Genomic DNA, 576,716 nt, shown 5'->3' with positions numbered 1-576,716 from the left:
CCGTGTCTGCCATATTTTAAATGACCAAAACAAGTGGCTGTGGTAATTAAGCAAGTACATAGGCTGCAGCAATAAAGACCGATAAACAGTTTTTTTAGTTGGTAAAACACTTAAAGGTGAATAATGTCTTTTAAAAAGGGCATTAAAATAAAATATATACATATTATATCATTCATAAAGAAGGAAAGGTGGCCCCATGGTGTATGGGTAGCGTGCCTGTCACTAGCCCGGGGGCTCCGGGTTCGATTCTCAGCCACCTCAGGGGTATATACCAGGATCGGGGCGTACTTTGAGGTCCACTCAGCCTACATTATTAAAATGTAGGAGCTATCTGACGGTGAGATAGTGGCGCGGTCTAGGAAGCCAAGAAACTTCGTAATCTGCAGGGGCTCAGGAGAAGCAACGGTTGCTTAGTAGACCAAGCCCTTCGGGGCTGTTGTGACATGGATTTTGGTTTGATATAAAGAATGAAAACCAACATATTTCCAGTAATTACAAAAGAGATCGCAATACACTGCCATTAAATACATTTAGCAATTCAGTACTTACAGAGAATGAAAATGATAAAACAGAAAAACGTGAACAAAGCAACTGACAACATGGAGAAAAGAAGAATTTTGCACAAAATAATGTGCTTAATTGTAAGCTATAAATTTTTGTTCCATACTGAAGTGCAATTATAAGAAATAATATTTCAATACAATATATCAAGTAAATAATATTACATCAGTCTTGGGACTAGTTTTATCCACTTATTGGCCATCTTCAGCCAAATAAAAATTAAACAGGCTATGTGATAACTAAAACATATGTATTGTGGTACCAGACGACAAAGACAATGTTTCAGGAATAATTATAACATTAAAATACCTATAATAACAAAAATTATGGTTATGATCTTGTCATAATATGACGTCTTTTAAATTGACTTAAGATCTCAGGCAAAGAATTAAATCTGGAAATGATAGCCAGAATTAGGAATGAATAAATATACAGAAAAGAAATTAAAAAGGAGAAAAAATCATTTATGAGACTCACCTCGATAGTGATATGCACAGTATATCCAATGTCTGATGTAGAACAAGCACTGACTTGTTGTAGGAAGCAGGCAATGTAAACAAGGGAGTAGGTAGGGAGAGGAGGGGAATGAGTGTAAAGAAGGGAGTGGAAGAGAAGGGGTAAGGGGGAGAAAGGAGAGAAAGAGAGAAGGGGTGTCTAAGGTGGGGCTGAAGGATGCAGAAAGAAAGACTGCTACTGAAAGGGGAATTCAAAGAGATTATAAAAGAATTATTTTTATATGAGACATGATTACTAATAATATTATAATATTCTCAAAATTATAGAAAAATGCCCCCTGCTCAATATTATGGACAACTGTTCTATCCATCTGGAACAGTTTTTCAATCCTAACCTCAATCTAAATGAAATTTGAGAGCAATCAAACATTTTATTTAACCTTTTAATTTCTATCTTTAGTAATCATGTCCCAGATAAAAAGAATTTTCTCTTTTATAATCTCTTTAAATTCCCCTCTCAGTAGCAGTCTTTCTTTCCACATCCTAATGCGCCACCTTAGATACCTCTTCTCTTCTTCTCCCCTCCCTCCACACCGAGCTCGATAGCTGCAGTTGCTTAAGTGCGGCCGGTATCCAGTATTCGGGAGATAGTAGGTTCGAACCCCACTGTCGGCAGCCCTGAAAATGTTTTTCCGTGGTTTCCGATTTTCACACCAGGCAAATGCTGGGGCTGTACCTTAATGAAAGCCACGGCCGCTTCCCTCCCATTCCTAGCCCTTCCCTGTCCCATCATCGCCATAAGACCTATCTGTGTCGGTGCGACGTAAAGCAACTAGCAATAAAAGCCCTCCCTCCCCCTCTGCCTTCCCTTCCACTCCCCTCTTTACCACCTCCCCTCCTCTCCCTATCTACTCCTTTGTTTACATTGCCTGCTTCCAACAACAAGTCAGTGCTTGTTCCCTATCCACTCCTTTGTTTACATGGCCTGCCTGCTTCTTCCAGCAAGTCAGTGCTTGTTCTACATCAGACATTGGATATACTGTACATTCCACTATAGAGGTGAGTCTCATAAATAATTTTTCTCCTTTTAAATTTCTTTTCTGTATGTTTACTAATTCCTAATTCTGGCTATCATTTCCAGATTTACTTATTTGCCTGAGGTCCTAAGTCAACTTAAAAGACATAATATTATGACAAGAAGATCATAACCATAATTTTTGTTATTATATGTATTTTAATGTTATAAAATTATTCCTGAAACATTGTCTTTGTCTGGTATACATATGTTTTAGTAATCAGTAATCACATGATCTGTTTAAGTTTTCTTGGCGTGAAATCCACAAAGACAAAATAGAATTTCCCCGTTGGCCTTCTCATTGCATTGTGTATATTGTCAAGGAGGTTCTTGATTGCGTGTTATGTCCCTCTTCCCTTCATGAATCCAAATTGCTGTTTGGGAATCATAATTCCTGTTGCTGCAATCAGTCTGTTCTCTACGATCTTGGCATGATCTTATATGTGTTATTTTAAAGGGTAATACCTCTATATGAATCAGAGTCACCTCTGTCCCCTTTATCTTTGAAGGGGATTTTGATATCTGACTGTCTCCACCTTTCAGGAATATCTCCTGTTGTAAAGCACAAGTTGAACCCAGTTGTCCATATGTGAAGCTGTATGTCACATGTGTCTTTCAGATTTTCGTTGTAAACTCCATTCGGGCCAACTGCTCTCTTTTGTGTGTGGACCAAATAGCAGTTTGGACTTCCTCCTGATCCATAGGTCTTGTTGTGCATTGTGAATTTTCTCGAAGTAGGTGAGTTATATCAAGGTTCTGTTGATTAAGAACCTCCGAGAATTTTTCTCCCCATATAGGTATTGGGAATTCTGGAAAAGTGCACATAACTCATTGTTTAAGGACAATGTATGAGTCTTGCAGGGTATCTTGAGCTTGCAATTTACCCTGTTTTTCTAGGTAGTGCGTTGTCTTTTGTTTGAGTAGTTCCTTATATGTTTTCCTTTCAGGGCATAATCTCCATAGGTGGATATCACACATGTTCTTTGTGACTTGCTTAAAAGTAAAAGGTCACATTCCTCGAAAGATTTCACCATCAGAATGTTGGCCATCAGTGCACGAGAAGCAGTGGTATACAATTTAGAATCACTAGATTGCGTGCCAAGAGCCTGGATACAATTCCAAACTTTTCCACAGTGTTTATATGGAGTGAGGGAATATGACGCTACTGATAGCGATTCGCCCATTGGATGGGAACATTAAGCCTTGAACAAACCCCTTGGTGCTAGTCGACAGGGGTAGGCTATGTGCCAGAATCAGGTTTCACCCTCTCCCTTTCTACTAAAATATATCACACCATTCAATTCATCTAATTAACACCGCTGATGAGGATGACGTTGTTTTCAACAATTTGCTTTCCTAAAACCTGATAAGAATGCAAGACACAATACAAGCTACTCCTCATCACATTTCACAACTAGAAATTCTTCTTCTCATTCACCTTGGAAACAGTATATCTTCCTTCTTTATAGATTGCAACTTTTACTGGATCTTCCAATGACAAAAAAGTTACTTAGTAGTAGTAGTAGTAGTAGTAGTAGCAGTGGTAGTTGCATTTGTTGTTTATGACCTAAAGAAGTACAAAATGTGCAAGTAAATATGACCACAAAACGATAAAATATGACCTGAAAACGATAAAATGTGACTTAGTTTAGGGATAAGTAGCAAGTATTACTAACATTAAATGTCTTAAGAAACAAAATGTGATCAGTGCTAATGCACCAGACACATTTAATCATACAAACTGACAAGACCTACAGTACGTTCAGACTTTCAAAATTCATTCAGTATCATAGCCTTCAGGTGCAATTCTCTCTCAGTTTTCCTATATAAATCCAAAAGGCGAAATATTAGAATGCTTTTTGGTATCTGTTGGCATAAGTTGGAAGACACTGCCTAACAGGAAGTTTATTGAGGCCAGTCTGTTGAAGTTTGTAGCCGCAATCGGTGAGCGCGCCACAAAATTATAATAATAATAATAATAATAATAATAATAATAATAATAATAATAATAATAATAATAATAATAATAATAACAATAACAATAATAATGAACTCGGAAAATATCAATGTAGCGGCAAATTTCACATCTAGGCTGGGAAATATGACAGTTGACTTACCAAACCCGCAAAATCATACCATACGCAAGGTAATCATAACGTACAGGCCTAACAATGACAACTATGGAAAGGATTGTGGAACGTGAAGAGGCCCTATTGAGGTGCGCGGGAAGGTATGACGTTATGGGGAAGAAAAGGTTCACAATGACCACCCTCAGACTAATCATTATTTAACAAAAAATACAATTTCAAATGAACAAATAAATGAATTGCAGATTAGCTAATACTTATCACACTAAAACAAAGGATGTTTAAATAGACTTACAAACCAGACTGGCAATCTAATTAAGCTCTTCAAGCACGAACGATCTTTGACATAGAGGTTCACTTTTAAGTTAAGTTTACGGAATGAAAGGAAGCATCCTCGAAAGAATCAAAAAATTAATTACATTTACTTTTACTTTTACGTTTACTTTTACTTTTACTTTTACTTTTATTTACAGAATACTAAGCCTGAAAAAGGTTTGCCTCCAAAAAAAAGAAACATGTTGCGGACTAGCTTAATAGCTAAGTCATACTAATGTTCAGTTTAAGTGAATGTGGAAATCTAGATGAAACTCCCGCACACAAAATAAAATTCTACATAATCACGACAGTTACATTACATGATAAAGGTCTGAAGCACAAGAAAGAATTTAAATTAATTATAATGCAATAACATAGAGCTTACCGCGAGAGACTGGAGACCCAATGCGGGACGGACGCAGAGATCTGAATTCAAAGACGCGGACAAACAGACTCGCACACGCGAGGAGCCAAAAACAGGAAATTGTACAATCTCAAGTAACCAATGACAACACTCCAGATTCCCAAATTCACCAATAAAAATGCCAATATAATGGCCAATATAGATAGGTCTTATTGTGACCGATCCAAGTTCTACATTTTTGATGATAAAGCATTTCACAAGTTCTCGAACATTTTTATTGCGACGTAAAAGTTTTCATCAGCGGAAACCGCACATGTGGTATAGGCTGCCTCAAAATAAAGCTCTTTTACATTTTTCCAGCACTTTACAAAATTACAATTCTTGACGTACAGAATATTCTTCTTCTTCATACAATAATTAAAAAATATCTTTCAATAAATTACATTTAAAAACTTTTCTTCTTCCAAGTCCATAGTTCATATTCTTCATAGATTTCTTGAAATTTATTTAATACAATATAACACAACTACATTAAATTTACAGTTTCAAACAGTATGTAATTAATTTCTTGATCTATCCAGAAAAATAAAATGGTAGAACAACATATTAAGCATTTCTGTGACTTTGCTGATTTATGTTCACTGCTGTTCAACAATGGTCACTTCTTCCTCCCCCTCATTTAAACTCGAACTATGCTCGAAACAAATACTTTAAACAAATACATTTTAACTTTTACTGAGGTTTTGCGACCACATACACCATCCGACACGTTACACCACAATGTTTTCATTCTCTTCAGGAACGTCCATACAGTGTAGGTTATAAATAAATATGTAAGTTTTTATTACGTTTTTATTGTATTGAATAGGTGGTAATTAACAAAATTATAAGAATTTGTATCACAAGTAGATCTTCAATACGGAAAGAATGAAACTTATAACCTGCAATGCAATGGCCAATCAGGCTAATAATATTAAGAACAGATTCATTAACCTTAAGGTTAAGATTAGTAAGATTGCGAAAGACATATGGTTTTTAAAAGAATGCTTAAAATCCAAACTAGTACCAAAGTTTTTGAAATGTGTACAAAGACGAAACTTATCTATGCCAAATTTAGTAGACACTCAAAATAAAGTAAACGGAATCTGGCTAAAGAGTGAGATTAAAACACGTTACAGAAAAAAGTCGTTTTCAAACTTACAACTTTATTGTACACACTTAGAAATTTCTGAGCTTTTAACACCGTTAGAATGGCAATCAGTACAACATTTTACTAATGAGAAACTTGTTGATATATTAGAAAAGAAACAAAAAACTCTAGAAAACAAAATATCACATTTAAGAGAGAACAAAACAAAATCCGAAGGGCGTAATACAAGAGTAAAACAGACTAACTCAAACCTTAAAAACATCCCAACCACTGTAAATTTGTCGGATATCACCTTTACAGATAGTGAAATGAGCTTACTGAATAAAGGATCAAATTTGAATTGGCCTAACCATCATCAAATAGAAGACGTAATAATCACTATAGCTGATGTAGAATGTAATATAGGGAAATTGCCTTTAGAATCACAAAATGATACAAGATTCGAAATTAAAAAGAAACTTCCAACTTTAGTAAAAGAAATAAATAAGAACTTAAATCCCGACCTCAATAAACAAATCAAAGAATTAAAGACTAAAATCAACGAAAGTGATATAATAGTAACCAAAGCTGATAAAGAGGAAACTACAGTTATTTTAAATAAGCATGATTACATTAAAAAACAAGATTTTTTAATGGTGCCTATTCGATAATAGAGAAAGATTATACAGTCAAAATTCAACGGAATTTAAAGAAATTGCTTAAAAATTCGTCTTTCCTCTTTAATGAACTAGAATGTCAGGAACTGATAAATATGAATCCCAAGATACCAACAGCCAGAGCCATGCCCAAAGTCCATAAACCTAATATACCCATGCGATCTATAGTCAACTGCATGACTAACTTCCAAATTTATACATTACTTTTTTAAAAAGCACTATAAATTTTACAATAATTCTACAATCAATAACTCAAGAGAATTCTGGGATAAGCTTAATAAATTCGAACTGCAACCGCATCATAAAATGTGTTCATATGATATAACTAACATGCACCCTTGCATATCGATTAATGAAGCATTAATATGATCAAACCTAATATATTCAATCACAGCAAATTAAGTAGGTGTGAAATAGAAGAATTCATAAATGTATTGAGATTTGTTTCAAATAATAATTACTTCACATTTAATCAAAAGATATATCATCAAATGTGCTTGGGAATGGGTGACCCTGCATCAGGTATACTAGCTAACATTTATATGGATCATTTAGAACATGTTAAAATTTTGAATAACATAGAAGGACTAAATCTTTGGGTGAGATACGTGGATGACACGTTTGTTATAATAGACAGTAAGCTGAATAACAGTGGTAATATTTTGGGTTTTTAAAATAAATTAGACAGTAACATAAAATTCACAAAAGAAGGCGAAAGTAACAATTCGCTAAGTTTTCTAGATATAAATGTAGAGACCAGGAAATAAATTTGATTTCCAGATTTATAGAAAACCGACGCTTACTCCAATAATGATTAAAAACGAGTCACTCCACCCCAATTCTCACAAACAGACGGCATTTTTGAGTTTGGTTTATAGAGCCCTAAAAATTCCACTAACAAGTAAGAGTTTAAAGAAAGGACTTATTTTCATAAAGGTCCTCGCACTCAATAACGGTTATAAAATAGAGATGGTTAACAAGATCATTAATAAGGTGAAAATAACATTGGGCACAAGTCTCACACCAGACAAAAAAGAAATCCAAATTTGCAACTTTTACATTTACTAACCCAGCTATATTCCAAGTCAATAATACCGTAGAAAACGAGATATTAACATTGCCTTCAAAACCCAAAACATGAACCGAAATATTTTCTTGAACCACAATAAAGTTAATATAAAGAGTAATCAATATCAAGGATCCGGAATATATAGGCTTGCGTGTGCAGAATGCAATTTTTCGTATGTTGGCCAAACTAGACGAAGCTTTATGATAAGATATCTCGAACATGTAAATACAGCAAAACACAAGAAACATTCTGCAATGGGAGCACACATGCTAGAAACTGGACACAGTTTTACAACTATTGAAAGGGATTTAAGAATTTTAAGAAGAGTAGAAAAAGGAAAAGAAATTACGGAATTAGAAAACATATAAACTTACATTCATTTAGATCAGCAATACAACAAAAATAAAAACCTAAATGACGAAATTGAGATAAAGAACCCCATCTTAGTACAATTAGCGGAACTAATACAAATGCTTAAATCTGATATAAATAAATTCTATAAACATTTTAATCCGACAAAAGTTAATGGCTTATTGACAACAACAAACTCAACTCCTCCCCCTTACTTCTCCTAGGCGGTCCCCTCCACAATCCATTGCAGCTATCAATGCACCGCCTACCTTCACTTCCCCTCCCCACTCCCCGCCAAAACGTAAACTCATCCACACTCACTCATATAATACAAGAAGTGCAAACAGAACAACAAGTAGTTCTCAAGAGGCTAGGAGTAACACTAGACAATTACGCGGCAGAAAGAAAAGTAAGTGACAATTCTCTCGATAACAAGTTTATACGGAATTATAATCAAAACCATAAACATATATCTTTTATCTTTCATTACAGATATAGCAACAAGCCCAATTTGGAACATACGAGAACAATTCAAATTCTACATCACACTAGAAAGTGTTTATTCACCAACAAGTTTGTTCATGAACAATATTCTCGCATTGACAACATGAAATTAATGCCAATAAATTTTGTACAAATATTACTCCAGCAACATCGATAACAAGTTAAATATTCATAACATAGGCAATTATCAACTGTAGAAAATTGTTAATATAGTTAACGAAGTTTCAACGACAATCATACAAGTCAAGCAACATCGAATCAATCTCAAAAGGTTTTCTAAAATAATTTTGAAGATGTTCAGCAGATGAGTTTCATCAATAAAATGTTAGACTTAGATAGATTTTAGACAAATATGTTTTAAAGACATAATTTTATTGTTATACAGGGTGGCGCACGAATAGTTGTCACATTTAATTTTAGAATAACAACTCTACTTTTCACAGAACACTAATGAAATTTTAGACACAGGCAGTTTGGACCCTGGAAATACATTTCACTATATCACATGTTCAATGTGGCCTCCACTGCGGCGGATAACCTCTTCGAGACGAGTACGCATGTTTCTGAAGACTTTTCGGCACAGGTCTTCATGAATTTCACTGCAGAGCTGCACAATCCGAGCACGCATTTCCATGCGGCTTTGAGGTCTTAAAGCGAAGAGTTTTTCTTTCAAATGGCCTCATAAAAAGAAATCACAAGGATTTAAATCTCGGCTTTAACGAGGCCAGAGGAATCCGCCATTCTTCTTGTACTGTGGGTAACGAAGAGACATTACACGATCACCAAATACTCCCCTACAAACTCAAGAACATCGTTAGCTGTGTTAGGTGTTGCACCATCTTGCATAAACCACTGCGTATGAATAGGGATAGCGAGAATTTGAGGCATGAATTCATTCCCCAGCATGTCCTTCTATCGCTGTGCATTAACTGTCTGACTGAAGAAAAATGGTCCAATTAACCCATGACTCACAGAGCTACCCACAGACTCACTTTTTCTCCCTACGTGTCTTTTTCGTGAATAATGTCTGGTTTTTCTGTAGCCCAAAACAGCACATTTTGTTTATTAACTGCCCCGTTGAGATGAAAATAGGCATCATCAGATAACCAAGTATTAAACAGTACTTCATCTTTATCTTTAGTCCATTAGACGTACTGCAAACTCTTCTGCCTGTGATGATCTATTAGCTTCTATAGAACAGTCATTTTGCACGGGTACAATTAAAGGTTACCGTGTAACATTCTTTGAATTGAATGGCGCGATATTTCACTTTATCTTGAAGCTCCCCATGTTGACTTGTGAGGGCTACGCTTCATGGCGACCCTCAGCGCAGCGATGTTTTCAGGAGACTGAACTGCTGGTGCACGTGGTCGCTTTTCTTCCTTCACACTGCCTTACTCTTCAAAGTTTCTGTATAAGCGAAGGATGGTGATCCTTGCTGGTGCCCACCTAGTCTGAAACACAGCTCGAAATTTCCTTTGTGTCGCCGTAACACTTTTTGATTCGCAATAAAGGATAACTGTATTGGCGCGGTGCTGAACGGAGAGTCGGCCATGGTCGGCCATGGCAGGAAACTCACTGGAATGCAGGCATTTAGAGACAAATCAGCCGTGTCACCTGTACAGATACTTTCATGAAACAGGTAAGGTGTGCGCGAAATTTTATCAACATAGTACATAAGTTGCATTTTATATTTGCTTTTCAAATGTGTCAACTATTCGTGCGCCACCCTGTATGACTCGTAAAATATTATAAGATTTGTCAATCAGGTTTACAAGCATCCAATAGAATAGATTCATGATCTTATATAACCTTAAGTAAATAATAATTGGCTGATGATGCTCACGAAAAAGGAGCGAAACATGTACCATATCAACAACTTAATAAATATGTACGTTTTTATTACGTTTTTGTATTGAATAGGTGGTAATTAACAAAATTATAAGAATTTGTATCACAAGTAAATACAGGCCGAAAAGTCGCAAGTTGACCACCGGTACTGCTGTCCAATGTACTGTAGGTGCTGGCCCCGACTGCATCAACCACCTCCATAATTTCCAGTCCTACCGAGGCCACCAGTGGAGCCTCCTTTCAGCACACTTGTGTAGTAAACTGGCTTATAATAGGCAGAGGAGTGTGGCGCAGTACTGCCATCTGCCACCATAAGGACATGGAATTTACTTGTTTGCTAATTGCTTCTGAGATAGAGATAAAGATGATTCAAAGGCAGAAACACACTATCGTCACATTCCGTGAGCTCACGTGTATCGTGTCGTAGTCTAATCTGTCCAGAAAGATGTGCTTTAGCGTCTGTACAGCAGCTCCTTCTTGGAATTAGGTCATCTAAACCAACTACATGTCTGTTCTGGGAAAAGAAAGAAAATTACACTGTATAACAAAAAACGATGCACCAGGAAGGAATTGTCCGTCGGTGGATGTGAGGAACAGACATAGAAAAACAAATGATCAAAATGCAGAACAATCGAATGATTTATTGCAGAGTTAAAGAGTTACAAAGTGAGGACATCCCTGGCCTGGGTGCAAACTGTCACTCGGGGTGGCATAGACTGATAAAGTTTCCGGATGGTGTCCTGCAGAATTTCGTGCCAAATGGTCTCCAACTGTTGGGCTAAATCGGCGACATTCCGGGATGTTCGCAATCGCCTTCCCATAACGTCCCAAATGTGATCTATGGAAGAGAGATCCGGCACCCGAGCTGGCCAAGGAAGGATAGGGCAAGCTCGAACAGAGTTCATAGCAACACGTGCCGTGTGCGTCCGGGCATTATCCTGTTGGAAATTAAGGCCTGGATGTCGCTAAAGGAACGGTAACACAACCGGCCGTAGAATGTCATCAACATATCGCTGTGCTGTCAGTGTGCCAGGATTAACTACCAGAGGGGTCCGGCTATCTAAGGAGATGTCACCCCAGACCATCACCCCCTGCTTTGGGGCTGTGTGGCATGCGATAGTCAAGGCAGGATCCTCATGCGGCCTGGACGTCTCCAAACACGTCTGCGGTTGTCGTCAAAGCACCGTTGGAAATGGGACTCGTCACTTAAGACTCTACGTCCCCAGTCAGCGCAGTTCCACGTTGCTCAAGCGTGGCACTACTGTAATCTGGCTTGACGGTGAAAAGGCGTGAGTGGTAAGTGGCATAACGGGTGGCGCAAATTCCTCTTGCTTAGGTGTCTATTGATGGTCATGGTGGACACGTGTGCGGGTCACACGCTGGATCGTTGATAACAACGACTCCGGTGCTGTGACAGCTGTTCTGAGAATCGCTCTGTCTGCCCGTGCTGTTGCGGCCCTCGGTCGACCACTGCCGTCCTGACGCTGATGCCTGCCGTTCCTGACGCACGCTTGCCAGCATCGTCTGATCGCCACATCACTTCGACTCAAATGTCCAGCGACAGCTCGATTCGACCAACCAGCTTCTTTCAATCTGATCGCACGATCTCTTTCAAACTCTGACATCTGATCGTAATGAGCACGAATCCTTCGGCGTGGCATTCTTACGGCCGACATTAAGATAGCGCAGTCGAATGCAACAGCTACTTTGAGCATACGCTTCAGAATCGCGTCTTATGCATGCGCAGTTCGGATGCACGGGAGCTTCCACTATTTATTCATTCATTGGACACGAAACTGTAATCATTTGCATGTTCTGTCTGAATGTCTTTGCATACGTAATTTCCTTACAATCAGACAACACCTTCCCGGTGCGTCGTTTTTTTGTTATTGAGTGTGTATCTACTACAATATTTGGAAATATTGTGTTAGAAACTCAACACAGATAACGCATGCCTTGTTACGACTCCTCAATTTAATTGAAAATCCTGAAATTATAACCAGTTATGAACTCATATGACCTTATATCACTAAAACGAGCAAAATATGATAAAAAAATAAAAATGTCCAAAATATGCATGTATATGCAACATTAAATTGCTTTACATGGGGCAAGGGACCCATCAATCACACTTAATTTTAAGATTTTGGGTTAAATAAGCTCGGGAAAGAAATATGATTTTTCCTTAACTTCCGAAACTTTATCATTATTATTATTATCAGAACAAGAATTTATAGGATAAACCATTTAAATTAATTATTTAATAAACTGAGTATCCGACTCACTGGATGAATGGTCAGCATCGAGGCCTTCAGTTCAGAGGGTCCCGGGTTAAGGATTTTAATCACCTCTGATTAACTCGGGGACTGGGAGCCTGTGTTTGTCCCAACATTTTCCTCTTCATATTCAGATAACACACTACACTACCAACCACCACCACAGAAACACGCAATAATGATTACACCCCTCCACACAGGGTTGGCGTCAGTAAGGGTATCCGGTCACAAAACAGGGGCAAATCCATATGTGCGATACAGTTTGCACCCGCGACTTAACAGGTGTGGGAAAAGCGTAGGAAAAGAAGACGATTGAATAAACTGAGCTAGTTGGCCTTGTGGTTAGGATCATGGAGCTGTAAGCTTGCATTTGGGAGATGGTGGGTTCTAATCCCGTCGGCAGCCCTGAAGTTTTTCCCGTGGTTTCCACCCACGAGCCCATTATCTCCCCAATGCAAGCTAATAGCTACATGTCTTGAACCATGTAGTCAACTCGCTTAGATAGATAGATAGATAGATAGACATGATTTATTTTAACTGGCAAAGTTAGGGACACGTGTCCCTGTCTTACACTTAACCAGTAAAATACATAATTAACATAAACATATATAACATACTGAATAAATGAAAAAAGAGAATGAAACAAATTACTACGGTACTATGCTATCCTGCTGTACATAAAAATAACTATTATAATACACAATATAAATTAACATTTTGCTTCCTGCGAAGAAATTAACATACAACAAAGAACGAATTACAATTTAAATAATAATAATAATAATAATAATAATAATAATAATAATAATAATAATAATAATAATAATATAGATAAACCTACTAATATTTACATTAATTTGTCCAATTCCAGAAGTATATCACATTGACGAAATGTTCAGTTTTCATGTGTTTACTGTGGGTGAAAAACATTGCAAAATGGGGATAGGGATAAGAATAACTATGCAGGAAAACCACAGCTGAGTACTTTCTAACACTACTGAATAATAATAATAATAATAATAATAATAATAATAATAATAATAATAATAATGATAATAATAATAAGAAGAAGGACCATGGGGAGAAGAAGAAGAAGCAGAAGAATAAGACTGTCGCACTACGAGCTCGTTTCATAGAGATATTTTGAACACATACTTTTAAATCTTCCGTGGTTTGATATCCCTCTGACCTCCTGCGGAAGGAAGTTCCATTCACGGCTGGCCACAACAGTGAAGGAATTGTTGTAGGTTTAGGATTTATGCTTAGGAATAGCGAGCAATCTCGAGTTCAGCGCTCTAGTGTTTTTATCATGGTGTTCAGAAAGGCTATGAAATCGTTCATACAGGTAAGATGGGGATTGTAAGGTAAGGATTCGGTGCAATGAAGTCAGGGTATGCAGCTTGCGTCTGTCTTCAAGGCGTAGCCAACCGAGGTCGACGTAAGACTGGGTAACATGATCTGAAAATTTCAGATTACATATAAATCTTACACAGGCATTCTGTGCACGTTGTAGTTTATCTCGAAGCTCGGTTTTCACATCTTTGTAAACTACGTCACAATAATCGAATATTGGAAGAACGAGGGTTTCAACTAGTTTCTTCTTTAAACTGAACGGAAAAGTAAATTTGAAATTGTTTAATTTGTGCAACGTAGCAAAAACTCGTCTACTCACAGATATTATCTGATCCGTCCACGAGAGGTGCTGGTCAATGGTTACTCCGAGATTTTTTATGCTCTTGCAAAAGGGCAAAACTTGATTTTGAAGTTGTACGTCGGGGATGGACATGCGGAAATTGTCGGAAATAAGTCTTGGGTGGGCAATTACTATAGTTTGGGACTTTTTTGGGTTCAAAATAAGTCCATGCTGATAAGACCATTTACTTATGGCCTCTAGATCCATGTTAATTTTCTCGATTGCTGTCAAAACGTCTGTTGGTTTTGCATGGATGTACAATTGTACGTCGTCAGCATAGATGTGACGTTTACAATGTGTCAGCTGTTTAGCTAAGTCGTTAATATAGACAGAAAAGAGCAAAGGAGCAAGGGTTGACCCTTGTGGGACACCTCTTTTTACATATTGCCACGAAGAAAATGCACCTTGATTGGTGACACGTTGTTGACGTTCGTGTAAATAAGCTCCCAACCTTCTCAGAGTACTGTGGGAGAACCCTAGGTGATAAAGTTTGGATAGGAGCAACTCATGGTCTACAGAGTCAAATGCTTTGCTGAAGTCCAATAATACTAGGATAGTCAGTTTTTGCTCGTCAATAGCCTGTCTTATATCGTCAGTCACGCTTAGTAAGGCAGTACATGTACTGTGATTGCGTCGGAAACCTGACTGGTGTGGGTCTAATATGTCGTGGTCGTTGAGATAGTTGGTGATTTGATTATGCACTATGCGTTCGAGTCCCTTGGCTACTATTGACAGTATATTTATAGGTCTGTAGTCACTGTTTAGTCTAGGAGATTTTATCTTTGGTAAAGGATGCACCAGGGCCATTTTCCAGACAGTTGGAAATACACTGTTTTGAAGGGAGAAATTGTATATGAATGTCAATACTGGAATAATAGCGTCGATAATTTTCTTTAGCATTATGATACATATATTGTCCACCCCTGTTGATTTAGTTTTGATTCGCATGATAGCCGCTTTCACTTGAAGGGGTGAGACATAACTAAAATAAAATTTGTCTCTGCCTACGGGTGGTGTGTTGTAATTTGCACACAAAAGATTTTCTTTTGCTTCTTCGTTTAATTGTACATGGGAGGATACGATGGGATTATTCAATTCATCAAGAGAAACTTCCAAATCGTCTACCTTGTCCGGTTTATTTAGGCCAAAATGGCGGATTGACTTCCATAAAGTAGCGGGTCTTACGTCAGGTTTTATAATGTCATGGGCGTACCGTAGTCGAGCGTTTCTTACTGTCTGAGTCGTTTTATTACGTAGTCGTTTGTAATAGATAAAGTTTTCCTCTGTCGGGTAATGTTTATATTTCCTATGAGCTGCATCCCGCTTAGCCATCATTGCTCTAATATCATCATTTAGCCACGGGGAGAGTCTTTTAGAGACGCGTGCTGTTCGTATAGGGGCATGTTTGTCAAAAATTTGTAGTATCATGTTATTGAAAGTGGTGACCATGTCGTCAATATTAGTTTCATGAGTTATCTCCTGCCACGGCATTGAAAACGCGTCTTCCAATAATTTTTCGTTGTTAATATGGCTATAGTCTCGGTAAGTCACGTGCTTAGGTTTATGTTTAGGGCATTGCAGTTTGTAAGACATAAAGATGATGTCATGGGCTGACAGTCCGGGAGCAGATGTCTGGCCGTGATGTAATACTCTGTCAGGGTTGTTCATTACTATTAGGTCCAGTAGTGTGTGTGAAGTTTTAGTGTGGTGAGTGGGAGAAAGTGGGAGGACCGCCATGCTGCATGCCTGAAACGTATTCAATAGATGGGTGGCTTCGGAAGAATCTGGATCTAGAAGATTTGTATTAAAATCTCCCATCATTATAAAATGTTCGTACATAGGTAACAGTCTGTTAATATCAGTCTCTAAGTCATTCATACGGCGAGCTTTAGGCGGTTTGTATACTACACCTACCAAGCATTTAACAGTAGCGACCTGTATCTCTATGAACATGTACTCAGGTTTACGCTCGTACTGTTGAGGCGACTGACGGATAATTTGAGGTTTCAAGCGCGAAGAGACAAAAGCACAGACCCCACCTCCCCCTTTGCCAAGTCTGTCATTCCTCAGAAGGCAGTAGCCAGGTAATTCAAGATTCTTAGCCTGATGTTTGACTTTCAACCAACTTTCACTGCATAAGATGATATCAAAGGACAGTGGAATGAAAATCGCTTTTAGTTCATCTATACGAGTTTGAGAAACTAAACTCTGGGCATTAAGGTGACATATGTGAAGTGCGCTTTTATGTCTATTTAGAGCTGACTGGAGAATGTGTGTTGTAGCTTCAAGGGGTGGGGTTCGGGTCAATGGACTAGCAGGTAGACAGGTTGAAGGGCTGGGCGGGGAAGGGGAAGTGTGACAAGGAAAAGTATTGCAATGGTCAGAGGGATTACTGCTGTTAGTGGTATGCATTGCCAATTGCTAAAATGAAAACTAACTAGAAGTAGAACACAGCATGCGAATACAACCAATGAATAATCTGCAATTTACGTATTTTAGATAGCTAAATTGTCTATAATAATAATAATAATAATAATAATAATAATAATAATAATAATAATAATAATAATAATAATAATAATAATAATAATAATAATAATAATAATAATAATGAAAATAATAACGTGCAACAGCAGATTACGCGTACAGAATAATTCGAGTAGGAGCTTATTCTACGTAGTGTAGATGTTAGATCTATGTAGACGTAAATACGAGGGCCTGATTTAAATTTGAACCAGTTAGGAAAGTGATTAAAGAGTAAGTCAATCGACAGATGGTAGGATAAGAAGACAGATAAGCTAATCGATATTAAGATCAATTAATACGGTAAATGGATGGAAAGATAGATAGACAGATGATAGATAGATGGATAGATAGATAGATAGATAGATAGATAGATAGATAGATAGATAGATAGATAGATAGATAGATAGATAGATAGATAGATAGATAGATAGATAGATAGGTAGATAGATAGATAGATTTTCCTAAACTAAATAAAAAGATAGCTTCTCGGCTGTGACTTACGGTAAAGGATGGGAAGTAGACTCACATTGTCAAGTGATAAAGCAGCACTGCAACAGAACCTTATGCCATAGGAAGTTCCTTTAACTGGCAAACTCTTAATTTCATCCCGTCCGCCTTCTTGATTATGATGTCTCCTGAATCAGTCCAAGTGTTTGTAAGTCCAAAACGCTGGATAGCTGTCTTCAAGATGGACATTCTGACAGCCGTAAGATCTTCACGGATTGTTATAGATGATCCTTTCAGTTTCCTTTTCTTCGTGAAAACGTCCTGCCGTGAGCGATAAGACACAAATTTCACTAGGATAGGTCGTGTTTTTCCTGGAGATCGAGGTCCTACTCTGTGACACCTATCGATGTCATTAAGTCTCACATCTGCACCTACTGCTTTGCACACGTTGAGCACTAGTTCATCGCAGTTTTCGTTCGAACTTTCAGGAATGCCGAAAATTCTTACATTATTTCTCCTGCTATATTGCTCCAATGAATCACACTTAGTGTCCATATCCTCCTTCAGTTTGCGGATTTCCGCCTCCTTCTTATCAAGTTTATCAGTTAACTCTGACAACGCTTCGATATTAAATTTTAAACTTTTTTCAAGTTCCTTTATGACCACTTCTGTTATGCGGGTCGAGATGGCCTGCACAATTTTTTCAAAGAAGCTGTCCGAGTTAATGAAGTCGTCCAGCGCGCACTTCACGAGGCGGTCTACGTTGGCAGCACTGGTAATGGCTGGGCTTCCAACTCCGTTGTTTCGGCGACCCATTTTCTTTACAATGCGAATTTGGAAGAAAAAGAAGATCAATACAAACAAAACGTGTGTGTGTATATTGATTGGTAAATGCAAATGTTACACTTCCGCAAATTTTTGTCACTTACACTGCTGTATAACACCTTCAAATCACTTGATTACTGTGGAGCCTCACTCACTCACGTCCATCACCAAGCATACGAAGCGTTAGATGGTAGTAGTGATAGACTGAAAGTACTCATATTACTCCATATCATTATCGGCAGTCATACAAATTTCAGTGAAAAATGGAAGGGTATGTATAGGTATTTTAAAGCAGAAACAGGTTCCAAGAAGGACATTCCAGGAATAATTAATGAACAAGGGGAGTGTGTATGTGAGGATCTTCAAAAGGCAGAAGTATTCAGTCAGCAGTATGTAAAGATTGTTGGTTACAAGGATGATGTCGAGATAGAGGAGGAGACTAAGGCCACAGAAGTAATAAAATATTTCCCTTCAAAATGCTGTGAACCCTGGAAAATGTGCTCTGTAAGACCATTTAATAGTAAATAATATTATTGGTATTTTGTCCTACCAAATACTTTCACAGTTTTGGTGACATCGAGTAGTCGGAATTCTTCCTGCAGGAGTTCTCTTACTTGCTGGTAAATCTATGGAGACTGACACAACATTTACGCATGTGAAAACACTTTTAATACCATTGGATTAAGTCGCGATTGAACCTTCCAACTTGGGCTCAGCTTTACTGTCTGGGTTACTCAGCCAGGCAAACTACTGTTTACTACGTTTCATTGCTTCGTCAGTTCCCTATTTTTCAAAGGGAACCTGCAAGAAGATAAAAGAAGGTCTATTGTGCACATACTGGATTCTGTTACAAACACAGGCAACATAACTCTGCTTATCACCAAAAACTATGTACCGTACTTTACTAAAAACACTTATTTGAAATATGATACATTCTTTGTGTTTTTCTATACTTTGTGCAGCTGTATGCTGCACACGCACAGATGGCATAATTTATGCAGTTAATTTATTTGATGTAATCTATCAAATGTAATGCACTATAAGTGGACAAAACTATATGGAGGGCTGATAAGTCTAATTAGTAATGCTCTGAAAAATTATTTTAATAATTTCGGTTATCACCGCCTAAATTGTAAAAATTCAGGATCAATGGGGTCATTCACGGTTTGTGAACTGATGTGTTCTGAAAAAAATATATAAGAAACTTAACTTGGGACTGAGGAGAAAAATATAGGAAAACATCAGTGAAACTCTGTCTAAGTTTAGAAATATTTTTTGATACAGTACTATGGATGCCCCTTATATACTTCCTCCCTCCTATAATCTTTCATACTAAAATATTTCTTGACTTTAATATAGGGACAGCCTAGCTGAGTGGTAAAGGCATGCTCAGTTCACCCAGGTGGACGTGGGTTCAATTCTCCATTAGGAGCAAAAATTTAAGAAGCAAGATTTCCACTTCTGAAATGGCACATGGCCTTGAGGTTCACTCAACCTGGTTAATTCCTGGGGTCAAAGGTGGCCACGCATAGAGCTAACTGCTCTTTCTCAATTGGTGCTGAGGTTACAAAAATGAAAGCCTTCACCTTCCATTCCTTCAAGGGTCTTCATGGCCTGTACAGATATTTTGCTTTTTGCTCTTCCTTGGCTGAATGGTCAGCATATTAGCCTTCAGTTCAGAAGGCCTCAGATTCAACTGCCGGCCGGTCTACCAAGTGTAACAGTCTGCCTAAATATTGGCGGGAAGTAGACGGGGAGTTAGATAACTTTCTTCTTTAGCATGCCATTCCTCTGTTTCATAAATTTTCCAATACTACTGGTCCGTAATACACTGGTTCATAATAGCGTTCGTGCTATTCAATCCCTACTCTGAGGCATTGATTGGAATGAGAAGTGTGCATATTTAATGGAATAATGGCAGAGGAGTGTTTACGGCTGTCTGCGGCCTGGTCTTTCCAGCTCTGGAACTTTGGATTGTTGGATCGGCACCGTAGTACTGTTCATTAAAAGTGAGAAAATCTGCAGTTTTTAATTTGATTGAGTGTTTTATATGATGATATTGCTTTTAATTGCTACATTCCTACTGAGGTTTTTATAATGACTTACGTTGACTTCAGTTAGGAAAACTACAAAGTCAGTCTTCCTGAGAATCCCGTAGCGAAGCACGGGTACACCAGCTAGTCCAGTATAAAATACCTCAATAAGAAATCTTTTAACTGCATCAACCTTATAAATTCTTTCTAAAAGGTACTGGACACACCGAGACTGAAGGTAATTGAAAACATAGTCCACTAGTAATAATATCATCTTGAAGATTAACATACCGAGTGAGTTTGCCAGGAGGTTAGAGGCGCACGGCTGTGAGCTTGCATTCGGGAGATAGTGGGTTCGAACTCCACTGTCGGCAGCACTGAAGATAGTTTTCGGTGGTTCCCCATTTTCACACCAGGAAAATGCTGAGGCTGTACCTTAATTAACACCACAGCCACTTCCTTCCCACTCCTAGTCCTTTCCTATCCCATTACCGCCATCTGTGTTGGTGCAACATAATGCCAATTGTAAAACAGATGTAACACCTCTGGAATGTCTGTACTGAATTATGTAAGTTATAAATCTTGTATATAATCTTCTTTAAGAAGTAATAAGGCCCATCATTCAAATAAACTGGTAAATCTCTCTCTGTGTACATGCTAAGCCTTCATGAGTTGTAAGTAAAGTTGAATTTGTTTATTACATGTAACCTCGGTGTACATATTATCAATTTATTCTGTTCTTTCTTTTGTTTTCTCAGATATTAATCTGACAAATGAATACTGCTTCCGCATTCCACAGTAATATTTTATTGATTCCGTATTGGTCAATGACATTGGCAACACGTTTATGTTTGCTAGCTTATATGTAGAGAAGAGAACAAGCCTATATCTACAGGCACCAGCCTAAACACGATGTGATGGTGTTGCCTGCTGGCTGGCACAAGCTTCCTATGGTGTTCACGCTGGAAAGAAAGCAAGCCTAGTAGTTCACAAGGTCAAGACATGACAAGCTCAAAGATCTTGGGCCACATTAGTGATGAATCTGTTCCCTCTTTTCTTTTTTGTACCAGTACCCTAGGCTTTACTATTAATCATGCATTTATATGCAGTTTTTAAATAATAATGTATAATTTACCCTGTGTATAACTAAATATGTTTGAAACCTCTGTAAAATGAATAATACTCATTTTATGTAATAAAGAAATCCAGAACACCTGCCTTTAGTTGAAAGCTCATTGAACATAGATATTCTAAGTGACGATGAGATTAAAATAAAAAATAAATCAAATGTATTAAAAGGAAATAGTGCTGGGGGGTGTGAGGCATGGGAACAATTTTATGTTATTGATGACAAGAGGGAGAGGACAGAATTTGTGCAATGCAAAATAGGACAGTGTGTCTTACAAAGCTCAAATAGCAACCAGCATATTAGCAAGGCACTTTCTCTTCTTTGAGTCGGATGAGTGCTTCATGCAGTCACATAATTCCTATCTCTACAAAACTTAAAATAAAAGAAGTTTGTGTTAAAATGTGTCCCTTAAACATATGGCCTTTCAAGGTTGTGTCAGGTACAGGCTTTCAAATGGTAGAACAACACTTAATGTAGGAAATGAATTAAGTAAAGTAAATTCGTCTGAGGTGCTACCGCACCAAATGACTCTTTCTCGGCAAAGTCATGAAGGACCGATGATATTCATCACTCTATAATACCGGACGTTCATGCCACAAAGCAGCATTATTCTTGTGCTGCAACTACAGACATGTGGGCAGATGATTACAATATATACATTTCTCTTATGGTTCAGTACATTAATGAGTAGGCAATAAAAGAACAGAGTTTTCCTAACCTGTCTCTTCCCCAATACTATGAAAGTCTGGTGAAAACATTATGGAAGAATTTACCACTCTATGTGCTGCATTAGGAATTCAGCTGCCAATTTACAAAGGGTTATGTTTGTAACAGGTCAATGCGCATATATTAGGAAGGCCTTAACAGTTCACGAAGGATTTATGTGAATACCTTGTGTAGGACACTGTTTTTAAATACAGTTTTGTGGCACATATTTCAAGGTGATTTTCCTTGATTCTCAGGTGCGGGATACAGAATACATAATCAAGGAAACACAGAAAGCTGTGGACTAGGATTCGCTAGTCATGTCAAGCATACTCTGTATCCAATAGTTACATTGTGTCGAACAGTACTCTGTATCAGGATGTAGAAACAAGATAAAATACTAAGCTCTCATCATGCTAAAATCTGTACATAACCAATATGGTTAAGGTTGAGGTCTTATCGGATGCAAATGTATTCAAAAGAGAAAAGTAGAAAAAGTGAGAAATTGACTGGAAGCAATCAATAAAGAACTCATGAGTGACTTGATTTACTTCCTAAAACCTTTCAAAAAAGCCATTGGTGATTTAGAAGGAGACAGCAGTCCAACAATACAAAACAAGCTCCTTTGGTTCCTTTATCTAGAACTGAGAATCACACCTGGACGTAGGTGAGGAACCAGAATGCTATCCTGAGATTACGGCGGTGGTCAATCTTGACTATTAAAACTACATTATTTACAAAACAATAATGAATGTGTCTTTCATTTAACTCAGAAGGGAAAGGCGCAAATTGTTAACGAATGCATCATCCTAATAATTACATGTAATACATACCGTATTATTTTTGGTCCGTATTGATGATATTTGATTAGAATAATAACAGTAAGCTATTTATTAAATTGACCACTTAATCAATACAATAAGTCATTGTCTTGGATGATTTACATTGATCTATTAACTAAAAATGCTACATGTTTCGCCTAGTATGAAGGCATCATCAGCCATTGTCTTAATCTCGGAATAAAAATAAGCACTTCATTAACATATAATATGAAATTAATTTAAAAAATCTTGAAGAGACTTAAACTAAAATTAACATTAAAAATAACAGTTGTCAATACACTTAATTCATAACGCACAAGTTACCTTCACCTCGTCAAATGATTCAACTGTCAATAAAATAATATTCTAGACATCATTTTAACATCGCTTCAAATTGAGATGGTCCACAGAGGTCCAATTTTAACACTGTTCTTCAACCTTTAATCTACAACCTTTTATCTTCTCATCAATGTGTTCTACATTTCTACCATATGCCTATGACTTTCGTCTTTTGTCTCCTAGAAAGGATATAGTGATCTTTTGACTAGCCTTCATCATTATTTTCTCAATATTAGTTTTTGAATAATATGACTGATCGTCATTCTCGTCAGTCTAATTGTAACCGCCAATCGCTCAACTTAATTTAATAGCAATCTTACTACTTGTTCATCACAGTCTGTTGCTTTGTCCATTTTACTTGTAATAGCAGCCTTTTAATGTCAATAATTTTAATACTTTCACCTTTGTAATTCTTCATATTGTAAAAAAATTCTTAACCAACATTGTTATTTTAATGTTAATTTTAGTTAATGTCTCTTCAAGATTTTAAAAATTAATTTCATCTTATTAGATGTTAATCAAGTGCTTATTTTTATTCTAAGGTTAAGACAATAGCTGATGATGCCTTTATACTAGGCGAAACATGTACATTTTTAGTTAATAGATCAATGTAAATCATCCAAGACAATGACTTATTGTATTGATTATGTGGTCAATTTAATAAATAATTTACTGTTATTATTCTAATCCTAATAATTGCTGCTCAACCAGCCCTAGCAAGTGCAACATGCAAAGTAAACCAAGCCCTGTTAGCCGAGCTGCCTTGACGTGGACCTCGCGACGTAATAAGCCCAGCCTAGCTCTGTAGAGCTGCCACACGATGCAAGCCTAGGTTAGCTGGCAGACACACGTACAAAGCCCAGCCGAACCTGAGACCACTTATTTCTCATCTCTTCTTATATGAATGATGGGACATTTTACTTCTTAAAGATAATATACAAGATTTATAACTTACCTAACTCAGGATAGACATTCTAGTGATGTTACATCCTCAAGATGATGATAATACTTGCCGACTATGTTTTTAATTGTACCTTCAATCTCAGTGTGCCTATTAATTTTTAATACAAATTTATAAGTTTGACGTGGTTTAAAGATTCGTTATTGGGGTATTTTATACTGGATCTATAAAAATTCATTGTCCTATTTAATAATATGTATTGATAATATATCAAGTTAGGATCTTGATGTGTTTATATTCTGTTGACCAATATTTTAATACATTGTATTGGTTATAAATGGTTAATTCTGTCTGGTTTTAATATGTTGTTTCAGCTATTACTTCTGTTTGGACTATTTAGCTGAAGAAGGCCAAATTATGGTACAAAATATATACTGTCATTACGGTGGAACCTTGATATCTTGAATCACAAGAGACAATTCTCATGGTTGGTCCATATTGAAGCTGACTATAAGCAAATTATCACAAAATAATTTATTCTATTGTACCACCTATTCAATACAAGCCATGTGCTATGTGGGTGAAATTTACATAATGCTATGTACACTTCCTAGGAACATGTTTCGCCCCTTGTTAAGGGCATCATCAACCCGTAAGTAACCTAAGGTCAAATGTCAGAATCATTAACCAATCATATAAGGAATAAACTGAAAATATGTTACACTTTAAAAACATCTTAAGTTAACATGCTACAATTATAACATAGAAAAATGCCTATTACTAACCATTCATACAAGTAATACACTGAAAATAATGTGTTATACTTTTAAACACCTCAAGTTAACATGATACAATTATAATATAGAAAAATGCCTATTACCAACTAAGAGTATTGAGAATAAATAATATCTGAACTCATCGGAAATAAATTTCAAAGAATGTAAATGAAAACTAAAAGAATTTTTTTAACGAAGACCATGACTTTACAGGTCTTGGGCTAGTAACAGTCGTGATAAAGATTGTAATCATCTTTGGGTATAATAATCCCAATAATTCTGTATCTGAACTTGATACAAAAACAATGTCCAATAGTTATAAACAACAGCTAGAGATTGAGAATAATTTGGGTAAGTTGAGTGTTGTGATTAAAATGCTGTAACATTTGAAAAATGATCGCATGTTTTTTGTTGCGTAAGGCGGTGTTGTAAATCCAAGTTCAGGCTGGTGCATAATTGTTGAATTGTGTCCTGACGTTACGAACAGTCGTGTGTGAATATTCTTACTTGTAGAATTGATCAGTAGCCTTTGGGAGGGATATTGTCTGTAATTAATTAAAAGATAAGTTAAAATTAATCAATTCTACAAGTAAGAATATTCACACACGACTGTTCGTAACGTCAGGACACAATTCAACAATAATGCACCAGCCTGAACTTGGATTTACGACACCGCTTTACGCAACAAAAAACATACGATCATTTTTCAAATGTTACAACATTTTAATCACAACACTCAACTTATCTAAATTATTCTCAATTTCTAGCTGTTGTTTATAACCAGTGGCGGCTCGTGAAAAAATCGTCCTACGTGCTACAAGAAACAAGCTAAATACGCTGTTTTAAATCTGTATATTGCCATGATGAACAACGCATACTTCAAACTTGGTAATAATAATAATAATAATAATAATAATAATAATAATAATAATAATAATAATAATACAACTTTTCTCACAATTTATAACTCAGAACAAACAAAAACAACATTAATTTGGAAGCAGATGAATTATTCGACAACCGTCTACGAGATAAATAATTCATTCGAGAAATATTGTTTTTACTAACCTAATGGCGCAACTTACATCAGTGCAAATAGAATCGTGGGAATATAGATCCCCACTAAGAACACTAATTTAATTTCACTTTATATACACTGCTGTGGATAAATAACTTGGCAAATCTCCGTATAAACTTTAGCACTAACACAATGACAGAAAAAACACGCACCAGCAATATAGCCGCGAGATTAAAAACCACACAAAGCAACTGAAAGAGCTGCCAACTGATTCATTGAGACCTTCCCTATTACCAGAGTAAATGTTTGGCTCCATGGCTAAATGGATAGCGCGCTGGCCTTTGGTCACAGGGATCCCGGGGTCGATTCCCGGCATGGTCTGGAATTTTAACACTCATTGGGTGTATATGTTGTCTTCATCATCATTTCATCCTCATCACGACTCGCAGGTCGCCTACGGGAGTCAAATCAAAAGACCTGCATCTGGCGAGTCGAACATGTACTTGGATACTTCCGGCACTAATAGCCATACGCTATTTCATTTCACCAGAGTAAATTACATTGTAATGCGGGATAACATTTAGAGTCACTCAAAGATTCTTGGACTCACCTACGAATTCCTTATTTTTGACACAAAAGGAAGATGGATATTTTAATAAGCATGTGTGAGATAGATTGCCTCCACTTACGCTTTACTTTCGAGCCCAGACGATGCTACTCTCTAGTGGCAGATTCGCTCACCACGTTCAACATAAGCACGGCCGACTGGATCCCTCGCTACGCCCCGGGTAGCAGGAGACATCGAGCACTTCTACCCCCTTGCGGGAGAGGAAGTAACTATAGACGGGATCAGTGAAAGTTGATCCCGGTTTATGGTATACTCCGCCGGCTAGGGGGAGTGTTGCAAGCTTGGCTGCGCCTGCGTATTGCTTCCTTCAGGCTATAAGCAAGGGCTCACTTCATATGAGCACGAGCCTTGTTCCCCGGGAGAACGGCGCTAGGTGTTCGACAGATCTCGTCCTGATTTTCACAAAACACAAATTCATATCGTACTCAGAACAACGAAAAGGCACCAGGATAATTGTACTGTACATAAATAATATTCCTTACAGTTCCAAGCTACGTGCTGGAGCCCGGTAGCACGTACTGACCGGCCGCCACTGTTTATAACTACTGGACATTGTTTTCATATCATGTTCAGATACAGAATTCTTGGGATTATTATACCCAAAGAAGATTACAATCTTTATCACGACTGTTACTAGCCCAAGACCTGCAAAGTCATGGTCATCGTTAAAAAAATTTTCTTTCAGTTTTCATTACATTCTTTGAAATGTATTTCCCATGAGTTTGGACGCTATTTATTCTCAATACTCTTAGTTTGTAATAGGCATTTTTCTATATTATAATTGTAGCATGTTAACTTAAGATGTTTTCAAAGTATAACATATTTTCAGTGTATTCCTTGCATGATTGGTTAATGATTCTGACTTTTGACCTTAAGGTTACCTACAGGCTGATGATGCCCTTAACAAGGGGCGAAACATGATCCTAGGAAGTGTAGATAGTATTATGTAAATTTCATTCATGTTGCACGTGGCTTGTATTGAATAGGTGGTACAATAGAATACATTATTTTGTGATAATTTGCTTATCATGAATCACCTCGGGAGCTAAATTTTATTTCGAGTTATCAAAATTTTGAGATATAGAGAATGCCTTTTTGAGCATGTACAGCACATAATTGAATTACATGTATCTACGGGCTTATAATGAATACATTACTTTTAACAGTATTTTAAGGTATACAAACAAATTATATTTTATGGCATCACTTTAATTATAACCCTTATAACAGTAACTTTTTAGAAAACAGGATACAGTACATACAGTGGTGAAACAAGAAACATACCTCAGTGAACACCTTTGGAAAAATTCTGTTAGTCTCTTCTGTTTGTTACTTTTAACCTTTCCTCCATTCACATTGAAACTTCTCGACAATAACACGCAGCCAATATGTGTAAATGGAGCTTGTCATCCTTGACTTTGGGGGTTGCTTTCATACTTGACCGCTAATTAATTCACATGATATAGATGTTGATTCACTTAGGGAACCACAGTATGCACTAGCCATGCGTCTTGATAGGTGTGCTATTTACCAACTGATGAGCCCAATTTAGCACACTGGGGTGAAATGCTGGCAACCAGGAAATAGTTAGCTGGAAAATTTTGTAATGTCCAATAATGCACCAACTGTATTGGTATAATTTATTCACACCTGAGAAACGGTGAGACTTCACCGATTTTCCGATCACTAGAAGTTTTAGTTTTTCTTTTCCCGTAATATTAGCTCCCAGCATCATTGTAACTCTTTCTTACTTGTTAACTTATCCTAACAAACCACAAATGCCATATTGCACAGTTAATGTTGAACAAAATTTGAGTTACAGAGTATTTTTTGCTTCAAGGGAGGAAATGTTTGCTTAGAGAAATCAAGAAATTCGTATAACTGAATTTTGAGTAATAGAGAAATAAATACACGTGAAAAACAGGACGAGCGGCCGGGAAATTAAGCTACTTTGAGATACTGAAAAATTCTAGTAATGGAGGTTTGAGATATCAAGGTTCGACTGTAAATGTTTATATATATTGTATTGAAGAGGTGGTGGTAATTACTTTATACGAAATTTTGTCCGACTATCTGAAGCCAGTTTGGGTTTTGTACCGCTTCATCCATCGATTTAATTCCTAACTTAGACTTTATCTCATTCTGAGTAACCTCCTGCCATTGTTTCTATTGATTTGTACCAGTGATTATTCTTGTTACTTTCAAGTTTGCTACATCTGACATAAGATATCCTGAATCCACCTAGCTTTCACTCCCATACAGCAAAGTTGGCCTGTAAACGGACCGGTGTAACAATAGTTTCTTCTGGGAGCTGACTTCCTTCTTACAGAATATTATTGACTGCAACTGCAAGTTCATTGCATTAGCTTTGCTGCACCATGATTCAGTCTGATTTACTACACTGAGAACACACATCGTAAATGCTTGAAATGGACTAGCAGTTCCAATTTTGTATTCCCAACCTGACATTCATTTCTCTTAGGTTTCTTCCCTACTGACATTACTTTAATCTTGGAAATGCTAATTCTATATGATGCTGACTGCACCAATTTTTATGTTCCATGATACTGGATTGCAGACTTTCAGCATAGTCTATCGGCATTAGCCAGACTGCTTAGTACATTTCCACTTAACTGAATTCCTCCCTGCAACTTTATACCTTTCAGTAGATATGCTTGTTGGATCCTCAAATAGCACCACCAAAGAATATGCAGTTATAGGAAAACCACAGAAACCAATGGCAGAATCAAAATTAGGTATACTAGGTCAAGATGAGGAGTGAGGAAGTTTGCCATTGCAGATGATCCACGTAAATTATGAACAACACAGGCGAAAGATTACAGGCTTGTCTAACCCGTAAAATTACCTGAACTAGGAACTCATAGCTGCTTCTTACTCCCCAGTGTACCAATTTGGACTCACCAGTTGGTAACTAGCACACCTACCAAGATGCATGGCTAGTGCATAAATGAAGGGATCAACATAAGTAGTTTTCATTCCTCACCTGAAGAGGGAGGCAGGCCACTCAGAGGGTTATACCCTCTCTCTAGCCAAGAGATTTTATTTATTTAATCGTATGGTGATTTTATACAATATATATATACAAGGCAGAATCAAACTTTAAAGTCCATCCTTCTCAGCCATTCAGATAAACCAGGTGCGAGAGAGAACAAATCATCAGGAGTTCCAGGTAAGAATGAAGAGGACATCGTTGGACCAGGTGCTCAATCGTCTGTTCTTCCAGGTTACAATCACACATTGGTGAATTGATCCAACCCCACTTATACCTTAAATAATTGTAACAACCATGTCCAGTCCTTAATCTGTTGATACGGCACCAGAGGTTCCTCGGTAGGTCAAAACCGTTTGGCTTCTTTGTGGGATCAAGATGGTGGGCACTTGTTCCCAATGCTTTTGTTGACCACTCATGCTTCCAGCTTTCAGTTAGGTCAAACCCATCCGCAATGAGTTTCCCTGCAGTGACACTTGCTGGTTTTCTTGATGGAAGTCGCTGCTGTGACGGATGGCAAAATTCCTGGTGCAGTGGCAGAGAGGGCGATGTAAAGATTTTCTTACCTTCCCTTAGTAGAGCTTGCTTCCGTCTTAAGTGAGGTGGAGGGATGTGACTCAGCACAGGTAACCAGTGACATGGAGTTGATTTGATGGTACCAGTAATGCAACGCATTGTATCATACAATTTTGTGTCTATCTTCTTCACATGTACACTTTCCGACCAGACAGGAGCACAGTACTCAGCAGCCGAGTAGACAAGGCTAATGCCAGTTAAATGTAGACAGTCAGCAGAGGCTGTAAGATGATGAAGGATTGAAGGAGGTGGTTGGGATCAATGTGAATAATGAAGGTAGCAGGAAAGTTGTTGACAGCCTCTTGGTTAGGCTTGATTGAGTCAATAACTGGAAGCTTGCTTGCTTTTTTTAAAACAAATTTATTTATTTGGCTGATGAGTTATGGTATGGATGTATGAATGAATAGATGGGTGAATTCATGGATGAATGGTCGAGAGTTCATCTGGAGATAAAGGTCTGAATGAGTGAATAAATGATTAGAGGAGGAAATGAATGGAGGGATATTTATTGTTGATGAGCTGTTATTTAATGTATTGCAGTACTCTGGCGATGATCCTTCCTTTATTTACTAAACCAAGGAGAAAGTGGGGAGAGGGTGATATGAACGAAAAATATAAAAGAATAGAAAGAAGAAGAGCAAGGTGGGGTATTTATGGTTATAGGTAATGTATTAAATCAGGGTTTCTAAATGATTGAATAGAAAGTGGGTATGCAGACCATGTGAATTGTCTGGAAGTGTAAATTTAGTGCCTAGTTGGCTGCTTCTTGGAGGTGACTTAACACAAATGGATGATGATAGGGGAAAATGTTCATGGGCAAAAGGGTAGTGAACCGAAATTATATCTTCAATGGTGGGCGGTGGGTAATGAGAGTCTGTTGGGGACACGGGGGTATCAAATATCCTCAATGGCGTGACTAGCTCTGGTCGATGTATCGGTGGCGCAGGATGACGCTTTGCCTTTTCATGTCTAGGTAGCGTGAGCCTTGATGAAAGTTTGGCATAGAGGTGGTGTCTGAATATTTGGGCAGTGGTGTGTGGAGTGTGCTTGGCTGCATTGTCTGCAATTTGGACACACTGTGCGGCAGTGATTGGTGTTATGACAAGCAGCACTCACATCGTAGGGGTTGATGTGGAAGAGCATGAGATTGCAGCCAGGGGTTCTGTCAGCGTTTAATTCTTGTACGATGAAATCTTCCATAGTGGCATGGTCAATTCCTCTGACCATACAGTCAAGTAGAGAGCGGCAAGGAGTTGGAAGTGGAGTCATTGAATATGAGCTGTTTCAGAGGTCGGAAGGGTAGGGAAGAACCTATTTACTCCGTGACAATTGTATTTCATCGATGAAGGAACAATACTTCGTATGTCACAATGCTCTTCCTATCCCAGCCATTTATGAATATGCAGTCCATCAGAACAATGTTCGTTGTGTTCATTTTCCTATGCAAAGGTATAAATGAAAAATAATTTTAAATACAGTATACTGAAGGAGTGCATAAATACTTCACACAAACATACATTCCTACAGTACAGTATGGTATGGTTCATTTTCCCTTGCATACGTGCATAGGCAAATTAATACAACAAAAATTGTTCTGATGGACTTCATATGGCTGGGAGGCATGACCAGTCTTAACAAAAATAATGGATAGGAAGATCACTGTGACATAATATGTTTTGTTTTTTCAACAATAATTTGATAGTTTGTGAACTGCTTCTTCACCATTCACTTTATTCTGATACCATTCCCTGTTGGTCAAATACCTGCTACCTCTTCTTTCTTTAAGTAGATGTTGAGCAGGGTGGCAAGAATCTCTTTGACGCAGCAGAATTCAGGAGTGGGGTTAACTATAAGAAATGCGTGAGAGCCTTGTGGGCAAGGTTGTACGGAGTGGACGGAAGTGATGGAGTGCTGCACGTGAGGGAGGGGCGGGTATTCTGAATCCAAAGGAGTGTTAGTTGTAGTGGGTGTCAATTCTATTCTGAGTTGTTCTTCCTGTATTAGGTTTGCTGTGATGGTAGATCTGTAGCAATACGGCAAGTGGCTGGTGCAGCTTCAGGAGGGGTGCGAGATACTGGGCGCTTAAACTGCTTGCCTGGACAGTGGGCATAGGGAGATGTCTGGGACAGCTTGGATTGTGGGCATAAGAAGACATTGATGCAGTATGGTAGACTATAGCTGCTGCTTCGGCTGCAGATTGACCAAGACTTGACGTGGTGGTAGTGATGGTTGTAGTGACTGGGATGTAGTGAGAGTATGGGTACATGGTGGTGTCTGTTGAGGGAGGAGAAGATGAGGGGGGAAAGGTAACCAGCATTCCTGCCCTTGACGTAAGGTGAAATACCCGACGAAGGAATGGGATTTCGAACCTCGAAGTGAGGGGTTACAGCCAGACTCCGAGAAGAAATGGAGTTTTGAACCTCGAAACGAGGTGAGGAGATATGATGAAAAGTTCGGAGGTGAGACCTCACGAAACGTTACTTGGCTGACCAAATTTTTAACCTTTTCACTGCTGAGTTTTGATGACCAGGCGAAACATCTGGGCTGTTTTTTTTAAGGAAGAAGTACTTTTACAGATAAGTCTTTACTGATACTATTAACCTTCCGTCGGTCGCAACTGATCTGACAATCACAGACTGAAGTCATCAGGCGCTACCGCTCCAATGCGAGGACCTACAATTCTCATCCTCTGACTAGCCTCGCTCCTTGTCATGTTCGTTAGTCATGTGACAGGTAGTCTGTGTTCGCTCGCTCCGTAAGCCGGAAGTGTTCCAACTGATCTGGTAGATCATTGCGACTGTTCCCGTTGCGATTGGTGTTTCAAAGAGATGCTAATAATTGCTGTTCTGTAAGTAGTTAAATTATTTGTTTACCCTAAATTTGATGTAATTTCCCATGTAAGCATGTAAAGAGTGCAATATAAGTCCGGTGCCTCACAGGCACATTGCGACTACTTACGTCACAATTTCTCTTTACTTTAGATTTACCATGCATTATGGCCAGTCGGAAGGAACAGTTTAACTTAGACAGAGAAGAAGATGTGGAGGATGTCCAATGACTGTTGGTGGATGAAGATAATGATGCGTTACATGAGAATTTTGAAGTCGAAAGTGACACAAACCGTGACGACCTTCTGGAATCAAGAGACGGTGACTCGGAAACAGAACAAGAAGATGACAACGGTGATGCTGATGAACAAGGAGCATTAGAGGCCAGTGCTGATTATTACGAAGGGAAAGACAAGACAAAATGGTGTACGGTGCCGCCATCCCAATGGGTCCGCGCCAGGAAACATAATCTCGTACGATATCTACCTGGAGTTAGAGAACTAGCAAGGCAAGCTAAATCACCGCTTGACTCCTGGCAGTGTTTATTTACGGAGGAAATAATAGACACTATTGTAACTTACACAAATCAATACGTGGACTACGTGAAACAAAATTTTACTCGTGAAAGGGATGCTGAGCTTACAGACCAGATAGGGATAAAAGCATTATTTGGCCTATTGTACTAGGCAGGATCTTACAGAGGGAATAGGCATAGCCTTGAAGATCTCTGGGAAACTGATGGAGATGGTATAGAAAAGTTTGCACTGGTAATGAGCGTCAGGAGATTTAAGTTCTTGATTAGTTGTTTAAGATTGACGATCGCCAAACCCGTGAAGAAAGAAAGTAACATGATCGACTAACCCTTGTGCTACATATTTTTACGCGGTTTGTGGAGAACTGCATGAAATCATATAGTTTGGGTGAAAATGTAACTTTAGATGAAAAGTTGGAAGAAAACATTTTTATTCATGTGTTGTCACCATGTGAGTATCACATAAATGCTAGTGCTCTTTGATTACTGCCCACTTAAACGACATGGATTTTCTTTTGTGTCAAAAATATTAGTGTTTTTGTAGAGTCCTTACTGAAGAATATATGACCTGTTTAGCCCTGTTTATGGTATTTTACATGTTTGTTGTTATTGCTGAGACGTATGAAAATACTTTCCGCCAACATAGGATTTTTTCTGCGATTAAAATTGTAAAAACTGCAAAGATACCTAAAATTTTGAAGAAAATAGTTGGTTACAAAATGCGACTTATTTTGGGATCAGAATTTCGCTAAACCATTTTAACTGGCTCAAACACACCTATATAACATAAGGAGTATTTCACAACTGCCCACGTGAACTTCCCAAAACTTATACGTGGGGGGATCTCTCAGGCTCATTGCAACCTGCCTTGAAACTTTATATATTGCAACCGACGAAAGGTTAATGGAATGCATATCTTGTCCTTAACCCCGCAGCCTAATACGGGGTCGAGGATGAAGTGAGATTATATTTTACAGCTTGTTTATATGGCTAGATGCCCTTCCTGATGCCAACCTCAGTTGAGAAGATAATGAATATGAAATGAATGATGGTGAATAAAACTGGGTAAGGAAGTGGAAGGAAACTGCTGTTGCCTATGAATAGGAACTGTCCTGGCATTTGCTTGGGAATACACAAGGGAAACCGTAAATTTTTTTATCTTAGATCAGCTGACGGTGGGATTTGAACCCAATCGCCTGCCTAATGCAGAGCTTGGCTCCATAGCCATAGCATGTTAATATGCACGGCTACTCTGTTCAGTGATATTATTACTGAAATAATATACAAGTTTTGATCCAAGAAGTGGTATTATCAAAATCATTAATATTTGGGGGAAAATAATTTATCTGAGGAGGGGGTGTCAATTCTGTATGAGATTCATAATTACTACTTTGTCTCGCACTTTCTTGTAGTTCACTATCGCCCCCTACATATTCTCCATCTTCATTATCAAAATATAGCTATCCAGAATCACTATTTGTGAGGAAACATTCAATTTCTTCGTCAACAAGATTTGAATGTGTACTTCAAGACGCCATGATGGCTACACGTTAGCAGGAAAAATGTTCCCCTCCAACAAAGCTGAGATAACATCAGATCACTTTCAAAACAAGTGAAATGGAGTGGTATATCTGCCGAACAGAACTTCTTTCAGAAACATTACTAATTCTATTTCTTTCCAACCTGCGCCTCCTTTTTAATCTCTTTAATTCTCTGTTATAACATAGCTGGTCTTTATATTCCTTACCACCTTTAAGGGCACATACCTGTTTTTTAAGTGTGGAAATGGATGGTAGATAACCACTATATTACAACAGAGGAATAAAGAGAGAAAAATAATTATAGATACACTGAATTTGAGAGAGAAAATTACATTGTTGGTATTACTTTATAGTAATCTAATGTTTGCAATTTACAGTCCAATTTGTACTAACATACTATTTTCACATAGCAATTTTTAATCACTTTATAAATTTGAAACTCTTATTGAAACCAATGTTAGGTACCATTTGATACCAATGCTGTCACATTGCATTAAAACATTCAACATTCTAAACAATAATACTATATTTATTGAACTTCAGAAAATTTGGATTACAGAAATATACACAAATATCTTATCCAATATAGTCTTCAAAAAGTAAAAGAAGGAGTTTTCAAACTTTATACAACATAATGAAGAGAGTAGGTACTTAACGGTATGAATATTTTTTCACTTGAACATTCTAACCTGCAGTATAATAAATAAATATTTATTACAGTTAATTGCCATAAAAATAATACGAGTATATACAATGTTACAAAAATAGTTTATTACCGTAGAACTGTGTGAGAGAGATCTGTTTTTTTCTTTCAATATGATAACACGATAGGAACTAATGAGCTTGTCTCAAAATTCAAACGCACAATGCTTCATTGGGGACATGAAACTCTTTCCTTCTGCATACACGAAAATGGAGACCACGGATTCCTCAACGTGCCACAGTGTGACGTAAATTATAGTCCGCTCTCTTCCAGTCAGATGAAAGCATTGCCTCTGTGCCATAAAAGTCAACCCATATTTCTTTTTTTCTTTAAATAAAGCTCCGTTAACAGTTCCTGATAGGGATCAGTAGATGGTAGTAGCAAATGTAGTCTTAGATACTTCATAAGAAATTATTCATTAGTAAGCTCATACGTCAGCCTGGATGGAGTGAATTTTGAGACACGCAACACCTTCTTTTAAGGAGGTAGATTTGACTCATTCTATTTGCTTCAGATTACTTTTAGTCAAATTAGTCCATATTAGTTCCATACAATAAGTATTTTACTTTATGACATTGTGATTACTATATTACCTATGGTCTTCAATTTTCAGTTATGCAGTTAAATGGTGTCCTACAGGGTGACCCAATAAGTCCACTACTTTTTATTTTAGTAACAGCTGATATCACAGATATTCTTGATTCGTTGGAAGATAAGGCATCACTTTATATTTACGCAGATGATATGGTAATAAGAGCGAAGAGTTTGGAAAATTTGCAAGAATGTATGGATCGCCTACTCATTGGGCAGAGAGAAACAAATTACATATAAACAAAAATAAAACCATTCATATGGTTTTCCATTAAGGAGTAGAAGGTATCAAATAGGGATAAAATTTACTACAAACAGGGAAATCTGCCACTAACAACTGTCAAAAATTTCAACTATTTAGGAGTAATTCTACAGACAAGGGGAATCACCTTCACAGAAACAGACTGAATGCAGCACTTATAGCTATGAACAACATACCGCATCTACGTAGGCTTTCTTTAATTACAGTCATGAAGCTTTCTTTCTCAAAATTTATTCCTATCTTAATCTACAGTGTAACATTTTAGGTTATGAATTAAAAGAAAGTTTTGCCTGTTATTTGACATTAATGATTTGATTTCAATTCATAAATTACTTGAAAAATGTTATTACTCATCTACTGTATAATCCAAACTGGTAGAGATTAGTATGTTACATTTTTATTAAGAGCTCCTGAAATTTCACTGTAGGCCTATGTTTTACAAGTTGAAACTACTCTGGGAAAGGGTTTAAGAGACTTCAGGCAAGCCTTTAAAACACTACTTCTTCAAAACTATACAACATTTGCCTGTCATGTGGGATGAATATTACAAATTTAGAATGACCTGAGTTGACAATTGTATGTGCCTTGAAAAGTACATCTCAGTGTTCAGGTGATTGTAATTTTGCTTTAGTATTTCGTCGGTAACTAAACAAAGGTGGCCATATCGAAGTTGCATAAACATTTTAAATTACAAACTAATTTATCAGGAGTTGCACATTTAGTTCAATGTGTACAGTGAATACTTTGGTCTTGGTTAAAATATTTTCTTTTTCATATGGTTTATAGTTAATATTTTACATTATTTTGTCAAACTTGGATTAACAGTGAACTCAAGTTATTTATTAATTAATATTCAAGTATGGTATGTGTATTTATACAAGCACACTGTACTATTCTGCCATCTACCATGCATGAATCTTTTTGGAAATGATTTGTAAACGTGCCATTTTTTTTAATCCAATTGTTAACTTGGGAGTCATTATTCAAAGTGACACGTGTATGCTAAAGGCCTTTCTTATATATTAAATAAAAGTTCTAATGATCGCTCTTGTGTTGTGCTGTTGCACAATTGTGCTATCTGGGGATCGAACCAGCCTCTGGGCTGATGACCAAACAGACTACTCTATCCATGCATGCTTACATGGTAAACTTCCTATAATATATTGAACCATATCGCCATACGCTTCAGATGCATAATGTTAATTATTCCATAAAAATGTGGGCTTATTGAGCTACTTGGCTTTGTTTTGGAGTCGTTTAGAAGACGGTTGGATAACGGACCGCGGCAGCACAAATGGAGCAGCCAGTACAGAGCTTCATACGCCTTTTTAAAAATTTGAACGTTGTTGTTAGGAACCGCTGCCAAACTCTTTGTCCAGCAAATTTTTAACGGTTCGCATGCGCATTCGTATCCGCATATGTTGCAGTGCCGTGCCAAGGACTGATTGCGTCCGGGCCGAGGTGCCCTCAAATTAATGGTGAGCGAAACGGACTAATTATCGATTACAGGCTGTAGTCAATTAATGGTCATACATTAAGGGCGCGATCTTGCACACGTGTGTTACGAGCGATGAAGAAGAGGTGGCTAAATCAACTGTTTTTCAGGAGCATCTCCAACCAGAACTACGGAGGCAGCGCCAAGGGTCGATGGAGTGACATCCCACATCCTGGAGACTGAAGTGATGATGGCCTAAGTTCGTGGCGACGCTGTGGCCATTTCATCATCACGAGTGCCGAGTCCGACGCAAGCTATAGTAATTGCCACGTAAGGAAATACCCCAGAAAGTAAATATCGCCGCCCGATTCTCTTCTTTTCTCTTTTTTGTAATGGCTGATCACTGCTGCCAACCTGCCTGGTTATATATTAAAATCATCAGACATAACCATAACAAACTAACCTCAATGTAAACACCGATAATGAATGTTTCCTTACCCTAGTAAATGATAAAAGATGAGATGAAATAAATCAAGATAATTATGAATATCTCCTCAATGAGGAATTAAGGAAATAAACACACTTTCTCACTTAAATTATCTGTCTTTATTTTGATATACAGTAGGCGTACTATAACCATATTCTTGAAAAGAGGGGCGTGTTAAACGATGCAATTTATTTAATAAGTCTTTGCAGTGTGATTTTCGAAAGTTCCAGACATCCAATGACTTCCCTTTCTTTTGCGCGAATATTTCCTTCTCTCTTCAATACCGGTAACCAGTAAGGAGAGAGATTATTGGGCATATTTTCAGCCTGAAGGCTGGTTATATCTTCAAGCTTATCAGGAAACATATAGGAATACTAATGTGCCAAGCTCCGTGAACAGAATTTAGGTCAGCTTTCAAGTTCACTGCGGATTTGAAAATAATAATGTTATAAGTTCTACTGCCAAAATTTCGTCCCGCAAGAGTTATTTCATGTACCGGTAGATCTAGACATGAGACTGACGTATTTGAGCACTTTCATCATTTCACACAAACTATGTTATTAAATGCATTATCCGAACATGCCACAATCCTACTTACCTGGTATTAGCCAAATAGATTTACAATCCCACAGAAAAAGAAAATATGCTTTAAATATTCTCGCAAATGTATCACTAGTGACTTTAACGGCGATGCGGTGGCAACACGCACTTCACGCTAGAGCAGTGATTGAACGTTGCCAACGTGCCAGATTAACGGTAAATGTAAGACGTCGTATCGGCAAGTAGGGTCCCTAAACTGTATGGTTACCGACACTGAAAAAGACCCAACAGCAAGAAAAGTAACCATAAATCAATATCTTAATATTACAGGGGAGAAAGGGTAAGGTTGCACCCTTAGGGTACGTCCTTACACGGAGAGGACTATAAGCTTTCATGTATTTTTTTTTAGCATGCCTGGGGTGATAGTTACACACTAGTTTAGATCTGTTGTAAATAACTACTCTAAAGCTAATTTTCAGCCAGTCGGCACAGATGCTTTCAAATCAGTTTAAATGTGTCCTGTGCTGTTGCATGCCTTTTATTTTCTTTGTTACATTTTCAGTTAATTATATGGTTTTAAGGGTATGCCAGTGTAGATATAGGAGTGTTTTCTGTGTTTTGGTGTATTCCATTGTGTGGTAAATATGCACGTTCTGGTCATTATTTACATAGGCTACACGCCGGTAGTCACGTATGGGAGATCAGTTTACAGCTGTAGTTTGTATTATATTTTCCTTTTATCATGCGTGGGAATTTCAGGTGTGGTCCTGATGCAGAATCTAGGAGAAACTCAATGTTGTTTAGTTAGAGTCTTTACCATACTAGGGAAGCGGGACAAACGGGCTTGACGAACAGCTGACTGGCTGAATAAAACATCAGAAGAGCACGTAAAGATGGATGTATTCTAACCTGGGGGGCTGGTTAATATAAGCAGTACCGGGAAAGTTGGCCGTGCGGTTAGGAGCGTGCAGCTGTGAGCTTGCATCCAGGAGATAGTGGGTTCAAACCCCACTGTCGGCAGCCCTGAAGATGGTTTTCCATGGTTTCCCATTTTCACACCAGACAAATGCTGAGGCTGTATCTTAATTAAGGCCATGGCCGCTTCCTTCCCATTTCTAGGCCTTTCCTACACCATTGTCACCATAAGACCTATCTGTGTCGGAGCGACATAAAACAAAACAGCAAAAAATAAAAATTAAAAAATAAGCCGTGAGAAGTAATGAGGGCAGTTATGTATAATTTCGGGGATGCTAGACTGAGACATTTGAAGGAGGCTAAAATTGCCCGTACATATGGCCTGAGGAGGGTCGAGAACCCGTATGCTGCCAAGTACACGGCCCGATTTGGTCTCAGGATTTATGGAAATTGATGTGTATATTCAGGTGAAAGAGGCAGAAGCCCTTATTGACGTGCGATTGATTATGTCTGTGAATTGAGATGGCAGGTTATTTTATGAAAGGAGCAGTAATAGAACTGCGAGTGTTGTGGAATTATCCTTATCTCCGAATGAAAGCTAGCAGGTAGCGACAAGCACTCCTCCTTGTGAAGTTGAACGTACCAGCCCAAGGCCATTTCATAGTACAGTGTTAGCTGGACCGTTGCTCACCCTTGACAACTAGGCAAGGTTTACAGGTCTCAGCTGTTTGTGACTGTGAAAGTGTCCCGGAATAGATATGCCTTGTGTCTTACTTCTGGATGCAAGCCATGTGTCTGCCTGCTGTGGGAGATCCCAATGACCACATGTGGAGAATTTGTGCATATATCATATTTTATTTTACAGGTTCCATACACACTATTTTATTTATATGTGTTTTAAATCCTTTCTGGTTTGATTCATGATTTTGAGATTTGATGGCTGATATTTGTTTTGTTTGTTTCTTTGTTATGTGTAATCAAGAAGTTAGTATAAATAACCACCTAATCGATACTTTATTATTACCTCAGGCAAAATTGAATATAAATTAACACTTACAGGACATGTTTCGACCACTTAGTGGTCCTCTTCAGCTGTATAAAGAAAGATTGGAAAAGAAAAAACATTAGAATTGAGAAGAAAAAACATTAGGACAATACGCACAAATAATAAAGTTCTTTGGAGATTCCTTTGTAAACAAAATGGAGGTCATGAGATCAGGACATCTTGCTTCTCGTTCTTGTTTGAAAAAGATGTTTATTCTGCGCTGTCTAGAGGGTCTGTCTTTGAGCGCGACCTGGTGAAGTAACGATGTGACACAGTCTGACAGTTCATGCAACTCTCTGGAGAGAAGGGAAGTAGAGTTTTATCGTCAACTAAAATATCATGTGAGGGAGGAGGGAGATTGGGCTGTGCTTCTGCGATGTCGTGTTTGATTATATCTCTTGTTCGTCTTGTCTGTTTCATGTCTACCCATTCCAAGTATTTACTAATATTCTCGTATAAGATGTTTTTGCTCGTTGTTTTCGTTAAGATTCTCTTCGCCGGTTTCTAATTTATCAAGAACGATGTGGATGTTTTCCAGGTTGTTCATTAGATTTCCTTTATTTATCATACAGATAATATAACAATAATAATAATGCTATTTGCTTTACGTCCCACTAACTACTTTTACGGTCTTCAGAGACGCCGAGGTGCCGGAATTTAGTCCCGCAGGAGTTCTTTTACGTGCCAGTAAATCTACCGACACGAGGCTGTCGTATTTGAGCACTTTCAAACACCACCGGACTGAGTCAGGATCGAACCTGCCAAGTTGGGGTTAGAAGGCCAGCGCCTTAACCGTCTTAGCCACTCAGCCCGGCTACAGATAATTTGAAGGTCTTGTCTGATATTGGTGAATTTGTGGTTGGGCTCTTTCATATGGGATCCCATGGCAGAGAATCTTTTGTATTTTTCAGCATTGACGTGTTCTTCATATCTAATTAAGAAGTTCCTACCAGATTGTCCCACGTAAGTTTTTTTTACACTGAGTACAAGTTAGCTTATAAATACCCATCTCACAAAAAATTCTGCTTATTCTAGTTTCGTCAACAGAGCCTTTGAAATTCCGCTAACAAAAACAGACAGAAAGAAGGAACTATCTTTCATTCGTCAACAAGCTCTACATAACGGTTTCAGTTTGAAATTCATCAATAAAATCATTACTGAATGCAAATACCAACAACAAATTAAACTTAAACAGCATTCAGAAAAAGAAAACGGATATGTCAAATTCACCTTTAATAACCCGAAGATTTACGAAATCACCAACTTATTCAAGAAACACAACACCAAAGTAGCAATAGACAGGATTACTGTTGCGTACCGAGTATAATAGCCTGACTGAATATTGGCGGGAAATACCTGGGGAGTTAGAAAGTTTTTTCTTTAGCATGCCATTCCTCTGGTTCATACATTGATACTGCTGGTACGTGACAGACTGGTTCATCATAGTATTCCAGCTATTCGATCCCTACTCTGACGCGTTGTTTTGAATGAGCAGTGTGCACATTTGTCAGGGGCTCACTTAGTAGCAATAGTAGTAGTATGACCTGGTCTAGAATTACAATTTCGGCCTATTCCTAATTATAGCACCACAATTCACTAAATAATTCAAAATTCAACCCTAAAAAGAGCAGTTTCTTAAGAAAAGCATCTTACTCTTCACTTTTATAAAATTCTACATTCATTTTATTCCAAATTAGCAGTGAAGAGGGGGTCTCTCCTCTGACTTGGAGGAAAAAATTTGCCTCCATTCAGATAGATTTTTACGCCGCCAGTGTAGTGAAATGAGATTTTCCGGCTCGTCGGGTAACTCTAGAAATCAGATTAGTACAAGGGCATAGATTTTCCCTGGGACTCTCCACTATTCGAATCCCGCCCCCCTCCCCCGCAGAAAAATACGAAGAGTGTTCACGGATCACGGCTCTCTGCGGCTTGGTCATTCCCGCTCTGGACCTTTGGCAGTGGCGAAGCTATTAGTTAAATAATGGGTAGGCAGGAAATCTTACCTTAAAGTTTCTTGTTGAGGAGTTCCATAAGTCGAGTTTTCTTGGTTGTAAAATGGTCAAGCACACGGCCCTTCAATACTTGATCACTCATCAATTCCTTCACAAGCATTTTCTTGATAGAAATGGTACTAAGACTGCTGAGTCTTTCAATGTTCATTGAATTACGCAAAAATGTTTTTATCCTCTTGAGAGTGATCACACTCCTTACAGAGGAAACCGTGGCCACAGGAAATGTTGTTTGCTAGCGGCTTTACGTTGCACCGAAACAGATAGCAGTGGCGGCGCGTGACATTCGTCACTGGGGGTTCAACAGAAGGAAAAATCCCCCCTCAATATCTCCCCTCCCCCCTGTCACCTGTACCATGACTAAGTTCAGAGAATGGGCATAACGGTGCACATAATGTGCATGCCTAAAATCTTCCCTGATGAGAACTTGCACCATGAATGGTGACCACTCATTACATTTGTTCCATCGTAACCTTGTGAAATCAACTTATCTCTATTATCAACAACCTCGCTCAAAGAAAATTTTAAACACTCTGCTATTGTCTTAGCATCATGACTAGAGGGTAGAGCAAACCCCAGAATCTTTCAACTGGCTTACCGTTGGGAAGAATGATAACAAATTGTGCTGTAGTTGATATATCGGTAGTCTCATCTGCGATTACCGAAATGAAGTGCACTGTGGTGATTTCTTTTTTTTCTCACGACAGATTTCACACATGCACGAAAGCAAATCATTCTGAATGTCTTTCGAGTTGCCTTTGAAAACAGTACTTTTGGACAGATGGTCTCTTAATGCAACGTCAATTTCAGAACTAAAATTGACGAGGCCTCGAGATATGCCAGGATTCGATGATTCACTTGTTTCGTCATGCCCACGCAATGTCATCTCAAACGCGCCACAGAACTTTACGCAGCACATAACGAATTTTCCGTACTTGGTCGTTGTCTCTTTCTACAGACTGCCTGTAAGCACAGTCAAATTACTGACGGTTATCGCGTCTTCCCAGGAGATCGAATTGTAACTGGGCAAGCATATGAGATTTAGAACTTCTGTGCTTCTTTATTGTTTTTTTTTGGACAAATATCCTATATCTACCACTCCGACTTTGGTCCAAGTCCCTTCGCTTTCATCACACATGAATAATAAAAAAGGAAAACAAATCAACATGTTAGTAATTTCACACCCACGGATCCACTCGATTCTTTTATACGGTATACATCCATTCTGAATTTACGCACGATTTCATTACTTTTACTTTTAGGATGCCTCGTTATATCAAGATCAGGCATTGGGTGTCCGGCATCCTTAATCTTAAGTTTACGCTCAAGAGATAATTTGAATTGAATTGAATTTATTGATCATGATTTACATGCCACTGAGACTGAAAAGCCCCTTTATGCAGGGAGAGAGAGAAGAAAAGTTTGTCTTCTTAAGTATCATATCACTGTTCAAACTCATTATGTAGCTCCTTACCTTTCCCGGGAACAAAAATTATGGACGCAACTACAGTGCACAAAAATACACACACGGAGAAAATATTGTAACTTCTTTATGTCCTAAAAATTAAGGTTCTGAACGGCACAACAGTGCAGAAAAACACTCACACGCTTGCACAGCGTACAACAATATTACGAATTATGATAACTATTGTAAACTGTTGTAAACACTAGCATCACATTTGAAAAACAGAGTAAACTTTAGGGATGTATGTTCGCAATGTTGGTAACTTAATTGTGCCTTTTTTTTCTTAACGTCGCACCGACACAGATATGTCTTATGTCGACGATGGGATAGGAACGGTCTATGAAGTGGAAGGAAGCGCCCGTGGCCTTAATTAATGTACAGCCCCGGCATTTGCCTGATGTGAAAATGGGAAATCACGGAAAACCATCTTCAGGGCTGCCGATAATGGGGTTCGAACCCACTATCCCCCGATTACTGGATACTGGCTGCACTTAAGCGACTGCAGCTATCGAACTCGGTATATAACTTAATTTTAAGAACTCCTGTGCCTAGGCAATTAGCGTTTTCTTTGGTATTACATTCTCGCTACTCTTTGCCTCGGTGATTTTTAAGTTAATTTTCTCCCAAAAAAGTAATTACCGGTGTACCGGGCGGTACACCTCCACGCCGCTAATTCAAATATTGGGCCAATTGAAACTTCTCTACTGGAGAAACTTGGAACTTTAACTACTGAACTAATTCCACTGTTATTCAGAAGATGTCACTGAGTGTTTTTTATTTGCCTTTTGTTTTTCAACGATTAAGAGGTGTGGACAATCTCTAACAGATGTCTCTACCCAAAACTATGGTAACACACTCTGGTGCAATGGAATGAACTTTCTTGAAGAAATATCGTATTCCTAAGTTTTGTTTTTACTAAATTTTGTTCTGTGGTTTGTGGGTTGGAAATATAAACCCTTTCTTTCCGCCCGTTTTGAATGTAACCAATCGGGAATTTACGTAATTAATTTTCCACCAATAAGGGGTTTCTTCCTCGTCTTGTGTATTAGTTTTTGCTGTTATCCAATAAAAGTGAAAGGGTGTGTCTACTCATTCCTGAAAGGTCTCGAATTTTCCACGAGGGTATAAAAACTGCTGATTTCCTTGTCTCCGGGGCCACTTCAGTAACATCTCTCTTAGTTTGTGAATATGTAGCAGGGGGCGGGAAGCGCTTCTTCTTGCAGCAGTTCTTCAACAAGGTAATGGCCGTTTAACATCTTTATTTCTTGCTAGCTCAGCAGTTTAACTCTCGGAGAAGGTTCGAATCCTTTAATATGTAACCCATCTTTTTAAAAATGTAATTTCCTTTTCCGCCTATGTAAAATCTTCAAATATCTTTTACTGTAAAGCGGGGATAGAGAGCGCTTCACCCTCTCGAACTCCCCTTCATTTTTGAAAAGGAGGTTTTCATAACCGTTCTTCTCTTCTTTAAAGTAGTAAGTTTTCTCATACGTGTCACCTCCCTAGCTTGGGATTAGCCCCTGTATTATCGGCCTAGTGCCACATAGGTTTTTAGACAAAAACTTTGTGTAGGAGTGCAAGTTATCGCCTCCATTCAATTTTGTATTTTGGGCCAGTAACTTAATCTGTTATTTTGTTTTCTTCTTGTGAAGGTCCAGTAGATTGGGTACGAGGTACCCCTGTGCCATTATATGAGTGCCTTGAGGGCAGTTAGAGTTTAGGGTAGTGTTGGGCAGTCTGAGACTAGGTCTCGAGATTTCTCGCGATTTCTCGAGACTAGCGCAGGCACAATTTCTCGCGAGAAATTTAGAGAGATCTCGAGAGCGTTGTCCCCGCATTGTGCGGCGAGCAGCGTGTCGTTAGGCCTACAGGTGTCGGAGTTGAACGTTGTTTGTGCTGAGTATGCGAATAGCCAATCACGGGCCTTCTCCATTTCGTAAATACGTATTAACAAGCGACTGAGACGTTCATTTCTACCGAGGTCTATTTTAACGCAGTATAACATAATTATAAAGGATACGCATTCTGGCATTGTATGCACTGGTAGGTACACGAATGAGTGGTTTAAGTACAGAACCTGACGGCTACTGTAGGTACACATACCTGGATAATAGAGGCGTGCAGTATTCGAACTCGAAACGAGACAAGATGCACCTTGCTGCATATGCAACCACCATTGCGCATGAGTGGAATGTGTAATCTAAAATGCTTGAGTTTGCTCCAATTCTTTTGACGGTAGGTGTACATTGTTATCAGACCCCACATTCAATATCATATTATGACCACTGCTTGTGTTTACCGATATTTTGGTGACGAAGGAAATAATTCCTTACAATGTTATAGAGTATTCGCGTCATATGTAAAGTTAGCACTTAACACTGTGGCTTACAATACTATAGATTGAATGTACTAACGGTACTAGCTTAACACTACAAGTGATATTAAAGTTAAAACAAAACTATCCAACAACTACAACAACAAGCAATTCCATGAAGATAAAATATTAGAAGAAATACTATTAGTTTAACATTCTAAATCCAGAAGAAAATTACAAATTCAGTGTCCGTCATTTACAGCTTTTAATTTTTTCACTTTACATTAGCATTAGTAATCATCTTAAAGGATTTTATACCGGAAGAGAATATATCAAAGACTGCTGCAGGTAAGTTATTCCAATCCCGTATGGTCCTGTTTACGAAGGAAAACTTGCCCACATCAGTATGTTGGTTATTATTACACTACTGTTAGTGACAATCGCCACCGGGATATGTCCCATTTGCGATGCATTTGTTAAGAAAATAATAATAATAATAATAATAATAATAATAATAATAATAATAATAATAATAATAATAATAATAATAATAATAATTAGGTACTTCGGTATATGACAGTGCAATGTGTAATTGTGTCTAGTTGTACGCGACAACTTGAAGACGATGTCCCAAATGCAACGTAAGTCGTGGATGTCGGTTATTTTGAAGAGATGCCACCTAGCACAGCCCGCTGTATTTTTTATTCAAAAGAAGTAAAATACGTCTGCAGAAAAACGTCTGGGATGGTCCGACACTTAAACACACATGAGGAGGAATAGTCACAGAACACCTCTGGCCCGGTCTGAATCACAAGAAGGTACCCTGCCGACGATTGTGAGGCATCCAGGTAGGTTTACATCCTAATAACAGTTTTTTTTTCGTGTGGCTATTTCTAGCCGGGTGCAGCCCTTGTAAGGCAGACCCTCCGATGAGGCTGGGCGGCATCTGCCATGTGTAGGTATCTGCGTGTTATTGTGGTGGAGGATAGTGTTATGTGTGATGTGTGAGTTGCAGGGATGTTTGGGAACAGTACAAACACCCAGCCCTCGGCCCATAGGAATTAACCAATGAAGGTTAAAATCCCCGACCCGGTCAGGAATCGAACCCTGGACCCTCTGAACCGAAGGCCAGTACGCTGACCGTTCAGCCAACGAGTCGGATCTAATAACAGTTATTAACACACTGTACCAGTTATTCAGATAAGAAGTTCACTTGAAATAACTCGCGAACAGTTTAAGATACTGGCATTCTGTCTCCACTTTCGTTAATGGTATTAAGGAGCTCATAGTTCAACATGCAGTGCTTTCCTAGGCTTTTGACAAAATTTATCGTCACACACGTTTCCATATGAGAACTGCTAATGCTAACTATCAAGTTTACACTCGTAGTTACTGGGACGTCGCACAGTTCGCAACACACGAGAATCGGTCTCGAGAGCGTTGCCCATCACCCCTTCTGAAATAATTGGAGCAAAATCGGGCATTTTAGATTACACGTTCCACTCATATGTAATGGGGGTTGCATATGCAGCAAAGCATACCTTCCCCATCTCAAGTTCGAACATTGCACGCCTCTAGTATCCTATCTACAGTTATTCACAAATTATGCAGAGTTATTCAGCTAAGATGGCCACTCCAAATATATCGTGAACAGTTTAGGATACTGACATTCGTTTTTCACTTTCGTTAATGGTATTAAGAGGTTCAGAGTTGAACATGCAGTACTTTTCCAAGCTTTTGACAAAATGTATTGACTCACACGTTTTCATATGAGAATGTTATTTCACGCAATAACTGCCAATGATATACTATCAAGTTTACAGCCGTAGTTACTGGTACGTCGCACAGCTTGCACTACAGGAGGATCGGTCTCGAGATCTGTGACGCCATTCTCGAGAGTCCCGAGCGAGAGCGTTGCCCGTCACTAATTTTCTCATTACAAGCAGCGTAAGTAAGCGAATGAATAGGCTAAGTACAGAAACTGACGGGTACTGTAGGTACACTTACCTGGATACTAGAGGCGTGCATATTCGAACTCGAGACGAGGCAAGATGCGCCTTGCTGCACATGCAACCACGATTACGCACGAGTGTAATCTAAAATGTTTGAGTATGCTCCAATTCTTTCGACAGCTAGGTGTGCATCGTTATCAGACCTCACATTCAATATCATATGACCACTGCTTGTGTTTACCGATATTTTGGTGACAAAAGAAATAATTCCTTACAATGTTATATAGTACTCGCGCCATAATTAGGTATTTCGGTATATGGCGGTGCAATGTGTAATTGTGTCCAGTTGTACGCGACAACTTGAAGCCTATGTCCGAAACGCAACGTAAGTCGTCGTCGTGTCCGACTCGTTGGCTGAACGGTCAGCGTACTGGCCTTCGGTTTAGAGGGTCCCGGGTTCGATTCCCGGCCGGGTCGGGGATTTTAACCTTAATTGGTTAATTCCAATGGCACGGGGGCTGGGTGTATGTGTTGTCTTCATCATCATTTCATCCTCATCACGACGCGCAGGTCACCTACGGGTGTCAAATAGAAAGACATGCACCTGGCGAGCCGAACCCGTCCTGGGATATCCCGGCACTAAAAGCCATACGACATTTCAACGTAAGTCGTGGATGTCGGTTATTTTGAAGAGATGTCACATAACACAGCCCGCATACTATCGCTGAAGAGGAATCGTCACAAAACACCTCCGGGCCGGTGTGCATCACAAGAAGCTACCCAGTCGACGACAACAACTGCGGTACGTGTACATCCTGTATACAGTTATTAACAAACTAGCTGATGTACCCGTGCTTCGCTACGGGATTCTCAGAAAGACTGACTTTGTGGTTTTCCTAGCCTGAAATCAACATAGGTCTTTACAAAAATGTAAGTATGAATGTAGCGATTAAAAGCAATGCCATCATATAAAATACTCGATCAAATGGTAAGCCGCACGTTTTATCACTTTTAACGAACAGTGCTGCGGTTAGATTGCGGTGCCAATCTAATAGTCCAAAGTTCCAGAGCTAGGATGACCAGGCCGTAGATTGCCATGAACACTCATCTGCCATTATTCCGCTAAATATGCACACTGTTCATTCCAATCAGTGCCTCGAGATTGAATAGCCCGAATGCTATGATGATCCAGTGTGTTACGTACCAGTAGTATCAGAAAATTTATAAACCAGGGGAATGGCATGCTAAAGAAGAAAGTTATCTAACTCCCCAGCTACTTCCCATCAATATTCAGATAGGCTGTTACACTCTGTACCACTGGGCGAGTTGACCGTGTGGTTACCGGTGCGCAGCTGTGAGCTTGTATCCGAGAGATAGTGGATTCGAACCCCATTGTTGGCAGCGCTGAAGATGGTATTCCGTGGTTTCCCACTTTCACACCAGTCAAATGCTGGGCCTGTACCTTAATTAAGGCCTAAGGCACTCGTAGCCCTTTCCTATCCCATCGTCGCCATAAAACCTATCTATGTCGGTGCAACGCAAATCAAATAAAAATACTCTGTACACAGCAGTAATCCTATCTACAGGAGATTAAGGGCAACAGAAGACACAAAGCACATCACGACAAACAATGGTCAATGTAATGTTATTGTTGATCAATGTTATGAGCTTTCTATATTGTAGGCCTTCACATATAGTTTTCTTTCGACTCTGAGATTTGTAAAATATTTTATACCATAAACTGCAGTTTCTTATTCTCCGACTTTACACACCGATTTTCATTAAATACTGTTTACCCATTTTGTCGTTACTCGGCGCTGATATGTACTTAGTAACAAAAATCCAAATACATGAATATCTTTGTGATCATAGCCAGTACGGTAACAATGTATAAGACATGAATAATAGGAAATTTAATAGTATATAACCTTAGTTATGTAGCATTCATCGATTACACCTCTAATAAGAAATATTTGAGAATTACATTTTAGGCCTTCCCCTAAACTACCTTATCACTCAGGGTGAATAAAATAATTTACAGCCTAGACTATAGCGACTTATTTCCTGACTTTGCATACCGATTTTCATCAAAGTAGGACTACTAATAACAACAATATTTGAGAATTAAATTTTAGGCCTTACCCTAAACTACCATTTTTCTCAGCGTGAATACAATTATTGATAGCCTACATTGTAGCAACTTTTCCCCAACTTCGCATACCCATTTTCTTTAAAATACGACCACTAATAACATAAATAGTTGAGAATTCAATTTTAGGCCTTCCCCTAAACTACCATTTCACTCAGCGTGAGTAAAATGATTTATAGCGTAGATTGTAGAGGCTCATCCCCCGACTTCACATACCGATTTTCATTAGACCACTAATAACATAAATAGTTGAGAATTCAATTTTAGGCCTTCCCCTAAACTACCATTTCGCTCAGCGTGAATAAAATGATTTATAGCCTAGATTGTAGAGGCTCATCCCCTGACTTCACATACCGATTTTCATTAAATTCTCTTCAACCGTTTTCTCGTGATGCGTGTACATACATACATACATACATACAGACAGGCAGACAGACAGACAGACAGAAATTACGGAAAACTGAAAAGTGCATTTTTTTGTTACTATGGACATGACTGATACAGAAATACCATTATTTTCAAATTCTGAGCAATGTACAGACAAAACTCTTATTTTATATTGTACCAGGAAGGCCTAGGTCCTGGTCCATATTAATTGAAAGAAATGTTATTTCCAGCATTAAAGATCCGACCGACGTACGAACATCCATGTAAAGAATGTTCCAGTATGTGCCAGACCCTACGAGTATGCTAGGCGGAGTCAAGTGACGTCACCTGTCGCTCGAAGCTCACCTCCCCTAGAGATATTTCTCGAAATAATTTTTCTTTTAACAGCTTTTTAACACCTTAACCAATTTCAACGGGACAAACGCTGAATTATAGCAAACATCATAAAAGTTAATCCCTGTAAATTTCAAATTAATTCATCAAACGGTTGTTGAGTTATAACAATTTAAAGTCTCAACGAAATTACGTAATTACGGTCACATGGCCGAGAGAGAGCTGCCACCCCTCCCTGCGCTGGTATCTATATATGTCAAGGCCAGATAGCCCGCAAACCAGTGCAGTACAGTACAGTACCGTACAAGGACAAGCAGACAACTGTGTGAGTGAGATAGTGAAGAGACCGGCCCGCGTACAGTATGTTCGCGCAGTCACGGTAGAAGTACTTTCGTCGTATCTCCAGAACGCGAAATTCTATCGCCGATAAAGGACGTCGCACTGCAGTTAGTATGTCGCGTCGCGATTACAATATAACCCTAAAAAGACATTTAAGACTGTAACACGAGTGAACTTATTGGAGTACAAATATTAACTATTTCATTACGTGTGGACTTAGGCAACGTCAAGTAACATTAAACTTCTACAGAGCCTAATACTTAAGAATCACCAGAACTTATTTTTTTTCTCGAGTATTGCATTATATTTCTTTATTCACGTCACATCAATATTTTGAATGAAAAAGTAAGAACTTTTCTGAGTTAATATAACAGGATTAGCAGAAAATCTAACTTAATGACTGTGTTCACAGACTGTGCTTATCGACTTGCTTTCTTTTTTTTTCTTCAAGTGTGAACTGTGTGATTAAGAACGTTTCAATAACGACTGTAAATAGTATTTAGTACAGAAAGGACTGTGATTCTTCATACGCCATAAATAGTGTTCAATAGTGTAAGTGATAACCAGTCGCACTAAATGAATTTTCGTATGCGAAACTCAACAGTTCCAGCTGTCATCACCTCATCGGGAACGTCAACATCGCCGATCCTGATTCTACATGGAACATTCCAGATGTCCATCTTTCGACATTTGGTAACAACAGTTCTTGTCATAAGTGAGTAACAAACTGACTAAACTTTTTCATTTATTTTGAACAGTGAAACTTCAGTGTCGCGTGTGAACAATTTCCATAATTTCTCAAAAGTGATAAATTTAATTTCAAGTTCATTTCTCGTAGAAAGACTGTAGGATTTCAAGTGTGCTGTATAACGAGATTGACGAACTGAGAACTGAAAACTTTTAATAATTTCTCATATCCATTTACCATTATAAAAGTGTGCTTAGGTTTAAAAAGACTTTAGGTGGAAATTCACACATATGAAAGACTTTGAAACCAATGATATTTATGCCATTTTTTTTTTCAAGAAGATTATTTTCAACATTTAATTTCAATATAAATTTTGAGTCAACAATCATACCGCAGGGTGAGAAATTAATAAATTGTTTTGAAAAAAAAAATATTTACCATCTATTATTCGCTCTGCGAGACTATCCTTCTCTGTATCGGCTCCAAAACCCAGTTCCACTCCCTGAGGTCCTACTCATGCCCTTTGCCCACAACTTTTCCTGGTACAATATATATAGATTACACGGGTTATTCAGCTAAGACGTCCACCTGAAATCGGTCGTGAACAGTTTAAGATACTGACATTCTGTTTTCACTTTCGTTAATGGTATTAAGGAGCTCATAGTTAAACATGCAGTGCTTTCCTAGGCTTTTGACAAAATGTATTGGCATACACGTTTCCATATGCGAACTGGTGATATACAATCAAGCTTACACTCGTAGTTACTGGGACGTCACAAAGCTTGCAGCATAGGAGAATCGGTCTCGAGGGCGATTGCCCATCACCCCTCTCCAAAGAATTGGAGCATACCTACTTATGCATTTTAGATTACACGTTCCACTCATGTGTAATGGTGGTTGCATACCTGTAGTAAAGCATATCTTTCCTCTTCTCCAGTTCGAATAATGCACGCCTTTAGTATCCAAGTAGGTGTACATCCCATCTACAGTTATTCACAAATTATACAGGGTTATTCAGCTAAGATGTCCACCGCAAATAAGTTGTGAACAATTTAAGATACTGTACTGACATTCAATTTTCACTTTCGTTAATGGTATTAAGGGACTCACAGTTCAAAATGCAGTACTCTCCCAGGCTTTTAGTAACATTTATTGGCACACATATTTCCATATGAGAACTGCTGATGATATACTATCAAGCTTACACTCGTGGTTACTGCGACGGCGTACAGCTCGCAATACAGGAGAATCGGGCTCGAGATTCTCGCGAGAGTCTCGAGATCTGTGACGTCAGTCTCGAGAGCCTCGAGCGAGAGCGTTGCCCATCACTAGTTTAGGGCCTCTTAAATAGGCTTGAAGACTTTGAGAGCGCATCTGCTCTTTCTTGTGTGTGAAAAGTGCCTCTGGGAGGCTTGATTTAAGGTTGGGAGCAAGGGCTCCATGCATTTAGGGGTTTTCTGCCCTTTAGCAATTGTGGTGGTGAGCTGAGACCTCAGACATTAATCTTGGGGCTAGAAGCCCAAATCTTGTAAAGAATTGTAATTTCTTAACTTGTTTTCCTGCTACTTGGTACCTGTTACTCTGTTGTTGTTATTTGTTGATTTTGAAAAGAAAATATAACCTTTGTTAAAGTTTTACATTAATTTTAATTTCGTAGTTGAGACCTATTCCAGCCCGCACCTTCTTTCACCTCTAACTACCACGGATAACTCCGTAACAACCGGTATTCCAAAGAAGGCAAATGAACATATGTTTAGTAAATATTGATGTATTTGGGAAAAAACATCAATTGGAATTTGGCAGTTTAATGTGACTGTTGGCAGTAATGATGCTCTTCAACACTAGCGCTAATTATGTGCACTATTTTCTGCTACGTAGTTGTATTCCTGTGAGGGCAACAGATGGCAGGGACATACTGTATGCGCACTTTTTAGTGATAGATTTTTGTACTCTTTGAGGAGAAAGAAGGGAGCACTGCCGGTTCCGGTAAATACTGCCAACTGAATGGAAAAGAAATCTGAATTGAATCGATAATATGATCGATCGATCTGAATTTTCTATACATTTATTATCTTAACGCCAACAACCGTGTCACACACACAATATATATAATACTATATAATATTTCCCGATGCGAAACGTGTTCCTAGCATGAATTCTATAGTTTGGCTTTGCTGTGTAAACAACAACAGTACGAGTACGTAAAGTGTACGCCAAGGTCAGTCTAGACAGACCTTGCCCCAACACCCTCCCAACAACACGACTAGAGAGAGTGGCATATTGCGCATGCGTAAACCGCGGATATCTGTTTCTGCGATATCCTGGTCTTGTCTACGTGCCGGCCGATGTCCCCCCGCACCTCGCCCCTTCCTTCGGCCAGGTACGGATGGAGAGATTTCCTTCCAAGGGGGTTCATTCTAGACAAGTATCCAGCCACGGAACGCGCGCAGTTCACATGAATTGAAAGCCAGTACGAGTATATTACGGATAGGTGGGCTAAGCAAGAGCTTCGAGATTGACAAGGGAGTTATGAATATGAAGTAGTTGAATAAAATTTGATATAAACTGGAGGTTCATTGCTCCATTGCGCTATACCAGAAACCGCCACTGACAGATAGGTCTTATGGCGACGATGGGATAGGAAAGGCCTAGGAGTTGGAAGTAAGCGGCCGTGGCCTTAATTAAGGTACAGCCCCAGCATTTGCCTGGTGTGAAAATGGGAAACCACGGAAAACCATCTTCAGGGCTGCCGACATCGGGATTCGAACCGACTATCTCCCGGATGCAAGCTCACAGCCGCGCTCGCCTAACCGCACGGCCAACTCGGCCGGTACAGGAAATGTTAATATTAAATGAATCAATTTTGACACTTCCTCATACACTGGTTCGAGGTCATTGAGGACAACATAATGTAAATTTTTTGAGGGGACAAATGTTTTTCTGTATCGGAATAAATGTTAATCAATTCATTTTCCAATCTTTCCCTATTAGAAAGGGATAAATGTTCATAAGACTGTTCGGTTTAATAGCAGGGAAGCTCTCTTTGTAAACTATGAACTGATTTGGATCTAACAACTCAACAAACTGGATGCTTTCAAAATCACCAAACCGTATTTCCATTTGCATAATTAAGGTGTCGCCACCAAACAAAACATACGTATAACAAAACACGTTCTTGCTTTCGGAACAGGCTGTTAACCACGAATATCATGTATACCAAGAAAATTGAAATTTTCTCGCTACTTTACCGTCAAAATACTTAATAAGTTAATAACCAAATTAGGCATACATCTTTTGTATTTGGCTTCACACTTTTCTTCCTAAGTCCAAGATGAGAACGGTTACATTTTAAAGAGTTCAAAAGACTCATTAAATTCCTGAAGGGACCTACATCACATGTTATTTCAACGATATTTTCAACCGGATGATGTCAGTCTCGTTTTACGTAACTAACAGTCCATGTCTGAATTTTTACAAATATAGCCAATAACCTAATGCACGGATTTCCCACTAATTCCAAAGAAAAGTACACACTTGACAATAGGGTACCGCTACTTCATTGTCACCTTCACGATGGGAGTTACTACGCTCTCAAATAACACAGGAGGCTTGCCTCTCTGGGGTCTAGACCTTGCGGAGAGAGGAGTGCGGGCGGTAAACCCATCTTCCCTCCACCACCCTGCACCAGTCGTCAAGCTGACTGAAGGAAAAAAAAAAAGTCCTCGGTGAGACAACTTACAGACTGCCTCCCTCTCAGAACAAGTGGTCTGCCGTAGCCATCTAGGGAGGCGATCAGCGAAGCACATCATCTGCTGTCATCATGTAGCACATATCAAAGAGATTACTGTTGATTTAATACAATAACAATAGCAGATAAATTTGTTACGATATTTGTTTAATTGTATTTCTTAGGGTAGGCATTGCCTCAAATGACTCCAAGTAGTTTCGCCACTGACCTTTGGACTGTTAGATTGACAAAGTAGTACTGTTCGTTAAAAGTGAGAAAATGCATGGTTTTCTGCCATTATAATGAAAACTACCCAACCTGATTGTGCCTACAATTACAATGGAAATTCCCTAATCCAGTCTCCATATGAGAAAAGACGTTTGGTGACCTCCCCGTCGCGTTTCTAGGGTAACATTAAGAGCTATGCAATGTAATACAATCTTGCTGACAAGGTGCATACTGCTTAACCTAGAATTCTGTATACAATGTAGAATTCCGTAGCGAAGCACGGGTACATCAGCTAGTATTTACATAAAATACAAATATGTACATTAAAATGGGTGCCTAGTCTGTGGCAAGCAACATCATTATTACCAGAGTTAGGAACAGGGGCGTATGCTGAGATCAAGACGTGGGCTACCATTAGACTTACGTTACCCCTTTTTGATGGTTGGTTTAGTGAACGTCAAGCCTTCAGCATTTTGAGCTTCAGCCAATAGTCAACGGAGAAGCTTGCTGTGTTGTCAGTGATGCTTCACAAGCTTCTGCCCTGGCCTCTGCTACTGCCAATGCTCAATCCCTGATCAGTGGAGATGGTAGCCTAAAGTTTAGCAAATTAAAGTCCGGCTTTGTGGCTAAATGGATATAATGCGCGCCTTTGGTCTGATGGCCCCGGTTCAATTTTCAGAATCAACCCCTTCAAACTGTTAATTTCTCTGGCTTGGGGATTGGGTGTTTATGACGTCTTTGCCATTCATTTTATTCTTATTAGGTCACTACCAAGCCCATACAGATGCCATGCACAATTAATATTATTATTATTATTATTATTATTATTATTATTATTATTATTAAATAAAAATGTTGAATTTTACAGTGGTCATACCCATCATTCACTGGTTAATTAGCTTCCTCGGGAGATTAGTGGTGGTGTCTGATCCATGATCACGGGTTTGATTCCAACCAAGAAAAGAGAACAGTAAACCTGAAAGATTGCATTTCATTTTAGCCGTTCTACCAATAAAATGAAACTATATTGCTCCTATAACAGCAGCCCTGCAGTGTCTTCCTAAAAGGATGTAGAAATAAACGGGAGTGAAATATCAACACGCTAATATCTATATAATTAAGTGAGAGGTATGAGGTGAGGAAATATACGATGAGTAGCACATGGTGAAAGTTAACAGTAGCGATCTGACGGACCAAAGCCTAGCACACGTAACATCCCTGGTCCTCGCTCCTGTATGATACACAGCAGCAAGCCACACAGGGCAAGTCGAGGGTAGAGGGACGAGAGTCTGGGCTGCAATATCATTCTCCGATGCCTTGCTCTCAGAAATATGTGCAACATTTTTTCTCGCCGCTTTCAAGTTCTGTAAATGAAACAACGTGTCAGTTGCTTAAATTATACCGTGCTTTAGATTTCCATAATTCTCAATTGAGGTTTGGGCTTCAGTGATAGCCTTGGTAGCCCTCAGTATACACCACTGGTTAGCAGCCATCAAATCTTCGAGAGGCACTGAGTTGGAGAAAGCATACACTGGTACAGGTGATCTGTTGTCTGTTACACACCACATTCAGCAAATACTGTTGAAAACTACCATTTTATCAGAGCAGCCTTGGATTTAATGATACCTGTGTGAAGCCCTTTGATTGTCCACCATACAGCCGTGGCCCTCTAGAACTACACTGTGCTCTTCATCCCAGCCTTGACAAACTGGTCCACTGCACTGTAATCAGAGTAGTATCATAGCTCGACACATGGCATTGACAGACTATGACAGTGCAACAGAAATTAATACTTCTCTTTGGGAAAGGTACTGACTTTGACTGCGAATTTATCTTTATTTAAAGGTATGGTGATTGTTACATAGGTTAATATTGTTAATATTATTGTTAAAATTATTAATTCTGGAGGCTACTATCATTGATATTTGCTAAAATAATGTTGTGTGAAATGAAACTGCAAAGAGATGGAGCAGTCCTGCTGACATTACTTAACTGTGACAAGCAACTGGATTCTAGTTCTTCTCATTTCCTCAATATTTGAGACATCAGTCTGGCTTACAGCTATATCAATTTTAAATTCAAAATCCCCTGTATCTTTTTTATTGGATTTTAAAAATAATAAGCAGTTTCAACTCTTTTGCATTTCTCGGGTGAGTGTGGTGCAGTTTTAATAATTATTCTACGGGGACTCTCATCATTAGTCACCTTATAACTAATATAAATGTTCAGGTAAGAAAGCTAGCAGGAGGGAATACATCTAGGAAACAGATGGAGAGCAGTGACTAACCATATAAGATAATGGTCACTATTGGCAAGTAGATGTTGTGTCAGGTGAGTGAGTGGGGGGACAGACAGACAGGAGAATGGAAAAAAAAAGAGCAGTTACATAAATTTAAGGCAAGGTGCTTTCCTGGATCTGAGCACTGGTTGATGTCCGGCTTCAGAATCTCAAAGGGCGATAGGGTGGGAAGTATGGGGTAAATGTTTAAGGACTTTAACAGTGAAACATTCACATCACTATCATTCTATCCACCATTGATGACTGCTGTAGCCGAAATATTTGGACCCATGTTTTTCTTTTATGTGTAACGTAACCCCTGTTGTCGGGTAAGATAAGGAAGTGAATTCGGATCCTCGTGAGCCTATGACAGCCGCCTTGAAAGAAAGAGTTCTTTCAGGGTCAACCGAGTTCTTTATTTCTGTAAGTATTTTGACCAGAATTCAAAACATGAGGACGAAGAATGAATGGATGGACATGAATTTAAAACAATCAGTGGATGCCCCACATTCCCAGAAACTAGAGTCTAAAGCACAATACTGAATCGATGATGCTTGTAGTTTAAAGGGGTCCAAAATCCAGGTCATTGATCCTTCATAATGGTACTTATCGCTAGGAAAGTAGAACCATGGTATTTGTCATGCTGTGGTACTAATCAGAAGTAGCACAGACTTGTGGTATTCCACACATTATGGTACTACTTACCGGTAATGTAATGTGCACATGTAACATAGACCTATGGTGTTTCTCACATTGCGGTGCCATTTACAGGCAACGCAAACCTATGGTGCTCCTCGCATAAGCGTACTAACCACAGGGACTCGTACTATCCCGTAGTATTCCTCACACAGTGGGTACTAATCATAGGCACGGTAGAACCAGGGTGTCGCTCATATAGTGGTACTAATCACAGGTACTCCAAAACCCAGCTGGAAGCACACACTGTTACTACTAATCGCAAACCTATTGTATACCTAACATAGTGGTACTACGTGCAAGTAAAAGCAACCCATGGTGTTCCCTGCGTGATGGTACTAATTAAAAGTAGTCTCATGGTTCTAATTTGATCATCCCTCGGTTGCCCCTTTAAGTCGCCTCTTATGACAGGCAGGGGATACCATTGGTGTATTCTTTGTCTGCATCCCCAACCCATACGGGGTGAACGAAAAGTGAATTGCCACTTAAAACTTTGTAAATATGTTCTTAACGTACAAAAATCATGTTATCATATAATATTGTGTAAACTGTAATTGTTTGGGATTACCAGGGTGTTCACATGCTCGTGTGATCCTTAACATGAGACGCCCCTGTTGTCGGGTAAGATAAGGAAATCAATTAGGATCCTCATGAGTCTATGACAGTCGCCTTGAAAGAAAGAGTTCTTTCATGGTCATCCAAGTTCTTTATTTCTGTAAGTATTTTGCAGATGGTGCTCAATATCACCAATTTCGTTATTTATGTTCTATTGATATTGAAAATTTGTTACTATAGGCTGTGGAAAATGCCTCAGGTTTCCTTTTTCCAGACTCTTAAGTACTTCTGAAACATGATGGCATGAACTTGTAAGAGGTATGAAAAAAACAGAAAACTGTGACAAATTTTTGCTTCTACTTGTTTTCATCACCTAAAGGGTCATCTTTGCAGTAAATCAATGGAGAAATGAAATGAAGTTTGTTAGTCTAAAATCAAATTTGGTTATGGCAAGTCACACCAAAGCATTGTTCCATCTCCCAGATAACGGCTTAATTAATCCATATTGATAAGTTTGATCGTGACCCCGTAAGTTACTTATTCTAACATTACAATAGACCTATAAGTTTTATGAAAACATACTACAAAATATATAAATAACAATAATGAATGTTATTGCATTATATATTTGAGTTAAGTGTTATAGTTTATTGGGGGTGGGGATGAATGGATTTTAAAAAGATTTTATCTAGCAATATACGTACGTGTATTAATAATTTGCTGATGACACTGCCCTTCGTGGCAGCAGCGAAAATGAACTTGCTGACTTACTAGCAAGAGTAAAAAATGTTAGCATAGTGTATGGACTAACCATGAACATTAGCGAGTTCATTGATAATTGATTGAGGAGCACAGATCCAGATCACAGGTAAATTAAGGGGACTGGAGAAAGTACACGCTTTTGGATCTTGGATCAAGTATCATTCACATGGAAGGTTGTGAGGCAGAAATTAAAGCTATTAAAAACTACTAAAATAGTATGTGTTTGGTTCACCTAGTCAATACACTTTTATAATTGAAAATCATTTATTCAGACATGTTTCAGGAACATAGCACATTCCCTTCACTGATGTCATGTAATGCTCCAGCAGTATTTCAGTGCTTTATCAATTGCGTCTTCTGTCAGTTAATAAATGATGGCATTGTTCTACCTTATATGGACGACGTAATCATCCCAGTAAAAAATGAAGAAGAAGGAATTGATAAGACTGGAGCTAATGTTGCATAGAGCTAAGGAATACAATTTAGAAATAAACTTCAAAACGTGCCAATTTCTGAAAAGAAGAGTTGAGTTCCTGGGTCCTGTTGTTGAAAATGGAAGAATCTACCCTTCACAGGAAAAGACAAAAGCAGTTCTTAATTTCCCTGAACCAGTAAACACAAAACAAGTTCAGAGCTTACCGGGTGGGTTAGCCACGTGGTTAGGAGCGTGCGGCTGTGAGCTTGCATCCAGGAGATAGTGGGTTCGAATCCCACTGTCGGCAGCCCTGAAGATGTTTTTTGGTGGTTTCCCATTTTCACACCAAGCAAATGCTGGGCTGTACCTTAATTTAGGCCACAGCCGCTTTCTTCCAACTCCTAGGCCGTTCCTATCTCATCTTCGCCATAAGACCTATCTGTGTCGGTGCGACGTCAAGCCACTAGCAAAAAGAAAAAAGTTCAGAGCTTCCTTGGACTAAAAGGATACTTCAGAAAATTTATCTCATTTTATTCACTTATAGTAAGTCCATTGAGTGATCTACCAAACGATGAGAGAAACTTCAAGTTTGAAGCAGAAGAGAAGAATACCTTTATGAAGCTAAAACAGGCCTTGTTGGAGGAACCAGTTCTGAGCATATACAAACAAGAATGTGAAAATAGAACTGCATTATATATGCAAGCCAGCCAGGAGTGATGCTGTGCCATACTACTACAAAGGTCAAGTGAGGATAATCATCTTCACCCTATCTACTATGCCAGCTGGAAAACTACAGATGCCGAGAAGAAATATACAAGTTACGAATTGGAAGTATTGGCAATTATCAAGGCTCTAAAGAAGTTCAATATGTATGTCAGAGGCAATAAACTCAAAATCATCACAGACTGCCATGCTTTCCAGAAGAGTCGCAAGGTGGGCTCTTTTCTTGGAAAAGGCTAAAAAATCGAACATTGCAGGAACCCAAGAATGTGTTATGTGGATGCACTAAGCCGGTATCCTGTCACCGCTGACTGTTTGAACCAGCAAATAAAGAATGCTCAACTTGGAGACGAAAAGCTAGCAGCAATCATGTAAGTACTGAAAAGGAAGCCCTATGAACATCATTTGGTAAAAAATGATCTTCCTTATAAGTTAGACAACAACAATCAAGAATTGTTGGTCATTCCAAGTACAATGCAAGGGGAAATAATAAGACATGCTCGTGCTGTAAAGAAAAGAGAATAATTACTCAAGCGTGATTACTACACTGAAGATATGAGGAATAAGATTAAAAGATATGAGGAATAAGACTGAAAGATGCATACAAAACTGTGTTCCCTGCATCCTAGTCAACAGAAAAAGAGGAAAGAAAGAAGGCTACCTCCATCCTCTATAGAAAGAAGATATTCCACTATACACATACCACATGGGTTCTTCAGAGTACATCCAAGAACTATAAACACATTCTCGTTATTGTAGATGCCTTTACAAAGCTCACCTGGCTCTATCCAACAAAATCAACCACTTTGAGAAAAGTTATTGAGAAACTCTGAAAACAGCAGGACATACTTGGAACCCCGACAGTCATTGTGAGCGATAGGGAAACGGCATTTACCTCCCAGGAGTTTGAGGAATTCTGCCAAGAAGAGAAAATCAAGCACTTTAAAATAACAGCTGGACCACCTATGTAGAGCAAATGGTCAAGTGGAAAGTATAAATTCAGTCAACCTTCCAGTCTTTTCAAAGTTATCAGTCACCAATCCTGCCCAATGGTACAAACATGTTGGCAGATTACAACAGATCCTGAATTCCACCTACACAAGAAGCATCAACACTACCCCTTTTGAGCTTCTGATGGGGATGAAAATGAAGACAAAGGAGGAGGCAGAAATCCAGGAATTATTAAAGGAAGAAATGAGATCTCAGTTCTACGCTTCACGTGATGATCTACATTGTCAGGCGAAACAGAACATTCTTAAAGTACAACAAGAGACTAAGAAGAGTTTCAGTTAAAACAGACGTGAACCATTGAAATACAGGGTTGGTGACCTTGAAGGACCAAAGAGGACGCAGATGGGACCACAGCTTAAGTTTAAGTACAAGCATCTTGGACCATACAAAATCGTCAAAGCAAAGGGCAATGACACCTATGAAGTTACCAAAGGAAGGTACCATGAGGGACCAGCGTGAACCTCCAGCTGAGCGGAGATGATGAAACTGTGGACCAGCTTCAGTAAGAATGATTCATCCAGGGTGGATCAATAACAGCATTGCTGAGTTGTAATGTTGATGTAGGCAGTACGGAAAAAGTAAATAGAAAACGAGGACGAGAAACAAGGGGAAGTGGAAATAGACCCTTTGGATGATGTGTTTGGTGCCTGTATTTTGTTAATGTTAATTTGTTATTTTTGTATTATTCTTCTATTCAATGTATAATAGTATAATAATAGTGCCAGGACACTACATCCACCGCTGTCAACTTGTTTGAAAGAGAACGCCGCAGACATCAAGAGGCCAAGCGACAAGCAAGAAAACTCTGTCAATTATAACCCCGCCCTCCTCCATCCATTCAGTGTGATTTGTGTGGGCGTATGTTTTATGCCAGGATTGGTCTGTTTAGTCATCGTAAACACATCCATAAACTGAGTTGAACTGGTCAATGTATGCAGGAAGAAGTTATATATACTCGGATTGAGTTACAGTTGTAATTTATAAGCTTCATGTCTGTACTGATAATTCACACAAATGCAAAGAGGAGAAGAACTCCACCTAATCAATACTTGTTTATTATTATTATTAAAAATACAGTACCGGTTTCAACCCTAGCGGGTCATCCTCAGCTGGACATACATATACATATAACACATCGTACAATTGCAAACATTACCATATTTAGAAAGGAATATCATGTGACAGTAACATGTCAGGTTGTACTCATGAGTAAGGCATTCGTCAAATTGCGCATCTGAGAAAAGTGAATATTCTTAAAACTAACTTATAAGTATTCATAAAATAAAAATATGTTCACTTTCCTGCTTGTGAATGTTCGAGTTCCTTGCACTGTTTCTTAATTATTCAGTTTGAGTGCTATCATTAAGTCTAGTTGTTCCCAACTGTGCATTATATTAAAAACTCAATGGCTTGAATTGTAATATGAGTTACATTTTAAAATATTACACTTCAAGCCATTGAGTTTTTAATATAATGCACAGTTGTGGACAACTAGACTTAGTGATAGCACTCAAACTGAAGATTCACAAGCATGAAAGTGTTTTACGCACATGTTGTTTTTATTTTATGAATACTTATAAGCTAGTCTTAAGTTTAAGGATATTCACTTTTCTCAGATGCGCAATTTGACAAATGCCCTACTCATGAGTACAACCTGACCTAAGACAAAACGCTGGTTAATAGAGCAAACGCCTGAAAAGCCTTACATCTGATATGTTTTTGACATGCTCTATTGGTGAAAAGTATCTGGTTCCCTCCATGGGAATTTAGAATTTTCCATTCGGAATTGCTAGGCGGGCAATAATTCCATTGTGGAGATTTATTTCCTGTATGCAGTTATCAGACTGTGCCTCTTATAAGGGCTTCTGAGAAGTTCACCTGCATACACCCCACCTCAGTGGATAGGGTCTGACACATCCCACTCTGATGAGTCTAGTGTCAGACCTAAGACGAAATGCTGGTTAATAGAGCAAACACCTGAAAAGCCTTACATCTGATATGTTTTTGACATTTTGACATGCTCTATTGGTGAAAAATATCTAATTCCCTCCATGGGAATTTAGAATTTTCCATTTGGAATTGCTGGGCGGGCAATAATTCCATTGTGGAGATTTATCTCCCGTATGCAGTTATCAGACTGTGTCTTGTATAAGGGCTTCTGATAAGTTCACCTGCATACACCCCAGCATCAGTGGGTAGGGTCTGACACATCCCACTCTGATGAGTCTAGTGTCAGACCTAAGACGAAATGCTGGTTAATAGAGCAAATGCCTAAAAGCCTTACATCTTAGAAGTGAAGCTTCCACGGTGTGAAGAATTATTTAATTTAATTTCCGGGTTGAACCGTGTTGTACTTGTACGCATATCACGTACAGTTTGCCGACGTTTCAAATACATTGCAGTATTCTTTGTCAAGGCGACTGAAATACCCCTACTCGATCCGAGGTAATCAGTCTCCTAGGCAGAAATTACACTACTAGAGTGGCCTTGATCTTGGCCTTTTATATCCTAGCCTTTCTGGCTGACGTAAGCCCTGGCTGTCTCGCGAGATTTCTGGAAAGTATATGTCACAGCCAGGTAGTGGGGGCTTGCCCGCGCTGTTATGTAATGGGGCTGCGGCCCATGTGTTTATGTTGTGGTCTGTATGTCTTAAACTATGAATGATAGGCATCCAAGAATTACTGATTTTGTATCCTTCTTCTAAATTTATGTTGTTCGGATGTTTCTTGATTTCGATAGCCTCGCGGATTTTCCTTTCCAGATTCCAAGGGATAGCTGCTAGGATCTTGGTCTTGTCAAATGATATTCCGTGCCTAGTTTCGTAAGAATGCTTGGCTACTGCTGAAATATCTGTGTTTTGGTTCTTGGTGTGACGGATATGTTCTTTTAGGCGGGTGGGGATCAGACGTTTTGTCTCACCTACATAACAAGCTCCGCAGCTACATTCAATGTGATACACTCCAGGGGCCTGTAATTCTATTGTCTCTTTTACTGGTGGTAGATAACGGGCTAGCTTACGGTGAGGTTTATAGATAGTTTTTATGTTGTATTTGTCCAGTATCTTGCTGATCCTGTCTGTAGTGTTTTTAATGTATGGCAGTATCGCTGTTTTCTGGCAGGTCAGTTCTTCTTTCCTGTTGTTTTCTCCTGCGGCGGCCTTTTCTTTGTTCTCTTCTGATTTTTTAAGGACTCGTCGGATGTTATTGAGCGGGTAGCCATTTTTCCTAAGGGTTTCCGTGAGGTGTTCTTTTTCTTTCTCGAGGTGCTCTGCGTCAGATATCGCTATGGCCCTGTTCACTAGTGATGTTAGGACAGCCTGCTTTTGTGATGGGTGATGATGGGACGAGGCGTGTAGGTACCTGTCTGTGTGAGGAAACCCAGGTAGTGGGGGCTTGCCCGCGCTGTTATGTAATGGGGTTGCGGCCCGTGTGTTTATGTTGCGGTCTGTATGTTTTAAACTATTGAGGAAACCCACTCACACAGACAGGTACCTACACGCCTCGTCCCATCATCACCCATCACAAAAGCAGGCTGTCCTAACATCACTAGTGAACAGGGCCATAGCGATATCTGATGCAGAGCACCTCGAGGAAGAAAAAGAACACCTCACGGAAACCCTTAGGAAAAATGGCTACCCGCTCAATAACATCCGACGAGTCCTTAAAAAATCAGAAGAGAACAAAGAAAAGGCCGCCGCAGGAGAAAACAACGGGAAAGAAGAACTGACCCGCCAGAAAACAGCGATACTGCCATACATTAAAAACACTACAGACAGGATCAGCAAGATACTGGACAAATACAACATAAAAACTATCTATAAACCTCACCGTAAGCTAGCCCGTTATCTACCACCAGTAAAAGACACAATAGAATTACAGGCCCCTGGAGTGTATCACATTGAATGTAGCTGCAGAGCTTGTTATGTAGGTGAGACAAAACGTCTGATCTCCACCCGCCTAAAAGAACATATCCGTCACACCAAGAACCAAAACACATATTTCAGCAGTAGCCAAGCATTCCTACGAAACTAGGCACGGAATATCATTTGACAAGACCAAGATCCTAGCAGCTATCCCTTGGAATCTGGAAAGGAAAATCCGCGAGGCTATCGAAATCAAGAAACATCCGAACAACATAAATTTAGAAGAAGGATACAAAATCAGTAATTCTTGGATGCCTATCATTCATAGTTTAAGACATACAGACCACAACATAAACACACGGGCCGCAACCCCATTACATAACAGCGCGGGCAAGCCCCCACTACCTGGCTGTGACATATACTTTTCAGAAGACTCGCGAGACAGCCAGGGCATACGTCAGCCAGAAAGGCTAGGATATAAAAGGCCAAGATCAAGGCCACTCTAGTAGTGTAATTTCTGCCTAGGAGACTGATTACCTCGGATCGAGTAGGGGTATTTCAGTCGCCTTGACAAAGAATACTGCAATGTATTCGAAACGTCGGCAAACTGTACGTGATATGCGTACAAGTACAACACGGTTCAACCCGGAAAAAAAATTAAATAAGCCTTACATCTGATATGTTTTTGAACCTGACATGTTACCATCACATGATATTCCTTTTTAAATATGGTAATGTTTGCACCTGTATGATGTGTTATATGTATATGTACAGTATTTCCAGCCAAGGATGACCTGCTAGGGTTGAAACTGGTCCTGTATTTTTATTATTATTAATAATAATAATAATAATAATAATAATAATAATAATAATAAACAAGCATTGATTAGGTGGAGTTCTTCTCCTCTTTGCATTTGAGTTACAGCCGTGTATTCTTCTATCCAAATATATGTAATTTCCTACATACATATTAAATTTTCAATTATTAGTTCTGTTGGTGTTAGTAGGTTTTGTATTGTAGGCTACATAGGTTAGGTTTACTTTGTTTTGACGTTGGGTTGGAGGAAATGGGAAATAATACTCCCTTTTTTGGTTAAATGTCTGTATTTTTGTTGGTAGAATACTAGCAAAGATAGTTCATTATATGGAGTTTAGCTGCCTTCTGCCGTTTTTACATTCGCATAGACCTAGGTGGGAATATATGGTGTTTCACTGCCAAGGCAGTTATCTGTCTTTGAATTGTTGTCGATTATTGCTGCTCTTCATATTCAAATATACCACTGTTGGCATACTACTACTTCTTGTAGTGCCTTCTCCATTACTGTTGGTTGACCACAATCACAGCAAAGTCTGCATGTTTGAATGTCCTCATCAGCCTACTCAAATTTAGTCTCATCCAATCCCTTAAGTTCCTCAACCACGGGTGTTTCCTTCAACCGTGACCTCTACGTCAATCAATTTTATCCTACATGATCAATTTTAGTAGGTTATACTTATCATTCCTCATAATATGCCCAAGGTAGTCTGTGTTTCTTTTCTTGATTGTACACACCAACATTCATTTCTTCCTCATGAGCCAGAGTACGAAAGCACTGGAGACGTAGTCAGTCCACGAGATTCTCAACATCCTTCGGAAACCCCACATCTCAAAGGGATTTATTCTCCTTAATTTCAAGAGATCTTCACCCTACAGAAGCAATGAATATACATAGCGTCTAATGAAGTAGCAACATGTCTCCAAGTTGAGGCTTCTATCACACAGTAGATTCCTCATTTTCAGAAAGATAGTAAGATTCTGTCTACCAGACGCTGAGGATCTTCAGTACCGTCAACCAAGATGACAGTGTCATCTGCGTACCTCATATTGATCAGTCTACCATTAACTTTTACTCCATCTTCTGCTTCTCAAACAGCCGCTCAGAAGATCTGCTCAGAGTACAGATTAAACAGCAAGGGAGATAATATGCGTTCTTGCCATATGCCCTGTTTGATCCTGTTAGCGCAAGCCTTGGAGTTTCCAATTCTCATGGAAGCTTCTTGATGTTCATACAGCCTTTTAACAAATGTAAGATCTTAACTATCTATTCCTATTGTGTTCAGAATTTGCAGGAGTTCAGAATGTTTGAAACAATCAAATACTCGGGCATGATCAACGAAGCAGATTTATACATATATAGATTGGTCTCTACAATTTCGTAAAAGTGTCATCACACAGAACAAGGCCTCACGTGTCCCAAAGCTCTTATGGAAACCAAATTTTTTGTCACCTATGGCGAGTTCGCATTTTTCATGAATTCTGAAATGTATTATCTTTAGAAACAGTTTAAGAACTTGACTCATGAGATTAATGGGCCGGTATTGGCTACATCTAGTTGCATTTGGCTTCTTAGGATTTTATTTTTTTAAATGACAATTTTGCTGACACAGATAGGTCTTGTGGCGACGAACCTTAGGATTTAAGCCATTCTTGTGCGATGTATCCTGTCCTGTATACATAAGTTAAAAAAATCTTTGTTAGTAATCTCACACAGTTTTCACCAAGTAATTTGAGAATTACCGGGCGAATATCTGGACCTGCTGTTCTTCCAGTTTTTAATAAAGTTATGAACCTCTGTTTTTCACTGATCAACATTTCAGGTTCAAGCTCTGTGGTTCTCCCATTCTTCTCTGCATCATCTTCACTGGAAATAAATCTATTTTCTGCCTTGAGTAGTCTAGTGTAAGGTCAAGTTTTTAAGGTACCTGTTACTTCTTTTACCTCCTAGAATAGAATAGAATAGAATATATTTATTTATCACCTACAGGATGTCTCAATTACAGATGATGTAATAGAAAATTAAATAAAAAATTAAATTAAATAATAAAATATATATACAAAAATACACACACACAAATATATCCATACAAACAGATATAAAGCAGCACATGTTTTCTACAGATTATTTACATAATTTACAAAATTATCACATTTCACCCTTGGGAAGAACTTTCCGAATTGCAGTTGAAGGGTGGTGAAAAATGTCGAGTGATCTTTCCAGCTGAATTATGGTCCTAAGGGCTTGCATGAACCAAAAATGTTCATGTGCAACCGTCCTACATTTAGGCAGGTTGAATGTACATTTCTGCGTTGTTTGTCTGCTTGGAACATGAAGTGGGATCAACCCCAGTATAGCTGGACAGTCCACTTTACTCTTCAAGCATTTAATCGCTAACATTGCGTTCGCACATTTTCGGCGCATTGCCAGCGTATTCATTCCATGAATGTTTAAAAATTCTTCATACCTGCTTGAAGAGAGTGGCATGGCCAGGAATCCAAAACTAATCCACTTCATGAACCTTATCTGTACTCTCTCGAGATGGTGTATGTGGCCTTTCTGATACGGGAGCCACACCTCACAAACCATACTTGAGACAGGGTCTCACCAGGGAACAAAACAGTATTTTGACAGATGCAATATAACTGAAATCTTTACAATTCCTTTTGACAAACCCCAGAAGTCTGAAAGATTTCTTTATAATACTATCAATGTGTTTCTCAAAGGATAAGCCATTCTTGTTACTAAGAATTACACATAATTCATTAAACTCTTCCACACGATTTAAACTTTCTCCACTGATTTTATATCTGTAAAATAAAGGCGTTAATTTCTGAGTAAATGACATGACACCACACTTGAATTTATTCACTTTAAGGGACCACTTATCACACCACTTGCATATTTGCTTCAGATCCTGTTGGAGATAATCACCATCACTGTCTTCTTCTATGACTTTGTATAATTTCAAGTCATCAGCGTACAAGGGACATTCACTGCTCTGAACGACTGTAGTAATATCATTTAGAAACAAAACAAATAGAAGAGGCCCTAACAGTGATCCCTGTGGGACGACAGATGAAGGTTGATAGGGGTTAGAGATCAAGCCCTCAGACTTGACAAAACACATTCATTTTGTCAAGTAGCTCTTTGGTCACTCGAAAATACTCCCAGACACTCCATACGCTAACAACTTTGTCAGCAATGCTTCGTGTTGTAAAGAGGAAGGCTTTGGAGAAATCAGTATATATCACATAAACCTGTTTACCTTTGTCCAATGCATCTGAAATTGAAGATAAATAAACTGCCAGATTGGTAACAGTTGACCTGCCTTTAATGAATCCAAGCTGTGATGGGTCTATGTACTGACTAAAAGAGTCATAAAGTCGATTATATATGACTTTCTCCGCCACCTTCGATAAAAGTGAGAGCAGCACTACTGGTCTATAATTATTGAACAACACCTTTCTTACAGACAGGGATTACATAACACTATTTCCACTCAGCTGGAAAACACCCATACTTAAATGATTTATTTATAATTTCACATAGTGGAATTTCCAGTTGGGAAGCACATTCATAGAGGACGATGCCAGGTATCTTGTCAGGCGCACATGATTTGTTGATATCCACCGATGACAGGATCCGTGTCACTTCTACCACATACGACGAATAGACACTGGATCTATTGAAAATGGGGGAGAAAAAGTTGCATTGCAGCACTCGGAAGGAGAATGTTACTTCGCGAAAGTTGGTGCAAATATGTTTAGAATTTTACCTTTTTTGTGGATTTCAGTTCCGTTTATTAGCATAGTGGGAGGCAGATGGGAAGATTTTCTTTTATTATTAATGAAATTCCAAAAGCACTTAGGGCGTGCGATGATGTGATCTTCTACCGACCTAACGTAGTCCCTGTACTTAGCACACTGCAGTTTTTTTTTACATTCACTTCGTAATGTGGAAAACTGCACATAGTCATACTCTTGGCCTGATATTTTGTATTTCCTTCTCAACCTTTCTTTTTCCTTTAGTTTCTGGATTAGTTCTGAGTCATACCAAAAAGGATATTTTCTGATGTTAATTTTACGAATTGGTATGCTATCTTTTATGACCGCATATAATAAGGCATAAAAAGTGCTCATAGCTTCATCCAGAGAGTGGGACTCTTTAATCATATTCCAGGGGCACAGGAATAAAAGGTCCCTCATTAAAGAAAAATCAGGTTTCTTCCATGCAAATATGACTGTTTTGTGCTTTGAAGCAAAATGTCCTTGGCATAGGCAGGAAGATTTTGATGGTTTGGTGATCAGAGTGAATTACATTTTTAGTTTTGACGCACTCTCCACTTCGAAGTAATTCATTTGAGACTTTTTTTTTTGCTATTTGCTTTACATCATACCGACACAGATAGGTCTTATGGTGATGATGGGACAGGAAAGGCCTAGAAATGGGAAGGAAGCGGCCGTGGCCTTAAGGTACAGCTCCGGCATTTGCCTGGTGTGAAAATGGGAAACCACGGAAAACCATCTTCAGGGCTGCCACATTTGAGACTAAAATTAAGTCTAGAAAATTATCATTCCTAGTAGGGAAATCACAAATCTGACAGATCGAATTCATTAATAATATTTAGAAATAACAATACCTCCTCACTTCTCCATTTGATAATGTGTTGTACTTTTGACGACTCATCAGTTTTCCAAGCTAATTGGCTCAAGTTAAAATCACCACACACAACAACAGTGTCCCATGAGTTGAGAACAGATGTAATATTTCCCAATGTTTGACGTAGGTCGCTAAGCCGGTCGTTCACTTCATCTGGAGGCAGGTAGCAGCACACAATGAAGACAGCACAACCGGGTTGAGGGTTGACTTTCACTACTTGACACTCCCAATTCCCAGCAAGCTCAGGCTTCGACACTGGTCTAAGGTCAGGCTTCACAGCTGGTAAAACACCTCCACCATCCAGTTTTGAAGTGTTCACAGAATGTCTGTCCTTACAAAATACAATGTAACTGTCCATTAATATTTCAGTATCAGTTACAGTTTCATTAAGCCAACTTTCGCTGATACAAATACAGTCATAGTTCCTTTCACTTAGCCCAGCATTAAAGTCAGCAAGCGAGTTATGCATACTCATCACATTTTGACAGAAAAAATACCTTGATTGCTTTGGTTTGGTCCTGGGTTCAGTTGTACATCTCTGGAGAGCGCTAGCATTAGGACGGCTAGTACACAGCTGGATACCTGCAGACGAGCCGGCTTCCCTTGGCCGCAGGTGCACCTTTCACTTCGGTGTGGCGACACCAAGTACCTTGAGCCGTTGAGAGAAGCCACGAGGCCAAATAAACTGCATTTATTAACCACTAGGACTCTTTCCAAAACTGTGGCTCGCGCACTGTCGAACTTAAGAGTACTGTAATCACACTGGCACAAACGAACCGGACTGTAGGCATATTTAATTATCGAGAACACAAGTATTACTTGGAGAACTACCGACACCTGAATATGACAAGCCACCATCTTGAGACAGTTTTTCTTATGTAAATTTAACACACCATGTTTGCTTTGTCGGTTTTCAATCTCTTGACACCTCTCCTTCATCGAAGATTCCTTAAACTCCCTCATTTTCCTTCGTATAATCCTCCTTGTTTCATCATATATAATAATAATAATAATAATAATAATAATAATAATATTTGTTTTACATCCCACTAACTACATTGATGGTTTTCGGAGACACCGACGTGCTGGAATTTTGTCCCGCAGGAGTTCTTTTACATGTTAGTAAATCTACGACACAAGGCTGACGTACTTGAGCACCTTCAAATACCACAGGACTGAGCCACGTTAGGGTCAGAGGGTCAGCGCCTCAACAATCTGAGCCACTCAGCCTGGCCCATCATCGTATTTCCCTGGGACTCTGGATGTCATGGGCATTAAGGAGTATAAGGGTAGAGTTGGAGAGTTTGAGGGAGATAATTATGATTGTCACGTAGGCCAGGAATGAGGGTATGATTCCCTCAAACAATGTACAGGATATGGTAGGTATACAAGAGGGAGGGAAGGAAAGGGGGAGGTTATAGAAGACAGGTGGGCTAATGTTTTAATGGGAAGGAAATTGAGGCCAAGGGGTCTATTCAGGGGCAGAAAGCAGGGCAGCTGCATTGTGTGTGTCCAAACCTTATGGCTTCGAGTATAAAGGAAAGGTACTGGTGAGAAATGGGTATGAGTCGCTGCAGGTAGAACAGTAGGGGGAAGATGAGGAATAGGCAAGTCTTGCAGAGGAGGGGAGTAGGAGAAAAGTAAAAGGTAAGAAATGTAGAGTAGAGGATTAAAAAAAGGGAGGTGGAATAGTGCCAAGGGAGAAAGAAAAGGGAGGAGGAAGTAGGTTCTGCAGCTGTCAGATAGATGAGGGAGACAAGGAAGGGAGGTGATCAAATAAGATGGGTGAGGCTCTAGACATTAGGGACTCCACTGATAGGCACATGGGAAAAATGTGTGGAAGGAAAGGACACTGGGTATACATTGTTATCCAGGAATTAGGTTAAGGCAAATATTGAAGAAAGTACAAGGGAAGGAAGAGGGTAAGTTGGTAGTTTTCACATTGGTACTGCACTCGACAGGGGCATGATCCAAGGACCTTTGGTTAAGACTGGTCATTTAAACTGTAGACGCAATGATATTTGTGGAAAGGAATATCAAAATTACTTAATATCAATACCATTGAGACCGATAAAGTAAGTCTACAAATTTATTCTACAGAATTATATTATTTGCGATCTATTGCACAATATCTTTCTTTGTCCAGCGGGGAGCCCGCAGCAGAGTCAAGCCCGTGAAGTCTTCGGTGGGGCTGCAATTGGTGGTTCACCATGACGTAACTTGAGAGAAGTCATCCCTACCTCGCGACCAAGAAAGTGAGGGGAGGCAAACTTTTTTGAAACAAAATATGGGAGCCATTTTTAATTCAGCCTAGCCAACGTAATTATCTACAATGTGAAAATGAATGAAATCTGAATTCTGGAGTTGTCTTCTGATTTAAAAGAGATAACTATAATTGGAGCATTTATTTAGAGTGTCTAATGTCCTCTTACTTGATAACTTTCAGATGGAGAAAGAATACTGTGTTATTTCTGAGTGGAAAAGTACCAGGGGCCATCTGGTTACTGCCATCATACCTCCTTGATACGAGAGTTCACCGTAGTGTGGAAGGGGAAGCAGGAAAAACTTTAATTGATTACAGGAGATCCTACAAAGAATAATCATACGGAGATGTCTCAATTACATCAGGTGAATACTGGTCACCTGATGGTCGTACTATTTGACCTCTAGTGGGCCGTGGGTAGGCCATATCCAGATTTGGAGTGGGGGAAATTGCCTTCTTGTAAAAAGCAATGCCGAAGGGGCAGCTATTCATTCGGGACTCTCAGCTCACCAAGGGCAAAGCTATGTTTAGCTCAGCTCCTATTAATCCTTTGTTCAGTGACATCAAACATAAAATTTCAATGCAATAAAGTAATTCGTGTGAATACTGCATAGAGTTGATATACGTGACGCTAGTAATTAAACTTTTAAAACTGTGACGTGTCGCGAACCTTCAGTTCGAATTTTAACATTATTATTATTATTATTATTATTACTACCACACGACTGTGTCGGGTAGTAATAAAAAGTAATAGTGGCTGAGAGGTACAAGAAATTCGATACTGAACCGCGGATTACAAAGTACTAATCCAAAATCGTCGCCGGACGCCACGCTGAATGCAATTAAACATATTGCGAAAATAAAGTGATGTGCTCTGTGCTCAGGATACTGCAAGCGACTTCATCGATCAAGAATCATGGACTTCCGTCTTGAAGGTGAAATGGAGCTACCAGTGATCACCTTGGTGCCAATGGGTCAGCAATAAACCCCAACATGGACCGTCCTAGCTGACCAAGGTGTCGTCAGATGATGGAGATGAGTATTATTCATAATTCAATGGCATGATTAGAAGAGACGGGAATTATTTATGATAAGCTGATGCTATAATGTTAGGGATGTAATTTTATTTGAATGTAGACGTGCCATAGATGAGCGCATAGTTTTTATTTCCTATTTTATTTAATTAATAACAGGTCTGAATGATTTAATTGTAAATAGGGGAAACTATAGTCTGAGAGATTTGCATGCAGTAGAAGATTTACTTATTTGCTTAATTTTGGGAAACTTGCAGTCAGTTAATGTGTCAGGAGACCAGTAGTTTAGTAGATTCAGGGACTGATAATTTAAGGCAGGTTGTAGTTCACCCAGTATTGATAATTTCATGAGTGGTAAGTAATATAATTAAGCTACGTGAGGTGCCAGAGTTACGAGAGATGTCTATAGGACTGATACCTCCATTGAAATATTTAGCTAGGGAGTGTTTCAATTTAAGATGGGTTGTTTTGATCAGTTCATGTATGATTTAATTATGATTTAAGTACCATGTGACAATTTGATTATGGTACAAAAATGAGTTAATTAGCGTGTGAATATTTAATTATAATTTAAGTACCAAGTGACAATTTAATTATGGTATAAATACGAGTTAATTAGCATGTGAATATTTAATTATGATTTGATTACCGTGTGATAATTTAATTACGGTGTGATTATGAGTTAATTACCATGTGAATATTTAATTGTGAGTTGATTACTGTGTGACAATTTCATTATAAATTAATTATGTATTAACCATAAATTAATGGGGGTTTGATTATGAGTTAATTATCGTTTGATTATTTAATTACATTCTAATTATGAGGAAGTTTCCGTGTTATGGTTTGATATGATTTAATTACCAGGTAAATCACCTAAGGACGTCAGTGGACAGCTGAAATCAATAATAATAATAATAATAATAATAATAATAATAATTATTATGCAAATGTTAGTATTATAAGATCGGTGTCGTGATGTGAGATAGGTATATTTGAAGTCATGGGTTGGCCACGAGAAACATATGTATTGAATTGAGGTTATTTATTTGAAGTCGATGCAGTTTGACAAATGAGGAATAGACCTCAGTATTATCGAGAATGTACCCGGGAAAAGGTGTTTTTAAAGAAATGGTTTATTATGCCTGTGAAAGCCAAGGCTAATGACGACCACCCGATGTGGGGGTGGAAACACTTGACCGTGCGCCAAATGAGTTCTTTTTTGTGTGTGTCTCGCCTCAAGGGAGGGAGCTTTTGCTGTGAAGGCAGGCCTGAATGGAAAGGCTAAGAGCTAGAAATATTCAACACGCCAGAGTAATGTATTCGCTCTTAAAAGACATGGCAATTGGTACTAATATTTGTTAGATTATTATTATTATTATTTATTTGAGTATAATTTTGTTAGGGTTTTCAGTGCCACATGTTCATCTCTGGGGTTTTCAGTTCAGTCCTCTACGTAGTCATTGGTATTCCACAGTGCTGGAATGAAGGATGTGTGCCTCACGTGTTTATTGTACATAATGTGTGATTCTTTATGTTGTTTTATGTAATATTTTGTGACTGTAATTAGCATCGGCGATGGCTATATCCCATCGGCATGGCGAATTGTATTCCAGTGAGGGTCGGTTCGAACCCGGGTGTTTGATCCACATCTGTATAATTTATTTTATGATATTCCGTTGCTGAAATAATTGTGTGCTTTTAGAATAGGGATCACTCAGACCCGTTGCATGATTGTCAATGTCATTTGTCAATAATGTGAGATAGCTTCAGTATTTATGGTAAATGTTTCCGTTCACGCTGTGTCAGGGCATATTGCTTCGCGAAAAATAATACTCGGATCTATCATACAAGACTACAAGTCCATAAATGATCCACAACAAATGTCAATAAATAATGTACTCCATTTGTGTATTTATGTGTCGTCCCCACAGTCGCCAGGATTTAATAAACCTTTTGCATTAACTTAAATTCTATACGAATGTGTTCTCATTATAGTTAGGTATGCCCCATTTCTCCTACCCTGTATGCCGCTAAGTTAATCTATATATATAAAATAAGAGTTTTGTCTGTACATTGCTCAGAATTTGAAAAGAATGGTATTTGTGTATCGGTCATGTTCATAGTAACAAGAAAATGTACTTTTTACTTTTCCGTAATTTTTGTCTGTCTGTCTGTATGAATGTACACGCATCATGAGAAAACGGCTGAAGAGAATTTAATGAAAATCTGTATGTAAAGTCGGAGCATGAGCCGCTACAATCTAGGCTATAAATAATTTTATTCACGCCGAGTGAAATGGTAGTTTAGGGGAAGGCCTTAAATTTAATTCTCGAATATTTATATTATTAGCGGTCCTATCGATAAATACTATATAACTAAAGTTATATAGAATTAAATTTCTAATCAATTATGTCTTATACATTTTTACCGGACCGGCTCTGATAACACAGATTTGAATGAATTTGTAGTTTTGTTGCTAAGTCCATATCAACGCCTAGCCACGAGAAAATGGGTTAACAGAATTTAATAATGAAAACCGCTATATAGAGTCGGGGAATAAGAAACTACAGTCTAGGCTGTAAATAATTTTATTCGCCCGAGATGAAATGGTAGTTTAGGGGAAGGCGCCTAAAATTTAATTTTTAAATAAATACCAGTACCTATGTTATTGGTGCTATCGAAAAGTACTACATAACAAAAGTTATAGACAATACAATTTCCGATCACTTATGTTTCATTCAGTTTTACTGTACCGACTATGATAAGAGTGGTATTTCAGAAGGCCTACAATATCAAAAGCACATAACACTGATCAAAAATAACTTTACATTGACCATTGTTTGTTACTGATCAACAATAACTTTACATTAACCATTGTTTGTTGTGATGTTCTTCGTTTCTTATGGTCCTGCTCAACTCCGATAGATGGGATTACTACTGCATACCGAGTATAACAGCGCGACTGAACATTGGCGGGAAATAGCTGGGGAGTTTGAAAACTTTCTTCTTTAGCATGCCATTCCTCTGGTTCATGTACCCTCCGTGGCTCAGACGGCAGCGCGCCGGCCTCTCACACATATATATATGCTTCATTTATTACATCCGTGACCCGGTCAATGACTGGAAAACAGGTTGTAGGTTTTAACTTTCATTTTCCTCTGGTTCATACATTTTCTGATACTGCAGGTACGTAACACACTGGTTCATCATAGTATTCCAGTTATTCGATCCCTACTCTGATGAGCTGTTTTGAATGAGCTGTATGCACACTTATTGCAGAGGCTCACTTAGTAGTAGTATGACCTGGTCTAGAATTACTATTTAAGCCTATTTCAAATTATAGCACCATAATTCACTAAATAACTCAAAAGTCAACCCTGAAAAGAGCCGTTTCTTAAGAAAAGCTTCTTCCTCTTCACTTTTATTAAATTCTACATTCATTTAATTCCAAATTAGCAGTGAAGAGGGAGCTTCTCCTCTGGCTTGGAGGAAAAAATTGCCTCCAAATCAAATAGGTTTTGCCATTGCCATTGTAGTGAATTGAGATTTTCCGACTCCTCGGAAACAGATTAGTAAAAAGGCATAGTTTTTTCCCTGGGACTCTCCACTATTCGCCTTCCCCCCCACTCTACCCCGCACCGCAGAAAACAGATGAAGAGTGTTCACGGATCAGAACTGTCTGCGACTTGGTCATTCCAGCTCTGGAATTCCAGCATAGTACTGTTCGTTAAAAGTGAGAAAGTGTGTGGTCTTTCATTTGATGGAGTATTTTATATGAAAGTATTGCTTTTAATCGCGCCATTCCTACTGATGTCATTGCAATGACCTATGTTCATTTCAGTTGGAAAAACCACTAAGACAGTCTTTCTGAGGATGTAAAATGGCTAGTGGAGAGTGAGTGTCTGCCATTATAATGAAAACTCCCCAACCTGGTGGTGACTGATGGTAGGCAAGCAGGCTTATCATTACAATGAAAATTCTCTAACACAGTCTTCAAATGAGAAAAGACGTTTGGTGACTTCCCCGTCGCGTTTCTAGGGTAACGTTAAGAGCTATGCAATTTAATAGAATCTTGCTCACAACATGTACACTACCTAGCCTAGAATTCTGTATACAATGTAGAATTCCGTAGCGAAGCACGGGTACATCAGCTAGTTTAAGATATATGCCTATTTATTTTACCCATTAACGCCCTGTAGATTTCTCATCGGAGCCACCTTTTGGGTAGGGGGCGGGTTCAGTACCAACAATGTAAGGCAGTCAGGAACATGGGGGATCTGTTAATACAACATGGGATAAGTTAAAGGGAATTGAGATTGTTATCAGCGGGATACTGTGTAGGAGGAATACTGACTGGAAGGTGATCAGGGGTTTAAATGAGACTCTGGAGTGGGTATGTGGAAAATTGGGAGTGAGATTTGTAGATCCTAATGGGTGGATAGGAGATAGGAATCTGTGCTCAGATGGCCTTTATTTCAGCCATAGTGGAACATTTAAATCAGGTTTGTTTAGAGGAGTTACAAGGAGGTACATTCACAGAAACAGGGTAGACTAAGCAGTAGTGATAAAGAGTACAGGGAGCTGGAAGTCAAGCAAGGATGCCAAAGTTGTTAGTGCTGAACTGTAGAAGTATCATAAAAAAGGAATAGAATTAAGTAATTTAACAGATATACATTAACCAGATATTGTAACAGGAGTTGAATCATAGCCGAGTAGTGATATTATGGATACGGAAATATTCTCATGGAACTGAAGTGTTTTCTAGAGAAATGAATTTCATTTTATGGGTCCGTATTGAACTTTGATTAAACCAAATAAAATAATACGTGAGTTATTCCACCTTTTCAATTCAAATTAAATACTGTTTTGTTAAATAAACATTTAATGGGACTAGTTTCAACCTATTTATATGTTTGTACTATTTAAGGTAACTAGTTATAACCTACAGCCCTAATATGCTAGACAAAGTAGGGCTTTTTAATAAATAAATAAATAAATAAAGAAGGCAGAAACAGGTTCCAAGAAGGATATTACAGGAATTATTAGTGAAAAAGTGGAGTGTACATGTGAGAAATTACTAGGGTTGCCAACCATCCCAATTTTGGTGGGAAATCCTATTTTTCACACTCATTTCCAGATTCTCACCTTGCACTGAAGTGAGAAGTGTTTTTCCCTGACTTTATCCATGAAATAGTTTGAAAATAATCTACAAGAGCCACTGTCTTACAATTCTTTTAGGACAAAATCCTTGATTGGCTACAGTAAAGAAAAATGACTAATCAAGGGTCTTCCTTTATGCACTAAACTAGAGCCGCCTATCGTAAAAAGTACCGTATGATGTACCGGAATTAGTCTGTAGTGCCTGCCAGATGCCACTTGCCTGACAACTTACTACTGTCATCTTACATTGTGATTTGTGTTAGAAACCAGCCACGCGTGATTGAAAATTTTAAAGATCCTTCATTCCTTCACATTAATCACAAATACAGTAGTGAAATAAGTTAAGATATTTGAAAAGAAAAAATTGTGCCAGTGAAAGTAGTGAGAGTGAGGAAATGGAATCTAAAAAAACTTCAAAATAGAAAAGAAACAATGAATACTAATGCCATACTGAAGGAAACAAAACCCAAATAATTATGTGTGTACTTAAAGTGGGATGACTAGTTCACATTTCTACAGAGCTTTCTGGGGAATATAAGTGTTGCTGTTTGCTACATATGCAGGAAAGAGTTTATAAGAAGTTGTAATGGTCGTGCAGTGTCCACATCAAAATTGTGTTTTCTGCGTACATAATTATGTTTCTTCTAATAGTCAGTGTCATTTCTACGATATGTGTTATTTCCAAAATATAAGTGGGGGCATTTAAAATGGCTTTTGCAACTTGGGGCTCGATCTAGTGCTGTCCAGTGTTTTGACATTGGCAAGATGCGACAACATTTTTTTTTGAAAGGCTGATTTTGTGACATTTGTGTCCGAAATTTTTGTGGCTGATATAGTACCAGATGTAAGATTAATGCTTATTGATGGTAAATTTATGTCCTTGCTGATGAGTTAGGAATTTTAGAATTGTGATGATGGAATTTAATTAATTTAGGCAGTCAAATGGAAATCAATGTTGAAATTATGAAACTCATGACGTTAGGGAACTTCGCTTATACTTGCTCGATGGGCTTGAATCCCAAATCCTTGCGCCCCGATTCAGATTTCTTTGATGTTAGCACAGGTGCTATTAAATGATTTATGGATGTGGAAGGGTTGCAAAAACTACTGGAGGATATGGACAGGCATAACCAGGAGGCTATGGTCAACCTGCATGCCAGGTTTAAAGAGAATCTTAATGTGAATCAAGCCAGGTTAGAAAAGAATCTTAGTGAAAATCAAGGCAGGTTCGAAGAGAATCTTAGTGCAAAATTAGCTGCTGAACTTAATACTAATCAGACAAAAATGACAGAGATTAAATGCAGACCAGGCTAGTTTGGAAGAGCGATCAGTCGGAAATCAGGAACAGTTAAGCCGTATGCTGGAAGACATTCACAAGCAGACCAAGGAAAGTTTCATCTGACTTTAAATTACTAAATGGAAAGTTAGCTTCAGTTCAAAGTGAACTAGTTGTAGAGAAAACTGACTTTTTGACCATGAAAGGTGACATGCAACAGAATATCAAAAAGTCAATGGCAGGCATGTCAAATGATTCAGTGAAAGACTAGCTAACGTGAAACAGGATATCATGCAGGGACTCGATAAATACAAGGACGAAGTAGAGAAATCATTCCAGAATGTAGACAGTAAAATTGAAAGTAACATATCAGACTTAGCAGCTGTCAACTCAGCTTGGGCCAAGTGTTTCAAAGGAATTAGTGAAAACATCCAACAAGGAGAAAAGGGTATTCATGAAGAAATCAAAGTAGCTCAGATGAATACTGTCAAAAGATTTGGTTACTTCTACGAGGTTCTAGAAGAAAATCAAGATCAACTTAAAACAATCAAATCAACCTTAGTGAAGGGAATCCAAAAGGTGAAGTTCGACTCTAAAAACTGATGCTGAATGTTACAAAAGGAAATTCACCGAAAGAATTCAGGGCTTTGAAAAGGAAACGAATATGCTAAAACTGCAAAAATGAGAGCACAAGTTCGATAACTGCCTCGTTGCTCAAAAAAATAAACCAGCCTGAGAAACGAATTAGCGGAGAGCCTAAAACTTCAACTCTTCTGATATTACAGGACCAAACAGTAGATAATCAACCCAGCATTTCATTAGATGGTAATGAAATGAAATGGCGTATGGCATTTTGGGCCGGGAGATCCCAGGACAGGTTCGGCTCACCAGGTGCAGGTCTATTGATTTGACACCCGTAGGCGACCTACACGTGATGAGGATGAAATGATGATGAAGACAACACATACACCCAGCCCCAGTGCCAGGGAAATTAACCAATGATGGTTAAAATTCGATGACAACAGATGCACTGTGAAAATAAAAAGAAGGATTTCCCTGTGTAAGAAAGCCTTTGAGAAGAAGAAGCAGCTCTTAACTAATAAATCCTTAAATACTGAACAAAAGAAATTATTTATCAAAACGTTCATTTGGAGTGTGCTGCTATACGGCTGTGAAGGATGGACTCTCTTGAAGGAGGACGTGAAACGACTAGAGGCAGTGGAAATGTGGCTATGGAGGAAGATGACAAGAACTAGCTGGATTGATAAGAAAACTAATGAAGCAGTGCTTAGAGAAATAAACACCCAGAGACATTTAATAACAACGATAAAAAGCAGAAAAGCGTCAGTTTTCGGTCACATTCTCCGGCATAATAACTTCATAAAGAACTTGTTCGAAGGCAAGGTGATGGGAAAGACAGAGGGAAACCACGGAAGAAGATTACTGAAGAGGTAGTTGAGATGATGGGATGCCACGGTTATGGAGAGATGAAAAGGATCGCAGAGAGAAGAGATCAATGGTTGCAGCGACAAGGCAAAGCCTTTAGATAATGATGATGATGGTTAAAATTCCTGACCCTGCCAGGAATAAACCTCAGGACGCCTGTGACCAAAGGCCAGCACGCTAACCATTTAGCCATGGAGCGGGACATTAGGTGGTAATAATGGCACTCAACAACTGAGTTCAATAAGTCAATCACAGATTGTAAATATTATAAGACTACAGGAAGACCAACCGAAGAAGTTTAACAACGCAAGAGAAATTACACCTAAGGGATTTATTACTGAACTTCAGGATTATTTCCGCAATGCAAAGATACATCCTGAACGGCAACTCCATGTAATGGAGTGATATTTAGAAAATTCTGTTCATATGTAGTTTGTCGCTTTCAGATTTTCTTTCAATGACTTTGAAGGCTTTCAAAAAGTATTCTTAGAGAAATATTGGAACAGCAATGTTCAACGTAACCTCAAATCAGAGCTTTATGCAAGAAAGTATATGTCGTCACTGCCAACCAAGTATTCAGAGTTCTTTATGAGTCAATTAAGGAAGTTCAGGAAACTTGATTCACCTCCAGCTGAACAGGAACTCGTTAAGGTCATCATTCGTCAACTACTGTCCGATATTCACAGGATTATGATAGCTTCTAACGTCCAATCAGCAATTCAGGCAGAGTCAATGTTGCGACAATTAGACATGACATTTAAGGAGCCTGTACGTAATATTCCAAATCAGGAGCATCAAATTCATCAGGTCACAAGAGCTTTCAGAGGAGAATAGAGTTCACAACCCGAATAACCCAGAAAATTGGATTGATGAAAGAAATGGGAGAATTTGGAGAAGAAATTATGATGGTAATGTACCAGGGAATCGATCACCATTCTCCAGGGAGAGAAATTCTAGAGCATGGGAATATTCTCGAAGAAACAACTGGAGAAGACCATACGTGAACTACAGACAAAATTGGAGAAGATGTCAGGATTTCCATCAATCAAGGAAGAAAAAGAGACCAGCATGATGATGAAAAGGAAAGATACCTGAACGATCTTCAACGCGCAGCCCAGGAGAAGGAAAGGTGGAAGCAGGCGATACAAGGTCAGAACACCAATTCTGATATCGTAGGTGCGGAGAGTCTTCAATATCAGGAAGACAGAAGGAGAGAGCATGATCAGGGTCAAAATAGTAATGGACCAGGATACGACAAAGGGGCAATGAAACTGTCATGAACTAGTGGGAGATGTTCTAGCCTTAATCAATGTCCAGAGTGGATTGTAGTTCAAACTGACTCATGGATGACCAAGTCAGATGAACTGTTAGAGGAAAATGAACAATTAAATTCTGGAACACCAACTATATTACCTATAATTTTGGCCCGTATTTGTGATGTAAATGTAAAGTGTTTAGTGGATTCTGGATCGACCATTAGTGTGATTGCAACATTGTTCCTGGATGACCTTAAAGATAGAGATGAGATTCCGGTAATTCCAGTATCACATGTCAAGATCCAAGACATTTTATCTGACAAAACTATCATGTGTAAGCAATAAACATTTTTGGATGTTGAGATTGGAAATACAAAATTTTGACACTTACTTTTTGCCATGTCTCAGACTTAATACTGCCCCCTTCTTACCGGGCATAGCTCAGCCGGAGAACGAGAGTCTGGAGGGTGGACCGTTTGTTTTCTGGCTTTACTTAATTTTGAAGGCAGGGAAAGATACAAGGACTAGCGACAATAAGACAAAAATATAAAACAACAGGTTTTGACATTTATTGTGAACTAAGACATTTAACAACAATAAAATTTGACTAATAATCTTGATAAAATAAAATTTTATTCTTCTCTGCCAGTTCTTTTTTCTATTTCTGTCTGCACCAAACCTCCCTTTATGTTGGCTGACATTATTCTGTAAAAATATACACCTGGATTAGCCTACTTCTGGCTTAACGAAATTATAACAAAATTTTAACAAATTAAATGAAAATGAAATTAATCTGATCTTCTTTTCTCTTGAATATTAAATAACCATATTCATTCATCTCAACACTTGTTCAAATAAAGTTATTCCTTCCTTAGGATGTCGAATAAAGTGTTATTATTTCAATTAAAATTGAAAATTAATTAAATAAAAAATTTATCAAAATATTATTCAAAATATGTCTCCCTTGGACTTACATTCCTGCACCATTGTGCTTGCACAATAATTATTTTCTTCAACCCTCCTCTAATATTTCGTCTTACGAAAAGAAAAAAAAAAACCTTTTAATATTTTATCTGACAAATAAAAAGTTAATTTTTATTATTTCATCTGACAAATGAAAAGTTACCTTTTAATATTCGACACTTTCTGAGAAAATTTCTAACATTGTCGGCTTTACAAATTTAAATGGTGAACCGAGTCCATGGAAATGATCCTTCCTTATTCATTACCGTGTGATACTCTAAACTTTGTTCTACTTAAATAACCAACAAAATTCACTAAAGGTTTAATTTCAAAAATTTTATGCCATCATAAAGAACGACGTTGATAATCAAGATTCAACGTAGCGAACATGTGATCTGGCCAAAATCATGGTCAAAGAAAATATTACAAACATTGAAATAATACCATTCACACACATAACATTCACACTAGGGCACACGAGAATTATTTACACTATTTACGGCAAATTCTAGCCTTTGAATATTAATTTCCGATTTTTACTCCTAAATGTTGGAAATCTCTCGATGACGGTATCGGACAAAGAAAAAATTATTTTACACCCCTCTGAAATGTGATGAAGTCTAGGTAATCACTTAACAAAGAAGTAAAATCAACAACGTTGTTCATGGTAATATCGGCGGTTGATGCCTGAAGAAATTGTCGACTACAAAAATGCACATAGAACAGGTCAAATACAAGCATTCGCCTTAATGGTTCATGAGTCACATTATTATTACTCAACAATACAGTACTACCGATTAACACATGCTCCACATGAAGAAATTACGTTCCACAAATGCATTCTCCAAATAAGACTCAATAAATGGATTCACAAGTCACAAATATAGAGTAATAATCCATCCACAAGTCAATAAACTATAATAAATGATCCGACGAGAATCTGCCATATTCCAGGCTCATATTTACCCTAATTGAGGACACATTAACATTATACACACATAATCAAGCAATATTTAAACTCATGACCCTTAATCATTTATTTAAGCCGAGATGAAATTCATCATTATTATTATTATTATTATTATTATTATTATTCGATGTGCGATATCAAAATTCATGAAATAGGGAATCGACAAAATGTCAGATGACACTAACATGCCTAAAATCACACATGAAGAAAATTTTACATAGAAATCCGGCGTAACACAACATGCCGAAAGTCTGTCCCACACGACTTCCAAAAAAAATTTTCAAAAATTAAATTGTTAATTATCGGTGAGGACAATAATTTAACACTCTACACTATTAAATGGGACAGCTAGAATAATCGTTGAAGACATTCACCTGTTCTAGCTAAACTAATAGAGATAAAAAATAATACACACGAGTGACAAAAACTACCATTTCCCATCGGAAAGAAGAGTGAAAATATTCAAATCTACTGCAAGACTAGAAGAAATATTACCACTAATAAATAAGAAAGCATTCTTTCTACAAAGATGAACAGATAAACATTATTAAAGGGTTCTCAAATTCATGATGTAACTGGATCTTCGCCGATGATCTGGAACATGTGGTCAGCTCTCTGCCCTGGGGTCGCTATCTCCCCATGGCGAAGATTGCCTACATTTTTAGTAGATCATCGTATCACCAATATTCCAAATGAAGTTATTGCAGGCTTCTTCTTCATAACACGACAGCATCTTGATGCACTCATTCCAGCACGTGGCGGTGTCTTATCTTTTCTTGTTGAGTAGAGGCTGAAACTAACAAATGGTTTTAGAATATGTTCTAGACACACACGCGATGAAATTAATTATGAAAAATACATAACTTGTAACGAAGGAGATCTGCTAAGCTCATAGATTCAATTACTAATGATTTAATAAATAAGTATCTTGAAGTGGACAGAAGAAATCCCTTCGAAGTTCCAGCACGCAGCAGAGTAGTGCAGAGCAGAGTAGAGCAGCGTAGAGAGCATTTTTTCCTGAAACACGGGTTTTTATGCATATCCAGGGAAAGGCGCGTGTCACTATAATCGTCCGTTATTGGTTGGCGTCTGTCGTTCATTTCTAGAAATTACTTCCGCTTGAGATTCACATATACAGGCCTCATGCGTCTTGGTGACCTTGGCTCACTCCCTTACTGTGTCACATGGCCAGCTGACCGCCCGCAGGGAAAAAATCAATACATTTCCCCTTGGAAATACCGGTTCTCGACCTGCTGGGAGCTGTCTCTGTTATACAAGGCTGGAGAATATCGTCCACTCTGATGAATTAAAGTCTTACACAGGCAAATATAATAAATGCTTATTGTAGGCCAAATTTGAAGGGGACAATACATTATTCTTGGAGCCGACTTTTTGCTATCTTATCAGGCCACTACTGATATGAATGCTAACCAAATTCACTTCAAGACAGCTGATTTTTCTGAGACTGCTTCTTTCAACTCCCATGGGATATTTTCCACACTGAACATAACGCCTTGTCTCCAAGAAGGAACAAGAAGATCAAGAGGCCATAGAAGAGTTTCATACAACCATAGACAAGATTTTAGAAGAAGGCAAAAGTTATGCAAATCCATTTGATTTAATCTACATCAAAGTTCAGGAAGCCTTAGAATTGGATCAAGAATGAGCTCAAATTTGAGACTTACTGTTAACATACAAACATCTATTTGATTCCAAGCAAGGCATGATTCTGTATTTCAAATATTCACTATTAGTAAGAGATTGGGTCCCATTCAAGAAGAAGGCTTATTTGATCCCTGAAAACTTTCATTCTAGAGTAGGAAAAAATCACAGAAGAGATGGAAAATGATGGAATTGTCATGAAGGCCAGATCACCATTCATTAATCCACTAGCAGTCATTCCAAACCCTGATGGTTCACTCAAAGTATGCTTGGATGCTCGCGCAGTGAATGAGAAACTAATACCCGAGAATGACCAGGCTCCAACCATCAAACATATCATCAGAAAATTTAGGGGCATGAAATATTTCTCTTTTTATTTGCTAGTGGCTTTACGTTGCACCAACACAGATAGGTCTTATGGTGATGGTGGGATAGGAAAGGCCTAGGAATTGGAATGAAGCGGCTGGGGCCTTAATGAAGGTGCAGCCCCAGCATTTGCCTGGTGTGAAAATGGGAAACCATGGAAAACCAACTTCAGGGCTGCCAACAGTGGGATTCGAACCCACTATCTCCCGGATGCAACCACACAGCCCCTAGCCGCACGGCCAACTTGCCAGCTTGAAATATATTTCATATGTTGATTTTACATCTTCTTACTACCATATTCTGTTGGAAGAAAAATTGAGATTGCTTACTGGCTTCAAGCATGATTAACAAATGAAGACCCCACGGAAAGAACGGGGTAAATCACATTTTGTAAATTTTTCAGGAGAGCAAATTTAAACTTTCAACATTAAAAACAAATACTTACAACACCCCAATTAAGTTTAAGCAATATAGATATTTTGCCAAATTTATTTCTTATAAAGGAAGTACATTTAAAAAAAATAACTACCAAAGTTTAATTATGAAAAAAAGTAAAAATTCAAAGGAAGTACACCTCTGCCACTGAAAGAACGTGTTAAGTCCATCAATGTCCGACTATTAATGTATCTTAATACAATGAGCCTTGAGCGATGAGTACTAAAAATAAGGTATTCACAACAAATCAGGATTACAAATAATAATAATAAATAATAATAACAGTAATAAATAATAATGTATTAAATCAACTTTCGAACGTAAACATTTAATATGTTCACATTGTTTTGTTCATGGCATTCCACTTTTCCGTTGTAAGTAATTTAATTGTATCTGTAATCTCTTGTTTTTCTTGTTCAGGGACATCTTGTGAAAGTTTTGCATTCAAAGTCTTCAATTCTGCTTGAAATTTATCACATGTTGAACAGGTATCAGTACGTGGGTACCCAAATGACAAGTTAAATTTGCAGTTAAATACCTTTCTGTGGGTCTCATATGAAACTAAATGTTCAGGGTATGCTTCTTTATATAATTCATAGCATTTTTTAATTGATAGTTCTTCTGGAAGGTAGATTTTTTCTGTCTTTCCCTTGCCATAGTGGCTCTTCCTTCCGTTAAATGAACCTATGTGGTTTATAACAGCTTCCTCCTTTTCTTTCGATATTTTTCATGGCCGATTACCATGTGTGCCTCTTTTATCCTTAGGAGATTTTCCTGTTTCCTTCATACTCAACTGTATTGTCGTCAATCTGCGCTTTGTTAATCCATGCAAAGCAATGAAGGCCTTTTGACAAACAGGAATTTCCTTCATGGAGCCATTTCGTTTGATTCTTATTATTCTCTTGCATTGGAATCATCATGCCTAGGCCTTCTACGAGCAATTAATGTCACAGAAATTAAGCTGGTTAAGTAAGAAGATTGATCGTTCCTGATAAGTTCGGCTCTTTCGTGGGGTTTGATTATTTTAAAACACTCAAACAAAGAACATTTGCAGTCACTGCCTAACACATGAGACATTGCCCTCAGGTCCCTACAAACTGTACTCATTCTACCATAACTTTTTCTCTTTTTATTGCTTGCTGAACAGATGGCTTCTCACTTTCATCTTCCGAAGATCCACTCATTTTAGAGATCCCACACAAACCACACTACTCTCAAATTTAACTGTAAACACTATCATAAGAACGAAGAACACAGAATAACTTTAACCACACCTTTCACGTGCGCGCTCAGAACTCAACTGACCAAACTGCTGTAAGCAGCTGTGGAACAAAACGCGCTTGGACTTGCCCCGTTCTTTCCGTGAGGAGGACGACTTGGGATGTTCTTCCCGTTTCCACTAAAATTATAAACCTCTGTATCTCGGAGACTTGCCGCGTTATTTGAAATTAATTTCAACAGATCTGCAGTCATGATGGCTGGCCACCAGAATGCGCCATAAACTCATTTTCGAGAAAAATGGACTTACCCCGTTCTTTCCGTGGGGTCTTCAAATATATATTTTCTGCAAATTGACTTTCAGTTTGTGTAATGCCAGCACGGCACTCATTAGAGCCCTTAGCCATTGTCTTACAGAAGAGATTAAAAGCTTTATCATAACATACAATGATGATCTACTGTTAGCAACAGAAATTCTGGAAGAACACATGGTTAAACTGGATAAATTACTGCTTGATCTTTCAAAGAGCAGGTTTCCACATTAATCTAGCTAAATCCCACTTCTGCAAGTCCAAGATCTTGTTTCTAGGACATATCATTGATGGTAATGGCATAAAACCCAATCCAGTAACTTTCCTAAACCAATCAGAGTGAAACAAGTAAGATAGTTCCTAGGTATGTGCCAGTTCTTTCCCAACCACTGCCCAAAATATACTCAAACGGTTGCACCTCTTCAAGAAGTACTAAAGAAAGGGAACAAATGGCATTGGAATTCAGAAGGCAACCAAGCTTTTCAAAAGACCAAGGAAATGCTCACAAACAACATAAAATTGGGGTATCCAGATTTTAATAGGCCATTTATTCTTCAGAAATGTTATCAAATGTGTATGTGTTGAAGTATTGGCAGAAATTAATCTATGGTTTTCCCATTGTTATTAGAACAGATCATCATGCCCTAAGATACATGATGAAAACTACAATGGGCTCTGAAAGAGTACTTTGATGGACCCTATTTGTCCAGCAATTCAATCTTCAATTGGAACATTGCTCGGGGAAAACTAACTTATTACCTGACTGCTTGAGCCAAAATCCAAATTCTGAAACTGTAGACATGCACAAAATTTTGCTAATTCCTGAGGATCAGGACTTTCTGCGAAGAGTCAGATATCTGAGAGAATCCCAGGGAAGAGATTGGAAATTGAGGCCCATAATTGACTTTATGGAAGGGAAACTTGTATGAGGTGAACCCTGGATATACGAAGGTGCAAAGGAAGGGCTGAAACTATCAATATCTAGATGGAACTCTGTATAAATTTGTGGATGCTGCTAAATCTCAATTGAAAACTGTTATACCACTCAAACTGCAGGAAGAGCTTACGTGGCATGTACACAGAATTATAGGTCACGGTGGCGTACATAGACTATAGCTACGATTCAAGAATCCTTTACATGGGATGGACTTAGAACTTTGATCAGAAACACTGTGAGAACATGTGATATGTGTCAGAGAGTCAAACCCAGTTCTATCTGCTTCAACAGAACCCTATGCCAATCATACCATCAGAACCAAGGGAACTATATGCAATGGACTTATTCAGACAAGTTCTGACATCTAAATGGGGTAACCATTATACTGTTGTCACAACTGACGTGTTTTCAAAGTATGTTACCTTGTACCCGATCCAGAAGCCAAATTTCAAGTTTTACGACGTATCACCCATAATATTATACCACATATGGGCAAACCTAAACCACTACTGACAGATCATGGCTTTCAGTTTACCTCAAGTGAATTCCAGCAGTCTATGGTCCAATTAGGCATCAAACATGTGTTGAATTATGTTAGGCACCCATCCAGTAACCCTGCTGAACAGATGATGCAAGAATTAGCTAAATTCTGTCGCATATTCTGCAGAAATTCCCATTGGAAATGGATGGACGTATTACCCATAATAGTGGAGTGTTCATATGGTACAATTCATGAAGCCACAGCACAAATTCCATCAGTGCTCCATTTTAATAAATATTGTTTCAGACTGTGGGACAACATTATCCGATGTCCAGGTGCCCTAGTCTACAGGAGAACATAGAACTGGTCATAAAATGTTTAAAGAGTCATGCCGAAAGATGTCAGAGAAGAGTTCAGGACAAGAAATTTCATAGACCATTAAAATTGAATGAGTTTGTGTTACTCACAAGAAGCCGACCGTCTCTAAACCTACCAGCAAATTTTATCCTAAATTTGCACCCTTGTTTGTTGGGCCATACAGAATTTTAAAGTCTTTGGGAACAATTCATATAAAATCCAGTCTAGACAAGACGTATGAGGCAGTCCATAATGACACTAATTTAAAGGTCTATTACCAACCTAAACAGAGGAAAAATGCTCATGTTAATGTGATTAACATAGAAAATCATCCACCGGGGAAAAATTATGAAGATCTGACCTACCACCACGTAGCAACCCAAGTTAACATGCCAGAAGAAATGTGCCAGGAATGCTAAGATTTACAGACAAAACTTCTGAGTGATTTACGTTTATTGTGTGCAGCAGTCGAGGCTGACAATGCTTGGTTATGCCAGGAGCAGTCCCAGCTGTTAGGAAAAAAAAAAAAAAAACAACACTACTAAACATGGACAGCAGTGAACTAAAATTTCCAGGAACATTGTCATGATATATATCAGGATGATGATTTAATTTGCCAAGTAAATCATTCATCAATCAAGGGAGAGATGTCCCCGTCAAAATTGTGTTTGATACAGATGTTGATTCCCATAGGGGATGTGTAATATTTGTTCCGAATGAGTAAATTTATAATACCAATATAAATGGTCCGTTATTGGACATTATAAATTTTCCAGCTAACTCATTCCAGGTTGCCAACGTTTCGCCCCCGTGTGCTAGGCTGGGCTCATCAGTTGGTACCTAGCACACCTACCAAGACGCATGGCCAGTGCATACCGTGGAGGCCACTGCGTAGGCTAATTGTAGCCACCGGCAGTGCCAATGCACTATGAGACATTGTCTCACTACTAAAATTGATGCCTGCTTGGCCATCAGATGATACAGATGTTGATTCCCATAGGGGATGTGTAATATTTGTTCCGAATGAGTAAATTTATAATACCAATATAAATGGTCCGTTATTGGACATTATAAATTTTCCAGCTAACTCATTCCAGGTTGCCAGCGTTTCGCCCCCGTGTGCTAGGCTGGGCTCATCAGTTGGTACCTAGCACACCTACCAAGACGCATGGCCAGTGCATACCGTGGAGGCCACTGCGTAGGCTAATTGTAGCCACCGGCAGTGCCAATGCACTATGAGACATTGTCTCACTACTAAAATTGATGCCTGCTTGGCCATCAGATGATACAGATGTTGATTCCCATAGGGGATGTGTAATATTTGTTCCGAATGAGTAAATTTATAATACCAATATAAATGGTCCGTTATTGGACATTATAAATTTTCCAGCTAACTCATTCCAGGTTGCCAGCGTGGCCGGTGGCTACAATTAGCCTACGCAGTGGCCTCCACGGTATGCACTGGCCATGCGTCTTGGTAGGTGTGCTAGGTACCAACTGATGAGCCCAGCCTAGCACACGGGGGCGAAACGCTGGCAACCTGGAATGAGTTAGCTGGAAAATTTATAATGTCCAATAACGGACCATTTATATTGGTATTATAAATTTACTCATTCGGAACAAATATTACACATCCCCTATGGGAATCAACATCTGTATCATCTGATGGCCAAGCAGGCATCAATTTTAGTAGTGAGACAATGTCTCATAGTGCATTGGCACTGCCGGTGGCTACAATTAGCCTACGCAGTGGCCTCCACGGTATGCACTGGCCATGCGTCTTGGTAGGTGTGCTAGGTACCAACTGATGAGCCCAGCCTAGCACACGGGGGCGAAACGCTGGCAACCTGGAATGAGTTAGCTGGAAAATTTATAATGTCCAATAACGGACCATTTATATTGGTATTATAAATTTACTCATTCGGAACAAATATTACACATCCCCTATGGGAATCAACATCTGTATCATCTGATGGCCAAGCAGGCATCAATTTTAGTAGTGAGACAATGTCTCATAGTGCATTGGCACTGCCGGTGGCTACAATTAGCCTACGCAGTGGCCTCCACGGTATGCACTGGCCATGCGTCTTGGTAGGTGTGCTAGGTACCAACTGATGAGCCCAGCCTAGCACACGGGGGCGAAACGCTGGCAACCTGGAATGAGTTAGCTGGAAAATTTATAATGTCCAATAACGGACCATTTATATTGGTATTATAAATTTACTCATTCGGAACAAATATTACACATCCCCTATGGGAATCAACATCTGTATCATCTGATGGCCAAGCAGGCATCAATTTTAGTAGTGAGACAATGTCTCATAGTGCATTGGCACTGCCGGTGGCTACAATTAGCCTACGCAGTGGCCTCCACGGTATGCACTGGCCATGCGTCTTGGTAGGTGTGCTAGGTACCAACTGATGAGCCCAGCCTAGCACACGGGGGCGAAACGCTGGCAACCTGGAATGAGTTAGCTGGAAAATTTATAATGTCCAATAACGGACCATTTATATTGGTATTATAAAATTGTGTTTTCCGCATACATAATTATGTTTCTTCTAATAGCCAGTGTCATTTCTATGATGTGTTATTTTCAAAATATTAGTGGTGGCAGCAAAATGTGAAACTTCATTCAACTTTCACCAGACACAAAATTATAACAATATGAACTTGTGCAAAGAAACTGATGAAAAATGTGTTTAGTGACTATAACATTTGCTTTAAAATTTCTTATGGCCATACAAAAGCCGAAATAATGGTACAAAATGCAACAGGGCCTAAAAGTGTTAATGAGGGGTGTTTGTAAAAGAAGGAAAGACCAAAATATGATGATAAAGTTGGAATTCAAGAGGACAAATTGGTGCAAATATTCATTTATAAGAAGAGGAGTTAGGGATTGGAATAATTTACCAAGGAAGACATTCAATATATTTTTGAAAGTGTTTGACTGAGAAGACCAAAGCTCTACCATGTGAGTTAATACACAGGGGAGGGAACTAACAAGGGAAGGGCACAAACCAGGGAATCACAGTTCTAAATTTTGCACACATGTTAAATAAGCCAGAATAACACAACAGCTAAAACATTTATTTAGGAAATTAACTCGTGCAACCTACAGAAAGCGTTGAAGTTCGTATTTGGCATGCTTGGCTATCCAGGACTGCAGCATGTGCTGTGTTCACTAGTCGAGGGAACACGCCACTGATCTCCTTTTCTATTCCGTTAGTAATTGCGTAGCACGCCGTGAAAATGATGTAGCGGCATTAAGAGAAATAATTTACCAGCATTTCATTCATTCGTTCATTATTTATTTACCATAAACCTTTACAGTATCTATGGAAGGCCAGGGAAAAAGGACAATCACCCTACACATAGTGTCTCCTGACCTTTGAATTAAACTAAAACAGTCATATACACTATTTACAGGTAAAGTAACAAAGTATAGCCTAATATATACATACTTCTCATTTATACAACCTTTCACTCCCTTGTTCATTCTTCCACATATTCACATGCATTTTCTCACTGTATGTGCTTCCTAACATAACATTTAACTATATTTACATTTCTACATTTAATGTTGGCGGGTAGATCGTTCCAAAGCCACGCTAAATGAGCAAAGAAACCTAGTTTGTAGGACTTAGTTTGCGCAATGGGAGGTATAAGACACAACCCTTTGCCTCTGCAGACGGAGCTGTAGGATAAGGAGAGCCGAGGGAATGGTGAAAGGTGAATGGCTTGTGACTTCTGTAAGAAGGTGATGTCGCTTTGTTTACACAAGGAGGCAATTGATGGGAGGGAAGACAGGCAGCTGTTCTTGTTAATTAGTCGTTCCTGCATTGATTGTGGGCCAATAAAGGAAACAGAATAAGACTGTTATAGTGAAAATAAAGGTTAATCAGTATAACAAGGGACATTACACAAGAAAGCAAGTTACTCCCTATAACTTCTGCAACAATGATGCTTGCGGTAGAAATGTTGAAAGCACAAAGCAGTTCGACACCAACCACACCTAACGAAGTGAGGCTTAATATCACGTTCCATATTTTTCTTCCAACGCAGAAATAACTTTGCCTATGTTGATTACCATTATACAAACAATCACTAGTCCCATACAATGACTATAAGCGCATGCCAGCATGGTCTCAAATCAGTTGTTGGGCAGTGTGAGTTGCAGGCAGAGTATGGAGTAGTAGCGGCCTGCGTGGCCGAGCGTGCTAATTCAAACATACTAACTTTAAAGCTTTCTGTAGGTCACACGAGTTAATTTACGAAAGAAGTATTTTGGCCATTGTGTTATTCTTGGCTCATGTAACAAGTGTACAAAATTTACATAAGATCGGCAATTCCCTGGTATGCACCTTTCTCTTGTAAGTGAAGGAAAGAGTAAATTACATTTGTTTTACGAAATGGCAAAAAAAACTAGTTTGAAACGATGAATCACATGAACAACAATGAGAAATTCTGGACTTGTTTAACACAATATGAAAATATAAAGAAACTCAATGAGGTTTCTTGTTGGATTGCACAGGATTTAGTTTTGGCAAGAACTATCAATAACCTGAAAGTTTAGATAATCATTATAATACTATAAGATTGTACAAAATATAGATATTTTGTTAAGAAGGAAGCCATACTTTCCATTGTTGACTCAGTTAAGAAAAGTCTTTCAGATGTCAAACACACAAGTTCAATATAAATATCACACTGAGATACTTGTAAGAAAACAGGCTATTGAACAAGGAATAAATTAATAGTATATATTTGAATTCCTTATTCAATACCATTTTTTTTTTTAGATATGTTATTGAATTTCCAATGAAAATAGAAGGGAACCCTATTTTGCAAAAGCATATTAGGACTATAGTTTAACAATTACATACAATTTGCAACATATTGAACACTATGATACAAAGCTTATTAAAGATGCAGTTGATGAAAGTTAAAAAATTATTATAACAACATTGTTTTTTAAATATATGAAATATAGGTTTGTTCAATTCAGTTTCACAAAAGTTCAGGTGACATACTAGGGTATATGTTGATCTTTCAAAAGCAGGACAATTGAAAAGTAAATGCTGCACTGTTTGAGAGGATCCACAAAAGCATGATGTGTGACTTCCAAGCTTCCTTTTCAGGTAACATATCGGAGCTTTATCGTATGATACTTCCATCGAAGATTTTGCAGCTTCTTTTGCTAACAGGTCTGCTTTCTCATTTCCAATTGTCCCCGTGTGTCCTCGAACCCAGCATAAACACACGTGGGGCCCTTCTGGATTATGAATCTTATATCAGCAGCTATTAGGTTTAAATTATACTTGTGCTGCTTGTGAGTCACTGTATATCTTTACATTTTTGCCATTATCTATGCACCAGTGAGTGCTGACTTTATGGCCCAAAGTTCAGCTTGAAAAACGGAACAGTCTGAAAAGTTAGTGAGGATAAACAGGGTGAACATCAGAATATAAGAGACCACAGTGTAATATTTATAGTGACCTTGTGTGTTCGACAGAGTGAAAAGCTTTTAAATTACAAAATATAGATACATCAGATTTCATTTTATATCAAGGTTGTCTTGCAACTCTTTGATCTGTTCTGAACACTGTACCATTTTGGAATCACTAAGAAAGTCTTTACTTTCCAACAAACATTCCAATCTGCTTTGTACTTTTTCTAATGCCTCCTGAAAACCTTTATTAATACGCTGCCATTCATTGTTTAAATGTTTTTCTTTGGCTTCTGCATACTGTTTATACTTCAGAGCAGTCTTTTTGGCTGCACGATATTTCGAACGGTAAGTCTCGGAGATCTTTTCTGCATCCAGCACTTGCTGTGACAACATCTCGGCCTTCATCTTCCATGGTCCCTGGTTGCGTTCTTCTTCAAGAGATTGTTGCATTTTCTGAAGTTCCCCTGTAAGAAGCTGAAACTTTGTATGCTCTTCAACCACTGTTTTACGCAGAGATGCTACTGTTTCCATATGTACCTGTTGGACACGCTGAAGATCTATACGATGCTTAGCCTTTAACTGTGTAATCTGCTCAGCAAAGAAACGGACAGTTTCATTCTTGATTCGCTCTGAAGTTTGTTCCAAATCTGCCTGGTGTTTCAATTGCAGTTCAGTCACTTGACTATGAAATGCTGCAGTCAATTCCTTACGTAATCTTTCCAAATCCACACCACCAACATTTTTAATGGGAGATGTACTGGAATCTTGTCTATTTGCCTAGAACATATAATACAAAGCTCATTAAAACAAATCTATGTCAGGAACACTTAACTAACATATATCATTATTAAAATGTTTAACATTAGGCAGCCAACATCAACAGTAATAAAATGAAATACATTGAATTACCAAGAGTTAGTGAGGATAAACAGGGTGAACATCAGAATATAAGAGACCACAACACAATATTCATAGAAAATAACTCTCACAAGGAACATTCGCAAAGTGCCTTGCAGGGATTTATCTCATCTTCTGCAAATAAATTATAACTGTGAGGTTATTCAGTCTGTTGAAACTAATTCAGCACAACATAAATTTAGAAAATACCTGAAAAAAGACCCCATTAAACCTGTTTTATTAAAACAGAGGTTTCGTTCACTACAGATAAGCAGTTAGATGTAATCCGTATGTGCAGTAGCATGCTGTTGTGGCACAGGGATCTTTTTATCGATATCGCTGTTATTACTGGGCATCTCCAACCTATGCTTGGACTATCTCAAAACCTCACTGTATGTGGACAGATCTTCGCAGTAGCACCTCCAGCGATTTTTGATCGGCCGGGTGGCTTCACGTCTTTAGTAACAGTTTCTGCCGACCCTAATCAGCATATAGGCCGACTCTTAGTTGGATGTCAGCCTCCCCACCATGCTTAACCATGATGACCACCACCACTACCACCACGACGACTTCCGCCCTCACCTTTTCCTCCCACCCTATGACGACTATTACGTCGTCCCATCCTACACCACTTACGTCCACATTTTTCTCCGTGCCACAAACTTTTCCTCAGATCAGTGTACCACCTCCTCGCTTTCTGCCCCGCCGTTCACCACCTGTCTCTTCGTCTGCACAACCACCATCTACAACACTGTCAACTCCAGCCACATCAGCATTGGCCGCCCGTCAACCAGCATCACTGCCATCAACATCAGATACCAACACAGTCTTCACTTATCTCTGTCACAGAAGTCCAATGCCAGCTACGCCTTCACGCCATACCAGTCCAGAGGGCGTTTCAGATCTTCAACTCCACGGGCCCAACATACTTAGTGCGCCTACAGCTACCCACTGCAACAGCCGTCGACCATCTCATCGCCACCAGTGCCCCCATCCACGGTCGTCTCCATAACGTCGAACCTCTCGTTCCCCTCGACAATCTAGATATCCCCTCGCCGCACCCGGCCTGATTATCCTCCTTTTCAACCACTCCACAACGTCCGTCCACCATCTCCCCCATTTAATATCACCTCCCCACTGCCGCCAACATTCAAACATCTCCGACAACTCACAACTATACTGTATCATATCGCCTCCACACTTTACCACCTCACCCTTCCCTGCAACTTCCATTTAAGCACTCCCGTATAAACGTCCATTTCTTCCCATCTTCTCTTTTAAATAAATATTCATATCGCTTCACCAATCCTCTTCATTCAGCCACATCGCACTGCTCTCTTCACATCTCCCAGCCCGTGCGAGAGCGTCACTCTCTAGGGGGCCAGCCCCGCCCTTTGGGCGGGGAATGAAAAGGTGAAAACAACACAACACTGTTGTGGCAGTGCATTGGAACACTATTTTGTCTGGCTTTAAAGTAGCCGGTTATGTTTATGAGTGTATATTGTGATCTTTAACTCATTGGGCCCGAGCCACGGAACCGTTCCGTGCTTCGTCTCGGTGGACCAAACGCCGGACCACGGAACTCTTCCGTTGTCTCATTTTACTACGTAATTCTACTTTTCCTCAAGAGATGGCAGAGTGAGTTGCATTTGTGATTTGTGTAGGGACTCTTTCTTTGCAATGTTATATGCTCTTTGGTAATATATATCGATAGTGTGCTTGGTAATATTAGTTTGAAGTGGGCTATCTCTACCTTTGAGATTCGCTTGTAAACAAGATGGCTGCCAGTATAGAACCGATATTTACAGATATATAAGCCCTTTTAGGAAGTAATGATGATTAAGAATGTAATTTTTTCAGTGAAAGTAGTAATATTAGTACTAGTGTGAGCAATGCTCCTGAATAACAAATAGATGTGGAAATCGAAGAGAAAGTGCGAAGAGAAAACTGGGTTACAGCTCAGCAAGCGGACTGAGTAGGCCTACGGTCCCGTGATGCTAAAAAAATAAAGTGTTTTACTGTATTCCTTGTTCCGCAGCTTGTGGTATGGAAGCCTTTTGTGTTCATGTATATTTAAATCTTTAATGGTCTTGTAACTAAGAAATTTCTCGTGATATGAAGCGACACTATATTTCCTCCAAAATAATCCCAGCGCCAATGCAGTTTCAATCCAACAAATATGCAGGGCTCAATGGGTTAATTATTGAATTCTTGAGATTGTGCATTTGTGTTTGTATCTTACACAATGAGAGAAATTAAAATCCACAGCCTGTTTCCAGTCATTCGACCGCGTCAGGAATGGAATGAATGAAGCCCGATCTAGCAGTGAGGATAGGAACTGTGCCACTGCTGAAGCCTGTCACCGCAATGATTAATGACTGACAGATGAAATGAAATGATATTGGAGAGTGTTGCTGGAATGAATGATGACAGAGAAAACCAGGGTACCTGAGAAAACCTGTCCTGCCTCTGTTTTATCCAGCACAAATCTCACGAACCACGAAACCCAGTGGTGAGAGGCCGACACACTGTCACCTGAGCTATGGAGGCTTTCATGCATAATAAGAATTGATGCAAATAAGGTGTTAAAGGTTTTGCACCAGACTGAATCCCCGTCTTCATCATATGAAGTACAGGAGGAGGAAAGAGATATTGCAAACACTATTTAATCCAGAAATCTGATGGCTTTGCTGGTGAAATGTAGTGTTTACAGTGCACTATGTCTTCTGGTATGGGCTAGAATAAATTTGTTACTTTCGTTGACCTGCCTCAGTCTCATTCTTGGCTTTGACAATATGAAAGTGACCAAGGTAAGAGTGATGCTAGTAATTCCTTATGCAGCCAGTCCCTGTTATGAATGGAATGAAAATACTGCTCACAGGGTCGCTTGGTGCATGCATTTCAGTCAGCTTGGGAGACATATGTAATAGCAACTTCTGGCTCGGTGAGGAAAACAATGGGAAACTACCTCACTTCTCATTTCTCTAGTATGCCTTCTCAGTGATGCCTAGGCTATCTATGACTGTTGTTAGCAGAGCTGTGGAGGATCAAACCAGCCTTCTGGCTGAATACCCAACCTACAACATACAAGAAACATGAAGACCCCACTATCACCGAAATCCTGGAGGATGAACTGTTGCAAATGCCTTCTGAGGAAACTATCAATGTCAAGCCTGTTTCTGAACCTTTGAATGATGAGGTAGCTAAAGACAATGTTCCTTTCAATTATGTCAAGACAGTAACTGAAGCCAAAAACAAAGGCTGGTCATTGGAAACAAACATGCATCACTTCAGGAGGGTCAAAGACAGCAGCTATCTAACTTGTTCTCCGGGATATTATGAACAAGGAACAATACATGAGAAATTGAAGATTATATCAGAGAATGCATGGTCTAAATATCAAGAGGCAAGGGATACTTTAATGCCTGCACGTGATATCAATATAAGGCAGAAGCATGCATGAAAGCTACAGCACTTCAACTGACAGATTTCAAAGCTGGATTTGGAATTTTACGGCAGTTCACAAGATGGTTAGTTGTACAGTTACACACTTTCTTTAACTTAAACATGCTCAAACGCAAGAAGGGATAAGAATTCTGTGACTGCATTTGGTACTGAATTCACAGACAAGATCATTTGTAATTATTCATCAGCTGACATCTCAAATACTACCAATCTGGATTTAATTATGAAATTTCCAGAGACTGCACACTAACACCAGTGAAAGAGACATGAGTGTTGGTGAGAAATCAACATCTAGAATACCACATTCATATATTCAGCCCATTATGTCTACGGAAGGTAAACTTCTCTCTGAATTTCTTAATCCTTTTACGAGAACCAAGTGGCATATTTCGTCCCCTTGTGCAACAGAACATACACCGACCTCCTAACATTCAGCTGAACCTGAGTTACACGTATATCAAGGTGAAGAGCAAATTTTATGTATAAGTAAGAATTACTTACAGAATCATGTTTAGATATTATGTCTTATAATTATTAAAATAATTTTATTTTCAGGAATAAGAACAAAGACAGGTTATTTCAAAGATATAAGGTAACAACATAATTTATACTTATGATTCTTTAATATATCAGGTTTGCAATATTATTAATGAATATACTGACAAACATCAAAATAACAGCTACACTTTTGGTTTTAATATTAATTGGAACTTTTCACTCGAACAAGCAAACTCGCATGACATTATTGTCACTGTATAAAAGCCACTAATTGTTTAGTATCAAAAGTTAGAGAGATTATACCAGAATACTGCATAATATACTGCTCGGAACTCACTTAATTGCTAGGCTGCGGAATGTGACCACAGAGTGTCAGCCAGTCTGACCAAAGTATAGCGGTATCTGTCTTTCTAAAAACATTGTCATAACATTCACAACACATAAAACACTAATTTCAAAAATTAAACTTATGTTTTCAGTTAGACGACAATTATCAAGGATGATCATCGGAATGGTGTGAAGTTCAAAGGTCTTCACCAAGTAGCTGAAGCCACAGATTATTGTTATTATTATTATTATTTACAAGTCAGGTCAGGTACATCCTGCTACCGTATGCAACGCATGGCAGTTCTCCTGTCTCATACATCTTACACACTAGATGGAATAACCTTGCCATGCTGGTTTCTCCTAAGGCAGCCAGTAATTCAGAGGGAATGTCATCAATTCCAGGTGCCTTGTTCCTATTTAGGTCTCTCACAGCTCCATCAAACTCTGATCTCAAAATTGGGTCTCCCATTTCATCAGCATCAACAGCCTTTTCTTGTTCCAGAACCAAATCATCACCATCGACGAAACATAGGCGGCTTATGTTATGCCGGAATCAAAATAGCAGTCCATGGAATGGAGACACTCAACATCACCCGAGAAAATGAAGTGCAAGCAAACAATTTCAGCTCGCAAACTCGTGTGCACTGTGTTTTAGGATAAGCAGGGTATGTTGCTTGTGGATTTTTTGGACTGGGATAACATCATAAATGCCACAACATATTGTGAGACCTTAGGTAAACTCAGTCATGCAATTCAAAACAAACAGTGTGGCATGCTCACACGACTCACTGAACCCGAGACCCCATCGCTTCATTTGGTTGGGAACAAATTGATAATTTTCTGTACAGTCCTGACCTAGCGCCTAGTGACTACCACTTATTCCTGCACTTGAAAAAGCATTTAGGTGGTCAGTGCCACGACGATGATGACCTAAAAACGATCATGCTGCAGTGGCTGGCACATCAGACGGCAGATTTCTATGAAGATGGAATTCAGAAACTGGTTTCATGATATGACAAGTGCCTTACTATGCATGGAACTTACGCTGAGAAGTAGTTTAAGGTACAGGCTTACATGTAAAAAAGAATTGTTTAAAAAATTGCATTACTTCGTTTTCTATATCAAAATAGTACTTACTTAAAAAACATACCTCGTATTACACTATGTGATGAATTTTCATGCTTGATAAGGTATGTAACACCAGAATAAGTAAATCTATGGAGTAGCTTGGGTGATCCTGTAGGTGTAGATAAATGGTGGATAGAAATCTTCGTTCGCTTTAAGGACGGTAATAACAGGCACCATCGTCTTACATTGGTCATTTAGTACATCTTTTCTGTACCAAGTACAAATACATCTGCAGAAAGGCTGTTCCTCATTTAAAAAATTGTAAACTTGTATCCTCGTCCTCTTTTCAGGCACACCTCCAATGGAGGTGAGCTGCATGTAACATTTTAACCACATATCAGCTCTCCTGCCATTCTTGAATTTCTGGGAGTACCAGAATTCAAACCTGAACTCCCGAGGACAGTAACTAATAGGGTTAACTGATATGGAGGCGGACATTTGAAAGTAATAACTCTAAAAGCCTTCATGATAACCAAGTAAAATTTCCAGCAAACTTGTACGGAGTTCTTGAATTTTTTGAAGTGTTCCCTCATTTAATAAAGAAAATAGGATCATCTGAAAAGTACAATAAATTTGTCCTCTGTGAACAGTCTGAATAACTTATGCAATAAAATAATAAACTGATCATCTCATTTAAAAGACATTATGATGAACAAGCAGTGATGTGTGGTGACCCATAAGATTAAGATTAATAATAATAATAATAATAATAATAATAATAATAATAATGATAATAATAATAATAATAATAATAATGATGGTAAAGGTAGCAGGTAGGGACCCTCTTCGGAGGCAGCCCTACCCAGGGAGTGGCGCCCCTGCCTATGCGAGTCCCAGAGCACACTGACCCGGTGTGTATCTTCTGGTAAGGGTCCCAGCTCAGGGTTACGAGTGAAGACCTCAACGGAATCTACAGCGGAGAAGTTGAACTTCGGAACGGTGGAGATTGCGGAAGAGGCAGCCCAGTACTCAGGGAATTGTATGAGTACACTATTTATCAGCAGCGTCTGTCTCCCATGTTAGGGGCGGCTGCAAGGTGCTCGGTCAACGGTCTCGAAGGTGGAAGAGGAATCTTAACTCCCAACGGCAATGAGAGCAGAAGAACCTAGTGGAGTAAACCACGAAAAAATAATCATTTCGGACTAACAATCTGATCTTACTTTGGAAGCTAATTCCTTCCTTCACAAATCACAAATTCATTCGCAAGATGGAAATGTCGCTGAAAGAAAGCACTACCCCAGGGGGCAGCTCGGCAGAGAAATCCACCATTGCACTATGCAATGCAACGGGACCTAGGATTCTGGGGAGTCCCAACATCTGTGAGAAAGACGAGTCGGAGCATCTTGAATCACCTTTCAAACTCAAATTCAAGAACTATTTCACTGGAACAATAACCGTCAACTCACTTACCAGAGTTGGAAAACAAAAAGAACTAGAAAAGCTTTTGGAAAAAAATCAAATCGAGATCCTAGCTGTACAAGAGACAAGATTCCTGGAAGAAAACATCATAGACATCAACCAATACAGAATATTCAAAGGAAAGCCGGTGATTAGAACAACCACCAACATGGCTCTGCTCGGAACCTGCTTCTACGTAAACAAGAAGATAGTAAACATTGTCACAGACTTCACATCAAAATGTGAAAGATTGTCTCTACTAACTAATAAATGCAAGAATAAGAGATACACTCTCATCAACTGTCACGCCCCAATCAACGAAGACAACAAGAAGAACCCACAGAAAGTTGATGACTTCTGGGATCTTCTGGAAACTGAAATCACCCTGATACCCAAGAGCAATGTAAAAATCCTGCTGGGAGACTTCAAGCTCAGATTGGGAAGGAACGAAAGTACGGAGACATCGTAGGGGAATATCCAGCACATAAGAGGACAAACAAGAATGGGGAAAGGCTCACTGGACTCTGCAAAGCTTTTCAGTTGAAACTTATGTCAACACACTTCAAGAAACTCCCGAGAAAATCAAAGACATGGGTATCTCCGAATCCCGAACTAGGGGAATTCCAATTGGATGACGTAGCGATAACAAGAAAAAACTCAAAGGAGTTGATGAACGTCAAAGTGATTAGGAATGGTGAATTCGATTCAGACCACTATCTCTCCAAAGTTAAAATCCGTTTTCTCCCAATAGGACAAAAGAGAGACCCACCTAAAATAATCAGATACAACACAAACAAAATGAACATCACTGAGGACATCATTAGAAACTTCAGGGATGAAATCTGGACCAGCACAAAGGGAAACTGGCAAGAACTATGCACAGGAATCAATGAAGCTGCAAAGAAAACACTCGGACAGGCTAGGAGGAAAAGAGAAATATGGTGGAATGAAGAGTGCGAGGAAGCTCTCAGGGAAAGGTCCGAGAAATGGAGAAAATGGAAATGCTCCAGAGGAAAGGAACAAATGGAACAATTCAGGCAACAGAGGAAAGAAACGTTCAGGATATTTCGAAGGACTAAACGATCATTTGAAAGAGCTCAACTGGAAGAGATCCAGACCGACTTTGTCAAGAACAATTCCAGAGACTTTTATCAGACCTTCAAGAGAAAACTCAAAGGATACCAAGCGCCAAGTTTGAGCTTCAGAAACGAACAGGGTAAAATCGGACTGAACAACCAAGAAAACTGTGAGATATTAGCCAGATACTTCCACACTCTCTTGAATTGTCCTTCCCCAACCTCTAAATTAGAATTTCCAGACATACCAGAGAACTCAGAAGATGACGAACCACCAACAAAGGATGAAGTCAAGGAAGCTCTTGAAAACCTCAAAAACAACAGGGCAAGTGGAGAGGACTCAATAACGGCAGAAATGTTGAAATAGGCAGAAACGGAAATCTTAGATGATCTTCACCAAATCATCAAGGAAATCTGGGAGAAGGAGACAATCTCAGAAGAATGGAAAACAGCACTTATCCATCCGCTGCATAAGAAAGGGGACAAGCAGGATGTCAACAACTATAGAGGGGTGTCCCTCCTCCTGATCGCCTATAAAATTCTCTCAAAACTGCTTCTTAATAGAATAGAAGGTAGTCTGGACCAACAACTAGGGGAATACCAAGCAGGGTTTAGGAAAGGCCGCTCCTGTTGTGATAGTATATATATCACACCCCCGAATTATATGTAGAAGTTAGAGATATTATTGTCAGTATTCGATTTATTATTATTATTATTATTATTATTATTATTATTAGTATTTCATTTATATATTTTGCCATTTATATTGGTAAGCTGGAAGATATCCACATATGTAGGTATGAGTAATTTGTTTTGCATGAGTGGGAAAACATTGCTTTAATAACTCTGGTAATTTGAATGAGTCATCTGGCTACCCCAGTGTGTGTTGTGATGTACTTGTGTCAGGAAATTCCATTAGTCATGTATATATCCCAGCCTGATGAGATGAGCTTGTTGTTGTACCAGGGAAATTTGATGATTCATGTAAAACTCCCGAGTGTTTGTTTATAACTTGGGAGAAAGAAGAGGTCTACTCATGATTGGCTAGCAAGCACCAATCCAGACGTATCATCTGAGACGAGGGGGATGTTGATGTCTATAAAGGTTGATCATACGGCGGCAACCAGTAATATTGTAAAGAGACATTGTAAGGGTGATTGTAGAGGTGATTGTAAAGGAACGAGAAGGAAGATAACTACAACTACAACTGACGCACTGTACGGGAAGGAAGTGGTGCTGATACACGGTACTGGAGTGACACGGCTGCAATGGACTGGACTTCAAACGTTCGTGGAGCGTAGTCTTGTTATGTTCGTGGAAAGTGACTGATTGTGGAGAGTGCTTGCGCATTAAGTATGGTAGCACTTGTGGCGGCCTAGCATTATATGTTGGTGAAAGCTATCTCAGACTTTCCATAAATTTATATGTTGAGGATCGACAGACGTGTGTATATATCTTTACAACAAGTGTTAAAATATGTGAACACAGTAGTACAAGGTACAGTATCTGTGTGATGTGATAACTGCTGATTATGAGAATCGGTAAGTCGAATTGATATAGAGACAGTGAAGGGTATTTATCTTCATACATGTACATTGTTCATCGGACTATCTACAAATGGCAGCTTAGTTCTCGCTTTCGTTTTCCCACTGTTTTCATTATTATTATTGTTGCTGTTGTAAATATGGAGTCTTCCAGTAATATTTTATGTGTGTATTATATGTATAATGTTGTATGTTGATGAGGTGCTCACGCACGGAATTTGTTAAGAATACAGTTAGCTATTTTAGAATCAGTGTTATTGATGAACCTAGGTGCAGTTCCTACCTAATTAGTCGTTTTCAGGAGGTTAGGTAAGGCCTGCAGCAGATGTACCAGTACGCAGCATTATGTACACGCCCTGGGATATAAAGTTTATCATGCTCTTATCTAAATTCGAGGGATCCATTCTGGTGAACTCTGGCGCCCATACTACGGACATTTCGGTTAATTATGCTTATTAATTTTATTACGTCGTCGCCATAAGACCTATCTGTGTCGGTGCGACGTAAAGCCCCTAGCAAAAAAAAAAATTTTTATTACGTTTTTGAGTAATTTTATTTATATATTTTTATTCATGATTTTATTTATTATTACCATCAAAAAGTCACACTGTTTCGAACAAATATTCAACCCGAAGTCAATACTCCGCCACAGAATGTTGAGTGGTAAGAAAATTGTGGTGTCATTTATAGACTTCAAAAAAGCCTTCGATTCGGTGGACAGAGAAACTTTAGATAAGATCATTAGGGAATTTGGAGTCAAAACCAAACTGGCAAATATAATCAAAGAGACCCGAACAGGCACAACCTCCAAGGTAAAATTCTTCGGGCATGTCTCACAATCATTTGAAATCAAGACAGGCGTGAGACAAGGGGATGGACTATCCCCACTCCTATTCAACTGTGTCCTAGAAAAGATAGTGAGAATATGGAACTCAGAACTTGAACATCAAGGGATAATCCCGATCTGTCTAGGGAGAAAATCAGGTGGGATTAAAGTCAACTGCTTGGCTTTTGCTGATGACTTTGCTATACTATCAGAAAGTCCAGAGGTCGCAACCATCCAGATTAACCTCTTGGAAAGAATCGCCAGCCAAACAGGACTGAGGATCTCAGCAGAAAAGACCAAATTCATGACGAACATCAAAGATGGACCAAAATTCTTGGAAACAGAGATAGGACGGATAGAAAGGGTCAAGAAGTTCAAGTACCTTGGTGAGACGATACAGAAGAATGGACTAGAAAAAGCTGTAGTGGAAGATCGGATCTCAAAAATGGAGAGAGCATATGGCTTGACAAAAACATCTACAATAAGAAGTGCTTATCTTGGAATTCCAAATTAAAACATTACAACACTGTGGTCAAAACAGAATGCCTGTATGCCAGTGAATGCCTGTCCATGAACTACAAGCTGGAGAAGCTAGAGGTCCTGGAAAGAAGAATCCTCAGAAAAATTATGGGAGCTGTCCAAACTGAAAGCGGATGGAAACTTTGGAGTAACAAAGAAGTTTACCAGAAGGTGGAAAGAATCTCAGAAACCGTGAAGAAAAGGAGGCTGGCGTTTCTTGGACATCTATACAGAATGAACACAAACAGACTTACCAAACAGATATTTGATTACTTCTGGAGAAAAAAGACCACTACAGCATGGATTAAGGAAACGAAGAAGGATATGGAAAGGTTAAGCATCTTGGAAGACCAGCTGTTAGAAAGGAATACGTTTAGGAACACACTGAAGAATTTGGAAGGTGTTCAAGCCTCAGGAAGAACTAGGAAGACCGGAAGAGCCTGGACAGATGAACAACGGAAGCAGGCCAGCGAACGCATGAAGGAGTATTGGACACAGAGAAAACTTCACACGAAGAGAAAGAAATGAAGTTGTAGCGTGATCCTTAGTGGTCCATTCGCTTGTAAAAAAAAAAAAAAAAAAAAAAAAAAAATAATAATAATGGTATTGGCTTTACATCCCACTAACTACTTTTACGGTTTTCAGAGATGCCAAGGTGCTGGAATTTAGTCCCGCAAGAGTTCTTTCACATGCCAGTAAATCTGACACACGACGCTGACATATTTGAACACCTTTCAAATACCACCGGACTGAGCCAGGATCAAACCTGCCAAGTCGGGGTCAGAAGGCCAGCACCTCAACCATCTGAGCCACTCAGCTCAGCACCCGTAAGATTACCCAAGCAGCTAGGTAGTCAACTTTTCTCTGTAGGATCTATATTTTGATTCCAATACCTACATATTAACAATTTAAACGGACTTTAACAAAACTGAAATGACTATTTAAAGCTACAACTAATACTGTCTAAAATGTAAACACTACTAACTTACACAAAAGTTAATCTCTCTTTCAGAGTATTCACTTTCAACTGATATCAATCCAACATGTGAAAGCTACTTTTGTCCTGTTCTGTTTTGCGCATATATTTTAACTCATTCAAATCAAAATCAAATCAAATCAAAATCTCTTTATTTGCAAATGAGGTGTCTACCTCGGTGGCAAATGGTGCACTAAAATACATTATTGTCAAGCACTAAATTTTAAATTAACAAGAGACAAAGAAAATTTTCCTAGAATACAATATTATACAATTTACGCTAATAATTTGTTCTATTAAACACATACATCATCCTTAATAAATTTATATTGTTTACAAAATTCTACTTATAATATCTTACAAACATAGTCAACTCATATACAGTATGTGAAATTACTTCTAATAATAATATACAACTGGTATAAGATTAAAATTAACATTGAATTTATTTACATATTTATATTTTACCCATTTTGGAACATAAGTAGCATAACGACCTGCTGCGTCTTAACCAGAGCCCCTTTTGCTACCACTTTTCAGAGTTCCTGAAGGGCCTTCACAGCTACCGTAGCAGTCCCAGGGCCCTCGAAGTCCCCACTGTACTTCACCCCTACAGGCAGTCCCCTACTTGGGCTGTCCAAACTCCATAGACCAGGGGATGGAATTAGTTTAATCACACACATTTTTTATTTACAATATCCTGCACTGGTCGAATGCCCTCTAACATTTCATTTAGTTTCTCTGTTGTTGTTTATTCTCTTCTTGAATATCTGTACAGATTTTGGAAAAGGATCAAACACTACCCCTGGTAAACTGTTCCACTCCTTCACGCCCTTCCCAATGAATGAAAATTTACCCCAATCGCTTCTGCTAAAATTCCTTCTAATTTTGTACTTGTGGTCAGTTCTACCAATATAATTATTTTCCAACTGAAGCCTCTCACGGATATCTCTCCATGCTTCTTCTCCTGTATAGGCTCTATATAATCCTATAAGTCTAGTTTTCTCCCTTCTCTTACTTAAAGGTTCCCAACCAAGTTCCTTTAACATTTCTGATACACTACTCTTTCTCCTGAAATCCCCTGTTACAAACCTTGCTGCTTTCTTCTGCACACCATCTAGTTCTTTTATTAGTATTCTTGGTGAGGATCCCAAACACTGTTTGCATATTCCAATAATGGACGAACCATACTTAAGTAACTTTTTTCTTTTAATTCTTTGTTGCATCCTTTAAGTAGCCTCATTATGACATGTAACGATCTGTATGCTTTCCCAACAATGTCATCAATATGAGCCTTCCAGTGCAAATTACTTTCAAATCTCACACCTAAGTATTTGCACTTGCCATCTTTAGGGATAACTATCTCATCCAAAGTATATTCAAATTCAGTTTTAAAGCTCCTGTTTGTAAATGTTGTAACAGTTGATTTGCCTCCATTAACCTTCATATTATTTTCTTCAACCCATTCTTGGATACTCTCAATGTCCCTTTGTAATTCTGAGCAATCCTCAATGTTATTTATTTCCCTATAAACAATTATGTCATCTGCATACAATCTTATTTTCGATGTTATATTGTTCCCTAAATCATTTGCGTATATTAAGAAAAGTAACGGACCGATTATACTACCCTGTGCAATTCCCTTCCAAACTTTCTCTTCCTGTGATATATAATTTCCTACTTTGACTTTCTGAACCCTTGAATTTAGAAATGTTCTTATCCAACGTATAACACTTACGTCCAGTCCTATTCCCTCCAATTTCTTTAATAATATTCCATGTTCCGCTCTATCAAAGGCTTTGGAAAGATCTATGGCTATGCAATCTAATTGGCCTCCTGAATCCAACTGATCTGATATGTCCTGCTGAAATCCCACCAGTTGTGCCTCACAAGAAAATTTCTTTCTAAATCCATACTGGCTCCTCATGAACCAATTTTTATCATCACATATCCCTCTGATGTACTTTGCTATTAAACTCTCCAGTATTTTACAAACTATACTGGTCAGGCTGATTGGTCTGTAGTTCTCTGGTTTCCTTTTATCACCCTTTCCTTTATAAATTGGTATTATTATAGATTCCTTCCATTCCTTTGGTATTACACTATTATTTATTACATAGTCAAAGAGAAATTTTAAATAAGGCACTATATAGCACCCCATCGTCTTTAATACCTCCCCAGTAATTTGATCACTTCCTGCTGCTTTTCCTTGCTGAAGCAGTTGGATTTCTCTGAAAATATCTTCATTTGTGAATGAGAAGCTTCTTGTTTCCCTATGTGTCTCTCCCTCTCTATCTTCTGTTATGGTTTCCAAGTCCTGACAATCTTCTACTGAATCTCTGAATTCCCTACTGAAGAGGTTTGCTTTCTCAGTATCTGTTAAATAGTGTTCACCCCCTTCTCCCACCATTGTAGGAATTTGGATTCCTTTTCCTTTTTGATTCCTAATATATGAATACAGCTTTTTCCATTTCCTTTTGTGGTCATTACCCTCTTGAAGAATGCCATTCATATAATTCTCTTTTGCTTCCTTTTTCACTCTATTCAGTTCCCTCATTAGCTGTTTTCTAGTTTCTCTATTCTCCCTACCCTCTTTGATTTTCCTGTTTACTATTCTATTTTCTTTTTAATTTTCTTATTTCCCTTGTATAATAAACAGGGTCTGAGGTCATTTTGCCCTTCTTAACAGGTACAAATCTCTTCTCTCCTTCCCAAATGATTCCTTTAAATTTAGCCCAAAGTGTATCCACATTACTCCCTTCACTTATCCAACAACTGAATTGTGATTTAAGGTAAGTCCCAAATTCATCAACTTTAGTTTTTCTGTATAATTTCTTGTCTTGTGTGACCCTCTTATTAAGCCTTTTTGGTACCAGTCCTACATCCATTATTACAGCCTTATGGTCACCTATTCCTTCAATTACCTCAGTTTTATCAACAATTTCCCATGGTTTCACCAAGAATACATCTAGTAAGTTATTGAGACGAGTCGGTTCTTGTACTACTTGTGTAAATCCTCCCTCCCAAATTAACTTATTTGCCAGTTTCTGTTCATGGGCTTCACTTGCAGCTCCATTCCATTCAACTTCAGGCAAGTTTAGATCTCCCCCAATTATTACCATATCATTATTATTGTTTTTATGAGTATAATCTATTATTTTCTCAAATATTTCCATGTCTCTTTCCTCTCTTCCAGGCCTGTATGTTCCTATAATTCCCACCTCCTTCATATTATGACAAACTAATTTTATCCCTAATATTTCATCCCTTTCATCGGTAAACCATTCATGTGAACAATAAGTTTCCTTCACCAGAATAAACACCCCCCCTCCCTTTTTATCTCCTCGGTCTCTACGATAGACTGTGTACCCTTCTGGAAATACTTCTCTATTACCCACCCCTTCTCTCAACCATGATTCTACTCCTATCACCACATCAGTCTCATAAGATTCCATCAATGTACCGAATTTTAATTGTTTATTTACTACACTCTGACAGTTTACCAAGAGCAATCTCAGACCTCCTTCCTCCCTAAAACTTGACTGTTGCAATTGGGTAACGTTTGACGCATGAGTTGAGAACGTCCCTGGAACCCAGATCCTTGTACATAGATCTTGATTTAAGGGTCTGGGTTTTCTGGCAAGTTTCCCTGTATGTGCCAGTTTAGTGGTATGGGTTTTCTTAAGTACAGATTAGTTTGCAAATCTCTGTTAATAATTGTAGCAATTTGTCTACAGAGATTTGCTTTTCCATTACCATTCAGATGTAACCCATGCCTAGTAAACATTTGCCTGCCAAGACCTAAAGTATCTACTACATAGACATTTCTAAAACTCTTACATAATCTCTTGATTTTTATATTTACATCATGTACAGCTTTGTTCACACATGAGTCCTCTAAAAGGTCATACCTAGGTGACACATTAACTACAATTACTTTTGAGTCAGGTAGTTTGGAAATCTTACCTCTGAGAGTCATAATTAGTTCCTCACCTTCATTTGCAGCAATGTCATTTGTACCACTCACAATTACCACATAATTGTCCTTCTCTAACACATTCTCAACTGTTGCAGTGGTCACTGGTACCACACTTATTCCTTTGAACTACTCACTATGATTAACTCATTTTCCAGATGCACTTCACTGAATTAGCAACCATGATTTTGAAGCAAACTCTTATAACCATCAGTTGGAAAATTGCAAGCATAAGAACTATACTTTGATGAATCTAACATGTACATAAAGTTCTTTCCATAGTCCTGGAATCTTTTATAAAGATGATGTTTGATATTGTTAAAAATATTAACTTCTGTATTTGGTTGTAATATCTACAGATAAATTTCTGTTTCTTTTTTCGTTGGGTTCCAATATCAGAAACTGTTCATCATGCACCTTTTGAAAATGGTTTCTAGGAGATTTCACAGTATTTTGTATTTCTGTTATCTTTTCCCTGCAGTAAACAACAGCTAATGAAGTATTCTGATGGACAATGAAAGAAACATCAGTTAGACAAAATATACAATGAAAAGTTGCAAGGAGAAAGCAAAATTAAAATGTGTCTAAATTTGATAAATGTCCTTGAATAACAGAAAGAATATCATTTTCTACATCTAATTGATGTTCCAAAATGGTATTGAAAACTAAGCAAAGTTCTTCCTTTTTGTTCACCATGCATTTGTCTCATCAGCTAGTCATCATCATTTTCATTTCCCCTTGTCCAGCTCCAGGGGCTGCCTGGCCATGGCGGTAAAGGCGTGCTCGGTTCGCCCGGAAGGACGTGGGTTCGAATCCCCGTCAGGAAGTCTTAAAATTTAAGAAACGAGATTTCCACCTCCAGAGGTGCACATGGCCCTGAGATTCACCCAGCCTACACCAAAAATGAGTACCAGGTTAATTCCTGGGGGCAAAGGCGGCCGGGCGTAGACCTAACCACTCAACCCCATCAAGTGCCGAGGTTACGGATATTGGAAGCCTTTACCTTCCACCCCTCCAAGGGCCTTCATGGCTTGTACAGAGATGACTTTGCTTTGCTTTGCTTGTCCAGCTCCTGCCAGGTCAGGATGTTGATGGGTCTTCTCCACCGTTGCCTCTCCTTCCACCACTCCTCTTCAGTAATTGTTCTCCATTCCAGTATCCGACTCGTTGGCTGAATGGTCAGCGTACTGGCCTTCGGTTCAGAGGGTCCCGGGTTCGATTCCCGGCCGGGTCGGGGATTTTAACCTTCATTGGTTAATTCCAATGTCCCGGGGGCTGGGTGTTTGTGCTGTCCCCAACATCCCTGCAACTCACACACCACACATAACACTATCCTCCACCACAATAACACGCAGTTACCTACACATGGCAGATGCCGCCCACCCTCATCGGAGGGTCTGCCTTACAAGGGCTGCACTTGGCTAGAAATAGCCACACGAAATTATTATTACTCCAGTCCAGTCTTCTTTTTCCTTAGACTGTTCTTGACAGAGCCGATCCGTCTTTGTCTGGGCCTCCCTCTTGCCCTTTTTCCTTCTGTCAGCCTTCAACACTTGTTTTGGTATCCTTCTCTCCCCATAACATGCCAAACCATCTCAATTTATTCTTCTCCATCCTATCACTCAGTTTTTCTACCCCTATCTCTTTTCTGGCCTCAACATTTCTTACTCAGTGTCTCCTTGTCTTTCCTAAAATACTCCTCAGGAACTTCCTCTCACTAGCCTGAATTTTTCCCTAATTTCTTATTGTCAAAATCCAAGTCTCAGATGCGAACAGTAATATAGAGGTATAGTACATCTTGTACATTATCTCTTTACATTTCACAGGAACTTCTCTGTTCCACACCAGGTTCCTTACATTCTGGCAGAACGTATTTCCCGCTTGTACACTTCTGCTAATCTCTTTATCCACTTGCATTTGGATAACTATTAAACAGTAAGTAAAATTCTGTCAAAAGCATTTTTTAATAATTTTTAGGTTAGGTAAGTGAAGTGACACCAAGCAAGCTTGAAGTTTTATGTGAGTGTTAATATTATGATCATAGCCACTGGACATTCAGTTTCACATGAAATCTGAACCATAGAAACATGACTTTTCATTTAAAATGTCCCACATGCATTGGCTGAATTTCAAACCATGGTTGCCTTGGTGAGAAGCCAGTGTCTATGCCAATATATGTCAAGATTGTCCCCTATTCAACTACTGCGTTTCTTTCACTCTCCTTGAGCAACACGTTCGTTGTAACATTCCCTCACTTTCCTCCTTTCTACAATTTATTCAATTTCAGTTGGTATCTCATGACTACCAAGCTGGATCAAAGTCCACATCTACTCCTGAAGAAGTCTTTTAATCCAGCATCTGCTTTCTGAATTTATGTCCAAATATAATGAAGTGTATTTGATATCTTCCAGTGCCTCTAGGATTGTCAATATGTACACCTGTCTTTTGTAGTTTTTGAATCAAATGACTAATTTATGAGTGCAGAATTCCATTAGCCAGCTTTTACTTTCATTCCCAATTAATTAACTTCGCTTTGAAAACCTATTACTGATATTCCATTCTCTCATCACGTTAAGCTTTTATATGCTGAATTAAATCTCATCTCTCTTTGTATATTACTTTGATTTCTTCATTATCTGCCGAACAGGTAAGCACGTGGATGTGTGCTATTGTGATGACATTGGCTTGGTATATCCTAACAACAATCTGTTTACTATTCTTCCCCGTAATCTTACTATCTTATTTTTAAATCAATCCATGCATTTTTCTTACTTGATTTTGTGTTTGCTCTGTATTTGTGACCTAAAATTCTCTTCTTCCTGCCAATATACATCATTTACACCAATTAAAACTGACTTTAGTCTATCCATTTCACTTTTCATATTACCTAGCTAGTACAATGATTCAAAATTCTCGTCGCTATAAGACTCATCTGTGTCGGTGCGACGTAAAGCCACTAGCAAAAAACAAATTCAAACTTCCTCTAATCCATCTGTAACTAAATTAACTTCCCTTTCCAACCGTACTACTGCCACAGGGTATAGTTCCGAGATAGTGTGTGGGTTACTTCCTTGCAAGCTGCGATTCACCTTCAACAAAATCCTGCTTGTGGCACTGTTTCTTGCTGTCACTCCTTTCAACTCAAGTCCAATGGTGATGGAATAAGGATGGTGGAAGTAGGTTTTCGGGTGAAACTGGAAGTCTCTAGTTCGGACCTGCACGTTGGCAGCAGATGTATGATGGTCGTCTTTCTGAGACCCCGTGACTACTCAGGAATTTGGTCCTGCATCTGTGTTTGGGCAGCCCTATTTAAGATCACCGCTGGCCATCCTGAATGGGGAAGGCCCTAGAAAATGTGGGATAAACATCGGTAGTCATACTCTCAGCCGGCTGGGAGGCCGCACCCAGCGGGTCACCCCTTATGTGGTCGAAAAACGAAGATTACCAAAACTTTGATTGTAGGAACCTGGAATGTTTGAACCCTGCTTGATTTGAAAGACAATAACTGATCAGAGAGAAGAACAGCGCTTGTCACCTATGAGCTTGAACGAATGAACATTGATATTGCTGCCTTAAGCGAAACCAGGCTGTCCAGCAAAGGTAAATTTACAGAGTTCAGCTCAGGCTACACAATCTTCTGGGAGGAAAAAGATGAGGGAAAACACCACATTCATGGTGTGCGATTCGCTGTGAAGACCACATTGGTGAATGATTATCAGCTAACTCCAACCGCTGTCAGTGAAAGAATTATGACCCTCCGAATCCCACTCTCTGGAGCCAAATCCATGACACTCATCTCCGCATATGCTCCCATCTTGGATGCTGATGTAGAAGCTAAAGACCAATTATACAACCTGCTGAGCGCTACCATCACCAAAGTACCATCAAGAGACAAACTTACTACTTGGCGATTTCAACGCCAGAGTTTGTAAAGATCACCAATTATGGGGCAATGTGATGGAAAAACATGGACTTGGCAACTGTAATGCCAAGAGTCTATTGCTCCTTGGTTTATGTGCTGAACATGAAGTCTTCATTACTAATACTCAGTTCCACCTGCCTAATCGCTACAAGACTACTTGGATGCATCCTCGCTCAAAGCACTGGCTATATAAGCTTGACTATATAATCACCAGGCAATGTCATAAAAAAGATGTCCTTGTTACAAGGACCGCCAGAAACGTTGATGACTGCTGGACAGATCATAAGCTCCTTTTTTTGCCAATTGAGAATCTCAATCTGTCGCAAACCAAAAAGGTCCATCCACAACCTGCTCAGAAAGAAATTTGATACTTCTAAACTTCAAATTGAATCCACAGCTACAGATTACAAAACTGCAATCTCAAACAAACTGGCTAGTCATCCAGTCAGCAATGATAGTACATATCAGGAATGGGCCAAGCTTCAGAAGGTCATCACTATGTCAGCTGAGGAAACAACTGGTTTTGTGAGGAAAAAAAAAGACAAGACTGGTTTGATGAAAATAATGAAGAAATTAAATGTCTGTTCATTGCCAAATGGGAAGCCCATCTATCCTATCTTCAAGATCTGTCTTCCAATGTGAAGAAATCACATTTCTTAGATCTTAAAGGAAAATGCCAGGCACAAATGAGGGAAATAAAGAATAACTGGTGGCAACAAAAGCTGAAGAACTGCAAAGACTATCTGATGCCCTGATCTACAAAACTGCTATGCTGGCATAAAGGAGATATATGGTCCAATTCAATCTTCATCGGGGTCATTGAAGACTGCTGACAACTCCATCATTTTAAATGATAATGGAGAAATTTTAGAGCACTGGAAGGAACATTTCTCTGCACTTCTAAATCGTGTCTCCAATGTCGCTGAGGACTTTCTTCGTAATATCCCCCAGCAGCCCCACAACCATGGATGGTAGTTTCACCTACATACAGAGACTTCACCAAAGCACTAAATCAACTAAAACCAAGAAAGGCTCCTGGTCCTGATAACATCCCACTGGAACTGACACAAAATGGAGGTATACCCTTCAAGACTAGACTTTTCACACTCATCCTCTTGATTTGGAAAACTAGAGAAGTATCTGATGACTTGAAGAATGCTACCTTCATCACTGTCTTCCAGAAAGGCGACCGCAGTGTATGTGGAACTACCGTGGTATATAGCTTTTTGTCAATTGCAGGTAAAATTCTCGCAAGAATTCTATTAATTTTACGTTATGAATCTCATTATGATAACCGTATTGGAGTACAGAATGTAAAAAGTTTCAAACAAATTTATTAAAAACCACAATTCCAATACTTTACAATCTTTAAGATACAAATGTTACATAGATGTTAAAATGGGACATGTTTCGCTTAAGCTTTGTAAGCATCTTCAGCCACACTTAACCTAAAGCTAAGTCAGGCCCCTGAACTGGGTTCCTCATTAAAAGTATAATACATGTATTAATACAAGATAAAACAGTCATAAAAATCTAGTCTGAGGAGAAAGCGATGCTTAAATGTAACAAAAATTCAATAATAAGCTTGTCGTAGTATTATATGTACACAGAATGAATATTAGTGTTTGTCTAAAAATAGTACATGTTGATTATTTGTAGAATGAGACATAGTCATAATGATCTAACATACAACTGGATTGTACAAATTTGTTGATATTAATGAAGCGTGGATTAATTAAAATATCGAAAAATAAATCTTCGAACATTGTTGAATGAGAATCAGGTACATAGAATTACAGTAGAGTTGTTAACTCCAAGTAGTTGCATAATAAGGTCAAAAGGCACTTGAAACATCAGTGTGTAGAAGAGTTGTGTCTCTTTCATGGAATAATCTTTGTAGTTCTTTTACAAGAACACGAATGTCACAAACTTACATTAATGAATCCTAAGCTACCAACGTCCAAAGCCTTACCAAAAATTCATAAAAACGAAGTACCTGTGTGCCCTATCATAAACTGTAGGAACAGCCCCACCTACAATGTCTCAAAATTCTTACACAGTTTCTTGAGTAAACACTTTAAATTTAATAACCGTGCCTATATAAAAAATTCCACTGATTTTTGCGAAAAACTCTCTAAATTTAAGTTACAACACAATCATATAATGGTTTCATACGACATAAATGGAACTATGAGTATCATCAAAACTAATCTTTAAAAACAGAATAACTTACGTAAATTCGAAATAGAAGAATTCATCAATCAACTGAAATTTGTTCTAAACAATAACTTTTTCGCATTTAACAACAAAATCTACCATCAAAAGGGCCTTGCAATGTGCGACCCAATTTCGGGTATTCTTGCCAATATTTTCATGAACAACTTAGAAACTAATACATTAATTAACAGAATCAATAGTCTTAAGTTGTGGCTGAAATTTGTAGATGATACATTCGCTATCATCGACAAATATCAAAATAACAGTGATAATATATTAAAGTACCTTAATGACCTCAAAAATAATATCAAATTCACTAAAGAAGACAAATCCAATAATTCTTTGAATTTCTTGGATTTAAATTTAACAAGGGCTAATGATAGAAGCCTCCATGGCTCAGACGGCAGCGCGTCGGCCTCTCACCACTGGATACCGTGGTTCAAATCCCGGTGACTCCATGTGAGATTTGTGCTGGACAAAGCGGAGGCGGGACAGGTTTTTCTCCGGGTACTCTGGTTTTCCCTGTCATCTTTCATTCCAGCAACACGCTCCATTCTCATTTCATAGCATTTATCATTCATTAACAAATCACCTTGGGAATGGCGACCCCATTGTAATAACAGCCTATATATGTTTCATTCATTACATCCCTGACCCGGTCAATGACTGGAAAACAGGTTGTAGGTTTTCATTCATTTTTTCATTTTTCAAGGGCTAATGATAAATTTATATTCCAAATTTATAGGAAACCTTCGTCCTCTCTGTTGACTATAAAGAATGATTCTCTGCACCCACATTCTCATAAGCAAGCAACTTTCTACAGCTTAATTCACAGGGCTCTAAAAATCCCACTTGCTAATGCTAATAGAAAAAAAGAATTTGGTTATACTAAAGATTTAGCTGAACGGCTACAAACCTGATATGGTCAATAAAATCATAGGTAAAATCAAACTAAGAACCGCTTTAAAATTAACCCCTGAAAAACCCCAAGAAATAAGTTTTGCTGCCTTTACTTTTACTAACCCAACTAATATCATATAACCAACCCGTTGAAGAAATATGATGTCAAAATTGCGTATAAAACTCGAAACACAAATCGTAATATATTTTTTTAACTCCAATACCGTAAATTCAATACATAATAAATTTTTGAATTCCGGAATCTATAGACTCAAAGGTGCCCAATGTACTTTTACGTACATAAGGCAAACTGGATGCAGTTTCAAAACTAGATATTTGGAACACTACTATGCCTCAAAACATAGAAAACATTCTGCTATGAGCAATCATATAAAGGATACTGGCCATAATTTTACAACGATTGAACAAGACCTTCATATTATAAAATACGTCAACAAGAGTAAACTGATGACCGAGTTAAAAAACGCCTACTTTTTTTGGATCAGCATTATAACATTAATAGTAATCTAAACGATGTTCTTGACACAAATAGTCCATTAATTGAACAAATCCCTACTTACTCACTGCCTTTAATATAAATACCAATAATTTCATGAAAATATTTAATTATAAACACGTTAACAACTTCCCTACCGCAATAGTAGCCACTTCCAAGTCACCGATTCACACTACATCCCCTCCGCCAACTCCTAATGTCCTCAATGCTCTGCCTACGCCCCCTCTCCCGACTCATTCTCCGCCTTCACAGACACACCCCTACAATACACGTAGTAGCAGAATAACGACTGCCAGATCGTCTCAAACAACCAACAAGGCTAGTCACCTCTCTGTCAACATAAGGGGTAAGCATTTTTAAACTTCCACTCACTAGTAGAATGTTCTCTGTGTTTCCAATACTTACATTTATTTTTCCTATACATTTCAGTCTTCGACACGCATCACATTGAGAATTCTCTCACATCTAAGGCTTTATTGAATACCCTATTTGTTGAATCTACGCAAGACAGCTCATGACTACAATCTACTACAAAGATTATTCCATGAAAGAGACACAACACTTCTACACACTGATGCTTCAAGCGCCTTTTAACCTTTTAATGCAACTACTTGGAGTTAACAAGTCTACTGTAATTCTACGTACCTGATTCTCATTCAACAACGTTCGAAGATTTATTTTTTGATATTTTAATTAATCCATGCTTCATTAATATCAATACATTTGTACAATCCAATTGTATGTTAGATCATTATGACTATGTCTCATTCTACAAATAATCAACTTGTACTATTTTTAGACAAACTGTAATATTCATTCTGTGTACATATAATACTATGACAAGCTTATTATTGAATTTTAGTTACATTTAAGCATTGCTTTCTCCACAGACTAGATTTTTTTGATTGTTTTACCTTGTATTAATACATGTATTATACTTTAACGAGGAACCCATTTCAGGGCCCTGACGTAGCTTTAGATTAAGTGTGGCTGAAGATGCTTACAAAGCTTAAGCGAAACATGTCCCATTTTAACATCTATGTAACATTTGTATCCTAAAGATTGTAAAGTATTGGAATTGTGGTTTTTAATAAATTTGTTTGAAACTTTTCACATACAGAATTCTATTAAACCGGCTCAGAGTTGTATCAGAGAAGATTTTGCCCGAGTCTCAATGTGGTTTCCGAACCTCCAGAGGCACAACAGATATGATCTTCTGTGCTAGACAACTCCAGTTGAAATGCAGAGCAACAGCAGCCTCTCTATTTAGATTTCTATGATTTGGAAAAAGCCTTTGATTCAGTACCAAGATCTGCTATGTGGAAAGTATTGAGACATTTTGGATGTCCTGAACATTATGTGGAATTGGTTCAAGCTCTTCTTCATGGTAACTCAGTATCAGATTCGTTCCCAATCACTCATGGATTGAAACAAGGCTGTGTGCTTGCTCCTACACTCTTTGCACTGTACATAGCTGCCATGCTGCATGAATCATCTGCAAACAACTTAGGCATGGAGATTAAATTTCATTTTGATGGAGGCCTCTTCAGTCTGGCAAGACTTTGCTCACAAATACTTACTCTGGTTACCCGGGTGACAGAACTGCAATATGCCGATGACAACGCATCTCCTGCTCTAACACCTGCAGAACTACAACAGTCAATCAACTGCTTTAAAACGGCATGCGATCGCTTTGGTCTTGCCATTAATAATAAAAAAAAAAACCACAACGAAGGTACTTGCACAACCTGCCCCAGGATTAACTCTTCCTGAGTTCAGTATCGCCATCTTAGACACGACACTGGAGCAGATTGATCACTTTTCATATCTTGGAAGCATCTTGTCTAAACGATGTACCTGCGAACAAGACGCTGATAAAAGAATTGGGTCTGCTCATGCAGCATTCGGATGGTTAATGCACAGAGTCTTCATGAATAACGACCTAAAACTGCATACCAAACTCATGGTGTACAAGGTGTTGTCATTTCCACGCTGCTGCATGGCTGTGAAACTTGGACACTATATCGCTGTGATAGCAAAAAACTTGAGCGCTTCCACCAACAGAAAATTACATTCATCTTGAATATTAAGTAGGAGGACTATGTGACCAACATGGCAGTTCTCGTCAAAGCGCAGCTAAATAGCATCGAGGCAACAATCATCGCTCATCAACTGATATGGTGAGGCCATGTTCACTGCATGGGTGATACCAGGCTTCCCCGCCAAATTCTTTATGGCGAACTTTGCTCCGGCAGTAGACCTCATGGAGCCCCCTCTTAAGCATTTTAAGGAGCAGCTGAAACACATCATGAAGACAACTGGTATAGATATACAGACATGGGAAGAATGTGCTGTGGACCATTCACTGTGGCGGAACACTACATCCACCGCTGTCAACTTGTTTGAAAGAGAACGTGGCAGACATCAAGAGGCCAAGCGACAAGCAAGAAAACTCCGTCAATTACAACCCCGCCCTCCTCCATCCATTCAGTGTGATTTGTGTGGGCGCCTGTTTTATGTCAGGATTTATCTGTTTAGACATCGCAAACACGTCCATAAACTGAGTTGAACTGGTCAATGTATGCAGGAAGAAGTTATATATACTTGGATTGAGTTACAGCTGACGACTGCTGCTCCATTCTCCCATAACAATTAAACTTTTATCTCTGTTATATGCTGTATCAAATATCATCTCTCTTTGTGTGCAAAGTCTGTTCAGAAAAGTAATTAATGATGATGATGATGCTTGTTGTTTAAAGGGGCCTAACATCGAGGTCATCAACCCGTAATGGTAGGAAATGAGACAAAATGGAATGACAAATTAAAAGTTCAAAATCCTCCACTGACCAGAATTCAAAACTTGAGGATGAAGATTAAATAGATGGATATGAATTTAAAACAATCAGTGGATTAGACCCGCAAGGTCTCGCGTACACAGAAACTGACGTGAAACAATAGTATTACTGACCCAGGGACTATAGCATAATACTGAATTGATGATGCTTTCAGTCTAAAGGGGTCCAAAATCCAAGTCATCGGTCCCTCATAATGGTACTTATCGTTAGGAAAGTACAGCAGAACCATGGTATTTGTCATGTTGCGGTACTTATCAAAAGTAGTGTAGACTTGTGGCATTCCACACAGTATGGTACTACTCACAGGTAATGAAATTCGCACATGGACGACAGACCTATGGTGTTTCACACACTGCGGCACTTTTTTTTTTTTTCTAGGGGCTTTACGTCGCACCGACACAGATAGGTCTTATGGCGACGATAGGATAGGAAAGGCCTAGGAGTTGGAAGGAAGCGGCCGTGGCCTTAATTAAGGTACAGCCCCAGCATTTGCCTGGTGTGAAAATGGGAAACTACGGAAAACCATTTTCAGGGCTGCCAATAGTGGGATTCGAACCTACTATCTCCCGGATGCAAGCTCACAGCCGCGCGCCTCTACGCGCACATGGCACTATTTACAGGCAACGCAAATCTAGGACGTTCCTCACATAAGTGGACTAATCACAGGGACCCGCACTATCCTGGGGTGTTCCTCACATAGTGGGTACTAAGCATAGGCAAGGCAGAACCATGGTGTCGCTCATATAGAGGTACGAATCACAGGTACTGTAGAAGCCAGCAACGTACTCTATTGCTACTAATCACAAACCTATTTGGTACCTAACATAGTGGTACTTCATGTAAGTAAAAGCGACCCAGGGTGTTCCCCGCGCGGTGGTACTCATCATAAGTAGTCTCATGGTTCTAATTTGATCATTTCTTGGTTGCCCCTTTTAGTCGCCTCTTATGACAGGCAGGGGATACCGTGGGTGTATTCTTAGTCTGCGTCCCCCACCCACAGGAGGTTGTGTGTCTGGTCCGCGAGACGTATTTAATTTCCCTCAAGTCCGCTGGCAAGGACACCCCTATCCGCCAACTGGGACGCGCCACGCGGGAGTATCAACTCTCCTCCTGCTACACCAGCATAGTAGGTTCATGGAAAAGTAATTAAAAAGAGACTAGAAAACTATCAAGGACACATATGCTATGGTACTGTGAAAGCTGCAATACGAGTCTGTATTTATGTTTTAAACTTTATTGCACAAAATCAATATTTTCTTAATTAGTACTGTAGAAAAAAAGGATTACCCTTTACCAATCACATTTTTTCCTGTTAGCAGAATGTCAGAGATCATCTTTATGATGATACCTCCCTCTTGTGTACTTCCCAGTGCCCACTTAGTTATTCGAATAGAGGATTAATTTTACCTCTGGGAAATTTTACTCGGGAGGAAGCCATCATCAGTACATCACGTAATCATAGAGAGCTACGTGTTCCTGGGAGTTATGGCTGTAGATTTTCATTTTTTTGAGCCATGCAATAGTATTAATATAACTGTCATGTTGAGTGATCACAGGAATTATAATTAGGAATGAACACTTCAGCAGATATCCTTGTTAGGCCAGAACACGTTAACATGGCCAATCTCTAAATAAAGGCATCATCTCTTATATTTAAATGACTGGATATGTAAGCATCAGCTTCTATGAAATGATCTAATCAGTCTCGATATCTACATATAAAAAATTATCCGCATAACTACAGAATTCCAGAATTTAATCTGATCAGCCTCCCAGTCCGGTAAATTTTGACAACTTTCTTTAACCAGTCTTCATATCCCATAGGCTTTTATAACTAAATGTTATCAGTTTTCATGCCCTGAAGATCTGTATGTAGTCTTCATAAGAAGATATCAATGAATGACCTCGGTTCATAATGATACCATATGAATGGTAATGGTGTTGCCACCAATCACTAACAACTTTGTTTCATACTACCTTATGTCCAATAGCATACACAATGCTATCTGCATTAGGATGATTGAAAATATACCAGGCTGGAACTGAACCATAAACAAACAAGATAGTCACAGAAATTTTATAATGACATTCTCCACTGTAACTGGATGCATGTTGTACAAAAAAACTGCAGCTTACCTCCTTCTCTTCACGTTTCTTGCTCCAGTCTCTCTCTAGTTCTGCCAATGTTTCATGTTTGGCTGAAAAGAAAGACAATGACATAATATCATGTTCTATGGTAATTAATAATATTAATAGGCAGTTTGGGAGTAACTTTTGCAGTAAGGGAAATAATAAGTGGGTGAACAATTCTATATTGAAATTATAAAATGACAATAAAGCACGTTTAGTTGGTTTACTGATGATTTATGGCAATGCAAACAATTATGGTACAATATGCTCAGAATAAATGTCAGAAAAGAATAAATTCTGTGGCCGAAACTAATCAAGTGCTACAGCACTTGAATGATATACATTTGAGATTAGGATTTAGCATATTATATATCTATATACAGTGGATGCCGTTTATTATGATCACTCTGGGACGCAGATAATTTGATAACATTAACCGATTGATAACAGTAGCCGAAAAAAAATAATTGATAGGCAGCCTTCTGTATTTATTCATAACCTACATGCACTACAATGAAACACTGATTCATAACCTACATACACTACAATGAAACAGATACCGGTTCACAGCACTACAGTACAGTTAACTGTTTTCAACTACGTAAAATAGTCTCTAATTTTTGTTTTTGCTTCTGGTTGTCTCTCAAAAGTCCATTAATTAATTTTTCATATTCATAATGGTTTTGGAAGTCCACTGACCTACGCTGAACACCTCGTCGCAAGATATCTAACGCCTGTCGCATTTCAGCATATGTTATGTTCGGGAAGCTTCGGCAACATTGTCATCATCAGCATCACTATCTTCTGCTCCATCTTCTTCACCCATCATATCTAATTCTGCGAAAGTAACTGCCTCATATATGTCGTCTCCTGTCTCTTTCGCATCAGTAATGATGCCCTCATCTACGTTCATCCATTTTTGAAATTCATCTTCCTTTAAGCCTGTTGGACAAAGTTCAACATTCTCCTCTGCTTCTGGTAAATATTTTAAAAATCCCCCATGCCGGAAACAGTTCCTTATTGTATGTGCCGAGACAATATCCCATGACATGGCTAGAAGATGCAGGATGTGTGAATGATTCCTTGATCGCATGGTTGAATTAATGAAGTCGTATTTGCCGGTAAGGAAACCACATTGATGTTTTTGAGCTCACAATTCACAATGTGTGCTGCACAGTTTTCAACTACCTAACCTATCTTACGGTCCAGCCTATTATTCCCACTTCAGTAGCCATTCTTTGAAAATCAGGGGAGTCATCCATGCATAAGAGTTGGAATGATAGTCCACTGGAATATTATTGATGTCTTTAAAGCAACGTGGGTTCTTACTTTTCCCAATCACTAACAGTCTTTTCTTTTTATCAGACATACTCCCACAACATAAAAATGTTACTCATTCCTTGGAGGTTTTACATCCCTTATGACTTTCATTTTTGAACAAGTAAGTGTGTCCAGGTAAGGTGTGATAATACAGTGCAGTCTCATCAGCATTATACACACACACCGGAGGGAATTCAGAAGCAATTTTAGGCCACTCCTCTTCTATCCACTTCTCAGCAGCGACGGAATCAGCGTCCTTCTGCTCAACGTGCGATCATTTGTACAGTATACTTTCTAGTTTCTTCCAAGACAAGCGCAGAGTAAAAAACAGGTTTTTAAAAGTTGAGAGCATTTACTTTGTATGCACTCTACTCGCATACTTAAGAATGAAATCCTTGAAAACAAATGTGATAACATAAACCAAATTAATGACAACAATAAACGGATGATTTTCAATGTTTCAGTATATGTCCGTACGGGACTTCATAAAAGTGATTATATAATACGGTTGATAATATTATCCGTGATTACAATAAACGGCGTCCACTGTATATATAAAATAAGTGTTTTGTCTGTACACTGCTCAGAAATGAAAAAGAATGGTATTTATGTATTGTTACAAGTAATACATTTCATCTTGATCCGTGGTGGAGTTTATATAAGTAATAAATTCCAACTTGAACGTTTTGGGAAGTTCCACCTTTCCACCAGTTTAAATCTTATAATTTTCTTAGATTATACAGTAGTAACATTAATTTATTTAAAAACATTTTTTGGTGGTACAACTTTCATTTTCCATGAAAAACATCTGCAGCTGTGATCCTGAATGATAGTTAAATTATACACAAAACACAAGTAACATAGGTAAAACACAATATTAAAAACAACTTCTTCTTGACTATAATAATAATAATAATAATAATAATAATAATAATAATAATAATAATAATAATAATAATAATAATAATAATTTCGTGTGGCTATTCCTAGCCGGGTGCAGCCCTTGTAAGGCAGACCCTCTGATGAGGGTGGGCAGCATCTGCCATGTGCTACTGTGGTGCAGGACAGCGCTATGTGCGGCATGTGAGCCGCAGGGATGTTGGAGACGCACAAACACCCAGTCCCCGAGCCAAGAGAATTAACAATTTAGGGTTAAAATCTCTGACCCGGCCAAGAATCGAACACATGACCCTCTGGAACAAAGGCCAGCAGGCTAAACATTTAGCCATGGATCCGGACATTCCATGGTGAGAGTAATAGTCTTGCTAATTTACTCTTTTATAAGAAAAAGCAACAATATTCTCGTTAAGTGATAGAAACTATTTCTAGAAATTAAAATATAGTATAATAAAAGGTTTAAATGTCTAAAGAGTCAATGATATTCTCTTTGTAGTCACTGTTTGGCACCTCGATGTAAGGCAAAGATATCAAGGATAATTTAATAAAAAACCACCATAGGTAAAACACAATATTAAAAACAACTTCTTCTTGACTATAATAATAATAATAATAATAATAATAATAATAATAATAATAATAATAATAATAATAATAATAATAATAATAATAATAATAATTTCGTGTGGCTATTCCTAGCCGGATGCAGCCCTTGTAAGGCAGACCCTCTGATGAGGGTGGGCAGCATCTGCCATGTGTTACTGTGGTGCAGGACAGCGCTATGTGCGGCATGTGAGCACCTATTCAATACTTTGAAGTAATGAATAGGTGGTTTTTTATTAAATTATCCTTGATATCTTTGCCTAACGTCATCTTCAATACGGAACAATAATGAGAGTTGTTACTTGTAACCTCGATGTAAGTCCGCCTCCGTAGCGTAACGGTTAGTGTTATTAGCTGCCAAGACAGGTGGTCTAATGTTCTAAGGGGAAGGAGATTGCAGGCCAAGGGCTCTATTCAGGATCAGAATTCAGGACAGGTGTCTGTGCGAAATCGGTACGAGTCACTCCAGGTAGAACAACAGAGGGAAGATGAGGGACAGGGAACTGTTGCTGAGATGCGTGGAAGTAGGAGGAAGGGAAAAGGTAGGAAAGGGAAATGTAGAGTAGAGGATAGGAAAAGACAGGTGGAACAGGGTCATGGGAAGGAGAAAAGGGAGGAGGAAGTAGCTTCTGCAGCTATCAGGAAAGATAGGGCTGACCAGGAGGGGAGGGGATCAAATGAGGTGGGTAGGGTTGAGGCTCTGGTCATGGGGGATTCCATCGTTAGACACGTGGGGAAAGTGTGTGGAGGAAAGGGAACCAGGGTAGAATGTTATCCAGGAATTAGGTTGAGGCAGATGTTGAGGAAAGTAGAAGAGAGGGAGGAGGGGAAGGAGAAGGTGGTAGTGTTTCACGTTGGTACCAACAACGTAAGGCAAGCTGATATAAGTACCAACATAGTTGGAGATGTGTGGGATCTGGTAAATGCAGCACGGGTGAAGTTTAAGAAAGCGGAGATTGTTATTAGTGGAATACTGTGTAGGAGGGATACTGACTGGAGGGTGATTGGGGATTTAAATGAGACTATGGAGTGGGTATGTGGGAAACTGGGAGTGAAATTTCTAGATTCTAATGGGTGGGTAGGAGAAAGGGATCTGCGCTCGGATGGCCTTCATTTAAACCGCAGTGGTACGTATAAGTTAGGAAATTTGTTTGGAAGGGTTATAGGGAGGTACATTCAGGGAAATGGGATGGCCTAGGGAGCGGTAATAAGGGAACAGGGAACTGGAAATCAAGTAGGGATGACAAAAAATTGTTAGTGTTGAACTGTAGAAGTATTGTAAAGAAAGGAATTGAATTAAGTAATTTAATAGATATATATTTACCAGATATTGTAATAGGAGTTGAATCATGGCTGAGAAATGATATAATGGATGCAGAAATTTTTTCACGGCACTGGAGTGTGTATCGTAGAGATAGGATAGGAAAGGTGGGAGGGGGAGTTTTTGTTGTATGTCCGGCGCTCCCTTTCTCGCCCCGCCAGCCAGCTGCACGCGCGCCTGTGTATCATTCTGCTAGCTTCGACGCGCAGCCCTCAGTGCGCGTGCCTGACCATCGAGTGTAGTATAAATAGGAGCTCCCTTCCTGCTCAATCGCCCACTTGCCCCGGTGTCCAGCTCCAGAATACACCCTACGTCGAGCACGGAGGCTACTCCTCTTGAAAATGTGCTTCGACCAGGTGGACTGAATTTCTGGCAGTACGAGGTTTCACCTCTGGTCACCGCTCCCTTACCTGTTTCCGCTGCCTATGTTCCGTAATTCTCTTACAAGCCATTTTCATTACCTAATTTATGCAAGCTCCCTTAGTTTCGCTAGGTGGAATTTCTTCAATCAATTGAACTTGCTTTTTAGGAATTCAGGCACTTCAACAAACAAGGACTCTCAAAGACATTCATGTTAGTGTGCCAGATAGTTCTCGACTATCAACGTGTCAATTCACAAAGACTATCTTTTCAAGATAGAAGTGTATATAAAGACTGCAAACCTGTACATATTGTATAAAGACAAACTTTTCTCAAGATTCAATATTCCTTTTTGCTTCAAAATAAATTTCAGTTATTTGTGTAAATATCATAAAGTGAAGCAATAAAAGTTGTGTTCTGTAAACTTCAACCTTGGTTACAACACAACTCTATGGCGACGAGGTAACACAGCACAAAATACAATTCATCGGCCCCAGTCGCCAACTCTATGGCGACGAGGTAAAAAAGCGACACTACAATTCTTAGGCCCCAGTCGACAACTCTATAGCGACGAGGTACACACGAAACCAACACTACAATTCAACGGGCCCAGTTGTCAACTCTACGGCGACGTGCTAAACAACAACGACACTCCAACCAGTTCTGACACACAGCTTACCTTACTCTTGCTGGCACGCATATTGCAATGGCTACTGCGGAACAACTCGCTACGGTCTTCCAAGCCTTACAGCAGCAACAACAGCAGTTTATGCAACAACAACAGGCAGCATTAATTCAGGCTATTCAAGCTATTTCTGTCTCTACACAGCCATCAGCTATTCCTCCGTTCTCTGCTTTTGATCCGGCTAAGGAAGAATGGTCAGTTTATTTAGCCCGCTTGCAACAGCATTTCATCTGCCATTCTGTCACAGATGATCAACGCCGCCGCGCACTATTTCTTAGTTCGGTTGGCAATGCTACGTGCGAATTACTACGTAACTTAAGTCCAGAAGAACACTTATCTGAGGTACCCTTCACACAGCTCTTGGCCCGTCTCACGGAACACTATGCCAAAGCTCCTCACATAGTGGCTGCTCGCTATAAATTTTTTCAGAGCAGAAAGCAACCCCATCAGACACATACTGAATGGATAACTGAATTGCGTGGTCTAGCTAAACCCTGCCAGTTCATCTGCTCCAAGGACGGTTGTGGTTCATCCTACACTGATTCTCTCATTCGGGACATGCTAATTTTACATACTCCTGAAGACAAAATACGTTTTGACGCTGTCAAGCAGAGTAACCCTTCTTTAGAAGACGTCCAGCGTATTGCTACGGTTTATGAGCTTACTACCAAGACTGCCGCAGCCATAGCTTCTCCCCACGAAGTTGCACAAGTCTCGCCTCAGGCCCGCAAGTCCTCTGCTACAGTGAACCGTACGGATAAGGCGCTCTCCACCAAGCATTTTCGCCAGGTTCCCTCTCGTAATGCTACACGGAAGCCCCATTCTAAAAGCACATCGAAACTCCTGCCTTCCTGCCGAGGTTGTTTCAAGCATCATGAACGTCGTGACTGTCGTTTTTTCAAAGCTACTTGTGAACGATGTAACAAACTTGGACACATTAAGACTGTCTGTCAAAGTTCGCCCCGCCCTGCTAAGACTACTGCAGCGCGCCGGAAGCATATACAGCCCCGCCAAGACATGGAAGTTGATCAGATCAATCTTATTCTTCCCACAAAGGATTCTCACAAAATCATCATTCCTCTCTCATTCTCTGATAGATCTGTCGATTTTCAATTAGACACTGGATCACCTGTCTCTATTATTAACCTGACTACCTACCACGACTTAGGTTCACCTGCATGCTCTCCAGCTGACATCCAGCTAGTGACATTTAACAAGAAGAAAATTGACATCAAAGGTCAAATTAAGCTTCAGGCTAGTTATAAAGGAATTCAGAAGGCCATTCCTCTTCTCGTAGTTAACAACTACACTGCATCAAACATTATGGGCATGGATCTATTTAACTTATTTGGTTTCCAGATACATGACAACATTAACGTCGTATCTACATTGCATCCTACTTCTGACGTTACCGCTCTCCTAGCGCAGTTTCCTGAAGTCTTCGACTCTCAGCTCGGAACAGCAAAAGACTATACAGCTCACATACAGCTGAAATCCGGAGCTAAGCCTCGCTTCCTCAAAGCACGTCCAGTACCCCTAGCACTTCAAGACCAGGTCACGAAAGAATTAGAAAGATGGATACAAACTGGAATTGTAGTACCAGTTACTTCTAGTCAATGGGCTACTCCACTCGTGGTAATCAAGAAACCTGATGGTAATGTTCGACTTTGTGGCGATTTTCGATCTACAGTCAACGCACAACTTGAAACCGATATCTTTCTTATTCCACGTCCAGAAGACTTATTCCGTCGTCTCTCTGGTGGACAATTCTTCTCTCGAGTTGATCTTAAAGAAGCATATCTCCAGCTACTTTTAGACGAAGAATCTAAGAAATTTCTCACACTCAACACTCCTCTAGGACTGCTCCAGCTCCAGCGGCTCCCATTCGGTGTTTCATCCTCAGCGGCTATTTTTCAGCGCTATTTGGCTCAACTCACCGCCTCAATTCCCGGTTGTGCTAACTACCTGGATGATATTATTGTTACTGGAAAAGATCATCAGGAACATCTCACCAATCTCCGCCTTCTTCTCCAGAAATTGAAAGACAATGGCCTACGAGCGAATCTCGCTAAATGTACCTTCTTTCAGCCTCAAGTTCACTACCTCGGACATATACTTGATAAGAATGGAATTCGTCCTAGTATGCAGAATGTCTCCGCGATAGTAAACATGCCAGCACCTCAGAACCTCCAGCAGCTTCAGTCCTTCATAGGCAAAGCGAACTATTATAATAAGTTCATTCCACGCTTCGCTACAGTAGCAGCTCCATTAAACGCTCTACGTAAAAAAGGTGTTAAGTTTCAGTGGACTCCGCAATGCCAACAGGCATGGAAAACAATCAACAACGCCTTAATTCAAGCTATACAACTCCCTCATTTTCAGCCCGACAAGATCATCACGCTAGCTACTGACGCTTCAGACTACGGTGTCGGTGCCGTTCTCTCCCAGAAGGATCGTCATGGACAAGAACGCCCCATCGCCTTCGCTTCGAAAACACTTAATGACCATCAACGTCGATACTCACAGATAGAGAAAGAAGCTTTAGCCATCATCTTTGGTATTCGCCGTTTCAATGAATATCTTTATGGCAACCATTTCCTGATCATTACCGATCATAAGCCTCTCGTACACTTATTCCATCCTGGTAATAAGATCCCAGAGAATTCCCTCAGAAAGCTTCAAAGATGGTCCATGTTCCTTTCTGATTATTCCTATCAGATTGTATATCGAGCCACATCCCAGCATTGTAATGCTGATGCCCTCTCCCGCTTACCCGTTGGTCCTGATACTGCCTTCGATTCTCAAGAATCTGAATGTCTTCAGTTGGACATAGAACTTGAAGATACTGTATCCAGTTTTCCTATTGATGCTACCTGCATAGCTAAAGCTACGGATAAGGACAGTACACTTGCTACTGTACGTACTTACATCCGCAACGGTTGGCCTCTTCAGAGCACACTTCCTGCCCACCTGGCACCTTATCATCGTATGCAGCATCGTCTCACGACTCGTGCCGGAGTTGTACTACTAGAAGCAGGCACCATCTTCCGAGTGGTTATCCCACTTAGCCTACAGAAACAAGTTCTCGAATTATTACACCAAAGCCATTGGGGTATCTCCAGAACAAAGCAACTCGCCCGTCAACACTGCTACTGGCCCGGTATTGATGCCGCCATCGAAAAGCTAATACGTCATTGTGAGCAATGTCAAACGAATCAGAACGCCCCGTCTTCTGATCTTGCTTCATGGCCTCCTGCTACTACTCCATGGGAACGAGTTCACATCGATTTCGCAGGTCCTTTCCTCAATTCCATGTGGTTAATAGTCATTGATTCACTGTCAAACTTTCCATATGTAGTGGATATGCATTCGACTACTACAACCGAAGCTACCATTCGTGCTCTCCAGAAAATCTTTACTACAGAAGGTTTACCGCAAGTCCTCATTTCGGACAACGGACCTCAATTTACAGCTACTGCTTTTCAGAACTTTTGTACACATAATGGCATTCGTCATATCCTAGCACCACCTTTTCACCCTCAATCTAATGGTGAAGCTGAACGCTTCGTACAAACATTTAAAAGAAGTATGAAGAAAGCTGTCTCTTCAGGCTTAACTAAAGACCAAGCCTTGCTCCAACTCTTAAACAACTACAGAACTCTACCCGGCGCTGATAATATCACTCCTGCACAGAAGCTCCATGGACGGCCTCACAGAACTTTACTTTCTCTGTTACAGCCTCTTCCGACCCAGCATAAGACCTCACCAACGAAGCTCTCCCTCAACGACAAGGTCTACACCAGGACATTCAAATCCAACCCACTCTGGATACCTGGAGTCATCTGCAGATCTTTGGGTCATCGTCTCTACGAGATACAGACTACGGAGAAACGTATCTGCCGCCATCAAGATCAGATACGTCTGCGCTACCGCCCCTGTCCTGCTATTGATGCTATTGCTAAACCAGATAAATCTATTGCTGAACGAGCCTTAGATCATTTAATCACAATGGGTTCCTTTCAGGACGAGACAGCGCCACTCCGCCCAGTTCCAGCTCCGGACAATACAACAGTGCCATCAGCAGTTCCGCCCCAGCATCGCAGTCGCCGCCAGCGCCGCAGCCGTTTCACGCCGTACCGGCGTATTTAGGAGGGGAGGGTGTTGTATGTCCGGCGCTCCCTTTCTCGCCCCGCCAGCCAGCTGCACGCGCGCCTGTGTATCATTCTGCTAGCTTCGACGCGCAGCCCTCAGTGCGCGTGCCTGACCATCGAGTGTAGTATAAATAGGAGCTCCCTTCCTGCTCAATCGCCCACTTGCCCCGGTGTCCAGCTCCAGAATACACCCTACGTCGAGCACGGAGGCTACTCCTCTTGAAAATGTGCTTCGACCAGGTGGACTGAATTTCTGGCAGTACGAGGTTTCACCTCTGGTCACCGCTCCCTTACCTGTTTCCGCTGCCTATGTTCCGTAATTCTCTTACAAGCCATTTTCATTACCTAATTTATGCAAGCTCCCTTAGTTTCGCTAGGTGGAATTTCTTCAATCAATTGAACTTGCTTTTTAGGAATTCAGGCACTTCAACAAACAAGGACTCTCAAAGACATTCATGTTAGTGTGCCAGATAGTTCTCGACTATCAACGTGTCAATTCACAAAGACTATCTTTTCAAGATAGAAGTGTATATAAAGACTGCAAACCTGTACATATTGTATAAAGACAAACTTTTCTCAAGATTCAATATTCCTTTTTGCTTCAAAATAAATTTCAGTTATTTGTGTAAATATCATAAAGTGAAGCAATAAAAGTTGTGTTCTGTAAACTTCAACCTTGGTTACAACAGTTTTCATTCTGGTGAAAGAAGAATTTGTAAGCTACGAAAAAGTTAAAGATGAGACACATGATATTCTAGGTGTAAGGCTCATTTCTAAAGATAATAGGCAACTTGATATATTTGGAGTGTACAGATCGAGAAAGGGTAGCACTGATGCGGATTCGGAATTATTTGATAGGATAGTCAGCTATGTGGGAAACGACATGGAAAGAAATGTGATTGTAGCGGGAGATCTGAATTTGCCAGATGTCAATTGGGAAGGAAATGCGAACGACAGGAAGCATGACCAACAAATGGCAAATAAGTTAATATGGGAAGGACAGCTGATTCAGAAAGTGATGGAACCAACCAGAGGGAAAAATATCCTGGATGTCGTGCTGATAAAACCAGATGAGCTCTATAGGGAAACTGAAGTAATAGATGGTATTAGTGATCATGAAGCTGTTTTTGTGGTAGTTAAAAATAAATGTGATAGAAAGGAAGGTTTTAAAAGTAGGACTGTTAGGCAGTACCATATGGCTGATAAAGCAGGTATGAGGCAGTTTCTAAAAAGTAACTATGATCGGTGGAAAACGGTAAATAAAAATGTAAACAGACTCTGGGATGGGTTTAAAGAAATTGTTGAGGAATGCGAAAACAGGTTTGTACATGTAAGGGTGGTAAGGAATGGTAAAGACCCACCTTATTATAATAGAGAAATAAAGAGACTAAGAAGGAGGTGCAGACTGGAAAGAAATAGAGTTAGAAATGGCTGTGGAAGTAAGGAGAAATTGAAGGAACTTACTAGAAAATTGAATCTAGCAAAGAAGGCAGCTAAGGATAACATGATGGCAAGCATAATTGGCAGTCATACAAATTTTAGTGAAAAATGGAAGGGTATGTATAGGTATTTTAAGGCAGAAACAGGTTCCAAGAAGGACATTCCAGGAATAATTAATGAACAAGGGGAGTGTGTATGTGAGGATCTTCAAAAGGCAGAAGTATTCAGTCAGCAGTATGTAAAGATTGTTGGGTACAAGGATAATGTCGAGATAGAGGAAGAGACTAAGGCCAAAGAAGTAATAAAATTTACGTATGATAACAATGACATTTACAATAAGATACAAAAGTGAAAACTAGAAAAGCGGCTGGAATTGATCTGATTTCTGGGGATATACTAAAGACAATGGGTTGGGATATAGTACCATATCTGAAGTACTTATTTGATTATTGTTTGGCTGAAGGAGCTATACCAGATGAATGGAGAGTTGCTATAGTAGCCCCTGTGTATAAAGGAAAGGGTGATAGACATAAAGCTGAAAATTACAGGCCAGTAAGTTTGACATGCATTGTATGTAAGCTTTGGGAAGGCATTCTTTCTGATTATATTAGACATGTTTGTGAAATTAATAACTGGTTCGATAGAAGGCAATTCAGTTTTAGGAAAGGTTATTCCACTGAAGCTCAACTTGTAGGATTCCAGCAAGATATAGCAGATATCTTGGATTCTGGAGGTCAAATGGACTGTATCGCGATTGACATGTCTAAAGCATTTGATAGGGTGATCATGGGAGACTACTGGCAAAAATGAGTGCAATTGGACTAGACAAAAGAGTGACTGAATGGGTTGCTATATTTCTAGAAAATAGATCTCAGAGAGTTAGAGTAGGTGAAGCTTTGTCTGACCCTGTAATAGTTGAGAGGGGAGTTCCTCAGGGCAGTGTTATCAGACCTTTATGTTTTCTTATATATATAAATGATATGAGTAAAGGAGTGGAATCGGAGGTAAGGCTTTTTGCGGATGATGTTATTCTCTATAGAGTGATAAATAAATTACAAGATTGTGAGCAACTGCAACGTGACCTCGAAAATATTGTGAGATGGACAGCAGGCAATGGTATGTTGATAAACGGGGCTAAAAGTCAGGTTGTGAGTTTTATAAATAGGAAAAGTCCTCTCAGTTTTAATTACTGCGTTGATGGGGTGAAAGTTCCTTTTGGGGATCATTGTAAGTATCTAGGTGTTAATATAAGGAAAGATCTTCACTGGGGTAATCACATAAATGGGATTATAAATAAAGGGTACCGATCTCTGCACATGGTTATGAGGGTGTTTAGGGGTTGTAGTAAGGATGTAAAGGAGAGTGCATATAAGTCTCTGGTAAGACCCCAACTAGAGAATGGTTCCAGTGTATGGGACCCTCACCAGGATTACCTGATTCAAGAACTGGAAAAAATCCAAAGAAAAGCAGCTCAATTTGTTCTGGGTGATTTCCGACAAAAGAGTAGCATTACAAAAATGTTGCAATGTTTGGGTTGGGAAGAATTGAGAGAAAGAAGAAGAGCTGCTCGACTAAGTGGTATGTTCCGAGCTGTCAGCGGAGAGATGGCGTGGAATGACATTAGTAGACGAATAGGTTTGAATGGCGTCTATAAAAGTAGGAAAGATCACAATATGAAGATAAAGTTGGAATTCAAGAGGACAAACTGGGGCAAATATTCATTTATAGGAAGGGGAGTTAGGGATTGGAATAACTTACCAAGGGAGATGTTCAATAAATTTCCAATTTCTTTGAAATCATTTCGGAAAAGGCTAGGAAAGCAACAGATAGGGAATCTGCCACCTGGGCGACTGCCCTAAATGCAGATCAGTATTGATTGATTGGTCCTCTGTGGCCCGGGTTCGATTCCTGGTACTGCCAGGAATTTAAGATGGCGGGAGGGCTGGTATGTAGGTGAAATGGTACATGCAGCTCACCTCCATTGGGCGTGTGCCTGAAATGAGCTGCACCACCTCGGGATGAGGACACGAGTTTACTTTACTTTATCTCGGTATAAAATGTGTTCATGAAAAGAAACTTAAAAACTATCCAAAATAAAGGGATCTTAAATTTTTTCTTGATAAATTAGGCCTAGTCCATTTCACCTGGCAAAAGAAAAACCCTTTCCATCACATCAAGGCTGAATGTTACGAGAACTTGCAGTTACACACTAGTTTCAATTCTTCTTCTTCTTTTATGACCGGATAGGATCACTTCAGTCAGTCCATCATTCAAGTCTCCTTGAAGGGATTGTTTGGGCTTTGCAGTCTTCCCAGTACTTCTTCACACGCTCCGATCTTCGTGCCCTTTCCTCAGTTGAAAATGTGCATCCTCATGATATGTCCAAAGAATCCCAGTCTCCTCTTATGCATAGTATCTGTAATGGGTTCTAGCTCTTTGTACACGACTTTGTTAGGTGTTAACCACCACTGTCCATCCTTCTGGTATTTTTTGTTGATGCAGGTTCTTCCAATCCTCCTTTCAATTTTCTGAAGTCTGTCAGTCTTTGATTGTTTATTCAGGTGGAAAAATTTTTCTGCTGCATATGTAGCTTCTGGTTTTATAACTGTGTGGTAGTGTTTTATTTTTGCATTTATTGATAAACATTTCTTTTTGTAGATGTCCCATGTGCTTTAGCTATTCTATTTGTTCTTGTTTGGACTGAGATTTTGACATTTAGGTTATGTGTTATTACTTCTCCAAGATATTTAAATTGAGTTACTATTTTGATTTTATTACCATTTATGGTAACTTAGTTGTGTTGGTTTTTGGGGTATAATTTCTGTTTTTTTTTTCAAATGATATGTTGAGGCCAATTTTATTTGCAATGTTTTGAAGTTCTGATATCTGGGTTTTTGCTTCTTTTTTATGTCAACTACTAGTAATGCTAAATCGCTGGCGATACCCAGGCAATTTGTTTTGATTTTTCGGCCAATTTTTATTTTTGGGAGACATTTCCTAAACCATTCCCTCTTTACCATTTCTAGAGCACAATTAAATAATAGTGGTGAAGCCCATCTTCCTGCCATAGCCCAGTTTTACTTTCAAATGACTGATATTTCATCCCTAAACTTCAGTGAGAGTAAGTTTTATCAAGTTTATTAATTTGGGGCGTAGTCCAGAGGAGCAGCCTCATTATCACCTCACTGGATCACATTCAGAGTTGTAACATGGGATCTAGTTCCACACAGGTGACATCTTGACAGTCAACCATGGAAGGTCTTTTCAGGAATACTGTTTTAATTATTTATGAGGAAATTTTTTTAAAGATCGTTCTATTTTAGGATAGTTTTTAAGTAGCTTTTCATGAACACATCTTTTACATGAAGAGGTGCCAAACAGTGACTACAAAGGGAAAATCAATTGACTCTTTAGACATTTAAATCTTTTATTAGTCAAGGACAAGATGTTTTTAATATCGTGTTTTACCTATGTTACATGTGTTTTGTGTATACTTTAACAATCATTCAGGATCGTGCCTGAAGATGTTTTCAATGGAAAATGAAACATACCAACAAAATTTAAAAAAAAATTAATTAATGTTACTGTAATGTAAGAAAATTGTAAGATTTAAAGTGGAGGAAAGGTGGAACTTCCTTGAAACATAATAGTTGGAATTTATGATATATTTCTGTATCGTTCCTGTCCACAACAACAAGGAAATGCATTTTTAAATTTTCTGTCATTTCTGTGTCTGTATGTACGGCCATCACAAGAAAACAGCTAGAGGGAATTTAATGAAAATTGGTATGTAAAGTCGGAGAATGAGGCACGACAATTTAGGCTATAAGTAATTTTATTCAAGCTGAGTGAAATAGTAGTTTAGAGGAAGGCCTAAAATTTAATTCTCAAATATTTTTCTATTAGTGGTTCTATTGAAAAATAGAATATAACAATAGTTATATGGAATTAAATTTCGAATCATTTATGTCTTATACATTTTTACCGTACCGGCTATGATAAAGAGATATTCTTAAATTTCGATTTTTGTTGCTAAGTTCATATCAACATCAAATCACGACAAAATAGTTGAACAGAATTTAATGAAATTCATTATGTAAAGTCTGGGAATAAGGTACTACAGTCTAGGCTATAAATAATGTTTATTCACGCTGGATGAAATGGCAGTTTAGGGAAAGGCGCAAAATTGATTTTTTTAAATACCTATGCTATTGGTCTATTGATAAAGTATTACACAACAAAAGTTATAGAGAATACAAGTTCCAATCATTTATGTCTTAAATACAGTTTTACCATACCAACTGTGATAATATAATTAATGAATTTGGACTTTTGTTGCTTAGTCCATATCAACGCCGAGCATTGCTAACATGGATATATTGATTAATCGTATTAACTGGAGGTAGTTTTGGTCATGATTATCTTAAGGTGTAAAACCGTGTGGCCATTTGTTCACATTGACAAGGAAAATTATGAAGATGATTATAAAAAATGAGAAAAATCATAAAGGAACGATCACTTGAAGAATAAGACAGAAGGGAGTCATGAAAGAAGGAAGGACTGCCTTTATATTAGATGCTGTAATATCCCAGAGTCTGAAGAAAACTATATGTGAAGAACTACAATATCGAAAGTCCATAAAACTGATCAACAATAACATTACATTGACCACTGTTGTGATGATGTCTCTCTTCAGCTACCACTCATCTCCGATAGATGGGATTACTGCTGCGTCCCAAGTAAAACAGCTTGCCTGAATATTGGCGCAAAGTAGCTTGGGAGTTAGATAACTTTGCACATTGTCCCGTCAATGATGGGTACTACACCTAGTTTATAGAATATTAAAAAAAAACCAGAATCTGATACAGCCTATATTTTTGAGGTCAACAGAGATGCATACTTTGCCATGTGGTTAGTACGTTGTACAGGTTTCAGTTTTTGAAAATTATACCGAGTTTCAGTCCATTTAGAACAGTTTGTACTAATCTGAAGCCCCTTTTGTTATTTTAGTTAGGAGATAAGGATATTGTAGTTATTAAGATACCCAAGTCATTTATGAATATGTGATTTTTTTTTTTTGCTAGGGGTTTTACGTCGCACTGACACAGATAGGTCTTATGGCGACGATGGGATAGGAAAGGCCTAGGAGTTGGAAGGAAGCGGCTGTGGCCTTAATTAAGGTACAGCCCCAGCATTTGCCTGGTGTGAAAATGGGAAACCACGGAAAACCATCTTCAGGGCTGCCGATGGCGGGATTTGAACCTACTATCTCCCGGATGCAAGCTCACAGGAATATGTGATTACCAAGATGAAACGTGGAGGCATGGCCACAACAAAATCATGGCCAGGTAAGCTACATTTTGTTAAAGGCAGAAGGCAATTAGTGAAATTCACCACACATTGAGTTCAACATCAACCATGTGTTCTGCCGCCAGCATAATGACTGTGTAGTCAGCGTTAAGAGGAACACAATTCTGTGATTAAGCAGCTGGCCATTAGTCAAACATTTCCCCTGTGAAGGATAAGCACTACCAAAATTGGTATAAATGATGCTGTTGGAAATATGTGGTCTGGAGTGATGAATCATGTTATAACATAGAGCAATCCAATGGGTGTGACAAATGCTCAGAGAACAGTACATGCTAGCATGTGTAAAATTTGAAGGAGGTGACAACGGTGAAGAACAGTGAGGTGGTATTTTGCATGGAATGGACTTGACTCTCTTACAACTTTGCATAGAAATCTAAGTGAGTAAAAGGTTCAAGGACATTTACATAATTTGGGTACTACCTACAGCAGAGACTAGTAGACTAGTTCGATGAGTACTGTATCAACATGACAATGTTCCCTGCCATATAACATGGTCATTGGTCTGAATGAGGAGGGATTTTGTACAGTAAGTTTCAGGAAATGGACTAACCCAGAGCCCATATCTCAATTCCATACATCTTCAGGATAAATTCCAATGTTGAATTTGCTCCAGACAACTTGTATTACAAACTGTCCTGCTACAGCTCTTCAGTAAGCTGTAATTCCTCCTGATGCATTTAGGCACCTAGCAGAAAGTCGTCTTGGAGAAGTTCGTGCAGTCATAAAGGCATGTGGATCCATCCAGTATTAACATCCATCACTGGAAATTGTCACAGGGACAATCTTGATTACAGTTCCAAGTATATGTCTACTAGATACTTTTGATCAAATAGTTTATATACAAAAAAAAAAGGGTTATGATCTTTTGACTTTTTGTGAGAAAACTGATTTCCTGTTTCATGAAATGATGAACTTTTGCTCAAAAATAATGAAAAAAAGGTCTTGATTTTCTTGATCTTTTTAAAAAAGTCACCCCCAACATGAAATTTCTAAAATGGTATTTCAGTCATATATACGAGATGCATCCCTGTTATTTTCTTGAGTCTTCTCAAACTTTCTTCATGCACCCCAACCTTTTTGGAACTTTATAAGAGTATTCCGGATGTTTCTAAAACTCTCTGGAGCCTTCTAGGACAGTACTGAACTTTCTATAGTTTAATAGAATTGTCCAGAAATTTCTAGAACAATCACTAATTTTAACAGTACTGGTGTATAACTATATAAGTTTGTGCTTTTCTGAATAATTGTGTAATGTAGTAAATCACTTGAATAACTGAAGAAGTCCTTTTATTACCTAACTTATGTAATTCAAGATGGAACTTCAGGTCAATACCAGTTCTTTTGTAAATTACTCTTTTACCAGAAAGAAGAACCTCACTACTCAAAATCTGTAGATTTATCTCTTACAGTTGAGCAGACCATTGGTTTACTGACTAAATGTAAAATTAAGATGATATCAGAAGCTATGCAGCACCTTGCAGGGCCATGAAAAAGCATTAAATAGCATGAAAATGTTTTGGAATCAAGAACCTTCAAGATGGAAATTCCCAGATCAAATCAGTGTGCAGAACAGGCAGCAAGTGTCTTCTTGTTTTCTGGTCACAATCTTCAACCATGAATTTCTTTGGAGGTTACACTCAGTCATGTGCGAGTGAATGAATTTGGTTGCCATTTTGAATGTGACAAAACTTTGATCGAATCTAGTTGAAACTCGAAGCTGCGAGTTTCAACATTCACGCCACCTCTATACGCTTAAAGATGCAAATACCAGTCCACTTCCTTAAGTATTTTAATTTTGTCTTCATCAGAAGCAATGTCGTGACCTTTCCGTATCCATAACTAGGCTATCACAAGACAAATATGAGCCGTTGAAAGCCAAAGTGGTATAAGTCAGGGAATGTAAGTTTTTGAGTTATACCACCCACAATGAATGGATTTAGTTACGGAGAAGTGGAATAACAGTAACTCCCACAGGAGCTGCTTGAGAGTGGTAAATGCATTCTTCCTGTGACACCAGAGTGAAGTGTATTTGTGGGAATGGTGGTATAAGTCAGGCAGAAAGGCCATGTGGTCGTGTTATTCTCTGTATTGTTTTACGTGTTTATTTGTGCTCTAAAATAAAGACAGTCCTTACAACTATGCTGGTAAGTATTAGCAGTGTTTCCCTGCTGTGCAACCTGTCACTGAGGCAAACAAGGGAGACATAATGACCCCTTTTCCCATACATCCCTCCAGTCCAGCACAGTTTCATCAATAAGCTGACAATTGCAAGTTTGGCTGTGGAATCTGGACTTGGATCTGTCAACCCTTTAGGAGAAAAAGATGACAGTGAAGTTGAATAAAATGACATGCTCCATTATAAAGCCAGTTGAAATTTCAACATGGCAAGAATTTTTCTAAAAGACAATTTGACATTTAACAAAACTATTTCTGTAAATTCGTTTGCTAGGAACTGTAGTTTAACATATTGTATAAAAACAAATACTAGTTTGGAAAAATGATAAATATAGTTTTAAATTTGCAATTTGTCCTCGTATTGTAAAAGTTGAGTCAATCAACTGTTGAACAGCCAGACTTTATACAATTTCTGAACGTATTTTTCAGTGAAAGAATACAGGCAGTATAATAAATCGTGTTCTTATCAACACACCCTTGCATACCAAAGAAAATGCAACTTCTCGGAGAGATGTTGAACATTCAAAAACTTTTTAGCCTGGTTGTAATGAAAAATAAATGAAGATTTCTAGTGAGAGACTTATATGCCCTCTTCTTTACATATTTACACCCGCTAAACACCCTCATAACCATGTGCAGAGATCTGTACTTGCTGGAATCCTACAAGTTGAGCTTCAGTGGAATAACCTTTTCTGAAACCGAACTGCCTTCTATCGAACCAGTTATTAATTTTGCAAACATGTCTTAATATAATCAATCAGAAAGAATGCCTTCCCAAAACTTACAAGCAACACATGTCAAACTTACTGGCCTGTAATTTTCAGCTTTATACACAGGGGCTACCATAGCAACACTCCATTCACTTGGTATAGCTTTTTCAACCAAACAATAATCAAATAAGTACTTCAGATATGGTACTATATCCCAACCCATTGTTTTTAGTATATCCCCAGAAATCTTATCAATTCCAGCTGCTTTTCTTGTTTTCAACTTTTGTATCTTATTGTAAATGTCATTTTTATCATATGTAAATTTTAACCCCTATGCACCTCTAAGTGGACTGGTACGCGCTCGAGCTGGTGGGCCAGAACTCCACAAGTGGACTGGTACGCCGGGATGCAAGGTCGCATATTGCAGACATTTGTAACATCTGTTGGCTTTTTACGGAAACATTTCTAATTGAAATCTGTTCTTAGTGTCTCAAAGTGTCACCAGAGTGCTCTGGTATGCTTCTCTGGCAAAGAGAATAGATTAAAATCTCGATTGAGAAATCTGTATTCTGTTGTTGACAGAATGGCTGAGTAGGAAGTTGCTTGCTCACGCGAAATACTCAGTTATAGCGAAATTAAAAGCATATTTGATGTTTTAGGCTCTGATTTCAGCAGTGTTAGTGAGGAAGAAGTTATTAGTGATCCTGTGCATGAATGAACACGAAATATATCACCAGAGATCTTTCGCGTAGTAATATCGTACGACATGGAATGCCAAATGAACTTTCTCCCGCCCCTCAAGATACGATTGCGACTGCCGGATTTGAACCTACGATCTTGGTACCTGGATCTGAACACTTTACCACTGATCCTCACACTGAATAATAATAATAATAATAATAATAATAATAATGATAATAATGATAACAATAATACGCCGAGTGACACATACGGCTGTAAGTTCGTATTTGGGATATAGGTTTGAATCTCATCATTCACTCACTCATGATTTGTTTCCCATTAGTTCCTTTTTTTCAAATCAGGCAAATGTTAGGCTCATGTCGTATTGGTTTCCTATTATTTCCTTATTTCAAAATCAGGCAAATGTTAGGCTCGTGTCGTATAATTAAGGCCATAAAACACACTAAAGAACTTCCGAGGTGAGGTAAGTTGATGAAAAATTTAAGACTTCAAAGGGATTTTTAATGGGTTATATTTCTGTATTGTTCTGTTTTTTGTGTCATGAGCAATAGTGTGGAATTTCTCAATAATATTAAACAGGTCCGGTGATAATACGCGCAGTCAATCACCCAATATACTGTTTTAACCGAAAGCTTGCAACACCCAGGTTGCATACTAACAAGTTGGAGGATTCCTAGCAATGTCAGAGCAAAGGACGGGTGGGTGCATATGGGTTATTAACTATTTAGCATTAGTCACCTCCTCTATCTGGACATTATACTTGTAACCAACAATCTTTACATACTGCTGACTGAATACTTCTGCCTTTTGAAGATCCTCACATACACACTCCCCTAGTCCATTATTTATTTCTGGAAAGTCCTTCTTGGAACCTGTTTCTGCCTTAAAATACCTGCACATACCCTTCCATTTTTCACTAAAATTTGTATGACTGCCAATTATGCTTGCCATCATGTTATCCTTAGTTGCCTTCTTTGCTAGATTCATTTTCCTAGTAAGTTCCTTCAATTTCTCCTTACTTCCACAGCCATTTCTAACTCTATTTCTTTCCAATCTGCACCTCCTTCTTAGTCTCTTTATTTCTCTATTATAATAAGGTGGGTCATTACCATTCCTTACCATTTTTAAAGGTACAAACTTGTTTTCACATTCCTCAACGATTGCTTTAAACCCATCCCACCGGGCGAGTTGGCCGTGCGCGTAGAGGCGCGCGGCTGTGAGCTTGCATCCGGGAGATAGTAGGTTCGAATCCCACTATCGGCAGCCCTGAAAATGGTTTTCCGTGGTTTCCCATTTTCACACCAGGCAAATGCTGGGGCTGTACCTTAATTAAGGCCACGGCCGCTTCCTTCCAACTCCTAGGCCTTTCCTATCCCATCGTCGCCATAAGACCTATCTGTGTCGGCGCGACGTAAAGCCCCTAGCAAAAAAAAAAAAAAAAAAAAAAAAAAAAAAAAACCATCCCAGAGCCTGTTTACGTTTTTATTAAACGTTTTCCACCGATCATAGTTACTTTTTAAAAACCGCCTCGTGCCTGCTTTATCAGCCATATGGTATTGCCTAATAGTCCTACCTTTAAGACCTTCCTTTCTATCACATTTATTTTTAACTACGACAAAAACGGCTTCATGATCACTAATACCATCTAGTACTTCGGTTTCTCTATAGAGCTCATCTGATTTTACCAGCACCACGTCCAGGATATTTTTCCCTCTAGCTGGTTCCATCACTTTCTGAATCAGCTGTCCTTCCTATATGCCTGTTGTTTGCATTTCCTTCCCAACTGACATTCGGAAAATTCAGATCTCCCGCTACAATCACATTCATTTCCATGTCGTTTCCCACATAGCTGATTATCTTATCAAATAGTTCTGAATCTGTGTCAGTGCTACCCTTTCCCGGTCTGTACACTCCAAAGATATTAAGTTGCCTATTATCTTTAGAAATGAGCCTTAAACCTAGAATTTCATGTTTGTCATCTAACTTTTTTGTAGCTTACAAATTCTTCTTTCACCAGAATGAATACCACTCCTCCCACCATTCCTATCCTATCTCTACGATACACTCTCCAGTTCCGTGAGAAAACTTCTGCATTCATTATATCATTTCTCAGCCATGATTCAACTCCTATTACAATATCTGGTACATATATATCTATTAAATTACTTAATTCTATTCCTTTCTTTACAATACTTCCACAGTTCAACACTAACATTTTTATGTCATCCCTACCTGACTTCCAGATCTCGGTACCCTTATCACCGCTCCCTCGATCACCCCGTTTCCCTGAATGTATCTCCCTATTACCCTTACAAATTTCCTAACTTATGAGAACCACTGCAGTTTAAGTGAAGGCCATCTGAGCGCAGATCCCTATCTCCTACCCACCAATTAGGATCTAGAAATGTCACTCCCAGTTTCTGACATACACACTCCATAGCATCATTTAAATCCCCAATCTCCCTCCAGTCAGTATCCCTCCTACACAGTATTCCACTGATAACAATCTCTGCTTCCTTAAACTTCACCCGTGCTGCATTTACCAGATCCCACACATCCCCAACTATGTTGGTACTTATACCAGCTTGCCTTACGTTGTTGGTACCAACGTGAAACACTACCACCTTCTCTTTCCCCTCCTCCTCCTCTTCTACTTTCCTCAACATCTGCCTCAACCTAATTCCTGGATAACACTCTACGCTGGTTCCCTTTCCTCCACACACTTTCCCCACATGTCTAACGATGGAACCCCCCATGACCAGAGCCTCAACCCTACCCACCTCATTTGATCCCCTCCCCTCCTGGACAGCCATATCTTTCCTGATAGCTGCAGAAGCTACTTCCTCCTCCCTTTTCTTCCTCCCATGACCCTGTTCCACCTGTCTTTTCCTATTCTCTACTCTACATTTCCCTTTCCTACCTTTTCCCTTCCTCCTGCTTCTACAAATCTCAGCAACACTTCCCTGTTCCTCATCTTCCCTCTGTTGTTCTACCTGGAGTGACTTGTACCGATTTCTCACAGATACCTGTCCTGAATTTTGATTCTGAATAGAGGCCTTAGCCTGCAGTCTCCTTCCCCTTAGAACATTAGACCACTTGTCTTCTATTATTCCCCCCGTTCCTTCCCATTGCTCTTTTACAGGTTCTGTAACCTGTACATTGTTTGAGGGAGGCCTACCTTCCTTCCTGTCTTCTGTGAGAATCCTAATTATCGGCCTCAAACTCTCAAACTCTCCAACTCCTCCCTCATACCCCTCCATGCCTCGCCACATGCATGGTTCCTACACTTGCACTCCTTAGCCATTCTTTATGGAAAAAATGAAAATAACTTATGTGCAAAAAAAAAAAAAAAAAAAAAAAATGAACAGAAGGAAATATTGTCTAGGATAGTACTCAAAGATCACACGACAAAAAAGTAATTAATATACTACTACACTACAATATTACTTAGTCGTACTCTATTTTTATCCTACAACACCCTAACAGGATAAAAACTGCTGTTAATTACTGAATACCGAAAGGCATACACAAGAATTACACAATTCTAAACTGCAGTTAAGCCTATCCTAATTACAACAGAATTCTAGTAAGAGAATTTCTACAGATACCTCTACTATACTACACAAATGTTTTACAATAATAAAATAAACACACTAATTTCTAATATGATATTAATCGTATACTAAAGTTGAAGACGAGTTATTATGATTAATAAAGTTATCTTGTTAGATAAGACAGAACATGTACATGAGTTTATAAAATTATATTTTCCAGACTAACATGTTGTTGTGTTTAACTTTGTGTTTGTTCCTATTCTCATACCTAGCTTCCAATATCTGATTTTTTCATTACTAATTGTTCCATTCCATTACAAATTCAATAGTATTTTATCATTACATAATGAATGTAAATGTTCAAGATTTTTCTGTCAAATTACTTCTACTACTTCAAAGCAATTCTAGTAATGTTTGTACAACAAGATAACAGAGATAATGCAGAATAAAGAACCTCACCTTTCTCAATTTCTTCGGTCACCCTTTTTGCGTATAGATTACGAGCCTTTTCCTCCATTTCCAAAAGAGCAGTTTTATGTTCTTTCGTTATCCTCTCTATTTCATTTTCATGTTGGATCTTCAGCTCATTCAACCTGTTTCTTTCTGCCTTTAGTTCATTATGCAAAGCTTCGGTTTTGGCTTTCTCAGCAGAAAGATTAGAAACATTTGTTTCTAGTTGTGTTTTTAACTCCTCTAACTGGTGTTGCAAAGTCTGAAGTTTCTGAAGTTTTCCCCTCTCCTCCTCAAGCTTCACCAATGTAGCTTTATGTTGATCTTTTTCTCTATCTAGCAGTAATTTCAAATCCTGAATTTCACCCAGAGCTCTTCGTTCAGCTTCCAGTTTGCTTCTCTCTTCACCAAGTTTCAATAATGCAGCTTTTTGCTGAGCTTTTTCTTTCTCCAGCTCTTGTTGCAGATAGTGGATATTGCCCAGTGTTTCCTGCTCTGCTTCCAGTTTCTTCCTATCCTCTTGGATCTTCAGCATGGCTGTCTCATACTGTGCTCTCTCTTTCTCTAGCTCTTGTTGCAGAGTTTGCACTTCAACAAGGGATCTACGATCACTTTCTAATTTTTCTTTCTCACTATTAATTTTCAACAAAGCAGCTTCATGATGTAGAGCTCTAGCACGTTCTGCCTCATCATAGGCTTGCATCTCAGCTTTTAGTTTCTCCAGTTGAGACTTAAGCTCTTGTGAAGCCTTGCGCTCTTCTTGTAGAGTTAACAGCAGTTCATCTTTGGAGCCACACACCTTGATGTATAGTTCCTTGACTCGATCAGCTTCCTTTCGAGCATCTTCAAGCTCATACCTGAAAACATCATACAGGTTCATTAATATACACAGCAATAAAAATATTCATGACAGCACACAGAAAAGAAGCATAAATCGTTTTGCCATCATACATAAATAAAAGTAGTAACAAGTTTCCAATTATATATAACATACTTTGTTTTTCTCAGAATCAACAGTTATTTATTTCTCAAACCACTCAGATGACATATTTACCACATAATCAAAGAACAGATTCTTACACATTGGTTTTTGCATAGTAAATTAACACCAAGGTAAAACAGCAAACAAACTGGGGGAAAAAACACCTTCCTGTAGAATACTTCAACTTCCCATAACTACAGTTTCAATCTAATCAACTTACATTTCCACTTCCCCTCACCCAAACATGAAATAACTGAGAGGCTGACACCTGCAGCTAAAAACACACTTTCACAAGAGGGGTTAGCACTGTGGCAGGAACATTTTCCCTGCTGTTAGGGTGACCAGATTAAAATTTTCGACGGCAGGACATTCAAAGGAAAAAAGTAGGACAACACATTAAATTCATAATTATTCACTCAGAACAATAAAAATAAAGTTACCCATTGTGTACAGTCTTACTGTTCATACTACTAGGAAGAGGAAATATCCTTCAGTATTTTGGGGATTTCGAAAATGAAGTGTGAATTTTCTTCCATGAGAAATGCTACAAATTATATTGTATGGCTACAATACCCCTTTACTGCTTCTACTAACAGTCTGTTTCTTTCAACTGACCACTGTCCGGCTTCATGGCTAAATGGTTAGCGTGCTGGCCTTTGGTCCAAGGAGTCTTTTTACAATCTGTTTTACGTCGCACTGACACATACAGGTCTAATTAATTGAAGGAACAAGAATCCACCTGATCGATACTTTCACTTTTATTTAGCCTTAGGCTATTTCAATGGACATTAAATTAAAAGTTCAGAACATGTTTCGAATGCATTGCATTCATCATTCGGTTGAAGGCAGCCGGATTAAACCCACTCCCGTAGTACGGGAAGTTAAACTAACACGCAAGACAAGGGTAAGTTCATACTTTCATACTTTTCAACACTCAAAGACTTATTATCCATTACATTTTTCAAACTCCAACTAATAGCCGCATTTTTCCTGCCGGTTACAGGTCGTGATACACATGATCCAACTTTTTTCAATTCAAACTACAAATAGCAAACTTCCTATTCGAAACACCGGATGCCTTCTTAAGGAAACTTTTTACCAACAGCTCAACAGAAATACTTCACATATTGCATACAAGTTCTTCAGTAATCAACGAACTTATGGAAAATTCACAAGACTTATAGTGAACTATATTTTAGTCCATCAGTGTTTTTAACATTAAGATTTTTAATAATAAGTCATAGTTTAACTAACAATCACCTTCAATGCATTCCCCCCCTCTACCCCCCCCCCCCCCCCACACACACACATCCATTCACACACGCACTACTAACACTTGTTTTTAAGGTTTTAAGAAAATTGTGAGACAGTTCTTAGCTAATTTTACTTTTTGCCAAATGTAAGCAGCTGATGATGAATGCAATGCATTCGAAACATGTTCTGAACTTTTAATTTAATGTCTATTGAAATAGCCTAAGGCTAAATAAAAGTGAAAGTATCGATCAGGTGGATTCTTGTTCCTTCAATTAATTGGATCATATAGTCGATACGGATATGAAGTGGATAGTATGTAACACATACAGGTCTTACGCTGACGACAGGATGGGAAACACCTAGGAGTGGGAAGGAAACGGTCATGGCCTAAACCCGACGAGTGCTACGCCGGGTGTAACAGTGCTGGACCGGCCCCGGTAAGCGAGAACTTGAATTTTTTGAGTTTCCCGGTTCACTCTCGAGTGCCAATTTGATCTGTGATATGTTTTGCTATCTTTTGGGCATTATGTAGAGCTAATTGATCACAGATTATAGCTTCAGGAAGTAACTTACAGAGCTTTTTGTAGATGTCTGTGAAGTTCATCTGTGATGTAAACAAACATGGGGGAACAACAATCTAGTTGCTCTTGCAGCGATGTTATTTCGGATCAGAGAATCTTTCAGTTATTAACCATAGTGGAAGGTGAAGATGGAGATGATGATTTTAATGAATTGTTAAGCGATTTTGAAAGTGAAGGTGATACACAGAGTGCCGAAAATATTGTATGTGTGAGAGAAACAGAGCCGCCTTCTAAACAAAAGAAGAAAAACACGGTGAATTCAAAAGCTATTTTATCACTATTTAAGTGGCGGACGGATTATATTTCTCCACCAAACTTTCACGTAACTGTGACAGACTCTCAGGGCCAAGTATTGTTTGATAACAACCCGAAAATCACTGATTTTTAAAAAACTTTTGTGCCAGTGGAGTTGGTGCAGATAGTTGAACAAATCGGCATCGCAAACAACCAGTAGAAAACATTTAACTATCACCACATTGCAGGTTTAGAAAATATTTTAAAATATCAACTTACGTACTTCTAAGAAGTTACATGTATTAGTTGCCTACAGATTTGAGGAAATAATATTACTGTGGACTCTTTATTTTATATATATATATATCGTTTACAAATAATCAAATGGAAATATCCAAATTTGACAATCATTCCAGAGCACATGGTGTCACTTGGTGTAGAGTCTTTAGACCACCGTCAAATGCACGAAGTGGGAACTCCTGAACAATGTGTTGTATGGTTTGGTCCTCCACTCCACAGTCACAGGCAGTAGATGTACAGTTTTTTTTTTGCTAGGGGCGTTACGTCGCACCGACACAGATAGGTCTTATGGCGACGATGGGATAGGAAAGGCCTAGGAGTTGGAAAGAAGCGGCCGTGGCCTTAATTAAGGTACAGCCCCAGTATTTGCCTGGTGTGAAAATGGGAAACCACGGAAAACCATTTTCAGGGCTGCCGATAGTGGGATTCGAACCTACTATCTCCCGGATGCAAGCTCACAGCCGCGCGCCTCTACACGCACGGCCAACTCTCCCGGTGTAGATGTACAGACCCCATTTCTTTAAGGTGTGACCACACCTCCCTTGACCCATTCTAATGTGGTTCAGCTTCGACCAGGTTTGGCGTGGCTGTTTGAATCCCTCTACCTTCTTTTGTAGGATCTTCAACCAGGTGAGCATTGTTGGATGGATGTTCGTTCCAACGTTGTTGCCACTTGGAGGTCATGTCGAAAGAACTGATACCTTCTAAATCAACAAAAATTGGCTTGCGTGATTTCAAACATGTTGTTCGTGGATCTTCCAGGGCATCATACAACCGAGAGTTCTTATGAGAGGTGATCTTCTTGAGCAAGCTGACCTTAGCCGCTTTCCTCCTTAGATCTTGCAGAGCGATATTAGCTAGGACTGGTAGCCAGGGAGTAGATCTAACAGTACCACTGATAATTCTCATGGTCTAAAGGAGTTGCACATCTACCGTAGTGGTATGAGCACTGTTCTCCCATACAGGGGCACAATATTCACCAGCAGAGTGCAGCAGAACGTAGAGTATTAGCGTCTGCACCCCAGCTGCTTCCAGCAATCTTGCGGAGTAGATTCACTCTTGTGCCAAGTTTCTTCGATAACTTGATGCACTGTTGTTCGAATGCCAAGGACCGATTCAGAATATACTGGATTGTAGTCATGGGGTACTTCGATTCTGTGAAAAGTCACATCTAGCTTCCTTCGGGCTTCTTTATTATTTCAATGGAATGCAGTAACCTCAGTCTTGTTTGGGTTGGGTTGAAGTCTCCATTTGTGGAAGTAATCACTCAGTTTCGCCAGATCACTAGTTAGAACATTCTCACAGTTCATGAAATCTTTACTCGGGATAATTAATGCTAGGTCGTCTGCATACTGGATTTTCATGGAATCTGTGTGAGGCATGTCATGGATATACAGGTTAAACAAAATGGGGCCCAGAACCGATCCATGAGGTAGGCCATTGTTTAGAATCCTCCACCTGCTAGCTTGTCCATCGGTGTAGATCAGGTGGCATTATACCAGTTAGCAGTGGAAGCCAATGAACTGGAGTAGATGTGATTGCACCAGATATGATGCGCACTGTGGTATTAAGCTGGGTGTCAACAAGCCTTGTATGATGACTGTTCAACCAAAGAGATACATAATACTCAACACTTAAATACACCAAACCCAAGGCTTAAGCTTGTAAGGATCGGTCGAGTTGGCCGTGTGGTTAGGGGCGTGCGGCTGTGAGCTTGCATCCGGGAGATAGTGGGTTTGAGCCCCATTGTCGGCAGCCCTAAAAATGGTTTTCTGTGGTTTCACATTTTCACACCAGGCAAATGCTGGGGCTGTACCTCAATTAAGGCCACGGCTGCTTCCTTCCAACTCCTAGGCCTTTCCTATCCCATCGTCGCCATAAGACCTATCTGTGTCGGTGCGACGTAAAGCCCCTAGCAAAAAAAAAAAAAATTTATAATACCAATATAGATGGTCCGTCGGCAGCCCCTGAAGATGGTTTTCTGTAGTTTCCCATTTTCACACCAGACAAATGCCGGGGCTGTACCTTAATGCTGGCAACCAGGAATGAGTTAGCTGGAAAATTTATGATGTCCAATAATGGACCGTTTATATTGGTATTATAAATTTACACATTCAGGACAAATATTTCAGGTTCCCTATGGAAATCAACATCTATATCAACATATCGCTTAGTCTAGTAGCTCATCTCCTTTCTCTCAAGTCTTTCCAGCCAAAACTTTGCAACATTTTTTTAACGCTACTCTTTTGTTGGAAATCACCCATTACATATTATAGTACTGAAAGGTGGACCATAACTACATTAATTTTATAATTATATTGTTCATGTTAATGTACAAAAATCTCAGTTCTGTCAATCAGAAATAGTTTTTTGGGACATGTAACTGAGTAGTGAGACCAAACCTAGTTAAGATTAATGCCATAAGTAACTTTCCGAGGCCTATCAAAGTCAAGCAAGTTAGTCATTTCTTGGCATGTGCCAATTTTTCGCTGATCAATGTTCACAATAAACTCAGACAGTGGCATCTCTGCACAAGTTACTCAAGAAAGGATAAAAATGAAATGAAATTTGTGAGACTGCATTTTAAGAAACCAAGAAAATGCTATTAAACAACATCAAGTTGGGTTATCCTGATTTTCAGCGACCATTCATCGTGTAAACAGATGCATCAAAGACCAGTATTGGGGCTTTTCCCTATGAAGAAAATTCTGTACACCCCGACAACAAAACATATTTGGCATACCTTAGCAGAAAATTAAGGAAACATGAGAATAATTATACAGTCACTGAGATAGAGATGTTATCTACGGTCTATACAATAACTAATTGTAAGAAGGTAATTTTTTTGGTTTCCCTATAATTATATGAAGAGACCACCCTGCCTTAACTTTCATGCTTCACACTACAATGACAAGTGAGAGAGTATCTAGAGGGTCATTCTCTGTCCAACAATTTAAACTAAAACGAGCATATACATACATACATACATACATACATACATACATACATACATACATACATACATACATACATACATACATACATACATACATACATACATACATACATACATACATACATACATACATACATACATACATACATACATAATCATTATAGACTGTTATGCCTTTCAGAATTCAGTTTGCAAGCCTCTGTGAATTTACTAAACGTCGCCACAATCCTCGACTTGCAACTAGTGTTGTGGCCTTATTTAGTTCTATACCTCTTGTCTTTAAATCGTTAGAAACTGAGTCTAACCATCGTCATCTTGGTCTACCTCTACTTCTCTTACTTTCCATTATTCTCCTAGCTAACCTATCCTCCTCCATTCGCCTCACATGACCCCACCACCGAAGCCAGTTTATGCGTACAGCTTCATCCATTGAGTTCATTTCTAAATGAGCCTTTATCTCCTCATTCCGAGTACTCTCCTGCCATTGTTACCACCTGTTTGTACCAGCAATCATTCTTGCTCCTTTCATGTCTGTTACTTCTAACTTTTGAATAAGATATCCTGAGTCCACCCAGCTTTCTATCCCGCAAAGTTGGTCTGAAAACAGACTGCTGTAAAGATAGTTTCGTCTGGGAGCTGACTTCCTTCGTACAGAATACTGCTGATCACAACTGCGAGCTCACTGCATTAGCTTTACTACACCTTGATTCGATCTCACTTACTATATTACCATCCTGGGAGAACATATAACCTAAATACTTGAAATTATCGATCTGTTCTAGCTTTGTATCACCAATCTGACATTCAATTCTGTTGAATTTCTTACCTACCAACATCAATTTAGTCGTAATCTATAATCTTCATTTCCGTATTGACGAATTGCACAATTAAAAATAGGAGAGGATTTCCACCAATCAATACTTATTTATTGCATATATTAAGCTACAGGACCGGTTTCGACCTCATATACAAGGTCATCTTCAGCTGAACCATACATACATATTTATATAATGAAGCTTTGATTAAGATTGTGTTAAAGGAATGCTATATGATGATGATGTACATTTAGTCACATACAAATGGGGCAAGTCTTAGCGTGAACTGGCGTATATGTCATTCTGTACAATAATGCAACTGTATGTCTAAAATATTATGTTGAAGGTCTTAAAATTAGTGTATAAAAGGAGCTTCAATATATTCATAGGCTTGAAGAACAGGGGTATTTATAGGAAGTACAGTTTGGTTATCTACATCTAGTAACCGAAAACCATTTGTAGGTATTTCGTTGTAAGGAAGTACACTGACTGACAGAGCAAATGCAACACCAAGAAGGAGTGGTTCGAAAGGGATGAAAGTTGGGGAAAAAACAGAGACGGCACGGACGAATAATTGATGTTTATTTCAAACCGATATGCAGGTTACACAATGCGCGAGCGGCGATGCACGCAGAAACACGTCGAGGTACAGAGTCGATAAGAGTGCGGATGGTGTCCTGAGGGATGGTTCTCCATTCTCTGTCAACCATTTGCCACAGTTGGTCGTCCGTACGAGGCTGGGGCAGAGTTTGCAAACGGCGTCCAATGAGATCCCACACGTGTTCGATTGGTGAGAGATCCGGAGAGTACGCTGGCCACGGAAGCATCTGTACACATCGTAGAGCCAGTTGGGAGATGCGAGCAGTGTGTGGGCGGGCATTATTCTGCTGAAACAGAGCATTGGGCAGCCCCTGAAGGTACGGGAGTGCCACCGGCCGCAGTACATGCTGCACGTAGCGGTGGGCATTTAACGTGCCTTGAATACGCAATAGCGCCCCAAACCATGATGCCGCGTTGTCTAGCGGTAGGGCGCTCCACAGTTACTGCCGGATTTGACCTTTCTCCACGCCGACACCACACTCGTCTGCGGTGACTATCACTGACAGAACAGAAGCGTGACTCATCGGAGAACACGACGTTCCGCCATTCCCTCATCCAAGTCGCTCTAGCCTGGCACCATGCCAGGCGTGCACGTCTATGCTGTGGAGTCAATGGTAGTCTTCTGAGCGGACGCCAGGAGTGCAGGCCTCCTTCAACCAATCGACGGGAAATTGTTCTGGTTGATATTGGAACAGCCAGGGTGTCTTGCACATGCTGAAGAATGGCGGTTGACGTGGCCTGCGGGGCTGCCACCGCTTGGCGGCGGATGCGCCGATCCTCGCGTGCTGACGTCACTCGAGCTGCGCCTGGACCCCTCGCACGTGCCACATGTCCCTGCGCCAACCATCTTCGACACAGGCGCTGCACCGTGGACACATCCCTATGGGTATCGGCTGCGATTTGACGAAGCGACCAACCTGCCCTTCTCAGCCCGATCACCATACCCCTTGTAAAGTCGTCTGTCTGCTGGAAATGCCTCCGTTGACGGCGGCCTGGCATTCTTAGCTATACACGTGTCCTGTGGCACACGACAACACGTTCTACAATGACTGTCGGCTGAGAAATCACGGTACGAAGTGGGCCATTCGCCAACGCCGTGTCCCATTTATCGTTCGCTACGTGCGCAGCACAGCGGCGCATTTCACATCATGAGCATACCTCAGTGACGTCAGTCTACCCTGCAATTGGCATAAAGTTCTGACCACTCCTTCTTGGTGTTGCATTTGCTCTGTCAGTCAGTGTATATATGAGTCAAATTCATAGGGAGTAGTAAAGTCTGTATATTCATAACTTCAATATCACTGATGGCCTACAGTTTTTACTGTAATAAGAGGGTCTACTGACTCATCAAGTAGATAGAGAAGTCGAAGAGATGGAAGGGCAATGAAAATAAGTGTAATTGCAGGGAGAATTGTTCAAATTACTTCAATTGTTTGTCCTTCAAGTAAATAACGATGTGTAAATTTATTGAATAATAAACTTCCTATAATATAAGCTACTAGAACAGTAATTATTAATAAAATAAAAAGTGTATGATCATGAAAGAAAATTAGTTCTATTAAATGAGAGGCACTATTTTGTAGATTTAAATTCGATCAGGTTACCATATTTTAATATTCTAATAAAAGGATGAACTTTATATGTAGAGCTTAAATCTACCGCACTATTCTGCCATATTACAATTTAGTTAATATAGGTAGCTCAGAGTATGAATGTTCAGCAGGGGGATGGGATTGATACCATTCTAATGAACTTACCATGTTTATGGGGAATAATACAGTTCGATTTGAGATTATACTTTCTCAAATAATGAAAATAAGGAAGATAATTCCAATAAAAGAGATAGTTGACCCTAGGCTTGAAACAACATTTCAAGATGTATAACTGTCTGGATAATCAGAATATCGACGTGGTACACCAGCTAGTGCTAAGAAGTGTTGAGGAAAGAATGTTAGGTTTACTCCAACAAACATAGTTGTAAATTGAATTTTTAATCATTTAGGGTTTAAGGTTAATCCTGTAAATAATGGATATCATTGAATAAATCCAGCCATAATTGCAAATACTGCTCCTATAGATAAAATTTAGTGGAAGTGGGCAATGACATAGTATGTGTCGTGTAAAATAATGTCAATTGAGGAATTGGCTAATACAACTCCTGTTAACCCACCGATAGTGAAGAGGAAAACAAATCCTAATACTCAAAGTAAGGCTGGACTATAAGTTAATTGGGTTCCGTGAAGTGTAGCTAATCAACTAAAAATTTTAATTCCTGTAGGGACCGCAATGATTATAGTGGCGGATGTGAAATAGGCCCGTGTGTCTACGTCTATTCCTACAGTGAATATATGGTGTGCCCATACAATGAATCCGAGAAGACCAATTGCTATTATTGCATAAATTATTCCTAAAGTACCAAATGCTTCCTTTTTCCCTCTTTCTTGGCTAATAATATGAGAGACCATACCAAATCCTGGAAGAATTAAAATATAGACTTCGGGGTGTCCGAAAAATCAAAAGAGGTGTTGATAGAGAATGGGATCACCCCCACCTGCAGGATCGAAGAATGAGGTACTTAAATTTCGGTCAGTGAGTAGTATAGTAATAGCACCTGCTAAAACGGGTAAGGAGAGGAGGAGAAGAAGAGCGGTAATAGCTACAGCCCATACAAATAAAGGTGTTTGGTCTAGTGATATTCCAGGGGCTCGTATATTGATAGTTGTAGTAATAAAATTAACGGCCCCTAGAATTGATGATACTCCTGCTAAGTGGAGAGAAAAAATTGCTAAGTCAACAGAAGCACCAGCATGAGCGATTCCCGAGGAGAGAGGGGGGTAAACTGTTCAACCAGCGCCTGCACCGCTTTCCACTAAGCTACTTCTAAGTAATAGGGTAAGTGAAGGGGGGAGCAATCAAAAACTTATGTTGTTTATTCGAGGGAAGGCTATGTCAGGGGCCCCAAGTATTAGAGGGACTAATCAATTTCCAAATCCTCCAATTATGATGGGCATTACCATAAAGAAAATTATTACAAATGCGTGAGCAGTGACAATTACGTTATAAATTTGGTCATCACCAATTAAATAACCTGGTTGCCCTAATTCTGCACAGATTAATAAGCTGAGAGATGTACCTACCATTCCTGCTCAGGCACCAAAAATGAAGTATAATGTTCCAATATCCTTATGATTAGTTGAAAAAAGTCATTGTTGCGGTAGGGTGGCTGAGATTATAGGTGGTAAACTGTAAATTCATTTAGGAGAATTCTTCTCCCCTACCAGGCTTTATAGTCAATGATGATATTAGACTGCAATTCTAAAGGAGTAGGTAAAACCTATTAAGGCTTAAAGATATTTGTCTTTATTTATAGCTTTGAAGGCTATTAGTTTTATTAACTTAAAGCCTTAAAGCATAAAATAGAGGATGGAACAGAAGGCTAATCCCAATGTTGAAATTCCAGTAAAGGTTAATAGGAGGGGTAAAAAAGTACGATTGTAGGAACCAACTAAAGTTAATTTTAATTCAGTGTAGGAGAATAGGAATGCAAGGAATGTTAATCGAAGATAATAAAATAGTGTTACTAAGTTTATAATCACTATGATGACGATGAATTGATAATTTAGATCAACCAAGGTTTGAATAGTCAATCATTTAGGTATAAATCCTAAGAAAGGAGGTAAACCACCAAGAGAAAGTAGAAGGAGGAATAAACAAGACTTTGTAATTTGGTTATTAGTTATTGTTAAGAAGTTTTGGTTGATATGGTAAATGCGATGAACATTAAACATTAAAATAATAGATAAGGTGAGAAATGTATAGATAATAAAATATAGTTCCCATAGGTTTTCTCCTACTACTATGGCGGCAACTATTCAACCAATATAATTAATAGAAGAATAAGCTATTAGCTTTCGTAGAGAGCTTTGATTTAATCCTCCTAAAGATCCAATTAGTACTGAGGAAAGGATAATTATTCTAATGAAAATGTTTATTTCAATAATATATGCTAACAATATTAGAGGGGCAATTTTTTGTCAGGTTATTAGAACAAAACAGTTTTTTCATCTTAAACCTTCTATTGTTGCTGGAAACCAAAAATGGAAGGGGGCGGCTCCCATTTTTAGTAGCAATGCTGAACATATCAGGGTTGAAAAGACTTCGGTATTTATATAAAAAGGATTATTAGAGAATACAAACATTAAAATAATAGAGAAAAGTAGTGCAGCGGATGCTAAGGCTTGCACTAAGAAGTATTTTAGGGAAGCTTCTGTTGATATAAGGTTTTTTGTGTCAGTTATCAGGGGAATAAAAGATAGGAGGTTAATTTCTAATCCTATTCAAACCCCTAATCACGAAGTTGATGTAGTGGTAATGAGTGTACTTAAAATTAAAGTTGTAGTAAATAAAGTTTTAGCAGGAGTAGTGAAGATTAAAAAGGAGGACAATCCTATTTACGGGGTATGAACCCATTAGCTTATATTTAGCTTACCTTTTTGTTAAAGTTTATGAATATATCTAGGTGTATGAAACACGAAAGTTTTTTATACTTTAGGAAATAGTTTAAATCTATTAGATATAATGAAGGTAAATAATTACATGATTTACTCTATCACAGTAATCCTTCTTATCAGGCATTTCATTGCTAAAAACTTTAACGTATGAATAGTAAGAATTGGTGCAAGGTGGTTGTTAGTGTTAAAACAATTATTTAAAGAGGGGGAGGGGGAGTATTTTTTTGAAATATTTTTTTGGAAAGTGCGCATTTTTTTTGCATTTTTGGTAACCAAGAATTTTTGGAAATTTTGAGGTTAGTGAAAAAATAATTAAAATAGATTTAGTTGATAAAGATTAGTAACAATTTTGAAATTATCTGAAATTTAAAATTTTTTAAATAAAGGCCTTATTTAAGATTATTTTTGGAATAGTTAATAGTTTTTAGTAAGAAAATTTGGTCAGTTACAATAGTTATATATATATATATATATATATATATATAATATTAATTACATATAGAAAAGGTACATTAATTAATAATAACTTACTGATATACAAACCCCCGATAATGTTAATAACAAATATACTTGAGAGAGAAAAAGAGGATCTTATAGATATTTCTAGCATTGTAGGGGGTATATATCTACATGTATATTCTATATATATTTATATATTAATAAATGTCTATATAATATATACCTAGATATTGGTATAAATATATAATAACCTATATTCATTATCTATTTAATCTTTGGTAATAAATTAAAGTATTTATTTTAAATGTACATTTATATTAATATACCTATTTAAGTATATATTTCAAGAAATATACACACAAAAAAAAATACTATGATTATTATTCTAATTAAATATTTATTACGTGCCGGCTATGAACGGTCTCTACAGCGTTAATGAGTTTATAAGGTAAAATAATTAGTATTAAGTGAATGTGTCCCATATCTTATTTTGTGGATAAGTGAATATTTTCATTGTATAGGGGCGAAAAATGCGATGAAAATTCAACGCCAGGAAATACTCAAAATGGGTTCATTATACTGTATATTAATACTTATGTGATGTTATGTTATAATTAGTAATATAATTATTTGATCCATTGTTTAATAATGAATTTAGAAAGTTTTATTCTTGCTTAATTGTTTACTTTTTGTATGTTTTACATGTGAATTTTTGTGATTATAGATTTATGAACTTAGATAGTAAATATATTTGCAGTATTTAATATTATTTATCAAGGTGACTTGGAATTAGTAATATAATATGTAGTCGGCTAAAGTCGTGCCAGCCGCCGCAGTTATACATAGGGTTAAAGTGAACATTATTAGTGTAGGAGTTAATAAATTTTTAATAGACTTGAATGTAAATTTTTAAGGTAGAATTTTGAATTTATTTAGGGTTTAGAATTAGTATACGAAGCTTTGAAAATTGAATTATGAACTAGGATTAGATACCCTATTATTCCAATTGTAAATATCATTACTTGAGTAGTAATAGTTATGTTCTTGAAACTCAAAGAATTTGGCGGTGTTTTAGTCTTTTCAGAGGAATCTGTCCTGTAATCGATAATACACGTTATAATCGACTTGATTTTGTTATCAGTTTGTATACCGCCGTCGTTAGATTATTTTTTAAGAGTGGTAATTTTCTATAACTCTTATTAGAGTAAATGTCAGGTCAAGGTGCAGCTTATGATCAAGTAAGAGATGGATTACAATAAAAAAATTTAAATGGATCTTGCATTGAAAAGTTCGAAGGTGGATTTGAAAGTAATATTGTTATATTATGATAATATGATTTTAGCTCTAAAACATGTACACATCGCCTGTCGCTCTCATTATAAGGTGAGATAAGTCGTAACATAGTAGATGTACTGGAAAGTGTATCTAGAATGCAAAATAAAGCTTAAAGTAAAGCATTTCATTTACACTGAAAGGATGTTCGTGCGATTCGAATTATTTTGAAAGTATCAATTTAAAATTTGATGAATAGGAAAATTTGATTTAATTATAAAATATTTTATACACTAATTTTAAGACCTTCAACATAATATTTTAGACATACAGTTGCATTATTGTACAGAATGACATATACACCAGTTCACGCTAAGACTTGCCCCATTTGTATGTGACTAAATGTACATCATCACCGTATAGCATTCCTTTAACAACACAATCTTAATCAAAGCTTCATTATATAAATATGTATGTATGGTTCAGCTGAAGATGACCTTGTATATGAGGTCGAAACCGGTCCTGTAGTTTAATATATGCAATAAATAAGTATTGATTGGTGGAAATCCTCTCCTATTTTTAATTGATCAATTTAGTCTTCGAAAGGCTAATTTTCATACCATTCTCATTGCACCTATTTTCAAGTTCCAAGATATTAGACTGCAGGCTTTCAGCACAATCTGCCATTAAGACCAAGTCGTCAGCATAGGCCAGACTGCTTACTACATTTCGATCTAACTGAATCCCTCCCTGCCATTTCATACCTTTCAGCAGATGATCCGTGTAAACTACGAACAGCAAAGGTGAAAGATTACAGCCTTGTCTAAACCCCCGTAAGTACCCTGAACCAAGAACTCATTCTACCATCAATTTTCACTGAAGCCCAATTAGCAACATCAATGCCTTTGATTTTAATAATCTACCTTTAATTCCATAGTCCCCCCCGTATAGCAAACATCTTTTCCCTCGGTACCCTGTTATATGCTTATATGCTTTCTCTAGATCTACGAAACATAAACACAACTGCCTATTCCCCTCGTAGCATTTTTCAATTACCTGGCACATACTGAAAATCTGATCCTGACAACCTCTCTGTGGTCTGAAAACACACTGGTTTTCATCCAACTTCCTCTCAACGACTGATCGCATCCTCCCTTCCAAGATCCCAGTGAATACTTTTCCTGGTATACTAATCAATGAGATACCTCGATAGTTGTTGCAATCCTTCCTGTTCGCTTGCTTATAGATAGGTGCAATTACTGCTTTTGTCCAATCTGAAAGGTACCTTATCAACACTCCACGCTAATTTTACTACTCTATGAAGCCATTTCATCCCTGCCCTCCCACTATACTTTACCATTTCAGGTCTAATTTAGTCTATTCCTGCTGCTTTATGACAATGGAGTTTATTTACCATCCTTTCCACTTCCTCAAGCGTAATTTCACCAACATCATTTTCCTCCTCCCCATGAGCTTGGCTGTTCGCAATGCCACCAGGATGATTTCCTTTTGCATTGAGAAGATTTTCAAAATATTCCCTCCACCTCACCAGTGATTCCCTAGGATCTATTATGAGTTCACCTGAATTACTCAAAACACTGTTCATTTCCTTTTTCCCTACCTTCCTAAGATTCTTTATTACTGTCCAGAAAGGTTTCTGTGCTGCTTGACCTAGCCTTTCCAAGTTATTACCAAAATCTTCCCACAACTTCTTTTTGGATTCAACAACTATTTGTTTCGCTCTACCAACCTCTTTCATCTACGTACAAATACCTGTCTGCCTCGACCCTTTTTTGGAGCCATTTCTGATAAGCCTTCTTTTTATGTTTACAAGCTGCTCTCACTTCATCATTCCACCAAGATGTTCGCCATTTCCCATCTTTACACACAGTTGTTCTTAGGCCATTGCTGTTACTACTACAGCATCCCTGTATGCCACCCATTCACTTTCTATATCTGAACCTGCTTTCTGTCCACTGTTTGAAATTTCTCACTAATCATATCCATGTATTTCTGTCTAATTTCCTCGTCTTGGATTTTTTTACCCTTATTCGTTTGCAGACGGATTTCACTTTCTCTACCCTAGGCCTAGAGATACTTAGTTCACTACAGATCACATAGTGGTCTGTATCATCGAAAAATCCCCGGAAAACTCGTACATTCCTAAGAGATTTTCTGAATTCAAAGTCGATTAAGATATAGTCTATTATGGATCTGGTACCCCTAGCCTCCACGTGTAACGGCGAGTAGCCTTATGCTTGCAGAATATATTCGTAACTGCTATACCAACACAGAAGTCCAGCAAATGCTTCCCATTCCCATTAGCTTCCATATCTTCCCCACATTTACTAATCACCCTTTTGTATCCTTCAGTTCTATTCCCAACTCTCGCATTGAAATCGCCCATTAGCATTATTCTATCCTTGCTGTTGACCCTGACCATGATGTCACTCAATGCTTCATCAAACTTGTCAACTTCATCCTCATCTGTACCCTCACATGGTGAATACACGGAGACTATTCTAGTCCTAATTCCTCCAACTGACAAATCTACCCACATCATTCACTCATTTACGTGCCTAACAGAAACTATGTTGCGTGCAGTGGTATTCCTGATAAAGAGCCCTACCCCAGACTCTGCCTTTCCCTTTCTAACACCCGTCAAGTACACTTTATAATCTCCTCTCTCTTCCTCGTTATCTCCCCTTACCTGAATATCACTTACTCCTAGCACATCCAGATGCATCCTCTTTGCTGACTAAGCCAGTTCTACTTTCTTTCTTCCGTAAGTCACATTAATATTGATAGCTCCCCATCGAATTCCATTTTGTTCGCCAAGTTGTTTCCAAGGAGTCCCTCGCCTATCAAATGGGAGTGGGACTCCGTTATTCCCATAGGTCTGAGGCTTGTTTAAAATGTTCTGAGCTCGGTAAATTCATGAAGCAGGATGCTACCCTACTTGCTCATAGTCCAAGTGAGGATCTAACGGGTTATGGACCACCGGTGAATTGTATAGTTCTAGCCGCCTGAGCACAAGGTGGGCCATGACTCAGAATATGTCTGAGATGCCCACTCCCATTCCATAGCAACTGGTATCCCGACTCTCAGGACCACTTACTAGGCCACTCAGCTGTTGCCCATGGTTCACGAACTAGGACGTGACTACAGTAACCCACACCAAGAACATTGTTCAGGAAAATGTAATATTCTTGCAGACTGTTTAAGTCAGAACCTGAACAGTGAATCTGTCAGCATCAATCAGCTACAGCTTGTACCAGAAGATCAAAACTTTTTGAAGAAGCTGAAATATTTCCAACCGACTGAGAAAAGAGATAAATACCCGAGACCCATCACTGATTATCTCGTGGGAAAACTTGTACCTGGTGACCTAAATTACTGAACTGTCAGAAAGAAAGCTCAGCAACATACAGTATGTCAAATGTGCTAACCAACTCACAATTACTTTTTATATGAATCTTGTCTGTTTGTATACTTTGTCATCAAAGGCAACCTCCAGTTGGAAAAAAAAAAAAAAATACCAGGATGGAACCTTATATAAATTCATGGATCCTGCACACACAAGATTATGAGTTGTACTACCTTCTAAACTTAGAGAAGGTCTCATCTGGTATGTACACAGAATTATTGGACATGGTGGAGTAGGCAAAGTTGTGTCAATTATCCAAGAAACCTTTGCATGGGATCTGCAAACGTCTGTCCGAGAGAGTCTACATACTTGTAAAAGTTGTCAATGAGTTCGTAACACTTGTTGACGAGTCAAGTAAAGTTTCTACTTACTTAAGCAGAAACCCATTCCAATACTACCTAAAGAGCCTTCTGAATTTGCAATGGACCTGTATTGTGATTATAATTGGATTAGCAGTTGCCATAAATTCTAGTGGGCCTTGATATGTTTTATTTCTTGCCTCACATCTTTACACTGTTTGTTGTTGCCCTCCTTTGTTTTTGTACTATGTGGGAGTTCCTATTGTATCTTAAAACAAAACCAAACCCCTTGGCAGTACAACTCTTGAAGGGCCTTGGCCTACCAAGCGACCGCTGCTCAGCCTGAACGCCTGCAGATTACGAGGTGTCTTGTGGTCAACAGGACGAATCTCCTTGGTCGTTATTCTTGGCTTTCTAGAACGGGGCCGCTATCTCACTGTGAGATAAGTTCTCAATTCTAATCACGTAGGCTGAGTGGACCTTGAACCAGCCCTCAGGTCCAGGTAAAAATCCCTGACCTGGCCAGGAATTGAACCCGGTGCAACCGGTTAAGAGGCAAGCACGCTACCCCTACACCACGGCACCGGCCCATTGTATCTTGGTCTCCTGTAATTTTCTTTTGTTATCTGTCTGTGTGTGGATGGGCATCATCACTTTTTGGGAGGGGGGGGGGGGGGGAAATTGTTACATAATATTGTAATTGATGTGGGAGTTTTTGGAACTTGTGAACGATCATTTAATTGATTTTGGGGCTGTATGTTGAAAGGTTTTGCCCATCTGGTATTATTTCAAATTATTATTATTATTATTATTATTATTATTATTATTATTATTATTATTATTATTATTATTATTCCTAGTGTTTTCTCGCTGGTGCATGGTTCGCTGTTCTGATCTTTGCTTGCCATTTTGCACGGTCCTGGGCATCATGTGGTCTTATTTTTTTTTTACAATTTGTTTTACGTCACACTGACACAGATAGGTCTTATAGCAACGATGGGATAGGAAAGGGCTAGGAGTGGGAAGGAAACGGCCGTGGCCTTAATTAAGGTACAGCCCCAGCATTTGCCTGGTGTAAAAATGGAAAACCATGGAAAACCATCTTCAAGGATGCTGACAGTGGGGTTCGAACCCACTATCTTCCGGATATGTGGTCTTAAGTCCAGAGTCTTCATATCAGCATTCACTGTGTCATGCCAGCGCTGCTTTGGACGCCTGCATGGTCATTGCCCATTCATTTCAAAGGTGTGGGTGAAATTGGCAACTGTTCCAGGTGCAGCACACAGAACGTGACCATACCATTGGAGACGTTTTTCCCGTGCTTTCTCAGTGATGGGTGCAATGCCCATTTGCTGGCGGATGGTGTCGTTTTTGACATAATGCAGAAAAGTGATGCCATTCGACCAACGGAGCATGCGCATTTCCATGGTGCGTAATTGGTGCTCTGTAGCTTTGTCAGCTGGTCGACATTCAACACCATATAAAGCAACAGGACGTACTACCATGCGATATATTTTGGACTTCAGATATAGTGGCATTATTCTGTTGCAGAGTACACCTGTGACTTCCCTCCATCAATGCTGCCTTCATCCTACTTTGCACTTCATCACGTATCCCACCATTAGTCTGTAGGTGAGATCCGAACTACCTGAAGCTTATGATCTTCGGGGGCGAAGCTGTTTCCTGCCCGTGGTGGCCCTGCTAAGGGAGTTGGAAAATATTTTTCCATTACTGAACTGAACGTCAGCATTCGACAGCCAGATAATTCTAGTGATCTCCTGGCTCATCACAATGACAAAATCTAATGGAAATGGTCCTTCTAAGGGCCCGCTATGTAGAAATCTAGGACCAATGATCAGAATTCTCCAGCTCAACATAGAAGGAATGAGTCGAGCTAAGGGCGAGCTACTATTGAGAATATCCCTCGATAAAAGTATTGACTTGATTGTTATCCAGGAAACTCCTGCAGCAGATGAAGATCAACCGCACTCTAGAGGAAAAATTCCTGGCTACATTTCATCATGCATACGGGGTCGCAACATATGTAAGACAGGCAGTTGAAAATGCCTCGCTGTGCACTACAAGTACTGCTGAAAACATCCACTCTGTGATCACCAGAATAGGAGACATTACAGTCACTAATGTGTATAAACCTCCAGCTGAGCAATGGCCCCCTAGTGTTCTCCAACACCAGCCACATCCAGCTGTCTACCTCGGAGATTTTAACAGTCATCATGAACAATGGAGATACATTTCTAGAGATGAGAATGGGGAATCTTTGGTTTCATGGGCTGAGGATCACAACCTCCATCTTATTTATGATGCTAAAGATCTCTGCACTTTTAGATCAGCTGCATGGGGAGAGGAGTCTAATCCTGATTTGTGATTGTGTCTACTAACAACTGCACTCCCCTACCAGTTACGCGAAAAGTTCTCTCCAGCTTTCCTCATAGCCAGCACCGGCCAGTTGTAATAGAGATCGGTATAAAAGTCCCTATTGTTTCAACTACTCCTCTTCCGCGCTGGAACTTCCGAAAGGCAAATTGGCCTGCCTTAACTGAACAGCTTAATAAGGTATTGGGATGGATTCCCCCAACAAGTGACAACTACGACAGATTCACAGGTGCCGTAATAAGCACAGCAAAGAAGTTTATACCTAGGGCTTATCGAAAGGAATATATTCATGAATGGAGCAAAGCTGGCGAAGAACTGTATCAAGAATTCCAAACAACTGGAGACAAGAACACAGCTGATCAACTATTACACAGCCTGGACACTGCTCGCCGACAGAAATGGACAGAAACAGTTGAAAACCTCGACTTCAAACATTCAAGCAGGAAGGCATGGTCCTTGTTAAGAAAATTAGGAGATGGGAGCCGAGTAGCTCGAGACACTATTCCTATAAATCCAACAAAGTTGCACCTCATATCGTGTCAAGTTCAAATGCTTCGAAAGATCGCGACCATACCACTGCAATCAAAGGGAAATCAGAGCCTTGAAAACAGACAGTCTTGAGGGCAGCAGATTTTCTTATTCATTCCCTCGAGAGGAAGTTGCTATGGCTTTAAAAGATGTTAAATCAGGAAAAGCTCCTGGTTTTGATGCATTCACTCAGAATTTTTAGTGCATGCAGGGAAGTAAAGTTCTACTCCAACATCTTAGAAACAGGTTCCATCCCTCGACTTCTGAAACAGCCTAAAATCATCACCATTCTCAGACCTGGTAAATCTTGTAAAAATCCTCAAAGCTACTGCCCAATTGCACTTCTGAGTGTGGTTTACAAATTACTGGAGAGACTTCTTTACAACAGAATTGGTTAAGTAGTTCTTAACCATCTACCCATTAAACAAGCAGGCTTTTGCCCAAATTGAAGTTGCACAGACCAGGTTCTCTCTCTGACTACACATATTGAAGCTGGTTTTCAAAATCAACTAAAAACTTCAGTTGTGTTCGTGGACCTTATTGCAACATAAGATACAGCATGGAGACAAGGACCCATCTACAAACTGCTTCGAGTAATACCTTGCAAGAAATTTGCCAAGCTCATCAAAAACATGCTTATAGACAGGAGGTTTCGTGTAATTTTGGGAAACAAGTAAGGAAAGGATCCTTAATAACGGTCTTCCTCAACGATCAGTATTAGCACCTCTGCTGTTTAACTTACATACATAAGACTTACCGAAAACAGCCTCCAAAGCATTTGGTTATGCGGATGATTGGGCATTCGCAATGCAGGGCAAATCTATGGAAAACACCGAAGATACGGTGACAGCTGATCTCGCCACCTTAGATCAGTACTTTCGTAAGTGGAGACTCAGGCCAAGTTTGAGTAAAACTGAAGTCTCATATTTCCATCTCAACAACAAACTGGCCCACCGTGAACTTAATGTCAAATTCCAGAACACTAGACTTCCTCACAACAGACACCCAAAATACCTTGGAGTAACCCTTGACAGAACACTGTCCTTCAAGGAACAACTGAAGATGACAAAAGCTAAACTCCAGTCACGGAACAATATCACCCACTTTGGTCGTTCTTCAATGCGATTTTATTTTACGTAAATAAATATCACACGAGAACACGTTCACTTCCTTGTATAAATTACTTTATTTACACTGTACGTCACAACACACAATTATACACAGTAGCAAATGACACTACAACACTCAATAGCGGAGTACCCTGAAGTCAATTCTGACAAGTACCAGATATCAACAACACTGACTCGCACACTATAACATGCAATCTCTTGAATTCGCCGACTCCGCCTCGGAGCCAAACACTTACTCGCAGTCCATCACTTGCCTGAGTCCTAAGAACTGACTTCTAACAGCTCGATATATATACTTTCCGATCAACCATCTAGTATTATAGATTTCTGGAAGGATTCTTACAACACTCTAATGGAACACACTCGAAACATCAATCGACCAGCTAGTTGAATGGAGTACTTCAGTAATGGATCCAACTCGAACTTTTGTTTTCTGTTTACTAATACACACAGAATATCTACAACATTCGAAATGTCTCTACATGTATTTGGATAATAAAACCTTACAGTAAGTTTCTAGAACCCTTCATATATACCAAATTACAGTACAATAAGTCTAACATACGAACATTATGGAATTTTCTACCGCTTTTGACTATATACATTTTGAGGTTAAATTTATACACAATATGTATTTGAGGTTATACAAATTTATACTACATATTTACAGGGAAACCATGTACTAGTCATGTTTAACATTTAATAAAAGATAATTTAGCGTTAAATTAACTATAATTAAAATATATTAAACATAATAATTGAAGGTTTTACACCAGTTACAATGTCATATGTACGACTGCTTCGACCTTACGAACTTCAGCAGTTGCCCTTGTCTTCTCAACTGCAGAATATTGCTCTCCAGTCTGGCTGAACAGTTGTTACACAAAACTGGTCAACACACAGCTAAATCATATTTTGCGCATTATATCGGGAACCATAAAATCTACCCCCCACTTCTTGGCTACCAGTTCTGAGCCATATTCCTCCACCTCATCTACGGAGAAAGAATGCCTTGCTGCGCGAGTACCAGAAGCTGTCGAGGAATTCCAATCTGCCAATTCATGGAGATATACCCAACGCCTTGAACAACAGACTTCGGTCCAGAAATCTGCCAATAAGGACTGCCAAAATCCTGGTTGACAAATTCAGCCTGCAGCAGGACTGGATTCAAGAATTGACTTCTATGGCTCCAGTTGAGTATCAGAACTTCCCCTGTATTACAAGAATACCAAAAGGATTTGACCTACCTTGAAAGACCTGGACAACCCTCAATCGTATCAGGACAGGCCATGGAAAGTGCGCTGACTTCCTCTATAAATGGGGAAAACTTCCCTCCCTGGAATGTCGCTGCGGTGCTCCTAAGCAAACAGTTCGTCATATAGTGGAACAGTGCCCCCTGAGTGCTTATCAGGGTAACCCAAAAGACTTTCTTGACCCAAACTATTTGCAGATCTTGATGGTGAAATTGTAACCTACATAGTGTATTGTATATTCAATTTGTGATTTGTGTCTTTATTTTTAATGTCATACGCTAAATAAATTATCGTCTTCGTTAAGGTCTCTCTATCAACTTGAATTAAGTCATTGCCTGGGATGGTTTCTTGGTATTCGGTCTTCTTTTTGTTCAGTCTAAGACCGTACTGTGAGAGACGGCCGTTCCAATCTTCAACTTGACGCTGCAATCCACATCTGGTGGTCTCAGCAACTGCGACATCATCTCCATATAAGAGAATCCAATGGACACCTCTCTGCCGGTCCCATGTAATTGTGTCCATGACAAGAACAAAGAGCAATGGGAGCAATAGTGTACACTGACTTTCTTTTTTCTTTTTTTTGCTATTGGCTTTATATCGCACCGACACACATATGTCTTATGGTGACAATGGGACAGGAAAGGGCTAGGACTGGGAAGGAAGCAGCCGTGGCCTTAATTAAGGTACAGCCCAGCATTTGCCTGGTGTGAAAATGGGAAACCATGGAAAACCACCTTCAGGGCTACCGACAGTGGGGTTCGAACCCACACTGACTTTCACTGGGAAGCTCTCCAAGATGCTGACAGAGCAAAGTACACGACTTGTGGTGTTCGTGTAAAGCATCTTGATCCAACTGATAAGCATTTCTGGTACACCATTATCTCGAAATGCATACCAGATCACACGATGTGGAACACAGTCGAAAGGCTTTTGAAGATCAAGGAAGGCAATATGCAGTGGCTGTTGTTTCATTTGGTGCTTTTCAATGAGCATTCTGGCAGCAAGGATGGCGTCGGTTGTTCCAGCACCCTTGACGAACGCGCACTGGTTGGTACTAATGCTGATAATAACATTCAGTCGTTGATCGAGGATTCTCTCAAAATTCTTCATTGTGTGCGCAGAAAGTGAATTATCGTAATCTATAATCTTCATTTCCGTATTGACAATTGCACAATTAAAAATAGGAGAGGATTTCCACCAATCAATACTTATTTATTGTATATATTAAACTACAGGACCGGTTTCGACCTCATATTCAAGGTCATCTTCAGCTGAACCATATATACATATTAATATAATGAAGCTTTGATTAAGATTGTGGTGTTGAAGGAATGCCATATGATGATGATGTACATTTAGTTACATACAAATGGGGCACGTCTTAGCGTGAGCTGGCGTATATGTCATTCTGTGCAATATTGCAACTGTATGTCTAAAATGTTGAAGGTCTTAAAACTAGTGTATAAAACACGTCTTTTCCTAAACTAACTTATATATATGTACAAGATAAAAACAATACATAAAAACACTTCATGTACATGAACATTCGTTCTTGCTTGGTGGTCAATACATCGACTAACTTCCTAAAAAGTCATAGCAATCTAAGCACTTTGGAAATAGAAGAGTTCATTAAATTACTTAATTTTGCCATTAGTAACAACTACTTTAAATTCCATGATACTATCTATCAGCAACAGGGTTTACCAATGGGATCTCCCGCTTCTGGTATAATTGCCGAAATTTACATAGACTATTTAGAGCACACATTCATCAACAAAATAGACCATATATTTTTTTTGGTGTAGATTTGTTGATGATATCTTTATCATCCTCGACAATAGGTCCACAAATGAAACTGATATATTAGATAAACTCAATACAATAGATACCCATATAAAATTTACCATGTAATCCGAAAACAATCACAAACTGAACTACCTGGACATAACGACAACTAGACATGATGACCACCTTTCTTACAGAATATACAGAAAACCCACGCATACCTCAAATACAATTAAAATGGATTCCGTTCACCCCAACATACACAAAAGAGCAGCCTACTATAGCATGATACACAGAGCATTCAATATACCGTTAACAAAAGAGGATCTAAACAAAGAATTACAATTAATTCATGACATAGCTAAAAACAATGGATTCAAGAAAGACATGGTTAACAAAATCATTCACAAAATAAAATCCCAACCCAAAACCAAACTAACAAAAGTAAACGAACCCAAGAAAGACTATGCACTATTCACTTTCAACAATGTACACATATACCCCATAACTAACATTTTTTAAAAACATAACCTAAGAATAGCATTCAGAACTACACACACTAGTACCAACATCATACACAATGTCAGGACAATCAACAGCAACAACAAATACACCCACTCAGGGGTATACCGCATCAAATGTAATAACTGCGAGACCAGCTATATCGGACGTACCGGTAGAAACTTCCTAACCCGATATAACGAACACATAAATGCAGTGAAACACAATCATTTTTCCTCAATAGGACAACATGTCGCAGACTATAAACACAGTTTCACAAACATCGATAATGATATGCAAATCCTAAACATAAACCCCAAAGGCCCCCTGCTCAACATAACAGAAGAATTCTACATCACTTTGGATCAGTACACCAATCCAAATTACAACATAAATGAAATCACAGAAAAAACTATCATCATCTTCAATACAGTTATCCCCACCTTAAAAAACCCTTACCTTAAGTTAATCGATAAACAGAATGCAACAAGCAACAGAAAAACACCAAACAACACACCCAGCTCCATCCCTACCCCTACAACAACAACTCTCCCTACCCCTCCTTTCCTTCCCCTCACAGCAGCTAGCATAAGCCCAAGAAGAACACGAAGTAGTACATTACAAGCTCGCATGTCAAACACAACTCAGCTACACCAACAACAGTAAGTACATATTCCAATTCACACACACAACCCTTAGACATTCCTCCGCACAATATCACTTATAACTCAATCTTATCTTCCACAGATTAACATAACATCATTGCACAGCTACAAATGGGAAAGGAGCCACTACTTTGAAACCAATGTCACCCAAATTTACGGACTCCAATAAGAAAACATGAATTGGTTCTTATAAAAGGGCAACACACACAGCAGAGCTGAACATATTTTACTTGAATTTCATCCATACATTTGGCACCCTTTTTAAATTTAAAGTGTTTTATCTCACATACGCACAGGAAGACAAAACTTTTATCCATGCAATTTTACAAACTCTAAGAATAGCAGCTGAAGTGTACAACTGTGAATAAGACTTAAATACGGAAGTTAGTCGATGTATTGACCACCAAGCAAGAACGAATGTTCATGTACATGAAGTGTTTTTATGTATTGTTTTTATCTTGTACATATATATAAGTTAGTTTAGGAAAAGACGTGTTTTATACACTAGTTTTAAGGCCTTCAACATTTTAGACATACAGTTGCAATATTGCACAGAATGACATATACGCCAGCTCACGCTAAGACGTGCCCCATTTGTATGTAACTAAATGTACATCATCATCATATGGCATTCCTTCAACACCACAATCTTAATCAAAGCTTCATTATATTAATATGTATATATGGTTCAGCTGAAGATGACCTTGAATATGAGGTCGAAACCGGTCCTGTAGTTTAATATGTACAATAAATAAGTATTGATTGGTGGAAATCCTCTCCTATTTTTAATTGAAAGTGAATTAGACGGTAATTTGCACATTCTGCTGGGTCACCTTTTTGCTTAAAGTGATGCTTGTAGCCCAATCACTGGGAACAGATCCAGAGTCAACTATGGCACTGAAAAAGTTGGTCAGCCAGGTGAACGCGGGTTTTTTAAATTCCTGCAATTTCCAGAAGTCAGCCGGAAGATCATCGGGTCCTGGCGCTTTTTGGTTCTGGATACTCCTGATGGCGTTGGTGACTTCCTCTGGTGTGATGTGTGAGGTAGGACCTGCTCTTGGACTATTTTCTGGAATAGGAGGATGTGGGAACACAATGTTGGAAATCTCTTCAAAGTGCTGTTGCCAACATTTGAGGATGTCCTGTTTGTCTTGTAAACGCTGACCATCTTTGCTTTTTATGCACGCATAGTGCTCAATATCCTGAGCAGACTTTGTTCTAGCTTTAGCCAGCCAGAAGATAGTTTTCTCTCCTTCCTTTGAATCCAGTGTTGCATACAGGTCATTATAAGTAACTGCACCTAGCTTCAGCGACAGTTTTCCTAGCCTGTTCTTTTCCCGTTCTCTGGAGTCTTTTGTGAAACCCAGTTTCTATATGCCTTCTTCTTTTCATGCACCTTTTCTTGGACTTGGGCCATACATAACAACGTTTGCTTGTCAATACGGTGGGAACTAGGTTTTGTTGTACCCAAGGTTGCTGTGGCAGTTGCAGGGACAGATTTGCAGAATGTGGTCCACGTGTTGCCAATCGTATTCAGGTCGATGGAAGGAAAATTTACCTGTCTGCTAGGGTCTTCTTTTGGTCTTTAAGCTTTCACCACTTGATCTTTTCAGGGGCATTTATCCCTCCACTTCTACGATGTTTACAGATCTTCAAGTCTGCCGTGAGCAGCTTATGTTGAGGGGCTACACAGTCAGATGGTACGACCTTCACATCTAATACTAGTCTGATATCACAGTGTCGAACAAGGATGCTATAGTCACCACTAGTGTAGGTGATGAGGTGGTTTGCGCTTTTTGAAAAATGAGTTACCAATAACCAAGTAATTTGCCTCGGCAAAAACCAAAATTTGAGTACCATCATCATTTTGGATGCCGTAGCCATTACCACCATGGCAGCTAGAACCATCCTTGGTGTGACCAACATGCCCATTAAGATCACCACAGAGAAGTAGAAACTCATCTTGAGGACACGCTGAAACACTGTCTTGGAACTCCTGCCAAAACTGCTCCTTTTCTAGGTCACCACAGCCAGATTGTGGTGCATATGCAGAGAAGACACGAAGTCGAGAAGACAGAGTGTCGATAGTAATTGACATAAGGCGGTCTGAACAGCGCTGAACCTCAGCAATTCGATCTTGCAGGCTGGTGCATACAATTATGCTCCTGCTAAGTTCTCAATCAATTATACTGATTTGCGTCGTATATTTTTTATATACATACTTAACTTCCCGCAACCGAGACAAATATTGGACCTTCAAGACATTCTCCACTCTACTTTGGCGTTCGAGACCGCAGCGCATGACCTTGAATGTGCCGCGCTGATCACTGGGAACTGGCGGTTTGCTTCTACAAATCTATTCGTCTGCGACTTCAAGTTATTTATAATCTTCATATATTATTTGATAGTGTTGTGACTTTGTGCCTGACAGAGTGTGAAACTGACCCATTTCTCCAATATTCATAAACATTGTGTGATTTCGCCTACTTGCTTTTACGGCTGACGATGACCTGGACTAGGGTCGAAACCGGTCCCATTTAAATAAGAATGTAATTACTACATTTCTTTCTTTTATGTATTGAATTGGTTGAACTTCAATTATTTAATTTTTAATGTTAAAATTGACAAAGACATGACTCGTGGGTTGCAACGAAGTTACCGACCGGCTTGTCACCACAGCCTGGCGTTGGGCATTTTAGAACTACTGCCAGCAGGAATTTAGGCTGCCCCTTACATAGAGAGCAGACGTCTTTCGTAGCTGCTCCTAATGTCGAGAACAGACTAACTCTGATATATGCCCACAGTTATGGACAAATACCTTTTACTGATCCTAAGTACTAGGATGCCACCACCACCAGCTGCATTGCTCTGAATTTCAGCTTCTCCACTGTTGCTACCATTGTGGACTTCACTCATAACCCTGAACGGGGGCCCTCCATATTTATGACCCCTGGAGAGAGGGTGTCCCAGTACTGTATTCTAAAGCCCCCAGGAGTAGGGCTGCCTGTTGATCTGCGGGTTCATTTCCGAGTTATCTTCACCAGCCCATATTTCTGAAGGCCCCCTATCCGCCACCTGGGGACGCGCCCTCTAGGGGTTGACCGGCTCCTCCGAGGGTATTATCATCATCTTCTTCATATCATCATCATCACCTGGATTTATGGTTCTCTTCAAAATTTTCTTGAATTTTATTAATTTATATGTGACTGGGTGTGATCTTATTTGAGCGCTGTCTGGGAATTGTGTGGATCTAAGGTAATTATGGTGATGCAACGTATTTATTACACACTCTCTCGTGTTGTTAAATTCTTCCCTTTGCTCTTTCACTTATTTATTTTAAAATCTTCTCCGACGATGAGTATTGTGTTTCATTTGGAATTTATGGAAACTTCTAATGCAAGTATATTGACCATGGTAATACCTATTCTGCGAATGAGTTAATTGTAGTATATTAAGGTTACTGTAGGATCCCACGTAATTAATTCCTCTTACTATACACTTGTTATGTTGAATTAAATTTTAATTATATTTTTTATTTGCTGGAGTTCTTTCTATTTTCTCAAAGATACAAGTTTACATTCAATTCCAAATATTTATTTATTCTTATTAAATGATTTTTCATGAAACTTATCTAAGGAGTTTCCTTTAAGCAGTTAGGATACTGGAAAGTTTGGGGTTCACATCTTTTTTCTTGGGGGTGGGTTTTCAGCAGGCTTCCTGGTAGACTCTTCATGGAGTGGTAAGGGTAAGTTTGGTGTTGTTGATGTGTCCAATTGTTTTGTTTGTTCTCTCCAGTCCACCGTTGATCTGTACCTTCTAAGGACGACTAATTAAGTAGCGTATCATCATTAAGGGGACACGAATACTAGGAATCATGTCTATGCGCCTAGTGTTGCCATCTGAAAATATGACAAGGACTTTTTCCTCCGCTATTCGGACTCTATTATTGCACTCTTCAGTAGCCCAGCTCCACTCCTTTCAACAACTGCGCCAACACGCTGCTCAAGGTCTCCATGATTCCATATCGAACTGGGAATCATAACATTGGTTCAAATTAATGATCTTCACATGACCACATTGTTTGTTTCGGAACCACCTGAATTAAGCTTGTTGAAAATCACAGATTAAGAGAACAAGATTTATTCTTCCCACAGATAACACATGTTTTGCAGTTTCTTTTTAACAAAACTAAAGATACACCTTATGATATATATGTCTCAAACTGGACTATTTTCTTGTGTATCAAGACTTAACATCTGAGTTACCTTCTCAGATTTTATAGAATTTTACTTTATGGTGAGACACACCATACTCTCATCATCTTGTACCACAATTTTAATTCGTTACTATTTAACAGTTGTCTTTGTGGGTGCTTGTCGTGTGTTTTATATTGTTTTTTGATCAGTTGTGATTTGCTCAATTGATTCATTGGCTGATGATGACTCGCAATGAGCGTCGAAATTAGTACCATTCTTGTTTAAACGACATATGATCTAACTCCCATCAATAAATTGTCATTGTATTGAAAAGGTGAATCCTTAACATTTTCAATTTACTGTTTCCTCCAAAGTAAATCTGTAAATAAAGGTAATAATAAATGTTATTGACTTTATGTCTCACTGACTACTTTTACAGTTTTCAGAGATGCCAAGGTGCCAGAATTTAGTCCTACAGGAGTTCTTTTATGTGCCATTAAATCTACGAACAAGAGGCTGATGTATTTGGGCACCTTCAAATACCACAGAACTGAGCCAGGATCGAACCTGCCAAGTTGGGCCACCAGGATCTAACCTGCCAAGTTGGGCCCAGAAAGCCAGCGCCTCAACCATCTGAGCCACTCAGCCCAGCAGTGATTAAAGATTTTACTTTAATGGTGCCAATCATTTCTCAGTACTTTACTACGCAGGCACAATCCCTAGACATGGGCCAGTGTTTCTTTCTCTCTGTGGTAACACCTACAGAGGTTACCACCCAGAGATCTACCCGACATAGTGGTGACATTAGCAGTCCTTATATATGCATCCTGCTATTCACTACAGGAGAGGCCTTCATGCTGTTCAACATTTAATTCGCAAGCCACGAAACGCACCAAAGCAATCAATTACCGCTGTATAAGGAACAATCACGCTGTACGAAAGCTTATCACACACTACCTGAGACCATGACATCACTGGGCGAGCTATATGGGTCGTCAGAGAGCTATAACATCATCCACTCACCCAGACACAGCACAGCAACTCAAATGAGGTTTGCACTGTATTTTATTACATGAACTGGACTTACTAATTCTGCCTTGCAAGAATTATTATGTTGCCAGTGGTCATTTATTAATATTTTATGTCATCTACCAAAAACAATGAACTGTATGAGCCAAAATTTCCCATAGTCTACTAATATGGATTCCTATATCATAACCTATGAAATTAATCCAAGAAAACCTGTACAACTATGGTAAGTTAAGTAAACAAGAATTAGAATAATATTTGGTTTGAACCCCACTGTCCGCAGCCCTGAAGATACTTTTCCGTGGTTTTCCATGTTCACACCAGGCAAATGCTGGGGCTGTACCATAATTAAGGCCATGGCCACTTTCTTCGCATTTCTAGGCCTATCCTATCGCATTGTCGCCATAAGACCTATATGAGTGAGTAAAATACAAATTGTTAAAAACAAACCATTCTGGAACTTGCTTTTAATAATACCAGGTAAGTATTTTGCTTTTAATAATGTCATCTATGTATAAGAGGGTCTCTCCATGGGTGCTCTTGGCCGATATACAGGGCGAGTTCATTGACAAAATTTAGGGAGCGATTTCTGACTGAAATCGGAGCACAAAAGTTCATATCATCTTGTGCCTGGAAATGCATAGTTTGCACAATAGATGGCACTAACATTTTCTTATAACTTCTTGTTGGTATACCGTCTCTTACATATGGGTGTGAAACATGGATTACCTACAAAGGCTAATACGATGGCTGGAAAAATATCACCAGCACTGCCTGAGAAGGATCCTGAGAGTGAAATGGCAAGATACACTAACATTAGTGTTCTAGAAGAAGCAAACTCCACTAGTATTGAAGCCATGATCATCAAGCACCAACTCTGTTGGACAAGCCACACTGGTCGTACGCCTGAATTTCATCTGCCAAAATGAATTCTGTATTCCCAGCTAAAGGATGGTAGAAGACAGGACGGAGAAGCACAAAAGTGGTACAAAGATGAACTAAAGACCTACGTGAAGAAATGACAAATTAAAACTGACAACTGTACATGTTATAATCTATCAGTTTCATGTCCGTATTGATACTTGTATTCACAATCACAAGGAATGGGTACCGTCCACCTAATCAATACTTTATTATGTCTTATTACTATGCAGTACCAGTTTCGACCCTCACAGGGGTCATCCTCAGCTGGTCATGAGATCCAAAATTAACTTAACATTTTAAAAACATCACTAAATCTAATGAAAAAAATCACAAGATCGTCCAGTATGGTTCTGTAATGTCTTGAAAGGAACTCAGCGCTTTGAGCAACGTCAGAAAATAGAAACTGACAAGCGCAATGCAAGGAAACGATGGAAACTTCTGAAGCAAAACAGACAAAATATATGTCAACAATGCAGTAGAATCTGCAGCTTCAAGATTGGCCTCCAAAGTCATCTAAAAACCCACAAAAACTGACTTTTGAAGAAGACAATCATACTTGTCAGCGAGTGATAGCCCATCATCATCAGGTCTCAACTATGTTCCAAATTGGCTATATATAGTTTTATTTGATACTTATTAAGCGCTGTTCCTCAGTCCAGCAGTATTTTGTCGAATGCACCATTTGTGCTATAAATAACAAAATAAGACTTAACTGTAATCATCAATTTGTTCATTATTTTTCCAATGTAGAAACTTTTCAAGACATCATATAGAGTCGCTTACAACTCCGCCGTTGTCCGGTCCCAAGTCCGGAATGAGAAAGGAGGAGGGTTTGCTGGTCTGGCACCCAGCTGTAAAACTGTCAACACCGAGTGTTAGGCGGCGGGAAATAACCTGACTCCCTAAGGAGGCCAACGGCTTCGGGCGAATGAGCCCCTTTAGGTGGGGTGATGGTCCCCACAGTGGAGGGAATGTCACTGGAATCCATTATGCAGCGTCAGTTCTCCAGGTTAGGGGTGGCTGCACAAGGTGTCTGTAGTCCAGAGGAGCGGCCACATTATCACCTCACTGGATCACATCCAGAGTTGCAATTCGGGACCTAGTCCCACACAGGTGACACCTTAACAGTCAACCATGGAAGGTCTTTTAAGGAATACTCCACCGGCTGAACCAAGAGTTCAGAGAAGGCAGCATTCGGATATGGTGGGCTGCCACCTAAAAGATACCGTGAAGTTGGAGGCACAGAAATACCCCAGTACTTCGTACACGAACGAGACAAAATCAAGAATCAAACCAAAGCAGATAACATACTTCCCTACACACAATATAAACTCACTCATGCAAACCGGTAAACTAAAAGTGATCACCGACATAATGGACCAACACAAAATTACAGGGATTACAGGAAATTAGAAACACTGACCAGGATGCCTTGGAATCTCAAGGGTACAGACTTTATAAAGGTATACCTGGGAAGAGAGTGATGAAGAATGTCCCACAATTTGGAACAGGATTTTTGGTCAGCCTTAAAATAATAAACTCAGTTCAAGAATTCAAATCACAGTCTCCACGACTCTCAACGCTCACCTTAAAGGCATCTAATAAAATCTATACTATAATAAATGCCCATGTCCCACTAATGATAAAAACAACTCCTTAAAAGACCATGAGGAAACAGAAGAATTTTGGGACCTATTGGACCAGACCATAGATAACATCCCCAAACACCATGTAAAATTATTAATACGCGACTTCAACGCTCAACTAGGCAGAGAAAGAAAATACCGTGACATCATCGGAAAATGGCCAGCACACAAGAAAACAAATAAAAATGGAGAGAGACTAGTTGACCTGTGTAGAAACCATAACTTAATCTCAAAATCTACATGTTTTAAGAGGAAACCTCAAAAACTCAAAACATGGAAACACCCTGACTACACCAAAGGAGAATGGCAACTGGATCACATCTGCATGGACAAATACCACCACAAAGAGATCTATAACGTCAAAGTCCTCCGAGGAATAGACACAGGTTCAGATCACTATGTAGTTAAAATTAAAATTAAACTCACTCCCCAGAGGAGACAGCAAAAGCAAGCCCTTAAAACTAAAAGAAAAATAGATCCTACCCAGCTAATCAACAACAAAAATTACCAGAAAGCAACTGAAAAAGTAAAAATCACAGATAAACTTGAGGACTTAGTACACAACCTTAAACAAATAGCAGAAGACCTGGCTCCAATTAAACTACGTAAAAAACACCAATGGTGGAAGAGTGAATGTGATGAAACAGTGGAGAAAAGACATCAGGCATGGCTATTACATCAGTCCCAAAAACAGAAATATCCTATCAAAATCTAGTAAAACAGAGAAAAGAAACTACCCAAGTCTTAAGAAGAATAAAAAGACAACATCATAAGGACACACTGCAGTTAATTGAAGAACAATTCAATAAAACTCAATCAAGGGACTACTACAAAACCAGAAAGCAGCTCCAAAAATATGAACCCTCGACCCTACTGATGAAGGATGAAAATGGTAAGCTGGCTCATAACAATAAAGACAATGCAGAAATTCTGGCTAAATATTTCAACAAGCTTTTAAATTGTGAGGAACCTAGAGAACTTCTTCATTTGGACACCAACACCCCGATAAAAACACCACCAGAGAACATCAATCCCCCCACAATAAAGGAAGTCTACCAAGCTCTGAATAAATTAAAAAACTACAAAGCGCCAGGAGAAGATCAGACCTTTGCAGAAATCTGGAAATGTGCAGGAACATCAGCAAAAGTTGCCCTCCATCAACAACTTGTCTCTATCTGGATTAAAGAAGAACTACCAGAACACTGGACAACAGCCCTCATTCACTCACTGCACAAAAAAGGAGACAAAACCGACCCTAATAACTACAGGGGAATCTTGCTGCTAGACATAACATACAAAATATTTTCAATAATCATCCTTAATAGGATAAGTTTACAACTTGAGAAAGAACTAGGAGAATATCAAGGAGGTTTCAGATGCTGGAGGAGCTGTCCTGATCAGATCATGAGTCTTAAGTTGATAATGGACTATAACAGGAGAAGAAATAGAGATATGCTGATAACATTTGTAGATTTCAAGAAAGCTTATGATTGCATCCATAGAGAATCTTTGTTCAAAATTTTAAGACACCTTGGACTACACCCCAAATTAATAAACATGATAAAACTGACTCTCACTAATACCAAATCAAAAGTGAAGTTTAGGGGTGAAACATCAGAGACATTTGAAATTAAAACTGGACTACGGCACGGAGATGGGCTCTCACCACTATTATTTAATTGTGCTCTAGAAATGGTAATGAGGGAATGGTTTAGGAAATGTCCCCCGAAAATAAAGATTGGCCGAAAAATTAAAACAAACTGCCTGGGTTTTGCTGACGATTTAGCATTACTAGCAGTGGATATAAAAGAAGCAAAAACCCAGATATCAGAACTTCAAAACATTACAAATAAAATTGGCCTCAAAATATCACTTGAAAAAAGCCGAAATTATGCCCCAAAAACCAACACAACTAAAAGAAGTTACCATAAATGGTAATAAAATCAAAATAGTAACTCAATTTAAATATCTTGGAGAAATAATAACACATAACCTAAATGAAAAAATCTCAATCCAAACAAGAACAAATAGATCAGCTAAAGCACAAAAATTAACATGGGATATCTACAAAAAGAAATGTTTATCAATAAATGCAAAAATAAAACACTACAACACAGTTATAAAACCTGAAGCTACATATGCAGCAGAAACACTTTTTCACCTGAATAAACAATCAAAGACTGACAGACTTCAGAAAATTGAAAGGAGGATTGGAAGAACCTGCATCAACAAAAAATACCAGAAGGATAGACAGTGGCGGTTAACACATAACAAAGTCATGTACAAAGAGCTAGAACCCATTACAGATACTATGCATAAGAGGAGACTGGGATTCTTTGGACATATCATGAGGATGCAGGATTCGAGACTTCTGAAACAACGAGTACAACACAATCTTGTCTCAAAAAATACTACAACAGGATGTAAATGGATCAGAGAAGTAAGAGAGGATCTGAAGGAAATAGGCCTTACAACAGAAGACACCACAAATAAGATAAAATTGAATACAAAACTCAAGAATACAAACCTCTGCTTTACCGTTACACAAAACAAACCAACAACACGCATATTTTCAACTGAGGAAAGGGCACGAAGATCCGAGCGTCTGAAGAAGTACTGCGACCAATATAATTGGTCCATTATTGGAAATAAATGCTGGCAACCAAGAACGAGTTCGCTGGAGAATTCAATAACAAACTGATTATAATGGAATTATTAATTTTAAGTGTTAATGTGTTATTTTTAAATTTTCTTAGTTTTTGTAAGGAACATCCTTTTGGATTAGGATTTTTTGACTTTTAATACACTGATATTTAGTAGCAGAAGATGCTCTCCAAGGAGAATGAAACATATTCTACAATAAATAGTATGACTAAGAATTCCACTTAACTTAGTGGATTATTACTTAGTATTGAAAAGGTGGACCAAAACATTCTCAAAACAGTAATTTCAAGCTTTAATACATTCTTGAATATAAGTATGAGCTGTTCTGGAGGCATTCGTTCAAACTCACATTGAATGCCGTGTTTAAATTGCACACTTAGTTTGATTTTCTAACCAGTTAAAAGTCACACAATGTAAAATCTGGCTTTGTGGTAACCACTTCTTCAAATACTTCAATTGCACAGCTACAGGATTATGTATCATAATTAGAGCCCAGATTTCCATGCAAATGTATGTTTTTAAATAAGCTAGTTACACTTCTCAAACTTTGCAAATATTCGTTTTATGACTTAATGATTCCAAATAACTGTTCTTTTCCCGTGCATGTTTGCATGTTTTAGGAGAAAATCCATGCATAATCCATATTTTGAAGATTTTGTATTTAATAGCAAATATTTGGATGTTTATATTGCATAATATGACTTTTCTTCTGACTTTGGCTCATATATAATGCTAACTTGCATGGTAGTGCCTTTTATGAATGTTGGTTTGCGGAATTTGGGACTGTATTTCCATGTTATACAGTATGTCTGTTATTGAGAGACAGAGAGAATATATTCCTGGCATCCTATCTGACAACCAAAGTAAGTACATTAGTACATAAGGTACAGATCCTATAAACCAATTAACCAAACACTTTCTTATCTCTTGCTTGAATAAACATTGACGTAAACCAGAATGCTCCATGTCGATCCCTGTAATTTTTAGGACTAAGGTGTGCCAGTTATAAATTGCTATAAATTGAACCGTAAATTGTGCATTACTAAACGACGACTCATTTTTTCTTCTATGTTAGACCAACAAAACAAAACTTGTATCAAACTTCTGTGATGCCGCTTTACTGAAATAGCAGCTTACATACCTTGGTTTTGCACCGAATCTTCTTCTGTTGTTATCCTGGAATTTCCTACCCAGAAGTCTCACACGTTATTGCAGCTTCATTCTTCAGCAGTTATTTAATACATCATCTGCAATCATCGTACGGAGGAGTAGCTGTGGCAGCAAGAGATAAGCTGAACAAAATGATCCATTCAAGTCCTAATTTTGAATTTGTCAAGCTTATAAAAGAGTATTGTGGTGAAAATGCAATGACATGCAATTTGTCCCAAATCTCTTCATTTATGTATGCACCTGTCTTCTTGTGATGTAGAAAGGTCATTTGCTGTGCTTAAGAACGTGCTGACAAACGGATGAGGTTAAATGAAGACAATTTGGAGAAATTAGTTGTACAATGTTAACAAAGAAACTGAATTTTGATAGTGAATATCTTCCAGCTTATTGTGCATGTTTTGCCATATGATAGTGCATGAATGCATGCATATTTTGAGATTTGATAATGGATGGAAATCTGGGCTCTAATCATAGACTAATCATAGACTTACTCCTCTTCCATCAACTCTCAAAAAAATTAATACACTATAACAGTATTGGTTGCAAACTTCGAACCTGTGAATGACAGATTGTCTATACTCACAATTAAATGCACGAACAAAACCTACGCCCTAGTTAACGCACATGCTCCTACAAACGATAAGAACAAGTCTGATCCAGACGAAGTTGATAATTTCTGGGACCTACTGGATGAAAAATTAAACAAAATCCCCAAACACCATGTCAAGCTTCTTTTGGGTGACTTCAATGCCCAACTAGGTCGTGAACAGAAGTACAAGAAAGTTATAGGAAATTACCCTGCTCACAAAAGAACCAATCCCAACGGCAAAAGACTGGTGCCCATTTGCGAAAATCACAACCTGCAGGTCATGTTGACCCACTTTCGCCATCTACCCAGAAAGCAAATGACTTGGCGTTCTCCCATCCAAGCTCTCGGAGAGTTCCAAATTGATCATGTTGCAATCTCCAGGAGAAACAGCCCTGAGATTATGAATGTCAAGGTAAAGAAAGGCAGCAATGTGGCCTCAGATCATTATATGTCTCTTATCAAATTCAAACCAATTCCCGCAAACACAAGGAAGACAACCAAACAGATCACACGCTTCGACAATGATAAACTTTGGCAAAGGGTCGAGGAGTTCCAGGAGAAGGCTACACCAAATGACTGTGACTTTAACAAAGCCAAAAGTCTCCTTGTTGAGGCCGCCAAAGACGTTGCAGAAATCAAGAGAAGCAAAAAGCATGCCTGGTGGAATGGTACCTGCGAATCAGTCCTCCAAGAAAGACTCAATGCGTGGAAACAGTACTACTCTACGAAATCAGAAAATGATTGGGAAACCTACAAAACCCAACGTGCCCAAGCAGCTAGGGTGTTCAGAACTGAGAAACGTAAATACGAAAAATCTCTCATTGAAAAGATAGAACAAAACTTTAGGAAGAATGAAAGCAGAGAGTATTACAGAGCCTTCAAACGCAAACTCACTGGCTATAAACCACTATCTCTATGCTTTGAGCGAAAGGACGGCACATTGGCGACGTCAAATGAAGAAAATTGCAGCATTCTGGCAGATTACTTCAAGAGTTTACTTAATTGCTCTAAACCGCAAAGCGCCATTGAGACCAAGGAACCCTTACTCAGGCACCCAGATTCCAGACCACCCAACAGAGATGAAATCAAGTGCCACATTGCTCGTCTCAAAAATAACAAAGCGCCGGGGGAAGACTCAGTAGTAGCAGAACTATGGAAATATGCCCCAGAGGAATCACTTGATATCTTGCAAAAGCAAATAGAAGAAATTTGGAACAAGGAGACCCTACCCGAAGATTGGAAAATAGCTTTGATCCATCCATTACACAAAAAAGGCAGCATGTAGAACATCAACAACTACAGAGGAATATCTTTGCTACCCGTGACTTACAAAATTCTATCACTTGCCATCCTGGAGCGTTTGGAAGCACAAGTCGAACATCAAATACGAGAATACCAAGGAGGGTTCAAAAAATGGCGCTCAACAGCTGAACAGATCCAAAATCTCAAAACGATCATCAGATATTGTACACTAAGGTCCAAGCAGTATGTGTCTGTCTTTGTGGACTTTAAGAAAGCGTACGACTCCATTGACCGGGAAGTCCTGCTAAACATCTTAAATGAATTTGGAGTTGATTTGAAACTGCTGGTATTAATTAGAGCCACCCTGACCGATACAAAATCCAAGGTGAAGTTCCACGGATGTATCTCGCATTCCTTTGACATCAAAACAGGAGTCCGACAAGGTGATGGGCTATCCCCGATACTCTTCAATTGTGTTCTTGAAAAGATCATCAGAACCTGGCGGGTGAGATTACAGGAAACCAACTACAGTCCATTGAGAATAGGAACCAAATCCAAGGGGATCGCAACAGACTGCTTAGCATTTGCCGATGATATTGCTGTTCCCTCAAACGACATAGAAACCGCCAGAGCTCAAGTTGAAATTTTGAAGGAAATTGCCGAACAAACTGGTTTGCAGATATCGTTTGAGAAAACAGAAGTAATGACTAACATCAAAGAGGCTCCACCAAAACTCCATACAAAATACGCGGACATCACCCGAGTAGACAAATTCAAATACCTGGGTGAGATCATCATGAAAAATGGACTGGACAAAGAAGCACTTCAGGAGCGAGTACGCAAACTGGAAATAGCCTAACAAACATCCTGCACAATCTACAACAAAAAATGCCTTTCCCAAAACACCAAGATACGTCACTATGAAACAAGTTCTGAAGCCAGTAGTTCTATATGCAGCCGAAACCCTGTCTCTAAATGCCAACAAAGGACTCCTTGAAGAACTGGAGAAAAGAGAACACAAAATTGTGAGAGGAATCTTGGGATCAAAGTACAGAAATGGAATCCATCAAAAGAGATCCAACAAGGAAGTCTACAGCAAAATAGAGAAAATTACCGACACAATCAGAAAAAGACGGGCACGATTTTACAGTCATCTGAAAAGAATGGACGGAAGAAAGTTAACAAAAGAAATCTTTCACTTTTTTGATTCAAACCCCAAAACCACTATTCCCTGGTTTAGAAATACCAAAGAAGACCTGCAAATGCTACATATCTCAGCTGAAGACGCCCTTAACAGAGATCTCTTCCGCAAGAAAATATTGACGAACGGGCTAAACCGAGACGAGCAACCGAAGAGAAGACACGGTGCCCCTTGGACAGAGGAGCGTAAGCAGGCCCACTCACAAAGAATGAGGGAAATTTGGGCTCTAAAGATGGCCAAGTTCAGTGTCAAAGGCAACAAGACTTAACGTGGTCCTTGATGGCCCCAGCGAATTATATATATAAATATATATATATATACATATATATATGTATATACAAACGGATATAAATCTTCATATGTTTTCTACAGATTATTTACATAATTTACAAAATTATCACATTCCACCCTTGAGAAGAACAGTGGCAACAGTGTGTTACATATTGCTTATTCTTAGATCCTGCTCTCTATTGATCTTTGCACTGTTATTCATTGGTAATTAATCTGTGTAACTGTTGTTTTAGGTTAAAAGTGTATTTATTCTGATGTGTGTCACTTTTGAGGAATTGTGAGATTTCCTAGTGAGATTAGTAATACATATGTCTTCAACAGATACAATTCCCAGGAAGCATAGTGTGACTGAAGCATTATCTCAGAATACTTCCACGACGCAAAGAGAGTTAGCTACTAAATTCAGTGTCAGTGTAGGCACTATAAACAGAATTATTCAACAGCACAAACAGACTGGCTCAATTTCACGGAAGAAAAAAAAAAAAAGAAAACCATGGTGACAGGACCAGGACCCTTAGTGCCAGACACTGGGATGATAAAATCTGACCAGTACATCCAAATACTGGACAAGAGAGCTGTTGGTGAGCTGCAAAAGAGGTTTCCGGATGGTAATGGGATTTTTCAGGAAAATTTGACTCCTTACCACACTTCAAAGAAAGTAATAAAATTGCTATTGGTTTTACGTCTCATTAACTACATTTACGGTTTTAGGAAACACTGAGGTACAGGAATTTAGCCCCGCAGGAGTACTTTTACATGCCAATAAATCTATCAACACGAGACCGACATATTTGAGCACCTTCAAATACGGCCGAACTGAGCCAGATAGAACCTGCCAGGTTGGAGTTAGAAGGCCAGCGCCTCAACCGTCTGAGCCACTCCGCCCAGCTTTAAAGAAAGTGAAGAAATTCTTCAGCAAGAACAATATTCGTGTCTTAGAGTGCTGTAGAGAAAACAAGGAAGGACAGAATCAGGAATGATCAGATACGAAGAGACCTGCGGTCAGTCTGACCATGGAAGAAAGACTGAGTGTTGCAATGTTGAAATGGCTAGGACACGTTAAGCGGATACAGGCGACTCAAACTCCAAGGCAGTATTATAAGAAGATCATTCTGGGATGAAGACAGAGAAGAAGGAATTCATGATTATGAGAAAACATGTGGACTATTTCCAAAAGAAAACTCACAAAATTTGACTGTTCCACGAAAATACGCATGATAGAGTCTCTAGTTACAGTGTGGTTTCATGATGATGAAAAGAATGTGTGTTTCAAAGCTTGTGGAATTGTGTAAAGCAACATATAAAACAGCAAAGAGGACATATTAGCTTAAGGAAATATTAAAGGTATGTATTAGGAGAATAAGTACAAAAAGTAAAAAAATAAAGTCTATGTTATTGTCATGTTCAGAATTCACATGGGACTATAGGTAGGTATTTCCTGAGGGTTGATTTATAATGTTTCAAAATGTAAGAGTTCTGTAGTGTTACACACAGAGTTAAGAAACATTGGGGGTGATACTGATTCCTCCCCGTGGTGCCCCTGGATAGGTACAGGTAACTGTGTTGCCAGTACTGAACTGAACGTCAGCTTTTGGTTGCCAGACTATCACTTGTGATCTCCTCACTAATAGTACATGAAACAAACGATACTAGCTCTTTTCAGAACCAATCTGCAAAGCCCTTGGCAACTGTTCTGAGAGTCCTTCAAATCAACATCGAAGGAATCAGTAGATCTAAAAGTGACTACCTTTCCAAACTGGCATTGGAAAATAATGTTGATGTAATATGCATTCAGGAAACTCATGCTTCTGATCAATATCAGCTTCGTTCAAGAGGAAACATTTCTGGATACAAGTTATTGGGAACTACTTATCAGTCTTATGGAACTGCAACCTTTGTTCGAAATTCCATCGCCTGCTCTTATTTAGCCTCAGCTAATTCTGATGCAGGCATTTTCAACATCACTACAAAAGTTAATGATGTATCAATCATAAATATAAACCTCACGGAATTCAGTGGCCTAACAGTATTCTTCAAACAATCTCTCACCCATCCATCTATGTGGATGATTTCATTAGTAATCATACTCTGTGGGGTTATAGATATAATGATCAGTGTGGAGAAAAACTTATAGACTGGGCAGAGCTTTGTAACATGCAACCAATTTTCAATCCAAAAGACAAACGTACATTCAAGTCAGGAAGATGGGACTCGGAAACCAATCCTGACTTGTGTTTTGCTTCATGTGATCATCAGGTATCCAGCTTACCTGTGTTTCATAAAGTTCTTATGAACTTTCAACATAGTCAACATCGACCTGTCCTTCTGGAAATTGGAATGCAGATTCCTATTAAAGGATCTTCTCCACTCCCTCGTTGGAACTTCAGTAAAGCTAGTTGGGAGAGCTATTCAGCTGATCTTGACAGTACCATACGATGGATTCCTCCTGAGGTTAGTAACTACTCTAGGTTTGTGAAAGCTATTCTAATATGTGCTAAAAGACATATTCCCCGTGGAGTGAGAAAGGACTTTATTCCAGGGTGGGATGAGGCTTGTGAAGTACTTTATGAGGATTTCCAGAGGAGTGGTGAAAAATATGTAGCTGACAAGCTCCTTCATAAACCAGATGAAGTTAGATGAAGCATATGGAAGGTAACCATGGATACACTGGACGTCAGACACTCAAGTAGAAAAGCTTGGAGCCTTCTAAAGAAGCTAGGAAGAATACATCACAGTCCCCAGGTGAAACCAGAGATTTCCCCTAATCATATTGCCAGTTTATCTAAATTCAAGCCAGACAAATTACACAAAAGGTTTATAAAAAACAAACTGTTTCATTTGAGAAAGCAGTACACTACTACTTCCAACATTTCTGCTCCTATTACTGAGCAAGAGCTTTTGCTTGCCCTAAATGAATTGAAAAATGGAAAATCCCCAGGTTTTGATGGTATACACCCAGAATTTTTGAAGCACTGTGAAAAAAATATAAGGAACTAGCTAGTGCAGTTTTTCTCAAACATACTCTGAACAAATCAACTCTCTTCAGAGTTTAAATGAACTAAGATACTAACTATCTTAAAACCTGGTAAACCTACAGATTCTGTCAAAAGCTATAGACCAATTGCCTTAATGAGTGTCTGCTTTAAGCTCTTGGAATGGCTTATCTACAATAGACTGAGCTTGATAGCTGCAGTCGCTTCAGTGCGGCCAGTATTCAGTATTCGGGAGATAGTAGGTTCGAACCCCACTGTCAGCAGCCCTGAAGATGGTTTTCCATGGTTTCCCATTTTCACACAAGTCAAATGCTGGGGCTGTACCTTAAATAAGGCCACGGCCGCTTCCTTCTCACTCCTAGCCCTTTCCTGTCCCATTGTCGCCGTAAGACCTATCTGTGTCGGTGCGACGTAAAGCAACTAGCAAAAAAGGTATAGGAAAGGCCTAGGAGTTGGAAGGAAGCGGCCGTGGCCTTAATTAAGGTACAGCCCCAGCATTTGCCTGGTGTGAAAATGGGAGACCATGGAAAACCATCTTCAGGCTGCCGATAGTGGGATTCGAACCTACTATCTCCCGGATGCAAGCTCTCAGCCACGCGCCTCTACGCCCACGGCCAACTCGCCCGGTAAAAAAAAAAACAAAAAAACAAAAAAACAACTAACTATCTACAATAGAATAAGTCCTCTAATTTTTAAAATCATTCCAATCGAACAGGCTGGTTTTAGACCTCAACGTAGTTGTGAAGATCAGGTGCTTGCTCTGACAACACATATTGAGCCAGGTTTCGAAAAGCAATTAAAGAGTGGAACAGTGATTTTTGATCTAACAGCTGCATACAATACAGTGTGGAGAGAAGGTATTGTGCATAATTCTTTAAACTGACGAAGTGTAGTCAAATGTCACGTCTGATTAACAATATGCTCTCAAACAGAATTATCCAGGTAGTCATGCATACAAATCACAGCAAAATAAAGGTACTTAACAATGGTCTACCTCAAGGATCTGTGCTCTCTCCATTACTGTTTAACCTGTATATTGCAGACATACCTGTCACGAGCTCTCGTCAATTTGCTTATGCCGAAGATCTGGCAATAATTAGTCAGCATGGGGATGCTAATGTGATAGAGGGAACTATAAATGCAGACCTGGATGTTCTGTGCACATACTTCAGACCGTGGTGCTTGAAACCAAGCCCTAGTAAAACGGAAACCTGTTTCTTCCATTTAAATAACCGGCAAGCGAATATCACCTTGCAAGTGTCACTTAATGCCAACCGCAAATATCTTGGAGTTGCTCTCGACCGAACGCTATCGTACAGGTAACATCTAACCAACCTAGCAGCTAAATTAAGGTCACGCAACATCATCATCCACGAACTTGCTGGCTCCACATGGGGAGCTTCTGCATCTACTTTGCGTACTTCAGCTATGGCGCTGGTGCTTTCCACATCTGAGTACTGTTCTTCAGTTTGGATCAACAGCTCTCATGCTAAAAAAGTGGACATGGTCCTAAATGAAACAATGCGTGTCATAAGTGGCACAGTAAAATCTACTCCTCTTTTCTAGTCTCCAGTGCTCAGCCACACAGAACCTCCTAGAAGATTGAATAACTTGATTAGAGAATACAACAAGCTATTAACCAATCCTGATCTCCTCATCCATGAAGATGTTAACGTCAGATTCAGCCACCTCAAATCAAGATCTCCTCCTATTCAAACAACACAGGAACTTGTTAGGAGGGATTTCAATCCAAAAACTGATTGGCAACAAGAGTGGAACAGCGCAGCTCCATCTCAATGGCAGACATTGTTCAATTATAAGAATCTTTCAGCTGGCTGTTGATTTGCCCCACAAGACATGGGTAGCCCACAACAGAGTCTGTACTAACCACGGGAGATGTGGATCAATGATGTTTAAATGGGGTATGAGATCTTCTCCAGCCTGTGACTGTGGTGCAGTTAAGCAGACTATCGACCACATTGTCACCGAATGCACTGGAAGGGCATTCGCTGGATCCAGCCAGGACTTTGTGGTGGCTTCTGAGGCCATACAATGGATAGAGAATTTAGATCTAACTCTTTGAACCCTTTTGCTTGCACGGTTGTTTCAATGTTATAATGTGTATATCATGTAATTATGTATATAGTAGTTTGTGCTTACTGTTCATGTATATTTAATCTTTGTATTGTTTTGTGTAAGTTGTTACTACTACTACCACTACTACTACTACTACTACAACAACAATAATAATAATAATAATAATAATAATAATAATAATAATAATAATAATAATGACACATTTATTAATGTGCTAGTGATTTCTGCAATGAAAAGCAAGGCTAATTCTATTTTCTTTCTATTTTGTCTTCTGTAAGGTCTATGGTGTTTTTATAATTTAATGAGCAGCAAAGCAGAGGACTCTAATTCATTTATCAATGTCAGGATCATGTATTCTATGAAGAAACTAATTTAAAAATGTCTTAATAAATTTCCTGTTCTAACGTTAATTGTCTAACTAGTTTGTAGCAGGTTGAAAATAAACACTGATGGAGAGGAAGAAAAAGACAAGAAACAAAAATATTTTGTGACAGGGACACCTCACACATTTGCAGCAGAGAAGAGCTTATAAGAGGCTTCCCTTCCAGTGGCAAACTTGGTAAAATGAAATTCAACACAGGACCGGTATCAACAAATATTACAGTGAAGGGGCTAGGCCTAGGTTAGAAAAAGTGAAATCTGTCTGCAAACGAATAAGGGTAGAAAATCTCCAGGACGAGGAAATCAGACAGAAATACATGGATATAATTACTGAGAAGTTCCGAACAGTGAACAGTAAGTAGGTTCAAGATACAGAAAAAGAATGGGTGGCATACAGGGATGCTATAGTAGCAACAGTAAGGGAATGCCTAGGAGCAATGGTGTGTAAAGATGCGAAAAAGCGAACATCTTGGTGGAATAATGAAGTGAGAGCAGCTTGTAAATGTAAAAAGAAGGCTTATCAGAAATGGCTCCAAACAAGGGCTGATAAAGACAGGGAATTGTACATATATGAAAGAAACAGAGCAAAACAAATAGTTGTTGAATCCAGAAAGAAGTCGTGGGAAAATTTTGGTAATAACCTGGAAAGGCTAGGTCAAGCAGCACAGAAACCTTTCTGGACAGTAATAAAGAATCTTAGGAAGGGAGGAAAAAAGGAAATGAACAGTGTCTTGGGTAATTCAAGTGAACTCATAACAGATCCCAGGGAATCACCGGTCAGGTGGAGGGAATATTTTGAACATCTTCTCAACATAAAAGTAAATCTTCCTGGTGGTGTTGCAAACAGACAAGTTCATAGGGAGGAGGAAAATGATGTTGGTGAAATTATGCTTGAGGAAGTGGAAAGGATGGTAAATAAACTCCATTGTCATAAAGCAGCAGAAATAGATGAAATCAGACCTGAAATGGTGAAGTATAGTGGGAAGGTAGGGATGAAATGGCTTCATAGAATAATATTAGCATGGAGTGTTGGTAAGGTACCTTTCAGATTGGACAAAAGCAGTAATTGCACCCATCTATAAGCAAGGGAACAGGAAGGATTGCAACAACTATCGAGGTACCTCATTGATTAGTACTGTATACCAAACAAAGTATTCACTGGCAACTTGGAAGGGAGGGTGTGATCAGTGGTCGAGAGGAAGTTGGATGAAAACCAGGGTGCTTTCAGACCACAGAGGGGCTGTCAAGATAAGATTTTCAGTATGCGCCAGGTAACGGAAAAATGCTACGAGAAGAATAGACAGTTGTGTTTATGTTTCGTAGACCTAAAGAAAGCATATAACAGGGTACTGAGGGAAAAGATATTCACCATACTGGGGGACTATGGGATCAAGAGTAGATTATTAAAATCAATCAAAGGCATTTATGTTGACAATTAGACTGCAGTGAGAATTGATGGTAGAATGAGTTCTTGGCTCAGGGTACTTACAGAGGTTACACAAGGCTGTAATCTTTCACCTTTGTTTTTCGTAGTTTACATGGATCATCTCCTAAAAGGGAGGGATTCAGTTAGGTGGAAATGTAGTAAGCAGTCTGGCCTATGCTGACTACTTGGTCTTAATGGCAGATTGTGCCAAAAGCCTGCAGTCTAATATCTTGGAACCTGAAAATAGGTGCAATGAGTATGGTATGAAAATTAGCCTTTCGAAGACTAAATTGATGTCAGTAGGTAAGAAATTCAACAGGATTGAATGTCAGATTGGTGATACAAAGGTGGAACAGGTAGATAATTTCAAGTATTTAGGATGTGTGTTCTCCCAGGATGGTAATATAGTAAGTGAGATTGAATCAAGGTGCAGTAAAGCTAATGTAGTGAGCTTACAGTTGCGATCAACAGTATACTGTAAGAAGGATGTCAGCTCCCAGATGAAACTATCTTTACATCGGTCTGTTTTCAGACTAACTTTGCTTTACTGGAGCAAAAGCTGGGTGGACTCAGGATATCTTATTCATAAGTTAGAAGTAACAGATATGAAAGTAGTGAGAATGATTGCTGGTACAAACAGGTGGGAACAATGGCAGGAGGGTGCCCGGAATGAGGAGATGAAGGCTAAGTTAGGAATGAACTCGATAGATGGATCTGTAAGCATAAACCATCTTCCGTGGTGGAATTCAAGAGGACAAATTGGGGAAAATATTTGTTTATAGGAAGGGGAGTTAGGGATTGGAATAACTTACCACGGGAGATGTTCAATAAATACCCAATTTCTTTGAAATCATTTAAGAAAAAGCTAGGAAAACAGAAGATAGGGAATCTGCCACTTGGGCAACTGTTCTAAATGCAGATCAGTATTGACTGATTGTCATGTGAGGCAAATGGAGGAGGATAGGTTACCTACGGAAATAATGGACTCTGTTATGGAGGGTAAGAGAAGTAGAGGGAGACCAAGACGACAACGGTTAGACTCAGTTTCTACCGATTTAAAGATAAGACGTATAGAACTAAATGAGGCCACAGCACCGGTTGCAAATAGAGGATTGTGGCGACATTTAGTAAATTCACAGAGGCTTGCAGACTGAATGCTGAAAGGCACAACTGCCCATAATGATGATGTATGTATGTATAATAAAGTTCATTCTAAACTAAATTCCAGTATTGTGAACACTCTATATTTCTTATTTCAAAAAGAAAAATCTAAAGCAAACTTTTCACGTTGAGAGATTATTGACATCGAGGTAATAAACACAGAACATCCACTTTGATTTAGAAAAGAGACTGTTAGTGGCACTAAGTTGCATAACCAATATAATATGAACATGTTTTATGATACAAAAAATACACACACACATTATATCATACATGAACACAAATGAGTAAATTTACTTACCTTAAGGCTGCAACAACTGCTTCGTGTTCTCGGTCCCTCTCCTGCTTCACTTGTGCCACAGCCTGATCATGAAACTTCAAATATTCCTCACTGTACTGATTGATGGTTTCTTTCTTATCTTCATCCATTAGTTTTTGCAGTCGTTTTATTTCTTGTTGCAATTCTTCATTCAAGTTTGCTTGTCTGGTGCATTCCTCTTTTGCAGAATTAAGAGCAGCTTCAAACTCAGTACGGAGCGCTTCCCTCATAACAGTTTCTGCCTTTTCATCTTTCTGTTTTTGGGCCAATGATTTCTTTGCAAGTTCACGATGCTTATTCAGCTCTTCTATCAACACAACATACTCAGCCTGAAATGAAATGGAGTAAACTAACATCTGAAAATTCCAAGTAATACACTATACTTTAATCTGCCTTCCTTTTCATTACTCTACACAAAAGCAACTAAGCCTATCAAAAGGTAGGTCCAAAACTATGTACACATACTTCAACATGAAAAGAGTATGCACAATATCAGCAAGAAAGTTGTATTAATAAATTTATGTAGATACTCAAGATATGTTTGACTACTGCAATCACTTCAGGTGCTCAAGATGTCCACAATTACCTTCCAGACACTTCTGATTTTGGCGAAGTACTGCACAAATAATAATGGTTGAAGTGTTCACAGGGATTGCTCTACAGGCCATTTCAATTTCTTCCCATGGTGCAGGTAGCGTAGCTTATTTTCAATGGTGCACAACATTTTTCAAGGCTCCCCATGCAGGCCAAAATAGAGGGGTGTTAATTAAGGAGAACATGGCAGGGACTCAACACTTCTTTGCCTTATCCAATGTCCTGGTAGGATGACATCTAGATAAGCTCTCACGTCACAATGGTAGAGTGGTAATGCGCCACTATGCTGGAGGTAAAATTACTCATCTGCACAAAGCACATGAATGACCAGCAAAATGGATTGTGCAGCATGTTGTGGTAATCAAATGCCAGTGACCTATCATCAAAAAATAATGATCCAATTAACCCCCTTATAAACAGAGTTCTTTGTCCACATGGAAGTGCGGATTTTGTGGAGCCCAGTAAAAACAATTACGGCAGTTGAGCACCATTTGAAATGAACTTCATCAGACAACCGTGTGAACACTCTTCATTTCACTGTCTTCAGAACACATCCTACATGTTCTCCACATCAAAATTGTGTTATGTTGTTTGAATGTCAAACGTGCCTATGCCATTTTGTTTGACTCTCCTCACAGTCGCAAGATGGTGTAGTGACTGTAGCCCTCTTTAGAGACAACATCATTCAAATATTGCCATCATAATTCAATTCAGATCTTTAAAAACTTACATAAATAGCTGCTACAGAAATGTCTACACATTTTTTGACCTCCCTCTATATTTAAATAAGAAGATTACCTGTACTTTATTTATAATTTTTTAATTGGTATTTTTGTGTTTGGACGTATTCAGAACAAGAGGAAAATACAATTTTAAATTTCTGTCATGTCTTTATGTATCTACGTACCATGACATTATAAGTGACAATCTATTTTGGACAGTCCCTTTTCAGGGAATTGAATCCTTATGTCATACCAAGTTCCTCTGAAAATTTTAACTTCTACATATTTAATATGAGTGGTATTTAAAGACTGAATTTTAATTCTTCATGCCCTTAATGACTGCTCAGTGAGGTATAAACAAGTGCGCACAGTGCAGCTTGCAGTGTCTGTGCAGTGAAGCTCATCTATAGCCTAATCATGTCACAAGGAGAGCTTCATTTCAAGCGAGTCCCTGCTAAGCATTGAAAGTCATGTTGCATGGTTACGCAAGACAGAAAGGGTCATTTCAAGACTTTTAAAACCTGGTCCAGTAGAGGACTGATAAAATAAAAATGTGGAGTATACGAAGATTTCTTTTTGGTGCTTTAATACCTGTTGTATACCAATAAATTTTTCTTTCATTTCAGTACTTCACAAGAAAAATTGTCAAATCTTGTCAAAGATTATTCAACATTGCTGAAGGTTTGTCAAGATTTGAAAAGATTTGGCAAGATTTGATAGCATTTTGTTTTAACATGGATGAAAGGCAAGCAGCAGTTGTGGTTCTTGGACTAACAGAGGGATATATTCTTAAAACAAAAAGAATCGTACAATAAACCATAATCACAGTAGGCCCTACATAGGGAAAATATTAATGTGGTTACCTTCAACATAATTATTTTAAATGTATTTACAGCCATAATACAAGGATTGGGGCAAAAGTCATGACAACTATTTTTTTTTCTTGTAGATATGTGAACGGATCACAAATGTATATGTATCTTGTGGAAGTTCTGCAGGCATAGTGTGTATGCAGATCAACAGATGGCTCTGTGATAGCTGGTAGTAGCACAGTGAGGGCTGTGAAATCAGTCAGTTGGTGAGTGTCATGCGAGATGGAAGTAACCCGTGTTGAGCAGCATGCTTACATCAAAATAGCCATTCTCCGAGGGAGAAATGCGATGGAATGTCACAGTGAATTAGTGGAAGCCCTTGGGAATAATGCCCTACCATACCGTACAGTAGCACAGTGGGTAGGAAAGTTTCAGCAAGGACGTGTGTCAACCAGTGATGAACAACGTTTGGAACGACCTGTCAGTGTGCGGACCGGCGTGGCACGTGCCATCATCGAGCAGCTCCTGGATGAAGACAGACGATGGACACTACTGGAGTTAGAGAGGGCAAGTGGCATCAAGAAACGCACTATCCACAGGATCGTAATCTATAATCTTCATTTCCTATTTTTAACTATCCACAGGATATTGCGTAATGAGCTGCAACTGCGCAAAATCGCATCGTGGTGGGTACTGCATGCACTGATGGAAGTTCAAAGGTGGGTGCGCTATGCAATATGCTCCGACCACCTTGCATGCTGGCAACACAACAGCGATCAATTCTTGTCACGAATAGTCGCCATCGATGAATTTTGGGCCACAGCATACGAACCAAAACTGAAACGTCAGTCCATGGAGTGGCGACATGCTGGATTACCAAGGAAGCAGAAGGTCCGTCAGAATCCTTCCCCAGTCAAATTGATGGTGATCACGCGTATGACGTCAGGGGTGTCATTGTTTGCCACTTTGTTCCACATCACAGAACAGTGACCGCACAGTACTACAGGGACTTCCTGGTGCGACAGGTATGACAGGTACGACGTGGCGTTCGGGAGAAACGTCCGGATCTTGTGGACAGTGCAATAATCCTGCATGACAATGCAAAACCACATAAAGCAGAGTGTGTAGGGCAGCTACTGTGACGTTGGGGATGGGAAGAATTGGAGCACCCACCGTACTCTCCCGACATTGATCTCATTCAAAAGATTAAGGAACCACTATGCGGTAGGCGGTTTGCACTATGAGAGGACATTGCTAATGCTGTGCACCAACAGGTGACCCAATTCACACATGGTGCAGCAAATGCTGAGGCAGATGGTATTCAGCGCCTCCCACATCGTTGGCAGCGTGTGATGTCAGTAGCAGGGGACTACTTTGAGGGTCTTTAGGCCCAGGTTTGTCATGTCAACTTTATGTGTACTGTGTCGTCATTCTTTTGCACCGGGAAGGCCATATTGCCCTGTATACTACCGTCATAAATTAGTGTGTTACGATATTTCAGTGCTCTTCATTGTCCACACATGTAGTTAACACCGTGTCCTTTCGTCTGTATGTCACATTTTCCAACCGGACTGGTATCTTCAAGAAAAAAAAAAAAAAAAAATAGTTGCCATGTATTTTGCCCCAACCCTCGTATCATTTACAGAGGTTATGCTATATTGCACAAAAACAACAACAACAACAATCATAATAATAATCAGCAGTCACTGGATGGACTGAGTAATTCAGTGGTTGCTGTTACCGGCCCCAAGCCCGGATAAAGAAGGAGGGTTGGTTTTGACTACATACTTGGTCAACCGTAAAAAAGAATTTAGCCAGAAGACACCATGAGGCACCTCTCGATCTCACCAATCGAGTTGTAATCTTGTGATCATACCAATTATGATCACCCTTGCATGTATCTTCAACTTGCAACATTGGCATGATGGATAATATGTTATCACAGCAACTACTCCAGGCTCTGGACACACTTAAGTCTGGTTTCTCCTGATCATTGGAATCTGGGGGATTGGGAGCATATTGCAGAGAAGAGTTGAAGCTTCTCAAAATTTCTTTGCCTCAAGAAAAGGACCTTCTTAGGTACAATTAATGTGAACAGCCTGCTGAAAACAAGAAAGCTTAAACAACTCGCAGACACCCTGGAGAAGTTTGATACTCAAATTGCCGCACTCCAGGAAATGCGTTTTGGAGATGAAAACCATTTTGACTCTGAAGAGTACAGGATATTGAAAGATAAATCTGCCATCAGAATCCATAGGAAGATACCACAACTAGTGACAGCCTTTGCAGTACGAAAAACAATAATCAATTCAGTACTTGACTTTACATCCCCATCCGAAAGAATCTCGGTACTTACTGTGAAATCGAGCAACAAAGCTTACTCCTTGGTCAACGCTCATGCTCCCACAAACAATGACAACAAGAAAAACCCACAGAAAGTTGAAGCCTTCTGGGAACTCTTAGAAGAAACCACAAGCAAGATTCCAAAACATCATGTGAAAATTTTAGTAGGTAATTTTAACGTACAGATTGGCAGAGAGCGGAAACACAAATGGATTGTAGGTCATCACTCAGCACATCCGAGCACGAATAAGAACAGAGAACGCCTTATAGACTTTCGTAAAACTTCCGCTTTGAAACTCATACATGGAAATCATTGAATCTGTTATTGGGGAATTCCAGATTGATCACGTTGCAGTCTCCAGAAAAAATCAGTACAAGATCCAAAATGTCAGAGTACGGAAGGGAGTTGTCAACTCAGACCACCATCTGCCACAAAGCAAAGTGAGATTCCAACCCAACCGATCCAGACCTAAACACAATAGATCTCAAAGAGTTGACCCAAAATGCCTTAAATAGAACATTTGCACCTTCTTACAAGACATACGAGAGCAGGATCCCAAGGGCTGGCCAGACCTACGTAAAACACTTCAAACATCAGCCCTGAAGTTAGGACAGTCTCCGAGGAAACGAAAACATAGATGGTGGAACATGACCTGTGATAAAGCCATTGATGATCGTAGGAAAGCGTGAAATCAGTGGAATGGACATCAAACAACTGAAAAATGGGAGGCCTTCTTCAAGGTGAAGAAAATTACCTCAAAAATAATCCGCTGATAGAAACAAGCATATGACAAGAACATACTCCTAGAAATTGAGCAAGAATTCCTCAAAAACAACACTAGGAATTTCTACAAAACCTTCTGTGAGAATTTATCCAGTTATTAACCACCATCTTTATATTTCCATCGAGCAGATTGAACATTAGAAATGAAAACCAAAGAGAACTGCACAATTCTAGCTGACTACTTCCGAGACCTCCTCAACTGTAATCCTCCAAAAGAAAGACAGAACTTCGAAAAGCTCATGCTGAACCCTGATTCACAATCCCTGACAATACAGGAAACAGCAGAGATCATCTGGATCACTTAAAAATAATAAATCCCCTGGAGAGAATGGCATCACCGTGTAGATGTGGAAACTAGGAGATGACCTTGTAAGTAGAATTCATGCAATCCTAGTAGAAATCTGGGAAACTGAAATGATCCCGCAGGATTGGAAGTGTGCATTAATACACCCATTGCACAGAAAAGGCGACAAGACGGATCCAAACACCTACAGAGGCATATACCTACTACCGATCACATACACAATTCTTTCTAAAGCTCTCTTAAACCGTTTAAAAAAACAGACAGATCATCTGATCCGCAAGTACCAAGCGGGTTTCAGGAAAGGTCGATCATGTGCTGAACAAATATGGAATCTGAAGACTATATTAAGGATCCATCAAACTACCAGCACGGTTGTCACTTTTGTGGACTTTAAGAAGGCGTATGATTCTGTGGACAGACAGACCATTTTTGATATTCACAAGAACTCAGAGTGGACAGGAAGACCAGAGAACTAATCCGGCAAACTCTCTTGAATAAGACTTCTAGAGTGAAATTCCTTGCGGAAATTTCTGAGCCTTTTGAAATATGTACAGGCGTTCGTCAAGGAGCCTGCATCTTCGCTACTCTGCTTAACTTAGTTCTAGACAAAGTTATTAGAGAATGGGAAAGGGACGTCAAAGGTGTGAGCATCGGAAACTTGGGAAGCGAAGTCAAGGTGAAATATTTAGCCTTTGCTGAAGACCAGAGATGAAACCAGATACGCTGTACAGAGATTACACAATATAGCATCAAAGGCAGGTGTCCAGATATCGTACGAGAAAACCCAGTTCATGGAAAATCTACATCAACACAGCAAAAAAACTCCGCTAGAGATGGAAAACGGCACAATTTCACAGGTGTCCTCCTTCAAATACCATGGAGAAATCATACTACCATCGGGACTAGACAGTAGGGCAAACACAGAAAGAGCCACTTAACTCCATAGGCATACAGATTACTGTGGAATTACTACAACAAGAGACTCATATCGCGTAATGCAAAATTACGACATTACAAGACAGTTGTTTCGCCGGAAGCTTTATATGCCTCAGAAACCATATCCCTTGGAGGTCACTCTAAAATTAAAGAAATTGAAAAATAAAAAAATAAAATTCTGTGGAAAATGTATGGTCCCATAAGAGAAAATGGAATGTGGATTAAGAGGAGAACAGCAGATCTCTACTCATTAACTGACAGGTCCACTGATGCCGTACACAAGAGACACCTGAAATTCTATGGCCGTATCTATAGAATGGACATACAGACGCACCAAAAGATTAGTTAAAGTAATCAATTCAAAGAAGGTGAAAATAACCTGGTTAGCCAAGCACAAATTCGTGGAGAAATCTAAAAAGAAAACTGGTAGGAAGTGGTCCATTGAATGCAAGATGCAACAAAGTGCATTCATGAAGAGATTTTGGGAGGATAAGAAGGCGAAAACCATCAGGCCAACGAACAAGTTCAAACGTGCTCTTGAATGGGGATAACGAAGAAAGAATAATAATAATAAATAATAAGTGAAGATCGTCATAAATCGAACATTGCTGATAGTGTTTACTTATAGGTTATCATACAGCAATAAACATGAAAGCTGTCTGCTGTCCATATTTCTCTTGCATTCTTCTCATACGCTGCCATTTTATTAATTTTATTGTGGTACTCTAAGGAATCCACTGAATATAGGCAGCGATGTGCATCAAACTTAGCAATTAATACACATATAACATCCCTCGGTCATGGAGACAAAGCCATTTTTGTTGTTTTGATTCCCAGCAATCCCAGAATGTTTAGCGGCTTAGCGTGCACCATTAATACTCTAATTCCATTGGTCAATTCTGTCAAAGACTTGGCAATTCATTGATTGATTAGAACATGTTCTGATTCACTTTCAAGACTTTTGAAGACTTCTAAAGACATCTGGTTACATTTCAGAAAGACTAATGCCAAGTAATGTATAGAGAAAATGTTACCATTACTCTAATGAGGCTTAAGATATATTTTCCTGACACACAAACAATTAAGTAAGGTTAGGTGATACTGTTTGAGTACGAATACTGAAATGATTGTCGCAGAGGCCTCTAAAGTGATGCTACAGTATTACAAATTTTAAGAATGAAATTGAACATGTGAGTTCACATAGTATCGGAATTAGAAAAATAACTGTACGTAGTATGGTAACCATCCACAAAAACTTAATTTTTTTACAAACTCATTGCTGTTTGATACCAATTTTGCCGGGCTGAGTGGCTCAGACAGTTGAAGTGCTGGTTCGATTCTGGCCCAGCCTGGTGGTATTTCAAGATGCTCAATTATATCAGCCTCGTGTGTCAGTAGATTTACTGGCACATAAAAGAATTTGTGCGGAACAAAATTCCGGCACCTCGGCGTCTCTGAAAATCGTCAAAAATAATTAATGGGACGTAAAAACAGTAAATTTTTTATTTCATACAGATTTTAATGTGTTGGGATTTTTTCAGGCTTTCACGAAAAGTCAGATAATAACGACAATTCACTATAGCGAGTAAATTTTTCAATGTTATGAATTCTCACTATAATGGGCTTGTACTGTACATTAATCATGTGAACAAACAGGAACAGAATGCACCAGCATACCATACGACACTTTTTTTTTTTTTACATGAAATGTTCAAAATTCCCTCTTGGTTAACTCTGGTTAAGTTGTAATTTTTAGGTTCACAACCATGCATGATGGAGCTGCTCCTCATTTGAGCATTAATGTCCATCAGCTTCTAAATAACAGGTTCTGTGACAGATGGACCAATTCCCTGGCCTCCATGTTCTCCAGACCTAAATTCACTAGATTTTTATTTGTGAGGGTATTTGAAAGCTCCTGTGTATCGAACCTCAGTACAAGATGCAGAGTGTCTTTGTGACCCTATTGTGGAAGGCTGCGAAATCATATGCAATAATCCAGGAATATATCAGCGCATGCAGGATTTAATGCAATGGCGGGCTGATGCATGTATCAATGCTAATGGAGGGCATTTTTAACATTTCATGAAAGAAAGAGTTTCATGTGGCATGCTATCACGTTCTGTTCCTGTGTGTTTTCCATGATTAATGTACTATGGAGAGTTGTAGAAAATGAGTTCTAACATAGAAATAAAGTATTTCCGGACCCTTGTCCATGTAACATATTTTCTTCTATGTGAGGAATGTGTACTGAAAGTTTGGCTGTTCTTTAATGTTACACCCTGTGTAAGTAATTACATAAGCATGATTAATGAATAGCTACTGCTTTACGACTGTAGCTACGAATACTCGAGGCACCAATGTTAAGAATCTAGTTGAGAAGCAGTTTCTGCAGTTAGTAATCACTATCTGCACATTTAGTGCTACTGGATACTGTGTGCCACCTGACATAATATTTCCCAGGAAGGGAATGAAAGTAGAATTACCGGATAGTGCACCTCCTGAATCTACTGAAATACATTCTGATTCTGGGGAAGAGATTTTTATTGAATGGCTACATCATTTTCAGTAACACAGAAGCTACTCCACAAAACTATGCCCTACTCATCCTTGACAATCATTCGTCACGCCTAACTTTGGAAGCTAAACTACACAAATACTCCCTGGAAACTATGATTAAAGAACAAGATCACGTAGAAAGCACTCCAAAAACACAGAGCCCAACTGCACAAGATCTTCAGTCGCACTCACACTCACTCCCCTCTCACTCCCCCACCCACTCCCGCACTCACACTTCACTAAACTAAGTGGGCAGCCTAGGGTGAAACCCTATACCACCAGGAGCCTTGGCCGCCTCACTGGACCGTGATAAGCGCAGTACCTAGTGCACTAGGCCTGCAGTGGCCAGATCATCGGCACGCTCCTGGTGGCAGGCGAACCACACTTTTGATCACTAATCATACTGCTTAGCGATCAAGTGAGTGCTGAACTTACCAGCTTTTAATTTTGCTCGTAAAGGCAAAACTGGCTTTACTGACTTGCCAGGAGCAAAAATTAAGCTGATAAGAACAGATATTTTTTTTATTATCAATGTTTAAAATAAAATTACAATAAATGGAAACAACAACACTACTCTTCATGATATAAAACCTGGCATTAAAATGTCCAGAATTGTCCTTTTATATCAAGAACACTACACTACACTACACTACACTACACAACACTTCACTACACTATGCACTCACTACAAAGCTGTAGTCTGTCAAAATCGGGTAAGCAGTCTCTTTCTGCTACACAGTCACAACCACGGCCTCAAGTGACCTTTCTACCCCGGCATTCACCTTGAGAGACTGAGGGGGAAAGAAGCAATCGTGGCCTTAATTAAGGTTCAGCCCCAGCATTTGCCTGGTGTGAAAATGGGAAACCACGGAAAACCATCTTCAGAGCTGCCGACAGTGGGATTCGAATCCACTATCTCCCGGATGCAAGTTCACAGCTGTGCGCCCCTAACCGCATGGCCAACTCACCTGGTGCACAAAAACTTTCAGATGTGTTCAGGGGGCAGGGAAGAGTATGAGGATTCTCCATGTGAAGATTAGATTCAATGTAATAACTTTACATTACAATTTGCTTCACATCACAGCGACACAGATAGGTCTTATGGAGATGATGGGATAGAAAAGGCTAGGAGTAAGAAGGAAGCGGCCGTGGTCTTAATTAATGTACAGCCTGGTGTGAAAGTGGGAAACCACGTAAAGAATGTGAAAACTGTAAAGAATGGTGGCATGAAGCATGCATGGCTTGCATGTGGAGCAAGAATCCTATTTTACAACAAAATACTTTTACTGCTGCCTTAATTCAGCAAGTTAAATATTTTCTCTTTCTGTAATATTTTTAGTTAAACTGTATACACTCTCGTTAGGAATTCTGTAATTGAGAATTTGAATACCTCTAAGTAACTGCATCTCTTCAAAAAGTATTGACACTTGCCCACCTTACTCTCTTTATGGTCAGGGGAGAAGGCACTACAATTTAGGCTATAAATCATTTTATTCACACTAGGTGAAATAGTAGTTTAGAGTAAGTTCCAAACATTTGTTCTCAAATATTTCCACAGACACTGGTCCTATCAATAAATGTTGCATTACAAGAAGTATAGAAAATAAAATGTACATCCTTATGCACAGGGTGATGTTTTCCTATGATAAATAATAATGGAAATTTTTATGATTTTATATTTCTTATTTATTTCCTGCTTCCTACTGTATTAATGTTCATGTTATTGAAGAATCCTTTGTAACAAAGAGAAGAAGAACTGAAGTTCCATGCCTACTAGTCAAAGTCCAAGTCTCAGCTGCATAAGTCAGTATGGGTACAAAGCACATTTTGTACATTCTCTCTTTCCTTTTCCTTGATACTTCTTTGCTCCAAACAAGTTTTTTTTAGACTGTGGTAGAATGCATTACTCTGCTGTACTCTCCTGCTAATCTCCATGTCCACCTTAGCATTTTTCATTAATTCACTTCGTAGGTATTTAAAGCTGTCCACAATTTCCAGGCTCTGACTTCCAATTTTCAAAGTGCCCTTTCCTTGCCTTTCTCCTCTCAAAATCACCATAGTCTTGCTTTTCTCTGTACTGACTTTCATGCCATACTTCTCAATTTTTTTGTTCAGTACATTTAGTTGTTGCACTTCCTTGCTGTCCTTTTCCCAGATCACATCATCATCTGCAAATAGCAGTATCTTCCTTTGTTTCCTTTACAATTTCAGCCATGACCATAATAAACAAAATGAGGTGACAGCACACTCCCCTGTCTTAGCTCAGTTTTATTCCTAAACCACTGTCTTTTCAACTGGAGTCAGTACTCTGCTAACACAGTTGTTGTACATTTCTAATATTTCTCTTCTGAGTCTCTTTTTAACCATGGTTTTCCAAACCTTCTCTCTGGGTACACTATCATATGCCTTTTCTATATCTATGAAAGTCATGACCAGATCCTGGGGATGCACTCTGTAGGGGTTAGCAGGCTCCCCTGAGGCTTCACCTTAGAATTTTGATAATTTTATGTCAGTATGAATATGATAAAACATACAAAGTTTCAACTTTCTATCAATAAAAGTTTTTAAGATATTAAAAAATTTAACAATATTTTAAGAACTTTTTGATGTATTTATAAAATACTCCTCAGGCCAAACGGCTCAACAGATCTGACTGAAAATGTTATCTCAGTTTTAAAATACTAATATAAAAGAAGTGATGTGTGGGCTTTGACTAATTTTAATTACACTAAAAGAAAAAAAAATCACACAGGCATAACTCAATTTTTATATTTTATGATGATCATGATGAGAAAAAGAGCAATTGCTCCTGAACTATTGCATATACTGTAAGATTTGCAAATCAGTTTACTATTCTGTGGTATATGAAAATATCCTAAGAGTTTCAAATAGATTGGTTGTTAATTGTGGCATGAGGGGCATTTTGAAACTTGAAAAGTGCTGGGGAAAAAATTCTGAGAAAAATGAGATTCAAATTTTAGAGATGAACAGTAGTCCCAGTACCCGAATATAGTTGACGTAAAACTCTCCAGCACCATATGCTGTACCCTCTGCTGTCTTCTTCCTGGTTTCACTAGCAGTTTTTGAGAGTTTTAGTTTCCTTGAGTTTGTTTTGAACCCTTGTTGTCCAGACACACTGCTGTGGTCAAGTCTACGCTTCTCCCTCATTACTCTAATTTTCTGCGGTGAGCTGCTTACTTAACACCCCTAACACTGCTTTTAGTTTCTCACTTGCTTCACAACACTTGTTGAATTCACCAATTCCTAATGTTACAGCAATCTCCAGGTTTTCCGTGGTTTCCCATTTTCACACCAGGCAAATGCTGGGGCTGTACCTTAATTAAGGCCACGGCCGCTTCCTTCCAACTCCTACGCCTTTCCTATCCCATCGTCGCCATAAGACCTATCTGTGTCGGTGCGACGTAAAGCCCCTAGCAAAAAAAAAAAAGTTTTTTTCTTTGACTCACACTTCCTTCGGGCTCTTAGACTAAATTACTCTATGCAATGATTCATTGGCATTCTGTGTTTTACCTACTGTGCAGCGCTCTAAAACCTCATTCGAAGCAAGTCTTTGATACACAGGTATTATTTTATAAGTTATACTATTTGTGGAAATAGCAGTCTTCATGTTGCTACTGTGATGTTTTGGTAAATCTATGAAAAACAAAACTAAAGATATTTATGAGAATAGTGACAGTGTGAGGCAACGGCCACTTGCGCAGGGTCATTTACGAAGGTTGATCAAATAAAAATGGGATTTTTGTTCCTGAACATCAACAGTTGGTAGGAATGGCCCCACACTTCTGCTATACTTAGGCGGGACAGTTAGGAGTGGGGAGAGAGCATGCTGTTAGATATTTCCCGGCGTTTCATCAGTAACGCTCACAATGTCGGAGCAACAGGTGCACCCCTCCGCTGCACAACACATAATTATAAAATTTCTTGCTCATGAAGGAATTACAGCAGTGGAAATTTGCCAGAGAATGACTGCACAGTTCGGTGATCAAACATTGACAAGGACGCATGTGTTTGCCTGGCATAAAAAGTTGAAGGAAGGATGAGGATGTGTGGAAAATCACACGATCGGCATCCTCGGACCAGCATTACAGATGAAAACATTTGTGCGGTTAAAGACATTATTGACGATGAATGACGGGCATGAGTGACGCACAATCAATGCTGCTTACTTCTGTGAGCTGTTGAACAAGGCGAGGGTTGCATATCGCCGCAAAAGACTAAACCATAAGTCATAAATGAAAGAAAAGTTCCACCTAATCAATACTATACAAAACAAAGTATTGATTAGGTGGAACTTTTCTTTCATTTATGACTTATGGTGATTATCAATACAGAATAAAAATGAAATTTATCAATCAAAAGACTAAACCAATCGATTCGACTGGTCATCCTACTCCATGACAATGCACGGCCCCATACTGCAGCTCTAACTGTCTCCAAGCTGCAATTTCCATTTGTTCGGACCGCTTAAAGACTCTCTAGGAGTGCAACGATTTTGAAGATGACAAGAGTGCGGAAGACTTTGTGCGCAACTCGCTGGTAACACGACCGTGTTTTTTTACGATGAGGGCATCAAAAAGCTGCCCATAAGCTGGGACAAATGCATTTCCAAAGCAGGAAACTATGTGGAAAAATAAACTGTAAATGCCTCCGGTTTTTCAATAAATTAATTTTTAAAAAAAATCGTTTATATCTGACCCCCTTCATAAATGGTCGCTCATCATCATCATCATCATTTATTTCCTTTATCCACCTGTAGCCAGGTAGGGGCAAATATGGTTCCTCTCCACCTTCTTCGGTCTTTCCACCACTCCTCCTCCAACACTGTGTCCCAGTCCAGGTTTCTTTCTATAATAGTTGGATTCTGTCCTTCCATCTCAATCATGGTCGTCCATGGCCTCTCCTTCCTTGCATTTGCATTTCCATCACTTTTTTTGGCATTCTTTTGTCACTCATCTGCTTTACGTGCTCAAACCATCTTAGTCTGCTCCTCTTTATTCTATCATTCATTTCTTCCACTCCAATTTCTTCCCGGATTTTCTCATTCCTTATTTTGTCTCTTCTACTCTTCTGTATCATACTCCTTAAGAACTTCATTTCGGCTGCCTGTATTTGACTCTCATCCTTCTCTGTCATTGTCCAAGTTTCTGCTCCGAAATCAAAGAGAAATTTGGAAAGGGAATCACAGTCCAAGGAGAGGAAATCAAAACCTTGAGATTTGCCGATGATATTGTTATTTTATCTGAGACTGCAGAAGATCTCGAGAAGTTGCTGAATGGTATGGATGAAGTCTTAGGTAAGGAGTACAAGATGAAAATAAATAAGTCCAAAACAAAAGTAATGGAATGCAGTCGAACGAAGGCAGGTGATGTAGGGAATATTAGATTAGGAAACGAAGTCTTAAAGGAAGTAGATGAATATTGTTACTTGGGCAGTAAAATAACCAACGATGGCAGAAGTAAGGAGGACATAAAATGCAGACTAGCACAAGCAAGGAAGAGCTTTCTTAAGAAAAGAAATTTGCTCACTTCAAACATTGATATCGGAATTAGAAAGATGTTTTTGAAGACTTTTGTGTGGAGCGTGGCATTGTATGGAAGTGAAACATGGACGATAACTAGCTCAGAAAGAAAGAGAATAGAAGCTTTTGAAATGTGGTGTTACAGAAGAATGCTGAAGGTGAGATGGATAGATTGAATCACGAATGATGAGATACTGAATCGAATTGGTGAGAGGAGATCGATTTGGCTAAATTTGACGAGAAGAAGAGATAGAATGATAGGACACATCTTAAGACACCCAGGACTTGTTCAGTTGGTTTTTGAAGGAAGTGTAGGTGGCAAGAACGGTAGGGGTAGACCAAGGTATGAGTATGACAAACAGATTAGAGCAGATGTAGGATGCAATAGCTACGTAGAAATGAAAAGGTTAGCACAGGATAGGGTGGCATGGAGAGCTGCATCAAACCAGTCTATGGACTGATGACTCAAACAACAAGTTGTTATGGGTATGTAATACATCTTGTACATAGTTTCCTTTGCTTCCATTGGCACATCTTCGTCCCATAACATGTTTCTTACACTTTGATAGAAACAGCTGCCAGCTTGAATCCTCTTACTAATCTCAGCATCCAGTCCAAGCATTCTCCATTAATTCACTCGCCAGGTATTTGAAAGTCTCCACTACTTCCAGGGGCTTATCTGCAAGTCTGATCTGACCTTTCCCCTCTTCCTCCCCTCTAGTCATAACAAGAGGTTTACTTTTTTCTACACTTATTTACAATCCACATTCTTCAATCTTCCCACTCACCACATCCAACTATTCTTGAACCTTCATGTCCTCTTCTCCCCAAATCATATCATCTTAAAATAACATGAAGTTCATTTCTCGTCCTCCATATGTTGCTTTTGCTGTTCTCATGATGTCATACATTACTATTGTGAACAGGATTGGCGACAGAACACTTCCCTGTCTCAGCCCACTAGTTATTTTGAACCAACTTGTCCTGCCAACTTGTGTTTGCACGCAACAACAACATTCAATAAACATTGCCACGATCATTTTTATTAATTCCTGTCCAATTCCTTTTTGCACCAGACTGTCCAAAACGTTAGTCCTGGGACACTGTCATATGCCTTTCCAATGTCAATGAATGTCATCACCATATCATTCCCGTACACCCATTGCTTTTCCGTTATTTGTCTCATAATGAAAATGGGCTCTATTGTTGACCTTCCACTTCTGAAACCAAACTGATTTTCCTGTATCTGATTTTTAACCCTCAACCTAATCCTACTTTTCAGTACCCTTTCCATTATCTTAGCAACAACATGGGATATTACAGTAATTCTCCTCTAGTTCCTCAATACTTTCTTATCGCCTTTCTTGAAAATTGGGATGATTATTCCTTTTTGCCAATCCTCAGGGACCTTCTTATTCTCCCAGACAATCCTCAGAACTTGATATGTTCACTGCAGGCATACAGCCCCAGCTGCCTTTATCATCTCCACTGAAATTTCATCTATTCCAGCAGTTTTCTTCATTCTTCATCATTCTTACTGCCATTTCAATTTCATTCATTGTAATTTCTTTATCCATTTCTTCATCAACTAATTACCTTTCCTGGTCGTCCACTGAATGACTGTCATCAGTTCTTATGTTCATCAACTTCTGAAAATACACTGACTGAGCAAATGTCATGGGATAGCAGAGCACTGATGCGCAGGTGTGCTGTCTCTGCAACACACGCCCCCTGTGCCAGCGGCAGTTGTATAGAAGACCTTGTGAGCAGTGGCTGTGCATGTGACAGGTGTAACATGGAACGTCGTCGTGAGCTGACACCGCTCGAACGGGGTATGGTGGTTGGTGCCCGACGGATGGGAAGTGCGATATCGGAAGTGGTGTGGGAATTCGGCTTCACACGATCAACCGTGTCCAGGGTGTATCGTGAATGGTTGAATGCGGTTGTCACTGTCCACAACAGACGAACGACCGGCCGTCCAGCCACCCTCGATGACCGTGACCGGCGACATCTGAGACGGATTGTCAATAATGACAGACGGGCAACCGTGCAACAAATCACGGCTCAATTCAACACAGGCCTTGTTAGACACGTCTCCCAGCGGACAATCCGTAGGAACATGGGTTCTATGGGGTATGGGAGCGGGCGCCGCACATGGGTGCCACTGTTAACCCAAAGTCATCGGGCACAACGATACGCATTTGTCGCCGGTCACCAGGGATGGACACTGGAACAATGGCGTAATGTGATATGGTCGGACGAATCAAGATTTCAACTGTGCCATGCCGATGGGAGGCACCGTGTATAGCGCAGACCACATGAAGCGATGGATCCCGCCTGCCTCGAAGGTGTGGTCCAGGGCGCTGGTGTGTCTATTATGGTCTGGGGTGCATTTTCCTGGTATGGAATGGGCCCCCTAGTTGTTCTGGAAGAGTCTTTGAATGGTACGCGGTATGTTGAGCAGCTCGGAGACCATCTCCACCCATTTTTGGCCTTCCAGCGCCCAGACAGTTTTGCGGTGTTTCAAGATGATAACGCGCTGCCACATCGCTCCCACGTCGCCCGGGATTGGTTCCAGGAACATGCAGCGGGGGTCCAACGACTGCCATGGCCACCCAGGAGCCCCGATATGAGCCATATCGAGCATATCTGGGATGTCCTTGAATGCAGGCTCCGTGCCATGGATCCTGCACCCACGAACAAACCAGCATTGGCGGCCACTCTGCAAACGATTTGGTGTCAGCTGCATCCAGAGGACTACCAGGGACTTGTCGACTCACTTCCATGGCGTCTCACTGCAGTTCGCAGGGCCAGAGGAGGCCCCACACGCTATTAGGTGACTATCCCATGACATTTTCTAAGTCAGTGTACTCTCTCCATCTATTTCTTATTTCTTCTGGCTTTATTAATATTATGCTGCCTTCATCCTTCACAAATCTGGTGTTTACTTGATCTCTCTTTTTGTTTTTTAATATACCATACAGTAATTTCTTGCTGCCCTGCATATCATCTCTCAATTTGTGTGTGAATAAGGCCCAGCTTTTCCTCTTTTCTTCCTCCACTACTTTTTGGTCAAATTTTTTGCCTCCACATATTTTCTACTTTCTTCGGTCTTAAATGTTTTCCATGCTTTACATACTATTTTCTTTTCCTTCACTTTAATCTTTACCCTACCATTCTATTAGTGTGTCTCTTTGTCTTTCAATTTTCCTGATGTTCTACCACATACCTTTTCTGCACATCCAACCAGTGCTTCCTTAAATCTTTTCCATTCATCTTCAACATTCCCCATCTCCGTCCTGGGTACCAAGGGTATTATTTCCCTTTGAAATTCTTCTTGTATGCTTTTCTCCTTCAACTTTCATACTTTAATTTTTCTTTCTTCTTCTTCTTCTTCTTTTTTTTGCAAGCTGTTTAACATCGCACCGACACAGATAGGTCTCGTGGAGACGATGGGATGGGAAAGGGCTAGGAGTGGGAAGGAAGCGGCCATGGTCTTAATTAAGGTACAGCCCCAGCATTTGCTTGGTATGAAAATGGGAAACCACAGAAAACCATCTTCAGGGTTGCCGACAGTGGGGTTCGAACTTACTATCTCCCAAATACTGGATACTGGCCGCACTTAAGCAACTGCAGCTATCAAACTCGGCTTTCTCTCTTCTTAATGTTTTTTTTTTTCAATCTTTCCCACTTTCAATTTTCCTATCACAACTCAATGACCTCCACCAAAGGCTTCTTCAGGCATGACTGTAACATCTAAAAGGTTCTTCTGGTGTTCTTTCTCTATGATCACATAATCAACCACGGTCTTTTTTTGTCTGCCTCCCCAACCATAAACCTACCGCACGTAAACTCCGGCTCAGGAACACCTCTGCAGAGGTTCGGACCTGCCTTGGGGCAGAATAACCCTTACCTTGCCCCAATCATACCTTGTAATCTTCTGACTATTCTTCTTCCTAAACCAGGTGTTTCCAACAATCATTTGGTTCCTCATGAAAAAATCCACCAACAACTCACCTTCTGGATTTAACTTTCCATATCCAAAGGGCCCTACGACATCTTCCTTTCCTTGTCTTTCCATTCCAACTTGGGCATTTCGATCTTCCATCAATGGCACTTCCTTATCTTCTATCTGTCTCTCCACTTCTAGAAAGTCCTCTAGATGTTCATCTATGCAATCTGTTTGTGGGGCATATAACTGAAATAGATCTTTCATGCCATTTTCTTATTGTTGCTAAAAAGGATCTTTTTTCACTTATTCGTCAAAGAACTTCTTCATTGGTGAGTTTTTCTGTCCATGAGATCTTTTCCATCCTCCTCCAGCACCACATCTCAAATGCTTCCATTCTTATCACGTGCACTAATAGTCCACGTTTCTGAACCATACAAGGCCACACTCCAGACATAGCACTTAATAAAACTCTTCTTGGTCTCCACATTTAAATTCCTTGATGTAAGTAGTATCCTTTTCTTGTAAAAAGCAATTTTTGCTTGGGAAATTCTGCTCTTTATGTCGACTGAACTTTTGCCATCTGGAGTGATTTTACTTCCTAAGTAGGTAAAGGCATTTACTTGCCTTAGTGGTATATCACTAATTCTGATGTCGACTGCAATACGCTGGCGGTTGCATACCATAATTTCGGTCTTTTTTGTAATAATTTTCATGTTATACTTATCTCTCAATATCGTATTCATTCTTATTAATGCACTTTGTAGTTTCTCTTCGTTCTCCTCTATGACAGCTATGTCATCAGCAAATCTTATAATTTTGATTTCTACTCCATTTATCTTTATCCCTTCCATTTCCTCTTTGCATTCTTCAATTCCTTTCTCAATATACAGGTTGAACAGCACTGGTGACAAATTATATCCCTGTCGTACTCCTTTCTTTATATAAGCTTCCCGTACTTCACCATTTATGTTTATGATGCCTCTTTGGTTGTTATGGAGTGCGTATACTATTCGTCTATCTCTAAAATCTAAACCAACACTAATCATAATCTTCATTAACATATTCCAGTTCACATTATCAAAAGCTTTTTCTAAATCCACGAATGCAATAAACAAAGGTTTCCTTACGTCTAGCATTTTGTCTATAACCTGTCGTAATGTTAGAATAGCTCCTCATGTGCCTCTATTCCTCCTAAATCCAAACTGATCTTCAGCCAAATGTGGTTCAATTTTATTGCTTTTTCTGTTATATATTATTCTTGTCAATATTTTTGACATGTGCGACAACAGACTCAAGGTGCGATGTTCTTCACATTTTAGAGTTCCAGATTTCTTTGGTATAGGGATTATGAGAGACTTTTTAAAATCTTCTGGAATGTCTCCGGTTTCATATATTTCCGTGATCAGTTTAAAAATATAGCCGTGTGTTTCATCATCCAGTCTCTGTATCATTTCTCCAGTTATTTCATCGCATCCTGGTGCTTTATTAGGTTTCAATTCTTTCACAGCCTTGAGGTATTCTTATTTTGTTAAAGAGGGTCCCATTTGGTCACTTGTTATGTTGTCTTCATTTTCAAGTTCATTTATGTCAGTAGGATCTTCATATAATGTTTCTATGTATCGCTTCCATCTTTCTCCCACTTCTTTGCTCTCAGACAACAGTTTCCCATTTTCACCTAATATGCTGTTACTGTCCTGAATTGTTTCTTAATCAATTCATAAGCAGTTTCCATGTTTCCTTTCTCCATTCTTTCTTCTATTTCTTTGCATTGTCTCATTATATATTCTTCCTTAGCCTTCTTTGCTTCTCTGTTGACTAGGTTTCGGAGTCTTTTACAGTTTCCGATTCCTTCTTCACTCTTTGAGTTTTTAAATTTCCTCCTTTCCTCTATGAGTTCAAGCACATAATCTGTAACCCATGGTTCTCGTGCTTGTTTTGTCGTTTTCCCTATTGCCTGACATGCAGCTTCTATGATAAGAGTGTTTAAGGCCCGTCCATTTCTCCTTTATTGTGCCATTGGGTATTTCTGCGACGTTCTGTTTTACCAGTGTTTGGTAGTTTTCCTTGATTCTGTCTTGTTTTAGTTTCCTCACATTATATCTGCAATATTTTTTCGCATCTTTTCTCTTCTTTCTTAGTCTTAAATCAGATTTTAACAATACTAGGTTGTGGTCACTCGCTACATCAGCACCTGGATAGCTTTTGCATTGTTTGACTTGGTTACGGTATCTTTCCCTTACCATAATATAATCTATTTGGTATCTTGCTTTATCTCCAGGTGCAGTCCAGGTGTACCTTCTTCTCTTGTGCTGTTTGAACAAGGTGTTTGTAATTATTAGTCCTTTTGCTTTACAAAAGTCTATTAGTTGTTGTCCTCTGTCATTTCTTATTCCGAGACCATACTGACCTACAGCCTTCCCATCTTTTCCTTCACCAACAGAGGCGTTCCAGTTTCCAAGAAGAATGAGGTTCTCATTGTCTTTAATTGTATCCATCAACTCCTCTAACTGATCATATACCTGGTCCACTTCTTCATCTGTACGATTCGTTGTTGGCATGTACACCTGTATTATTATCATGTCAACTGGTTCATTTTCTATTCTCACCATAATTATTCTATCACTGTATTGAACATAGCTCTGAACTCGTACACCTACGTTTTTACTTAATACTATTCCGACACCTGCATGGCTTCCTTTGGCTCCAGAGTATATCATTCTAAAGTTATCACTCCAAAAGTCCCCCTTTTCAGGCCACTTTATTTCACTCAGTCCTAATATGTCTATGTTATGTTTAGCCATCTCCTTTTTTAAGTTCTCTAGCTTACCACAAATGTTGAGAGATCGTACATTCCAAGTTCCTAAAATAATATTTCTTGTGTTTCTTCCACGCTTTGTCCCTGGCCCCAGCCGGAAATCCGAATTGGGGACTATTTTACCTCCGGAATTACATTTAGTTCCAAAGCCCACCATCATTGCTGCATAGCAAGGGATATCCAGTGGATCTTTAATGGAGTGGTTTCCCTCTGGCCTTCCCCATCCTAGGCCGTTGACCCTATTGGTTCATCCGCCTTTAGGAGCAGTTTCCCACTCCAAGGGCAAGAGGGTGCCCTACCCTACACCTGCTCATCCGCCCTCCTTGGAGGCCGTTGGCACTTTATCTACTCCTGCAGATTTACCTTTAGGCATAGTTCTTAATGCTGCTTCTGTTTCTGTCCAGGCAACTGAGAGCTCCATTGAGCAAGCTTCCATAATTGATTCTATGTTTCTCTTTCCTCTGATCCATTCAGCAGATGGTTGAAATGGTTCTTTATGACCTCTCTGACATTAGATTCCTTCTGATTACAATCTCATTTTATTTCAAGTGCTTTGATGGTACCCATCAGTTTACTTTTGCTTTTCACCATTCTGTACAGTAACTTTACATTCCTTCTGGTATCGTCTTTCAGTTTCTGCAGATCCTGTACCCAAGCTGCTTTAATCACGTCTGCATTCACTTTATCTACTCCTGCAGATTTACCTTTAGGCATAGTTCTTAATGCTGCTTCTGTTTCTGTCCAGGCAACTGAGAGCTCCATTGAGCAAGCTTCCATAATTGATTCTATGTTTCTCTTTCTTCTGATCCATTCAGCAGATGGTTGAAATGGTTCTTTATGACCTCTCTGACATTAGATTCCTTTCTGATTACAATCCCATTTTCTTTCAAGTGCTTTGATGGTACCCATCAGTTTACTTTTGCTTTTGACCATTCTGTACAGTAACTTCACATTCATTCTGGTATCGTCTTTCAGTTTCTGTGCAACTACCTCCCAACTCTTTGTCCCCTCTTCTTTTCACCTTCAACTTCCTATCTAAGTATACATTTTTTTTTTTTTTTTTGCTAGTTGGTTTACGTCACACCGACACACATAGGTCTTATAGCGATGATGGGATAGGAAAATTCTAGGAGTTGGAAGGAAGCGGCCTTCATTAAGGTACAGCCCCAGCATTTGCCTGGTGTGAAAATGGGAAAGCACGGAAAACCATCTTCAGGGCTGCCGACAGTGGGATTCGAACTCACTATCTCCTGGATGCAAGCTCACAGCCGCGTGCCCCTGACCGCATGGCCAACTCTTCCGGTAGTGCACATTTTCAAGGTCTTTGATCTTTGCCTCGTCCATTAAGAGTTCAATTTTATTTTCTCTCCGTCTCTTCCTTTCTTTGATGCAATCCTTTCTCTCATGCTTCTCTCACTCTTTCATCTCCCTCAATTTTATATTTGTCTTCTCACAGACTTCAACTGCTTTCTTTATAAGATATTTCTTAGTCTGGCTCATTCTTCATTTACCGAGCTCGATAGCTGCAGTCACTTAAGTGCGGCCAATATCTAGTAATCGGGAAATAGTGGGTTTGAGCCCCACTGTCGGCAGCCCTGAAGATGGTTTTCCGTGGTTTCCCATTTTCACACCAGGCAAATGCCGGGGCTATACCTTAATTAAGGCTACGGCTGCTTCCTTCCAATTCCTAGGCCTTTCCTATCCCATCGTCGCTGTAAGACATATCTGTGTCGGCGCGACGTAAAGCAAAAAAATAAATAAATAAATAAATAAATAGCATTCTTCATATCCAGTCTTCATTTTATCTGTTGATAAATGGCCTCTCATCCAGTTCTGATAGTTTGCTCTCTTGTCTGTTTTGTAAAGTTCCCACATCTTGGCATTTCCTGGTCTGTATTTCTGGTACATGAAAGTCTTTCAAATCTGCTGCTAATAACTGGGGGTCACTGTCAAGGCTTTTGCTAGGTATTATTTTTTATATCTATCACAAGTCTATGCCTTTCTTCTTCTGTAACAATAATCTATTAGTCTGATGTTGTCCATCTCAAATGTAAAACTTATACCTTGAAGTCGTTAAATACTGGGACAGCCTTCTTCTGTAATACCACATTTAGAAAGATTCTATTCTCTTTCTTTCTGCACCAGTCACTGTCCATGTTTCAATTTCATACAATTTCATGCTCCTCATAAAAGTCACTGTCCCTTTGATCCCACTCTGTTTCTTTTACCTTCCATAGTTGAGTCCACGATCTTCTGGATAACATAGCCTCCTTTATTTGCTACATATGATCCCACCATTGAAGCTACGTTCATAAACAGAACTTAATAATCAAGTTTTTACATAGCTTAAAGGTTTACACACACCAACGCGGGACGTGGGAGCGGGAACGATCCCGCCACGAACTATTATGAGTGCAGCGGGATATGGATCCATTCACACCGGTGCGTCAATCTCCTGCCTACATGGCGGGATTGCTGTGAACCATTTTCAGTTCGCAGCACGTAGCATTTTCCAGCGTCCCGCATTCATTATGACAGTAGCAATGGCAACTGAACTGTTGATAGAGTGCGTTAAGAAACGTCCAATGCTTTGCTAATGAATAATGAAGATTACAAGAATGTAAGGAAGAAAGATATGTTGTGGGATGAAATAGGAAAAGAACTGCGTCCTGGTAAGTATCAACTCTTTAATTATCAGTGTTTGTTTGTGACTTCTTTTTGCACATATTTTTCCGTTCATAAACTTCCAGATACATATAAGATGTATACTAAAACTATCTATACACTGTTGTTATGCATGCCAAAGAACTCCACAAATTTCTCAAGATCAGCGATGGCTACAGCGGGTGCTCGTCGTGCATCATTGTCAACATTTTCAAAGGCTCCAAGTCCTGATTCCGGTGGATCTAAATCTTCGTAAAATGCTGAATTTTCCCTCAGGAAATTGTGCAGAATGCACATTGTTCTAATGATTAGCTTAACTGTGTCCACATGAACTTCCATGGGTCTGTAATAAATTTTCCATTTCTACGTTAATATGCCGAAGGCATTTTCTACGACCCTTCTTGCTCTACACAGTCGAGGGTTGTAATTTTCTTTGCTCTTCTCTCCCTTTGCTTGCCTGTATGGAAACGGTCTCATTAAGTAACTTTTCAGAGGAAACGCTTCGTCGCCGATTATGACATAAGTTGCAGGTACGTTCTGTCTGGGAGGATTTTTGTCTTTCGGAACATCAAGAGTGCCCGTTTCTAACCGTTGTCCCATTACAGAGTTCTGGAAAATACCACCATCAGTGTTTTTTCCGTACCCTATGATATTCACATATAGGGACTTGTAATTTGGACCAACAACTGATAAAAGTGCAATGGAGAATTTCCTCAGGTAACAAAAATAATTTGATCCAATGTTCCTCGGGCATTTTATAGTAACATGCTTCCCATCGATACTACCAATACAGTTTGGGAATTGGCACATTCTGTAATATACTTGAACTGATTCTATCCATGTTTTGATAGGTGGTTCTGGCAAGTATATTCCTTGCATTCTGTCACAAATAGCTTGGCAAACATCTCGCACAATAGCACCAACTGTTGTGAATTTGACCCGGAAACTGTGACCAATTGTAGAATAGGAATCTCTAGTAGCCAGAGTCGCAAATTTTCGTAAATTTAAAATGATTTTTCTACAGCATTTCAGTTCCTGCATATTTCTGCCATGTCATCGTACTGCAGGTCCCCTCTACTGAGACCAAGTCTGCCTATTAAAGCAGTTTCTTTGCTGGGCAACAAAGGGCCACATCCACATGAACATGAACTAGTATGTGATGAAATTTGTGTTTTATTTTTGCCCACTAACGTAACAAGTAACGAACTTGCGGTCATCATTTTCAGTAACTGCTAGAAGCAGAAGCACTTCCTCATCAGACGAATCCATTTCAGCTACTGTTCCCCGCTCCGGTGTGAAGACAAAGAAGAACTTCACAGCGACCGCGGGATTGTAGGTTTCGCTCCCACTCCCGCTTCCTGCGTTGGTGTGTACAGACCTTAAATGTATTCACTCATTGTGGGAGCATACTCCTACCACTGTCCCCGCTAGCCATCACCCTTGCTACTTTCATGCAGTGTTCTCCCTAGAAATTTTTGTCAGCCAGATGTCAGGAATAAGTAGCCGGGCGGTGTATACTATTTAAAACTTCAATATGAGAAAAAATTCAATTCATTCCCCTCAGGGCATTAATAATATCAGACAGGTAAACATTAACTGCAAAATTGAACTATTTTAGTGTTATTATCACAAACAAGACATAACAAAGTATTTTCAACTTCAAGTGTTCTACTGCTCCTTCCAAATCATGTAACAGAGGGCTTAGGTCTACCACTCGGTTACTATGGACATGTGGTCTGCCATACGGATTTGTGACATGCGGAATAGAGCGCTCAATGCGATTCCATGCTAACCCAGACCCTGCTCGCACACGACACTATGTGGTGGTCAAGCTAAACATTTGATCTCTGATATAATTTATGCAATTATGCTGACAATAATGATTTAGCATTTAAATTAACAGCTTTACAGTATTTACATGTTATAATGGAACTTCCAATGACTCAATTATGTATTAATATTATGTAATTAGCAAATATATAGGTTATATTAGCCGGGCAGTTTGTAAAAGCGGCAGGACAGTGCGCCCATTAAAAAGGTCCAAGGGAGAACACTGTTCATGTCCATTACTGCCAACTTGTTGTTTTAGTCATCAATCAATGGACTGGTTATGAACCTGGGTCCTCATGCACACGAAGCGCGGATGTTAACCGTTATACTAACAAGCCACCTACGAGACTGGTTTGATGCAGCATACCATGTCACCTATCTTCTTCATTTCTACATTACTGCTTCCCATATGTACCCTAATCTGCTTGCCATGAACTTCATCTACCACTTTTACTATTAAATTTTCCTCCAAACAGTTTCAGAATGGATTTAGGAATGGAAGGAACATGACTGATTATGTATGGATTTTGGACACTTTGATTACAAAGTATGTGAGGACAGCAGGGCTTAAATTATATGTAGCAGCGATTTAGAAAAAGCTTTTGATGCAGTGAGCAGGGAGGCACTATTTACGAGCTTAAGGGAGGTAGGGATGTCGAAGAAAATGAGGGGGGCAATAGAAATAATATATGAGAAAGTATCTGTGACGATTAAATTACAGGGTGGAAGGATGAGTAAGTGTTTTGAATCGAAGAGTGGGGTGAAACAAGGATGTAAGCTATCCCCGATATTATTTATATTGTTTATAGATAATATTTTAGAGACACATGGAGGAGAGAGGTGGCAATGTACTTGGATAGGGAAGATGGAGGTACCGGGGCTGCTATGTGCAGACGATTTATTGACTTTGGCATTGACGGCCAGTGGTTTGCAAAGAGGGTTAGACAAGGTAGTTAATTATACTACAAGATGGTCTCTGAGGGTAAATGTAAGAAAGACACAGATAATGGTGTGTAGGATAAGGAGTGAGGAAGGAAAAAAAATCTGGAAGGTAGATCAGGAAGAAATTAGACCAGGAGAAAAAATAGAATATTTAGGTGAAATAATTAATAATAAGGGCTAATGGAAGGAGCAGTGTAGGAGGGCTAAATTAAAGGGAAGAAGAGCGCTTGCAGCAGTGGGGGTATTAGAAAATAAATTCCCAGATATAAAATACAAAATTCCGAAAATGGTGTTTCAGTCACTGGTAAAGGGCAAAATGTTATATGGGGTGGAAGTATGGGGATTGGAGGATAGGGTAGAACTAAACCAGGTAGTTGCAAAATTTAGCAAGATCATGATGGGCCTCCCAAACTGCACAGCAAATGCGGGAGCTAGATTAGTGTGTAAAGAATCTATGGAGGTTGAAATAGCTAATAGGGTGATCAAGTAATGGATAAGATTGGAGGAAGGGAGGGGAGGGAAATTATTACAAGAAACGTATAGATTTCAGAAAAGTATGGTGAATGAAGTTTGTTGGGTTAATAAGTGTAACAAAAGGTCACAAAATCTAGGTTTGGGGGAGTATGGGGGGGAGGGGGAAGAGGAAAGAATGGGCATGGGAAAGGGTAAAGAGAAGATTATGAGATACAGAAATGCAGAGTTTAATAAGGGAATGTAGGGAGAGAGACTTTATATCAGTACTAAATAAATTGGCGGAAGCAACTAACCCGAAAACGGAGTTTGAGGACAGAAGAGCTAAGAGAGGCTTGTATTGGTGGCTATTAGTAGTTCCCAGTAATAGGGGATGGGTAGGAAAAGAAAATAAGGACAGATGTGTTTTGTGTGGGGAGGGTTGGTTGGACTTGCATATATTCAACCAATGCTGAGCTTTGGAGGAGTAAAGAAGACATTACTAAATAAGGAGGTGGAAAAGGTAGAAAAATGTTATAAGATGACATCATGGTTATGCAGAGAGTGGAAGAGAGGAGCTGCTTGCTTGTTGTTTTAAGAGGCCTAACATCGAAGGTCATCGCCCCCTAATGGTATGAAATGAAAGAACAAAAATTGCAAAGGCATCCACTGACCAAAATAAAAATAAAATATGGCATGAAGAATGAATGGATGGACAGGAACTCAACAAAACACAAAACAAACAAACAAAAACCAGTGGATCGGACTCAATACAGATCGAAAATAACATTATTACAGACCAAGGAACCACTTATAAAGCACAATGATGCTTGGTGTCTAAAGGGGGTGCAAAATCCACGTCTAAGGCCCCACAGAATGGTACATGTCGCGAGTAAAATAGAACCATGGTATGTGTCATGTTGGGGTATTAATCAGAAGTAGCGAAGACTCACGGTGTTCCACAAAAGATGGTACTACTCACAAGTATTGCAATACGTACAAGTAACGCAGACCTATGGTGTGTCTCACACAATGGCCCAATTCAGAGTCAACGCAAACCAAGAAGGTTCCCCACCCAGGTGTACTAAACACGGGCGCCGGTATTCCCGTGGTGTTCCTCACATAGTGGGTACTAATCACAGGCAACGCAGACCCACGGTGCTGCTCATATAGTGGTACAACTCACAGGCTACGCCCAGACCCGCGGTGTTGCACACATGGGAACGACGCACGGGTACTGGAATCCACCAGGCCAGGCTTTAACTGCTACTAACCACAAACCTATTTCGTACCGAATTTAGTGGTACTACTCGCAAGTACAGGCAACTTTTGGTGTTCCCCGCGTGATGGTACGATTCAAAATTAGTTTCATGGTTCTAATTCAGTCAGCCCTTGGTTGCCCCTTTTAGTTGCCTCTTACGACAGGCAGGGGATACCGCGGGTGTATTCTACATGTGCGTCCCCCACCCGCAGGGGGTGAAGAGAGGAGCAAATATTTTAAAATTCTTAAATGTGGTTAGAGCAAGATTTTTAAAGAAACTGAGGGAATAAAAGTGCATAGCTAGAAGGAGGAGAGAGAAACGATGGAAAGATTGAGGGAAATGAAGAAGGGAGGAATAGGGAAGGAGGGAGCACTGTTAAGAAAAAGGGGGGAAGGGGATTAAGTAGGGAAAGAAAGGTTTAGATGACTGGGAAGGTAGAAGGAGCTGGGTGAAGAAGGCATTTCAGTGAGGGAGGGGGGTAACAGTGGGCTTGTGGGACTGGGAGCTGCCATGGGAGAAAGCAAACTGGAGTGATCAGAAAAAGAGGCTTTAAGTGTTTGGTGAAGAGGGAGAGCATCTTGCCCAGAGGAATGGTTATCCGCCCTGAGAAGATGCTGGAAAGTAAAACGAGGAGGAGTAGTATATGAGTATTGTATATATACATATATGGATATGTACTAAGAAGAGATGGGTAAAAAAAAAAAAAAAATTAAAGGTATCAAAAGTCGAGCATGTAAATCCTTGTACGATGTGATTGTGAAAAGAGTTTGTAATAAGTAAAAATTAGATAGAAGGAGGAAGGAGTTGATAAATTGGGGAGGTGAGCAGGTGCCGCGGGTAGTAGGTAATCAAATTAGGGAAAGGGTAACATCTTGTGCATGGGAATGGAATCTGCCCAGAGCAAGATGTTTATCATAGAATGAGGAGGGTAGTCATTATGAGCAGGTAGTATATATATTAAGTTTATGGCTGCTATGTACGTTTAGATAGAAGATAGTGAATAAGTAATAAGAGGATTAAGATAGCGTGTAAGAGGTAAGAAGTGGGAAGAACTGTGAGAAGGTGGAGTGAACTAGTAGAGTATGGAAGGATAAACTGTTTGTATGTTTGTAGAGGAGGTGATGTAGAATGATGGATTGTTTATGTGTAAGTCATAAGTAAAATAAGGTGGAAAGAACTGTGAGAAGATGGAGTGAAGTAGTAGAGTTTGGAATGATAAACTGTTTATATGATTGTAGTGGAGGTGATGTAAAATGATGGTTTGTTTATGTGTAAGCAATAAGTAAAATAAGGGGAATGAATAGTGTAGTGAAGTGAAGGAGGAATTGTTCGTAGTGAGGTAATTGTGAAAGTATGTAAAAACAGATGGTGGTGGTGGCGGTGATTATTGTTTTAAAAGGAAGTACAACTAGGCAACCATCCTCTATATAACACTAATCAGAGAGAAAAAAGGGAATGGAATCGACACTTCTAAAAATGAGGGTATCGGCCAAAGAAAGACAAGGGCCACAAAGGGCATGAAAATGAAAGACTACCTAGCCCTCGCAGACCTAATATCGTCAGCGTCAAAAAAGAACAAGAGTTGACCAAGGGAAGTCGGATAGGACAGATGAAAGTGAAGAGCCTGGCACAAGTAAGTGGAAGCAATGTTAGGACTCAGCTAAGGGCCCCGTTTTTTGTTGTCAAATTTTGTCAATTTTTCCTCCTCTCACCAACATGATTCAATCTCTCTTCATATGTCATTCAATTCGAACTAAAGCTAAAGGTCCAGATAATATTCCAATATCCATGATTTCTACCTGCATGGACATAATTCTTCCTGCCCTTGTGCACTTATTTAACTTCTCTCTATAGAATGGAGTTTATCCCTCAGAGTGGAAGCGTGCCAATGTACGTCCTGTGCCCAAAAAGAAAATACCAACAGTCTGTAGTGATTTTAGGCATATCAACATCCTCTGTGCACTTAGTAAGGCACTAGAAAAGAATTGTTCATGAGCAGATATGTGAATATTTGTCTAAATACAACATTCTAAATCCCTACCAATCTGGCTTTAAGAAGGGCCATAGTAGTACTACTGCTCTTCTGAAGGTTACAGATGATATACGCGTGGCCACCGATAAGAGGCAGCTTACTATCTTATGTCTCTTTGATTTCTCTAAGGCATTTGACTCTGTTAATCATGAATTGTTTCTTGCTAAGCTGATGTCCATTGGCTTCTCCCAGAGTGCTCTGTCATGGTTTGAATCATATCTGTCAAATAGATCACAAAGAGTCACGTTCGTTGACGGTCGATTCTCTAGCTGGAAATCAGTAAACTGTGGCGTACCACAAGGATCAGTCCTGGGTCCTTTATGTTTTTCTATTTATATTAATGACATTTCTGAAGTCTTTAAAAGCAGTACCTTTCACATGTATGTGGATGACTTACAAGCTTACTTCCACTTTTGTCCCACTAACGCATCTTCTTGGATGACTCATTTTAACCATGACATCTCTCGCTTGATCGAATGGAGCGCAAATCATAACCTCCAATTAAATGTGGTTAAGACCCAGCTTATTTGCATAGGTTACACAAAACTCCTGAAAACTGCTGACCTCAAATCCCTCCCAGCAATAAAAATTCTAGAGACAGATATTCATTATAGTGACACCGTTAACAATCTAGGTCTAATTTTCGACGGAACCTTATCCTGGTCTGATCATACGTCAAATGTAATCTGAAAAGTTGTGTCATCCATGCATATTTTGAAACGTAACGTGTCATGCACACCACCTTTCATGCGAAAACTACTTGTTCAAAGTCTTATATTTCCAATAATTGACTATGGTTCAGTCGTATACAATGACTTATCTGAAACTTTGAACATAAAACTACAGAGGGTACAAAACGCATGTGTTCGTTATGTTACAAATGCCAGGTGTGATGAACACATAACACCCTATTACATACAGCTAAAATGGTTGAAACTCCATTAATGTCGGGAAATCTCAGTAGCTGTTGCTACGCAGAAAATTCTCAAACTGAAGACACCATCCTACCTTTATAACGCATTTAAACCTATGGAGTCAGTACATAACAGAGATAATAGGTTTACAAAAACCACCCTTCAAATTCCCCTTCATCGTACCACTAAATTTAACAAATCCTTTGTTTGCACTGCATCACGTATCTTTAACGTCTTTAATCTTCACCGTTTCGCAAATAACACTAACTGTAACCAACTAAAGCAGTTCGTAACATCTATCTTTCTGGAGGAGTACGCAAGAGGTGAGATCAGGCATTTTTGTGTCTAACAATCAGAAATATGTGTATTTCGAAGAAAATTGTTTCTCTGCTTTAGCTTTATATTCTTTAGATCCATGTAGTCCAAAATAACAGAAGGGCTTAATGATTTACTTTCTTACTTATTATATAATGTATGTCTTAATCTTACTGGATTTGGTATCTGTATTTTCATTTTTTAAAATTTCATGTTTAGTTTAATACTTTAATATTATAAAAATGTAGTTACTGTGTTTATAAACCTGTTTTCTATTATAAGAAGACGCTACATAAAGGGGCTTTTCAGCCTCAGTGGCATGTAAATTATGATCAATAAATTCAATTCAATTCAATTCAATCTACCAATTTCAATTTCAGCATTTTTCAATACCATTGTATTTTAAAAACTATCTATGTTTGAGGTGAGTAAATTTCTTCCTAGCTTGTGTTAGGCTATATTTGTATGGCCTCCTACTGTAATATAATAGTCCTTCAGGACTTCATTTCTGACTTTGATACTTTCTGCATCACCTGACTTCATTCAACCTCATCCCACTCACTGCTTTTGTTTTATATTAATACAGTAGAACCTCGATAATTCAAACTACATTCAAAATTCTGAATAATTTGAAGCAGCTCTCGTTACCGAAAACATGAGATACTGTTTTGCATGTTATTTAAATTGTTTAATTCGAAATACGGATAATTCATAATTCGAATTACCGAAATTCAGACTTTTAATTCGAAACTGCCTTTACATTTTAAAACAATAGTATGTTACAGAGTAATTTAAATTAAAAATTTATCCGTGTCATGATAGAACGCGTGTTCTGGAACGTGGAGGGGTAGCTTTCCGCACTTACACTCACTTCAGTGTGTCTACAGTGTGCTTCATAATTGCTAAGTTGAATGAAATTGGAATTATTTTGTATTCAACCTTTTAAGGAACGCGGTACTATCACGCAGCAAGCAGTGTGTGGAAAAACAAAATCCGCGAACACTGGCGATGCCGACAGTTAACGAAAGTGTGGCTCATATAATCAATTCGTAGGCACCGAACAATATCGTCATTACCGATGAAACTGCATTGCTTTCTTTTAATGCTGAGCCCAAACAATCATACGGTTTTAAAGGAGAAAGTGCCAGTCGGGGAATCGTACAAGGGTGGGGGTCATTGTATTGTGTTGCAATGCACACGGAAGCAAGAAATTTTATCCCCTCGTCACAGGAAAGTTCGATAAGCCACAATGTTTTAAGGGCATCCGGCACTTTCCGTGCACGCACAAGGCATCTAAAAATGCAAACAGTACAGTAATCCAAAAAATAATGCATTTGCACAGGGGAACCAGCATAATTTATCCTCGTCTTTTTTCTTTCTTTGCGTGAGGTTGCATTTGTCAGTGATTTATCCAAGTGCATTATTTGAACATTGTATATGCACCTTGTTCGATACATTTTGGACATAGTTTTTCCCACAGCAATTGAAAGATTTAAACTGTGAATCGAGGTGATTGCATGCATTAACGGGCCTTAGAATATTTTGTAATGCAGCAAGGGTTGGCACTTCTGAATTACGAACTGGCAGTTAATTCGAAATCACATAATTTGAAGTATGATTTTTGAGTCCCAACGACTTCGAATTAACAAGGTTTTACTGTATACGTCATTTTATACTCCTTCTCCAAGACCATGCCCACACCAGTGGTTATTCTTAGATCTGCATACCCAGATAGAACAACAATATTAATACCAAATTATCAGAGTTTTGATTCCCTATCCTAGAACTGTCATAACTTGTTGACATTTCTCTTTGATTTCCTTTACTGCACCTGATCTATATAAAAATTGAAAATTGGGCAGAGGGAGGGGGACCATGACAAACTGCAACCCTGTCTCACTCTTTTCTGGATAATTGCTTCTTTTACAAATCCCTTGATTCTTATCTTTGAACTGAACAGATTGTAAATAATTATCCTTTCTTGATTGATACCAATCACCTTCAGAACCCCTAAGGTGTTGGACCAGCTATCATAATCAAAACTCTTCTTCAGCTTATGAAGTAGATATTTTGAGTCCACCTAGCTGTTCACTTTTTTCCTTTCTTTTTCCTTTTTTTGCTATTTGCTTCACGTCGCACCGACACAGATAGGTCTTATGGCGATGATGGGATAGGAAAGGGCTAGGAGTGGGAAGGAAGCGGCCATGGCCTTAATTTAGGAACTTCAATATGTAGTATTAGCTCATGTGAGATCTTCATGAAATAAAATAACTAAATTGAAAAGAAAGTGCACCTAATGAGCATTAAATTCATCAGCTGATATTATTTATTGTATTTCAAAATAAAATTATGTTGCTATGGCTTACCTTGAGTTTCTCAACAGCAACAAGGTACTGTGCTTCCTGTTTCTGCAATGCAGCAACACTCTGCTCACGGTTTGTCAACTGTGCTTTCAAACGTGATATCTCCTCACGTTTCAGTCTCTGACCTGTAGGTATTTAATAGCTTTACTATGTACTTGAGAGATGAGAAAGGCTGAATGCAAGTGAAATGAATGAATGAATAAATAGATAAATAAATAAATAAAACCACAAACAATATATCAATGGTATGATGATAAAACAATGCTACTTTTAATTATGTCACAAAAAGAATTTCACTCTTAAATGTATGTAGTAGAATATTGTATTTTTTTAAGGTGTAAATTTCAGTGCCATACAGTGTGGTTTGTTAGCATACCACATGGAAAAACTGTACAATGAAACGCACTAACAGGGGAGACTAACGAATACAGATCACTAAATTATGTACAAACATTTGTAATAATAATAATAATAATAATAATAATAATAATAATATTATTATTATTATTATTATTATTATTATTATTATTTGCTTCACGTCCCACTGTCTACTTCACGGTTTTTGGAGATGCCGTGATGCCAGAATTTAGTCCCACAGGAGTTCTTTTACGTGCCAGTAAATCTACCGACATGAGGTTGGCGTATTTGAGCACCTTCAAATACCACCGAACTGAGCCAGGATCAAACCTGCCACGTTGGGGTCAGAAGGCCAGCGCCTCAACCGTCTGAGCCACTCAGCCCGCCTAAAACATTTTTAAAACTGAATAAAACTTGGAGACCTGTAGAATATATCTTTTTCAAAGAAACGTTTACTATGTGGTGTAAAATATTATTGTAGGATATTTTATTTCTATTCCTTTTATCTATCTAAATTTGGAAATGTAACTACTAAATTGCTAGTTGTTTTACGTCGCTCCGACACAGATAGGTCTATTGAAGTAACAACAGTAAGTTATTTATTAGACCACCTAATCAATACAAAATCTAGTCTTGGATGTTTTACATAAATTTGTTAACTAATTGTGAGTTTGTAGATATTCTAGTTGAAAAGGCATATAATAGTGGAATCTGTAAAAGGAAGCAAGAAACGTAGAGTTAATTGTGTGAAAAGATATTTGAAAATATTGAAGTAGAATCTTGTGCACTTACCATTTGATGGTGACAAAGACAGTTTGTAACGTTATGAGGTTGAAGTATTTGCAACAGTAGACTTCTTGCTACGTGTGTTATAGCTGAAGATTTGTGCTGGAGGAGAATCTGTTTGCTTTGACGTAACTATTGGAGGGGGGCTGCTATTGGTGGGAGGGAAGGAAGAGAGTGTATTACTGCGGTCACAATTTGCAACATTTGAGCATTACTTCAAATTTTGAGATGGTCCACAGAGATCCTATTCGAAACTGTTCTTCAACTTCTATTCTACAACTTCATATTCTCAACGTGTTCTACTTCACCATATGCCTCTGACTTTCGTCTTTTATCTTCAAGATCATGATTAATTTTGGATCTCTCGACTAACCTTTGACTTTTGTTCTCTTTTCTTTACTTTGATTATATACAATTTTTCGCCATCATCTAATTATAACCGCCAAACTATCAACTTTATTTTTATGCAATCTTACTACTTGTTGTATAACAATCTGTTGTTTTATCCATTGCACTTATTTTAGCAGTCTTCTAATGTTAATTTTGTTAATACTTCCACTATTATAACCCATTGTATTTTTTAAACCATCATTGTTATTTTTAATGTTATTTTACTTCAAATCTCTTCAAGATTTTAAAATTCATTTCATTATTACATGTTATTTAGACGCTTATTTTTCCATTCTGTTTGTACATTCCTTGCCAAACCCCTCTAGTGCGACGGTGCGTCGCAAAGCACTTTTTTTTTTTATTTTTTTTTTTTTTTATAATACAGAACTCTGTTCATGTGGCTGTTGGTCACAGTATTGTGAAGACGCTTATTTTTAATTAAAGGTTAAGACTAAGCTGATGATGCCTTCAGGGAAGGCGAAACATGTACCACTATTAGTTAACAAATTTATATAAATCATCCAAGACTAGATTTTGTATTGATTAGGTGGTCTAATAAATAACTTACTGTTATTACTTCAATCAAATACCATCAATACGGACCAAAAATGATATTTATTACATGTAACAGATAGGTCTTATGGCGACGATGGGGCAGGAAAGGGCTGAAGGAAGCGGCCATGTCCTTAATTTAGGTACAGCCCCAGCATTTGCCTGGTGTGAAAATGGGAAACCACGGAAAACCATTTTCAGGGCTGCCGACAGTGGGGTTCAAACCTACTATCCCCCGAATACTGGATACTGGCCGCACTTAAGCGACTGCAGCTATCGAGCTCGGTCTTACTAAATTGTAAAGGGTTATTATTGTTGTGATATTTTGTAATGTTCTGGAAATTTTCGTGACACGGACTTTTGGAACAGGGTGTGTCTGCCCCTGTCGATTCTAGAAGCATGTTTTTACTAATTTTGGAAGATGGAGAGTTTGCGATTAGGGTTAGGTGAAGTTCTGGAATACTGTGAAAACATCGCGACTTGGTAAGGGGATTTGATTGGTGGATCTGGGTGGCGAGAGGGAAGCTTATCTGGTCCGATTGTTTACTCTGTGATCGCTCCAGGGCCAGCTTTGCCTTCTTAAGAGAGCGGAGCAAGATTTCATGGTCTTTTCGTTTCTTGTCAGTCCAGCGATCAGGCGCACTTCGGGAATCCTCCCACCCAGGATGGCGTACCTTGGGGTAAGCACTGTTGGTTTCATTTCCATCTTAATTTATATTTAATGTTTGCTTGCATTTTGACATAGGAGTTTACCCCATACTCGCCCGGACTCGCACTCAATTATTAAGATGCCTTAGCTATTAGCTGGGCCTGCCCGTTTGATTTTGGAGGTATTCCCCTTTTCTTTTGGTTTTGTAAACAGTATAACTAGTAGATTAATTTTATTTCCCTCGGGGTTTGCCTCCACTAACTTTGTATCACTTGATGCACGCTAGTTTTTCCTCTGCCCTGCATCAGAAGTGTTTATGGTGTGGTAGCAAGTTGAACTGGCCTCTGCATCAAGTTTTTAAGTATTTCTAATTCTCCCTTGTTTCCATTATGTGGCGCGATTGTCTGAAACACGTCGACTTTCACATGATATTGTATTTGTATCATGTGGTTCCTATTAGCCTTAAACTTTGTATTTTGAAAGTTGCATTATGTTAAGGTATCTCTGGTTAGCCTCTTTGACTTGAAAGAAAAGCCCTAGTCAAATCACATCTAATTTTGTTGTTTTGAATTCTCGTAACTGGATTTTTGAATTGATGGATTTTGTTTCGAATTTTCTTTGGAATGTGTATTAAAAAAAATTAACTGATCAAGGGATCACCGTTGTTTTCTTAAAATCCGCAATCTACGTATCCCCATGGCCCTGGTGAGGTTCCCACGCCTGCTCCACCCCCTTTCTTATAGTCGTCACATTGCCCAACCTGATGTTCATTTGTTTATACTTGATGTAGTTTATCTGATGTCTTGGTTTGTGCTAAAGGTGTTAAAGTGCTGTATAGTTAAATTTTTCTTTTTCTTTACTATATGTCGTGTAACCACTGGAACCCTGTTACATATTGGTAGCCGAGCAAGTGATTGATTGTGGACGAAAGAAACGTGAACGGTGATCGTCGTAACTAACCTAAAAATGCTTAATGTCTAAAATTTGTAAATCACCTTGAAATTTAGTTTCTGCCTGTCAGGATGGCTCGTACTGTTCCTAACCCTTTCTATTTGAGAAAGTTAGAATTAATTTACGAACTTCAAATCCGTAAATTGAATTCCACAGGCAATGGTTACAACATTATCTGGACCGGATTCGGGATTCGTTGTCTCTTAAATTGCCAGCTGATGTGTGGCAGGAGTGTGAATCCTTATTAGTACAATTTTCAAGGATATTTGACAAAATCGTAGGCTTGCTTGAACGGAATGAGTTGCCTAATGCAAGTTCTGAGGTTCAAGTGTGTACCCCTTCTGAATCGTGTGAAAGTGTTAACTCTGGTTCCATATCTGTAGCTTCTCAAGTGTGTACTGTGTTATTCAGGAGTTGGATGTGAGTAATGTTCGCCCGGGATCTTCTTCTGCTTTGTTGTCAAGAGCTATGGCACCTGTAAGTGATTCATGTAATGTATCTTCTTCGCATGTCTGTATCACTACTAATTTTCCTTTCACCTGGTATTTCTACCGTGGCTCAGCGTCAAACTTCTGTTGCTACACAACTTGGTTCTTATGCAATGGTGCAAAACCATCTCCCTGTTCTAGTGTCACCTGTATCAAGTGCTTTTCTAGGTTGTATAACCCCTACACAAGTGGTTAATGCACCGATGGTATCTCAAATTTGTGAGAATGTTTTGCAGATGAGAATATCTTTCCGGTCACATTGAAGTCCAACGGTAGTCCTAACCTCACCTTCAGTACCCCATCCTTTTCGCATGGGAGCTCGAATCAAGCTCCTTGAAAATTGTAAGGCTAGAAAATGAAGCCTTATTTATAGCACAAATATTTGAAACTTCTGTATTAATTAAAACTTCATCTTTGAATGGAAATTTGTGTACTATGTAGTCACATGACGTCTAATCAGACTTGAAGAATATGCACTTTTCCTCAGACTTCAAAGTGTTCACCAAAACAAACACAGAGTTCCTTACCATCAGATAACAATCATCCTTTTGATTTGCTGCAGTATGATAATCTACATCAAGGAGAGAGGAGGAGCTTTTAATCTTAGGTTTCACAAACTTGCCATCACATTCTTCAACAGTTCCTCCAAAATTGACTTCAATACGTGGGTGTGCGGCATACTTGACTGAAGAGCTTCGTTTCGATTCTCAAAGATATCCATAAAACTTGAGAGAAAACGACAAAAAGATTTATGTAAATTTGATGAAAGGAATATGAACAGTCGTTCTTCACATGACAAAGCATGGCTCTTAGTGTCGTCATAGTTTCACTTTTTTTTCTTTTGGGGGTGGAACTGATGACTGGGTTTTCTTTTAACTGAGGAGTGTGGTGAAATGTTATATCAATGTTTCACCTTTTCAGACAAACAAGACACATCTGCACTTAGACTGTACTTAGGAATTTTGTAAGTCTTAAAGTTCCTATCTGAGAATCCTTACTCACAACGTTGCTCCTGAATAAAGTAACCAAAGGGTCCCACTTCAGCAAAATCCTATCTAAACACCTTTTCAGTGATAACTATCGAGTAGGCACATGCTTCAGAATTTTCCTGATCTCTGTGTTGAGTTAAGTTTGAAATTCTCTGAACTTTTCTTTCCTCTTTGCACACCTTTCCAGATAATAAAATATATCAATTATACTTTCATGTACATTTACAAGCAAGCACACCGCACCTTTCTCTACAGCAAGATTAATTAGGGGACAAGAGCAGCCTACGATGATTATGTTACTATTTTCCCGCTTCAAACATCCTGCCACACCATTCTTCAATCCTACCATTACTGGAGCATTATCAGCACCAAGTGCTACGCAGTTTTATGGAATGCAGAATTCCTGAAAAGTTGAGAGCAAAAGATTGGCAATGTTAGCTCCAGTAGAATCCCTTTCTAAATTAGGCACAGAGTGTAGACAACTCTGAATTTCATTGCGTTCAGGTCTAAAAAATGTTACAACAATAGGATGTATTTTCAAGTCGCCTTCAAATGTGATACAATTTTCGCCCTTTCTTCCATACACATTTCTGTATGATAGCCGCCGTTTTCATTCTAGCACACCCATATCGCTTAGCGATTTCCGAATCAGGAAACATTTTGCAAAACAAAGGCCTCGTGTGGTCAGCACAATTTACAGGCAGGTTATGTTCTACGATAAATGACATAAATAAAGCCTCGGCATTTGTTGCAGGATTTACATCTTGGTTTTTACATGAAAAGTTGTTTCTGGTTTCTTTCTACACACTGGACATACTCCTTATGTTTTTTCATTTGCACGTTTGAGTATATCGCACTTCCTGGCATGCGCAACTAAAAAATTACACCTACATATAGTAAAGAATGTGAACGTTGGTCCCTTCCTGGATTCACTGAAACACGGAAACTCTTCCCTACAAGCGCTTTTATAACACCATCAAATTTCCTTTTTGACATTTTGGCCAAAGCAAATATTAAGACATACTGTACAACCAAGAAGAACTACTACAGGACGTAATAAGAGCACTTATGCAGGTCCTGCCCCGGGTGGAAGTCTATGGCGTGCTACTTCTGAGGTTAGGTTACTCATCTGCAACTTCCACTTACTATTATTAAGCTATTTGAATATTTGACTGTATTATAAACCAAAGAGGAGCACAAGGCTGGCCACTGTGCCCGTACTGCCATCTCGTTGTGATTATTAGAACTACTATCAACCAGCCATACTCAGCCATATATCGATAGAACGAGGAAATGCGCTGTAGTTTAAAATAATACTAAAATTACTGAAACTGCTCTGAAAATCGGGGGGGATCGGTCCTGGCGATTGGGAAGAATGATGAAAAATCGGAAGAGTTGGCACGTCTGTGAATGGCTTCATTCTTAACAAAACTAACATAACTGTGACACATTCTCTTCATCCAGGTGACCCTGTACATACAGGCACATTTTATGAGGGGAGTATGGAAAATGTTTACAATGGACCAGAAGACCCATATTTAATATTCTTCTCAGATGAGGTCCGGTTCCCCTTCCACGGTTAGGTGTGTACACAGAATAATCATTATTGGAGTACGGTTAAACCTGACTATGTACATGAAGTGCATCTTCATTGATGCAAAAATCCATGTATGATGTGCCATCAGTAGTGAAAGAATCATTAAACCAATTTGTTTTTGAGAACACGGTTGATTCTCTGACTTGCATAAATACAATACTAACCCACTTTTTCAGAGAATTAACCAACAGGGAGTGTGATTTTTAAATTTTTTAGCAGAACTCTGTCACTACTCACACTGGAAATAATTCCGTGAGAGAGATTCACAAAGTGTTTCCAAAGAAAAGAATTATTAATAGGGATTTGTGTTCCCCATGGTCCCCTGATTTATCCTTTTCTGTATTTGATCAATATTAGTTTCAACAGACTGAAGAACCTAACCATTATAGATTAAGTTGAAACTGAAAAGAAATGGCTTTCACTATAACAAATTCCTTCTCCCATGATGTAGATACCTTCATAACGTTTTAACCTTCTAGAGTAATTCTTAAAATGAGCCACTCTCCATAGACTTTTACAATATGGACATACCCAATTGTATCCTGTCAAAATACTACCTGCTCTGGTTATCAAGGACCATTATAAGGAGGAATTACCCAGGGTGTGCAATACCTACTTGGTACAGTTGATACTGTCTAGGATTTTGGTGTCTCAGCAGAGAGGTACAACTTCCTGGGTGGATATAGCTCGAGATAGCTCAGGCATGTGGTTGGACTGGATACCTCAATAAGTTATCCGACAGCCATATAATGAGCTAAGGAAACTTTTCAGGATGTCTGGTAAGGTAACATATGTGAGTCGCTAACCAATGTAACAAGTCTGTGTGAATTCCAATGCAATAAATACAATCACTGACTGCCGAGTCAAACCTCCTAAGGTCACATTCTGGCCTCCAGTCTCATTAAGAATCATTTTAAATTTCAAAAATTTTGAAGAAGGTTAGAAACAAAGAAGAAGGGATATTACAATAGAGAATAGGAAAGAAAGAAAAAACAACAACATAATTCTGCATATTTACCTACAAGACATCGTTGTAATTCACTGCGTAATTTAGCATTAAGGTCTGCCAAATGAGGAATCCCCCCAGAGCCACTCTCCCTGTTACGGTTACCAATACCCAATTGCACAATGGAGTCAGCCTCGTCAACAGATTCATCAGGACGAAACAAGCCAAGCTTTGCTATAGCATCATACTGCTGTACATCCATACGCAAAGCCTCCAATTCTCTCTGTAAAGTGAATAATAAATGTTCCACCTAATCCGTTACACAAAGGAACTACATTTCTAAATTAGAGGTCAATGTTATGTACTATACCTGGAGATCTTGTTTCTGATTCTCGAGCAGTTCCTTATCCTTCAATGCATTTTCTAACTGCACACGAAGTCGAATCACTTCTTCAGAGACTGCAGAGCCCATCAGCTGCTGGCACTGGCGCTGACTCTCCTCAAGATTACGAGACAGCTGATTAATAGTTTCTGCCTTCTCCACCATAAGAGCTTCATGTTTGCGAGCTAATTCCTCCAAGTGTTTCTGTACCTGCTCCAGTTCATACTCCTGCAGTTATAATTGACATAAATACTGTATATTTACATTGATATCCCAAGTCAAAGTACATGCCTTGCTTTAAACCACTTAGGATACATTTCTGAACAGATATGGGAGTTCAAGGAAAAATGAGAGTTTCAGTTCAACAATTTTAAAGGGACATTTAAAGAAGTACTCCCCCCCAAAGAAAGAGCATTATATGACTGTAATGATTTAGTTTTAACAAACTATGTGTCTCAGACTTGGGCCTGCAGCGCATACTGTGAACATGTTTGAAGTACTGTGACATATACCATGCAAAATTGTAATATGCAAAACTTTTTTCAAGCACAATATTACTGTAAACAAAATATAATGAATATAAATATAAACGGTAAGAAACAGCCTGAAACTAGAAAATGAGATGGAATCATACTGACCAATAATCATCCCTTAGTTCTACTCAAAATCTTGAAAAGAATGATAACAGCAAGGCTCAAGTGGTTCCTAAAACCCCAAAACTTGCTGGTTGAAGAGCAACCTGGCTTTACAAGCAATATGAACTTCAAATCCACGGATAAAAGTTAGTCCACGACGTAAAGTAAAGATCCAATTATAGAGAAAGCACTCTTCCTGGTTTAGGTCGAGAGGTGAGAGAAAATACAACGGAATGAAGTAAGCCTACAGTCAAAATATATACAATCAAAAACTAATCTATCACAAGGAGCTGTCCCCAGTCAACACTCTTCAGTATCTACAAGGGGCACACTATATTGTTTTACACTTTATTTTTTATACGTCCAGTTATGGTTCACATTTCACTTTTGAAGGTGGCAACGTGTAACTAGTGTCTTGTTCCACCGTTTGGTAGCAGCACATGCACACGGGCCAAAAAATGCACTCGTCATAGTCATTTCATAACAACACTGTCCGTGTAGGAGCAGACAACATGGAAAGCAACCATCAGGGACAGTGCTATATGACCTGGTTCCTATGGAAAGACTGCGTGACCACCGCAGAAATTCATCGACACTTGGTGGCAGTCTATGGAGAACATGCACCACCATGGAAAATAGTTTACAACTGGATGGAAGGTTGGAAAACAGACCGCACATCTGTGGACAAGGGAACTAGTTCTGGAAGGAATGTGACAGTGTCAACACCAGCCAATACTGCCCGGGTCGAACAGGCCACCCAATGAAACAAATACATCACATTTACGGAAATGGAGGCAGCCATGAGAATTAGCCTAAACACCCTGCACTGGATCGTGCAGGACCACTTACAGTTGGGGAAGGTGTCATCCATGTGGGTGCCTAGACTCTTGTCTGCAGACAAAAAGCAGAGGTGCGTGGACGTGTGCAGAGAACTTTTGTGATGCCATGATCAAGATCCAGCCGACTTCATGGCTAGGTATGGGACTGGTGATGAGACATGGCTCCATTACCATGAGCCACAAACGAAACAACAATCAATGCAATGGAAGCATAGGGGCAGTCCACTGCCAAAGAAATGATTATCACCTGTTCGGGAACATGAAGAAACCTCTGCGAGGTCGCAGTTTTGTGGATTTTGCAGATCTGGACACAGCTGTCAAGGCATGGGTACGCAGCACTCCGAAGGAATGGTTTCAGGAAGGTCTGGAGAGACTGACAGGCAAAAGTGCATACAGTTACAAGGAGATTATGTTGAGAAGGTGGACGTAACAACTGTGTACTTCATTTGGGTAGAAAAATATAAAGTGTAAAGCAATATAGTACGCCCTTCGTACATTAATGATCTCCAAGAAAATCAAATGAGGACTGATGGAATTAAAGTGTGCAAGTTTGTTGATGATGTGATCATGGAATGAGCAAAATATAATCAGAAACAACAAGCCCTTGAGGAAACACTTAATAATTCTGTTCTACTTAATTTATGGGCTGCTGAGATCAAAATGGAAATAAGAAAATCGAAGTACGTTCATCAGTTCTTCTCTTTACAACATAACAATGCATATTTCAGTTTGAAACTTGAGGCAAAATTGCTAGAGAAGAGCAATAATATGATATACTGTACCGGTTACGACCTGTACATGCCGTATTTTTTTGTGTATTAATTGTACTTCATCATCACGCAAGACGTTCAGAGTGAACTTGGTTTGTTTACGTTCGGAGGAGCGAGCAGGCGAGCCAGCGACAGCTGTATGTGTGGTGTGATGTAGCTGCAGGGACAGGATAGACTACCCGCCTGACACCACGTGTAGCCTGCATGGCCTGGTATGTTCTGGATATGAACGTCACACCTTCGCGAACATTCGATTTAAAAAAATTTAAAACTTGTGTAATAATAATCGCAGCGACTTGAGCGATACGTCATTTTGAAAAGGATAACATAAACATCTCAAATTGTGAATCTCAATTAAGTTTGTTGAGGGATTCGCGAGATAATCAGCCTCAAGAGATCATGTTATCTGATGACATAGGAGCCTCAAATTGAATATAAGGAGAGCTCACTTCAGCCAGATCAGACAGTCATAGCTGGTTGTCCAGCCTGAATCTTCACGCTGCAGTGTTCGAAGTGCTGACAGAGGCTATCTTCGAATATTGCAAGTATTCGTGTGGGACTTGAACTCTGACAGTCGAGTTGAAATTATAAATTGTGTGCATGCTAACTCTAATGTATAACAAAGTCTTTATAATGAACAGTGAGTCTATCAGTTAAGTTGAACTTGTATTTTTGCATGTGTTGAAGATCAAATTATTCAAAGTCTTTGTAGTAGACTTGAATTATATCCATCAAGTTGAACTTATCATCTGTGTGCGTGTTTGAACTCTGATTTTGACAAGTCGTGTATTGGAATTAGGTGACAACAGTCAAGTCGAACTTATATTCTGTGTGCATGTCGAAACTTCTTGATATAACTTACTTTCGTTTTTGTGGAACTGAGTTTATTACCATGTTACCTGTGTGAAACTTAGCCTCCGAACAAACATGTCATTAATCACAATGTGACACTACTACGTTATACTATTAACTGTGACATTTTTGTTAAATCTGTCAGCATAACCTCTTTAATAGACAAGAGTGTTTATGCAAGTGTTCTAACTTTCTCATGAAGGTAATACAAGTGATTACCATGATAAAATATAATCATATACTACGACACGAGTGTTCCCCGAATTCAAACTGTGTTGTTTTCAATTCAAATTGTGCATTATTTCTTCTGAACAGTGTGTAAATTATTTGTGTGTGACTGACAGCAGGGTCTTTGATAAACTCTCGAACAGTCATCTATTTTATTTAATGTCAAGTGCGCCTAACAACAAACTGTGCTTTTCATTTCAACCTTATTTCTTCGTCAAATTTTTTAGTCTTGTTTCATGACTGACAACACTGTCTTTGATAAACTCTAGAGCAGTCATACATTTTTTTCAATGTCAAGTGCTACTTTATTTAGTGGAAAATCACTACGAACTGTGCCAAGTGCGTGAACAATTTTCAGTTTCATTATTTTTATTCATGAACTGTGCTTTATTTTCTTCCAATCTCGATGCTATTCGCATCTACATCTTTAATGAACTTATAAATTCTATCTACAAGATTAAGAGTGAATTCAACGGCATATCCCAATCATATTACATGAAACAGTGCTGTTAAACCAAAGTGTCGGGGGACTGTGTAAATTTAGACACTCATGTAAGTTATGTGACGAGCGATTACCCTGCAACATCGTCGGAGAGCGTCGGAGACCTTCCAGAACGTCGAAAGTTTGAGACTCAAACCTATATCAAACCAACCTGGGTGTTCCGGCCTTATCTCAACGAAATATTGGCGACTTCCAGATCGTGTTCCAGCCCCGTTCAGCCTGGTGAACTGGGAGCACGGGTCATCAAAAGGCGATGTTGAAGACAGCGACTATCAACAGTAAGGTGATGTGCACTTTGATATGCATTTTCTGAATAAAAACTATTATTCAATCTATTTAAAAATTTTCTTGTAGATAGGACCCTGCCTCCTGTAACAAGCCCTAGCTAGAAACCACCCAGAATTGCCCTGAGGCCTACTTCGTGCTAACTTTAATATTAATTCATAAAGTCGGGCTATTTTACTGGTACAATACTTGGGGATGATATTTCACAATAAACAACACTGGGCAGATTACATCAGTAAAACAGTGATGAAGGTAAACCAGAGACTTGGGCTTAAGATGAGATTTTGTTGCCATAAGACCTCTCCGTGTCAGTGCAACTAAAAAAAAAAAAAAAAAAAAAAGAGAGAGAGAGAGAGAGAGAGAGAGAGATTTGCAGGAGCTGCACAAATGACACTCAGAACAATACCTACAATACTTAAAGTACTGAAGTGACGTGACAACTACAGTTAACAAATGGTAGCTGAACCATATGGCAATAATCTGAGGCTTATATGTGGAGCAGTGAAGTTGACTCCCATATCATCTCCATACATGTATAAAGAAAATTTACCTATTAATATTGAAATCCAAAAGCAGGCAACAACTTTCTACTCAAACTGCAAGCAACCAGGAGGGCCAAATAGATCAGAGCACAAACAAAATATCTAATCCTCAAACCACAGTCAATTCTGGTCGATGAAACTCCAAAAAATTCCTGAGAGAATTTTACATTATATCTGAAACAGAATCTATCAGCCCAGTCATCATTCTATCATCAGGTAAGTTGAACCCATCACTGATAGAAGACCTTCAAGCCCTCCTGGTGGCCACGATCGTTAATTATTTTTTCTAGTTGTTTAACGTTGCACTAACACATTGAAGGTTTTCGGCGATGGAAGGATGAGAAAGGGCTAAGAATGGGAAGGTAGTGTCTGTGTCTGTTGTGAAAATTGGAAACAACGAAAAACTATCTTCAAGGCTGCTGACAGCGGGATTCGAACCCACTCTCTCAGCTGCACGACATGATTGTTAAGGCATCAATATGTTGAGCCCTTATTGAAGTGCTCATTTAATTAATCAGTCATTTATTGGAATGTACAGAGAATATTTCATTTTTATTAAGTACTAGTAACTGGCAGGAAACATCTACATTCAACAGCACATGTCGCAGTTTCTGCAGGGAGCTTGGAGCTCAGGTTTGTTTGCTCGCCAGCTAAGTTGGGAAGGTGGAATTTTAACATGACGCACACAAAGCCGAACAAGGGAACAATAGAACTCCAACAGACAACATTTTGGATGCCCGGGCGAGAGGCTAGGGTCGCTTATAAGAAATCTTTGAAGTAAGCGTCAGGTACGCAATGCGTCGAGCCAATGAAACGATAGAGCCACCATCGATATGGCGAGGCATTGGGCTAGGGGAGATGTGGCCCCAATTGAGGATTCAATGGAGTCTTTGAGGACGAGTTAATAAAAACAATGACCGTGCCAGTTAGTTACCCTATTATTCGGCGAGATTCCGTGCAGGTAACATCGTAAGAAGAAGTTTTTATTCATGCGAGTGATCGTGTGGGGATTCGTAAGATTTTGTTGGAAGACGCTCAGTCTGCATTTGATATACTCAAGTTTTCTAATACTGGGAGAATGGAATTTAACTTACGATTACCAAAGGGAGAGAACAGTTCCATTTATTCATTTCAAAATGCATAGTAGCCTGCCTGTGTAAATAGTTTTCCGAGGGCATAAACTTTACAATTTCCAGTCCAGCCGTTTATAAAAGAGGAGATATTTGACCTAGTTACAGGAGTAGATAAGAGGAGCGGTTCCACGACTGAATGGGAACTGGTTTCACAGTCAGTGGAATTTACCCCCCGGCTGTAGTATTCTAGTAACCGGCAGGTTGATCTTGACCTAGTTTCTACATCGTGAACGAGGGGATGTCTTAGACGACATCCAGAAACAGAAGCAGCAACGGAAAATACATCATCACCTTTCTACCCCTCGATGGAGACAAAAGGACTGATCAAAGTCTTTTCTGAAGGCAGCATCATCATCATCGATATGGCTGGCTAAAAACAAGATGGGGTCGGCTGTCTCCTGAAGACGAGCAGCCATAAGTCAACATAACAGATGGGTACCGAGTTTTAATGTAATTACGTGAGTGTGAACGTGTTTAATGTCGCAAAAGGGGATAGGTTAGTTTGATATTTAATTTCTGTAGATGTAGTTTTGTTTGGAAGGACTACATCCTACTTAAAGTAAATGATAGGAAGCTTGTTAATGTAAATATAAATTGTAACATAAATGTGGACCGTTTGCATGAGGTCGCAGCTTGCTTTCTTACATTTTATTCTGATTTATTTAGCTGAGTGGTCAGCATCATTTCTTTACAAGTCAGTTTCTTATTTTAGCCTGATATAATATTTTAATTGATGTTTGAGACACAGTGTATGTCTCGGGGCTTAATTGTAATTGTAAATAAGGATTCAAATTGAAGTCAGGAAGGACTAGATTAAAGCATTATTAATGGGAGCTCAAAGTGTACGGAAACATGCTGTCACGTTTTCTGGGATTTATTGCATGATGTGTGAACGAGAGTGTTTAAGATGGTGGAGTGTGAATCCACTAAGTTGTTAGCGTCATCTTCACGACTATTTTGTATACCTAGGTGGTAAATTAGTAATTGGTTCACGAGTTCCACGAACGCTGTTTCATATTTTGAGTTTCAAATATTAGAATAAAATTTCTGTAAAATTTATTATTATTATTATTATTATTATTATTATTATTATTATTCTTTCGAATGGGCCACCAGAGGACCACGTGCCAATTTCAATTCCTTCTTCTTTGTTCTTTCCTTTTCTTCCAGTACGCTTTCATCTGTTCACTATGTTTCTTCTTTCTGTCTTCAGACCACTTTGAACCAGTCTTTTTTATTTTCCTACCTTGGAATCCTTCTAGTTTCAATACTTTTTCCTGAAAGCCTTCTCTATTATTTATTTCTTCTGTTGTTATATTGTTTTTTTCTAAATCCTTTCTTACTTCATTGAGCCAGCTTGTCGTTGATTTCTTACCCCACAAATATCTGAAAATCTTACTGGTTAATCTACTATCTTGCATTCGATATAAATGTCCAAAAAACATAAGTCTCCTTTTCCTCATTACATCTGATATATTTTCAATTTTTTATATATTTCAGCATTATTATTATTATTATTATTATTATTATTATTAATATGAGTTTCTCGCGATGTTGGATTGAGATATTTCAGTAACTTTCCGATGTTCAGACATGATCGATTGTCAATGTGGCAATTTCTTAGTTTCAGTTTATCATATTTATTACAGTGTTGGCCACTTTATTATTCAAGTTTACTTTGTGCGCGAGTGCTTTGATTTGTGACCAGCGCGGTCTTGTTTCTTTTCATGCGAGTGAATGTTAGACGACGTCCTTCATATTTCTTCTGTTGTATGCAACTTTAGGACATGAGACATTATTTTGTGTGATTTTGTGTACGAGGATGCGTTCCTCATCTGAAAGGCCTGCATTTTCTTGTTTGTGTGACTTGCCTCAGGTAGACTGTTGAGCAGCGTGTGTAAAGGGTTGGACCCTGTGGTTTTGGTATTGCTGCTTTATTTTGGGAGACGTGGATCTCCACTTTGAGTCATTCCGCCGTGTGTTGGCGAGGGTGATATGTTTGTCTGCCGAGGAGTGTTTTATTTGAGATGCCTATACTTCGTGATTTTATTGTTTCTGTTCATGTCTCTACGGTTGTGGCAGTCGACGAGTGTTTTTATATCGCGGCGTTTTGTTCGGATTTTCTTTTATTGATATAACTGCGCTGAGGAATGTTTGTGTCATGTAATCTCTTCCAGGTTACATTGAAATAGGTGTTGAAAGAGAAAGCCTACTCTGTCATTTTTTAATTGATTTTGTGTCATGTAATTATTTTTTCAGGAACCTGCGTTGAATAGGAAGTGTTGCTTAAAGTGTAATTATGTTTCCTTTTATTTCCATTTAGGCTTTGAGTGGATGAGATTTGCGTGAATGCCGCATGCTTTTCTTAGTGAGCCCTGGAAAATATGACATCATGATTTGTTTCTTTGAATATTTTGCCATTTATTTGATTTTGATTTTTGTACGGTTCCAATCCACATTGTTTGTTATGCTCATGAAACTGCTCGTGACTCGAGATGTATATATTTTGTGCATAGGATGTTTTACCACTCAGCGTGTTATACCGTATTTACGTGAATAATCCCCGTCACCGAATAATCCCCACACCCTAACTTTAGGTAGGTTTATTTTGAAAAAAAAAAAATGCCAACTTTGACGCAAAAAAATGCATCCCAATTTCATGCCTCAAATTTTAAAAAAATTGTGCGGGTATTTACACAAATAATACCTGCCATCGAATAATCCCGCAACCTAAATTTAGGAAGGCTGATTTTGAAAACAAATGCCAACATTGACGCAAATAAAACCCGCATCCCAATTTCGCGCTCCAAAATTAAAAAAAAAAATGTGCAGGTATTATTCGCGTAAATACGGTATATTGTATAGTTAGGCTAGTTTTGTCGCCCCCCCACCCCCCCCTTTTGCGCATTAGATCACGTCTTTCTTAAGGTTACGGACCCCACTGCAATGTGAAGTGTGCAGAAATGGGGAACGTACTCATCGACAGTTAAAAGGGTTAACAAAAAGTAAAGCCAGGAGCGTGGTGCGAGCATGCAAGCCCATGTGTTAAAATTAATGAAACTTCAAGATCTGATTTGGTACGTTATGTATGTGTGTCGGCATACACTGTAAATTTGTAATATATTCTGATTCTCAAGATGGACTTTATCCAGCTGGAAAGAAAAAAACAATCTGAGTCATGTAAATCTGAATCATTTGATACTTTGCTATTTAAAAAAAAAAAATTTATCTTGTTTATTTTAATAAACAGATTTTCCTCCAAAACTGACGTCATGCTTCACCTTGCTTTATTTGTAGTTTTAATTGACCTCACCATCTCCATATTTAGTTATATGTTCCTCATCAAGATCCAGGGTGTATGTACTTTTAGGGCATTATTTTTATCATAATTCAGACTGAGCACGCCTGGGATCGGCTGACTAGCCTGGGGCAAATTACCTTGATGGTAAAAAATGGGGACAATGTTGGCAATCAGGATAGGAGAGGAGGTGGTATACAATTTCTGATGATGATGTTTGTTGTTTAAAGGGACCTAACATCTAGGTCACTGGCCCGGTATACAATTTCTAATCACTAGATTGTATGCCAAAAGCCTGGATTCAATTCCAAACCTTTTTGCAGTGTTCATATGGAGCGAGGGCATATAACGCTGTCGATGGCGATTCATCTGTCAGACGGGGACATAAAATTTTGAGTAGACCCTTTGCTTTATTAGACAGGAGTAGGCTATCAAATGATATAAATATCATTTTGATCCCTACTGACAAGTACTCGATGTTTAATGGAGTAAGCCATCACAACCTGAAAACAATTATTATAAGTTACTGCAATAAGATTATAACTGGTTGGATTCTACACCTACAAATTGACTAAGTGTTATAAAACTTTATAAAATATTATCCATTCAATATATCTAACATCTAGATAACAGAGAAACTACATAGTTGATTGGATCCTGGCTATCACTCACCCTCTGCACAAGAAGGGAGACAAGTCCGATCTGAACAACTACACAGGAATCTCACTCCTCTCGGTAACGTGACCTACGGTATCTTTTCCCCAAGATACTTCTTTTAAGATTAGAAGCTCAAGTGGATTCCTGCATGCGAGAGTATCAAGCCGGATTCAGGAAATCAAGATCATGTGTGGAACACATTCTGAACCTCAAAACTATTCTCACTTACAAGAATATGAGCTCTTCACACTTTGTAGCAATTTTTGTTGACTTCCAGAAAGCATATGATTCCACAGACAGATAATATCTCCATTTATCCTTACTGAATTGAGACTAGATAACAAGACCTTGAATCTCATAAAGGTTACTTTGACAAACACCAAGTCAAAGGTAAAATTCAGTAGGGAACTATCAAAAAGCTTTGATATCAGAAAAGGTACTAGGAAAGGGGATGGTTTATCACTTATTCTCTTTAACTGTATGCTAGAGAAAATAATTTGTGAATGGATGAAAACTATCAGACAACTGAGGTTTGAGAATCGGTTTCAAGGACAATAGTTAAACATCAATTGCCTGGCCTTTGCAGATAATCTCATACTCCTAGCATCAAATATGGAGGAAGCTACACACCAACTATCATCCCTCAGTCAAACAGCACCTAAAGTAGGGTGAGAATTGCCATGAACAAAACTGAGTTCATCACCAACATGAGAGATGCCCGAACTCAATTCCACATGGGGATACAATTATAAAGAAGACTAACTCCTACAAATACCTCAGAGAATGGATAACCACAAACATTAGTGAGGATCTAGCCATGAAAACCAGGTGTACCAAACTGCAGAGCGCTTCCAATCTCTGTAAGAATATTTACAAGTCCAAATCCCTTTCCCTTCGCTTCAGATTTTGACACTATGAAACCGTAGTAAGACCTTCGGTACTGTATGCCTCAAAATGCTTCAACATGGTCAAAAAGGGACAATTCAGGAATATGGAATGGAAAGACCGAAAGATCCTGAGGAAAAATCATCAGCCCCATTAACGAGGGAGGTGAATACAGAATCAGGCATAACAATAAGCTTTACCAACATTCAGATTGCATAACATCAGCCTTGAGAAGGAGGAGACATCTTTTATGGTCACATAATTAGAATGGACAAGAGACTGGTCTCAAGAATCTTCAATACCATTTCTAGAGGGAAGGGGCAAATATTAAATGGTCAAAACTATTCCAATAAGACCTAGAAAACTGATCCCAAGGATATATTCAACAGGGATAAATTTAAAATGCTGATAAGAACATTCGACACTCTCCAGTCACTGACAGCTAAAATATTGCACCATGGAGTAAAAGTGGACTCAGGAAAGGAAAGCAAGCCACAGTGCAAAGATGAAGAAATACTGGGCAAAAAAGAAAACTCACCAAAGTTAGGAACCATGTGGTCCAAGGGGCCTCAATGAAACAAGAAGAAATAAATAACAATAAATAGTTTATCTCAAGTTAGTACATCAGTTAGCACTCATGGATCAGACTTTATGATAATTTTTAGACAAATCACGCAGCAAGAGTTTTTTACAAGATGGTTTTAATGTGTGCGTGTGTTCTGTCTCAGTATCTTAGCTTATTCTTTACAATTTTTAGTGTTAGGCGTGGATGATCTCATAAGGATAAAAACATACTAACTTCAAATAACTAAAAGCATTTAAGCTCTTCAGGCCTTTTCAATCGTGAAATTACCAGCATTTCACCCCAGAGTAGCAGTGAGCTCATCCGCTGGATTGCTACATCATTCCAAGAGGCTGGCAGCTAGTGTATCTATGTAGGACAATGCAGTGACAGTGCATTTTTTTTTTGCTTTACGTCGCACCGACACAGATAGGTCTTATGGCGACGATGGGATAGGAAAGGCCTAGGAGTTGGAAGGAAGTGGCCGTGGCCTTCACTGAGGTATAGCCCCAAGCATTTGCCTGGTATGAAAATGGGAAACCATGGAAAACCATCTTCAGGGCTGCCGACAGTGGGATTCAAACCCACTATCTCCTGGATGCAGATGGTGCATTAGGGAGGCTTGTATTAGAGCAGTGGTTCCCAACCTTTTTTGGCCCATCTCCCCTTTCTGGAGGTTGACCGACACTTATCACCCCCTTTTCATTTTCATTGTATGCCTAATTTTAACTTGAAGAAAAGTGTAAATAATAAAGCAGTTTTATTATTTTAAACAATTTTATTACTGTATATAAAAACAATCAAACGAGTTTTATCCGGTCACTCTTCAACAAAATAGAAAAAATTAAAATGTACATTTTTACAGATATTTTTAAGAACAAAGAAGTGAAATAATATACTAATATCATTGATATACATTTAAAAAACAGGAATGCACGTTTTCATTTTAAAATTGGAATCTGGAAAAATTGAAAAAAGTGACGGATAAAATTTGAAAAATTAATGAATGTTTGTTATTGTTTTATTTTACCTTTTCCATGGCTGCCTTGTGCTTGGTGGATTTCAGTTAAAGCTTGAATATCCGGCTTTATGTTCGTCAAGTTCGGGAACAAGTCTCCTTTGAGGCATATGAGGTATGTCCAACTTATTTCTTTGTTTTGTGAGGAGCTGGACGACAGAACTAAATCCTTTTTCAACTAAATATGTTGACAAGAACGAGATGAGAAGTGGTTCAGGTTTTCCCCACATTTGTGGATAAGTGTCCATAAGCTTCACTCAGGCTAACTTGTAACTACTCTGCTTGAAAATAATGTTCACCTCACAGTCATACTTCAGATCCATAAACTCCATCTGCAAAGAGTTATCGAGCTTATCCACAGCTTCAAACGAGATCTAGAATTTAATCCGGAATTTGTAACTTGGTCAAATCTTCAAATCTTGATCCCATGTCAGTTTTTAGCTGGTCAAGGTGATCAGTAAAAATTAGGATTTTGTCCTCTGGGAGTTCAGGAGTCTCATTATATGACACTGAACGCCTTTTAAGGATCGGAAACTGAATCAGCTCTTTACGACCAATATTTACCTTGTGAATATCAAACTTGGCGATGAATGATGAAATAATTCCTTTGGCCTTGATAAGGTTCATCTTGTTTTCTTGGAGCCTTATAGTGACTTCGTTCATTTTTTCAATAATATCTGTAAAGTACGCAAGTTCCAACTTGCGTTGCTTCAAATTCTCTCTTAAAACAGGATCAGACGTGTCAAGAAACTCGGTAACCGTGTCAAATAATTCGAAGAAACGGCGCAAACAATTTCCTTTGGAAAGCCACCACACGGTCGTATTTAGAAGCAATCGCTCAAATTCCTCATCATTTTCATGTCAAGGTTGTCGGAACAGACGGTCAATGAGGGCATTAGCTTTGATATTGTTGACACCAGTAATAACCAGTTGTAGGGTTTCATGCAGGACACCACTCAATTTTTTTGCAGCTAAATATTGACGATGAATGACACAGTGAATAGTGATGACTTCTGGCACTTCTTCCTTAAGGTGGGCTAGAAACCCAGCGTGATGACCTGACATGGCAGGAGCAGCGTCTGTTGCGCAAGCGCTCATGTTTGTTAGGGGAATCTCTTTTTCCTCAAAATAATCTTGCACCACTTCAAAAATCAACAATCCCTTCGTATTAGTGATCAAAGTTCTAGCAAACAACACTTCCTCGGTAATTTCCTTTTGTTCATTGATACATCCACAGCTAATAAAATTGCTTTGATATCAATCACAGTTGATTCATCAATCTGCAATGCAAATTTATTTCTTCAACCCATTGGTGAGTTTGGATTCAACGTCCATGGCCATTTCGTCAATTCGCCTGGAACCAGTATTGTTGCTCAAAGGAACCGAATAACTTATTACAAGGCCCCTTGCCTAGCATGATTTCAACATCTTTCTGGTAGCCGGTGAAACAAGAGTTTCGCCAATTTAGCGAACAATAAAGACACCTCGTAAGAAGCAAGAAGACCTTTGTCAAGATCAGTTGCTCGTTTTTTAAATAATTCACTCACATTAGGCCGTTTATCAGCTTTAGCTTTGAGGTGTTGAAAATAACCAAGTCCTTTACTCACTTTATCACTGTGTACTCTTGGTAAATGATCTTTCATTCGCAAAGGCTTCATGGCTTCGTTACTAGTAAATGTTTTATTGCACAAAATACAATGTGAAAAATGCACACTTTGCGGTAACGCAATAAAACCGAATTTTAAATACTCAGCTGAGTACCAACAACACTTATTTTTTGAATTCATTGTGCATGAACTTCTACACTTCAAAACAAACGCACAAAAACAGAAAATACACACACAAAAACTGAGGCGAGGCACACAAAGGCTAGTTAAGACTAAAGACGAATATAGATCAATGGCAAGTATCAGTACTTTTACATGCAGGATTGAGATCGATTTGAGTACACTTCCCGTATTGAAAACGCCATGTAAACGGGGCTCAGTTCGGATTGAGTCTCAAGGTCGATACGGTAAAATCTGGGATCGTATCGTACTCGGTTCAAATTGAGTTCCATGTAAACGTGAATCGTTAAAAATTAAATAATTGAAAAAGAGGTTCAACCTATTCAATACATAAAAGAAAGGAATGTAGTGATTACATTCTTATTTAATAGTGATTAGAAATGGGACCGGTTTCGACCCTAGTACAGGTCATCGTCAGCCGTTCAAAACATAAAACACAAGAAAAACAATGCATATGAAAAAGAATAAGTGAACTCTGGATCGGTATAAGATGAAATATAAATTGATGATGGGGGTAGAAATTGTGAGTCACTTAAAATAAAACAGTACGTAATATTATGAAAGGTAGTACGGCACACGCAATGATAAGTAAAGTCTCTCAGTGTTTATGAATAGTGGAGAACGGTCAAATGGGTCAGTTTGTACCTGACATAGTCTAAAAACTGACCCATTTGACCGTTCTCCACTATTCATAAACACTGAGAGACTTTACTTATCATTGCGTGTGCCGTACTACCTTTCATAATATTACGTACTGTTTTATTTTAAGTGACTCACAATTTCTACCCCCATCATCAATTTATATTTCATCTTATACCGATCCAGAGTTCACTTATTCTTTTTCATATGCATTGTTTTTCTTGTGTTTTATGTTTTGAACGGCTGACGATGACCTGGACTAGGGTCGAAACCGGTCCCATTTCTAATCACTATTAAATAAGAATGTAATCACTACATTCCTTTCTTTTATGTATTGAATAGGTTGAACCTCTTTTTCAATTATTTAATTTTTAACATTAATACTTTCAATACGGAACAATGAAATTTTTATCTTTAAACGTGAATCGTATCGAGACCGTATTGAAAATGACTGCGCACACACTCCATGTTTGTTCTGACAAAATCATCATCATTAAAGTTCTGTCGAAATAACAAATATAATAAGCCAGGAAATATATTTACCTGTATAAATGATCAGTAACTGCAATCATATTATAAGACACCCAGCCCCGGCGATTAAGAAAATCACGATAACCTTTTGTTGGGGGTAAAATTGGAATGTGCTTCTATCTGTTGCACCAATTACATTTGGAATACCACACATACTTTCAAAACTGAAAGTTATCTCCAGGGCTTCTACTTCATTTGGCGTTTTTAAATTCTAAGAGGTGATATCGATTTTACTACAATTCTGCACCATCTGTATACGTCGATGTAGCCTGGCAGATTCAATTTGATACTCAAATACTACATGTAAACGGGGATCGTATTCAATAAGGTAAGTGTACTCAAATCGATCTCAATCCTCATGTAAACGTACTGTATATTGTGATGGCAGGAGAACGAGGGGGTCGAGTCACCAGTCAGCCGCACTGAGCAACAACAGGTGGGGACTGCGGAGAGGGGTGAGTGCATTGAACTCACCAGCTGAGAACAGCCTGTGACTCGTGCTACCCGGCAACTTCTACTGTACAGTACTATTTTACTTTTTCCCCCTTTGAATACTTATTGCCCCCCTCATAACCCAAATCGCCCACTTGGGGGCGATCACCCCCAGGTTGGGAACCAGTGTATTAGAGTCTCAACAGTGCACTAGCTGCCAGCATCTTGGAAAAGTGTAGCAATTCAACCGATGAGCCTCTGGGGTGAAACGCCCAGTAACTTCACAATTGAAAAGACCTGAAGATCTTAAATGTTTTTAACATTTGAAATCAATAAAATTATGGTTTCCTTCTGGGAACGTAATTTTTGATTCAAATACACTATTTATTGTAAATGAATATTTGACAGTTGTATTGAATAGGTGGAAGTGTTTTTAAGACAGTTTCTTTCGAAAATTTCTATCTTAAAATCGTACGTTAATGCGAAACAGAAATGAAATTTACACACTGCAATGTAATCCTGTATGTCGCTATTCTGCAGATTAGCGTGAGCTCTGGTTCATATGCCCTGACCCAAAATTCATCTTTGGTCTCTATTTCCTCCAGCATTTGCTCGCCTTTCTGCCAGTAGCTTACCAAGTGGCCAGAGCACATGGCACTGCATATCCACTTTTGCACGTCAGTGAATTCACGTGGCATCAAACTTTATGCACTTTTATGCAGATGACGATCTTCCCATAAAATTCTGTTGATGGTTCATTTCTCAATGGCTCTTTTGGCTTATAACTCAAATGGTGTCCACTTTCTATCCACGCCCATGCATTGGGTAATTACTGCACGTGACACATCATTCCAGACACTAAGAGGTCTTCCGGACAATTGCATGTCGCTGCTTGTTTCATTTCCATGCTGAAATGCTACTGACTATCTCTTAAAAGTTCGGTACAGAAGGGTATCATTCCCCACAACTTATGCAAGCTCTCTAGAACATTCTTTGGCACTGTAACCCCAGTGGAGTGACAGTTTGATGTAAGGATGCTGTTCTTGCATCATCATATTCATTTGGCACAGAGCCAGTCTTACTACTGCAGTCCCACCACAGGTAATTTACTACAGTTCCAACAAGTGGTGAAAGTATGCAACCATGGCATACTCCTCTTCTGATACATATCCCTTATGTTCTTCATTGTCCAATTTTGACAATGGCTCGCTTGTTCCAGTAAAGATTTTGTAAGATGCAAATATCTTTTATGTCTTAACTGTTTCTGCTAGGGATCTCGATCAGTTTTTTGTATATGACTGTCAAATGTCTTCTCATAGTTGATGAAACGTTCAAATACATCTCTGAATTGTTCTCGGCAACTTTGGAGAACAGTGACACGGAACAATGCCTCCTTCTGATTATTATTGATTATTATTATCCATGTCCATTTCTCAGTTTGATCTTATGTGTGCATGGATACGCAGAAATGTCATCAGCCCGTGCTTATTACATGCATGAGGTGGTAATCGCTTAATTTTCTTGGGTGAGATTTCTTTGGTATGAAAATGAATACTGATTGTAGCCAGTCACATGAGATTTCTCCTGCACTGTGTATTCTGTTAATGAGCTTGGTGATCTAATCATTATTGTCTTCTGTTATCAGTTTTAAAACTTCAGCTGGGATCTGATCAGGTCCTGGTGTTTTATTGTTAGGATTTAAAGCTAGAGCATGCAGCAGTTCATCGTTCATGATTTCTGGGCCATCAGCAGTACTGACTTTCATACTCTAGCCTTTATCATCCACAAATTGATTTATGAATTTCTCCCAAGCGTGTGTGATTTCTTACTTATCCAGAATGGGTCTGTTGGCATCACTGAGAAAAGCGGTTGATGCTGGCTTTTTGTATAACCTTGCTATCTCCTTGACTTTCTTGCACACTTTGAAGATATCAAGTTTTTCACTTATCTTGTTCAGTTCTTCACGCCTTTCAGCCATCCATTTTTTTAAGCTATTTTTTTATTTTCTCTTTATATCTGTCGATAATCCTTTTTGACTAAGGATGCTTTCCCATAACCTGAGGGTATGGCTGGTGAGTTTTATGGTTCGGTAATTTCCACATCCTCTAATATCTACCTTATATTTGTATTTTCTATTATTTCAAACTCTACAACAAATCAAGTGTGACAATAGAACATGTTCTGTCCTCACCTATCATAAAATATTAAATCCACCACAGCATTTACAAGAGTTGGATAATGTACTATATAATTTATGTCAAACAGGCTGGTCCAAATAAAATCACAAAAGCATTATCATTCAGTATCTTCATAACATTGTGTTTCATAATGAAATAAAAGCAGGCTCTGATATCCAGGAAGACTCAAACGTTCCTCACCAGCAAAGAGGATTTACTCACATTGGCCAACAGAATAAGCATTTAGGAAGTAAATAACTAGTAAAACAGTCCTATAACAACCAAGCATGCAATGCATCCTAACGGAATTAATATTAAAGGTTTGTAAAGAAGGGGCTTGGATATCAATCAGGAAAGTATTTCGTTCCTATCAATATTGTTATTCTGAATATGTTGAACAGATGGTAATCAATATTTTCAAAAGAAACACTTAGCATTAAAGACATTGAACAGATCTGCTACCTTCTTGCTTAACTTGGTAGCAGTAGATTCAAGTTGATTCTCAAGTTTCTTCAGTTCTTTGCTGTGGGAAGCCTGAACATTTCGCAAAAAGGCATCCATGTGCTTATCTGTGTTGTTGAAGTTGGCACGCTCCAATAGGCTGATCTTAGAATGTAGGTCCATCACTGAAGCTTGGCTCACTTCTAGTTGGTGAGAGAGCTGAAAGAACAACAAACTCTAAGGCTTCCCACTGAACACAGACAAGTGGGAATAAGTAAAGAAATAAATAAATAAATAACATAACATTAAATAAATAACTGTATGGCCTCAGCTACCATGTGTAGATGGCCAATTAGACTGTCTGCATGTCAATTTTGATTTCCCCCTCCCCCCGCCAGTTGTCAGAGAAACTGGAACTCTGTTGGGCAACCTACTACTTTTTAAATAATTCTTTTGGGTAAACACCAACTGTGTCACCAGATATCATTTACATTTTTACAATGTACGATTTGGAGTGCCGAAAGGGCCTTTCTCCACCCTTCAAATATGGGTCTACCTATGTGCGGTCTGAACCCATAATTTTGGGTTCTGCAGGTCGACACTACAGCAATGATCGCCAGAAAGAGCTAAGTGAGAAGTGAAAACTTACCTCAGATTTAGACTTCTCCAAATAGGCAACAGTAGCCTGCAATTCCTCCACTTGTTTCTCCAGCTCATGGATTCTCTCCTTGTGTTCCACTGCCAAAAAACATTTTCATTAGTCTTAATCTGAAGTGAAGCTTATAATTTAAGACTTTATTATTCTATATTAGTTTAGACCTGATAAGGAATCAATAATCCATTAGAAAAATAGAAAATATTTAATTTCAAATATTGCATGACTAGAGGATGTTTTAACTGTTAAAACTGTTAAAAACTAGGGAAGCATGACGTGAGAAATTTTGTGATTCTTTCTTCAAAATATTGTAAAAATCAGGACATGGACAGAGCCTAACAGAAAAAAATTGAGCAACTGAAACAGTTGATAATACAGTGCTCAAAATTATGTTTTGCACATTACGATTTCACATGGTATATATCGTGGTACGACAAACATGTTTACAGTATGTGCTGTAAGCCAATGTCAAGACACACAGTGATACTGAACACAGATCAGGTTCGACAGGTATTTGTCCAATAAGAGGCATCTGTTGTGTCTGTCAGTTTGCAACATCCAGGGTGTCAACCAAATTCAGATTTTAAAATTCTGTGACATTTCCCTGTTTACCAGACACAAAAACAATTTTTTCCTGAAACATGACTAAAAATAAAATTAGAAATGAAGTCCAGCTATGACAGTAATATTGAAATACATTTTGAAATCTTAACAACCAAAAAATAAATGCATAATTAATGTGCATACTAAATTTCAAAACTTGAAGTTGAATTTAGTCTGATTAAATTCACTTAAGATTTAAAAAAATGATTATTGCTGCTTCAAGAGGAAATTTCTTCATCTAAAGCCACCAAAGACTGTCAAGCTTCTGCCAACACCCTCCTTTTCTTTTCTCGGTAAAAATCTAGCCCTTGTTACACGCCGTTTCTAATATTCTAGGTAAGTAGAAATGAAAGAAATCTTACTTGGAATGAGTGTCAGAGGAGAGATGTGTTCATTGTGATGTCTAGGAACCCACCATTCCACCTCCAGAAGTACATCTACTTTTATAACCTAATGAAAAGTTCAGCCAGTTCTTGTCATGCCTTTCAAGTTATTAAAAAAAGAACATATGAACAGTAAAGTTACAAAAAAGTTAAATTCTGTAGGTAATATCCCAGCCACAAACAAATTGTGTTCTGCCTGCCACAGCTACCACAACAAACACTGTCATGTATGATGATGATGATGATGATGATGATGATAATTCTTCTTCCTCTTTTTTAAGGTTCACCACCCCATGAAGCACCAGAGACTAGATGTCTGCAGAATTATCTCTCAAGAGAGCAAGTAACCAAAGCTGAGATTATATGGTGCATAAGCCAGTATACGTTTGTTCCCAGTAATATTTCCAGACCCTGAAATTGCTTCAAAAGTTCAACTGCATAGAACGAAAGTTACGTTTACAATCACTCATGATTTGGCTCCCTATTATAATAAACAAGTTCCTGAGACGTGTAGTAAGTGCACACATTTCACCATTGGTTTTGATGAGTCACTGAATACAATTTTTCAGATGGGCCAAATGAATCTTGTAGTTTGTTGTTTCAATCCTGATACAAATGAGGTATGCACTTCTTATTTTGATTCAGTGTTTCTTTGTCAAATCTACCTCCTCAGATTTGTTGCACTGAATGCACATCATTGATGATTGATTGATTGATTGACTGACTGAATTCGGATTGGTACAAAGGAATGAAAGAGGAAGTCGGCTGGTTGAATTCTGCACCAATCACAAGTCAGTCCTTGCTAATACGTGGTTCAAACACCAAATACACGATTGTATACCTGGACGAGGCCTGGAGACACTGGAATGTTTCAAACAGACTTCATTATGATTAGGCAGAGATTCACAAACCAGGTGTTGGATTGCAAAACTTTCCCAGGAGCAGACGTAGACTCTGATCACAATCTGTTGGTCATGAAATGACATCCAAAGTTATCAAAAAATGGAAGAAGGAAAGGAATGCAAGAAGATGGGATCTAGACAAGTTGAAAGTAAAGGGTTAGGGATTGTTTCAAGGAACATGTTGCACAAGGACTAAATGAAAAGGCTGAAGGAAACGTAACAGAGGAAGAATGGACAGTCATGAAGTATGAGGTCAGTAGGGGCTGCTGAAGAAAGGTTGGGAAGAAAGGAAAGATCAACTAAGAATCAATGGATAATTCAGGATACTAGACCTGACTGATGAACAACGAAAGTACAAGAATGCAAAAAAGGAAGAGGGCAGAAAAGAATACAGGTAATTAAATAATGAAGTGGGTAGAAAGTGCAGGACAGCTAAGGAAGAATGGCTGAAGGAGAAGTGCAAGGATCTTGAATGTTGTTTGGTCCTACAAAAGGTAGATGCTTCATATGGGAAAATCACAGAAAACTTGATTATAAAAATGTTATTGCTTTTACGTCCCACTGACAGTTTTTGGAGATGCTGAGGTGCCGGAATTTTGTCCTGCAGGAATTATTTTACATGCCTGTAAATTCACTGACACGAGGCTGAAGTATTTGAGCCCCTTCAAATACCACTGGACTGAACCAGGATCGTAATTGCCTAGTTGGGGGTCAGAAGGCCAGCGCCTCAACTGTCTGAGCCACTCAGCCCGACCCAACAAAACCTTTGGAGAAAAGAAAGCTAGGTGTATGAATATTAACAGCTCAGATGGAAAACCACTTCTAGGGAAAGCAGACAAGGCAGAAAGGTGGCAGGAACATATCCAACAGTTGTATCAAGGCAAAGACAAGGTGATATGGTTCTGGAACAAGAAGAGGCTGTTGGTGCTGATGAAGAGCGAGAACCAATTTTGAAGTCAGAATATGACAGAGCTTTGAGTGACCTAAATAGAAACAAGGCATCTGGATTGATGACATTCCCTCTGATTTACTGACTGCTTTAGGAGAAACCAGCATGGCGAAATTATTCCATTTATTGTGCAAGATGTATGAGACAGAAGAAGTGCCATCTGATTTTCGGCAGAATGTTGTTATACCTAATCCCAAGAAAGTTGGCGCTGACAAGTCTGAAAACTACTGCACCATTAGTTTAGTATCACATGCCTGCAAACTTCTAAAACATATTATTTACAGAAGAATGGAAAGATAAGTTTAAACTGAATTGGAAGAAGATTAATTTGGTTTCAGAAGAAACGTAGGAACACATGAAGCAATCCTGACTTTATGACTGATCGTAGAAGATCGAATTAAGAAGGTCAATCATGTAAGAAGTTGGTTTTGCAATCTTCTGTAAGCTCCAAGTGAGTTTCGTCTGTAGAAATTCATTATCATTCAGTATCTTCATAACATTGTGTTTCATAATGAAATAAAAGCAGGCTCTGATATCCAGGAAGACTCAAACGTTCCTCACCAGCAAAGAGGATTTACTCATATTGGCCAACAGAATAAGCATTTAGGAAGTAAATAACTAGTAAAACAGTCCTATAACAACCAAGCATGCAATGCATCCTAACGGAATTAATATTAAAGGTTAGTTATAAACTGACTGAGTCAAAACTGAAAAGAGATGGCTAAAAAGAGATTATCTTCACCTAAATGCTTGACTTTCTCACATTTGTCACATTTGCCTTTCTTGCGAATGTGGAACCCAAAATTATACTCCTTGAATATATAGTGAAATACTTTGAACAAAATTGGTTTTACTTTATTTATAAAACAGTCCTTTTTATACAGTCTATACAAGTTTCACCAGACTGCATAAAGCCAAGATGGATGAAGAAAAATACACCCTGCATGGAACAAAACAAAACAACTAATAAAATTGATCTTTTAAGAGATCCAAGCATAAAATGGCTATACCAAAATAGTCTTAATAATCTAATTCAAGCAAAACCAGTGAGTACCAATGTAGAGGAAGAATGGTCAAATATTAGCTTAGCTTTGAAACAGGTAGCTTTTGAAAGTTAAGGAATAAAAAGAAGATGGAAGAGAAAAAAAAAAGGCCTGAGAATCTGGGATGAAGAGATACAAATGGTCACATCAGACAAAAAGAGATGCTTACAAGAAATTTCTGTCAACTGGTAAAATAGAAGATAAACTGAAGTACAATTATAAGAGAGCAGTAGCTAAACGAGAACTTAGACGAAAACATAGAGAAAGTTGGGAAAATTTTGTATCTACATTGGAAACAGACTTAACAAGACCACAACCACAAACTTATAAAATTCTGAAGAAATTAAACAGAGAAGTTCAGAAAGAGGTAAAACTTGAAACAATACCACCTAATGACTGGCTTAATTATTTTCAAATACAGTAGAGTCTCGATTATCCGACGTAAACGGGACCTGGAGTACGTCGGATCACCGAAAATGTCGGATAATACGGAATAGCTTTGAAAATCAACTGAAACAAACAGGAAGGCTAAAATAATGACATCTTTTACGGTGCTCTATTTATTAAATCACCAATTCAATTGTACAGTACATGCAGTATTAAACGAAAACTTTCCAGATGTCTTATGAGAAGAAACTTTTCTCCACAGATATTAATCTACCTAATACCATACCGTTCTTGCCACCGATCACGCCACCCAGCACTGGCAGGAAAATTAGGGTCCCCTTCATTAAACTCCTTCTGGAAATACACAGCCTTTTCCTGCAGAATGGTGCCAGATATTGGCAGGCCCTTTTCCCGGTGTTGAGATACCAAAGAAATAGCGCTTCACTTACTTTTTCGTACTGATATTTTTCATTGTTTTTCTCTGCTCTGGTAGAGCACAACTTTTCAACTTCTTCCCTCTGTTTTTTTGCTAGTTGCTTTACGTCGCACCGACACAGATAGGTCGTATGGCGACGATGGGACAGGAAAGGGCTAGGAGTGGGAAGGAAGCGGCCGTGGCCTTAATTAAGGTGCAGCCCCAGCATTTGCCTGGTATGAAAATGGGAAACCACGCAAAACCATTTTCAGGGCTGCCGACAGTGGGGTTCGAACCTACTATCTCCCGAATACTGGATACTGGCCGCACTTAAGCGACTGCAGCTATCGAGCTCGGTACCCTCTGTTTTTTTCCAGTCCCCCACTGTAACACGTCCAACACCATAATCTGAAGCCACATTTTGAAGAATTTCCCCTTTGTCCAGTCTCTTTAATGCACTCAATTTGTGTTCCATAGAAACAGTCACTTTCTTCCATTTACTCGTCATACTCACAGAGGATATGAAAACTATAACATCCGCACCCAACCACTTTGATCTTAGCCAAGAGGCCGAGAAGCGATACATTGACTGAAGACTCACTGCACCTGTCCTTGAGAAAAACCCAGTCCTACAGCCAGCGTTCAGGCCAGTGCTTGTCCCATGGTCGCACCCTCCACAGCGGGTGTGTCTGAATTTAGTCTCCACCAAAAGTTGAAATTAAGTCTAACAGTGTCGGATAACACGGAATGTCGGATAAGCGAAGGTCGGATGAACGAGACTCTACTGTACTCTGGACAAGTTCAAAAAATGAATTGTTAACTCTGCCAATATCTAACAACAATACACTGAAATCTATAATAGTAGAAGAGCTAGACCAAACTCTGAAGAAACTAAGGAATGGTAAAGCACCTGCGCAGGAGGGAATACATGCTGAACTGTTCAAATATTCAAGTAAAACTTTCAAACAAAGCTTTTAAAATCAAATTCGGAATGGAAACTATCCACTAGAAAGTTGGCAGAAAGCAATAGTTATCCCTCTTCATAAAAAAGGTGACATAAAAAATGTGAAAATTTCACAGGAACTAGCATTGTTAACTCAGGTTATAAAATATATGCAAATATCATTAATGATATGCCTTTGCTGATGAGATGTAGTGTTTACAGTGCACTATGTCTTCTGGTATGGGCTATATCAAATTTGTTACTTTCATTGACCTGTCTCAGTCTCATCCTTGGCTTTGACGATCTGAAAGTGACTGAGGTATGAGTGATGCTAGTAATACCATTCCTTATGCAGCCAGTCCCGGTTATGAATCGTGTGAAAATATCGCTCATAGGGTCTGTTGGTGCATGCATTTCAGTGGGCTTGGCAGACTGATATGTAATAGCAACAGCTGGCTCGGTGAGGAAAGCAACGGGAAACTACCTCACTCCTCATTTCCCTAGTACTACGCCTCTTCAGTGACGCCTAGGCTATTTATGACAGCTGTTGGTGGAGCTGTAGAGGATCAAACCAGCCTTCGGGCTGAATACCCAACATACAACACATCATTAAAGATAAGTTGCAGCAACATTATGAAGATAAATTGGGAAATGAACAACAAGGTTTTCGTAAAGGGTGCTCCTGCGCTGATGCATACTTCAGTATGAAGATATTAACAGAAAAACGTAGAGAATTCAAATTGGAAACACAATTACATTTGTGGACTTTAAAAAGGCCTTTGATCGAGTAAACAGAAACAAATTACTTAAATTCTAAAACAAGACAATGTCTCTGAACACATTATTAACAATATCTACAACATCTACAAATCCAATCTCATTTCTGTAAAACTCAACAAGAACCAGACCGAGTTGGAATCAATAAATGGTGGTGAAAGACAAAGCTGCGGACTCTCCCCTCCTCTTTTTATAATGTATGTGAATGCAATAATAGAAACTTGCAAACAAGGACACCATGGATCAATATCAATAAATAGATGCCTCAAACACCTAGACACCATATTATATGCTGATGATGTTGCACTGCTGGCCATTATGGAAGATGACCTACAAAGTTCAGTTTTCAATCTAAAAAATGTTTCCTCAGAATTTAATATGATTATTTCAATAGAAAAGACAAAAATAACGGCCTTCAAGGGAAGAGAACCGATTCCTAGTAAAATATGTTTACATATAATACAACACTGGAAAGAGTAGATGTAAATGTGTTTAATGTGTACAACTTATCATACTAATCAGAATTAGTTATAACAGCAAAAATTAATAAATTCACAAAAACTACAGGAATAATAAACAACATCATGAAACCATCACTTGTTCGGAAACACATTCAATCGCACCTTTAAAATACCCTAGCTAAACCAACACTTTGCTATGGACGTGAGGCATGGACGTTAAGATCTCAAGACTTGTCTCGAATTACAGCACAACAAATGATATTAATGCGTCTTAAGCAGGGTATACAAAATGGGACCATAAAAGGAATGAAGAGGTGCTAAAAAAACTGAAAGTACAACCGATAATTGAGCACAACTACAGTTATCAGGAAAGCTTGAAATGTCACATACAAAGGAAGGAACTGATAGATTGCCAAAAGAGATTCTTCGATACCAACCCAGAGAAAAAAGATCTATAGGACGTCTGATGAAGAGATGGAGGGAAAATGCAAGACCGTAACGGGACACATGGACCAATACTTGGAATGAAGATGATTATGATAAAAAGTTTGCACAATTTTTTTTTATCTCAGTTGGTACATACAATCTGCTAGTCTTTTGGCAGTGGTAATGGGAAGAAACTGTGAGAATTTTATTTACATTTTTTTTCTTGAATCCAATCAGTCTTGTTATATTGTTCAAGGCATCATGCATGCCCTTCCTAGCATCACCAGCAGAGGAAGCCTTTTGAAAATGATATTTAATACACATTTAGGAGGTGCTGAACATTTTGAGGAGAGACTGTGCACGTGCACACACCAACCTTTATTCCACCAATTATAATACTGTATTCAATAGTATACAGCTGCCTACTCATTGGATATTTTCTAAGTTTTCTTTTAACTGGGATCTGCTGAGAAAATGAGAGCAACCAATCCTTCTACTGTTGAATACTGCTTATTCCATAATGGTTTTCAAATGATGTTTTTTCTCTCCACTTCAGAAATAGTAGCACAGTCATTTTGGCATTTTCTCCCTAGACAAGAATTAGGTTTAATAGCCTTAGGTTGAATAGCCTTGCAATATCCTAAGCTCACTTGAAGTTTCTGTGACTTTCTTGGTTTCGTTACAGCTTTGCCTTCAGTTTTTGTACATCATTACTTTCCCAACCATTGTCATTTACAACACAATCGATGCTCACTTGGTTTACCAGTTCACTTTCACTGTTTTAACTCATTGCGGACCGTGGACGGCGTAAGACGTTTAATGTTCCGCGCGAAGCAATGCTGTTTATATTCGTCATCTATGCATTCTTACACCTTAGTCAGCGTTACTGGTTGTAGCAGGAAGTTGGTTGACCTTTTTGAGATAACCCTCGCATTGACTGGGCTCATGTTTATCTTAGCTGTTTTAGCGGGAATATCTCAGCACTTCGTCGAGCGTCAAGACACTACTTGAGATTCCAATGCAGTGCGTGTTGTTCTTACCGAGTGTAGTATAATGGCTTATAAAACAAAGTTTCTTAAGGAAGATTAATTATTAGATATTGTTCCCAATGATTATTCTGGTGATGAACTTATTCCTGATATAGACTCAGATAGTGAAAGTGAGAGTGACGAGGAAATTCTGATTCCCGAATTCGATAGGCCTATAGAGAAAAGTGAAGTGCCTGATACATATCATTCTAGTTATTATCCACCCGTTCTACCATTTACAGAGAATTCAGGTATAAACGTTCAAATGGAAAATAAGCAGGATATTTTGAGTTACGTGAGTATATTCATGAATGACGAATTTTATCAGTATGTGTGCGAGCAGACCAATCTATACGCGAGTCAAGTGATACGTGCGGTGCCCCGGCTTTTCACAAATAATTCGATCATGCAATCGTGGAAAAAGATTAGGCCAAAATCTTGATATAGAAATGTACTGGACCAAAGACACTGTTTTTCAGACTCCGATATTTTCTTAAACAATGTTCCGAATACGCTTCCTTCATATTCTTTCATTTCTTCACTTTGGTGACAGTAATCATTATGACGAAAATACAGGTAGGCTGTGTAAAATTAGACGTATTTTAAAACCCGTGACACCAGATATCACACCCTAAATATTTACTAGAGGTAAGCACAAAGTATCATTTTTCTAACATTTATAGTTTAGGAGTAATTGTAAATTGTATTAATTGATGCACATCATGAGGGCCGGACATGAAAATGGCTGGTCCAGGCATTCAAGTGTCCCGCTCAGAAGCAGGCACTGAACGTGTTAAAGCTTTATCACAATTGTCTGAGTTTTCTAGTTGGTTTACAGTATCATTATTATCACCATCACACTGTTCAGTATTGTTTGACACTGTATGAAGCACACCATCATCATCAACATAATAATTATTCACTTCACAAACTGGGTAAACATCTCCACTAGACTGGCATTCTTCTCTCTCGCTTTCAATGTGGGTTTGAGAGTTCTTAGATTAATCTTCTTTGAGGCTACTGCACATCTGAAGTTTAATGAATGCTCTTAAGTTAGCATCCATAGTACTGCATTAATTAAACTTAATATTTCAAATAATACGGTATGTACCACCTAGATCAATAACCAGCAGAGAAACAGTACCTTCAACAATGAGGTCTACACGGCTAATAATATGTTCTTCTGAACACTCCTGTAAGGCAGGATGTGTTACAATAGACAATTCAGCTGCCATTTTCTAAGTGATGCATATGATAAATGTATAAGTCACATACAATAAACAAGTCTGTCATGATAATTTTGCTGTCCACTTAAGATATTTTTCTGGTAAGGAAAAAAGTGGTGGTGGTTACAATGGCATTCATTTCTTCAATTTTGCAGATGTTTTCAAGGGAATCTGCCACCTGGGTGACTGCCCTAAATGCAGATCATTATTGATTGATTGATTGATTGATTGATTGATACTATGTTTACGATACTTTGCCAGCATGTGCAGACCACCTTTTCGAGTACAAAGGTGTCTTGATCTCATTTTCCAAACAAAGTGGTGCTTATGATACACTGGCTTTCAACAGATGACATAATTCATGCTTTAAATATTAATACATTGTTCATTATTTTTATTGAAGAAAACTGTTGTATAAATCTAAAAAGAATAAAAAGAAATGGACAGAGTTTAACCAGGCAATACTACTATCTGAATAATAAATCAGTTTCAACATTCCATACAGAAAAATGTGCTACAGTCGACACACTTTGCATCTATATACTCACGGATTCATTTTGTGAAGAGAAAGGATTTTAAAAAAAAAAGGTAAATTTTCATTCTTTAACATATTGCAACTGAGTAAAGGCTTCGATGATCATTCTAAACAGAAAGACATGGCAATCCAAGTATAGTAGCCTTTGACAATGAAAACGACCATATCTTTTCAAAGCTAGAGCACAGATTATAAGATCTACACACTACCACAACAGTATCACCAGCTAGCAATATAGTACTGTGTAGAACCAAGCAAAATACTTAATTTCCTACTACCACAATCTCAACACAGTAATTTCAAGTGACATTATTTGATAATTATGATGATTACGATGATTACAAAAGGATAAACTTATAACTATAAAATCAAAGTCATAACAATATGACATAACAGTATAAGTTTCTTACCAAGAAGACCCTGAGATTGCTTGTAGAGAATCTGAGCATGTTCTTTCTCAGCTTCTCGCAATGCCACTTTGCGGAGAAGCTGGTCCTTCTCTTGTTCGTATGCCTCAAGCTGCTGTGCCAAACGACGCACTTCACGTACACGAACCTCATAAAGAACCTGCAGTTGTTCAGTACTGGTATACCCTTCAGAGCCTTGTGAAATAAAAAAGTTCCAAAATTAGTTTAATACCGTAGTAACTCTAAATACTAAATTTCATTGAAATAATTTACTGGCTTCCTCAGAAGCTGATAAGGTATCCTGTAAATATACAAAACATACCTATTTTAAAATTATCCGTTAGGAAAACCACAGCATACACCATAGTTTCAGGTAGGCACCTAAATGAATGAAGTTAGAGAGAACTGGTGGTTATAGCAATTAGGACAAGCATTGTTTCAACACAGAAAGATTGTTCAATTGAAACACTTACACAGTATGTATCGGACAATATACACTACATTACAACAACATTCTGATAAAAATTCAAGTATGTTTACAGATAATCACCCCTGCTGTTCAGACACCTGTTCCAATGTTGAATAAGTTTCTCTATAAACTCTGCAAGGAAGGACATTGGTTGCTGGTTGAACTACCCAGCCAAGAGGTGCCATCCTTTGAAGTGGGTTATCAGTAATCCCACTATTAACTTGCATCAACCTCCCCACAAATATTTGTTGAGTCAAATCCAAAACACGCACCTCCTCTCTCGATAATGACACCCCGTTTGCACTTCCCAACCGCAATCTATTCTAGTATATTTAATATTACACAATAAAATTTGCACATTAACTATTAGTTCTGTGAAAAAGTTCTTTGTAGCTTGTTTTGTTCCAGCTTTCAGTGTAGGTTTTCTTGAAACATAGTCCCCCCCCCCCCGATGACATTTTGATCTTCAGAAACATAAGCGATTCCATTGTAGATGTGCTTAATGTAGGACTGAATTCTGTCCAATTATTCGTAACAACACTGAAAAAACTGTCTCTGTGAGAGTTACTGTGAGGAAACAAATTCTGCAAATACAAAATTATTTACTGTTTTATACTTCATTTGTCCACTTATATTTTTAAGGTCTGCAATGCTGCCCCAGTTTACATCAATTTTAGGTCCATGCATAATATATTCAGGAAAAGGTTTTTTTTTTTACACTGCACCGACACAAATAGTTCTTATGGCGATGACGGGTTAGGAATGGACTAGAATTGGGTAGGAAGTAACTGTGACCTTAACTAAGGTACAGCCCCAGCATTAACCTAGTGTGAAAATGGGAAACCATGGAAAACCATCTTCAGGGCTGCCGACAGTGGGGCTCGAACCCACTATCTCCCGATTACTGGATACTGGCCGCACTTAAGCGACTGCAGCTATCGAGCTCGGTCCTCCTGTCATAAGGTTCACATCAATTCTTTTTGAAAAATTGGACATTTGCATTTTTCACTTGAAAAAAGGGCAATTTGTAATTTTTTAAAAAAAATCAGAACATACCAGAAATGAGGAAAAAACCTCCATGCATATACCTTACAAGGATCACACTTACAAGGATTAGTGCCCTCCATGAAAGAAGCAGCTGCCTTCTATGCTGGGCAGCAGCAGTGTAGGCAAACATCTAGGACAGATGAGCATCTAGGTGTCAATATCAAGGACATTATGACTGCACAGGAGAAGGCAATGGTAAAACACACTTGTATTATTACCAGGAAAATTCTCTGAATTGTTTTAAATATGGTACCCAGTGGCAGGACCCCCACTACAGTAGCCTATGTACCCAGTATGCTACTGGGGAAGAGTAACAGTAATTTACAGGACTGATCCTTCATGAGGCCCATTTACTGATGTCCTCAATGAAAGGAAAGATCTATGCTGTGTGAAAACACCATATTACAACATGGAATTTTCCAAGAATGAGTCAAGGTAAGACTTGACATTATTAAGAATGAAATGCTCAAATTAAACACCGGTATTAGTGAGCTGCAATGGACAAGGAATGGCTTCTAGTCAGATGACTTTACAATTTATTATTTTGGAAATGGCAACATCAAGCAGAATGATGTAGCATTCACTGCAAGTAAGGACATTTCTGAGACAGTGGAAAGTTATACAACAATCAGCCACCTCATCTTAGCCATTACTTTAAGTGGGGAAACCACTAACACAATTTTGCAAGCCTATGCTCCAACATCACTGACAACAGAAGATGAAATTGAATTTTTAAAATTCTATATTAGAAAAAAATCTACACCAGATCATCTTCTTCTTCAGCATTTGTCTCACCTGGTGTCAGGGTCCGCTGTGTGGATTCGTTATCACCCTTTAATTCGGTCTCAGGGCATGTCTGGATGGAGATTTACAGCCTTCAGGTCATCAGGTCAATCACTGCCTTGATCGTCCCCTGGGCCTCCTTCCAGCAACTTCCAAGATATACGCTGACTTTCCCAATGTATTGTCCTCAGCACGCAATACATGCCCAGATCAGCATAGACTGCCTTCCTGCATTTTCTTCTGGATCGGTGCAATGCCAAAACCTTTTTGAATAACATCATTTGAAATGTGATCTAGTCTAGTGATGCCAGCTGTCCACCGAAACATTTTCGTTTCCATGATGTTTAGTTAGTGTTCTTCCTCCTTTGTAATTGGACAACACTTTGTGCGATAGACTGCAGAAGGATGGATAACAGCCCTGTAGATCTTAGATTTCAGATGGTCCTTAATCTGACGGTTGCAGGTAATTCCTGTTGACATTCACAACTTCAGCCAGACTGCGTGTATCCATACATTGTCCTCATCAGTAAGCCGGACATCCTTATAGATTGTGGAGCCTCGTGGTAGATCTTCAACATCAACATGGATGGTTCCAACTTCTCAATGATATAATGTCATGTATTCCATCTTCTTTTTGTATTCTGCCCGTTTACGCTGCAACTAACTACTCGAGAAATACGACACACCATCAGGGGTGCTCAGTAAGGGATTTGACATTTTCTAAAAATGGATCAAAGGAAATGGGGAGATATCGGCAAATAATGACTTTCTAAATATAAACCAATGGTACCTGGTAGATTTATTACAAAAAAAAAAAGTCATCCTAAGAACTATGATTATGAAACATGAGCGCTAAATTTTAAATTCAAGTTTAGTTCTTGAATGTACATCCAGAAATAAAACAAATGGGACGATACACGTTAATTAATTCCTAATCATTCTGACATATTCTTCGTTAAATGCAAATGTCGAATTGGAATAACTGTGAATTTAATTTTGGTAATAGAATGGTGCTTGTGCACATATTAAATTATGCAGGAAAAATATGGAAAGACATCTGAAAATGTTAGAGTTACATTACTGGTCAAAAACAACAAATAAGAAATTTACAATTTAAATTCTGCCATAAAATGGTCTGAAAATTACTTGGAGCTTAATTAATGCTTGGTTCTATGTCCATCATAGTTAACTCGACATTTTAATAAATATCTGTTCAGTGTAACTTCAGAATACACGTAACTCCAGTGATAAAACAAGAAAAGTAAACTAAAATAAATTGTTAACGAAGTGCAACCGCCTTAACACAACGCCGAAACTCAGGACGATGGTGACACACACATCAATAAATTACACAGAAAATAAAAATCACTCAACCTGTGGAAATAAAATACACGTAAGAAATCTCCCGTTACCATCATCCACCAAGGAAAGAAATGCAATAAACTACCACTAGATTATAATAAGAAAACACTATCTTACAAATATACAGCACGTGTCAACACATGTTTCATCCAATTTAATGGAGATTAACTAATCCCATATATGATGACCTGAAAAACAACAGTAATTAATCTGGTTGAAATAGTCTGGGTGTTTGTGACTAATGAGGTTGTTGCCAAATACATCAAACTCAAGTCATTACGGAATTCTGTTGAATATTGAGGAATTGATCATTATCATACAGCTACGCTCTGGTATCATTGTGATTGTGCTCATCGTGACAAAAAGCTCTAATAATCCCATACGCCCAATCTTATTTTATAAGAAGACTTGGTTTACCTCATGGTTCAATAATACCTTGTGAAGACACTCCCGTCTATGTTTCTCCTCGTGGAAAACAACCAATTGCAGATATGTCAAATGACTACAAATAATCCTTAAATATCCACTCATCATTATACTCAACATTGCATAAAATACTTCACATGTACTCAGGATCATAATGACGTGAAGATTCGTCCCCAAATAGCACATAAAAATATCATAATCCTATACATCTATATTACAATACAATTTACAACATCTTTCCAAAATATAAAAATATAATGGATAAAATCACATAAATGACTTGAACCACACATAAGTGTAATAATCAAACAATGACTTCCCTTAAATTACAGAAATTTTTTTTTTTTTTTTTTTTTTTTTTTTTTTTTTTTTTTTTTTTTTTTTTTTTTTTTTTTTGCTGGTGGCTTCACGTCGCACCGACACAGATAGGTCTTATGGCGATGATGGGGTAGGAAAGGTCTAGGAGATGGAAAGAAGTGGCCGTGGCCTTAATTAAGGTACAGCCCCAGCATTTGCCTGGTGTGAAAACGGTAAACCACTGAAAACCATCTTCAGGGCTGCCGACAGTGGGATTTGAACCCACTATCTCCCAGATGCAAGCTCACAGACGGGTGCAGAAATCTATTTTAAAAGAAATTTATCTGTATTACTACCGTAGCATCCGCATGTCAGATGAGCTTAATCCCTTACGAAAATGTAGCAAACACTTTTGGAAAAATATGGGAGAAATAAATTCTGAATAATAAAATATTACGCTTACACGTTCCTCAATGTTGTAGCAATCGAATGGAAAAATAATATTTACTAAAGATTAGCAGATGGCTGATATTTAAATTAGATACTCATCCAATGACATGACTTGTTCAAACCCACACAATCAATGATCTCGACATTCAGTCGTCATGCACATCACAATCGTAAAGATGAAGAAAAGTACCGACTCAACATCGTATAACGAAAGAAAATGACATGGTACAGTCGCTTAAATCTAACCAAACAACTGTTCAAAAAATAATCCATTCAAGAAGAAAGTAAACTATTTATTACAGCTACAAAGAACAGATAGTACTCAATAAATGAATTGTCGACTTAAATTTGACATCTTGATAACCCTGGTTTCTTTCTAGGCTGGATTCCTGGCATTAGGATGGTGCCGGCATCGGTCCTCCTCCTTAGTACTGCAGGATGAGATGGGTGATGTCTTCGGGGTAGATATCCGTCCAATGCCGGTTTTCATCACGCCCGTCCAGTTATGCACTGGTATTTCTTGATGTTCACCGAGACTCGTACAAAAAAGATTTAATATTCATTTTCAACTAAGTAGCTTCACAATTATCACGGAATAATACGTACTTTATTCATGAGCATTACTGACGTCTGCTATATGAGTTCTAGATGGTCTTTAATATGGCTGAGAAGCAAGACTGCGCCCCTCGTGATGAGCAAACAGCTGTTCTGGCCTTCATGGCCTCTCTCTCTCTTTGCATACTGAGCGATGATAAGTCAGCCAAATCCAAAAGCAAGTCAACGTGAGTGAGAAGTAGTTCGCTGTGTGCATGGAATACATTTCGAGCCCTGTCCTTCAGCATAACTCGACGTTCAATTGACATCCCTAAATCCTCAGTGTGCTGAATAATGGAACACATTGTTTCTTATTAATTCATGAATTAATTATATAGTTTATTTATTTAGCGTATGGCCCATACAATCAAGCTGAGTTCAGATATAAATTATATACATATTTACATAACAAGAAAACAATGAACAAGAAAAGGCTCCCTATAACTGAATGTCAAGATCACTGATCCACTGTATTGCTTCTGGAGTTGCCATCAGGAAATCCACTTTGCTGCCTGTGTATGCCCGCGTTTCACACTCTCTGACAATATGATGTATGGTTTGTTGTGCAGCTCCACAGTCAAATGCGAGTGTCGGCAACTTGTTCCATTTAAACAGCATGTCTCTGCATCTGCCATGGTCTGTTCTTATTCTATTCAGAGCAGACTATGTTTTACGTGGTAGTTGGAATCCACTTGGAAGTTTGGCATTCGAGAACATACTGTGCTGCTTCCCACCATCTTTTCCACTCTGTAGTTGGGTTGTAGCTTCTAGCAACCATGTCTAAGGCGTTACGTAAAGTTGGATGGCGTGAACGTAATCTGTTCTGGTTGATAGTTCGTACATCTTCATGTACAGGTAGATCGGGGTTCCTTAAGATTTTATTGAATTCCTTGATAAGAGCAGTGCATCTGCGTAAATCAGTAAATTTTTATTGCATAATATCAGTTTTATATTTTCCTAAATGTGTTAAGTCTGTCACACACACGTCGAAGAATGTCTGTTGTGGCGCTGAATCTGAAGATTTGATATTATGAGAAGTTGTAAATGTAATGTTTTCTGTATATTGACAGTCCAGCAGTATTAGTAAATTTATCTGTCTCTTCTTGTGGCAACATTGCTGGTCTTCACCTTCCAGCAGGTTATACAAAAGGAGAAATAAAAGTTACCCTTTGACTTCGCCGGCCATGAGTCGGCACAGAACACGTGGTGAATAGTCCCGTCACATAAAATTTCCTGCCAATCATAATAAACCTAAATGTCATAATATCTATATTAGATTTTTTTAAAACATATAATTTATAATCATGTGACCTGAATGAATAAATAGGAACTCAAGGAAACCGTAATATCACTGGTGGCATTGGTCTAGGGGAGCGTAATGAAGCCAGTAACCTAATGTTCCAATCCTGCATGGAAAATCAATTTAGAATCAAGAACACCCGGTTCAAACAACCTTAATGTTGGCTGTATGCCTGGATATCCCCTAATGTAGGGCCTACCCTGATGGTATGTATTATAACCAGATAGATTACATTCTATGTAGCCAATGTTGGAACAGCTCCGTCCATTCTATAAATAAAAAAAATTAGAAAATGCTAGATGTTTTCGTTGTTAAAATATTCAATTAAATTTTACAACCTTGTTTCAGTGTACACCTCTTGTACGGAGATGTTTCTGCGGAGCCAACAGTGTCTGCAGAAGAGAGGTTTGACTGTACTTTGTTGTGTGGTCAAGATCTATTCATCCTTGCATCCGATTGGTCTTTTACGAGCACTAAAAGGAGTTCAGGTTTTCTTTAACAGCAAATCCAAGAAGTCCTCTTCAAATCGTTGGCACTGTTGACTCCTTCCCTTCTCTCTCCTTGCAGCCAGTTCAAAAATCTACACAGAGCTGGATAATGAGAGCTCTGTTACCAGCCCCTCTGGCTGATCTCCTCTGACTTGAAATCTCGTGTAGTATGTGCACAGCGCCATTTGTGTTCTCTTGTTTTCTCTATTTCATGCCACAGCTTATTAGGTTGCTTTTCCTCCATCTCAAACAATTCAGATCTGTTCTTTAGCTTAATAAAATATGAAGCCTGGACCTTAGAGACCTCATGTTTTTGTGGAGGAACACTCTTTTTAATCTTGCAATGAGAGGAACAAGAATTTTGAAATGGTGCAAAAGGAAGAACGTATACTTCTAGAATGTCTTCAATATAGTGATGGGCCGTAAGTCACCCACCTTGCACAAAGATGAGCTCTTTTCGGACACCCAAGGAGCTGCCTACCCGTAACCACTACTGAAAGCTATTTGTGAAGAAAAGTTGCATGGAGAATACGTATCACCTAGTCTCCTCCACACCTTTTATCGCCCATTCAATGGCGAAGATTTCCTGCTAATGTAGGACAATATGTGCCTTCATATGGCAGGATGTTTCCTTCAGCACCTCAACGAAGTGGAGATACAAACGCTGGAATGGCCTGCATGCAGTTCGGATCTCCGGGAAGTCCTTCAAGATGAATGTGAACTCATTCCGCAAGAGGACATTGTGGCACTCACCAGTGGTAAGCCTCAAGGGTTCCAAGCTGTGATTCATGCCAGACTTCCTAACCCTTCGCAGGTGGCGATGTAATATGGCTGAGGGCGAATTTTCCAAAAAAGTAATTTGATGTAAATACTGAAAAGAGTATCCTAAATTATGCATTGATGTATAAACAACATATATTTTATATATCTGCTCCAGGAACGAAGTTTTATTATTTTGCAAAAAAACGGCACAGGTGTCTGAACAATTTTATCAGTATAATGTAATTTATGAAATTGTTATTGTAACTTTATTACTGTAATCACAGTTCAATGGCTAAATACTACTACTACTACTATTACTACTACTACTACTACTACTACTACTACTACTACCACCACTACTACTACCACCACTACTACTACCACCACTACTACTACTACTACTACTACTACTACTACAACAACAACAACAACAACAACAACAACAACAACAACAACAACAACAACAACAACAATAATAATAATAATAATAATAATAATAATAATAATAATAATAATAATAATAATAATAATCACATTTCTGAATGTTATTATTGTATCACCCACAGAAGCCTAAAAATTAACATACTTCCTGTTTCATATGAGGCCTTTCCTGTTCCTCAATGGCCCCATTCTTCTCAGCTTGTCTATCCAAGCCCTTTTCCATGAACACGTCACCCAGGTACTCAACTGAGCTTGATGCAAACTGACACTTCTTTACATGGCAGGTAAGACCGTAAATCCTCAACCTGTCTAAGACTCTAACAAGGTGTTTCAAATGGTCCGAAAATGTCTTGCTTTATACGAGGATGTTGTCTAAGTAAACTTGTAAATAATAAATTTCTTTGTGGAATGTACTGATGAATGATCGCTAACAAAGAGGGGGAAGGAAGGTACTGAATAGGTGGATACTCCTTCCCCCTCTTTGTGAGTAACGTAAACTGGAAAATTTTACCTATGTATCCAGACAAAACGTTGTCCATCAGGTGCATACAGGTGGATGGAGCATTCTTGGGACCAAAGGGCATGTCTCTGAATGGATACAGTCCTCTTGGGTGGATAGAGTTGTCATTGGTCGAGACTCTTCGACTTCCACTTGCCAGTAGCAAAAATTCAAATCATGCGTACCAAAGACTTTTTCCCCACTCACTTGTTTCACCAGGTTTCGAAGATCAGGCATGAGATAAGCATCTGGTATAGTCTTGTTGTTTACCTGACGTAGGTCTACATAAAGTCAGTAGTGACCATTTTTCTTTTCATGTAGTACTATCGGAGAAGCCCATCTTGATACTGAAGGTTCAATCAATCCTTGGTTTTTCATTGCCTTGACTTTTCCTATTACAAATTTTCGTTTATCGGGGTAAAATGTGTAAGGCCTTTGTTTAACTGCAGTGTTGTCATTGTGAATTATTTTAAGTTTTACTGTTGTGATAAATCCAATTCTATCTGTAATAACGTCAGGAAACCTGCTCAGTAATTTCTCATGATCTTTCTTTTCTTCCAACCCCAACAGCCCTTTTTAGTTCGGCCAATACACTGGTTTCCAAAGCTTCAGATTCAACAGCTTTATTTTCTAACCATGCCAACCTATTTCTACTTTTGTTAAAGAATATTTCATTGACTGTATAATCTACCACTACCCCATATTTGTTTAAAAAGTCATGGCCTAAGATTATATCACGTCCTTTACAACTTTTGCTGGTATATCTATTACTTCATTGGAGCAGTTGACTTGAAGAAAGGTATAATCCTCAATCTTGTATTTTATGCCATGGCTTGACCCCTTGACAATCACTGTCTTATCAGGACGAACAGGTTTTATTGATTTTGCCACAACATGTTCACAAATTAGTGTGAAGCTTGAGTGTCAAGGATAGCAATAACAGGTTTGTCAATCATCAAAATCAATGACCAGAGGGGGTGGATTAGGTCCATCCTCACTATATATTTGACCAATACATTTACTTTTTAGCTAAGTGTAGTTTTCTTGGGGCTGCTTCATTCTTTCAGAACTGTGACGTGAATATGGCAACTAATATTTATTTGGCATAACGGAATTACAACATGAAAACATCTACGAGTAATTATTTATTTATCTGGCATGTCTACTTGTGAATCAAGACGTTATCTATCGTTCATTGTTTGGAACTGTTGCCTAGTTGTGGAATTTACCATGCTCATTTAATTCAAAAGTGTATCTCCTATTGTTACGTATTTGCTGGATTTATCTGATTCGCTTGATTTTGATCGAGTGCCGTGCGGCCATGCGCAGTGAGCACTTGGAATGCTGGGAGCTGCGGACTTCCGCCTTCTCTGTGTGAGAGCGGGCAATCTGTCTGTCATAGTCTATCAGCTTCATTTCCGTATTGATTGGTACTCTGATATAAAGAAAGTCTAAAATCTCCACCTTATCAATACATTAGTTTATTTACTCTAAATTAGTAAACTGGTCAATACCGGTTTCAATCCCTCGGGAATCATCTTCAGTTGACACACAAAAAAAGAATTTATAAAAACATCACATATGAAAGGTTACATTTGGTGGCTATTTCAATTAAAATCAAGTGTTGAAAGTTATGTCATTAAAGTACTAGTGGGTACATCTTAGTTTTTTTTTTTTTTTTTTTTTAACGTGCTATTGTATGAGGTATATTGGCTCACTGTGTCTAAGCTTTTTGTACATATAATGGGTTCTACACTTATTCACATCTGGTATTGATAATATTACATTCAATATGATTGATTCATATGATTAAAACATTAACAAATATCTTACTAAAATGGTAAAAAATATACATCATTTGTTTAAAAAGTACTTGTTGTTAGAGTCTTTTTCATCATACTACACTTGTATTACAAAATGTGGAATAAGATTTTTCACTCATACACATTAGTGATAATGAGTCCATTATAGAGTCTTAAAAGTATTTTGTTGTAGAGGTATATCACTGCTTATTGGTTATTGTGATGTCAATAAGACGTAATTTCACTTTGTATTAATGTTTGGGGTATTCCACTTTGAAAAAAAAAAGTCCATTGGAGTAAATATAGGAAAAGCTTAATTAAAGGGTTAATAAAAATATATCCTTCATTACTAAAAATACCAGTATGTGATACCTTATTAAAATGGATCCTTCATTTCTAAAGTATTGATATGTGATACCTCATGTGTTTGTTTTATTATGTATAAAATGGGGTTTACATTTCTAAACAGTAGTACTGTAGGCTGTTACCATCTATAATACATATGTAATATTACGATCTGACATAGGAGCCAACTGAAAATGTTTAAAGTATAATCTAATGGAATGGGACCAATTCCTTCTTTTTACTGTTTGTTTTTCACTTTCAACTGGTGGAGTGCATAACATGTGTGTGTTGTGTTAGATCTATATTATTGTTGAATTTGTTGCAATTTGTAAACTGCTGCTTTTGGTGAAGTATCTTCGTCTATGGATGTCATTAGGAAATTGTTAGTGTGTCGTTGCTGGTTGAATGGTGACTGTTGCAAAATGAAGCTCGTTCGAGGTGCCGTGTGTCTTGATGGAATTTAAATTGGCACTTTATGGTAATGGCATGAAGGCTTCTGTGTGTTGTAGATTAATTATCTGCAAGCAGAAATAGTAGGTGTGTAAGTTGGTGTATAATAAAGGTGTAGAAGGTAAGTTATATGTTGTGTTACTTATGTTGAATGTTGAGACTGTATGCTTTGCGTGGCTGCCTGTCGAGATCTGTTGCGTGTTATCCTGGGACTGTAGTTAGTGGCGGCGGAGGGGAGGTTTGGAGGGATGGTGGAGCGTTTGTGAAGGAAGCGGGGTTGGAGGAGGGGAGATCTTTGAGCGGTTCATTTGTATGTGTAGGTTGTTGTTTGATTCTTTTGAAACAATGATCTTTTAGGAGGGGAATGACTGTGTTGAAAAGAACATAATTTTTGTCAATATTTTCATTTAAGTTGAAGTTTGGGTTTGTGTATTGGTCTAGATTTATGTAGTATTCTTCTAGTATACTGAGCAAGGGGCTTTTTGGGTTGGTGTTGAGAATTTGCATGTCATTATTGATACTTGTAAATTTATGTTCTTGATCGTTAATGTGTTGTCCCATTGCTGAAAAGTGTCTGTGCTTGACAGCATTTACGTGTTCATTGTATCGTATTGAAAAACTTCTCCCGGTAAGTCCTACATAGCTGGCTCTGCAGTCATTACATTTCAGGCGGTAGACTCCTGAATGGTTGTATTTATTTATGTTGTTGACTGATTTGGAGTTATATAGTATGTTGGTATTGTTACGTGTGGTTTTGTAGGCTATTTTTAAGCCTTGTTTTTTGAAGATGTTTGTTATAGAGTGTATATGGTTGTTGTTGTAGGTAAAAGTTGCGTAATCCTTTTTGTCTTTGATGGTTCTAGTTAATTCAGTTTTTGATTGTTTTTTTATTTTTCTGATGATCTGGTTTATCATTTCTCTTTTATATCCGTTCTGTTTGGCTATTTCGTGAATTAGGTTCAATTCTTTGTTTAGATCTTTTTTCGTGAGTGGAATGTTGTATGCTCTGTATATCATGCTATAGTATGCGGCTTTCTTGTGAGTATGCGGGTGGGTGGAATCTATTTTGATTGTGTTCGATGTGTGGGTAGAAGGCAGATTGAGAAATCAATACTTTTTATGGAATTGTACATATTTTGTTTGGTGGTATTATTAATATGTATTTTACCGTATTTTCGGTCAGTGAGTAACATAGTAATAGCACCTGCTGTATATGCTGTATGTTAAATGGTTGTTGTGTCTGGTTATGGATATATCTAAGTAGTTTACAGTGTTGTTGTTTTCAGTTTCCATTGTGAATTTTATGTGAGGATCTATTGTTCTGTCGGAAGTACGAACCCGAACCCATGGATATTAAATTGTACAGAGAAATATTGTAAAGGCACAAGGAAACGCACGAGGAGATGTTAGGGCGTAGTTATTATTGCTGTAACCGGCAGCAATACCAGTGTGTATTTAGGATTGCTGCAATCGGAGTTGCCGACAGTCGTCATAAGCAGTTATAGTCAGTCATGTAATTGACAGGGACTCTGCAGCGTAGCGCTCAGAAGAGGAGATTCAACCGTGAACCTGCAACACAATATACGTAAGGCTGACCTATTCTTCTAAGTTAATAAGACCATTAGTAGAGTAATAAGTCTTGGTCTTTGAGAATAGTGAAGTATTAGATAGAAGTGACTAATCTCATGTTTTAATCCGTATTGAAATCTGTTAGTATACAATAATAAAGTTTTATTATGAATCCACCTGTTCAATACATTATAATGTTGTTACATTAAAATAACTTCATTAGTTAAAAAGTTATATATGGGACATGTTTCGCTCTCTTATAGAGCATCATCAGCCAAATCCGAATCTCAAACAATTGTTATTTACGTAACAAAGACTTAAGAACCATTAGAACACTTTTGACAAACTTAAAACTTATTCTATTCAAAAATCATAAAATATAAAATCCTTGTATACATGGCTCAATTACATGTGCTTAATAGGAACATACATTAAAATTATGGAAGAGAGAGTACTAAAATATAAAATAAATAATATATATATCATGTCCAAAATCCTAGAAAGATGTGAAGATCAATCTTAGGAGCCAATTTGTGGATCTTCTTAGTAATGAGATCTGGTAAAAAAGTTATTTATCCCTTGTGGATAAGAGTCTATAAAGATTCAAAATTTATCGTCAAATTTGATGATTGAACTTATAACAGGATAAATGTTGGTCTTCAAGAAATTTAAATGCTTGTCATGTGACCTCGGCGAATGCTGTTGGAAAGATATGTTCTTATAGTTGTCAATGACCGTTCGTTGAACTAATGGATTTTATAAAGATGATTGAAAGGGACGTAAATCAATGTTTGTATTGAAAGCTGCTGCTTGGTTTATCTTGTTGAATGTCCCTCCAATTGCTGTTTGTCGGTTTGGTGTTGTCGACAACACCAAACCGACAAACAGCAATTGGAGGGACATTCAACAAGATAAACCAAGCAGCAGCTTTCAATACAAACATTGATTTACGTCCCTTTCAATCATCTTTATAAAATCCATTAGTTCAACGAACGGTCATTGACAACTATAAGAACATATCTTTCCAACAGCATTCGCCGAGGTCACATGACAAGCATTTAAATTTCTTGAAGACCAACATTTATCCTGTTATAAGTTCAATCATCAAATTTGACGATAAATTTTGAATCTTTATAGACTCTTATCCACAAGGGATAAATAACTTTTTTACCAGATCTCATTACTAAGAAGATCCACAAATTGGCTCCTAAGATTGATCTTCACATCTTTCTAGGATTTTGGACATGATATATATATTATTTATTTTATATTTTAGTACTCTCTCTTCCATAATTTTAATGTATGTTCCTATTAAGCACATGTAATTGAGCCATGTATACAAGGATTTTATATTTTATGATTTTTGAATAGAATAAGTTTTAAGTTTGTCAAAAGTGTTCTAATGGTTCTTAAGTCTTTGTTACGTAAATAACAATTGTTTGAGATTCGGATTTGGCTGATGATGCTCTATAAGAGAGCGAAACATGTCCCATATATAACTTTTTAACTAATGAAGTTATTTTAATGTAACAACATTATAATGTATTGAACAGGTGGATTCATAATAAAACTTTATTATTGTATACTATTAGATAGAACACAAGTAAAGGAACAGTAGCTCGTGATTTCCTGTGCCTAGAAGAGACAATTAACTTCAAGTGTAAATAGTTGTAAATACAGCAAGTAAGAGATAATATATATATATTGGACGGAAAAGAAGAACAGTTCTCTCTCAACTTAGCATTCACTGGGAAACCTACCCACCTGCTCCTAAACGGTAGCTGACTACGAAAGCGCCATCCGCTCGGCCGCACGATACTATTTCATTTAGTTGTTCTAGGATTATATTTTCATTGGTATGCCTGTTGTCTATTATAATCAATACATCGTCAACAAATCTACACCAAAAAAGAATGTTATTCAATTTTTGGATTTCTTGATGTTCGAGGTGGTCTATATATATATTTCAGCTATTATACCTGACATTGGTGATCCCATGGGTAATCCTTTTTGGTGGTATATGGTATCATGGAATTTAAAGTAATTGTTGTTGATGGCAAAGTGTAATAGTTTTATAAATTCATCTATTTCTAACTTGCTCAGTTTGCTATGGTTATTGAGATTGGATTCGATGATTGTTATGGCTTTTTGTGTAGGTATGTTAGGATACATGTTTGTTATGTCATATGTAGCTATTTTATGGTAATGTTCTATTTTTATATTTTTGGTGATGTTACAAAATTCTATTGATTTTTTTATGGTTTTCTTTGCCTGGAAAACATAATGTTTTTTGAGAAATTTTTGAATGAATTGTGATAGTTTATAGGTGGGGCTTGGTCTATAGTTAATTATGGGTCTCTTAGGAATGTTGTCTTTATGGATTTTAGGATATGCTTTGGCAGTAGGTATTCCTCGGTTCATTGTGATCAATTTTGTGGTTTCTTGTTCATTTAAAAGGAAGTTAAGTGTTTTTTAGTAAGGTTTTTAAATTCTTTTGAATGCTATTAGTAGGATCTTTGGCCTTGATTTGGAAAGTTTCATCTTGGAAGCAAGTTTTTGTTTTTGTTATATATTCATCTTTATTTATGATAACTGTTGTGTTTCCTTTGTCTGCTTTAGTTACTATTAAGTTGTTTTGTTTGATTTTGTTTTTAAGTTCTTTGATTTGTTTGTGGTTTATGGTGTCTTGTTGGTTGATTTTTTGATTGATTTTGTTAATATATTGTGGTAGTGTTTTTTTGATTTCATATCTGATTTCATTTTGCTTTTCTTGAGGTATATTGTTTATGGCATTTTCAGTTTCGGTGATGGTAGTAGTAATGTTTTCAAATACTGAGTCATTTTTCCAATTGTGTTTGGGTCCCTTGCTCAGTATAGTAGATTCTGCTTCATTAACCTCTATATTAGTTAGATTTTTGACTGGTGGGTGAAATGCATGTTGGTTGTTTTCAGTAGGTGTAGTCAGATGTTGTCTATTGTGTATGTAATTGCATGTATGGTGAGCTTGTGATTGTTTTAATGCATTGAGTTTTTTATTTAGGGTGTTTTGTTTCTGTATAGCTATATTGGCTATTTTTTCATTGGTTATTTGTTGAAAGTTGCTCCAATATGTGTGTGGTAGGTCGCATGAGGCTTTCAGGTGTGTTTCATACATTTGTATATTGAGGTGTTGTTTCTTTCTGTGCATGAATTTGATCTCCTCTTTGAGCCATATTCGCATACCTGCCAACTTTACAAAACCAAAAATCAGGAGATTTTGATATGAAAATCAGGAGAAATCAGGAGATACAACTGGTCAAAACTGCTTATTCTACATGTTTTGCGAAATACAGTACTACGGTATATTTATAACACTTATTGTCTCAAAGCCCGACTGTTGCTATACGAGGCTACAAGGGTAAAAAGACACATCTCTATTAGCTCACAGGAAGTACGTGAGTGAGATGATCGGTCTCTGATAAGCCTACTGAAAATAGTATGAACTCATGCTCCACATGTGTTAATCAGTTATGCACTTAAATGCCATTACTTAGCAAAGGCATAGATTAATATAGTATTGCATCAACTGCCTGCGTGATTACGTGAAGCGCAATGCTATTTGGATCAAATAACTAGCTGATGTACCCGTGCTTCACTACGGAATTCTCAGAAAGACTATCATTATAGTTTTCCTAATTGAAGTCAACGTAGGTCATTACAATGATGCCAGTATGAATATCGTGATTAAAAGCAATGCTGTCATATGAAATATTCGATAAAATAAAACCAGCGCACTCACTTTTAGCGGAAAGTGCTACGGTGTTGATCTAACAGTTCAAAGTTTCAGAGCTAGAATGACCAGGCTGCATACAGGCACGAATACTCCTGTGTAATTATTCCGTTTAAGTGTGCACACTGATCATTCCAATCACTGCCTCGGAGTAGGGATTGCATAGCTGGAATACTATGATGATCCAGTGTGTTACGTACCAGTAGTATCAGAAAATTTATGAACCAGAGGAATGGCATGCTAAAGAAGAGAGATCTAACTCCCCACTCCCCAGCTACTTCCCGCCAATATTCAGGCAGGCTGTTATACTCGATATGCAGCAGTAACCCCATCTATCAGAGATACATGGCAGCAGAATACACAAACCACATCACAACAAACAATGGTCAATGTAATGTTATTGTTGATCAATTTCATGAGCTTTCTATATTGGAGGCCTTCACATTTAGTTTTCTTCCGAATCTGTGATATTAGAACATCTAATGTCAAGTGAGTCCTTTCTTTCATGACAACCTCTTGTGTTATTTAAGTGATTGTTCCTTCATGACTTTTTTTCTCATTTTTATAATCATCTTCACAATTTAATCACCATCACCACCAATATTATTCTAGTTGGTATTGTAAAACTGAATAATACACAAATAATCGGAAATTGTATTCTTTATAACTTTTGTTATGTAGTACTTTTCAATATGACCAGTAATGATAAGTAATTAATTAAATTTTTGGCACCTTCCCCTAAGCTACCATTTCAAACAGAGTGAATAAAGTTATTTATAGCATATACTGCAGTTCCTTATTCCCCAACTTAACATAAAATTCTGTTCACCCATTTTCACATACCTCGGCGCTGATATGGACTTGGCACAAAAAAAATTCCAAATTCATTAACTGTATCATAGCCAGTACGGTAAAAATGTATAAGACATAAATTATAGGAAATTTAATAATATATAACTTTAGTTATGTAGTATTTATCGATAGGGCCAATAATAACAAATATTTGAGAATGAAATGTTAAGCCTTCCCCTAAACTACCATTTCACTCAGTGTGAATAAAATTCTTTATGGCCTAGATTGTAGCGACATTCCCCGACGTTATACACCGATTTTCATTCAATTCTCTTCAGCCGTTTTCTCGTGATGACCGTGCGTGCGTGCGTACGTACATACAGACAGACAGACAGACAGAAATTACGGAAAATTAAAACAAGCATTTCCCCTTGTTACTATGGTCACGACCGGTACGGAAATATCATTCTTTTTAAATTCTGAGCAATGTACAGACAAAACTCTTATTTTATTTATATCGAGATAAATTAAAATTAGTCAGAATCATCCCCAAATGGCTCGTAAAATCTCTAGAAAAGTCATCAGTCGTTATCATTGAAAATCTGTCACTAAATTACTACGAAAGACTCAATATCTAGCGACTAGTCTCTAGAATCGAACAAAGAGAATGGAATGACTAGATTGATGTGAACGAACACGAACATACCACGCGAGAACGAGAGATTGACAATCGATATACGCGTTACGATATATAGGTTTCAAGAAACATCGCACATTCGCGCACATTTCTCGCATGAATAAAAGTCGATATTTCGTTTGAAAGCGGCCAATGAGCGAAGGACTTCCGGCCACTGGCGTAAAAAAAGCTGAAATGGCGGGATTTGAAAACAAATGAAATTCACCAAAAATAAGCTAAAATCGGGAGAAATAATAGAATAATCGGGAGGCGGGAAAATCTGTCGAAAATCGGGAGTCTCCCGCCTAAATCAGGAAAGTTGGCAGGTATGTATTCGGTTTGTCTTTTTCTGTATGTTCCGGGTTTGGTTGGTGTTCCTATGTTTGTTGTTGTATTTCCTAAGAAATTTTGGAGTTAAATCATTTTGTAGACATTGTTTTAAGAATGTGATATTTTTGATAACGTTAGTAATTTTGATTTTTAGATTTTGGTATCTATATGCTGTTCTTTTTGCCTGGTTGGCTGTTCTATCATAGTCTATCAGCTTCATTTCCGTATTGATTGGTACTCTGATATCAAGAAAGTCTAAAATCTCCACCTTATCAATACATTAGTTTATTTACTCTAAATTAGTAAATTGGTCAATACCGGTTTCAATCCCTTGGGGATCATCTTCAATTGACACACAAACAAAGAATTTATAAAAAACATCACATATGAAAGGTTACATTTGGTGACTATTTCAATTAAATCAAGTGTTGAAAGTTATGTCATTAAAGTACTAGTGGGTACATCTTAGTTTTTTTTTATATTTTTAAACGTGCTATTGTATGAGGTATATTGGCTCACTGCGTCTAAGATTTTTGTACATATAATGGGTTCTACACTTATTCACATCTGGTATTGATAATATTACATTCAATATGATTGATTCATATGATTAAAATATTAACAAATATTTTACTAAAATGGTAAAAAATATACATCATTTGTTTTAAAAGTACTTGTTGTTAGAGTCTTTTTGATCATACTACACTTGTATTACAAAATGTGGAGTAAGATTTTTCACTCCATAAATACAACATTCCTATGAGACCCATAATAAACTATAGACCAAGCCCCACCTATAAACTATCACACTTCATTCAAAAATTTCTCAAAAAACATTATGTTTTCCAGGCAAACAAAACCATAAAAAAATCAATAGAATTTTGTAACATCACCAAAAATATAAAAATAGAACATTACCATAAAATAGCTACATATGACATAACAAACATGTATCCTAACATACCTACACAAAAAGCCATAACAATCATCGAATCCAATCTCAATAACCATAGCAAACTGAGCAAGTTAGAAATAGATGAATTTATAAAACTATTACACTTTGCCATCAACAACAATTACTTTAAATTCCATGATACCATATACCACCAAAAAGGATTACCCATGGGATCACCAATGTCAGGTATAATAGCTGAAATATATATAGACCACCTCGAACATCAAGAAATCCAAAAATTGAATAACATTCTTTTTTGGTGTAGATTTGTTGACGATGTATTGATTATAATAGACAACAGGCATACCAATGAAAATATAATCGTAGAACAACTAAATGAAATAGATCCTCACATAGAATTCACAATGGAAAATGAAAACAACAACACTATAAACTACTTAGATATATCCATAACCAGATACAACAACCATTTAACATACAGCATATATAGGAAACCTACCCACACATCGAACACAATAAAAATAGATTCCACCCACCCACATACTCACAAGAAAGCCGCATACTATAGCACGATATACAGAGCATACAACATTCCACTCACGAAAAAAGATCTAAACAAAGAAATGAACCTAATTCACGAAATAGCCAAACAGAACGGATATAAAAGAGAAATGATAAACCAGATCATCAGAAAAATAAAAAACCAATCAAAAACTAAATTAACTAGAACCATCAAAGACAAAAAGGATTACGCAACTTTTACCTACAACAACAACCATACACACTCTATAATGAACATCTTTAAAAAACAAGGCTTAAAAATAGCCTACAAAACCACACGTAACAATACCAACATACTATATAACTCCAAATCAGTCAACAACATAAATAAATACAACCATTCAGTAGTCTACCACCTGAAATGTAATGACTGCAGAGCAAGTATCAATAATGACATGCAAATTCTCAACACCAACCCAAAAAGCCCCTTGCTCAGTATACTAGAAGAATCTATATATATAAAATAAGAGTTTTGTCTATACATTGCTCAGAATTTGAAAATAATGGTATTTCTGTATCGGTCATGTCCATAGTCAAGGGTTATGAATTTCATGTTGTTGGTCCGTACTGAACTGAGAATAACATATGAATAGTAACACAGTAAAGGTTTCCACCTATTCAGTACTAATATGTATTTACAATGTTATAAATTACATGGAACTAGTTTCGACCCACCTAGGGGTCATCATCAGCCATATTAAAGCATACATAAGTTTTTGTCGAATCCTAAAACATGTTGTTTTTAACTGTAATCATCGTATGGATTTTATAATTTATAATTTATAATTTATAATTTATGAATCACTTCATAAATTATAAAATCCATACGATGATTACAGTTAAAAACAACATGTTTTAGGATTCGACAAAAACTTATGTATGCTTTAATATGGCTGATGATGACCCCTAGGTGGGTCGAAACTAGTTCCATGTAATTTATAACATTGTAAATACATATTAGTACTGAATAGGTGGAAACCTTTACTGTGTTACTATTCATATGTCCATAGTAACAAGAAAATGCATTTTTTACTTTTCCATAATTTCTGTCTGTCTGTCTGTCTGTCTGTCTGTTTGTCTGTCTGTCTGTCTGTCTGTCTGTATGTATGTATGTATGTATGTACACGCATCACGAGAAAACGGTTGAAGAGAATTTAATGAAAATCGGTATGTGAAGTCGGGGGATGAGCCTCTACAATCTAGGCTATAAATCATTTTACTCACGCTGAGTGAAATGGTAGTTTAGGGGAAGGCCTAAAATTGAATTCTCAACTATTTATGTTATTAGTGGTCGTATTTTAAACAAAATGGGTATGCAAAGTTGGGGAATAGGTTGCTACAATCTAGGCTATCAATAATTGTATTCACGCTGAGAAAAATGGTAGTTTAGGGGAAGGCCTAAAATTTAATTCTCAAATATTGTTTTATTAGTAGTCCTATCTTGATGAAAACCGGTATGCAAAGTCAGGAAATAAGTCGCTATAGTCTAGGCTGTAAATTATTTTATTCACGCTGAGTGAAATGGTAGTTTAGGGGAAGGCCTAAAATGTAATTCTCAAATATTTCTTATTAGAGGTGTAATCGATGAATGCTACATAACTAAGGCTATATAGTATTAAATTTCCTATTATTCATGTCTTATACATTGTTACCGTATTGGCTACGATCACAAAAATATTCATGAATTTGGATTTTTGTTACTGAGTCCATATCAGTGCCGAGTAACGAGAAAATGGGTAAACAGTATTTAATGAAAATCGGTATGTAAAGTGGGAGAATAAGAAACAACAGTTTATGGTATAAAATATTTTACAAATCACAGAGTCGAAAGAAAACTAAATGTGAAAGCCTACAATATAGAAAGCTCATAAGATTGATCAACAATACCATTACATTGACCATTGTTTGTCGTGATGTGCTTTGTGTCTTCTGTTGCCCCTCATCTCCGGTAGATAGGATTACTGCTGCGTACAGAGTATTTTTGATTTGATTTACGTCGCACCGACATAGATAGGTTTTATGGCGACGATGGGATAGGAAAGGGCTAGGAGTGCCTTAGGCCTTAATTAAGGTACAGGCCCAGCATTTCACTGGTGTGAAAGTGGGAAACCACGGAATACCATCTTCAGCGCTGCCGACAATGGGGTTCGAATCCACTATCTCTCGGATGCAAGCTCACAGCTGCGCACCGCTAACCACACGGTCAACTCGCCGAGTCATACAGAGTGTAACAGCCTGCCTGAATACTGATGGGAAGTAGCTGGGAAGTTAGATAACTTCCTTCTTGAGCATGACATTCCCCTGGTTTATAAATTTTCTGATACTACTGGTACGTAACACACTGGATCATCATAGCATTCGGGCTATTCAATCCCTATTCTGAGGCACTGATTGGAATGAACAGTGTGCATACTTAGCGGAATAATGGCAGATGAGTTTTCATGGCAATCTGAGGCCTGGTCATCCCAGCTCTGGAACTTTGAACTATTAGATTGGCACCGCAATCTAAGCGCAGCACTGTTCGTTAAACATGATAAAACCTGCGGCTTTCCATTTGATCGAGTATTTTATATGATAGCATTGCTTTTAATCGCTACATTCATACTTACGTTTTTGTAATGACCTGTGTTGATTTCAGGTAGGAAAACCACAAAGCCAGTCTTTCTGAGAATCCCGTAGCGAAGCATGGGTACATCAGCTAGTTCTACATAAATCTAGACCAATACATAAACCCAAACTTCAACTTAAATGAAAATATTGACAAAAATAATATTCTTTTCAACACAGTCATTCCCCTCCTAAAAGATCATTATTTCAAAAGAATCAAACAACAACCTACACATACAAATGAACCGCTCAAAGATCTCCCCTCCTCCAACCCCGCTTCCATCACAAACGCTCCACCCATCCCTCCAAACCTCCCCTCCGCCGCCACTAACTACAGTCCCAGGATAACACGCAACAGATCTCGACAGGCAGCCACGCAAAGCATACAGTCTCAACATTCAACGTAAGTAACACAACATATAACTTACCTTCTACACCTTTATTATACACCAACTTACACACCTACTATTTTTGCTTGCAGATAATTAATCTACAACACACAGAAGCCTTCATGCCATTACCATAAAGTGCAAATTTAAATTCCATCAAGAAGCACGGCACCTCGAACGAGCTTCATTTTGCAACAGTCACCATTCAACCAGCAACGACACACTAACAATTTCCTAATGACATCCATAGACTAAGATACTTCACCAAAAGCAGCAGTTTACAAATTGCAACAAATTCAACAATAATATAGATCTAACACAACACGCATATGTTATGCACTCCACCAGTTGAAAGTGAAAAACAAACAGTAAAAAGAAGGAATTGGTCCCATTCCATCAGATTATACTTTAAACATTTTCAGTTGGCTCCTATGTCAGATCGTAATATTACATATGTATTATAGATGGTAACAGCCTACAGTACTACTGTTTAGAAATGTAAACCCCATTTTATACATGATAAAACAAACACATGAGGTATCACATATCAATACTTTAGAAATGAAGGATCCATTTTAATAAGGTATCACATACTGGTATTTTTAGTAATGAAGGATATATTTTTATTAACCCTTTAATTAAGCTTTTCCTATATTTACTCCAATGGACTTTTTTTTTTTTTTAAAGTGGAATACCCCAAACATTAATACAAAGTGAAATTACGTCTTATTGACATCACAATAACCAATAAGCTGTGATATACCTCTACAACAAAATACTTTTAAGACTCTATAATGGACTCATTATCACTAATGTGTATGAGTGAAAAATCTTATTCCACATTTTGTAATACAAGTGTAGTATGATGAAAAAGACTCTAACAACAAGTACTTTTTAAACAAATGATGTATATTTTTTACCATTTTAGTAAGATATTTGTTAATGTTTTAATCATATGAATCAATCATATTGAATGTAATATTATCAATACCAGATGTGAATAAGTGTAGAACCCATTATATGTACAAAAAGCTTAGACACAGTGAGCCAATATACCTCATACAATAGCACGTTAAAAAAAAAAAAAAAAAAAAAACTAAGATGTACCCACTAGTACTTTAATGACATAACTTTCAACACTTGATTTAATTGAAATAGTCACCAAATGTAACCTTTCATATGTGATGTTTTTTATAAATTCTTTGTTTGTGTGTCAACTGAAGATGATCCCCAAGGGATTGAAACCGGTATTGACCAATTTACTAATTTAGAGTAAATAAACTAATGTACTGATAAGGTGGAGATTTTAGACTTTCTTTATATCAATCTGTCTGTTGCGTTGGAGCTTTCAACATGGTTGTGTTAAGTGGAGCTCTTAAAGAGACATCTTTGCGTAATGGGAGAGCGTTAGTAATGGAGCCTGACTCTGATGGATAACTCCGAGGACGTTAGGGCTATGCCCTTTACTTTTTAAATGCTTTTCAGTGTGCTCCAACCTTAAGTATTTCATAGGTGTAAGAAGAAAACTTTGTGTGTGTATTAAACAACATGGCAAGTATTAGTATTGGATAACTCTACTCAAGTAAGTACTGGAAAGTCTATATTATGCAAGTGATCTCGTACCACCAAGGAGCACATCCTACCAAAGTTTGGTTCCTTAATTAAAAACTGTAAACGTCTGCAAGCAAAATTCATTGTATCGGTTATGGACTAAATTCGTGAAAGTATGTAACTAAATTATGTGGAAATTTGGAATCGCTAGTTATGCATCTATGAGGTTGTATTTAGTGCGAGTTGTTAAGCTTACTGTGTTGTGGTTCGTATCTTCTTTGCCTACCCATTCTTTGTGATGTTTATTATTATTATTATTATTATTATTATTATTATTATTATTATTACTTTTCTGTTATTTAATTTTGGTGTTGATTTTCCTCCCTATTTTTTTTTTTCTTCGTTGTTTGTATTTTCCTTCTAACCGTTGCTGTTGCCTTTGCCAGTTAATTATTTGGATGTGATCGTTATTTGCATTGTTCAGTCTTTAATTAATGACACCTCATGTACGTATCCTAGCGTAATCCAAAGCCCCCTTCTTTCTGAATTATCTAAGCTGTAGGCTAACTGCTTAACAAAAGAAAATGTAATTTCTAACCTCTTGCATAAATAATAATAATTATTATTATTAATTTTAATAATACCAAATCTGTGAAAAACTGAAATTTGCTGGTCGATATTTAACTTAATTTATGCCATTCTCTTTACATTTTCTTGTCACATTCTCCTCATTGTTTGGGGTTCCTTGCCTTTGTTATTATTACGTAATGGTCATCCCTTTCTTATCTTATCTGATGGACACATTATTAATTTTGGTGGCTTTGATGATTATAATGAGATGATGGCTTGGCGTCGGTAAATGTCACTCCTAAGGTGTGCTTCCGTGTTGTGTTATTATGTGGGAACGTATATAGTATTTTTCCATTGGTAATTTTTTATTTAGTTGGGATAGTTTCCCACCTTTGTTTTATTATAATTTAATCTGGTTTGGTTTATTTATGTAAATTTTATTCGCGGTTGGAGCCACTGATTTATTCTACGTGTGTTCGTGTATGCCTTTGTGTGCGACTTATTATTCGTTAGTAGTGTAGCAAATTTCAATTTTAAACAGTGTCAGTAATCGCGGGCCCGCATACTGATTATCCTTTGACTATTTTATATTTTAAAATGAATTTCCATGTAATAATTACCTAGAGTTTATCGTTCCAACATTTCTGGTTGCAACCAATATTTTCCTTTTTTAAAATATGTTAATCTTTCTGTATGTTAAGGTAACGTAATTGACAATTTTATTTAATGGTATTAGTTATGAGTTTTCCAACTTTAAATTTTTTGAGGAAGCCAATGTTAATGTCAGCTTCATTTCATCTTGATTTAAATTTCATTATAAAATACTGTTTCTCCCTTTAGTTTTTATTGTAATTTTTTTAAAAGAATATATATTTACCTGTTCTTATATTATACTGACTTTCAAACTTAATTTATTAAGAAAATATTCCTTATTTTAAATTTAATCTTGTCTGTTATTTAGTAGTTACTAATAATGACCTGGCAACCTGCCAACGTTAATATAAGACCCTGGCCTTTTTCCTTCATGTTTTTGCCCTCCACGCTTCGTATATGGTGCTACTGCCCTTACGGTAAATATTGCGTTTGGTTTTCATTTTGATGTTTGTGCATTTGCATTGTTTTCTACTTGTTTGGTGTACTTCTTGGTAAGGTTGCAGTAGTGTGTGGTAGCATTTTGCAGTGGTTGTTACATTGTTGTTGTTGTTGTTCTAACAACTTGATAAGTTGCCCAAGGTCAACGTTGCTAGCTGCCAGAAGAGACCAACCTTTTAAACTTAAAAATTGTAAAACTGAAATGGATCCAAGTAATTCCTCTATAAGTTTCTTTCATGTGTAATCGAGACTTCCTTGTTACTGCCCTCTTGGCCGTGGAGTATGGCGTGGCTCGGTATCTGTGCTCTCGAAGCTTGTTTTATTTACCATATCCTGTGGTCATGGAATCCTGTTGGGTTTTGGGGTCTGCTTATTCTGTACCTGCCATGTAGGGGTAAGTTGAAGACCATTCTCACCTTTATTAATAATTATAGTGAAATGTTTACTTAATCTGCTTTTAAATTTAAATAATTGAACATTTCTTCCACATTTTACCTTAATGAAGTGAAGTTCTTTGACCTTGTTATCTGTATCCTCTTGTTGAAGTTTAGGTTTTGCTGGAATTGCTGTGCCTGTCCTTCATGAAATTTATTTGGATTAAATTGTGTTGGGTGTTGGAACTGCTGTTGTAACCCTAATTTAATCTCTAAGTGATGTTTTTATTCCTTGGTGCAGATTGAGTGATATGAAATTGTATTGTAATTACATTTTCTCTACCAGTGACTGTGTACCCACCTCGCTGTTTGGCCTGAACATGTGAAATTGATTTACAATCTTGACCCATGGTGACTCTCTCCTTCCACTTTTATTTTTGTTGTCCTGCCTTGTCCAGGTTACTATGTGTCATGTGTTATTATTGTGAGTTATGTTTAAGGTGGTGAGTTCTCATGTGTTTGTAATTCTTGCTTGTGTATATTGGTTCATATCTGGGGCATGTGCTGTGGGAGTTTCTTCCTATTTTGCCTTACGTGGTCTTGTGCATGTTCCCATTCTTGATATGGTGGTGTTGTGGGTCTGTATTGAACTCGTGAATGAGTATGTCATGTGATTATGCTGTATTGATGAGAATCTCACTTGGATTTGTTGTGTTTAATGCTATTAGTATAACCTTGGGCAGTGTTCTTGTTGTCATGTACTCTGAAATGCGATTCCTGGTTGAATGGTGATAGGCTACGTCTGGATGTGTCCATGTCAAGTAGTTCCGTCAGTTCTGTTGTGGAATGATTAATTTTTGTAGCTCATGTTATTCATGTCATAATTATCTTGGTACTAGTCATCCCCTTTTACTCAGCTTCTGCTGCTGTGTGCATGTACTTCACCCATGTGGTCTTGTTGTAATGAGGTGTGGTCTTAATTTCTTTATGAATCTGTGATTTCCTTGACCTGGTTAATTGTGGTCATTGTGGATTAGCTTCTTCTCCTTGCATATTTTCTGTCAAGTGTCTGTGTACTAAATTCTTGCTCTGGGTTTTATTCTCTGCTGCTTATGATGTGTGGCTGGTGTCACGCATGTGTGTGATCTTCTGGTGCTGGTTAATGATGTCAGTTTTGGCCATGTGCTTGAGTGAATTTTTCATTCATCCTGATTTTTCATTGCTAGTCCTGGTTGGTTGCTGCATGTGTTGACTCTTGGTTGTCCTTATCACGTGTTGCTATGCCTACGTGTTGTTGCTGGTGCTTCATGGTGGTTGTGTAGGTTCATTTCTGAGTTCTGGTGTGGAGTACAGTTGGCTTATCGCTGAAACGACCCTTTGTTTTTACTGTGTCTTCGTGTTCGGAGTTTGGTTGTGGGCCTCGCAATCGTTGTGTGGTTACTGGTGCTGTTCATTACCTAATTATTGTGGAATCTGATCTGAAATTTACCTCCTGCGTTAAATCTTCCTTCCTGTTCATTTTCTAGAGGTTATGGGAGTGTATTTTTTAATCTTGTCATTTCGTGATCATGTCTTCATTTGGTGTCTAGTGATATGAGAGCTTATGTCTCTTTTGATTTGTATCTGTGGATCAGATGTTGTATGTGATCTGGTATTATTATGAAAAATTTATGTACGAGAAATTTTCCTTGCACCTGGTGCTTGTCTCTGTGTAACCTCTTCCGATTTAGCTTATTTACATAAGGTATTCCTTAGTTGGTGCCTTTGCAAGTTTCTCATCTGGTTTTGTAACCTAAACTGTTGTAATTCAGTTGCTTCTGGCTCTACCCTGCATGTTTTTGCAACTCTATATTGTTGCCTGGTTGTCATCTGACTGTTCTGGGTTCTATTCCAATGAGTATGGGATCATTTGGCGTAGTTCCAGGACAGTTCCTAAAATTCCTTGTCCGTCGTTGGGGTATGGGACCCAACTGATGGACTGAATGTTCTTCTCCATCAACTCATGCGCTTTGTCATCGTGTAACCCATCATTTCTTTATCGTTTATGTTTTATTATACCCCGTGTATTCCGACTGGCTGGTAGGATGTCTGTGGTGATTGGCATAATCACACAGGGTGGACTGTTGTATTGCCACCATATTATTAGTCCTGGGTTATCCAGAGGTTCTTTTGAACACTGATGGTTGTGATAATACACCTGTGCTCTGTATATTCAAAGATTATTTATATGGAGATGTAATTTTCCCCGAATTTTGGCCCTTATTATGCTGCGTAGAGCTAGTTCTGGTTGATGTAATGTCATTTTCATGTCTTGTCAGTTGTTCCCTATCGTTCTGACTAATTGTTGGCTGTCATCTGCTTATTGACCTTGGTAATGGTTGCATGGTAATCTCTTGCGGACACACATTGAGATCTCCCCACCATCTATTATTATGCATGCGAATTCTCCAGTTATTGCCATTGCTTGCTTCTTATTCTTGGTCGATTATCCGTGTGGTCTCTGCGTTATGGTTACGGATGGTCCTGTTTACTGTAATTTTTCTGTGTCTTTGTGACCTGTTTTCCTAATCTTCATGTTCTGGGTTACTTGATTTCTACAGATGGTTTGTCGGTATGTGTACTGCTACATCCCCCTAGTAATATGCTTCTCCATTGTTACCTCCCTGTACCCCCTCGTCACTTATCTTTTCTGTTTATTGTTTTGGGATCCTTCTGCTATCTGTATTGTCTGTATTGTAATGTGTGGAAGAATGCTAGTATTTCATGTAAATGAATGTGAAAACTATAATGGTCTTCCACCTATCAATTTGTTGAATCTATTTAATTCTACTTAATTTGCTGGGACTAAAACTACTGTAACTTGCCACTGGATTCCATGAGCCACCTTAAACATTCTAAATTATTTCTTTGATCTCTCATGTTTAGTCTCGATATTAGTATGCTGAAGTCTTGGAATATTTCAGTTAAGTTATTTTCCCTGTTCTTAATGTGTAATTCTTAATTAAAGGTTGGATTGTTAATACTATAGCACATAAATTGGTACTTCAAGAAAATTAGTGTATATTAGCTTACTAGGCAACAAAAGAGTGTAGAATAACTATAATTTTGGTAATCCTTCAGATGCCAATACCAACAATGTGGTCTGACGTAGTTACGTTAACGAAGTTACATCTGCGTTTAACTTCAGCTCAAAATTGGAGGAGTTTTCTCTGGTAATGTTAAGCATGTGGAACTTGCATAATCCCTCGAAACATACTGAAATATTACAAAAGTGTCTTGGAACCCTAGTTGGAAAAATTTTGTGGTCCCTTACTTGTCTTGGAAACCATTTTGTTTCATTGTGGTCTGCAAATGTGCACTTGGTCCCTCGCTTTTGCTCATGTGTGTGGTGTTTCAGTTTTAATCGTGCGGCGTTACACCCATGCATCTGCTGAACGGAGAACTAGTATGTGTGGAACACCTATGGTTGCTTACTACGCTATGTGCTGGCATGATTGAACTACGTTATGTACAGTCAACTTGTGTGGTGTGATGTGACGCTGGCCCCGTTGTATCTCTTCTGGTCACACTTAACGTGTTTATCTACTGGTATATGGTGAAGTTCTGCTATCCTTCATCCAAGTAAGACCATTCCATGTTTACTGTACTTAATATGTTGGTCTATCACCTTCTGTAATCAACGTGTGAAGATTTAATTTGGACATTGAAATTGTACCATATAATCTTGTATCCACCGTCTTGACCCTTCGCCTCCCAGTGTTTTGGCTTTCGGAGGGGAGTTATCTGTGACAAAAATTTACGCTACCCTCATTTGTTGGACATATGTATTTATCTACCATTCTCGGACATTGTTTGAATTGCCGTTAAGTTATGTGCCTGAACTATGCCTATTTAAAATGCATATTTTGCTACTGTTACATCGTTAGCTTTGAAATTTCTAATTCGCCCAATAAACTAGTTGAAGTGCGCACGCATCCGGTCTACTGCTTTGAACTGAGTGATGTGCTGCTCGCTTACTGGAAGCCACTCTGTTGTCGGCTGAGCGCCATTGTGGACGCATTTGGAGAAGTTGTCGTGTACAAGACTCCATTGAAAGTTGGTGGAATGGAGTCCGATTCTCCAGGCTAACAACCATGGAATTAGGCCGTTGGCCTTAGTTATAGTGTAATTATATATCTAATGTAGTTTCTATTCATCGTTCTTTCGTATTTGTGTTGTGAAATGAATATCTGAGTGAGTGTACCTTTTGCAATATGAGCTAACTACGTAACTATTGGATTATATTAAATTGGACACCCAAAGATGTAAGTACAAGTATCATCTTAATTGTTTCAAAACTGTTCTATTGCCGGGATATTTGGAGAAGAAGAAGAAAGTGAGTGACACGCTATCAGTGACATCTAATATATAACAAATAATTTCGGCAACGCCGATAATATTATTTCGTATCTACTCCGCAACTTGTCGGCTACCGTTTATTCATTAAATTAAACTAGAATTTCTAGGCCTATAGTTTATGTCATGTCGACCACCGTTTATTCATTAAATTAAACTAGAATTCCTTCTGCATCGAACATTTTAATGATATGAAATGAAATGTCGTATGGCTTCTAGTGCCGGGATATCCTAGGAAGGGTTCGGCTCGCCAGGTGCAGGTCTTTCTATTTGACTCCCGTAGGCGACCTGCGTGTCGTTTTCAGGATGAAATGATGATGAAGACAACACATACACCCAGCGCCCCGTGCCATTGGAATTAACCAATTAAGGTTAAAATCCCCGTCCCAGCCGGGAATTGAACCCGGGACCCTCTGAACCGTAGGCCAGCATGCTGACCGTTCAGCCAACGAGTCGGACAAATTGTATCTTCAAACTATTAAAATGTAACCTAACGAGATTTTTGTAAAGTTCTATATCCAAATTATTATAATGGGGTAATTCTGGAAATTAATTGGTATGTGCGCGGGTGAGAGGCAAATTATTTCGTTCCTTTTATTTTACTGAGATTATCGTTGTGCTACCTTTTTCTGCTTCTTAAAGTTATTATTATTATTATTATTATTATTATTATTATTATTATTATTATTATTATTATTAATTTAGTTGGTGGATTTCCTTCTACTTTTCTTGGTTCATATTTGTGGTATCCATTGCACTGTTATCAATGTTTTGTGGTAGTATTGTTTTCATAATGGATCATTGTTTAATTAGTTAATGGGATGGTTTATTTCCGGTCTTATTCGGGCATAACCGTTTTCCAGAGCCTCCTAAAATTAAAATTTAATAACCGACATTTAAATCCTCTATTAATATTTTGTTGGAGGAAGTATTAAATTCAAAATACTATACATTATTGTAATATCAAGGTTGTAGGAAACTGAAATTTGTTTCACCCACTTCTTAACGATACTTACGTTTACCCTCCTCAGTCTATTCGCGTCCATGTTTTCTTTATTTCTTTCATTATTGCGTGTCATATTTTTATCTTACGTTTACCCTCCTCAGTCTATTCGCGTCCATGTTTTCTTTCTTTCTTTCATTATTGGGTGTCATATTTTTATCTTATCTCTGGCACGCTAATTTGGTGTGGGCCTTGCCTGTTGTTTTCAAGTTGGATGTTGGCTTGTTTTTAGGAAGCTGCATGCTTCGTGGGTACCATTGTTCTGTTTTCTGTGGAATTTTAATTGTGTTTCCTTCGTAATGTGTAAATAATTTGGGATTTTTTTTTAATTTGGGGTTCGTGCTATTCTCTCTTGTGTTCTTTTAATTATTTACGTGTGGAATATTTGATTGGCTATCGTTTTCTTCAATGTTATGTGTGTTTCCATGTTTCTGGGATGATTGAAATCCTTGTGTACAGGGTCTGGAAACAAATTTCAGTTTAGTGAGATTTATTGTAGTACACCCGCTTACAAAAACACTGGTCAGAGGTGTAATGAATTTCCTAAAGCATGGATCCGTTTTAACATTTGTCATTTATTGATTCTAATGAAAGCTGCAGTTTGTAACCCGAGTGTTTTCACGATTTTAATTATTTTAAAAATAGACATTGGTCTCTTAATTTAATGAATTAAATAAAATAAAAATTTATGGGGTATATGTTCTTCTATTTACTTTTTTAATACAATATAAAAATTACTTTACGTTGTTATCCGAGTGCACACTCATATTTTATTGCTTTAAGAATTAATTTTTATCCATAATTCAAAGAGATTATTTAGAATTCAATTATTTGTCCTTCAGTTTTCATTCATCAATTTTTTTATTTTTTCCTAATTTTTAAGTAAAGTTCAATTTATTGAAATTTAATTTTGCTTTCATTTAGTAGTTAGCAATATTGACTTGGCAACAACTCAAATAGTTAGTTATGATCCTGGCCTTTCTCCTTTATGTTCTGTGCCCTCCACACTAATATTTAATGCTGCTGCTGCTGCTCGATGGTAAGTATTTTGCTTCTTGTGCTCATTTGGTGCTATTTATGGGTTTTGATTATCATTCCTGTTTTTATCTTCATCGGGTTGCAAGAACCATCGCTGCCCCGAGTCAAACAGTCCCGATCTAGTTTTTCTGGGCAGTGGTCTTTTAAATGCCTGATCCACCCATATTTGTAGCATTTCTGGGATTTATCCGTAGTGTAAGTTTTTGCCTTTGAGACTTCACCTAGTTCTGCTACAGTGGCTGCGGCACCTTAACAAGCAATCAAACCTTATCATGCAACAGTTCAATTATATAAGGGACACTTGTGTCAATGTATATCCCTCATGGGCTCTCTTAAAGAGCGGAAGTTTTTGAATCACAAAAGCTCATGCTCTCATTCCACTGGGTTGTGTCTAGGTTAGCAAATTTTTGGAATAGAAGTTTGGACAGCCTCTGAGTCACACCTCAAGAGAAATTCTTTCTCAAATTCTTCTCAGTCAAGACTGAGACCTTTAATATTCTGCCACCACACATTTCAGTAAGTACATTTATCCTACAACGTAGAGACACCAACGTTTTTAGAAATATTTTAGGGCACTCCACAAGTCTACCATGAAATTCCTTTAGGTCGTCTTTAATTACTCTAAGAGCAACAGATATTTCAAAGGGAAGATCCGTACCCAGGCAAACTTGGTTACGGCCTACATAAATTTCCTTCTCAAGCGTTAAAATCGTATTTTTAACCTTCGATTCAAACTTTGTAATTTCTAGTCTACCTCAGTTTTAAAATTAGATTCTTGCTAGATTTTTCCATGCTTCTCCTAAATTTTATTTTCCAAAGTGTGCATATTATTTACAACTTTATCATGCCTGATTCTAATCTGGTTATTTTATCATTAATTCTTGAAATATTTTCTTTAAAATTTTTGTCTAAAGAATTGATTTGATCCTTTATCTCTGAAGACAGGATCATAATTTTTTTGGACTGGACCAAATGGACCTAAATCTTTTTCCTTCAAGTATTCTGGACTGGGCCTGAATCAAGGAAGTTAATTGTTCAAACATAACTCTTACCCGGTCATTAGCTTCTTCCTCCGAGGTGTCTTTGAAGTCTAAACTGTCCGGGTCCTCCTCGTTGTCCAACAAATCCTGGCGTAAACTCACTTGCAAGTCCGCTTTCCTTCCCGCCATCTGCAAACCTCGGGATGCCAGTGCTTTGCGTACAATTGCCACGGTCATCTGGTCAATGTTAATTTTCAAGTTGCCAGGAGTCCTGTTACAGTCGCCAATTTATCATTCTCAGGGCGATTTTATTTAGTGTACATAAATATCACACAAGATATACTCACTTCTTGATTGGAAAATCACTTTATAGTCACGGAGTATATTCCTTAACAACATACAGTTCCCCTTCCGTTCACTTAATGACTACACAATAACATAAAATTATAAACAACACCGCAACACTATTTATAAAAATACAGTGAAGCAATTCACAGTCAATTCAGACAAGTACAGTTATCAACAAGTCCTCACACTGATTATTCGCTTCATCATCACAAGGCCATCAGCTCTCTCTCTCTCTCTCTCTCTCTCTCTACCAGTCCAAATGGTATTTTATTGGATTTAGAGAGGTTGGTTCAATTCTTGTAATGTAACATGGGTATATGCGAGAACGAGCATCAGCTGCTCACCTAGCCATTCCGCTGCTGGCGAGAGGAAACTGTGTCAGGCAGTCAAGGACATCATACGTCATAAGGTTTACGTCACATAGCGAGTGCCGGAGACGAAGGGGAGAGAGATTCCAGAAAAATCTGCTCCAACTTTGGAATAACGAATCACATCACAGAATAGCTGTCAATCAATGAGAATTAGTGAAGCTGTTCTATAGTCAGAGAATCATTCTGGAAGGAAGACGAACAGTGTGTTTTTCGTAACGATGAGAGACAGATGGAGTAACGATAGTCACTGCTAAAGCTGTTGGAAGAAATTAGTTGACTATGAGATGGTACTGCATGACGATTATGGTATTCGAGTGTGCTAATTTAATTTTCTGTTCAGACAGATCAGCCTAGTGCGATATCTCATTGCAGTACATTTGCTTGGGTGAAAGTTCCCAAACCACGGACAGTCACTACAATACGTTACGTCGAGTTTTGCAGTAGAAACTTATGGAATGTCCTATTAGGTATTACGAGGGAAGATAATCATTGACATGGAAACTTCGAGGGTGAATCTGGCTGAGGAACATCATTTTCAACAGTAATATAGTGGACAATTCGAGATTACGACAACTCAATGAAGTGCTGTAAACTGATAAATGAGGTCAAGATTTGAAGCTTTCTACAGGGTTGACCACATTGTACATCATTGTGGCAGTTAAGTATTGTAAGGCAAACTGTTAGTCTATAACGAGTGTGGATCAAATTTTACTAATAAATTTTAGTTTCAGCTACATCGACGAAGGCCAGTCGTCATCATGGACCAACCAAGAAGGAAATTCTGGGGAACTCTAAAACACCGCTGGAGTGATTCTACGCTATTTGACTGTACAGGAATCCTGATGTGTTAAGCTGACGTGTGTGAGCCAGCACGAATTTGTTAGTCTACAATCCGCCCTAATCCAGAGGAGGAACCTACATCTATACCAACATTCCAGATGCCGGAGATTTACATTGAAATAATAAGTACTCTTGTCACATTTTCCTCTCTTTCGGTAGATTGATAGTTGGATTGTATTCTTATATAATGAAACTTAGATTAGTTAGAGATGTAGTATTTAAATTGTGGTGATGGTAGAGTAGTCATTGATTTCATTTTGCTGATTTCTTATCGTTCTATGTTGCAATTTTATTTGACATAAATAAATATCACACAAGAACACGTTCACTTCCTTGTATAAATTACTTTATTCACACTGTACGTCACAACACACACAATTATACACAGTAGTAAATGAAACTATATACAACACTCAATAGTGGAGTAGCCTGAAGTCGATTCTGACAAGTACAGATATCAACAACACTGACGTGCGCACTATAACATACTCTCTCTTGAATTCACCGCCTGACTCACTTGAGTCCAGTACTCAGACTCCACCTTGGAGCCCAACAGTCACTCCCAGTCCATCACTTGCCCGAGTCCCAAGAACTAAGAACTGCGGACTTACAACTAAGAACTGACTTCACTGACTGACAGCTCGATATTTATACTACTCGATCAATCATCTAGAATAATTGACTTCTGGAAGAGTTCTTACAACACTCAATGAAACACACTCGAAACGTCGATCGACCAGCTAGTCGAATGGGTACTCGAACGTTCCTTTCCTATTTAAAAATGTACATGGAAATATCTACAACTTTCGTAATGTCTCTACATGTATCTGGATAATAAAACCTTGCCGTAAGTTTCCAGAACCCTTCATACATACCAAATATAGTACAATAAATCTAACATACGAACATTATGGAATTTTCTATCGCTTTCGACTCTATAGATTTTGAGGTTAGACAATACGTATTTGACGTTATACAATTTTATACTACATATTTACAAGGAAATCATATACTAGTCATGTTTAACACTTAAGAACAGATAATTTAGCATTAAATAAACCATAATTAAAATATATTAACCATACTAATTGAAGGTTTTACACCAATTGTGATGTTGTACCTATGACAATTATCCCCCCTGAAAAGTCTTCTTTCCCTAGAAGTGGTTTTCTATCCGAGCTTTTAATTTTCATATGCCTAGTTTTCCTTTCTCCAAAGGTTTCCTTGATTTTCCTGTATGCAGCATCTACCCTTCCTAGAACCATACAACCTTCAACATCCTTGCACTTCTCTTTCAGCCATTCTTCCTTAGTTGTCCTACACTTTCTATATATTTCATTCTTTATTCGCCTGTATTCTTTTCTGCCCTCCTCATATTTTGCACTCTAGTACTTTCATCGTTCGTCAATCAGGTCTAGTATCACTTGAGTTATCCACAGTTTCTTAGTTGATCTTTCCTTTCTTCCTAACTTTTCTTCAGCAGCCTTACTTATCTCATTCTTCATGACTGTCCATTCTTCTTCTACTGTGTTTCCTTCAGCCTTTTCATTTAGTCCTTGTGTTATACGTTCCTTGAAACAATCCCTCATATTCTCTTTTTTCCAACTTGTCTAGATCCCATCTCCTTGCATTCCTACCTTCAGTTTCAGATGGCATTTCATGCCCAACAGGTTGTGGTCGGAGTCCACATCTGCTTCTGGGAAAGTCTTGCAATCCAACACCTGGTTTCTGAACCTCTGCCTAATCATAATGAAGTCTATTTGATACCTTCCACTGTCTCCAGGTCTCGTCCATGTATACAGCCGTCTTTTGTGGTGTTTGAACCAAGTGTTAGCAAGGACTAAATTATGATCAGTGCAGAATTCAACCAGCCAGCTTCCTCTTTCATTCCTTTGTCCCAATCTGAATTCTCCTACAATGCTTCTCTTCCTTGGCCTACCACTGCATCCAGTCTCTCATCACAATTAGATTCTCGTCGCCTTTTACATATTGTATTAAATCTTTTATCTCTTCATATATTCCTTCGATTTCTTCATAATCCGCTGAACTAGTAGGCATATCGACCTGCACTATTGCGGATGGCCTTGGCTTGGTGTCTATCTTGACAAAAATAATACTTTCACTATGCTGGTCGTAGTAGCTTACCCGCTGCCCTATTTTCTTATTCATTATTAAACCACCTCCTGCATTTCCTCCGTTTGATTTTGTGTCAATAATTCTGTAGTCCTCTGACCAAAAATCCTGCTCTTCCTGCCACAACGTACTTCACTTATACCAAATACATCTAGCTTTAGTCTAACCATCTCCCTTTTAGATCCTCCAACCTACCACAATGATTCAAACTTCTAACATTCAATGCTCTGACTCGCAGAATGTCAGTATCCACCTTCCTGATTACTGCCCCCTCTCGTGTAGTCCCCATCCGGAGAAATGAGATTTATAACTTGTAAACCCATCCAGAGATCCGAATCGGGGGCTATTTTACCTCTGGAATATTTTCCCCGTGAGGAAGCCATCCTCAGCACATCGTTCATGTAGAGCAGGGCCTCTCAGGGTGCATGCGCGTGGTGCATGCACTGTGCACGGTGCAAAAGACGACTTGGCTTGGTTGACCAGAGTGCAGACCCCCCACTCCTCGATTTGGAGCAATAGCGCTAACTCTCTCTTTCCTTACGCCTCTCTCGCTCGCTCCGCCTGTCTCCCTCTCCCCCACTTGCGCCGTAGCGCTCCAAATCCGGGCTGAGTTGAGCCGAGTAGAGCCGAGTATAGCCGAGTAGCCCAGAGACGAAGCGTTGATCCGAGCCATACCGAGCGGCACCGATGCACAGTGCACGGAGCCCTTGCGCCTCGCTCTGCACGCGTGAGATTTTGGGCGTTTGAGTGGCCCTGATGTAGAGACAGCTGCATGTCCTCAGGAGTTAGTTACGGCTATAGATTCCCATTGCTTCCAGCCGTGTAGCAGTGTCAACATGGCTAAGCGATGTTAAGTAATATTACAAGACCATCATATCCGTCAATCATCTAGACTGCCGCCCTTGCAACTTCCAATGAACCATTCGTTAGTCTGGTCTCTCGACAGATACCCATCCGATATGGTTGCACCTACGGCTCAGCTACCTGCTTTATTGGGACACGCAAGCCTCCCCACCACGGCAAGGTCACATGGTTCACAGGGGAGGTTCTTGAATGTAACACACAAATTAACTAGATCAGCATTTACACAGTGATGTAAGTGCTCACCAAAATGTCTCTGTTACAATAGTGTATCTAAGAATGAAAGGTAGTATTTTGGATTTAAGGAACAATAATATAGAATTCATTACATCCTGATTTGAACACTTCAATAAAGGGAAAAAGAAGGTAAAAGGGCTACTAGAGTGACTACAGTAAATACATTACAAAGAATTGTTAAAAGTTCAAATTCACTAACAAATCTCTATGTAGACTGCTAGAATGCTGAGCAAAACTATAAATATTAAACTCACCAGTTGGCTGCTTATCATTTTGCTGATCTTCTGTGAGAGGAAAACCAAAAGACTCAGTGCGAACACAGTGTTGATAATGTAACATAGACACGCTAGCATCACCTCCAGCATGAGAATCATCAGCAAGGACACGATTTTCAGCCAAGTTACGTCGATTCATGTACTCTTCTAATGCCCTAGCTGCAGTAGGGGACTGACTCCTATTGTTGGGTGTGCTATCTGTAATTTTTTTGAAACAAAACAAAAAATAGATCACTTACAACTAAATGGTACCTAGCTGAATAGGTAAGGAGAATAATTTATATTCTGACTGGTTTACAACTCACTGGTGGTAATATGCATGCTTTACAGTTTGTTTATCTCTAGCCTTTCACTGCATAATTTAGATGGTGTTTCAGCAATATTTATTCATACTGCATAACTCATCCGTCAGAATGTTTCCATTCATCACTTACATTCGTACTCTTGTCACAGGGTATGCTACTAATTTCACATCTGTTAGCAATAATAATCCCATTCCATAGTCTGAGTTCATGTTTTGATCCATGTAGAAGGGCTACTAGAGACATACTAAGCAATAGTAATGAAGAAGAGTTATACATTGATTGCAACATATGTAACTTCAACAACAACATTCTGGTAATTTGTTGTGACAAATATGCTGTATTTACTGTCTGTGTAAATCTCAACATCACTGTTATACTCGTTCAGAAACTTAAATGTGTAAATTGCAAGCAACAAAACAAAAAACACCTGTATGGTGTGACTTCATACTTAAGAGAACATGAAAAATCTTGCCACAACTACAACCTGTCTTATACATAAGAAAACGGAAATAATTTAATGTAATACTAGTTGTAGGCAGAGGCAGTACCACTGACATACACCCTCCCCCAAATGGTCAAGTGAAAATACAAAAATTTGAAAAGTAAGAGACCATCAGTGTCTAGGGTGATATAACAACATACAAGTAACCACTGTGAATTGTAATGAATGTACAATTTACATAGCAATAGACACACATGGTGGTGTTACAAAATGAAATGACAATAGGTATTCCTGTCACTGGTTCAGCATAAATGGGAAGAGTTTTCTGTTAACAGCACCAACAGCTTGACCTTGAGGGGAGAGAGAGAGAGAGAGAGAGAGAGAGAGAGAGAGAGAGAGAGAGAGAGAGAGAGAGAAAGCAAATGTTCGAAGCCCCATCCCCCAGTGATAAAACATGGTAACAGGAGAAATACTACCCCAACCTAGGTAAGAGACGTAGTGAGCTAGCATCATAATTAGCTGTGCTCAACGATTCTGGTTCCACTGTTTGGAAGGAAATACAAACTGAATTGTGCATGTCTGTTTTTTGAGTTTTTGTGATACCATTTGCATTAGAATTACCATCATATCAATACAGACATATTCCATCCATCCATTATCTAAAGGCTAAGCCTTGTTGCTGCAGCCACATCCCACGGTCTTCAGCAGTCCTTTTCATCGTGACGTAGGAAGCAAAACCCAGCTAAGTGATTATGTTCCTAAGGTACAAGAGACGTGGTCTTCCTCTCGACTTCTTCCTTAGGACCTTTCCTTCGAAGACATTCTGGAGAAAGGTGTCATGTCGTAGGATGTGTCCACGAAATTTAGCTTTCCTCTGCTCTAGTGAATAAATTAAGGTCCGATTCTCATTAACGTCATTCAAGATTTGGATATTAGTCTTTTTTTTTCTGTCTAACTTGTCCCTGTCAGTCTTCTCCAGAACCACATTTCTGCAGCTTCTAGTGTTGATTGTGCTTGCTTTCCCAAAGTCCAGGTCTCTCAACCGTAAGTTAGCACACTCCAAACAAAGGTTTTAACAAATTTCTTCCTGGTTTCAATTCTTATGTGCTTATTTATCAATATAATTTTCCTGCTTTGAAACACTTGTTTTGCCATAGCAATTCTTCTTTTGACTTCTGTCAGGCACTGATTTATCATTGGTAATAACACTACCCAGATAACAAAATTCTTTAACCTGATCTATTTTTTCACAGCCTAATTTAATGTTTGTTTTCAATTCAGTCTTCTTTTGAACGACCATCATTTTCGTTTTCTTTGTGTTTACTTTTAGCCTGAACTTCTCTAACGTGTTGTTTAGTATACTGAGCATCCTTGTCATTTTGTGCTCTGAATCAGCTATCAATGCAATATCATCTGCAAAGCAAATACTATGAATTTGTTTACCATTAAAATTTATCCATTTGTTTTTTTCTTTAACTGTTCTAATAGCGAATTCTATGAAGATATTAAACAGTTAAGGTGATAAGGGACATCCTTGCCGCACTCCTCTTCTTATTCTTGCTTCTCTTGTCGTTCCATTGATGTTTATTTCCGTGCGTTGGGCTCTATACAGGTTAAAAAGCAAACATCTGTCCTTTCAATCAAGACCCAATGTTCTCAGAGTTTGAAATAATAACTTCCAGTCAACCTTGTCGAATTCTTTCTCTAAATCCACGAAAGTTACATAAGTTTTCCTGTTAAATTCCAGTCTTTTCTCCAGGATTTGACGCAGAGCTAGAGTTGCTTCTTTAGTTCTGTAATCTGAACAGTTCTTGCCATTTCCTTTCTTTGGGAGTGTTACTGTCCGGCTCTTAATGAAATCAGGTGGTATGATTCCTTCCTCATAGCAGTTTGTAATGATATCAAACAATCTCTCTTCCACAATTCTTTAGGAGCTCTGCTGAAATGTTATCAACACCTACGGCCTTTTTATCCTTTAATAAGTGTAGAGCCATATTAAACTCACTTTTTGTAATTGATGGGGCTTTCCTTTCTACCTCAATCAGGCTCTCAACCTCTACATAATCCCTGATGTATTTCCTGACCTTCATATAGATCTTCAATATATTGCTTCCAGCAGTCACCTACCTCCTCATTTTCAAAAAGAATCTTTCCTGCTTTGTTTTTAACCACATTATTTATGGTTATTTTCTTATTCTGCAGCGATTTTATTTTAAAATATGCCTTATCAGATTTCCCTGCTTTTAAATCTTTTTCAATGTCCTCGCCAATTTCATTCATCCAGCTGTCTTTTGCTAAGCGATACTTGTCTGTTATTAAATTTTTTAATGCTTTATATTGTTCAAAATCCCTGCTTCTCATTTTGTTCCTCTGTTCAATGAGATCTAAAATTTCTTGAGTCATCCAAGGCTTCTTTGTTTCCAATTTTTTTTTACCCAATATTTCTGAAGCGACTGTCACTAAGCTGTTCTTGACATTTTCCCATCCAGTACTTTTACTGCTCAGTTGATTAGTTTTCTCTTTGAATTTTGAGGCCAAATCTGCAATGTGTAAGTTATTCAAACACCATTTCTTCAAACCGTATGCTTTATGTTTTCTGAATCTAATACTGCACTTCGCTGCAACTAATATATGATCGCTGTCTACATCAACTCCTGGGTAACTGTGACTGGTAGGCACGTGGTTTTTGTATCTCTGTCTTACTATTATGTAATCTAACAGATGTCTTCTACTATCTCCAGGAGCTTTCAATGAATAACGTCATCTTTTGTGAACATCAAAGCATGTATTAGTTATTAATAGTTCATGTTGTTCACAAAACTCAAGCAAGTTTTCTCCTCTCGAATTTGTTTTGTCAAGTTCGAATTTACCAGTATGTTTAAGATTTTCATGACTACCAACTGAAGCATTGAAGTCTCCCATTAAGATAATATTAGCTTTGGTGTCTACTAAATCAAAGAGTTCTTGAATACAATCATACATTTGTTCTACAACATCGTCTTCACTGTTTGTGGTTGGAAAATATACTTGAATAAAGACTATGTCAACAGGGTCAGCTTTTATCTTAACCATCACAATCCTGTCACTGATATGAAGGGTATTCATCACATTTTGACACCATTTACCTTTTAGGATTATTGCTACTCCATTCATTCCACCTTTATCATTTCCGGTGTGTATTACCCTGAAATTCCCTGACTGAAAGTCTCCATTTCCTGCCCATCTAATTTCACATATACCAAGCACATCCACGTCTTTCTTGATCATCGAGTTCTTTACTTCTTCCAATTTTCCAAGCTTACCTAGTGTTCTCACATTCCATGTACCTAAGTTGAACTTACTGTTCTCTTTGCAAGTATTTCGCATGATGACGACCGGAGAGGCCTCGCTGCTGTTTCCACTCCTGCCGAATCTTGGCTTCTGACTTCCATGATTAGTAACTACAATTCTATTACCGCAACTTGGCATGGCTGCTATACAAGAGATATCTGTAGGATCTTTAATGCAGTGGTTTCCCGTTGCCTTCTGCATCCTAATGTTGTTGATCAAATCAAGCCAGTTCATCCGCCTTTAGGGATGATTTCTCATCCCAAGGACAAAAGGGTGCCCTGGACCTCTACCTGCTCATTCGCCCTGCAAGGAGGCCGTTGGCGCTTGGTAGAAGCAAACCACTTATACCGGTGGTCACTCAGTATTAAAATTATAAAATCCTTTTAATCACAACCACCTACTCAATACATTATATTACTCATTGAATTATAAAATAATCATGAGGTGTCTTAAATAAAGGAACATGTTTCGTTCGACATAGCGAACATCATCAGCCTTAATTTACAAGGATTAGGTCAGGGCCCTGAGCTGAATGATAAAAATTGTTAAAAGAGTGACAATACCATAATAAAAAGTAAAATGATAACATTAAACATGAAATTATAACAATATGTACAGATTAACAGCAAGTATGCAGAGGAATACTTTGAATGATGGTAGTCTATAAAGTTAAAACAAACATGAGGTTGTAAAAGTAAAAAGATATAGATATAGTAGATCTTAAATTATATGTCAATGCGTGAAGCGTGGATTAATTGTTGACTATGGAGTTCTTAATTGAGCAAAACAAAAGTTAAAATAGAGTTTATTGATTAGTGCGAGTCAAGTTGAGTCAGTTAAAAGGCGCAAAGCGACGAAGCTAAGGTTGAAATGACGTAAACTTCAGTAGTTAGGAATTCTGTAGGAGAGCCAACACGATGCCAAAAGGAAATACAGGTTGAACTAGTCCGTATTTACACGCTAGCAATAGAATTAAACTTATACAACGTAGGACACCAATGTGGACTCGTTAAGTAACGATAACTTGAAAGTAGGGAGAGTTCCAGCAAACCAGAATGGATGGAGCAGATTATGGGACAATTGGAGTTAGAAATCTGAAAAGAAAGAAAAGGGAGGAAAAATAAAATTATGTTATAATGAAAAAAAGTTAGTAAAAGTTAGAAGGAGGCTTACCCTTGGGACTAGTGTGAGGTGTTCGCTAACGTTGGCTGCGCGAATCAAACTGGCGAGTAACCTTATTGCTGCTTCTAGTATTGTATGTATGTATACGTAGAGGCGGGGAGTGAGTCATGTGAGGAGGAGGGGTGACCGATTCCTTAGGCGGGTCGGGTAATCGTGGAGGGGGTGTCGCATGAGAGGGCAGTAGAGTAGTAGTTGTTGTATTATTAACAGTTGTATAATTAAAGATTCTCGTAAAGTTATTATTATTTATATTGAAAAGAGAGAGTAGTTCTGGAATTTTCTCGATTATTGGACTTTTAATTTCTGAAGTATCATTTAAATTTTGATGCCCGTTGAAATGCTGGTCTAGGAATATGTAAATGTTCTCAAACTCTGTCATAAGTTTACTTTTATTGACGTATTTCAAGATTTGAAGGTCTTTATCAATTGTAGTAAAACTGTGGCCAGTCTCTTCCATATGGGTGCTCATGGCGGAATACTTTTTATGTTTCGAAGCGTTGTAATGTTCAAGGTATCTGGTCAAAAAGCTACGTCCAGTCTGTCCGATGTAGGAGAATCCACAATGGGTGCATTTAAGCCTATAGATACCAGAGTTCGAGAATTTATTGTGATTAATGTTAACTATATTTGAATTGAAGAATATATTACGGTTCGTATATCGGGTTCTATAAGCGATATTAATATCGTATTTCTTTAGAGGGTTAGTAACTTGAAATAGGCCTGGATTTGTGTAGGTGAAGGGAGCATATTTAGTTTTTTTAGGCTTGTCTGGAATCAATTTTGTTGCAGTTTTTAATTTTATCTTGTTAATGATTTTATTAATCATTAAGGGGTTATAGCCGTTAATTCTGGCTAAATCCTTAATATAGTTTAGTTCTTTTTTGCGATTTTCAGTTGTCAGCGGGATTTTTAATGCTCTATAGACGAGACTAAAAAATGCAGCCTGTTTATGAGATTGCGGATGTAAGGAATCGTTTCTTATAGTGATGGGGGCACAAGAAGGCTTTCTAAATATTTGAAAAATGAACTTATTATTCTCTCTTGAAATGTTTAAATCTAAAAAGTTTAGAGAACCATTGATCTCATCTTCCTTAGTGAATTTGACATCATTGTCAAGCTCATTAAGGGATGTTAGCACACTATGACTATCGTTTTTCTGTGTATCTATAATGGCAAAAGTGTCATCAACATACCTTAACCATAATTGAAGACCATTAATATTATTGATTATTTTGTTATTTTCCAAATCATCCATAAAGATATTAGCTAGAATGCCCGAGATCGGGTCACCCATTGCTAGGCCCTTTTGATGATATATTCTATTATTGAAGGTGAAATAGTTGTTATTAAGTACAAATTCTAACAGACTGATGAAATTATCTATTTCGCATTTGCTAAGGTTACTGTGTTTTAAAAGGTTTGATTTAATAATCTTGACAGTTTTGCTTACCGGAATATTGGAATACATATTGGTAATATCATAGGATACCATTATATGATTATGCTCAAGATTGAATGTCGATAATTTTTCACAAAATTCAACGGAATTTCTTATATAGGCTGTATTATTGAATTTAAAGTGTTTACTGAGAAAATTATGCAAAAATTTTGAAACTTTGTAAGAAGGGCTGTTCATGCAGTTGATGATAGGGCGTATAGGTACGTCTTTTTTATGGATTTTAGGCAAAGCTTTTGCAGTTGGAAGTTTCGGGTTCATTATTATAAGCCTCTGATACTCGTGCTCTTGTAGTAAGAACGGCAGATTCTTCAATAGGTTCTTCAAACTTCGTTGGATTTTGGGGGTGGGATCTTTATTAATAATAGTAAAACTGCCATTAGCGAAGAAATCTTCGGTTTTTTTAATGTAGTCATCTTTATGTAGTAATACTATGGTGGGACCTTTATCAGCTTTAGTGACGATGATATTATTATTATTAATTTTATTTCTTACATCATGTATTTGTTTGCTAAGGGTCGGATTCGAGGTAGTTTTCAGTTCTTTCGCCAGAAAAGGAAGCTTTTTCTTTATTTCGTATTTAATGTCTTTATGCACTTCTACGGGGAGTTTTTGAATGTTAGATTCAATTTCCGCGACTGTAGTAATCAGATCGTCGGTTTTTTTCGGGTTAGGCCAATTAAATTTCAGGCCTTTATCAAGGAGGGATAGTTCATTATCTGAAAAGTCAGTATTAGATAAGTTCACCGTAGTAGGAAAACGATTTAAGTCGGCGGAAGGGAGGTTAGTTTTACTGTTGACACTACTCTGTTTATTCTTAGTGTTTTGCAATTGTATCAGTTTATTGTCTAATGTTGTTTGTTTCGTCTTCACTATGTCATGTACCTTTTCATTGACAAACATGGAGTATGAACTCCATTCTAATGGGGACATACTAGAGGATATTTCAAGATGCGTCTTATAAAGTTGTAGGTTTAGGAACGATTTCTTTTTGTAATGCGCCTTGATTTCGTTTTTTAACCAAAATTCGTTAACTTTCGTTTGAGTTTTACGTAAATCAGAAATCGAAAAGTTTTTTCTTTGAAGGTGTTTTAGAAATTTGGGAATTTTAATTTTAATATATTGTCCTCAATACGGTTCTATTATGAGATTAATTACATGTAACTTAGCTGCCTACCAGGCTACGAAAAGGAATAGATATCTTAATCTCAAAGTCAAGGTCAGCAAAATATCTAGAGATATTCAATTTTTAAAAGAATGTATGAAGCATGGACTAATTCCCAAATGTATGACGAGTATCAGAGGCTTATAATAATGAACCCGAAACTTCCAACTGCAAAAGCTTTGCCTAAAATCCATAAAAAAGACGTACCTATACGCCCTATCATCAACTGCATGAACAGCCCTTCTTACAAAGTTTCAAAATTTTTGCATAATTTTCTCAGTAAACACTTTAAATTCAATAATACAGCCTATATAATAAATTCCGTTGAATTTTGTGAAAAATTATCGACATTCAATCTTGAGCATAATCATATAATGGTATCCTATGATATTACCAATATGTATTCCAATATTCCGGTAAGCAAAACTGTCAAGATTATTAAATCAAACCTTTTAAAACACAGTAACCTTAGCAAATGCGAAATAGATAATTTCATCAGTCTGTTAGAATTTGTACTTAATAACAACTATTTCACCTTCAATAATAGAATATATCATCAAAAGGGCCTAGCAATGGGTGACCCGATCTCGGGCATTCTAGCTAATATCTTTATGGATGATTTGGAAAATAACAAAATAATCAATAATATTAATGGTCTTCAATTATGGTTAAGGTATGTTGATGACACTTTTGCCATTATAGATACACAGAAAAACGATAGTCATAGTGTGCTAACATCCCTTAATGAGCTTGACAATGATGTCAAATTCACTAAGGAAGATGAGATCAATGGTTCTCTAAACTTTTTAGATTTAAACATTTCAAGAGAGAATAATAAGTTCATTTTTCAAATATTTAGAAAGCCTTCTTGTGCCCCCATCACTATAAGAAACGATTCCTTACATCCGCAATCTCATAAACAGGCTGCATTTTTTAGTCTCGTCTATAGAGCATTAAAAATCCCGCTGACAACTGAAAATCGCAAAAAAGAACTAAACTATATTAAGGATTTAGCCAGAATTAACGGCTATAACCCCTTAATGATTAATAAAATCATTAACAAGATAAAATTAAAAACTGCAACAAAATTGATTCCAGACAAGCCTAAAAAAACTAAATATGCTCCCTTCACCTACACAAATCCAGGCCTATTTCAAGTTACTAACCCTCTAAAGAAATACGATATTAATATCGCTTATAGAACCCGATATACGAACCGTAATATATTCTTCAATTCAAATATAGTTAACATTAATCACAATAAATTCTCGAACTCTGGTATCTATAGGCTTAAATGCACCCATTGTGGATTCTCCTACATCGGACAGACTGGACGTAGCTTTTTGACCAGATACCTTGAACATTACAACGCTTCGAAACATAAAAAGTATTCCGCCATGAGCACCCATATGGAAGAGACTGGCCACAGTTTTACTACAATTGATAAAGACCTTCAAATCTTGAAATACGTCAATAAAAGTAAACTTATGACAGAGTTTGAGAACATTTACATATTCCTAGACCAGCATTTCAACGGGCATCAAAATTTAAATGATACTTCAGAAATTAAAAGTCCAATAATCGAGAAAATTCCAGAACTACTCTCTCTTTTCAATATAAATAATAATAACTTTACGAGAATCTTTAATTATACAACTGTTAATAATACAACAACTACTACTCTACTGCCCTCTCATGCGACACCCCCTCCACGATTACCCGACCCGCCTAAGGAATCGGTCACCCCTCCTCCTCACATGACTCACTCCCCGCCTCTACGTATACATACATACAATACTAGAAGCAGCAATAAGGTTACTCGCCAGTTTGATTCGCGCAGCCAACGTTAGCGAACACCTCACACTAGTCCCAAGGGTAAGCCTCCTTCTAACTTTTACTAACTTTTTTTCATTATAACATAATTTTATTTTTCCTCCCTTTTCTTTCTTTTCAGATTTCTAACTCCAATTGTCCCATAATCTGCTCCATCCATTCTGGTTTGCTGGAACTCTCCCTACTTTCAAGTTATCGTTACTTAACGAGTCCACATTGGTGTCCTACGTTGTATAAGTTTAATTCTATTGCTAGCGTGTAAATACGGACTAGTTCAACCTGTATTTCCTTTTGGCATCGTGTTGGCTCTCCTACAGAATTCCTAACTACTGAAGTTTACGTCATTTCAACCTTAGCTTCGTCGCTTTGCGCCTTTTAACTGACTCAACTTGACTCGCACTAATCAATAAACTCTATTTTAACTTTTGTTTTGCTCAATTAAGAACTCCATAGTCAACAATTAATCCACGCTTCACGCATTGACATATAATTTAAGATCTACTATATCTATATCTTTTTACTTTTACAACCTCATGTTTGTTTTAACTTTATAGACTACCATCATTCAAAGTATTCCTCTGCATACTTGCTGTTAATCTGTACATATTGTTATAATTTCATGTTTAATGTTATCATTTTACTTTTTATTATGGTATTGTCACTCTTTTAACAATTTTTATCATTCAGCTCAGGGCCCTGACCTAATCCTTGTAAATTAAGGCTGATGATGTTCGCTACGTCGAACGAAACATGTTCCTTTATTTAAGACACCTCATGATTATTTTATAATTCAATGAGTAATATAATGTATTGAGTAGGTGGTTGTGATTAAAAGGATTTTATAATTTTAATATATTGTCCTCAATACGGTTCTATTATGAGATTAATTACATGTAACTTAGCTGCCTACCAGGCTACGAAAAGGAATAGATATCTTAATCTCAAAGTCAAGGTCAGCAAAATATCTAGAGATATTCAATTTTTAAAAGAATGTATGAAGCATGGACTAATTCCCAAATTTCTAAAACACCTTCAAAGAAAAAACTTTTCGATTTCTGATTTACGTAAAACTCAAACGAAAGTTAACGAATTTTGGTTAAAAAACGAAATCAAGGCGCATTACAAAAAGAAATCGTTCCTAAACCTACAACTTTATAAGACGCATCTTGAAATATCCTCTAGTATGTCCCCATTAGAATGGAGTTCATACTCCATGTTTGTCAATGAAAAGGTACATGACATAGTGAAGACGAAACAAACAACATTAGACAATAAACTGATACAATTGCAAAACACTAAGAATAAACAGAGTAGTGTCAACAGTAAAACTAACCTCCCTTCCGCCGACTTAAATCGTTTTCCTACTACGGTGAACTTATCTAATACTGACTTTTCAGATAATGAACTATCCCTCCTTGATAAAGGCCTGAAATTTAATTGGCCTAACCCGAAAAAAACCGACGATCTGATTACTACAGTCGCGGAAATTGAATCTAACATTCAAAAACTCCCCGTAGAAGTGCATAAAGACATTAAATACGAAATAAAGAAAAAGCTTCCTTTTCTGGCGAAAGAACTGAAAACTACCTCGAATCCGACCCTTAGCAAACAAATACATGATGTAAGAAATAAAATTAATAATAATAATATCATCGTCACTAAAGCTGATAAAGGTCCCACCATAGTATTACTACATAAAGATGACTACATTAAAAAAACCGAAGATTTCTTCGCTAATGGCAGTTTTACTATTATTAATAAAGATCCCACCCCCAAAATCCAACGAAGTTTGAAGAACCTATTGAAGAATCTGCCGTTCTTACTACAAGAGCACGAGTATCAGAGGCTTATAATAATGAACCCGAAACTTCCAACTGCAAAAGCTTTGCCTAAAATCCATAAAAAAGACGTACCTATACGCCCTATCATCAACTGCATGAACAGCCCTTCTTACAAAGTTTCAAAATTTTTGCATAATTTTCTCAGTAAACACTTTAAATTCAATAATACAGCCTATATAAGAAATTCCGTTGAATTTTGTGAAAAATTATCGACATTCAATCTTGAGCATAATCATATAATGGTATCCTATGATATTACCAATATGTATTCCAATATTCCGGTAAGCAAAACTGTCAAGATTATTAAATCAAACCTTTTAAAACACAGTAACCTTAGCAAATGCGAAATAGATAATTTCATCAGTCTGTTAGAATTTGTACTTAATAACAACTATTTCACCTTCAATAATAGAATATATCATCAAAAGGGCCTAGCAATGGGTGACCCGATCTCGGGCATTCTAGCTAATATCTTTATGGATGATTTGGAAAATAACAAAATAATCAATAATATTAATGGTCTTCAATTATGGTTAAGGTATGTTGATGACACTTTTGCCATTATAGATACACAGAAAAACGATAGTCATAGTGTGCTAACATCCCTTAATGAGCTTGACAATGATGTCAAATTCACTAAGGAAGATGAGATCAATGGTTCTCTAAACTTTTTAGATTTAAACATTTCAAGAGAGAATAATAAGTTCATTTTTCAAATATTTAGAAAGCCTTCTTGTGCCCCCATCACTATAAGAAACGATTCCTTACATCCGCAATCTCATAAACAGGCTGCATTTTTTAGTCTCGTCTATAGAGCATTAAAAATCCCGCTGACAACTGAAAATCGCAAAAAAGAACTAAACTATATTAAGGATTTAGCCAGAATTAACGGCTATAACCCCTTAATGATTAATAAAATCATTAACAAGATAAAATTAAAAACTGCAACAAAATTGATTCCAGACAAGCCTAAAAAAACTAAATATGCTCCCTTCACCTACACAAATCCAGGCCTATTTCAAGTTACTAACCCTCTAAAGAAATACGATATTAATATCGCTTATAGAACCCGATATACGAACCGTAATATATTCTTCAATTCAAATATAGTTAACATTAATCACAATAAATTCTCGAACTCTGGTATCTATAGGCTTAAATGCACCCATTGTGGATTCTCCTACATCGGACAGACTGGACGTAGCTTTTTGACCAGATACCTTGAACATTACAACGCTTCGAAACATAAAAAGTATTCCGCCATGAGCACCCATATGGAAGAGACTGGCCACAGTTTTACTACAATTGATAAAGACCTTCAAATCTTGAAATACGTCAATAAAAGTAAACTTATGACAGAGTTTGAGAACATTTACATATTCCTAGACCAGCATTTCAACGGGCATCAAAATTTAAATGATACTTCAGAAATTAAAAGTCCAATAATCGAGAAAATTCCAGAACTACTCTCTCTTTTCAATATAAATAATAATAACTTTACGAGAATCTTTAATTATACAACTGTTAATAATACAACAACTACTACTCTACTGCCCTCTCATGCGACACCCCCTCCACGATTACCCGACCCGCCTAAGGAATCGGTCACCCCTCCTCCTCACATGACTCACTCCCCGCCTCTACGTATACATACATACAATACTAGAAGCAGCAATAAGGTTACTCGCCAGTTTGATTCGCGCAGCCAACGTTAGCGAACACCTCACACTAGTCCCAAGGGTAAGCCTCCTTCTAACTTTTACTAACTTTTTTTCATTATAACATAATTTTATTTTTCCTCCCTTTTCTTTCTTTTCAGATTTCTAACTCCAATTGTCCCATAATCTGCTCCATCCATTCTGGTTTGCTGGAACTCTCCCTACTTTCAAGTTATCGTTACTTAACGAGTCCACATTGGTGTCCTACGTTGTATAAGTTTAATTCTATTGCTAGCGTGTAAATACGGACTAGTTCAACCTGTATTTCCTTTTGGCATCGTGTTGGCTCTCCTACAGAATTCCTAACTACTGAAGTTTACGTCATTTCAACCTTAGCTTCGTCGCTTTGCGCCTTTTAACTGACTCAACTTGACTCGCACTAATCAATAAACTCTATTTTAACTTTTGTTTTGCTCAATTAAGAACTCCATAGTCAACAATTAATCCACGCTTCACGCATTGACATATAATTTAAGATCTACTATATCTATATCTTTTTACTTTTACAACCTCATGTTTGTTTTAACTTTATAGACTACCATCATTCAAAGTATTCCTCTGCATACTTGCTGTTAATCTGTACATATTGTTATAATTTCATGTTTAATGTTATCATTTTACTTTTTATTATGGTATTGTCACTCTTTTAACAATTTTTATCATTCAGCTCAGGGCCCTGACCTAATCCTTGTAAATTAAGGCTGATGATGTTCGCTATGTCGAACGAAACATGTTCCTTTATTTAAGACACCTCATGATTATTTTATAATTCAATGAGTAATATAATGTATTGAGTAGGTGGTTGTGATTAAAAGGATTTTATAATTTTAATATATTGTCCTCAATACGGTTCTATTATGAGATTAATTACATGTAACTTAGCTGCCTACCAGGCTACGAAAAGGAATAGATATCTTAATCTCAAAGTCAAGGTCAGCAAAATATCTAGAGATATTCAATTTTTAAAAGAATGTATGAAGCATGGACTAATTCCCAAATTTCTAAAACACCTTCAAAGAAAAAACTTTTCGATTTCTGATTTACGTAAAACTCAAACGAAAGTTAACGAATTTTGGTTAAAAAACGAAATCAAGGCGCATTACAAAAAGAAATCGTTCCTAAACCTACAACTTTATAAGACGCATCTTGAAATATCCTCTAGTATGTCCCCATTAGAATGGAGTTCATACTCCATGTTTGTCAATGAAAAGGTACATGACATAGTGAAGACGAAACAAACAACATTAGACAATAAACTGATACAATTGCAAAACACTAAGAATAAACAGAGTAGTGTCAACAGTAAAACTAACCTCCCTTCCGCCGACTTAAATCGTTTTCCTACTACGGTGAACTTATCTAATACTGACTTTTCAGATAATGAACTATCCCTCCTTGATAAAGGCCTGAAATTTAATTGGCCTAACCCGAAAAAAACCGACGATCTGATTACTACAGTCGCGGAAATTGAATCTAACATTCAAAAACTCCCCGTAGAAGTGCATAAAGACATTAAATACGAAATAAAGAAAAAGCTTCCTTTTCTGGCGAAAGAACTGAAAACTACCTCGAATCCGACCCTTAGCAAACAAATACATGATGTAAGAAATAAAATTAATAATAATAATATCATCGTCACTAAAGCTGATAAAGGTCCCACCATAGTATTACTACATAAAGATGACTACATTAAAAAAACCGAAGATTTCTTCGCTAATGGCAGTTTTACTATTATTAATAAAGATCCCACCCCCAAAATCCAACGAAGTTTGAAGAACCTATTGAAGAATCTGCCGTTCTTACTACAAGAGCACGAGTATCAGAGGCTTATAATAATGAACCCGAAACTTCCAACTGCAAAAGCTTTGCCTAAAATCCATAAAAAAGACGTACCTATACGCCCTATCATCAACTGCATGAACAGCCCTTCTTACAAAGTTTCAAAATTTTTGCATAATTTTCTCAGTAAACACTTTAAATTCAATAATACAGCCTATATAAGAAATTCCGTTGAATTTTGTGAAAAATTATCGACATTCAATCTTGAGCATAATCATATAATGGTATCCTATGATATTACCAATATGTATTCCAATATTCCGGTAAGCAAAACTGTCAAGATTATTAAATCAAACCTTTTAAAACACAGTAACCTTAGCAAATGCGAAATAGATAATTTCATCAGTCTGTTAGAATTTGTACTTAATAACAACTATTTCACCTTCAATAATAGAATATATCATCAAAAGGGCCTAGCAATGGGTGACCCGATCTCGGGCATTCTAGCTAATATCTTTATGGATGATTTGGAAAATAACAAAATAATCAATAATATTAATGGTCTTCAATTATGGTTAAGGTATGTTGATGACACTTTTGCCATTATAGATACACAGAAAAACGATAGTCATAGTGTGCTAACATCCCTTAATGAGCTTGACAATGATGTCAAATTCACTAAGGAAGATGAGATCAATGGTTCTCTAAACTTTTTAGATTTAAACATTTCAAGAGAGAATAATAAGTTCATTTTTCAAATATTTAGAAAGCCTTCTTGTGCCCCCATCACTATAAGAAACGATTCCTTACATCCGCAATCTCATAAACAGGCTGCATTTTTTAGTCTCGTCTATAGAGCATTAAAAATCCCGCTGACAACTGAAAATCGCAAAAAAGAACTAAACTATATTAAGGATTTAGCCAGAATTAACGGCTATAACCCCTTAATGATTAATAAAATCATTAACAAGATAAAATTAAAAACTGCAACAAAATTGATTCCAGACAAGCCTAAAAAAACTAAATATGCTCCCTTCACCTACACAAATCCAGGCCTATTTCAAGTTACTAACCCTCTAAAGAAATACGATATTAATATCGCTTATAGAACCCGATATACGAACCGTAATATATTCTTCAATTCAAATATAGTTAACATTAATCACAATAAATTCTCGAACTCTGGTATCTATAGGCTTAAATGCACCCATTGTGGATTCTCCTACATCGGACAGACTGGACGTAGCTTTTTGACCAGATACCTTGAACATTACAACGCTTCGAAACATAAAAAGTATTCCGCCATGAGCACCCATATGGAAGAGACTGGCCACAGTTTTACTACAATTGATAAAGACCTTCAAATCTTGAAATACGTCAATAAAAGTAAACTTATGACAGAGTTTGAGAACATTTACATATTCCTAGACCAGCATTTCAACGGGCATCAAAATTTAAATGATACTTCAGAAATTAAAAGTCCAATAATCGAGAAAATTCCAGAACTACTCTCTCTTTTCAATATAAATAATAATAACTTTACGAGAATCTTTAATTATACAACTGTTAATAATACAACAACTACTACTCTACTGCCCTCTCATGCGACACCCCCTCCACGATTACCCGACCCGCATAAGGAATCGGTCACCCCTCCTCCTCACATGACTCACTCCCCGCCTCTACGTATACATACATACAATACTAGAAGCAGCAATAAGGTTACTCGCCAGTTTGATTCACGCAGCCAACGTTAGCGAACACCTCACACTAGTCCCAAGGGTAAGCCTCCTTCTAACTTTTACTAACTTTTTTTCATTATAACATAATTTTATTTTTCCTCCCTTTTCTTTCTTTTCAGATTTCTAACTCCAATTGTCCCATAATCTGCTCCATCCATTCTGGTTTGCTGGAACTCTCCCTACTTTCAAGTTATCGTTACTTAACGAGTCCACATTGGTGTCCTACGTTGTATAAGTTTAATTCTATTGCTAGCGTGTAAATACGGACTAGTTCAACCTGTATTTCCTTTTGGCATCGTGTTGGCTCTCCTACAGAATTCCTAACTACTGAAGTTTACGTCATTTCAACCTTAGCTTCGTCGCTTTGCGCCTTTTAACTGACTCAACTTGACTCGCACTAATCAATAAACTCTATTTTAACTTTTGTTTTGCTCAATTAAGAACTCCATAGTCAACAATTAATCCACGCTTCACGCATTGACATATAATTTAAGATCTACTATATCTATATCTTTTTACTTTTACAACCTCATGTTTGTTTTAACTTTATAGACTACCATCATTCAAAGTATTCCTCTGCATACTTGCTGTTAATCTGTACATATTGTTATAATTTCATGTTTAATGTTATCATTTTACTTTTTATTATGGTATTGTCACTCTTTTAACAATTTTTATCATTCAGCTCAGGGCCCTGACCTAATCCTTGTAAATTAAGGCTGATGATGTTCGCTATGTCGAACGAAACATGTTCCTTTATTTAAGACACCTCATGATTATTTTATAATTCAATGAGTAATATAATGTATTGAGTAGGTGGTTGTGATTAAAAGGATTTTATAATTTTAATATATTGTCCTCAATACGGTTCTATTATGAGATTAATTACAGGTCACTCAGTAGACGCAGTTTAATGTCATACTCATAAAATGGCAAGTAAAAAGTGCAAATTGCCTATATTAATATGGCAACGGCATTATTTTCTAAGCCAATGCTCTTTCCTACTCTTTATATAGTAATTAAACTATGCCTACTTTTACATCTAATGGATTAGTTTATAATCTATATATATAAAATAACTTGTCCTGACTGACTGATTCATCATCGCCGAGCCAAAACTACTGGACATAAAGAAGTAACATTTTGGGGATACATTCATATTAAGATGTAGGTGCTCGCTAAGAGAGAAGTTTTGGATATTCCGTCGCTAAGGGGGTGAAAAGGGGGGTTAAATTTTAAAATGAGTGTATCTATATCTCAAAACTTTAAAAGTTTACAGATGTAAAACTTGGTATTTAGAATCTTCTTTAAAAATAAGGAAACACGTATTTTTTTGTTTTCAGAAAATCCCAATAGGAGGGGTGAAAAAGGGTGAAAATAGGGGAAAATGGATTGAATGCCTTTAATCAGGATACCGGTACTTATATCTCAGAAACTGAAGATATTACAGACCTGAAAATTGGTACTTTTGATCTCTTTTAAAAATAAAGAAACACGTATTTTTTTTGTTTTTGGAAAATCCAATTAATGGGAGGGTGAAAAGGGGCTGAATTTTTAAAATGAGTGAATCTATATCTCCAAACTTTTAAAGTTTGCAGATGTAAAAATTGATATTTAGAATCTTCATTAAAATAAACACATATTATTTTGTTTTCAGAAAATCGCAATAGGAGAAGTGAAAAGGGGTGAAAAGGGGGTCGAATGCCTTTCATGAGTCTACTTCTATTTCAGAACCTGAAGATATTACAGACCTAAAAATTGGTGTTTGGGATCTCCTTTAAAAACAAACACGTATTTTTTTGTTTTTGGAAAATCCAATTAATGGGGGGTGAAAAGGGGTGATTTTTTAAAATGAGTGTATCTATATCTGAAAACTTTTAAAGTTTATAGATGTAAAGATTGGTGTTTAGGATCTCCTTTAAAAATAAAGAAGCATGTATTCTTTTGTTTTCGGAAAATCCCAATAGGAAAAGTGTAAATGGGTGAAAAATGGGTTGAATGCCTTTAATGAGGATACATATATCTCAGAAACGAAAGATATTACAGAACTGAAAATTTGTATATGGAATCTCCTTTAAAAATAAAGAAACACGTATTTTTTAGTTTTTGGAAAATCCAATTAATGGCGGTTAAACAGGAGTGACAAATTGGGGTGAATTTTTTGAAAGACTATATCTACAGAATATCTTGGAAAGGTAAAATGTTACAGACGTAAAAATTGGGTGTTTGGAATCTCCTGTAAATGTAAATAAACACAGGTGATTTGTTTTTGGAAACTCCACTTAAGGGGAACTCAAAAGGGGTGACATTTTAAAATGAGAATTTTTACAGTATATCTAAAAAACTGAACATATTACAGAAGTGAATAATGGTATTTTTTATCTCTATTAAACATGAAGAAACGTGTATTTTTAGTTTTCAGAAATACCACCTGGGTGGAGGGCGGGGGGTAAAAGTGACTGAAAATGGTGTTGAATTCTTTTAATTAGGCTACTGATATCTCAAAAATGAAGATGTTACAGATGTGAAATTTGATATTTGCAATCAGCTTTAAAAGTAAAAAAACACACATTCTCGGAAAATCCAATGAAGGGGGTGGGGGGGGGTGAAAGAATTAAAACACTAATTGATTTAATTGTAATTGTATGAGAATACATACATCTAATAAAAACTAAAGTTGTTACAGACGTGAAAATTCATATTTGGATCTCTTTTAAAAACAAAGAAAACGCGTTTTGGGGGGGAAACCATCTTGGAGGGCGGGAGTGTAAAGGAGTTGAATTCCTTTCACGAGGACACATAAATCAAAAACTGAAGAAGTTAGAGTCGTGATAATTGGTATTTAGAAGATCCTTTACTATTAAAGAAACAAGTATTTTTTGCAGGAAAATTCACTCAGGGGGGGAGGGTAGTGTGAAATGAAGTGAAAAAGTAAATTATTTTTATGGGGATACTTATATCTCAAAACTGAAGGTAATAGACGTGAACATTGGTGTTTGGAATCTCCCTTAAACATAAAGAAACAAGCCTTCTTTTAATTTTTGGGGGGGGTGGGGGGTGGCGGTAAATAAACTTAACGGCGGTGGGGTGTAGAAGGAGGCGAGACCAATTGATTTTACTGTTCTTAATGTACTTATAAGGATCCTCCGTTGCTCAGGCGGCAGCGCGCCGGCCTCTCACAGCTGGGTTCCGTGGTTCAAATTTCGGTCAGTCCATGTGACATTCGTGCTGGACAAAACGGAGGCGGGACATGTTTTTCTCCGGATACTCCGGTTTTCCCTGTCATCAGCCATTCCAGCAACACATAATAGTAGTAGTAGTAGTAATAATAATAATAATAATAATAATAATAATAATAATAATAATAATAATAATGTTCCGGACCGTCGTCAAATGTGCGGACCGCGCTGGAAACGGCTCCTGGACGGTTAATGACTAAGAATGCAGTCAGGCCGCGGGTTCGGTGCCACCAAGGCACCCAATATGACACCACGCCGGATCTCCTGAAGGATTTTATCCATATTAAAAATAATTATAGGAAAAAATGGCAAAGATTTACGGACCCAACTGACCGGGAGGAATACCTGAGCCTAGCCCGGGAAGTACGAAATCGATTGCTGGAAAGGAAGATTGAAAAATCGGAGGAAACGTGCCGTAATCTAATAGAAAACGAGTCAGATCAGGAATTTTGGTGGATTCTCGCAGAAAACGAGTCAGATCACGAATTTCGGCAGATTATATATCTAAAACAATAAGCATTCAAATATAAATGTCAGTATAATACCGGAGCGAAGCACGGGTATCTTGCTAGTCCTACATATGAGAGAATTTCAGCAGCCATTGCATCTGAGTAAAACGATATATATATATATATATACACACACTTCCACAGCAAGCCTACTATTTGCTCAATGGCATTTCTTAAGATTTTAGAGTGTGTAACAAAATGAGTATTGTGGTCTCAACCATACAAAGTTCTTGTGAAAAACTTAATTGCTGTCTATTTACAAGCATCTCTTCTTTACATACAGCAGGGAGTCCCAGCTCGTAGGAATCGCCTGAGAGGGCTTTAATCCCATTCACAAGCTCTCCTTACTTTCACTTCTCCAAGTCTAGTCGCCCCACACAGCAGCTCGTGCAGACTGCTAGGTTCGAACACAGTGCTACTGGCTACATAACACGCGGCAACTGTTCTTCGGTTTGACTCGAGAGACAGTCCAGTAACTCACACAGTTTAACACAGTGAACAAATAAACGGCAAAAGCTCAACAGTGCTAACCAGTAGGGCAGTAAATCACAAAATGATCATTAGTGCTGTTCCAATTACACTCACAACAGCTGCTCCAGTTGCAAACTCTACAACAATTCTCAGTCCACAGATGTACACTAACACACAGTACTCTAAGGCAGTACACAGTCTTCTGTCCCGTACGCCATCTCCAGTGCAGCTAATCACTGGACACTCCAACATCACAAACTGTAATGGACTCACTATGTCCACCAATTTACATTGGACTTTCATCACATAACCTCATGTTAAACACCGGCAGCCATCACCACACTCTTCCTTCGCTGGTTGAGGTATCACTGAACCTCAATGTCATGTCAAGCACCTGCTGACGTCATTCCTGTCAAACTTTGCCTCATGCCACGTTTGTTCCAGTATCTTCGATTTTGTTCTGTGCTGTGTGTATGCCCCACCTCTCTCCGACTTGCCAATATATACTGCCTCATACGGCCATCACATTGATATGATGATATCGATATGATGAACATGTGAAGACGTCTAGATTTATTAACAAGAAGATACCACATTTTCATGCAACTACCTTTCAACTATGCACCTCACATTCTTCTCAACCAGACTATTGCATGGATGGCTTGTAGCAGGTCAAGTGTGAAGTTCTCATCTTTGGTGTATTTAGCTTTCTTGTGGTGACTTCATGAACTTTTCAACAAAGAACTTAGTAATATATATATTTAGCCATCCTGTGGTAAATTTATTAACTTTTTATCAACGAGCCTCAATATTTTGTTTTGAATTGTCCCAATCATCAAAATATATGTCATTATTACATTCATGGTTTCCTTTAAGTGTTTGTGTGCTGATGATGGCTCCAAGAGCCAAAACATGTCCACTTTTGTTAAATCATTTTTTTAGATTATATTGTGTATTGATTAGGTGGTTAATCATTGTATTTTTTTTTTTCAAATAATAAATTAAAATCGAACGAATAGGCTTATCTAGAAAACACTGAGCAGATGAGGTTTGATTAAGAAAATACTTGAAAAATAGTCCACTTACACAAATACCAGTCTAACAATCTTTAATGAAACAACCCATCTGTGCAGTAAATTTATACAAACAGCATTGAAGTACAAGTGTTCTGAAGTATTGATCAACATAATATCCCGTTTCCTCAAAAACCACAACACTGAAAGAGCATAATCATTTACAAGAATTAGGAGTTTGCTGGCTCTCATATCGACTCCAACACATTGAATCTCACACTGACTAACACTGAGTCCCACAGTTACTTAAAACTGACTCCACCACAGAATCCAACACTGACCCCGAGTCCAACACTGACTGACTGCCCACAACTAGCCTCCGTTCTTATAGCTTAGGTGATGTGTGCCAGAATACTCACGACGTAACATTCTTGTTGCATCTCCCAGAAACTCAGAGGTAAACCAGTCGATGAGAACAATACACGAAAAGGCGGGAACCGCCCTACAGGCCAGCTGAGAAATCCCTGGTTTAGTGGTGATGGAGGCACTTTTGTGTATGTGGGGCTATGCCCTTTCTCCATTCACCATCCCTAAATTGTAACTACAATTAGTGGAAAATAAATAATAATAATAATAATAATAATAATAATAATAATAATAGCCCCTTCCAGGCAGTACCATGTAACAATATATACCTGACGTCTATTTTTGTTTCAATGTAATAAGTAAATGAACAGTTATATGAAGACTTGACAGCAACAAAGAGGACTGAAAATGCTAATTTCATCATCTTCATCGGAAACTTCACTGCCAAAATCAGAACAAACACTGCAAACAATCTTTCATACATTGGCACCTTCGGCTTGGGCGAACACAGTTACAGAGGCAAAATAATGATTGACTTTCTCAGCAAAGAGAGAATCTATTGCATAAATACCTTCTAAAGTAGCACCCAAATAAGAAACGGACTTTGAGAAGTCATGACAACACAATCAAAAACAAAACTGACTACATCATGGCCACAGATCTATAACTTGCATCCAACGTTTGGGCTCAGAACTGTGACTGTCACAATGAAAAGCACCAACAGACTGAGTCTGGCAGCAAGCAATGGAGCAGGTAATGCTGGGACTCAGATTACAAGATTGAATGAAGAATAAGGAGATCAGGAGAAGGACAGTTCATTGACCAATGAGGCTCACTCAAGTGACATTGGGGGGGTCATGTGGAGAGAAGAAGTTACCTCAAGAGGTCAAAAGCTCTGGTCTAGTGAATACCCCAGGAGTTAAGAAGTGTTAGCCGAACACAAGATGGTATGATGACATGCAACATCAGGCTGGGAGGAACTGGATATAGATTGCCCAGCAGGGGGCAGGTTTGCTGACCGATTGTCATCGCAGGATGAGGGAGGTGGCACGCGGGAGTTTTAGACTACGGTCCAGATCGACCAGGTCCACGCACTCCGTAAGGATGTGATCCACAGTAAGATGATCACCGCAAGTACACACCGGAGAAGCGAGTAGTAAATAGAAGTGCGTTATTATACCGTGGCCAATCCAAAGACAACATAATACCACTGCTTCCCTCCAAGAAGCCCGAAGGGAAGTCTTCCATACCTTCGTTGTACCTCTTATTGCTCTCAGCTTATTTGGAGTGGCCTGCCACTCAATCTCCCAATGGAACGTAACGAAATGTCTCAGCTGAGAGCGAATATTACTGGCTGGAACATTGCAACGGGGGCAATGTAACTGCCTCCTTGGCAGCTTTATCTCCTAATTCGTTTCCCTCCACACCCATGTGCCTTGGCAGCCACATAAACGTGATTCTGGTGCTGGCATCCACACACCCAGCCAGCAGATCTTGGATCCGCTGCACCAGAGGGTGCCAAGGAAAACAGGTATCAATAGACAGTAGCGAGCTCGAGGAGTCAGTACACAGCAGAAAGTGTCAGTGCTCATCGGACAGTGTGTACCACAGAGCTTCAGAGATAGTATAGAGCTCTGCTGTGTACACACCACAGGTTTCCGGAAGAGCACAAAGAAACCTATCATTGTCGACAACGAACGCACAGCCCACTTTCGTTTCAGCCCACCATCCGTGTAAACGACGACTGAACCTGGATACCGGCCAACAGCAGACAGGAAAGGTCTCAGATAAATTGAAGGGTCCATATTTTCCTTCGGGCCAGTGTGCAGATCTAGGATTATTTCAGGTCGTCATATTATCCACCAAAGTACCCCACTTGGTTGTCTGACAAGGCAGGGAACCGAAGGTACATCAATCTGTCACTGCTATCCAAGCGTATTTCAACCGGCCGTGTTGCTCGAGGATAAGCAGAGTACAGCCACTGGTTTCCATTGTGGAATATGCAAGGATAGGTTGGGTGACGTGGTATCTGTCGCAAATTTGCAGCATAAGACAGAAGCATTTGTCGGCCCCTCAGGTGTAAAGGTGGCACACCAGATTCAATGAGCAGGCTAGCAATGGGGCTTGTACGAAAAGCCCCCATTGCCAACCTAACCTCGCTGTGGTGGATGCTATTCAATTTCACAAGGACACTTTGCCTTGCTGATCCATAAGCTGCAGTGCCGTAGTCTAACCTAGATAAAATATGTGCCCTATAAAATCATAGGAGAGCTGTGAGGTCAGCCCCCCAATTCGTACTGCTAAGAAACTTCACAATATTCAACTTCTTAGTGCACTGCACTTTTAACTGTTGCACACGTGGCTCCCACGATAATTTGCTATCGAAAAAGTGCCCAAGAAATCTGTGTCAACTACGGGAAGAGCGACATTTCCTAAATAGAGATCAGGATGCGAGTAAAGAGTGCGCTTCTGGCAAAAGTGCACAACAGAGGTTTTTGCGGTTGAAAACCAAAAGCATTGTTCTAAAGTTCACTGTTCCACTCTCCTAACAGCTTGCTGTGATTGTCGTTCTGCAATGGCCTATTTAATGAGCTATAATGCAGAATAAAATCGTCCACATATAACGATTCTATTACTGCTGAACCAGCAGCAGCAACTATACCGTTTATGGCAATTGCGAACAGAGTAACACTAAGAACCAATCCCTTTGGGACTCCATTTTCTTGAACGTGATATTGCGAATATGCCCTCCCTACTCGGACACGGAATAGAAGGAGGGACAAAAAATTTGCAATAAATACCAGCTAGTTACCTCAGAATCTCCGCTGATGCAGGACAGAAAGGATACCATATCGCCATGTGGTGTCATAGGCCTTTTCTAAGTCGAAGAAAACAGCCACTAAATGCTGTATACAGAGAAATGCATCCTGGATAGAACTCTCCAGGCGTACCCTGTGGTCAGTGGTCGAGCGAGCAGCTCGAAAACCACATTGGTACTCGGACAAACTCCTTGTTTCTCCAGACACCACACAAGTCTGAGATTTACCATCTTCTCAAATAGCTTACATAAACAGTTAGTAAGACAAATAGGTCTGTAACTTTCTGCATACTCAGAATTTTTGTCAGGCTTGAAGACATTACTATGCCCCCTCGCTACCGAAACAGAAACTCGCCCTCCATCCAGATGCGGCTGAACACATGAACGAGATGTAACACACTATCCTCACTAAGGTGTTTCAACATCCGGTTATGGGCATTGTCTGGTCCAGGAGACGTGTCCTGGCATAGTGCCAAGGCGCTGTGGAGTTCCCACTCTGTAAAGGGCACATTATAGTCCTCTGAAGCTTGAGCGGCAAAACTAAGGTGATGACGTCCTGCCTCCCCCTTCAAAGCAAGGAAATCACAACAGTGATTCCCGGAGCCAGACACATTTGCGAAATGACTGGCTAGATGGTTAGAAATTGAGAGCAGTTCAGCGACGATACTGCCTGCAATGGAAATTACCGGTACAGAAGATGATCCTTGGATATCCGAAATACGTCGAAGTTTAGACCACATTTGAGATGACGGAGTATGTGACATCATAGACGACATATATTTCTCCCACAAAGCTTTCTTACTCTGTCGAATAGAAACTCACGCCTTAGCATGGAGTTTCTTAAATGTTGCCAAATTCGCCACAGTGGGCTGCCCACAGTAGTGCTTAAAGTAAATACAAAATTTTAATATTCCACCTTCTCAATACTAAAAAAATCATTTGATGTTTTTACAAAAACATTACAATGACGTTAAAAGGTACTAGTTTCTGTCCACTGTGGACCATCATCGGCCTAGCCAAATTACAACAGTAAAAGACATAGTGATAAAAATATTATGGAGAAATGAGAGAGGATCTAGAAGGATGGGATGGTGGTGGAATGACAGATAAAAGTGGAAAAAACCGTATTTGTGAATAATGATAAAAGTAACAGAAGTGTTCACAATGACAAGTAAAATCTTGTGAAGTCACGTAAAAACTCTTGATGAGATAGTCTTTGGTTGGCAGTTACTCCTGTGTTGCACGATTGACATATATAACTACGTATATGCTTCTAGAAAGTTGTAGATGTAAGTTCCACTTTTGCGTAGAGGGAAGAATTGTCCGATGAGACTAGCACCAGATTAAAAATTGACAAAGCTGAACCTGTTCTATGGTGGAATTAAAGGCTTTCTGTGTTAAACATAAGTAGTCTCAGTTCAATCGGGACCCCAATGAACCTGGGGAAAGAAGATAGTGTTAACGCGGGTAATCGGATAGAGAACAAGCGAGGCACCGGAAAATATAAACGATGACTCACCTTGCGCAGCGTGGAACAAACTTGCTGTATTGAATGCAACTTACGGAGTGAGCGTAGCGCGGAGTAGATCAGCAGGAAAGGAGTAGGTGAATACGGAGGGGAGGAATGACGTAAGTGGTGGAGGGTGGGAGGGATGGGAAAGGTTCAAGGCGGGGTGGACGGGAGAGGAAGTGATGGTGTTTGTATTGTCGGGGGACCCTTAATTGACTTAAAGAAAGAATTTTGAACGACCGATTTGTTTTTTCTGTAATAAGTAATGAAAAGGTCAAATAAAATATTGGGTTTCTCAGTTATTTCGTTAAGGTTATAGTTGGCATTAAAGTATTGATCTAAATGAATGTAAAAGTTCTCAATTATATTGAGTAGAGGTCCTTTCTTAGCTATTTTGAGAATGCCCATGTCTGTTTCAATATTCGTGAATTTGTGGTTATAGTCGACCATATGTTGGCCGATAGCTGAAAATTTGTTGTATCTGACTGCATTGAAATGTTCTAAATATCTAATGTTGAAGCTTCAGTCGGTTTGCCCCACATAAGAAATATTAGAGCATGTATTACATTTAATCCTGTAGACGCCTGATTTTGTGTACCTATTTATTTTATTAATATGTGATGTGTTATGTAAGATTTGTGTGTTGTTGTTGTTGTTGTTGGATTTAAAGGCTCTTTTCATAACTTTTTCTTTAAAACATTGGTGATCTTGTGAATTCCATTGACGTAAGTGAAGATGGAAAAGGAGTCATGTTTAGGTGGTTCTTTTTTAAGTGTGGTCTTGGGGCGAAATTTATGTTTGTTAATGATGTTTTCTATGAAATGGCTATTGAAGCCATTGAATCTGGCAATGTAGCGGATAGTATTCAATTCGGTATGAAGATCTTTTTTATTCATAGGAACGTTGAATGCTCTATGTACAAGACTGTTATATGTTGCTTTTTTGTGGGGGAGGGGGTGAGCTGAATCTTGTAACGGCCGATTGGGTGGGCTTTCTGTAGATCTTGTAGGTTAAAGATTCCTGTTGTCTAGTGATCGTAATATTCAGAAAATTGATTTTTTGATCTACTTCCGACTCCAATGTGAATTTAATATGCGGATCGATGTTATTACGTGCCCACAGTAGCGTTTATTGGTGTGACGGCGTTCTTTGACAGCTGCTGCAATTTCTTCATTCCACCAAGGAATGAGTTCTCGGCGAGGAGTCCCTGAAAACAATGGAATAGACTCCTCAGCAGCAGCAAGAATAACTTGTGTTATGTAATTGATATCGCCATCTACGCTCCACCTGGTCACGTCATTAAGGACGGCTAGTGATGTGAACTTTGGCTAACCAGCATACTTAAGAATCCGTCAAGGCTCCTCCTCAATGGATTTCTGTTTCAACCAAGTAAGAACCATGGAAAAATGGTCAATTTTACAGAGATCATTGTGTGTATTCCATTGAAGCAGGGGAACCAGCTTTTGGCTGCATGCGAGAGTATGTGCCATACTGTACACTGAAATGAGGTGGTTCATCTGTATTCAAAGTGCATAAATCCATATCCATAATATTTCCAAATCCCTTCCCCTGGGACAAGGCGTTTCAGAGCCCAATATAGGGTGATGGGCGTTAAAATCACCCAATAGGAGGAAGGGAAGTGGAAGCTGATCTTTAATATCAGTTGCATCATTTATATTAAGAGGCTGGCATGATGGAAAATGAACATTACACACTGTTGCTATGACAGGCAGCGGAACACGAACTGCTACAGCTTCCAGCGGGGTTTTTAGTGGAACCTCTTTGCTACAGGTATCAGAACTGACAAAAATGCCAACGCCACCGGAAGACTGGTTAGCATAATGTCATTTTGTCGAGTATAGTCTGAAATTTCTCACGATAGTATGATGAGCAGTTCTGAGATTAGTTTGCTGAATGCAGAGTATACTTGTCCATACTCACTAATTAGCTGGCGCAGCTCAGCAAGATGCCTATCATAACCGTTACAATTCCAATGTAATTTTTTTTTGCTAGTTGCTTTACGTTGCACCGACACAGATAGGTCTTATAGCGACGATGGGACAGGGAAGGGCTAGGAGTGGGAAGGAAGCGGCCGTGGCCTTAATTAAGGTACAGCCCCAGCATTTGCCTGGTGTGAAAATGTGAAACCACAGAAAACCATTTTCAGGGCTGCCAAAAGTGGGGTTTGAACCTACTATCTCCCGAATACTGCATACTGACCGCACTTAGCGACTGCAGCTATCGAGCTCGGTATTCCAATGTAACAGTGACATAGTGTGGACTAAGAGAGGATGAGTGTTTGGTTATACAGTAGAAGTCCGCTATAGCAAGTACGCCATATAACGAGAACTCCGTTATAGCGACGACCTTTTTCTGTCCCTTCAAAATTCCTATATTATACTGTGTATTGTCCTTCGGTTACAGCAAGAACCCTATCACTGACGTATCCGTTATTACGAGCGATTAAGCGCGCGTGATTTTCCTGTTACAGATATTTATGCACCCCAGAGATGATATTGTATGCGATCGATTACCTTCGGCATCGTTTCCTCGCTATGTCCACTAGTGATTTCTCTCATCGACAGCGATGTCGGAGTCGATTAGTAATACCCGTCAACAGCATTCTGTAAAGAAAATTCGAAATGAATGCGTAAATAACGTGTCCGATAACGGGTTAGTTTATATTTTGTTGCGTCTGGTTAAATCACAGAAAGGCTATTATGAAAATTTATAGCGAGAATGTTATCATTTCTCTACTGGTGGTTGAAGTGTGTTTTCATCATATGTATGGTACGGTTAAGTTAGGACACGTGGCACTGTTTGAATAAGAAAACTGAAACGTTTGCAACAAAATGCGATCGATCATCTTCGGTACGGTATAGTTTTCTCACTTTGTGCATTTGCGAGCTCTCTCACTGACATTCAAAGGCAATGTTGGAGTTGATTAATACCTGTCGACTGCTGTTCTTGAAAGTAAATTTGAAATGAAAGAGGATAACACGTTTTCGTAATAAATGCGTAAATAACGTGGCCGATAGCAGTTGTTAACTCGTTAAAAATAAAGACTGAAGTAAACGATATCTTAATGTTATATACGGAAATTAAGTAAGAATATGATACACCTCAAGATATGGCAGAGTACATCACTGATTTCAGAGGATATTTCATATCTTCTCGCGTCTAGTTAAGGCTATTTTACATGTAAATTTTTCGTGAGGAGGTTACTTCTCTACATGCGTTTCAAATATGTTTTCATGATACATATACGGTTAGGTTAGGTGACGCTGTTTGAAGAAGAAAGCTGAGGTGTTTGCCACGGAAATCTCTGGAGTGATACCGTATTTCTCCGAATCCAAGACTTTTTAAAATCAGAATCTCATGCAAAAACTCAAGGGTTGTTGCATTCCCGGCCTAACAGTAAGTTAATGGATACCATTGGCAACTACCGCGGTAACAACGCTGCTTCTTTTCACACGTGCACAGAACTCATTGACAAACAACCGCCTCTTTACTATAAGTTACATCGCTAGCCGCGACAACCGGTTGTAGAGTGCCTGTGTGTTTCTCAAATCTGCAGAATGGCATCAAAACATGCGACCCTTTGAATTCTTAGAAAAGCCATGGCTACTCAGTGGCAGAGTTATAACGCGTCTATTGTACTTGACGCTTAGTAAAATTAAGTTTTATAGACAGCAGGAATATTTTCGTGATGGATAGTCGTACTGTAAAGATACATGGAAAAGGTATTGCCGGCAAATTTTCAACGGGCTTTAGTCGATAATATGATGCCAATTTTAAGTTAATGGTTAATAAACACTCTGAAATATAGAATAATTGTGCAGCCGCAAGAAAATACGGCATAGGCCTAACTAAAGCCAATATTTGGCGTTAGCATGAAGACAAAGAGCTAAAAAACGCGAACTGTACAAAAAATGCATTTAGTGGTCCACAACAAGGACGCTTTAAAGTAGTCGAAGATGAAATTGTGAGGTATGTGCACGAAAAATGCAAGGGCGGAATGGCCATACATGGCGCAATAAACTCGTTCGTTGACTTTCAACGTCCGCGATTAGGCCTATACATCGCTAGCCGCTGAATTTGGCCGAATCCAGCAAGCGAGACATGTGTGTAGTGGTAGCCGGTTACATCTGACACTGCGTAAAAGTACCCTAACAGTTTTATAGACAGCAAGAATAATTTCCTGATGGATCGTTGTATTGTACAGACACATGGAATAGGTATTGCCGGAAAATTTTCAACGGGTTCTCTTCGATATTATGATGCCAATGTTAAGTTAATGGTCCTTAAACCTGCGGAAATAAAGAATAATTGTGCAGCTGCAAAAAAATGAAAAAGAAAAAGAAATACGGCATGACGAAAGTCAATGTTTGGCGTCTAAAAATGCATAGGCCTACTGTACAACAAGGCATTCATATGATTTTACAAAGTTCTTTTTGAGCCTGATTAATTTTTTTTTCAAGGAAAAGGTGGGGTTCATCTCGGATTTGGAGAAATACAGTACTATATTTTTTTTCAGAATGAAATGAAACATACACTTTCATGTAGTATCAGATTACGAAAAATAAACAAGTAAGCCGTAGTGTGGATATCATCTGCGTAAACGCAAGTTTTGAACAAACTGATTGCCATTTCATACCGATTTTAATGTGCATGGGGGTTTTCCGACTTCTATACAAAAATCGGATATAACAACAATCTGTTATAGCGAGTACATTTTTCGCTGTTATGAATTCTCGCTATAACGGACTTCTACTGTACTCAATAATTAAGCACTAACATCTACATCTGTAGACATAGATGAAAGCTCAACGCCCATCCCGTCGTCGACAGATGAGGGGACTGACACCCAGAACTTCAACGCTTTTGGGGGGCGGGATGTCCTCCTACGAGGGGAGGTTTTGGAGCAGGCATACCTGTTGGTGCTGATTCATACCACCCAGATGGAGGGCAAGATTTCCCTTTCGCAAGAGAAGTGCAAGAGCGCCTTCTTTTCTTGTTTTGACGGGCTGGGAGATCATTTTCCAGCCCTGGTCAACGAAGCCGCCTCCACAGCTTGGCCATGGCTTTCGCCGACCTCTTGGTGAGAGGAGACTTTGCTTTCCTCCCACTGCTGTGCCAGCTTAGGAGTCCCAGCCGGCACAGACTTGTTTGTGGTCGAATGTGGTCCCCCCTTCAAGCTTTTACTCTTTGCGGCTTTGCTCACAGGAGCAACAGCCACCTTGGGCACAGCGATCTCTACAGGTTGAGGAGATGTAAAGGACGAACCTGGAAGACTCTGTGTTATCTTCGTGTAGTCTAGCGTCTTGGCAGGAGCATTTAAAGATAAAAATTTCATTGTTCCGTATTGAAAGTATTAACGTTAAAAATTAAATAATTGAAAAAGAGGTTCAACGATGTATTGAATAGGTTGAACCTCTTTTTCAATTATTTAATTTTTAACGTTGGCAGGAGCATTCATAGAACTGAACTTACGGCACGCTTCGTGGTAGGGAAGACCATGCAGGGTCTTGATCTCCTGGATCTTCTTCTCACTGAGATATACCAGACAGATCCGATCTCAGCGTGAATGAAGACCAGGGCGATTAGTGCACCTGTAAGGAGTTGTGTATTCTTCCACGCCATGGGCTCCTCTACCACATGTACCACATACAGACGGATTTGAGCAATGAGATACTATATGCCCGAATCTCTGACATTGATAGCAGCGCATGGGAGGTGGGATGTACGGCCTCACATCGCAGCGATAGTTTGTTACCTTGACTTTCTCTAGTAACACTGACAATTTGAAGGAGACAATGAATGCACCTGTGGCAAGGTCTTCGCCGTTGACTTTGCGCATAATGCGCCGGATATGAGTCACGCCACAGTGCTTCATGACTTCTATCAATTCATCGTCAGTGTTCAAGATGAGATCTCAGTGGAAGATAATTCCACAAACAAGATTGAAGGTCTTGTGCTCCTCCACTTTGATGGGAATATCACCAAAGTGGTTGCACTTGAGCATGGCAGTGTGCATGTCTAGCAACAAACTAACGTTGCACATTTTTTTCAGATCTTCCAGTTCGCTGTAGACACCTATGTGCCTACTAAATAAAATAGACTTTACCAACTTGAAGTCACTCCCATCAGTTCTGGTAGTAACCAGAAACCTATGAAAGCTGGATCCCATTCCTTCACGCTGCGCTTGTTCCCAGGGGTTGAACCATTTAAGGAATCAAAAGTTAAAGTGGGGGACCACCTCGGGCAGGCTGAAGAAGTTTCGAACCCATGCCCGAAATCATCCTCGCCAAATGCCACCCACTCCGATCAGGGGCCTGTTTAGCCGAACCAAGCAGCCAAGGCAATACCTACCTGGTCGTAGCAGGTATTGCCCGGGGTCCGATGTTGGACGGCGCCTAATACGGAATGATTGAGGCATTGAGCACTAGGACTCCCTTCCTCCAATCACCCGCAATAGCATGTACCCCATAGTGTGTACAGAGTAATAATATAGAGAAAGTCTTTTTTTTTAACAATTAATATGTCCTTCTGGCATTCAGCTGTGCGGGAACCATGTTGTCCTGACAACTACTACTGCACGGGTACATGTCGCTCTCACCCGCAGGATTCCTGGGCGGTCACAAGCAGGCCTTCGGGCGTAATCGCACACGTAAGAGGCCCATCTCCGAGCAGTGCATGTCAAAAATTTTGAATCGGTCTGCAACTACCCCCCCCCCCAAAAAAAAAGAGGGGACCGATGGCCACATGACCCTTTTAGCCACCTTCTACAACAGACAGGAATTACCTGTGAAAATATTCTGCCCGTCCCATCCACAGAGGGGTCCAACACATGATATACCAAGCCACAATCCATGTCAGCACCAAGGTCGCCCCCTTTGAAAGGCAGGGGATACCAGGGGTGTATTCTACATCTGCATCCCCCACCCGCAGGGGGTGTTACCCTTTTAGTCGCCTCTTACAACAGGCAGGGGATACAGTGGGTGTATTCTTCATCTGCGTGTGAGGATTTGTTCTTGGGTTCACTAGGCTAATTGGTGACAGTGCCAATGGCAGTTGGAATTGTGTATATCATATATATTGTGTGACGCGTAAATACATATGCTTAAGTTATTTTTATTATTTGTCTGAAAGGATCATCTAATTCACAGACAATATGGGCTGCAACTAGGACAAACTTCCACCTGAAACAATCTAAAACTTTAAGAACTTATAAAATAAATAAAACTTTAATTTAAACACACAACAATAATTCTAAAAATACAAAATGTTTGTAAAATACCCCTACTTGTTGTGCTAATTTTGTGAGTGATTGTTAAAGATTTGCACCAATGTCATCTAGCTTTTCCTCTGTTAAAACTGTTTGTGCGCACGCATGTTTTTTATTGAGCACTGAGCCAGTAGTTTCAAATTTATTTACAATTAAGTCACATGAATCTGTGATTGTGAAGGTGGCACTTCAACAGGAAATAGATGAACAACTGCATCGTGTACCCGTCGATCCGACTCGTACTTAATAACTTCTACGTGCGAAAATACGGTGTTGCAATGATAATTGTCTTACCATGTTAACAGCTGAGATTCAGAATGGCAACTGGTTCTTGTGATTAAAAGTAATAAACTTCATTGTTAGGTTCCGTATTGAGTTGAGACTATGCCTAAAGTAAATACAAAATTTTAATATTCCACCTACTCAATACTAAAAAATCATGTGATGTTTTTACAAAAACATTACAATGACATTAAAAGGTACTAGTTTCGGTCCACTGTGGACCATCATCAGCCTAGCCAAATTACAACAGTAAAAGACATAGTGATAAAAATAGTTCTTGTGAGGTCGAACATGTGCACGCTGCTTGCAAGGTCAAGAACTATGCGTGGGCCTCAAATACTGTAGCTTACGTATCGGAGAGTAAAAACGCTGCTTGGGAGGTCTTAGTTTCAGATAAGTTGAACTGTATTTAAGCATGATTTGTAGCTATAGATTTGACACAGGGCCTTTTTGTACTGTAAATATGTAACTTTCAATGCCATAGGCACGTATATTCAATTATAGGTTAGGTAGATTCGCTTGGGGTTGATCGCCTACGCCAGCCATATGTTTATTAACTCTGTTTTAGATGGAATGAGAGCAATGTAATACCTTAGTGGTTATTTTGTGGTTTATGAAGTTAGATTTCTTCTGCACCATGTAGAGATGTGAGATTTATTTTGATGTCAAAGTCTTCAGAATAAGTCGGAGGTCAACTTACCTCTAGAGGTTCAAACGGGGAACCCAAAAATGAAGACGACTTAGATAAAATGTCAGGATGTGCATAATTATGGATGGGGGATGTATTTCAGGTTGCAGCAAGAGCAGAGAGACACTTACACTGCTGAAACTCGGAGAGGGTCTTTTATACAAGATTTCGACAGACTAAGCCATAGCCGCATGTGAGATGCAAACCTGGGTAGGTCAGATGCAAGGCTGTGAAGCGCCGTATTGCGCGTTTTATCACAATGAGATATTTGTGAGAATCGGCCGCAGAGGCTTAGATATGAGAATAGGCCGAGTAAGAGCCTGGGTGAGAACCTGGATATTTCAGATGAGAGGCCGTGAAGAGCCATCAAGAGGGTATGCTATCCTCATGAGATATGAGATATATATGTGAGAACAGGCTGATCAGTAGCCTAGATTCAGAAAAATGTGGGTCACAATCTGGTGGTATCGTAACAAGACTTACGAAAGACTGTGTCAGTGAGCTTCCTGCGTGACCATGTGTTTGGAAGGGAGACTTGTTTCTCCATGCCCTGAAGATGAATAGGCTGTTGACCCAGTGACGTATTTACGCAGGTATAGACTTTGCGAGTGCAGGCCGAACCTTAAGTGAATGACTTGCTGTACACATGAGAACCGTTATTCCAGGCCCTATGGAATGCCCAGTCTGCCTGCATGTAAAATATTTTGTTATTTACTTTCTCTCTACAGCTGACCAGGAGTTGGTAATTTTAACTTGCAACACTCTGCTGTGCATATACACATGTTTTTAAAGTGTAACATATTTTCGTTGCATTCCTTGTATGATTGGTTAATGATTCTGACTTTTGACCTTAAGTTTACCAACAGGCTGATGATGCCCTGAACAAGGGGCAAAACATGTTCCTAAGAAGTGTACATAGTATTATGTAAATTTTACCCACGTAGCACGCGGCTTGTATTGAATAGGTGGTACAATAGCATAAATTATTTTGTGATAATTTGCTTTTAGTAATTGGGCTCGAGACCCATGTAAATATTTGGACCAGTGATGGCAATTTATATTGTAATTTTATCGATTTATTTTGGGGAAATTCTTACTTGAACCTCATGTTTTATTCGTTAAACCTTTCCACCCATCTATATCTTCGAGTTCTCATTTACGAATATGTATTCTAGATCCTGTCCTATTATTTTAAGTCAATCTTAGCTAGACCATTTGACCCATAGTTTATTTTATCGGATGCACAACGCAGTGTCTCCACTGAGCTAGACCAAGCAGGGACAGGGAAGGTACAATACATTGGTATAATATGTCCATACTACATTAGATTATCATCCTCCATCCATCTTACTCTCAACCACATGCAATACCTCTGACTAAACTTTGGACATATTGTATTGTGTGTTTCAAAATGGCAAAATCAGCTCTCCTTATCAGGTAAACCATTATTGCTGCTACTGACATGTGTCCCATTAGGTAAATTCACTGAGCATCAACAGATCTAACGTAGATTGGGAAAAAGTAGATAACAAAGAAAATTCAACATACAGTTACAGAAACATATTACAAATGAATTAACACATTGGCACATAGTGATGGCTCCCAGCTGTGCGATTGTTCGAGAGACGTAATGTAGCTTGACGGCTTGCAGCCGTGGAGCTGAGCACAAGTAGATTTGAGCGCGTATTTTAAAACATTTATCAACAGATGGAACTATCATGTTATATAACATTAGAAAGAGGAAGAGTCGCTCTTTCTCACAATGGTAATTGCATTCGTTTATCTCAACTAGTTTGTATTATAATCGACCTCGAAAACATGTAGCTTGATGGCTTGCTGCTGTGGAGCCGAGCACAAATATATTTGAGAGTGTACTTCAGACGTTCATCAAGAGATGGAACTAACATGTTATATACCATCAGAAATAGGATGAGTCGCTCTTTCTTGCAATGGTAAATTGCGTTTCATCATCTCAAACAGTTAGCATTATAATCGATCTTGAAAAGTTACACCCCGTTGTGTCTGTCCCTGTCCAAGGTGAGAAGATGAGTAGCATAACATGTAGAAGGCAGTTGTCAGCTAGCGGTGATATATCGAATATTCTGAACAGAAATGATAATGAAAGTGAGTCAGAAACTTCAGATTTTAAAGAATTATTTAGTGTGAGTGATGACAGTAACAGTGGCGAATCCAAGAAAAGTGACAGTGAAACAGAAAATTCTGATGGTGACACTGATGTCTCTTACGTTGAAGTGCCAGATACCAGAAGCGCTAAAGAGGTGAAAAATGAAAACTACTGAAATGCCAAAATACCCAAATATAAGATTTATGATTTTTTAATTTTGTAAATTGAGGTTTGTGTGCCTCTGTGGCTCAAGCGGCGGCGCCCTGACCTCTCACTGCTGGGCTCCGTGGTTCAAATCCCAGTCAATCCATGTGAGATTTGCGCTTGACAAAGCAGAAGCGGGATAGATTTTTCTCCGGGTACTTTGGTTTTCCCTGTCCTCTATCATTCTAGCAATACTCTCCGGTATAAATTCATCTGTCAGTAATTAATCATTGCCCCAGAGGGGTGCAACAGGCTTTGGCAGCCAGCACAATTCCTATCCTCACACATAGATGGGTGCTTCATTCATTCCATTCCCGGTTGAATGACTGGAAACAAGCTGTGGATTTTCATTTTTCAAAATTGAAGTTTGCATAAGAAAAGTGTAATAACTAATAAATTAAAGTTCTCATGAACTGTGATTTACATATATTAAATACTACTCCTGGGCATGTGAAGGGCTAGAAAATCAATACGCCAATGGATTAATAAAACTATTGCAAGACATGTTTCATACTTCCTACTTAGGCATGAAGTCCAGTGATTTAAAAGTAATCGTCAAACCAAAACCAAAAGGAAAACTGCTTAACATTACTATCCATGCCACTTCACTTATGAAGACCTAATAAAGAAATGAGAATTAATCAAATATAATTCACAATAGGGAACATGCATGATCCGGGGTTTTATTTAAAAATATGCTAATCTGATTCAAAATTGCATGCAGAATTCAAAAATGTGATCAGAATGTACAAATAATAACTCCAAACATGATAAAAATCTACGAAAATGTCACGTCACGCAAGTACGCGATCTCACTGGCCTGACGTCATCGTACAGGTTGACTGAATTAGCAGACGAAATAACACATAGTGTGCTGTGAGAAGCAGGATACACTTCGCGTATTTCTACTTTACGTTAGTGTCTAGTATGGTTAAATTCGAGGTCTATACATTGGATAATAATCTGAGTGGTATATTTTAGACTTAAAATGAATCCTGCGCAGACAGTGAGGCAGAAAACTTATAAATGGTGTAGAGTTCCGATGTGCAATAGCACATCGCATACCATACCAAACAAATTGTTTATAAACGTTCCAAAGACGCTAAAACTAGGGAGAAATGGATTTTGGCGAGGTGGAGAAATGCTGGCGATATATCGGAAAAGTCTACAGTTTATTTTTTTGAAGATTTTAACGTAAGATGAATTTGTTTGAATTTTCAAATCACTTTTCCATGTCAGCTGTTCTAGTGGTAAAACTTTAAATTTTAATGAATGATGCTTTATTTAAATGCTTCAATTACATCTTGGAATATGAAAGTAATAAACAGTGCATTAAATAATGCTGATTATTAAAGTATTCTCCAAACCTAACCTATGTTTTGGGTGATCCATGTCAAGATAATAAATCAAAGGGATTATGAACCATTTTGACAGCTCTAATTCTACCAATATATCTTGGCATGGGACAGTTATGTATGTCTTTATTGAAGAGCTTAATTGGTAAAGAAATTTAGGCTATATCTAAATACTCTATAATGTAACAAAGAATAGGCGTGTACATCATGAAAGGAAACAACGTGAATTTAACAAATGTATAACTCTACACAAAACCAATGATTGTCTGTTGGGGTCTTATAAGTTAACAATGCTCAGTTATAATAATTATCATAATATTAATGATATAAATAACATAATTGCACAAAGGTGAAAATAGTGGTGTAGGTGTTTAAAATATTATCCAACTTAGCCTAAGGTTTAGGTTATACAAGCCAAATCAATAAACCGAAGGGTAAAAATACCGCGCAAGTTGGCCGTGCGGTTAGGAGCGCGCAGCTGTGAGCTCGCATCCGGGAGATAGTGGGTTTTGAACCCCACTGCCGGCAACCCTGAAGATGGTTTTCCGTGGTTTCCCATTTTCACACCAGGCAAATGCTGAGGCAGTTCCTAAGGCCACGGCCGCTTTGTTCCCATTCCTAGGCCTTTCCTGTCCCAACGTCGCCATAAGACCTATATGTGACGGTGTGACGTAAAGCAAACAACAAAACAAAACAAAAAAAGTAAAAGTCACAGCACCCAAAGACATTCCTGTATTGAGCGACTAAAATGTCACCAGGACACTTTTCTTTCCTGATATGCTCAGCTTGTTAAAAGCCAAATGTAATTAATGTTACTGGCTTCACGCCCCGCTAACTACTTCTACGATTTTCGGAGACGCCGATGTGCAGGAATTTAGTCCTGCAGGAGTTATTTTACGTGCCAGTAAATCTACCGACACGAGGCTGACGTATTTGAGCACCTTCAACTACCACCGGACTGAACCAGGATCGAACCTGCCAAGTTGGGATCAGAAGGCCAGCACCTCAACAGTCTGAACCACTCAGCCCGACTTGTGAAAACTAGATGAAGTCATATTTATCTTTATCATGTTTAACTTTTTCCCTCTACAAAGATATTTAATTCTCTTTCATGGGCCCCGGAAGTGGGTAGGCCAGTTGTCCCAACCATAAATATATATTTTGGGGGGAATGATAGATTATAGCCCTATAGTACTATGATCTTTCTTTCTTTCCTTCTTTCTTTCTTTCTTAATCAGTTTATCCTTCAGGGTTGGTTTTCTCTCGGACTCAGCGAGGGATTTCACCTCTACCACTTCAAGGGCAGTGTCCTGGAACGTGAGACTTTGAGTACGGTGATGAAACTGGTGAGGAGGACCATTACCTCGCCCAGGCGGCCTCACCTGTTATGCTCAACAGGGGCCTTGTTGGAGGATGGGAGGATCGGAAGGGATAGACAAGGAAGAGGGAAGGAAACGGCCGTGGCCTTAGGTGCCTGGAGGAGAAGTAGGAAAATACGAAAAACCACTTCGAGGATGGCTGAGGTGAGATTCGAAACCCTTCTACTCAGTTGACCTCCCGAGGCTGAGTAGACCCCGTTCCAGCCCTCGTACTATTTGCTTTTAACTTTCATGGCAGAGCCGGGAATCGAAACCGGGCCTCCGCGAGTGGCACACATGAACCACTACACCACAGAAGCGGACTAGTACTATAATGCTACCTATATGTTTATGTTAGTGCTGAAATCCGATTTCTTACTTTACTAATGCTGAAAGCCCGAAAATGTAATGTTATTCTTTAATAGGGGAATCAGTCTAGAAAGTGATGTGATATCTATCCAGGTTCGTTGTTATCCTAATACTATGGGTTACAGTACATTGCACGTATATAAAAGATGCCACTTACAAACTTGCTTGTTATCCACGAATTTCTGCGGCCACAAAAGTCACTATTTTTCAAGAATGATGACATTTACACATGATAGATTGTCTGATTGTGCTGTTTTGAACCTTTCTTCTGTCATTTTGAAGTTATTCGCGATCATGAATAATAAACAATCGGCTTTTAGCAACGGCTGATGCACAACGGCTGGTAGAGCTCCATGCGGTACTGGATCGTGACGTCACAGCGCGCCGCTTACGTCAGAGGCCGTTTCACTCGCCTTGCGGAAAGGCACTATTAAATATTTTTTTAATGGTAGAAAACAAGGCAACATATCACAAAGTAATACGTTTACGTACTATTTCATTGGTGTACTTTTCAAAACAAATATTTTTGAAAATGATGCATGTTCCCAATAATCTTGAGACCTATAACTTCTGGAACTGAAATGATACTCACTATTGTGCTGTGATGTAGAAGACACATCATGCTGTCCTTCGTTATATTCACCACCGCTACCATCTGAGTAACTCGCATTATAATTCTCATCTGAAACATAGATACGAAAGGTTTTCTAAAATATATTCTTCATTAAAGAACAAAAAAGAGAAAAGGTAATAATGTTTCTCTTACATTCACAAAATGTATCTCGCTTACAAGGACCCGTGGAGGAGGAGTAGCTCTATACTACAAAAATAATTTAACGGGGAAGATTATACAAACTTCGACATTATCTACCGATACCTTAACTGAATATATGTTTGTAGAACTATCAGTTGATAAGACTAAAGTACTGATTGGAGTTGTTTACAAACCACCAAAAGCAGGAAACTTCACAGACTTCGAAGAAAATTTACTAAGACTCCTACCTATCTACGAACGTGTACTCACATTTGGCGACTTTAACACAAACCTGTTAATAGACTCCGTTGAAGCAAATCGTTTACAGAACATACTTACCTCTTGTAACATGTCAGTGTTGCCACTTAACCCCACTCACCACGTGCACACGGCTAACGGATCCTCACACACTCTAATAGATTTACTTATCACAAATAATCCTCAGAAAATACTAAAACACGGACAAACTTCTGTACCTGGTATTTCATACCATGATCTCATATATTTAGCTTATTCTTTGAAAGTTCCCAAAACAAAGCTGAAGTGGATAACCTATAGAGACATGAAAAATTTAAATCCTCAACAATTGATACAAGATGCTAATCTCTGCCCGTGGGACGAAATACTGCACTTGACTGACAATGACGAAAAAGTAAAGAGGTTTAACACATTATTGTTGGGATTGTATAACAAACACGTACCTAAAAGTACTGCTAGGGTGACTCGCAAAGCTGCTCCATGGTTAACAAATGACATTAAGTCCGCAATGGCTGAACGAGATGCACTACACAGATGTTACAAGCAGACATTATCAACTGAAGATTTTGAAAAGTACCGTGTGCTTAGAAATAAAGTTAAACAAATAATCAGAAACAAAAAATATGCGTACTTCCAACTATTAGCCAGTAACTTAAACACAAAAAGTACCTGGAAACAACTCAGATCCGTAGGTATTGGGAGGCAAACTACAAACTCCAATACGCATGACATAAATCCAGATGAATTAAATGCCCACTTTACTAGAGAAATAGTTAATACCCACCCTCATATTATACAAACAACAATAAATTCTCTTCAATCTACTCCATTACCACAACGGCCTTTGTTCAAATTTCGTAAAGTAAATGAAAACGATGTAAGAAGAAAACTAACATCAATCAAATCGCAAGCAATCGGAGTGGACGACATCCCAATATCCTTCGTCGTTACCTTGATAGATGTAGTACTGCCAATTTTAACCCACATATGTAACTCATGTCTTTTGGAAGGCTACTTCCCAACTGTTTGGAAGGATGCCTTAATTTTCCCAGTACCAAAAAAATCTCTAGCAAATTCTCCATCTGACTATCGACCTGTCTGTATACTTTCTTCACTTTCGAAAGTCTTAGAAAAACTCATGCATGAACAACTGCTCCAATATCTGATGCATCATTCGTTACTTGATCACCTGCAATCTGGATTTAAAAAAGGACATAGTACATCTACTGCTCTTCTAAAAGTTACGGATGACGTAAGAAAAGCAATGGATGAACGCAAAGTGACCGTGCTCATTCTCCTAGACTTCAGCAGTGCTTTTGACACTATCAGTACGGACATATTAATAGCGAAATTGCATTCCTTCCATTTTAGCCACACTGCTCTCAAATTGTTCGCTTCCTACCTCCATAACCGACAACAGTGTGTTGTCATGAATGATAAGAGAACGGAGTGGAAGTACAAAGTTAATGGTGTGCCACAAGGTTCTATACTCGGCCCCCTGTTGTTTATTTTATATTTGAATGACATCTCTTCTAAGTTGAAAAACTGCAACTACCATCTCTATGCCGACGACCTTCAAATTTACTGTCACACAAAAGTGAATGACATAAATGCAGCTATTGAAAATATGAACCGAAACTTAGAACAGATCAGCTGTTATGCAGCTGAGAATTCTCTCTCCATCAACCCAATGAAAACACAAGCTATTATACTAGGCCAGAGAAAACTGCTTGCCCATCTACACAGTCTACAAATTCCAGTCATTCAACTAAATGGCGTTGCTATCCCATTCTGTAAATCAGTAAAAAGCCTTGGAGTCACTATAAATGAAACTTTAAACTGGGATGAGCATGTCACTAACGTATGCAGGAAAGTTCACTCATCACTTCATCCCCTTAAGATTCACCAGACCGTATTACCTCTCAACTTAAAAATAAAACTGGTTCAAACATTGATACTTCCAATTTTTAACTATTGTGATGTTGTATTGCTGGATGCTACCAGTGAAAAAAATAGGAAATTGCAGAGAGCTTTAAACTCCTGCATTAGATTTATTTTTTCATTGAATTTTGCCTCGCATGTATCCCCTTTTTATGCACAACTTTCTTGGTTAAAAGTAGAGCAGCAGAGGAATTACCATGTATCAACCCTTATCTATCGACTCTTGACCAAAAATATACCTGAATATCTCTCCAGTAATTTCCGTTTTCTATCCTCCTTTCATGACCGTGACACGCGATCTGGGTCAACAATTGCAATACCTCCACATCATACATCTGCCTTCAGTAATTCTTTCCTTGTGTCGGGCGCTAGAATATGGAATGCTTTACCCCCTGAAATTAGAAATTGTTCCTCATTAATTACCTTCAAAAGACAGTCTAAAGATTTCCTCTTGAATACGCAGGCTATATCATGTAGTTATGTGTGAATGTGAGAGTGAATGTCTGGAGTAAATAGTTCCCAAAAGTTTACATAAATTACTGTTATATTTTATGATTTCCACCTAGAGTAGTTAATATTGAATTTATTTTTCTAAATTTAGACTTAGGATGTAATCTTTTAGAGTTTATTAAGTTATATTACTATTATATTATATACACTGTGTTAAGTTTGAATATTAAGTTTGGATTCAGTATTAAGCCGCATAATGTGGTTAAGTGTAAGAGAGGGCCAAGAGCCCTAACTTCGAAATAAATAAATAAATAAATAAATAAATAAATAAATAAATAAATAAATAAATAAATAAATAAATAAATAAATAAATAAATAAATAAATAAATAAATAAATAAATAAATAAATAAATAAATAAATAAATAAATAAATAAATAAATAAATAAATAAATAAATAAATAAATAAATAAATAAATAAATAAATAAATAAATAAATAAATAAATAAATAAATAAATAAATAAATAAATAAATAAATAAATAAATAAATAAATAAATAAATAAATAAATAAATAAATAAATAAATAAATAAATAAATAAATAAATAAATAAATAAATAAATAAATAAATAAATAAATAAATAAATAAATAAATAAATAAATAAATAAATAAATAAATAAATAAATAAATAAATAAATAAATAAATAAATAAATAAATAAATAAATAAATAAATAAATAAATAAATAAATAAATAAATAAATAAATAAATAAATAAATAAATAAATAAATAAATAAATAAATAAATAAATAAATAAATAAATAAATAAATAAATAAATAAATAAATAAATAAATAAATAAATAAATAAATAAATAAATAAATAAATAAATAAATAAATAAATAAATAAATAAATAAATAAATAAATAAATAAATAAATTAAATAAATAAATAAATAAATAAATAAATAAATAAATAAATAAATAAATAAATAAATAAATAAATAAATAAATAAATAAATAAATAAATAAATAAATAAATAAATAAATAAATAAATAAATCAGTGTAGAGGTGGTAAATGTCTTTTAAGAAGTAAAACTCTGCGAAGGGAAAAGGAATAAAATATTTAGTGTAGGTACTGTTAACCATACAGTTCAAATGAATTAAGTCTACCAAAAAATGTACAATATATACAATGCACAGTATAACTGCAGGCATTTCTTAGTCCCCCTGAGTGTTCCTGACATTACTAGAGGCACATCTTACCACTTTATGAAGCAGGGATCAGCCTACGTACATATTTTACACATCAGTCTGAACAGGACAGAGGAAACAAGAGTCAGAGTTGTACTCCATGTCAGATATTACATCACAATACGTTGAAAATGACCTCCCACTATCAACATTACATTCACTGCAGCTTCCACAAAATGCCCATTTTTTTTATTTCAAGGAAAGTAGAATGGTAAGCACATCAATATCCTTACATGCTGTATATGAACTACTAATTAGATCCTTAAACACTGTGTATGGTTCAAAATATTCTGATGTTGAAAATTCTCGTAGGATGATAATTTGCTTTATTAGATGATAGACTTGAACATTTTCTAAATCACCTTACATTATGCTTCTTGGATCAAAGAGTGATTCAACACAATTTCATCATTTGTTTCTCAATTTTGCTTTAAGGTGAACAGTTTCGCAATTTGAGCCAAAGATTCACAATTAAGTATTTATTTATTTTCCATCTAGTCAAAAGGCAATTTAAAGGTTAAAAGTGGTACATGTTTCGTATATTATCAACATCTTTAGCCACATAATACTGTTTAGATGAAAAATATATAAATTGACAAAGTAATGCTTTAGAGGAAGTGTCCTTAAAATTAAGATTGTGTTAATCTTATGTTAATTTTAAGGACACTTCCTCTAAAGCATTACTTTGTCAATTTATATATTTTTCATCTAAACAGTGTTATGTGGCTGAAGATGTTGATAATATACAAAACATGTACCACTTTTAACCATTAAATTGCCTTAAGCAATCATTGTATTAACTAGGTGGAAAATAAATAAATACTTAATTGTGAATCTATTGAAGTGCGATACGGACCATGAAGCTGATTTTATGTAATTTGAGCCAAATGCGTACAATTGCGCAAAAAATTGACATTTTGCACTTTGCGAAAAATAGGTGCCTCTACATATGACAAAGTAAATGCTATGCAATATAATAAAAATAAAATCACAAGTTAATCTGGCTACTAATTTTAATAGCTCTTCTAGCATTTATAGATGTTACAATGTTAAAATAATGAAGTATGAAACTAAATATAAGGAAAATCAATTGGATGGTCTTATGCATCACTCAACCAAACACCAAATTGAAGAAGGAGAGAAGTTCAGGGACCGCAACTGGTGGAGAAGCCTCGTTTGCCGACCCATCGCTTAAGATGGAACGACGTGGGATATGTATATATGTACTGTTGCATCTGGAAACTAAAGGTGTAAACTTTATATAGGTTATTGTTTAAACTTTTGTTCTTTACATGGTTTTGTGGAAAATGATTTTTACAAAATGCCAACCCCTCAATAATTAAATGAAAATTTTGCATCGAGTGACTAACCACCATCTCTGAGTCTTAATTACATATCAAAACTCTGTGCATTTGTGAAAGAGGTCTATAGATGAATATGATTAACAAAACACACAATATGGTAGGTGTATTTAGCAGAATAAGTGATACCCTCCAGAAAACATACCTTAAGTCGGAAAATTACATTTTTGTTTATTTTATATTTTGACAGCAGATAAATTTGTGATCTTTTTCATGAAAACCAGGAACCTCTAGCTTAAAAACTGTCACTTTATGTAACTTTGAAGTTGTACGACAGAATTTATTGAATTTCGAGAAAATTGATTGGAAAGTGGATATAGTACTCCATAATATATTAAGGATTTACTAAAATCTCACTTTCAGTGGATAATGGTATATCAGATTTGTTTGGGTATTACAATAATTTTCATAAATATTTAGCAGGTTTATTCCCCAGAAATTTAAAATTTACCCATGTTCAAAATTTGGGAGAAAAAAAAAAGGAAGTTTTAGTTTGTGGCACTCATATATAAAGAAGTTCTGTCTTAACATGTACAGATAATATAAGGATTACAACAATAATAATAATAATAATAATAATAATAATAATAATAATAATAATAATAATAATAATGAATAGTTTAAAAAATTGTTCTGAAACTACACGTAGACAGTATCCAATTAAGGATTTACATTACTAATTTATCTTGTATCCTGTAGTAACAAAACCGAATTGTTACGCATTTTTCTGGAATGTTCTTAATTACGTATGGCTTTTCCTTTCGCGAACAAAATCCGCATTGTTACTTGGCCCAGGATCAGTGGTCTTAATGTCGCCTGCCCTGTTTCTGCTGTGCAGTAACCTCGAAAGTTGTTGAAGATATATTTAGTCCTTCCTGCACTTATGCCTTTTATTTCAAACTTCTTAGCTAGGTTATGAGTAGGGCTCGGATGTTTAGGAAAAGTCATATTTTTTTCTTTGTGTCTATTTTCTTGCCTGATTGTATTTTGGTGCAAATCGGGTGATTATCGTCAAAATTAAGCGATTTTTATTTGTCATATAAATGCATATTTTGATCTATTTTCGTAGAAACGCCATATTTCTGTCATATTTCGGCGGTCTGACGACAGCTGTAGCTGTACAAAATCGACTTATCGAATGCGAACTATTGTTCACAAAACTGCTTCTCGGTATCACATATGCAATTATTACAAGTGGAATACCGTTTGTATAGAATAAAGGCCATAGACTTCACTGCACCGTTAACATGATTTAAATATGCACCAATAACCTTGTGATGTAGAAACGAGCTTCTCTATTCACAAAAATGTGTTAAGTGATAATCGGAGTTCTTTTGCGCCTGATGCTTTTAAGATTAATCTTGTCATACACTTCAATTCCACCCGCAGAGAAGAATGAAAAAGATATGCGAGTATGCACTGTAGGCCCTGCCGCCCTACCATAATGTATTGAAAGACATCTACTTAATTCGTTTCGTGCTGCTCAATTTAAACTTTAACGCATTTAATAATATTAATGAATCTGGGCTTGAACATTCCAAAATGTTAAAAAAAAAAAAAAAGATTGATTTCTAGTTTTCTCATATTTTAAACCACCACTACAAGGCGCAAACATGTTTTGACTTTTAAAATGTTGTGTGATCTGATAATTTTATCGAACTTTATAGCAATGTATTCACAAATGTTCGATAAGTGAATCAAGGACAATAGACTGTGAAAAACTGCTAAACATGTATATTCAGAAAATGAATGTGAAAGTAAGAATAAAGAATTTAGTTAACAAATATATCGTAGGAATTGCCCTTTCAGTTTATAATTGATTAAAAATGTCCACATTTAGGTTAATCATTTTCGGGTCATATTTTGTAATTTTTACGTCATATTTCTCCACTTTTGAGGTCATATTTCGTCACTTTAGAGGTCATATTTGCTTGCTGATTTGGGCTATTATTAGGTCTTATACATCCGAGCCCTAGTTATGAGGAAGACTACCTGCCTTGCAAATCTTCACAATTACAGTTAGATCGTCCATTGTTACTGACACGTAATCACTCTGGGCAAATACTTTTCACAGTGAAATGACTCAAAGATGTGATCTAAAGAAACTTTTTCCAACCATGTTTTCAGTCATACATATTTATTCGCAGCTCGCCATTATCTATCTTAAATGACCAAGACAACATCTGTCAGAGAAGAAGTACTGTCCGCACACTTTATCTTGGTGCATTTACATCCTAGTGCTGAATCGGTCGACCTCGGCGATCTTCGAGATTCGTACTGGCAACCTTTGAAACACAAACTATGAATCGCTTAAGCATCGTTGTGCGACATCTGGCGTACACTTTACGTACTCGTACTGTTGTTGTTTACACATCAAAGCCAAAGTTCAGAATTCATGCTAGGAACAAGATTCGCATCGAGAGATATGTTTTATAATGTTATATAAGGTGTATGTGACATAGTTGTTGGCTTAAGATGATAACGGTTTAGAAATTTCATATCGATCGATCATATTCTCGATTCAATTCAGATTTCATTTTCATTCAGTTGGCAGCACCAGGCAGCACTATCGATACCGGGACAGCTCCCTCCTTACTCCACAACCCCGTACACAAATGCATCAAGATAAAGTGTGCGGACAGTACGTATAACGTGGTACTTCCTTTTTATGAGACCAAATGTCCAGTCTCAATTTTTTTGTATTATCCATTGGCAAAAAAGAAATCATTATGTTTTTCATATAAACCTGACATAACTCTCCATATAACGTTATTTTTATTTTGTGTGCTGCACTAGTCAGCATGAAGATACAGATCACAGCACTATGACCGGGCTCCTGCTCAGGAAGTCTACCTTAGTTTAAATTACCAGTTATAAAATAAGCAGCCCAGTAAAAGTCTGTAACTGTAACCGTATATTATGTTGAAGCACAAGAGGGTTATATCATATTTTGATACAAGAAGACAATGCAGGAACTTCATTTAAGAAACCATACCCTAAGCTGCCAATGTTTAAATTCCCATTGCGACGGTTTTGTTAGACTGCACAGCTTGTATCCAAGGTTATTTTGAAGACCTTTCTGTATAGTCACATCACTGTCACTCCTTTCATCATGCAGTTCAAGGATCAGGCTAACAGATGGTGCTCAAATCTAATGATCGATATTTCTCATCCTTTCTGTGTTTTTTCTTCGTAGCAAACAATGATGTCAGGCGACTTAAGGTATGGTTTCCTGGAGAGCATCACATATAATCCTGTGCTTAAATGAGTAAATAAAATTTATGAAAAAAATTATCATATTCTACACTGCACTGAATATTTGAACGTCAAATATGATCATCAAATTACAAATTTTTGGTTAGTAAGTGATGCATAGCAAAAATATCTAAACGAACCACAGTTAACATCAAACAAGTATAGGAAAGGAACAAACAAGTAGAAAGGGGGGGAGGGGGCTAATAAGAAAGGAACACACATACATATAGTAGTGCTCATCCTACTGCATGGGTTCCTTTATTATTCCTCTCTCTCTCTCTCTCTCTCTCTCTCTCTCTCTCTCTCTCTCTCTCTCTCTCACCTGACAGTAAAGCATTAAATGACCAATTACCATTATCTCAGATTATGAATATATATATATTTTGTTTTTGTTTTCAATTTGCTTTATGTCGCACCAACACAGATAGGTCTTCTGGCAACGATGGGATAGGAAAGGCCTAGGAGTGGGAAGGAAGTGGCCATCGCCTTAATTAAGGTACAGCCCCAGCATTTGCCTGGTGTGAAAATGGGAAACCGCAGAAAACCATCTTCAGGGCCAAAGATATATTTCAAATGTCACTGATGTTGATAAATTAAACAGAAAATCCAGGTTTTTTACTTCATTTTGATATGTAATACTTAACATTTCACAGGAAAGATTAATTAATACAAAGGATTTTGCATTTGTATAAATATCTCAACTTATTTTTGGTGCTTAGTCAAGTGATGCAAAATACCATGCAATTGTGCAGAGGTCAGTGACATGTCACTTACAAGTAAATTAATTTAAATTATTTCAAATAAACATAGTAATGATAACTTTACCTTCGTCATGATGAGAACTGCCCAGATTTAGACTGCTATTAATGGTGCTCTGATCATCATCATCATCAATAAGATCATCAAAAGCATTTGTCAGCAAATTCTGAAGCTGCAACACAAATATGATTACAGTATTTATTCAAAAAAAAAAAGACAGGCAACAACAATTAGACACCATAAAAGAAAAGGAAAAAAAATTAAATATCAGAGGAAATATTTTATCTTGTAAAACCTATATTATATATAGGTATAATTAAAGTAACCAAGCATCAGCAGGACAACCCCTCCTTTTGTAAAATTGTACCACTGTCCCAACAAACTGCTTCATCGCCTCACTTCTGCAAAGTTCATTTTAAATTTCCCGCTTTACAAAAAATATTCGACGAAATGACCAAATTAAATTCCACACAGATCAGTGCTGAATTATGATTTACTGAAATTAAATATTCACTTGCTTAAATAAATATCATCGTTGCTCTGAAATTGCCATATTCAATCTCCCCAGATGATGGAGATCATCCCGGAAAAAGTATTCCTTTCTTTGGTTAACTGAAGAGTTGGTCAATGTTGTTGATGCCAGTCCAGTATTCGATGGTTCAGATCAGAGGTGCTCAGCTGGGCACGGAGGCTAGCCCAGTGTGGCAGGGCTAGCCTGACGTAAATGTGGGCAGTATATGTAGCATGCATACGTCACAGTGAAGCGAGAGTGCTAACACATTTGTCAGGGAAGTGAAGGAGTGTCAAGCAACTGTGACTATAAAGCTCTCATCCACTACTCAGTGAAATGATGATTCAGGTACAGTAATTAAAATTTTTTTAAATAACAAAAATGCTATAATTGCAAGAAAACTGAACTTTGCAACATATTCCGGTTTCATTTAATTTATTTTCCGGGTTGAACCGTGTTGTACTTGTACGTGATATGCGTACAAGTACAACACGGTTCAACCCGGAAAATAAATTAAATAATTCTTCACACCGTGGAAGCTTCACTTCTAAGATATTCCGGTTTCATTTATACTGCGCCTGACATAAACAGTCAATTTTATGTTCTTATATTTATACAGTCACGGAAAACTGACACATTATAATTTTTGTTTGTTTGCTTGCTATTTAAAGGGCCTAACAGCTAGGTTATTGGCCATTATAATTTTTGTGTTACCATTTGCAAAGATATACATAGGGTTCAAAAGCATACGAGCTATGATTTACAATTCCTTGGATAGGAAAAAAAAAAAAAAAAACCACACACACACACACACACACACACACACACACACACACAAACCTGTCATTCATTCAGCAAAACATAATACATTTGCATAATTCAACAAGTTTCGTGCTTGATTTTGCAGTGTTGTAGACAAGTTGCTTTACAGTAAGGTTTTCAAAGTTCCACCTATTCAATATAGAATAACATTTTATTGTGATTCAATCACATGTCATAAAGGTACTAGTTTTGGCATCTATTACAGATCAACATCAGCCCTAGATGCAAACTGAACAATTACATACACATACCTAAAACAACCTAAAACACATTTTAACACATTATAAAACACGATACCAGTATCTATAATGGTACATGAGCTGAGATAAAATTATGGTACAATTGAAATGCTGCAGTATAAAATTCTTAAAATTCCAGCAATTCTGTTGTAAAGATTCATGTGATGTTGTATAGTCCAGCCTGTGTATGTCTAGGTTAAGTGAAATCTATGCTATTTTTATGCTCTTCTACATGAGTTGATGCTTATTCACTTGAATTAAGTGGTTCCAAGGAAATTAGTCATATGAAGATTGTAGTATGACTTGAGATTGAAATTCCTACTTCAGTTTGAAACCTTGAGCAGCATGTTGAACGTCTGTGCCCATGACCCAAAAAGACTGAAAAATTACCTGGATGTTATCTTGGCCAATCTTGTAGAAACATCCGCACTTACGAGGTTGGCCAATAGTACGAAGGCTATGCCAAAAGCTTTTATCAGCCCGTAAACCATAATTCTGAGGACAATGGGATTCTTTTTGTTTCAAAGGGCAATGTTTTTCAACCTTGGAACATACATACACAACCCCTCCCAGTGGTGGTTCCTCCACAGCGTGGGAAGAAAGCACAGGCAGTGCTGAGTCAGACACGGTGCAAGATGGATCTGTCACACTGCGACTTTGCACAATTACTTTTTATGATTAAGAAAAGACCAAGTGCCGAAGAATGCCATTCTTCTTTGCTGTGGGTTTCTGGTGAAGATTCTCCTTCTAGGGCCACAGTTGGAAATAGGTTTTGCGATTTTCAAGGGGTCGGCAGTCAACTGAAGACGAACCCCGTACCAGTCACCCAGCAAGAGCTGTGACTCACGAAAATATTGATCCTGTGAGGAAAATGATTCCCTGACAGAAAGCCAAAAGGAGGCAAGAGAGGACTGGTGTTGTTTCAAGCTAAAAAAATTCAATGGAGGGCAGTCCCAAGACACCTATAATATCATCATAGGTGACGAAACATGGGTCTACCATTACGACCCTGAAACAAAAAGATAGTCTTCTGCTGGTGCTTTCCAGGGGAGGAGCCACCCACAAAAGTTGAAAGTCGGAGCGCTTGAAAGAAGATGGTGGCAGCTTTTTTAGCTTTTTTTTTTTTTTTTAATATGAAAATGGGGCAGCTCACCTCTGTGACCTTGGACACATGTCATACAGTCAATGCTAAATGGTACGTGAATTATTGTCTTCCCAAATTCCTCGTCATATGAAGGTCATAGTAACCAAACTCCAAGAGTGGGCACTGTCTGCTGCATCAAGACAATGTATCTGCGCATAGGGCTACCAGAACAATGACATTTTGGAAAAGGAAAATGTATGTTACCGCATCCCCCCTTTTCACCTGACCTAGCCCCATGTGACTTCTTTCTGTTTCCTAAGACCAAGGAAAAAATTTGTGGGCAGCGGTTTTCATCAGATGAAGAGGTCACTGCAGCATACGAGAGTGCACTAAGTGACATTCCGAAAGGAGCTTGGACTGAGACAATTTCTAAGTGGCTTCAGAGAATGGAAAAATGTATACGCGCTAATGGAGAGTATTTTGAAAAGTTGTAACTGTTGTTTTGCAAATATTTGTTTCTCACATTCTGGTAAAAACTTTTGGCATGGCCCTCATACATGCAGAAATGCCCCTTCCCGAGATACAAGCTACATATGCTTCTCTGAGGTTTCACTTGCATTTACAAATATATTGTTGTCATCTATGTTCTTTGCTGTCTTCTGAGTATATCCAGAAGACATGCATTCACAGTTTTCTTCAGTACTTATTAATTTCACTATGTAGTATAATCTGAAATAGAGAATAATACCGTACTACTATCGTGTTACTATCAACTGCCGGTACACACAACACTTGCAGAGTGAGCGAGTGGAGAACAGAGGAGATCACATGACCATGCACAGCAGTATGCCAAGTTCACCTGTCATATCCTAAACCTCTGTTTCATTGTTTCTGCTCATACTGTTGTATTCTAACGCATATTTTACAGTATTAAGAGGCAAACTGTACTATTTTTAGTGATTGCACCAGTTACTACTGTCTTCACCATTGTGTTTACAACAAAAATTTAACCTTTGTCGAGTGTGCCCTCACATAATGTATATTTGAAACTATTTATGATGGAATTAGGAACAACGTATCCATAACTGATAAGTTAGGTTCCTACTTAACTATAAACAGTCTGTAGCTGCAGTAGAAAACCATGGCAAACACTCTCAGAACGGCTGACAGTCATTCTCTTTACAGTCGTGTTCCCAACGTTGTACTGTATACTGTTCTTAACTCTATCACCAATCTTTTAGTTAGAAACAGGATCACATGAATAGAGATCTCTTCATATGGTTATGAGGGTATTTAGGGCTGGGGAGATTTGGGATTAAGAAGACGAGCTGCTCCACTAAGCGATATGTTTGTCTGTGGAGAGATGACATGAAATGTCATTAGTAGATGAATAAGCCTGAGATAAATAAATAAATAAATAAACAAACAAACAAACAAACAAACAAACAAACAAACAAATAAATTAATTAATTAATTAATTAATTAAAACGAGCAGCATTGTTCAGATTGTAGTAGTTCAGCAGCTCTTATACAGAATCAGGAAGCAGCATCATACATTGTCAGTGTTGAGGCCTGATTCTGTATTTTTATGTCAGAATGGCTTCTGCATCAGGGACATGTGCCCTGCAAGACAGAGGACTTGCTATCAACACTGACATAAGAGTGATAAACTGATACACCCTAACTAGAAAACAATATTCTGTCGCCCATAGATAAATAATGCAAGAATCAAGCTCGAATTATTATCATTATTGTTATTTTACGATTATGATTACTATTATTATGACTTGGAATGTATGGCTATGAAGTGTTTACATCCATTTAATATTAGTATTGTTATTATTATTATTTACAAAGTCGGATGATCGCATTGTTTGTGAGGTTATGTCATGAAAATTGTACTGTATATAGATATTTATATGAGTTTAGTTAATGTAAGAACCTGTATAAAATTTATTATTACCTGTATATGTTATATGACGGCCCCGTGGTGTAAGGGTAGCATGCCTGCCTCTTACCCGGAGGTGCCGGGTTCGATTCCCGGCCAGGACAGGGATTTTTACCTGGACCTGAGGGCTGGTTCAAGGTCCACTCAGTCTACGTGATTAGAACTGAGGAGCTATCTGATGGTGAGATAGCGGCCCCAGTCTAGAAAGCCAAGAATAACGGTCGCGCTGACCACACGACATCACAATCTGCAGACCTTCGGGCTGAGCAGCGGTAACTTGGTAGGCCAAGGCCCTTCAAGGGCTGTGGTGCCATGGGGTTTGGTTTGGTATATGTTATATGATTTGTAATATAGTACAGTATTTTGAAACACACTGTAACATCCAGAAAGGCACTAGGGAGACGAGAACTATGGAGAATATTCTGTACATTATAACCATGTTGTTAGGCACTCGAGAATTTACAAGAAGGTATTTTGTAATGTATCTTTCTAGAAGCCTGGCCAGGCACCTATATAAAGAGGTGGTCTTGACGGTAGAGACAAGTTACTGTTTAGTTGGAGTTATGGTTTAATAGGAGGTATATAGTATGCGCACTTTTTAGTGATAGATTTTTGTACTCGTTGGAGAAGTAAGAAGGGTTCCGTTAATACTGCCAACTGAATGGAAATGAAACTGAATTGAATCGATAATATGATCGATCGATATGAATTTTATAAACCTTTATTATTTTAAGCAAACAACTGTGTCACACACACAATATATAATACTATATAACATTTCCCGTTGCGAAACGTGTTCCTAGCATGAATTCTATAGTTTGGCTTTGCTGTGTAAACAACAACAGTACGAGTACTTAAAGTGCACGCCAGATGTGTTTCAAAGGTTGCCAATACGAATCTCGAAGATAACCGAAGTCTACCACTTCAGCACTAGGGTGTAAATCTATCACTAAAAAGTGCGCAGATAGTACTTGTGACCATGTGTTGAGGATGACATGCTTGTAAGCAGTCAATTGTTTTAAGGCTGCGATCTCCATGTGTTTAGTGATGTGTTAAATGTTTTTGGAGTGAAGTGTTTTGTTTGCGACGGCAGTGATTAAGGTTATGTGTATTTAATTTGTAAATAATTGTTAATAAATCCATGTATGCAAGTCGACAGCATTTTGCGTGCTGCAACGAGATACACCAACATTAGCAAGAGTAAGGTGATGAAGAAGAGAGAGAAAGAAGAAATGGTGAAAGAGAGGCAAAGAAGCACCACAGAGTGAGTCGGTAATTTTGCATACCTCGGCACAATGCTGACGGAAGATGGAAGAATAGATGACAAGGTCAATATATGGGTGAAGGCTAACAATAAGTATAACCAGAGAAATCGGTATTTAGTGAGTCAAGAAGGAAGACTTGGCAAAAAGTGATCCATATCTACAAGACAGATTTCCTATCTGCTCTAACATACGGTGCTGAAACCTGGACCATGCTGGAGAAGTATGAAAGAAGAGTAACTGCCTCAGAGATTCACTACTTTTAGAAGAAAGTAAAGAAAAATAAAGAGTGTGAAATGCAGCTACCAGCAAAGAGTTAAAAGTAGAACTGCCAATGTATATCATCCAGAAGCATGCTCGAAGATGGTATGGACATATTAAAAGATGAAGAAAGCCGTCCCCTCGACCACCACAAATTACTCGCCGAAACCCTTCGTCCACCGTGGCTCTCGCCAGTGCTTATTTGTACACACGCTTCTGGATTTGCTATATAAACCCAGGTGTCCATGATCTGGCGAGCAGTTCGTGGTGATCGAGGGGATGGCTTTCTTTTGTATAAGCACGAGCAACCCCATGCCTCAACAGACCACCCTACTTTTTCCAAAAGTCAGAATGACGTCTCGCTCCAGCAAATAGACTTTTACAGCAATGGGCACACCCGTGCAAGGATGGCCATTCTGCAGCTGGTTTCAGTCAAGCCTAGTATTGGACCCGGATCAGACTGAAATGTCCACATCACAGGAGGCACTGCAAGCACTCCTGCAGGCTGTCCAGGAGCTCAGGGCCGGGCAGTCGACACTTCAACAAGAGCTCCAAACCATCCGTCAGCATACTGAGGATGACTCTACTTCCCATCAGTCGAACGAGAACCAGACAGGAGATCCAGACCCAGCCGACAACCAGTTACCTACCTACGCTTGGAGGAATTTGGTACCCACAACTTACAGGAAGGCCCTCCCGGTTCTTGACAAAGCCTCTTGCAGAGGCACTCAAGGCCTTGGTTCCAGCCACACTGGTCAGGAGAGACCAACATGAAGCCCAGGCTGTTCTGTGGGGCCTCTCTCTGTGGCCCCATATGGACGTTGGGCAAAGGCCGTACTTCGCCACCAGAGCCTCCCGTTTGAAGTCAAGCCCAAACATACTCAAAGAAGTCAACCCATAGAAGGAATGGATCCAATAAGTTGAAGAGGCGGTAGAGAGGAAGACAAAGACTCTACAGCGAGAAATCCAGTTTGCTAGGGATAGGAACGAGTATAGAAAGTGTCTGGCAGACGTGACACGCAGGTGAGTATCTAACGTACCTACCTGAAATATTTTTAGATAAATATGGGAGTTAGCCATTGAATGCAAAGTAATTTATGATCAAGTATAATATTGCATGGTTCTAGATGAAATGATCATGTTGTGGATGCATGGTTAATGGTAGCATTGTGCTGAATGTGCAGCCATTTCGTAGTTTTCACAAATGAAAACGAAAGCGCTAGAGGAATCTCATAACCTACTAATAACTTGTGCTGTCACCCAACAGCAAACTAAAACATTTCTTCACAGACACTAGAACCCAGTAGTGTCAATAAGGAAACAGACTTTTATTTAGTCCTTTTTCCGGATTGAACCATGTTGTTTTCTGTACATTTTGTAGAGTTTGCTGATGTTCCGAATATATTGCAGTATTCTTTGTCAAGGCAACTGAAATAGATAATCGGTTAGCACCTGGGAGACTGATTACCTCAGATCGAGAAGAGGTATTTCAGTCGTCTCTACAAAGAACACTGCAAAGTATTCAGAATGTCGGGAAACTGTACAAAAGGAACAGAAAATAACACAGTTCAACCCGGAAGAAGAACTAAATGGAATCTCCCTACATACCGTGGAAGTTTCACATCTAAGAAACTGTGCTACTGTTATAGCTGCACTGAGGAAAGACAGAGGTGTCATAAATCTTTCCAGCCTACTAGATCATTCTGTACTTTTGCTTCCTCACATTATGAGCGACAGCAACCAGATAAAGAAACTTAAGAGAATCCATGAAACGAGAAGCATCAAATAAATTATTAATAAAGGTTTTATTACAAGGTTCATGAACCTAATCAATAAATTCAAAGACAGGAAGAATAGGAACCCTATTTTTAGAATTTGTTTTACATTGCACCGACACAGATAGGTCTTATGGCAATGATGGGATAGGAAAGGTCTTAAGGTACAGCCCCAGCATTTGCCTGGGGTGATAATGGGGAAAACACGGAAAACCATCTTCAGGGCTGCCGACAGTGGGGTTGGAACCCACTGTCTCCTGGATGCAAGCTCAGAGCTGCGCGCCCCTAACCGCACAGCCAACTCGCTCGGTATATATACCCGTAATCAACTTCATAAGATACTCCAAACACTTCTGACTCTAGATCAACAAATGCATGACCTCTTAAATGATAATGAATACGAGGCCGTTGTAACAATTTGCAAAGAATACAAAGAAAGATCGTGCAATCTGCAAGACAGATAATTTTCTCGGATGTGATAACACCACCCATAACTTACTCTTGCTGTTCCCCAACCGAGTTCACAAGTTCAGCGTACGATTGTTCTGAAAATAAAATTACCAATCAAGATGAGGCTCGAATCCTTCGCGGGTGATACAGAGATGTGGACAGGGTTTTGGGAACAATTTCAGTCTTCCATCAATAAAAACCTGACTGTATCTGAAATAAAAATGTTTTTCTCCGGGATATCTGGAAGAAGAGCCAAAATGTCTCGTAGACAGAATATGTATATTTCCTCAATTTAGAGCTTGCGTAAAACACAAATTATACTTAATAATTATATTATGTAATGGAAAAATCTCTTAGTTGCACTCCACGGGGAAGGTTGTTCACATTGCGTGCAAGGTTCTATTGGTTCCTACTTGAATTGGGAGTATTCCTCATAGCACATAAAGATTCATTATATTACAAGAATGTCGAACAATCCTATCAGCATTTAACTTCTGTTTTGGATTTATTGGACATTATGCAAGATGGATTCCCTCTGCGCCAATGTTGAACTTTATATCTCCACCTGAAGACACATTCTGAGTTCTAGAAGCTCAATAGAAGCATTTGGATTTTGCTTAAAACTGGCATATTACATTTTTAAATATGTAATTTTAGAATGTTCGCCAACAGAGCTTATTTTATTCATTTTGCAATAATTGTATGATAAATATTCTTATAGTGTAATTGTATGTGACATAAATCCAAAAGTTTATTTGTCACTGATAAGCATAACAATATCACATCTATAACAGTTCATTGGTTCACCATTTTATATGTACATCATTACATCACATATTCAGTTCATTCTTTTATATTTCATTCCACTGTGTAATTCTGCATTAGGACTTCGGCATATCCACATGCACCTTGGCTAGGCTGATGATGACCCACACAGGGTCGAAACTAGTACCTCATAATATATTGTAATCTATATATATAAAATAAGAGTTGTGTCTCTACATTGCTCAAAATTTAAAAAGGATGGTATTTCTGTATCAGTCGTGCCCACAGTAACGAGAAAATGCACTGTTTACTTTTCCGTAATTTCTGTCTGTCTGTATGTATGTACACGCATCACGAGAAAACGGCTGAAGAGAATTTAATGAAAATCTGTATACAAAGTCAGGTAATAAGTCACTATAATCTAGGCCATAAATAATTTTATTCACTCTGACTGAAATGGTAGCTTAGGGGAAGGCCTAAAATTTAATTCTCAAATATTTAAATTATTAGTGTCCATATCTTAATGAAAATCGGTATACAAAGTTGGGAAATAAGTCGCTATAATTTGGGCCATAAACAATTTTACTCACACTGAGTGAAATGATAGTTTAGGGGAAGGCCTAAAATTTAATCCACAAATATTTATTAATAGTCGTACCTTAACGAAAATTGGTATGGGAAGTTGAGGAATAAGTCGCTATAATCTAGGCCATACATAATTGTATTCACACTGAGAAAAATGGTAGTTTAGGGGAAAACCTAAAATTAAATTCTCAACTATTCGTTATTAGTGGTCCTATCTTAATGAAAATCGGTATGAAAAGTCGGGAAATAAGTTGCTATAATCTACGCCATAATTAATTTTATTCACGCTGAATGAAATGGTAGTTTAGAGGAAGGCCTAAAATGTAATTCTCAAATATTATGCTATTAATGGTCGTTTTGATTAATACTACATAACTAAAGTTATACAGTTTTAAATATCCGATCATTTTTATCTTATGCATTGTTAGCGTACCGGCTATGATCATAGAGATATTCATGAATTTGGATTTTTGTTATTAAGTCCGTATCAACGCCAAGTCAAGAGAACATGGGTAAACAGAATTTAATGACAATCAGTATGTGAAGTCGGAGAATAAGGAACTACAGTCTACTGATCAACAATAACATTACATTGACCATTGTTTGTTGTGGTGGACTTTGTTCTTCTGTCGCCACTCATCTACGATATATAGGATTACTGCTGTGTACCGAGTATTTTTTTAATTTACCTTACGTCACACCAACACAGATAGGTCTTATGGAGACGATGGGATAGGAAAGGGCTTGGCCTTAATTGCAGTCCCAGAATTTGCCTGATGTGAAAATGGGAAACCACGGAATACCATTTTCAGATCTGCCGACAGTGGGTTCAAATCCACCGGATGCAAGCTCATAGCTGCGCGCCCCTAACCACACGGCCAACTCGCCCGGTTGTACCGAGTGTAACAGCCTGCTTGAATATTGGTAGGAAGTAACTGGGGAGTTAGATAACTTTCTTCTTAAGCATGCCATTCCTCTGGTTCATAAATTTTCTGACACTACTGTTACGTAACACACTGCTTCATCACAGCATTCGAGCTATTCAGTCCCTACTCTGGGGCACTGATTGAAATGAGCAGTGTGCATATTTAAGGGAATTATGGCAGAGGAGTGTTCACGGCAGTCTGCGGCTTGGTCATTCCAGCTCTGGAACTTTGGACTGTTAGATCGGCACCGTAGTACTGCAAGAGACCATCCTCATTTTTTCCGTATTGAACAGGTGGTAATCAAAGTTTTATTGTTCTCCTTTTTACGGTAGTACTGTTCATTAAAAGTGAGAAAATGTGCGGTTTTTCATTTGATCGAGTATTTTATATGATAACATTGCTTTTAATCGCTACTTACAGTACCTACTGACGTTTTTGTAATGACCTTTGTTTACTTCAGTGAGGAAAACCAGAAGGTCAGTCTTTCTGAGAATCCCGTAGCGAAGCACGAGTACATCGGCTAGTGTTCTTATAAACATCACAATTACTGTAAATGTATTGAGTAGGTGGATTAAACCTTTCTATTTTATTTTATGTGTAATAGAAAAATGCGGTCATAAAAGAAGAAGAAGTAGTAGTAATGGAAAAATAAAAGTCTACTAAATTTTAAAGGAAATCACCGAAGATTGTTTCTTAACATACTTATTGACGATTTCAAGACATAAAGTGCAATGTCAATAATCAAAGACTAAGTGAGTTGGCCGTGCTGCTGTGAGTTTGCATTTGGGAGATGGTGGGTTCGAACCACGCTGTTGGCAGCCCCAAAGACGGTTTTCCATGGTTTCCCATTTTCACACCAGGCAAATGCTAGGGCTGTACCTAAGTCCACAGCCAGCCGCTTCCTTTCTACCCCTAGCTTTTACCTGTCCGACTGTCGCCATAAGACCTATATGTGTCAGTGCGACGTAAAGCCAATTGTTAAAGTAAAAAATTGTAAAAAAAATCAAAGATTCTAACAGGTCTTACAAAACTCAATGAATTTTCGAGGCATCGTGTCCCTACTCCTTACTAGCAAGCCTATGACTTTGATCCTTTTTAGATTGTATGCTTCCTTGTTGAATGGACTGTGGGCTCATATATTCCCTTCTTCTCACAATCAACATCATCAGGTTGACTCGCGGAGGATTTGATGCGGACTTGGATCAATTACATACCCTACATCGTTGTCTTTGTAGGCAATTATATCTCTCCAAGTGCTTCCATGGAAAATGAATCTGATTCTTCTGAGGGACTGGGCGATGGTGGTACGTATTTGATGATGCCTAGCTGGCAGGAACCAAGGAGAACAACAGGCTGACAAAGAAGATACTTTTAAGATGCTATGCAGATACGAATGGAATAATGCAGGCTCACCTAGATTTCTTCAAAAACGTTAAGCCCACCGTATCAGAAAGTCCTGAAGAATTAAATTTGACATTCGTTGAGTGGCACCATAGAGTGCAATCCCTTAAGGCTCTGGGAGTACTAGTGCCGAAAAATCCTACCTGCATTTTCAACCAAAATATGCAAATGATGACTTATCCAAGACAAAATAAGTGATTTACCAGAAGGTCAGATGTCCTCTTTAATGGAATTTCTAAACGAAGAAGTGGAAGGAGCGCTAAACGCTCAGAAAATAAGTGGTGCTACTCCCTATTTGCTTCGTCCTTTCTAAACATGACAACAACTGCCCTTGAAGTAAATGCACGAATGAAAAACTCCAAGGCAAGAAAAAGACCAGCAAAAAACAAACCCCTTCTGTGAAAGTACAGGACACGGGCACAGGACTGTTGAACGAGTACAATCTTGAAGAAGAGATTGGAGAAATTAAAATTTTCAAACAGATGTTTTCTATGTCTGAATAGATGACACACCATCAGAGAGTGCCCCAATAAGGCTGAGGTATCTTGTTCTAAACGTAAACAACACCACTTCTCTAACTGCAGCCGAGACGATTCAAACCACACTTCAGTCAGCAAGATCGAACTGGTGACGCCTAACTCTTCCTACCTATAAACCGCCTGTATTTTGATTAAAGGACCTACAGGAATTTCCCAGGTTACTTGATGTTTACTTGACGCAGAATGCCGATCTACAGTAGTTTCATTGAAATGTCCTTGGTGAACAGCTTACAACTTCAAATCACAGGAAATCATGATTTGACACTCACAGCCTTTGAACCAACTTGCTCTGCCTTCAAGCAATGCCGACTTGTTCAGATGGGTCTAGTTGGAAGCTTTACAAAGACTTTTATTTCTATGTCCACCTTTGAAAGCCAGAATAGACGCACATCTCATCCAAGCATTGTGAATGTCTTCAGCAATCTACTATTTGCCAATACAAAATTTGATGAACACAAACTTTCCATTGAGCTGCTGTTCTTGATAGATAAAGGGCACATTTTAAATATGTAGCCTTAGCTGCCTCCAGTTTCTTCAAGTCTGCAGGCATAAGTTAGATCCATATCTTACTGACTGCATAGCAGGCAACGGGTGCTATCTTAATAGGCTTATGCACTAGGCGCAAAGCTGTTCCTAGTAAAGCATTTACATCAATTTTGGTTATAACTGAAGATGCCCAAAACTGAAGGTCGAAACATGTCCTAAAGTTTTAATTAAATTTGAATACAATTAGCAGAGTAAGTTGAACAGGTGGACCTATCAATGAATTCGTTTATAAGAACTGAATCTCTGTACACCTATTGAAGAAAACTAGAAAATACTGAAGATGAAAGTAAGCACATCAATTACAAATGAGGAGTTACTTAGTACAATTGGTGAGAAGACAAGCTATTTAGCAAGATTTAACCATGAAAGTACGTTGATAGCTGCAAATCAATCTTGTCTTCAGTAATAAAATACCTACCTGTGGTAAATGGATTTCACCCTGTGTACAAATACAAAATTCAACGACCCAACCTCAGATTGCAAGTGTAAATGGTGTGGGGGACAGTGTGACAGATATCACGCTTTAGTATGTAATAAAAGGACTATCTCAATAAGACAACTTTGTAGTGAGTAATAGTAGAACTTTATTAGTATGTATCATGCACATTGTGCGCTTTCTATTTAACCCGCGGTTACTCGCATGGTGAGCGCGGCGCTCACCTTCGTAGTATATTGTTTCTTGTTGGAATGTTACAAAACCTCTACCTTTGTAAGTCCCTGTACCTTTGTAACAGATTATTATGAAGGGGATGTGTCAGTCATTTTCATTATCTTTGAAAATAAACACCCGAAATTCATTGTTAGGCACGGCAGTGTATGTTTGGTGAGCGGCGCGCTCAGTAGCGAGGAACTGTGCTACTTATATTTCGCGCATTGTAATAGGTCAGGATTTGTTTTATGCTTGTGTTTAGTGTGAATTGTTTATACTGTGGCTGTTGTTAGACAATATTTACAAGTTATTGTGGCATCCAGTGGTCAGATACTTTCGTCATTGGGTAAAACGATGGAGGAAATGTCTTGAACATCGAGACTGATGGTAATGAAACAGATGAAGTTTACGGAAGTGATCATAACTCTGCTTCAGAGTGTCTGCAAGTTCTGGGGAAGGAGAGGCACTTTAGTTTATAGCAATCTGTGATATCAATGTAGATAGCTTGTTTTACGGCCGGATGCCCTTCCTGACGCCATCCTCAGATGAGGAGTTAATAAAGATGAAATAAATGATGGTGAACAAAGTTGGCTAAATAGGTGGAAGGAATCGGCTGTAGTCTATGAATAGAAACTGCTCCGGCATTTGCCTGGAAGCGTAAACAGAAAACCATTCTCAGGACAGCTAACGGTGGAGATCTAACTCACGCGTCTCCCGAATGTAGAGCTTGCCTCCATAGCCACTCCACTCGGCCGTGTTCCTAAATAAATAACTATCTCAAATCGACATATTAAGAATACCTGCATCTTTATAAGGACATATTATAGCCTTTAAACATAAAGGTGAGCGCTGCGCTCACCAGCGAGTAACGGCGCACGTAAGGACCTAGCGAGTAGTGCCGGGTTAATAAATAAAAAATACCTACCTCTTGATCCATGCGACGCTTATCAGCAATAGCTTCCTCCTCTTCTTGATCATTTGTATTAATTTCCAAACTCCCTGAACCTTGAAATAAACTGATGCCGGGCCCATTCTGTAATCCATCCATCCTGGCATAGACAAACTATACAGCATTTTATGCATAAGTACAAAAAGTCATATCTCGTAACTGGCCGATGTTATAATAGACGAGAAGGAAACTCCATCTGAAACACTAATGGATTAATTCTGCAAGGGAATTATTTTCTTCTGCATACTGTCACACAGCACTAAAAGGCAGAAGTTCGAATAAACACCCATTCACGAGGTACAAAAAACAAAATACAAATGTACTCCGCTTTAGACATTCTCATCTACCAATCATATTATGAATGGTTACGGATAGAAAGTACAATCGAGCCCATGCCTTCGATTAATTGCTTCGATCAAAACCAAATACAATATATCGTTGCCTTGATCTTGATAGTCAACGTGATGCTTTTCGATATAGGTATATCGATAGCAGGTTAACCAACATCGGTGTTGGTCTGAACCAGAACCATCTGCAGTCGGCTGTGGTCTGAACGCATAATTTAAATATGTGAAGTAGTTTTTTTACTATTTATTCCTAAAATAAAAGCCATATGATTATCGTCTTCATTTATTTTCATTTGTTGAAATTTCATTATTTGATCTTGTGATTCGGGCCTGATTGAATCAACGTTGGTTATAGTGCTAGGTATCAATCCTTATGCAATTGAATTGACAAAACGTGGTGCTGGTAGAGCAGAGCTCTTCTGTTGTTGTTGCTGTTGTGTGGTGTATATATATGTATTTAGGAAATTTGTGAACTTCGTAAAATTTTAGCTGCTTTTGAACAGGATGGCTGACGAAGAAGCAAACGGAGATTTGGGCGGCGATTCCGACGAAGTTCAGCATGAGAAATCTCAGAAGAAAGTTGCGAAGTATGATAGTGGAGCGGCAGATCTCGAAAAAGTTACCGATTATGCTGAGGAGAAGGAAATATGTTCCGCGGACCTCTCGGGGGTAAATAGAGACATGCACTTTGCTTTTTATGATATTATCCAGTGATGTTTAGTACATGGATGTCGATGTTTAATTTCAGGCGATGACGATTATTGGCGACAGACGTAAGAAAGAAGCTGCTGAACGAATAGCTAAAGAACGAGAGCTGCTCAAGGTTTCTATTAAGAAAGAAGACGTTGATTTAATTGTAAGTAACTATTTTGTGCAATCATTTTTAACTCACTGTATTTTGGGGTTAGTTGCCTAGTTGTACTTATTAAAACAATAATCGCCACCACCTCCAATCGCTGTATTTGTGTTGCAATTATATAGTTGATGCCATACAATGTTAATAATTTTACTACAGGTAATTTGTATAAAGTATATAAGTTGTACCGAACCTTAACCTGTGTTAAAGAAATGGATTAGGAATGACTGTTGACCTTTATGTAGGTTTTATTAAACAAATCTCAGCATATAGGTATGAGACTATGTTATGTAATACGTGAACGAGGTTAACAATAAAGGTATAATTTTTCCTACCGCAGCCCAGATTTTATAACATTATAAGGAAGCTAAAATAATGCAGATCTTACTTGAAATACCTTATATAGGAGAAATGTGTTCATTGCGATGTCTAGGAATCCACCAACCCGCCCCCAGAAGTACATTTAGTTTTATAACCTAACAAGAGCAGCAGCCGCCATCGGCCATGGCTAGAGTAACTACTAGCATTCTCATGGGTCAACGTGAACGGAATGTGACATTGCCATCAATGCTGATAGATACATTGTGTTACCAACCCCAGCTGAATAAAAGCACAAAGAAAAAACACCATGTAAAGGAAACAATGCGAAATACACAACAGCAGTAATTTAATTTAATACTTATGTTAATGTAGAGGCGGATACAGGGCTGCGGCAGCTTTGAGGAATTTTACCAATCGTGTTTCCTCACGAAACTAGGTGCCTAAGGCCACTACGCGGCTTCTAATCATCCAGACCAATGGTCTTGTCCACGGCAAGAATCCCAACCTTCCAGACCAATGGTCTTGTCCACGGCAAGAATCCTAACCGTCCAGACCAATCGTGTTGTCCATGGCAAGAATCCTAACCATCCAGACCAATCGTGTTTCCTCACGAAACTAGGTGCCTAAGGCCGCTTTGCGGCTTCTAACCGTCCAGACCAATAGTCTTGTCCACGGCAAGAATCCTAACTGTCCAGACCAATGGTCTTGTCCACGGCAAGAATCCTAACCGTCCAGACCAATCGTGTTTCCTCACGAAACTATGTGCCTAAGGCCACTTCACGGCTTCTAACCATCCAGACCAATGGTCTTGTCCATGGCAAGAATCCTAACTGTCCAGACCAATGGTCCTCTCCACAGCAAGAATCCTAACCGTCTAGACCAATTGTCTTGTCCACGGCAAGAATCCTAAACAATAATCACCACCAGTAACAATAAGTACCACTCATTAGTTCCTAAGTACAGAGGTTGGCAGCCCTGATCGCCTCTCGACAACATTCTACCCGAGCGTGCAAACAAATGACAGTTGTACAGCGCGCAGTTGAATGTAGCACTGGGCTGCGAAAAGTAAAATTATAATGCAATAAGTCAAAGAGCATTAAACATCCAAAGAGTTCTAATTAGCTACATTCCGTATAACTAACTTCCATAGAAGTTGTATCATCACATTCACCTCCTCCTCAGAACTGAACAAAGTCCTTCAAACAAGCTGGAGGATGCGGGATGCGGCTGCTGCGACGTAGTGGCGTTTTGTCTTGAGTACGAACCGGGGTTTGAAGCGGGCTATCAGGAGTCACAGGGATATTGACCTGAGTTGCAGGGCTCCCTTCATTGGAAATCTCATGATCCGTGGTGGATTCACTAGGGTGTGGCGCTGGTCCATCATTCGCTGTGGGAGTGTCTTCTCCTCTCGGTGCCAGGTGCCTAGTGGATACCGCAAACTCTCGGCCGTCAGGATACCGGATTAAGGCATAATCATGATTACCATTTAGGAGGGTAACTTCTTCAACTAGTGGTTCAAATTTAGATTGGCGATTGAAGCGACGGAGTAGCGCAGTTCCAGGTTTCAGTAGCCATGTAGGAGTGGAGTAGCCATTGCTACTGCGTCGTGGATGGCCAAACATGCGCTCGTGAGGAATAGCATTTGTGGCTATGCAGAGTAGAGACCGAATGGCGTGAAGCGCTTCTTGAAGTACGGATTCCCACTCGGTGACTGACAAACTTTTATCTTTAAGGGCAAGTTGAATTGTTCTCCAGATTATCCCGTTAAATCGTTCAACTTGGCCGTTACTCTGTGGGTTGTAGGGTGTAGTGCGGCTGGTGGCCACTCCAAACGATGCAAGAAAGTTCTTGAGATCCTGAGACATAAATGATGAGCCTTGATCCGTATGTATATAGGATGGGGCTCCAAATATGCTACAAAGTTAGGCAGGAGATGACTGTCAAGGAATTAATGTCACGACAAGCGAAGGCAAAGGGGAAACGAGAAAATCCATCAGTTACAGTGAGAATGTAGTGATTTCGAGTCTTAGTAGGCAACGGTCCTTTGAAGTCCAGATTTAAATGTTCAAAAGGGGCTGTGGCCTTGATAAGAGAGCTTTACCTCAGCGCATATCCTGCGCGCAGATGTGATACGCCGGATATCTTCTATTGAGAAGGGAAGATTTTTAATCCGTATCCAATGACCCATTCTTTTGATGCCTGGGTGACAAAGAGATTGATGATGAGGCAGTAGCTTTTCATAATCTGTATTATGATTGATGGAACCGACTCTTCAGAGGGCATCAGCAGCTTGGTTATGGTTGCCTGGTTGATATACAATGTCATACGAATAAGGGGATAATTCCAAACGCCAGCGCATTATCTTCTCATTCTTTATTTTTCCGGAATGTTTTGAATCAAACATGAAAGTTACGGAGTGCTGGTCTGTGATAAGGTGGAAATGACGGCCCATGAGGAAGTGTCTCCATTTACGAATGGCTTCCACAATAGCATAGGCTTCCTTTTCGATCACTGAATGGTGGCCCAGCTCAGAACCTGAGAGTGTTTGAGAGAAAAATGCAACAGGGCATTTATTTTGGGAGAGGGTAGCAGCAATAGTAGAATCTGATGCATCAGTCTCGACTGTGAATGGGGCATTGTTGTCTGTACTACCAAGAGCAGCATTTTCTATAGCAGACTTGACATCATCAAAAACTTTAACAGCAGTGGCAGATAGAGGTAGTGAGGCTTGGCACAGAGGTTGAATTTTTGCCGAAAAATTAGACACAAAGGGCGAATAATGTGAGAACATGCCAAGCGCTCTCCTAAGAGACTGGTGGTCACATGGAAAAGGATCATCTCTGAGCGGTTTCAGTCGATCAGGATCAGGCCTAATAGTCGTGTTACTGATTGTATATCCCAAGAGTCTGATGTATTTTTGTGAGAAGTAGATGTTAGTAATTTTACTACAGGTAATTTGTATAAAGTATATAAGTTGTAGGAAACCTTAACCTGTGATACTGGGCGAGTTGGCCGTGCGGTTAGGGGCGCGCAGCTGTGAGCTTGCATCCAGGAGATAGTGGGTTCGAACCCCACTGTCGGCAGCCCTGAATATGGTTTTTTGTGGTTTCCCATTTTCACACCAGGCAAATGCTGGGGCTGTACCTTAATTTAAGGCCACGGCTGCTTTCTTCCCATTCCTAGGCCTTTCCTAACCCATCGTCGCCATAAGACCTATCTGTGTCGGTGCGACGTAAAACAAATAACAAAAAATCCTATAATAGACAGTATTCTTTAGTAGGGCTTATTCATGGTTACATAATCTTGACTAATGCACCTGGTAGAGTCACCCAAGCTGTACAGGTTGTAAAGGGATGGTTCATATTACCTACACGCTAAGGTGGTAACCACAGTACAATTCTTCCCTGTATAAAATTTTTTTTTTTTTTTAAACCACTTGTAATGAAAATCTCACTTAAGTTATACCCTGGATTATAAGGATGGTAGGTACTAGTGGTGGTTATTTCTGCTGTTTTAGGAAAACGCCTACAAACTGTTTGTTAAAAACAACTGTTTTCCCAAACAGTTTGAATACAACAGGTCATTCGTTCATAACGGGGCTCTGTGAAAGACGAGTAAGTCACGCGCACAAGGGGGCTGCGAGACAGGAAATGAGATCTTTCACCACCTTTCACTCTAACTTGTTTCGTAATGTCTAGGCAGACAGCATAAGCTGAAGGCTGACAAAATACCTGTATGAAGGATACACGGGAAGAACGATAAGATGAGTGAAGACTCCACTCTTAAGCAAAGGATATAGTCTGTAATTTAAATAGAAATTTCAAAGACATTTATTTATCAGTAGGCTATCAACCGACATTAGCGTTTTATGATCATGGCTGTCTGCTCGTTGATATGGTTCCACACACTCAGAGTTTTTGTTAACCAGTCTGTTATTATTGAAGTATCTATAGCAGTATTATTATACAGCATCTATGTTCATCATATAACATTATAAGATTACTCTTCAACGAGAACTACTGTAGGAAATATCAGTTACAGAATTTTATAGATAAGAGAGATAAATACACACTCACACACACAAAAACAAACGAGAGTATTCATAAGATGCCCAATATTAGGAAAATGCTTAAAAATTAATTATTCATATTTACATTAAGGAACACTAATGCTTCGACCTCCTTTTGTGAGAGCTTGACATTAATTACCAATCCAGTTTGGGAAAGTAGGTCTTCCATATGGCACTGATGTGCTACCCGTTATGAAAAATACTCAAGCACTAATTCTTCGTATTTACATTGAGGAACATCAACATTTCGACCTTTCTTGATGACAGCCTTGTTCTCCTTTCATTAACAGGCAGTCCAGTTCGGGGGAAAAAAGTCTTTCACACGGCACTGAAGTGGCCACTATGTTACACTTTTTTTATGAATATTTGTGCTAAATTGGGATACACATGTTGGTGATTTTTCCACCAGTCTAAGGGGCAATTAGATTCCCCTGCTTCATTTACACGAAGTAAAATGTCATCTTTCAAATACAAATCCAGTTCTTGTTGGCTCGTGACAGAGGGCTGGTTTGAAGACGTTGTCTCCAGTAATGTCGTTCAAAATGCTCCAGGCGCTTATTGGACAAGAGGGATGAAATGCACCACTTGTAGATGGAAGTGAGAAGGACGGAATGTCAATATTCTGCTTCTCGCTGGTCTGGGCGTTCCTCTCTATTAGGTCCACTACTAAATTAAGCACCCTCTTTTTGACATATCTAGTGCCTCAGGGTCTTGAAGAACGTGGTCTTTATAGCGTGGATCTAACAAAGTGCATAAGGTGAAGGTGCTGTTGTGTTCAACGGAATGTCAATATTCTGGTTCTCGCTGGTCTGGGTGTTCCTCTCTATTAGGTCCACTACTAAATTACGCACCCTCTTTTTGACGTTATCTAGTGCCGCAAGGTTTTAAAAAACGTGGTCTTTATAGCGTGGACCTAACAAAGTGCATAAGGTGAACGTGCTGTTGTGTTCAACGTTCTTGAACCTTTCTCCTAACCCTTTAATAAGGCTAGCAATTATGACCCTCACTCCTTCTGTGTACTCGGCTGATTGCCCAGGTTATCAGGCGTGCTAGTGCTAATACTAGGTTCCTGTCTATCCTCTATAGGCCTACTTGGTCGTTTTTCCACTGACGGTATTTCCTTAACACTATGACACGTTAGCTCAGTATATATTGCTATATGTTGCAAATGTCCTTTCAAATTTGTAATAGTTGACTTGTAAGAAATAAGTTGCTTGCAGATAGTGCAAAGCGCCTTATCATTTTAACTTTTCGTGAAATAATTCCACACCTCACTTCATTTTGACATGTTATAAAACAACTCATTCAAAGTAATAAACTTCATTGTTAGGTTCCGTATTGAGTTAAGACTATGCTTAAAGTAAATACAAAATTTTAATATTCCACATTCTCAATACTAAAAAATCATTTAATGTTTTACAAAAACATTACAATGATATTAATAGGTACTAGTTTCGGTCCACTGTGGACCATCATCAGCCTAGCCTCGCTCAGCACTTGGCAAACTTAACACCGTTGAGAACACCGGTATATCACCTGCCAACAGCCCGCGACCAGCAATAAGCGAAAACATTGAAGAACTGTTCGGCTAAAAACTGCTTTTCCAAACAGCTCTTGGCTCACTGGCAACTAAATACGAGACAAACAGTTGATTTGACGGCGAGGGAATGGGAGTGGTTAAGTACCAAACAATGCCGATTTCAGGCCGAACAGCTCCGAAAGCGCAGGTAAGTTGCATTCAAGGTTACATCAGTGTTTACTCACTAGCGAACAGTGAAAGACAAACTGTGGACTGTACTAAAGGAAAAACTGTTTGGAATAACTTTTAAAAACAGTTCATTCGTTTTCTTTCTCCAAACAGCTGGGTGTTTTTCTGTCCATCACTAGTAGGTAGTGTTCATGGTATGATGCTATTGGTAACTGTCACAGAGATCAGTTATTTATAAGGTTCAACCTATTCAATACTAATTGTGTGTTGTGTTGTATAGATGTTATTTACACCATTTATTTAACATGGGACCAGTTTTGACATTTAAATGTCGTCATCAGCCATAAACAAATTGATCACAAACAAATGAGCAAGGACACAATAATTAAAACTGGTGAAGTGACACATCGAAATATGTACATTCCAAGATTAAAAGAAGGTTTTGAAACGTTATCAAAGCACAAAAGTCATTATACGCCCATTCATACCTTGTGTTAATACTGGCGTAGTGACACATTGAGATTTATACATGGTTTTCTTACTAATCAATGATTACTAGAAGGTTCTGACATATTATTAAAGTGCAAAAGTGTTTACACAATAATTTACACCCTGTGTCAAACAAACCATCAAACAAATGAGCAATGCCATAATAATTAAGACTGGCGTAGTGATACATTGAAATATGTACATAGCTTTTTACCATTCAAAGATTAAAAGAAGGTTTTGATATGTTATCAAAGCACAAAAGTCTTTACACGCCCATTCACACCTTGTGTTAATAAAATGACAATAATTAGAACTGGTGTAGTGACACACTGAGGTCTGTACATGGTTTTCTTACCAATCAAAGTTAATAGAAGGTTCTGACATATTTTCAAACCCAAAAGTCTTTAAAACGCCTATATACACCACATGTCAAAACGTCAAGAACTTATAGGAATCACTTGCTAGACAATTCTGGCTGGTCCGTCCATGTGCCAATGCACGACAAGCCATATTAACGGTTGTATTCGAATCCCTGAACAACAATCTGGCAGTCCGCTAAGACATTATTGATTTGAATGTTGTCAAAGTAAGAATGTAAATTAGCAGACACACTTTGATCGTGTAATGCACTTGTAGACTTCTCAATACACATTGCTTCGAAAGGCTTGATTCTTGCCTGTTAAAATTTACACTGATGTATATGAAATTATAAGAAACAGTCAGTGGTAATAGGTTGTTCTTCAGTATTCTTTCCGTGCAGTACAGATGTGAAAATATGAAAACGCTATGTAAATGAGATGATAATGCTCTGGATGAAATGGATGAAACAATATCTCATATACAGAAGCCTGTTAATAAATCAAACAAAAAAGTTGTAATAAAATCATGTAAATATTATACATATAAACAAATCACTTCGACGAGAAATTTTTTAAAAATATATTTACATGTGTGTCATATTCATAAGCAAAGTCATCTATATGATACTTATTAAGTTATTGTATGTTTCACACATATTGATAAACTGAGAGTTCTTAAAAAATGCCGAAATCTTAAATTTCCTATTCTAACATTAAAGCATAACTCGTGAAGTAAACTATTATTGTCAATTAATGCATTAACCACCTTATAGAGATACATTTGTTGAGCTATTACACGCCTACTGGGTAGCGATACATGTTTAAATTCATTCAACAAAAATCCATATGAAACATAATTTCTAAAGGGGAATATCTTATATTTTTTATAATAAATATATCTTAAAAAGCATTTCTGCGCCCTTTCAATTTGATTTTGATAAGATTTATAACATGGAGACCAAATTATACATGAATACTCAAGTTTTGATCGGACAATACTATTGAATAATAAGGTGAGTGCATACGTGTTAGAAAAATCTCTTGAATTTCTAATTATAAAACCCAATTTCTTATAGGAATCATTAACCATTGTATTAATATGCTCCTTGAAAGATAAATTTCTTGTAACAATTACCCCTAAGTCATTAACAGAGTGAACAACTCTGAGTTCTTCATTATTAATTTTATATTTATAATTCAATGTATTTTTCTTATTTGAAATCTGAAGGAAACAAGATTTACTTATATTAAGTTGCAAACAGTTTTCAATACTCCATGTGTATAAGTAATCCAAATCATATTGTAATTTCAACATATCATCAACATTTTTTATCTCTTTATAAAGTTTGACATCATCAGCATATAATAAACACTGAGAAAACCTCATTCTAGTGGGCAAATCATTAATATATAAAATAAAGAATAAAGGGCCAAGGTTAGACCTTTGTGGTACACCAGAAGTAACATTGTATGCGAAAGACTCATGTTGATGATAGTAAACATATTGTTTCCGTGCACTAAGATAACATGCAAGCAGTTTTAACCAAGGAGGTGTCAGACCAAAGCATGACAATTTTTTCATTAAAATGCCATGATCTAATTTGTCGAAGGCTTTGGGAAAAATCTGTGTATATTACGTCGACCTGTCCTTGATTATTCAAAACGGCATGCGCATATTGTATAAATTTTAATAGATTAGTCGTAATTGATCTACCTGGCATAAAACCATGGTGATGATATGTATACCGACCCTCGCATGATTAAATATACGCGTGTACATTATTTGCTCAAATACTTTAGCTGGTGCACACAAAATACAAACAGGGCGATAGTTTTCAATATTTTTACTGTCCCCACATTTTAAAGCTGGACACACTTTCGCTATCTTCCATACTTTTGGAAAGGTTTGCGTTTTTACCACAATGTTATACAAGGCTCGTAAGGGGAAATCCAACACATTTGAACATGCTTTCAGTACGTACGGCGGTATTCCATCAACACCACATGACCTTTTAGGTTTTAATTTTTTAATAGCTAACATATATTCCTTTTCCTCCACTAATTTTAAAGATAACGGATAATTAACATATACATCAGATGAATCAGGAATATCATAGGTTGGTGGAGGTTTCGAATATACCGATCCAAAAAAGTTTGCAAAGCCATCAGCTACACTTTTATTATTATTAAGTAAGATATTGTTAAATTTCATGCCCTGTTTCAGACCCTCCTTGGTATTTCTTTTGCATTTCATATAGCTCCAGAACTGATTAACATCACTTTTGATATTCTCTTCAAGTCTAGAAATATAATTCTTATACGCTTTACTGATCATATGTTTCGTTTCTCTCCTTAACTGGTTAAATATTACTCTACTATACCTACTCTGAATGTTTCCTTCGCTTTCTGTGGATTTCCTTCAGTTTCAAGTTATTTATTATGTCTTTAGTAAACCATGGAGGATATTTTTTCTTTGTGTGAAAATTCTTCATTGGTACCGTTTCACAAAATACAGAGTGTACCTGAGCATAAAAATACTCTACAGCCTGGTCAGCGTCTGTAAATTCTACAATCCTCGACCAATCCATTCGCTCGAACATTTTATACATTTGAAAGAAATTAGCCCTTCTAAAGTCAAATAACTGCTTAGGTTGTTCAGGTTGTTATGAAACATGGCTACGCTCTCTGTTTAATAGTAGCGTAACTGCAATTGCAGGATGATCTAGGGCAAGGCATTTGATGATTTTGCACCTTTTTTTTTTTTTATGAAGGCCAAAATATAGCTTGAGTATATGTACATGTGTTTCATGAATTGACTGATTAAATAAGGGCAATTTTTAGGGCTTTTTTTTTTTTTTTTTTTTTTTTCATTTTTTGCTGTTTAGAAGTGATAGGTCATTTTTGGAGCAATTTATGGTAATTTTTGGCATTTTTAATTGTTTTCTGGGAAGTGTTATATTTCGTTACTTGGATATTTAATTAATATTATTTATGTTTACAATACTTGTCTATTATGTTTAACTTAGACAAATAACTTGCTCAAGAAAGAACATAGACTTGCAACATACCCTGCTGTCACTAGTTTTCAAGAAAAGAGTATTTTCAACTCGATTGCACTTCCAAGAAAACATACTAGAAGCAGTACCTGCTTCCCCTATATGTAAGACGCATAATGGACTCGCCCAAGCTGGGCATTGCTCCTTATCTTCAGCTAGATAAGAAGGAAGTCAGTCGCCCGCGTGCTGGGAGTCGAGTGAATTCTTTGTTGACAAGTACTGTAAGATGCCCAAAGTTAAAGGAAGTACAATTGTTAAATTTAAAATATTTGTTACACAATATGGAGAAAATATATTTTCCACTGATGGGAAAATATTATTTTGCAAAGTGTGTGATGTGCGAGTTTCAGCAGAAAAGAAGTTTACAGTTGACAACATGTGTCGCGAGAAAAACATAAACGTGGTGTGCAGCGACTTGAAGATAAAAGAAACCGTGGCTTACACCAGACACTACTGGGTGAATCTTCAACATTTTCTCCATTTTGTGAGAAACTGTGTACAGCATTTTTATACGCCGATATTCCACTGAACAAATTGAACCATCCAAAGCTGCATACATTCTTAGAAGAGGAGACTGGAAAATCTGTACCAGATTCCAGAACATTAAGAAGAACCTACGTTGGAAGATGCTATGACAAAACGTTACAAGAAATAAGGATAAGGGTGGAAGACGGAAACATATGGGTATGCATAGATGAAACAACAGACAGTATGGGACGATATATAGCCAACGTTATTGTAGGCGTCCTGGAAGCAGGGAATGCTGGAGAACCATTTCTACTACATTGTGAGCAATTGGACAAAGCTAAGTGGTCAACAATTAGCAAACTGTTTGACCAGTCTTTGAGACTATTGTGGCCCGATGGCATTCGGAATGACAATGTGCTGCTTTTAATAACAGATGCAGCACCCTACATGGTAAAGGCTGCAAATTCGTTACAAGCACTCTTCTCGAAAATGGTGCATGTCACATGCCTAGCCCATGCATTACATCGGACCGCGGAAGAGGTACGACATAATTTTCCTGAAGTTTACAAGTTAATTGGGTGCATAAAGAAAGTGTTTTTAAAAGCCCCATCCAGAGTTCTAGCATTCAAAACAGAAGCTCTTGAAATTCCCTTGCCCTTTTCACCTGTTTTGACTAGATGGGGAACGTGGATTGAGGCTTGTTGTTATTACTGCGAGAACTTTGAAGTTGTAAAGAAAGTGGTTGATTCCTTCGACAAAACTGAGGCTGGATCAATATAAACAGCCCAGGAACTCTTGGCTGACAAAGAAATTGCTGGTAAACTTTCCTACATAAAAACAAATTTCGGATCCCTTCCTAATGCAATAAGTGCTCTAGAAAAATCCCAAGTGCCACTAGTGGAGCAGCTGCAAATTGTGTATAAAGTTGTGAATGATCTGAATCGTGTGTGTGGTAAAGTGGGTGAAGTTGTATCCATGAAATTGAATAAGGTGTTGCAAAAGAACAGTGGGTATAAAACTTTGTATTCTATTGGCAAAGCATTGTCGGGTGAAAATTTTTCTCTTACCGACTGTGAATTGAATCCGGGAGATATTGCTTGTTTTCAGTATGCACCGATTGTTTCAGTTGAGGTAGAGAGAAGCTTTTCCATGTACAAATCGTTACTTGCAGACAGTAGGCAATCGTTTTCATTTGAGAACCTACGCAAAGTTTTTATTGTGCATTTCAATTCGAATTTATTGTAAACAGCCACTGAAGTTTGTTTTCTTAAATATTCTTTGTTAATTAAATGACACCTATTTGCTAGGAGAGTATTTGAAGAATATGCCAGTTCTAAAATATTTCATTTTTTTCACCAGGGGTGCAAAGTGGTATTTACTTTGTTAGTAACAAAAATAATTTAAACTTAATGCATTGTCATCCATTAAAATTCTCTCTCAAATCAGCTAATTGTTTCTTAAAGGATTAATAAATTAGTGACACGATTAATTTATTGGTCATTTTTTTCAAATTTTGTGTCATTTTTTAACCATTTTTAGGTCATAAATGCATTTTTTATTTTGTATTTTCTTGCTATTTTTTGGTCATTAAATGCCTTGTCCTAATGATAACTATCCTCCTTAATTAAGGGGCACTCATCTCTATATACTGTTAATGTGTTAACATTCGTAATAATAAGATCAAGTGTATTTCCATTTGCATTAAGAATATTATTGACTAAGTGCAACTGATAGAGTGACTTTGCTCACCAGTAATTAATGGCAAGTAAAGTCACCAGCTTTAATAAGATCTAAATTGGAAAGGTCATTATTAACTTCAAACAATCTATAGAAGTCCAAATATGCTTCCAATTTGGTTGCAGGTGGAAAATACACTGACATTATTACATAACTGTGACCATTAACTATAATTTTTACACATACTGCTTCAGTATCACCAAATCTAACGTTATTTGTCTTGATACTATAGAACCTTTAACAGCTATTAATGCGCCTCCTCCCTTCTTTGTACCTCCACGATCTTTTCTATACACATTAAAATCCCTACTAAACAGTTCGCTGTTAGCAACATGAGATTGTAACCATATTTCTGTAATCAACAGAATACTGTATCGTATTCTGATTCACTATTGTTAACATAAAACTTCGAAATTTTAGTGTTTAACCCTCTTACATTCTGGTAGTAAATATTAATTGCATTGAAAAATATTTTTCTCAAAACACAAAAGTTACACAGTCTCATTTAATCCACTCACATGTCGAAACCTTGTATTAATCATTGATTAGTAAGAAAACCATGTACATGTCTCAATGTGTCACTACGCCAGTATTAACACAAGGTATGAATGGCCGTATAACTGGCTCCATGCCTAAATGGTTAGCGTGCTGGCCTTTGGTCACAGGGGTCCTGGGTTCGATTCCTGGCAGGGTTGGGAATTTTAACCATCATTGGTTAATTTCGCTGGCACGGGGGCTGGGTGTATGTGTCATCTTCATCATAATTTCATCCTCATCACGGCGCGCAGGTCGCCTACGGGAGTCAAATCAAAAAGCCCTGCATCTGGCGAGTTGAACATGTCTTCGGACACTCCCGGCACTAAAAGACATACGTCACTTCATTTTCAATGGGCATATAAAGACTTTTGTGCTTCGATAATATTTCAAAACCTTTTAATCTTGGGATGTACATACACTGAAGAAAATGGAAATTGCAACACCCAGAAGGCGTGGTGCTACATTGCTGCAATTAAACATGCAGGACGAGTGTTCGGTTGTGATTCGATGATTACACTTTCAGGTCCCTCTGACCGCAAGTTTGGACAACAATCAATACAGGATGTGCCCACCACGAGCTGCAATACATTGATGAATTCGTCGAGGCATGGAGTCAATAAGGCCCTGGATCGCTTCCTGGGGAATTGTGGCCCATGCTTGCTGCACTGCACGTGTCAGTTGTTTCAGAGTTGTGGGTGGCTGAGGACGGTTGGCCAGTTGTCAACCCATTATGTCCCACACATGCTCAATAGGACTGAGGTCCGGGGATCTGGCGGGCCATTCTAAGGTTGTGATGTCGTGGAGAGCTTCTCTGGAGATGCGTGCAGTGTGAACCCGGGCATTGTCCTGCTGAAACACCCCATTAGCAATATTCGCCATCATAGGGACAACCACTGGATTGAGTACCCTATTAACGTACTGTCGAGCAGTCATAGTGCCCTCAACAAGCACTAATTGTGATTTCACATTAAAGCCCATAGCTCCCCAGACCATAATGCTTGGTGTTGGCCCTGTGTGCCTCTCGACAATAAGATCTGGGCGGCCCCTCTCCCCGGTACGTTGGCGCACACAATTCCGGCGATCACTGTGAGCAAGACAGAAGCGTGATTCATCACTAAAGACGACCCTATGCCATTCGTTGACCCACGTCGATCTTTCTCGACACCAGGCCAGCCTTACACGTCGCTGTTGTGGGATCAATGGAACACCTTCTCCAGGGACACGGGTTCGTAAGCCAGCTGCACGCAGGCGATTACCAACTGTTTGTTGTGTAACGTGGGGTGCCACATCTGCTTGAATTTGTGCTGCTGTTGCATGGGGTTCCATCCGGGCCATCCGAATGATGTGGTGATCCTCTCTCACAGTTGTCTGTTGCGCTGGGCCTGTGCCAGGTGTACGAGTGTGGGTACCTTCATTTGACCATTGCTGCCATACATGTTGTACCGTAGATGCCTGTCGGCCAACACATGCAGCGACAGTCCTTAGCAATAATCCAGCCTCACACAGCCCAATTATCCTAGCCCTCTCAAACGGCGACAGTTGTTGATAGCGTGCTCTTCTCTGTCGTCGAGGCATGTTTGACGGGGAACACTTCACTGCACAGTCTGCAAGTCAACTACGCTACACCAGAGTCCGTATACTGTAGTTGATTCCTCCACGACCAATCACGTGGGGAGATCTGTAGCAACAATCCAATGGGTCTGAAATTTTGATCGTTTACATACCTACATGGCATCGTTCCATATCTTGAAAATCAACACAAACGACCAATGCCTTCATGGTGTTGCAGTTTCCATTTTCTTAAGTGTATTTCAATGTGTCACTACACCAGTTTTAATTGTTATGTCTTTGCTCATTTGTTTGTGATCATTTTGTTTGTGGCTGATGATGACATTTAAATGTCAAAACCGGTCCCATGTTAAATGTTGTAAATATCTATACAACTCGTAATTAGTATTGAGTAGGTTGAACGTTATAAATAACTCATCTCTGTGATCTCAGTTCAATACGGAACAACAATGAAGCTTATATCTTTGAATTGGTAACTGTCATCGTAAGAGTATTGACATCATGCATTGCCCCCATTCTACTTGACCATTCTGGTACCCAGAGTGCTGCTAAAGTTTGGTAATAATCCCTGCACAAGTCATAGGTTGGTGGACTGGGACAGCGACAGCTACATTTTCTCACTCGACTTGGATCAATGGATACTGCGATGATGGACGTGGTTGGTACATTAAGTGGTTTTTGTCACATAAAGTGCTTTCTGGTGAACAGTACCCAACCACCACTATCAATTATTGGTTTTACATTGCACATTAATTACTTTTACAGTTTTTGGAAGTATGTTATGTGAACGAATCGTATCAATTGAATTTCATTATTATTTCTATCTTAAATGGAAAATAACAATTGTCTTGAGGTAAGTCGAGAGTCAAATTATAACAGAAATATATATGTATACAATGACTATTCCTCTGCAGACACGACTTTCTTCTGTGGCATTGCACTTTATCGTGTCATCTTTCGTTATCTCCCTTGAGGTCCAGGGCTTGCACCAATGAATTTCGCGTGCTTCGTCTGTGAATTCTGATTATTGCTGTCCAGTTCAAACCGAAAAATGGTGGTGAAAAGTATCAAGGATATGATTACCTTCTTTAGCGAGGACCATAAGCATATTTTATAAAAATTGCAAGACCTAAGACTAAATGATATTTTCACCAAACGTAGCATAATAATAATATTAATTAAAGAATTATGGGAAAAAGTCAACGGATTGGCAAGGATCAGAAAACTTCAATAAACAATAAAAATAAAGCAAAGTAAAGAACTTCAACTGCAGAAAGACTTGTCTGTCACAAGACAAAAGACACACTAAAGCGCAGTGATACTCCTAATGTGCATATGTATATAGTTCTGTTTTAATAATCGTATTTCTTAAACCTACCCAATTTGACAATTTACTCTAGAACAATTATCACTTTCCATTTAAGACGGAAATAATTGTGGAATTTGATGGACAACGTTCGTTCATATAACCAGGAAATCATTATCAGTAGGTAATTTTGTACTGAGTGGAGTGGTCATGCATTTAAATGCGCTACGCCTATGGAGTCAAACTCTGCATTTGGGAGAAGCGTGGGTTCAAACCCCATCGTCAGCTGTCCTGAGAATGGTTTTCTGTGGTTTCCCATTTTCACTTCCAGGCAAATGCCAGGACAGCTGTTTGTATTCATAGATCACTGCCAATTCCTTCCACCTCCTTACCCATTTTCCATTTACCATCACTCATTTCATCTTTATTAGTTCCTCAACTGAGGTTGACATCAGAAAGGGCATCCAGCCATGAAAACTTTACATTTAAATTAATCTCACCTCGTCACCGACCCTGCATCAAGGATTGCAATGTTTGGGTTGGGAAGAATTGAGAGAAAGAAGAAGAGCTGCTCGACTAAGTGGTATGTTCCGAGCTGTCAGCGGAGAGATGGCGTGGAATGACATTAGTAGACGAATAGGTTTGAATGGCGTTTATAAAAGTAGGAAAGATCACGATATGAAGATAAAGTTGGAATTCAAGAGGACAAACTGGGGCAAATATTCATTTATAGGAAGGGGAGTTAGGGACTGGAATAACTTACCAAGGGAGATGTTCAATAAATTTCCAATTTCTTTGAAATCATTTCGGAAAAGGCTAGGAAAGCAACAGATAGGGAATCTGCCACCTGGGCGACTGCCCTAAATGCAGATTAGTATTGATTGATTGATTGATTGGGACTAAGGGTAGACATACATACTGTCATAAATTTTGTCATGAACAGTAAACTGTCACGATCAGAAATTTTGACTCTGACAGTAATAATGACAGCCTATGTTATTTGCAGTAAACCACAATCCAACCAGTCACTAACAGTAACTATCAGATATATCAAACTTCCCAACCCACGCACCCTGGTAGAAATCCTTCAACCTGGCCAGGAACTGAACCCGGGGCCAGCGTACTAGATGTTTTGTAACTAGGCATGTATTGGCAACCATTTAAAACGATTGGCCATCAGTGTGCCCAGGGAGAGAAAAGCAGAGCGAAGAGATTGAGAGGATGGTGACAGGAGTCAATGTTCCGATGTTGACAGTTATCCTGCTCATTATTATCATCCTCCTTTTCCCTTTTCCAACTGACAATGGGTAAGGGTAAACATGGTCCCTTCCACTTCGTCCTCTCTCTCCACATTCCTCATCTAACACAAAGTGCCAGTCCATGTTCTGTTGTCCTGTGCTGTTCTTTACAGAGTCCGTCCATCATTCTTGATCTTCCTTGTCCTCTCTCCTGTCATCTCTTTCCAGTGCTTGTCTTAGCAGTCTTTCTTCTTTCTTCCACTTGACATGTCCAGACCACCTCAATCTGTTCTATTCCAATCATTCAGTACTGTACTGAGGGAGTTGGCCATGCGGTTAGGGTTGCGCAGCTGTGAGCTTGCATTCGGGAGGTAGTGGGTTCGAGTCCCACTATCAGCAGCCCTGAAGATAGTTTTACATGGTTTTCCATTTTCACACCAGTCAAATGCTGGGGCTGTACCTTAATTAACGCCACAGTTGCTACCTTCCCAGTCTTAGCCCTTTCCCATCCCTCTGCAGCCGAAAACCTTTGATGTGTTGAACAAGTAACAAAAAAATTAGTTTTTGCGCATTTAGATCTTTCCATATGTCTTCATTCCCATTCTATCCCTCCGTGTCTTCTGTACCGTACTTCTCAGAAATTTCATTTCAGCACCATTGTTTTGCTCTTCTCCACGTTGACACTCAATCCCCGTAGCTCAGTCCTTCTATTCATTACATTCAGCTGTTGTTGTATCTGCTCGTTTTCTTCCCACATCATCCACAGTCATCTTTACATTCACCTGCACCTGGGTCGAACCTCCCAGCTTTCAATATCTCCATTGCGGTTATCCACTGGAGCAGGTCGATCATTTTTTGTATGTAGAAAGTATCCTCTGAACAAATGCTAATTGATCACAAGATGTGTATAGGAGAATTAGTGCTGCCCACTTAACATTTGGACGTTTATCCCGTTGTGTCTTCATGGTTTACCATTCAGTTTTCATATCAGCACTGCTTTATGTAGTGAAACTTGGACCCTCTGTCGTCAGGATATCAAAACACTAGAGCACTTTCATCTACGAAAACGTAGATCCATCTTGAACATCAAATGGGAGGACCACTTCACCAACTTTACAGTTCTTGAGAAAGTGCATGCTATAAGCATTTAGGCTACCATCATCGGCCACTGTCTCAGATGGGTAGGGCACGTCCATTGCATGAGAGAAACCAGGCTTCCTTGTCAACTCTGCTCTGGCACAAGACTTCTTGGAGCCCCTTTGAGGCATTTCAAGGATCAGATCAAGCATGCCATGAAAAGAGCTGGGATTAACACTCAATCCTGCGATACTCTTGCTGAGAATCGTACACTTTGGCACCACACTATTTCTACATCAGTTATAGTGTTTGAAGAGGATAAACGACAAGCACAGAAGCTCTGTCGAGCTCAGCCCCACCCTTCCCCGTCCATTCCATGTGATCTGTATGGACGTCTTTTTCATGCCAAAATTGGGTTACTAAGTCATATGAAACGTATTCACAAAGCATTGTGAGTCTGAAAATGTAAACTGCTGAAGAATATGTTTACTCGGATACGAGTTCCAGCCAACGACAATGATGTGTCCCTTGCCAGTGCTTCTATGTGTCAGGCTTTCCCAAACTTTTGTTCTGGGTGGTGGTGCTGTCGTGTTCCCCTTCTAGGTGTGTCAAAGTCTTACTATTATCTTTCCCATATTCCCTGCTCTCTTGCATGATCTGTCTCAGAATGAAAATTGTTTCCACTGTTGACCCTCCACTTCTGAATCCAAATTGTTCCTCTTGTAACTGACTTTCCACTTTTTCTCTAATTCTTCTTTCCAGTATCCTTTCCATTTTCTTGGTAACATGGAAGATTATGGCAATTCTTCGGTAGTTACCGTACCACACGTCCTTTTTGAATTTTGGTATTATAACCTCCTTTTCCCAATCCTTGGACACTTTTTTCTCTCTCTGCACACACGTATTCTATTAGTCCAGTGGAGTCCAGCTGGTCTTGCAGCCCTGATCATTTCTGTAGCTACTTCATCTATTCCCACAGCTTTTCTCATCTTCGTCTTTTTAACTGCCCATTCCACCTCTGTCATTGAATATCTGATTCCTTCTCCATTACTCCTTGTATTCCTACTGCCTGGATACCTCATCCATAAGTCTGCTTTCTCATGTTCAGCAGTTCCCTAAACTATTCTTTCAATTTGTTTATAATTTCGTCCAGTTTTGTCAGTATTTCTCCTTTATTCTTTACAAATCCTGTGTTCACTGTTTAATTCCTATAGTTTCTTATAATCCCAAATAATAATTTTCTCCCACAATTCAAATCTTCCTTTACTTCCTGGGAGAATGTTTCCCAACTTTTTTCTTTTTTTTCAGCTACTACTGTTTTGCATCTCACTCTACTCTCTTCAGTCCTATGTATTTTGCATTCCTTCCAAGTTTTCTTCTTTGCCTTTATCTTTCACTTTATCATTCAACCATGTTGTCCCTTCCTCACTTACCTTTCGTGATGTTCTGCCACATGTTTTCTCTACACACATTACAAATGCACTCTTAACATTATTCTCTCTCTGTTCAGCATGACTGATAGGCTTATCTGTCTTTGGTATCAGTTTTTGTAATTATTTCCTAAACATTTCCTGAACCTCCTTTTCCTTCAATCTCCAGACCCTAATTTTTCTTTTTTCGTATACTTTTGTGACCCTGGCTGCTTTCAACTTTGCTATCACTGCTCTACGGTCACCCCCAAAGGCTTCCTCAGGCATAGCTGTAACATCCATAAGACCTTTCTGATGTCCTTTTCCCACTAATATGTAATCAATCAACGTTTTTGTTGTTCTGTCTCTCCATTCATACCTGATAATCTTCTGGCTATTTTGCTTTCTGGTTCCTCTGGCAAAAGTCCATGAACATATCCGCTACTTGATTATTGTTGCCATATCCTTGTGGCCCCAGAATCTCTTCTCTTCCCAGCTGTACAGATCAAGTCCTTAGTCTTACAACTTACATCGAGGCAGGCTTTCAAGATGGTATGAAGACGTCTGTAGTGTTTATTGATTTGGCAGTAGCCTATGACACAGTATGGAGAGAGGGCCTCCTTTTAAAATTCTTAAGAGTGATCCCCTGCAGAACTCTAGTCCAGTTAATAAATAACATGGTATGCGATAGATATTTCCAACTTATCCTGGGCAATTAAGCAAAGAACTTTTAAAAATGGTCTTCCACAGGGCTCTGTACTCGCACCAATCCTTTCCAATCTATATATTGCAGATGTTCCTTATCCTGTAAGCAGGAAATTTGCTTATGCAGATGATCTAGCCATCGGCATCAGTAGCATATGCATAGAGGAAACTGAAAGGATATTGACAGATGATCTTTCAGTCCTATGGCAGTATTACCACAAGTGGCGATTCACACCAAGCCCAAGTAAAACAGAATCTTCATGTTTTCATCTTCATAACAAACAGGCAAACTGACAAATGAAAATCTATTTTAAAGAAAATCAAGTTAAATATAATCCTACTCCAAAGTATTTGGGTGTCACACTTGATAGATCCCTAACTTTTCGACAACACCTGAATAATACAACAGCCAAAGTTTGTTCCGGGAACAACATCCTTCAAAAGCTGTGTGGTACTACATGGGGATCAACAACTACAACACTTCATTCCTCTGCACTGGGACTAGTCTATAGTAGCCTACAGCAGAATATTGTGCTTCAGTTTGGCTAAACAGCAACCATACCAGCAAACTCGACATCCAGCTCACTACTACAATGCGTACAATCACAAGTTGTCTAGAAGACACACCAACTTTTTGGCTTCCAACTTTGTCACATTCATCCACCTGCACTGAGAAGACAGGTTGCTTTGTTACGTGAATATAAGAAAATATTGGATCACCCTAACCTTCCAGTTCATGACTACATTCCAAATACAATATCTGGCAGGTTAAAATCCAGTTATCTAGCAATAAAATCTGCTGCTGAACTTTTCAATATGGGTTTCAATATAAATGATAATTGGAAAGAAAAATGGATCCAACATGCACCATCAGATATTATAACTGTTTTAAATACCCAGATTAAACCAGCTGGTTTTGCTCTGCCGCGACGTACGTGGAAAACTGCCAACAGGATTTGTACAAACCATGGAGTATGTAATTACTTCCTTTACAAATGGAACAAAATTTCTGATCCATCTTGTGTTTGTAGAGCGTCTCCCCAGACCATCCAACACATTGTGCAGCATTGTAGTATTATGTCATACGCTGGAGATCTGAAGGACTTTCTGACGCTGACTCCAGATGCTGTTAACAGGATAGACAGATTAACTCTCACTATATAAGTGCATACATTATCATTGTACTGTATACTCTGTTTTATGTCTAATAGTAATAACGTCCTAGTTATTTTAGTATATCATTTATATATTGTTGTATATTCCAATGTGTTGCCATATGCTTAATAAATAAATAGTAATCATGTTTTAATTTTTTACTTCCCACTCATTTTTTTTGGTTTTTCATGATGCCAAGGTGCCAGAATTTTGTCCCGCGGGAGTTCTTTACCGTGCCAGCAAATCTACCAACACGAGGCTGTCGTATTTGAACACCTTCAAATACTACTGGACTCGACCAGGATCGAACCTGCCATGTTGGGCTCAGATTGCCAGCGCTCTACCATCTGAGCTACTCAGCCTGGCCTATCTCACTCTTCCCGCTTGGGTCTTCAGATGTCCCATTATCCTTACTTCCTCTATGTTTTTCTCAATCTCTTCAAGGAATTGTTCTGTGTTCTCTTTTTTATTTCCAGTTTGTTTTTCCAGTTATTCTACTATTTGCCTGGTTCAGATGATGGAATCATTGAAAAATATTTACAATAACTGAAGTAGCAGAGAGAAGAGATCCTTCCTCAGTATTTTCCAAGGACTAACCTGCCTGCCCAAAAAAAGTATTCTTACTTCTATAGAAGAATTAAAACCAAGACAGCCTCAAACTCCAGATTGCCAATATTACCTTTGTACCTATTAGCCAGCTCTGATGAAGGCATTGTTCATATTGTCTCTTACAGAGCTTGCACGATGGGGCTACAGGGTTACCACATTCAGTGAAAATAAGGGAAGAGCGGCATTTTAATAGAACGTGGTGTCAATCATTAAAGAGTGCACCGGATAACCTTGCTTTTTGTCCCTTTGTAATTTTTGTTACATTTTAACTACACTCCAGGGGTGCTAGTGACCTGTTAGCCAATTTGCCTAAGCCTTCAGACCCCCTGTTTGTTTGCCCCTAGTCCAGTGGTCTTGTCACTAGCCAGATCTAACCAATCCAACCCACTGGTCTGTGCTAACTTTCCTGTTATATTACCCCATACAACTGGTCTAAGTATTAACAATGTCTTCGCTGCTCCAGCTATCTGTGTTATGTAAACATTATATTAATACATTTTTTTAAAAACCACAATTTTATGAGTTTTTATAAATTATTTACTTGAAAACCCCCATCACAAAACTTATGAGAATTGCACAGTATATTTTTTGGTTATTGTGTTAGTAGTTGGTGCAATCAGAGTGAACATTTTTTGTATGTGTAAAGTGTTAGAAATTTGTCAACATTCTGCATATTTAGCATTTCATTTTGGTAGAAATTCACTTAGTGCATCTCATTTTAAAAAACTGGTTTCAGCTTCATGAGCTTCATAAACACTGTACAGAAAATAAGACAAGAAAATGGATATTTTCAGCAACAGGGCATGATAAAAGTGCATGTGATGGGGTAGGAGGTCTCTGTAAACATCTTGCAACAAAATGTAACCTGCAGCACGAAGCTGTTGATGCTATAAGAGAAGCTATTGGATTTGTACAGACCCCATCAAAATTACTACAAAACATTAAACTCTTACTTCTAAATAAAAGTACAGTAGTGGAATTCCATTTACAAGAGAGACGAGTGGTCTGCTGTAAAGTCAGTGGTAGGAATTCAGTCAAGTCACTGCTGGGTTGCATCCTGGAGTGGCACATACATTGCAAGAACAGTTCTCCACATTATGCTGCCTGTTACTGTGTGTAAAATGCAGAGACCTCAGTATACCTTAGAAGACTTTGTTGGGCCAATGACCTAGATGTCAGGCCCCTTCAAACAACAAGCATCATCAACAAGGACTTTGTTCTGAGCAACTTCATTTTTTGTGTATGTGACAATCAGTGATGGGTGGGGCAAATGCAAGCTCAACAGTCTCCTTTATGACACCTCATGGATCGGCATATGGCTTCATATGGCCATCGTCCCTTGATCAGTGTGCATTTTCCATTTCCCAAGTGTTGCTCTTGTTGGATCATCCTTGTTCACATGCAAAATCGGCCTGGCTACACAAATTCAATGGGGAGCAGATGAAAAAAACAAATGAACTCTTTTCAGCAGTACAGTGTTTATTGTTATAGTGTGAGCCTCTTCAGCAGACTTCTTATAGGGTAGTTGAAATATACACTCAGGGTAAAAAAAAATATTTTTCACAGAAAAGATATTGCCCACTCTGATTGTACCTTCCGTAAGTACAATGACCAAATAATATCTTATGCAATTTTTAGAATATTCAGGATGGGGTTTTCAAAGAAAATAATTTCTAAAGAATCAAAAAATTTCAGTTTCATTTCTATGAAAAAAATATTTTGATAATTTAAAAGGTTCAGGCATTAATGTCATTCCTAACACTTAGTCAAGTTTCAACATTATCATTTCTCAAGACAGTTAACATCCTATGACTATTCACATTTTTGAAACACAATTTTGAAGTTTGCAAAAGGTTACAAATTTTCTGATTTTATTTTTTCCAATGGTTCATGTTTGTGGGTTACTGTAGTCACGTCCTAGTTTGTGAACCATGGGCAACGGCTGAGTGACCTACTAAGTGGTCCTGAGAGTCGGGATACCAGTTACTATGCAATGGGAGTGGGCATCTCGGACATATTCTGAATCACGGCCCTCCTTGTGCTCAGGCGGCTAGGACTATAAAATTCACCGGTGGTCCATGACCCATTAGAGGAGAGATCCTCACTTGGACTATGTGCAAGTAGGGTAGCATCCTGCTTCATGAATTTACCGAGCTCAGAACATTTTAAGCAAGCCTCGGATCTATGGGAGTGATGGAGTCCCACTCCCATTTGACAGGCGAGGGACTCCTTGGAAACAACTTGGGAAATGAAATGGAATTCGATGGGGAGCTATCAATATTAATGGGGCTTATGGAAGAAAGAAGGTAGAACTTGCTGAGTCAGCAAAGAGGATGCATCTGGATGTGCTAGGAGTAAGTGATATTCGGGTAAGAGGAGATAATGAGGAAGAAATGGGAGATTATAAAGTGTACTTGATGGGTGTTAGAAAGGGAAGGGCAGAGTCTGGGGTAGGGCTCTTTATCAGGAATACCATTGCACGCAACAGTTTCTGTAAGGTATGTAAATGAGCGAATGATGTGGGTAGATTTGTCAGTTGGAGGAATTAGGACAAGAATTGTGTCTGTGTATTCACCATGTGAGGGTGCAGATGAGGATGAAGTTGACAAGTTTTATGAAGCATTGAGTGACATCGTGGTCAGGGTCAACAGCAAGGATAGAAAAGTGCTAATGGGTGATTTCAATGCGAGAGTTTGGAATAGAACTGAAAGATATGAAAGGGTGATTGGTAATTGTGGGGAAGATATGGAAGCTAATGGGAATGGGAAGCGTTTGCTGGACTTCTGTGCTAGTATGGGTTTAGCTGTTACGGATACATTCTTCAAGCATAAGGCTATTCACCGCTACACATGGGAGGCTAGGGGTACCAGATCCATAATAGACTATATCTTAACAGACTTCGAATTCAGGAAATCTGTCAGGAATGTACGAGTTTTTCGCGGATTTTTCGATGATACAGACCACTATCTGATCTGTAGTGAACTAAGTATCTCTAGGCCTAGGGTAGAGAAAGTGAAATCTGTCTGCAAACGAATAAGGATAGAAAATCTCCAGGACGAGGAAATTGGACAGAAGTACATGGATATGATTAGTGAGAAGTTTCGAACAGTAGACAGTAAGCAGGTTCAGGATATAGAAAGTGAATGGGTGGCATACAGGAATGCTGTAGTAGAAACAGCAAGGGAATGCCTAGGAACAACTGTGTGTAAAGATGGGAAAAGGCAAATATCTTGGTGGAATGATGAAGTGAGAGCAGCCTGTAAATGTAAAAAGAAGGCTTATCAGAAATGGCTCCAAACAATTGCCGAGGCAGACAGGGATTTGTACGTAGATGAAAGAAACAGAGCGAAACAAATAGTTGTTGAATCCAAAAAGAAGTCATTGGAAGATTTTGGTAATAACCTGGAAAGGCTAGGTCAAGCAGCAGGGAAACCTTTCTGGACAGTAATAAAGAATCTTAGGAACGGAGGGAAAAAGGAAATGAACAGTGTTTTGAGCAATTCAGGCGAACTCATAATAGATTCCAGGGAATCACTGGAGAGGTGGAGGGAATATTTTGAACATCTTCTCAATGTAAAACGAAATCATCATAGTGGTGTTGCAAACAGCCAAGCGCATGGGGAGGAGGAAAATGATGTTGGTGAAACTATGCTTGAGGAAGGGGAAAGGATGGTAAATAAACTCAATTGTCATAAGGCAGCAGGAATAGATGAAATTAGACCTGAAATGTTGAAGTATAGTGGGAAGGCAGGGATGAAATTGCTTCATAGAGTAGTAATATTAGCGTGGAGTGTTGGTAAGGTACCTTCAGATTGGACAAAAGCCGTAATTGCACCTATCTATAAGCAAGGGAACAGGAAGGATTGCAACAACTATCGAGGTATCTCATTAATTAGTATACCAGGTAAAGTATTCATTGGGATCTTGGAAGGGAGGGTGCGATCAGTCGTTGAGAGGAAGTTGGATGAAAACCAGTGTGGTTTCAGACCACAGAGAGGCTGTCAGGATCAGATTTTCAGTATGCGCCAGGTGATTGAAAAATGCTACGAGAGGAATAGGCAGTTGTGTTTATGTTTCGTAGATCTAGAGAAGGCATATGACAGAGTACTGAGGGAAAAGATGTTCACTATACTGGGGGACTATGGAATTAGAGGTAGATTATTAAAATCAATCAAAGGCATTTATGTTGACAATTGGGCTTCAGTGAGAATTGATGGTAGAATGAGTTCGTGGTTCAGGGTACTTGCAGGGGTTAGATAAGGCTGTAATCTTTCACCTTTGCTGTTCGTAGTTTGCATGGATCATCTGCTGAAAGGTATAAAATGGCAGGGAGAGATTCAGTTAGGTGGAAATGTGGTAAGCAGTCTGGCCTATGCTGACGACTTGGTCTTGATGGCAGACTGCCTAAAGCCTGCAGTGTAATATCTTGGAACTTGAAAATAGGTGCAATGAGTATGGTATGAAAATTAGCCTCTCGAAGACTAAATTGATGACAGTAGGTAAGAAATTCAACAGAATTGAATGTCAGATTGGTGATACAAAGCTAGAACAGGTCGATAATTTCAAGTATTTAGGTTGTGTGTTCTCCCAGGATGGTAATATAGTAAGTGAGATTGAATGAAGGTGTAGTAAGGCTAATGCAGTGAGCTTGCAGTTGCGATCAGCAGTATTCTATAAGAAGGAAGTCAGCTCCCAGACGAAACTATCTTTACATCGGTCTGTTTTCCGACCAACTTTGCTTTACGGGAGCAAAAGCTGGGTGGACTCAGGATATCTTATTCATAAGTTAGAAGTAACAGACATGAAAGTAGCAAGAATGATTGCTGGTACAAACAGGTGGGAACAATGGCAGGAGGGTACTCGGAATGAGGAGATAAAGGCTAATTTGGGAATGAACTCGATGGATGAAGCTGTACGCATAAACTGACTTTGGCGGTGGGGTCATGTGAGGCGAGTGGAGGAGGATAGGTTACCTAGGAGAATAATGGACTCTTATGGAGGGTAAGAGAAGTACAGGGAGACCAAGACGACGATGGTTAGACTCGGTTTCTAACGATTTAAGGATAAGAGGTTTAGAACTAAATGAGTCCACAACACTAGTTGCAAATCGAGGATTGTGGCGACGTTTAGTAAATTCTCAGAGGCTTGCAGACTGAATGCTGAAAGACATAACAGTCTATAATGATAATGTATGTGTGTATATTTTTTCCAAATTAAAGATGAAAAAAGGCTCAGAACTGTGTGTGTGTTAATCATTTGTGATAGTATTATGAACAGAGTTTTTATTAAAAATAACTTCAGAGTTCTATCGCTTTTAGTTTTTTAATTACTTTTTTATTTTCCCTTTCAGACATACATTTTCACAAATACCTTCAGTTAGATAGAACTATAACTTTTTAACAAATCAACAGAAAATGAAAATATTTCATTTTTTGGTAGATTCATGTGGAACTTCAACATGTTGCAGCAAACTCTGAAATATTGATGTGACACATTCACTCTTTACCTGTATGATTTGTGATGATATCACCCGGTAATTTCCCTCTGTCTATAAACAAGGTAACAGGAAGAAAGGCAACAAGAAATCGGGCAACGTGTTCACAGGCATTTCGGAAAGGAGAGTGCAATCACTGACGAAGAATAAATTGGTTGAAATCAGTGCCATTTCATACTACGTGGGCTGCCAGGACCAGATTTTCAAACTTTAACAAGTACTTGAAAAATATTTTAAGAAGAATAGACGTTTACACTAAAGTTTGTGGATCTAAAAAGATTGTATGACAGAATACCACGAGAAAAGTTTTTGGCCATATTGCGGTATTGTGGAATCAAGCGGGGGTGTATTTACAGCCTATCAGTAGCATTATCTGCCTCCATAACACCAGAGTTAGTGCTATTAGCTGCTGTCCTTGGGGGCCCAAGTTTGATTATCAGACTGGCAGAGAGTTAAGAATGAGAGGAGGGCTGTTATGTGGTGAATATGTTACCTGCACCCTCACCTCCATTGGGAGTGTGCCTGAAAGGAGCTGCACCACCACTGGATGAGGACACAAGTTTACTTAGTCCAGCTCAGTAGCTAAATGGTTGGTGTGCTGGCCTTTGGTTCAATTCCTGGCCAGGTCAGGGATTTTAACCTCATTGGTTAATTCTGCGGCACGGCGGCTGGGTAAGTGTGACGTCTTCAGCATTAGAATTCATTATAATTATGGCCTCATTCTCAGACACAAAGGTCGCATATAAGGTGTCAACTTGAAAAATCTGCACCAGAGGCTCTCCGGAGGTTACTCACAATTAAATGGCATTTATGTAGACAATGCAGTGAAAATTATGGTAATGGTAGAATGAGTTCTTGGTTCAAGGGACAGAAACTAAACAAGGGTTATTTTTTAACTGTTACTGTTCACAGTTTACATGGGTCATTTTCTGAAAAGTATAAAATGGTAAGCAGGAATTTTAGTTAGCAGTTTGGTCTATACGAATTGCTTGATCTTTGAGGGAGGCTTTGCTGAAAGCTTGCAGTTTTAAGATTTGGGGCTTTGAAAACAAATGTAGTATCATATGAATTATCTTTGCACTTCTAAGCCCTGTTGAGATTCTTTTCTACTTCTATATTTGTCTTGTGATCCTAGTCTTTTACCACGTGTGTTTATGTAGCTTTCTTCTTACATTATATTTACCGCATCAAGACTGAAAATCTGTCAAGATTTCATCCTCATTGAGTGTTGATGCTTGTCTTCCTGATGAAGCTAGACAGCAGAAACAGGCTCATTAAGGACTGAGAAGAAATTAATATAGAAGAGATGGGATTGATTAAGAGAGGGTCCATCTCAGTGAATGAGCTCAAAGGAATGGCTCTTTGGGTACAAGGGAAGCATTGTTTGCACTGAATATCTTAATTCAGAACTGTCTGGATCTGTTTAACTGATTTTGTAAAGGTACAGGGTACAACATCCAAAACTTGTAGAAGTCCTAAAGGAGTTGACAGCAAAGATATCTGCATTAGCAAAAATCTTTACTGGAGACAAAAGGCCGTTGTCCGTATCAGAAATCAAACTACAAGTGAGATATTTAGATTGATGATTTCACAGGTTGTAAGGCTGATGACACACGGAGCGGTTTTTGCAGAGTTGGCGCATGTTTCTATTGTATCAGATGGGATGAAACAGACACAGCGGTGCTCGCCGACAGGCGGCAGATTTGCCGACACAGCCTGTTGTTTAGCTGGCGGTGCAGCGAGCGTTTTGAAGACTTTGTGCGCGCTCTAGTGCCATTGATTTAATACATTCAGCTGAATCACGACCGACTTGATGCATCGCTCTAGCGATAGATCCAGTCGGCCGTGGCTGAATTTACGTGGCGATTGCATCATTGGTAGGTATTCCTGTATTAGATATCATGAAGTATCTTTGAAATTCAATAATATACACGTAAAAGGACATATAGAGTAAGTAGACTGTTGGAATAAGAACAATAATTTATTTTTATATAATGTTAGCTAACTTTCTCACCTATCGTCGCGCTCGCTAATGTGTTTTGTCCACTGCCAGCTCGATACGCACCCGATGTCTGCTTATAAGCAGTCGTTTTTAGGTGCAGATCGAGCAGGCAGTGGTATCGTCACAGTCGGCAAAAACCGCTCTGTGTATCAATCACAGGCAGCGGCCGACGCGGTTGCCAACTCGGCAGAAACCGCTCCTTGTGTCATCAGCCTAATTGTAAACATGATAATAAGCTTTAGGGCTTTTGCCATGTCAGAAAACAAGGTGAATTTCTGTACATTTCACATAGAATTTTGCTCAACGTCTTCGGAAGAAAATCTTGTCTGTTCATGAGCATGTCTTCTCTAATAATGGAAGTTTGAATTTAAGAATGCTTTACCATTAGTCTATTGTAACTGGTACTCTCGTTTGTCGCCAGATGGTTCACTGTGCGCTAGCCTTCTAGCCTAATTAGGTGACGACATCATCTTAGTTCCAAATAAGATGTTGCCAAGTAAACAGCAAGTTCATTGGACTAAAGGGGTAGAATAAATAAAAATTTAAAAAATGAAAAAAACACAAAATAAAATAAAGTGCAAGGAAAGACTTGACAGGATAGATGAGAATGAGTCAGGCAAGGAGGGAGGAAAAGCACATACTGCAAATTTTACCTCCTTAGTCTCTTTACTATAGCAACTCTCCATTTATCTGGTATAACTCCTCCGACCAAACAATAATCAAATAAGTACTTCAGATATGGTACTATATCCTAACCCATTGTCTTTAGTATATTCCCAGAAATCTGATCAATTCCAGCCGCTTTTCTAGTTTTCAATTTTTGTATCTTATTGTAAATGTCATTGTTATCATATGTAAATTTTATTACTTCTTTGGCCTTAGTCTCCTCCTCTATCTCGACATTATCCTTGTAACCAACAATCTTTACATACTGCTGACTGAATACTTCTGCCTTTTGAAGATCCTCACATACACACTCCTCTTGTTCATTAATTATTCCTGGAATGTCCTTCTTGGAACCTGTTTCTGCCTTAAAATACCTATACATACCCTTCCATTTTTCACTAAAATTTGTATGACTGCCAACTATGCTTGCCATCATGTTATCCTTAGCTGCCTTCTTTGCTAGATTCAATTTTCTAGTAAGTTCCTTCAATTTCTCCTCACTTCCACAGCCACTTCTAACTCTATTTCTTTCCAGTCTGCACCTCCTTCTTAGTCTCTTTATTTCTCTATTATAATAAGGTGGGTCTTTACCATTCCTTACCACCCTTAAAGCTACAAACCTGTTTTCGCATTCCTCAACAATTTCTTTAAACCCATCCCAGAGTCTGTTTACATTTTTATTTACCGTTTTCCACCGATCATAGTTACTTTTTAGAAACTGCCTCATGCCTGCTATATCAGCCATATGGTACTGCCTAACAGTCCTACTTTTAAGACCTTCCTTTCTATCACATTTATTTTTAACTACCACAAAAACAGCTTCATGATCACTAATACCATCTATTACTTCAGTTTCCCTATAGAGCTCATCTGGTTCAGCACGACATCCAGGATATTTTTCCCTCTGGTTGGTTCCATCACTTTCTGAATCAGCTGTCCTTCCCATATTAACTTATTTGCCATTTGTTGGTCATGCTTCCTGTCGTTCGCATTTCCTTCCCAATTGACATCTGGCAAATTCAGATCTCCCGCCACAATCACATTTCTTTCCATGTCGTTTCCCATATAACTGACTATCCTATCAAATAATTCCGAATCCGCGTCAGTGCTACCCTTTCCCGATCTGTACACTCCAAATATATCAAGTTGCCTATTATCTTTAGAAATGAGTCTTACACCTAGAATTTCATGTGTCTCATCTTTAACTTTTTCGTAGCTTACAAATTCTTCTTTCACCAGAATGAACACTCCCCCTCCAACCATTCCTATCCTATCTCTACGATACACACTATCTCCCGGATGCAAGTTCACAGCCGCGCGCCTCTAACCACACGGCCAACTCGCCCGGTGGTAGCACATTTTTGCAGAGCAGATATTTCTTTTGACTTGTGAACATTACCATTCAACAATGGTAAGTAATTGGTACCAAAACATTATTGTATTAGAAGAGCTTCTTTCATTAGCAAGACAATAATGCAGTAAGCAAATGATCAGCGGAAAAGGAATTTGGTGTGTAACATGCTAAAATCGCAAGAAAAAATTGTTTTTTAACTGCTCAACACACTCGTACAACCGCCATCTTCATGTTCCAGCCACCTACTAAACATGTTGAGCTTCCGTCAGCTTCTCTGACATGTGACTAGTGACGTGATCGAACCTTCTTAAAGCTGCTCCATGCTTGCGCTGTTTGAGGACATCCCATCTGTCCTGTAAATACATTTATTTTATTATGTATGGAATTTTGAAGGTAAAGTTCAAAAGATCATCTGAGATTGGTTTTTCAAACATGCAAATTGAAGATTCATGACCGTGCCATGCTCTGTCATTGAAAGAGCCGTTCCACTATTCAACAGCAGAGTGCCAGGAAAGTGCAGGAAACCCAGAGGGGTGGTGGTAGTTACAGAACTATTTGAATATAAAGTAAATTAAAAATATATATGTGAATCTCAACAATAAAAGATAACATGTATATTTAAAAGAGAACAGGTAGTAACAGAATCGATAGCATTGCATACCTGCCAACCCTTTTGATTTACCCGGAAACTATCCGTTGTTTTTTTTATTTTTTTATATATACTCGTCTTCCAACTTTCCGATTTATTCTTACTTCTTCCTATATTTGACCAATATAACCTCCAGTATGGTCAATAATCTTCCCCTAGGATAAAGGATAAAATTTTATGTGCGAGTATTTATTTGATGCTTTATTTCACGAGTGTATCATCCATCACCTTCGTGTACCATGTGTGCAAAAAGTAATTATGATCGGTGGAAAATCTATATAAAAGAACGTCCTGACTGACTGACTGACTCATTCATCATTGCCGAGCCAAAACTACTGGACATAAAGAAATGAAATTTTGAGGATACATTTCTATTACAATGCAGGTGCTTGCTAAGGGAGGATTTTTGGATATTCCATTGCTAAGGGGGTGAAGATTTAAAATGACTGTATCTATATCTCAAAACGTTAAAAGTTTACAGATGTAAAAACTGGTATTTAGAATCTCCTTTACAAATAAAGAAACACTGGTTTTTTTGTTTTTGGAAAATCTCACCAGGAGGGGTGAAAAAAGGGGTTGACCGAGCTTGATAGCTGCAGTCGCTTAAGTGTGACCAGTATCCAGTATTCAGGAGATAGTAGGTTCGAACCCCACTGTCGGCAGCCCTGAAAATGGTTTTCTATGGTTTCCCATTTTCACACCAGGCAAATGCTGGGGCTGTACCTTAATTAAAGCCACGACCGCTTCCTTCCCACTCCTAGCCCTTTCCCATCCCATCGTCGCCATAAGACATATCTATGTCAGTGCGACGTAAAGCAACTAGCAAAAAAAAAAAAGAGTTGAATGCCTTTAATGAGGATACTTATACCTCAAAAACTGAAGATATTACATGTTTTTTGTTTTTTGGAAAATCCAATTAATGGGGGTTAAACAGGAGCGACAAATGAGGTGAATTTTTAGAAAGACTATATCTACAGTATATCTCAGAAACGTAAAATGTTACATATGTAAAAGGGGCCGATGACCTTTGATGTTAGGTCCCTTTAAACAACAAGCATCATCACAAACATAGGAAAAAAATAAGTATTTGGAATCTCCTGTAATAGTAAAGAAACATAGATGATTTGTTTTCGGAAACTCCACTTAAGGGTAACTAAAAGGGATGAAATTTTAAAATGAGCATGTGTACAGTATATTTCAAAAACTTCTCATTTTACAGAAGTGATTAATGGTATTTTTTATCTCTATTAAAAATAAAGACACATTTTTTGTTTTCAGAAAAACCACTTGGGTGGGGGTTAAAAATGACTGAAAATGGGGTTGAATTCTTTTTATTAGGATACTGGTATCTCAAAAACTGAAGATGTTACAGACATGAAATTTGGTATTTGGAATCTCTTTTAAAAATAAATACGTAATTTTTGTTTTCCGAAATCCACTAAAGGGGGGGGGGGGGTGATTGAAAAATTAGTTGAATTATTTGTATGAAGGTACTACTATCTTAAAAAGGAAAGATGTTGCAGATTTGGTATTTAAAAAGTAGAAGGAAAGAAACACATATTCCTTTGATTTAGAAAAATCCCATGAAGGGGAGTGGGTTAAAGGATTGAAAAATGAATTGAATTAATTGTTTGAGGATACTTAGATCTAATAAAAGCTAAAGTTGTTACAGACATGAAAATTGGTATTTAGATCTCTTTTAACCCATTGTTACTTGCATGGTGAGCGCGGCGCTCACCTCCGCTTTTTATTGTTTGTTGTTGGAATATTACAACACTTCTACTTTTGAAACTCTACACATCTTTCAAGCAAATTGTTAGGAAGGGGAAATGCCAGTTATTTCCATTATCTTTGAAAACGGAGACCCTCAGTCCATGATAAAGTGCGACAGTGCATGTTAGGTGAGTGGTGCGCTCAGTGGCGAGCAACAGTGCTAGTCGATTCCGTACACTGTAATAAGTCAAAGTTCGTCTTATGCTTGTGTTTAATGCGAAATGTTTACATTGTGAATGTTGTTAGTGAATTTACACAAGTTATCATGGCATCCACTGATCAGATAATTTTGTGGTTGGATGAAACGTTGGAGGAAGTGGACTTGAACACTTACAGTGATGGTACTGAAACAGATAAGATTCACGAAAGTGATCCTAACTCTGAAACAGTGTGTCTGCATGTTCTGAGGAAGAAGAGGTACTTCGTTGATTTGAAGGCTGTATTCCATTCGTTTTAGGAAAGGATGGAATTACTAAGCTTCCCTTACAAATGTTCAAACTCCTGAACCTGCATCCTTCTTTTCCTTACATGTTCCAACTCGCAAAACCAGGATTAATCCGCCCTTTCATATTCCGTATTCCCGCCTCTTTCTCGTTCAAAGAAGTTTATTTATCCTCTTACCAACCCTCCTTAACTCTTCATCTTCTGACAGGAACTTTGACTTTTTTCTTCGTATGCCTCCTTTAATCGATTCTTCCTTAACTTAACCTAGTCCATTTTCTTCACATTCCTTTTTTTCTCTTCTCATTACTGTCCCCTCTTTTGTATATAATTTTTTTTTTTAACTGTACTATGCCGTTACTTATGTGTTATATCTGTATTTATCTTACTGTGCCTAGCTATAAGTTCTTCTCTTTGTTTTACGTTCAATCTTCAATTTTCTCGTTGTTTCTTTTGCCTTTATGTTTTGTTGTTAATTGTTGTGTCTCTACAGTTATTTTGTTAGTTTTAAATTTTTTCCTCTATTTTTATCATTAGATGTTTTTTCCTCATTGTTCTTCCACTTATTTTTGTATGTTTGTCTTGTGCTACTCCATTCTAAACATATTTTTTATTGCGGAATTCTGTAATTCGGCTTCTTGCTGCTTTGGTTTCCCAAATAAATAAAAAAAGTGTTCCAGAAATGATGCTGAAAAGAACAGAAGTGATGACTAATTGGGTAAAAATGTTTGTTCCCTGTTATGCTGGATTATAAGTTAGCCTTATTTAGTTCATATTGAGCTTCCTCTTCCTATCTCAGATTTGTTTAAATTTAAGCATTTGTGCTCCTAAGTAGTTTGTATACCCCTTTAGTCCCGTTTATTTATACGGGATCGGGGATGAAGTGAGTTTGTTTTGCGGTCGGATGCCCTTCCTGATGCCAACCTCATTTGAGGAGCTAATGAAGATGAAGTGAATGGTGGTGAATGAAACTGGATAAGGAGGTGTAAGTAATTAGCTGTTTCCTATGAATAGGGACTGAACTGGCATTTGCCTGGAAGTGTGAACTGGAAACCATAGAAAATCATTCTCAGGACAGCCAACGGTGGGGTTCAAACCCGCGCGTCTCCCGAATACAGAGCATGGCTCCATAGCTGTAGCACCTTAACTTGCGCGGCCACTGCACTCGCTTGTGTTCCTAAACAAGTAACTGTCTCAAATTGACGTATTAAAATATCTCCATCTTTATATGGCCATATGTCTTTAAATATTAAGGTGAATGCTGCGCTCAGTAGCGAGTAACGGCACATGTGAAGACCTAGCGAGTAATGCCGGGTTAAGAGCAAAGAAAAGCATTTTTGGAGAAAAATCATCTTGGGAGACAGGGGTGAAAAGGAGTGGAATTCCTTTTATGAGGACACATATTTCAAAAACTAAAGATGTTACAGTCGTGGTAATTGGTATTTAGAGATCCTTTACTAATAAAGAAACAAGTATTTTTCCTGGAAAATTCACTTGGAGGGGGGGGGGGGGGGGATGTTCAGGATTTTTAAAAGTGTTGAAAGAATTTAAGCTGTGTGTTAAAATTCAGGAGGCCCCTATTACCAGTGTAATAAAGAAGTATAGACGTCAGTGGTATGGGCACATTATGATAATAAAGAGCAGGAGACCTGCCAGAAAATACTTCAGCCTTTCTGTCCAAGGATAAAGGCCAAGGAAATGCTGGATAGACACAGTAAAATCAGATGTGATGGGAGAGGTCTCAAATGGAAAGATGTCCTGGAACAGAAGATGTATGCAGACGGGAAGAGATGGCGAGCACTTGTACACCACACCCGGGAAACTGGAGTTGGAAAATGATGTTTAAATATTGATAAGATACACGAGGGAGTGTGCAAAAAGTAGTTATGATCAGTGAAAAATTGTAAATAAAAATGTAAACAGCCTATGGGATGAGTTTAAAGCAATTGTTGAGGAATGTGAAAACAGGTATGTACCTTTAAAGTGATAAAGAATGGTAAAGATCTTCTATATTATATTGGAAAAGAAAAGAGACTAAGAAAGAGGTGCAGGTTGGAAAGAAACAGAAATGGTTGTGGAAGTAAGGATAAATTGACGGAACTTGCTAAGAAATTAAATCTAGTGAAGAAGTCAGCTACGGAATACATGAAGGCAAAAATAGATCACAGTCATACAAATTTTAGTGAGAAATGGAAGAGCAGAATCAAGTTCCAAGAAGGACTTTCCAGCAATCGTTAATGAACAAGGGCAGTACATTTATGAGGATTTACAGAAGGCAGAAGCAGTATGTTAAGATTGTTGGTTACAGGGATAATGTCCAGGTAGAGAAGATGACTAATACTAATGAAGTATGCATTTCACCTACATTAGTAAAGACATTTACAATAAGATACAAAAGTGAAAAGTTGAAAAGCCGTTGGAATTGATAAGGTTGATATTGATGTTGATTCCCATGGGGAATCTGAAATATTTGTTCCGAATGAGTAAATTTATAATACCAATATAAATGGTCCGTTATTGGACATTATAAATTTTCCAGCTAACTCATTCCTGGTTGCCAGCGTTTCGCCCTCGTGTGCTAGGCTGGGCTCATCAGTTGGTATCTAGCACACCTACCAAGACGCTGGCTAGTGCATACCATGGAGGCCACTGCGTAGGCTAATTGTAGCCACCGGCAGTGCCAATGCACTATGAGACACTTTGTCCCATTATCAAAAATTGATGCCTGCCTGGCCATCAGATGATATAGATGTTGACTCCCATGGGGAATCTGAAATATTTGTTCCGAATGAGTAAATTTATATCATCTGATGGCCAGGCAGGCATCAATTTTTGATAATGGGACAAAGTGTCTCATAGTGCATTGGCACTGCCGGTGGCTACAATTAGCCTACGCAGTGGCCTCCATGGTATGCACTAGCCAGCGTCTTGGTAGGTGTGCTAGGTACCAACTGATGAGCCCAGCCTAGCACACGAGGGCGAAACGCTGGCAACCAGGAATGAGTTAGCTGGAAAATTTATAATGTCCAATAACGGACCATTTATATTGGTATTATTGATAAGATTTCCGGAGATATTATAAAGTCAATGGGTTGGGATATAATAACGCATCTGAAGTACTTATTTGATTACTGTTTGTTTGAAGGAGCTGTATATAACAGCTGTGTATAACAGAAAGGGTGATAAACATAAAGCTGTTAATTATAAGTCAGTCAACTTGACATGCGTTGCGTGTAAACTTCGGGAAAACATTCTTTCTGACTATATTAGACATGCTAGCAGAATTACTAATTGGTTTGATAGACAGTAGTTCAGCTCGAAGGATTCTAGCAAGATATAAAAGATTCAGGAGGCACATAGCAGTAGGCCACGCACCACATGCCGCAACGAAAGGTTAACTTCATAGACACCACACTGAATTGCAAATCTCTACCAGCTGCAGTCTAAGAATGTGCTAGCTATTTAATCCTATCTTTGTGTGCTGTCCTTGACTCAACCATTGACAATTTCTAGCAGAGGAACTTTTCAGCATATTTCAAGATATTTTAATAGGAAGCACTAATGAAACATTTTAACATTATGCAATGCCTCTAAGGATTTTAGAGCATTATTTTAATTTCATCATATACAAAGGGCACTAGGAAAGTTTTGCAATGTGAGTGAACGCTTTATACTTTTTCAAAATAATTTCTGCCGCTTTTCCTTGGTTACATTTTCACACTCTTGATCCCATGCTGCCAGAAGTTCCTCATCGGTTGCAAAACGCTCCCCTTTCATCTTCACTTCTGGGAAGAGTCCGAAGTCACATGGGGCAAGATCAGTATTGTATGGAGGGTGATCAAGCACATTCAACCCTGATCTGGCAAGAAAATCCATTGTTACATTAGCATGATGTGCTGGAGCATTGTCGTGATGCAAGAGCCAAGTGTTGAGCCGTGACCCCGGACGGAGCTGCTTGAGAGCCTGGATGGTGGTGGTGGTGGTGATTATTGTTTTAAGAGGAAGTACAACTAGGCAACCATCCTCTATATAACACTAATCAGAGGGAAAAAATGCAAGGGATCCGACACTTCGAAAAATGAAGATATCGGTCAAAGAAAGATAAGGGCCACGAAGGGCGTGAAAATGAAAGACTCCCTAGCCCTCGCAAACCTAATAGCATCGGGGTCGGAAAAGAACAAGTGTTGACCAAGGTAGGTCAGATAGTATAGATGAAAGTGAGGAGCCTGGCACAAGTAAGTGGAAGCAATGCCAGGACTCAGCTGAGGGCCCCGTGGTCGCCAACCCACGCTCCAAAGTTCAGAGCCCCTGGGGCCCCTTTTAGTCGCCTCTTACGACAGGCATGGGATACCGTGGATGTTATTCTACCGCCCCCACCCACAGGGGGAAGAGCCTGGATGACCTGAGGCAGACAAGTCTCACTGTACGATTTTGCAGTAACTGTCCTTTGTGTTTCTAGCACAACTCGAGTCAGGATGCCCCGTTTAGTGAAGAATACTGCAATTGTCCTTTTCTTCACTGACTTTGATTTTTGCACAGTCACAGGAGTACCCTCATCTTCAAACAGCCACACCTTGTTCTGGGATTTTGTAGGGACATCGTAATAATAAAGCCAAGTTTCATCACCTGTAACAATGCTATTGACGTTACGCGAAGTCCCATTTTCAATCTGTTTTAGCATTTTTCGGCACCATTTCACTCGATGTGTCCTTTGTTCCTCTGAAAGTGAATGGAGCACCCAAAGGGAACAAACCTTTCTACATGGAAATGGTCTTGTAGAATTGAATGAATAACTGGTGCAGGGATGTGGAGGGTCTCTTCTACCTGTTGATATGTCAACCACCTCTGTTGCTGCAACATTTTCCTCACAGCTTCAATGTTTTCCTCAGTAACTGATTCAAACGGTCACCCAGAACGAGGATCGTCTTCAACCCCAAAATTTCCCCTCTGGAACTCATTGTACCAGCGGAAAATTGTTGTCCGATGTGGACAGTCTTTCCCCAGCACAGGAGTCATTTCCTCCAGGCACTGGTCAACAGTTAATCCACTAGCAAAATTGTAGCGGATAATTGAGTGATATTCACCTTTAGACTACACTGACATCTTAACTTGCTTGGTAACAACTGTGTGAAGGTCGCGCCTTGCTGTCTCCTAGACCGGTTTTTATGCCTCTTTTCATCCTTCACCATAACAGGGGTGTCCAGCCAACTGTTTTTGCGTATTGCAAAACTTTCCTAGTGCCCTTTGTATTTTACGTGTTGTGCATAATTCATCCCAGATGCTTTTAATACCTTTTACGTCATTTGTGTATATGTATACATTTGTTTTATTCATTAGATGTGTTTGTACAGTTTTGTATTATAGCTGATGATGGCCAGTCAAGGCCGAAAGTAGGTCCTAGATTAAAAAGTCATGTAATCATTGCATAAATAGTATTGAAAATGTGGACCATTTCGACATAAGGTTAGTTATTATGATGATGATGATGATCACAATTCAATACGGATCAAAGCCATGAAGTTTATATCGTGTGATTCTACAAACATGTATTCTGGCTTCCTCTCATACCTGCGTGGTGAATGGCCTAACAACCTGTATTTAAGGCTGGTTAAGTAATAGCCACATACCATTCCACCTCGTTTGTGAGTGCGGTCATTTCTAGGGCAGTGGTGTGCAAAATATATTTATTTTTATAAACTACATAAACCCACCTGTTGGCTATGATCGTTAAGGTATGAAGTCTTCATGGCCTCCTGACACCGTGGTTAACTGGTTCAAGTCCTGTTGGTTGGAAAAAAGTTCACCATCAGAATGCTGGCCGACAGGGTAGGAGAGGTGGTTATATACAATTTCTAATCATTAGATTGCGTGCAAAAGCCTGGATTCAGTTTCAAACCTCTCTGCAGTGTTCATATGGAGTGAGGGTATATGATGTCGTTGATGGTGATTCATCTGTCAAATGGGGACGTAAAGCTGTGAGTAGACACCTTGTTGTTATTCAACACGAGTAGGCTACATGCCGACAGCGGGCTTCACCCTCTTCCTACCTCATCATCATCCCACATCCAGGTGCGTAGGTGTCAAAATAGAAAGACCTGCACCAGATGAACCAGACATGTCCTCAGACACTCCCCGGCAGTAAAAGCCGTACAGTAAATAAGTAACAATGAACTACATTGCTTTAATTTTTCATTTGTTTCACTGTTTATGCTTCTTTATTTCAGAGTGAATCGTTGCATGACAAGTGTTAAAATAGTTGGAGTGAATTGTTAATTTCATTTGATGTTCCTCAACCTCATTAACTGGAGCAGCAATGGCTATCTTAATAGAACATCGTTTGTATTTCCCTTTTGTCTTCTATGAAAGTAATGTTACTGCCAGCATTAAGAATCTTATGTTGTTGCAGGTGAGGGAAATGGAGATCTCACGAAACCTAGCTGAACGCACTCTCAGAGAACACCGTGGAAATGTTGTCGAAGCATTAATATCGCTCACGGATTAAGATTCCATCTTAAAATGAATAGACATTTCACACAATCTCTTGCAGTGAGTGTTTTTGTAAAATGATCTTGTTTTCCGGATGTTAAATTAATGTTGTCTTTTATGTTAAATAAAATGTGTTTTTTTTTTTCACTCCTGTTTCTTTATGCCTTCACTCTCTCATCTTTGGTAATATAAATTAGTAAAGTAAGACTGGTATATGTGAATGTCTTTTATTCCATACTATGATGACTTCGACTCTTTTCCACACTCAAAGTACAGTAGAGTCTCGCTCATCCGACCTTCGCTTATCCGACATTCCGTGTTATCCGACACTCGTAGACTTAATTTGAACTTTTGGTGGAGACTAAATTCAGGGACACCCGGTGTGGAGGGTGCGACCGTGGGACAAGCACTGGCCTGACCGCTGGGGGTAGGACCGGGTTTTTTCTCAAGGACAGGTGCAGCGAGTCTTCAGTCATTGGTTATTGTAGTAATGGTTGGGTGCGGATGTTATAGTTTTCAATATGCCTTTGCTGGCAGGACCTAGTGCTTACAGAGTTTTCATATCCTCTGTGAGTATGGTGAGTAAACGGAAAAAAGTGATTGTTTCTATGGAAGACACGTTGAGTGCATTAAAGAGACTGGACAAAGGGGAAACTCCTCAGATAGTGGCTTTAGATTATGGTGTTGGATGTGTTACGTTGGGAGACTGGAAAAAAAAAAAAGGGAAGAAATTGAAAAGTGGTACTCTACCAGAGCAACAAGTAATGCACTGAAAATTAGAAAAACAATGAAAAAATGTGAGTACAAAAAATTAGGTGAAGCACTATTTCTTTGGTTCACTCAACACCGGGAAAAGGACCTGCTAATATCTGGCCCCATTCTGCAAGAAAAGGCTGTGTATTTCCAGAAGGAGTTTAATGAAGGGGACCCTAATTTTACTGCCAGTGCTGGGTGGCTTGATCAGTGGGAAAAACTGTACGGCATTAGACAGCTTAATATCTGTGGAGAAAAACTGTCAGCTAAATCCGATGAGGTTGTGAAATTTAAAAAGGAATTTCAGGAAATAATTCTTGCTGAAGGATTAACCAGTGATCAGATTTTTAGCTGTGATGAGACTGGGCTAAATTTCAAGATGCTGCAATCAAAAACTCTCGCAGCCCAAGCCAAGATGTCTGCACCTAGCTACAAGCGTAGGATGGAAAGAGTTACTGTTCTTGCCTGTAGTAATGTTACTGGGAACTTAAAAGCAACATTGCTTATGATTGGTAAAGCAAAGAAGACTAGGGCATTTAAAAACATTTCTGTTAATGATCTTCCAGTCTATTACATGAATCAAGACGGCTGCATGGATGTCTGCTGACATCTTTAAAGACTGGTTTTTTTACACAGTTTGTTCCAGATGTAGAAAAATATCTAACTTCAAACAATCTCCCTAGAAAAGCTCCTCTTCTACTAGACAACGCTCCATCACACCCAAATGAAGAGCAACTTAGAAGTGATGACATCAAAGTCATGTTCATCCCTCCTAACATGACGTCATTATGCCAGGCAATGGACCAAGGTGTACTGGAAACATTGAAGAGGAAATATCGGCGGAAACTACTTTCATCCTTGATAGAGGAAATGGACAATGGCAACGACATGATGGAGAAGTAAAAACGAATCAACATGAAAGACGTGGCATACTGGATAGCGCAGTCTTGGGAAGAAGTTGAAACAACGACATTAGCAAAGTCTTGTAACATATTGTTGACTGAGATTGAACATCGAGAGGAGGTGGTACAAGAAGACATGGAAAATATTGTGCCCTTACTAAATTGCATTCCTGGCTGTGAGGATGCTGCGACTGAAGTTGTGAGTAAGTGGTGTGCAAAGATCAGCTTTTTGAAATAACTGACCCTGGTATTATTGATTTTGTGAATGTTAATGAAAATGATGATGATGAAGAAGAACGAGGCATTGCAGAACAAAAGGAGGAAACGATGACTCACAGTGAAGGATTAAGTGCATTGGAAATGGCCTTAACCTATGTTGAGCAACGGCCAGAAGCAAGCGCAACGGATATGTTGATTTTTCATCGATGGCGGGATCTCGCAGCAAGAAAACTTGGATCAAGCAGGCAAGTGGACATTATTGACAAGTTTCTTTTCGTAAGACATTTGGAATGTTTTTGTTCAGTACTGCATGTACTGTACAATTGAATTGATAATTCAATAAATAGAGTACTGTAAAACATGTCATTGTTTTAGTACTGTAGTATAGCCTTCCTGTTTGTTTCAGTTCATTTTCAAAGTTATTCTGTATTATCCGACATTTTCGGTGATCCGACGTACTCCAGGTCCCGTTTAGGTCGGATAATCGAGACTCTACTGTGTACGGAAAATGACACTTTACACTTCTCTAGCTATGTTTCATACAGTTTTATTTAAAAAAGCGTCTTGGTTTGTTTGAACGCTGGTTTTGCTTTTCAATAGCTTCTCTGATTGGTTCAAATTTCTTCTTGAGTATTGATTTTCTGAACTTCTGTCCATGTTTATCATTCAGCTGCTTCATGTTTAGAATTTGTTTACGCACTGTTATACAGACCTATCTTACCTGTTTTGGGTGGCGACGTGTCAGATTTATTTATAACAAAATATTTAATTTAAATAATAAATTTGGCTTGATGCAAGCATTTCGCTCATAAGGTAAAATATCAGTTTCTATGTCTGTTGCATAAATATCTATAAAACGCTAACATGTATGTTTCACAAAACTCAAGCTCTTAAACCAGAGGGAGTTAAAAGGTGTGCTTTGTATGAAAATCTTCCAAATCATCTCAATAGTACAGGAAAAATCTTGCATTTCTTGAAAAGTCAACAGAAATATATTTAATTTCAAGATCAAATCATTAAATGATCACTCCAATAATTTCATTCAAAGGCTTACCCTAACCCATTATATATCCTGTATTTAGCAGGTTGCTAAGCGATTAACATTTTCATTAATGATTACTACCTGTCAAGCCAGAAAGTATACACTTCCTCTGATGATGGAAGAATACAATTCTCTGCTAGATACTCTTTGATTCTCTGACCTTCCCCAGCTTCTGAATGTACTCAACATACGGCAGAACATTCCGAATAACTTACATATGTACAGATGGGAAAGTATCACGTCGACTAGCCTTTTCTATGACCATTAATAAAATGCAGGGACTAACACCTGAAAAAGTGGGTAGTCTACTTACCTGAACCAGTAATCAGCCACTGCCAATTGTATGTTGCACTATATCAGGCGAGATCGTTTGAAAATGTTAAGATCCAGATACGGCCAAAAGGTTGAAGCACAGAGAATATTGTATGGAAAGAAGTGTTATAAACTAAATTACGAATGAATCATTTGCTATGTACCGGTATTAAATGTTCGTAAAACTATTTAAAATTACAGGCAAAACAATATGACTGCGATAGGCATATCAAGATAAGTTATCTGGCCTATTTATAAATAATGCTGCAGAGCAGCACAGGTCCACTAGTTTAATTTAAAAGAACGTATTTACGCGAATAATCCCCACCACTGAATAATTCCTGCACCCTTATGTTAGGAAGGATAATTTTTAAAAAAATTAAATAAACTAAAATTCCTTCCAGCCAAAGAGTAACAGAGGCATAAACAGACATTTCATAACACTCCTAGAGTTTCACATGGTCTTTACGCAAATATGAACATGATGGATATAGATACTTTGTCTGAACATATTTGAGATGATAAAAATGCATTATCACTGCTGTAAAATATATTTGCCATGAAAATATGTAAATAGGCCTCCTTACGTGACACGTATGTCATTAATCTGAACTTGCAATAGATTTGATTCGCTGTTGATCAAAAGATTCTTTGTCTCTTGCATCACTAGAAACCTTGCCTAAATTACTTACAAATTCATCACAATCCACATCTAAATCACTTCTCACACACAATTTTTTTTTTTTTTTAACTCTGAGAGTAACACTACCAGTGGTGGATAATTCTTTTCATGCAATATAAACACTTGAAAGAGACACACCTACAAACTCGTTTGTTAGTTTTGCGATACAGTAAAACCTTATGGTAATTCTAAATTCCCATGGAGGGAATTAGATATTTTTCCACCAATAGAGCATATCAAAAATCAGATGAATGGCTTTCCAGGCGTTTGCTCTATTAACCAGCATTTTGTCTTAGGTCTGACACGAGACTCATCAGAGTGGGATGTGTCAGACCCCACCCACTGATGCTGGGGTGTATGCAGGTGAACTTATCAGAAGCCTCTCATGTGGCACAGTCTGATAACTGGATACGGGAGATAAAACTCCACAATGGATTAATGCCCGCCTAGCATTTCCAAATGGTAATTCTAAATTCTCATGGAGGGAATTAGATATTTTTCCACCAATAGAGCATGTCAAAAATCAGATGTATGGCTTTTCAGCAGTTTGCTCTATTAACCAGCATTTCGTCTTAGGTCTGACACTAGACTCGTCAGAGTGGGATGTGTCAGACCCCACCCACTGATGCTGGGGTGTATGCAGGTGAACTTATCAGAAGCCTCTTATGTGGCACAGTCTGATAACTGCATACGGGAGATAAAACTCCACAATGGATTAATGCCCGCCTAGCATTTCCAAATGGTAATTCTAAATTCCCATGGAGGGAATTAGATATTTTTCCACCAATAGAGCATATCAAAAATCAGATGTATGGCTTTTCAGCAGTTTGCTCTATTAACCAGCATTTCGTCTTAGGTCTGACACTAGACTCGTCAGAGTGGGATGTGTCAGACCCCACCCACTGATGCTGGGGTGTATGCAGGTGAACTTATCAGAAGCCTCTTATGTGGCACAGTCTGATAACTGCATACGGGAGATAAAACTCCACAATGGATTAATGCCCACCTAGCAAACGCCTGAAAAGCCATACATCTGATTTTTTATATGCTCTATTGGTGGAAAAATATATAATTCTGGTTAATAGAGCAAACGCCTGAAAAGCCATACATCTGACAGTAAAACCTTGTTAATTTGAAGTTGTAGGGGACGCAAAAATATGACTTTGAATTACGTGATTTCGAATTAACCGCCAACTCGTAATTTGTGTTTCATCACAAAATATTCTAAGACCTGTTACTGCATGCAATTAATATTGATTCACAGTTTAAAACTTTCGAATGCCATGGGTGGGGGGAATGATTTCCAAAATGTATCCAACAAGGCGCATTTACATTGTTTGAATAGTGCACTTGTATAACTCGCTGGCAAACGTAACCTCATGCAATGAAAGAAAACAGTTTTAAAGACGAGGGCAAATCGATGCTCGCTCCTCTGTGCAAGTGCTTTATTCGTTGGAGTACTGTACTGTATGCATTTTATATGCCTTGTAGTTCCACGGAAAGTACTGTACTCGATGCCCTTAAAACAAAACACCGTGGTTTATCGAACATTCCTTTGACGAGGGGAGGAAGTAGGAAGTCTCTCGCTTCCGTCTGCATTGCAACACAGGACAGTGACTCTATCCTTGTACAATTTCCCGCCATGGCACTTCTCTCATAAATCAGAAATACCAACCCTTTCTTTGTCACAAAGTATTCAAAGACACATTAATACATGTAATCACCTTGATTCACAGTTTAAATCTTTCAACTGCCATGGAAAGAAACTATATCCAAAATGTATCCAACAAATTGTGTTTATGTTATTCAAATAAATCACTTGGATAAATCACTGGCAAACATAACTTCATGCAACGAAAGGAAAGAAAAAAAATTCAAGGACGAGGACAAAATATGTTGGCTCCCCTGTGCATGTGCCTTATTTTTTGGATTGCTGTACTACTGTACTGTTTGCATTTTTAGATGCCCTGTACTTGTATGGAAACCTCGTGTCTTATCGAACTTTCCTATGACGAGGGGAGGATGTCTTTTGCTTACATCAGTATTGCAACACAGTACAGTGACCCCCATCTCCCTCAAAACCATAAGTCCTCTTGATCTCGTCATTAAAAGAAAAAGAGGCAGTTTCATCAACATTGACAATATTTTTGGTTCATACGAATTTATTATAATTATGAGCCACGCTTTTTCACCAACTGTCGGCATCACCAGTGTTCATGGATTCTGCTTCTCCGCACACTGCCTGCTACGTGATAATGTGGCTTTCCTGAATACTAATGAATTACGACTTCACTCAAACTTAGCACTTATGAAACACACTGCAGATACACCGAAGCGAGTGAAAGTGCAGCATGTTCCAGAAGACACGTTCTGTCATGACGCCGAAGAAATTCAAATTTAAATTGTTCTATAAAAAAAACTATTTTTTTAAATGTAAAGGCAGTTTTGAATTAAAAGTCTGAATTGTTTTCCATTTAAATATGACGTGGGGGCCGTTTTCTTCCATCTACGGTTACACAAATCATAACCATACACCCAACATCGAAAACCATGTGAACCAGGAGCTTGTTGCCAATCTTGACGCAAATAAAACCTGTAACCCATATTTTTGCCTCAAATATTTTTTTTTTAAATATGTGGGGATTATTCGCATAAATACGGTAAGTGCATTTGGGCTTGGACATACTGTATTTCCCTGTTGTTGTTTGAGTCATCAGTCTATAGACTGGTTTGACGCAGCCCGCCATGCCACCCCATCCTATGCTAACGTTTTCATTTCTACTTAACTACTGCATCCTACATCTGCTCTATTTTGCTTGTCATATTGATACCTTGGTCTACCCCTACTGTTCTTACCACCTACACTTCCTTCAAAAACCAACTGAACGAGTCCTGGGTGTCTTGAGATATGTCCTATCATTCTATCCCTTCTTCTTGTCAAATTTAGCCAAATCGATCTCCTCTCACCAATTCGATTCAGTATCTCTTCATTCGTGATTCTATCTATCCATCTCACCTTCAGCATTCTTCTGTAACACCACATTTCAAAAGCTTCTATTCTCTTTCTTTCTGAGCTAGTTATCGTCCATGTTTCACTTCCATACAATGCCACGCTCCACACGAAAGTCTTCAAAAACATCTTTCTAATTCCTATATCAATGTTCGAAGTGAGCAAATTTCTTTTCTTAAGAAAGCTCTTCTTTGCTTGTGCTAATCTGCATTTCATGTCCTCCTTACTTCTGCCATCGTTAGTTATTTTACTACCCAAGTAACAATATTCATCTACTTCCTTTAAGACTTCGTTTCCTAATCTTATATTTCCTGCATCACCTGCCTTCGTTCGACTGCACTCCATTACTTTTGTTTTGGACTTATTTATTTTCATCTTGTACTCCTTACCCAAGACTTCATCCATACCATTCAGCAGCTTCTCGAGATCCTCTGCAGTCTCAGATAAAATAATAATATCATCGGCAAATCTCAAGGTTTTGATTTCCTCTCCTTGGACTGTGATTCCCTTTCCAAATTCCTCTTTGATTTCCTTTACTTCCTGTTCTATGTAAACATTGAAAAGGAGGTGGGACAAACTGCAGCCTTGCCTCACTCCTTTCTGGATTGCTGCTTCTTTTTCAAAGCTCTCGATTCTTATCACTGCAGACTGATTTTTATACAGATTGTAGATAATTCTTCGTTCTCGATATCTGATCCCAATCACCTTCAAAATCTTAAATAGCTTGTCCAATTAACATTATCGAATGCCTTTTCTAGATCTATGAATGCCATGTACGTGGGCTTGTCCTTCTTGATTCAATCCTCTGAGATCAGATGTAAAGTCAGGATTGCTTCACATGTTCCTACATTTCTTCTGAAGCCAAATTGATCTCCCAACTCAGCTTCAGCTTGTTTTTCCATTCTTCTGTAAACAATACGTGTTAAAATTTTGCAGGCATGAGATACTCAATTAATGGTGCGATAGTTTTCACACCTGTCAGCACCGGCTTTCTTGGGAGTAGGTATAACAACATTCTGCCGAAAATCGGATGGGACTTCTCCTGTCTCATCCATCTTACACACTAAATGGAATAACCTGGCCATGCTGGTTTCTCCTAAGGCAGTCAGTGATTAGAGGGAACGTCATCAATTCCAGGTGCCTTGTTCCTATTTAGATCGCTCACAGCTCTGTCAAACTCTGACCTCAAAATTGTGTCTCCCATTTCATCAGCATCAACAGCCTCTTCTTGTTCCAGAACCAAATTATCTACATCTTCACCTTGATACAACTGTTGGACATGTTCCTGCCATCTTTCTGCTTTGTCTTCTTTCCCTAGAAGTGGCTTTCCATCTGAGCTCTTAATATTCATACACCTAGATTTCCTTTCTCCAAAGGTTTCCTTGATTGTCCTGTGATATCACAGGTGTTTTCATGTAGTTAAAAAATTGTATAATGAGAAACTTCTTATTACGCTCTCAGACTCAAAAGACTCTTACAGACACTTGAAGTGCGCCTGCGCTATGAGTTGAGTATTTTCTATTTTTGCATTGGTTGTTCCCCCTCCTGTTCCTTCCCCTCCCCTTCTCAATCGTAGTCTTGGTGGCTGGTTGTATCCAGCGTTTGATCCTCATTATTTATTTGTCGCTCTCTAGAGCATCTACTTGGGAGTTCCTTTCGAACCCGACGCTTCTGGGCTGCGAACATCGGAGCTAAGTCGTGAGTAAATGTTGCCTGTGTATATTGAGTGAAAGATTAATGCTTGTGGCCATGAATGGGTGTGTAAATGGATTGCTGTTGTGCTGCTGTGTGGATGTGCCAGGTTCATAGTCTAGGGGCCTATGACCAGTCGAAGGCCGTTTCTTGTTCTAATATGTATTTTTCAAATGTTATATTCTAGTACTACTTGTGTTTCTGTTATATTACCTGTGGGTAAAGGATATTATGTTTTCGGTTGTATGAGTCCAATAGGAGTTTATTGGATTACTTTGAAAAGGTTCTTCATTTATGGTATTGCAAATATGTTGTTACCATTGAATAAAAGACGGATGAATTTACGGATGGAAAGCTCCCTAACCTCGGTCCACCTAGCTTCCTCTCTCGGCATGTTCCTGTTTCTCTAGGCCCTAATGCTAGTACCTTCTCAGGTGGTAGCAGAGTGTGGTTTCCATCAGTATATTCAATCTTCACTATTATTCTTTCGTATTTAAAGAAGAAAATATGACTGATCCTAGTAAAGATGCACAAGGGTCAATTGGACCCGTTAATGAAGATAAGATACGCGAATGTTTCGGTCTCGAATTGCTACGAACCGAGGAGCTGGGATATGAACTGAGTATTAGGGGCGTTTCTCCTGCCGGCACATTAGACGATAATATTAGATTGCTTCGTTCCTCGTCACGTAACCCTGTTAGTTTATCGAGCTGTCAACCTTCCATTGTTCTTGAGAGTGCGTTAGGTCGTATCGGGGTTTCTCTGTCTCAAATAGAGTCCACGTTGGACGAGTTTAGTCAAGGTCAAAGTGATGTCACACGAAAGCATATTCGTCGTATTTAAGCTCGCCTGCTTCATTACAGGAACCGTGTGTCTGATCTCCAGGTATTATTTGGCAATAGTATGGGCGATGATGTGAATACCTGATTAGTTTTGTGGTCGAATAAAATTGAGTCTCTTTTGAGGATAGGAGATAGCTTGTTTTCTGTCTCCGTTGAAAATAAGCCTGCTGAACTTACTGAACAGGGAATTTCTCAATCACCGCCTGGTCACCCCATTTCATCCGGCGATGATTCATGTGCGACAGAGAATATTTCTTCAGTCGTTAATTTCACAAAGCTACCACATCCGCTGCAATTACTTATTAAAGGGATGAAGTCTCATTCTATGGACTCTATCGAACAAATTATTGAGTTTTTGCTCACTCTAATTGAATTTCTCGGGCACAGTGCTGTATATGGTGTGAAAGATGATCTGAGTTTTCAAATCATTTACCCGCATGCTTCTGGAAACTTAGCCAGTCGCATAGCTGTGGCTATGTCTGAGCGTGATTCTCTTGGGGATTTCCATGCGAAACTGTTATGTGAATGCATTCCTACCAGAGCACTATCATCTCTAGTGCAGCGACATTTCTTTCGAGTACAACGAAGTAATGAATCACTCTCAGAGTATGTTAGGGGCATTAAAATGTGTTCGAGAGTTTTCCGCTTGAAATATTCGGAAAGTGAGGTTGTGACTTCTATTGTTGAAGGTCTGACGCCCGAGTATAGCTCTTACTTGTCATTTTCATCAAGGCCTAATTCTTTCCTTGAGCTAGAAAACTCTTGTGTTGCAGCAGAAGGAGTGAAATATGCGGACTCACTCAGTAATATCGATAGACTGTCATCTAGTAGCGCTTCTTTCCCTGTTTCGCCTTCTGTAGACAAAGCACGACGTTGTTTTCTGTGTAAATCGGCTGATCATCTACGAAACGCTTGTCCCCGGCGGCAGTTTTCTAAACCTAGCAGTAGTAACTCCGGTTCTCAGCCCGTAGAACGTAAGTGTTACGAGTGTGGGTCTAACACACATGCACGTCCTAATTGTCCTGTACTTCAGCGAAATCGTACCCAATCATCTAGAGGTGATCGCGGCAACAGGAGTTGACTAGGAAAGCTATCATGTAACAGAGTGGCAGAAGGAGTGCCGGACGCACTCAACGGTCATCCGCCGATGTTCATTCCTAAAACTGAAGGTTGTTCTGATCTTTCAAGTTTGTTTGAAAGCCGTTTGTTTGGGTCTTCTAGTAATTTGCGGGATTGGACTCGAGTAAAAGCCATTCATCGACCTCAACTGCCCTATTTGAATGTTAAACTAAACAAGGTACCCATGTCTGCCATAGTTGATTCGGGGAGCGTAGTGTCCTTAATTGATAAGGAACTTTATGAACTGCTAAAGAGCTCCAATATTAATAAGATTAGAACCTTTGTCTTCTACGTATGTGACGGCGAATGGCAGTAAGCTAGGTATTCTTGGCAGATTTAGAGTTTCTGTAAGAATAGCTTTCTTTTCTTGGAAATTCAGCTTCGTGGTTGTCAATGAGTTATCGTGTGCAATCGTACTGGGAGCCGATTTCATTGCACGTTCTGGGCTCATTCTTAATTTGTCTGCAGGATCGATTCATTTTCCGTTTCAGCCCAAGATATTGATCCCTGTGTTTCATCAATATCCTTTGAATGGAAAGGTCAAGTCGAATGAGACACTGTTGTCTGTAGATGTTGCCCTACCTGATGTGTCTCATCTGACGTCTGAGCAAGCAGAGTGTAATCACAGTTTGTGTAAGGAATTTTCCAATGTCCTTACGGATAAACTTCGGCTAACAAACGTCCTCGAGTACAAGATCGAACTTACCAATCACCCCTCTTAAATCACCGCCGTATCGTTTAGCACTGCCCAAAATGAAAGTCCTCAAGGAGCAAATCCAAGGTATGTTAGATCAAGGTATCATTCGGAGGTCTACATCTGCCTACTCGTCACCGGTATTTCTGTTTCCTAAGCCACAAGGTGGATTTCGGCCTGTTTTTGACTATAGGGTAGCGAACGGGAATATTGCTATTGAATCTGCCCCATTGCCTGATTTACAATCGTGTTTTGCTTGGTTCAGTAAGGCTAGTGTCTTCACTTCCTTAGATCTGAATCAGGCTTATTTTCAAATTCCCCTGGCAGAGGAATTTAAGCATTTAACTGCTTTTGCTAAAGACTGGATCCTTTTCGAATTCGAGAGAATTCCTTTGGTATTAGCCACAGGTGCTTCTGTTTTGACTGGTTTGTTAGACACAGTTCTTTCTGGCATCGAATTCAAGTTCGTCACCAATGATTTAGCTGTTCTGATTATATACAGTGTGGATTTTGAGCAATGTGTCCATCACCTTCGGGAAATTTTTAGCCGTCTTCAGAAGGCAGATTTAACTGTCAAACCTACCAAGGTCTCGTTCGCCAGACCACAGATTTCGTTCTTGGGACATATTGTGTCATCTAGTGGAATAATTATTGATCCTGATCGTATCAGATCTATAAGCGAGTTCCCTCCGCCTCGTAACGTCAAAGCTGTTGCCCGTTTCATTGGCATGTATAATTTCTTTAGGAAGTTCGTGCCCAATTTTGCTCAGAGGGCTATTCCATTGAACTATCTTCGGAAGAAAAGAGTCAAGTTTGTTTGGGGATTGATATAATTTATTTGTGTGATCTCTTTGAGATGTCTTAATCCAGCTTTAAAATTGCCTTATTTGTATATTTTCTCTGACACTTTGTTACTGTTGCCACTGAATTTGTTTATGCACCAGTTGGTCGTCTTAAGTTTAATAAAACCTTATAAAAGGTGATTACATGTTCTTTCACATCAATTTATTAAACTTAAGAAGAAAGCAAGATAATGGAAAAATTACTTCGTCCGGAACGTTTAAGCATTGACCCAGAATCCAGTAACGCTCAACAAGAATGGAAACATTGGTACAGCACGTTCAAGAACTTCATTTTGGCGTATCAAGTAAGTGACGCTGACAAATTACGCATATTGATCAACCATGTTTCACCTACCGTTTACGAATATATAAATGAAGCCAAAACTTATAATGACGCCATTAGTATCCTGGTTAGTATTTTTTTCAAGCCCGTGAACGAAATATTTGCCCGACACAAATTGGCAACTAGGAATCAGCTATCTGGCGAAACTGTATCGATATATATACAATCTTTAAAGCTTCTGAGCAAGGATTGTAATTTTAAAGCTGTGACGGCAGAAGTGAACAGAGACGATTGTATTCGCGATGCTTTCATTGCCGGCCTTCTCGACTCAAGCATTCGTCAGAGGTTATTGGAGAATCCTAATCTTACTTTCGAGGAGGCTTCGATGAAAGCAAAGGCTTTAGAGTCGGCATTGGAACAATCTATTCAGTACCAAGGACCTGCTTTAGTCAATACTGTCCAGGAGCATCGTTTCTCTAGTTCATCTCACTCAATCGGCGAAAGACGTGAATGTAGCTCGGCGGGTAGTGAAATATCAGGTGAGGTTGTCGCCGCAACAACAAAGAAATGCTACTTCTGTGGACTTAATTATCACAATAGGAACTCTTGTCCTGCAAGGGAGGCCATTTGCCGTGCCAGCTCAAAAATCGGCCACTATGCAAAGGTGTGTAAGAGCTCAAAATCTTCAAGCTCCAACAAATCTTGCCATTGTCATACCATACTTTTAGCTTCTATTTCTCCACTGGGTTGTTTATCTAAAGCTATAATACCCTTCCGTTTGAATGGAATGAAGACCAACGCTCTAGTTGATACGGGCAGTTCAACAAGTTTTATTTCCGAGAAGCTGGTCCAAAAGCTCAAAGTACCTATTTCTGCTAGCGGCCTCACTGTTACTATGGCTTTAACGTCGCTTAGCTCTCTAGTGAAAGGAGCCTGTTCTGTAGATATAAAAATTGAAGACCACATTTACAAAGATGTTGAACTTAACATTTTGGCAGACCTTTGTTCTGACGTCATTTTAGGACATGATATACTTGGCCGTCATTCATCTGTAGAGATTAAGTTTGGGGGTCACAGAGAACCTCTGAGTATCTGCGGATTAACAGTCGCGAAGGTCGAACCTGTTCGACTTTTCCGAAATATATCTCCAGGTTGCAAGGCAATCGCCATAAAGTCCCGACGCCAAACAGCAACTGATACCAAATTCATTGAACAAGAAGTTCAGCGACTTTTGAATGAGGATGTTATAGAAGAAAGATTTTCTCCATGGCGTGCTCAGGTTCTTGTTACCCAATCAGAAAACCACAAACGCCGTATGGTAGTTGACTATTCACGAACAATAAATCAGTATACCGAGCTAGATGCTTACTCACTCCCACGTATCGAGGATATAGTCAACAAGGGAGCAAATTATGAAGTGTTCAGTTCAGTTGATTTGAAAAACGCCTATCACCAGATCCCCATCTGTGAGGAGGATCGCCCTTACACAGCATTCGAGGCATGCGGTAAACTTTGGCAGTACAAACGGATTCCATTTGGCCCCACAAATGGGGTACCTTGTTTCCAAAGAACAATAGATACGATTATCAAAAATGAAAGACTTAATGGGGTTACTGCTTACCTAGACGATATCATTGTGGGTGGCAAGACCAAGGAAGAACACGACTTCAATTTGAAGAAGTTTCTGAAAGCCGTGCAAGGTATGAATTCACGATCAACGAGAAGAAGAGCGTTTATTCGGTCAAAACAATAAAGCTACTGGGTTATATCATCTCGAATCATGAAATTCGCCCAGATCCCAACCGATTGACACCTTTACAAGAGCTCCCATTACCAACTGACACTGCTTCTCTTCGAAGAGCGATGGGCATGTTCGCTCATTTCGCCAACTTCATCCCAAGATTCTCCCAGAAAATACATAAGCTTTCAAGTGGTAGTTTTCCATTAAATGACAAAGCTATTGAAGCACTCAAAGCGCTGAAAGATGATGTGAAAAATGCACTAATATCAGCTATAGATGATAAAGCTATGTTCACTGTAGAGACTGATGCTTCAGAACACACCATTGGAGCAACACTAACACAAAATGGACGCCCCATTGCGTTCTTCTCTCGCACACTAAACCGATCTGAACAACGACATTCATCCGTGGAGAAAGAAGCGCAGGCTATCATTGAATCCGTGAAAAAATGGAGACATTTCCTGCTAGGAAGACATTTTCGACTCATCACTGACCAGAAGTCAGTAGATTTTATGTTTGATACTAGACATCTTGGTAAGGTGAAGAATGAGAAGATATTGCGCTGGAGACTTGAACTCTCGTGTTTTGATTATGAAATGGTTTACAGACCAGGACAACATAACGAAGCTGCAGATGCCTTCTCCAGAGTTTGTTTGGCTATTGAGTGTTGCGGACCTAAACTGAAAATCCTCCATGAAGCTTTATGTCACCCTGGTATAACACGGCTTAATCACGTTATTAAGTCGACGAACTTGCCTTATTCGCTAGAAGATGTAAAGAAGGTCATATCAGCTTGTAAAATTTGTGCTGAATTGAAACCTAGATTCATCAGGCATGAAGGTAATCTCGTCAAAGCTACCCGTCCCTCTGAGCGCATCAACATGGACTTTAAGGGACCTCTACCATCCAAATCTAGAAACCGTTATCTCCTCATATTAGTTGATGAATATTCCAGATTCCCCTTCGCCTTTCATTGCCCAGATGTCACCTCGTCCACTGTCATTTCTAAACTTAAGCAACTTTTCTCCATATTTGGATTGCCTTCATGTGTTCATTCCGATCGAGGCTCAGCATTCATGTCCCAGGAACATTCTTCACGGCTGTTGGTATGGCGACAAGCAGAACGACTCCATACAATCCAAGAGGTAATGGCCAAGCAGAAAAATATGTTGGAGTTGTGTGGAAAACTATAGAACTAGCCTTGAAATCAAGGGGAATGCATATCCAACAGTGGGAAGAAGTTGTACATGATGCCCTCCATGCCGTCAGATCACTGCTGTGTACTACTACCAATGAAACTCCCCACGAGCGGATGTTTAAGCACCAGAAAAAATCCAGTTATGGACACTCAATCCCCTCGTGGCTTCTGACTCCAGGTCCAATACTCCTAAGGAAGCATGTCAGGCAATCTAAGTACGGACCACTCGTGGAAGAAGTTACTCTTCTTGAAGCAAATCCCGAGTATGCTCATACACAACACCAAGATGGAAGGGAAACTACTGTTTCGACTAGAGACCTGGCACCATTCCCTACTTCAATAGGCATTTCTGAAGAAAGGGGAGAAGAAGATGCCGGAGGAGTAATAGATGGACAACGTTCCCATGGAAGCCCAGAACATTACCAGACCCCTGTCTCCTCACCCGGATCCTCAGATCCAGCTCCATGCGAGACGGAATCTCCTGAATCATTAAGGTTAGAAGAAAGGGGTCCAACCGCGTCTCCCACTCCTGACCAGCTACCGAGACGGAGCACAAGAATCCGTCGCTGTCCCGCCCACCTTAAGGACTATTATATAGGTGGGGGTGAATGATATAATTTATTTGTGTGATCTCTTTGACATGTCTTAATCCAGCTTTAAAGTTGCCTTATTTGTATATTTTCTCTGACACTTTCTAGTCAGATGTTACTGTTGCCACTGAATTTGTTTATGCACCAGTTGGTCGTCTTAAGTTTAATAAAACCTTATAAAAGGTGATTACATGTTCTTTCACATCAGGGATGTGAACAGCAAGTTGCTCTTGAGGATTTAAAATATACTATTGCTAACCCTCCTGTCTCAACTATCCCGGATTTCTCCAAGCGATTTATTGTTCAGATGGATGCTTCTGGGAGCGCTATTGCTGGGGTTCTTCTCCAAGACACTGAGCTAGGGCGCCGTCCGTTTTCTTATGCGTCCAGAACGTTAACCTCTGCGGAAGTAAAATTCTCTGTGTACGAGCTCGAAGCGCTCACTCTCTTGTTCGCTTTAGAAAAATTTCGTTTTCACATTGAGCACTCTGAGTTCGACCTTAAGACCGACAATCAGGCTCTCTCTTGGGTTTTACAGAAGCCTCGTTCGACTGGTAGACTCGCTCGCTGGGCCGTCCGTAGTTCCGCTTTTAAGTTCTCTGTGAAGCATATTAAGGGCTCCGAGAATGTTGTTGCTGACGCGTTGAGTCGTATGTTTTACCCTGGTACTGATGATCTGGTAGAAGAAGAAAAGTTTGGGATAGCTAATTCTGTTCTTCTAGAAATTCCCGAATTGTTTCAGGAATTGCGTGAGCATCAAGGAAAAGATGAAATACTCGCTGGCATTATCCGGAGAATTTCTGATCGAGAAGAATTCAAGTCATACGCCATCAAGGAAGGTGTGCTGCTTTGTGTTTTTCGTTATGATCTTAAGTTGAAAGTCGTTCTTCCATCTGCCATGGTCCCTATAATTTTCAAATATTTCCACGTTTCCCCTTTAGGTGGTCATCTTGGGATCTTCAAAACTCGAACAAAGATTAGAAATCATTTTATATCGAAGGGTATGGAAGGAGACATTCGTAAGTACATTCGATCTTGTACTGTCTGTTCCTTAAGTAAGCCAGTTCAGAATACCCCATTAGGTTTCCTTGCCTCTGAACAAGCTAATAGCCCTATGGAGAAGCAGTTTGTGGTCCATTTAGGACCTTTTCCGCGTTCCCGGCCTGGCCGTAGATATGTGCTAGTTTGTGTTGATGCATTTTCCCGTTTCGTTTGGTTATTTCCCACGCGTGATGCCACAACCAAAATTACTGTCTTATGTTTGAAACAGATTTTTGGATCGTTTGGTCCTTGCCAGTATTTGGTGTCCGACAATGCTTCAGTGTTCCCTTCTCATGCATTTAAGAAGTTCTGCTTGGAGTTAGGGATAACCCATATTACTACTTCTCCCCACTACCCAAATCCTTCATATGCGGGACGTTTCAACCGCAACTTGAGATCAGCCTTGATTGCCTATCACTCAAATAATCACTCTCGTTGGGACTCTAATTTGGAATGGTTGTCTGTGGCTTTCAACTCAGCTAAGCATGAATCGCATGGGCAAACGCCTATCAAACTCATGCTTGCGTTCTCTCCTAATTCTCCATTAGCCAATCTCTGGTCAGTTAATGACCTTTTGCCGGATGTTATTGAACCCTACTACATCCGTGAGACTTGGACTAGAGCCCTTCGTTATGTCCTTGCTTCTCACGCTCGTTTGGAGCGTTATTATAATAAGGGTCGCAAAGCTGGTAATTTCAAGGTTGGAGATTCTGTCTTCATTAGGAATTATCCTGTGAGTTCCAAAGCCGATCATCAGGTTGCTAAGCTAGCTCCTCGATATCGAGGTCCGTGGGAAATTGTGAAGTATTTGACGCCCGTCACTCTTTTGGTTCGGGTTAATTCAAACGGGAAATTGACCCGTGCACATCTTTCTCAGGTAAAGGCCACTTAATGCTTAATTTAGAGAATGTCTTGGCAATGCTGTTCTGATGATTTATGTCGCAGGAATACCTCCGGGAGCAAGTGTGGTGTTAACGAGACTTTGGAGAATCCTGAAATCCGATCCTAATGGTTCGAGATGGCCAGTCGATCCACTAGGAGAAGTTTGCAGCCTCCCTCTTCGGTGCTTGATGCGCTAAGTGATGTTGGGTCATTATTATTCTATTCCTGTAACCCGCTGCCTCATCGAGGATATGCTGTGTGGTGTTCTGAGACACTGCTTGTCAACTCTGCGATCTAGTCTGCTGTCCAGTTGGAGACTTTAGTATCCTCTGTGCAGAGTATGCTACCTGCTCTGTTTACCTTCTATGAACTCATATCGACAGTCGACACACTTGGGGTAGTGTGTGTGTCGCGTGCTGGAAAAACCGGTTGGGTAACTGACCTCGTCAGCTCCCTCCCAGAAGCCTCGCTACGTGTATATCGACAGCTAATGTGTGAAGTGTTTTCTTTAATATTCACTGCCACGCCTATGTGTATATTGCATCCCCAATGGACTAATAAAACTGTGAAGTGAGTTGTATGGGCTTGGCCCGGTTTCAGCCGGGGAGGATATCACAGATGTTTTTATGTATTTTAAAAATTGTATAACGAGAAACTTCTAATTACGCTCTCAGACTCAAAAGACTCTTACAGACATTTGAAGTGCGCCTGCGCTATGAGTTGAGTGTATTTTCTGTTTCTACATTGGTTGTTCCCCCTCCTGTTCATTCCCCTTCCCTTCTCAATCGTAGTATTGGTGGCTGGGTGTATCCAGCGTTTGATCCTCATTATTTATTTGTCGCTCTCTAGAGCATCTACTTGGGGGTTCCTTTCGAACCCGAGGCTTCTGGGCTGCGAACATCGGAGCGTAAGTCGTGAGTGAATGTTGCATGTGTATATTGAGTGAAAGGTTAATGCTTGTGGCCGCGAATGGGTGTGTAATGGGATTAGTGTTGTGCTTCTGTGTGTGCTGTGCTGTGTGGATGTGCCGGGTTCATAGTCCAGGGCCCTATGGCCAGTTGAAGGCCGTTTCTTTTTCTAGTATGTATTTTTCAAATGTTATATTCTAGTACTACTAGTGTTTCTGTTATATTACCTGTGGGTAAAAGATATGTTCTCGGTCGTATATATGAGGTTAATAGGAGTTTATTGGATTACTTTGAAAAGGTTCTTCATTTATGGTATTGTAAATATGTTGTTACCATTGAATAAAAGACGGATGAATTTACAGATGGAAAGCTCCCTAACCTCGGTCCACCTAGCTTCCTCTCTGGGCATGTTCCTGTTTCCTTAGGCCTTAATGCTAGCACCTTCTCAGTATGCAGTATCTACCTTTCCTAGGACCATACAACCTTCGACATCCTTGCACTTCTCCTTCAGCCAGTCTTCCTTAGCTACCTTGCACTTTCTATCCACTTGATTCTTTAATCGCCTGTATTCTTTTCTGCCCTCTTCATTTCTAGTATTCTTGTATTTTCATAGTTCATCTATCAGGTCTAGTATCTCCTCAGTTATCCACTGATTCTTAGTTCATCTTTTCTTCCTTCCTAACATTTCTTCAGCAGCCCTGCTGACTTCATTTTTTATGACTATCCACTCTTACTCTATAGTGTATCCTTCAGCCTTTTCATTTAGTCCTTTTGCAGCATGTTCCTTGAAACAATCCCTCATACTCTTTCCTTTAACTTGTCTAGACCCCGCCTTTTTCCATTATTTCCTTTCTTCAATTTCTTCAGCTTCCAATGGCATTTCATGACTAACAAGTTGTGGTCAGAGTTCACGTCTGCTCCTGGGAAAGTTTTGCAATCCAACACCTGGTTTCTGAATCTCTGCCTAATCATAATGAAGTGTATTTGATACCTTCCAGTGTCTCCAGGTCTCGTCCACGTATAAAGCCGTCGTTTGTTGTGTTTGAACGAAGTATTGGCAAGGAATAAATTATGATCAGTGCAGATTTCAAGCAGCCGACTTCCTCTTTCGTTCCTTTGTCCCAATCCGAATTCTCCTACTGTATTACCTTCTCTTCCTTGGCCTACCACTGCATTCCAGTCTCCCATCACAATTATATTCTCGTCACCTTTTAGATATTGTATTAAATCTTCTATCTCTTCATATGTTCTTTCGATTTCCTCATCATCCGCTGAACTAGTAGGCATATAGACCTTGCACTATTGTGGTGGGTATTGGTTTGGTGTCTATCTTGACGACAATAATTCTTTCACTATGCTGGTCATAGTAGCTTACTCGCTGCCCTATTTTCTTATTCATTATTAAACCAATTCCTGCATTTCCTCTGTTTTATTTTTTGTTGATAATTCGGTAGTCGCCTGACCAGAAATCCTGTTCTTCCTGCCAACGTACTTCACTCATTCCAACTACATCTAACTATAGTCTATCCATCTCCGTTTTCAGATTCTGTAATCTACCACAACGATTCAAACCTCTAACGTTCCACGCTCCGACTCGCAGAATGTCAGTATCCATCTTCCTGATGATCACCCCCTCTCGTGTAGTCCCCACCAGGAGATCCGAACGGCGGACTAGTTTACCTCCGGAATATTTTACCCGGGAGGAAGCCATCATCAGTGCATCATTCATACAGAGAGAGCTGCATGTACTCGGGAGTTAGTTACGGCTGTAGTTTCCCATTGCTTTCAGCCGTATAGCAGTATCAACACAGCTATGTTGAGTATTATTACAAGGCCATATCATTCAATCATCCAGGCTGCCGCCCGTACAGCTTCCGAAAGGCTGCTACCCCCCTTTCGATGAACCATTCCTTAGTCTGGTCTCTCAACAGATACCCATCCGATATGGTTACACCTGCGGCTCGGCTATCTGCTTTGTTTGGACTTGCAAGCCTCCCCACAGCGCCAAGGTCACATGGTTCGCAGGGGAGGGTATTTCCCTAGTAAGGTAAAATATCACTTTCTTTGGCTGTTGCGTAATTGACTATTTCCTAGCCATAACGAATTGCCAGTGACTTCTTGACCCCGATGCATACGAGTACCGTACTCGCTGCTTCGATCCTCGCAATATGCAACTAAGTTCGTGCTGTGATTAAGTTAGTACTGGTAGAAATCCACTGCGTCATCCAGGGAACCCATATCTGTGCTGGGGTCATACATATGAACTATTGTATCTCCAAAGTCGTGCAGGCAATGGGCTTTCCATGGGCCATCGTGTCCAGGATGTACTGTGAGTATGTAGATTCAGGAAAAACCACCATCACCAGGTTCAAATACTGTGTAGAATTCAGTCCTGGATAACAACAAAAACAGATTACTTGCAAATATAATGCTGAATAACAATGAAGTGTACCAGTACCACCTCCTCGCAATGAGGTACAGAAGCCACCGTCCCACTTGGGTACCAGTGCTCACCGCATGTCACAAGGAACAAAAAAATGATTTTGGCATGAGAACACTACCACTAAATAAATACTGAATTTTCACGACCGCATTTGTTATCAAATCCGACTTTCAACCTATTAGGTCGTGGTACGTACATTTAGTACGTGTTGAAGAGATGTTAAGTACAGAACAAAAATGGTCAACCGGGCACCAGTGGGTAGAGCAACCGACGCAAAATCGGGAGGTTGTGGGTTCGGATCCCACATGTACGTAACACGACCTAATAGGTTGAAAGTTGTCTTCGACTACCATTGAACTCTCAACGCAAAGAGAAAGATCACCTGCACAAATCAGTTATGGTACCAATTTATACACGCCAGTGACAGGGTATGAGTGTGTCACCAAGCACTCGATGCAATGGATTCTCTTTTCGACACGATACAATTCAGGCCAGAGATTGTTGGAATATCGTATGGGGAATGTTCAGGTGGGATGAAGTCTCCTGGTACATCTAACAAAGTCCCTCATCAACGAGTGATACAAGAACCTCCTGTCCACCCATTTGTTCACCTCCAGCACACAGCAGGAAACCTGTATGTACAATAAGACAATGCACCATCCAGTCGCTTGAAAAGTGTGGTTGATTGGTTCGATTAACACTATGGACATCAGGATACTTGCTTGGTCCCAAAGGGCACCTGACCTCAATCCTATTGAGCTCATGTAAGATGCTGTCGAGATATTTACACGCCATTGACCCTGTTCCGAACAGTCTCTGTGCATTAAGGGAGGCTGTGCAGTGGTTGTAAAACAGTATGACTTCCCATATTTCTGGTATCTTGTGGAGTCCGTCGCTCTACATGGCCATCGTCATAAGGGCGAAAGTTGGTGCTACACGCAATTAGCCAGACATTTCTAATTCAATTGCTCATCAGTGTATTTCATGCTCTTGTCCAAAATTTTTACATGACATTCATACGGCCATGATCATTAGGCTTCAAGTCTGTAGGATCTGACACCGTGGTTAGCTGGTTTGAGTCCCATTGGTAAAAAAGTGTCACCATCAGAATGTTGCTTGGAAGGGTTGGAGAGGTGGTGGTATACAATTTCTAATCACTAGATTTCTTGTCAAAAGCCTGGATTCAATGTCAGACCTGTCCTCAGTGTTCATACGGAGTGTGGGCATATGACGCTGTTGGTGGTGATTCATCCATTGTATGTTTATGTTAAAGGCTTGAGCAGACCCCTTAATGCTATTTGGCTAAAGTAGGCTATCTGCTGGCACCGAGTTTCACCCCTTCTTTTCCTTATATACAAGGTGAACAAAAAATGCCGCACATGGAGGTCGGCATGCGATTCCTCGTCGAAATTCATGACAAAAGTTTATCTTGCAAAATCTAGTCCCGCCAATAAGTTTAATAGAAATGAGAGTCAAGAAACGAGGCTCTGACAACGCTGTAACGGCGTGCAGCACGGCCAAGCACAGGTCGTACGAACTCGGCGCTCTGCCGGAGCTGTCTCATTAGCTCAGTGAGTCGAGGTAATGCCATAAATGCCGGTTGTGCGGACGCGCTGATTTTCGAGTCGCGTTCGTGCTAATTTTTTTCAGTTGAAAAAGAAAACCTACAACCTGTTTTCCAGTCTTCGACCGGGTCATGGATGTAATGTATGAAACATATATAGGCTGTTGTTACAATGGGGTCGCCACTCCCATGGTTATTTATTAATAACTGATAAATGCTACGAAATTATAATGGAGAGTGTTGCTGGAATGAAAGATGACAGGGAAAACCGGAGTACCCGGAGAAAAACCTGTCCCGCCTCCGCTTTGTCCAGCACAAGTCTCACATGGAGTGACCGGGATTTGAACCACGGTATCCAGCTGTGGGAGGCCGACGCGATGCAGCATGCACGCGAGCTATTAGGTCTTGTACATCTATGGGTGGGGTACTATAAACATGTTCCTTTAAATGTCCCCACAAATAAAATTCTAGTGGATTAAGGTCCGAGGAACGTGGAGGTCAGAACATTGGACCCCCACGACCAATCCATTTCCCTGGAAACGCTTCATTTAACCAGTTACACACAGTCATTCCAAAAGTGTGGCGGTGCACCATCATGCTGAAACCATAGCTGTCGCCGAGGACCAAGTGGAAAGTTTTCTAAAGCGTCAGGCAACGTATTGCCCAGAAACGTATGATAGCGGGGCGCATTCAACTTGTCTGGCAATAGTTAAGGGCCTAAAAGCACTCCTCCCATGATTCCAGTCCACAGGTTTATGCCAAAGCATGCCTGAAAGGCATGTTCACGGGTGACGTGGATTGTGGTCAGACCAATAACGGCTTTTGTGATGGTTTAAAATACCTTCCCGAGTGAAGCTACATTCATCAATCCATATCACATTCTTTATAAAATTTTCGTTATCTTCAACTTGTTGCAAAAGCCATTCACAGAACTGTACCCACTGGTGGCCGTTGGTGTTGAGTTAACGTGTAATGATATGGATACAGTTTTTTGTCGTGCAACACGTCAACAACCAGTATTTGAGATTCCTGGAACAGCCTTGCAATATCACGGGTATTTCGCCGAGGTGATTAGTGAACGCCTTCAAGAATGTCGTCCTCTGTTTGTGGAGTATGTCTAGTCCTTGGACGACCTCTGCCCACTACTTGTGGATGAAGATTACGGTTTCCCGCAGGCGTTGTTCAAGGTGACGAAAAACAATCTAATCGGGATGGCGCCTTTGAGGGCACCGTGCTTCATGCTCACAAGCTGCGGCAGAAGCTTGCACATCGTATACACCCAACACTAAAAGCATATCGACGTATTCGCCGTTTGCGTACTCTATCAGGAAGCCGCCCTACATGCACTTGACAGGACCAGTTATGATTGTGCACTGCGTGGTTAGTCGACTGATGCATTCAGTTGAATAGATCTCACTGTCATGTGACAACAGGATGCCATGCTTAGAAATGCAGTTACACGACGGGAACTAGGGACCTGATGTCACACACACAAAAGAAAAAGCTGCCTGACGGAGATTCGAGCCGTAGCTCCATGGTGCATGTGGGTTTGAAAACCCAGCAGTCTTCTCAGTGATCTGTGACAATGGATACGGTAGAGCGGGATGATGCACGTTTTTTTATTACATTCCGATGCGCTGCAGGATGTGACAGTGTTGCCACCTTCTCGTTTTCAACTTGTTTTCCAACAGCCCAGATCCAATTTGGCTATAGAAACTTTTGTCTTGCAGTGGGATGAGGAATGGCATGCCAACCTCCAATTGCGGCATTTTTTTGTTCACCCTGTATATCATGTCATTCAATTCATCTCATATACTCCTCTGATGATGTTGATGTCAGGAAGGGCATCCAGTTATAAAAACTCCCTTCGAAGATTCTCCTCATTTCATACCCGACCCCATAGAGAAACAGGAGAAGGGTTGGACATACATTCATATGGTCTGACAGTGAATATTGACATCTGTCCAGCATTTCATATCAGCCTATTTCTGATGGTACTCGGTTAGGTTACTTGCATCTACTGTAAGAACAAAGAAGAATTCTTCTATAAGGTAAGTTGAAAGTTGGGAACAAATATTTTAACAATATCAAATGTGAAATAAATACAGTGGGCAGCAGGGGAAGATGATCATAAAAATATCCGAGATCATTTTCATAAATTTTCAGTTTTCCAGTACATACAAGTGGAGATTTAGCAAGGCATTAAATATAAGATTAGCATAAGCTTTATTATTATTTGTTTGAGTCGCATATGGCATGTTGACAATAACAGTGCAAGCAAATGTCAATTAATTACACTAGACTATTTTTTAGGAAACAGTAAATTAATCTGCAAGGTGAATTTCTTTGACCACAGTTTCTTGATTCAGTATTCTGTGCTGTAATTTAATGACTGAATTTAAGTATACATTGCAGAACCAATTCTTGCTTAGTCTACAAGCATATTACCATCATAATGTAATAATGGTATTAAGACAAAGAAAACTTAATTGATTAACCAGCAGCCCTTAACTTCAGCAGATTTGGTGGAACATTAGTGTACACTCAGACAACACTAGCAGTGCACTGAGGATTTCCATGGCTTGGTGCTCTTTTATTGTTAGTGGGTTACTTAACTGCTTACTCTTGATTTCAACTATTGACAGGATGTCTACTCGACTAGTCTGGACAGTCCTAGCTCGTAGTGATGCTCCATTTGTCTAAATAATAGTTTTCCAAACTGATGCATCCAATTTTGCAAGAGGTCTGCCAAAATCTTTCTCTAAATGTGGATTTTGAGGTTATTGTTTTGGTATTAGTCTTATTATTCTTACTACAAGTTACACCTGGAATAAACTGTAGCAACTATGACTTCATGTGGATTAGACATACTATTTTCAGTTCCTTGAAATGAAGATGTTTAGTGACAGGGAGTAGCTTCCACTCAAACCTGCACACCCACCAGAGCCACCCTCATCACACAATGCTATAATTGCCTTAAATTAAAACATTCTGCTACAGTTTGCTCACCACCTGCTCCAACAAATGTGATGGTTCTCCCCGCCACACTTCCATGTTACCAAGAAAATGGAAAGGATACTGGAAAGAAGAATTAGAGAAAAAGTGGAAAGTCAGTTACAAGATAGCCGCTACACACAGCTCCTTATGAGACAGCTTAATAAGTAACACATGGAGGAGTCCAACTACACAGAGCCGCCGTTTTACGGCAAGATGCCCTTCCCTACGTCAATTGCACAAGATGCTGGCTGTACATGGACTTTTATGGATAAAGATGCCGGTGATGGGCGATTGCGCAAGATGGTGGTTATACATGGGCTCGTATGGAGAAAGATGACGGCCGTGAGTGATTGCACAAGATGGCGGCTATGCATGGGCTCTTATGAGACGGATATGGGCGATTGCCCAAGATGGCGGCTACTCTTATAGAAAAAGATGCCTATCATGGGCGATTGCACAAAATGGCGGCTATACTTTGTATCACTTCTACCATTTTAAATACTATTTCCACCTTGCTTTCGTTGTCTCCTTCCGGCACACCATAAATAAAAATGTTTTTCCTCCTGAGCTCTTGGTTTTTCCTGTTTTCAGACCACTTTACTTGCCTCAGATCCTCGTCTAAATCCCTGACTTTGGTCTTCAGTCGTTCTACTACTTCCGTGTTATGTGAACTCTCTCTTTTATCACATTCATCTCCTCTTTAACACACTGTTTTAACGCTTGTATTTCTTTATTTATTTCCTTGGCTTGTTCTCTAATTAGGTCTCTTGTTTGCTCGTCCTGATATGCTTGTTTGATCAATTCCGTAATAATTTCGAATTCTTCCCAACCGATTGCACCAACTGGTCCAGGCCCCAGGTTTAGCTCAACTCCACCTATTTCCAATAAGGTTGCTATTACTGCGGCTACCAACAAGGTTACCAATATACCCATTTGCTGCCCATTTTTCATCTCTCCTCTCACTTTTTCACATTTCACTCCTCCATTCCACCTTCCTATAGCTGCCCTGTACTGCACTAGTGAATCGCCCATGTTCAGCACTCTACTCAGCACATCCGCTCACTCCAATGTCTCACTCACGACTGATGGCGGCTATACATAGGCTCTTCTGGAAAAAGATGCCGTCTAAGGGCGATTGTGCAAGATGGCTGCTATACATAGACTCTTACGGAGAAAGATGCCGCCTATGGGCGATTGCACAAGATGGCGACTATACATGGGCTCTTATGAGGCTGCTATGAGCGCTTGCGCAAGATGGCGGCTGCTCTTATAGAGAAAGATGACGCCAAGGGCGATTGCAAAGGATGGTGGCTATACACAGGCTCTTATGAGACTAACTCCTAGAACCTGAGTCAGAAGTTACTGTGCAAGATGGCGGCTATATATAAGCTCTTATGAGACGGCAAAGGGCGCTAGCGAGAGATAGCGGTTATATACAAGCTCTTATAGAGAATGCCAGCCCTGGGGCTACTGCATAAGATAGCGGCTATACATTGGCTCTTATGGCCTCTTCGTCCTCCGAAGGGACACAGCTGCATTCTTCCTCCTCCTCTTCCTCACCCGTATCGCAAAAGGGCACCTCTTCCTAGCTAAAAGGCAATTGGAAAAAATAACACCTCCTCATCTGTAGGGCAAAAGGGCTCCTCTTCCTGGCAAAAGGGCACCTCCTCCTAGCAAAAGAGCAAATGGGCAAAAAGAACACTTCCTCCTCATTTGTAGGATAAAAGGACTACTCTTCCTGGAAAAAGGGAAAAAGGGCACGTCCTCCTAGCAAAAGGGCACCTCCTGCTAGCAAAAGGGCAAATGGGAAAAAGAGCACTTCCTCCTTATCTGTAGGGCAAAAGGGCTACTCTTCCTGGCAAAAGGGGTTCTTGACACCTCCTCCTAAAAGGGCAAAAGGTCCCTTCCTTATCTGTATGGTAAAAGAGCTCTTCCTCCTGGCAAAAGGGAAAAAGGGCTCCTCTTCCTCGCAAAAGGGCTCCTCCTCCTGGCAAAAGGACGCCTTCTTACAGTAACTGAGGTTAGCTCAATACCTCCTCTTACAGACAGATGCTTTCCTGAATTGAACGTTAGGTTACAAACAAATATATTTACGTCAAACAGCATTGTCCTCGTCGAATAAGTTTTTCGATTGAGGAGAAAGCGGCAGGAGGAGGAGGAGGAGGCGGTAAGAAGAAGGTAATACTTTTTTCAGCATGCAAAAATATTGTAGGGTAAGCACATTCTGTATGCGACAAGACAAAACAAGTTCAATCTAGTTACAGAATGCAATTGCAAAAATATAGAATTGACATGCTGTATGTCTTTATCCGACAAGACAAAACATGTTGACTGTTAAACAGAAAACTTTTATCGCTACTGTGCTATATGTTTCTATTCGTCAAGACAAGTTACAATTAGCACACATTAGAATTGATTGTAGAACAAGACAAAACATGTTGGCTATTAGTGTTTAGAACAGAAAACTTATAACGCAAAACATTATAAGATTAATCTCTCTGTTGATACAATCGCACTCCTATGCAATCAACGCACACACATAGAATTGCAAATGTTGTATATCCCTATCCGACATACTTCTTCTCAATCACTGCAGATAAAATTATTACTACATAGCAGAGGATACCTTTGTCCTAAGGAGATGGATTTTGCGGGATTCGAAAACATGCAACAAAAAATCTGTTTAGTTGCCGTAACAGAATAAAAAAAGTCATACTACTGTGCAGATAAAATTATTTTACTCCTTAGCAGGGGATAACTTTATTCTACATCATATTGTGTTAAGGAGAAAAATTATGGATTCAAACCCTGTTTTAACACAATAAAAAATCACAGGATTGAAACTTTGTTCACAAGGTAGAGGAATAGAAGTGTACTTCCTCTTAAATCAATAATCACTACTATTATGCAGATGAAATGAACTGTAAGAGGGGTCGGAAATGTATATTGTCAACTTACCTTGATTTTAGGGACGACTATTTACGCGACACTCTTTGTAAGTCGACAGGTGTTTTGAATTGATGTAACCTTGAAGGATTTACTTCTACGAATCGAACCCTCAGCCTTATAAACCACAACATAGTAGGACGGAGTGCTGGCACTTACAACAGGTGTTTTGTGTTTAGAACACTGATTGTGTGATTGGAATATTTTATGAATATAGATTTAAATACTAGAGTTATTTCATGGTCTAATGTAATGTTTACAAGACTAGAAAAGGGAAAAAGGATTAAAGGACTCTTCCTCTTCCTCCTCACCGCGCCCTCCTCCTAGGGATAAAGGGCTAATGGGCTAGGGTGCCTCTCCTCTCTTTATCCGGGCTTGAGACCGGCTATACATCTGCAGGCGGAGTTAACACCCTAAGGAAGGGAGAATGTTGGAAAATAATCTATACTAATGTAGCTACTCGATCGACTATATACTACAGAAGGATGACTTAAGTGAGGGTAAGTGCTGGGAATGTAGGAAGATGTTTAGGCTGCTGTACTCTCTCGAGAGAGAGCTATTATTCAATAATACCTACATGACGTAATTCTTGCTCTATTTCAAAAATATGTACTTTACACTCTGTGTAACCAGCATCTTGATAGGTTCTTAGCAGTTGTAAATGTTTTACGAGTACGTTGGGGTCTTTACAGTATCTTACATGTACATAGGGTAACAGAGGCTTGTTGTGAGCTTTGAGCCTATTAGCAGACAGTTGATGTGTAGGGACTTGTTTTGATGTAATACGTGCTTGAGCAGTAGCGTTTCCAGGTACAAACTTAACTTGTTTCTATAGCAATGAAGCGCTGAAATTTTCTTCTACTTCACCTTTCATCTCTTCTTGAGATGTTTGCACGGTGACAGAATGTGCATTAGGCTTAGAAAATGAAGTAAAATCATCAAGCCCTAAAATCAATGAAACATTGAGATGATCTTTTTCTTCTCCTTCTACTTTTCCTTTATTACTGTTATTATCAACATCGTTATCCTTACTATCACAATCATAATCTTGCCTCTCTTTATCTTGTTTATCTTGAAGTGTATGCTTAGTAACAGACCTGTAGCAGGCCTAGACAACAAGGGAGAATTAAAAATCTCCCGCAGAGGTGTACTTTTTAAAAATAAATCAGTGTTTGCTTGACTACGGTTGAGCTCTTTGTATTTTATTCTCGATGAAGCTACATTACACGCGGCTTCGTGACGTTGGGCGTTGTATGCGTTCTTGAACTCTCAATTACAAGGTTTGCATTGAAAAAATTGTCCTGTATGATATCTCATGACGTCTCTTGTGATAGCGTCGGGAAAATGCTTTTCCACACTCTTTGCAAATATAAGTAGAAATAGGTTGTTCCATAACGGACTTTATCTTCTGCTAACAGATTCTTCTTTAAATATACTAGACACTTCTTACTCTCTACTTCGATGATGTGAAAAGCTTAACGATTAACAGTAAACTAACACAAAAGCGTATAACCCAGGTGGCAACATTGAGGTTTAACCCCGTCAAGATAGCTGCAGTGAGGTTAGCGATGTTCTGTTGTTTAAAATTCCGCACCCACGTGGTTAAAGATGACAGCTGTTATTTTGACAGGTGTCAAAAAGGCACGTGGATTTTAAATTCCGCGCCACGACGTGCATAAGGTGGCAGCAATGAGGTTTAGCGCCGTGAAGTTGGCAGCAGTGATGTTCGCGATGCTCTATTGTCCTTAAAAGTGAGGTTAGGGTCCGTCAAGATGACAGCTGTCAAAAAAGCACGTGGCTAAGCACGTGGCTTTGTTTACAAACACGAGCGCATGGTCATGACGTCACGGTCACGTGGTATGCTGCGTCAGCACGCGAATTTCAAAATCTACGCCCACGTGTTTAGAACTTGTCAAAAACACATAGATTTTAAATTACGCGCTCTGCGTCTATAATAAAAACGGATAATGTTAATGTAATTCAAGTTTGATAGGTATGATAAGGGATGCAATGAATACCCATGATCATGGAATATTCGGAGTTATTTACAATACTTTTCATTTTATACAGTAATTCAATATTGTGAATCCTTACATAATTCATGTCAGTTTGAACTCATAGTCATGATCATTGTACTGGTGAGTGATATAATTGGCGTAGAAGCGACTATTATATAATATAATTGATCCTGAATCTAACGTAGATTTGTTATGAATGATGTTTTCCATTAATTTAATTAGTGAGCACACATTTTAATTTTGGTGATTGTTCAGTAGCCCTTGATATTCTCATTAAATTAAAACTGGTCACACTTATTTGCACACATGTCTGAATTAATGAATTTAATATCATTGTAGTCATATTTTAGCATTATTTTTGTCAGTTATATTATCATTCATCAATCAGTCAATACTGATCTGCATTTAGGGCAGTCGCCCAGGTGGCAGATTCCCTATCTGTTGTTTTCCTAGCCTTTTCCTAAATGATTTCAAAGAAATTGGAAATTTATTGAACGTCTCCCTTGGTAAGTTATTCCAATCCCTAACTCCCCTTCCTATAAATGAATATTTGCCCAAATTTGTCCTCTTGAATTCCAACTTTATCTTTCTTTAATAACTTTTTTTAAATACAGCCTGAACCAGTTTGTTGTCATTTCTGTAGATTAGAATAGCCTAGTTGTCATATTTTCCGAACGTCTTATGCACCCACGACAATCTCGAGAACGTCACCATGCCCTGAAGAAGAGAGTCATCTGCGGTGAGTATATTTCTTTTTTAGGTTGCAGGCGTGGCAGAACCCAGCAAGCCAGACTCATCGCAGATATAAATGTGAAGGGTGTACATCATTAGAGGCAGCCTCTTCTAGTAAGACACTAGCTTTGCGGAAACAGTTGTTGATTGCGAAGGATGACACCTGCTTCCAGGAGGCCGAAATAAAGTCCATGGCGTGTAGCAAATTAATGGAGAGAGGTTCACTTCCTGCATCACTCAGTGTTACTAAATGTTGAACCAGCATTTTTCTATAATGCACTTTGAAATTTCCAATGATGCCCAAATCAAGCGGTTGTAGAACACTGGTACAGTTAGGAGGGAAAAATTCCACTCGGATATTCTCCAGAACGATTTGAGATGGATGTGCTGCACATTGATCCATAAGAAGAAGGATCTTTCTCTGGTTCTTTTTCATTTTAATGTCCAGTTTTTCAACCACTGTTCCATTAGAAGTATAGTAATCCAGGTATTTCTGTTGGATTCATATTCCGTACGTTTTGTTTTCGCGCCCTTAAAACACTTCGGATTTTCGATTTTCCTGTCCCAAGTGGAGGAAGTTTGTCAGATCAATCTACATTGGTGGCGAGAAGTACTGTTACACGAAATTTACTTTTCTTCCCCCCATGGCATGAGTCACCTTTTTCAGCTAATGTTTTATTAGGAAGGAGATTGTAGAATAGGCTAATCTCATCACAATTATAGATGTTTGGAGGCTGATTATTGCTTACGATACCCGGCAGAACCTCTTCTTTCCAGTGTTGCACTCTGATGTCGTCCACAACTTTTGAGTCACCGCAAGTTGTTTTCCCTGTGATTCCATGACGATCTTTAAATCCATGCAACCATCCTGATGAAGCCTTGAAATCAGCAGTGATACTCATCATTTTATCTAAGCCTATCGCTTTTGCTTTCAACATGTCTCGATTAATAGGTAGAGCTGCAGCCCCCTTTTGCTGGAACCATGTAAAAAGTGTTTTCTCCAAATATACGTACCTTCCTTCACGCCCGAGTTCTTGTTACTCGTAATTTTTCAAACCTTATTGGCATCGTTGTTCAAACATCGTCCTTTGTACATTTGTTTCATGTGCTGTTTTCATATTTACGTTTTGCACATCTGATCGGGAAGTTAAGGGGACCGCGCTAACCTTACGCTGCTTGGCTGCTGGCGCAGCTCGACGCAGCCCGGTTGGTTCACGACCGCTGCTTCGCTCCTCTCTACCTCTCCTCCACACCCCGATACTCCCGCTGCACTCTAATTTTACGACTACTTATTTGTTCAATTTTGGCGTTTAAACTTGCGCTGGGCACATGCAGTTTTCACCTTAGCATTCTACTGCCTCCCACGAATATTCCTACCAAATTTCAATCGAATCCGAGTGCAACACATGTATGTGTTCCCTCATTAGTGTGCGTAGTTTATTGGTCATTGTTAATATGGTGGAATGGAATTACTGTGAATGAAAAGAAGAGCATCAGCATTTTCTGGTTGTAGAAGAGACCGTCGTGCGTTGAGAATGAAGCCCCCTGAACTGATATTTCTCTCTGAAGCTGAACTTGATGCTTGCATACATATTACTTTCTTAGCGATCTGGTGAAATTTTGGATTGTTTTGTCCATTTGTTCTCCAGTAGGACGCTATATCTTTCTTCTTTCATTCCACAATTTTGCTTTAAATATCTTTCCAGCTCATCTGTTGGAATAGGAGCATTATGAACGTCAGCCTACAAAGAAAACTTCATTACTTTGGCAGGTTGTGGCATGGTCGTGGAGTCTGATGACACGGAAACATTAGAATGCTCGTCATTCAAGCACACCTCGTTCACCGTAAGTTTTTGTCTAATCATAAAAAGACAAAATCAGCCCGACTCCTTTAATCTACACTAATATCATAACGAGAGAGCGCGAATATTTTTAGTTTGTGTATATCTGGAGGGTAATCTCAGAAACGAATGGACCGATTGTAAAAATCCTTTTACTAATGTAAATATACATTATCCCTGAGGGATATGGGCTGTATTTTATTTTCGAAACAATTCGAGGTGGGGGGCGACGGGGGAGATATAAAAATAATAGGCTAATATAGGCGAGATATCGAAATTGTCGTGCAAGGACGAGACTAAGCTCATTTTAAGCCCCTTGACCCAAAGAACAAATCTCGGTAAGCCCTATGGGCCCGAAAACCATGTTTTAAGACCCTAAAACCGACCGTTATGGAGATATTGGCACCACACTACTCCTGCTCTCGGAATCGGATAAGGAAATGAACTGCCGAAACCACATGACACCAGCTCCAGGACTTTTTTTGCTAGTGGCTTTACGTCGCACCGACACAGATATGTTTTAAGGCGACGATGGGATAGGAAAAACCTATGAGTTGGAAGGAAGCGGCCATAGCCTTAATTAAGATACAGCCCCAGCATCTCCCTGGTGTGAAAATGGGAAACTGCGGAAAACCATCTTCAGAGCTGCCGACAGTGGGATTCGAACTCACTATCTCCCGGATGCAACCTCACAGCCGCGCGCCCCTAACCGTACGGCCAACTCGTCCGGTCCAGGATTCTACAGCAGCCCGATTATCCGTGTACGTTTGGGCATAGCTGCCAACCAAAATTTGTACACATAATCCCAGAGCATATCTACAATATATCTCAAAAATGTAACAAGTTACAGTCGTGAAGTGGTATTTGTAATCTCTTTTAAAAATAAAGAGACATGTCTCTCTTTTTTGTTTTCGGAAAATCCACGTAGGTGGGGAGTGGAGGAAGGGCTGATAAAGGGGTTGAATTCTTTTTATGCGGATACTTATATCTCAAAACCTGAAGATGTTACAGATGAGGACATACACTGACTGACAGAGCAAATGTAACACCAAGAAGGAGTGGTCAGAACTTTATGCCAATTGCAGGGTAGACTGACGTCACTGAGGTATGCTCATGATGTGAAATGCGCCGCTGTGCTGCGCACGTAGCGAACGATAAATGGGACACGGCGTTGGCGAATGGCCCACTTCGTACCGTGATTTCTCAGCCGACAGTCATTGTAGAACGTGTTGTCGTGTGCCACAGGACACGTGTATAGCTAAGAATGCCAGGCCGCCGTCAACGGAGGCATTTCCAGCAGACAGACGACTTTACGAGGGGTATGGTGATCGGGCTGAGAAGGGCAGGTTGGTCGCTTCGTCAAATCGCAGCCGATACCCATAGGGATGTGTCCACGGTGCAGCGCCTGTGGCGAAGATGGTTGGCGCAGGGACATGTGGCACGTGCGAGGGGTCCAGGCGCAGCCCGAGTGACGTCAGCACGCGCGGATCGGCGCATCCGCCGCCAAGCGGTGGCAGCCCCGCACGCCACGTCAACCGCCATTCTTCAGCATGTGTAAGACACCCTGGCTGTTCCAATATCGACCAGAACAATTTCCCGTCGATTGGTTGAAGGAGGCCTGCACTCCCGGCGTCCGCTCAGAAGACTACCATTGACTCCACAGCATAGACGTGCACGCCTGGCATGGTGCCGGGCTAGAGCGACTTGGATGAGGGAATAGCGGAACGTCGTGTTCTCCGATGAGTCACGCTTCTGTTCTGTCAGTGATAGTCACCGCAGAGGAGTGTGGCGTCGGCGTGGAGAAAGGTCAAATCCGGCAGTAACTGTGGAGCGCCCTACCGCTAGACAACGCGGCATCATGGTTTGGGGCGCTATTGCGTATGATTCCACGTCACCTCTAGTGCGTATTCAAGGCACGTTAAATGCCCAGCGCTACGTGCAGCATGTTCTGCGGCCGGTGGCACTCCCGTACCTTCAGGGGCTGCCCAATGCTCTGTTTCAGCAGGATAATGCCCGCCCACACACTGCTCGCATCTCCCAACAGGCTCTACGAGGTGTACAGATGCTTCCGTGGCCAGCGTACTCTCCGGATCTCTCACCAATCGAACACGTGTGGGATCTCATTGGACGCCGTTTGCAAACTCTGCCCCAGCCTCGTACGGACGACCAACTGTGGCAAATGGTTGACAGAGAATGGAGAACCATCCCTCAGGACACCATCCGCACTCTTATTGACTCTGTACCTCGACGTGTTTCTGCGTGCATCGCCGCTCGCGGTGGTCCTACATCCTACTGAGTCGATGCCGTGCGCATTGTGTAACCTGCATATCGATTTGAAATAAACATCAATTATTCGTCCGTGCCGTCTCTGTTTTTCCCCAACTTTCATCCCTTTCGAACCACTCCTTCTTGGTGTTGCATTTGTTCTCTCAGTCAGTGTATTTTTAATCTCCTTTAAAAATAAAGAAGCCTCTTTTTTTACTTGAGAGAAGACGTTCTCACATGTACTGTTCTATGTCGCATGGTCACCTCAGCCCCAAAAGGCAATACCACAAACTTGGTTTACAATGAGTTTCTGGGGTAAATGAAACTCAATTTTTCAGTGAGGTTTTATACTTCAGGGATTTTCAGATAATGGCTTAGTACAGTACCGAGGAACGATTAGTTTTATCAAATTACGAAATCCGCGCGAAAAGCCGCGAGTAACTGCAGGTGTGTACATAAAGTTCACCGCAGATCGTACAGCACACAAAATTAACGTCTTTCCCATCACCGTCAACTGCAGACTTGAATACCAACCAAATACGACTTTTAAGTTTAGGATCCGGTTCACAAGTCTTATATAGTGCAGTTTTTAGTTCGGTTGTTGCTTCTTTTTTTAATTCACGTTTTTTGCCACAGTTTCTTTTCTTTTGGAAACAGGATAACCGGATAGACGGAGAAATCAAACTGAAAACCACAGCAAATTTGATCGGCTCCACTCGACCGTAATGCAACGCACTCAGCTGACACGCAGTACACTGTACACATTAAAGCAGTCAGCCTATAGAACTACGACAGCGCTGTCCTTGGCTCACCGCGTACCAATGACATAGCGCTGGCCCAGACCCGCCCGTGCGATGACGTCACGGGCTTCGTATATTCGAGACTTTCAAAGCCCATTGCAGTCTACTGCTGAAGCAGCTCATGGCTGGGCGTTTCTGCAGGACTCTGATGGGCATAGCATAGACGCAGAAAGTGCTGAGGCAGAGAGGTTGCTGTTTCTCTTGTCAGAAAGTAGGGCATATAACTAAGACATGTCGAGTAGTGTTAAATTATGTTTGTGAGGAATGTGAGCGTAATGTGTAAAGAACTGAAACCTTTTCTTGGCACAACAACCATGTCAGACTTTGGAATTGTAACGTTAGCAAATTTCTCCCGCAGTCCCAAAGTTTTCCTACAAACTCTGAGAGCGAAGACAGCATCTGATAGTCAGAAAGCGTATGTAAGGGTTCTCATTGACACAGGATCTCACAATTCCTACATCTTGAAAGATATTGCAGAAAAAATGAAATATGTACCTATGTATAAATACCAATAGTTGGGAACATCATTGTTACAAGATAAGGTTAAGTAACCTTGATGGAAGCTTTTCTTGTAATTGTATGGTTTTAGATCAGCCTGTGATGTGCCATGGACCTTGGATGACAGAACCGAAGAAGAGAAACATTTCACTGACGGATTGTGGTCGCACCGATGAGCCGATAGGAGCAGATGTTGCAGGAAACATTTCACTGACGGATTGTGGCCGCACCGATGAGCCGATAGGAGCAGATGTTGCAGGAAACATTTCACTGACGGATTGTGGCCGCACCGATGAGCCGATAGGAGCAGATGTTGCAGGAAGGCTACTAACAGGTCGTCGTGGAGAGTTAGCATCAAGACTTGTTGCACTTTAAACCCGCCTCGGTTGGACTCTAATAGGAAAAGTCCCTCAGAACGAGATTTATTATCCTAACATGGCCATGACTGTGATATCATTGTTAATCAAGGAAGCTGATATTTCAGATCTGTGGAGTCTGGATTTGATTGGGATCACTGAAGCAACAGAAAAGAAGTCTAGATCTGAACAAGAATTGTCGACTAGGCAACATTTTTTGGAAACTGTAAGTGGTGGTGATTATTGTTTTAAGAGGAAGTACAACTGGGCAACCATCCTCTATATAACACTAATCAGAGAGAAAAATGGAACCGATCCGACACTTCGAAGAATGAAGATATCGGCCAAAGGAAGACAAGGGCCACGAGGGGCGTGAAAATGAAAGACTCCCTAGCCCTCGCAAACCTAATAGCGTCGGGGTCGGAAAAGAATAAGAGTTGACCAAGGGAGGTCGGATAGGATAGATGATAGTGAGGAGCCTGGCACAAGTAAGTGGAAGCAATGCCAGGACTCAGCTGAGGGCCCCGTGGTCGCCAACCCACGCTCCAACGTTCAGAGCCCTTGAGGCCCCTTTTAGTCGCGTCTTACGACAGGCAGGGGATACCGTTGGTGTTATTCTACTACCCCCACCCACAGGGGGGTTGGAAACTGTAAACTGTGTGGCGTGATTGTGAATAATGCGGAGCAAACTACAGTAACTGCTGGCACGTCCGATATGTAGGTTGGTGTGGTATCCCGTTGTGTTGCGTGTGCAGAGCGAGCTAGGTTCAATGGCGCGTCAACTGGATGTTCACTGCAAATTGGAGGTGCGTGCAACGATCAAATTTGTATGGGCTAAGTGGCTCAATTGCACGGGCATTCATCGTGAAATTTCTGTTGTATACGGTGAGCGAAAAATTTATCGCCCAGGTATTTTAAAGTGGTGTAAGGAATTTGACGCCGGACGCATGAATCTCACAGACGAATATCGGGAAGGCAGGCCCGAAACGTCCAGTACCGATGCAAATGTTGACCGTGTGGATGGGATCATTAGAGAGAATGAGCGCATAACACTGCAGGAAATTGCCAGCATGCTGAACATTTCGTATGAGTAGAGGAGCTGTGGGGCTCCCACGGTGGGCCAATCAGAGGCCGCGGAGCGGGCCACGTGATGCTGATGTCATAGCACGGGAAATTTGAAGTTTGGCGGGAAATTTTAATTTGTAAACAATGCCACGTGCTTTTCTGACATCCACGTGCTTTTTGACAGCTGTCAAGCAGCCATCTTGCATCGCCAACGTCAGTGATGTCATCTTTACGGCACTAAAACTCACGGTCGGGAAATTTGAATCTTAGCGCGAAATTTGTATTTGTAAACAAAACCACATGGTTTTTTGACAGCTACGTGCTTTATGACAGCTGTCATCCACCATCTTTAAACAACAACGCATCGCTAACCTCAGTGCTGCCATCTTGACGGTACTAAACCTGATAGTTGCTACCTTAGGCACGTACTGGCGGGTAATTTGAAAAATACCAAGTGCTCTTGTTTGTAAACAAAGCCGCGTGCTTTTTGACAGCTGTCATCCGCCATCTTGCATCGCTAACCTCAATGCTGCCGTCTTTATGGCACTAAACCTCATGGATGCTACCTTAGGCATGTTGTGGAGGGAAATTTAAATTCCATGTGCTCTTGACAGCTGTCAACGGCCATCTTTAAACCACGCACCGTGCTCTTTTTTTGTAAACAAAGCCACGTGCTTTTTCGACAGCGGCCATCTTGCATCGCTAAACTCAGTGCTGTCGTCTTTACGCTACTAAACTTCATCCCTTGGCATGTGGTGGCGGGCAATTTGAAATTCCACGTGCTTTTTGACAGCTGTCATCGGCCATCTTTAATCATCAGAGCATCGTGCTGCCATCTTTACGACACTAAACCTTACATCTACTTAGTAGCGGGCAATTTGAAATTCTACGTGCTCTTATTTGTAAACAAAGCCACGTGCTTTTTGACAGCTGACAGCTGCCATCTTTAATCAACAGAGCACCGTGCTGCTACCCTTACGGCACTAAACCTCAACTTTTGACACGTGGTGGCGGGCAATTTGAAATTCCACGTGCGTTTTTGACAGCTGTCATCCGCCATCTTTAAACAACAACGCATCGTGCTGCTATCTTTACAGCACTAAACATTATGGTTGATACCTTTGGCATGTAGTAGCGGGCAATTTGAAAAATTTCACGTGATTTTTGACACCTGTCAGCCGCTATCTTTAACTACATGGACATGGCTTACTGCTATCTTGACGGAAGTAAACTTTATAGCGCGGGACTTAGCCACGCCGCAAGCAAGCAAGCAAGCAAGCCGCCCTTCTCAACTTACTACGATCTTATAGCAAGATGCCTTCTCAAAATACCGAGCTGCCCTTCTCAACATACTTTAATCTTAGTTTTATTAAAACCAAGATGCTGTTAGAGATGCCGGCTATGGGCGATTGCACAAGATGGCGGCTATACATGAGCTCTTATGAGACGGCCTAGGGGCGATTGCACAAGATGGCGGCTATACACGGGCCCTTATGGAGAAAGTTAGCTTAGAGGCTAGTGCACAAGATGGCGGTTATCCAATAGGCTGTTATGAAGCTAGCTTAGAGGCTACTGCACAATGTGGTAGCTATACATAGGCTGTTATGACCTCCTCTTCCTCCTCCTCGGTCAAGGCATAGCTATATCGAACAAGTTTAAACATGCATCGCGAAGGCAAGAGTGTGCTCGTGTTGCAGCGATGACGTCATCATAGTTGTGTATGTTTAGACTTGTTCGTTTTCAACCCTTTAGAGCAGGGGCGATTTCTCCGAGCATGCTACGCTTGCTGCGCAAGCGCAATATTTTTCTAAAGCAGGCGAGTTAAAAAAATTACAATATGTACCGTATCTGTAATAGATCTGCATTATACAAATCGCATGTTGCATTTATCTTGGCGAGTCCAGCGAGGCTTGCTCGTATTTAGGAGCTTCAGCGGAGCTGTCGTCAAAGCGAGAAATGCATGCGCGCGCAGGTTTCTTCTCTCCAAGGCCGGTTGCATGCTGTCACGTTTGTAATGTGTAGTTGGAAGCTCTGGTCTGAGAGCTACAGATCTAGTGTGTTGTGTCAGTGAGTAGTGTACTGTAAGTTCCTGATCATCTATTCTGAATGATTTGACGTGCTGCAATGGGTTCCGAACCGTGCATTATTGACAGCTTGTTATCAAATCTATTTTCTCGGAGGACTATCCAAGAGAAAACAGACATTATTAAGAATGGTAGGCCCTGTCCGGCGCTGCCAGATTTAAAGACACAGCACAGGGAGAAAAACAGAGAATATGTACGTTCGTTCTCTGTATCTCAGCTATGTTGTCGATTGAAAAAGGATTGCTTGCAAAAATTAGATTACAGTCCTCTTGCTATGATGAAGTTATTGATGGTTTTGTAAAGAGAAGTCGCAGAGTAGAGTTAGTTTTCAAGTAGGAAGATCTAATAAATAGTTGCAGTTTTTCTGTGTACATAATTTGACGTTTACTTCTTTAAATTATATAATCACTGGCTTGTCATGATTTGTTAATAATTATAAAATGTGTCTGATTGTTATTCTTTTGGCCATTCTTGAAGGTGTGACGTAACCAGTTTGAATGCATGATTAAAATGTTCATGTGATTTAGCGATTTTTGGGTTTATAAATTTTATTCATTCAGAACTATGCATGTCCCACCCCACCAACTTTCACGAATGGAAGAGCAAGCCTGACTTTCATGACCAGCATTCGCCCCTGCTTTAGAGTAGGTGTAAGGAATGCAATAAATACAACATTTTGAATGCAATCAAATATTTATTTACAATGTGCTACAACAGTGTTCTTTTTGCTGCTGACAAGGTTGCTATGCTTCTTAACAACGTTGTGCGAAGAGGTAGCATGCAAAAAATGTACTGCTATATTCAACAGACGTGACAATCTCACACGACATGTAAATTATAAACACATTTGTTTACCATTAGAACGCATAGAAACATTAACTATACGTCGAAAGCGCGATATAAAGAAGCGTGATCGAAACGATATAACATCGTCACAGATTACTACAACTTCTATTACTAACCTCACACCACCAGATAAAGAGGAGATGCATCAGGAAGAAATACAAGGATACAACGTTTATTTTCCATCGGAGCCTTTTCATTCTACTTTATTTTCTTACCCAGCAACATGTTCTGTAGCTGTGCAAACTTCTCAAGAAGAGAAGCAAGATGCATCAGTAGAAGAAAAATAAGAAGATTTAACCGCTTCTTTTCAATCAAACCGTGCTAAGTTTTTATCTACTGATAACATTGCAGAAGCACATACCGGTACCCCCATCAAAACAAGTTCTTCCTTTCTACACATCAACTGACTACACGTATTAGCAAAACTCTGTTAACCTATGCACATGTAAGATACTGTAAAGACGTTAACTTACTCGTTGAACGATTACAACTGGATACACAGTATATGTATATGTACGAGAGATTCAAGAAATAGAAGACGAATTACGCCGTAAGCGTATTATTGTATAACATAATCCCTTCCCGACACTACGTTTTTTAAAATGTCACAGCTGTTAAGATAACAGCTTCCTCCTCCTCCTCCGACCGGACATAGCCGTGTTCCTTCTCCTCCACCTCACAAGTCAGCTACGTTCCTCCTCCTCCTCCCCTCGCAGTTACTGAGGTTAGCTCAATCCCTCCACCTACGGAATAGTCCTTTATCATCAACATTAGTGTGTGCTTCGACATCTTACGCTATGGAACAGAACATGCTGTTCGCATGCTCATACGCAACATCTTATTTATCTCACACGAGTAAGGCTATTAAGATGTTCTATAAACATAGAACCTCGATGCCAAAACATCTTATACAATACTTACCGCCAGGATTTTTATCTACGTACGCTGCCCCTTACGTACATGATTTTTGGAACATCCTTCCTCTACACAGTAAGATGTCAATCGATGTAGCTTTATGCAGAACCTGTCAACGTCATTACAAGCATCGAGGGGAAAATGGTGATGATGATTGGGATGGACCAAATCGGAGGATTGAACACTGTACACAGGGTATGGATGAACTTTTTCCAGTACCTGATAATGATGATTCAGAAAAGGAATAAAGCACATGAATAACAACAAGGTAAGAACTGCATTATCTTCTTTATAAAGCGTAACATACTTAGTATAATATATTTCTAAATGTTTTGTTTAATTTGAATGTTGCAGGAGGCATTACAATTTCGGAAGCATGCTACCTCTTCGCAGAACGTTGTTAAGAAGCATAGCAACCTCGTCAGGTGATTGGTGGTGGTGATTATTGTTTTGAGAGGAAGTACAACTAAGCAAACCATCCTCTATATAACACTAATCAGATGGAAAATATGGAAGGGGTCCGACACTTCGAAAAATGAAGATATCGGCCAAAGGAAGAAAAGGGCCACGAAGGGCGTGAAAATGAAAGATGGTGGTGGTGGTGGTGGTGGTGATTTTTGTTTTAAGAGGAAGTACAACTAGGCAACCATCCTCTATATAACACTAATCAGAGGGGGGAAAATGGAAGGGATCCGACACTTCGAAAAATGAAGATATCGGCCAAAGGAAGACAAGGGCCACGAAGGGCGTGAAAATGAAAGACTCCCTAGCCCTCGCAAACCTAATAGCGTCGGGGTCGGAAAAGAACAAGAGTTGACCAAGGGAGGTCGGATAGAATAGATGAAATTGAGGAGCCTGGCACAAGTAAGTGGAAGCAATGCCAGGACTCAGCTAAGGGCCCCGTGGTCGCCACCCCACGTTCCAAAGTTCAGAGCCCCTGGGGCTGAAAATGAAAGACTCCCTAGCCCTCGCAAACTTAATAACGTCGGGGTCAGAAAAGAACAAGAGTTGACCAAGAGAGGTCGGATAGGATAGATGAAAGTGAGGAGCCTGGCACAAGTAAGTGGAAGGAATGCCAGGACTCAGCTGAGGGCCCCGTGGTCGCCAACCCACGCTCCAAAGTTCAGAGCCCCTCAGGCCCCTTTTAGTCGCCTCTTACGACAGGCAGGGGATACCGTGGGTGTTATTCTACCGCCCCCACCCACAGGGGGTGCAACCTTGTCAGCAGCAAAACGAACACTGTTGTAGCACATTGTAAATAAATATTTGATTGCATTCAAAATGTACTTTTTGCATTCCTTACACCTACTCTAAAGGCTTGAGGAAACGAACAAGTGTAAACATACACAACTATGATGACGTCATCGCTGCAACACATGCACACTCTTGCTTTCGCGGTGCATGTTTAAACTTGTTCGATAAAGCTATGTCTTGACAGAGGAGGAGGAAGAGGAGGAGGATATGTTCAGAAGGGCAGTTCGGTAAGTATGTTGAGAAGGGCAGCTTGCTATAAGATCGTAGTAAGTTGAGAAGGGCAGCTTGCTTACGGCGTGGCTAAGTCCTGCGGTATAAAGTTTACTTCCGTCAAGATAGCAGTAAGCCATGTGCATGTAGTTAAATATAGCGGCTGAGTGGTGGTGATTATTGTTTTAAGAGGAAGTACAACTAGGCAACCATCCTCAATATAACACTAATTAGAGAGAGAAAAAATGGAAGGGATCCGACACTTCGAAAAATGAAGATATCGGCCAAAGGAAGACAAGGGCCACGAAGGGCGTGAAAATGAAAGACTCCCTAGCCCTCGCAAACCTAATAGCGTCGGGGTCGGAAAAGAACAAGAGTTGACCAAGGGAGGTCGGATAGGATGGCTGAAAGTGAGGAGCCTGGCACAAGTAAGTGGAAGCAACGCCAGGACTCAGCTAAGGTCCCCGTGGGCGCCACCCCACGCTCCAAAGTTCAGAGCCCCTGGGGCCCCTATTAGTCACCTCTTACGACAGGCAGGGGATACCATGGGTGTTATTCTACTGCCCCCACCCACAGGGGGAGATATAGCGGCTGACACCTGTCAAAAAGCACGTGGAATTTCAAATTGCCCGCCAGCACGTGCCTATGGATGAGGTTTAGCGCTGTAAAGATATCATAACGATGCGTTGTTGTTTAAAGATGGCGGATAAATGCTGTCAGAAAGGCACGTGGAATTTTTCGAATTGCCCGCCACCACGTGCATAAGGATGAGGTTTAGCCCCGTCAAGATGGCGGCAACGAGGTTAGGTTGTTGAGGTTTAGTGCCGTCAAGATAGCAGCACTGAGGTTAGCGATGAGTTGTTGTTTAAACATGGCGGATGACAGCTGTCAAAAACGACGTGACTGTCAAAAAAAGCACGTGGCTTTGTTTACAAATTCAAATTTCCCGTCAAAATTCAAATTTCCCACGCTATGACGTCAGCAGTCACGTGACCCGCTCCGCAGCCTCTGATTGGCCCGCTGAGGTGGTGGTGGTGGTGATTTTTGTTTTAAGAGGAAGTACAACTGGGCAAACATCCTCTATATAACACTAATCAGAGAGAAAAAATGGAAGGGGTCCGACACTTCGAAAAATGAAGATATCGGCCAAAGGAAGACAAGGGCCACGAAGGGCGTGAAAATGAAAGACTTCCTAGCTCTCGCAAACCTAATAGCGTCGGGGTCGGAAAAGAACAAGAGTTGACCAAGAAAGGTCGGATAGGATAGATGAAAGTGAGGAGCCTGGCACAAGTAAGTGGAAGCAATGCCAGGACTCAGCTGAGGACCCCGTGGTCGCCAACCCACGCTCCAAAGTTTAGAGCCCTTGGGGCAGGCCCGCTGTGGGAGCCCCACAGCTCCTCTACTCGTATGGCAGTGTATTGTCCATTATTCACCAGCACCTTGAATTTCGTAAATTGTGTCAAGGATGGGTCCCACGTCTGCTCACCGATATTCACAAGGGACAATATTTCCAACCGTCACTGGCAATTTTGCAACGGTATTCTGTGGAGGGAAACGAGTTTCTGCGACGAATCATCACAGGGGTTGGCACGTGGATCCACCATTTCACCTCCGAAACAAGGAGAGCATCGATGGAATGGGTGCATACCACATCACCACCACGAAGAAGGCCATGGTCAACCTTCAGCAGGAAGGGTAATGGTGACAGTGTTCTTTGACTTTCAAAGTGGGTATGGTGCACGTGGAATTTATGCCGTCTCATCTCCATCTCCATAATGAATTCAATTGAAGGATGTTGCTGATTTAGGTGGTTTAGAAATAGAAGTTTCTAGGGACTTTCTGTCCAGACCACAAATGTATCATCAACATACCTCCACCATATCGTAGGTTTGACAGGCGCCGAAGCAATAGCCTCCTGCTCAAAACGCTCCATAAAGAATTTAGCCACTACGGGCGAAAGTGTACTTCACATAGTCACTCCGTCCTTCTGTTCGTAAAAATTCCCACCCCACAAGAAATAGCTAGAAGTCATGCAGTGGTAAAATAACTCAGTAATGTCCTCAGGAAACAGGTGTTCAATGAGAGACATGCCCGAGTCAAACAAGGACTCCACATCGAAACTCACCAAAAGAGCATTAGGTTGAAGGGTCATGGTTGACAGCTTGTTGGCGAAACACCGAGAGGTGGTGGTGGTGGTGGTGATTATTGTTTTAAGAGGAAGTACAACTGGGCAACCATCATCTATATAACACTAATCAGAGGGAAAAATGGAAGGGATCCGACACTTCGAAAAATGAAGATATCGGTCAAAGAAAGACAAGGGCCACGAAGGGCGTGAAAATGAAAGACTCCCTAGCCCTCGCAATCCTAATAACTTCGGGGTCGGAAAAGAACAAGAGTTGACCAAGGGAGGTCGGACAGGATAGATTAAAGTTAGGAGGCTGGTACAAGTAAGTGGAAGCAATGCCAGGACTCAGCTGAGGGCCCCGTGGTCGCCAACCCACGCTCCAAAGTTCAGAGCCCCTGAGGCCCCTGTTAGTCGCCTCTTATGACAGGCAGGGGATACCGTGGGTGTTATTCTACCGCCCCCACCCACAGGGGTACGAAATACCGAGAGTCCCTGACGTATGATTCAGTACGTCCTATGTATGGCTGAAGCAATTTGCTTAGGTATTTAGCCAGAGCATACGTAGGAGAACCTATCGCACTAAAAATACGTCTGAGGGGAACATCTTTTTTTTTTAATTGATCTTAGGAATTTCACATAATCTAGGTGGCACTGCGTCCCCCGGGGACAGATGTTTAGCCTCCTCTTTTGGAACTGAAGATTGGCTTAAGAGCTTCGCGGTGGCGTTTGACACACGAGTGGTAGGTTCACGTGAGCTCAGTCTGTAAACAGGCTCTGATAATAAAGCCGAAATCTTATTCTTATACTTTTTTTTTTTTTTTGCTAGGGGCTTTACGTCGCACCGACACAGATAGGTCTTATGGCGACGATGGGATGGGAAAGGCCTAGGAGTTGGAAGGAAGCGGCCGTGGCCTTAATTAATTTACAGCCCCAGCATTTGCCTGGTGTGAAAATGGGAAACCACGGAAAACCATTTTCAGGGCTGCCGATAGTGGGATTCGAACCTACTATCTCCCGGATGCAAGCTCACAGCCGCGCGCCTCTACGCGCACGGCCAACTCGCCCGGTATTCTTATACTCGTCAGTGTCCATAACCACTGACTTCAGAATCATCTCTAAGTTCCTTCAAGAGCTCTCCTCTCGCCTCTTGTTAAATTGGGCGCGGGTACAACAGCAGGCCTTATGAGTCTCACACATTTCTGTCTTGATTGTTGAATTCTTGTGATCGCTGGACTAACCTATACGGGCAGAAGTTGGTTACGCTATCTCCAAGACATTCGCTACATCCTGTATAGGAAATCAGAGATACAACGCACCTTTGTTCACCAAGTAACATTATTTACGTTCGATTCTACGGAGATTGGTTCTCAGTATTAACGAATTACAGTTATGTAACCACTTGCATCATTCATTACGGCAGAGGATAACCCGAAAAGGAAATGAGGAAATCTCAGAAGGAAATGTAAGACCGTAAGATCAAATATAAAAAGATTCAGGCTGGAAGATGTTTAAAATCAGCTCCTCTCGCTTGACGAGGAAATTCACGCACTCCTGTCGGATGCCGAGTACAACGCTTCATAAGTGCGAAGAGTACCCGGACACAGCTAAGTAGGCAATTTTGAAGGTATAACTCATCATCCACGATAAAGTGTCCACGTTGCTCGCTGGTTTGAATCTCGCGGCGTCAAACAAGACTGTAATATCTGCGCCATCACCTTTGATACACGCGGTGAAACTTTCTGCCCTTAAGTTAGAGTCGTTCGCGGGTGATGAAAAATCGTCGAGACTTTGGCAGCAATTCCAGTCGTTCATAGATAATAACCCTTCCATCACAGCGTTCAATAACCATGTCTTTCTCCGGAGTTATTTGGAAGATGAACCAACGTACTTATTTGAGGGCATACCTTTAACTGCTGATGCATACGACGAGAAAAAAAAAAAAAAAACGAACAAGTTACGGTGATAGAGCCGCATCAGCCAGGCTCATTTCAACTACATTGAAGCCTTAAAGCTTGTTGATCCTTCTCCGGAAGCTTTGAATGATTTGTCCATAGCGTGTAACCGCCGTATCCAGGCCTTACGAGCGTTAGGGGAGAACATTGACTACTGCGGACGCATGTTATCTCCAATCCCCCTGTGGGTGGGGGTGATAGAATAACACCCACGGTATCCCCTGCCTGTCGTAAGAGGCGATTAAAAGGGGCCCCATTGACTCTCAACTTGGGAATGTGGGTTAGCGACCACGGGGCCCTTAGCTGAGTCCTGACATTGCTTCCACTTATTTGTGCCAGGCTCCTCACTTTCATCTATCCTATCCGACCTCCCTTGATCAACTCTTGTTCTTTTCCGAACACGACGGTATTAGAGCACTCGAAGCCTAGGGATTCTTTCATTCACACGCCCTTCGTGACTCTTGTCTTCCTTTGGCCGATACCTTCATTTTTCGAAGTGTCGGATCCCCTCCATTTATTCTCTCTGATTAGTGTTATATAGAGGATGATTGCCAGTTGTACTTCCTCTTAAAACAATAATCACCACCACTGGTATCTCCAAAACATTTACGAGCGTTTCCCGATGATATCGTCCGGCGATGGATTATGCATGCCAGAAGGGAAACAGCGGAAAGACGAATACACATACATCCAAAGCTACTAGCTACCAAGTAAACACGATGTTAGGTAGGTTAGATAAACAAAAGGGAAAATCACCATCAGAATTATGTGTGTTCTGCGAGTCCCGTGGTCACCGAGCTCAGAATTACTCGAAGGTAACCAGTACAAAAGAACGTGTTGGAAAGCTTATGGCCTCCAATCAGTGCTTCCTGTGTCTTAACAGAGGACACAGTACTAGAGATTGTTCCAAGAAGAATAGAGTAACGTGTAGTATTAATAGGGTCTACTGATAAACCTTCAGGTGCTGACGTCACAGTACATTTCCGGAACGGTTGTGAGGCCTTTTACAGTATACATACAGTAGGTGTTGGTTAGCGTCATCATTTCGGTCGTACTTTCCTTCCATTAGATGCTGAACATCAGAAATATTATCCACCACTTCGAAACTAAGGCAACAAGTTATGTTTCATAGTACTCATGATTGTGAATAAATTGAGGAATTTCGCACCTAAATTTATTTTTAAGCATTCATATAAATATCATTCCAGCAGTTTTATCATGTACTTCCATCAGTCCGCAGAAGTGAAATCTAAGAGAAAACATTGACGAAGTGAAATGTCTAAGTAACAATCAGCTTGTCGTTCTCCATTACTCTTTTACTGTGGGTCTGTCCATCTATTCTAGTAGAATATATGTGACGGATAGTTGTTGGCGAAGCGTTTTCATACGTGCAACAGTAATTTTCCCTATGATGTTACATTTATCATGTTGCATTACCACCATTGGTGTAGTATGTACATGATATTCTCGTGTCAGCCAATTCGAATAGCCCTGTTACTTCGGCCGCCATGTTTTATGTTACGATTTGAGAATAGGAATCGGTCTTGAATACTGTACTGCAATCTTATGACCTCATAAAACTCATTCTCCAAGGTAAAATAGAGGGCAAACGGCGAGTTGGCAGACCAGAGATAACATGGTTACACAACATCAAGCAGTGGACCGGTATTGAGACAACTGAGAGACTCTTCCGACTAGCAGAAGACAGAAAAACTTTCTCCAGAGTAATCGCCGACGTCTAGGCAATCGGATATGGCACTTGAGGAAGAAGAAGAATCTTAATTTCAGATTGTTTCGATTTGATTGCTTAATCTCGATTTTCAGTTGTTTGTTATCGATTTGGAGTTGAGGAGGTGTAGATTGTCTTGGATATTTTCGAACTATCTGTCTATTGATTTAGTATGGAAGAGTATGTGGTGAACATTTCGCGTGATGGTAATTGTTTATTTCGCGCCATTTCTTATTGTTTCTATTATAATGAAGAACATCACCGAGAAATCCGTTTGCAAGTCGTTAAAAGAATTTCTACCGAGTGGGAACGTTATAAAGGTTTTATTGTAGGTGACCTCACGTATGGAGAGCTCGTTAGTAATTCGGCTGATTATGTAAATTTAATGTCAAGAGACGGGGAGTACGGAGGTCATGCTGAGTTGCACTGCATTGGTGAATTATATAGAGATTATTTATTCAAAGTTCACATAGATGGTGATGGAATTGTTGATTTTGGCAATGGAAATATTATTTGCAATTTACTTTTTTCCGGCAACGTTGATGCCGGACATTATGATGTTTTAGATTATCGTCCGGTATCCAGTTCTTCTGAAATAACAATTTAGTAATACTATCAAAAAACTCCAAAAAAAAGGTCAAAGGTAAGGATATTTAACTGGTAGCAGATAAAGAACAAATAAGCACATACGACGAAAGTACTGCAAAGAGATAAAAATAGAAAACTTGCCCCATGATAATATAATTTAGTTTCTCTTGGGTTATTCAAACAATTCGTGCGATTATTGCTCAGCGTTGCTCTTTTTGTGTGAGAAATATTCATCAGAATGGCCTATATTGTAACAAAATGCTATCATTGCCTGAAATCATATTCCTGATGACACGAAAGAGTTATTCATAGGGAATAATGACAAATTTAAAACATATTCGTCAGTAGTATAAAGCAGTCTTTCGTCTCTTTTGGTGCATATACTGTAGGCCTATAGTTACTTCCTTGAATTGGTCTCTTCTGTTTCAAAACTCTTCGTATGGTATATCACAGCACTTCTCGTTTATATCTTCGGAGTGAATACCAAAGAATCCAACTTGTTTTAGGGCAGATTATCCAACTCTGCGATAGATCTCTTCAGCTCACGCCGTGGAGTCCATGTCCGCGGTGTATACCGGCCACAACATTCGCTGTATGCTATGCGTCTTGAACTGATTAACCTGTCTGGCTCGGTGGGTACGAGCATAGTGTAAAGCTCTCACCCACGGTGATAGCAAATCCTGATAATAATAATGGTATTGGCTTTACGACCCACTAAGTACTTTTAACGGTTTTCGAAGACGCCGAGTTGTCGGAATTTAGTCCCACAGGAGTTCTTTTACGTGCCACTAAATCTACTGACACGAGGCCCCTTCAAATACCACCAGACTGAGCCAGGATCGAACCAACCAAGTTGGTGTCAGAAGGCCAGTGCTTCAGCTATCTGAGCCACTCAGCCTGACAGCAAATCCTGTAACTATAGGTTGGAGGATGTTGTCTCTGTATACTAGAGCAGTTATGTTGCCAATCAGAGACGTACATCGACCAAACGCGATCCCACACGACAAAACCCCCTTCCTGGTGATAGCGCTTCAGGATGAAGTGCTTATCCAATCTTTCACCGGATCGTCTCCAGACTCTAATGCTCTTGTTATATGGGTGTAAGCTTATCGCGCTATCATCAGAAAGGAGTCTACGCTTCCACTAGTCCTATCCCCCTGTGGGTGGGGGCGGTAGAATAACAACCACGGTATCCCCTGCATGTCGTAAGAGGCGACTAAAAGGGGTCCAAAGGGCTCTCAAATAGCGAGCGTGGGTTGACGACCACGGGGCCCTTAGCTGAGTCCTGGCATTGCTTCCAGTTTCTTGTGCCAGACTCCTCACTTTCATCTATCCTATCCGACCTTAATTGGTCTCCCCCTATGTGTGGGGGCGGTAGAATAACACGCATCGTATCCCGTGCCTGTCGTAAGAGGCGACTAAAAGGGGCCCCAGGGGCTCTGAACTTTGGAGCGTGGGTTGGCAACCACGGGACTTCCAGCTGAGTCCTGGCATTGTTTCCACTTACTTGTGCCAGGCTCCTCACTTTCATCTATCCTATCCGACCTCCCTTGGTCAACTCTTGTTCTTTTCCGACCCCGACGCTATTAGGTTTGCGAGGGCTAGGGAGTCTTTCATTTTCACGCCCTTCGTGGCCCTTATCTTCCTTTGGCCGATACCTTCATTTTTCGAAGTGTCGGATCCCTTCCATATTTCCCTCTGATTAATGTTATACAGAGGAGGGTTGCCTAGTTGTACTTCCTCTTAAAACAATAATCACCACCACCACTTCCTTGGTCAACTCCTGTTCTTTTCCGACCCAACGCTATTACACACACGGTATCCCCTGCCTGTCGTAAGAGGCGACTAAAAGGAGCCCCAGGGGCTCTGAAATTTGGAGCGTGGGTTGGCGACCACGGGGCCATCAGCTGAGTCCTGGCATTGCTTCCACTTACTTGTGTCAGGCTCCTCACTTTCATCTATCCTATCCGACCTCCCTTGGTCAAGTCTTGTTCTTTTCCGACCCCGACGCTATTAGGTTTGCGAGGGCTAGGGAGTCTTTCATTTTCACGCCCTTCGTGGCCCTTGTCTTCCTTTGGCCGATATCTTCATTTTTCGAAGTGTCGGATCCCTTCCATATTTCCCTCTGATTAATGTTATACAGAGGATGGTTGCCTAGTTGTACTTCCTCTTAAAACAATAATCACCACCACCACCACCACCCCAACGCTATTAGGTTTCCGAGGGCTAGGGAGTCTTTCACTTTAACGCCCTTGTCTTTCTTTGGCTGATATCTTCATTTTTCGAAGTGTCGGATCCCTTCCATATTTTCCCTCTGATTAGTGTTATATACAGGATGGTTGCCTAGTTGTACTTCCTCTTAAAACAATAATCACCACCACCAACATCTGAACTTTGGAGCTTGGGTTGACAACTACGGTTCCCTAGCTGAGCCTGGCATTGCTTGTGACAAGCTCCCTTTCCTCCTGTGGGTGGGGGCAGTAGAATAACACCCACGGCATCCCCTGCATGTTGTAAGAGGCGACTAAAAGAGGCCTCAGGGGCTCTGAATTTTCGAGCGTGGGATGGCAAACATCGGGCCCTCAGCTGAGTCCTGGCATTGCTTCCACTTACTTGTGCCAGGCTCCTCGCTCATCTATCCTATCCGACCTCTCTTGGTCAACACTTGTTCTTTTCCGACCCCGAACGCTATTAGGTTTGCGAGCGCTAGGGAGTCTTTCACTTTCACGCCCTTCGTGGCCCTTGTCTTCCTTTGGCCGATATCTTCATTTTTCAAAGTGTCGGACCCCTTCCATATTTTCCTCTGATCAGTGTTATATAGAGGATGGTTGCCTAGTTGTACTTCCTCTTAAAATAATCACCACCACCACCACCACCACCACCATCTGATCCCCCTGTGAGTGGGGGCGGTAGAATAAGACCCACGGTATCCCTTGCCTGTCTAAGAGGCGACTAAAAGGGGCCCCAGGGGCTCTGAACTTTGGAGCGTGGGTTGGCGACCACGGGGCCGTTAGCTGAGTCCTGGCATTGCTCCCACTTACTTGTGCCAGGCTCCTCACTTTCATCTATCCTATCCGACTTCCCTTGGTCAACTCTTGTTCTTTTCCGACCCCGACGCTATTAGGTTTGCGAGGGCTACGGAGTCTTTCATTTTCACACCCTTCGTCGCCCTTGTCTTTCTTTGACCGATATCTTCATTTTTCGAAGTGTCGGATCCCTTCTATTTTTCCCTCTGATTAGTGTTATATAGAGGATGGTTACCTAGTTGTACTTCCTCTTAAAACAATAATCACCACCACCACCATCTGAACTTTGGAGCTTGGGTTGGCAATTATGGTTCCCTAGCTGAGTCTGGCATTGCTTAGGCTTACTTGTGAGAAGCTCCCTTTCCCCCTGTGGGTGGGGGCATTAGAATAACACCCACGGCATCCCCTACCTGTCGTAAGAGGCGACTAATAGGGGCCTCACGGTCTCTGAACTTTTTAGCGTGGGTTGATGACCACGGGGCCCTCAGCTGAGTCATGGCATTGCTTCCACTTACTTGTGCTAGGCTCCTCACTTTCATCTATCCTATCGACCTCTCTTGGTCAACTCTCGTTCTTTTCCGACCTCCCCCTGTGGGTGGGGGCGGTAGAATAACTCCCACGGTATCCCCTGCCTGTCGTAAGAGGCGACTAAAAGGGGCCGCAGGGGCTCTAAAATTTGGAGCATGGGCTGGTGACCACGGGGCCCTCAGCTGAGTCTTGGCATTGCTTACAGTTACTTGTGCCAGGCTCCTCACTTTTATCTTTCCTATCCGACCTCCCTTGGTCAACGCTTGTTCTTTTCCGACCCCGACGCGATTTGGTTTGCGAGGGCTGGGGAGTCTTTCATTTTCACGCCCTTCGTGGCCCTTCTCTTTCTTTGGCCGATACCTTCATTTCTCGAAGTGTCGCACCCCTTCCATTTTGTCTCTCTGATTAGTGTTATATAGAGGATGGTTGGCTAGTTGTACTTCCTCTTAAAACAATAATACCACCACCACCACTCTTTTCCGACCCCAACGGTATTACGTATGGAGGCCTAGGGAGTCTTTCATTTTCACGCCGTTCATGGCTCTTGTCTTCCTTAGGCCGATACCTTCATTTTTTGAAGTGTCGCACCCCTTCAATTTTTCTGTCTGATTAGTGTTATACAGAGGACGGTTGCCAAGTTGTACTTCCTCTTAAAACAATAATCACCACCACCACCACCAGTCGCCCAGGTGGCACATTCACTATCTGTTGTTTTCTTAGCCTTTTCTTAAATGATTGCAAAGAAATTGGAAATTTATTGAACATCTCCCTTAGTAAGTTATTCCAGTCCGTAACTCCCCTTCCTATAAATGAATATTTGCCCCAATTTCTCCTCTGTAATTCCAACTTTATCTTCATATTGTGATTTTTCCTACTTTTAAAGACACCACTCAATCTTATTCGTCTACTGATGTCATTCCACGCCATGTCTCCACGGAACATACCACTTAGTCGAGCAGCTCGTCTCCTTTCTCCCGAGTCTTCCCAGCCCAAACTTTGCAACATTTTGTAACACTACTCTTTTGTTGGAAATCACCAGAAAAAATCGAGCTGCTTTTCTTTGGATTTTTTCCGGTTCTTGAATCAAGTAATCCTGGTGAGGGTCCCATACACTGGAACCATACTCTAGTTGGGGTGTTACCACAGACTTATATGCCCTCTCCTTTACATCCTTACTACAGCTCCTAAATACCCTCGGAACCATCTGCAGAGATCTGTAGCCTTTATTTACAATCATATTTATGTTATTACCCCGATGAAGGTCTTTCTATATATTAAGACCTAGGTACTTTCAGTGATCCCCAAAGGGAACTTTCACCCCATCAACGCAGTAATTAAAAGTGAGAGGATTTCTCTGATTTGTGAAACTCACAACCTGACTTATAACCCCAGTTATCATCATACCTTTGCCTACTGTCCATCTCATAACATTATCGAGGTCATTTTGCAGTTGCTCACAATCTTGCAGCCTATTTATTACTCTGTACAGAGAACATCATTTGCACAAAGCCTTATCTCTGATTCCACTTCTTTACACATATCATTGATATACTGAGGTTTTGTGACATACTATGTACACTCGTAATAAGCAAAACTTTTTTGAGAACTATAATACACCACATTTGAAATCAATAAAACCCTTGTATACAGCCATACACATAAAAATCCATGCACCAAAAATATCGAAGAAAAGAATCCAGCTCCGAACAAATCCTTGTGAGTATCAACGCATTTTTTTTAAACAACCTTGTGAAGGTTGTCGGCAATGTAATGATCCTATGTGCTATTTATGAGTCCGTTGACGGTGTTCCACACTCCAGTCAATATATTCCCATTCTTGCAAAATAAGTTGACTTAAAATCCACTGTCCCCGTGTGGTTGGGGGCGGTAGAATAACACCCACGGTAACCTCTGCCTGTCGTAAGAGGCGACTAAAAGGGGCCCCAGGGGCTCTGAACATTGGAGCGTAGGTTGGCGACCACGGGGTCCTCAGCTGAGTCCTGGCATTGCTTCCACTTACTTGTGCCAAGCTCATCACTTTCATCTCTCCTATCTGACCTCACTTAGTCAACTCTTGTTCTTTTCCGACCCCGACGCTATTAGGTTTGCAAGGGCTAGGGAGTCTTTCATTTTCACGCCCTTCGTTGCCCTTGTCTTTCTTTGGCTGATACCTTCATTTTTCCAAGTGTCGGACCCCTTACATTTTTTCCTTCTGATTAGTGTTATATAGAGGATGGTTGCCCAGTTGTACTTCCTCTTAATACAATAATTACCACCACCACTAAAATCCACTTATTTCGATAGTATGTACTGCAAGGGCGCCCATGCCTGTAGGCAAGGGAGGGACGCAGCCCCCCTCTAGCTCTAAGGGAAAGGAAAACTAATATAGTCAAGTGTTTTTGTTTCAAGAAAATGACTTAAAAGTCGGTATTACATAGAAGTGGTAGGGGATAACCTGAGTGGTATTCTACCGTGGAATACAAGTAACCGTTCATCTTCAAAACATTAAGAATACTGCATACCCCTAGGTTTAGGCCCCGCAACAAACTATCCTATGGGTGCCCATGATGTACTGCGATCCTGTAGATCGTCATCTGAGCATGTGGTGAACCAGGCTGGGACATTTCACTGTCAACAGGAGGAGAGCAGAGAACTAGAAAACAGCTAATGAGGGAACTGAATAGAGTGAAAAAGGAAGCAAAAGAGAATTATATGAATGGCATACTTCAAGAGGGTAATGACCACAAAGGGAAATGGAAAAAGCTGTATTCATATTTATTTATTATTTATTTACATATTTTACTCCCACACTGGAGCACTTAAATCAATACATTTGAGTTAATTTCTTCTTTTTCTTCTCCCAGAACTTTCTCATCCTCTCCGACCTGGAAGCCCTTTGTGTGTCCAATATAGTATAATGTTTCCATTCAACTGTTTTTAGTTTGAGACTTTTGCTTTTGTTCTTCAAAATCCTCTTCTTTTTTCTGTCTTTGATTTGTTGCCGTGTTATACCCAATTCTTCCAAATCATCCTGAACTTCCTTGAACCAATTATTATTGATTTTATTTTTCAAAAAATAATCAAATAGTTGTTTCAATATCCTGGTGTCTGGTAATCTTGATATGTGACAGAAAAAGGGTATTCTTCTTTTACGCATTGTAGATATTATTGATTCACATTCACGATAGACAATGTGAATCAAAAAGGAAAAGGAATTCAAATTCCTACAGTGGTGGGAGAAGGGGGTGAACACTATTCAACAGATACTGAGAAAGCAAATCTATTTAGTAGGGAATTCGGAGATTCAGTAGAAGATTGTCAGGAGTTGGAAACCATAACAGAAGATAGAGAGGGAGAGACACATAAGGAAAGAAGAAGCTTCTCATTCACAAATGAAGATATTTACAGAGAAATCCAACTGCTTCAGCAAGAAAAGCAGCAGGAAGTGATAAAATTACTGGGGAGGTATTAAAGACAATGGGGTGGTACACAGTGTCTTATTTAAAATTTCTCTTTGACTATGTCATAAATAATAGTGTAATACCAAAGGAATGGAAGGAATCTATAATAATACCAATTTATAAAGGAAAGGGTGATAAAAAGAAACCAGAGGACTACAGACCAATCAGCCTGACCAGTATAGTTTGTAAAATACTGGAGAGTTTAATAGCAAAGTACATCAGGGGGATATGTGATGATAAAAATTGGTTCATGAGGAGCCAATATGGATTTAGAAAGAAATTTTCTTGTGAGGCTCAACTGGTGGGATTTCAGCAGGATATATCAGATCAGTTGGATTCAGGAGGCCAGTTAGATTGCATTGCCATAGATCTTTCCAAAGCCTTTGATAGAGTGGAACATGGAATATTATTAAAGAAATTGGAGGGAATAGGATTGGACGTAAGGGTTATACGTTGGATAAGAACATTTCTAAATTCGAGGGTTCAGAAAGTCAAAGAAGGAAATAATATATCACAGGAAGAGAAGGTTTGGAAGGGAATTGCATCGGGTAGTATAATTGGTCCGTTACTTTTCTTAATATACGCAAGTGATTTAGGGAACAATATAACATCAAAAATAAGCTTGTATGCAGATGACATAATTGTTTATAGGGAAATAAATAACATTGAGGATTGTTCAGAATTACAAAGGGACCCTGAGAGTGGAGCGTGGGTTGGCGACTAAAAGGGGCCTCATGGGTTCTGAACTTTGGAGCATGGGTTGGCGACCACAGGGCCCTCAGCTGAGTCCTGGCATTGCTTCCACTTACTTGTGCCAGGCTCCTCACTTTCATCTATCCTATCCGACCTCTCTTGGTCAGCTCTTGTTCTTTTCCGACCCCGACGCTATTAGGTTTGCGAGGGCTAGGGAGTCTCATTTTCACGCCCTTTGTGGCCCTTGTCTTCCTTTGGCCAATATCTTCATTTTTCGAAGTGTCGGACCCCTTCCATATTTTCCCTCTGATTAGTGTTAAATAGAGGATGGTTGCCTAGTTTAACTACCTCTTAAAACAATAAGCACCGCCACCACCACCTTGAGAGTGTCCAACAATGGTTTGAAGAAAATAATATGAAGGTTAATGGAGGCAAATCAACTGTTACAACATTTACAAACAGGAGCTTTAAAACTGAATTTGAATATACTTTGGATGAGGTAGTTATCCCAAAAGATGGCAAGTGCAAATACTTAGGTCCAGATCATTACATGTCATAATGAGGCTACTTAAAGAATGCAACAAAGAATTAAAAGAAAAAAGTTACTTAAGTATGGTTCCTCCATTATTGGAATATGCAAAGTGGTTGGGATCCTCACCAAGAATACCTAATAAAAGAAATAGCCAGTGTGCAGAGGAAAGCAGTAAGATTTGTAACAGGGGATTTCAGGAGAAAAAGTAGTGTATCAGAAATGTTAGAGGAACTTGGGTGGGAAACTTTAAGTAAGAGAAAGGAGAAAACTAGATTTATAGGATTATATAGAGCCTATACAGGAGAAGAAGCATGGAGAGAAATCCGTGAGAGGCTTCAGTTGGAAAATTATATATATATATATATAATTATATCGGCAGAACTGACCATGAGTATAAAATTAGAAGGAATTTTAGCAGAAGCAATTGGGGTAAATTTTCATTCATTGGGAAGGGCGTGAAGGAATGGAACAGTTTACCAGGGATAGTGTTTGATCTTTTTCCAGGATCTGTACAGAAGAGAATAAACAGCAACAGAGAAAATAAATGAACAAGTGCAGGTTATTGTAAATAAAAAATATGTGTGAATAAATTAATTCCAACCCCTGGTCTATGGAGTTTGGACAGCCGAAGAAGGGGACTGCTTGTAGGGGTGAAGTACAGTGGGGACTTTGAGGGCCCTGGGACCACTACGGTAGCTGTGGAGGCTCTTCAGGAATTCTGAAAAGTGGTAGCAAAAGGGGCTCTGGTTAAGATGCAGCAGGTTGTTATGCTACTTAGGTACCAAAATGGGTATTAAAAAAAAAAGTAAATAAATGCAATGCAAACTTTAATCTTATACCAGTCGTATAGTATCATTTGAAGTAATTCCACATACTGTATATGAGTTTACTATGTTTGTAAATATAGGAGATATTATAAGTAGAATTTTGTAAACAATATAAATATAATAAGGATGAGCTGTGTGTTTAATAGAACAAATTGTTAACATAAATTGTATAATATTGTATTCTAGGAAAATTTTCTTCTTCTCTTGTTAATTTAAAATTTAGTGCTTGACCATAATGTATTTTAGTCTACCATTTGTCACCGAGGTAGACACCTCATTTGCAAATAAAGAGATTTTGATTTGATTTGAATTAAAATTTGCCACAATATTTCTACACGAATACCGGTATATTTCATATAGACTTGTGATTCGAGGTTGCCTTCACATAGAAGATTTCAATCTAATCATCCCTTGAGCGAAATTAATCCAACTGATTGTTGATTATCACTGATGCTTGAAGGTGATAGAATGAAATGTATCTACAACCAACCGTCGAAATTATTAGATACATACGCTGTTCTAACAGATGATCCCCCTATAGGTTGGGCGGTAGAATAACACCCACGGTATCCACTGCCTGCCAACAGTGGGGGTGGGGGGGGCTTGAAGCCACAATTTCAATCACTTTTATCTGAACTTAAGCCGGGCTGAGTGGCTCAGACGGTTGAGGCGCTGGCCTTCTGATCCCAAATTGGCAGGTTCGATCCTGGCTCAGTCTGGTGGTATTTGAAGGTGCTCAAATACGTCAGCCTCATGTCGGTAGATTTACTGGCACGTAAATGAACTCCTGCGGGACAAAATTCTGAAAACCATAAAAACATAGTTAGTGGGACTTACAGCAAATAACATTATTGATCTGCATTTAGGGCAGTCGCCCAGGTGGCAGATTCCCTATCTGTTGTTTTCCCAGCCTTTTCTTAAATGATTGCAAAGAAATTGGAAATTTATTGAACATCTCCCTTGGTAAGTTATTCCAATCCCTAACTCCCCTTCCTATAAACGAATATTTGTCCCAATTTGTCCTCTTTAATTCCAACTTTATCTTCATATTGTGATCTTTCCTACTTTTAAAGACACCACTCAAACTTATTCGTCTACTGATGTCCTCCCATGCCATCTCTCCACTGACAGCTCGGAACATACCACTTACAGAGACTTACAATAGTTGAATATCTTCCACCTTTTTGATACTTTTTATTTGCTTTTTAGCAAATTAATGAATTGTTTCATTCTTATTTGAGAACATCTTCAGCTGTTGTTTAGCTTAGGTGAAGCACTAAGTTTTTGAGTACATTATTTTCAGGTACATTGTTCTTCTTAAAACTATTTGAATATAAATTGGATTAAAATTATATTAAAACATTATGGTGGTTAATGGGTTGATGAAATGAGACAGGATGAATACATAGTTAGCCTACTTAAATAAAAAAGCTATATCTATTCATTTGAATAGTTGTTGTTAAAAATTTCAAAACTCTGTTACACTAAAAAATATCTGTTTGTCTTCCAGTTAAAAGGTTTTTAAAAATGATTTACTTCTTGACACTGTTCTAAATATTGTTGAATGTTCACTTTTTACACTCCTTGTTTATTTTGAGCTTACTTAACGTGTCTTAAATTGAGTTTAATGCACAACTTTGAAGCTGATTGCTGTTCAATTTTTGAGAAGGGAGCTTCAAATGTAGCTCCTCCAGAGTCAGGGTAGAATTGGAGTTCAACAACAGAAAGAAATTTGAGACGAAGAAACCGTCACTCTTTTGTCAAGTCCAATTGCACTCATTTTTGCCAGTAGTCTCCCATGATCTACCCTATCAAATGCCTTAGACAGGTCAATCGCGATACAGTCCAATTGACCTCCTGAATCCAGGATATCTGCTATATCTTGCTGGAATCCTACAAGTTGGGCTTCAGTGGAATAACCTTTCCTAAACCCAAAATGCCTTCTATCAAACCAATTATTAATTTTGCAAACATCTATATATATATATAAAATAAGAGTTTTGTCTGTACATTGCTCAGAATTTGAAAATAATGGTATTTCTGTATCGGTCATATCCACAGTAACAAGGAAATGCATTTTTTATTTTTCCGTAATTTCTGTCTGTCTGTCTGTCTGTCTGTATCTACACGCATAACGAGAAAACGGCTGAAGAGAATTTAATGAAAATCGGAATGTAAAGTCAGGTGATGGACCACTACAATCTAGGCTATAAATAATTTCATTCACGCTGAGTGAAATGGTAGTTTAGGGGAAGGCCTGACATTTAATTCTCAAATAGTTATGTTATTAGTGGTCGTGTCTTAATGAAAATTGGTGTGCAAAGTCGGGGTATTAAGTCAATATAATCTCGGCCATAAATAATTGTATTCATGCTGAGTGAAATGGCAGTTTAGGGGAATGCCTAAAATTTAATTTTCAAATATTTATATTATTAGTGGTCATATCTTAATGGGAATCGGTAGACAAAGATGGGAAATAAGTCACTGCAATATAGGCTACACATAATTGTATTCATGCTGAGAAAAATGGTAGTTGAGGGGAAGGCCTAAAATTTAATTCTCAAATATTTATTATATTAGTGGTCGTATCTTCACGAAAATCGGTATGCAAAGTCGGGGAATAAGTCGCTATAACCTAGGTTATCAATAATTTTATTCACACTAAGTGAAATGGTAGTTTAGTTGAAGGCCTGAAAGGTAATCTATATATAAGAGTTTTGTCTGTACATTGCTCAGAATTTGAAAAGAATGGTATTTCTGTATTGGTCATGTCCACAATAACAAGCAAATGCATTTTTTACTTTTCCGTAATTTCTGTCTGTCTGTCTATATGTATGTACACGCATCACGAGAAAACGGCTGAAGAGAATTTAATGAAAATCGGTATGTAAAGTCGGGTGATGAACCACTACAATCTAGGCTATAAATTATTTTATTCATGCTGAGTGAAATGGTAGTTTAGGGGAAGGCCTGAAATGTAATTCTCAAATAAGTTATTTATGTTATTTGTGGTCTTATCGATAACTAACATAAGTACATAACTAACATAACTTTAGTTATATCGTAAGTTAGTAGTAGTTATTTAAGAAGTTACTAAATTTCCGATCACTTATGTCTTATACATTGTTACCTACCGCATATAATCACAGAGATACATTCATGAATTTGGATTTTTGTTACTAAGTCCTTATCAGCGCCGAGACACGAGAAAATGGGTAAACAGAATTTAGTGAAAATAGGTATGTAAAGCCCGAGAATAAGGAACTCTAGTCTACGATATAAATTTGTAAGACGCCCTAATATCACCGAGTCGAAAGAAAACTAATGTGAAGGCCTGCAATATAGAAAGCTCATAAACTTTATCAACACTTACATTACATTGACCGTTGTTTGTTGTGATGTGCTTTTTGTCTTCTGTTTCCACTCATCCCCGATAGATAGGATTACTGCAGCGTACCGAGTTTTTAAAATTTGCTTTACGTCGCAGCGACACAGGTAGGTTTTATAGCGACGATGGGATAGGAAAGGAATAGTCCCCCTGTGGGTGGGGGCGGTAGAATAACACCCACGGTATCCCCTGCCTGTCGTAAGAGGCGACTGAAAGGGGCCCCAGGGGCTCTGAACTTTGGAGCGTGGGTTGGCGACCACGGAGCCCTTAGCTGAGTCCTGGCATTGCTTCCACTTACTTGTGCCAGGCTCCTCACTTTCATCTATCCTATCTGACCTCTCTTGGTCATCTCTTGTTCTTTTCCGACCCCGATGCTATTAGGTTTGCGAGGGCTAGGGAGTCTTTCATTTTCACGCCCTTCGTGGCCCTTGTCTTCCTTTGGCCGATATCTTCATTTTTCGAAGTGTCGGATCCCTTCCATATTTTCAATCTGATTAGTGTTATATAGAGGATGGTTGCCTAGTTGTACTTCCTCTTAAAACAATAATCACCACCACCGGAAAGGAATAGGGGTGTAAAGGAAGCGCCCTAGGCTTTAATTAAGGTACAGTCTGGTGTGACTGGTGTGAAAATGGGAAACCACGGAATCCCATCTTCAGGAATGCTGGCAGTGGTGTTCGAATCCACTATCTACCGGATGCAAGCTCACAGCTGCGCGCCTCTAACAACATGGCCAACTCGCCTGGTTGTACCAAGTGTAACAGCCTGCCTGTATATATTGGCGGGAATACCGGGCGAGTTGGCCGTGCGCGTAGAGGCGCGCGGCTGTGGGCTTGCATCCGGGAGATCGTGGGTTCGAGCCCCACTGTCGGCAGCCCTGAAGATGGTTTTCCGTGGTTTCCCATTTTCACACCAGGCAAATGCTGGGGCTGTACCTTAATTAAGGCCATGGCCACTTCCTTCCAACTCCTAGGCCTTTCCTATCCCATCGTCGCCATAAGACCTATCTGTGTCGGTGCGACGTAAAGCAACTAGCAAAAAAAAATTGGCGGGAATTAGCTGGGGAGTTAGATAACTTTCTTCTTTAACATGCCATTCCTCTGGTTCATACATTTACTGATATTACTGGTACGTAACACACTGGTTCATCATAGCATTCGAGCTATTCAATCCCTACTCTGAGGCACTGATTGGAATGAGTAGTGTGCATATTTAACAGAATAATGACAGAGGAGTGTTCAAGGCAGTCTGCTACCTGGTTAATCCAACTCTGGAACTTTGGACTGTGATTGGCACCATAGTACTGTTCGTTGAAAGTGAGAAAGTGTGCGGTTTTTCATTTGTTTGAGTATTTTATATGATAACATTGCTTTCAATCGCTACATTCCTACTGACATTTTTGTAATGACCTACGTTGCAGTTAGGAAAACCATCAAGTCAGTCTTTTTGAGAATTCCGTAGTGAAGCACAGGTACATCGGCTAGTGTCTTGTCTGTCTGTTAGGTCATCAGCCCAGAGGCTGGTTGGATCCTCAAATAGCACCTCCAAAGTTTATGCGGTTATAAGGAAACCGCAAAAACCAATGGCAGCACCAAAATGAGGCATACTAGGCAACACGAGGAGTGAGGTAGTTTGCCATTGCTTTCCTCACTGGGTCAGAAAGTGCTATTGCAGCACGACTGACCTTATGAGCAACACCTTTCATAACACTCAGATGCACTGGTCGTGCTCTGAATGTCATTACTCAGCACCACCCGTACCCCAGCAGCTTCCATATTGTCACAGCCATGGATAAGACTGGGACTTCGATGGAAGATACACTTTACTCTGGCCTGTGCCAAGAGATGGCTACAAAAGTACTGTATCCATCAAGAAATGACAGCAGGCAAGCTAGTGTCTTATATAATCAGAAAGAACGCTTTCCCAAAACTTATATGCAATGCCTGTCAAACTGACTGGCGTGTAATTTTTAGCTTTATGTCTATCACCCTTTGCTTTATATACAGGGGCTACTGTAGCAACTCTCCATTCATCTGGTAAAGTTCCTTCATGCATACAATAATCAAACTAGTACTTCAGATATGGTACTATGTCCCAACCCATTGTCTTTAATTTATCCCCCGAAACGTTATCAAGTCCGGCTGCTTTTTTAGTTTTCAATTTCTGTATCTTACTGTAAATGTCATTGCTGTCATAGGTAAATTTTAATACTTCTTTAGTATTAATCACCTCCTCTATCTGGATATTATCCTTGTAACTAATAATCTTTACATACTGCTGACTGAATACTTCTGCCTTTTGAAGATCCTCGCATACACACTCCCCTTGTTCATTAATGATTCCTGGAATGTCCTCCTTGGAACCATTTTCTGCCTTAAAGTACCTATACATACTCTTCCATTTTTCACTAAAATTTGTATGGCCGCAAATTATGCTTGCCATCATGTTATCCTTAGCTGACTTCTTTGCTAGATTTAATTTCCTAGTAAGTTCCTTCAATTTCTCCTTACTTCCACAGCCATTTCTGACTCTATTTCTTTCCAGCCTGCACCTCCTTCTTAGTCTCTTTACTTCTCTGTTACAATATAGTGGATCTTTACCATTCCTTACCACCTTTAAAGGTACAAACCTATTTTCACATTCCTCAACAATTGCTTTAAACCCATCCCAGGCTGTTTACATATTTATTTACCTTTTTCCACCGATCATAGTTACTCATGCCTGTTTTATCAGCCATATATTACTGCCTAATATTCATAATTTTAATATCTTCCTTTCTTTCACGTTTATTTTTAATTACCACAAAAACAGCTTCGTGATCACTAATACCATCTATTACTTTGGTTTCTCTGTAGAGCTCATCTGGTTTTACCAGCACCACATCCAGAATATCCTTCCCTCTAGTTGGTTCCATCACTTTCTGAATCCTTATCGTTTCCCACATAGCTGATTATCTTATCAAATAATTCTGAATCATCATCTGCGCTACCCTTTCCTGGTCTGTACACTCCAAAGACATCAAGTTGCCTATTATCTTTAGAGATGAGCCTTACCCCTATAATTTCGTGTTTGTCATCTTTAACTTTTTTCGTAGCTTACAAATTCTTCTTTCACGAGAATGAATACTCCCTCTCCTCCCATTCCTATCCTATCTCTACGATACACCCTCCAGTTCCGTGAGAAAATTTCTGCATCCATTATATCATTTCTCAGCCATGATTCAACTTCTATTACAATATCTGGTAAGTATATATCTATTAAATTACTTAATTCTATTCCTTTCTTTACAATACTTCTACAGTTGAACACTAACATTTTTATGTCATACCAGTCGTAAGAGGTGACTAAAAGGGGCCCCAAGGGCTCTGAACTTTGGAGTGTATCGTGCATCACGTACCTCGATAGGCACTACAACATCCTTCCAGACAGATGGTCTGTAATAGTTATCTGGTTGCAGTAGCAGTATAACCAAGTACACGTGGAGTCTCATGAAGGATTGTATATTCATCACTCTACGTTGAAGGTATCCCCCTGTGGGTGGGGGCGGTAGAATAACATCCACAGTAACTCCTGCTTGTCGTAAGAAGCGACTTAAAGGGGCCCCAGGGCTCTGAAATTTGGAGCGTGGTTGGCGACCATGGGGCCCTTAGCTGAGTCCTGGCATTGCTTCCACTTACTTATGCCAGGCTCCTCACTTTCATCTATCCTATCCAACATCCCTTGGTCAACTCTTGTTCTCTTCCAACCCCAACGCTATTAGGTTTTCGAGGGCTAGGGAGTCTTTCTTTTTCACGCCCATCATGGCCCTTGTCTTTCTTTGGCCGATATCTTCATTTTTCGAAGTGTCAGATCCCTTCGATTTTTCTCTCTGATTAGTGTTATATGGAGGATGGTTGCCTAGTTGTAATTCTTCTTAAAACGATAATCACCACCACCACGTTGAAGGTAAAGGTGTATTCTGCCCGAAGGCAGGTCGGAACCTCCGCAGAGGTGTGCCTGAGTCGGAATTTACGTACGGTAGGGTGGCCAGTTTCTTTCCGCTTCTCCATTCCCTTCCCCCCAATAACAGCGTGTGGCAACTCATCCACATCTTGACCACGCCCAATGTTGCTTAACTTCGGAGATATTACGGGATCCGGTGTGTCAACACGGCTACGGCCGTTGGCACCTTACATCAGAGAGCATATAAAAGACTCAGTCAGCATCGTAAATCACCATCTATGTTACGAATAGGTCGCGGCATTTTACAGATTCAGATTTGTGCTATCCACAGTATTGATCTTCTACAGAGTAGTATGCCCCTTTCTAAAGCAGACCCTACACGGTTAATAAAACTGTCAGTACCGAAAAATATTGACAGTAATACTGATTGTGTGTGGACTGGAATGATGGAATGAAACCCAGTACTGAAGCAGACCCGGATTTCCTTATCTGCGGGAGTCAGTACTGTAGTGGTGGGGATACTGACACATACTGACCGTGTGAGTGTGTTCGTCATTATTTCTGTCAGTAATCAGTATTAACGGAGCAGCGATGGAAGACAAACGCGTTTCTCACCAAGGTCAAGTAGAGGGGCTTGTGAAACCGCCAAGTAGGCCTATTGCAATAATTTATCGAGCTATATGAAACGCTGTCAGAATAAACGTAACAGAATACTTCACATGTTTCCACAACTGCTGTACTGATCGAAACTGGTGACATTATCGCTGCTTGTCCACTGGAAGCGACTACAGACTACATGCTGTTACGAGATGAGGCGACTTCGATTCATGCGATTGCACGTGACTGGGGTCGTCCACTGCAGGCGACTTCGCGCGGCATCTGTACTCCGTACAGGTCTGTGTGCGTTTCCGTAGTGGACGTTGGTTTTTTTTTTTTTTTTTTTTTTTTTTTTTTTTTTTTTTTTTTTTTTTTTTTTTGCGTCGCACCGACACAGATAGGTCTTATGGCGACGAAGGGTTAGGAAAGGCCTAGGAGTAGGAAGGAAGCGGCCGTGGCCTTAATTAAGGTACAGCCCCAGCATTCGCCTGGTGTGAAAATGGGAAACCACGGAAAACCATTTTCAGGGCTGCCGACAGTGGGGTTCGAACCCACTATCTCCCGGATGCAAGCTCACAGCCGCGCGTCCCTAACCACACGACTAACTCGCCCGGTAGTGGACATTGTCAAGTTGTTGTTTGAGTCATCAGTCCATAGACTGGTTTGATGCAGCGTTCCATGCCACCCTATCCTGTGCTAGCCTTTTCATTTCTACGTAACTATTGCATCGTACATCTGCTCTAATCTGCTTGTCATATTCATACCTTGGTCTACCCCTACCGTTCTTACCACCTACACTTCCTTCAAAAACCAACTGAACAAGTCCTGGGTGTCTTAATATGTGTCCTATCATTCTATCTCTTCTTCTCGTCAAATTTAGCCAAATCGATCTCCTCTCACCAATTCGATTCAGTATCTCTTCATTCGTGATTCGATCTATCCATCTCACCTTCAGCATTCTTCTGTAACATCACATTTCAAAAGCTTCTATTCTCTTTCTTTCTGAGCTAGTTATCGTCCATGTTTCACTTCCATACAATGCCACGCTCCACACAAAAGTCTTCAAAAACATCTTTCTAATTCCTATATTAATGTTTGAAGAGAGCAAATTTCTTTTCTTAAGAAAGCTCTTCCTTGCTTGTGCTAGTCTGCATTTTATGTCCTCCTTACTTCTGCCATCGTTAGTTATTTTACTACCCAAGTAACAATATTCATCTACTTCCTTTAAGATTTCATTTCCTAATCTAATATTTCCTACATTACCTGCCTTCGTTCGACTGCACTCCATTATTTTTGTTTTGGACTTATTTATTTTCATCTTGTACTCCTTACCCAAGACTTCATCCATACCAATCAGCAACTTCTCGAGATCTTCTGCAGTCTCAGATAAAATAACAATATCATCGGCAAATCTCAAGGTTTTGATTTCCTCTCCTTGGACTATGATTCCCTTTCCAAATTTCTCTTTGATTTCCTTTACTGTCTGTTCTATGTAAACATTGAAAAGGAGGGGGGACAAACTGCAGCCTTGCCTCACTCCTTTCTGGATTGCTGCTTCTTTTTCAAAGCCCTCGATTCTTATCACTGCAGACTGATTTTTATACAGGTTGTAGATAATTCTTCGTTCTCGGTATCTGATCCCTATCATCTTCAGAATCATAAATAGCTTGGTCCAATCAACATTATCGAATGCCTTTTCTAGATCTACGAATGCCATGTACGTGGGCTTGTCCTTCTTGATTCGATCCTCTAAGATCAGACGTAAAGTCAGGATTGCTTCACGTGTTCCTACATTTCTTCTGAAGCCAAATTGATCTTCTCCCAATTCAGCTTCAACTTGTTTTTCCATTCTTCTGTAAATAATACGTGTTAAGATTTTGCAGGCATGAGATACTAAACTAATGGTGCGGTAGTTTTCACACCTTTCAGCACCGGCTTTCTTGGAAATAGGTATAACAACATTCTGCCGAAAATCGGATGGGACTTCTCCTGTCTCATACATCTTGCACACTAACTGAAATAACCTTGCCATGCTGGTTTCTCCTAAGGCAGTCAGTAATTCAGAGGCAATGTTATCAATTCCAGGTGCCTTGTTCCTATTTAGGTCACTCACAGCTCTGTCAAACTCTGACCTCAAAATTGGGTGTCCCATTTCATCAGCATCAACAGCCTCTTCATGTTCCAGAACCAAATTATCTACATCTTTACCTTGATACAACTGTTGGATATGCTCCTGCCATCTTTCTGCTTTGTCTTCTTTCCGTAGAAGTGGCCCCCTGTGGGTGGGGGCGGTAGAATAACACCCACGGTATCCCCTGCCTGTCGTAAGAGGCGACTAAAAGGGGCCCCAGAGGCTCTGAAATTTGGAGCGTGGGTTGGCGACCACGGGGCCCTCAGCTGAGTCCTGGCATTGCTTCCACTTACTTGTGCCAGGCTCCTCACTTTCATCTATCCTATCCGACCTCTCTTGGTCAACTCTTGTTCTTTTCCGACCCCGACGCTATTAGGTTTGCGAGGGCTAGGGAGTCTTTCATTTTCACGCCCTTCGTGGCCCTTGTCTTCCTTTGGCCGATGCCTTCATTTTTCGAAGTGTCGACCCCTTCCGTTTTTTCTTATTGATTACTGTTATATAGAGGATGGTTGCCTAGTTGTACTTCCTCTTAAAACAATAATCACCACCACCACCACCACCACCTAGAAGTGGCTTTCCATCTGAGCTCCTAATATTCATACACCTAGATTTCCTTTCTCCAAAGGTTTCCTTGATTTTCCTGTATGCAGCATCTACCTTTCCCAGAACCATACAGCCTTCGCCATGCTTGCACTTCTCCTTCAGCCACTCTTCCTTAGCTACCTTGCACTTTCTATCCACTTGATTCTTTAATCGCCTGTATTCTTTTCTGCCCTCTTCATTTCTAGCATTCTTGAATTTTCGTCGTTCATCAATCAGGTCTAGTATCTCCTCAGTTATCCACTGATTCTTTGATCTTTTCTGCCTTCCTAACATTTCTTTAGCAGCCCTACTGACTTCATTTTTCATGACTCTCCACTCTTCCTCTATAGTGTTTCCTTCAGCCTTTTCATTTAGTCCTTGTGCAACATGTTCCTTGGAGCAATCCCTCACACTTTTTCCTTTCAACTTGTCCAGATCCCATCTTTTTGCATTCTTTCCTTTCTTCAATTTCTTCAACTTCAGACGGCATTTCATGACCAACAAGTTGTGGTCAGAGTCCACGTCTGCTCCTGGGAAAGTTTTGCAATCCAACACCTGGTTTCTGAATCTCTGCCTAATCATAATGAAGTCTGTTTGATACATTCCAGTGTCTCCAAGTCTCGACCACGTATACAGCCGTCGTTTGTAGTGTTTGAACCAAGTATTGGCAAGGACTAAATTATGATCAGTGCAGAATGTTGTCAAGTTATTAAACGTATTATATATTCTGTGAGAGGATGATGAGGATTTAGTTTACATTCTGGAGAGTCCCTACCTGACGAGGCGTCGGAGGAAAAATCGCAAAAGACATCGGTGCTGAGTAAACCCAAAGGAAGCCAATGGGAGAATTCCATCATCTGCGCAATGATCCGGACAAAGACCCCCAGAAGTTCTTTGATTATTATCGGATGCATCCAGAAACGTTTCACTATATTTTGAATGCAATATAGCCAAACATAGCCAAAACGTCAAATTTCAGGTAGACAATAACATCTCTGGAACGTTTAACTGTGGCTCGAAGGTAAGTGACCGAGCTCGATAGCTGCAGTCAGTATCCAGTAATCGGGAGATAGTGGGTTCGAGCCCCACTGTCGGCAGCCCTGAAGATTGTTTTCCGTGGTTTTCCCATTTTCATACCAGGCAAATGCCGGGGCTGTACCTTAATTAAGGCCACGGCCGCTTCCTTCCACTTCCTAGGTCTTTCCTATCCCATCGTCGCCATAAGACCTATCTGTGTCGGTGCGACGTAAAACAAATAGAAAAGAAGAAGAAGAAGAAGAAGGTAAGTGACATGAATAGTTATTAAAAAGTGTCGATATTTATTTATTTTTATTTTATTTTTAATTTTTACATTTATTTATATTTATTAAAGAATCAAAGATCGAATTAAGTATGCAATTTAATTTATCAGTTTAACATACAAAAACGAGAGAAAAGCACACAATCCATAAAAAAAGTAAAAAGGTTTAAACAGAAATATAAAACCTTTAAATCTAGTTTGAAAAGACTCTAAATGTTGTTTTCAATCATACTCTCTTAGGTACTGTTTCCACTTAAATTTGCTTTTTTCAAATCCTTTTCATTTTATATTAGGCCTACAATAGGAACTGCACATGTTCCCATACTGAAATCATAAAAATAATATATTATACATAATAATAAAGTTATATGATTCTCCGTGGCTCAGGCGGCAGCGCGACGGCTTCCCACCGCTGAGTCCCTAGTTCAAATTCCGGTCACTCCATGTGAGATTTGCACTGGACAAAGCGGAGGCGGGACAGGTTTTTATCTGGGTACTCCGGTTTTCCCTGTCATATTTCATTCTAGCAACATTCCCAAATATCATTTCGTTTCATCTGTCATTCATTAATCATTCCCAGAGGAGTGCGACAGGCTTCGGCAGCCGGCACAACATCTATCCTCGCCGCTAAACGGGGCTTCATTCATTCCATTCCCGACCCCGTCGAATGACTGGAAATAGGCTGTGGATTTTCAATAATAAATTTATTTGTTTACTGTACCGCTAACTACATTTTTATTGTTTTTTGGAGATGCCGAGGTACGGGAATTTTGTCCTGCGTGAGTTCTTTTAAGTGCCAGTAAATCTACCAACACGAGGCTGACGTATTTGAGCACCTTTGACCACAGGACTGAGCCAGGATCGAACCTTTCAAGTTGGGCTCGGAAGGCCAGCGCTCTACCGTCTGAGCTACTCAGCCCGGCATATTAAATAAATAAATAAATAAATAAATAAATAAATAAATAAATAAATAAATAAATCATTTAATAAGAGTACCGGTACTTAATCAACACTCACTTTCTCTGCAAACTTCGACATAGTTGTATATCTCGAGAATGATAGCGTTTATCTTTCATATTCCATAGTGGTGTTCTTTCACAAACCGCACTTATCAACTTTTCACTATCTACATCCATGACAAATGTAGCAACGATAAAAATAATGTTGCATAATTTATGGCGACGACAGACAACCGGATGCTTGCACGAACCGTGGAGTACAGGCGACTACACGCGGCAAATCTCGGGATCCATCGCTTGTCGCCTGTTCCCGCCTATAATCGCGTGAGTCGGCCGCTCGAGATCGCTCCTTACAATCTTCGCTTTGGGATCAGTCGCGCTAGTACGCACGTAGTCGCCTGAGATCGTAATCGCGCGTAGTCGCTTCCAGTGGACGAGCAGCCTATAGCGGAAAACTTCAAATCTTCAAAATTTCTACCAGTTGCATCGCTACCAAGTCCCGACGTCCGAGTTGCATTTTCACTTGGTGCCAAAGAGTAATTGTTGATTTAGATTTTTTTTTTTTTTTTTGAGCTGGAGATGCCAGTTGTAAATCAGTGCCATCTCAAATATATTTCTTAACTAGATAAGTTTGTGCTTATATTTCTGACAATCCATTCCATACCCCTGTGGATGGAGTTGGTGGAATACATCCGCATTAACCTCTACTTATCGTAAGAGGCGATTAAACGGGGAACCCAGGACTCTCCACTTGGGAGTGTGAAATGGCAACCACATGGTATTTCTTCCAGCTCCTCACTTTCCTTCCCGACCTTTCTTGGTCAATTCTTGTTCCCTTACGAACACTGATGGTATTAGATTTAAGAGGTCTATCCCCCCTGTGGGTGGGGGCAGTAGATTAGCACCCATGGTATACCCTGCCTGTCCTAAGAGGCGACTAAAAGGGGCCCTGGGGGCTCTGAACTTTGGAGCGTGGGTTGGCGGCCACGGGGCCCTTAGCTGAGTCCTGGCATTGCTTCCACTTACTTGTGCCAGGCTCCTCACTTTCATCTATCCTATCCGACCTCTCTTGGTCAAGTCTTGTTCTTTTCCGACCCCGACGCTATTAGGTTTGCGAGGGCTAGGGAGTCTTTCATTTTCATGCCCTTCGTGGCCCTTGTCTTCCTTTGGCCGATATCTTCATTTTTCGAAGTGTCGGACCCCTTCCATTTTTCGCTCTGATTAGTGTTATATAGAAGATGGTTGCCTAGTTGTACTTCCTCTTAAAACAATAATCACCACCACCTAAGAGGTCTAGAGAGTTTTTCATTTTCACTCCCTTCGTGATCTTTCCCCTTCCTTTGTTTCTATCGGGCGAGTTGGCCGTGCGGTTAGAGGCGCACGGCTGTGAGCTTGCATCCAGGAGATAGTGGGTTCGAATCCCACTGTCGGCAGCCCTGAAGACGGTTATCCTTCGTTTCCCATTTTCGCACCTGGCAAATGCTGGGACTGTACCTTAATTAAGGCCACGGCCTCTTCCTTCCAACTCTTAGGCCTTTCCTATCCCATCGTCGCCATAAGACCTATCTTGTGTCGGTGCGACGTAAAGCCACTACCAAAAAAAAAAAAAAGTATTGCTTCCACTTACTTGTGCCAGGCCCCTCACTTTTATCTATCCTATCCGACCTCCTTGGTTTACTAATTTTCTCTTCCGACCCTGACGGTGTTAGCTTTACGAGGCCTAAGGTGTCTTCCATTCTTCACGCTCTTCGTAGCCCTTCCCTTTCCTTTGCCCATACCGTCATTCTTTGAAGTGTCGAAAATCTTCCTTTTTCTATCAGATTATACTTAATAGAGAATGGTTTCCCAGTTGGTGACCACGGGACCTTCAGTAGAGCCCCCTGTGGGTGGGAGTGGTAGAATAACACCCACGGTATCCCCTACCTGTCGTAAGAGGCGACTAAAAGGGGCCTCAGGGGCTCTGAACGTTGGAGCGTGGGTTGGCGACCACGGGGCCCTCAGCTGAGTCCTGGCATTGCTTCCACTTACTTGTGCCAGGCTCCTCACTTTAATCCATCTTGTCCGACCTCCCTTGGTCAACTCTTGTTCTTTTCCGACCCCGAAGCTATTAGGATTGCGAGGGCTAGGGAGTCTTTCATTTTCACGCCCTTCGTGGCCCTTGTCTTTCTTTGACCGATATCTTCATTTTTCGAAGTGTCGGATCCCTTCCATTTTCCCCTCTGATTAGTGTTATATAGAGGATGGTTGCCTGGTTGTACTTCCTCTTAAGACAATAATCACCAACACCACCCCACTACCGCCAATCTATTTGATCTGTGACAATTCGGGCTTGGAAATGAATGATTAAATCCTCATTTGTGAAACTGAGAAATTTCCTTTGCAGGTCACTATCGGTTTCAAGGATTATGGAATTCCACGTAGTAAAAGCCACCAATTTATCCAGTTGATATAGTCAAATTGTTGAAGGGCAGAAAGAAGTCCATTCGAAACTCCCATCTTGTACGATTTCAGCAGGTTAAAGATCTCTGGCGACACGTCTAAAGTTTCTTCTATTTCCTCTTGTATAGTATTTCAACGTCCGTGCCTCCATGGCTCAGGCGGCAGCGCGTCGGCCTCTCACCGCTGGGTTCCGTGGTTCAAATCCCGGTCACTCCATGTGAGATTTGTGCTGGACAAAGTGGAGGCGGGACAGGTTTTTCTCCGCATACTCCGGTTTTCCCCGTTATCTTTCATTCCAGCAACACTTTCCAAAAACATTCATTTCATCACTGCCCCAGAGGAGTGCGACAGGCTTCGGCAGTCGGCACAATTCCTATCCTCACCGCAAGATAAGGGCTTCATTAATTCCATCCCTGACTCGGTCACTGATCACCCTGTGTATGGGGACAGTAGAATAAAACCCATGGTATTCCTTGCCTGTCGTAAGAGGCGACTAAAAGGGGCCCCAGGGGCTCTGAACTTTGGAGCGTGGGTCGGCGACCACAGGGCCCTGAGCTTGAGTTCTGGCATTGCTTCCACTTACTTGTGCCAGGCTCCTGACTTTCATCTATCCTATCCGACCTCTCTTGGTCAACTCTCAACTCTGATTTAGTTATCGCAACAGAAAAAAATGATACCACTGTGCAGATAGAATGATTTTACTACTTAGCAGGGGATACCATGAAAAGTTTTTGTCCTTAGAAGATGGATTTTGCAGGATTCGAACACATGCAACAGAGAAAAAAATCTGTATAGATTTCGATCTCTGATTTAGTTACAGTAACAGAAAAAAAAACCATACCACTGTGCAGACAAAAAAATTTTACTACTTAGCAGGGGATACCATGAAAAATCTTTGTCCTTTGTGTTAAGGAGATGGACTTTGTGAGATTCGAACACTTGCAACAGAAAGAAAATATCTGTATAGATTCCGAACTCTGATTAAATACCGTAACAGAATGAAAAATCACACCGTTCTCTTATCGCAAACACCATAGTTAGAATATAAACATCATGGGATTCGAACTTTGTTTACAAGGGAAAGGAATAGAAGTGTACTTCCTCTTCAATCAATAATCACTACCACCATGCAGATAACATGATTTTACGTTAGACACTGAATGTTTAAAATCGATCTACGAAACACAGAATTAAACGTCACATTTCTCTTAAAACAATAATCACCACTACTACTATTAACATTACAGTTTGAATCGACTATCTTACAATCCGGTGGATAATACGTCGCCAACCCACAGTATACAGTTATAGTCCCATTCAAAAAAAATATGTTAGCGATGTTGGCATTCTAAGGAGGTATGTCTGTGACGATCATAGAACACAAACATATTCATACACTTACCTTTGAAGAAACCAATTATTAACCTTTTCCATCCCATGCCCGAATTAACTTGGATGTCAACATGTTACCTTTTGTCCCAAACACGAGTTAACTCGGAGTTTATGTAATGCGCTCTTCTTCATTTCCGAGTTCATTCTGTAGTTTTGATGTTCATCACATTCTCTGTTCAGACGACGGTCGATTCCTAAATCACCTTACCGTGTTTTAACAATAATTTAGGTGCCTTGTATTTTTCTTTCAGAGCTGTCTTTTAAGATGGGTGCGCAGAAATCTAAAGAAAGCATGAAGGAAGACTATATTTTAAACATTTTAAGGGATGATGATGAGTCTGACTTTTATGAGTATAGGGAAGGTAATTTGCAGTGAAACAAGATGTACACATTTAACACGCCATTGTTAAGTTCTGGTAAAAAAAAAAAAAAAACCAAGAGAAAACTCTTGCCAATGTTGTCGTTTCATGACTGTTCAATAGCTGTGTAGATACAATGTATTTAAAGCCTATTTCAACCATTGTCGAAACATCCAGAAACATCAGGTATGGGGCATACGAAAGGTTGAAAATAACTTGGGAGTGTAAAGGTTAATAGACGATGGATGTAACCTTGAAGGATTTACTTCTACCAATCGAACCCTCAGCCTCATGAATTAGCTCATAGTAGGATTGTATCGACTGGATGCCGACACTTTCATGGGCTCCTCCTCATTTGCCTGGCAAAAGGGCAAAAGTGCTCCTCATCATCCGGCTGGAAAAAGAGGAAAAGGTTGTCCCTATCAATTAAGAACATGTATTAAGCCTTCTACTAGTCCTATCAGTACAATGTTTAGCCGCTATGTCCCTATGTATACAGCATAAGTATTAAAACTTTCACTATTTTCCTAGTCCCGTATCACTACTCTGTTCCAGTTTCAATTCTAAGCCCTTTTGCCAGGTGGATTAGGAGGAGCACGTTTGCCCTTTTGCCAAGCAAATGAGGAGGAACCCTTTTGCTAGATGGAAGTGGAGGAGCCCTTTTGCCAGACGGACAAGGAGGAAGAGGAGGTGGGGGAGCACTTTTGCACTTTTACCAGGCAAATGAGGAGGAGCCCTTGTAAGTGTCGGCATCCAGTCGATACAGTCCTACTATGAGCTACTTCATGAGGCTGAGGGTTCGATTCGTAAAAGTAAATCCTTCAAGGTTACATCCATCGTCGATTCAAACTGTAATGTTAATAGTAGTAGTGGTGATTATTTTAAGAGAAATGTGACGTTTAATTCTGTGTTTCGTAGATCGATTTTAAACATTCAGTGTCTGACGTAAAATCATTTTATCTGCATGGTGGTAGTGATTATGGTTTCTTCAAAGGTAAGTGTATGAATATGTTTGTGTTCTATGATCGTCACAGACATACCAACATGCCAACATCGCTAATAATTTTTTGAATGGGATTATAACTTCAGACTGTGGGTTGGCCACGTGTTAGCCACCGGATCGTAAGATAGCGATCCAAGCTGTAATGTTAATAGTAGTAGTGGTGATTATTGTTTTGAGAGAAATGCGACGTTTAATTCTGTATTTCGTAGATCGATTTTAAACATTTAGTGTCTGACGTAAAATCATTTTATCTGCATGGTGGTACTGATTATTGATTTAAGAGGAAGTACACTTATATTCATTTCCCTTGTAAACAAAGTTCGAATCCCATGATTTTTATGCATCAGGGGCCCTGAACTTTGGAGCGTGGTTTGGCGACCACGGGGCCCTCAGCTTAGTGCTGGTATTGCTTCCACTTACTTGTGTCGGGCTCCTCACTTTCATCTATCCTATCCGACCTCCCTTGGTCAACTCTTGTTCTTTTCAGACCCCGACGGTATTATACGCACATATACAGGCCTAGAGAGTCTTTCATTTTCATGCCCTTCGTGGTCCTTGTGTTCCTTTGGCCGATACCTTCATTTTTCGAAGTGTCGGACCCCTTCCATTTTTTCTCTCTGATTAGTGTTATATAGAGGATGGTTGCCTGGTTTTACTTCCTCTTAAAACAATAATCACCACCACCACCATGATTTTTTATTCCAACTATGGTGTTTGCGATTAGAGAACAGGGTTTGAATCCATGATTTTTTATTCTGTTAGATAACTAAATCAGAGATCGAAATCTATACAGATTTTTTCTCTGTTGCATGTGTTCGAATCCTGCAAAATCCATCTCCTTAGGACAAAACTTTTCATGGTATCCCCTGCTAAGTAGTAAAATTATTTTATCTGCACAGTGGTAGTGATTAAGAGAAAGTACAAGTGTACGTTGGATGGAGACATACGGCAATTCGCGAACTTTGTTCGAGAACTGAATCTAACGTAGATACATCTAACATCGCACAGAACTGTTGTATTTATTTTAACAGTCTCTATATTAGCTATCAGAACGTGTAAGACTAGATAGCTAACACAGTAGAAGCGTTCTTGCAGATAACAATCAATGAGGGTGTTACCGCTGTCAAAAATGTAACAGCTTCAGCTAACTCGTTAATTCACACTCCTCAGTTGCCTTTCTGTCGAGTCGCAAGGTTAAAAAAAAAAAAACGAAAATTCTATTAATAAAGGTTAGATACGGTAACCAGTTTGAAGTTAGAAGAGAACGATAATTTATCAATAGAGATTAGACGAATGAGTAAAGGGTTACATATAGTTACAAAGCTTGGAAGAAACCAAGTGTTAATCAATAGAGGTCACACATCGTCGCGACTTTGAAGATAGAAGAGACTAATATTTTGTCGGTAGAGATTAAATAGAAATTGCCTGATAGTAATAATAGACACGCTGTTAATAACCCTCCGGTATTTCACTTAATATTTGAATTGTCGGGCTGATGTAATTGCAGGATGGCTCTTGGATTTTATTAGATACAAGGCTCCTTGGCTGTTTATTATTATTATTATTTAGCGTATGACATTAAAAATAAAAAACACACAATCACAAATTAAATATACAGTACACTATGTAGGTTACGCCGGCCTCGTGTGTAGGGGTAGCGTTCCTGCCTCTTACCCGGAGGCCCCGGGTTCGATTCCCGGCCAGGTCAGGGATTTTTACCTGGACCTGAGGGCTGGTTCGAGGTCCACTCAGCCTGCGTGATTAGAATTGAGGAGCTATCTGACGGTGAGATAGCGGCCCCGGTCTAGAAAGCCAATAATAACGGCCGAGGGGATTCGTCGTGCTGACCACACAATACCTCGTAATCTGCAGGGCTTCGGGTTGAGCAGCAGTCGCTTGGTAGGCCAAGGCCCTTCAAGGGCTGTAGTGCCATGGGGTTTGGTTTGGTTTGGTATGTAGGTTACAATTTCACCATCAAGCTCTGCAAATAGTCTATACAAGAAGGATTTGGGTCAAGAAAGTATTTTGAGCTACCCTGATAAGCACTCAGGTGGCACTGTTCCACTATATGACGAACTGTTTGCTTAGGGGCACCGCAGCTACATTCTGGGAGGGAAGTTTGCCCCATTTATAGAGGAAGTCAGCGCGCATTCCATGGCCTATCCTGATACGATTGAGGGTTGTCCAGGTTATGCGAGGTAGGTCAAGTCCTTTTGGTATACTTGTTATAAGGGGAAGTTCTGATAGTCAGCTGGAGCCATAAAAGTCCATTCTTGAAACCAATCTTGCTGCAGGCTGAATTTGTCAACCAGGATTTTGGCAGTCCTTATTGGTGGATTTCTGGACCGAAGTCTGTTGTTCAAGGCGTAGGGTATATTTCCATGAATTGGCAGATTGTAATTCCTCGACAGCTTCTGGAACTCATGCAACAAGGCATTCTTTCTCCGTAGGTGAGGTGGAGGAATATGGCTCAGAACTGGTAGCCAAGAAGTGGGGGTAGATTTTATGGTTCCCGATATAATGCGCAAAGTATAATTTAGCTGTGTATCAACCAGTTTTGTGTAACAGCTGTTCAGCCAGACCGGAGAGCAATATTCTGCAGTTGAGAAGACAAGGGCAAGGGCTGAAGTTCGTAAGGTTGAATCAGAAGAACCCCAGGTGGTGCCACACAGTTTGTGGATGATATTGTTCCGTGACTGGAGTTTAGTTTTTGTCATCTTCAGATGTTCCTTGAAGGACAATGTTCTGTCAAGGGTTACTCCGAGGTATTTTGGGTGTTTGTTGTGAGGAAGTCTAGCGTTCTCGAATTTGACATTAAGTTCACGATGGGCCAGTTTGTTGTTGAGATGGAAACATGAGACTTCAATTTTACTCAAACTTGGCCTAAGTCTCCACTTACAAAAGTACTGATCTAAGGTGGCGAGATCAGCTGTCAGCTTATCTTCGGTGTTCTCCATAGATTTGCCCTGCGTTGGAAATGCCCAGTCATCCGCATAACCAAATGCTTTAGGGGCTGTTTTCGGTAAGTCTGATATATATTAAACAGCAGAGGTGCTAGTACCGATCCTTGAGGAAGACCGTTATTAAGGATCCTTTCCTTACTTGTCTTGTTTCCCAAAATTACACGAAACCTCCTGTCCATAAGCATGTTTTCGATGAGCTTGGCGAATTTATTGCAAGGTATTACTCGAAGCAGTTTGTAGATGATTCCTTGTCTCCATACTGTATCGTATGCTGCAGTAAGGTCCACGAACACAACTGAGGTTTTTAGTTGATTTTGAAAACCAGCTTCAATATGTGTAGTCAGAGAGAGAACCTGGTCTGTGCAACTTCGATTTGGGCGAAAGCCTGCTTGTTCAATGGGTAGATGGTCAAGAACTACTGAGTCAATTCTATTGTAAAGAAGTCTCTCCAGTAATTTGTAAACCACACCCAGAAGTGCAATTGGGCGGTAGCTTTGAGGATGTTTACAAGATTTACCTGGTTTGAGAATGGCGATGATCTTTGTCTGTTTCAGAAGTCGAGGAATGGACCCTGTTTCTAAGATATTGGAGTAGAACTTGGCTAACCAGATCATTGCATATTTCCCAGCATGCACTAAAAATTAAGAGTGAATGCCATCGAAACCTGGGGATTTTCCTGATTTCACATATTTTAAAGCCATAGCAACTTCCTCTCGAGAGAATGGACAGGAAAATCTGCTGCCCTCAAGACTGTCTGATTTCAAGGCTCTGATTTCCCTTTTGATTGCAATGGTATGGTCGCGATCTTTAGGAGCATTTGAACTTGACACGATATGAGATGCAACTTTGTTGGGGTTTATAGGAATAATGTCTCGAGCTACTCGGCTCCCATCTCCTAATTTCCTTAACAAGGACCATGCCTTCCTGCTTGAATGTTTGAAGTCGAGGTTTTCAACTGTTTCTATCCATTTCTGTCGGCGAGCAGTGTCCAGGCTGTGTAATAGTTGATCAGCTGTGTTCTTGTTTCCAGTTGATTGGAATTCTTGATACAGTTCATCGCTGGCTTCGCTCCATCCAGGAATATATTCCTTTCGATAACCCCTAGGTATAAACTTCTTTGCTGCTTATTACAGCACCTGTGAATCTCTCATAGTTGTCACTTGTTGGGGGAATCCATCCCAATACCTTATCAAGCTATTCAGTAAAGGCAGGCCAATTTGCCTTACGGAAGTTCCAGCTTGGATGAGGAGTAGTTGAAACAATAGGGACTTTTATTCCGATCTCTATTACAACTGGCCGGTGCTGGCTATGAGGAAAGCTGGAGAGAACTTTTCACGTAACTGGTAGGGGGGTGCAGTTGTTAGTAGACACAAAACACAAGTCAGGATTAGACTCTTGTCCCCATGCTGCTGATCTAAAAGTGCAGAGATCTTTAGCATCATAAATAAGATGGAGGTTGTGATCCTCAGCCCATGAAACCAAAGATTCCCCATTCTCATCACTAGAAGTTAGGGGCCCCCCCCCCGAAAAAATGTATAAGCCTTGAAGAACCGGACCAAAATGATGGGAATTTTCGATCGTTGTTGAGATTCCGAGCCAACAGTTAGCAGTTTATGTGCCATACCTGGACGATTTTTGTAACTCACTAAAAGAATGCTTTGAATCTCACAAGGAAATAGTTTCATCCTTACAAAACATCCTTCAACAATTGTGTATCGTAACAGATTTCGGTTCATTGGAGGCTGTTTTTAGTTTCTACGAAGGAAATCTGTCACATAAAGAGATTGTGCAAAGTGAGTTTATGTGGTGGAAAGAAAAGTGGAGTCAGGAAAATCCTTCAAATCTTCCCAAAATGGCTGTAAGTTCTCTAGAAAAATGTGACAAGACTTTCTTCCCCAACATTTATACCCTTCTCAAATTACTCCCCGTTCTTCCTGTTTCTATCGCAACCGTAGAAAGAACTTTCTCTAGCCTAAGGAGACTGAAGACTTACTTAAGGAACAGCACATCTGAAAGTAGGCTTAACGGGCTTGCTTTACTCTCTATCCACAGAGACATTATAGTTAGTGATGAAGAAGTTCTTGATAAGTTTGCAAGTGTACCAAGAAACCTGGACTTCGTTTTGTAACCATTAGTGTACTGTATGTATGTATGTATGTATGTATGTATGTATGTATGTATGTATGTATGTATGTATGTATGTATGTATGTATGTATGTATGTATGTATGTATGTATGTATGTATGTATGTATGTATGTATGTATGTATGTATGTATGTATGTATGTATGTATGTATGTATGTATGTATGTATGTATGTATGTATGTATGTATGTATGTATGTATGTATGTATGTATGTATGTATGTATGTATGTATGTATGTATGTATGTATGTATGTATGTATGTATGTATGTATGTATGTATGTATGTATGTATGTATGTATGTATGTATGTATGTATGTATGTATGTATGTATGTATGTATGTATGTATGTATGTATGTATGTATGTATGTATGTATGTATGTATGTATGTATGTATGTATGTATGTATGTATGTATGTATGTATGTATGTATGTATGTATGTATGTATGTATGTATGTATGTATGTATGTATGTATGTATGTATGTATGTATGTATGTATGTATGTATGTATGTATGTATGTATGTATGTATGTATGTATGTATGTATGTATGTATGTATGTATGTATGTATGTATGTATGTATGTATGTATGTATGTATGTATGTATGTATGTATGTATGTATGTATGTATGTATGTATGTATGTATGTATGTATGTATGTATGTATGTATGTATGTATGTATGTATGTATGTATGTATGTATGTATGTATGTATGTATGTATGTATGTATGTATGTATGTATGTATGTATGTATGTATGTATGTATGTATGTATGTATCAGCCCAAATCAATGTTTCCGTTTTCCTTTCTAAAGTGTTTGAAATCGCCTGACCTCTTAAAATTACTTAATCTAACCTTACATCAATCTTGACCCCCCAAAAAATATATTCTATATTCGCCACTGCTAGAAGTGTATCTCCATTGTTCATGATGACTGTTAAAATCCCCGAGGTAGACAGCTGTATGTGGCTGGTGTTGGAGAACACTAGGGGGCCATTGCTCAGCTGGAGGTTTATATACATTAGTAACTGTAATGTCTCCTATTGTGGTGATCACAGAGTGGATGTTTTCAGCAGTACTTGTAGTGCACAGCGAGACATTTTCAACAGCGTGTCTGACATATTTTGCGACCACGTATGCATGATGGAATGTAGCTCCTAAAAGATCATAGCCAGGAATTTTTCCTCTAGAGTACAGTTCATCTTCATCTGCTGCATGAGTTTCCTGGATGACAATCATATCAATATTTTTATCGAGGGATATTCTCGATAGTAGCTCGCCCTTAGCTCGACTCATTCCTTCTATGTTGAGCTGGAGAATTCTGATCATTGGTCCTAGATTTCTACATAGCGGGCCCTTGGAAGGACCATTTCCATTAGATTTTGTCATTGTGATGAGTTTTAAGCCAGGAGATCACTAGGATTATCTGGCTGTATAATTAGCATACTGACCTTAGGTTTACAAGGCCTTGGGTTTGATCCGCGGCGGGTCATGATTTTAACTGCGAACGATTAAGTTTTCTGGCTTGAGAACCAAGTGTTTTCATCGTAATAAACTTCTCTTCATCTTCATACACAAGGACTTGGGTTCAATTTTCGGCTAGGTCATGAATTTAACTGCGTATGATTACGTTTTCTGACTTGGGGACTATGTGCATTCGAAGTGTTCATCCAAATATATTGAGAAAAAGGTCAAGACGGAGGAGAAGTAGAAGAAAAAAGAAATAACATGTCCTGTATTCTACATTCGTGTTCGAAACCATTGTAATGTCTTAGGTCATGAGTTACAAGTTATGAGTCCCTGAGGCAGCCCTCTAGTTAAGTCTAAACGAATAAAGTAGAGCAGCTACCTTGCATGTCAGCCCTTGTTTCGAATGTTAAGCTGATAAAATTAATAGGTTATAAGTTACAAGTTGTAAACCCCTGTAGTAGCTCTGCAGAGTTAGACTTATGTCAGACTCAGCTATAGACCCTTTGTGCCAACAGATGCGAAATTGTGTTCAAAGTAGGAGAGTCAAAGTCTGTTCGGGCCAGATATTTCATCATTATCATTATTATTATTATTATTATTATTATTATTATTATTATTATTATTATTATTATTTCGTATAGGCCAACTAAGGACCACGACATTCAACTATTACGTTTTGGAATGGGCTTAGATGTTTGTCCAGTAGTTGCGCATCCTCAGGCTGTGTTGCTCCTTCCTCTCCTTTGTCCAAAGGGAGCCAGTCTTCCTCGTTGGTAGTCTGTCCTGGAACTCCTTATGTTTAAGTATCTTCCTGAGTGTTGTCCGATCCTTTAAGTTTCCTTCTGTTATTCCCAGTTCCTGTAGATCTTTATCCACTTCCATCAACCATGGTGACTTGGTCTTCCTATTTTGCCAGAAGCTGAGAATCCGGTTGGTCAACCTGGTCGGATGCATCCTATAGATGTGCCCATAGAATGCTAGGCGTCTCTTCCTTGCTACATTCGTTATTCTTTCACAGTACTTGTAGAGCTCTTTGTTAGGCCGTCTTCTATAACTGTCACCTTCCTTGACTGGCCCCAGAATCTTCCTCATTATCTTTCTTTCCCGGATTTCAAGTTTTTCCATAAGTCCCTTCCTGTTGAGTGTTAAACAATCTGAAGCATATAAGGCTTCAGGGCGGATGACTGTCCGGTAGTGCTTCATCTTAGTATTACGAGAGAGACACTTTTTATTATAGGTATTCTCCGTCAGTTAGTAGGCCATTTCAAGCCTGTTAACTCGAGATGACAAAGCTGTTCCTTCAGTAAGATTAGATTCCAACCATTCTCCCAAGTACTTAAACCCGTTGGTTTTCCTGATCTCTCCCTGTTCCAGATGCAACGTACAAGGAGATTCACCGATGTTCGTGATGAATTGTGCTTTTTCAAGAGACACATGTAGCCCAACCTTTGCTGCTTGTTGTCTGAGAACATTTAGTTGTTTTACTGAAGTTTATATTGAATTAGATATAATGGCCAGGTCATCGGCAAACGCCAGACAGTCAACATTGAGCTCATTGCGCTTATGTCCCAGATAAATGCCACTTGGAATCTCCTTTCTAGCTAATTCCTTTCGCTACTCTCTTATTATCTTTTCCAGGGCACAGTTAAAGAGGAGAGGGGGCAAACCATCTCCCTGTCTCACTCCTGATTTAATTTCAAAACTTTCTGATATGGTTTCTCTGAACTTTACTCGTGACCTGGTGTTGCTTAAAGTCTGTTTGATTAGGTTGTGGGTCTTCTCATCTAGTCCTAGTTCCTGCAAAATCTTCATAAGAGTAGGTCTGTCTACTGAGTCATGCGCCTTTGTAAAGTCGACGAAAATGACAACGTATTTCTTACCAGCCATTTTTGCTTGATGTAATACTGATTGAAGATTGAGTATCTGTTCTGTACAAGAGCGTCCTTTTCTAAATCCTGCCTGGTACTCTCCTAATTGTGGGTCTAGTTGAGGTTGGGCTCTATTTAATAAGGCTTTAGAGAAGATTTTGTATGTGACAAGTACCAATGAGATTCCTCGATAATTATTGATGTCAGTCAAGTCTCCTTTCTTGTGTAAGGGATGAATCAATACAGTGGTCCAGTCACTAGGTAATGTTTCAATCTCCCAGATGTTTTGTAGAATTTCTGTCAACTTGCTTACAGTCTTGTCTCCAGCCTGCTTCCAAAGTTCGGCTACTATTGAACCTTCTCCGGATGCTTTGTTGTTTTTCAGAGACTGGATGATTTGTATTATTTCTTCTTTGGATGGTGGTTGCGAGTTTGGTTGCTTAATGTTGTCTTGGTAAGTAAAAAAGGTATCAGGTGATTCACAATTAAGGAGTTCCTCGAAGTACTTGGCGAGAAGGTGGCAATTGTCAGAGTCATTATAGGCTATCTTCCCATCTGGTCCACGGACATGGAGACTGGGTGGACTGTAGTGACTAAGGTTCCGTTTAAAGCCTCTGTAAAAGTTTCTGGTGTTGTTCCTCTTTATTATTATTATTATTATTATTATTATTATTATTATTATTATTATTATTATTATTATTATTTAACGTATGGCTAGGGATACAGCGTCTATTATTGTAAGATATACACTATATACGTATGTCCAAGTTGTTTATATAGTCTATACCCTCTGGAGTCGCAAAAGTAAAGTCACTAGCACTGCCATTGTATTTTCTATTCCTGCATTCCTTGATGATGTGCTTCACTGTCTGTTGTGTAGCGCCACAGTCACACTCAGGCGTTGGGATTCTGTTCCACTTGTAGTGGAAGGCTGCACAGTTCCCGTGGTTTGTTCGGATCCTGTTCAGTGCAGACCATAGTCTACGAGGGAGGTTGAAACCAGGTGGCGGCGTCTTCTTCACAGAAGGCATTGTCGGACAGTATTTGTCGTTGAGTCTCTTCTGCCATTCAGCGGAAGTTTGGTAGTTGCTGTTCCACAAGTTCCTGGCATCTCTAGTTGGTGGTTTTCTCGAACGCAGACGATTAATATTCGTATCGCCGATGTCATTATGTATCGGGAGTTCTGGGTTATAGACTATCTTACTGAATTCTCTTAGGAGAGCATCTTTACGTCTGAGATCTGGAGGAGGGATATGACTTAACACTGGTAGCCATTGTGTGGGAGTAGATTTGATTGTGTCAGTGATGAGACGCATTGTAGTGTTCAGCTGGTTATCTATGATGTTTGTGTGGCCACTACTTAGCCAAACAGCAGCGCAGTATTCAGCAGTCGAATACACCAACCCTAAAGCTGAACACATCTCAGAGTTGCAGCTGTAGATCCACAAGTTGTTCCACACAGCTTATGAATGATATTGTTGCGAATGCTTACTTTGGCAGAGACGTTCAGGAGATGTTGTTTATAAGAGAGTGTTCTATCCAGTGTGACTCCTAGATATTTAGGGCACCTATTATGTGTCAATTTCTTGTTGTCCATGTACATATTTAACTCCCTGTTGGACATTTTATTGTTTAGGTGGAAGCAACAAACTTCAGTTTTGCTGATGTTTGGTTGAAGTTCTCATGTTTTAGAGCAGTGTACCAGAGTCTTGAGGACTTCAGTCAGGATCTCTTCTGTTTTCTCAACTGTTTTGTCCCTGATAGCAAGTGCCCAGTCATCTGCGTATCCGAATTTCCTTGAAAGTGTCTTCGGCATGTCTGTAATATATAAACTAAACAGCTGTGTTGCTTACATAGCGTAACCAAATACACCGTCAGCAGATTCCTAAAGCCTCGTGGCTATGAGTAGCAGACTGTTCTCAAGTCAGAAGTGCAGAAATCTAGCTAAACCCTCAATTCCCTATTCAGTAAAAGTTAAACAACTATAATTAATGCCGGACTCAGCTTGAGGTCCTCTAGCCGCTAATACAACGCTCGGAAGTTAAGAGCCACTAGCACCACTTTTTAGTCGTTTCTTACAGCAGTATTCCATCACCCTCCTACCTATGTTACATCACTCCGCCGAGAGTCAGAAGTTAGGAAGGGCATCCTGTTAGGAGGATGGAACCTCGAATTAGGGTAATACGTGGAAAAAGCCTTAGCACAGCCTCCGCCGTGTTGGTGCCATAAGAGCCCATGTATACGCATGCTTCTACTTACTAGTGTTAGGCCACACACTTTTGTTTATCCTTTCGTGGCCCTTGTATTTCTTTGGCTGATACCTTGCGCGGCCGCTCAACCCCCCAAGGCCTAAGGTTGCTTTTCAGGGTTACGCCACGTTACGCATAGTAGGATGTGGGGCACCATATCATCCTCCTCTTCTCTTTATTCCTCTTAAAATTCACGCAGAACAGGCTTTACACCTGTCGCATGACCTTTTCCATCAATCAACAAGTTGTGTTGGTTTCAGCTGTGTCTAGTAGTGGATCGAGTATCCATAATGTTACAAAGCCCCTGTGAAATTCCCACCTCCTTAAAATCTAAGTTCTACATCCTTATTCATAAGTAGGCTGCTAAATCCGCTGCCAAGTCGGTCCCAAGCTCGGTTCAAAAAGGATGAGGGGCACCATACCCTCCTCCTCTTCCACTTACTATTTCCCAGGTATAAAAATAGGAAACCGTAGAATGCCATCTTCATGGCTGCAGGACAGGGAGGTTCGAACCTCTATATCCCGTATAAGTCTCTGAGAAGACCCTAATTAGAGTATAGCTCCCCTCTAGTTAAGTGTAAACGCATGCAGTATAGCAGGTATATTGCATAGTAGCTCTTACCTCAGTCCCTCGAAAGTTAAGCTAATAAAAACTAATAGGTCATAAGTTACACGTTGTAATCCCTTCCTGTAGTAGCTCTCTAGTTAGGTCTATACGAATAGAGCATAGCAGTTACCTTGCATAGCAGCCTTTGCCTCAGTTCTCGAATGTCAGGCTGATAAAACTAATAGGTCATAAGTTACAAGTTTTGAGCCCCTGAGGTAGCTCTGTAGTTAAGTCTAAGAGAAACGTCGTCACAGTAGCAAGAGCTGTAGTAACGTCACCGCTAACGAGCTTTGACCTGTACCTAAAGCCCTGCAGTTATCTCAAGTCAGGTGCCTCGCATCATAACACATTCTCAGAATTCCCTTACTACACCAGATGGGAAAAAACAGCTTAGCTCCAGTCATTCTTTTTTCTGCATAGATATACATATCTCTCCACATTTACTGTGGTCAGTACACCTTCATCGTACACATATTTCAATCAGGGTGAGGATATTTGAATTGCACTTAAGCTCTTTAGTTTTGAGTTTATGTCAACTCCACATTCAAATCCTTAGGAGTGGCATTTATTCTACTCCCCTAGGGCTGAAGTGTCCCCTACAAGAGTTGGTCAAGGAGGTTAGATAGACGACAGCTTAGCACACAGCATGCCTAGACTCAGCTAGAGACCCCTACTTCACTAATACATACACAACAACAGCACATGTTGTTCGGCTCCTACCTAAGAAAGGATGCCTCTGGAGGAGTTTTACTCTGATCTACTCCCCCACCTCGGAATAAAGTGTCCTACAAGTGTTGGCCAAGGAGGTTAAATAGACAACAGCTTATCACACATCATGCCTAGACTCAGGTAAAAACGTGAGTTCGCCAATGCAGACACAACAACAACATAGGTTGCTCGTCTCCTACCTAAATCAAGGGTGCCCCTGGAGGAGCTTTACTCTGACCAACCTCACTACCTCGGAATAAAGTGTCCTACAAGTGTTGGTCAAGGGAGGTTAGATAGGCAACAACTTCGAATACATCATGCCTAGAATCAGCTAAAGACCCCTAGTTCACTAACCCATGCTCTCTCAAGTCAGGCGCCCGTTTTAGTAGCCTCTTTCGACACTATTCCATAAGATGACGACATCCTATTTTCTGAAGGTGTCAGAGGTCGTAACGCATAGCTAGAGGTGGATTGCGCGTGGCGGCCATCGTGCGCAGTAGCCCTTGGCCCAGATCTCAGGAGTTAGTCCCATAAGAGCCCGTATATAGCCTCCACCGTGCGCATTATCCCATGTGCCAGCTCCGCTCTTTTTTCCCTACTAGGGAGTGTTTCCATCTGAATGGCGTAAGGGAACTCTGATACCGATTCCCAAGCCAGGTAAAGATCCTAGGGGGGCGTGTACCATCTTAGAGTATATTACTCCGAAAGTAGCGTCTACTAAAGAAGTCCATACTACAGAAGTAAACTACTACGGTAGTTATTTACTCCGGAGAGCTGAAGTACAATTTACTCTTCTAGTTGCTACTATTGAAGTAGCGTCCGTTACTCGCGGAGTGTTGTGTTCGTGTGTCTTCTTTAAAGAAATCTAAATGGATAATGTTGTGTGTGATAGGAAACGGGGGGGGGGGGGGCGGAAACGTAAGCGAAAAAGATAAATGCTTGTTAGTGGAGATAATGAAGATTTATGCTAAGGACATAAAGTGTAAGAAACACGACGTAAAAATGCTGGATAAAAATGCATGGAAAGCCGTAACAGAAGAATTCATTGCTGAGAGTGATGGGAAATGCAGTGAAGAACAACTTAAAATCCTGTGGAAGGACTTAAAAGTGAAGGCTAAAAAGCCATGGACACGCGGGAAGAAATTAAAACTTATGGTGGTCCACAGACAACACACGTTGATGATGTATCAAAAAACGAATTGAAATAATGCCCCAGGTGTTCAATGGTATTAATTCAGTTTATGACGATGATGCGATAGCAGCTAATCACATGGAAGATAGCAACAATAATAAGCCTATACACGGAGCTGATGACACTTATGCTGGTGATCTGTATAATGATAATGAAGTAATCCCAAGTCTAGACATTCCGGTGGATCATGACGCTGCCATTTCTATCACTGGTACTATTTTAAGTCCGAAAGTTGGTAAGTGTAAAATTAACTCTTATTCAATAAGAAAATATTTTTAAAATTGTTTATAAACCTTTTTTAAGTGTATGTGCTAAAATTCTTATGGCTATACTGTGGTAAAGACGCATATTTTGTTGTATTACAGATCTTGGAAGTACTGAGAAAATGAGAAGACGCCCCAGCAGAGAGGACATGAGATATAGGCCCTACAGGGTGTTAGGGGTATACGTGCAGATATTAAGCTAGTCGGCAAAGAAAAATAAATCTCACAATATATGCTATGTACTTTTTACCTTGTCCTATTAGTTTTCCCAAAACTGAGCCAAATATCTCAGGACCTAATGTGTTTTGAACGGCCGTAGCAGGATACGCCGGTTACGTCATTCTGTCCACGCGTAGTGGAAGTACAGTAGCAGAGTATTGGGCTTGTTGAACCTCTTTCTTATCGCAGGCCAACACATGTTTTTGTGCACTTCCCCTAAAGGCTTGGCAAGTAGGAGAGGTTGACTCACGTGCCTGGCCACTTGCTGTACTCGAAAACCAGTCTAGGGTAGTCTGTGTGAAAAGTACACAGAATCCTTACAGTGACGTCGAAGATCCGTACCAGCACATGCATGCGAACCAAGTGTTGTGTAGTTGTGTGTGATTTATAAGACGTCAATGGCATTACTCAGTGATCCAAGCTGACAAAATGAAAGGAAATAGTTACTGTAATAAGTAAATGAAAAATGAGCGCAATATTTCTGTGCTGTTATTGCGACAGTCTAGGATGAATTTCTGACAATAGACAATGCGAGTTGTCTATGCTTATTCATAAATTTTTCAGGTCAATGAAAGGACGGTGGACACTGAAAGAAAAGGCTATAAGTATTCAGCGAAATTGTTATTAATGAGACAAATTTCAAAAAAAAACTGTAGTTGCATCTATCGTGAACATTGCTCGAGGGAAAAAGAGCTACTGTGGAATTGCCGCCGGGCATTTGTAATAGAAGGCTTATTCTTCCTTTTCCTAATCTGTTTACCCTCCAGGGTTGGTTATCGCTGCGATTCAGCAAGGGATCCCACCTCTACCGCCTCAAGGGCAGTGTCCTGGAGCGTGAGACATTGGGTCGGGGATAAAACTGGGGAGAATGACCAGTACCTCGCCAAGGCGGCCTCACCTGCTATGCTGAACATGGGCCTTGCGGGGGGATGGGAAGGGATAGACAAGGAAGACGGAAGGAAGCGGCCGTAGTCTTAAGCTAGGTACCATCGCGGCATTTGCCTGTAGAAGTGGAAAACTGCGGGAAACCACTTTCAGCATGGCTGAGGTGCGAATCGAACCACCTCTACTCATTTGACCTCCCGAGGCTTAGTGGACCCCGTTCCAGCCCTCGTACCACTTTTCAAATTTCGTGTCAGAGCTGGAAAACGAACCCGGGCCTTCGGGGGGTGGCAGCTAACCACACTAACCACTATACCACAGAGGCGGACGGAAGGCTTATTAGTGGACAGTAAGTGCCGATAGGTAAAATGATGACTGTAATGGACCCGCTTAATTAGAACTTCCGTAATAATAATAATAATAATAATAATAATAATAATAATAATAATAATAATAATAATAATTGTTACGGAGTTATCCGTGGTAGTTAGAGGTGAAAGAAGGTGCTGGGATGAATAGGTCTCAATCTACGAAATTAAAGTTAATTTAAAATTTAACAAGGTTATATTTTCTTTTCAAGATCGATAAATAACAAATATAACAGGTACACAGTAGCCTAGCAACCAATCAAGAATGTACAATTACGGTAGTTACAGGATTTGGGCTCTGAGACCCAGACACACAATTCTTGAGCAATTAGCCCAACTTTACTCGAATATACAAGATTCAACAAAAGGGGGAGAAAACCCCTATCATGCCCGGGGGCACTTACTCCCAATTACACAGTAAAGCCTCCTCGAGGCACACAGAAACCTTTTTTGAAAGAGCAATCCGCTCTCAAAGGTCCAGCCTATCAAAGGCCACACCTGTTGTAACCAAGGTTGAAGTTTACAAAACACAACTTTTATTGCTTCACTTTATGATATTTACACAAATAACTGAAATTTATTTTGAAGCAAAAAGGAATATTGAATCTTGAGAAAAGTCTGTCTTTATACAATATGTACAGGTTTGCAGTCTTTATATACACTTCTATCTTGAAAAGATAGTCTTTGTGAATTGACACGTTGATAGTCGAGAACTATCTGGCACACTAACATAAATGTTCATGAGAGTCCTTGTTTGTTGAAGTGCCTGAATTCCTAAAAAGCAAGTTCAATTGATTGAAGAAATTCCACCTAGCGAAACTAAGGGAGCTTGCATAAGTTAGGGAATGAAAATGGCTTGTAAAAGAATTACGGAACATAGGCAGCGGAAACAGGTAAGGGAGCGGTGACCAGAGGTGAAACCTCGTACTGCCAGAAATTCAGTCCACCTGGTCGAAGCACATTTTCAAGAGGAGTAGCCTCCGTGCTCGACGTAGGGTGTATTCTGGAGCTGGACACCGGGGCAAGTGGGCAAGTGAGCAGGCCGGGAGCTCCTATTTATAGTACACTCGATGGTCAGGCACGCGCACTGAGGGCTGCGCGTCGAAGCTAGCAGAATGATACACAGGCGCGCGTGCAGCTGGCTGGCGGAGCGAGAAGTGAGCGCCGGACATACAACAACACCAAACTCAACTTTCAAGCTGACCTCCAAACACATGAAAACAGGGGTAAAAATACCCAACCTACTGAGGCCTATTAAGTAAAGAAACAGGACAATTACATGGCCTCCAAAATACCAACGTGAGAGGAGGCGAAACTGCACTCCTAATACACTTTATTAAAACCTACTGGGCACTAGGCCGCATATGCAAGGGCTAATCCCGTACTAAAGAGGTGACACGATATAAAAACTATTACATTACGAAACGAAGAAAAATGGTTGAGAAAACCTAGTCACCTCAAAAACAATATGAAAGGGAGCTCGAGAGGGTTAGGCACTCTCTATCCAATTTGTAGTTTAAGGAGATAGAATTTATACCAAGAGTCTATTACATTTTAGAGGAAAGTTACATGAAAAAGGTATCGAACCTGCCCCGAGAGTTAAACTGCTGAGCTGGCAAGAAAAGAAGTTATTAAAAGGCCATTACCTGGTGGTGGAACTGCTGCCCGAAGAAAGAGGCGCTTCCCGCCCCCTGCTACATAATTTACACAATGATAGGTGTTACTGAAGTGGCGCGGAGACCCGAAGATCAGCAGTTTATATACCCTCGCGGAACATTCGAGACCTTTTATGAATGAGAACACCTGCCCACAAGCCTTTTATTGGACGACCAAAAGATTACATGTCAGAATTGAAGAAGAAAACCAGGATTGGTGGAAAATTAATTACATAAATTTATGATTGGCCAGTTTCAAAACTGGCAGAATGAAAGGGTTAACATTGCCAACTTAAACACAAGCTGAAAGAAATTTAATAAGGAACAAACTTATGAACACAAAATTTCTCCAAAAACAGTTCTTTCACTTCGCACTAGGGTGCATAATTGTAGTCCTTCAGTAGTGCCATCTAGAAGAGAATGTTCACACTTCTTACTACAGGCAAAACAAAAATACATCGAAAACGACACCGTTCAGAACACTTCAAAATTTACAAGTAGGGACATCTTCTGAGAAACTTGAGAATTAACACTGTAGTTAAAGCTCAGGCTTCCTCCAGTAGAGGAGTTTCAAGTGGCGCAAAGTTTGAATAAGCGGCGTGGAGGTGTACCACCCGGTACAGACCTCCCCCCAAAAGTCCCTCCAGGGGGTGACACATCAAATTTGTTTGAAAACAAAGTTCAAGTTATGATGTTGATATAGACATCAATTGCAGAAGGAAAAAAATTCGTAAATGATTGAATCCAGTTTCAGAATTCTTGTAGTAACTTTTGAAGTAATGACTTTATGCTTGTAGAAGTTGAATTCAGAAGGAAAAACTTTTAATTCTTGAAAGTGAAGAGAAATTTTCTAAGTCCACCAAATATTGCAGTTGAATTCAAAAATTGTAGTAATTGTTGATATTAAATGTCCATGTAGCTGATTAAATACATTCAAGGTTGATTAAGTTGGACCGCCAGACCGGCCGCTGCTGCTTGTATCCAGAGGAGGCCGCTCGGACCCCTCGAGTACCCTGAGATACCGCTCGCCCGCACTATGAGAGGAGCCGTGGAGTTGAAGCACGCCCGCGGCGAACATACAGGTCGCGGGCAAGTTGCAGGTTGTGCGCCGCACATCAGCCTTGGCCGGGAGGAGGGCTCCGGCTCACCGTACGCTGGTTGGCCTCACTGAAGAGGGGCGGGCCCATACCCCACCTCAGTGGCGGTACGGCGCCGCGCTGCTGCGGGGGCACTGAAACATTGAGATCTCGGCGGCAGAATTTGTTGGACCATAATTCTTTTAGGGCACATGCTTAGTGGTGAGGTTGAGGGGCCAGCGGCGTGGAGAAATTTATTTCATTTAAATAGTCACTCTGTGTTGTTGAGCAGGAGACGGGAGCGTAGTAATGGCCATGTAAGGACAGGATGGCAGTTTAATTGGTCGGGGAAGGTTTACAATAAATGCTTAACTACAAAGAACTTGATTCCAAGGGCATAAGGCCTCTCAATGAAACCCCACCAAAAATATAACCTTCCGCATACCTTCAAAATGTTAAAACAATTATAATTGCAGCTACGTTAGCACGGAAGTTACACAGGTTTCACCTGCGACAGATGAACCCTAAATATCCTCTCGGTGGCTGGATTGCTTAGCAATAAGGTAACGGGTGTAAGGAGATCGAGAATAATACACGGCCCATGAAATCTGGGGGCAAGCTTGCCCGCGGGAACAAAATTTTTGACCATCACCTGGTCACCTACCTTCAAATTGGTGGGTCTCCGTCCACGATCATATCTTTCCCTAACCTTTTCATGAGACACTTTAAGATTGGCTTTAGCCTTCTTCCAAAGATCTTTAATATTATCTGGATCTATTGTCTCGGGTAGAATGTCACTCAGAGACCAGAGGTTAGAGAGCGACGTGTTGGGAACAAACTTGAACATCAGAGAAGCTGGAGTCAAATTGTGTGATTCATGACCGCCGAATTCAAAGCAAAAACTAACCAATGCAGGGACGTGTCCCACCTGGAATGATCTTCATGATGATAGGCAATCAACGCGGATCTCAGATTACGATTAACTCTTTCGGCCAGAGATGGTTGGGGATAATAAGCAGAAGTAATCACATGAGATATGGACAGATCAAAACAGAATTTACGAAATAGATTGGATGTGAAAGCCTTAGCGTTGTCAGACACAATATATTGACACGGACCAAAAGAAGCAAAGAATTTAAACAAGTAATGGTGGACTGAGCGGTAGCCAGCTTAGTCGGGAATAACCAAGAAAATCTTGTAAAACCATCTACACATACAAGGATGAACTTGTTGGCATTCCCCTTTGACTGGGGGAAGGGTCCTACGTAATCAATGTAGAGACGTTCCATGGGGCGCGACGCTTGATGAGAAGACAAAAGGCCTACCTTGGTAGACATGGTGGGTTTACTAAGCAAGCAAGATTTACAAGCCTTTACTAGTTCACGAATTTCACCGTCCATACCTTTCCAGATAAACATTTCACGGATCTTTTCCCGGGTTTTGAAGATGCCTAAATGCCCCCCCCCCAGTGGGGTTTCATGATAGTACTTGGAGATCATTGGCACAAGTACAGCTGGAACTCCAACTTTCATTTTTTGATCATGCCTCGACGGGCAACATAAAACACCATTCCTCAGTACATAAGGGACAACATTTTCCCAGAAGAAAGGGTTTCCATGATCGGAGCCAGCGTCGGATCTTCACGTTGATATTTCTCAAGATCCCTAAAGAGCATGGGAGCATCTGTTAAGATGGCATTAACCTCGGATAGCATGGACTCGGGAGTTGCTGAACTATCAGCCGATTCATGGGTCGCGACGTCATTGGAAAACATACGGCTGAGTCCGTCTGCGACAACATTTTCAGTACCTCTGATATGCCTGACGTCAAATTGGAAGGCAGAAATTCGGATGGCCCACCGGGCTATACGACCAGTACGACGCGGCCTACCTAAGACCCAGCTTAAGGCTTGATTATCTGTCTCCAGGTCGAATTTGACATGTTCCAGATAGAGACGGAACTTTTCTAAGGTAAATAAGACTGCCAAACCTTCGAGCTCATAGATGGAATACTTGGCTTCTTGAGCCGATAGAGTCCTAGAGGCATAGGCGATGGGTCGCCTCCCTAGTTCAGTCTCTTGAAGAAGGACTGCAGCTACCGCCGACGACGACGCGTCGGTTTGGACGATGAATTTCTTCGAGAAATTTGGCATAGCAAGGACAGGGGCATTACAAAGAGCTAATTTAAGATCTTCACAAGCGGCTTGTTGCGAAGGCCCCACTCGAATTTTATGCCTTTCCTACGAAGAAGGTTCAAGGGCGCCGCTCTATTGGCGAAATTTGGAATAAATTTTCTGAAGAAATTCATCATACCAATGAACCTAGCAATACCTTTGATGTCCTTGGGAGGCTTGAAATCACGGATGGCCTGCGTTCTAGAGTGATCGACTGCAACAGCATCGGGCGAGACGATGTGCCCTAGGAATGACATAGAGGGTTTAGCGAAGGCGACCTTGGACTATTTCACAGTTAACCCAGCCTTACGAAGGCGATTGAGAACTTCCTTTAGATGATCTAGATGTTCTTCAAAAGTCTCCGAAAATACGACGACATCATCAAGATAGTGGCACAAGTACTCGAATTTGATATCGGAGAAGACCCTATCTAGCAGTCTACTGAGTACAGCTGCTCCCGTGGGGAGCCCGAAAAGCACGCGGTTGTATTCATACAAATTCCAATCCGTGGCAAACGCTGTAAGATGTTTAGACTCTTCAGCTAGGGGAATTTGATTATAGGCCTGATTTAGATCCAAGATGGTGAAGAATTTAGCTTTGCGAAACCATGAAAAACAAGAATGAAGGTCAGGAAGGGGCACAGATTGTAACACCACCTTCCGATTGAGAGCCCTATAATCAATGACAGGCCTGAAGCCACCTTGGGGTTTCGGGACTAGAAAAATAGGCGAAGAATACGCCGACTTAGAGCGCCTAATAATACCATCCTTTAACATTTGATCGATGATTTCTTTCAATGCCTTCATTTTAGGTGGAGATAGCCTATAAGGTGGAAAACGGACAGGAATCGAATCCGTGACCTCAATTTTGTATTCGATCAGGTCAGTAACACCAAGAGTATCAGAGAACACCTCTGGAAATGACTGACACAACTTACGAATACTGTCAGCCTGCTCCTCAGGTAGATGTCTAAGATCTAACAACATCTCATCCTGGGTAGGCGAAATAGATGAACATGGTGCAGAATTACATTTCAATAAGGAAATTTTACAATTAGAAGCAAATTTGAAAGTGCACGACCTACTCTGATGATCGAGCACAAGACCAGCACGGGACATGAAGTCGGCTCCCAATATAATGGGGCAAGACAAATGCTTAGCCACAAGCAATTTAACCTTCCAAGTAAATTTAGAAATACGAATTTTGACATTTAAAGAATCTAAAATTTCTAATGGAGATGAATTAGCCGAAACATATTGAACCGAAGATGAGCAATAGTCAGGAAGTTTACAAACTGTTTTCAATTTGGAGTACCATTCAGCTGAAATAATAGAACACACACTACCTGAATCTAGTAAAGCTGTTACAGGTTCATTATTTAACTCAATTTTGAGAAAAGGTACAGGTGTGGGGGAATCCGCCGCAATCCTAAGACATTCCTTAGGGCCTTCAAAAGATGAATTTGAAGCGTGAATTTTCCCTGAAATTTCGACATGATTGCTTGGGGCTGAGCCTCGAGAAGAAGGGTTCGCCGACTCAGCCGAAGCCACTAGTCACTTATTATTATTGGCATTGGTGGAAGTTGCACCAGAAGTTGAGCAGGAGGGGGTGCTATTAGAATTTGGGCAATTCTTGGCGATATGGGAAAACGCGCCGCATTTAAAACAACCTCGAGATGAACTGGCTCCAATATTTGTCCTACTTGATCTGATCAATGGACATTTGTTGCGAAGATGGTCAGGCGACCCGCAAGCATAACATTTACGGGGTGTGATGGGTCGGCGAGGTGGAGGCCGAAAACTACCAGAGGATGGAGGGGGATCTTTAGCTACACGCAAGGTATCGGCGTATCTGACTCCTTCGGCTGAGACAGCCATAGCCTCTAACTCAGCGAAAGTTTGCGGACGCGACGCAAAACACAAGTATGAGCGGTATGATGGAGAAATACCTTCCACAATGGCCTGTACAATCTGATCTTCAGGGAAGTGAAGAGCAAACACCCTGGTATAGAATTTAATGTCTTGTATGAAGTCAGCAAGATTTTCATCCAGTCTCTGTACTCGATAATAGTACTTCTGAATCAGAGATGACCTCGCACGAGCAGGAATGAAATTTGCAAGAAGGTGTGCATGAAAATCTTTAATAGATGACTGTTCCGCTATTGCCCTAACAATTTTGTCCGAGAGAACACCAATTCCATAGGGATAAATTATCTGCAAAATTTGACATGGAGAAAGAGAAAAAACAAGAGCATGGTCCTGAAACTCAACTAAAAACCTTAAGAATGAAATAACTTCACTGGTAGAGTTAACCGAAAACATAGAAATACCTCTGAGCAACATTGCTAATGGATGAGGTAAGCTGCTGAACCCGGGTGACATAGTAGGTAAAGGTTTAAGTGGCAAAGAAGCTAATTCAGAACGTACATTATTCAATGAGGTACGTCGTTCAGATTTATGGTCTAATGGGGTAGAGTTTTGTTGAACTCCTATCGATTTAGTACTTTCTTCCCCGGTGGGAGAACGGTTCTCGCTGACTACGTTTACCGTAGCGGGTTGGTCGGTTTTGGGAGGAATCACCCCGGTTAACAATTGGGTAACCTTACTGGACAATTCCGAAAGATTTTCAAGAACCACACTAGCTTCCTTCCTCTGAACGTCATTCAACTTCAGAGACAACAGATCGTTAACTCTATTAGAAAAATGAAATAACCTGGCTTGCACATGTTTAATTTGATTAGGAGAAGGATCATTTTCTTCAAAAAAGGTAATTACAGATGCCAGCTCAGTAGTATTGTCCGTGATCGTGAAGAGAGAGTCGTCAATTTCTTTCTCTCCCAAAGTGGGGATGGAAATGGGCAAATCAAGGGACTCTCTAAGGTTATTTGTGTCTACCGCAACCGCGCCTCCAGATTGCACATTTCTAATTGTTAATTCATAGATTAACTCCTCCTTGCGCAAATAGTTGAGATGGAGAACATCGCGAGGGCCGGGCATGATGACAAAGCAATTTTGAAAACAAACGGAAAAATCAAAAAATTCCAGCAACTGAGAAAATTCTTAGAGTTTGAGAATAAAGCAATGTTTAGCCGTCAAAAGGGGCTAAATTGAGACCCATTCAACCACACTCTGCTACCACTTGTTACGGAGTTATCCGTGGTAGTTAGAGGTGAAAGAAGGTGCTGGGATGAATAGGTCTCAATCTACGAAATTAAAGTTAATTTAAAATTTAACAAGGTTATATTTTCTTTTCAAGATCGATAAATAACAAATATAACAGGTACACAGTAGCCTAGCAACCAATCAAGAATGTACAATTACGGTAGTTACAGGATTTGGGCTCTGAGACCCAGACACACAATTCTTGAGCAATTAGCCCAACTTTACTCGAATATACAAGATTCAACAAAAGGGGGAGAAAACCCCCATCATGCCCGGGGGCACTTACTCCCAATTACACAGTAAAGCCTCCTCGAGGCACACAGAAACCTTTTTTGAAAGAGCAACCCGCTCTCAAAGGTCCAGCCTATCAAAGGCCACACCAAACTCAACTTTCAAGCTGACCTCCAAACACATGAAAACAGGGGTTAAAATACCCAACCTACTGAGGCCTATTAAGTAAAGAAACAGGACAATTACATGGCCTCCAAAATACCAACTTGAGAGGAGGCGAACTGCACTCCTAATACACTTTATTAAAACCTACTGGGTACTAGGCCGCATATGCAAGGGCTAATCCTATACTAAAGAGGTAATAATTTCGTGTGGCTATTTCTAGCCGAGTGCAGCCCTTGTAAGGCAGACCCTCCGATGAGGGTGGGCGGCATCTGCCACGTGTAGGTAACTGTGTGTTATTGTGGTGGAGGATGGTGTTATGTGTGGTGTGTGAGTTGCAGGGATGTTGGGGACAGCACAAACACCCAGTCCCCTGGCCATTGGAATTAACCATTGAAGGTTAAAATCCCCGACCCGGCCGGGAATTGAACCCGGGACCCTCTGGACAGAAGGCCAGTACGCTGCCCATTCAGCCAATGAGAGGTGACACGATAGGAAAACTATTACATTACGAAACGAAGAAAAATGGTTGAGAAAACCTAGTCACCTCAAAAACAATATGAAAGGGAGCTCGAGAGGGTTAGGCACTCTCTATCCCAATTTGTAGTTTAAGGAGATAGAATTTATACCAAGAGTCTATTACATTTTAGAGGAAAGTTACATGAAAAAGGTATCGAACCTGCCCCGAGAGTTAAACTGCTGAGCTGGCAAGAAAAGAAGTTATTAAAAGGCCATTACCTGGTGGTTGAACTGCTGCCCGAAGAAAGAGGCGCTTCCCGCCCCCTGCTACATAATTTACACAATGATAGGTGTTACTGAAGTGGCGCGGAGACCCGAAAATCAGCAGTTTATATACCCTCGCGGAACATTCGAGACCTTTTATGAATGAGAACACCCGCCCACAAGCCTTTTATTGGACGACCAAAAGATTACATGTCAGAATTGAAGAAGAAAACCAGGATTGGTGGAAAATTAATTACATAAATTTATGATTGGCCAGTTTCAAAACTGGCAGAATGAAAGGGTTAACGTTGCCAACTTAAACACAAGCTGAAAGAAATTTAATAAGGAACAAACTTATGAACACAAAATTTCTCCAAAAACACAGTTCTTTCACTTCGCACTAGGGTGCATAATATTGTAGTCCTTCAGTAGTGCCATCTAGAAGAGAATGTTCACACTTCTTACTACAGGCAAAACAAAAATACATCAAAAACGACACCGTTCAGAACACTTCAAAAGTTACAAGTAGGGACATCTTCTGAGAAACTTGAGAATTAACACTGTAGTTAAAGTTCAGGCTTCCTCCAGTAGAGGAGTTTCAAGTGGCGCAAAGTTTGAATAAGCGGCATGGAGGTGTACCACCCGGTACAATAATAATAATAATAATAATAATAATAATAATAATAATAATAATAATAATAATAATAATAATAATAATAATAATAATAATAATAATAATAATAATAATAATAATAATAATAAGAATAATAATAATAATGTCTTTACGTTCCACTAACTAATTTTCACGGTTTTCGGAGACGCTGAAATGCCAGAATTTTTTGCCGTAGTGTTTTTTCAATGCAAGTAAATCTACATACACGAGACTGGCGTATTTGAGCACCTTCAAATAGCACCGAACTGAGCTGCCATCGAACCTGCCAAGGTGGGATCAGAAGACCAGCGCTCTATCGTCCGAGCTACTCAGACCGGCATTAGAGCTTAGAATAAGTTGGTCGTGCGGTTAGGGGCACGCAGCTGTGAGCTTGCATTTTGGTGATAGTGGATTCGAACTCCACTGTCGGCAGCCAGGAAGATGGTTTTCCGTAATTTCCCATTTTTCACATCAGGGAAATACTGGGACTGTACCTTTATTAAGGCCTCGAACGCTTCCTTCCCACTTGTATCCCTTTTCTCTCCCATCGTCGCCGTAAGACCTATTTGTGTCGGTGCGATGTAAAACAATTTGTAAGTACATGTTTCAGTAATTTCGGAGACATGACCGCAATTATAAGATTAATAATAATTCGGACTTGTTAAAAGTTCACTATTTTCTTTAGTGTTTTCTGACAGATTACCAGCTACGAAGTTTGAGTGGGGAGTTTAAGTTTTATTTTCATAATAGTTAGTAATAATGGACTAACACAATTTTTATTATAATATTGGTGAGTGGCTTTACGACAAATACAAGCTGACAGCCGGGCGCTCCTAATCACACGGCCAACTCGCTCAGTAATAATAATAATAATAATAATAATAATAATAATAATAATAATAATAATAATAATAATAATAATAATAATAATAATAATAATAATAATAATAATAATAATAATAATTTCATTAATTTCGTGCTGCTATTACTAGCCGATTGCAGCCCTTGTAAGGCAGAACCTCCGATGAGGGTGGGCGGCATCTGCCATGTATAGGTATCTGCTTGTTAATGTGGTGGAGGATAGTGTTATGTGTGGTGTGTGAGTTGCAGGGATGTTGGGGACTTCACAAACACCCAGACCCCGGGCCATTGGAATTAACCAATTAAAGTTGAAAATCCCCGACTCGGCCGGGAATTGAACCCGGAACCCTCTGAACCGAAGGACAGTACGCTGACCATTCAGCCAACGAGCCGGACAATAATAATAATAATAATAATAATAATAATAATAATAATAATAATAATAATAATAATAATAATAATAATAATAATAATAATAATAATAATAATAATAATAAATGTTTACGTGCCAATGGAGACGCGCGGCTTCGGAATTTCGCCCACAGGTATTCTTTAACGTGCCTGTAATTCTACCGATCAGAAGCGGACGTATTTTAGCACCTTCAAATACCAGCGGACTGAGCCAGGATCGAGCGTGCTAAGTTCATGAAACCAGAACTTAACCGTCTGAGCCACTCAGCCTGGCAACGTTTATTTTGATACGTTTAATAGGCACTGCAAAAGCAGAATGCTTTAATTTACCATTAAACATGTTCTTTTCGTTTGGAAGCACGAAAGGAAGGTACGTTTAATTTATTTCTTTTCATAACATGTCCGTTATTGGTATTAAGCAAAACGTTCGATGTGCTATGACAATTCAATTCTAGTGTATCGTGTGGCAGAACAGAACACGGGTCGCCCTCCATGAATCTATCGGAAAAGGCTTCCCAACAGACGGGTGCCGAATCCAGCAACGATACTTGCTGTACTGCAGCATAATCGCGATACAGGTTGTGTTACATCACGCTAGACGCGGAAGAAGACATCCTGACAATGGAAATGAAATGGCGTATGGCTTTTAGTGCCGTGAGATCCCAGGACGGGTTCGGCTCGCCAGGTGCATGTCTTTTGATTTGACTCCCGTAGGTGACCTGCGCATCTTGATGAGAATGAAATGAGGATGAAGACAACACATACACCCAGCCCCATGCCAGGGAAATTAACCATGGTGGTTTAAATTACCGACCCTGACGGAAATCGAACCCGGGACCCTGTAACCAGAGGCCAGCACGTTAACGTTTTGCCATGGAGCCGGGCATCCTAACAATAGTAAACGATGATCCCGGGCGCCGTACGCGTAGTATAACACGTGCCGTTGGTGTGCCAACTTGGACCATACGTAGGATACCGCATGAAGAGCGAGTGCATCCTGACCATATTCAACGGGTGCAGTGTCTTTGACAGCTGATTACCATTTTTTGTGATTTGATGTGCGTCGCCACGACACAGATATATCTTACGGCGACGATGGGACAGGAAAGGGCTAGGATCGTGAAGAAGCAACCGTGACCTTAATTAAGGAACAGCACCAGCATTTGCCTGGTGTGAACATGGCAAACCACGGGAAACCGTCTTTAGGGCTGCCGACAGAGGAGTTCGAACCTACTATCTCCCGAATACTGGATACTGGCCGCACTTAAGCGACTGCAGCTATCGAGCTCGGTTTTTTGGTTCTTTATGTGTGTTCGAGAAACTTATATTTTGTTTCTTATTCACTACGAGTTAAAACAGAAGACACTTTGCGTTTTTAAGGGACGATGACCTTAAAACAGCAATCATCATAATCATCATCATTAACACGTATAAAAATTCAAAAAATGGTTGTTTTATATTCATCACTACGAAATAGGAAAAAATTCAATCAAATTAGTTTTTCATTCGCACACCTCGTAGAGGGGTGGGTGGGCCGTAAGCTATATGTGTAGCTCTTGGGCCATGGAGTAAGGAAGTAGAGTTGTGAGGATGAAATAATTCAAGTTGGACGTACGTCTTGTACATACAATAAATTGAATTGAACATGTTAGTAAATACCTGACCGCGCAGAGAGATAACCGCAGCAACAACACGGACCCCAGAGGAGGCCCGCAGAACACACCACCCAGGATAGAGACCCCTCAAACACCCCGTTTATGGAGTAAATTTTCTTGGTACCATGTTGACATAGTACAATGTTGACATACATACCTGGGTAAATAAACAAACAAACAAACAGAGAGAAGTGGTTGGCCTTGAACTTGCTGTGCCGAGTGAGACGAGTTCTTAGTCCAGATATGTGAACAAAACAAGCACTGAGGTCATTGACCATACTACACTCTTAAAGGCTACAGAGCAGATTAAAGGCGATGTATCACAAGGCCAAACTTAAACATGTAACAGAACGCAAGATGTAACTGTGACACATTAGAAACGAAACGCAACCTGGGCTGGGGAAACATCCACAGATCTTGCAGCACTGTCTTGAAGCACAGGACAGAAACATAGATGTACACCGGCACACGACACAAAAGGTGAATTAAAGACGGAAAAAGTATTGTGTCACATGAAGCTAAAGAGAAGTTATAAATAAACGAAATAAACTAAATCTAAATAATAATAATAATAATAATAATAATAATAATAATAATAATAATAACAAAACATCAAATATGAATAACAAGTATACGACTAAAAAGGAGAGTAAAAAGTGGTATAAGACGAAAGTATGAACAGGTGAATAATAATAATAATCAGAGAGGAAAAAGAGTAAGAAGAAGAAGTTCGATATGAGTAGTAGCAATAATAATAATAATACCGGTAATGCTATTTGCTTTACGTCCCACTAACTACTCGTACTGTTTCTGAAGGCGCTGTAATTTAGTCCCGCAGGAGTTCTTTTTACGTGCCAGTAAATCTACCGACACGAGGCTGACGTATTTGAGCACCTTCGAATGCCACCGGACTGACCCAAGATCGAGCCTGGTAAGTTGGAACCAAAAAACCAGTGCTTTAAACGTTTGAGCAACTCAGACTGGCCACTTTTATTTTGATAAATTTATTGAGCACTGCAATGGCAGCAGTAACTTATGCTTTATTTCACCATTACACACATGCTTTTCATTTGCAAGCACGAAATAATAATGTAATTTTTACGTCCCAATAACTACTTTGAAAAGTTTTGGAGACGCCGAGGTGCCGGAATGTTGTACCGCAGGACTTTTTAATGCAAGTAAATCTACAGACACGAAACTGGCGTATTTCAACACCTTCAAATACCCCCGAATTGAGCCTCCATTGAACCTGCCAAGATGGGATCAGAATACCAGCGCTCTATCGTCCGAGGTACTCATCCCGGCATTAGAGCTTGGAATACGTTGGTCGTGCGGTTAGGGGCGCGAAATTGTGAATTTCATTGGGGAGATACTGGGTTCGAACTCCACTGTCGACAGCCCTGAAGATGGTTCTCCGTGTTTTCCCATTTTCACATCAGGAAAATGCTGGAGCTGAATCTTTATTAAGGCCACGAACGCTTCCTTCTCACTTCTACCTCTTTTCTGTCCCATCGTCGCCATAAGACCTTTCTGCGTCGGTGCGACGTAAAGCCAATTTTGAAAATCATCATAATTAGGACATTATACAACTGTCGAGATCCATAGTTATAAACGACGAGAAGTATTTTCTTGGCAGACATTATTGGCGAGTAGTCAATAATAATAATAATAATAATAATAATAATAATAATAATAATAATAATAATAATAATAATAATAATAATAATAACAATAATAATAATAACAACAATAATGGTATTTGCGTTACGTTTACGGTTTTCGGAGACGATGAGGTGCCGGAATTTAGTCCCGCGGGGGTTCTATTTACGTGCCACTAAATCTACCGGCACGAGTGTGACGTATTTGAGCACATTCAAATATCACCGGACTGGGCCAGGTTCGAACCTGCGAGGTTGGAGTCGAAAGGCCAGCACCTCAACCGTCTGAGCCACACAGCCCGGCAGGAAACACGAAATGTAGGTACGTTTAATTCATTTATTTGTATAACATGTCCATTATTCGTTTGGAGTAAAACGTTGGCTGTGCTTGCCTAATTCAATTCAATCCCATGCTTGCTTTCGTTGGCGTAAAGACACAGGTTTTCAGGTTATTTCCATAATCACTAGACCACAGGGCTGACGACCACAGATATCCCAATTCCCTAAATGACGTAACAGCAAATGAACCAGTATTAACGCTGACAATTCGATACAGCTCCAGGGTCCGAAACCGATAACTAGGGTTGTCTGACGCCCCTAAGACGGAAACTAAATACTAACAACAACAACAACAACAAAACCAGTCTGGCGAGAATGTAACGTAACATGGTGTACACCGGTAACAGCCTTCAGCTGTTATCGTAGTTCAGTTGCTCGTAAACATAAAACCAGTTTGGCAAGTATATTACGTAACATCTCATGGCATGCAAAGGTAGCGTTCAGCTGTTAATGTAGTACATTTTCTCTGAAACGTAAACAGAAACCAGTTTGGCACGGATGGCGCGTGACTTGCCTGTTATCAACGGAAAGCTATTCATTCGCAGAACAAGGCATACTACCTATTCTAAAAACATCGTATCCCTTTGCTCTCGAAAATAACTTCCGCGGATTACTAAAAGTTTGATATATAGTGGTTCGTCACATCGTTCTCTATTGTTACAAGAAATATCTGCACCTATACACCTAACACCCTGTATAAGCGGCATGAAGAGCTACATAAGATGCGTCTGGACTTCCTTCACATACAGCACGATGATAAGGTGTTCATAACGAAGAGGGAGAGAGAAATGCAAGAGGAAGTACACAATATGAAAATGAACGTTTTAGAACTATTAAAGAACAAAATATGTTCAATGCCCGCAGGAAACACGGTCAACTTTGTGAGTTACTTAGATCACGCGAGTGAAGTAAGTTATATGAAATTGTATCGGAAACGGCAGATCGAAGTTTCGAACAATGTGTAACTATTTTCACCCTATATCGGTAACAAGTTTTGTCAGTAATTTCTTATAAAACATGTTTATTTACATTTTAAACATTTTTTCCCTTTTATTTAGTTTAATTTAGAACAAATATTTTCATAGTAATGGTTCATGGTGTGGATTACTGTAGTCACGTCCTAGTTCGTGAACCATAGGACGGCTGAGTGGCCTAGTAAGTGGTCCTGAGAGTCGGGATACCAGTTGCTATGGAATGGGAGTGGACATCTCGGGCATTTCGGATTCATGGCCCTCCTTGTGCTCCCCCTGTGGCTGGGGGCGGTAGAATAACACCCACGGTATCCCCTGCCTGTCGTAAGAGGCGACTAATAGGAGCCCAAGGGGCTCTGAACTATGGAGCGTGGGTTGGCGACCACGGGGCCCTCAGCTGAGTCCTGGCATTGCTTCCACTTACTTGTGCCAGGCTCCTCACTTTCATCTATCCTATCCGACCTCTCTTGGTAAACTCCTGTTCTTTTCCGACCCCGACGCTATTAGGTTTGCGAGGGCTAGGGAGTCTTTCATTTTCACGCCCTTCTAGGCCCTTGTCTTCCTCTGGCCGATATCTTCATTTTTCGAAGTGTCGGACCCCTTCCATATTTTCCCTCTGATTAGTGTTATATAGAGGATGGTTGCCTAGTTGTACTTCCTCTTAAAACAATAATCACCAAAACCACCACCTCCTTGTGCTCAAGCGGCTAGGACTATACAATTCACCGGTGGTCCATAACCCGTTAGGGGAGAGATCCTCACTTGGACTATGTGCAAGTAGGATAGCATCCTGCTTCATGAAGTTACCGAGCTCAGAACATTTTAAGCAAGCCTCAGACCTATGGGAGTAACGGAGTCCCACTCCCATTTGACAGGCGAGGGACATCTTGGAAACAACTTGGCGAACGAAATGGTATTCGATGGGGAGCTATCAATATTAATGGGGCTTATGGAAGAAAGACAGTAGAACTGGCTGAGTCAGCAAAGAGGATGCATCTGGATGTGCTAGGAGTAAGTGATATTCGGGTAAGAGGAGATAACGAGGAAGAGATAGGAGATTATGAAGTGTACTTGACGGGTGTTAGAAAAGGAAGGGCAGAGTCTGGGGTAGGGCTCTTTATCAGGAATACCATTGCACGCAAAATAGTTTCTGTTAGGCACATAAATGAGCGAATGATGTGGGTAGATTTGTCAGTTGGAGGAACTAGGACTAGAATTGTCTCCGTGTATTCACCATGTGAGGGTGAAGATGAGGATGAAGTTGACAAGTTTTATGAAGCATTGAGTGACATCGCGCGTGATCAGGGTCAACAGCAAGGACAGAATAGTGCTAATGGGCGATTTCAATGCGAGAGTTTGGAATAGAACTGAAGGATACGAAAGGGTGATTGGCAAATATGGGGAAGATATGGAAGCTAATAGGAATGGGAAACGTTTGCTGGACTTCTGTGCTAGTATGGGTTTAGCAGTTACGAATACATTCTTCAAGAAAAAGGCTATTCACCGCTACACATGAGAGGCTAGGGGTACCAGATCCATAATAGACTATATCTTAACCGACTTCGAATTCAGGAAATCTGTTAGGAATGTACGAGTTTTCTGGGGACTTTTCGATGATACAGACCACTATCTGAGCTGTAGTGAACTAAGTATCTCTAGGCCTAGGATAGAGAAGGTGAAATCTGTCTGCAAACGAATAAGGGTAGAAAATCTCCAGGAAGAGGAAATTAGACACAAGTACATGGATATGATTAGTGAGAAGTTTCGAACAGTAGACGGTTAGCAGGTTCAGGATATAGAAAGTGAATGGGTGGCACACAGGGATGCTGTAGTAGAAACAGCAAGGGAATGCCTAGGAACAACTGTTTGTAAAAATGGGAAAAGGCGAACATCTTGGTGGAATGATGGAGAGCAGCTTGTAAACGTAAAAAGAAGGCTTATCAGAAATGGCTCCAAACAAGGGCAGAGGCAGACAGGGATTTGCACGTAGATAAATAATAATAATAATAATAATAATAATAATAATAATAATAATAATAATAATTGTTACGGAGTTTTCCGTGGTAGGTAGAGGTGAAAGAAGGTGCGGGTGTGAATCGGTCTCCAGCTACGAAAGCAAAATTAATTTAAAATTTAACAAGGTTATATTTTCTTTTCAAAAACAAAGAAATAACAAGCATGGCAGGTACAAAGTAGCAAGTCAAAAAGGGTAGTTACAATATTTACAGGAATTGGGCTTCGCGCCCTGATTTTACACTGCTTGGGCAATCAGCTCAGTTTTACCCCAAACACGAGTTTTAACAGAGGGGCAGAAAACCCCATTCATACCTAGGAGCCCTTGCTCCAAATTACACAGAAAAGCCTCCACGAGGCATACAACACTCAATTTTCAAAAGAGCCACTCGCTCTCAAAATTTAAGCCTCTCCCAGGCCACACCAAACTCCACCCTCAAGTTGTCCTCACTGGACATAGACACAGGGGTAAAATACCCAACCTACTGAGATCTATTAAATAAAAATGGGCAATTACATGACCTCTAAAATAACAATTTGAGAGGAGGCGACCTTGCACTCCTAATACACTTGTTTTTAAAACCCTAATCTGGCTCTAGGCCACTAATGCAAGGGCTAATCCCATACTACCGAGGTGACTTTAGAAAAGAGCAATTTGTTTTACCTTAACGAAGAATAGGTTGAGAAAATAAGTTCACCTCAAGACAATGTGAGTGGGAGCTCGAGAGGGTTAGCACTCTCTATCCCAATATGCAGCTTAAAAGAGAATAGAAGAAAAGATCGTTACATTTTAGGAAAAGGTTACATGGAGGAACGCTTCGCACCCACCCCGAGAGTTAAACTGCTGAGCTAGCAAAGAAAGAATTTATTAATCGGCCATTACCTTATTGATGACCGCTGCCGAGGAAAGAGGCGCTTCCCGCCTCCTGCTATGTACTTTATACACTGAAAGATGGAACAGAAGTGGCCCGGAGACCCTAAAATCAGCAGTTTAAATACTCTCGCAGAAGATTCTAGGCGTTAGGGGAATGAAAACACCCTCCCGCGATGATTTTATTGGTAGATCAATAAACCCCCTACACAATACTAAGAAGAAACACATAATTGGTGGAAAATTAATTCAAGAAATTCGGGATAGGCTAGATTTAAAACAAGGGGAAAGAAGGGGTTAATATTGCCAACTTAACCAAAGACTGAAAAAAAATTAGCAAAGAACAAACATTTGAAATAAAAATTTCTCCAACAAAATAGTTCTTTGACTCCGCACTAGGTTGCACTATTGTTGATCTTCAGTAGTGTCCTCTAGAAGAGAAAGTTCACACTTCTTACTTCAAGCGAAACAAAACCACATCAAAAATGACACAGTTCAAAAACTCAAAATTTTCCACGTGGTGACATCTTCTGAGAAAGTAGAGAATTAATAGCGTAGATAAAGTTCAGACTTACTCCAGCAGAGGAGTTTCAACTGGCGCACATTTTAAATTAGCGGAGTGGAGGTGTACCGCCCGGTACAGACCTCCCCCCCCAAAAGTTCCTCCCGGGGTGACACATGAAATTGTTTGAAAACAAGGTCCAAGTTTTGATGTAGATATGGAGATTAATTGCCAAAAAAAATTTATAAGATTTTCTTAATTTGGTTTGATTTAGTTTCAAAATTTTGTTGTTGCAGATGAAGAATAGTTTTTAAGTTTGTAGAAGTAGAATTCTGAGGATAAACTTTTAATACTTAAAAGTGATGAAAAATTTTGCAATGTCCACCAAATATTGCTGTTGAATTCCCGAGTGTAGTCATTGCTTATCGTAACTGTCCATGTAGTTGAGGTTGATGAAGTTGGATGGCCAGACCGGCCATTGCAGCTTGCGTCCAAAGGAGGCCGCTCGGACCCCTCAAGTACCCTGAGATACCGCTCGCCCGCACTATGAGGGGAGCAGAGGTGTTGAAACACGCCGCGCCCGCGGTTAACATATACAGGCTGCGGGCTAGTAGCAGGTCGTGCGCCGCACATCAGCCTTGGCCGGGAGGAGAGCTCCGGCTCGCCGTGCGCATGTCGTCCTCGCTGGGGCCGAGGGGGCCCTTCCTCAAACCCAGTTGCGGCGCGGCGCCGCGCGGCTGCGGGGGCACTGAAACATTAAAGCTAGGCGGCAGAATTGTGTTGGACCATCATGTTTCTTTTGAGGGCACAGGCATGTAGAGAGATTGAGGGGCCAGCGGCGTGCAGATATCCATGGCATTTCATCTAAGCCAGCCACTGTGTGTAGTGGAGCAGGAGACGGGAGCGTGGTAATGGCCGTGGCAAGGACAGGATGGCAGTTTAACAAATCGGGGGAGGTTTCACAGAAATGCTTACATATAAAATAAAATAGAAGGAGCAGAATGCCTTAAGAGTGGAACTCAAAAAAAAATATAACCTTCATATTCCTATCAAATTATATGAGGCAAGTTGACACAAGATTTACACCGGTTTCACCTGGGACAGGTGAACCCTAAATATCCTCTCGGTGGCTGGATTGCTTACTAACAATGTAACCGGAGTAAGAAAATCGAGAATGATGCATGGCCCATGAAATCTGGGGGCAAGCTTGCCCGCGGGAACAAAATTCTTGACCATCACCTGGTCACCTACCTTCAAAGTGGTGGGTCTCCGTCCACGATCATATCTTTCCCTAACCTTTTCATGAGATACCTTAAGATTGGCTTTAGCCTTCTTCCAAAGATCTTTAATATTATCCGGATCTATTGTCTCGGGTAGAATGTCACTCAGAGAACAAAGGTTAGAGAGCGGCGTGTTGGGAACAAACTTGAACATCAAGGAAGCTGGAGTGAACTTATGAGATTCATGAACCGCCGAATTCAAAGCAAAAGCTAACCAATGCAGGGACGTGTCCCACCTGGAATGATCTTCATGATGATAGGCAATAAGTGCGGACCTGAGATTACGATTAACCCGTTCAGCCAGAGATGGTTGAGGGTAATAACCAGAAGTAGTTACATGAGAGATGGATAAGTCAAAACAGAATTTACGAAATAAGTTAGATGTAAAAGCCTTAGCATTATCAGATACAATATATTGGCACGGACCAAAAGAAGCGAAAATAGAATTTAAGCAAGTAATGGTAGACTGAGCGGTAGCCAGCTTAGTCGGAAATAACCAAGAAAATCTGGTAAAACCATCTACACACACAAGGATGAACTTGTTGGCATTACCCTTTGACTGGGGGAATGGTCCTACATAATCAATATACAGGCGTTCCATGGGGCGCGACGCTTGCTGAGAAGACAAGAGGCCTACCTTGGTGGACATGGTCGGTTTACTAAGCAAACAGGATTTACAAGCCTTTACTAGTTCACGGATTTCACCGTCCATACCTTTCCAGATGAACATTTCACGAATCTTTTCACGAGTTTTAAAGATACCAAGATGCCCTCCTAATGGGGTCTCATGATAATACTTGAAGATCATAGGTACAAGAACCGCTGGAACAACAACTTTCATCATCTTATCATGCCTCGAAGGGCAACATAGAACACCATTCCTCAGAACATAAGGGACAACATGTTCCCCAGAAGAAAGGGTTTCCATTATCGGAGCCAGCGTCGGATCTTCACGTTGGTATTTCTCGATATCCCTAAAGAGCATGGGAGCATGTGTTAGGATGGCATAAACCTTAGATAGTATGGACTCGGAAGGTGATGAACTGTCGACCGGTTCGTGGGTCTCGACGTCGTTAGAAAACATACGGCTGAGTCCATCAGCAACAACATTTTCGGTACCTCTGATATGTCTAACATCAAACTGGAAGGCAGAAATACGGATGGCCCAGCGGGCTATACGACCAGTACGACGCGGCCTACCTAAGACCCAGCTTAAGGCTTGATTATCTGTCTCCAGGTCGAATTTGACATGTTCCAGATAGAGACGGAACTTCTCTAAGGCAAATAAGACTGCCAAACCTTCGAGCTCATAGATGGAATACTTGGCTTCTTGAGCCGACAATGTCCTAGACGCATAGGCGATGGGGCGCCTCCCTAGTTCAGTCTCTTGAAGAAGGACTGCAGCTACCGCTGACGACGATGCGTCGGTTTGGACAATGAATTTCTTCGAGAAATCAGGCATAGCAAGTACAGGGGCATTACAAAGAGCTAATTTAAGGTCTTCAAAAGCGGCTTGTTGAGAAGGTCCCCACTCGAATTTGATGCCTTTCCTACGAAGAAGGTTTAAGGGCGCCGCTCTATTAGCGAAGTTAGGAATAAACTTCCTGAAGAAATTCACCATACCAATGAACCTGGCGATACCTTTAATGTCCTTGGGAGGTTAAAAATCACGGATGGCCTGTGTTCTAGAATGATCGACTGCTACACCATCCGGTGACACAATATGCCCTAGGAAAGACATAGAGGGCTTAACAAAGGCAACCTTGGACAACTTAACAGTTAACCCAGCCTTACGAAGGCGATCGAGAACTTCTCGCAGATGATCTAGATGTTCTTCAAAAGTCTCTGAAAATACGACGACATCGTCCAAGTAGTGATATAAGTACTCAAATTTGATGTCGGAGAAGACCCTATCTAGTAGCCTAGTGAGTACAGCTGCCCGAAAGGCACGCGGTTGTATTCGTATAAATTCCAGTCCGTGGCAAACGCTGTAAGATGTTTAGACTCTTCGGCAAGGGGAATTTGATTATAGGCCTGATTCAAGTCCAAGATAGTAAAGAACTTGGCCTTACGAAACCATGAAAAACAAGAATGAAGGTCGGGAAGGGGCACAGATTGTAACACCACCTTCCGATTGAGAGCCCTGTAATCAATGACAGGCCTGAAGCCTCCTTGGGGTTTCGGGACTAAAAAAATAGGCGAAGAATACGCTGACTTAGAGGGCCTAATAATACCGTCCTTCAACATCTGATCGATGATTTCTTTTAGAGCCTTCATTTTAGGTGGAGATAGCCTATAAGGTGGAAAACGGACAGGAATCGAATCCGTGACCTCAATTTTGTATTCAATAAGGTCAGTAACACCAAGAGTATCAGAGAACACCTCGGGAAACGACTGACACAATTTGCGAATACTATCAGCCTGCTCCTCAGGTAGATGTCTAAGGTCTAACAACATCTCATCCTGGGTAGGCGAAATAGAAGAACATGATGCATAATTACACTTTAATAGAGGGATATTACAATTAGAGGCAAATTTGAAAGTGCAAGACCTACTCTGAAGATCGAGCACAAGACCAGTGTGAGAAATAAAGTCCGCTCCCAATATAATGGGGCAAGACAAATGCTTGGCCACAAACAATTTAACTTTCCATGTGAATTGAAAAATTCGAATTTTGACATATAAAGAACCGAGAATTTCTAATGGAGAGGAATTAGCCGAAACGTATTGGATCGCCGACAAACAATAGTTAGGAAGCTTACAAACAGATTTCAATTTTGAATACCAATCAGCCGAAATAATAGAACAAACACTACCTGAATCTAAGAGAGCTGTTATAGGCTCGTTGTTTAACTCAATTTTGAGAAAGGGGACCGGTGCGGGGGAATCCGCCGCAATCCTAAGACACTCTTTGGGACCTTCAAAAGATGAATTTGAAAATTGCTCGTTCCCTGAATTTACAACCTGTTTACCAGGGGCTGAGTCTCGGGAAGATGGATTAGTCGACTCAGCCGAAGCCACTAGTCACTTTTTATTATTGGCATAGGTGGAATTTGCACCAGAAGTTGAGCAGGAGGGGGTGCTATTAGAATTGGGACAATTCTTGGCGATATGTGAGAAAGCTCCACATTTAAAACAGCCTTGTGATGACCCGGCTCCATTCCTTGTCCCACTTGACTTGATCAGTGGACACTTGTTGCGCAGATGGTCAGGCGACCCGCAAGCATAACATTTACGGGGATTGACTGGTCGGCGAGGTGGAGGCCGAGTATTACTAAAGGAAGGCGGGGGTTCTTTCGCGACACGCAAGGAATCGGCGTATCTAACTCCTTCCGCTGAGACGGCCAATGCTTCAAGTTCAGAGAAAGTTTGCGGGCACGCCGCGAAACACAAATATGACCTGTAGGGTGGTGAAATCCCTTCCACAATAGCTTGTACAATCTGATCCTCAGGGAAATGAAGAGCAAACACCCTAGTATAAAACTTAATGTCCTGTATGAAATCAGCCAAGTTTTCATCCAAGCGTTGTACGCGGTAATAGTACTTCTGAATAAGGGAGGACCTGGCCCTAACCGGGATGAAGTTAGCTAGCAAATGGGCATGGAAATCCTCAATAGATGATTGCTCGGCAATGGCTCTTACGATTTTATCTGAGAGAATACCAATAGCATACGGATAGATAATTTGCAAAATTTGACATGGAGAAAGAGAAAACACAAGGGCATGATCCTGAAATTCAACTAGAAATCTTAAAAAAGAAATTACATCACTGGTGGCATTAACGGAAAACTTAGAGATACCTCTGAGCAACATTGCCAATGGATGAGGCAAGCTGCTAAACCCGGGTGACATAGTAGGTAAAGGTTTCAATGGCAAGGAAGTTAATTCAGAACGGATGTTACTCAATGATGCACGACGTTCAGATTCGTTGTCCAATGGGGCAGGGATAGTTTGAGCAGCAACGGTTATCCTATTAACTTCTCCCTTGGGAGGCGCTTCCTCACTACCTGCATTCACTGTGGTGGGTAGATCGCTTTTGGGAGGAACCTCCCCTGTTAACAATTGAGTGACCTTGCTAGATAATTCAGACATATTTTCAAGCAGCGTACTAGCTTCCTTCTTCTGAACGTCATTCAACTTTAGAGACAACAGATCGCTAACCCTATTCGAAAAATGATATAGCCTAGCTTGCACACGCTTAATTTGATTAGGAGAAGGATCATTTTCATCAAAAAGACTAACTACACAAGCTAGCCCAGTAATATTCTCCGTGATCGTGGAAAGAGAGTCGTCAATTTCTTTCTCTCCCAAATTGGGGATGGAAATGGGCAAATCTAGGGACTCTCTAAGCTTGTTTGTGTCTACTGCAACCGTGCCTCCAGATTGTACATTTCTAATAGTCAATTCATAGATCAGCTCCTCCTTGCGCAAATAGTTAAGATGGAGAACATCGCGAGGGCCGGGCATGGTGACAGAACAATTTTGAAAAACTCAAAAAATTCCAGCAACTGGGAAAATAGTTAGAGTTCGGAACAAACAATGTTTAGCCGTCCAAAGGGGCTAAATTGAGACCCATTCAACCACGCTCTGCTACCACTTGTTACGGAGTTTTCCGTGGTAGGTAGAGGTGAAAGAAGGTGCGGGTGTGAATAGGTCTCCAGCTACGAAAGCAAAATTAATTTAAAATTTAACAAGGTTATATTTTCTTTTCAAAAACAAAGAAATAACAAGCATGGCAGGTACAAAGTAGCAAGTCAAAAAGGGTAGTTACAATATTTACAGGAATTGGGCTTCGCGCCCTGATTTTACACTGCTTGGGCAATCAGCTCAGTTTTACCCCAAACACGAGTTTTAACAGAGGGGCAGAAAACCCCATTCATACCTAGGAGCCCTTGCTCCAAATTACACAGAAAAGCCTCCACGAGGCATACAACACTCAATTTTCAAAAGAGCCACTCGCTCTCAAAATTTAAGCCTCTCCCAGGCCACACCAAACTCCACCCTCAAGTTGTCCTCACTGGACATAGACACAGGGGTAAAATACCCAACCTACTGAGGTCTATTAAATAAAAATGGGCAATTACATGACCTCTAAAATAACAATTTGAGAGGAGGCGATCTTGCACTCCTAATACACTTGTTTTTAAAACCCTAATCTGGCTCTAGGCCACTAATGCAAGGGCTAATCCCATACTACCGAGGTGACTTTAGAAAAGAGCAATTTGTTTTACCTTAACGAAGAATAGGTTGAGAAAATAAGTTCACCTCAAGACAATGTGAGTGGGAGCTCGAGAGGGTTAGCACTCTCTATCCCAATATGCAGCTTAAAAGAGAATAGAAGAAAAGATCGTTACATTTTAGGAAAAGGTTACATGGAGGAACGCTTCGCAACCGCCCCGAGAGTTAAACTGCTGAGCTAGCAAAGAAAGAATTTATTAATCGGCCATTACCTTATTGATGACCGCTGCCGAGGAAAGAGGCGCTTCCCGCCTCCTGCTATGTACTTTATACACTGAAAGATGGAACAGAAGTGGCCCGGAGACCCTAAAATCAGCAGTTTAAATACTCTCGCAGAAGATTCTAGGCGTTAGGGGAATGAAAACACCCTCCCGCGATGATTTTATTGGTAGATCAATAAACCCCCTACACAATACTAAGAAGAAACACATAATTGGTGGAAAATTAATTCAAGAAATTCGGGATAGGCTAGATTTAAAACAAGGGGAAAGAAGGGGTTAATATTGCCAACTTAACCAAAGACTGAAAAAAAATTAGCAAAGAACAAACATTTGAAATAAAAATTTCTCCAACAAAATAGTTCTTTGACTCCGCACTAGGTTGCACTATTGTTGATCTTCAGTAGTGTCCTCTAGAAGAGAAAGTTCACACTTCTTACTTCAAGCGAAACAAAACCACATCAAAAATGACACAGTTCAAAAACTCAAAATTTTCCACGTGGTGACATCTTCTGAGAAAGTAGAGAATTAATAGCGTAGATAAAGTTCAGACTTACTCCAGCAGAGGAGTTTCAACTGGCGCACATTTTAAATTAGCGGAGTGGAGGTGTACCGCCCGGTACAATAATAATAATAATAATAATAATAATAATAATAATAATAATAATAATAATAATAATCGTATGGCCTCAGCTACCTTGTGCAGACATTTCAATTTGACGCCATCTGGCTGTCTGCTCGTCAATTTCGACATTCCGTTTTACTCTAGGCCCACTAGCTGGCAGACCGTGTAAACCGAAACTCTCTTGGGCGTCTATGGCTGAGATTTTATTAATTTTGTCGGGTAAACACCAAACGTGTCACCAGAGATCTTTTACATGCCGACATCGTACGACATGGAGTGTCGAATGGACTTTTTTCCGCCCTTCAAAAATCCGACTACCTCTGCCGGGTTTGAACCCGCTATCTTGGGATCCGGAGGCCGACACTCTACCAACTGATCCACAGAGGCAGAGGTATATGAAGGAAACAAAGCGAAACAAATACTTATTGAATCCAAAAATAAGTCGTGGAAAGATTTTGGTAATGTACTTTATACACTGAAAGATGGAACAGAAGTGGCCCGGAGACCCTAAAATCAGCAGTTTAAATACTCTCGCAGAAGATTCTAGGCGTTAGGGGAATGAAAACACCCTCCCGCGATGATTTTATTGGTAGATCAATAAACCCCCTACACAATACTAAGAAGAAACACATAATTGGTGGAAAATTAATTCAAGAAATTCGGGATAGGCTAGATTTAAAACAAGGGGAAAGAAGGGGTTAATATTGCCAACTTAACCAAAGACTGAAAAAAAATTAGCAAAGAACAAACATTTGAAATAAAAATTTCTCCAACAAAATAGTTCTTTGACTCCGCACTAGGTTGCACTATTGTTGATCTTCAGTAGTGTCCTCTAGAAGAGAAAGTTCACACTTCTTACTTCAAGCGAAACAAAACCACATCAAAAATGACACAGTTCAAAAACTCAAAATTTTCCACGTGGTGACATCTTCTGAGAAAGTAGAGAATTAATAGCGTAGATAAAGTTCAGACTTACTCCAGCAGAGGAGTTTCAACTGGCGCACATTTTAAATTAGCGGAGTGGAGGTGTACCGCCCGGTACAATAATAATAATAATAATAATAATAATAATAATAATAATAATAATAATAATAATCGTATGGCCTCAGCTACCTTGTGCAGACATTTCAATTTGACGCCATCTGGCTGTCTGCTCGTCAATTTCGACATTCCGTTTTACTCTAGGCCCACTAGCTGGCAGACCGTGTAAACCGAAACTCTCTTGGGCGTCTATGGCTGAGATTTTATTAATTTTGTCGGGTAAACACCAAACGTGTCACCAGAGATCTTTTACATGCCGACATCGTACGACATGGAGTGTCGAATGGACTTTTTTCCGCCCTTCAAAAATCCGACTACCTCTGCCGGGTTTGAACCCGCTATCTTGGGATCCGGAGGCCGACACTCTACCAACTGATCCACAGAGGCAGAGGTATATGAAGGAAACAAAGCGAAACAAATACTTATTGAATCCAAAAATAAGTCGTGGAAAGATTTTGGTAATGTACTTTATACACTGAAAGATGGAACAGAAGTGGCCCGGAGACCCTAAAATCAGCAGTTTAAATACTCTCGCAGAAGATTCTAGGCGTTAGGGGAATGAAAACACCCTCCCGCGATGATTTTATTGGTAGATCAATAAACCCCCTACACAATACTAAGAAGAAACACATAATTGGTGGAAAATTAATTCAAGAAATTCGGGATAGGCTAGATTTAAAACAAGGGGAAAGAAGGGGTTAATATTGCCAACTTAACCAAAGACTGAAAAAAATTTAGCAAAGAACAAACATTTGAAATAAAAATTTCTCCAACAAAATAGTTCTTTGACTCCGCACTAGGTTGCACTATTGTTGATCTTCAGTAGTGTCCTCTAGAAGAGAAAGTTCACACTTCTTACTTCAAGCGAAACAAAACCACATCAAAAATGACACAGTTCAAAAACTCAAAATTTTCCACGTGGTGACATCTTCTGAGAAAGTAGAGAATTAATAGCGTAGATAAAGTTCAGACTTACTCCAGCAGAGGAGTTTCAACTGGCGCACATTTTAAATTAGCGGAGTGGAGGTGTACCGCCCGGTACAATAATAATAATAATAATAATAATAATAATAATAATAATAATAATAATAATAATAATAATAATAATAATAATAATCGTATGGCCTCAGCTACCTTGTGCAGACATTTCAATTTGACGCCATCTGGCTGTCTGCTCGTCAATTTCGACATTCCGTTTTACTCTAGGCCCACTAGCTGGCAGACCGTGTAAACCGAAACTCTCTTGGGCGTCTATGGCTGAGATTTTATTAATTTTGTCGGGTAAACACCAAACGTGTCACCAGAGATCTTTTACATGCCGACATCGTACGACATGGAGTGTCGAATGGACTTTTTTCCGCCCTTCAAAAATCCGACTACCTCTGCCGGGTTTGAACCCGCTATCTTGGGATCCGGAGGCCGACACTCTACCAACTGATCCACAGAGGCAGAGGTATATGAAGGAAACAAAGCGAAACAAATACTTATTGAATCCAAAAATAAGTCGTGGAAAGATTTTGGTAATAACCTGGAAAGGTTAGGTCAAGAAGCAGGGAAACCTTTCTGGACAGTAATAAAGAATCTTAGGAAGGGAGGGAAAAAGGAAATGAACAGTGTTTTGAGTAATTCAGGTGAACTCAATAGATCCGAGAGAATCTCTGGAGAGGTGGAGGGAATATTTTGAACATCTTCTCAACGTAAAAGGAGATCATCTTGGTGGTGTTGCGAACTGCCAAGGTCATGGGAAGGAGGAAAATGATGATGGTGAAATTTCGCTTGAGGAAGTGGAAAGGATGGTAAATAAACTCCATTGTCATAAAGCAGCAGGAATAGATGAAATTAGACCTGAAATGGTGAAGTGTAGTGGGAAGGCAGGGATGAAATGGCTTCATAGAGTAGTAAGATTAGCATGGAGTGTTGGTAAGGTACCTTCAGATTGGACAAAAGCCGTAATTGCACCTATCTATAAGCAAGGGAACAGGAAGGATTGCAACAACTATCGAGGTATCTCATTGATTACTATACCAGGCAAAGTATTCACTGGCATCTTGGAAGGGAGGGTGCGATCAGTCGTTGAGAGGAAGTTGGATGAAAACCAGTGTGGTTTCAGACCACAGAGAGGCTGTCAGGATCAGATTTTCAGGATGCGCCAGGTAATTGAAAAATGCTACGAGAGGAATAGGCAGTTGATTTATGTTTCGTAGGAAAGGTTATTCCACTGAAGCTCAACTTGTAGGATTCCAGCAAGATATAGCAGATATCTTGGATTCTGGAGGTCAAATGGACTGTATCGCGATTGACCTGTCTAAAGCATTTGATAGGGTGGATCATGGGAGACTACTGGCAAAAATGAGTGCAATTGGACTAGACAAAAGAGTGACTGAATATGGGTTGCTATATTTCTAGAAAATAGTTCTAAGAAAATTAGAGTAGGTGAAGCTTTATCTGACCCTGTAATAATTAAGAGGGGAATTCCTCAAGGCAGTATTATCGGACCTTTATGTTTTCTTATATATATATAAATGATATGAGTAAAAGGAGTGGAATCGGAGGTAAGGCCTTTTGCGGATGATGTTATTCTCTATAGAGTGATAAATAAGTTACAAGATTGTGAACAACTGCAGCATGACCTCGAAAATGTTGTGAGATGGATAGCAGGCAATGGTATGTTGATAAACGGGGTTAAAAGTAAGGTTGTGAGTTTCACAAATAGGAAAAGTCCTCTCAGTTTTAATTACTGCGTTGATGGGGTGAAAGTTCCATTTGGGGATCATTGTAGGTATCTGGGTGTTAATATACGGAAAGATCTTCATTGGGGTAATCACATAAATGGGATTGTAATAAAGGGTACAGATCTCTGCACATGGTTATGAGGGTGTTTAGGGGTTGTAGTAAGGATGTAAAGGAGAGGGCATATAAACATCTGGTAAGACCCCAACTAGAGTATGGTGCCAGTGTATGGGACCCTCACCAGGATTACCTGATTCAAGAACTGGAAAAAATCCAAAGAAAAGCAGCTCGATTTGTTCTGGGTGATTTCCGACAAAAGAGTAGCGTTACAAAAATGTTGCAAAGTTTGGGTTGGGAAGAATTGAGAGAGAGAAGAAGAGCTGCTCGACTAAGTGGTATGTTCCGAGCTGTCAGTGGAGAGATGGCGTGGAATGACATTAGTAGACGTTTGAGTGGCGTTGATAAAAGTAGGAAAGATCACAATATGAAGATAAAGTTGGAATTCAAGAGGACAAACTGGGGCCAATATTCATTTATAGGAAGGGGAATTAGGGATTGGAATAACTTACCAAAGGAGACGTTCAATAAATTTCCAATGTCTTTGAAATCATTTAGGAAAAGGCTAGGAAAGCAACAGATAGGGAATCTGCCACCTGGGCGACTGCCCTAAATGCAGATCAGTATTCATTCATTCATTCATTCATTCATACGACAGGGTACCGAGGGAAAAGATGTTCGCTATACTGCGGGACTATGGAATTAAAGGCAGATTATTAAAATCAATCAAAGGCATTTATGTTGACAATTGGGCTTCAGTAAGAATTGATGGTAGAATGAGTTCTTGGTTCAGGGTACTTACAGGGGTTAGACAAGGCTGTAATCTTTCACCTTTGCTGTTCGTAGTTTACATGAATCATCTGCTGAAAGGTATAAAATAGCAGGGAGGGATTCAGTTAGGTGGATATGTAGTAAGCAGTTTGGTTTATGCTGACGACTTGGTCTTAATGGCAGATTATGCCGAAAACCTGCAGTCTAATATCTTGGAACTTGGAAAATAGGTGCAATGAGTATGGTATGAAAATTAGCCTCTCGAAGACTAAATTGATGTCAGAAGGTAAGAAACGAAATGATATGTCGTATGGCTTTTAGTGCCGGGATATCCCAGGACGGGTTCGGCTCGCCAGGTACAGATCTTTCTATTTGACATCCGTAGGCGACCTGCGCGTCGTGATGAGAATGAAATGATGATGAAGACAACACATACACCCAGACCCGTGCCATTGGAATTAACCAATTAAGGTTAAAATCCCCGACCCGGCCGGGAATCGAACCCGGACTCTCTGTACCGAACGCCAGTACGCTGACCGTTCAGCCAACGAGTCGGACAGTAGGTAAGAAATTCAACAGAATTGAATGTCAGATTGGTGATACAAAGCTAGTACAGGTCGATCATTTCAAGTATTTAGGTTTTGCGTTCTCCCAGGATGCTAATATAGTAAGTGAGATTGAATCAAGGTGTCGTAAAGTTAGTGCAGTGAGCTCGCAGTTGCGATCAACAGTATTCTGTAAGAAGTAAGTCAGCTCCCAGACAAAACTATCTTTACATCGGTCTGTTTTCAGGCCAACTTTGCTTTACGGGAGCGAAAGCTGGGTGGACTCAGGATATCTTATTCATAAGCTAGAAGTAACAGACATGAAAGTAGCAAGAATGATTGCTGGTACAAGCAGGTGGGAACAATGGCAGGAGGGTACTCGGAATGAGGAGATAAAGGCTAATTTAGGAATGAACTCGATGGATGAAGCTGTACGCATAAACCGACTTTGATGGTGGGGTCATATGAGGCGAATGGAGGAGAATAGTTTACCTAGGAGTATAATGGACTCTGTTATGGAGGGTAAGAGAAGTAGAGGTAGACCAAGACGATGATGGTTAGACTCAGATTCTAACGCTTTAAATATAAGAGGTATAGAACTAAATGAGGCCACAACACTAGTTGCAAATCGAGGATTGTGGCGACGTTTAGTAAATTCACAGAGGCTTGCAGACTGAACGCCGAAAGGCATAACAGTCTATAATGATAATGTATGTATGTATGTATGTATGTATGTATGTATGTATGTATTTACGTATGTATGTATGTATGTATGTACGTACGTACGTACGTATGTATGTATGTATGTATGTATGTATGTATGTATGTATGTATGTATGTATGTATGTATGTATGTATGTATGTATGTATGTATGTATGTATGTATGTATGTATGTGTTTACTGAACCATTTGGTCCACTCTGAAGGATACCTACCTTCCTTACCTATCAGCAAATTTCATGAGATCTGTCTCTTGGGTCGTATCGGGTTCTTCGTCACTTGCTGAGGTAAAGGTAGGGTTCAGTAATCCTAATCTATCTACTCAAATGAAAGGTCTTATTCATAAAATATTGTATTTTATTTTTAGAAAAATATACTGAAGAAACTAATAATTTGAAATCCATGTATAATTCGGACTCTCTCTTGTCCACTCCACCACAATCATTTTACACAGAGGGGCCGAACGCTGGTTTGAGCCTTTGACTTAACTGTCTGATGGGCATCCTTACTAGAAACCATTGTCTCAATTATTAAATAAAGAAAGGAAAGTCTGGAAATCCTTAAATTCGGCTTCCATGTGAGACTACATTATCATCATAATGATTCTTGATGGTCCAGCCCTCGTAACACGAACTCTGGACTCGGGGTATAATTAAGGCAGTCCAATCGGTGTGTGCCACACAGTGGTTATACGGCATGGACCCTTAATTGAATCGATGTGACCTGCGACTATGTCATGGACCGACCTCTAAACTTGTAAGTTACTTTAAAGTCATTGTGGATGATGACCGCAAGGAAAATGATGCTACAGTGCCATATGGCCCTAATCTAAGTCCCTGAGGTTGATGAACCCATGACCATCCAAGTTTCTAAGCTGAACCTCCTGTGGGTGGGGGCGGTAGAATAACACCCACGGTATCCCCTGCCTGTCGTAAGAGGCGATAAAAGGGGCCCAAGGGGCTCTGAACTTTGGAGTGTGGGTTGGCGACCACGGGGTGCTTAGCTGAGTCCTGGCATTGCTTCCACTTACTTGTGCCAGGCTCCTCACTTTCATCTATCCTATCCGACCTCCCTTGGTTAACTCTTGTTCTTTTCCGACCCCGACGCTATTAGGTTTGCGAGGGCTAGGGAGTCTTCCATTTTCACGCCCTTCGTGGCCCTTGTTTTACTTTGGCCGATATCTTCATTTTTCGAAGTGTCGGACCCCTTCTATTTTTTCTCTCTGATTGGTGTTATATAGAGGATGGTTGCCTAGTTGTACTTCCTCTTAAAACAATAGTCACCACCACCACCACTTTTTAAGCTGAAGGCTAAACACAATTAATTTACATCTGTTGATGACCAAAGTTTCCACTTTACTAACCCCACCACATTTACTGCTCAATCAATCAAAGTCAAATAATTCAACAACAACAACAACAAAAACGCTCACAATATTTTGTGGCGGCAAAATCCATTACCTTCGGATATGTCCCCTTAATCGTTACGTTAACATTTAAATATTACCAGAAAATAAACTAAGATTTCCAGAATGCATCTCCAAGTTATTCGCTTGCTTTAAAGTTATTTCACAAATACGGTTCCACTGAATTTTTATAATTAAATAAAGAAAAAATGATTTAATGGAATCTTAATGAACAACAAATTCTATCTCCAAGGAGGAATGGTTTCTTTTACAAGTCCCTACTCAACGTTTGACGCAGTTATATTCAATTCATGTTTAATGTTTATCTTCTGGCATTATTTGTAGCTGAAAAAATTACATCATTCATTTCCAGTATTTTATCTTGTTTCACGACATCACACTTTAAAATCTAATCTAACCCTAGCCATATTAATACTTGGATAACCCTAATAATCTAGTACAAACCAAAAGTAACTCGCCGTATAATGTAAGCCGATTACGATGTCATATCATAATATATCATAAAATTTGTGCACCCTCACAAACAAAACAATCATCACTACCACCACTCTATATTTTGGACAACCCTGATATTGGCTAACCTTGCTCATTATACTCTAACTTTAGAGTTTCACATATACATTATGACCTCAATTAAACAAATTCACAGTATCTAATAACCTACGCGTTATTCCCGAATGAAAATTTCAACTAGATCCCGTAGTTATTTATATCCGCTGCCAAGAATGCAATCTCGTTTCAAAACGTAACACTCTACAAGTCTTCCGTTACACTAAATGTCCCCTATCGATCAGCTGGCGGCTTGAGACACACACGACACTCCACGATCTTTCAGTTTCAACATGAAACACATGTCATCGTTATACATGTCTGGCTTCAAAGAATGAACCCCGCTGACTTCGAAAAATAGAACAAAATACGATATTCTGACCAAACAAATATGCTCATCGATTTTATTTTAAATGTCCCACAATAATTGTACACGTCGCAAATTAATACCTTCGTGGATTCTCGCATTCTACTTTCCATACCAAACATTATAAAATCTCCCTCGGGCTCCCACAAAGTCCCGGCATCATCTACAGGATTCCAATCACCTGATTCGCAAATCCTATCTCAACTCATACGACAAATCTAACATCTGTTTCCCAAACTCAACGACTCTCACTGACAAAAGAACTGGAAGAAAAATCCTTACTAGAATCCACGACGGCTAATAACGCACAATACTTTAATAATGAACAACTTCGCATAAAATGATCTCGTATTTTATAACTGGATTTTCACGAAAATGACTGACAAATTTACCGTTATTATTTTCACTCAGACACGGTTTGAATGGACATAGAATACGTTACACTTCGTGAAAAAATTCACCAATCTGCATTACTCAACACTACACACAGCGCTTCCATCCGATTGAAAATGGGTAACCACGGATCCCTTTGCACCAATTCCATCAAAATTCCCACTGAAAATGTTACGTCGAATAAACATCTTAATTTGACATCACAAAATATAAGCAATACATACACGAAGAATGACGGTATACTTTGGACGTGATATCACTTCGAAACGCTCATTAATAAATTTTTACAATATTACACGGCACTCGCAATATTTTAAAAATTTATTCAAGCAGAAAATAAAACAGATGACCATTTTCGTCATATTCTGACATTCACAAAAAACATGTGGGTGACCAACTGCGTCATAAATACCCACTTCAAATACATATAAGTCTAACATCATGAAACAAGATACAGTAGGCGGTAAGATGGCGTATCACCTACCTTACGTCAAGCCAGCGTTCATCTTTGGGCCCACCTGCGACCCCTTTTCATTTATTTAGCCATGTTTACATTTTTTGCTGTACATTGCATTTTTCTTCCTTTTCCTGGAAATAAAGCATAAAAAAGAAATGCCCTTCACTAGTCGTTCTTGCTGATCGCACTAGACAGATTGTATTTATTTCCCGCACACGAATTACTTTCTTTACCACACAACAATTTTATAAATATTTGTTCGGTATCTTGACCGTCCTTTTTATACAATTACTTATGCTCAAAGAAAAACTATCTCCACAGGGAGTCAAGATCCCAGCCACATCGGCTAAAATCTGTTGGTTGGACTTAGTCTACTTGTCGATCGATTTACAGAAACAGTTCAACCCTCTGTCTTCAGCCTCACGATACAAATGCAGGGGTTTCAACATGGCGTCCCTTCTATATTTATAGCCATTAACCCCTCTCTCCAGGCATTTTCCCTTTGCCGCCAAGAAAATTTGCGTAACTTTTTCGACTTAAATGAACTGTATTTAAAAGTGTTTTGGATGTAACCACATACTTGCTACATTGCTAGCGGTAGTGTTCCTGGACAGTTAAATTTATTCATATTAAATTAACTGGTTAAATGACCTCATTTGATAGGCACTATTTTTGTCGACTCGGCGTGGGTAAGCTAGACACGCGCGTCCATCTGAAATAATCCCCAGAAATGGCTAAGCAGTCTCAAATCCGTATTACTAAAGACCAATTTTCTTATAGATAAATACAGGACCCTCATTATATTGCATTCACCACTAATTATTTCATTTAATTATATTTATTCAACATAAACTTTCTTCTGTATCCTTCCACTGCCGACACTTGCGGATGACGTCACATCTCAGAGCGTGGGACGGAAAGTAGCTACCTCCTTGCCACATGTCACTCATGTGATATCAAGAAATGTTCAAGCTCCTCATTACAATTGACATGGGGCCTCATATAGTAACTTTCATATTTAAAATTCTTAGGGCACAAAGGTCATGGGTTCAGAATGTATGTATGTATGTATGTATGTATGTATGTATGTATGTATGTATGTATGTATGTATGTATGTATGTATGTATGTATGTATGTATGTATGTTTGTTTGTTTGTTTGTTTGTATGTATGTATGTATGTATGTATGTATGTATGTATGTATGTATGTATGTATGTATGTATGTATGTATGTATGTATGTATTTTCATAGTACTGTTTTTATTCACAACCTATGTATAACAAGAGAACATGAAAAGCCGGATGGCATTTCCTGCTATATTTTCTTCGTGATTCACGAATTGAATATTTTCGTTGTTATTGAACAAGTCCCTTTCTTCATACAGATCACCTACATCCAGAGAAAAATTGTGGTGGACTGTCATAGCTACTGTTGCGTTACCACATGCTGTAGGACTGGAGTGCGTTTCCTTCTCAAGGATTTGGAATATTTTCTTCCACATTCCAAAAGTGCGTTCCACAACATTGCGGGTTTTTCATGAGCAGTGTTGTACCAGTGTTCAGCGGGTGTATTTGGTTGTAGGAGTGGTGTCGTAATTTTGTACAGGCATAACCTTTATCTATCACTACCATTCCATTATAATATATTATATATTATATATTATATATTATATATTATATATTATATATTATATATTATATATTATATTATAAACCATGAGCCTTTACTGGCAAGATGTAGTGTTTACACTGCACTATATCTTCTGGTATGGGCTAGAATAAATTTTTTACTTTCATTGACCTGTCTCAGTCTTATCCTTGGCTTTGACAACATGAAAGCGACTGAGGTATGTGTGATACTAGCAATACCATTCCTTATGCTGCCAGTCCCTGTTATGAATGGTGTAAAAATGTCACTCATAGTGTTGGTTGGTGCATGCATTTCAGTGGGCTTAGAAGACTGATATGTAAAAGCAACTTCTGCCTCGGTGAGGAAAGCAACGGGAAACTACCTCACTCCTCATTTCCCTAGGATGCCTTTTCAGTGACGTCTAGGCTATCTATGGCAGCTGTTGGCGGAACTGTGGAGGATCAAACCAGCCTTCGGGCTGAATACCTAACATACATACATACATACATACATACATACATACATACATACATACATACATACATACATACATACATACATACATACATACATACATACATACATACATACATACATACATACTGTGACGGTATCGTCACATTGAATATTTATTCGGAAATATGTATATATCGGAAGTGTGTATGCTTGGAGTTTCTTTGTCAGAACAGGGGCTCGGTTGCATCATGTTGCGTAACATCTTCGCCAGCCTGGCGCCTATCCTGGTTTATAAAATCCCCGAACTGAGTGCGCGTGAAGAGGGAAGGCAAAAAATATAGTTTCGGCTGACTCCGCCCCTAAAACAAGTGCCGACTCACAGTAGAGCCAACGTGAAGAGGTGATTTTAGAAGTATTTTCGGGATAATAACGTTTAAATTAATCATGAAGCATATGTCGAAGTAACAGCAAGGATAATGGATCATTGACAAAATTATAAATAAAAATAATATATTGTTTATGAAATTACGTCTCAAAGAAATTACGTAAGATGATCTGGCGTCGTAACGCTTACTGTGAATCAGACACCCAACAGGGGTTCCCCCTCAGGCTCTTGATTTAAACTACCGAATTACTATTAAACCACTGATCGTTCGCATTACATCTAGGCACACAATTTGCCGCATCGCTGATTTCCAGAAACTTAATGTATCTGGAGATCTCAAAATAATGGTGGGGAGGCGTTCCTCTGTCCATCCCCCACTCCATGTGAGACCATATATGCTCGCACTTCTGAGGGGGTGAGTCAGTCAACAGGCAGTCTATGAAGTGACCAGACTGTCGGTTTTGCGGTTGGATTTAGCTGTTCTTTGTATAGAAAATGTTGATATAAACGGGAGTGCAAATGTGTATAATTTCTCATATGAAATGTCAGTAGAGAACTTAACTGAGCGATAGTGCCGTATGAAATACAGATCGATCGCGACGTGCCACGTAATTACGTGAATTACGTCGTATAATCGCGAAACTGTTACGCTATGATATGCCGAATATCGGACGGAGAAAACTATTCTTCAATTAATCTCCCGCAGTAGAGAGAGAGAGTCCGTGGAGTGTGATAGTAAATTTTGAAACTTCTTGAAGGCTGGCATTTAAAAAAAAATAGCACGAATGCCCGTGTCATATAATATAAACAGAATTCCAGTACCAAGTTATCGTGCTGAATGACGGCCTAACTGTAGAAGTACAGAGAAACAGACGTACGAGACGGGGTTTTGAAATAAATATAGGAACCCGATACCACGTTAATTCAGAATAATAAACTATTGCAGTGACGACACCGTGAGCTTCTCTACTAGCTTTGTTTGACTGAGGGAGTCTAGCTGCGTCCAGCCTAAAATTAACAAATATGGAACTTTCTTTCTGTAAGAGATCGCAATCATACCAATAAAGGGGAATTTTAACTGTGACGTGTGCAGAAGAAGTCTGTGTGAAAATCAGTGTGAATAGTATCTTTCCAGTGTTCACGACTCCAAGACTACTCCACGGTGCTGTGGTGGGATGTCACGTTTCCCAGACGTCCCTCGATAATTCTTGGGTAATCCATAGTCTTGGAGTCGTGAGCACTGAAGAGATACTATTCACACTGATTTTCACACAGACTTCTTCTGTACACGTCACAGTCAAAATTCCCCTTTTTTGGTATGATTGCGATCTCTTACTGAAAGAAAGTTCCATATTTATTAATTTTAGGCTGGATGCAGCTAGACTCCCTCAGTCAAACAAAGCTAGTAGAGAAGCTCACGGTGTCGTCACTGCAATAGTTTATTATTCTGAATTAACGTGGTATCGGGTTCCTATATTTATTTCAAAACCCCGTCTCGTACGTCTGTTTCTCTGTACTTCTACAGTTAGGCCATCATTCAGCACGATAACTTGGTACTGGAATTCTGTTTATATTATATGACACGGACATTCGTGCTATTTTTTTTTACATGCCAGCCTTAAGGTTTCAAAATTTACTATCACACTCCACGGACTATCTCTCTCTCTCTACTGCGGGAGATTAATTGAAGAATAGTTTTCTCCGTCCGATATTCGGCATATCATAGCGTAACAGTTTCGCGATTATACGACGTAATTCACGTAATTACGTGCCACGTCGCGATCGATCTGTATTTCATACGGCACTATCGCTCAGTTAAGTTCTCTACTGACATTTCATATGAGAAATTATACACATTTGCACTCCCGTTTATATCAACATTTTCTATACAAAGAACAGCTAAATCCAACCGCAAACCGACAGTCTGGTCACTTCATAGACTGCCTGTTGACTGACTCACCCCCTCAGAAGTGCGAGCATATATGGTCTCACATGGAGTGGGGGATGGACAGAGGAACGCCTCCCCACCATTATTTTGAGATCTCCAGATACATTAAGTTTCTGGAAATCAGCGATGCGGCAAATTGTGTGCCTAGATGTAATGCGAACTATCAGTGGTTTAATAGTAATTCGGTCGTCTAAATCAAGAGCCTGAGGGGGAACCCCTGTTGGGTGTCTGGTTCACGGTAAGCGTTACGACGCCAGATCATCTTACGTAATTTCTTTGAGACGTAATTTCATAAACAATATATTATTTTTACTTATAATTTTGTCAATGATCCATTATCCTTGCTGTTACTTCGACATATGCTTCATGATTAATTTAAACGTTATTATCCCGAAAGTACTTCTAAAATCACCTCTTCACGTTGGCTCTACTGTGAGTCGGCATTTGTTTTAGGAGCGGAGTCAGCCGAAACTATAATTTTTTTCTTCCCTCTTCACGCGCGCTCAGTTCGGGAATTTTATAAGCCAGGATAGGCGCCAGGCTGGCGAAGATGTTACGTAACATGATGCAACCGAGTCCCTGTTGTGACAAAGAAACTCCAAGCATACACACTTCCCATATATATATATATATATATATACTTCCGAATAAATATTCAATGCAACGATACGGTCACATCTGGCCCCACGTTGGTCGCAAAAAGTCAGTGTGAATAGTATCTTTCCAGTGTTCACGACTCCAGGACTATGGATTACCCAAGAATCATCGAGGGACGTCTGGAACCCGTGACCTCCCACCTCAGCCCCATGGAGTAGACGCTTCAGGCGAGTCCCGTGCGGGCTCGGACTATGGATTACGGACCTAAGCTGTTGAGTACCAAGTTATGACTTTGTAGTGCTAATATTCCCTTTAAAATTAGAAAAAGATGTAAGGATAGGGTTAAGATAATATATCGTATTTGAATTGTGAGATTAGTTCGCTTAGAGTGGTCAGTACGATCCCTTTTTATTTAACTACTTGAGGTTATTCGGGAAGGAAACAAATTAGGGTAATTGCATGTCTTTTGGGCCCATTTTATTTTGTTGCATGTGCATGTTTGGGGGTATTTGTATATCCGAGTGCTGTCAAAGGAAAAGGAGGGGGGGGGGGGGTGAGTATTGGATTTTGCTGAGGTAACGAAGTAGCCTTCCTCTGAGTGACTATTCAAGATGAGACAGGATAATGACGGTAGGGTTTTCGCCAACTGCCTTTGAACAGTATTTTAATGTGGAATAGTCACAGCACTCTTTTCCTAATGTAAAGTAGTAGATTTTGGTGCATGGTAGGTTAAGACGTGGCTGTATTTAGATGTGTGTGAAGAATTCATTAAGCTCAAGTTCGAATATCCACCCCCACCCCCAAACACTAGCTAGGCCCCTGTGTACTTTTTTGTTTGTTGTTGTTTGGTATTTTAATTTTATTTAATTTATTTCATTGGATATTAAATGCCGATTTACTGAACGTAGTATCAATTTATATCAGGTACACATTTCTCATTTCTTTGGCCTGAGATAATAGGAAATTTTAGCTTATGAGCTTGTGAAATTGTGGTTAAACTCTGTAGTGAAAGGAACAATGTTGAACCCCGGCCTACTGTAAAGTTGAGGAAAGATGAAGTGATATAGCGGCATGATTTTGAGAGGTGTTTATAAGATATAATGAACGCCCGAGCTGACTTTAGAATGTTTATAAGTGTCCCCGTACTATTGCATGGATATAATGAGCCGATGACCATGCATTGAGAGAGCGTTAATGCGTGGAGATTTTTGTTTCAAGAAGGTTATTGTCCCGTTGTGAGGGCGGTCCTGAGTGATTTACGGCCAGCGACCCGAGGGTTGTAGCTTCTTGTGAGAAAGACAGCTGAGTCGGGATCTCTATCCCAGTTGACAAAGAAATAAATGTTGTACAGACACTGTGTTTTTTGACAGTAGGAGGCGTATTTTTACTTGATTAACACATTCGCAATAAGCTATGTCGAAATTAATGTAGGAACATTTAATTGTTACCCCTTAATGATGCGGTAGACAGGGTTTGTTTTTCAGAAAACCTGACATGGAAAGAACCGAGGTCACTACTTCGAACCTTGTGGCACAATAAGAATTGTTAGTCACACAGCGGTGGATTATAATAAAGCAGAAATGCAGCCATTATTTGTATTCTATATGTTTTTTCTTTTTCAGGTGGTAGAAGTAGATGGTAGATGTTTAGATAATTATTGACTTCTTGAAGCTAGTTTTCGTGATAACCCATTGATAGTTTGTTTAATTAAAGGGCTGAGACCCTTATGACGTGTACAGTTAGTTCATCAAGTGAGGTGGTTTTTAGTCACCAGAATTATGTTCATTTTTATTATTTGTGGGAATAAGTTGTAATTCCGTAGATTTGCTTATTGTTTTTCTAATTTTATATATTTTTAATATATATAATTTTTTTTATTTATCGTGCTATGTTTAATTTAGGCGGCCACTCTAAGACTAATCTCGGAGTAAACCAGTGTTTTCTTTTGAATATGTAAATTGAGAGTCAATCCCGGTGAATATTTCGCATTCGCAAGGTCGTACCTTACTTACCTTTGTCGTATTCAACAGCTGAAATGTAATAGAGGGCCGATGAGCACCGAAACCGATTATACCATGTGAAACTTTAGGAAGGTAATCCAACCTTTTCCGATTTGTTTGTATGGAAATGAAGTATCACTCAAGTGCTTAATTTGTAAATGTGTGATTTGTTTTACCATTAAATTCGATGTCGTAATTTCAATAGTCCACATAGGGACACTGGTGAAGATGTGGATCGAAAATTTTACTTGAGTGACACGGACCTGATTTCCCGTTGCTTTATTGAATGTCAAATGTATTTCTTTAAAATTTCATCATCAAGGTTGTAGAAAGTATGTTGCAACGAGTGCTAATTAAATCTTAGGAAAACTTTATTTGTGCCTATCTTTGCCGATATTAACATCCTGATCTCTTCCGTTCATTTTATGCCTATAAGTTAGATATAAGTTGGTTCCAGTTCGTATCCGCGGACGCACCATGCCCTTGAGAGGCTTCTGCTCATATCTTGGAGCGGAAGGGTAGCGGAAGACCTCGCTATGCTGTAATGGGCATTTGTCATCTCATGTGTTCGGATTAGTTATTAAAATCCAAATGAGGCGACATTTGTCACTAGGCAGAAAAGGTCCCTTGACTGTTATTTTCTGTAGCGCATGGTCCCATGTGTTAAGACCCCATAGGGGTAAATTTGTGTTGTCACATGGTCCCATGAGCTATGGGAGATGATGGGAAAGGTCACAATACATACATACATACATACATACATACATACATACATACATACATACATACATACATACATACATACATACATACATACATACATACATACATTATAAACTATGCTCAAAGTGCGCTGCAACAACACTATTGTCCCACATTTGTGCATCGTGCGTAGAACCAGGCCATCGGCAAACAATATTCATGATCTTCACACTTACATCCCAAATGACTTGAGTGTTTATAGAAAAATACTCCTTCCGAATTCTGAAAAGTTCGCCGTTGTCACCAGAAGGGCACAAAATTGGAATATGCGTGCAGTCAATTGCACCCACGATGTGTGGGAAACCTGCCAACGTGAAGAATTTCCTTTTATTTTCAGATCATTCATCATCATTTGCAGGCACATTTATGTACCTCCCTCTTAACCTCACTAGCTGCAACACGCGATGAAAGATACGGCCAGCAGTCGTGCGGTGAACGTTTATTAGATCACCGGCAACTATGATTGAGAGTCAACTCAAGACCTAAGCGGCCCCTTTGATATTAGGTAGACTTCTGGTCAGTGAAGAAGTTTCCGCAGTGGTAAATGGTTCCTATGTTTGTTGCTTGTTGCTGCAGTCACTAGCTTCCCTCAGTTTGGTTAGATATTCTGGTGAATTGACTTGACTAATTAAACATTTTGCGCTGTAAAAATATGGAAAATATTTCACAAGTTTTATGTTATTTGGGTTCGTTACCAACTCTTATATTTCATACTTAGATGGTTGTGAATAGTTATTGCTCTCGGTAGTGTATGTAACAAAATAAATAACTATTTACAATGAGTTGATATATTATTGCACTGTGTACTTTTAAGCTTTGTTCGAACGTTTACAGTAGCGTACGAGATGATAATCCGCTGTGGACTGTGGAAGAAGTGGTAAAAAAACAAGAAGGGCCTTAATACGGTATAGGTATAGGATCCTTAGCGTACTCGAAATAAACTAATAATAATAATAATAATAATAATAATAATAATAATAATAATAATAATAATAATAATAATAATAATAATAATAATAATTTGGGTTACGTGAATGATGTTGATCCACGAAATATCACTCTAATATTTATCACAAATGGAAGATAGTAATTGCTTTTACTCAAATAAAGTCTCAAATATTCCAGGTTGATTAAGAAATAATACGAAATATTTTATTTTAGCGAATACATACTTTACTGCCTTACAACAACTATTTCTGCTACGTCGCAGCGCTTCCGCAAGTGTTTTGTTTGTCCAACACTGTCGTATGTGATGTCTTTTATCACTGAAGTTCCTTGGTGTCGTTTTATTGGCTTTTCCCATTCGATGTAATTTGATGGGCTGTCACTTCATGTGCATTAACTGATTCATTAAACGATTTATTGGTCCAGGGATCATGCTATTTTTCAACAAAATACCCGCACTCCCATTCGCTAGAAAGAGAGCTCATTGGTGCCAGTCCTGGACCTCAAAAGAAAAAAAGAAAAAACGACGGCGCGAGCAGCGGAATGCAAGACATATGGCCAAAGATAACAAAAATCGCAGACATAGCACTCCCATTAATCGGTGCCAGCCCTGGACCTCAAGAAAGAAACAAAAGACGGCGCAAGCAGCGTAATGCAACACCATGGACCGGGATCGGAGACTGGGTACGAGGTACCCCAAGGAGGTGGAGCTGTGCGACAGGCCCTAGTGGTACTTGACGCATGGCTCCGCAGCCGGCAAGGACCGTGCTAGTCACAGCAGTGCCCAGACGGACTGATCCCCAGGTGATGGAATGGCAAGGAATTGGTTTATGTTTTGTGCATGTTACCTGTTCCTAACTAACATAACCTCTGGTCTTTTTCCAGCCCACATCCTTGCATGTGCTATCACAAGATGTCAGGTTTTACATGTAGGCTCTTTCTTCTTTCTGCCTATGTGGTTTTTCCCTGACCCTTCAATACCATACTTCAACACCATATACCTAATACAATATCGCCTGGTAGCGTGTCTGACATAGAAACAGGCAGATACTCCTTGTATCACTTCCCACTCTTCCCTGCTATCTCTTTCTTCTTCTTAGAAATAATAGCATGTCGGAGGCCATGTAGATTGAGTCGTTGGTCACGCGGGGGGAGCGGGCTTTGGGGGCCCCCCCGATATCTAAAAAAAATTCACTCTGGTGACGATATCACTCACAGCACTAACCTTCCTGTATGCACTCCTCCCGTACCTACCGCTCAAGGGAATACTATACGTCTTTCGGACCTGATGGACACTGATCAAGTAGTAGAACAGCGAGACAGTAATATAGCACAGCCCCACCAAAGCCAGCATAACTTGACCTCACAACAGGTGCAACGTGAGGCGGTCTCCCACGAGGAGCGACCCGAGCTGACAGTGAAAAGTACTACAACTACTACTAGAGATCCTCGCTTGCGTACGCCTCGGAAAAGTGTTGAGCGGATGGACGACCACCCTAAGTTACATAAAAAATAGTTTAGGCGAAGGTGATTTTTGCAGTCGACCAAAATGTTTATCAACCTGATGTTTCTATCGTTACTCTGTCTTCTTGTTATGCCTTCAGTTCTACCGACTTTCGCCACTCTTAATGTAAACGGAGTGAGAAGTGACACAACGTTGGGTCTGTTGGAACGTTTCTTAAAGGAGTATAATGTTGATGTTCTTTTGTTACAAGAAGTGAACAGCAGTCATTTAGGCTATTTATTTAATTATGATTATGTAGTAAACATTGGTGATAGTGTTCGAGGAACTGCTATTGTGTATAGGAAAGGAATTAACCTAACGGACATTACAATGGACCACACGGGAAGAATATTATCAGCCTCCTTTAATAATATCACGATCATTAACGTGTACAGTCCATCTGGTTCCCTGTTTAAACAGGAACGGAATTCATTTTTCACTCAGGACATTCTACCACATATAGCGACACCGAATACTGTTCTTCTGATGGGCGACTTCAATTGCATTTTACAACCACGTGACTCAACAGGTGTTTTTAACTTCTGCCCAGGACTGCAGATGCTAGTACAAAGAATGCAGTTGGCTGATGTTTGGGAGACACTTTATGCTCCTCGTATTGAATATACATTTTGCCGCGGTGATACAAAATCTAGGATAGACAGAACGTATATCTCTGCAACAAAGGCAAATATTCTAGAACACTGCAGAGTCGTACCAGTTGCATTCAGCGATCATCATAGCGTAATATTCACGTTAAACTTTGCCAGATTACCCATTTCTCAGCCAGGAAGGGGGATTTGGAAAATGAATAAACATGTTTTTAGGGCTGAGGAAGATGTTCAGCGATTTAGTGTTACGTATCATCAGTGCAAAAGCAGTCTTTCGCGTTATAGGAATATTATGGACTGGTGGATGCAGAAATTGAAACCGGCTATGAAATCAGTGGCAAGGAACATAGATTATGAACACCGACGGGAACTTCATTCTAGTCTAGAATTCTATGAGCGGGTAATGTGCGATTTACATTCCAAAGCTATCGTGGAGAAAATGTGTTCAATGAAATGAAAACGATTAAACAGACCATCTTACGGCTCAAAGAGCAAAATTTACAACGTCTTCAGCAACACGTTAAAAGATCTTCCCTCTTGGACAAGGAAAGGATATCTTTACACCACGTAGCAAAGATGCGTAAATCTGCTAATCGCCAATTTATACACCAGTGGATAGACTCTCGGGAACATTCTTACCTCCAAAAATGAGTTGCTACGCGAGGGTGAACGATACTTCCAAGAAATGTTTGCAGACGATGACGAGTCTGGCATAGGTGTGGACAATATGCTTTCCCTTGTAGAAACATATGTCGATGAAGAAGATCGCTCCTTCCTCATGAGACCTATCACCAAAGAGGAATTAGAACAAATTCTCAAGAAAGCTGCTCCAAACAAGACGCCAGGAATAGATGGCTTCCCTTATGAATGGTACAAACGCTTCTGGTCTATGATTGGAGATGACCTTACCCAAGTTCTTAACTACGCATTCCGTGCAGGATTTCCACCCGCATTTACGGAAGGCATTATTATAATGATTCCGAAGAAAGTAAGCTGCCGATATGTGTCGGATTATAGACCAATAACTATCCTAAATACTGATTATAAATTATTTACTAAAGTGGTAGCTAATAGAATAAAACAGATTATTCCTACACTGATTGGTACTGGGCAAACGTGTGGGGTTCCAGATAGGACTATTATGCATAATTTGTTGGCAGTCCGAGACTTAATTCTTTATTATTCTGCCATTCCTGAAGAGCCTGCTGCAATTGCAAACATAGATTTCAGCAAAGCCTTTGACAGGATTTTGCATAATTATCTTTGGAGAATACTAAGTCATCTTCGGTTTCCTGCACAACTTGTAACGTCCTTGAAGCGCATGTACCTTACGGCTACATCACGGCTGCTGATCAACGGCCATTTGTCCCGTCGAATTCCAATTAATAGGTCTGTACGCCAAGGATATCCACTGTCAATGTTGCTCTTCATCTTAACCATGGAACCACTTATCCGGAGGCTGGACAGCACTCTGAATGGCCTTCGTTTAAACAATGAACACTTTATGTTGCGTGCTTATGCTGACGATTTGACGTTACTCCTTACCGATGGCGATGACCTATCAGATGTGCGTCGTGTGTTGGTGGAGTTTTCAACCGCATCAGGGGCAAAGGTAAACTTTGAAAAGTCCTCCCTGCTCCTACTAGGATCGGAGCGACACACTATTTGTGCAGACGAGATCGGTATTCCTCCGACCAACAAGTGCAAAATCTTGGGTATCACCTTCTGCAAGAACATCCTCGAGACAATAGAACTAAATTGGAATGCTCTCTTGAACGGGATTCGCTTCCAGTTTGCAGAAAATCTCGCACGAAGGCTAAATTTAATTCAAAAAACTTGGTTTATTAACACTTACGCCTTATCTAAAATCTGGTACATCGCACAATTACTACCTGCTCCGCATGTTACCTGTCAATGCATAGAAATGTCAATTGGCTACTATCTTTGGAAAGGCTTTCGGTACAGAGTTCGACGAGAACAGCTAAACTTAAAGGAACATCTTGGCGGATTAGGACTGTATGCAGTGGAACTGAAATGTACTTCCCTCTTCGTCAAACACATCATCAAGGCAATGCATATGAGGGGAGAATCCTTCGATTGTCACTTCAGTCAGCTAAGAGAAGATCCCAATTTCCGAAGAACCCGTGAATTCAAATATTGTTACAAGAGGGCGCTAGCAATTATTGAACAGCTTCCGCATAACCAAGTCTTAGACGGCTCCTTTGATCACGTGAAACAGCTCTACAACTTCCTGCTTCAAAATAGACACTTTCAGCCGAACATTCAACTAAAACACCCCTCTAGGAACTGGCAACTAATCTGGCAAAATACCTGCAATCAGTGGCTACCCTTAGAATGAAGAGTGTCGGTATACAGTTATCTAAATGAAATCATCCCCACAGGTGAAAAACTGAAAAGACATGAGCAGTTGGTGGATGACAGATGCTCTCTCTGTGATTCTACAGACACCTTGGTTCACCGGATTACTACGTGCCTAAATGCTACTGTCATATGGAAATGGACGTTGAAAGTTATCAAAAAATACAGGGTGCAGAGTCTGATAATTCTCTCCAACAAGCGCTTCTGCAATTTGACCTTCCGCAACGATCGAGCAAGAAGAAGAACGCAGTCTTATGGTTTCTAGCCGCTGCCATTCATTACAACCTTTCTGGCTATAAGCAACCAATGTTCCTCACACTCACCGGCTTTATGGATCATCTGAGGAAGGAACGATGGAGACTCTTCCGACATCAACAGCTTGATGCAGCCTTTGGTCGCCATCTATATCACGTTTGATCTTTGATCAACACAATGGATGTCCTTCGGTCTTGGTTCATTTGGTACACATGTTTCAGTTGGCTAACTAGGATGCTAGCGACTTAGAAGGTCACATCAGTTGTGACGTACCCACTTTGCCCACAGATGTATGACAAATTTATAACGTGGCGGGTCACTTTAATATTAAAATAAATAAATGATATGTCATTGTTTCTCCAGAAACAGTATTCCAAGGGCGCCAGTCTTCAAGCTTGTGGCTTGAAAACAAAAGTAGATAATTAATAATAATAATAATAAATAAAATTACGTAATGAGACTCAAAAACCTCCCAGGGGTGGGGTGAACGGAACACAAATCATTAAGTACACTAACTTGGAATTTAAGGATCATTAATAATCATTTCGTAAAATACAAATTAAAGCAGCTATTTATTAAGATGAAAAACGTGACGTAACGGCGTATTAACGAAATCTGAACTTACGGAAGCAAAAGAAAATTGAATGAAATTAATTTTAAAAATGAACTGTTGCGCGAAGACTTGCAGTAACTTATGCCATAAGCTCACCAAATGTAGACTCTGTTGTCTTGAAGCTGAAGATGGGTGGATCTCTCGTACAGGCTGCCTCATCTGTTGTTGGATTCCAGTCCTACATCCACATTTCCTGTCCTTAGCACTTCCTACTGTACTCCTTACATAAAGTCGCAATGAGTCCTAATTTTAAGTGCAAAACCACCATGGGTTATGTTCATGGAGAGAATACACTTGTATTCTTCCTTATTACGGAAAAGTAGCGTAGCTAAACTCATAATAAAAGCTCTGCTCCCCTATACCAGTCAGAACCGGTCTCCCGTTGACTACCTCTCGTCATTGAGATAACAAGTCCCAATGAGAGTAACTTTTGAGTAGAATATACTCAGATGCGAAGTGAACTAAGTTAAAATCTTCTCCGATGTGTAGACGTAGAATGAATAAGTATATAAATGAGAAAGTCCGGCTGTCCGAATGAATGTCCTCTCCAGCCCTTGTCGGTGGTATTTATCGGTTCACAAGTCTCCTTCCATCATCCATATCACATGGTCCAGTAAGATTCGAGGTCTCATCCCTTCTCCGATGTATAGCTGTCAATCCATCACGTTGCTTCATTACGTTCATTCGCATAGGCTGAACTTTCCCGCTGAAATAAAGCGTCCCCAAGCCGAGTTTGAAAAGTGGGTGTTAATAATGTATCAACTGTCTTCTCATGAGGTGGAGAGGGTAAGGTCTCTCGTAACCTCGATGACGTACTTTTCCTGGAACTGGGCTGAAATTAGCCTGCTGACTCTGGTCACCTCACAACGGCTATTGGAAAATTTACTGCAAGTTATAAATATGCGTGATGTTGAAATACTTTACCCAATAATTTGTTCGTTCAGAATACGTTATAGCCGCGATACAAAGAAATGAAATGATGATTGAAATGGATGATAAAACCCCTATATATATATACATATTAATTTTAAAATGACCTATCAGTGATTAAATATATACATCTTATCAATTAAATATATAGTTCAATAATTAAAAATATACAGTGATGTCCCAAACATCACACAGTGAGGGAACATTCCAGCTATCAGGTGACCAACATCCTCAGACAAAGTGTCTTTTGCCACCGAACTGTATGGCATACTTGTACTTATGAGTGTTTTAGTTAGGTTTATAAGTGTTCGTTGCCAAACTATTTGGATGAACTTATGTTTATACATATCAAATCCAATTATATAAAAACTCTAAAGTTGTATGAATGTTTCAGAAAAATTGGTATAATGGTACTTCTGAACTAAATGTAACCAACTGTAATATTGAAAAGTTCCAAATAAATTATTTAGCTTAAAAAAAACTCTCGCAGGGCACATGACAACTGTAATTTGGGAGATAGAGCCGAATTTCTGTCTGAATTTTGTTGTAAATGATCTCCAAGTACTAGATTTAGAAGGAAAGTGAAGGATTCCTTCCTAGGGCCAAAACGTTCCTTACACTCTGTCTCCGTGTACATATCGTACGGATCTCGCCTTTCACGCACTATACGCACTATTATATTCCCGTCGTTTTCTTCGTAGAGATCGTCTATATAATCCATGTAATCCATAACCACGTTTGAAACGTCTTCCTCTCGTATACGATGCGGTATTCTAATTAAGAAGCTCATGAAAGAATTGTCTCGTAGAAGTCCACCTTCTCAGTACAATTTGTGATTTATTAAAAATCAAAATTGAAGTTACATGCTAAAATATCGGGACATGTTTCGCCTATAACATAATAGGCATCCTCAGCCGTGCTATCCTTAACATTAAAATTAAAATTATAGAGGGAAACTAGACTTAGGGCTAAACTTAAAATGCTACATAAAGTGGCTTATAACATTAAAAAAACTATTACAAAATCACACTTGTTTAGATGAAATAAGCACTTGAGTGAGATTAACATGTGTCGAGTCATTAAAACATCGTAGTGGGTAAAATACGTTGGTCGTGTATGGCAGTTAATATTTGCAAGCACTCAGGTACACTCGTATTTATTTATTTATTCACGAAGCACAAGATACAGCTACACTGAGCAAATTTCACTTGCACTGTCAACAGACTATTTAACAAACATAAACTTTCATAATAAAATATAACAAACATAACAAAATATAACAAGATCAGGTACACATCCTACTAATAACTGTCCAAATCGAAAACCATGAGAATGTCCATGTTCATAGCCTGGTCGTCTTGGGTCAAGATGGCGGTGTAATCCCTTCAATCAACTTATCTTTAAGATACTATTTACACACCTCTCGAATACACTTTTATTTGATGCTATATCAAGCTCTTGTCTCCTATTAATATTGTTAAAGAGTGTTGGGAGGCGGATTAGGAAAGATCGTTGAAGTATTGAGTGCTGAGTGTGGGGAATGTGGAGAAGGTCTTTGGTTCTGGTGGAGCGGGAAGGAACACGGAGAGAAAAGAGTGAGACAAGATGTTCCGAGCGGTAATGTCCATTTAAGATCCCGTGGAGGAAACTCAGGTCAGCTACCTGTCGCCTGATGTGCAGCGGTGACACATTAATTGCCATTAATACCTGCTGCGAAGACAGATTTCTTAGCTTGGGGTTTCTGTTCCTTACAATTGCAGCAAAGAAGGACACTGCTCTGTCTAACTGCTTAGTATTGTATTCCTAAAACGTATTTCTTCCTGGGATACCGGGCGAATTGGCTGTGCGGTTAGGAGCGCGTAGCTGTGAGCTTGCATCCGGGAGATAGTGGGTTCGAACTACACTGTCGGCAGCCCTGAAGATGGTTTTCCGTGGTTTCCCATTTTCACAACAGGCAAATGCTGGGGCTGTACCTTAATTAAGGCCACGGCCGCTTCCTTCCCATTCCTAAGCATTTCCTGTCCCATCGTCGCCATAAGACCTATCTGTGGTGTCGGTGCGACGTAAAAGCAATTAGCAAAAAAAAAAAAAAAAAAAGCACACTTCCTTGGATAAAAGTGCTACTGCTGGTTAAGACCGTGATTGTGGCTATTTAAATTCATTATAGCTGGGCTTGATTTGTGTGCATCTTGAAGACAGAGCAGAAGAGGAGACTTCCAGAGAAAGTTCTTCCTGTGGCTGGATATTATGTTTAGTGCAAAAGAAATTCCGGTTGTGGTGAGACAATAGTCTGAAACGAAAAGAAGGGAAAGGGGAAGTACCTTAGTTATAAGCTCTAGGCAAATATATGTGGGGGAATATGGCGGAAGACTGACAATTAGCTTGTCATCCACACTTTGCTGCTGACAGCCTAGGTGCTGCAGTGTGTTGATCCGGCCGTGGCCAAGGCTGCTGGTCTAGTATTTGTGCTTTCGTGGCATTTCGTTCAAATGAACGAGGTAGTTCATTTGTGCTGTCTTCATGGAAATAGCTCTCGTGGCACGTCGTACAAATAAACGAAGTCGTTCAAATGAACGAGGTAGTTTATTACGAGCTCTCTTGGCAACAGCACCAGCGGCGTGAGGAGAGGTAGTTTACCGTACCGCACGCGAGCTAGTGTACGTAAATTTTACAACAGATGGTACTTGCATACGTCTTCGTCTTCCTTAAATTGAATGGCAAACCATACAGCCTTGACCCCACCCCACCTCCTACGTTGTTTAAAGCTCGGTAGTTGTAAGGGGCGTATGAATAAGTTGTTTAAGAGAGAAGAAAGTATTTACGGGCTTTATCCACGGGATAACATTGCTCTAAGATGATAATTGTCCTTTTTATCTGTTAAAGAGCTGGGAAGACGAACCCTGTGAAACGTCCTGTTAATGAGGAATGTTCCTGAATAGCTAACTAATATTACAATGTTAGATGCAAGTCTTTTAAGGCGTTCGCTGTATAAAACTAGAGTTTCGTCGTAGGCCTGACATTACACTCATCAGAGTGGAATGGGTCAGGCCCTATCCACTGACGATGATAGGGTGTATGCACGTGAATTTATCAGAAGCCCATTAACTTTTGATATGCTCTATTGGTATGAAAAATCTAATTCCCTCATCGAGAAACATTTTCCATTAATATTACACATATTACAGCGAGTCGTGACTGACATTATGAACTTCTATCGTTTTCTGTCCATCACCATCTAATTTTAACCACTAACATATAGTCTCATTAGACATCATTACATATATTTATTAGAATATTGGTCAATCAATGTTTGTCCTATAAACATTTTACTGCTTTTTACCATGCAACATGGAAAATGCTCCTTGCGTCATTTTTTTAAAAAAAATTTTGAACTTGAAATGCGGTCAGCTGTTTCTTAACCCTTACGTAATTAATAGTTTCGTTGTCAGGGTAGAAATGTAGGAGATAAACAATTTCATTTTGTCTTCATCACACCGTTGTAAAAGCGTACTTCTTTGCTCTATTCACATGATCATAAGAATATGGTAGAAAAACAGTTTGTATACGACAAAGTGACGAAAAATACGTACATAGGTTAATGGGAATAAAAAAAAACCCTCTGTAGATCAGTAGTCTGCTTCCGATCCGCAAGATTGCGGGTTAAAACCCGGTAGAAGTACTCGGATTTTTGAAAGGCGGAAAGAAATCCGTTCGAAACTATATCGTGCGATATCGGCATGTAAAATATCTCTTGTAACACATATGGTGTTTACCTTAACTCAGTCAGATCACCCACCTGGTAAAATAAAGCAGAACGTCAAATCAAAATGCCTGTACACGGTAGCTGAGGCGTGCTTATAATAATAATAATAATAATAATAATAATAATAATAATAATAATAATAATAATAATAATAATAATAAGTGTATTTATTTACTATTCTGTTTACCCTCCAGGATTGGTTTTCTCCTCGGACTCATCGAGGGATCCCACCACTACCGCCTCAAGGGCAGTGTCCTGGAGCGTGAGACTTTTGATTAGGGGATAAAACTGGGGAGGAGGACTAGTACCTCGTCTAGGCGGCTTCACCTGCTATGCTGAACAGGGGCTTTGTGGAGGAGGGAAGATCAGAAGGGATAGACAAAGAGGAGGGAAGGAAGTGGCCGTGGCCTTAAGTTAGGTACCATCCCGGTATTTGCCTGGAGGAGAAGTAGGGAAACCACGGAAAACCACTTCAAGGATAGCTGAGGTGGGAATCGAACTCACCTCTACTCAGTTGACCTCCCGGGACTGAGTGGACCCCGTCCCAGCCCTCGTACCACTTTTCAAATTTCGTGGCAGAGCAGGGAATCGAACCCGGGCCTCTGGGGGTGGCAGCTAATCACGTTAAGCACTACACCACAGAGGCGGACATTATTATTATTATTGTTATTATTAATATAATAATAATAATAATAATAATAATAATAATAATAATAATAATAATAATAATAATAATAATAATAATGCAGCATTTGAATGAGTGCACTTGCTACACACATGACCACTTCCTTTTAAAATTTGTGCTTGAAGCTTTAAAAACGGCTGTAGGGTGGTAGTAGTTATATTTTTTTATACAGGAAAAACAGAACAGTTTTTAAAGCCCGAAATTGAAATATTGATAGGCCTATTTTGAACGGAAATATCCCAGTTTTCACTACTGACTCACATTAGCTTAATATGTATTTGTCTAGAGAAAATATTCGTAAGTCTTATGTGGTTTATGATGGTGGAAATGATGAAAACTTTCGCGCTTTCTGTGTCAATCGCAGAATCTGAAGTGTACTTTTGTCCCTAGGTAGGAACTTCTCTTCAGTTGTTTATATACCAAGCGAGTTGGCCGCCTTGAATATGGTTTTCCCATTTTTACACCAGGCAAATGCTGGGGCTGAACCTTAATTAAAGCCGCTTCCTTCCCACTCCTAGCCCTTTCCTATTCCGTCGTAAAGCAAATTGTACAAAAAATCTCTGATATCACTTCTCCCTTATTTTGGGTTCCCCAACACAAACTAGCCCATTTAAACCAGTACTAGGTCTACTGATTTTGCAGCCATTTTTAACCATCTATTGATCTGCTAATGAAAATAGAAAAAGTGGGTAAATGCACTGTTTTTTGAGCTCTCATGGCATATTTTCGAAGGGATCTTTCCGTAAAGTAATGGGAACACCCTTTCCTATACCATCACCTTGAGCTTATTCACCCAGGCTACTACTGACAAAACTGAGTGCAATTGGACTAGACAAAAGAGTGACTAAATGGATGGGTATATATTTCGAAAACAGAGCTCAGATAATTAGAGTAGGTGAAAAGTTATTAGATTCTGTAATCACTTTTTTTTACTATTGGCTTTACGTCGCACCGACACAGATAGGTCTTATGGCGACGATGGGACAGGAAAGGGCTAGGACTGGGAAGGAAGCGGCCGTGGCCTTAATTAAGGTACAGCCCCAGCATTTGCCTGTTGTGAAAATGGGAAACCACGGAAAACCATCTTCAGGGCTGCCGACAGTGGGGTTTGAACCCTTGTAATCACTAAGAGGGGAATTCCTGAAGTCAGTGTTATTGGAGTTTTATGTTTTACATGTATAAATTATATGAGTAAAGAACTGGAATCAACGATAAGGCTTTTTGCGGATGATTTTATACTGTGTAGTGTAGTAAATAGGTTCCGTAGCGGCGATGAGGGGGGGGGGGGCGAAGGGGGACACCCGCCCCCACTTTTTAAGAAAATATATTTTATTTCATTTTTGGAATTATAGGAATTATTTTAAATGTGTACAAGCCCTGTTGTCTTATCAGCTATTTATTTCCTTTATATTCTTTAATTATTATCAAAATTATCAGCGGAAATACGCACAAAATGCCATTCGTCCCGGCTAACCGATTTCTATAGCGCCACTACGAGCAGTGAAAACTTTGCATACGGTATGTTGTGAAGAAGGTAATAGGGGTTTATTTATTAAGGTCATGTACAGACGTGCACATTAATGGTGTCCCGACATAAACAATCAACACTGTCCCACTCCAGTGCTGAAAAGAAGGGGAGAGAGTGAAGGGGTAGTGTTGAAGGCCAGTCCAGTACAAAACATGGGGGAAGGGAGTGAAGGGGTAGTGTCGAAGGCACAATGACTCACCTTCTCGCTTAACGCATTGCTGCATGGACTGCATGCAGACAGCCCGCTACAAGACTTCCTTGTGATCGAAATGGGCACAGTGGCGGATGTATTGAAGTACATCATTAGGTTACCTACTCGTCCGGCCACCCCGGGTTCGATTCCCGGCCGAGTCAGGGGGTTTTAATTGTAAATGATTATATCCCTGGCCTGAGGACTGCGTGTTCATGTCGTCCTTAACGTTTCTCACATTCAACACTCAACACTTCCGCAATTCCAATTGCATGCAGGTTCATATATTGTGCAAGTAGGGGCAAAAAAACTCTATAGGTCGACGCCCCGAACAAATAGCATTTTAACATAAAAATAAAAAGTAGTCTACTCTGTTAATTATAGTATTAAGAGGTAAAGAAGGTTTTCAACCGAAAAGTATTTTATACTAGTTAGCAATATTTTGTAGCTGCGTTATATCGGGTCTACCAATCCTTCTTCACCTCGTTCTTGCCATATTTCTATCCATCTCCAAACTGTCTTAAGACTGCATGGTATTGCTTGTGCTATTGCTTGGGAGACCATGTGAGCCTCCCACATGTCAATAATACGGCCTCGATTCACCTGTGATAGGATAGGAGCCATCTTATTACAATGTTACAGTATAACGCCGGAATACATACACTGTGTATTTAGCACTACCTGTTCACTCCCTTCCCCTCCTTTTTAGTACTGGCCTTCAACACTATCCCTTCACTCTCTCCCCTTCTTTTCAGTACTGGAGTTGGGCAGTGTTGATTGTTTATGTCGGGACACCATTAATGTGCGTGCGTGTACACTGAGGTATGATTCACCCGCTTGCCGCGCGCATTCGTCAGTCTGGCAGTCTCTATACTGTTAGTTTTTTAGTGTGTAGTCAAATACTAAATGATTTGTAACTGTATAATCACACCGTACTTCTTTTTAATTGCAATAAATGTGTAATATTGTTCCTTTCATGAAAGTTATATTGTATGGTATTGAATCAAAATCTCAAGATCTATTATTACCGCACTTAAGTTAGTAAACTGTCATTGTTTACCTCTCTGTCGAAATACTCTCAGAGACCATCAAAAAGCTTTTCTTACTTCAGTTTAGATTTATATTAAAAAAACCGTCCGCTATATCCCACAAACCCGAGTACTATTTGTTGTCTGTATATTTTTGCCCCCGCACTTTTAACTCCCAATCGCTGCTACAAGTTGGAATCGAACCCGTGATCAAGGGTCAGATACCACCACTGATCTCCCAAAGAAGCTAATAAACCAGTGAACGATGGGTACGACCGCTGTAAAATTCAGCATTTGTATTAATAATAATAATTTATTATTATTATTATTATTATTATTATTATTATTATTATTATTATTATTATTATTATTATTATTATTATTATTATGCATGGTATCTGTGTAGGGTTGCTGGTGTCCTAATGAGGATAAAATGAATGGAGAAGACATCATAAACCAGTCCCCAAGTCAGGGGAATTAACAGTACGAGGGGGTTGATTTTGAAAATCGATACGGGGCCGTCGGACCAAAGGCAAGCATTCCATCCATTTAGCCACAAAGCCGGACTTTAATTTGCTAAACCTTCGGCTACCATCTCCACTGATCGGGGGTTGAATATTGGCAGCAGCAGAGGCCAGAGCAGTAGCTTGTGAAGCAGATTTCACAACACAACAGGCTTCTCCGTTGGCTATTGGCTGCAGCTCAAAACGCTGAAGGCTTGACGTTCAGTAAACCTACCATCGAAAAGGGGTAACCTAAGTCTACTGGTAGCCCACGTCTTGATCCCAGCATAAGCCAATGATCAATCAATCAATCAATCAATCAATCAATCAATCAATCAATCAATCAATCAATCAATCAATCAATCAATCAATCAATCAATCAATCAATCAATCAATCAATCACCACTGATCCGCATTTAGGGTAGTCGTCCAGGAGGCACATTCCCTAGTCTTTTCTTCAATAATTGCAAAGAATATGGAAATATATTGAACTTCTCCCTTGGTAAATTATTCCAATCCCTAACTCCTCTTCTTATAAACGAACATTTGCCCCAATTTCCCCTTGAATTCCAACTTTATCTTCATGCTTCTTTCCTACTTTTAAAAGACCACTCAAGCTTATTCGTCTAATTATATCATTCCACGCGAACTCACCACTGACAACTCGAAACATACCACATAGTCGAGCACTTCGTCTCCTTACTCCCAAGTCTTTCCAGCTCTAAGTATGTAACATTTTCGTAACACTACACCTTTGTCGGAAAACTCCCAGAACAAATCGTGTTGCTTTCCTTTGAATTATTTCCAGTTCTCGTATCAAGTAGTCCTGGTGCGGATCCCATACACTGGGGTCTTACCAGAGACTTACATGCCCTCTCCTTTGGATCCTTACTACACTCCCTAAATACCCTCATAACCATGTGGAGAAATCTGTAACCTTTCTTGACAACCTCCTTAATATGATTTCCGCAATATACCTTGCCCTGTACTATTCCTTAGTATCTAGTCAAACAATCAGCAATAACAACGTTAATATTACGGGAATTACCTCCAGAAGACCAGAGATGATTGCTAGTCGAGATGTGATGCTCGCCATGTCAGTTATTTCTCTTGTGGGAGAGCTTTAATATGCTTTAACTTACGTTGTGGGTGGGGGCAGTAGAATAACACCCACGATATCTCCTGCCTCTCGTAAGAGGCGGCTAAAAGGGGCTCCAGGGACGCTTAACTTGGGAGCGTGAGTTGGCGACCACGGGTTCTTTAGTTGAGCCCTGGCATTGTTTGTGCCAGGCTCCTCACTTTCATCTGTTATACCAGACCTCAGTTGATCAACTCTTGTTCATTTCAGACCCCGACGGTGCAGTATTAGGTCACGAGGCCTAGGAAGTCTTTCATTTTCATACCGTAGTGGACTTTGTCTTTCTTTGGTCGATACCTTCTTTTTTCTACTGTCGGATCCCCTCTACTCCCCCCCCCCCACCCCCACTCTGATTAGTGTTATCAGAGGATGATTGCCCAGTTGTATGTCCTCTTAAAACAATATTTAGTACCACCGCCAGCGCTGTGACAACAATGGTGCGGCACCACATTATCTTCTGTTGTAAGTGGTGGCTGCAATAATATCCTAATTTGAAGGGGGTATGCGAAGTAGCTCCTTTGGGAAGAGCTTTCGCATTACTGGCCATCCGCATGGTCGTTTGCAAGACTACTTTTTTATTTTTTTATTCTCTCTCGACCGCGCGTCAAAATTTCTTTTTTATTTTATTATTTTCTCAATTTTCTACCTTGAAAGCCTTGCAGGCGGCCATGCACCAGGGGTGACAGTGGCTCTTGAGCGACAGTGCTCTAGCGCCGGGGATGTCTTGGTATGTCCGCGACAGGGTAACCAGTGCCGAAAGGAGATATGGGATTGCCTGGTGGGTTTAGGGAGGTTTCTCATAACTTCTCCTTCACGGAGGGGTGGAAGTAGCTGGCAGAAGACTAGCCTTTGCACCTCAAGTTATTCTGTACTCTTGTACTAGGCTATGTTCCTGCGTTAGTACTCGCCTGTCGGTCATTTGTCCAAACAGGTAGGCCACCACGGGCTATGAGGCGGGGTGGAGTCTCACGCTCCCCCCCCCCCCCAAAAGAAGACACATACTAACACACCACTATTCCCTTTATCTCATCCAGAAAAAAAAAAGGCAAACCTTGTCAAGCTGGGCTGAGCGATGACCGTCCGACCAGGTCTCCAATGATTTCCATCTCTTCGGATCGTTGATGAAGCACGAGGATGAACGTCATGATGTGGCTTCAGAAACTGGAAGCAGATTTCTGTCTTAACCAACATCGATGTCTTGATGTAGAGGAACAAGTGCTTGAATAAGATAGTGAGTATTTTGACTAGCAATGTGTACTACGGTACTATGTATTCTTTTATCTGCCTGTAAAATAAAGTTTCTCCGTGCAAGATCTTGTTTCCTTATTTTTTAAAGGTACATTGTACTTATAACACATGGTGCCCGACATCGTCGAAGGGTCTGCCTTACAAAGGCTGCACCACTCTTAATAATAAGCCATACAAAATACACCCTGGGGTGTACAAAATTCCCTGTACATTCCGGTTCCATTGGTACTCGTATCAAGGAACACCAACATAATATCCGTCTCAACCAGCCAGACAAATCAGCAATAGCTGAGCACGCCCTATCTATGTCGCGTTCCAAGATGTTCGACTACTACTAACATGTTTTCATTCCTTCCTTGAAGGGGGAGGTGAGCCTCTTAGACGGTGACACCGTCTCTCAGACCAGGAGATGCTTGGAGATAGTGAGGGGGGTAAGCGTTCGTTGTCTATACTAGGAACTGTTTCGGCATTCACCTTAGTGCAGGAGAATGGAAAACCACGGAAAACAATTTTCAAGACAGCCGAAGGTGGGGACCAGCCCCTCTCCGTCTCCCGAATTCAGAGGCGTAGAGCCGTGGCCATCCCTCCTCTGCTCGGTTGGCCGGTCAGAGTGCAGAGCTGTTGGACCACGGACCAGTCGTGACCACTTGTAGGCCCAGACTCACCCTGCATCCACCGACCCGATGTTCGAGCTCATATCCACATTAAACACTACAGGTCTAGGTAACAATGACATTTACAATAAGATACAAAAGTTGAAAACTAGAAAAGCGGCTGGAATTGATCAGATTTCTGGGGATATACTAAAGACAATGAGTTGGAATATAGTACCATATCTGAAGTACTTATTTGATTATTGTTTGGTCGAAGGAGCTATACCAGATGAATGGAGAGTTGCTATAGTAGCCCCTGTGTATAAAGGAAAGGGTGATAGACATAAAGCTGAAAATTACAGGCCAGTAAGTTTGACATGCATTGTATGTAAGCTTTGGGAAGACATTCTTTCTGATTACATTAGACATGTTTGTGAAATTAATAACTGGTTCGATAGAAGGCAATTCGGTTTTAGGAAAGGTTATTCCACTGAAGCTCAACTTGTAGGATTCCAGCAAGATATAGCAGATATCTTGGATTCTGGAGGTCAAATGGACTGTATCGCGATTGACATGTCTAAAGCATTTGATAGGGTGGATCATGGGAGACTACTGGCAAAAATGAGTGCAATTGGACTAGACAAAAGAGTGACTGAATGGGTTGCTATATTTCTAGAAAATAGATCTCAGAGAGTTAGAGTAGGTGAAGCTTTGTCTGACCCTGTAATAGTTGAGAGGGGAGTTCCTCAGGGCAGTGTTATCGGACCTTTATGTTTTCTTATATATATAAATGATATGAGTAAAGGAGTGGAATCAGAGGTAAGGCTTTTTGCGGATGATGTTATTCTCTATAGAGTGATAAATAAGTTACAAGATTGTGAGCAACTGCAACGTGACCTCGAAAATGTTGTGAGATGGACAGCAGACAATGGTATGTTGATAAACGGGGCTAAAAGTCAGGTTGTGAGTTTCACAAATAGGAAAAGTCCTCTCAGTTTTAATTACTGCATTGATGGGGTGAAAGTTCCTTTTGGGGATCATTGTAAGTATCTAGGTGTTAATATAAGGAAAGATCTTCACTGGGGTAATCACATAAATGGGATTGTAAATAAAGGGTACCGATCTCTGCACATGGTTATGAGGGTGTTCAGGGGTTGTAGTAAGGATGTAAAGGAGAGTGCATATAAGTCTCTGGTAAGACCCCAACTAGAGTATGGTTCCAGTGTATGGGACCCTCACCAGAATTACCTGATTCAAGAACTGGAAAAAATCCAAAGAAAAGCAGCTCGATTTGTTCTGGGTGATTTCCGACAAAAGAGTAGCGTTACAAAAATGTTGCAATGTTTGGGTTGGGAAGAATTGAGAGAAAGAAGAAGAGCTGCTCGACTAAGTGGTATGTTCCGAGCTGTCAGCGGAGAGATGGCGTGGAATGACATTAGTAGACGAATAGGTTTGAATGGCATTTATAAAAGTAGGAAAGATCACAATATGAAGCTAAAGTTGGAATTCAAGAGGACAAACTGGGGCAAATATTCATTTATAGGAAGGGGAGTTAGGGATTGGAATAACTTACCAAGGGAGATGTTCAATAAATTTCCAATTTCTTTGAAATCATTTCGGAAAGGGCTAGGAAAGCAACAGATAGGGAATCTGCCACCTGGGCGACTGCCCTAAATGCAGATCAGTATTGATTGATACGGGAAGCTGTGGAAATCCGTATTTCAACAGGGAGATTCTTTGTCACTTAAGTAATACGTGGTTGACAGCCATTAAGGATTTATACAGGCGTCCTTTCACTATTGTTATTTCTTCCCGATTTTTTCCAAATTCGTATTCTCCTCATCACGAGATGGTTCGCACTGCGCACAGGGAGCCATCTAGTGGCGAACGAGAGCACCACTTACTATAGACAACAGTAAAGCATTCTCTATGAGGTAGGTGGAAAATACAGAACCAAGGTAAAGCATTCTCAAGTTCAAGTCATTCAAACCTTCATTCTTTTTTAAAGGGGTTACTCGTGAACAGACGAGATTATCTTTTGAAGACGCAGAACAAAGTTGTCTGTAAAAAAAGCCCAAATGCTTATTATCGTATCTACATACAAACTATTATTATCTACGTAATGTCATCATCATTTATTGTGCAAAATTTGAATCACCAGTATACTGTATTTCAAGGAAAGTGTGTGTTTGGTGGTTACTTACACTAATGCCTGTATTTCATGTGCGTCATCCTTTAATTGGTCAGTTTCATTTGTAAATGGTCTGAAGGAATGCAGTTTAGCAAGTTTCTATTGACTCAAGGGGAAGTATAACTGGGCAACCATCCTACGCAAAATTTGAAAAGTTCCAACAATGCTTAGAATGGATGTATTGTCCAAAGAAATACAAGCACCATAAAGGGCGTGTAAATGAAAGACTCCCCAGGCCTCGAAAACCTAACACCGTTGGAACAGAAAAAGAACAACAGTTGACCAAGGGAGGTCGGATAAGAAATATGAAAGCGAGTAGCCTGACACAAATAACTGGAAGCAATGTCAGGCTCAAAAATGCTACAAAAATGAGAGCCTCTGGGACCCCTTTTAGTTTTCTTTTACGACAGGCTAGAGATACCGTGAGTGTATTCTACCGGCCCCACCCACAGGGGGAAAGTAACATTATTATTACTATTATTATTCCTGTCCTATTACTAAATGCATTAGTCAGCCCGTACCGTAGTTAGGTTTAGTTTTACGGCTGAATATCCTTCCTTACGCCAACACGCTGTGGTGGGACGTCATCAGTATTAGGTGTTTCTGTGGAGGATGGTCGTGTGATGTGTTTAGTGTGTATGAAGTGTATGAAGATGATAATAATAACAGCGGGTCCCCGGCTATTTAAACTGCGCGCCTTCTCTACGGCCATCTATGCCAACGGACTTGAACTTGTAAACTTCCAAAGAATTTCGTCTTGTACAGTTAAATGGCTCTAACATCGATTTCCTAGCTCACTCTCACGCACCAAAAACAAACCCAGAACTTAGGAAATTTCATTTTTGTTATTGGAAACCTTTTCCTGACTGTTTTTTAAATGTACCGAAGTTGACAACACTTCAGCTGGTTCTTCCTCTACTGTAATCTAAATATCAGATGCTTGTAAATATGTCCTCTAGCCAATCAAAACCGGGGTTGTGTACAGGAACCTAGCCTATCAGCAAAGTGTGGTTCTATTTAATAGGGAAGCTTCCGCTTACAGAACTGCATAAGCAGGGCACTTTAGGGCCGTTTTGTCTGAATTGCTCCAGTGCCTGGAAGTATGACTTGACGGAGGCCTAGGAGGCAGGGGGCAGCCTGCTTGAAGAATATCCAGCGATACAAGGTAATGGCAGAATTTTCCTAAACATGTGACAGCGCCTGTGGGTAGTTTGAGGGGAAAGTTTTAGCCGTTTTCTTTTAATGTAATTTTGTAAACTGGTGGTTTAAATGTAGGATTTTCGGCGAAGTCTGAGGACTCTGTTTCTATTCCCTACCAGGAAATATGCAATGTAAGGGAAAGAAGAGTGGTGACCCTCTGCCGTCTCCCATTCAACCTTGCAATTGGGTGACTAAAGTTTTCAAACTCAAATTTTGAAAATCTCGTCTTGGCTTTAAAGGTTCCTCCTTTAGTCACCCTCCTGTAGTATGGGATTAACCTCTGTATCTTTGGGCTGTTTTTAGTAATTTCTATAAGGAGTGTTGGAGTTTCCTCCTTGCCTTTCGTTAACGGCCGGTTATGTGCAACCTTTTCTCTTTTACTCTTAAGGCCATGTAGTATGGGTAATTATGCCCTGTTTATCCTGTATTACCCATAAGGCAACTGCTTCGTTGCGGCTCAAAACCCTTAAAGGCTTGTCATTCACGAAACCAACCATCGCAAAAGTCATCTAAATAAGTCTAGTGGTAGCCCACGTCTTGGACTCAGCATACGCCACTGCTTGTTATAGACTCGAACATATTCATGAAAAATAAAACGGAACACAAGACGAAGTTCACTGTATATCAACATACACAGATAGCTCCCGCGCTTTAGACTTGGCCTCCACTGTACCTTGCCAAACTTACATGAATCCAGCTTGTAAATGTAGCCGACTATGGCAGCGGTCACATTGAGCATCTAAATCAACAGCAAAAGCAGAGGAGCATCTAAGAATTATCAGCAAAAGACAATCACGATTCTGCATGACACGGCGATATCCATACGCTGCAGGTGGAGCATCTAGCAACTAGCCTCAGCGATCCTTATTCTACATACCTATGTTATAATCTTCACCGAAGAGGAAAGCTCAGTTGCTTGGCGTGGAAATTGCCTGAGTTTTGCCGGTTTGAAACTGATACCGTCGAAGAAAGGATAAAGTTTCTTCGAGAATTTTACTAACTTTTACGGAAGAATATTTTTCCAAATACAGTATCAAATGTATAGAATTATAAGAAAAGTAATGATAAAGGTGGAACAAATTACAGCTATGCGGCGAATACGGCGGTGTTCTCTCTCCGTCGTGACCAGTGTATTGCCGGACCCCAGTCTTCTTCAGACAGTACCTTCCCGTTACCCTTGTTGGCAACACCGGTGCACTGTGGATGCATCCCTGGAAAGTCTTTCTGCAATATCGCGAAAAAGCATCCACCTTTTCGTAGCCATGTAACACTGACTAGTCCAAACGTAGTATGCTGCTGATATTGCCTCCTTCGTCTCCTTAAAGGCATGCTTGACTCACACCTACCACACAACGTCAACCCCGGACGATGACTAACGCCCACGATCTTTTCGGAGGGTTCAGCGCAATCTGCATCGCCTCGCACATTTTGCTAATTTTAAAAGGAGAAAGAGACAGCAGGGAAGATTGTAAGTGATACTGAAGGAAGTATATGCCTATCCCCATACTCATCATGCTACCAGACCAGATGAGGTGATGAGGTATGAGACAGTATTAAGTAGTTTGTGACCCCCCCCCCCCCATAACCTTTTCGAACTGGCATGTGTGTTGCCATTTGGAAATTCTATGTCAATCGGCTTTCGCCAATATCTCCTTTGTTATGATATGCCGCGCGCTGTTGAACGGAGTTTTGGTCTGCGCCTACTGCGCGTGAGCGAGTGGTGAGGCGAGTCTAGTGTTGACCCCTAGCAACTACTTCCGGGGGAGTCGGCGTGCTGTAGCCGCCATGGATAGACGTGTATGTGAGTGTTCCGCTATGCGGCGGGTGGTTGTGCTGAAACCCCCATGAAACCAACTTAAGAGGGATTATCCCTTATTCTATTAGTTGCTGGCCTCCTACTGTTTCATTGGATTATGTTTTTGCTACGATAATCCTCCAGGATCCTTGGCGAACAACTTTAGTTCACGGCCTCGTGGTTGCCGGTCTTCAATAACAATGGCCAAGGTTTGAACTTCTCAGTTTTTCTGGACTCAAAGGTATGTAACTGTTTTGGATTAAAGTAATTCTGGGGAAGCAAGAAGATTTATGTGTTTCGGCGT

The 576,716-nt window shown here is 39.4% G+C and overlaps 2 protein-coding genes across 2 annotated transcripts; one reads left to right on the top strand and one right to left on the bottom strand.

Moving 5' to 3' along the window:
- Positions 1-95,926: 95,926 nt before the first annotated feature.
- On the bottom strand, positions 95,927-376,376 carry LOC136884631 (centrosomal protein of 152 kDa). The gene is made up of 14 exons (XM_067156862.2): positions 376,026-376,376; positions 361,404-361,509; positions 351,901-351,990; positions 310,900-311,118; positions 271,732-271,923; positions 261,238-261,326; positions 260,610-260,807; positions 242,364-242,603; positions 242,066-242,276; positions 234,292-234,413; positions 200,142-200,488; positions 150,894-151,741; positions 127,153-127,214; positions 95,927-98,752 (listed from the first exon to the last, which is right to left on the bottom strand). The coding sequence occupies exons 1-14, from the start codon at positions 376,146-376,148 to the stop codon at positions 98,081-98,083; spliced, it is 3,519 nt and encodes a 1,172-aa protein (XP_067012963.2). The 5' UTR covers positions 376,149-376,376; the 3' UTR covers positions 95,927-98,080.
- A 394-nt stretch (positions 376,377-376,770) lies between these two features.
- LOC136862818 (huntingtin-interacting protein K) lies at positions 376,771-418,073 on the top strand. Its single transcript, XM_067139085.2, has 3 exons — positions 376,771-377,065; positions 377,145-377,252; positions 417,850-418,073. Exons 1-3 carry the CDS (start codon positions 376,901-376,903, stop codon positions 417,943-417,945), a joined length of 369 nt encoding a protein of 122 aa, XP_066995186.1. The 5' UTR covers positions 376,771-376,900; the 3' UTR covers positions 417,946-418,073.
- Positions 418,074-576,716: the final 158,643 nt, after the last annotated feature.

Source organism: Anabrus simplex, chromosome 1 (genome assembly GCF_040414725.1).
Source record: "Anabrus simplex isolate iqAnaSimp1 chromosome 1, ASM4041472v1, whole genome shotgun sequence".
NCBI classification, from domain to species: Eukaryota; Metazoa; Arthropoda; class Insecta; order Orthoptera; family Tettigoniidae; genus Anabrus; species Anabrus simplex.
This window is presented reverse-complemented; position numbering and strand designations above follow the sequence as displayed.

What these genes read in the sequence shown, in the direction of transcription:
- LOC136884631 (XM_067156862.2), bottom strand. Translation starts at nt 376,148, where the DNA reads ATGGATGGATTACAGAATGGGCCCGGCATCAGTTTATTTCAAGGTTCA. An exon ending in GCAATCTCAGGGTCTTCTTG is followed by an intron (nt 261,327 to 271,731) that starts GTAAGAAACTTA and finishes GTTTTTTGGCAG; the next exon opens with TGGAACACAAGGAGAGAATC. An exon ending in GACCGAAGAAATTGAGAAAG is followed by an intron (nt 127,215 to 150,893) that starts GTGAGGTTCTTT and finishes CTTTCTTTTCAG; the next exon opens with CCAAACATGAAACATTGGCA.
- LOC136862818 (XM_067139085.2), top strand. Translation starts at nt 376,901, where the DNA reads ATGGCTGACGAAGAAGCAAACGGAGATTTGGGCGGCGATTCCGACGAA. An exon ending in GTTCCGCGGACCTCTCGGGG is followed by an intron (nt 377,066 to 377,144) that starts GTAAATAGAGAC and finishes GTTTAATTTCAG; the next exon opens with GCGATGACGATTATTGGCGA. An exon ending in AAGAAGACGTTGATTTAATT is followed by an intron (nt 377,253 to 417,849) that starts GTAAGTAACTAT and finishes ATGTTGTTGCAG; the next exon opens with GTGAGGGAAATGGAGATCTC.